At 42.1% G+C, this 557,363-nt stretch overlaps 1 protein-coding gene and 1 non-coding gene across 4 annotated transcripts; one reads left to right on the top strand and one right to left on the bottom strand.

Annotated features, from left to right (window-relative positions):
* Positions 1-83,255: 83,255 nt before the first annotated feature.
* On the bottom strand, positions 83,256-481,608 carry CUX1 (cut like homeobox 1). Of its 3 annotated transcripts, XM_077836868.1 has the most exons (24): positions 481,473-481,608; positions 407,413-407,523; positions 325,277-325,324; positions 304,192-304,270; positions 287,249-287,386; positions 273,920-274,043; positions 271,248-271,324; positions 270,104-270,170; positions 231,386-231,434; positions 219,152-219,256; positions 213,870-214,058; positions 197,264-197,322; positions 193,892-193,940; positions 192,690-192,786; positions 190,974-191,645; positions 189,866-189,931; positions 188,348-188,449; positions 184,990-185,816; positions 182,442-182,607; positions 181,757-181,813; positions 160,399-160,701; positions 153,578-153,766; positions 148,145-148,409; positions 130,308-142,256 (listed from the first exon to the last, which is right to left on the bottom strand). In XM_077836868.1, exons 1-24 carry the CDS (start codon positions 481,533-481,535, stop codon positions 141,539-141,541), a joined length of 4,620 nt encoding a protein of 1,539 aa, XP_077692994.1. In that variant the 5' UTR covers positions 481,536-481,608; the 3' UTR covers positions 130,308-141,538. The 3 variants fall into 3 exon arrangements, with proteins under 3 accessions (XP_077692996.1, XP_077692994.1, XP_077692995.1); XM_077836870.1 differs by lacking the exons at positions 130,308-142,256; positions 148,145-148,409; positions 153,578-153,766; ... (5 more) ...; positions 189,866-189,931; positions 190,974-191,645 and adding exons at positions 83,256-85,862; positions 87,130-87,194; positions 92,106-92,186; ... (4 more) ...; positions 113,431-113,497; positions 114,412-114,548; XM_077836869.1 differs by lacking the exon at positions 189,866-189,931.
* Positions 125,191-125,296, top strand: LOC144276731 (U6 spliceosomal RNA). Its single transcript, XR_013348310.1, has one exon. It is a non-coding gene; the product is annotated as a U6 spliceosomal RNA (small nuclear RNA).
* Positions 481,609-557,363: the final 75,755 nt, after the last annotated feature.

Here is a 557,363-nt window from a genome sequence, read left to right as displayed (position 1 = left end):
AGATCTTCCAAAAGAAGGCACTATACAGGTGTGTCCTATTGCTTCATAGAGAAAGGATTTTGGTCTGTAGTCCCATCAGACTGGCACGTTTCCCTCAGCACTATTATTCATATGAAGCGAGTCTATCTTCTTTTATTCATCCGAGAAGAATGGGAGATTTGATCACCGCAGTATCTCAGATACGGCGGGAGTCTCGCCAGGCCCCGGACACACTGCCAGCCCACAGGCAGCGGGAAGAGCGCTGCAGGTGGGTGAAAAGTCCAGCAGCTACCGCCCCTCTGCTAACATCCCGAGAACAGCCAGTGCAGAGTGCTCCAACAAGCATGCACGTGAGGCTATTAATATTTCACCCTCACAGCACCACACTGGGCTCGGAGAAGAGTTTTGTCAACAGAACACAGCTCACAGTGGCAGGGCAAGAGTGGGGCTGGCTAGAAACTCAGCATCGATTGCCGGGAACGCTATTGATTTTTTAAGTTGCTGACAAGTTTGGAAGAAGTTCCATTCACTAGAATAGCAGCTTCCCACAGACAGTGGGTAAAGGCGAAGGAGGTCAGCAGTAATACCTTCTGTTTTCAGGAAGCAATAAATACAACAGCCTTTTATCGCCTCCGTTATACAATCCCACTCTCTCTGCCCCCGGGAGATCCAAGTGCCAGATGGATGAATTAGAGAGAAAGGGGAAAGGTATAAAGGATTTTATTTAACGTTATCTACACAGTGCCCAGGAAATGCCTTGAAGGCAGACCCAGCACCTGTTGATGGAGCCACTGAAGTGGAACTGCCGAGCAGAAACCTGCCTAAATGCAAGCTTCCAAGAAATCCCTGGAACTGGTGCGCTGGACCCAGCCACCTCTGGAGTTGGGCAAGGATTGCTAGGGTGGGAGAGGTGAAATGGGTTTTGCAGAACTAGAGATGACTCTGAACCAGAACTAGCTCAAACGCCCACTCAACTTTGAGGAAGGCTGGATCCAAATGTAGCAACTCAAGCCCATCTTGAAACAATGTCCAACACAAGTGCAATTTAGATCTGGATCCCATTTTATCAGCCTCCATCTGCCTTCCCTTGAGGCTTGTGGTGGACTTAAGAAAAACGGTTCTGGTTTAGGGCAATTTTTTCCCGGAGAACAAATTCCTCAGTTTAGCCACAAAAGAGGCAGAGTCCCAGGATCGACCATGAAGGCTTCCCATGCACCACATGGCTGATCGGTCTCAGCTGTCCTGGAGGGACCTCACCTAGTGGCAAAAGGTAAATTCAGTCTCCACCGTCCTGTCAGTCCTCGCCTTCTCTGCAGCATTTGCTAACATGGCACCAATTAGCGCAGACTATGATAACGATTTGTGCGATGGGTACAACTACTCTCACACTGACTATCGCAGAGCCATCAAGTGGCAACGACGTGCTGTGTAGAAAGGCCAAGACAAACCGGCCTTCCTTAGCCCTGGTCCAGTCAGGAAGGTCTTAGCTTTCTGTGCAATTACGCTTCCAGGCAACTGCTGCAGATGGAAAAGAAAAAAGACTAGCAAGAGAAATCATGGGGAATGCCTCAATATACAAATGAGATGCTCTTCCACCAGTGCCTAGTTCATTGGCTGCTCATCTGACAGTTAGCTGCACCCTTCCCCCAACCCCTTTGGAAGGGGAGTGAGAGGTTGGGAAAGCAGGAGGAGAACAATAAAAACCTTCTACTAATTATTCAGAGATTAACTTCCATTAACGTGTCTGTTATCCTGTTTGTTTCTTACACTAGCTGGGGAGAAAACACACCAGGATGTGGACTAATGACAATGAAAGGGTTACTTGTTTGTATGTAAAATTACTTAGGTCATTTTGAACACCAGAAAGAGCATGGCCTTAGGCAGATTTTATTCATGATGGGACATTTATTTTTAGTAACTAACGAAAATATTTACAGTTCTGGAGTATGAGACAGCTACTTGGGCATGTTGGGATCATGTTGGGATCATTTATTTCCTAGTCCTGGATGTTTGGGGGCTCGCCATCATTAGCAAATGGGATAGAAAGTTGCTCTCTCAAAAGTTACTTTAATAGGGATTCTAAATGGGAATTAGGTACCTAATTCAGAGTGACACCTAATTCCTGTAGGCACCTTTGAAAATTCCCACCCCAGACTCAAGGCCAGTGCGGCGGGCAGGAGGGAAAAAAAATAAAGTGTTTCCTCCTAAGAGCCTAGTTTAGTTTATTGCTTTGGGTTATTCCACCTCTGCCTTATATCCTGGGAAACATGGTCTTGTCAGAGGCCATAAATTCCATTTGTTTTATGATTATGACCATGCAAAAGTATTATTGATTTTTCATAAAGCCACTAAGGAGCCCCATCTGAAAGTTCCCAACACGATTCACCTTCAGGATTTACTGATCTTGTATCAGACTTGGTAACGTGGCTGTATTCTTTATAGGGCTTATTTTAGCTGGGGTTCCAAGGAAAACCTGATCCGAAGTAGCACTACTTAAGATATTATTTATCCCCTGTTCCCAAGATGTTCTACAGGTCTTTCATACCAAAGCCAGGATTTTAGTGTCAGCCCATTAATTTCTCGGGCTGGATTTCTGTCATGTCTTTTGTTTCATTTTTGTATCCACAACTTTTTGAAACTACACAAAAGTTACAACAACAGAAGATGCATGACCCACCAGAGTACAGTCTGCATAAAATTTAATAGCACCAAGACATTTGGTTTCACACCTTGCGTGCTATGGAATTTTAATCTGAATTTTCCAATAAACATGATATCTCCCCTCTTTATAGACAGTCCTGAACCGAGACCCTCAGACTCCCTATTTGGTACCATTACTTGGCCCCATGTTTGTATCTTTCTTCCTCCGTCACTGGTGCGGAGAAGGGCTGACAGCTCAACTATTCCTTGTCAGGTTGATTCTCCATCAGCTAGATCCAGGCTGTGCGACCAGGTTACAAATTGCAAGAGCTCTTTTCCCACCTTAACCACGGAAGGAGCTTTGTCCAATTTCTGACCCGTTCTTTACTTTGCCATCCCCTGGCTGACAGCTGAAGACAGGTCTTCTTGACGGATGATTGTCACTTAGCTGACTGACTCTGGATCCATGAACAGATCACTAAGCAGCCAGAACCTCACAGGGGAAATGATCCATCCATGCTTCAAGCAAGTTGAGGAACAGAGTGCTACATGCTATCCACGGGAACCAGTACAGATCACCGGCACTCCAGAAAACCTCAAGACCAGGGGAACAGCAGCACTGATCAGACATCCATTTTGTTGCACCTTCTATTGACGGATCCTAAAAACCACACAGATGGAAGAGACCGAGTAGATTATTCAGCCCATCCCTGGGATTCTTTCCTACAATGCATTTCCCAAGGCTCAACCCAGTTCTGAGAGACATCAACCACTTTCCCAGGGAAAGTCTAGCCGAGCTCAGCTCTAGGAAGTACGCTTCCTAATATTCAATCTGTATGATTGTCTCGTTACTTCTAGATATACCCACATTAAAGAATTAGGTTTCTCTGCATAGTGCTTGCACAAATACTTGTAAGTGGTGTTCGTAGCTAAACCCCTTTTCTTCCCCGACGGCTGCCATCTTGGCCAAGGCACCAAGGACCGAACCAGAGGCACCTCCAGAGCTAAAAGCAGGAGCTGCCATTGCTTGCGCTACAGAACTGAGGCTCCCAAGGCGGCACTGTAACGGATTCCTATCCTCTGTGGATTGGGCACGGGGATTTGTAGTACACATTTAGCAGTAGGTTACAACATACCCACTCAGCTTTATATAGATGAAGAGGTGGAGAGCAGCCTATTGCACAGTGAAGATGGTTGGAAGAGAATCTGCTGAAAGTGCTACTTAGACAGGACTTTGGTGCAAAGCAGAACTACCTGGTTCTTTATACTATCCCCATCTCCACCGTACCAGGACACCCGATGTTGATTCAGGATGTTCACACCGAATTGGAGAGCAAAGAATGAAGCAAGAGCATAGAAATAATTTCTGAGAACTGAGTATCTTAACAGTGATGTGGGAAAAGGAATAGAACAATAAACACATCCTTGCATCCACAAGGCAGATGGTGAGAAACATCACAAGAGGACTGTGGTCAATCAAGGAACTTGACTTTCGGATAAAAAAAAAAAAGCGGTTTAGTCTGGATTTACCAGCATCAATGAGCCCAGGGCCAAGAAGCAAAATGCTGACATTTCTGATGTGAGTGGCTCTTTAAAGTGCTCCCTTGCAGTGACTGGGAAAGGGCCTGGAGCCTACTGAGCAGCTGCACTGAATAACGTTAAGCAGGGTGCGAAGCAGCACGGAGGGAGAGAAATGCAAAAAACGTGAAGGAGCAGATTGGGTGGCTCCCACAGCCAGGCAAGGCTTGCAGTGCGGCCGGAGTGCTGGGGAACGGAAAGATAACAAGCCAGCTAATTGACGCGAATGTAGATAGCTTCAGCAGATGGTGCTTACAGCCAAGCCACCTCGGTCTTGTGTTCCTGACCTGGTCACACACAGACTGTTCCACGAGGTCAGTGCTCCTCAGGAAGGGCTATGACATAGAAGGACAGTGGGCTTCAAAAGTCATGGGTTAGCTCTCTTTGGAGGAAGATCGGTTTGTTAATTCATTCTACAGGGGGCTCTGGGTTCCTCCTATTTTTTTTACTGCCCCTTCTCCCCAAATGAGCTTCCGTCCATGCCCTGCTGGGCTCCTCTGAGCCCACTAGGGAGGGGCAACTTGAAAAATGACATGCGGTGTTTCTTCCAGGGGCTAAGGGCATTAGCTGTGCAGCACAACGAGCCTCAGGGCCAGCTTTGTATCCCCCATGTGGTGGGCAGAGACAGCTTTGCAGGTAGCCAGCTTTGAATATTGAGGTCAATGAGATAGTCCACCACAGAAGTGCAGCCACTTCTGGGGTGGTGCGCAGTAGCCATTCTGTGCCAGCAGTATCTGTGCAATCATCAAGACTTGCTTTATGATTGGCAGGTATCCAAAGCAACCTAAGGTGATTCTGGTAAGGGAGGAGAGACAGAAAAGCCAGGAGACCTCCTCCTATCACCATCCAGTCCTTTGGCTGCAAGGAGAGGTACGGTCCAGTTCATTAATAGCAAGTTTCCTCCAGGACTACAGAAGCGCAAGGCATCCTAGCTGCTAACTGTTTTGCCCTGGTAGCTGGAGTGCAGCACTTTCCCCTCCTTCTGAGCACTGCTAGGAAAAAGAACACAGGAACAGAAGAATCCACATTAGCTGTCATATGCTCAGTGAGCAAGAGCCAAGTGGCTCCTCTTAAAAAGTAGGTTCAATACTCAGGTCCAGAATCCAGTTTCTTAAGCATTCTCACGGCCCAATGAAACGGTTCCATCGCCCCATCTCTCTGCCAGCTTCGCCGGGCTGGGATAGTTCTACAGGCACCACCCACCCCATGCTGGTCTCCTGAGGACCAGAAGCGGTGAAACATCTGCAGGCAACTTGGAAAATGGGCCAGTTTCATTAAATTTCACCGACATTTCATGGCATACCCCGCTCAGAGAGAGTCTGTGTTTCCAGTGAAAGAAGATTATGAATAAACAGCCAGCAGATTAAGTGACCAGTTATTAACCATTGACCAAAGGAACTACACAGTGCAAGGGACACCATGTGAGATTCAGACCGGGAGTAAGTACCACCGATTTCAACGGCCCCTCACCCACTTACGCCAGGTCTGCAAATGGAGTGGTGTGTTTAAAAGCAGGAACTCTGAGCAGCACTATTGTCCCGGAAAACAACAATTGTGTGTGTGGGACCCCACAGCACTGGCCATTTTGCACCAACACTCGCAGACTTATACGCATGTGGCCCTAATCCCATTAGCCTGAATTTCCTGCTCAAACAGAAACTGCTGGTTACCAAAAGCACAACAACATTGCTCTAGAATCTCAGATGGTTCCTACTGATCCCTACATGCTGGTTAAGTGGGGCTGTATTGTATATCTATCAGAGACCCTTCGGTATTCTGTTCAGACCCCTATTAAGCCAATGGCACCGCTCTTGCTCTCAGTAGAGGAGCCTGCATTGCACTAATTGGCTAAGGATGGATAGACTGGACTCCCCGAGCCGTATCAACAGAGCTGCAATCAGAGACCGCTGTGAGGAGTTAGGCACTTTGCCTCTGCACTTCTCCCATGCCCAAGGTCCTCCAGAAACATAAAAGTCAGGCCAGGCATTGAACTCACATTTCTGCAGCTGCCCAAGCAGAAAGCTGCAGGGAGAAACGGTCTGGTCTTAGAATCCTGATCAAAAAAGAAAGCAGGGTTTCTGATTCCATCCTTCTCAGCAGGAGGTTTGCTCCGCTTGGCTGGAGTCCGAACTCCTGAAACAAGTGAGGGGTTTGTGGGTAACCACTAAGTACCAAGTGCTTCAGAACAGGCAGATGAGAGGATGGGGGCTCTTGAGCCACCTTAGAATCTGGGTTTACAGCACACAAACCAAAATTAAATAATTTGATTGGTCTGATACTGCAGACACAGGAATACTTGCCAAAAAGAAAGCCAAACCTTGTTAAGGAACTGGGTGGTTATAGCTAGATGCAGACTATGGGCCAATCCCGCTCCCCCGTTGCAGTCCATGGCAAAAGTCCCACTAACCTAGAGAGGGTAGGAGCAAACACTAAACATTTGGTATCAGCCTTCCAGGAAGAGAAAAGAGGAAGGTAGGCTGTTGGCCAATCCCCCATGCAGTGGAGCAGGAGAGGAGGCTACAAAGATAACAGATGTCAGAGATCCCTTTTGCCTGTGCCGTGTGCCTACTTTCCAGGTGAGAGTCTGTGAGCCCCAACTCTCGCAGAAAAAGGAATAATCCGAGCGTTCTGGCCATCATGCCCTCTGACAATCAACAGGGTTGTACATCCCAGGCTAGGTGCGAACACACTTTTCTGCCTGCCTAGACAGCCATCTCAACGCCAGGACCTTGCTCTCCAGGCCTGTCTATACCACAGCAACTATCACATTGCAGAATCCAACACCGCCACAAGTGTCCTCCGGACAAGGCTCAGTCTCTCTTTATACCATAGGATAGATAGCAAGAAGCCGAACCTCACCGGTCACAAATGATGCAAGTCTGACGGTTTCGAGGTGTGGTCTTAAGAGATATGCACAAGTGGCCGCGAGAGAGCGTGTTTAGGCACAATTCTGTCCCATTCCATTTAGGAGAGACCCAGATTGAAAGCTGGTGGGTGCTGCAATTCACGACTGCTGTGCTCCAGCAGAAGTGGGTCTCACTCTTTCAAAAATCTTGGCTTCACTGAAGTTAATGGCAAAACTCGAATTGTCTTCAGTGGAGCCAGGATTTTCCCAAGTGTCAGTATGTACAGGAGGGAAGGCTGCCCAGTTATCTGAACTCCCTACCACCATTTCTGGCCATTATCATCACACGCCGGTTTTGATTTGGGAGAATCTCATTCGCCCAAATACTGCGGTGGTGGTGGTGGTGTTTTCAGAGCGGCATCTGCACATTCCCCCAAGGGACATTGTAAAAGCAGCAGAAAGAGCAAAACTGGTGTGTTACTGGGGCAGCTGACTCTTATTCCCGCTTATCCATCCATCGCTGAGCGGAGAGTTTAATGCCTTGGAGCTCAAGAGCAGCTACTTCGCCTCAACTCTAAGATTCCCAGGAAGAATAATTTTCCCTTCAGAGCCACCCTCAGCACAAACAAGGGGGACAGGGAACAGGAGGGCCACAGGCAAAGAAGCTAGGCTTGTGGGGAAGGGAAGGGACTAAACCTGACTCCCCTCTCAGCCCACGTTCTCCGTTTGTCTGGGCTCGGGGAGCAATCATCCCTGTCACACGCTTTGCCACAGACCATGAGCAGGTCCCAGATCTGGCACTAGGGATCTACAACCAGCAGACGCCCAGAGCACAGGGGCAGCAGTGATAAACCACTCAGACAGGGAGACGTGGGAAGGGGTACTGGGGCAGGCGAGGGAGACTGCAGATATTGGTACCCCATCGGCAGTGCTTGCATTTAGTTGCTCTGGCTCCTATCAGTGCCTCACTGGAGGGGAGGAAGGGGCAAAAGGTGCCGAGGGAAGATTGGAAGGGAGAACCAAACTAAGGACTCAATTTGCAAAGGCACTGAGCATCCACAGCTACAGTTCAATGGGAGCAGCAGATGCTCAGATCTCTGAAAACAAGGTCCTCAGCATTAACAGCATCAAAAGCTTCTTCTTAACGCACTCCCCACCCTTTGACAGCTTCTCCTGCCAAAGGGAATCCCCTGCCCATGCAGTAGGGTTGCCAACCCTTCAAGATTGTCCTGGAGGCTCCAGGAATTAAAGATTCATCTCTAATTAAATATTATGTCATGTGAGGACACCTCCAGGAACACGTCCAACCAAAATTGGCAACCCTGCCATGCAGAGAGAGCCAGGCCTCCAGCGACTGCACTTGCAATAGATGGACTCTGCTTTTCGCACCCCGCTTTCCACCCACCAATTCGTTGCCAGCTACAAAAGATAAATCTGGTGATGGTTGGGTTTTTTTATGCAGATCCAGAAGAATTCCTGCCTAACACCCCGGGAGTTATGCCAATGCCTCCTGACTCACTGTACGAGCAGGGCGGGTTGAAGGAGCAAGGGCAGCTCCTGAGGGAAATTCTCCCTTGTTAGCTCAGGTCACGTGGAGCCTTTGGGAAGTAACGGAACTGGAGCCCCGAGCCTCGCAGCCCTAAAGGACAGAGGCTTAGAAGAACAGAGAAACAGGGACAGCGGAAGTGCGGAGAGACAGAGACATGGGAAACCAGAACTGAGTGTGCCTGGCTGGAGCTGCCTTATCTTATTGCTCCGATCCTCATGGCACGTTTCCTCCCCAGCGGGCCAGATCCGAGCAACTTCCTTGGGAGGGAGGTGTCTCTTCTCTGGGGGCAGAAGGAGGACAGGAGGTTTTACCAGTTTCTACACCTGCTTACTGTCCAGTCAATGGGAAGTTGTATACATGTTATCAGAGAACGGCCACCTATACATTAAAAAATAGGGGACCAGGTGTATCGTTAAAGTGACGGCACCTCCACTCACCGTGCTCCGTTCACAGTGCAGAAATCAGAGGGTATGTCAGTGTCTGCCCCTCTGCACAATTATTGCTTGAAACTGGACTCTCATCAAATGCTTTTGGGTCCTCAGTCCGTACAGGATGTGGGGCAATAGGCAACAAACATGGGATGTCCCTTAAAGCACAGGTTGGGTGGTCACCCTACAGACAAGGGAGATGAGGACTGGACCCTACATTTTTATTATACTGCGTTATAAAAGAATAGATCTTCGTCGACCCTCGGGAGTTTTGCACGGATGGATCTGCACCAGTATAAAAGCATGGGTACAATATGAAGCAAAACTCGTGCCATGGTGACTTAAGGCAGGGCTCATTTACTGGGCATTATCAGCAAGGTAGCACCGCTTACCACTCTAAAGCAAGGCATCCAAATTGTTTGGGGTTCCAGGGCTTGCACAAGCCCCTCTGATGTCACTGATACCCAGCAACTTGGGGCAGGGGGGGTCAGATCATCCTTGTCACCGCCCCCACCCTGAAGCTGCCCCAGCTACCAGGGAATGGCAGGCCAGGCTGGAATGGCAGCTCCCTCCCTTGGCCTCCACTGCGGCTCCCAGAGGTCTGAGAGGCCATCTTTGAGAGAGGCAGGGCAGCCGTCCCTCACACCCAGCCACACAATGACTGGTGGGGAGCGGGCAACCAGGCCAGAGCTTCGCTGGTGTAGCAGCACGGGAGCCCTTAAGAGGGGCAGAGGCCCATGAAACTATCCCAGATGGTGGAGATGGGCAGGAGCTGCACCTGCGTCCTAGGTAGCTGCCTCGAAGGCCTACCCTGCGAGCTTCACCCACCACACACACAAGCCCTACATCAAGGTCAAGCAGCTCGGTGACATAACGAAGGCCAACACGTGTGGAAGAAGCGAGTTACTCTGCTCCCCCAAGCCACGGCCCTCTACAAAACCCAGCGCATTCGGCCACAGACGTTCCCCTGCTTTCGTCCTCTCGCTCACCCCCCGGCGACAACGTTTCCCCTCACCCATCGGCCCAGGAAGGGGACGGAGCTAAGTGACAATTCCTACAGGCCAAAACCTGCCAGCCAGCGCGCGGCACAGAGAACTGGAAGCGACATCAAGCCAAGCTCCAACAACTCAGAGAGAAATGCCAGGCTTCAAAAACATCCCTGATGAGAGAGATTTCAAAACTCTCCCCGAAACGCACACCCGGCAAATTCCTTTCATCAGCATGGGGCTGACAGGCTTTAAGAGGCCCTTTTATAAAAGTGAAGCCTCAGTGAGACACCCAGGCAGGTCTGAGGGAATGGAGAAGAGAATTATTAATAACACTTTGCACTTCCATAGCCCCCTTTCATGCAAGGAATCCCAAAGCACTCCACAAAAATGAAGGCATCGAGGCATAGAAGGGCCCTGCGTTTTTGGAGCCAGAGCATAAGGGAGACAGTCAAGAGGTGACTTGTCCTGTAGTTGGGGCTGTAGCCGAGGGGTGCCACCCAGCCAGGCTTTACCCGGACAGTCCGGTTTTTGGCTTCTGTGTCCAGGTGACATTTAGGGTTGTCAGGTGCCTGGCTCTCAACAGGAAAGTCTGGTCGAAAAGGTGACCCGGCAACCCTAAATGGCGCCCAAACCAAAAGTCCGGTTATTACAGGGTTAGGTGAGGCGCCAGGTCATAAATCCGCACCAGCCCCTGCTCAGCTAGGGCTGCCTCCTACCTGCAGGCAGGCTCCTTGAGACAATCCAGCAAGCAATGGGGGTCGGGGGGAGAGGAGAAAGTGACAAGGGCAGGACCTTGGGGGTGGAACAGGCAGAGAAGGGGGCGGGGCTCAGAGAAGGGGTGGAGCCTCAGGGGAAGGGGGCGGGGCATCAGGTATCCAGTTCCAGCAATTAGAAAGGTGGCAACCCTACTCTAGCCTGAGACTTGGGAAACCCAGGTACAATCCCCTGCTCCACCACAGACTTCCTCTGTGACCTGGGCAAGTCACTTAACTTCTTTGTGCCCCAGTTCCCTATCTGTAAAAACAGGGATAACAGCACGGCCCTCCTCACAGGGGTGTTGTGAGGATAAATAGTAATATCTGAGCACCTCACAATCGTTAATGGGGGCCCTATAAAAACCTCAGATCCTCTATAATTACATACGTAGGGGAAAGATATGACAGGAGAAGGCTCTTTAATCTAGCAGACAAAGGTCTATGGGGGAGGGATAGCTCAGTGGTTGGAGCACTGGCCTGCTAAACCCAGGGTTGTGAGTTCAATCCTTGAGGGGGCCATTTAGGGATCTGGGGCAAAAACTGGGGACTGGTCCTGCTTTGAGCAGGGGGTTGGACTAGATGACCTCCTGAGGTCCCTTCCAACCCTGATATTCTAAGGTACAGGGGTTGGGAGTTAAAGTCAGCACACTGCAAAATGAAAATACAATGCAATTTAAAAAAAAAAAAAAAACTCAATGTGATTAACTATTGGAACAGCTTCCCAAGAGAGGTGGTAAATTCTCCATCACTTGGCATCTTTAAATCTAGACGGGACATCTTTATCAACAATACACTCTAGCTCACCCACAAATTTGTGGGCTCGGTACAGGAATTGTGGGATGAAGTTCTCTAGAGTGTTGTTATTCAGGAGGGCAAATGATCACACCACTATCTTCTGGCCTTCAAAATCTATGAATTCTCTCTGACCATGGGATGTAGAGCAACAGTTGTGAAGTATTGGTGGCCCTGGATTTATTGCAACAGTCTCCTAACCAACCGGCAGAGATGTAGCAGGAGGATGGAGTACCCAAACACAGAATATTAGCCAAATAAAGCCATAACCTCAGAAGGGAATTCGTGTTTTAAAAGAAAAGCGATTGCTGGGGACAGGTCAAGCTGAAATCCCGCTTTTGCAATTGCAAAGCCAGTGTCAGCTGCCTGTAGTAATGTTATAAAAATCCCTCCTGATAAGCTCTGATGTGGTCCTATGTACACCAGGGATGCATGTCAACAGAGACAAATGACAAGAACAGAAAGTCTATTTAAGCTACCGACCTCAAGAAGAAATGAAATTAATGCCGTCAGTGAAAATGCACAGAGTGAGAGCATGCGTAACATCAGGGGTCAAGAAGGAGCAAGGAATAGTTACAAATTCAGCAAGATTCATTGAACCAGACAACTAAATGAGGATAGAACTAAGGTGTAGCTAACATACAGTGATCCACTATTGACACAGATTCTCAGCTTGAGAGACTACAGCGTATAGTCATCATGGCACCTAGCCCACAAATTTTATATGAAAGAAAAAATAAGAAACAGAAACAAAACAAAACCATCCCCTAAACAATTAGCTATCAATGGGATTTAGGAAGAGCCCACTCAAAAGTGGTGAGTGACATTTATGTAGTGCCCTTCCTTCCGACGGATCCTGAAATTATTTACAAACTCCTTTGTACACACTGGATTCATTTCACCCAGCACAGACGTGCAGCCAGCTCTGGACTGGAATATGTAAGCTCTTCAACAGTGCATAAAATTACACAACAGTTTAGAACGGGAAGTGAAGAAGAGCAGTGCCTCCAACTGAAACTGCGAAGGTGAGGAAATTTACGAAACCGAATTGCACAAATCAGAATTTGGCCAGGATGCTACGCCGCTCACAGAAACCGCCACGGGATCTTTAATGACCACAAGTGGACAAGACTTCTGGTTCTGGAGGTACCCTTCTTTTGCTTAAGGCATATAGCCACATTATTCTTTTACCACCATGCTGTGGGGTTGGTTCAGTACCAATTCAGAGAAGAGCAATCAGTATCACTTCCCGCAGTAACTGTTTTCCTTGGAGGTAGTTCAGCTCCGTCTGGCACGCGAGAGCTAACAAATCACACCAGCAACAGCATGATGGCTGCAGCACAACAAGGGATACCCAACCATCATGGTTTGGATGCGATTGCAAGGTTTTATTCAAAGAATGCAACTCCCAACCCACAGCTAGGGCCTGGCTAACAAATAAGGATCCACGAAGCTGTGAGACCTCAGGCACTGGCCAGAGAAGACTGATACAAATCAGAATTCGAGGGATCCATCCTTGAGATAACAAGTCACCCATCAGCTCCCTGAATGTTACGAGAAGAGTCCTTTGGATTGCCAGGCAGGCACCAGCTCGTCAGTGCAATAGTGTCACACTGTAGAGTTCGTGTACTCTGCAGACATTTCACATCTGCTCAGAGAGGAGGAAAGATCCCAGAACACTCACAGCTGTGCAGCACATCTCCAGGCTGCAAAACCCTTGCCTGGGCCACAACCAGCGGAGATCAGGCCCAGCTTGCTGCAAAGGTGACATGCCTGGTGTCTGTGGAAAGGCAAGTGCTGCCCTCTGGGACCCACCCGCTGGGTGGAGGCACTTTGCTGGCAGCTTTTGAGAGAGTTGTGTTGTAACCCCCCATGGCTGCACACAGACAGCCGCTGAAGATGTACACGGGGATTGGAAGAATACAATTCATTCCCAGAGACACAGTCCTGCCTGGTGAGCTGGGAGCAGATCCATCGGCACACGTAGCAGAGGGAACCAACACACACTCTACCCAGCAGTGTGTAAGTGCGCACACCCACCAGCGGTGTCTAACCTTTCACACCCAACATTATTTCAAAGAGGTCAAGGGGCCACAATGAATACTTTGGAGTAGGTTCTCTGGCTCATAGAATATCACGGTTGGAAGGGACCTCAGGAGGTCATCTAGTCCAATCCCCTGCTCAAAGCAGGACCAATCCCCAATTTTTGGCCCAGATCCCTAAATGGCCCCCTCAAGGATTGAACTCACAACCCTGGGTTTAGCAGGCCAATGCTCAAACCACTGAGCTATCCCTCCTCCCTCTGCTCCATCTCCACCACTAAGGCCAGTGCGAAGGGAGCAGACGCCATGCACAGATCCCTGCTGGGTATTCCTCCATGGTGTAGAGCAGTAGTTCTCAAAGTAGGGCCACCGCTCCAGGCCAATGGGGGCTGCAGGAAGGGCGACCAGCACATCCCTCGGCCCACACCGCTTCCCGCAGCCCCCATTGGCCTGGAGCGGTGAACCACAGCCAGTGGGAGCCGTGATCGGCCGAACCTGTGGACGTGGCAGGTTAACAAACCAGCCCGGCCCGGCAGGGGCTTTCTCTGAACAAGCAGCAGCCCTAGTTTGAGAACCACTGGTGTAGAGTCCCCAGTGGGAGCAGAGCCCGGGCATTTGCCCCTTTGCTTCCCTCCTTGCCATCCATGGTGCAGGGGGAACGTCGGGGTGCAGAAGGCGTGTTGAGGTAGCGGCTGTGCTCCAGCTATCCCCCCGGTGGCCCTGGGTCTCTTGGGAGCCAGAACCAGCTGGCTCGAGTTGCAGCAGCCCCCCATGTGGGGTCAGAGAATCAGGGAGCGCAACTGGCTATAGGTTCGCAGCGTCTGCTCCTTCCGTTCGTTGGGTGGCTGTGTGGGGGAGGGGAACAGTCCTTTGCTAGGGTCCCACAGCCTCGCAGGGAAGCAGGCAATGGAGCTGCCCGAGGGACCCTCCTCCATCTGCTGCAATGCAGCAGGTGGCCAGCAGGGACGCTGCTCAGCAGCTGCAACAGGGAAGGGACCCTGCTCCGCATGCTCCCAGAGCTGCTCGAAGCAACGCTCCTACCTTTGCCCCATAGCAATGGGTCGCACACAGCCCCCCCACCCCCCACACACACAAAGGCCACAATTTAGAGCCTCAAGGGCCAGAAGTGGCCGCAGCTTGGATACCCCGGACGTACACGTGTCTGCCCCAGATCTGGCAGGGGACTCCCACCGCCAGCGCAGTTGGGAAAAGGGGCACAAAAGAAAGAGGCAGAACAAGAGGAACAGAAATGGCCCAGTCCCAAGAGCACCTCCCACCTCCACCCCTCACGTCTCAGCTACAGTGCAGAAGCAGCGAGGGAGAGCCAAGCTGGCAGCCGGGTCTCCATGGTTCTTAATGCCGTAGAAAGAAACTCACTGCCTTTTTATTATTAAGCCGCACTCTGGTCGCTTCGCAGCACACAGAGCAACTAGTGTTAGCAGCAGAGAGCTGTGTCAGGGCCCCCTTTTGTCTCAGAGTTCTAACTGAGAACCACGTTGGTCTCTCAGACCAGCCTGCTCTGCCCCTTTTGTGAGTTTTCCCATCCCTGGCGCTCTACAGGCCTGTCAGCTTCCCGACCTGACAGACTGGCCTGGGGGATTGCAGTGCTGCTGAGGTATCCAAGCGGAACTATCAACCTGGCTCCACCAGAACATACGGCATGCAAATCCCAATGGCAAAGGAAGAGCGGTGCTCAGGCGGGAGGGATTTAATTAGATCAGGGGCACCCCTGCTCTGCAGGAGCCTGGCTGGGAGGCTGGTGGGAGGAATGCCCCAAGTTTGCACCATCAGGGTGGAAGTGCCAGAAGAACGGCCTCTTCTGGTGTTTCAGGACTTACTCTTTGTACGGCAGGCATACCGACAAGCCCCAGCCACCCACAGGATCCATGCTGCTACGCGCGGTAAAACACAGAACAAAAAGAGGGTTCCTGCCCCAAAGAGCTCACAATCGAAGTATAAAGACAAGAGACAATAGAAGGGTATGTGAAACGGAGCACAAGGAAACAAGGAGAGACTTTTAGCCAGCATGACAGGCACCAATCTCAGCGCTGTCTCCCTTTTCGTAGGCAGGATGGCAGAGGAGAGTTTTAAGGAGGGATTTGAAGGAGAACAGTGAGGCAGGACTGGATACTGATCCCGGACTGATGATGAATAAATGAATTCTTTGTATTACAGTAGCACCCAAAGGGCCCTACCACGTTCGGCCAATTGTGCTGGGCATTGGTACAATCAGCTAGGGGCTGCGGCCACGCTGGAGCTGGAAGATGCAATTCCCATCCGACGGAGGCACACCTGCACCAGCTCTGATTGAGCTAGCATGCTGCAAAACAGAAAGGCAGCATTGCAGTGCGAGCAGTAGAAGGAGCTAGGCCCCCCCTCCCCGGTATATGCCTGGGGTCTCAGATGGGATCATACACGGGCCCCCCACTTGTGCCGCCGCATCTACACTGTTAGGCCTCTAGCTCAATCAAAGCTAGCACAGGTCTGTCTCCTCGAGTTGGAAATCACATCTCCAGCTCCACATGCAGACTGACCCCATGAGAGGCGGTCCCTACTCTCAGAGACTTCACAATATAACTAAACTAGACAAAGGCTAAGAGAAAGAGAGGACTGTTATTGAGGGAAACTGAGGCACAGAGAGACAAAGCAAATTGCCCAAGGACATGCAAGGACTCTGGCAAAGCTGGGAACTGAACCCAATGCTCTCGAGTCCCAGTACAGTGCCTTAGCCATGACTTGAGCTCCTAGGCTCAATGATAATAACCATCCAAATTTTCCGGTCACAAGTTCCACTGCCCCATTTACCTTCTCCACCCACTGTGGTGGGAACAGAGGAGCCTGGTCTTTTGTTTAATGAAGATCTATAGGATATAAATAGGCATAGTCAGACTGGATGTCTGTTTCCTCTCCCATCCAAGTCAAGCTTCATGCCCCTGTTTTACAGTCTGTCCCACTGAAATATTCATTGAGGAACATTTTGCCCTCCAATTTAATGGTCAAGCTACCTTCTCCGAACCAATCACCTGCTAAATGCAGGCTTTGACTCACTGCCCAGACTCACTAAAGGGCCCTCCTGTCATTTGGAGCTTAGAAAACATTTGTCCAGAGAGAAAAGGCTTCTCAGTTCTTATCCGCTGCCCTATTAGGAATTCTTCCAGCTGTAGAGTAAGCAAGTTTAGCTTTTAGAACAGATGCCCCAAAACCACTAAACAGCCTCCCCACTCCAAGTGAGAGGAAGGAGATCAAAACCAGAGCGTGCTGCTCACCTTTTAATAAAGGTCTCCCTCCCCGCACCCGCGTCTCCAAATGGACTTCGGCACTTGCAGAAGCGAGACTCGCTGTCTGGCCTTCAGCAAAATGCAAACCACAGAGTCAAGCACAGCAAGGTTTCAACTTGCTCTTCCATTAGATGAATGGCAGCTCCACAGAGGGGAGGAAAAATGCAGTCATGTGAATGAATCATTAATAAAAATATTATAAATCCGGCTTTGGAAAGGCTTTCTTGGTAAGTTTCTTGATTCAGAACAGTGCCTGAGTGCATCCTGTTCTATCAAGGTTATGTAGCCAGAGACCTCGCAGCTAAGATCAGCGGGCCAGATCCTGCTGTCAGTTACACAAGTTTTAATCCACAGCAACTCCAATGAACATCTCTAAGAGCAGACTGTGGCCCCATGTGTGACTGTTTGAGATAAGGAGGCCCCCAGTGCTGCTGATCAGGTGGAAGCAGCAGGGGATGGGGTTTAAGAGGAGGGCTATCAAAGATGCCTAGGAGATTTGGGCACCAAATCCCTTATCAGTAGTAAATAACAACCCTATTTCTTATCTAGCACCCAAAACACTTCACAATCTTTAATGTATTTTTCCTCCCAAGACCCCTGTGAGATAGGGCAGCGGTATTATCCCTACACGGATGGGCAACTGAGGCACAGAGAGACTAAGTGACTTGCTAAATGATTTATGGTGGCCTTGAAACATCTCAGGCTAAAACTTGAGATGCTCGTCTGCTCAGCATCCGAAGGCAATGGGACTAAGAACTGCAGCACGGGTCTGGAAAAAATACTGGTATGTGCTGGTCAAATACCTCCCTGCTGTGTGAGCTGGAGAAAATGAGGCCAGCAAACTTGAGCAGGAGAAAGAAAAGCAGGGATGTTGCAAAACCTCATGCTTTGGGTGGTGAATATTCAAATTGCTGCTAACTATCTTAGGTACCTCTGTGGCCCCCCATCAGGATAATATCTGAGTGCCTCACGAGCTTTAGTGTATTTATCACAACACCCCTGAGAGGCAGGGCAGTGCCAGATAACTTTACAGATGGGGAACAGAGGCACAGAGAGGCTAAGTGACTTGCCCATGATCAGCACAGGAAGTCTGTGGCTGAGAAGGAACCAAACCAGGTCTCCCGAGTCCCACTCCAGTGCTCTATCCACTAGGCCACATTCACAACTCTGCAGAACATTTCGCTACTCACCACCTCCCCCACCCCAACACATACACCAGCCTAGCAGAAACTCCCTAGTTGTAGGCCCTCAATTGTTTGATGCAGACAGTATGCAATGCTGCACCCAGTGGAAAATGGTGCGCTGGCTCTCTTCAAGCCTTGATATGAGAAGATGGTCTGACTGCGGAGATCAAGGCGGAAGATGGGCAAATAAGAATTTCCACTGATATAGTTCTTTCCACCTACGGGTCTCAAAGCCCTTTATGAATGCAGGTCAGTGCCACTCTATGCCTTTTATAAATGGGGAAACTGAGGCACGGAGAGGTGAAGGGACTTGCAGAATTAGAACCCTGGGCTCCACATTCCAGCCCTGCATAGCTAGTGGCATGTGTCTTTTCTATTACTGTCTAGGTGAACGCTTTTGAATTTCACCGATTGTCCAAGATGGGTTCATAGAGCACTGAAAGAACATCTGTTAAGCTCATGATAAGAAAACTTTGAAGCATGGCAGAAGTCTACTGTTCCAAGAACCTCATAGAGAGGGAGAATCTTCTAATTATAGATCATGAGAACAGCTAATCTTGCATCTGTCCCCATAAATAACAGGCATATGGTCCATTACAACAAGCCTTGTAATCTCTGGTCTTTAAACACTTCTCTTTAAAGTTGTGATCAGCCAAAAGCTCTTGGGTGAACTCCAGACACCTCTGCCTTGGTGACCTGCCACTCAACACAGACATTTTAAAATTATGCAACTCACAGAAATGCAGCTCTCTCCCTCGCCTACTAGCATTTCTGGGAGTAATGATAATTGTGATGAACTACTCCCTCTCCTCCCCTCCCCTCCTGCTGCTCACACAGAGCAAAGAGCCAGTGCAAATCACATCCACGCCGTGTGCTGCTTTGTCCTCAGCCACACATAGTGGTTGATGAGCCTTGGCTGACAGAGGTACGTCTTTTAGCTCAGGTCATAGAGGCTGATGCTTTCAGAGCCAGAGGTCCCATGTTCAATCCCCACCTACACAGTTAAGCGGTGGCCCGCTGCACCGGCGGACTGGACACTCAGGTTGGCAGAGCACATCAGTCCCTGCCTCTCTCCCAAGTGAAGGACATTCTAGAAGAGAAGGACAAACACCTAAGCCATCCAAACGGGCAAGCTGATGGCCTCCTACCTTTGAGTGAAGCGGCTGTGTCTGCCGCCTGACGCAACCTCCAGTGAACAGCAGCAAGGGAGCGTGAACTTGACACCTAGGGGGTTATCCCACAGACAGGAGAGCTCATGAAAGCCTGTCTCACTGCAAGTCGGTTGCATGAGGAAGATGCGCTAATGGCCAGAACCAGCATGGCGCGTCCCTGAAGCCTGCAGGTGTCCCATATTGGGACTCCTTTAGGTGACATCCCGCAACTGGATCAATCACAAGCTAGCTGTGCCGGGCTGGAATTTGGAGATTACAAAGCCCATGGTGGGTGGACAGCACCCACTCAGGTAACGGGTCTCCACAGCATGATTTATGATATAGTGCAGCCAAAGGGCACAGACCTTAAGCATGTTCTCAAGGCCTTTTAAGGAGCATGCCAGAACACTTACATTGCGATGTAAAATAAAAGGGCCTCAATAGGACTGGGACATAGACTGTGCTTTACATGCGGTATGTATTACTGTTAATTTGCTGCCATTCATCTTCACCACAAAAGCTTTGAACAGTTCAGCCTGCATCATCATCTCTTCCCTTCACCTACTCTAAATCTTTTACCCCTCTGTAACCTTCTCTTTTACCACCCTACCCTCCTGGGGGCAACCTCTTCTCCGGCAAACATTCTCCCAACACCACCTCTCCCACCGAGGCCAAGCCCTGCGAGATTCTCACACCCCGCTCCCTGATCACAGCAGCACTCATGTACCCTGTGGCTGATGTATGTTTGAGCAGGACCGTAGAGTCCTTGGGGCAGGGACCATGTTGGGTTATTTGTTTCTAAGGTTCTAATCACACTACTGGCCCTTGGCAAATAGAGTCAAAGGACAAGCATTGCAGTATGCGATGGACAGAATTTCACTATACGGGGCAGGCGTTTCTGAGTTATTAGGTTGTGAAGGAAACTCATTTCCCACTGCAGCCTCCAGAGCAGCTGCCCTGGTACTTTAGAACCACATGCTTGATGGATCAGTGTGCATGAAAGAAGAGGTCCCGCATTGCTGCTCAAGATGAAGGAGCAGCCACACTGCCTATCAGTGGAATGTGGCATTCAGATCTCCAAGACATCACGGTCTCAGGTTGCCAAAGCCTCAAAAGGCCTTCAGAGACTGAACAGTCAAAGTAAAGTTTGCCTTCATATGGAAGCTTTTAAAATAAAGAGGACTGCGAGTTAGGAGGGATTCTTGGCAAAATATGATCTCATCCTTCCCCTTACACACAACGCTTTGCTTATGCACATAGGTCCAGCAACAACTCTAAACAAGCAGTTATCCAAAGTTTCACAGTGAGGCCCAATTCCGCATCCCCTGAAATCAACTGTAAAGCACCCACTGATTTCAGTGCTGCAAAATCAAGCATTTGGGGCCCAATCCTGCAGAGAAGCTGCACAGTTCAGTAGGTAGGAAGACCTGCGTTGTTCCAAGCTCTGCTGCTGACTTGAATAAGAGTTCTGCGTTGCTCAAAAGCATTTCTCTTGCACCAACAGAAGATGGCCGATGAAAGATATTCCCTCACCCATCTTGTCTCACTAATTTGTGGCATGTACTTGGACAAGTCACTTCCCTTCTCTGAGCCTCCATTTCCTCTCCCACTTTTTGGCTGGCTGGTCTGTTTAGATTATAAGCCCTTGAAGGCCAGGAACGTCTCTCACTATATGAATGTACAGTGCCTGGCACAGTGGGGCCCTGATTTCTGTTCAGGCCCCTAGGTAATATTGGAATACAAACAATAATAATAAACCCACCGTGCATGAAGCTTTCATTGATTGTAGTCAATAGCACTTCGATCAATTTCCACCATATGTGCTCCAGGCTTGCTGTCAGGACATGGGACAGTCTCTTAGCAAAACCTGATGTTTTATACATTCTTGTCACTACTAAGATTAAATGGAGATTTTCATCTCACAGGGCTTTTTCCTTCCAAAAGTTCATCCCAGTGACATTTTCTGTCTTATGTTTTACTCCCTGTGCTAACAGCTGTTTGAGGAGAAAACTGGTGAATAGACAAGATCTGTAGACTTTTCTGATTATGGTGTAACAGATCAGGAAAAGAGAATAAAGAGCAACACATAGAATTCCTTCCTGTATGCACAGAGCTGAGTTCACAGTCAGCCAATATGCAATTATCTGGACAAGTGTACAAGCAACCTAAAGGAGCCCAATGATTTTCAACTGGTAGCATGGGGTGTCAGGGGGTTTGAACCCAGGACTCTCATCTTGGCACTTGCTATGTGCTTTGTAGTTTTGGATCAGAAGTGAAAACTATTTCACAGATTCCGATTACAAAGCCAGAAGGAACCACTGTGATGATTTTGTCTGACCGTCTCTATAACACAGGCCATAGGACTTCCCCAAATGAATTCTGGTTTGAACTATAGCAAATCTTTTCTTGTGTACTTCATTATGGGGGGGGGGGCGAATCCAAATAGTTTTTTTTTTAAAACCCTGCTGTTCCATTGTCACACATAATAAACATGGGATTTAGGATGTTGGGGTACAATTACATGGGTTTGTGTTAATTTTTTAAATTGCAGATGTCACTGCAATTCCCAGCTTGCATCATTAACGTTATCTGCAGGCAGATCGGAGACAAACTGCCATCTAACAACATCTGAGCTGGGGAAATTTAATTCTAGGCAGCATGTTAGCAATAAATGTAGAAATCCCAGCTAATTACTTCAGTGGTGTATTAAGCAAAACACCTTGTAGAAATTCCGATGATCTTCAATAACCTCCCCAAATAGATCTCTTGTTAAAGTGATTTCTATAATCCCTGGTAATGGCTTTAACCTCAACTGCTCCCCTCCTACTCTGTTTCCCTAGCCAGTACCACATTATACAATACATTCAATGTACAACAGTGCAAAATATGCAGAGAGGGACTTCCAGCTAAGACAGTCTAGCCCAGCTCCTGCTGGCTCAGCCGGGACAGATTCCCATTTGGCCCACACAGTAACGTTTCTTACTTCCAACAGCAAGGACCCTAGTTAGAGTCTTGGCTGCAGGTTACGTGCGAGATGGGAGACACAGATTGCGGTGGGGCAGGCTCGCTGGTAAGCACTGTTCCCAGGATTCTGAGGCAGGCTTAAGTGAAATGATGGAGGGGCCTCTAGCTTAACAAGGCTCCAACAATCCCCAACACGTCACTAAACCAAGTTCTTGGGATCTTTTAGACCAAGCAGCTAGAGCACGAAAATGCTTAGGCTTGGACTTTGCTCACACTGTGGCCTGCCTCTCCTCACTTCCATTTCAGGAGGGACTGGGTGGCTGAGCAGGTTTGCCTCCTGGTCACCAGACCAAGTGCAGCCTGCTTGCTACCGGTAAGCAGATGGTACTGGTGGCTGTTCAGCAGCCTGTGTGAAGCAAGTGTACTGGACTCAGCGCAGTCACAGGTGTCTTTGTCCCACGAGCTATGATTACATTGACACTCTCAGGAGAGAGGCCACAAATTGAATGGAGCATGGAGACAGAACCTCCCCTTCATGGCCCAGGTGCTCTCTACAGGGCAGAGGGGACTATCCTGGAGTTTCTCAGCTGTTTGGCCTGCAGTGCATAAGAGAAGAATGCAAGAGAGTTTGCTAGGGTCTCAGCCTTAGCCCAGCAGTGGAGGAAGACTCCTCCCTGCCCTAAATTCTAGACACTGGAGAGACTAGGAAACAAAGTTCAAGCCCACGCTTGTCTATGTCCTTCCTGTGCAACCCTGTTGTCTTCCCTGAGATCCAGCTGACTGCACAGTTGAGCACAAGTCTCCGCTTGAATGGAGTAAGTGCAGTTCACCCTCATTGCAGATCTGTTAACAGATCTGCAGACAGACAATCAATATACAAGAGAGAGAAATGAGCCCAGCAAGGAGACACTGTTTCCACCTCCTCCCATAAAGGAGAGAAAGCCATTCACGCCACCCCAGAAAGCATCCCTTTCACTTAGCCCTCCAAAGCTGCCATTTTCCTCCAGTACAGAAGGACTGGCTGGAGCATTCCTTTGGAACTCAAAAGTCACACTTCTAGATTGAAGGAGTTTTACAGAGGATATTTCCAGATCTGCAGGTACAGCACTAGTAAAATGCAGCTGCCTCTGGAGTGGACAGCATGCTGCACAGTAGTTAGGAGGAGGGAAAAGGTGAAGACAAGAATTCTGGGTAGACTCCTACTCTCCCCATCAGTGCCAGGGTCAAGTATAAAGCAGAGAGGTCCCTACCTATCTTGGATACTTATAATGCACCCAGAGTAATTGGTTTTTAAGTTCTTATTTGACAGACACAAAATACATTTCCTGGAACACTTTAAAAAAAGATGAAAGGTTTAACTGATCCTGCTGAGATTTGAACCTGTGGTTCTAGGGAGTCTAAGAATTTCATACCGGACGCAGATACCACTAAACCTTCCCCTCTAAGCTAATCGTACTGACCTTCCACTTTTCATAATTCTGGAAGAGAGAGGCAAAACACCCAACCAACCAGAGCTGGACCATATCATCAGAGTTATCATTCCTAGCATTTCACTTCTATTCCCAGTGTCCATGTAGACTATATTTTATTGGAGCAATGGTATCTGAAATACAACCTGCTGTCTGAGACATTAAGGAGCAGAGGGCAGCTAGAAAGCACAGCAAACAGCTGAAGATGCAGCTGGTACACCCAGGCTGCAGAGACTGCATACATCAAAGGTTGGCGTTTGAGGGTTTTCCCACCAGAGGCTTGGATCTCACTCTTCTTCAGGAACTGGCACTTGATGGACAGTTCCCAGGTGGCAAAAGAGAGAACAGTGACAGCAGAAGTGTGTGTGCAGGCCTCTTTAAACTTAAATTCTGACCACCTTTGGGATTCTCCAACATCCTCTTACAGGGTTTCCTCATTTCCTTCACATAAGTGAAAACAAAAAACTCTGACCTCATTTTCTCTCTCAGAGCTCAACTCACAGGGCTAGACCAGCAGCTAGCTCCTGATGATATGGATCAGTATTGGAACCATACTAAGGAAAGTGGAGACCAGAGCTGCAATTTGGACCATCGGAGAAGAAACTATGTGCATTAGAAGGTTGACAATCCCACTCTCCATTACACAAGAACATAGATCCTGTATCTACCCAGCATGTGAATGAGGCAAAAATGGGGATATGAATAAGTAGCTCCAAGTTCTAGACGTATGTATTAACGAAACAGATGGGAGAGGACTGCTGATAGAATCAGCGTGGGCACGTGACCTTTGTCCATCACTGAGATGGAGAAGAACCACCAATGAAGCCAGCACAATCTCTGTGTCATTTCCCAGGCAAAAGCCAGATGGAATGGGGTCAAGGAACACAGAGGACTCAAGTTGGTACCAACTTCCTCAATAACCTGACCCAAAAAGGAAGCATTAGACAGGATGCTATCTGGGAAGTTTGTCAGCATCAAGAAATGGTTGATAGCAACTGTTTGATACAAGAGGGACCCCAGAGACCAAGGAATGGCAGGAAATTGGAGTGGTCTTAGCAGAGGGAAGCAGATGGGACATACACACACATATACAGAAGACCCCAAGAGATGAGGTAATGAGGCCAAAAAAGGAGGGAGAGCAGAAAGAAGACAAGTTGGGGGAGCTGTAACAGAAAAATCGTCACAATTCCAAACCTAGAGAAAAATCTTGAACATGAGCAACTAGAGAGAAGGAGGGCAACATGTTTTAAAACAAAAGCCATCGCAAGTTATCTCAAAACACACTTTCACAGCAGATTCAGCAGCACAGGGAATGAGCATCAGATCCAAAGGAAGTAATTACAGGACGGACCACACTGGCACTAACTAACTAAGTAAATACAGAGTTAGCTTTAATTAGCTAACTGAGACAGAGAGTGAAGTAAAGGGGAAAACCCAAGGAGAAAGGCAAACCTTGACATATAGTACAAATTAGCAGACACACAAATGCATTGGTTTCCAATTAATAGTGAGATATGCCAGACATCCTACAGTTAGAGACAGGAAAGGAGTAAGTGACTTAAATAAAAGTAAGTTAGTTAACGGACATATCTGGGTGCGAGGCAGCGTTATATCAAAACACCATGCGTGCTGCTGAGCAGCACGCAGGACTATTCACTACATACAGATGTGAAAGACAAGAGACAATACAAGCCTGAAAATACCAAAGGAGAGGGGCTCGGATTTTCAGGAGAGTGGCATAGGAGCACATGACCCACTGATTTTCAGTGGAACTAGTTCTCCTACGTCATTCAGATGCTTTTGATACTCTACCTAAGGAACATAAGAAGCTGTGACATGTACTAGAACAAACATTCGCTTTTTGTGGATAAGATAAAGGTTGCAATATGCAAGGATTTTGAGCAGTAATGGAGAGGGTAGTTTAGAGGCGTTTGGAATGATCTTAATGATCAGCTCCTGAAGTTCATTCATCCTCCCATAACATGGTCTCAATAAGGATCCATTTCAAAACCCCTAAAGCATGGGTCTATTGTATTCCAGTCCAACTTGTTACAAAACAGCATCAGCAGAAACTGGAGATAAACAGAACTGCCACAAAGTCCCGGCGCTGCCCAAAGGCATGGGTCTGATTCTCTCACTTACACAATGCAAATCAGGAGCAATTTCCCTAAAATCAGCAGTTACACCAGTGCAAAATCAGGACAAGAAAGAGGAGAATCAGGCCCATTGACTGCAAGGGGAGTTGCAGGTGCTCCGTATTTCTCAGGATCAGGCCCACAGGAGGGAAAACAACTTGCTAAAAGGGAAATGCAAATCTCTCCAAAGAAGAGAGCCCTGTGAGCAATAGGGAAACCCATGAGGCCCTAGAAAACTGTACTTAAAGGGCTAAGCATGTTTTTTGTATATTAATTAACACACACACATACACACACACACACACCTTGAACCTGCAAAGTACGAAGCACCCATTCATTTCCCTGGTAAGTGGAGATGCCCTGCACCTTGCAAGCTCAGGCCCTAAATAAGGAAAGAGAAATACCACCAACCTCTTTTATTTACCAATAATAAAAGTCTGCCAAGCAATCACACAAGTTACACCTCTCTCCACATCCTACTAGCCCAAAAATTCATACCTGTTGTCTGACGTCCCCAGCCTGGACCTTGAGACCCCAGGCAGCTCTGAAGACTGCTGGAAGTTCAGACCCCATGCATTTTACCTGATCAAATATTTAAACAAAACAAATCTACCTACATACAATGCTACAGTTGCATCATTACAGACCTAGTTTACAGCCACTCAGGGCTGTCATCGAGATTTAGTGTCTCTTAAAAAAAAAAAGGGAGAGAGAGAAAGAGAGTGAGTAGCTAGAGATGTGGAATTGCCAACAAGCAAGAAGGACAGCCGTCCATCCACAGCTGTCAAGACAGACAGCAGAATCAAGCCAGGAGCCCGCTGCTGTATGGTTTATCCTTGCTCTGTAACCCTTTCCTCCACTTAAAGCAGCCAGGTAGACACCTGAGCATAACCTCCAGCAGGATCCGGGGCGGGGAGTCCTTGTCATTTGTCTCATAAGGGACACGACATCAACCACCAGCTAAACGGTAACCTCAATCGATCATGCAGCAATAGGTGAGGGGGTCGGTGGGACACTGCGATACAGTACCAGGATTCCCCCTCCCTCAGCCCTGCCCCGTTCTCAAAGCACAGACCCGAAGCAATGCAAGCGTGGCCCCCAATAGAAACCTTTCATTAAATCGCCAGCAGGGCTCCATTGATAGGAACAATCCTTCCCAGCGGCTTCAGCGAATGCCCACTGCCCCAGAGCCACGGGGGCTCGGAGTAGCCTCCCCCCGCCTTTGGGTCCCTGGAGTAACAAGGGCGCTCCACGGTCGGCAGAAGGCGAGGTGGGCAGTGATTTGCAAGGAGGTGGAGGGATCCCCCCCGCTGGTTATTTGCTGGGGGTGGGGGAGAAGGAGGAACAGCAGCACGGCAAGGGGACGGGGGGCTCCGTTCTCCTCGCTCCAAGCAGCGGACGCCCCCCGCAGACCAGCCTCCCCCCAAATCCTAGCCACGGCACCGCGCGAGCCCCGGGGAGAGAGGCGGCGGCTGGCGGCTCGGTTGCGAGCCCCGGCCGGCGGGGCGGGGGAGGCACTTACTGGGCTCGGAGGCTCATTGCACGGGAGCGGGGCTGGTGGCTTCTCCCGGGCGCTGGCGGCGGCGGCGGGGGGACCCCACGGGCGGGCCCGGCTCCTGTGGATGCGGGCGGAGACAGATGCCGGGCAGCCCCTGCGCGCCGCAACTGGAGCGCGGCGGCCGGCCCGGCCCGGCCCCCTGCTCCTCCCACTGCCCGGCGGGGCGTAAAGGGCCCCGGCGCTGGGGCGGCTGGGCCAGTCGGCGCCCGGCGCTGCAGCCCGGGCGGGACCCCGAACCGAGCGGGAGCTGCCGGGCGCCCGAGACCGTAGCCCCGCGCGGGCCCCGGACCCGCTCCTGAAGCGGGCGGGCGCGGCCAGCGACGAACACCCTGCTGCTGCCGCCGGTCTCAAGCCTCTTCTGCCCCCGGGTCCTGGAGCTGACCCAGGCGCTGCGTGGACACCGGCTTCAGGAGGGAGCCGATCCCCGGCTTCTTGGCGGGATGAGACGGGGGTGGCGGGGCGGGCAGAGAAGGGGGCACTGGCTGCTGCCCCCTCAGAAGTCTGCTGGATTTTGGTCATAACTAGAACGGGCCGCCCCAGAGGCCTGTGTACCCCGAGAGGACCTCGGCGTGGACAGTAGGTTCTCAACACAAAACAGCCAATGTTTCCAGCACTTACTGATCGATATTTCTGATGACTCCATGAGGCATCAAAGAAACCAGATCCACTTATCCTGGTCACCAAGAGGTGGGCAAAACACTGCAGCTACATGAAGGGGGCAGAGTATTTATGTGTGCAATGACCAGTGACCTCTCTAGGTCAGTGTTTTTTGGTGGGGGCCCTTGTAATTCACATTTGCTGCTCTAGCTCCATTTTTATAAGGCCCCTCCCAAATATTTATCCTCACTATGTTCCTGTTAGGTCCCCATTTTGAAGATGAGGAACAGAGAGATTAAGGCCCAGACCCTCAAATGTACTTAGGCACCTAACTCCCATGGGTAAGCTGGGTCTAAATGACCTTGGGCAAGTCATATAGGAAGGTTGGGGGTCAGTTCCTGGCTCTGTCCGGAGTCCCAGTTCGGTGCCCTGACCACTAGCCCATCCTTCCTCTCTGCTCATGGGCTGCTCAGTCAAGGAGACTAGCTGTGTAAGTAAGGCTTATTCCTGAGCATAAGGGTTTATGGGACAAGACCTAAGGATGGTAAAGCACCTTTCAGCTGAGGATGATCATTACAGAAGAGAGACCAGGCACATGGGGTAATATCTTTCATTGGACCAACTTGTGTTGGTGAAAGAGCCACTTTTGAGCTATGCAGGGCTCTTGGTTAGGTCTGGGTTCACCCACCTTGTGTCTCTAATATCCTGGGACCATCAGGGCTACAACAACACTTTTACCTAAGAGATATTCAAGGTGGTGTTGTAGGGAGAGTGTGGTGACTAAGTGGAATGGGGCTTTCAGTTAAAGTCAAAGAGTATTCAGTAAAGGTTGATGACTACAGGTAATTTAAGTTAAGTGGTTGTCATTTTTGTGTTTGGGAGTAGCTAGACTCAGGGAATTTTCCATTCGTTGTTTTCTCACCCTTCCGTCACCAACCAACATTGACTGCCATTGCGTGTCTGCATGGTGATGTACTTTTCTCTCCCAAACATCGTCATCGTTTAGGCCCAAATTCACAAGGTATCTTGGCTCCTAGTTTCTGTTGAAGGCAGTGGAAGTTAGGAGTCAAAATAATTACCTGGGTGGATCTGGGTCATAACTCTTATGCTTTATAGCAACGTACAAACTAACTCACTGAGCTTCGCAACACTCCTATGAGGTGAAGAAATAGTATCCTCATTCTACAGATGGAGAAACTCAGGCACCAAGAAGCAAAATGATTCACCCCAGACCACACTCTCAATTACTGGAATTAGAATTTAGGAATTTCTTTAATCTGTACTTCCTCTGCAAACTACGCTGCTTGCACCAAACAATCCAAGACACAATGGGCCTATATCCTGATTCAGGTCCTACAAGACATTATAACCCTGAGTCATCTGTAATGATCTTTTTAAAATTCTGTTGCAGACTGGGGGTATGGAGGGGTGGTTACGATGTCTGAATCTTGCTATTCACTTGCCCCTATGTTACATCATGTGTCTTCAGCCTTCATCCTTTTTGCCATTAATGATTATTAGTCATAGCCATAATTAATATATTTGAATGTGCAAATAAAGAAATAATGCCCTGATCCTGCAGTGAGATGTGTGTACAGAGACCATTGCAGCTGCAAGAAACCCCGTTGGACAAAGTGGGGTTGTGTACCTTTCATTTTAAACACTGAGGTCTATGTTCATGAATACTAAGTATTCTCACCAAAAGGCCTGTTACCAGGTCAGCATATGGTATGATCCCACACCAAACATTTCTGCATAGCGGATAAGTTAGTAGAGCACATGTCTGAAGTTTCAGCAGGGCATCGTTATCCCCTTAAGGGCAGTCAGCTGTGTACCCAGGTGTGCAATCAGGAGTGCCCAGAAGAGAGCAGTAGCACGTTCAGCTTTTAGCTTCTCTGAACTGACCATGGCAGAGTTTATTGTGGTTTTCTTGGAAATAACCACTTGTGTTGAGCTTGGAAAGGGATCTTCTGGGATTTGTTGTTCTTCTCTGCATCTGTAAAGTAGGAGCAGTACCCCAGGAGAGGTTTTGGGGGAGGGCACCATGTGCCCCTTCTGCAGCTCATCATTTGTAAGGTGAAAGGGATATCTTGCCTCACGAAGTCTACGGATGGATAATATTAATCCTTGAAGAGCCAAAGGAATTTGACTTCACGTAGACACCCTCAGGTATGTAGCCTGAGCCATAAGCTGACTGAGAACTGATCTGCTGCCCCTTGTAAAGCCTTCTGGATCCTGTTTCTGGTTGGAGATTGCTTTTTAAACAAGGAACTGAGATTAGCACAAGGACCGTAGAGCTAAAGTTGTCTCCTGTGCTTGCCATGTTCTGAGGGATTTGGCTTCCCTCTTATACAGAGTTATAAGTTTCTCTCTGCAGGAACTAGATCATACTTAGTCCTGCCATGGGTGCAGGGGACTGGACTAGATGACCTCTCAAGGTCCCTTCCAGTCTTATGATTCTGTAACTCCACGATAAGCCCTGTATTTTTGTTTCACAGGCTTTAAACATCTTGTTTTGGGAAGCGGGGGAGGGAATAAGAAAACAGCTTCAATTTCTACCCTCCAGGAATTGAAACCCTCTTGGAAGATGAGAGCCAAAACTTTGAGAAGTGTCTGCTGCCTTTCGGATGCTCAGCTTGAGCCCCCTTGGTGCTGACTTTCAGAGGTGCTGAAGATCCATCGCTCCACCCAAAGTCAATGGGAACTGGGCACACTCAGCACCTCTGAAAAGGGGCTGGGCACCCAGAACTGCTGAAAGGTTTGGTCCAGGCCTTTTATTTTCTCAGCCCTGTTTAGGCATCAGACGTGCCTGGTGGCCAAAACACACACACACATGAAGCACAAACGCTACAATCCACGCATGCCCCTTAATGTCTTTGCCCTGCCCTTAGGGGAGAATCCTTGGCTATCAGGGTTGGAAGGGACCTCAGGAGGGCATCTCATCCAACCCCCTGCTCAAAGCAGGGCCGATCCCCAATTTTTGCCCCAGATCCCTAAATGGCCCCCTCAAGGATTGAACTTACAACCCTGGGTTTAACAGGCCAATGCGCCAGCCACTGAGCTATCCCTTGGCTATATATTGCTCTACTGCAGTGTGAGAATAACTGGCAAGGTGCTGCCTGTGTGTGGCTTGTGACTGGTATTGAGAAGCCTGCACAGCTGGAGCCCAGGACATCAGAAGGGCCAGATCTATGTAAATCAGTATAGCGCCATCGACTTCAGTGGCATTAGGCTGATGAAAACCCGGAGCCTCTGCTGCTGGACACTGGCTGAAGGACTGTCCCAACATGTGCCCTTCTCCCACCCCCCCCCCCCCGCTGCCCTCTCCACGTGACTCGTGTGAAGGGAAAGCTCAGCAATAGCATAGCTTTATTCTAGAGCAATAAAGACAAGTTTTTGTCACGGATATTTTTAGTAAAAGTCATGGACAGGTCACGTGCAATAAACAAAAATCCATGGAAGCCTGTGACCTGTCCCTGACAAAAGGGGTAGGCAGGTTCAGCCACCGCTGCTGGTTGGCCTCCCGGGTCCCCCACCACTGCAGTGTGTGGGAGTTGTGGGGTCCCACTGCCCATGGGGCTCAGCTGCTGCCAGGTACTCTCACCCCCAGGGCAGCTGGGGGCTGCAGGGGCCGCCGGCTGTGGCTGGGCAGCTGCAGGGTCCCCTCCACCACCAAGGGGGGAGCTGCGAGGGTGGGGCTGGCTTGGCGCTCCAGCCCTGGGGCAGAAAATATCAGAGAGGTCGATGGAAGTCATGGATTCATGCCACTTCAGGGCAGTAATATACTTTCCTCACAGGAGTGTTTTGATGCCTAATTAATGTTTGTCAGGAGCATGGAGATACATGCCTGAATGTGTTTGTGGCAAAATCAGGCTACTTTGGAGTAAGCACAATATCTGTGGCATTTCCTTCTGGCCCCTTTGCTTGGGCCATTGACTCTCCCCCAAAAAAGCATCTTCCCCCATTCATGTACATTTAAATATTTAAAGAAAATATTAGACAATCGATAGCCTCTTAGTCTGAGATTTCATTACGGGTTTCATTGCACTTGGTATTTATTGCCTTGGGAGTGCTGGGGTCTGCTACATTTGGTGGTAACTGTAAGGAGATAATGCTTTAGCCCTGTTGTTCACACAGGAGATCAACTGGCGCTAAACAAAGGTTTGACAAGTTATCACTGGTGTAGCTAGCCTCATGTTCCATCCTGCAGGGGGAGATTTCAGCACCAAATTAATTCCCATCCTGATAACTAGAGCAGTGGTATCTCTGAAAGGTCGTGCAGGGTGAGCATGAGCACTGCCTGTCCTTCTTTGAAACTGATACACCAGGGGTTCTCAGCCTGGGGTATCACAAACCAGTGTCAAAGGGTCCTGACTGTAGTAATCTGCATAGAACTTGGAGGAAAGAGTTTGGAGGAGGAACCAGGAAGCTAGTCTGTGTGCACATGGCTGGAATGCTACCTGCAAAGAGCTGGTTTAGTTTTAGAAACATGGAGTCCTCAACCTCTGCTACATGAAACAATGACCACTCTGCTCTTCCCATATTGCTAAGTGGGATTGAGTTGGGGGGATCCCAGCTAGATGTGAAAGTGGCTTCAGGGGTGGATAGTGCAGGATCGAACCCTACCTGTTTGCATACTGCTGTGGAAAGAATCCCTTTTCAGCTGGATGACTGCACGGAGGTCAGGGATGCGTCTTATGTTCTAAGTCATCCGCATTTTGGGCTGTCCCAATTTTCACATGTACACTAAGCCCAAGTGTCATCTTTATAGTACCCTAGATATGCCACAATGTGGATTAATTGAAATTCTGGTCATGGTGAATATATTTATGTGCCACTCTAGGCCCACTTACTGAGGGCCTGATCCCAAGTCACGGAGGTCACTGGAAGTCCTATTGACCTCCAATAGTCATATGAACCCTTTACCAGAACTCTCTTCATAGTCGCAATCTGTAAAGGCTTCTGCACAGTGCTATTCACTTCAAATTCTGCTTTTCTCCCCGTGGGATCCTATTACCATAAGAACTTTTAAAAATCCCCAGCTTTTATTAAACATCACTCAAGAGCAAACATGGCTTTTTTTTTAAAGCTTAAAGTAAATGCCCTGAATAAAGAATATGCAGTGTTGTTGTAACCGCATTGGTAGCGGGATATTAGAGAGACAGGCTGGGTGAGGTAATAGCTTTTGTTGGACCAACTGCTGTATTTAGCTGTGACACTGTGAGTACATTTCCCAGATCTGAAGACGAGCTCTGTGTAAGCGTGAAAGTTTCTCTCTCTCACCTACAGAGGTTGGTCCTCACCCATCTTGTCTCTCTGAATAAGGAGAGCAGTTCTGATTTGGCAGATAGCTCGGTGGCTGCCATATGCTAGCGAACTCTGAGCTCGCACTCCGAAGAGTTGTTAAAAGGGGCTTACTTGCTTACTAGAGGGATGGTTCTGCTGGGATAATATGCATGCTTCTCTCGTGCCTTGACTTCACAGACATCGTGACTTGTGCCTCACAACATCCCGGTGAGGTCTGCAGTCAGCTGTTATCACTTCTCAGATGGACAAGTCAGGCACAGGAAGTTTGGACAGGAGGGAGTGGTAGAGTTGGGTAGAGAATGATCATTCCAGTTCAAGGAGATTTTTGAGATCTGGTTTTGTTCCAGTTCCTAACAAAACCCCCAAATTACAAAATTTTCCTAAATGGAATTACCATTCTCTGCCTAGCCCTGCTGGGAGCCCTGTCTCCAGGACATGGCACCTGGTGGGCTATTCTGCCGTTGCGGACACTGTGCCCTGAGCTGATGAAGAACTGGAAGAACTGGGAGCCAGGGCTTCCAGGCTCTCGGCTTCCATAGCCTGGCCACCGGCGGGTGAGCCGGCAGGAAACCAGGCAGGTTTCAAAACTTGTCTGGCAGGTAGGGTTCCATCAGACACCTGCCTGGCTTCTGGCAGAACTTTCTCAAAATGAACACAATCCTGCAGTGTTTTTGTTTTTTTTTTTTTAATTTTGCTAATTCAGCAAATTCTGTTTCATTTTTTTTTTTTTCCTGATCACGAGAGTGAGTGGTCAGCTGAGAGTTTGTGTAAGGAACTGAGGAAGAGGAAATTTTTAAAGTCAGTGTTTGGCTGTATCAAGATCCCCGAGAGCCCAGTGGCTTGTGCATGCCAAAGGAGCAGAGAAGGGAAGCCCCCCCACTGTCTCCTTTAGAAGGGATAAGGGTTGCCCCAGGTGCTCAAATGCTAGTTGTGTCAGGGGCATGACTAAGTCAGGAGGTGCAGGTTAAGGTGCAGAAACATCAGTCCCTACAATCTGTGCTCCCTGAAAACTGACTACATGCAGGAAAGGGACTCACCTGCCCACGGGCTGAGCTGTCCACTAGAGAGAACTGGGACTTGCTGAAGACTTGCTTAGGGGGTGAGGAAAGTTGTGGGGGAAGAGGTGGGCAGGATTGAGGTGCAGGTTTCAGGGTGGGGCTGAAATGGGTGTGACCTTGGAGAGAAGTTGTTATACAGCACCCAACAAAACTGGGGCTGTACATCATAAGACAACCAGAAGAAAGCAGTTGTCAGGCTGAGGCAATGAAGACTCGGAAAGGGGCTCCCTTACCCTCTCTTAACAGGGTCTGTGAACCGTAGGGGGTGGGGTGGGATGACTTCACTGAGGTGCCAGATCACCTCATTCCCCCAGCGATGAACTCGAGAGGCCAGTACCTAGGAGTGGAGCCCTCTCTCTGCTAGTCAGGGTCAGCATTGTGCTCTGCGTGCTTTCCAAGAACCCTCAGGGACTCCGCTGGCACTGTTCTTAACCTCATGCTTGATCTTTTGTCTCTCTCCAGGAATTGTGAATTGCTTTTCGGCTCCAGAGGCTGCTCTCCGGGAAGGCGTCAGGGTGTAAGAGTGTGATCTGGTAAGTGGCTTTCGATAAGGATAGTTAAACACTCCAAAACTAAGACACAGAGCCCTGTTGATAAGTGTAAGGGCCTTTCTCTTCCTGGCCACGAACACTGCTGGTTTTGGGATTAATATGGAGGAGTTTTTGAGGACTGAGATTACTGATCATCGGGAGATGAGTCCACTGATAACAGGTGACCACGAGGCTTTGCTGGAGGGCTGGCCTTGATAATGGGAGTGACATAGCTTTATGGAAGTGCGTATACCTCAAAAGTTTCTCCACTGAAATGTTTGGATTGAGAGGCAGTGTGGTCTAGTGGATAGGCCACTGGACTGGGACTCAGGAGCCTTGGATTGTACTTCTGGCTCTGCCACTGATTTGTTGTGTGATTTTGGGCAAGTCACTTCCCTTTGTTTACCCTCTGACTTTTTGTCTTTACATTTAGACTGAAAACTCTGCAGGGGAGGTACAAACTATGTGGATGCTATGGTGCCTGCTCCGGTGGTGGCCCAATCTTGATTGGGGCCTTTTGAGGTCTAGGCACTACTGCAATACAGATAAAAATGAGCTATTTACTCTAGGTTATACTGGCTTCCATTTGTGCACCTATTTAGGTTTCTAGATTGGAGCAGCTGTCATTCTCAGCTGTTTTGGTAAATTTGTTTAGTTTACTATTTAGAGGGGTTTATATACATGTTTTGCTTCTCATAGTTCCACCAGCTTTTCACTGTACTTTCTATGTCATTTTGTGGAGTCTGTTAGAGAAAAGTTTATTAGGATCCAGTTGCATGGTCACTGTGTATAATCCATCAGTTAAGCACATTGGGCTGATCCCATGGAGCCTTTTTCACTCTCTGTAGGGCAGGCGTCGATTCATATTCTCGGGTACGTAGGAGAAAGGGGACGTCCACAGAGGGATGCTGTATTTTGGTTTAAATGCTGCTTCTCATGCCAGTAATAATCACGTGCAATTCTAGAGAGGAAGCATGGCCTTGTGGTTAAGACATGGGACTGGGACAGACTTCTTGCGTGACCTTGGGCATGTCCCTTCATCACTGTGTCTCATGTCCTCCTCTGTAAAATGCAGATCAGAATCCTTTCTTTCTCACACCCTTTTGCTATCTTGCCTATTTCAACTGTAAGCCCTTCAGGGCAGGGACTGTCTTACTATATGTACGTATAGTGCCTAGTGCAAGCAAACTTGGTTGCGGTCTCCAGATGCTACTGTAATATAAACGATAATCTTACTTCCTCCCTAAAGACTCTACTAGAACTAGTCAAACAATTTCCATCCAAGAGTCGTTGACAGAAAATGGTTATTTTGTTGATGTGGAAACTTCCAGAGGAAATGTCCTGTTTTTGCCAATAAATACATAAAATAAATATTGTGACAAACAGGTTTTTCTTATGCTTGGAAATTGCTGCGGGGGTGTGGTCGTGGAGAACTAGTTTTCTGCTCAGCTCTACTAGATGTGTTTGGCTGACTTCTACTCTTGTGGTTTTGGGTGGTAGTTGGTGGGTTGGGTTTTTTTTTTTTTTTTTTTTTTTTAAACCCCTGGTTTCGCTTCTTCAGCTTAGAACAAGATTTTTGTATAAAGCAACTGACAACCTATCTGTTGACCTTCCCCTCTGTGGTGTTGCTTGCTGTACTAGATCTAACTTCTATAGTAACCCCTGATAGGCAAAAATATATATAATTTTAAACTATTTGGTAAAGCGCCATACATCCCTCTGGTACCGTATTTAAAAACACCAAACAAACCTAGTAACTACCAAAGCTTACAAAAGTCCTTTCCAAGCACAGCTGTAAAATCACTGTCAGACCTTTGAAAAATCATGTTACCGAGAGCCTAAAAATGGATTTAAGGACCTAATTTTAGGTATCTGCATTTGGCCAGAGTGTATGCAAAACAGTAATGTGGAGTGGTCAGTTTAACTTTTTCCCATAAGTTTTTTCCTCATAATTTCATTAGGAACTATGTTCACAGTAGAAGGATACAGTTCACAAGTCCCTCCCCTCCCAAAGTGTTGTAAAGCATTTGTCTAAAAGTAAAATGCTAAGGGCCACGCTTGAATAGCAATAAGCTGTTTTGGGGACCCAATCCAAAGCCCAGTGGAGTCAATGAAAAGCTTCCCGTTGTCTTCAGTGGGCTTTGGTTCCAGTGCTTGGTGCACATCTCTTGTGATGAAGATGTTGTGGGCCTGCTCTTCCTTTTGCACTGTTTTTATAACTCCACTGGTTGCAATGAAGAGTTACTCCTGATTGACACCGGTATGAGGTCAGGATCAGGCCCTCCTTCATGCTTGGGTATCATGGCTCCTACAAAGCACACACCAATAGCGGTCTACAGAACGTCCCTAGTGTAGCAATAAATCACTATCCTGGATTCATAGCTAAACCCTTTAAAGGAATAAACTTGTAAGTAGAGCAAAGTGTAACATGTTGAAACACAGCCTTCTGTTAAATGGTCATTGAATAAACCTAATATCTGCTTACTTCTGCCAATTCTAATTATAGAGCTAATTTTTGTCTTATTTAAAAAAAAATACCCTAAAAACCTCTATAAGGAATACACTTAGTGCAGCAAGCCTATGGAAGAAGCGGTGGCTGGACTTTCACTTTGAGCTTGGTGTGCACGTGAAATCTTTTGCCTAAGAGCATCTGTGGGCCCAGACAACCCCAACAGTGGCAGCATTTCCAGTATGTGCTGCGGCTTTGGTGATGCTCTGGTCACCACAAAGTTGTGGCTTTATTTTATTCTTCCCTTGGAGTTGGGCTGGTATTTTGTCTCTCTCTTTATTCCCCCTCCCCCCCCTTCTCATTTAATGAAAGAGACACTGGGGCTGGGTCCGAACTCGAGAGAACTTCTACCTTCCCTGACTGAATAACTTCAGAAGAGCTGTTGACTGAAGCTTCAGGAGAGAAGCTGAAGCAGAAGGAAGAATTTGTGGACTTGGGAAGTACACTTAGGGTATATTAGCACTGAAATAAAACACCCATGGCTGATTCAGGTCTGAAGACTTGAGCTCTGGCTCTGGGGCTATGAAATTGCAGTGCAGACATTCGAGCTTGGGCTGGAGCCCGGGTTCTGAGACCCTCCCCTCTCATGGGGTCCCAGAGCCTGACCATCAGTCTGAACCTGAATGTCTGCACTGCAATTTTATAGCCCTGCAAACCCAAGTCAGTTGACATGGGTCAGAAGTGGGTGTTTAGTTACAGAGAAGACATACCCTAAGTGCTACTGGAGAGAGATCTGGAGAATTGAAAAGAATAACCCAGGGTGCATGGGCGGGAGTGGAAAAAGGTGGCAGGAGTATTGTGGGACCAGCAATTAAGTAAAACTGCAAGGACAAGTGTATGCTGCATGTGTTCGTCCCTGCCTGCTATATGGTTTGGAAATGGTGGGTCTTACGGAGCTAGCAAAAAAAAAATAACATACTGAGAAGACTGGCAGGCAAGCGGAGGGTAGACGGAGTATGCACAAACGTTAGGGGGAAGATGAACTTGGGATTCTGTGACAGATAGGCCAGAGAGCACATGTTTGAGGTGGTCTGGGCATAAGAATGGGAAAAGAATGACCAACAAAGAAAACATTGGCGGAAGAGGATAGCAAGAAAGGATGTGGACGACAGAGGACACGGTGGAAAGACTGTCAAGAGAAATCCTGAAGAGAAAAGGACTGGAACTCCAAGACTTACAAACCCATGCGATGGACCAGATGGAGTGGCGAAGATTCATGGCCATCTCCGACCCCGTGTAAATGGGAAAAGGAGTCATGAAGTGAGACTTTGGCTTGGTCTGAACTTAGAGTTTTAACAGGCATAATTATGTTGGTAGGATTGTGAGTTTTTCTGGTTTTTTTAAGAAACATACATATTTTTGCCAACCTACTTATACCAGTAAAAGCCCCAGCATAGAATTATACTAGCCTAGTTTTTTGCTTCCCTGAGCTGGCAAAGTTAACATAGCAAAACTTTTAAGTGTAGACAAGGGCTAAGAAACATGGTAACATCTCTTGTCTCAGGGTACGGCTATGCTGCAGTCAGAGGTGTGGTTGCAGTTTAGGTAGGCACACCCATGCTAGCGTTCTTCTAGCTAGCATAGCGAAGACCCTGGGGCAGGGCCCGGGTGCGGGCTAGCAACATGAGTACGTGCCTAAGGTTCTGGGAGGGCTTGTACAGCCCATGCTCGAAGTTGTGCAGCTGGCATCTTCACTGCTGCTTATCCCTGAACTAGCTAGACTAAAGCAAGCAGTTATGTCTCCATGAGCTGCAATCACCCCTCTGATCTCAGGGTAGCCTTACCCTAGGTTAGTGGGAAAGGAACCCTAATGCTACCACTCCAGTGGGAGCTTGTTGGCGTTAAACACCCAAAGAGGAAAGATGGTCTTCGTGGTAAGGCCATTCTGGAAATCTGGATTTAATTTTCAGCCTTGCTACAGACACCCCATGTGATTTGTTTTTGGACAAGTCACTTAATCGCTCACTGCCTCAGTTTTCTGTCTGTAAAAAGGCAACATGATCCCACCCTTTGTCTTGTCTGTTTAGATTGTAAGGAATTTGGAGCAGAGAATATTTTACTATGTGTCTATGCAGCATCAAGCACAATGGTGCCCTGATCTTGGCTGGAGGTCTTTGGGCACTATTAGAATAAAAATAGGGTAGTAGGTGTTTAATGTAATTGGGTGTGTCATGGGGAGACGTATCTGATCCATATTGGGATGGGTACAAGCTAAATGAATACTAAAGGAGAGGTTTCAGAGTAGCAGCCGTTAGTCTGCATTCGCAAAAAGAAAAGGAGGACTTGTGGCACATTAGAGACAAACAAATTTATTTGAGCATAAGCTTTCGTGAGCTTCAGCTCACTTCATCGGATGCATTCAGTGGAAAATACAGTGGGGAGATTTATATACATAGAGAACATGAAACAATGGGTGTTACCATACAAACTGTAACCAGAGTGATCAGGTAAGGTGAGCTATTACCAGCAGGAGAGCGGGGCGGGGTGGGAACCTTTTGTAATGATAATCAAGGTGGGTCATTTCCATCAGTTGACAAGAACGTCTGAGGAACAGTGGGGGGTGGGGGGGAATAAACAAGGAGAAATAGTTTTACTTTGTGTAATGACACATCCACTCCCAGTCTCTATTCAAGCCTAAGTTAATTGTATCCAGTTTGCAAATTAATTCCAATTCAGCAGTCTCTCGTTGGAGTCTGTTTTTGAAGTTTTTTTTTGTTGAAGAATTGCAACTTTTAGGTCTATAATCGAGTGACCAGAGAGATTGAAGTGTTCTCTGACTGGTTTTTGAATGTTATAATTCTTGACATCTGATTTGTGTCCATTTATTGTTTTACGTAGAGACTGTCCAGTTTGACCAATGTACATGGCAGAGGGGCATTGCTGGCACATGATGACATATATCACATTGGTAGATGTGCAGGTGAACGAGCCTCTGATAGTGTGGCTGATGTGATTAGGCCCTATGACGGTGTCCCCTGAATAGATATGTGGACACAGTTGGCAATGGGCTTTGTTGCAAGGATAGGTTCCTGGGTTAGTGGTTCTGTTGTGTGGTGTGTGGTTGCTGGTGAGTATTTGCTTCAGGTTGGGGGGCTGTCTGTAAGCAAGGACTGGCCTGTCTCCCAAGATCTGTGAGAGTGTGGGTCGTCCTTCAGGATAGGTTGTAGATCCTTGATGATGCGTTGGAGAGGTTTTAGTTGGGGGCTGAAGGTGATGGCTAGTGACATTCTGTTATTATCTTTGTTGGGCCTGTCCTGTAGTAGGTGACTTCTGGGAACTCTTCTGGCTCTGTCAATCTGTTTCTTCACTTCAGCAGGTGGGTATTGTAGTTGTAAGAATGCTTGATAGAGATCTTGTAGGTGTTTGTCTCTGTCTGAGGGGTTGGAGCAAATGCAGTTGTATCGTAGAGCTTAGGCTGTAGACAATGGATCTTATGGTGTGGTCTGGGTGAAAGCTGGAGGCATGTAGGTAGCAATAGCGGTCAGTAGGTTTCTGGTATAGGGTGGTGTTTATGTGACCATCGCTTATTAGCACCATAGTGTCCAGGAAGTGGATCTCTTGTGTGGACTGGTCCAGGCTGAGGTTGATGGTGGGATGGAAATTGTTGAAATCATGGTGGAATTCCTCAAGGGCTTCTTTTCCATGGGTCCAGATGATGAAGATGTCATCAATGTAGCGCAAGTAGAGTAGGGGCTTTAGGGGACGAGAGCTGAGGAAGCGTTGTTCTAAATCAGCCATAAAAATGTTGGCATACTGTGGGGCCATGCGGGTACCCATAGCAGTGCCGCTGATTTGAAGGTATACATTGTCCCCAGATGTAAAATAGTTATGGGTAAGGACAAAGTCACAAAGTTCAGCCACCAGGTTTGCCGTGACATTATCGGGGATACTGTTCCTGACGGCCTGTAGTCCATCTTTGTGTGGAATGTTGGTGTAGAGGGTTTCTATATCCATAGTAGCCAGGAGGGTGTTTTCAGGAAGATCACCGATGGATTGTAGTTTCCATCTCCGTTTGTGTAGAATAGGAAAAGCTTCCCAGCATGAAAGTACTGCTGTTCGCTAGTGACTAGTTTTGGGGGAACACTTGTGCTATATATTCAGAGTGTAAATCGGTTTCCATCCTAATTAACTGTCTTAGCACCAGGACTGGACTAAAATGAGAGGAGGCATCAAGCAGGCTCCATCCTTTTGTTGTTGTTTATCTCTCTCTGAGTCTTGGCCTCTCCCTGGGTGGGCTACATGTTAAACCAGTGGCTCTCAACCTTTCCAGGCTACTGTACTCCTTTCCGGTGTCTGATTTGTCTGGCATACCCCCAAGTTTCACCTCCCTTGCTTACAAAATCAGACCTAAAAATACAAAAGTGTCACAGCACGCTAGTACGGAAAAATTGCAAACTCTCGTTTTTACCATATAATTATAAAATAAATCAATTGGAATATAAATATTGTTCTTACATTTCAGTGTAGAGTATATCGAGCAGTCTAAAAAAGTCATTGTCTGTCTGACATTTTAGTTTGTACTGACTTTGCTAGTGCTTTTTATGTAGCCTGTTGTAAAACTAGGCAAATACCTAGATGAGTTGATGTACCCCCTTGAACACCTCTGCGAACCCCCAGGGGTACGCTGCTTGAGAACCATTATGTTAAACTATAAGGTGACACAGGGAGGGCTCAACGACAAAGTGGTCTCTAACTTTGACTGCTTGTTCAGGTACCTGTGGCCTGATTTCCAGTGGTGCTGAGCCCACTCAAATAGCCACGTCCAAACCCTTTGCAAGTTTGGGCCTGCCTGACCGTAGAAACAATAATAATGCTTTAATCCATACTGCTAGAGAGCCTGGAGTCTTAAGAGCTTAAAACAGTTTTAAAATGTTAATTAAGCCTCAAACCCCCATGTGAGGTTGGTGAATATTACCCACACCTTACAGACGGAGAAACTGAGTCACACGGGTGAAGCAATTTGCTCATGGTCACCCAGGATGTGAATGGCTGAGTAAATGGATCCTTGGATTCCTGGCTCTGTTATACACACTCCCTTTAAATCAAAAATCTACACTTCTCCTGCTTTTTTTAAGCCAGTAGAAATATGTTTAACTGTGTAACGGTGGGCTCCCATACCGATGCAATTACAAAGGAGGTTGTTTGTCAGCAAACTTAGCTGCTCAGAAATTCCAATTGTAATCTTATTTTCAGAATCATTTCATGGTTTAGACATGGTAAGATATACTGCATATGGGATCTTTCAGGACGGCAAGTCAGGCAAATAGATGCAGTTTTTCCTCTTGGAGTAATGAAAATGGTGGTTACAGTAGCAAATTGTCCAGGAATAGTCCCACGTGTTTTTTTCTCCTCTCAAATAAACCAAGCGACTGTATCTCAACCGTGTGCTGTGGAAACCTGTCATAGGCAGGTGGGGAATAATCAGATATGGCAATTTACTCGCTGGATATAAAACTTAGTAGTAATTGATTTTTCCAGAGCATCTCAAACACATGGATCAGTGTTTTCACAGAATTAAAGAGTATAGGAACTGAATGATAGCCAATATCTGTCTATAAGGAACCTCCTTTCAAGTGCTGAAGGTTCTATACATCAAAGAAATGTAAAAGACCACAGGCTAACCTCAGTTGTAAACCAGAAGGGTGGCTGTAATGATATGGTAGAAAAGATCAACCAGAAGGCCTTTTCCTCATAGGTAACCAGACTGAGGTTTCTGTTACAATCAGAAAGTAACCAGAAAAAAATCTCTCCTGCATAATGTCCGTTGATCCCTGGGTGCAGAGCATGTCCCTTTCAAATGCATCCTTCTCTTCTCCCAAGAAAACTGCAAAAAATGTCTCGCCTAAATTGGGGAGCAAGTGGGGAAATCGGCAGGTGGCCTATCATGGCAAAAGAGGTGAAGTGGGGAGCTGGTTTGGATCCAGCCATCAAACATGCGCACAAAGGATAATCCAGGCTCATGCCACACACCAGTCCAGTGAGATAATTGGGGTTTCCAGACAACTATGGAGAGTAAATTGAAGGCCAATGCAAAGCGACTGGCAGACAAGCTAATGTCCCAGGACAGGGAGGAGCGGGGGGCAAGAACAGAATCAACAGGACTTACAAGTAAAGCTGAGTGAATAAGTGGATTTTTCGGTTCAGCCATCCTATCCCCCTCAAAACAAAACTGAAATTGTTTTTGTGGGGGTGGGGAGTTGGCAAGACAAAACACCAAAAAAAAAAATAATTATTTGGGTCAAACAATGTTTTGAATGTTGAATAAAAATGGACATTTTTGAGGTTTGAGTTTTTTTACCAAAATTATTTGTTGAAGTCAGCACTTGTGACTGAAAGGAAACATTCCAACCGAGAAACTGGTTGTGATGGGAACCAGTCTACTGCCAGCAATGGTAACAAGAGAGACGAGGCTGCTCCAGAGACTGGAATACTTACAGGAATCTGTATGGTAGGGGGCTGAACGCTGGCTAGTCATCCATAGACCTGATGGTAAAGGCCATGCCACACAGGGCCATACAGCAAGAGCCTGATCTAACACCCACCGAAGCCTTTCCATCAATCTAAATAGGTTTTGGATCAGGCCCTAAAATTGTGATTTATGGATCATTATCAGCTCCCACAACCTTTAGCACGCACTTCTCAATGCCTATAGAAAAGAATGTGGAGCGAGGAGCCCCCTGTCCGAGGGAGAAGCATTTAAGAAACAAATATGATGAATTGAAGAGGGCAGGTCTTGAGAACAAGGTGAGCTGGCAGCAGCTCCTGTGATCATTGTGAATAAAAAGCTGTTTAATTCTTAATCAGCTCTGCAGACTTCTGTTGCAGCCTGACACAAGCCAGAGTGGTCTGAGCAGGCTACATCCTGCTCAGAGGGCAGCTGAGTTTGTGGTGCTCTCTCCACAGCAGTGATTGCCCAAACTTCACCTGCATGTGTGAAAAAGGCCCATTGAAATTGTGTGTGTGGGGGGGTATGTAATCCCCGATCATCTTGCAGTATAAAAAATTAATTCCCCCTCCTTTCCCCCCCCCCAATGCCTGCCGTTCAGTTCCCCTGCTGTGCCCCAGATCCTTCATGTTTTAACACCTGTTAGGGAGTGTATTGTGTGACCTTAGGGTGTCGGCTCCAGCTGTGAAGAAAGCAGACACTGATATTTCTGACTGACGAGGGGGAAGAGTCTGGCCTCCCTGGCTGCACTGGTTTCTACACTGATCAGTGGGAGGATTTGCTCCCAACCCTTCTCAGCACTCTTGTTCTATACTGATGCCCCAGTGAATGCTGATCAATTGGATGCGGGGCCGGGGGAGGTGAGAGGGGCTCTCACTTGGGGATCAATAGAGTCTTATGATCAATCAAGTGACTTTGAGAGTTTCCATCTCACCTTTATTGTAATCCGGTGAGTGAACTAGGTGCTCTCAAGGGAGAATCTCTCCTACCGACCTCTGTTAGACAGGATGATGTTATTCTCCTGCCGAGCCCCACTGAAAATACCAGCCTGAGAGTTTTCCTACACCGGGAGCTTTGTCAGGAGAGCGAGGGTGGTGCAGTGGTTAGGGCGCTAACCGGGGACTTGAGACCTGGGTTCAATTCCTTGCTGCCCCACTTGGGGCAAGTCTCTTGGGTTATGTCTACACGGCCTGCTGTAGCAGTGAGCCTCCTGCACTGGATAGAGCTGTATAGGTCACAGAATCATAGACTATCAGGGTTGGAAGGGACCTCAGGAGGTCATCTAGTCCAACCCCCTGCTTAAAGCAGGACCAATCCCCAGTTTTTGGCCCAGATCCCTAAATGGCCCCTCAAGGATTGAACTCTCAACCCTGGATTTAGCAGGCCAGTGCTCAAACCACTGAGCTCTCCCTCCCCGCCTGAGATGATGTGGCTCAGCCTGGTGCTCTGGCTTAAAAAAGCCACTGCCTGCACAGCTCTTTTGAGCATGGCAGTGGGAGCCCAAGTCTGTCGACCCAGGCTTGGAGGGTCACTGCTGCTGTCTGTGTAGACGTTCTCTCTCCCTCTCCCTCTCTCTCTCTCTCTCTCTCTGCCTCAGTTCCCCATCTGTGCAAGGGGATATTAGCACGGCCCTACTTCCAGGGGGTGTGGAAGGATAAACACACTGACTGGCACGAGAGAGGGGCCATAAGTACTTTACAGAAAGAAATCCTTGAGGGCAGCCAAGATCAAAAAGCACCTAGGTAAGTGAGAGAATGGGCAAAACTGGCCCCCTTTGTATTTTACTGGCAGGGGTAGCTTGTTTCATAGAGTTTAAGACCAGATGGGACCCGTAGATCATCCTAGTCTGACCTCCTGTATGGCACAGAACCTAAGTGCCACCTAGGTAACACTATAGTGAGACTCGCATTAGACCCAAGCATTTCAGTCCTCGGGAAACGAAACCATTGTGTGCCACAGGGAGAGGCGAAGACCACCAATGCTTGAGCCCCCTGCAATGGCAGGGAATTAATTAGACAAGATATGTCCAGATGACCCCAGAAGGTGATCTGTGCCCCATGCTGCAGAAGAAGGCAAACCATCCCCCCATCACTCCGTAGTCCCTGTCCATCTGACCTGGGGGTTCAACTCCTTCCTGACCCCAAAATCTGGCCATCAGTTTCACCCTGAGCATGTGAGCAAGACCCACCAGCTGGGCTTCTCTGCATCACCCCAAAGCACTGGGCCACCCCATCCACTGTCCCATCTCCTGCTGTGGCCAGTCTCTGCAGGAGATTTCCCCAACACTCAGCTGAATGACTCAGTGGTGCAAACATCCAACTGGTGACACCTAAGCTTTCTTGGAAACAGAGGTTCAAATCCCAGCAGGTTCAGGACAGAGCTTTGTCCTTCCAAGGTGGATAGATGGAGCAAATTGTTGTCTATTGAATAGGGGGGCCTTTTCATTAAAAAGAAAAAACAATCCAGATCTGCTGTGTGTGGGGAAATAGAGCATCTCTGAGAAGCAGCAATCCTTAATGGGAACTTCGGGCCTGAGGTGCCTGTATTTCTAACTTGTAAAACTGGAATATACAGTCAACACCATCTCTTCTCCCTCAGGTACTGGAGGATAAGGTTTTGCACAGGTGTTTGAATCAAAATCTCCCCCGCACACGCACACATGCTGTCACAGAGGTTGGTCTCTGCCTTTCTAGCCCACGAAAGCTTATGCCCAAATAAATTTGTCTCTAAGGTGCCACAAGGACTCCTCGTTGTTTTTGCTGATACAGACTAACACGGCTACCCCTCTGAAACCTGTCACCATGCAGAGTTTGGGATTCTTCAGGATGGAAGGTGTGACATTAATCTGACATGTTATAAGGGATGCATATTTAAGGGTCTGATCCTGAGCTTTTCCCGCCTTCTTTAGTCTCAGCAAATGAGATCCAATGGCCCCTGACTAAAGAATCCACTACAGCCCTCCATTCTGTCAGTGTTTCCTTACTTTAATAAACCTAGGCAGAGAAATTGCCCAACCTACTCCTTGGGCAGCTTCTGCCTTCAAGTGTCTCTTCCCCCATTTAGATGACACGGGCCAGTTTGGTGTTTCAGTGGCTCTTCTGAGCTACAGAAGTCAGCAGCTGGTGTTGTGGTAACCTGCAGCAAGTTCTCTCAGTCAATGATTTCCTTTTTCCTCTTAGATAAACATTAGTGGGCTGTTACCTGTAGGGTGACCAGATAGCAAGTGTGAAAAATTGGGAGGGGGGTAGTAGGCACCTATATAAGAAAAAGCCCCGAATATCAGAACTTGTTCCTATAAAATTGGGATATCTGGTCACCCTAGTTAACTGTAATCTCACTTGCTGTCCCCAAAAACTCATCTCCTTGGCACTGTTCTTCACAGTTAGTCATGCTTAAGGGAACATTGCTGATGCTTCATCTCTCTGGACTTCAATCAGGTAGCAATGGCCTCTTTTACATATCTCACCAAGAGGCAAATCCATTTAAATCTGCTTCATGCATCTCAAAGAGGGGAAAATGGTGCAAGGCTCCACTCTAATTCTCAAATCACTTTCCCATCAGACACCCTATCTTAGATTATAGGAGGCATGATGTTCACACTGTCCTCTACAAATAACCGGGGGGGGGGCGGGGGGGATGGATAGATTTGCAGATGTAACACAGATCTTTGTGGTCCTAGCTCTGCCCTGACTCACTGAGTAACCTTGGGCTGGTGACTTCATCTCTCTGTGGCTGTTTGCCCCATCTGTAAACTGGGAATGATAATTATCAACCTCCAGGGATGAGGTGGCTCAGTTTGTTAACCCTTAGGTGATCAGAAATGCTCAAGCAGAGTATTCTTTGTTAAGGCAAGGCCCCTGCCCCAAGTGACTGATTAAGGAAGATGGACAAACACGCCCATAATGATTGGACCAAACACCTAATGCAAAGGGGCGGAGATGTGAGAGGGGCAGAGAACCATGCGACAAGGCTGGATGTAGGAGATGGCTGGGTGTGCGGGAAGTGGGAGGCAGTTCTAAGCATAGAGATGAGCAGGGAAGAAGTCATGCAGGTGAGAGGAGGATGAAAGAAAAGGGGCTGGGAGGAGGAGGAGGAGAGGTAGTAAGAACAGAGGTGGAGACAGCCATGCAGTGTCCTGAAGGTTAGTAGATGTAAGCTACTGAAGGGGTTTGAGGGCTTGGCAAGAAGTAGCTGAGATGGGAGGAGAGGGCTAGCCTACGCTTTTCCTTACACATCAGGTTACTGGACCATCGCTGTTCCATTCAGTTAAGTGTGTTTGCTCACTGCACTGTGGCAGATGCTAGAGAACAGAATGTGATGCCCGGACTCAGTACTTCTGCAGAGCCTTACCGCTGAGGCTGTCTGAGAGTTTGGCACCTGCTAAGCTCTACAGTCACCCTGTGTGGGCTATTCTGGGTTCACTTGACCCCCAACCGTGGAGCACTGCGGGCATCTGTGTCTTTGATCACAGCAATACTTCACAACAGTTGAGGACAGGAAGTGAAGACTACCACACTCAATGAAACTGCAAGAGGGAAGTTAGGGAGGCGGAATGTGACTGCAGGAGTTGGATATTTTATGTCCATAGCGCACTCACAAATTAAAACCAAAACATAAAATACTCATGTTGAAAGGCTGTAATGTAAACACTATTTTATTTTGCAGAATTTAGAACCCTATCACACAAGAACCCAAAACCAGAGAGTGACAAAGCAGGCTGCTCCTTAAAACAGAGAGGCACCCCTTTGCTCCAGGCTGCTCTCTGCAAAGTGACTTGGATCACACATGCTTCCCTGGAGAGCCTCACGGACTGCAAGCAGGACCAGGAAACCGTTTACAAATTAAAGTGATAGCTTGTAATTTTAACCCAGTTTTTCCCATACACCACTCATTGGACTTGGCAATTTTTGCAAGAGTAGCGGTGTTAAGAGTTCTCTAATGAACTCAGCTGTCACGTCCTTGCCCAGGCAGGGGCATTGGTTTGTTACTGGCACAGAGGAAAGTGCCTCATTCTGCAACACCTTGATTATCTCTGGAGGTTTCTTACCCAAGCAGGGACTCAGTCTAAGGTTGTTTAGCTTGTATGATGTGACCAGGCCACAGCACAAGTGGGAAAAGGCAGCTGCTGGAAACTGTGCACCCTTATAGGATACAACTGGCCAATGACTTTGTTCTGATGTTGTATAATGCTTCTAACTTGTGTTGCACTGGCTGATTGTGGTGTCAGTTAGGGTCCAATCCTGCAAGTCCTTCACATGCAGCTTTCCTACATGAGCCCTGTTGCAGAAGGGCTTGCAGGCTTGTGCTTTTTGGTATCCTGCACCAGACTGGCAGGCAGAGTTTCTGGGGAAGAGCCAAATGTTTCCACGCGTGCATCTGTTAAATCCCCCTCGTCTCTCTCCTTGTTCACCTCTGGACTCAGTTACCTTGCTCCAGACACAGAGACTTAAACCGTCCAAAGAAGGGCAGCCCGCTCTTGAAGGCCACTTGTAATACACTGGCTTAGTGTGCTTGATTGTCTCCCTCTAGTGGCTGGGCCCAGAAACTATAGCAGCCTGCTACTTACGCCCATATCGAGGAGGTCTCCTTTATTCAAGTGGTGGAAACCTCTGCTTTTTGATGCAGAAGGACCTGGGTTTGATCCCTGCTGATTACCATATCCGCATCCCATGCTGTGCACACCTTAACTGGGCCCATTGTCCTCCATGTCCAGCCAGTTACATTAGACCCCTGCTCCCTCCTGATCCCCATAACAGTTTGTGCCTGATGACCTTGGCTGTGAACTAGCTGGGCTCCTGTCCGTTTAAATCCAACCACTGGCATTCCCTTAGTGACAAGACTTTATTTTTAAAATGCTCTTTCTGTAGTATCAGGTGTTTGGTTTTTTTTTAAATCCATTAAATATTAAACAAAACCATATTTGCCTTGACTAGGAGCGGCTTTTAAAAACACCGTCTATTCCAAAAATCCCAGATCCCCCCCTAGTTTTGAAAGCTTCTTCCACCTCTTCAACATCCCCAGGCCCTGGGGAGGCAGTAAAATGCAGCTAGAAGTGGAAAGGCCTTGTGTGCAAAATGCCTCTAAAATGAATCTGTGCGACTAACAATAGAAACTGTGACATTTCTGAACTCCATAACCTTTAGTGACTTCTGAGTGTGGCAGGGAGCTCTGTAATGTCATCTGCACAGAAAGCCCAAGAGCGTCTTGATTCTGGCCCCGTGCACTGATTGTAAGAAGGTACACCACTGTTGCAGCCTCCACTCCAGGGGAGTGGAGACATTTGATGCAGCCCCAAAAGTTGGACCTGTGTGAGGGCTGTACCAGCTGAGTTTGTCTCCTCCCCCGTGAGCTCTGCTGTATTGGAGGGGCCATGAAACCCAGTTCTCAGAGTGCTTAATACAGAGCCAGGAGGGGCTGGGCCAGCCAGGAGATGCACTCGTTCATTATTGCTTCCCAAGCAGCCTTTGCCAGCAGGGACCCAATTAAGACTCGAGGAAACTTAAAGGTGTAATCCCTCAGCAGAGCCCCTGGGGGGGGGGAACTCGGCAGCAATAATGCTAGCTGCCCTTCCCCCACTGGTGAATTTCCACCTCACTCCCATCAGTGGGGTAGAGCGGCTTGGGGGCGGGGAGGGGATTGCCAGAGGTCACAGACAGAGCCAAAGTGAAAAATTGAGCTGGATTGCGGATGCACTGTCCTATCAAAGCTGCTGCTCCCAGGTGATGATAGGAACTCCATCCACCCACCGACCCACACTAAGCGCTGCCTCCCCAGGCATTTAGAGCTGATGGAAGCCCTTTGCAGAACACAGCTAGTTTCATAGGTCCTGCAAAACTTAGAAACGATGCTTATGTAACGCTGACAGACCCTGGTTGTCAGCGGGCGGGATCAAACCGGGGAACTCTGGAGCTTAGTGCATGAGCCTCTACCACATGAACTAAAAGCCAACTGGCTGTTTGCTAACGCTGTAGAGCAGACTCCTTTAACTCTCTCTGTAAGTGGTCTCGGTGCCACTAGATGGGACAGAACACCACACCCAGGAGGTGTGTGGGTTACACTTACATATTCCTGAGCACCACCTCCAGCTGTTTACATGTATACAGAGACAGCAGGTGCTAGTAACAGCAGGTATCATTTGCAACCCCCTGTGCCAACAGGGGTGGGTTTGGCCCACTAACATGTATGCGTGTGTGTGTGGTGCACCTTTCTCTACCACTGATTTCTCAAGTTTGTGGTGTGGGGGAGGGATCCGTCTCTAGTAGGATTCTAGCACAGCTGGAACCAGAAGATGCTGTTAAAACTTCCAAGATGCCTCTTTTAAATATTACAGAGTCTCTAAAGGCTCCTAGCTGGAAGGGCCAACATCCCTAGGTCTGATTTTTCCTTGTGTTTGGAAAACGGCAAGATTCCTTTTCCCAGGCAGGCTGCTGCGTACTGCTGCTCCCTAGAAAGCCAGCCAAAGATAAATATGCCCAACCTGTGGGCTGACACTATTAGGAAGTGGTTTCCATAGCAACAGCCACCTGAAAGGCCTCAAATCTTAGGCGATACATCTATAGCTATAATAGAATAGACATGATTGGTTGCACAAATCTCTGTGTCTAGCTGGTGTAGATGGATGGAAGCAGAGGAACTCATTGCTTTGTTATCTGCAGCATTCTCAAGCAAGTGCCAGACCCCATTGGGTCGTATTGGAGGTGGTGCAGACATGCCCTAGATGGCCCTCATTCACTGTATGGACATGAATTCCTATATACTGGCAGAGCCCTGGATCCATATCCCTCCTTACTTGCAGAAAACTTTCTGTTCTGTAGGAGAGCTCCACGGTACCTGTGACAGTCTCGTTTTCCGGGACAGCTGGCATTTTAAGGCTCCTGAGCTGTGTGTTGGCTCTTTACTACCAGCTGTCTCAACTGCAAAGCTGCATTGTTCTAAATGTTCCTTACCCCCAGCGGATGACTTAAAGGCAGGACACAGCATCCAGGCCTCAGGGTTGCAATGTAGCAGGGGTTCTCTGAGCACCAGGTAGCAAGCTGCCTGGCTGACTGGTGCTGGGGCAGCAGCAGGTGAAGGGACTTGGTAAGGTTAGGGTGGACTCAAGATTCCCCAATTTCCTTTTACTGCATTGTGACATGAATCGAAGGCCCAGCAGTGGCAGGGAGTTGTGGGGCTCAGGTTCGGTCAGCTGGCTGCCTGCAAAGCTAGGGGGAATTAAAGGAGCAAAATTTTTATGGACCTTAATCTACTCCTATAGGTGCACAAGAAAAGCAACACCACCACACACTCTGGTTCTTACTGACCGATTCTTGTAGGAGGCATTGTATTTGTCACCTGTACCGAGTGACTGCTTGGGCTGTGTGGTTTTCGTGAGGAGGGGGAGCACAGAGGATAGTTTTGCCACTTGGTGCTGCCATAATTTCTTGCGCATCCAACTTTGCTATGCTGCAGTGGCTTCTAAGACTGGAAAAAGTAAAATAATTACAGTAATTGGCCCCCAGTAAAATAATTTTTTACTAGTAATTTTTCATGAAAATGGTGCAATGTCAGCCTAGATCAGACTATTTGTGAAATAGAAAAACGAGCAATTCCGCAGCTGTCCATCTCCCATCTTTTTGATTGACACCTTCAGTCTCTGCACATTCCCCAGTTCAGTGTCCGCCCTTTCGCTTGAGCTCCTCTTTATCGCTAGGAAGGATCTGATTGAGAATGTGAAAGTGAAGTCTATAGACTGGACCAAAGCACAACTTAAGTTGTTCCCCAGTGGTACCAGCAATGCCTAGGAGAGCTCGTTCATCTACAGCAGGTGCTTTGTCTGATGGTTCTTGTAACAGTGGGTGGAGAGTTGCATTTTTCCCTTCTGATAAAGGCAGATTCCAAAACCTTGCCTCACTGAGCATCCCCTCAAACTGCATTACCACCTCACCCATACAGGTTAGGCTAGAGCAGTGGGCTGGGTGGGGAGAGCAGTCTGATCCTTGTCCAAACTCTTACACCTGGGAGTAATTCTGTTCTCAGTTGGAGGGAAGACAAAGCCACATCCTAGGACCAGAATCTTGAGGGCTTACTGGCCCAAGTCAAACAGATTTGTGCTTGGATGGAAGGGGGGTTTGGGCTTGAAACGGAGTCTGAGCCTGGGCTTAAATTGCAGTATAGACGTACCTTCAGCGGAAAGTGCCACAACTATGGAATACAAACAGCAGAAATCAGGAATCTCTGTCAGCACCTCAATCAGGCTCCCTATAAGACATTGAAGACGGTCTAGTGGATAGAACACTGGTCTGGGACTCGGGAGACGGGGGTTCACAGATTTCTGATCTTGGAGAAGTCACCTTATCTATCCGGTGACTCCGTTCCCCATCTGTAAAATGGGACAGCATTTCCCTACCTCAAATGCATGTTGAGGATAAAAACTCATTAATGATCATGAGATGCTATGGTAATGAGAGACATCTAAGTATGTGGACCAATGGTGTTTTGACTTAGACTTTATAACAGGCACCTTGTTATGTGTGGGACCTTCAGAATTTCATCCTAGCAAACTGGTCCAGTGTCCAGGTTAACGGTGGAAATGCTGCTAGAGATCCCAGAGTTGTGGTCATTCAGGGTCAGATCACACAGCTTTTTCCTCCCTTCCCTTTACATTTAAGCACATTTCCACCCACACTCCAGCAGGTCTCCCCAAGCCATGACAGACATCCATTATATGACTCTGCTCCCTCTCGTTCCCAAGGAAGTCCAGGACACAAGTGGACGTGCACTGGTTTTATGGTAGGCAGAAGACCAGGAATGGGGAGACCTGAGTTCTATTCCCCTGTGTGCCACTGACGGGCTGTGTGATTTTGGGAAAGGCCTACTAGCCTAAGTAAAATGGCTTGGGCATGCTGGCCACTGTCAGAGGCAGGATACTGGACTGCATGGCCTCCATATCGAATATAGTTTGGCAATTCCTCTGTGGTGTCCAAGAGCTCATCTGAATTAGGCTTTCACTGCTGGGGGAGAAATAGTGATGAGCCCAAAACTCTAGCTGTGGCAGGCTGAGAGGATAAAGTAGATACCACATCCCTGGTTATTTTTAACCCATCGGCCAACAGCCTGTATGTGACTCGTCCCTGTGCTACGTTCAGTGACAGTCATTCTGGGTAACAGGCAATGTCAGATGAGTTCACAGTCAGCGATACTTTATTGGGGCGAGGGTTCTGGCTGACTGTAGGTAAAGCCAGTGTAGCCTGGCGGGAAACAGGAACTCGCCTGTGAGTGGCAGGCTGGCACTTCCTGACTCTGCTGCCCTTGCACAGCGAGGGAGCGTCTTTGGGGTTTCAATAGAGGTCTGCTTCCTCCTTGAAGGAGATCTCCTCCCTGTGGCAAGTCTAGACGCTAGCTCGCTAGTCTTGGGCAAAGGGCGAGTTGTGGTGCTCAGGTTCATTTTGGTGTTACTTGGCAGCCCCCAGCTAAGGCCATGTATTAGGATTCTCAAGCTCCAACTTCTCAACCGCCCCCCATGATGGCAACCTTCTACTTCGTTAACTACGTGTTACCAGGACAACTTAATGTGCAAGATCAACCCTGTCTCTGACACTTGTCTTAATGTTCAGTGCTAACAGCAATAAGTTCATAACAGCAACATGAATGTGATGGCGACACAGTTAAAGGCATCCGATGAAGTGAGCTGTAGCTCACGAAAGCTTTTGCTCAAATAAATTGGTTAGTCTCTAAGGTGCCACAAGTCCTCCTGTTCTTTTTGCGGATACAGACTAACACGGCTGCTACTCTGAAACTCAACAGTTAAACGGGTTGCTGCTAAAATCAGTAAAGCTCCGACTGTGTTAAATCGATTTGCCCCGATAGAGGGTACACTCAAAACTGGCGGGCCCTCTCGTGGCTGTCCAGGGCGTAGCAGGCTCTCACCTCGCACCCTCTGCCGGCAGCTGCTCCCACCCTGTGGTGGTCTGTGTCATCTTGCGACTTGGCCTCCGGTCCAGTCACACATTAGTCCCACCACTTCTGGAGTACCAGAAAGTCCAACAGAGAGTCCAGCATCTTTACAAAAGGTCTTCATGGGGCCCAGAGTTGGGCCTGGTCTCCACACCATCCTCTCAGGACTTTCAGTTGTCTCAGGGGCCTTCCCCAGTGGCTGGCGGGGGAACCCAGGCCCTCCCACTGCAATGGGCTCCAATTCAGGGGCCCAATAACCAGCAGCCAAGGTTTGCTCCATCCAATTCCCTGCTGCTGCCTCTCTGGACGACTTCCTCCCGTAGCCTGTCAGCAGATCTCTCCTGCTGCCTAAGTTCACCCTTCTTTCTGGGCCAGGACTCACAGGGATCTCCCCTGGAATCCCTCAATAAAACTTAAACCAACTTCTTCCCTCCTTAGGCTTAGCCTTTCATCCCTCTGAGATTCCTCTACTGAAAGCCTCCCCTCTTTGGAAGTCCAGATCCTGTCTTTTTATCAGCGCCCCACCTGAACCAGAGCCTGCTCCATGTCTTCCCTGCCAGCCCTCTCTACTTAGGAGAGGAGCTCAGGGCCAACTTTCCCCCAGGCTTCCTCCTTGACCATACCAGTCTCTGTAGTCCAGTGCTTAATTTGTAATGAAAGAGGTGCCGGGGCTCAAGCAATTTTTTTACATTCATAGTGGATTCAGCCAGCCTAGAGGTGCCAGGGCTCAGTCCTCGCAAAAGTTAAACTCTGCTGTAGCCCAAGAGAGGAGCTGCAGCATTTCCCCCTCTCTCATGGAGCCTCCTTCTAATCTGTGCTTCCTCTCTTTATAGTCACCGCCCAGCTCCTTCCCCAGCTGGGCTTCATCTTTAATTAAGCCTGGACCACCCTCCAGGAGCAGCCAGGTGGGCTAATTGGCCTCTCAGGCCCACATTAACCCTTTCAGAGCTTGGAGGGGTAGAAACCATTCAAACCCCTCCCTCCTCTCCCCCAGCCAAACACAGACGGACATGGAAGAGACAGGAGAAGAGGGGAAAAGGAAAGAAAGATGGTGATTATGGCCAGGTTTGGTTGTAGAGTGGTTAAGTTAGGCCAACTGTGGCGCCCTCTGTTGGGCAGGAGCACCCTTGTCCATGGACACTCCATCAGGGTGGAGGTTGGTTCAGTTTGACCGACAAAGTTTCCTTCTCTCTCTGGGGCAGCATGATATGGGCCAGCAGAGACCACCTCTAGGAGGGTTTGTTGTGAAAGCCCAAGAGACACTAGGATCTGAGCCTTGCTTGGCTAAATGCCCTTTAGACCCACTACCTGGAGTGGGGAGAAGGGACAGAAACCAACACACAGGGTTTTTCAATTCCTCTCTCTCTCCTTCCCCAAGCCCCTCAGGGTTTGTAACTCTCTTTCACCGTACTCTGCCATCGGCCCTCAAGGCATCTATGGAAGATTTCAGGAGTCCTCTGACTCAAAAATCTGTCAGATATCCAGGCCTTGAGTTGTCTGGAAAATGTCTATATTATGTAGAATCCAGGCACACCATACCGGTGACCCTTCTGCACCTATCAGCAGCAGCCCTAGTTCCCAAAACAAGTCCGTCTCAGCCAGACTCCAGTCAAGGAAATAGTTTTCCCATAGTTCCAAGGAAATTGTCCATAGTCCTCAAGCCATCCTGGTGTCTCTGCTAAAGGCAGATGGCGCTGGCAGATAGTTTCCATTGTCACAACAGTGTTACCCTCTTTCCCCCCTTCCCTCTTTGCTTTAATTCCTATTTCTAATGTAATTTTTCTACTCCTTAAGGTGTCAGGCTGCTTAAGCAAACTGGACAGCCTTATGGGTATGTCTACACTACACACTAATCCTGGGTCTTGACTCAGGTTTGAGCCCAAGCCCTCCTTCCATTCATACACAAATCTGCCTGGCTTGGGTCAGCAAGCACGCAGGTCCTAGGACCTTACTGGGGGATGGGTTGAAGCCTGAGTCTTGTTGTGACTTGGGTCCACGCCCTGTCATTTGCAGTGTGGATGCAGGTCAAGCCACAGCACCAAGTCAGAAGATCTCTGTAGCACAGTGTGGCTGCATTAGCAGGGCTGTGAGACTCAGTCCAGCAACTGTAAACCAAAGTTTCCAATCCAGAGTGGATGCTAAAGCATGGGCTTGGCAATGCCAAGTCCACAAACCTCAGTCCTACAGACCGAGGTTTACAATGCAGTGTAGACATACTGTAAATGGCCTCTCATCTCTTGGGCTTAGACAGAGTCAACGGATAACCTTTTACACAAATCGCAGCACATCACTCCTCAAGTTCTGAGTGGGAGGTTTAATTTAGGGAGAACTAGCTTGGAAAGTGCTTCCCATGCTTTGTCCCCCGGGGTTATTTCCCCACAGCTTGCTGTACTGACCCCATAGAAAGGATTAGAATAGTTGAAAAACAGGAAAGCAATTTTTCCAAAAATGTCAGTCACAAAAAGGGTTCAAAATTAAAAATTTTTTGTCATAACTTTTGCCAAAAGTGGAAATCATTATTGATATTTTTGGTGTACTGGGAAATAGATGCTGTCTCATGGAAATGTTTTGTTACCAAAATCCAGTTCCTATCATTTCAAAAACTTTAATGTTACTGTGAAAACATCACAGAAAATTTGGCCTAAAATGGAAAATTTTGATACTGTAACTTTTTGGAAAATGTCATCGTTTGTATAAAGGGAAACAAGTTCTTGTGTGAAAAAGCATGACCAGGTTAGAACTAGCACATGCTAAACTAGTGTCAAGCTATCATTTCAACAGGCCAGACGGGCCTTCTTCTGTATCTGATATTGGACCCCAGTTATCCTGCCAGGCAAAATTGGTTTCTAAAGCCACGTCTTGTCTGTTGAGCCTCAGAGCACCAAAATCTGAACACTATGACGCCTGAGCATGTAATGAATACTGTACTGTGGGGTGAGGTGTAATACAAGTACCTAGATAGGCCAGGCGATGCTCGCTTCAAGAAGGAGAAGGCTGTCGGTTGTGTTTATCCCAAATGGAACTGGCAGTGCTGCAGTTGTGACAAACTGTGTGGTGGTTTGTGAAGCGGAGATCTCCGCTAACTGATGCTAAACTTAAGGGATGCGTGAAACAGGGCCAGTTTGAACACAAGGGAGGTAAAAGGCTAGTTTAGCCTTGCGCGACTAAATCACATACCCTTCCGTCACTGAGGCTCTGAGTCTGCAATGCACCAAAGTCCAGTTGACGTCAACACGTGCTTTGCTGAATCAGGACCCTAGTGAATTCCTGAGACACAGCTGAGTTTCATTTGCACATGGTATTCCTGGCTTCCTGTCTTAAACCCTTGTAGAGAGTCACTGGCTCGGTAAAACAGCTGCCTCATTACTCTCCGGGGTCACCAGCATCTCAGCAGCAGAGGGAGTTGCTGTGTATGTATATCCTTCAGGCTGGAAGTTAGTGGTAGTTAGTTTGATTTCTGTCAGTCTTCTTCCATGCTCCTCAGGCCGAGCAAGTGCTGTGCCCTGTGAGAAGCAAGCACTCGCTCTTGCTCGGTAGCACTCCCCTCTGAAGGGAGCAGGAGGAGGAGGCTTCAGTCTGTCAGAAGATCGGGTTGAAGGGTTGGAAATCTGTAGGGCGGGCCAATGTGCTGGTTCATTCTCCGTTCCTACTGGGATGACTCGTGGCTGGAGCGCACCACGCCTCTACGGAGCCAGTAGCAATCTGGGGGCACCGCAGTGCAGAGGCAAGGGCTGAAAACGCTTCCGTTGCTGGGCCCGATAGCTGCCAGCGCTGGTGGGTCCCAGTAATAAATCTAAAGTGGAAGGGCATTCCATGTGGGCAGGCAGGAAAAGGACTGGCTGCAAACACCCAAGGTGCAGCGGCTTAAGTGTTACAGCTCAGAGTGGGCAATAGCAGGTCTCATCTGGGCCCTTGTGGGGGATTGGGGGGGCAGTCCATTCAAGGGTTAGGGTTCTCCAGGCCTAGGGTACGCTCTCCCGTCCTGTCCTGTATTCAAAGCAGATAGAAACCTGTGGGTTTCCAGGGCAGGATCTTTTAGTGGTGTATCTTTCCTTGGGGGCTCTCTGCAATGGCTCCCTGCCCATTCTCTGCTGCTTCCCCACCTAGATCTGCTGCATACTGCAATATCCGACACTCGCACCCTGTTTCACACACACTTCCCCATCTCCTGCTGAAGCCTGCCCTGTCCCCATCTCCTGGGGCGTTCTCCCAGCATCTGGCTTCCCTGTTGCTCCTGGCTTGCCGTGCCCCGGCTGCCCTGCCAGGTCACTTCCTGGATCAGGGTCTTCCCAGAGTTTCTGACCCTTCAACCCCACCCAAGGAAGGGGATGTGCAGTGGGGAGGGGGTTGATGGGAATAGTCGTTCCCTGCTGAGCAAAGCCATCACCTTGGTTAAGTTTGATCACCCTCCCCAGCGTGCACTGTCTCATCACTGCCTCTGGACATTACCTTCCTCCTCTCCTTAGAGCCAGTGGAGATTTTGTCTTCTCTAAACTGCCAGGCACTTTGCTCCTAGGAAGGGAATTTGCAAAGCAAAATTGCTCTAGGCTGAAACGGAGGGACTATGTGGATATTCGAGTGCTATGGCACCAAGCTCCCATCTCCAATCCCATCTCCAATCTGCACCCACCCACCCTGCCTCTGCCCTCCAGCCCTCGGAAGTTTAGGAGCCTTTTGTCTTACAGCAGAATCAATGCAGAGGTTGAAGAATCCCACTGAGAGATCCGGAAAAGGGCGAGCATTGATGTTTCTCTAATTAAAAGGTCGCTCGCAAATCATGGTTGCAGCCTCTCTTAGCAGCACTAATGGATGGGGGGCGGTGGCGAGATGCACATGTAGAAAGAGAGAATTCGCAACAACCCCATCAGGGAAACAGTAGCTGAGTAACTAGCTGCCAATCAATGCCTGTGTTTTCCTGAATGATTCCCCCAGCTGATTTTCTTTTTCCAATTGCACTCCAGCAACAGGGGAGGCCTGTAATAAACCAGGACAACTTCTCCATTCACGGCTAATGGGGCTGCTGCTGCACAAGTAAGAGAACAGGACGAGGCCTTGGCAGTGATGGCTCCCCAAGGCACAGCTTGTCTGATTTGTTTAAAAGCTGCAGGGGGAGAAAAGCCGCTCATTGCTAAGAGCATTTCCAAGGGTCTGAGCTGGACTCTTGCGTCACTGAGTTAAAGCAAGAACAAGCCACCAAAAATCCATCTAAAGACTGTTTAAAGCTGAGCAGTTCTCGATTTTCATGGGGGGTTGTGAAACGCTGGTTATACAGCACGCAAATCTAGCTCCTCAGCCCGGCATTGGGAGAGAAGAGAAAGAGAGATTTTTTTTTCCCCCTGTGGTGTTGAGCGACCACCACTTCTGCAAACCACAGCATAGGTGTCTCCAGATGGGCATCCAAAACTGGTGGCGACTTGGGAGAAGAACATGGCCTTAACTTCAGAATTGTATAACCTCAGTCTCTGTAAATCCACATGTAGGTGGGGGGAAGGATGCTTATGCATGGGGTAGTACTTTGGAAGTCTGAGATCTGCAGATGGAGCATGCAGTACTAGAAGGGCAAAATAATGCTATATAAATTGCATTGTTAGATTTTGCAATCTACGGGTGATTTAGGCCAGCTTTTTCAAAGAGCTCTGCATGTTGGGTGCTGAGCTCTTTTTGAACCTCTTGTCCCAGTTTATGGGTGCTGAGTACCTGTAAATATGGCCCTTGGAGGCTATCCTAATGAGGCCAAAGATTCTGTTCTCACCTTGCTGAGGGATTTGGGTCCCATGCATGGTCCCAGTTAATGTAGCTGGCACACTCTCTCCATAACAAGAAAAGGAGGACTTGTGGCACCTTAGAGACTAACCAATTTATTTGAGCATGAGCTTTCGTGAGCTACAGCTCACTTCATCCGATGCACCCGATGAAGTGAGCTGTAGCTCACGAAGGCTCATGCTCAAATAAATTGGTTAGTCTCTAAGGTGCCACAAGTACTCCTTTTCTTTTTGCAAATACAGACTAACACGGCTGTTACTCTGAAATCTCTCCATAACAAAAACTTTTTTTGTTCTTTGCTGGCTGGCGAGAATTTCCCGGGACCATCTCTTCTGTTTTTTATGTTGCACTAAAATATTTATTTCCAACATGGTGAATTGCACGCCTGCAATTTCCATTGGTCCAATCCCAAGCCGTCACTTCACAGCCCTCTCTTTTCTTTAGATGTTTTAATGACACTGGCTCCTCTCACGATGACGGCTGCCCCATTCACTCGCGTTGCTTTGGGCTAGGCTGCAGCCCTCCACTCAGCAAGAATGGCGGTTGCCACGATCTATATTTTAGGGAAGCTTCCGCTATATTGTTAATCTTTATGATCCGGTATAAAGTATAGGATTAAGCAATGAAATGATGATTTTTAGCCTAACCCCTCATTAAATTTTCATTCTATAAGCTCTTGGCAACATGTTCAAACCTGGCTGCCTTGGCTCTTAAATCCATGTTTAGGCACTTAAAAATAAAATCAGCCTCACTCCTAAAAGGTGCTGAGCAAACAAAAAATCCTCCCTACTTCAGTGGGAGTCACAAATGTTCAGGGCCTTTTCATAATCAGGCCGCTTTCATTTAGGTGCCTAACTATGGATTTAGGAGCCAAGGCAGCCAGGTTTGAGCATGTTGGCCAGTGCCTTTAGCTGAACCACTGAGGGCTGTGAATCCATTGGGCCTCCTACAGGAAACGTGACCGGGCCTCCTACAGGAAACGTGACCAGGCCTGATGGGAGACCTCAAGCAAATCTAGGGTGGTGTAGAATGTGGTATATTTAGGGTTGTAAAGGGTGTTCTTCCTTAACAATTAGTACTGGACTAATGCCACAGCATGTCTGGGAAGCAGGGAGGTTGTGCTGCTGGAGATGTTGCCAGGCATGGCAACTTAGAACGTGTGGCTTGACTTTATTGAGGGTAATTACAGCTGTCACCTAAAATGCCCCGAGGACTGTGTTTCCCATTGGATGTGGCACCCTTCTCCCCCAGCCCTCAACTGCTGTGATGCACAGTGTCAAACAGCTGGTGCATTTCGGTGGTGGGTGAGGCGATCCCCATGTATTCTATTGTGCCATTGGGATACTTTTGAGATCAAAGGTCCTATATACCCAAATCCTTATTTAGGGTCCCCAGGTGGAGGGAACTCTAGGACCCAGCACTGTGCATGTTTCTAGGTGTAAAACTGCACACAGTAAGACTGGGCTCTTGTGGCTGCATCCTAGAGAACAGCCACAGAGCTTGGCAGCTTCTGAGTAAAGGAATTGATCAGCAGTGGGTATGTGGTTACAGTGAAGGATTATGAATTGGGTGTGGGGAGGGTGCACGGGGCTTGTATATTTTTATGCTTTGCTCTGTGCCCGTATGGACCAGTGTTTACATAACTGAGGGTTGGCGTAGCCACATCACCTCTGTGGGGGCCTTAGTACTTACTTAAAATATGAAAAGGGAAATTCTGGGGTAACTCGCAAACCTACCTTTACATGTGAGCCGCTGAAATGCTCTCTCAGGTCTGCAGCCAGGTGGACACAATAGCTCAGAGAGGTGTGAACTGCCCCATTCATCTCTGTGTGGTTTTAACTCTGGAACTTAACCTTGTCCATTGACATGGTAGCACAACCTATTACCCAGCTGTCCTTAGGAACAGAAATAAAAAGAAAAGGAGGACTTGTGGCACCTTAGAGACTAACAAATTTATCTGAGCATAAGGTTTCGTGAGCTACAGCTCACTTCATCCGATGCATCCGATGAAGTGAGCTGAAGCTCACAAAAGCTTATGCTCAAATAAATTGGTTAGTCTCTAAGGTGCCACAAGTCCTCCTTTTCTTTTTGCAAATACAGACTAACACGGCTTCTACTCTGAAACCAATGATAATAGGGTTAGTTTTGGAAGAGGGGGACCTGGGAGGCTGTGGAAGCAGACTGGCTGTGTTAGGTGGTATTTATCCCTACCTGTCCTTGGTGGGGTGTGTGTGGAAGTAATGGGGCAGTTGAGGGGTTGCCCAACCATTGTCTCCCAACCACCCAGGAAAATGAAACACAAAACTTAATCTTCACACAGTGTCATAAAACTTTGGGAAACCATTTGTCCGCTGCACCCAGCTGACTGCGGGCAGCTTCTGCAAGGTGCTGAGCACACTTCCCCACTGGGTGCTGAATCCTTTGCAGTGTCAGGTGCTGGTGAAGGTCCTTTTGCATTGAGCGAAACTGGCCCTTGCGTTCACCAGGCCGTCGCACCCTGCCATGGCTCCGGTCACCCTAACTGTTTTTTCCAAGCAGCAGGAGTGTTTACAGGAACAGAAGAGCCGGAGTTTCCACATTGTTTCTCGTTTACTTTTAACTGCCTTAATGAGAACAGATTTTGGGGGGGGGAGGGAGGTAAATATTTCTCCACTTCCTCTCTGAGCTGGAAAAGTCTGTGAGGCCCATCTCCAGGGAAACACTGTAAATAACACTGCGAAAACTTGTTCCATATGCTGCAGTAGCTTTCAGCTCTTTCTTGCCATCAGATGTCAAACACAATAGCTATTACCAGCCAGCACCTCGCAAGAGAGCAGTGCTGGGGTCTTTATGTAGGGAGATGACTGCAGGGTGTCAAAGGGATCTGCTTGCTGACTGGAGTGCTAGCTGACTTCCTCTCACTCCCCTCCAAATCGCTGTGTTTTGTGAATAACCTCCCAAAATGACAAATGGCAATGAATCTCTCTTATGGTGATATCTCCCAGGTATCTAATCCTGCTGACGGGCATAGTGCAAGGCCCACAGAAAACATCAAAGCTGAATACAGAGCCTAAAAACTGGACAGTGATGTACATTGAGGTAGCCAAATCTAAGACTTCAGTCCCTGAAGTTCCTCACTGCAGCTGCTCAGGATTGGTGCTGCAGTCTCTGCTAACCTCGAAATCCTTTGACCTGGTGCTCAGCATCAGAGCTATTTGCTATTGCATACACTGGCTGACTGACTTTACGTCTCAGTCCTACATCTGATTTGACTTTCTTTGCTCAATTTATTAGAGACCCAGGGTGCATTCTATACTGCCAACAGCCCAAATGGATCTCTTTAAAATTGGCCCCACTCTGCAAATCTGGATCCTATCATACTGGGTAAGCTATGGGGATCTTCCATTAATTAAGCAAAACAGCTTTCATGATAAGCAGTTTAGAGGTACTAGCAACCAAAATTGTCAAAGACACTCTCACTCCCCCAGTGCATGGGGAATTCTGTGCTATCCATTAGAGCTGGTTGAATTTTTTTTTGGTCAAAACAGTTTTCTGTTGGAAAATGCCATTTCGATTAAACAGTTTTTTTTTTCTTCTTGAAATCACACAGAATTTGCTGAAGTTTTGTTTTTGAAAAAAAAGTTGGAAAAAAAAAACAAATTTGAAAATGTCAGATTGTCCATTGTCGACATTTGAGGAATGGAATGTCGGATTTAATTTTTTGTTTCAAAACAACTTCATTCAGAAATTTATTTTATGGGAAAAAATTAAATGGTTGAGATGGAAACATTTAAAATTGATCAATTTTTAAAAATCCAAATGAAACTTTTTTCAGAATTTCATTGTGTGAAAATTTTCCTTCCCCCTCTAGGACGTCTCCATTTTTCATGAGATGAAGAATCCATTTTCCAGCCTGCTCAGTTATCCATTTCTCTCATTAACCAGGGCTCTGACACAAAGGTGTATTAGTCCTGAGGTTATCCCATCATTCAGCCTTACAGAGCCTTGGTAAATGTGGGAGCACAGGGTAGCAGACACAGTTGCTGGATTTACTAATATGACTTTCGGAAGAGCCAAGTCTCTATTCGCCTGGAAGAGTCGAATTTTCCATCTACTGACCAAGCGTTGCAGGAAAGGGTAATGGAAGCAGCGGGTTGTCTCGCCTTGTCTCTCTGTCCCAGTGGAAGAGCCCTGTGGCAGGGTCAGTGGCAGGTCTGAAATGGCTTTACACCAAACCTATAGGAGCGAGTCAGCTGCCTGTCTTTCACTGCTGTGGGGCCAAAGGGTTTTTTAATCTCTGGTTTTGGCACAATGGGGTTGTCTGTCTGATCTGTGACTGCGTTGGTTAAAGCAGCGCCCACTGCTAGCCTGCATGGCGGAGGGGTGGGGACCCACCTCGCAGGAGTCAAGAGGACGTTGAAAACTCAGTCCCACCGAGGTAGGGTGTCTGGCCAAACTATGCACCTAAAGCCCCCTCACCAGAATTTCTCTCTCTGTTGGGTCCCTAGTTGTTGCCTCACAAACACACACCAGCAATTCAAGCAATTCTGCTGCTGGGCTTTATTCATTCCACCCCCTTTTCCTGGCCCCACATCCTGCAGGCTTTTCATGGCCTTTCCTGGGCACAGCCCACAGTTATCCCCAAAGAGTCAATCCAAAATGCTGCCCTCCCGTTATGGGATAACCATAGTCTTCTCAGGGGTCACATAACTGCCCCTCCATGTGTCCCCCTGGCCCCTCTGCACTTCACCACTGGTTAGAGCTTGGGTCTCTGCCCTCCCAGGGTCAGCCTTCACTCTGGCAGGGTTTATGGTACCTTCCCGCCTACTCCAGGCTTACCATCTTCCTATGGGGCCTTGTGCTGCTTCCTCCAGCTACAGCTTATGGTAGAGCCTTTCTCCAGGCCCTTTGCCCAGCTCACTCCAAGCTGCCTTTTAACTCCCTATGGGTTCCCTCCTACCTGAGTTCTCCACTCTGTTTATGGAGTCATCTCTGATCCTCACCTGCAGCTGGGGTCAGTCGTTATCATTGTCTCCCTATCACAGTCAGCTGGGGGGACAGCTGCCAGATCACAGGCAAGGCTGAGCCCAACCTGTCGCTCCCTTATTCCTCCCCCCGCCCATACTTCCTCCCAAATTGTGCTGAAAATGGTTATCCCAGGGGTGTAGGCATGGTGACCAGAATTCAGCTCCCATTAGATCTAGGGGTAGTGTGTCCAGAACATAGATTTGGAGCCGTGATCCTGGTTGGTGCGTTTAGATGCTACTGTAATAGAAATCCTACTGTTACGGCAGGTGACTGTAGCTTGACCTGTGGGACAGAGACTTATAAGTTCTTTTTCTTAGCATGTGAACAAATTTTCTGTCTTTGTATTGTTGCTAAGTTTGTTAAGGAGTGGTCCTTTGGGAGAAGCTGTATCAGACAGCAGAGTTTATTCTCTGCTTTATTCTCAGTAGTTGGAGGCAATTCTAATATTGTCAAACCCCCTCCCCCCCAAATCATGAGATTAATTTAATAATTGTGGGGTGTTGTTTTTTTACATGGCTTTTAAATTTGTTTTCTCAGTACAGAGTATTTTCCTGAAAACCAGGCAATAGTGGGGGGGCTGAGATTTCTGGAAGAGGGGAGTGCTTTCATGCTGTCTAACAGGAGTAGGTCTTTATCCACTGTGTGGGTCCTGCCACTAGAGGGCAACATAATTAGCTCATATGCACAAAGCTGGTACCATACAATAGACTGCACATTGTTAGGGATATCCGACCATGTCTACTTCAGCAGGACTCAGTGCTGGCAATGGCCAGGGGACAAGAGTGTTTAGCACTTGATGTGAAATGCGGCTCCGTTTCCTTGTGTCGTCCTGCGACAGCTGGGTGCATGAATTGTCAACACACAACCTGTTTCTTATTCAGTAGCTAATGAGCCTCTTCCTTTCCCAGTGCTTTCCATTCTAACCCTATACTCCTCTGGGTACATCAGGAGGATGCTAAAGTTTTTGTTCTCAAAATACCTAGACCCAATTCCTCCTGCAGAACATGCCTGGAATCATTCAGCTTTTAAAAGGCACAGAAACCGGCAATAAACTAAGACCAAGGCTAAGCTTTCAGGGGTGATCACTCTGAGTTGTTAGATTCTGCAGGCGCATGACGACTTTGCGTAGCATCAACAGCCTGCTAGGGGCTTTATGCACAGATAAAGTGACAAGGACCATGCCCCGAGAGAGCTTAGAATGAGCAAGTTAAACACATGAATGGTTATTCCCCCCAGAATTCTTTTTTTTTTTTTTTTTTTTTAAGTAAGACCAGGCATAAAAACTTGAGCTCAAAAGACGAGGGGTTATAGTGTTGTCTGAAAGTTATGAGTAAACCAAGGGGTAGGTTATAAACAATCTCTCTGGCAAGCTTTACTAGAGACAGAATAATCAAAAGGGCTTAGCACCTGTATATATACCTGAGCTCTTTTGAGTATCTGCCCCTGATTGTGGGTGCTGAAAATCTATCCCTGAATTCTCTTGGAAATTTGTTCCTGTTATAACCATGGGCCAAATTCTGCTAACCTTGGAGTTGAGTAGTCCCATTGATTTTACATGCCACAGTATATAATGATGTCAGTGGGACAGCTCATGGAATAAGGCATTACTGAGCATGAGTAAGGGGTGGCAGGATGGTTTAGTGGTGAGGGCACTAGCCTACAACTTGAGGGGTGTGGGTTCAAGTCCCAGCTCTGCCACAGACTTCCTGTATGACCTTGGGTCAGCCATTTAGCACCTCCGTGCCTCAATTCCCAGTCTGTACAATGGGGATAATAGACTTGCCCTACGTCACAGAGAGGTTGAGAGATAAACAGATGAGAGACTGTGAGGCACTCAGATACTATGGTGACAGGTATATAAGTGCCTAAGACTTATGAAGAGCTATATGCTGGGGGTGGGCTATGGGGTTGAAGGAATTGTTCAGCTCAGGTCAGTTAGGAGTGCAATGAATATAGCACCAAATTTATTTTACAAGAACAATTAATAGATTATAAACCCAGAAGTGATCGTTCAGTCTGACCTCCTGCATAACACAGGGCAGAGAACTTCCCCAGAATAATACCTGTTTGGACTAGAACAGATCTTAAAAGAAAAAAAATTAAATTTTGATGTAAACATTGCCATTCTTACGCAATCTGCATTCATTTAACTGTCTAGCAGCTCTAAAATGTTTGTGTGAAGTATTATCCAGCGCAGGCTCACTCACCCTAATGAGGAGAACAATAGAATAATTGTATAATTAAACAACAACGACAACAAAACAAAACGGCATTAGGACAAATAGTACTTATTTTTATTCTACTTGAATTCAGCCTGAATTAGTTACAATTTTCCCAAGATAGTTATTAAGGAAATTGCAGAGAATTTACAAAAATCTGTTAATGATTTTCCTCCGCATTCATTGCCAAAAGCTTTAATAATGAAAACTGCTGTTTGTTCCAGAAACCCCAGATAAAGTATAGTAGGAAACCAGACTCCCAGCAGCCATTATGTAATACTGTGTGTTGGGTAACACCTTTTCTAAAGAGATACTCCCAGACCTGGAAAATTCTGCGACAGGCCTATCCTCTTTGTGTAGATACATAGATTTTGAGGCCAGAAAGGACAATTGTGGACCATCCTCTAGTCTGACGACCTGCATCACACAGGGCAGAGACTTTCACCCAGCAATCTCTTCATCATAGAATCATAGACTATCAGGGTTGGAAGGGACCTTAGGAGGTCATCTAGTCCAACCCCCTGCTCAAAGCAGGACCAATCCCCAACAAAATCAACTAAATCATGCGCAATAACTTGTGGTTGTACTTTTAAGACACGTGTTCTTAGTAGCATAAGAATGGCCAGCATGAATGTTGGCAGAGCAGAACACCAATATGACCATTTAGTACAACTTGAACAAATGTCACTATTGAAGAGTGTAACTCTTTGTTGGGTAGTCATCCACAACTGCTAAACAAGAGAGGGAATAGGATGCTGGAATACAAGGTGTGTAATGACTACACTGTTATCCTCCACGGGCTGTTCACTGACCTATCTGAAAGTGTTATTTACTCCTTCCCATAACACAAGAACTAGGAGTCACCAAATGAAATTAATAGGCAGCAGGTTTAAAACAAATAAAAGGAAGTATTTCTTCACACAATGCACAGTCAATCTGTGGAACTCCTTGCCAGAGGATGTTGTGAAGGCCAAGACTATAACAGGGTTCAAAAAAGAACTAGATAAATTCATGGAGGATAGGTCCGTCAATGGCTATTAGCCAGGATGGGCATGGATGGTGTCCCTAGCCTCTGTTTGCCAGAAGCTGGGACTGGACAACAGGGGATGGATCACTTGATGATTACCTGTTCTGGTCATTCCCTCTGGAGCACCTGGCATTGGCCACTGTCAGAAGACAGGATATTGGGCTAGATGGACCTTTGGTCTGACTCCGTATGGCCGTTCTTATGTTCTTAAGTGCATTGGAAAGTCTCGGTCTAGATCCTAGATGTCTGCCATGCACCAACCACAGCTGCGTTAGCACTTGCTTCCCTGTGCTCTCCTGTGTCTATCTGTAAACACCTGCTGTCTTATATTTAGATTGTAAACTCTATGAACCAGGGACCATTTTATTTTCCTCTGTGTATGTACAGCGCTTAGCACAGTGGGGTCCTGGTCTGCAACTGGGGCTTCTAGGTGCTACCACAGTACTTACGAATACTAGCACTAACTGGCCCTTGTAGTCAATGGGACTACTCACCTAGGTAGAGTGACTCATCATGAGTGCTGATCGCACAGCCGCTTAACTCACATTAGCACCAGGCAACCAAAGTGAACAGCATTACATTTTGAATATGGTCTCACGTGCCATAGAACGGACACCTAGCCGCCTCGTGGCTGCATGCTCTTGCTCTTTGTGCGGGCAAGTAGCTAACCAGAGAGCTGCTTTAACACCACTGCATAGCTGACAAGCAAATACATCAGTCTTGGATGCAGTGGACAGCTCAGGGATAACCCAGGTACAACAGAGTCTCCGATATGAAAAGCGCCTCTGAATTCATTCAGAAACCTTGTCCATATGTAGTGCTGTTCACACATTGACTGACCCGCACAACACTGTCTGAAGTAGGTAGGTAGGTACTTGTAGCTCATTTCAGTGACCCAGAGAGGTGCAGTGACTTACTTGCATTAGAACTCAGGACTTCCTCCCTCCCAGCACTCTCCTAGGGTCGTGGTTCTCAACCAGGGGTGCAGGGCTCCCTGGAGGGGCCACGAGCAGGTTTCAGGGTGGCCCTCAAGCAAGGCCAGTGTTGGACTCGCTGGGGCCCAGGGCAGAAAGCCGAAGCCCCCTTGCATGGGGCTGAAGCAGGAGCCTGAGCAGCTTAGCTTCGCAGTGCCCCCTGTGGCATGGGCACCCAGGCAATAGCCCTCCTTGCTACCCCTTAACACTGGCCCTGGCTTTTACATGCAGAAGAACAATTGTTGTGGCACAGGTGGGCCATGGAGTTTTTAATAGCATGTCGGTGCGGGGGGGCTCAGAAAGGAAAAGATTGAGAACCCCTGCTCTAGGCCACGCTGCTTCCATGATAAGTGAGGAGGGGCAGCCCTCCCCGTGTCAGGCGGGGCACGCCAGAGGGAGGGGCTTGGGATCAGAGCTTCTAGGGGAGAGTGAATTTTCTTACTCTTGTACCCAGGCTATTAAACACAATCGCTCCCGGCTGGGGCTGGGGCTGGGGCTGAAAAAGCCAGTTTAACGCTGCCCCGTCAGGACTTTGGTCCTGCTGCAGGCCCTGCACTTCTGCGGACTTCCCCGAGGAGTGGCTGATTTGTGCATCAGAGGAGCTGAGTGCCCCCCCAACACGAGTGGGCAGTGAGGGACCCGTAAAGGACAGGCGAGGCTAGGCAACGTGCTTCGGGGACGCCAGGAGCGCAGCTAGAGCCGACGTTCAGGCCTCATGTGGCCTTGCTTCTGGGTGCATTGTTTCCATGGTTACAGATTGGCTTGCAGCCAAAGGAAGCCGAAGCGCTAGGATAGAAGTGCATCGTTCCAACAGAATACGAGTTCTGTGCTGAGGCTCTCCTCACACTCGGGGACTGGCACAGCCTTCCTCCTCCATGTTCAGTCCTGCAACTGGACCCGCCTAGCACGGTTACATTTGTTCTCTCCTCCTGGATTGCTTGCCAAGGTTTACATGCAGGGCCTCTAAATTGCATTTGCTCATGTCTTTGTTCGTCGCCCCCAGGTTTGTTTGGTTTTGTTTTTTTGTCAGCAGCAGCTGTAACTACTTTACTATTGATCTCTCTGGGTAGATTCATTCATGTAGATTAACAACGGCAAAGGTCTAAACACTGCCCCTGCAGGGCCCCACTTAATACTTCCCCTCTGCTTTGACCGGATCCACTGTGGTTTAATTTTTAATGGTCTCTTTATCTAAGCCAGTGCAGTACTCCTACGCAGTCCATGCAGGTTCTAGCGGAAGCAGGAGACTGGTTGCTCATATCCAGCTCAAGCAAAGACTTTATGAAAACACAGTAAGTTCTGCTCAATGTACCTTCCATATTGGCAAGAAGCCTCAAGAACATAAACATCCACCTGATTTGTAGAGTGGTACAGCTCAGAGTCCCAGCCGAGATCTGAGGCCCATTGTGCCAGGCACTGTACGTACACAGTATTATTTAATATATGCATTGTGGTAGCTCCCAGCAGTCCCCATCGCTGACCAGGATCCCATTGTGCTAGGTGGTATACAAACCCAGAACAAAGAGACAGTCCCTGCCCCAAGGAATTTACAATCAAAGTAGAAGACAATCGATGGCGACAGACAGACAGACGGAGGAATACAAAGAAACAATGAGACAATATCTGTCAGTCTGATCGGCTGTGGTCTCAGCATACCAGCAGGCTGACTATTGTCAAGAATTGAGGAGGGTTTGGAAGGAGAGATAATTGGTTAGTTTTGCTGATCCTGCCAAGGTGGGAGACAGCACGAAGGTGCTTATTAGAAAATTGAACAAGTGTGCGATGGAGGCCAGCACCATGGGCCGATCAGAGGCAAGAATGGACATCTCAATAGCGAAGAAGTGAGGATGTGTAGGGTGAGATGGACCGTGCAGGGCCTTGAAAGTGAAGACAAGCAGCTTATGCATGATGCCACAGAGAAGCGGGAACTGGTGGAGGGATGACATGGTCAAACCTGCAGGCCGGGAGAATGCAATATTCTGAATGGAGATGAGGGGGCAAGATTGGATTAGTCAAGGCCAGAAAGCAGAGAGTAGGATGTTGCAGTAATCAAGGCGCAAGACAATAAGAGCTTGGATGTGGATGGATAGGAAGGGTCGTATTTTATGTTCTTCAGAAAGAATCTGCCAGATTTGATCACAGCTTGGATGCGAGGACCCAGAGAGAGGTCCGAGTCGAAGATGACACCCAGGTTCCGGGCCTGAGCGATAGGCAGGATGGTGGTGGCGCCCAGTGATTGATAAAGGAGGTAGCAGGGAGGGTTTTGGAGGGGAGATTAGGAGCTTTGTACGTACACACACACACTCACTCTCTCTGTGGTGGAACTTGGAATTAAATGTAGATCTCCTGAGTCCCAGCCCAGTGCTTTAACCACAAGTCCATCCTTTCTGATACAGTGTCATCTAGAAGCATACATATGGTCTAGCTAGTAGTCACTAACCAGAAACCCTCAGTTCTTCCAATCATTGGGAACCGCATAGCATTTGCTTATATAAAGTTGCTCATCAGTTCTGACATCACTCTGTAGCTGTTTTTGGGGGGGAGAACCAGGGCAATTATCACAATCTCAGACCCACGAATTTTAACTGGAAAACGGTTCTAATTCTCTAGAATTAAAGCAACCGTTTTAGAGACTATTTTTTAGAGCTTATGGGAATTGTGCTTAAACTGCAGCAGCACGGTGTTTGGTCTTGAGGACGACAGAATAAGGGACTTGGATATAGGAAAGTACGGGGCTGATGACTTGAACTGGAGCAAACATTTTTGGTGGGGGAGGGGAATTGAAAATATTGTTTGGCAATTTGTGTTCCTTGCATTCAAACTGTCCTGTCACTTTAAAATCAAAAGCGCTGTAAAGTGTGGATTCCCAGAGCTAACGGCACCATCCATTTAAAAAGAAATGGAAAAGATGATAGTTCACAGATCTGGAGGCCATTATCTCCGACATCCTGTGTTACACAGGCCATAGAATTTCCCCTCAGAACTCCTGCATCAAACCCATCATTTCCGGTTGAGCTGCAGTGTGTCTTTTAGAAAGACGTCCAGTCTTGATTTAAGGACTTTGTGTGATGGAGAATCCATCACGTCCTCAGGTAAGATGTTACAATGATTAATTACCTTGAAGGTTTAAAAAAAAAAAAGTGTGCCTTATTTTTTACTCTGAATTTGACTGGCTTCCAGCCACTGGGATCTTTTTATCTGCTAGATCAGAAATCATCTTCCTGTTTAGGTTACTCCATAGACTGTGTTCAATTCCCATCTCAATTTTCTCTTGGATAAACTAACTAAACTGGGCTTCTGTACACTCTCATTGTAAGGCAGGTTTTCTAGACATCAACACATGCCTGTCGCTCTTCTCTGACCCTTTCCAGTTTAACATCCCACTTTCCAAGATGCTTAAGGAGGAAATAGCTTGTCCCCACACTGGCACTCAGATGCGCTGAGATTCCATTACGATAGTTACGTAGCATGGGAGCACCTGCAGGATGATCAGGCATCTTGCGGACACATGTCTTCAAAAGGGTACGGCGAAAGACATGCTGTAAGAATCTAGGAGGTGCAAAATATGTGGCACAGAGCATGTTGGACAGGAGCAGGCCTTAAATGTTCAAAAGCTTCTCAAAACAGCTTGAATTAATTAACATCTCTAAATTGCTTTGAGATCCTTGGCTGGAAAGAGCTAGAGCTATGTAAAGTGTCCTTCTGCACGCAGAATAAGCAGGGCACCTGGATGTTCTCGCAGCAACGTTAACTTCATCACAAGTTAAAGAAGTATGGGCTGGAGGAATGAACTATAAGGTGGATAGAAAGCTGGCTAGATTGTCGGGCTCAACGGGTCGTGATCAATGGCTCCATGTGTAGTTGGCAGCCGGTATCAAGTGGAGTGCCCCAAGGGTTGGTCTTGGGGCTGGTTTTGTTCAATATCTTCATTAATGATCTGGAGGATGGCGTGGACTGCACCCTCAGCAAGTTTGCAGATGACACTAAACTGGGAGGAGAGGTAGATACCCTGGAGGGTAGGGATAGGATACAGAGGGACCTAGACAAATTAGAGGATTGGGCCAAAAGAAATCTGATGAGGTTCAACAAGGACAAGTGGAGTCCTGCACTTAGGACAGAAGAATCCCATGCACCGCTACAGACTAGGGACCGAATGGCTTGGCAGCAGTTCTGCAGAAAAGGACCTAGGGGTTATAGTGGACGAGAAGCTGGATATGAGTCAACAGCATGCCCTTGTTGCCAAGAAGGCCAATGGCATTGTGGGATGTATATGTAGGGGCATTGCCAGCAGATCGAGCGACATGATTGTTCCCCTCTATTTGACATTGGTGAGGCCTCATCTGGAGTACTGTGTCCAGTTTTGGGCCCCACACTACAAGAAAGATGTGAAAAAATTGGAAAGCGTCCAGCAGAGGGCAACAAAAATGATTAGGGGACTGGAACACATGACTTATGAGGAGAGGCTGAGGGAACTGGGATTGTTTAGTCTGCGGAAGAGAAGAATGAGGGGGGATTTGATAGCTGCTTTCAACTACCTAAAAGGGAGTTCCAAAGAGGATGGATCTAGGTTGTTCTCAGTGGTAGCTGATGACAGAACAAGGAGTGATGGTCTCAAGTTGCAGTGGGGGAGGTTTAGGTTGGATATTAGGAAAAACTTTTTCAATAGGAAGGTGGTGAAACACTGGAATGCGTTACCTAGGGAAGTGGTGGAATCTCCTTCCTTAGTTATTTTTAAGGTCAGGCTTGACAAAGCCCTGGCTGGGATGATTTAGTTGGGGATTGGTCCTGCTTTGAGCAGGGGGTTGGACTAGATGACCTCCTGAGGTCCCTTCCAGCCCTGATACTCTATGATCACTGTGCACATCTGGGCCAAGACTGTCAAAGCGTCCGGTGACACTGGGTGCCTCTATTTCTTGGTGCTTAGCTTGGGACCCCTTTCCAGCAGGTGGTGTGGTGTTCCTTCCCCTCTGTTTCTACTTCTGGAGGTGAAGGTTGGGCCAGAGTGGGCATTGCCCATCGGTGCTGGCCTACAGAAGATTGCTTCTGCCTATAGCTTATCCTGGAAACAGTTAGTGCACGGTTTTTACATTATAAACATTGGAGTCTTGAAAGAGTTTGTCCAAGAAAGATACAAGGGACCGTCTTTTTGTTTGGTGTTTGTACAGCACCTAGCACAATGGGGTGCTGGTCCATGAATGGGGTGCCTCGGTGCTACTGCACTACTTTATTATTTGTATCTGAGAAAAACCTAAAAAGAGAACAAGTTTGGTGGACAATGTTATATCCTTTATTTCTCAGCAACTAACAGTTGGGAGGACTGCAGAATGCCACATGGGTTATGATTGTGGCTACTTAGCTGTTGTCCTGAGAACTGTGTTAGCTTTAAAATTGTGACCATTTGTAACTATGAATAAAAGGGGGAAAAAAGGACCTAGGCCCTCTCCAAAATGCCAGGTGCATGTTTCCTTGGTAAAAGTCACAAATTCTTCATGAATACTGACCTAACTGCCATTGCTACGAATTCCCCCCTTGTAAACCACAACAAGTTCCAAAATCATGTATCTGGTTCCTCTGGGACTTGAGTCACTCCTATTTACCCTGGGCAGCCTGTTTATCTGGTGTGTTTCATAGTTTACTAAACATACCCTGATCCTAGAATAAACTGGAAGGGTGAGTACATCTCTCCTGGCATTGGCTGTACCTATATTTATGTTTCTGAAGTGCCTTTCCTGGTATGCCGTCAATACCGGAGTCACTGTGACATCCTGTATTAAAAGCAGTGTGCTGGTTTCATTCAGCTGTATTTGAATCCTATTGATCTCACTCGCCCATTTATAGTGCATGGGAAAACACTTCTATGTCTCAGAGGGGTAGCCGTGTTAGCTGTAGCAGTAAAAACAAGAAGGAGTCCTTGTGGCACCTTAGAGACTAACAAATGTGTTTGGTCATAAGCTTTCGCGGGCTATAACCCACTTCATCAGATGCATGGAATGGAAAATACAGTAAGCAGGTATAAATATGTAGTACATGAAAAGATGGGAGTTGCCTTATCAAGTGCAGGGTCAGTGCTAACGAGGCCAATTCAGTCAGGGTGGATGTGGGCCATTCCCAACAGTTGCCAAGAAGGTGTGAGTATCAACAGAGGGGAAATTATTTTTTGTAGTGACCCAGCCACTCCCAGTCTTTATTCAGGCCTAATTTGATGGTGTCAAGTTCGCAAATTAATTCCAGTTCTGCAGTTTCTCGTTGGAGTCTGGTTTTGAAGGTTTTTTTTTGTTGAAGAATGGTGACTTTTAAGTCTGTTATTGAGTGTCCAGGGAGATTGAAGTGTTCTCCTACTGGTTTTTGAATGTTACAATTCTTGATGTCTGATTTGTGTCCATTTATTGTTTTACGTAGAGACTGCCCAGTTTGGCCAATGTACGTGGTAGAGGGGCATTGCTGGCACCTGATGGCATATATCACGTTGGTAGATGTGCAGGTGAACGAGCCTCTGATAGTGTGGTTGATGTGATTAGGCCCTATGATGGTGTCCCCTGAATAGATATGTGGACACAGTTGGCAACGGGCTTTGTTGCAAGGATAGGTTCCTGGGTTAGTGGTTCTGTTGTGTGGTGTGTGGTTGCTGGTGAGTATTTGCTTCAGGTTGGGGGGCTGTCTGTAAGCAAGGACTGGCCTGTCTACCAAGATCTGTGAGAGTGTTGGGTCATCCTTCAGGATAGGTTGTAGATCCTTGATGATGCGTTGGAGAGGTTTTAGTTGGGGGCTGAAGGTGATGGCTAGTGGCGTTCTGTTACTTTCTTTGTTGGGCCTGTCCTGTAGTAGGTGACTTCTGGGTACCCTTCTGGCCCTGTCAATCTGTTTCTTCACTTCACCAGGTGGGTATTGTAGTTTTAAGAACTATCAGGCATTCTATGTCTGCCTGCTAGTGGCTATGGAAACCCATTTAGATTGAGAACCAACCAGTGAGAGGTGCCTTGTAGGCTGGCTTTTAGAGAGAGCTTGGTGGTTTGTTTTGTTTAATAGCACTGCCCTGATTGTCCCTACCTATTGTGATATGGTTTGTTTGTATCTCACAGCTACTAAATGTGAACATTGCCATAAGTTTCTACACTGTTCCTCTTTGCACTCACTCTGCAACTCCCTCTTGAGTCTGCAGCCACTGGTTCGTCACTGAATCTCTCTCTGGAATAATGGCATCATGCTAGATCTGCTTACACTTCTCTAGCCAATGCTTCATCTACAAACTTGTCTCCCTCCCCGCACTGCTGTAATGACTGTGGTTCATGGAGCTCTTTGCATTGCATCTATGAGAATGACCGTCGCTCTGTATTTCTTTTAATAGGGTTCTCTCTTTAGTCAGAGAGTAGAGCCAGGTTTGAATGTAAATGGGATTTTAATAATGAAACTTAGGGCTCGTGACAGATGTGTGCTGGACAGAACCGGTGATAGAAGGTCCATGCGTCCCCAGAAAACATACAGCAAGGAACGCTCTGACGTCTCTATGCTGCCTGGATCTGGAAGAACCACCTCTAAGGGTGAGAAGAGCACCTAGTCCTGGCCATGAACACCTGCCCATTTAGGAATTGGACTGAAAGCACTGGCTTATTTCACCCAGAGACTGGCCATCTCCTGGGCAGTGATTTTTAGCCACTTCTGCTTGAGGCCAAACCTTAACTAGTGACCGAGATCTGAACACCCCTTGTATCCTAGGAGGCATCCAGGCCCCCCGGTAGAATTTTGTGACCGGAGGAAAGAGACATAGGTTAAATGGGTATAAAAGTGTGGGTTTTCCTTTGTTTTCCTGAACGTATGTCAATACTGATTACAATTGTTTGCCATAATCAAATTTAAAAGACTGAGAGAGAGCAAATTGCTGCAGAAACTCTTTTCTTTCAAGGCACTTAATGACCAAATGCTCTTCCAAATTAAATTAGCAAAAATTAACCCTTGGGACTGTGCCCACACACACACGCTGTCTCTCAAGCAGCCATTGTTGAGCCTGTGAGCCAAAAATAACTGTTCTTAGGGATAATAGTCAGTGGCCTGAAAAGAACATTGGGAGCCAGGAAGTTCTGAGTTCCAGTAGTTGGTAGCTCACTTTTGACGATGAGAGAAAGAAATATCACTTCTCTAGTAGGGCAAGTAGCTCAAATCCTGAAGATGGTCTTAGGAGCTTTCCCAATGTTAAGGTCATTAAATGGTCTGGTGTAAGAGCTTCTTTCAGTGGTTTCCTATTTAATATGTGAAGTAAACAGTTCACTGAAAGTCAGTCAAGCTGTGTCCTTTCATTCTGTCAAAATCTGCTTGGCACAAATCAGTAAAATTTTGGAGTTTGCTTTCTGGATGTAGCATAGTTGATGGATTAGTGCATGTGATGATGACACACGACGTTCCAGAAGATGCTGTAGAGAATCGTCCTCCATGGGAAGAGGATTAGACTAGATGAGCTGGAGAAAAAAACCTGAAACCTCATTTGTGGGTAGCATGGGATAAAAACCCAATATGATTAACCTTCAGTTCTCCACTTCATGGTAATTGGGAAATGAACTGCTTGCCCAATCTGAAAACAAACAATGGGAAAAGCCCAATTTGTTGTCATTCGTAGCTTACCGTTCAGTGAGCAACTGAAGTTTAAATTACTGGTTTGGTAACAGGACGCGATTTCAGAGAGAGGAAGAAGAGACATTGAGAGGGAAATGAATTGTAAGGGTATGAGTGTCTGTGGCGAGAAGTGATAAAGGTAGACAGTTTTTATGGGCTACCATAAGAACTCTTGAAGAAGAGCCCCAGAGAAATAGGCACGTATTTTTCATGAGGGTGATTTACTGTGTGACCTTGGGGTTGTCATTTATTCCTCTATGCCTCAGTTGCCATATCTGTAAAATGGGACAAATAGTTCACAAAGGGGATGGTGAGCCTTTGCCAATTACTTGTTAAGTGCTCCAAGCTCCTCTGGTAGGTGGGGCTAACAACTGGAAACTCACAACCTGCAGTTGAAGTGTGACGTGTGCATATAAGTGCAACCACTTTGCGTGTGTGATTGGGGAAATGGTCTGTCACTAGTTTCTGGTGCAGGATGGAAGCTGACCTTCAAGCCAGCCTGCTTCTGGCTCTTCTCTGTGGTTGGTTAAGGCTCTTCTCTGTGGTCGGTGGCAAAAGCTAAGCAGAGTGGATGTGAAATCTGGAGACGCAGAATGTTCAGTGCCCAGAGGCGTCTGATCCAGTTGTCTGTCTCCATCAGGGAGGATGGAAAGGGGTGGGTGGGTGCGGCCTGGCAAGGCTGATTGTCCTTGAGGCTGGGAAGCAGATGAGATCGGGGCTCTGGCCACCACTTCTGTGTTATGGCTGAGTTAGACTCAGCCCAGTACTAAAGTTCCTGAAGACTGTGCTGCCGAATGACACATTTGTCCCCTCGCACATCTGCATCTGAGTAACGTCATTGCAGAGCCGTGCCTCTTTCACGTAAGAGGAGGGGATAAGCCCTGTGCAATCTGAATAGCCCTTGACTCACTTCAGTTTTACTGTAAGTGAGAACAAACTCTGGCCACTTGATTGTTCCCAGAAAATCTGACTTAGGGCAAGAACAGTGACAGCAGAGCAGTTAATGGACCAATCTAGACGGGATAGGAAGGGTATGGAGACTTATCCATCCCACATCCTCAGCTTGCTCACCAGCTATGCTGTACCAGGGATAACCAGGCCCACTCTGTTTTTACCTGGGCAGTGTTGCCCAGTGGATGGAGCACTGAACTGGGACTCAGGAGATCTGGGTTTTATTCCTGGCTCTTCCCTGGGCCTGCTGGGTGATCTTGGCCTAGTCCCTTTTGCCTTTGTGGCTTGGCTTCCCTGTTGGTTAAACAGGAATAATGATCCTGACTGCCTTTGTAAAATGCTTTGAGATCTATGGAACAAAGGGATTACTACCTGGTATCGAGTCCAAACCCTGCAATTTCCCCTCCAACGTTGCATACTTTTGTCCTGAGGGCTGGTGCGTGTGCAATGTAAGAACTGGAAACAACCAGAATAGGTATCTTGAGCTGGGATTTCCTTTTGGCTGTCCTTTGCTGGGGAGAGGGCAGCATGCAACCTCCCTCGTCCTTCATGTCTTTACATGCCTGTGTGCAGCGTAGAGGGAAAGACTGTCCTGCGCCTGGGTCCAGTCTCAGCCAGCAGAACCTTGGCTGAGCCTGAACTGACGTTTGGGTAGGAGCTGACAGGTTTGCTCACAGCCCAGGTTTGTCTTTGGGGCAGGGAGCGTCTCCCTGCTCAGTTGTGTACCGCACTGGCAGCGTGGGGTCCTGGCCCATGTTAGAGGCTGTTAGGTGCTACAATAATACAAATAATAAATATTAATCATTTGTCATGGGTCTAGTCATTCCCTGCTATCATGGCCCTGCCACTTTGCTGGTGCAGTCACAAGGTTGGAGATGCTAATATGTACGATAGGTCCAAAGGCTGGCTGGGGGAATCCGTTGAACTTTCCTGAGCTGTCTTAGAGACTGAACTGAGGCCCGGGGGTATGAGAGACATGAAGGGGGCATCTCTGGAGGCAGAACCAAGCTTTCCCTGCCTGGCCGTTCTCGCCATGTGACATATAATTCGGTGAGACAACTTTTTTCCCCGGCTCTTTGCTACTCTGCAATGGCATCTGTCTTGCTAATCAAGTAAATAAACCCTGGCCTGAATGAATGCTCTTTTCCTTTGGAGAAGGGGCCACAAGCAGTGACAGCATGTGCAGCATATAATTCTCTGAACATCATTTGAAGAAGGGGTGCTCTCCCAGCAGGTCTCCACATGGCACCAGCCACTGAGCAGCTTTGAAACCCAGAAGCATCTGATACTCACTGAAACCTTGCCTGGGTCTCTGGTAAAGAGTCCTCCTGAATTCAGGCTAGCCTTGCCCTTGATAATTAATGATTTTTGGCTTGCATGGTTAGAGCTTTAGGAGGCCGCAGTTCTCTCTCTCGTACAGAAACAGCAAAGTTCTCTAGCTGCAGCAAAGGGGCTGGTGCTGCTTGAAATAACGAATTATTTTTGTAGATCAAGTCTGTTGCAAGATTCCTTTGCTGCATGCCTGTCAGAAAGGAGAAGCGCTACTTCCAGCACCCACCCTGGAGCTCTTCACTCCGTTCCATTGAAAGGCCGGGAGCCCTGGAGTGATGTGTGTTTAAGCCAGTGGAGTAAGAGTTACAGGAAATTACCAAGTGGATGAAGAGCGGTTTTGGTTCTTTGTAAGCCTCCATTTTAGAGCTAGCTACTGCAATTACCACTGCCCTCTTGTATGCCTGGAATAGTGACCAAGAACCAGCGAGCCTGTGGATAGGGAGACTTCTGTAGAAACAAACTTCCGAAGACACGCACGCTCTTCCTTCCTTCAGCCCCTGAGGCTTTTGCCGTGCACTGCCTCTGGGGCAGGTGAAAGATGAGCAGATGGGGAAGGGGGGGTCTTTGCAACATAACAGGTAACCCACAATGGGACGTAAGTGGGCTGTTGGTGCACACCTCAGAGGTGCTTGAAGGCTGATGGCAGAGAAGTCACCGATGGATGACAAATGGATGCCTCTCCCTGGCTTATTAGAATGGCATGTTGCTTTCCTTATGGAGGGCTGGAGATTTATGTAATGTATTGTTCGGTGATGCAAAGTAGCTCCCAACAGAAGGCTGAGAGAGAAGAGTAGGGAAAGGAGTATCAACATGGGGGGCTGGGTTCTGTTCTGTAACGGCCGTGTGAAGGCAACGTCACTGACTTTACATCAGTGTAGCAGAATTACTTCTGCCGGCGGAACTTCCAAAGAAAAATGACACTTCTTTCAGCAGGAACTGTGCACTGCTGCTGTTGAGAGCTGGTTTACAGCTCCTAAGTCAGTTGCTTAGCTTAAAAGGCCTGGGGAGTGGGGGCTGGTAAAGGTAGAGGGGATACGAAGGAAGCAGACATGGGGCTGGCAGGTGTTCACTTTCCTCCCCTTTCCTTTGAGCCCCTGTGGGTGTTGGAAGCACTGTCTTGTAGTTCTGAGGTGCAGCCTCTAAAACAAAACCCCACTGAGAAGAAAATAGGGTTGAAAGCTGATGATCACAAGTCAAACTCTAGTCTCATGAAGGAGGCTAAGATTTTGTCACCTGATATTCTTAGTAAAAGTCACGGGCAATAAAGGAAAATTAACGGAAGCCAATGACCTGCCCCTGACTTTTACTAAAAATATCCATGATAAAGATGCAGGGTGGCGGGGAGCTCCAGCCCCCTACCCCTGCACCTCCACCACCTGCAGCTGGGGCTGCAGGGTCCCCCTGCCCTCCGTGGCGTGGGGAACTGCAAAATTCCCTGTGACTGGCAGCGGCAGCCGGGGATCCCCCCTGCCACCCACAGCGGCTGGGAGTTTGGGGACCCTATTGTCTTAGGCGGCAGGGGTACCTCACAGCTCCCCGCCACTGCGGGAGGCTGCGGGACCCTGCAGCACCCAGGGCGGAAGTCACAGATTCCGTGACTAAATCCTAGCCTTACTCATGATCATCCCATCAAACATTTCCCTTTTCAGCTCCGCCTGTGACGACTCATTCAGCACAAAGAGGCCGTGGGAATGTATTTGTATGGGGAGGTGACCAAAATAGGCTGCAAGACACAATAGGAGGAGAACTGGGAGCAAACAATTCCATCTGAAACTGGCCATTTTATTAGCCCTTGGAATGCAACAGGTGAAAAAGGTCACTCTACTCATTTGTAAGAAGCCTGCCCGCCTCTGGACCTGTGCAGAGAGCCAGTGTCTCTCCCTCCTTGTTCCCTTTTAATCCCCATCAGATAACACTGTCTAAAGTGCCAGAACAAGATGTGAGTGTTCCTGCCATCCCCAGGGAGCTGGAGGCTGCCCCTGTTCATTTGATACAAATACATGAGGAGATGTGCATGTAAATGGCTGAAGTGTAAAATTGGTGCTTGGTCACGGATGAAAGGAAAATTAGAGGGAAAATCACCACCAAAATTAAGAAAAGCAAATAGAACTGGTTTGAGGGTGTTTTTTTAATTAAAAAAAATAATCCTTGACCCCTCAAACCTGTCTGAAGGTCTTGTTTTAAAATATAAACACAATAGTTTCTCATTCCCCACAGGAACAACTGTTAGCAATGGCCAGGAAATGAAACCAACACAGAGACTGCTGGTTTGAGTTCAGCCTGATCATCTGCATGACAGGAGGAACCAGAACAGCATTCAGGCTTGAATCTTGTGAGGGGCAGAGCCTACTCATCCCTGGGCACTGAGGGTATTCAGCAATGGTCCTACCCCCTCCGTAGTAGAGTATTTTCTCCTTCCTGTTTATACCTAGCAAAGAATATTTCATCTCAACTGCAGGTGGCCCTGATCCTCACACAGCAGGGACCAAAGCTGCCTTACAGGGCTGGAGATGCTGCTCCTTCCGACTGTGCAAGACCTCAAACAGTTACTTTAGCTGTCGGATTGGATTTCTAAAACTAGCTGCAAATTTTGTCCTCCTGTAGCTGGGAATTGAACTGGGATGCTTCTTGCTTGTAAAAAACAGAACCACAAAGGCAAATCAGTCTTGATGCATGTCTAGGTTTATTTGATCACGTCTTGCATAGCTCAATAATATCTATTTTAAATCATTTATGGAAGATTACATGTGCCAATTTCTAAGCATGTTTTGCAATTCTAATACACGCAATATAGCATCTAAATAAAGTAAGTCTGACTTTCCCTATGAAACCTAAAAGAAACTCGCCTAGCAAATGTCCCATTCTTACCAAGATTGCTCTTTTAGCAAGGACAGCAAAACACCTATTTATTCCGTATATAAAGATCATTATCTTTTTGGATGTGAAAAGCACCCGTAACTTGCTCTGGTCTTTGAGAGCTCACGTCTACTTTACGTTCCCAATCTTGCAAGGGCCGAGCCCCATTTGCTGCCCCTGAAATCAATGCGAGTTGGAAGGTGCTCTGCACCACACGTAATCAGGCCCTGAGACAGATGGGGCATAATCTCTCGAAAGCTGGAGAGATTGTCCTTTCAGATAAAGTTGCCTTCCTCTTAAAAATGCTGATAAACATTACTTTGAAGCAGCAGCACAGACCTGAGCTGGATACAAATCTATGGAAAATTGGCTGTGTTTTGATCACAATCTCTGAGACGCAAGACTTATCACTGAGTTATTCAAAGAGAGGAAATAGTGACAACAAACAAAATGCTGCAGCTTCATAAGAAGCAACGGCCTGTTCAGTTTAGAGAGTCCCGTTCGTTTTAACAAACACACCAATACTTCGGCCCCGTCTATTTTTATTTTATTTTTGTGCTGCTGTAGCTCTCAGTGTAGTTGCGAAGGGGGTAAATCCCCAGTAGAGTCACTGCAATGTAAAACAGGATTTACACTAGTAATTTACTGGTGCACATCCCATTTTCCACCATTACACTGCTACAAATCCCTCATCTAGCCACATTGTTATCACATCCAGGGCAGATTTCTCTCCCCTAGACAAGCCCTGAGTCTTCTTGAACCTCTCTGTATAGACAGGGGCTGATTGGTCCTTGTGTATTATCATCTTCATTGCAATTAGTATTTTACTGTTTTCTACAGGCTGAGCAACTATAAATAGATCTTCATTGCTCATGGCATATGGAAAGTCTTATCACTGATTGCGTATTCTATTTATACAACCACACTTACTAACACATGCGTGTGGTTTGCTATGCAATATTAACCATAAGGCAACAACAGTCTTGTGGCCTAGAATGGGGATTTTAACTGAGCAAGAATGGACCGTACTATTAACTATAGAGTAAGGGCCTGATCTGGCATGCTACTGAGTACTTTCAATGATCACTGCAGTCAATAGAAGTGGAAGGTGCTCAGCACCTTGCAGGAACGTGGAATCCTAGTAGGAATTTACAAGCTCTATATAAATCAGCTTACCAAGTATTTTCTTTCCCCCAACTAAATCAATGACTTTTATTAGCAGAGCAGTCACATTTCCCCCCAAATAACCCACGATCAACAATTAACTCATTCAAGCTGAAAAGTAGCCCAGAAGGGTCAGACACTTACCCACCAGGTTGCAATGCAAGCAAGTTTGCCCATCAGACATCTTGCACTGTGCTAACACATCCTTTGCAGCAAAGCAGAAACATTTATATTATCCGAGAGTGTCCACTGCACTTCCAATGAGCTCTATGCTTATTAGCCACACTTTCCTCACGCCAATTAAATCCTAAACATCGAGTCCATTTCAAGTGTAAGTCAGTCTCCAGTTCAATAATGCCAATAGAAAAGCCTGTCAGCTTTTACTCGACAGCACTCTCAGAGGCCTCAAGAAATGCACATTAGATTACATACAGAGTTGAACAAGATCTTAATTCAATAAGAAATACAGTGTTTTCCTGTCTCTGGATGACTGACCTCACAAAGGGTAAGAATTTATTGTAGGCTCTTACAACAAGCCATTTCAAAGTCCAGTAAAATCTGTAGTCTTTGATCACTCAAGAATTTGCTAGAGCATGAACAAATTTTTTAAATACAAGGCCATTGTAAAAGCCACTAATGTCAAGGGGTCAGTTTTCCCTATTTCATGGGAGGTTTAGCCAGGCTAGTGTGTTGGACTTTGAAGAGGTTATGAGGTGGTGCTTACATCAAAGTAGGGTCCCACCCTGTTCCCCAGCCCTCAAAAGCTACATGAAGATGTTAGCTTTCAACAGAACAGTTCCCTACCTCCTACAGGTTTGTAAAGCAAATCTAAATGAAATGAGGATGAACTCTCCCCAAGTTACTTTGGAGATTCCTAAAGCTCCAGACACCATCATCCAAGGGAATACACAGAATTTCTACGATTCCAAATGGAATCTGCTTCCTTACAGTTATGTTTTGCAAAACAACACTCCATCATTGCGGCTTCTAACCTACAAGTGTCAGAGTGGGGAAGGGATCACTGCTTCTCCATCTTACAAAGCACAAAGGTAATCTTAGAAGGTTCAAGTCAAGCAGCTGTCTGTGCACAATGGTCACAGCAGGGACAGAAAACATGGGAACAAGTGCGGCCAAATGCTACTGATGGAATTAACAATCCCTGGGGATGTGAAGAGCCTCGATTCCAGCCTTCACTGCCACATATCGCCATTGTCTCCATTCTCATGGAACTTGTGCAAGTGATCAGCATACCTGAAAAGAACAAGTTAAATAATGAATCAGCACAAGTTCCACGGCAAGACCCAATACACACTGAAATCAGTATGAAGCCAGACTGCCCTTCCAACAACACCTATCATAATCAGGACCATAGTCTTGCTCACACCACCAGGAAATCCCTATGAGTTAGTCAGAGCAGCTGAAAACAAATCATGGGACCTGATCTGGATGTCTTTACTCACATCTGGAGCAACTGATTGTTGTTTTGTTTTGCTAGCCATTCTGAAAAAATTGGGGGAAAAAAACCCATTTTGGGTTGACCCCAAATGAAATTTTTTTGGCAAACTGGAAAAAAGCTTATTTCAGTTTAAAATGTTTCATTCGACTCAAAACAATGTTGTGTTTAATTTTTTTTTGAATACTGAAAAAATGGAAGGTACATTTTGAAACAAAGTAGTTTAAAAATAGCACATTTTTATTTTGTGGGGATTTTTAACCAGAATCATTTGGTGGATTAGACACAATTTCCCCATGTTTCAGTTAATCTGAATCTACATTTTTCAGTGGAAAAAAAGTTGTGGCTGAAAATCTTCACCAAGCTTTATCCCACCCTCATTTACGCGAGAGGATTACTTGTGCACATGGGTGTTGCAGGATTAGGCCCTCAGCTTCTGATAATATTGGTCTCCAAATTAATCGATCTCTCAGGTATTTGTCATTCTGCAGCTAATTTCAAAACTGGTGTTCTGCTCCGTAAGCCCGTGTAGATATGGTACAGCAGGCTTCCATGTTTATTGTCTTAAAGGTTTGCATTCTAATGAGTAAAACAGTCCCTCCAGCAAGCTGAGCCTGTATTGTTTTATTCTTGTGCATCTTCACCAGCAAAATGTCCTCCTCACCAAATTAAGGCTTAGGTTACATCTCTAAAATCCTATTAGCGATTGCTGATAAAGGTGTCATGATTAGAACTTAATAATTCTATTGGTTCACAAGAAGGAACAAAATTCAGCTCGCTCTGTCTGAACTGGTTTTGCCTTTGCAGGGCTATTAAGAGTCAACCTTTACTTCCGATACTAAAGATAGTAGATAAGACTCTTAACAGTAGTCACAGGGAACTAACTGATGTGCTGAAATAAGGTGCTGTGTTTCAGAACAGAACTGCACTTTAATGCGACCGTGTGTTTAGAAAGTGATTGCAAGCCCAAATGTTCCTTTGGTTAAATCAAAGTTGCTCCTCTTCTCAAGACAGTAACTGTTTTGAAATCTGGATTGTACTGAATTGTTCTGTTTTCATACATACTTCTTGGCACAGTAAGCAGTGCAGTCCCTTCCCACGCTCTCACTCCAAGCAGTTTTGTAGAGTACCTGGGAAATAAGAAATGCTGTTAACTGTTTCCCATTGCAATGAGATGCCCCCTGTATTTACTTTCTGCTCAGTAAATTAGTGCAGCTGTGACCAGCATCTCACTTCTCTTAGCATAAGCCACCAACCAGACACTGATGACCAACCCCCTGTGATGCTGTATTGCTTTACATAACCACAGGGTCTGATTCATCCATGTCTGTTAGAGAAATGTTTGCTACAGCCTTAAAGAAATAACTGTCTGCCCCAGTCAATCAAACGCACACAGTAAGGGGCTGGGTAGAATAGTAAGTGCATGCTTTGGATGCACGTGTCTCTTGGTTTTTCATAGCCATAAACTATGTATGTTCTAGTGCAGGGGTGGGCAGTGTACGGCCGGAGGGCCGCATCCAGCCCTCCAGATGTTTTAAGCCAGCCCTCGAGCTCCCACCAGGGAGCAGGGTCCAGGGCTTGCCCTGCTCTGCGTGGCTCCTGGAAGCAGCAGCATGTCCCCCCTCAAGCTCCTGTGCGTAGGAGCAGCCAGGGGGCTCTGTACGCTGCCACCAACCCAAGTGCCGCCCCCACAGCTTCCATTGGCCAGGAACCACAGCAATGGGAGCTACAGGGGCGGTGCCTGTGGACAGGGCAGTGCACAGAGCTGCCTGGCCACGCTTCCGCGTAGGAGCCAGAGCGGGAACATGCCACTGCTTCTGGGAGCTGCTTGAGGTAAGCATTGCCTGGAGCCTGCCCCAGCCCTGATGCCTCTCCTGCCCTCTGAACCAGTTTGGTCTCATCCCGAAGCACCCTCCTGCACCCCCAACCCCACCCCGGAGCCCTCACCCCCTTCCGCACCCCACCCCCACTTTCATGAGCATTCATAGCCTGCCATATAGTTTCCATACCCAGATCTGGCCCTCAGGCCAAAAAGTTTGCTCACCCCTGTTCCAGTGGGTGGATTTCAATGTGGTCAAGAATATGAAATTTTTCAATACATGATTAAAGAGCACATTAAGGAAGAGCTGTGTGGTTGGAACACAGTTGTGAACTACCATCACTACTAAGAGATTTAAATATACTACATGATTACATATGAGGGTTAATTTTTAGAAAATAAAACTGAACCAGAAGCTTCAATTTCCCCTCCCTTGAGTTTTAGGACTTTTGCCTACCAAATTTGGATTAGTTTTGCACGCTGTAATTTGCAACCTGTAATGTGCAGAGGGTCTCTGCAAACAGAGCAACGTAAAGGGGAGGAAATAAGACTACAGGAATGGGAAGGTCTAAAATCCATGAATGGAGATAAACTGGAGAGTTAGCAGAAGAAGAGGCTACAGGGCTGTCCAGGTCCATTGATGCAGTGTGAAATTAACAATAGGGAGACAGCATGGCCCAGCAGGTCGGGAACTGGACTGGGAGTCAGGAGTCCTGGACTCTGATTCTGGCTCTGCCATGGACTTGTTTTGAGACCACTAGCTAATAACTTATCTTTACCGAGCCTCGTTTCCCCTCATCTATAAAACCAGAATATTGTACCTTGCCCGTCTTTGTAGTGTGTTCTAAAATCCATGAATGAAAAGTGATTTTCACTATAGCACTCACAGAGCCATAGAAGTGTATGCAGTGCCTTTCACTGAACCAATGGGTAAGCTGCTAAAGAGCAGTTCTCAAGCTAAAACAATGATGCCTTTTGTGTCAATAAGAAGGGCTCTATTCCTTTTTGCCCTTCTTTAAACTCGTCGACAGAAGTAATGTGCAAATGGCAGGCCTCTCCAGAGACCTGATTTTCAGCTGCGCTGAGCACCCACAAATCCAGCTGAAGTCAATAGGAGCTTAGGTTACTCAGTACCTCTGAAAATAGCTATCCCTCCGTCTAAGTGCCATCTCCTGAAATGTTTAGCTTGTTGGCGTGTAGGTCTAGATACATCCTCGCTTCCATTAATGAAGAGGAGGGCGGTAGCATGGTGGCCTCTGTTGTACATCTCTCTGGTCTGTTGACCATCTTTGATATTACACATATAATAAGTGTGGAGTGGAGAAACGATTTAAATAAAACTTTACAATCGACTTCACCGAAAAGCACAATGGGGCTGCAAATGCAGGCAGAAGACCTCAACATCTGCTGCCGAAGCTGATGTGCTAATGCCTTCGTGACTTGTAAGAAGGTATTATCCTGTCACCGGGGAAATGCTCTAATTCCACAAATACCATTCAGCAGGCCTCCAAATTAGGGTTAATTGAAATTCACAAAAGGGAGAAGAAAGAAAAGATTTGTGGAAAGGAAGCCAGATGGAGGGATGTGAAGGCCTCTGTTTCTAGATTAAGAGGAAAGACATTTCTCAGATGGTAGAAGTGGATCAGACAGAATCATCCAGCCCATTGTTAAGTGTCTGCAGTTGGAGCCTGATCCAAAGGCCATTGGTGTCAATGGCTTTGCAGCTCTGGCCTTGTGATGTTTAGACAGAATGAGATTATTCCATCCATGCAATTCCTATGCCTAATAGTTTCCGGTTACATTTGAAACGTTAATGAAGCTTAACTTGGTATTTCTTTGCTTTCTTCCCCACAAGATGACTGCAGGTTGGCTTTATTCTGACAAAATCTGGGTAGAAACATTCGTTTGTCTTTCATCTTGTCTCATTTAATCATTGATAAGTTTTCCCTCCCATGACAGATAAACGCCCCAGAAATTCTGTAAATAAAACTTTAAACCAGGATAGACTGAAAAGCCCAATGCCACTACAAATATAGGCTGGAGACCTGGGCATCTGCTGCTGATACTTCCTATGCAACTCAGAAGCACGATCCTGCCACTGGGGAAATGCTGTAATTCCAGAAATACCATTCAGCAGGCCTCCACATTAGGAGGAATTGAAATTCACAAAATGGGGGAAAAGACAGCTGTGAACACAGCCCTGAGCACAAGGGAACTGCCAGATTGAGGCCGCCTTTATCTATCTGGTCTGAGTGGGCAGCCATCCAACTCCACTGGATCATATTGGGACTTTCCATCCATACCCTGCAAACTGACCCTCACAGGAGGCTGCCTATGCCGAGCCCCATTAAAGTCAACAGGGCTTCTGGCTTGGATCTGATCACAGGACTGGGGCCATACTGACTGGGAAAGGAAAATCCACAGTTTGCAGCTTCCTGCCTTTGGAAATACAGATCAGCCAGAAGACATTGGGGGGTTGTTGTGGAAAAATCACTGGATCAGGGCACAACTGCATTAAAAAAGGCAAAATAAGTCCAAGGTCCAAAAGACTGTAGCGAGCACATCAGTATCACTTCTTTGCAGTTATGCAGTGAGGGCCAGAATTCCAAATAGCCACAGCTAAGATACTGCGTGTTGGCTGCTTGCTGCTCGCGAAGCAGCCGAGAATTGCCTTGGTCCAAAACACAACAGCATACAATGACAACACTGTCGTGTTTGCTAGTACTGGGGAATACCGTGTGAGCGGCTTTCATAGGGGCTAAAGCAACACAGCTACTAGACAGGGACACCTTTATGGGATATTTCTAGAGACCGGTAACTTTTCTATAGAAGTTTTAAACCAACCTATGGAAGTCTATAGCCAGGATATAATTCTCTGTTAAACCCGATAGGATTATCTAAATTTTAAATTGTCTACAGAAAGGAGATCATGGTCTATTCACCTGTATAGGACTTTTACAATTCTACAGGATTTTAAACCCAGGTTGTTTTTAACACTATTAAGTTCTATAGGACTTTTCCCACAATGGAATTGGAGATTATTCCCTCTGGAAGAGGAGACATTGCAGTGACCTAATTAAGACTTTTAACATTATGAAAGGGAGAGATGTGTGGGAGTGTATTTACACTGGTAAATGTTTAGAAACTAAAAGTATCGACGCTAGGGGAATGTAGGACTCACTAGCAGAACTGTGTCCTGCAGAGTGTAAGGCAAAGATGGTACTGTAGTAAATTGCCAAGAAAGGCAAAGCAGAGACTAAATGAGCTCAAGAACCATCTCCATTTGTTTCTGAAGAGATTAAGGGGGCGTGATGAGAAAGCAGGAAGATGAGATCACAGTGAGCCAAACGTAGACCAGCATGTTGGGTCACAGGGATATTTCTTATTTCTAAAATTTCTTACGCTCTGAACTTCATGTTGAATGACTAGATTAATAAAAGCCTTTAAAACCCTGGTGAGTGGATGGATTGCCCTAATGCTGTCGAGTTGTAGGAACTCCCAAGGACTCCTGCATTTAAATCGGGCTAAATCCTATGCAACTATCTGAAAGCAGAGAAGTAAGAGACTAGCATGTCAACAACATGAGTATGTTGCCTACACTGTGCTAAAAACCCTGCAGCACTGAGTCTCAGAGCCCGAGTCACTCGATTCAGGCTTGCAGGGCTCAAGCTGCAGGGCTCAGAATTGCAGTGTAAACATTTGGGCCTGGGCTGGGGCCCAGGCTTCTGCCCGAGCCTGAACATCTGCAGTGCAATGTTTAGCCTGAACCCGCTGATCCAGGCCAGCCCCAGGTCTTTTATTGCAGTGTAGAGGTACCTCACAGATGAAGTGAGCTGTAGCTCACGAAAGCTTATGCTCTAATAAATTGGTTAGTCTCTAAGCTGCCACAAGTCCTCCTTTTCTTTTCACAGACAATGCGGCCTCACAGCTAGATCAGGGAAAGGTATCAAGAGACACCTGAGTTCTAGTCCCAGGTCTGCCACTTACCCACCGTGACCCTGGGTGGGTCACTTCCCACCTCGGTGCCTCTGTCTCCCCATCTCCTTGGGTGCATTGTGCTATGTGTCTTTTGGTGCACGGATGCATGAGCTATCACACACTTACTTGGAAGAGGCAAGAGTACGTCTCCTGGTTTAAAATGAAAAGCTGAGCACTTTATGGGGTATTTTCCGGCCATGATTGTAAGCAGTCATCAGTTCCCCTTTTAGACTTAAACACTTACCAGGAAGACCAGGCAATGCAGCAAGAGGGTGTAGAAAAACGCAACAGTGCGAGCTGTCTTGCTGGACAGGATCAGCCGCCCCTACAGCAAGATCAGGACGAGAAACAGATTCAGCCCAGTTAAAGCAAAATTACTTTGGCCACATTATTTTAATTGTTACATTAACCACTAGAGGGGCGCCAGCTGAGCTCAGGACCCCAACGTGGTAAGCGCAGAACACACACAGCAGGAGACAGTCCCTGCCCTACAGAGCTTCCAGTCTAAATGGACAAGACAGACAAGTGGGGGGAGAAAGGAAGGATTCTGATTCCCATTTTACAGATGGGGAAGCGAGGCATCAGGAGAGAGCAAGTCACTTGCCCAGGGTCACACAGGGTCTGTGGTGGAGCAGGCATCTGAACTAGGTCTGAGCCACTGGAACCCTGAGAGGAGGCATGTTCCATTCCAGGCCAGCCAGAATACCGTATATTTGTTTAAAGTTGTTTACTTTTAAAAACTTTCTTGCATGTTTCAGAGGTAACCAATTCTTTGTACCTGAACAAGGAAGATCATTCTCCTGATTGCCTCATTCTGTTTCTCACTCTGGCCCACTTCATTCCCCTCTCTCCGTAAATCCAAGCAGCCTTACCAAACCTGTAAACAGTGCGTTAAACCTGTGTGCTCAGAGTACATTAAACAAGGTTTCATTTTGTGGCTTTATACCCCAGGCAGCATGCGCCACACACCTGCTCAGACAGACAAAACAGAACCTGGAAGGTATGATTAACGGGTCAGTCCTGCAAGGTGCTGAGTTCTCTGGCCCCAGCAGGCTCAGGGTTTTGGCAGCAATGGGTAGGTCTGCACACCAAGTCTCCGAGTCTCAGAACCCTGGTCAACTGATTCAGACTGCAGGGCTAAAGAGTGTAGTGTAGATGTTTGGGATCAGGCTCTGAAACCCTGCAAGAGGGAAGAGGCTCAGAGCCCCGGCTCCAGCCCAAATCCCAACCTCTACACTGCTACTTTTAGCCTTGCAAGCCTGAGTCATCCAATTTGGGCTCCGAGACTCGCTGCTGAAGGTTTTTTTATTGCTGTGTAGATGTACCCAATGAAACTACTCATATGGAGAAAGTTAAGCAAGTGCGTAAGGGCTTTGCTAGATAGAGATGAGTACTCAGAGCCTTGCGAGTTTAAGCCCTGCCCACATACTCCAGCTGCTGTATAGCTGATGGAGGTGATGATTTTAGGGGGCTTTCACATCCTGACATCTGCAGTAGCAAAGCTCGGATCCGAACACTCTGGGGAAGTTTGCAACTGGATCCAGCAGCTCAGACACGTCTCTAAGGAGGTTTGCATAGCTCAGCCTAGACACAGTATTTGCATTTACACAAACTTCCCAGCCCCTTTGCTCCTTCCTTCTCCTGGGTTCAGGGAGGTGAATTTATTCTATGTTGTTAATTAGCAGCAGCAATGAGAAGAAAAAATTACAGGCAAAATAACTGTTCTTGGCTGAAACGTGCTCTTTACATAGCAAGTGCCAGACTAGACCATCTAGATCAGTGTCCTCTCTGACAGAGATCAGTACCAAGTACTTCAAAGGAAGATGCAAAAAACCCTGCATGGCTCTTATGGGATAAACTGCCCTCAGGGAAGGTTTCCTCCTAGCCCCCTTTATTCCAGTGTGATCCCCTGCTGCTGCTGCGGAAGTCCCTTTCTAAGAGCAGACTGAAGTACTGGGCTGGCAAGAACTCTGTACAATATGCACAGCACCAGGTACCTTCTGCAGTGCTGTCAGGCTGCTTCAGCTTGAAAATCCTACACCAATCTGAGACAGAGAAGAGATTTGCATTTAAAAAATTCCTCAAAAATCCTCTTACTAAGATGCACTTGCAACCCTCTCCCCCCCAACATTACCTTAAAGGTCTAGCTTAAACCTACAGATGCAAAAAATAATTCAGTTTTAGAGCCAGTAATACAGGCTGATAATACAGCATGGCCCAACCCCTGCCTTGTGCTCAGCAGAGCCTTGGACCCAAAGGAAGGGAGAACCAGTGCAGCGGGCATGAGGCTGTGGAAGGAGCAGACTGTGGGAAAGCGTGCTCAGTCCATGTACAACTGTAGCATAGACACGGTTTGGAACCAAGAGCAGGGCTCTGCGAACTGGCTACACGGATCCCCTGACTAAATACCTAGCATATCTGGAGAGGGCAGTAGGGGGAATGGGGTAGTGGGCAGGGAGCCTGGTGCTTTGAAGTCCTCACAGTCCCTGTGTTGACTTGGGCTGTGCCCAATGAGGGAAACCCTTGGCCCTCATACTGAAGAAAAACACAAGCCATTAGGAGTTCAGGATGCCCCAAGAGGCCCCTCCTGTCTTTACCAAAGGACCGGGTTGGTTTTTCCCCAGTTAATAGTTTGTTTCCCCTGTTTTCTGATGTCTCACAGTTAGTCCCTGAGCTGCTGACTGGTGGGCATGTGGGTAGGCATTTCTCACCTGGGGCCCTCAGAGACGTCCCTCTGCTGCACATTGGTGAGCAGCATTCAAGATGAGCTCACTGTACCAGGTTTTTGCGGGGTAACTAACACTCACCTTTTCCCATCCCAGGTTGTGAACTATGGTCCTGTGCAGCCCCCACCTGAGCCTTTTCAAGGTAAGCAACCGATAATGACATTCATACACATTAGATACTTTACATGAAATCCGTGCTGGGGAGCTATCCCTGGAGACTATCCCCTCTGTGTATCTCCAGGATGGGCATCTACACTGCCCTGCTAAAATGCCTCAACTTCGACCCAGCAGGCTCATTGGTAGAGATGAGAGGGAGATTCAGCCTTCATGGCCATTGAATCCTGGCCAGGATGTCATTACAAATTGTGATATGCACACCTGTTCTTACAAGAACTGTGTTGCCATCAAACTGCTCATTTTGGAGAGCAGCAGCAAACAACTGTCAGGTGTTAATGATGTTCAGTCACTACTGACCTGGGTCAAATCTGAGCTGGTGACTAAAATGGGAAAATCTCCATAGCCCGCTCCTCTGGGACATTCAGGATGCCAGGGAAAACCTAAAACCCCTATCATCATCCAGGATGGAATTGTTTTACAAACATGGGGTCAGAATTTATCTCTGCTTTAACAGCAGAGACAAATTCTGGACAAAAGTAAATTCTCATTTAAGCCCCCAAAATTCTACCAGGGGATTTCACAGGATGGAATTAAAGAAACAAAACCCACAACCAAACCAATTCGTTGCTGATGTCCTTTCAGCTACTCAAGGCAATGGAGATCACTACTGAAACAAACAAGATTATGTTCTTAAATATCCAGAGGAATAACTCCCTTAAGTCCGCTTTTTGTAAATGAGTTGTATCGATTCACTGAGGCGCTAGCATTCCACCTTATCCATATTCATGTTGGCATTTGCTTGGATTTTATGCGAATGGTGCAAAGACTGTTTTGCTTGTAATACAGTATATTTTTGTACTGTAGCCAACAATCCCAGATGTTTAACCCCTTTCATGCTGGACTATCAACGCATTACAACACTCAACCCAGTGCCTGAGGCTGCTAACATCACAAACCCAAATTTAAGTCAAATCTTGGGAAAAGCAAGATTTAAATTTGAACTTGGACAACACATTTGTTCAGGGAGGGCAGTGGGAGTTTTGCTATTGATGTCTAAAGTAGCAGGATCTGGCTCAGAGAGTAAGGTTGATAGCGACAACAAGAGATGTCACCCACGGGCCAGTCACATGGCAGTAAGGCACCAGTTCTCGGCCCTCCGTTCCCCCCAAGGAGGCTCCACCTCAGGCCCCTTTGATTTGGAACAGCCCTATGTTCTTCTCGCTAACTCTAGCTGATGTTAAAAAGAGCTACATGCAGATACCCACTGAACGGGAGCCCGTTCCCTCTCCACGTGTTGCATCCTACAAGCCAAATGAAATAGATCTGTTCTGATGGACATAACTGCCCGGCTCGCAAAGTATCCAGGAGCTCAATGCGTTCTGACTGCTGAAACCAAACACACCCAGGCTGCGCTGTGCGGGGTTTCAGCCGCTAGAATGGAAATACACACCTTGCGTTGAGTTGTGAAGCACCTTCCAGCCCACTCTGCCAGCTCCACACCTTCTCCCACTGCGTCGCAGAGATGTTACTATTCCACACACATTCATCCGGTGGCCTCTGCTCGATACCCAGAGAGGGTTTTTATAGCTCTCTTTGAGGGAAGAAGCAGGATGGGGAGGGAGGATTATCTGCCAGCAGGTTTAGTTTTGCAAGGCAGCTTGAATAACGAAGAGGCCACCAGATGGCTAGTGATACCAGCTGAAAAGTCAGTTGGCAACCATATCAGATCCATCTCTGTGCAAATCAACAACTGCTGGGTGGTGTAAGAATGCAGAGTTAGGACAGCAAATTGGCAATTTCTGGGCCAAATGCTAAGGATCCCAGGGGTCTGGGCTAACACCATTGGAAATACAAAATAATCTTAATCTGTTTGATATTTCTCAAAGGTCACTCCAGCCACCCAGGCATTACACTCTGGATCCCAACAGCAATCGGATCCTGTACCCTATGGTACTGTGCCCAGTTACCTCTGCAGCTCTAGTTTAGAGCCTACCTTAATTAGTATAATCCCAAATCCAGTCGCAGGTGCTTGTCTACACTTGTGCTCCCTAACCAGTGAGAATTTTGTTGTCAAATTCCCAGTTTAGACAAGATTTATCCGTGTTACGGGGGAAGGCCATCACGAGAATTCATTTTCCTCTTGACTCCATCGGCTGGCAGGAGGAGACCGCACCTGCTGAGAGTGCTAGGATACCTCCACCTTGCAGAACCACTGCTTTTCTTTCTTTAGGAACAAATGTGCTTAAAACTTGTTATTTAGCAGGAAACCTGTATAACCAAAGCTGCTCTACCCAGCGTGAGTGTTAGTGAAGAGCAGAACTGGGCTATGAGGCATCACACTGGATAGAATTCTGCTTATCTGCATTTTAGAAGCATCATGCTCTGGAATTCATTTTCCCCTCCTCATTGTTCTCCGCTGTTCACTCTTCTCATATCTCACCTTTAACCCCTCCCCCCTTGGATTTATCCTCAGGCAAAGGCTAAATCACCTTCCCCTTTCCTCCCTGTAATTAGTTTACAAGAATGCTTATGTCCATTATTACCCCTTTGAAATTACAGCTTCCTTTACCCGCTGGTCTCCTCCTGCCACACTGTGCCTTGCACTCTGCATACGCAATTATGCCAAGCATTTGCTCATTATTTAGTCTCTCATTGTAAAGCATTGAGAGGCGCTTTGTGTGAAGGATGCTAGATAAAAAGTAAATTAAACTGAATTATTGGGCTCTCCAACAGAGTTAGAGAGATTAGACGCAGAGCAATGACCAGTGCAACTCAGGTTCAGGATCACCCTGAATCATTTGGAAAGGAGAAGTGTCAGTGGCACTTTGAACATGCTCTACAAACAGCAGTAAAGCCAGAGACCTGGGGATTTACTGCACTGTACAGGCTTTGTAGTCTCTCTCACTTCATCCGGGATACAGACTAACCTATGGCTGTTCTAGCGGAGTCAGCCGGTGGGAAATCATGAGATTATTTTCAGACAAACTGTCCTTGAAGTCCATGGGAATTTTGCCCAAGAAAGCAGCTCAGGAGGTGGTCCCCAGAGACAGAGTTCAAACAACATTCAGGTACTATCACCGCCTCTTTAGAAAGAGATTTAGTGGAAAAGTTTGTGAGGGACTCACGTAGCCCTGAGAAGATGCAGCATCAATCTTAATCCCTACCGATAGCATGCCATCTAATTGAGAGGTGGGATCAGGTCTGGATTTCTGACACCAAACAGCCCAAAAGTCCAGGTATGGGGGATAGTGGAGATTCTGCTCAGAGGTGTCAGACTCTGGGCTCAGGCTAAGAAACTGGAGTTTGGATTTTGAAATCCCATAAAGTTTGGGTGTTGAGATTTGGGATTCCAGTCCTGGCTCCTCTCCAGTAGTGCCAATGCCCTTACGTTTGCGTTTTTGCTTTCAACACACAGCATAAGCCAACGTGTCTATTTTATGGTTCTAATAACATTCTTAATGTGGCTTTATATGGTGTTGGTTTTCTCTTTTCCAGTCATTGATTTTTCTTCTGACCATGATTAACGTATTTACTGGTGCCCAATTGCATTTTTTATGCATTTCCTCTAGATAAGGAAGTTACTTGCCTTGTTGTAACTGGAGATGTGTGGTCCCCATTTCTAGTCCACTGTGGGGTCCGCATGCAGTCTGTGCACCTGAGACCAGAGAATTTTTGCAAGCTGTGTCCACTGGTCCCTGGCTCTGCTTGTGCTCCGTGCTGAGGGTATAGGGGCAGTGCATACCAGTTCCTTCTCTTCTGTGAATCCAGTCATGATCCAAAGCGGAGGGGAACAAGGGCAAGTAGTGGAATACAGATATCAAATCATCATAACCATCATCAGATCTGCATAGTCTACTGAGGATCATTGGGCCAGCCAGAGTCATCATGGTTGATGGCATTGCACCAGGCATCACGTAGCGAATTTCCTAGATCTAGGTCAATCCTGCAAACCCATGAATCTCTAGGGCAGTCCTGTGCATGCAGAGCCGTCCCTTGGGTTCGGCAAATTGGGGCAACTGCTCTTGGCCCCGTGATTTGGATGGCCCCATGGGCCGGTGTGATTGGCTGGTACGGTCAGTCCTGGAAGTGATGGATTTGTCACATCTGCTCCGGGCCCCGCACCCCACCGTAGGGGCGGCCCTGAGTGCGTGGCTCCAGGTCGGGTTACAGTGTGCACCCCTTTGCACATTTATGGAGAGATTGGGAGCATGGTGTGCTGGTGCGTCTTTGTCCATCCTGGGAAAGTGGTCAAAGAGCATGCAAAGTTGCGGCTAAATATAATGAGCAACTGAAGGAGGGCCAGATGTCTGCGAGATTGTGGCCTTTTACACAAAGTCCAACCACTTTATGCGCAAGATTTGGCGCTGATAGCATATGGAATGCCTCTAGCCACTGCAAGTCTATCAATAAGAGGCGCCAAGTTTCTGACTAGTATAGCAATACAGGTAGTACACAGGTTTGATAGATCCTGAACTTTGTCTCAGGGCAAAGATGGTTTTGCATCCATTAGTGAGATATGGGTTTCATGCAGGAAGGTGGTAAGACCTAGTTATTGGAGGATGTCCAGTGTACTATGACTGTTTGAACTTTGCTTACAGCCTACTTAGATGAGCTCATCAACACTCTCCATGGTACTCAACCCCACTTGCACCAGGGGTTCTGGTGGCCTAACTCTGATATTCTGGACCTTTGTCTTCTGCCATGAGACATTCAACCCCATAGTGCAGTCAGTGTCTTGCAGACCTTGGAGGGCAGGGCTGATATTCTCGGTCTTCTGCACAAGCAAGGCGGCATCGTAAGCATAGTGAGCACTTCTTGACCAACCTTGATTTTGATGTACGGAGCAGCAAGTCCTAATATCCAGTAGATAGCTCGACAGACTAGTGTTGGGGCGAGAATGCATCCCAGCTGCACACCTGAGGTTGTGTAGGAATGTGGCGAAACCCATGAACCAACGTGCACAGTCAAACTGGTACCGGTGTGAAGATTTAGCAGAATATCTGGAACACCAGCTCCTTTCAGTGCGAGCCAAAGTGCTGACCCATCAATCAAAAGCTGCTTTGACATCAATATATGCCACATGAAGAGAGCAGTTGATTCTCAGTGCAGCTCAGCCAGAAGCCGGAGAATAAGGACAGTATCCATGGTCGATACTCCAACAGTGAAACTTGTTTGCTGTGGATGATGATGTCTGTTAAGGAGCAGCTGCATCCTACCAAGCAGAACGTGAGCAAAGACTTTTCCAGGGATCAATAACAATGAGATCAGCCTGTAGTTGCCACACTCAGTGCGAGATCCTTTGCCCTTGTACAGGGCCACTCTCATGCCAGCTTTCCATTCTGCTGGCACTCTGCCTGATGCCCACACTTCTAAGAATAGTTGATGCACGCTGATGCTGCCTGGTTCGAGGACACTTCTGAGCAGCTCACGGGGAATATGATAATTGCGTCTGGGCTCAAAAAGCGTCCCGTTACGTTGTGGTGGCGTATGCTGCCTTAGGGTTTGTCTGCACGAACAGTTCCTGTTTCAAAGTGGTGCAGCTCAAAGTGCAAGAGGGAACTTCTAGTGCACAGTAGCATGGTGCATACAGACTATTAGTGAGCTGCTGGTAGTGAGAGTTCAATTTACACCCCTGCTTGCCTCCTCCTGTTTGTATAGAAGAGCCCTTAGTGAGTGAGATGACAACTAGTGGCTAGTCCCCACAACTATAACAGCCTGCTACTTACTTACAGTTAAAGGGATCCCCTGTTTAGCTCACGTGGTAGGAGCAGATGCTGACAATCCCCATTTCTGGCTGTTGTGTCTGTAAATATGCAGCTGCAGTTTGTTAGAAATACATAAAGCCGGCCATGGGAATGAGTTTTGGCACCTGCAGGAATCCCAGGTAAATCTCTACTTTTAGGTAGAGATTTGGAAAGCCACAAGGGATTTAGGCACTCAGCTCCCAATAGTTTTCATGGGAATGGTCTCCAAATCCCCTAAATCAGCTTTGTAAATCTTAGCCTCATAACCAGCCCCTGTAATCTTTCTTTTGCGTCAGTCTCTAAGTACAGTATAACCTTGCCACATTAGTTACTACAGCTGTTCTCTTTGCATCTCTGAAGCGCTGAGGAAACGTACAAGCCAACTACACATTTAGCAAATCCTGCCCCTCAAACAGAGTTAAAGGCACAATGGAACCAGACAATCTATTGCCCCAGAACAGAGTAGCAGCCGTGTTAGTCTGTATTCGCAAAAAGAACAGGAGGACTTGTGGCACCTTAGAGACTAACCAATTTATTTGAGCATAAGCTTTCGTGAGCTACAGCATCCGATGAAGTGAGCTGTAGCTCACAAAAGCTTATGCTCAAATAAATTGAGCCACTGAACACAGACCAGTCCCCTCTATTAAAGAAAAACGGTGCCCGGTAGGTGCAGACCTGCATTGCAGGCAGTGTGGAGTGGCAAATGCCCCAGCGCCGGTTCCAAGCAATAGTGTCAGGGAGACGCAACGCCTCCCAGAGAGCACAGTTGTACCACCTTGTACTAGGTTGTAAAGCCCCTCAGTGGCAGGCCAGTTCTGCTCACTCAAGTACATGGGCAAGGGCTATGACCTCACCTTTTCCCACCCAGCAAGGCACAGTCAACCTACACAAAGATCAGCCCGAATCTGGCCTGGTAGGCATAAAACAGCTGTTGCATCTGCAAACGAGAGCTGGCGCTGCACATGCCATTGCACACCCAATCTTTTGGGAACCAGGCCCTCTGCTCGGTTTCCTCCTGTGTCACACGAGGTTAACACTCAGGAGTGTTACATGCATGCAACAGGACAGGGTATTCTGAAGCCAAGGCTATGTTTTTGCTGCCAGAAAGGGGTGTTTGTACAGCAAGACAGCTAACACAGGTGAGTCATCTCGCCGTAAAATCCTAGTGGAGACAGGACAAAAGTAGTTTTTACCTTGATGTGGCTCGATGAGGTCAACAACGTGCCCCCTCATGAAGCTGAACTCGCCTACTTACAGCAAGGTAAAAACCACTTTGCCTTGAGCACGAGGATTTTACAGCGAGACAGCTGGCTCGTGTTAGCCATCTTGCTGTAAAAGCAACGCTGTTTCTGGCAGTGAAGTCATGGCCTTCAAGCAACTGGCGATTGTCAGATGCTTTTGGCTCCTCAGCTGGAAGCTGCTCTAACAGGTGACGTATTACAGTGCTTGTAATGTCAGGGAATGACTGATCACAGGGCAAGGAGCCGGGGGAAATTATTCCCCCCCAGCAGCACGTCTGTAGAAAGCATCTGTGCTGGAGCCAGAGTTCGTGTGTATAGGGTGGGAACTTCCTGCTGACTTACTGTGGATGAAGGAGACTTGGAAGTTTTTCAGCTCAGGAATATCACGCATGTCAAGTCTTCTCTTGTTTTGCCATAGGACAAGAGAACGGGTAGGAGCTTTCTTAGCCCTTAACTGATGGGCGGGGGCGGGTGGGCGGTTGAATCTCTCTTTCCTAGCATATGAGCTCACTAGATGCTGACAAAAACAAAGGCCTGGATCCTGCTTTTGTCCCCCCGGCCCTGCAGATCAAGGGGCCCTAAGTCAGATTCAAGACAACCCTCCTTGTATAGGGGCGTCATCAGTGGTGCAGAGCTGGTGTAGGCATAGTGGCTCCTCGGCTGCCACTATTCCCCACCCCTGCTGTGGTTGGCGGAAGGCGTGTGACCAAGGAAAAGAGGGTGTGACTAAGGTGTCCAGATGCGCTGCTGATCCCCAGCTGCCCTTGCATCCCCTTTAGGGCTGTTGGTTGCTGGTGCAATTTAGAGCAGCAGGAGGGATGCGCTAACTTACAGTGGGGGACCAGTCGGGCTCACTGAGACCCAGGACCAGGGGAGTATAAAAGGAGGCTTTAAAGCCAACTTCACCGCTCTTGCCAAGGCATGCTGTGTGCTTCTCAGCTGCAGAGGAGAATCTGGGCCTAAGACTTTTAAACAGTGCCTAAAAATCTCTTCCCCTCTCAATTATTCCAGTTTCACTTCCTTGGTACTTGGGATTTCCCCCTTCTAGTAAGTGTCCAGTTGTCCCGAGTCTTCCAGGAAAAGCAGGGTAACAAAGAACTGAAGAGCAGAAAACAAGAAGATTTTTAAAACAACCACTGAGGCCTCCATAATCCATTATACAGCAGCAGAAAGGAGACATCTTCCCTGTACACTCCCCCGGCAACACATCACCTTTTGTGCACTACACACCACCTTCTGAAAGTCACCTTTAACTGATGTCAAGGGAAAAAGCCAAACTGTTCTAAAAGAACATTCTCTTAAATGAAAGCCAATGCAAGTTAACCATCTGCCCCCCTCCTACCCCGATTCAGGACACCATGTCATGTGAGTCATGTGGCCATGGGCTGGATCTGAGCTTTGCCCCCTCAGCCATTCTGGAATCCAGTCAGCTGTGATGCAAACACCCTGATGAAGGGACAACAAGAGAGGAAACATTTGTCCTTATCTCCTCTTCTGAAGTGGAACCATTTGCAAAGACTCAGTAGGAGAGTTAAGAGTGGAAGAAGCGACTGTCTGTCCTTATTAACTCGTGAGGTCCAAGTGGTGTCAACATATATAAAATGATCCACTCTGAGCACACTGAGCTGGGACCCAGTGCTCAAGGGCTCAGAAAACAGGAGGTGGGCAGAGCGTATTTGACGTGAGATAAATGTTTATAACCAGAAGAAAATGTACTTGGCTGCTACTTTTTAGAGGTCCATTTGCTAAGAGTGAAAGTATTTGTGCTTAAAAAAATAGTTTCCTTCACAGCTCATCTTCCCATGCAAGAACTGGCTGCAGAGAAGTCCTAGTTCTGTATTTGGGACATCAGCCTGGTGCCATTGTGTCTGAAACTAGGATGTCACAAGTACAGCATGATTTGTAGCTCTGCCACAGGATCAGAGGGGGGCAATGCTGGCTTGAATGGCAATCAGCAAACCCAGAAAGGAAAATTCTGTGAAAGATCTGAAAGTGTGCAACCCTGTACACAGGAGTGTGTGAGGTTTGGCAATTTCTGAAGAAGGAAGGTCCTTGTTGAAAGCAAAGAGACCAGCAAATTCTTTGGCATGAGGAGAGCAACAAATGGAGACAGAGAATTATGTACTGTAGGTGACCTGCCAGCACTTACCATACTGAGGGTAGCTTTATCCCAAGGACTGAGGCTCAGATATTTCCTCTGGCGTTCCTGAAAGTAAATGGCACAAGAGGTTTCATTTGGGGCTAGAAGTGCTCATTTTAGGTTGGAGAAATATAGGGGAGGCTTGTTGCATGCCAAAAAACCAAGCAGCACTTCCTACCTCTCATGGAAGGGAGGGATGTAAGTGGTAGGCCAAGATTAACTGCCCTCTACTCCCAAATCTACCCCTCTCCAATGTTCTTACTCTAGCGGTTTGATGTCCAGATGTCAGCTACTACCTGCCTCTTCACAAAGGGTCCAGAAGGGACAAAGGGTTTCTTTCCACCTTGTTACTGTGATTATTTATTGCTCAATTTTCCCAGTCAGTATTACTCTGCTGCCGTTGGCATTTGGGCCATGCAGCTATAGAGCAGAGAGATAGTCTCAATACACATCTGGGAGCCTAGAGCTACTGCGTTATCACCCTGACTCCTTCAATGGTCAGGCCCAAGGCTCAACCTCTGCTTCAGCTTCCCCATCTGTAAAATGGGGATAAATACCACCTGCCTTCCTGCCGGGGTGCTGGGAGGGAGGAATATGGAAAGGACTTTTTAAGATTAAAACAGCAGGATGAACAGTGACCCTGCATGAACTGACAGGTTCTGGTTGTACAGAGAGACTGAGTGAGCACAAGGCAATTTCTTCCATACCCCATGGTCAGCAATGCTCTGGGTGTGGAATCCCAGTCCCCAGCCTGCTCCCAAGCATCCCAGTGGACAGAATGCTCCATCCAGCTGGAGAACAGGAGAGGTTTTGGCTGGCATTGGGCAGCAAGCTAAATGCAAGACTGAATTCTAGAGAATGGGCCAAACTCAGGGGTGGTGTGTGTAACCCATCAGATGCAAGTGGCTAAGTCATGCAATTCACGCTGGTCTTCCATTCAGAGTGTTTGCAGGAGAGATGCAGCCTATAGCATTTGGGGATTTTGTCTGGCGTAAAATTCAGCACTGGAGTGAGAAGGCTCAACTCCTACTGGAGCCAAGGGGGCTGTGCTTCCTACAGCGGAACGGAACTGGGCCCCCAGGAGGCTTGGGGATGGTCTAAGTACACGGTGAAGTGCATGAGGGTGGCTAGATTTATCTTACACCCTCTTGTTAGCTGCTGTTCTAGCTACACCCCCTTGATGGTAGGTTACTCTTGTTTTGCATCCAGTAGCTTGGTCCAAGTTACACACAGCATCTAACACCCACCCTGCTTCATCAGTGCTGAAACTGGCTTGGGAACCCCCACAACAGGTCCATGTGCTTACTCCAAGCTGTATTTGGCCCTGGGATTGTGAAATAATTCCCTCCCTTCCCCCCCAAACCCCCCCCCCCCCAAACCAAAGAACTCCTTCAGTCTAAGAAGTTTGGGGGTGGTGAGGGTTATGTGTGTGAAAACTTTTGCTTGAATGGAAAAATGCCATTTTAAATGTCTCTCTATAGTGGACCCAATAGAGCAACACCCTGTTTTCTAACTGCCTGGTTCATCACCCTGGAAGGCATTTCCCTCACTGATAGGCCCAGACCAGACAGCTGGGAACAGAGACAGGCCTGGGTAAGGAAGCCTGCTCCATGGTTGTTGCGGCTAGCCAGGGGCCTCTTCCCTTCCCATGCACCAAGACGTCTCTTCCGCCAGCACAGGCTGGGCGAGAACATTACAGCAGCCACCAAACATACAGCAGTGCCCCTTTGTCATGCTTAGGCTACGGATCAATACAGGATGGGAGACAAAGCTGTGATCCAGCTTCAGAGAGTTTACTAGGGGAGCACCACCCCCACCCGCCCACCCCCACCCCCACTTTTCCCCAAAGCCATTCTGTGACTAAGGGCTGTCTATGGTTATGAATTAGAATGAGCCTTTCAAAGCCCTGGTGTTGCTCTTCAGCTACCAGCTTCAAAAGAGCACCACATGAGAAGACGTGTAGGCCCATGCCCTGAGCTGCCCACGAAGTGCTATGGGACATGCGTGTCCTGTGCACGCCAGTCCCCTGGAACGGAGCTACCCACTGTTAACTCTTGGGGGGGAGGCAAGGAGAGGTGGAGCCTGGAGGGAACGTGAAGAGTGAGAGAGCGTGAGAGAGACACCCCCCCCCACACACACTCTTAACTAAGATACTAAATGTCAAAATGTTCTGGTGTGCTAATCATTTAGGACCCAATCTAATGAGGTGCTCAGTGCGCCCAACCCTCGTGGTCTTCATGGGGAGGGTAACTCAGCCCCTTGCCAGACTTGGCCCTCGGGAGCAGAGAACCTCTCTGGCTTTCCATACCTTCCTGCTGAAAGAGGAGAAGGGGTCCAGGCGCTCTTCGTACTGGGTGGAGTAGCGGAGCTCCGTGTCGTCACTGCTACCACCCTACAGGAATCAAACAAGAAGTTAGCTTCCTTCGCCTCTGTTGACAGCTGGGCTGGGCGGCACAAGAGTTACTCTCTGCGCCGTCCTTTCCTGGGAGCAGATGGCTCCCTGCAGCACCATTCACCCACTGGAGATCTCCTGTTCTGGGGTGAGCCATGGACTCTACATTCATTCCCAAGCAATGGGGAAGCAGAAGACTTAGCCAGGCAACGTTCTTTGCTCTCCCTAATTAATTTTTGTAATTAAAAGGGGCACCTTAATTAATTAAGGGCATTCCGCCAAGTTTCTGCCCTTTGCACACACGCCCGCACACATTGGGGCTGGAGAGCTCAAAAGAGACTTTATCACTCTGAGAAGGTTTTAAGTGGATTCAGCATCCTACCCCATAAATGCATGGTTCATTCCTTTAGGCCGAACCACAGGAATTGGATGCTGGGATGGAACACTGAGCCACTGCAGAGCAGATTTTGCATTTGGTGGTCGTTCTAGCAATAGTTATATTGGGACACTGACACCTCAAAGGGCTTGAGTGATCTTATCCCCACTTTACCAACGAGGAAACCAAGGCACAGAGACATCAAGTGACTTGCCCAAGGTTATGCAGAGAGGACTTGATTCTCCCCTGCCTTGCCCCCGGTGATAGTCACTGACCCCAGTGCAGAGTGGGTGTAAAATGCTTCCTACTCAGGAGCACAACTCTTTGCACAGGTAGGAGTGACTAGGCAATGGGGAATCAAGACTAGAATCCAAGTCTCACAACTCCAAGCCCCACTCCCATCACCCCAGACAATCCCTGCTCAACTGCACATATGGTGGTAGTCTGTGCAAGTCTGTGCACAGGGTAAAAACTCAGTCCTATGGCAGAGTTGATCAGTGCTCCAAAGTTGGTCTTGCACACTCAAGCAAAGCAGAAAAGGCCATTTAAACAAAACCTTTTAATTTAACCAGAAGTTTTGTATTTCCTTTGCTCCTGTTTTAGGTAAATAACAGCTTCATATTACACCGCCCACCTCCTCAGCTGCATGATCGAACAACAAAGTCAGAATTATCTGTTTGCAACACCACAGAATGTTCTTGCCATGGAATGCTTAGGATGTCACAACTCCAGCATAATATCCCTGACAGATCAGGTGAGAGAGGGAGAGGGGCTCAGAGGAATGAAAACACTATTTAAACACACATCTATTAGCAGACAAAAGGGCAAGGGAAATTGTGAAAACCCCCTGAAAGGGGGTGAGAGATGTAGATCTTATTTAAGCAAGTTATGTTCTCAGGTAAACTACATCCTGATCTCAAGTTTCTCCCAGTATGGAAGTTCCCATTTCATAACCTTATAGCCAGCTCTGGATTAAACTAACAATGAGCACTTCTTGAAAGCCCTATGTGAGGCTACAAGTCTGCAAACTGTGTTCCAACTTATTAAAATATCATCCAGATTCCAAGCCCACTTACTGATTCCTCCCCAAATTCCTTGACAACATTGGATGTACTCGGGTAAAACAATGACCTCCTCCAAAGCGTTTTAGCTCATACAAACAGTGCATAGTGTGGACACAGAGTCAGTACAATGCATTGGATCTCACGGCATGTCTGAATGGATAATAATTTCCAAGAATTGGTATGTGCAGATTTACTGATTTGGTGCTAACTTTTCATGCTTGGGTCCCATTTGCTGCTCTTGCTTTTGGATTTTCCCACTTGTTTCTTTGCCACTGGGGGTTTAAGTAGGCTTAAAACATAGCAACTAAAAAATGTAGAATCCCCTAGGGTGCTGGAGTTTGGTGCTCTGTCAACTTGTTCTATTTATGCATTGGTGTCTTATGATTCCATATCTGCCTGCCTCAAGCTTTAATTATGAAGGTGCATCATATTTACAATGCTGCTGTTAGCCAGCTGTCCCCTATTTTTCCATCTCTGCAATGTCTTTGTCATCATCACGATTTTAAAATTATGATGTTGACCTTTAAGATGTCTTTCAAGTCTCATTACTACATGTTCCTTGTTGTTCTGCCCAGTCACCCAGCCATGATCTTGTGGTTCCTTCTCAGCAGGGTAAATCCCAAGTTGAATAAACTTTAGTGAATATGCCCCTATTCTCTGGAATATGATACAAAGGCCACTGCATCTCAGAGTCCTTGGCTTAGATTAGGTCCCAGTTTAGGACTCATGCATTCATTATATGCATGCCTTATTTTATGGTCTTTGATTATTATTTTTAACCAGTCACATGTCTCATTAGGTTCTCTATGTTGTCACCCTCCATGGTGGTTTGCTGTACATGATACAGTGCTCCTTGTACAATGAGGATGATATTCTGGTGTAGTAAATACAGAGATACACTCTTCCATTTTAATAGGAAAAGTAAACATAACAGCATAAGGCCCAACCCAGTTCGTCCCTTATGAGAAGAAGAGATGCCCAGGGTTAGGTCTTTAATATATATAGAACCTTCCTCAGAAGGATCCCAAAGAAATCTAAAGATATTGATCCATAAAATGGATTCAGTTCACCCACTACTGAAATGCAGCCACCTCTGGGGTGAAACACAGCATCTGTAGCACAGCAGAGACCACCACCACCCAGCAGGTCAGGACAGGAAGCGGATTTTTAGGACAGCTTTCCTACAGTGTATCTAGTTTCATTTTAGAGCTATCACATAAGGTTTGGACATAACTGGACATTGCAGCTTGAAGACACAGGTACAATGAAAAGCTCTTCAAATGTGAGCTTAAGCAGTTTTCTTAACAGTTGTGAGAGGGTCTCTTTGACCACTGGCATGGAGGGAGATTTCTGCGTATTAAAATCCCACCTGTGTGCCAAGGGAGAAAGTCCTCATACATCAGACATTCTAGCAAGCAACAAGGAGGGGAGATGATGGGTGAATATTGCTTGAGCAGCGATGTTGGAGTATTGTGTGGCCGTGTACACCTTTACGCATTTGTTTTATGTTTGTGTATTACTGAGAGGCTTATTCTCTCTTGTTACGTGCTTTAGCCTCTCCACTTTTGAGTATGACAGACCCACAGGATTGCTGGTACATTCTGTACTAGGAAAGGTCAGTGGCTCGCACCTTGGGAAGGAGAGGAGCTCTCCCTGCTGGCCAGAAGGGGTTCAGTAAGAGGCACTACAGAGTTTCTAGTTCAGGATAGCAGGAGAGGGGTGATTCTCTCTCTGTCTGTCACCCGTCATTACTTGCAATTGCACATGAAGAACGGAAATCAGTTGCCACTCTGACGTAGCGTGCAGGGGAAAGCGCAGAAAACTGGTGACTAATGCACAGGGAACAAAGCCTTTTGTCACGAACTGTAATCTCAGAGGTCGCCACTCCACAGTTCCGGAGATCAGTGAGTTGAATGAGCATATTGTTCTGTGATAGGGAACACGTGCCACATAAATCTCTTTGTTAAATTCCTCAGTACAACTCTTACATGTGGTGGGACGCAAGAGTGAGTCACTTTTTGACACCGGCTGAATTATTTCTCAGACTCTGAATAATTTCAGGAGTTATTTGTTTTAACTCCTTGGTGCCAGGCCAGTCAGGAGCAACTATGACCCTGCAGGTGGAGAACAAGTGTGTGAACACCAAAGCATATTGCATTGGCACCTTCTGGCAGGAAAGGCCAACTCTTGGCCTCAGCGGGTAGCTCCATTAGTGAGATGTTTAAAACCAGACATTAGCAATTATACAGGAGGGAGATGGGGTGTGTGTGTTTGTGACCTAAGGTGTAGAGGACAATCCTGAAGCAGCAGGGAGATGGCCCAAGTGGCCTGATATTGTAGATCTTTTCCATCTCCAATTTGTATGATTCTGAGTCTTGCATGTAGGATTTATAGGGGCAACTTTCTATCAAGCTACTCCACACAAAAAGGATAAGGTGACCTACAGATAGTATTATGGCTTTATATAGGTGTCCCCAATCATGGAAAGTTTGGACTACCCAAAGCCTAGGAACTGGACAGCCAGGATAGGCAATTACTGTGGTCTGATGGTGGTTTTAGGCATCGGTTAAGCAGGTTTGAGTGAAAAGATTCAGTGTCATCCTAACCGACTTAGTCCTTTGCAAATGAACAAAGACAGTTACATGTATTTTCCAGTTCCCCAGTATGTGCAGTGGATCTCCCAGAATGGGGAAGCATTAGCCTCCAAGGGACAACAGCTGAGATGGAGACAGGCTCTGCACTCACCCGGCCAGGGTAGCTCTGAAGGAACTTGATCTTTTCATATAGCTTGATATTATCAGCTCTCATGTTGTCCAGTTCACTTTGGAGAGCCTGCATTGTGTGCTGCATCATGCGGTTCTCCTGCAACGCACAGAACAAATGCTCCTAGCTGGGGGCCCAGGGTTTGCAGATTCTTTGGGAAGGGAAATGGTGACCTAACTTGTCCTGTGGCAGAAATAAAACCCCCTCCCAAGCACTGTGTAAGTTGCTGGGCTGAGGACAGCAGAGACAAAGAACAGATACAATCAGCAAAGGGTTTACCTCAAAGGAGGGTCCCTCCAACCACAGATCAAAATGAATGACTGTAAACAAAAATAGGGAGAGAGAACTACTCTAGCTTGGGGTTCAACACAGTCCTAATGGACTTCAACCCTAAGAAGTGCAATAACTGCCCAGAAATGCATGGCTGGGAGTGTCTTTTTACCATAATATTAATCCCTAGCTCTTATGTAGCACTTGTCATCAGTAGATCTCCAAGTGTTTTACAAAGGAGGTCAGTATCATTATCCCTGTTCTACAGATGGGGAAACTGGGGCAGAGAGGGGCTGTGACTTGCCCAAGGTCACCCAGCAGACCAGTGGCAGAGACAGGGATAGAACCCAGGTCCAGCATTCCAAAGTCAGGTCTTTGTAAGCAGCCTAACATACCGCTTCTAATTCTTGGTTCCTTGTACGGAAGCGTTCCCTCTGACTAGAGATGATGGACAGCAGGGAATCCATCTGCCCCTCAGGAAGTGGAGTGCTGGGAGATGATTGAGGATAACCTAGGAAGCAGAGCTAACCGTGAGAGACCATCCTCAGTCAGCAGACATTCAAGGAAGATAAATAACACATGGCACTTCTATGGCACCCTCCACCGGAGGGTTCAAAGGACTTCACTGATGGCTATTTAATGCAGCTGGATGGAAAAACTTAGATAAAACGTTTTTTTCTCTCAGAATTCGCCAATTCACTGAAATTGAAATGTTTTGCAGAGATTGTTCAATTTTTACAAAATTCCTTTGGAAACTGGCAGGGTTCCAATAAAAACCTGCCCAGTTTCCTATCAGCTGCCCTGCCCCAGTCCCCAGCAGCCTCGGCTCTCAGGCTCCTAGGAAGCCCCCCAGGCAGACCTGGAGCCGGGACTCCCAGTAGAGCTGGGTGGAGAATGGTAATTCCATTTCCCGGAGAACTTTGAATATTTTTTTTCCATTGCAAATTGGAATGAAACCAAATTTTGAACATTAAAAATCCTCTGGGAAAGGGAATTACTGTTCCCTGCCCAGCTCTAGTAATTAATCAAAACTTAACTCTCCCCAGGCGGTAGGTGTTATTATCCCTATTGTCTGGGGCCAACTAATCTCTACACACCTTAGGGGGAAATGTTCCCCAAGGCAACCCCATTGGCCCTGTTAGGAGAGAAGGCACTGTCACTTGCCCGCAGCACCTGCTCACAACGTGCTGGTTCCCAGCAATCCCTGGCTGGGCTGGTCACACTCCCTATCCAGTGAATCTTTCCCACTTTCTGGGCTGCACTGACTCCCCTCCTGGGGCAGGTTTTGCAGTAGTGGAGACACTGGCAAAGGTCTCTTCAGCCCCTTCTCTGTCCCTTTCCAAAGCCTGTGAAATGGTGCCAATCACTTTATTTTTTTCACCATAGCCTAACAAAGTGCCTCTGTTTCATCGCTCTTCAAAAATTCATTGGTTGCTTGCTGGGCTAAAACAATTGTTTATTTCCTACGCTGGGGACTGGGAACTGCATCATGAAGCTGCCTGGAACATGCCTGGCTGTGACTGGGGTCAGAACTCTCATGAGTACGTAACCCCACTGGATGGCTGTCCCCGCCACTGGCCTTGTGAATGCGGTCAGGCATCTCTAGGGGTTTACACAGGACAGCAGAAGATAAATATGTCCTAGAAGGCAGCGAAGTCTACACAGTGGAGCTATTCATAGCAGCAGGATGGGTGGCTTCAGGTTGTTTTTGCTTGGTGGAACCGTTGCCATGAAATTGTTTATCATTCTACTTAAAAACCTTTCTAAACAAAAAGGAAAGGAAATGGGTTCTTTTCCAGTGGAGCCAACAGTCATCATTTATTTGATTCATTTTCTCCCACAGCCCTTGCAGCGAACAGCAAATGTAAAGGAAACATTTAGCTCTCTGGCTCTGGAGGGGATTCGCTGTGGAATGATCAAATGTGGAAGTGCGGGGATTTTAGTTTCAGTCTGAATTCTATGGGTATGTGAAAGGAACAGTGGAGCAGCTACAGGGGGAAGCTGATCTGCTGTATTGTCTAGGGCTGTACTTTAGGGAGAAAATATCAGAAGCAGCAACAGTCAGCGACTCTGCACAGTGAAAACCAAGCAAGCAAGTATTCTTGGTTAAACCCCTTCCCAAGACTGTCAGCATTTGTTCTTCAACAAGACAAATCTGCTACAATAAATTAGTGACAGGGTGGGAATGAACCTCTGCATGCAGGTGAATCTCTTCTGCAGCAAAAGGATGGCAGAACTTGCTGAGGAACAATGGCTAACAAGGGTTGATTTTGAGAGATGATCTCCCAGAAGCTAACAGGAGATGGAGGTGCTCAACACTCCTGAAAACCAGGCCCAAGGAGAGTTTAATAAAATGTCCGTGCCTACTTCGGAATGAATGGCTGTTATGTTGCACACCATGGCCACCTTGAGCGTCAGGATAGAATGGATTCTTCAGCTCTGAAAGCACAGGTCCTGACCATTAAGGTAACGGAGAATCCCCACCAGCTGTCCGCAGTACAGTGCCTCAGCAAACCTCAGCACACCCTTCAACTGGATCTCCCATAACACAGCTGCTTCCCTTGCATGGTTAACTTACTACTTACAAATGCGACCCAGTTAGGTACTCAGCAAGTTCAGTGTCTGGTGTATGGACTCCACAGATAGTATGTAAAGCCCCAGTGTCTGTGCTGAACTCCCTGGAACACACAGCTACCAAACAGCAAAGCACAACCTGGACTCAGTCCAGGCTCTTACCATAAAAGAGGGCTGTAGCTTCCTTAATGGGGTCTGGAATCGTCTCTAGACTGTGAGCAGCAGCACCCTGGGTGGAGAAATCAGATGTGAATAGGAACTCTTAGTGTAGGTGAGTAGCACAGGTCTGAAGGTGAGGAAGCCCCACACCCAATCAGAGCAATAGTTCATCAAACGCATTCTCCTGTCCCACTTGTGGCCCATACCAGGTTCTTTGGTGGTGGTTTTAAGATTATGCTTTCCCATATTCTGGGAACGAGGGCTACACATTATGAAATTCGTGGGCTGAACTGTGGAAATGACAATGGTCAAAGTTCTGATATCCTGCCTCAGGGACATTTTCATTGCATTGACTCCGGTTGGCTGTACCCAGTGCTTCAGTCCAGCCAGCAGCATGAAGTTTCAACCCACCTAAAAGGCCTGAATATAAATGTGCAAAGAAGCAGAATGCAGGCAGACTCTGAAACAACAGACGCCAGAAGCATCTGAGAGAGCTCAGGGAGAACTGGAGTCTGGGGTGAGGAAAACATCAGAATGGAAATCAGGAGAGCAAACATGGCTCTAACGTGTCAAGCCCAATAAGGGTAGGCCGAACAAGGAAAAAGGCACCTCTGTCCAAATCTGAGTTCAGTTGGGCTTCCACTGTATTGAGTGGAATACAGTTGAGTTGTATTCTAGAGTTGGGCGTAAGGAGGCAGAGATGAATTCTGGGGCCTAGGGAAACTAGAGCAGGAAATATTTTTATAGATCAGTTAACTCAGCAGAGAGAATGAAGAACTGAGAGCCTAGCTTGGAGTAGCACAGAGGATTTTAAGGATGATGGGAGTGGGATGATGGAGAAGATTTTGAGGGATGTACGGTATCTGGAATAGTAGAAGGAGAAGGGCTGGAAGGCAGAGAAGTGGGGGAGAGGAAAAGGAACTGAAGCAAATAAAGCTTTTGTAATCAACGGGTCAGCAACTGGAAGGAAACCTTTGGAATTACCTCAGCATCAGGGCGATGCATCGAAGACATGGACTGGATAGTGCTGAGGTCACGCTCCAGGTTGGTGATGAGCTCTTTCTGATCAGCAACAGTAGAAACGGCTTCAGTGAACTGGATCTGCAGCTCAGCACAGCGTGCTGAAAAACAAAGCCAGCGAAACTGGTTGGTCAGCGTGGAGGACCTCGACCTAACTCTCTTTTCATCCCACCCAGCTCCCCTTTGGACTGATGCATGCAGCATCTGCTGCTCTAGAAGAAATATGCAAATTCAGCTGCCTAACATGGTGTCAGGAGCCTCCTCAGGTAACCAGGTTTCATCCTGGGGCTGTACTCTACCACACCTGACACAGCTTTCGACCGAGTGCTGCAGATAGAATCATCTGTTCCTGTGAACTGACCATCCCTGTACATTCATTTCATTGATCTGATTTCAGATTATCTACTCCCATGTGTTGCCTGATTCTCTGTCATTGTTATTTCTGAAGGGTACAGAAAGTTCTGTAGCTTTCTGAATGGCCAGCACTCTCCTCCACCTCTCTCATTTCAAAAAACAGACCATGCTGTGGGGAAGAAGGAAGGTTTTACATCATGAGACCCAGAACCCTAAATGATGTACTAGCAACCCTGTTGCATTGTCCTGTTAGTCCCTTTGGATTCTACAGGCTTATGAGGGAGGAACCTACCCATACAGATCCTTCGGGTGCCGGTGCCGTGTAAACGATTGATAACAGTGCTGCCGAATAGCTTTCTGCAGAGGTTCCCAATGCATGCTACACACCCAGCCACAACCACATGCTTGGACAATGAACTGGGGCAACGCAGCCTTGTTTTGGTCTTGCACAGTGGCCATCTGAGTTCAGTTATGAATGGCAGGGGCTATAAAAGGCATTTAGCCTAAGAGCTGCACAACATCCCATTTGCAAGAGCCAGGGCTTGTGCATTATATCTGGGGCTCTGGAACTCAATACAGTGGAAGCTCAGCAAAATAATAACTTCCTGCATGTGCTCAGGACTGTCTGCTCTCAGGTGAGAATTTCTGTCAGTATTGCTCAAGTAGCTTATTCCACTGGCAAAACACATTAAGGGCTTAATTTAGGCTAAGTAGACAGACTCCTCCACTGTAATGCATGGAACCTGATCAGAACTTCCACACAGTTCCGGAGGAGGGTTTGGATGTGGCATTCTGGTTCAGACCCATCCCTATTATGTGTCTAAGATGAAAATGTTTTTGAGATTCCTGAGCAAAACGAACAAAATCACCCACATGCAGTTCTGAAAGTGAGGCTGTGAAAATGGCAGAGTGGGGCTTCGCGTTTTTGATCTCTCAGTGTTTCCAGATCAAATGCGCTCAGTTCACAAGTAACAACAAAACTTAGCCAGGGATTTGAGAGTCAGGCTAGGGTCTTTCTTACTGACTGTAACCAGTTAAAGCAGCTGCAGGTTAAATGGTTGCCCTGTGTCAAGCCTGGAAAACAACACTGTGTACAGGGGGTTTCCACACGTGTCACCGATTGGAACTTGCCAACCAATTCTGCTGATGTACACAAGCTCCCCATTTCTGTGCTGGGCTGGCTCTGCAGGGCTGCCAGGAATAAGCAGCAATAAAAGCTTATTTTTGTTCCTAAAGTTAGTTGACCAAGCAGATCTGACTGGTACACAAAGCCAGTAAGTAAGAGTCAATAGTAAGAATGTGCCAATTTTAGGATGTTTTCTGAATAAAATCACACCTTAAAACATGACAAGCATTTTTCTATGCAAGAAACAATCTCTAGATGACCAAAACTAGGAACTTAGAATGAAAGTCCCTGTTCATCACTAATGGCATAGCTATATACATCTCTACACACACAGAGAATATCATTAAATCAATGCGTCTTCAATTTACTAAGAAAGAATTAGGGCCTGCTGCACTACAAATGAATTTCTCTTTCGATACGATCATGTACCTACCACTTATGGACTCCATCTATGTCTCTTGGTATTAGGAAAATCCAGCTCTCTAGCTGTTTAAGCTTAGTAAAAAACAATATACTAGAGGTATAGAATCATAGAAGATTAGGGTTGGAAGAGACCTCAGGAGGTCACCTAGTCCAACCCCCTGCTCAAAGCAGGACCAATCCCCAACTAAATCATCCCAGCCAGGGCTTTGTCAAGCTGGGCCTTAAAATCTTCTAAGGAAGGAGATTCCACCACCTCCCTAGGGAACCCATTCCAGTGCTTCACCACCCTCCTAGTGAAATAGTCTGTAACGTGCCACAAGTACTCCTTTTTTTTCCCTAGTGAAACAGTGTTTCCTAATGTCCAACCTAGACCTCCCCCACTGTAACTTGAGACCATTACTCCTTGTTCTGTCATCTGCCACCACTGAGAACAGCCGAGCACCATCCTCTTTGGAATCCCCCTTCAGGTAGTTGAAGGCTGCTATCAAATCCCCCCTCACTCTTCTCTTCTGCAGACTAAACAAGCCCAGTTCCCTCAGCCTCCCCTCGTAAGTGGTGTGCCCCAGCCCCCTGATCATTTTCATTGCCCTCCGCTGGACTCCCTCCCATTTGTCCACATCCTTTCTGTGGGGAGGGGCCCAAAACTGGACACAATACTCCAGATGTGGCCTCACCAATGCCGAATAGAGGGGAATGATCACTTCCCTCGATCTGCTGGCAGTGCTCCTACTAATGCAGCCCAATATGCCATTGGCCTTCTTGGCAACAAGGGCACACTGCTGACTCATATCCAGCTTCTTGTCCAATGTAATCCCCAGGTCCTTTTCTACAGAACTGCTGCTTAGCCAGTCGGTCCCCAACCTGTAGCGGTGCATGAGATTCTTCCTTCCTAAGTGCAGGACTCTGCACTTGTCCTTGTTGAACCTCATCAGATTTCTTTTAGCCCAATCCTCCAATTTGTCCAGGTCACTCTGGACCCTATCCCTACCCTCCAGCATATCTACCTCTCTCCCCAGCTTAGTATCATCCGTGAACTTGCTAAGAGTGCAATCCATCCCATCATCCAGATCATTAATAAAGATGTTGAACAAAACCGGCCCCAGAACCGACCCCTGGGTCACTCTGCTCGATACCAGCTGCCAACTAGACATCGAGCTGTTCATCACTACCCATTGAGCCTGACAATCTAGCCAGCTTTCTATCTACCTTATAGTCCATTCATCCAATCCACATTTCTTTAACTTGCTGGCAAGAATACTGTAGGAGACCTTATCAAAAACTCTGCTAAGGTATATAGATTTGAATCCTGCAGTTTTCATACAGGCAAAACTTTCATTAGCCTCAGTGAAGGCTATAGGATCAAGCCCACAGGATATGAATTTTCAGCTGGGTGAAAGCTTAATTAACAGCTGGTAGAGTCCCTCACTGATGATGCACCTAATAATTAGTTGTGTTTTTTTTTAAAGAAGGAAAAAAGATGAGAAACTAACTATTAACGAACTAAAACTTAAATGTCACTAATTAATTCTAACTATCCTAATTATTTTTCCTAGGTTCTCATTGACACTGCTACAGTGCTCTGTCTCAGGCCAAGGATGGTTGAGAAGGAACTGAGAGTGTCGGATCTTGTGCACGTTAGATGAGGCACTAACGGTGCTGCGAGATGATCACTGTGCGCGTGTGACCCAGACAGACACTGCTACCGAAAATCTCTGATCAATGGCACTGGGACCCCCGCAGGAGGACACATCTCGAAGAATCTCAGCAACTGCACAGGGTGAGTAACCATCTCTTGCCTAAAATTCCAAACAGCTGGGAGGAAAAATGCTCATTTATCAAAAGTTGGATAGTAAGAGATGCTTAGATTCCAAGTGAAGAAGCTGTGCTTGGAAAGCCAGGGCAGACTCTTAGAGGTCCTTAAGCACCTCTTTGCAGTCATCCAGGTGTCATTTTGAGTCATGCAAAGCGTTTACAGCAAAAGCCCAAATCGCATGCAAACCTCTGCTGGTTTGGAGCTTCACTACAAACCTGAAACGAAGTCTTGAAAGGTTGGCTGTGGTTTGGGACCCTTTAGCTTGAGTCTGGGCTGATGTAGATTCCCCATTGAAACCATGCAGGGTATGTGCTTTTGACATAAAACCAGGTGAAATCTGCTGGGTTTGACTGTGTCTTACAGTGAGATTTTGAGCTTGTTAGAATCTGCAATTTATGAAAGTTCAGACTTGCTAGTGCCACACTATTCCCACAAAGCCCAGTGATCCAGAATGGCAGAATTCCCTGCACTCCTACTGCTTACCAATCATCATGGCCTGGATTTTTTTTTAAAAACCTGCAATTCAAAGATAATTTATCAGCATAAACAAAGATGACAAAAGATTAGAGCACAAGACTGGGAATTAGGAGACCTAGCTCCTAGCCTAAGCTCTGAAACTAACTCACTTCCTGGGCTTGGAGGTCCCTTTCCTTTTCTGCATGATTGTATTCCTCATCTGTGAAATGCCAACAGTGCTTTCCCTACCCCCCAGAGGTATTGTGAGGAGGAATGGCATGTGAATCAGAGAGATCATTTCACACAAGCTGCTGTATTAGTGCCAACTATTATTATTGACCGTCTCAAACGCTACTTACACAGCAGGTGGCTGCAGAAGATCGGAGCATATTTACAGGGACAAATAGATATGTATGGCAGGCACAATCCAGTTATTTCTTTTTGCTGCATCTATGTTCGAAATCCATGACACAACACTCCAGCGTTTTAGGGCAGGGGCTGAGAACTTTTATATATAAAGATACAGTATAAATGATCAGCAAACAGCAGTATCTGTACAGTTGTAATAGAACTACAGCCCCCTAGAGGGTGCTGTTTCTTAAGAAATGTGAGAGGGTTACTCTCTACTCTTCAGAGTGCTTGCACTTGGGAGAGCCCTGGAATTCACTACTGTATATTCAAAGGAATATTTCCAGATACAAAATATTTGGAAACAACAAAACCTCTTCCCTATAAAAAATATTAGGGCCCAATTCTGCAGTATGCTCAGCACCATTTAATGTCCACTGGCCCCAATCCTGTACCCACAGATGTCAGTGGCAAAGCAGCCATTAACCCCAACAGAAGCAGGACTGGCCCCATTGATATGAGTGCAGGTAGAAGCGCTCTGCACCTTGCAAGATTGGCCTGTAGAGAATGGCAAGTCCAGGGAAAGGGAAATGTTTCCTTTAATCTTAATCCTGTGCATGGGGAAATGTAGCACTCATAAAGCAATCCATTATAGCACTGACTAGAGAGGGTGGTAGAGGGAGGAGGAGCACAGAGAGCTGGAAGTTTGCTAGAGGTTTCACTGGGTACTGTGTGCTTGTAGCCTCTTGGGGAAAGTGTCAGAAAGGGACTACAAAGTTTTGCTAAGCCTGTCATGGAAGAGAGATGGCCATGGAGGGCTCAGAGACAGGGGCCCTCAAATGGGGATGGGTCGGACAATCAGCTAAATGTCTAGGTGCCAGTTGAACCTTGGATTTGCCAACTGTTAATTCAGACTCAAGAACTAAATTAGTTTAATACATTTGAGGAATCTTTACTTGGACACATTCAGCGGCAGTATAAAAGCATCAAAGTAAGAGGGATGAGAAATGAATCAACATTATTTTGCACTTGTACAGCATCTTTTATCTGGGGATCTCAAAGTGTGTTACCGTGTGGGTCAGTATCATTATCGTCATTTTATGGATGGGGAAACTGAGGCACAACAGTGCCCAGTGAAACACAGTGAATCAGCAGCAGAACTGGAAACAGAAGCCAGATCTCCTAACTCCCACTTTCCAGCTCGGACCACAAGACAACATTGCCTGCCCAGCTAGAAGAAATTCAAAACATCCTTTTGTTCATTTTCCAGTGGCTTAGGGGACCCTGTCAGTACAAGTACATGCCTCAAAGTTTACATGCAAAGGAAACATTAATTTTGCATTTTATTTTTTGGGCCAGTGGGATTTTTTGATGTACAAAAGAGCCCCGAAAAGATATTTTTTCCCCTCTGCTTGTTTCCAAATCTTGGAAACATCAAGAATATTGAACTTTTGACTTCCATGTTTTTAGGCAGACCAGAGGACTCGAATGGAAGCTCTCTCAATCCTTATCGGAACTTTCCTTCTAAATATTCTTCAGATGCTTGAGTTAAATTGTTAGTTTTTTTAATAAGGAAAGTACCCACCCCCGCCCTCAACTGGCTGAATTTTAAATGGAGTGAAAAAGGGTTCTCTCAGTTGTTCAGGTTTCACTCCTTGGTACTGGCCATGTCATAATTCTACTGATTCTCCAGTCATCCACAGAGTGTCTTCCAGGAAAACAGTAGACACAGCTTGAGTTTCTAACGTAAAAGACAACGAAAATTAGAACAATCCACACTTCCTCTTAATAGGCCTCTTTTCAGGCTTCGAATATCATCACTAAAAATAAAAAAAAGAGGCACAACCCCCTTTTTGTGTCTATGCAGGTCATCTTTAACTTCACACAGTACATAGAATAACCTGTGTTAGTGGGTTAGAATGCCTATGTCTTAAGCTTTCAGCTAGAACAAAAGAATACCCATGTTTTATTTTCGGTATGTTGCCACATTTAACAGAACTCACTGTAACCCTTCAGGCTCTCATATGCATTGAACCAGTTTAAGATAAGTGAGCTTTCATTGACTGTTCAACTTCAAGTGAACATACTGCAAGAGATAATGGCACAAATAAGCTCAAGTCCTGGGAAAACTAGAATTCTCAACTGTACTGTTCATTCTCAAGTTTGGTGGCCTCTAGCATACTTGACAGGTACAACTCAGTCTGAATTACTAGGGCTCTCAGTACTTCCAGCACTTTGTCAAGGGTGGTGATGAACTGAAACAACTGGACAATCTTATGCACTCAACCAGCAACCTGAACAAAATATCAACACCTCCTGAAACCTGTCATTCTCTATGTTAGGGCTGTCTGGAGCAAGAATGGTCTTTACCTGTCGACTCAGCCTAACAAGGATGAAATATTATGTAGCTGGAAATAGAATATTACTGAAAAATCTTGTACTTTCCTGGGAGGATCTGAAGAGGCAAAAGATAGAGATTTGAAGCTGTTATTGTTTATGAGAAGCTAGCTTGAGACGGAGGCATATTATCAGATTCTAGATTGACTGGGTACCTTTGTTTTCCATATCCACCAGCTTTGCACTCCATTTGCCCATTACAATGGCTGTTAGGAAAAATTCTAGCTCAAAGCCTTCAATTTTCTTCTGACTTGTTGATTGTGCCATACTTACTTTAAAAAAAGATATGCAAATTTACACAATGGCTTTGAAATAAAAACTAACAAGAGGCTGGCTGAAATGAATTCTGCAGATTTCGAAGGTCCTGAGCTTTGGTGTGTATGAAATCCTAGTAAGAATTTTGCTGGTTGTGCCCATCTCTAAAGGTAACATTTGAACCTCTGTCTAAATCTAGTAATTTCAACAAAACAGTTTTGAATGCATCGTTGCATGATTTTACTAGAAGAGCTAGAAATCACATTAAAGTTCTCAAAGACAGACATCTTGCATAATTGCAACAGAATGATCTTGCCACATGCTTCTTTTCTCATTTGATTTAAGCTATTCTGCTGTGTAAATGATATGAAAACTGAGGAGCAACAAGGAGCCCTACCTAAACTGTTCACAATACTGGCAGCATTCATGAGATAAGCCGTAACTGGCAGTGGGTACCATTGCCAAGACAAATCCTGTTTGCTTATCTTTTCTAATTCCACCAGCACTGTATTGGAATTCTGCGCCAGCAGGGAGGTGGGAAGGTAATTTAATTTGTCTGACTTTCTGTCGTGGGTGGCACTGGGATTCCTCTAACTAGTATGCCAGGGGCTGGGGATTGACATTTGTACAATGCTGGAATTCTGATCCACCGCAGTAAAGACAAAACCGTCTTTAACATCCTTTGTTGCCTGAGAAGGCTGACAGGAATATGAGCCTGGCAAAGAATATCCTTTTGGTTTAGAGAAAAGACAACTCATCTCAGGCATATGGGCACTCAGCATTGTGTATCCTGAAACTGGGGTTTCTATACAAGCTGACATAAGCACAGCAAGATTCCCAGACTGCTGAGTGATGCATGCCCATGTGTGAGATGAGAATTGAGCCCTAAATCCTTGCAAGATAACTAGTTTAAGGTGATCTCAATTGTAGTTGAGATATATTGCCACTATTGATTCTAACTGGGCTATAAACGCTGTCCTCCATGTACGTCTTTTGTTCTATTAAACCTGAATCTTGTCACCTGGATTTTAGCAAAACCACCACTGTCACGGGAATAAGAGCTAAATTGGGGCTTCCATCTGGTAAATGAATTCTTCTATTGGGTAATTGCCTATGGGGTGATGTTTACAAGAGTCCCTGGAGGTCAGGAAGCAATTTAAATGACACACTTCAGTCAGATGAGAACTGGCATGCATGTGAAATGTCAATCCATTTCCCTAGTGTGCAATCCCCTCTGACTTGAAAAGAGCTAGCTGGGGGATGCTGAGGCTGGGTGAGCATGTTTCAGGTGGTGGAGGAGATGGCCCAGTTGGAGAACTGGGTCATAGAAATTAGTGATGGAAAACGCCTCTTAAATAATCAGACAGCTTGCATGAGGATAAAAGGTCAGAAGCCATTATGGTTAGGAGCTTAGTGAAAACACAAAAGGCTGAGGGAAAAGTTTTCATGAAATGCACACAACTGAAAACTGGAATCCAGCATCTGAAAAAGGAAATAACTAAGGGGCAAGTGGCCATGTGCAAATATGCCTCCCAGAAACTGAGGGCACAAAGAATCTTCCTGATTTAGGAAAGGAAAGGTGTCAAATCATAACAAACGAAAGCCTCTGTCCCCTTGATTTCTTTGGTATGAGATCTTAGAACCATTTTGAGTTACTCAAATTATGGACTGATCCAACTCCCATTGACAACAATGGGAGTTGGAGCAAGTCTCTTGTAAGGACTGGATCATTTAGGAAGAAGACTTTTATGACAGGGATTATTGAAAAGGATCATTTAATGAGCAGAAGGGCTGACCTGGCAGACTGGAGTGAATAAAGGCATCTCCTGACCAGAGAGTACTGAAAAGGAAAATGCTAGCGCTGAGTGCTCTTCAGTGAGTAATCCAAACTACTGTCTGATGGACAGCATCATAGGTGAAGGCATCTGCAGGCCTTCTGGGTCTTAAAAGGATTTTGCTGTCCACTTGAAAAGATTAGGGCTGACCACACTAACATCCAAAGGAAGAGAACACAGATTGTACGAAAAGGTTGACTGTAATAGGTTTAGACCAATCATGAATGTTCTGGCTAAGTTTGATAGCAACTTGCGCTGAATTATTTGCCCACCCTTTTCATTTGTGAGAGTATCGTCAATTTTAGAATTGAACAGTTTTTCTCCTTAAACTGAAGGTTAAAATTCTTGTCTTTAATATCAAGAAAAAAAAAATACTGACAGCCTGAGCCTCCGATGGCACTTCAACCATGGTAGTTAAGAATCCAGCAGATGTACACACACATCAGAAGCATGTTCATAATAAAGAAACCCTGACAGTTCTCAGAGTGATAAGAACTTCAAGACATGGAAATAATCCTAGTGACTGGACTCTCTTGGCAAATCATGTGCAGCATCTGTTTCCACAGATGGAGGAAACTGAGATGCCACAGCAATTTAGTTTGAGATTATATGGCCTGACAAATGAGAGGGAAGCTTTATGATTCCACTAGTTGATAGCTTGTTTTCTAAATATCCTGGACACCCTGGATTTAGATAACTCTGCAGAAAACAAGAACAGCAGTGATTTGCCAGGCTAGAAGAGACTTTTTTTTTTAAAAAAACAACCACCCTATCTTTATCCTCTTAGAAGTGGACAGACAGAATGGAAGTGCACTGAAACACAGATGGCTTGGAGGTTCTAAGATTATTTTATTGACTGGAAGGAAGATGCTTTTACAGAGATTACGACTTGCAATGGCCCTATTTGATAGGTCAATACTATCCCAACTTGAAGGATGGGGAAACTGAGACATGGAGTCTGTGATTTACCCAAGGTCAAAGCTAGTCTGTGACAGCCAGGGCTGGAACCCAGGCACTGAAGCAGCAAGTCAGGACACCTTCTGGTACCTCAACATTCTTAGCTTATTGATCATCTTTTCTTTTTTCTCTCCCCCTAGTTAGGACTGATTTGTTGTGAATAGTTATTTAGAAGCAGTTAAGGTGATATGTATATTTGTCTGCATAGGAAAGTACATTCTAATCTCTTTTGGAATATCTGTTCCAGGAGCTGCCTTTGCAGCCCAATGAGATTAATCTCCTGCTGCGATGTTAGAGCCCAGAAAGAAAATCACGTTTACATATTGCTCTTTTTGTGGAGGCAAGATATTGATGTCTGACCTCCCTAACCAACACCTCAGATGCTTTGGTGAAGGGCACTTGCCCAGTAGATGTTCCCCCTGTCTGAAATTCACTGCTGGGGTCCACAAGTATTAGGAGTCATAGCTCTAATCCTTGTTGATGGGAGAGCTTCCAAACTGGCATATCAGTTAGAGCTAGTTTCAGGCTCTTTGTTGAGTTTGGGTACATCAATGCATTTTGAGAGGGTCTGGAGAGTTCTCTGTCAGCATTCAGCAATGGAAGAAAGAAAGGGAGAGATGGCACCCTCATCCCCTAGTGCCCTGCTTCTCTTCTAATAGATACAGAGATCATGGTTGAACCTACATCTGAGAGGTAACTATTTGGTGCAGGAAATTCAGTGTTTGGGTCAGTAGTCTTGGAGACATGATTGGAGTGCTGATAATGCTGTAGTCTCCTTTTTCTGCCTTGCATCAGATCCACACTAAAATTGGAACGACACAGAGAAGATTAGCATGGTCCCTGCGCAAGGATGACACGCAAATTCGTGAAGCATTCCATATTAAAAAAAAAACAAATCTCCAGTGAGATCAGTCTTTTCTGCCTATCAAAGTACCAGTTAGTACCTGCCTCACTGAAGTTTAAATTATGCCATTAGTAAAGGACATTCCTGTTGACGAGGTTGTAGAGGTCAGAATCCAAAACAACTTGTATTTTCTCATAGAAGATGATATAACAGAAGCATCATCATCACTCCTGCCAAAATAGTCTCATCAGGAGTGTAGAGATATTTGACTTTGAAAAAATAATCAATTATTTGAGGAGGGGCCAAATATTGTCACTCTGCTTTCCATAAAGTTGATGAGATGAAGGCTGGTGTCTTCCATAAAATACTGAACGATGCCTCACAGGCCTTCATTAACAAAGACAGCCACTCTGCACGGATGACTGTTCCAGGTGTCAGACAAACTGACCTTTGTCTTGAGCAGTGAAAAGTTCAAACTACTTCAAGTTCTTCTTCTTTAATAGTGTCTGAAGGAGGCATGGCCAGTCAGATCTCAGATCACCACCCTAGGCGACAAATATGCCCAGAAGATAGAGCTAGGCTGGAAGTCAGATTAGTCAGTCACTTTACAGATGAGTAGCAATCAAGCTGTGTTTATTTATTACATCTGTACCTGGCACAAGACCATTCCTAGAGCATCTCACCTTCTTCAGTTTAGAAAGGGGGCAAAAAAAGACAGCAGCTGAGGGTCAGAAAGTTGTGAAAAGCATTCTCTAAAAGCTCCCTGTAACGCTCAGGCACATCTGCCCAATCTGTAGCTCAGCTGTAACCATTAGAAAAGTCTCCTGGCTGAAGTGCACTGGTCTCTCTGCAGACCTTCAGAATATAGCATAAATCTTTCCAAAGGGTTCTGGTTCAGTGCACAGGTGCACCCCAAAAGAGAAAACTGATTATGGCAACACTCAAAGAACTCTGGAATCAGCTGGCATTTGACACACGTCATGCCTTTCCCACTGGAATCCATAAAAATTGTGTGTTGGGGGAGGGAGGAAAAAGGAGAAAGGAGCCCAGAGACAGCCAATGGTAACATCTGCTGACACATTTATGCACCAAGAAAAGACCTCTCATCTTCAAACCATGGACGTCTGATTCTTCTGCCCCAGATGAGTAAGCAAATTCATTCAAGTCTAAATGAGTAAAAGGACCAATCTGGAAGGAATAAATTATTGCCACTTTTTCCTTTTATTTCAGAGAGCCACTAGAAGGGGATGAATTTTCTTAATCACTTGGATCAGAAAAGACAGAGGTCCATGACTATTTTAAGATGGAATGGCTTTCCTATGTACATTACTATGTCTCTAGAACTTAAAAGTGGGAGAATGGGCCAGGTACAGTATTGTCTTACAGTCTCAGAATAAGAGAATACCCTATTCAGGACAATTATCAGGTCTATGCACAAAAGCAAAGAAATACAGAGAGCTCATAGATGCTCTTCCCTTTCTTCCTGCAAAGTGTGCCTCTCACACCAAGATCAGGTCAGAAAGGTGGAATATGACAATGTTAGGTTTCAGAGTAGCAGCTGTGTTAGTCTATATCCGCAAAAAGAAAAGGAGTACTTGTGGCACCTTAGAGACTAACAAATTTATTTGAGCAAAAGCTTTCGTGAGCTACAGCTCACTTCATCAAAAAGCTTTTGCTCAAATAAATTTGTTAGCCTCTAAGGTGCCACAAGAACTCCTTTTCTTTTTATGACAATGTTGATGTCCCTGTCACTGCTCACTGCAACAAGAGGCTGCTTTGTGGCATCTGAGACCAAATACCCCATTGTCTTTTGCCTGAAAAGTTCAAGATACATTTTAGCTTCTGCCCTTCCTGTCCAACTTGCAATGAACCATTAGTTATTTTTTCACGTTTACTATACTGGAAATGAAAGTTAAAAGGTCACTTGCACTGTTCATACAAACAATGCAAACTGGGGACAAGAGAAAAAAGAATCATGGCTGGTGATCTGATCTGATCTTCAGTAGCATCTGCCTGTCTGACTAGCTGGAAAAGATTATCACAACCATCTAGAATAGCAGGATTATCAGAAGGAAATAACTTTTTATCTTGGCTAAACAACACACTCATTACAATAAATTAACGTCCTTTATACAGTCTCTCTTACAGCCAGTTTCTTGTCAATGCACTTGGAAATATCTCCAAGGTAGTCACTGCAAAATTAGAGCCGACTAATCAAGTAAGCTACCAAAATTCACTATGACAGTAGCTTACATTATACATATTCAGTGCACAGCACTCTAAAGCTTATGTAATGGAAAGGAACTAACAAGACAAGGACCAAATTTACACAATTAGCACAGCTCCATTGACTTAAATAGAACTATGCTTATTTATGCTGAAAAACTGGCCTAATGTATGCTGAGTTCAAAAGATTTAAAAACAAAAACACACATTGGTATACATTGGCATCGAAGTACTGCAGTACTGACCACACGTACAGTACAGGATTGAGATTTCATAAACATCTGAGAGGGGCTCACATCTGCAAGACTCAGTGGCTGTCATTTAAAAGTCAACCTTTACTTACAGATTCCACAGTTACTGGTTGTTTCCTTTTCCAGCTATCAGGGGAAATGCTGATATCCGAGACACCATGCAGTAAAGAATCCTGACTTTTTTTTTTAAAAATGACACCTGCTGTAACTATGGAATTTGGAACCCTAAAAAGGATGGGTGATTTAGGGGTCCCCCCCCCAAAACCAGGAACTTAGTGTTAATCAATGGAATTCACTCTGTAAGGCAGGAAATTCTCTCATGAAGGAGGATTTTTAAAGGATCATACATGGGTAACTAATAAGTTCAAGTAAACCATCATAATTTCCTCGTAGCATCTCTTCCAGCTTGTAGCAATAAAGAAATAACTGTTTAATACAGTAAAATAATGTTCTAATGTAAACAGTTTGTTCATCACCTTTATTACAACAAAAAGAAATAATAGAGAATGAAGAAAATGTTAGATACTAGAAACAAACTTTCTCCTGATAAAAACAGTAAAGGCTTGTCTGCTTGACACTATAATTTCCATTGTAAAATCTCAGGGCATCATCAAAGCATCTGACACTAGAAGAAGCCATTTAAAATGAAAACAACAATGGCATATAGGAATGCTGTAGTAGCAAGCACTAAGGGCCTGTTGGCATTAACACTCCACGCCTCTCTTTTTGGGGACAGGTGTCTCGGCTTTCCCATAACACTTCAGATTAAGATCTGGGATGCACATAGGATGCATATTTCTTTCTTGTAACTCCATGAAATAGCAGGTTGCACACCTCTCAGCTTTCTGAGACTTGCTCCTAACTAATGCAGAACCCCACCGTTTTAGGTGATTTTCTTCAACTGCAAAGAGTTCAGGAGGACTTGGGCCAAAGAGCATAATTTGATTTTACAGCAGGAAAATGTTTCCATGCTACACTGAAAAAGAAACCCCAATTCCTCAGTGTAGGTTCAGATGCAATTGTCTGTTTTTGAAAATGGTACACTTCTCTTGCATAATTACATGTACATTTCCAGTATATTTGGTGTTAACATAACCCAGTACGCCTGAAAGCATGCACAGTTATAAATATATACAGAAGATGAACTAGCAGAGTGAGACTGCTTTTAAAGCGTAGGTACTTTAACATTAAAATGATTGAGGTAACATTACACGAGACAATCCTATTATACTCCTAGAAATCAACCGTTTGATCAGTCATTACATATTATTAAAATTTCTATTTAAAACTATAATTTTTACATCTTACTAAACAAACTGTCACAGACATGTCATAGGTAAAGAAATGCAGTTACAGAATAATGAAAGTTAAATAAAATGTATTGAACATTATTAATACTGTATTTTGATAAATGTCCTCTCCTGAGATAATAAATATAAGCAAAGCCAGAGACGGCAAAGATACAGAATGAACAAGCTTTTCATTTTGAACTTTAATAGTTATTTTGCTAATGTAACTTAGCGGACTATAAACCTATAGGATGAATTTCTGGAACAGTCTGAAGGGATGGAAAAAGCTGGTTAATATCTATACAACTTCATACCACCAAATATTGCTCAACAATGTGGGACAGTACAGTGCAAAATCTACAGTTTTAGCTCTTTAAAATTCCTCCTCTCATGCAGTGTGAACTCCATTGAATAATCAATAGTTCCTGAAAAAAGAGATATATACTCTCTTATTGCAGGACTGGAAAAATGTTAAAGAGACAGGCCTATACACGGATACTGAGGAGGAGACATTATATGGTTAGGTCCCAGTCCTGCAATAATTTCAGTGACCTCAAAGTCACAATTTAAAGAATACATCACAACAGGACTGGTAAAAGAGTATGAAACAAACATGCATTACAACTGAATCTGAAGACATTTCAAGCTACAGATTTCTACTGTTTTTTCAAAAAGAATTTCATTGTTGAATCTAAATAACTACTTTAATACCAAATTTTCAATTCTAAACTTGCAGGAAGCACTCAATATACTTACAGGAAAAAACAGCCTGCTAACATTTTAAGGCACGACAAGAGAAAACAAGTTTCTTTATGAATATCCATTAAAAATATAGTCAAATACAAGCCAAATATTGGCCAAAGTTCTGCCACATCTATATTTTTGAATGGTAAGCACTTCTGATCACAAGTCACTGGTAACCTCAACAATCGATGATTTTACAAAAAAATCTAACATGCTATTTTGGTCCTCATCTCTCTCCTCAAGTTCAGAACGTAACCAGTCTTTGCTGCCTAAGTATCCAATCCTACTCCCACTGAAATGGGAATCTTTATACTGAATTTAATGGGAGATAGACTAAATTCTAAAGTTAGCCATTTAAAGTACTTAAGATACTGAAAACGGATTCTCCAGCGAAATCAAGATACAAAGCTAGAAAGTCAATTACCAACAAAAAAACCCCCAAACCCTTACTGATTAGCAAAATGATCAAAACCACCAACGTAAATGTTTGCTGCTTTGACCGTCAGATCTCGACTCTCACCTTAATAAAGACAACCCACACATTATTGTGTTTGTATAAAAGATATTTACTTCAATTATCACACCTAGGGTGCTAGTGAATAATAATAATAATACATCATGTGAGTTTCATACAGTGATATTGCTTCTCCATATCATATAGGGACCGTTGTACAGTGCTGAGAACAAACATTATATGGCTAACCAAACAAAGACAGAAGAAACAATGCCATTCTGCTGACGGAGGGAGTACTTCCCTGCTATTGCCAGCCACATAAACTTTTACTTTTATGTTTAAACAAATACCAAGAAATAAAATGTTACAAAAGATGAGTCACAGCAACACAACGTGGGCTTCTCAAAGCTACTTGTACAAAAAAAATGACACTTTTTTGGTCAATTGGTTCTTTGTGAGGATTTTTTTTTAAATTTGTGATTGTGAACATAACAAACAAGCTCTAAAAATGTCTAAGACTTAGTGCGTTACAGAAAAAATATAAAATACTGCTAAAAATGTAAGACACCACAATACACGGGGGTAAAACTGAGCTTATTATTTAAAAACAAAAAAGTTCTCAGGAAAAAGTACACCACTTTATCTGTCTGAGTTCATCTTGTGCTGTGTTAGTAGTCAGGGCATTCATTTCAAAAGTCTGCCCATTATCATGGCAAGTAGTTATTGCACAAATGCAAAGAGTTAATTTCTTAATAAAAATGAAAAGGGACATGAGGGAAACAATTTTAAAAAACAAAAGCACCCCCACTCCCAAACAAGTTAGTCTCAATTTACTTTGGATTTAACGTCCAAATTCACACACTTGACATTCTTGGAGCATTTACAGAGAGTGGGACAGACAGTGCCTGTTTTCTTAAAAGGAACAGCAGAAAACAGCTTTCAACACAGAAATGCATAGACTATTCTGATAGAAATGAAAACCTTTAGCAGAAATTACCTAATAGTTTAATGTAGGGCCTTTTCCCCCCTCTGCTAGAAGGAGAATGTCACGGCATTGGGAAAAATGTTATTTCTGAAAAATTAATCTGATGTTCTTAGTGGGATGTCCTCAAAACAAAAAAAACAAAAAAAAGGCAAAGTGCAAGTTTGCTTCCAATCCACAGAAGAGGTGATGCGCCATGCAACAATCACAGCTCCTTACATCTTTGCCTTCTGTAAGGCTCTTTTTTGCTGGGCCAGTGCTGGTTCAGTGCTTACTGATGGCCCTCGACATTGTCCCCCAAGCAGACACATTCCCCTCTCATATAAACAGGGCTATTTCTAAAGCAACATTTCAGTTGTTGTTTAAGCAGCTCTCTCTCTCTCTCTCTCTCTCTCTCGAACTGTTACCTACCCACAGAATGCTTGTCTTAATGTGTTTCTACATTGCAAAGAAACCAAACAACTCTGTCAGCACAGATACAAATTTACAACTAGTATTTTCATATTTCATACCAGGAAAAGTTGTTGCTGCACAAGATTGTTTTGACCAACTTCATGTGTAAGAAAAAATAGTTATGAATGCAGAAATCAAAACACGTGCCAACAAAGACGAACATCGTAGGAACCCAGTCTCTCTTGTTTTAAAGTAATACTCTTGAGCAGTTTGCAATGTACCTTGACAAAGGGATATTGCATCTTCATGAAATCTTAATAGAGGCTCTAGGAGGCTTAGGGTATTTTTTGTCTCTCTTTATATCGGAGTCTCTTCCCTCACAACTGAGTCTTTTTAATCTCAATACTAAATGGTTTTTAATATTTAAATACAAATATTTAGTAGACATTTATACAGAGTCCTTTTTAAGTGGATTACTCCAGAAAACACAACATATTGATATGGGTATTGATCAGTCAAGTTCATGCCAACCCATCCAATTCCCAGAATAGGTCAATTTTTCTAAACAGAACAGAATAGAATGAGTTTGGTGTGCTGGACCATCTATGTCCATGTAAGCAATAAAAAGTGATATGTATACTTCTGTTGTGTATATATAAAAATCTCTGAAAGGCATTTTAAAGTAATCTCACTAGAAATAGGAAAGACCAGAATTTTGTTTTGTTCTAATGATGAAAAACTTTTATATAATTAGACATATGTTGCTGTGTAAAGAGTGAGTTTTAGAAATAAACAAAGGCTAGCTAGTACTGACTGAGGAGGTAGGAGTGTGATGTAGAGGACAAAAACCCTATTCTTCACTAGTCCCAGTTAGACTGGAATGACCTTATGGCGTATCACCATTTGAAGATGATATGGCTAAGGAAGTTGAAATGAACACGATATGTGCATATTTTAAAGTTATGTAAGAACATGGTAAAAGTTAGCCATAGCTGGAGATCACATGGGTGCTTGACCAATCAAGTTTTTTAAATGCTCACTGAGAGACCATTAGTATGATTTTTGAGAGACTCTTGTTATGAGTGTAAGAGACATTGTTGCACAATGGTGAACTATTTATTCCAAAATTTCATCATGCAAATATTACCACTGTGAATATACTCTTCAGTCACCTGAATCCTCCTAGAGTAAAGCTTACATTTGCCTACATTGGGTGTACAGGGTGTTAGCTCCTAAATATAAAACTAGAACTTCTATTGCACAAAGCTTTAAATGCACGGTAGTATTGAGTGCTCTTTATCAAAGGGACCAGTAACCCAGGGCTACGGAAATGTGCCTTGACTGGTCTTTTTTTCGGAAATAAAAAGTAGGCTTTTGTGTGTGCTGAGGTCTAGGTCACTGAGTGCTAGGTCACTCTCGAGGAAGAGATGAAGAGAGAAGGCACCGTATCTTTCTGATTGCAGGGAGTTTGATAAATAGCACGTTTTATGAAAGACGTACAGGCTAAACACTGCTAGGAAATTGTGTGATAATATTGCTTAAACTAAAAACATTTCAAAATAATCTAAAAACATCCCCCCGCAAAGAACAAACAAACAAACAAACAAACAGGAAATCTGTGACCTTCTTCATTCCCAGGGAGGATGAAAAAGGAATGGAAGCCTCTTATGGAGGGGAAAGTGGGGAGAGACAAAACCCACCCGACAGCACAATATAGTCGTGTTGCTTATTCTTCACCTGCCCTCCTTTAAGCTAGTTTACCTAGAACACTTACTGTATATATTATACTCGCTATTCAGAGGTAACTAGGTGCTTTGGAAACACTTTTTTTTTAAAGCTAATTAATTTACACACAAATAATACATTAAAATAGCAGTAAGGGTCTAATGGAAACTAACAAAAGCCAGAGAAATGCAGAGTGAACCCTGACTGAGTACCACTCTTATAACACATGGAGATCTATTTTTTTTTTTTAGTCCCACATATGTAGGATTGGATTTATAAAGCCAGTTAAATGCTTAGTTTTTTAAAAATATATTGCTCCTTCAAAGTAATCAAAGTCCCGTGAGGAACTTACAATATGCAATTTCAATTAGATACACCTCAGGAGTAGAATTTTCAGCCTGCAAGGGCACCAGAGGTGAACTGCTGGTTTTGTCACTTGGTTTAGTTTACTGAAAAATTCTTCCTTTTTTAAAACCTACCAATATACAGAGTTTGCAAAATAAAAATCATTTTTGTAAAGGAGGGAATGCTGCTCCCTTTAACTGACCATACTGTATGTAGGCATAACAGCTCATATTGTACATGTAAGAGTGCTTAGTGCATGAGGTTCCCGATAGCCATTTCAGAGCAAAACTTATTTACACACAGTTACAGGGTGAGTTTAGGACGTGATTTCATCTTTAGTTCTAAATTATCTAGCTTTTGTACATTTCAGCCAGACCCTTGACATTACTTTTGTGTATTCTAAATGTGAACTTTTTATTTTTCATGTTAATTAAACCTGCATGGCCAAACAATCTGATCCCTCAAAAGCCTGCAGTCACTTTCTTGCAACGTGGATTTAGCCTAGCAAGTGGGAAAATGGCACTCTATGCATTAATATACACATTAGCATGTAAATAACATTTTTAAACCTGCCATCCACCCATGCCCCAAAGCATATAATTTACCTGATAGACTATAGCAATTCCTTACTGAGCCACTAAGGCCTAAATTGTAAATATGCTACATATTTAGGAACTTTTCCAAACAGGAATAGTGTAAGTACACATGTTTAAAAACTTTAAAAAATGCATATTATTGACCCGCACAGCTAGAAGGTGATAACACAATTAACATATTATTATTGTTACCAATAGAAAGATTGTGCTGTTGCAAACATTACCACAAAATTACACAGTAACTATGCAAAGAACTCCTGTCACCATTACTTCAGGAAATTCTTGGGATTCTTCTCCACTTTCTGTGGATCTTTGGATGAGTACTTTACTTGGTAGTACAAATATCTCCAAAAATAAAATGAACAGCCATAGATATGCCTCTGATGGATGGAGTGGGGGAAGTGGGGCAGCAGTTAGTATTTATGGTAGTTTCCTAATATAACTGTTTGTCATTTAACTTTTATATGGTCAGGGCTCACTTGACTGTTTCAGTTTAATAGAGAAACTGAACTGATACAGCAAAGTCACCAGATTTAGTAATAGAAAGAATCTAGAAAGAGCTCTAGATTGCGCTCTTGGACACGCATTATTTTGACTAAAGTCAATGAGAGTTGCATGCTTGTATGATGGCAAAACTTGTCCTTTGGCAAACATCGGTCAAAAAATAAAAGATTAAATAATCAGAGTATAATTTTAAAGTAGATATTGTTTCTTCTACACATTTTTGTGCCTGAACATGCTCATGAATGGTGATGAACTGACAACCCTGGTGACTCAAGTCCATTTTTTACCCACACAACAGGTTCAGCAGTGCACGGTTTCCCCTCTCCGTCAGCGTGCCTTGGGCCTGACATAGAAGGGGCGAGAAGGGTGTTTAGTCTCCATGGCCAATCAATTCTTGGCCTTTACAGAGGATGCTAATAAGGGTACCAATTAGTAAAAAGTTGTGTGGTTAATTTTTGGGATGTGAACACTTCTCTACGAGGAACTGACCTGAGACCAAATAATTTATTTCACATATGCCAAAGAACAAGGTGAAATTCATCACTGTGCTGAGGGTCATCACAAAACCAAAGCACCACTTAAGATATATTTTCAGGGCTTAACTGGGTTTTTAAGGACTACAGGAGCCTATAGTTGACCCTCCCCAAAGGAGGGTCTTTTAATCATTGTATATTAATAGGATATGGCATATTGCATTACACACAAAATTTAGCAGCTCAGATACTGGGGTGATAAAGGCCATAAAAGTAAGTACCTGGATACATATGGTAACAATGGATTTATTTTTCTTAAAGTCTATTGTTACATATATTTAATACATGGTTTATTCAATATTAACTATATTAAAGCCATAAAAATGAATAGGGAAGGAAAATAAAACAATTTTTGATGAATAATACATACCAAACTCTTATATAGTACTTTTCATCCATAGATCTCAAAGCACTTTACAAAAGAGGTCAGTATCACGATCCCCATTTTACTGATGGGGAAACTGAGGCACAGAGAGGCAGTGACTTGGCCATGGTCACCCCAATGACGGAGCCAAGAATGGAACCCTGCTCTCCCAGGTTCATGTTTATTTTCATTATTTAAAGTAATTTGGAGTTATATTTTAAGTTGTTTGGTACTTTTTGAAAATCTTGTATTTATACAGAATTTTTTACAGGCTCTTTAATTTAAAACTGTTTGATTATATGTATGACATGGAGGAAAACATGTTAGTGCTTGGCTAGAGGGACCACAGAAAGTGCCATGGAAACTGGAAGGCCTAGCATAATAGTAAATTAAACTGAATGCTGTGTTTTACACTTGTTATGTCTGTATAAGTTAACTGTGGGAGATCAGATATAAGCAGCCTGTCTTGTTAGGGGCTGAACAAATAATGAAGTCAAAGGAAAGACTTTCCATTGACTTCAATGGACAAAAGATTAGGCCTTAGACCAAGTGACACCTCTTGTTCCTCTCTCTCTCTCTTACGATCTCCACGAAATCCTCAGAATTAGAACCTATGGAACTCAAGTACCGTATATGGAGTGATTTTAAGACCCAGTATACATAGAGATATACCTGGGCTGTAATATAAGCAAGAGAGATGATTTAAAGAACTCACTTGCTTAAAAGAAAAGCAAAGATAGAAAAGAGAAGGAACAAATGGACCCTCCATCTGCATGTCAAAAATCTTTATGAATGTATTTATTTATTGTATTTGCAACGAATCACTTTGCTACATAACACTATTGATTTCTTAGCAACCCCGCTAAAGGCATTAGTCCGTATTACTAATGACATTTCAGTTTAAATGAGGAAGCTGTTTTGGATTTAAGTGCAAAAATGCATCTGAAACCAATTACTTTTTTGGTATTTTTATAATTTAAATATGGTCAAAATGTTTTTCCATTTCTAAACTACCAAGTTCTTGCCAAGAGCAATTTTTTTCATTTTATAGCAGAGTTCTAAAACCCTTGAAATTAGGGATTTTAAGATGGAAACTGACAGACCCTGGACTGCAGCATTGCTAGTGGGGACTGCTATTTTTTTTTTTATCATATTTATCACATTATTCTGTCAGATTTTCCCCTAACTCTAATTTATTTAAATTAATCAGCATTATAATTTCACTTGAGCTAACACTGGGATGACGCACTTTTCCTCTAGATCGCTGTTTTCACTTTTAAAAGATAGCAAAATGGTAATATTTTAAAATAATGAGGACTAGAGAATATTGCATAGAATTCTGTAGTGTTCATTAACCCCTTCTCTGTAGCGTCCCCACATGAAGGTTACGTGAAAAATTAATGCAAAAACCTCTTAGCTAATGAGAAAGGCATGCGATTTTTACTTTTAGAGATATCTTATTCTAGTAAAGAGCTTATTATTAAACAGCTCATTTGACAGATGATATGGATAGAACACACCAATGCAAGGCTCCTTAAGGAGTGACTCTACCCACAAAGTCTATTTATAAATTTTGCAGGAGTGCAAGCTAAACTAAAATGATTGAGTTCCATGGCATTCAATAGCTACTCTAACAAAAGAAAAAGGGTTTTGTTATCAGTAAGAAAATCTTGTGATTCCATGGATAAAGGAAATTGTATTTATAAAAATGGAACAATTATAATCAACAGTCATGCTTCATCCGCTCTCCATTAACACAATAATAAAAGAGACCATCACACTTAGTTAAATCTCAGTATTGTCCTCTCCTTTTTGCACTACCCATCCAGAGATAAAAATGACAGAATTTTACCTGAAGTATAAAAATATTGGTTAAAACAGCCTGAGGCCTATCCCTCCATTGCTTTAGAGAAAGTCTGAACTGTAAACAGAAACAAAGATTTTTAAAAAATACTTTTAAAGAACATAAAAATGGAAACAGTCTGCAGAAAACCTGTAATGCTAGAGACATATATGCATGTTCATCTATCTGGAAAAGTACTAAACAGCATGCCTTCAGCAAGTGCTCGCTTTTCAGTCTTTTTAACTCTATAAAACAACTATGCATAGAGAACAGCCCCACATGTTGAACATGCAGCACCTTAAACAACCTTTCACCTTTGTTACTCTCAACTAATCAATGACTGAAAAGCATTGAAGAGTCCAACTCTTTTTACATTACTTCTCCAGTAGCTCTTTATCAAGTAATGAAGACTAGGAGTGTAATACTAATTTTCCTAACAACATTAATTTCAAACATACTTCATTAGCATGAAGAAATATAGCTAAAAATCATTCACCACAGATGCAATTTAACCCTTTTTCAACCAGGGAGGTCTTGCCAATTTGGAAAACTAGTAAGGAAAAAAATCTCCAAACAGGAGAGTAAGGTAAGGTATCTGACAAAGAACTGTAACGTGATTCCTAATTGGAAGTCTGGAGTCATCCCAATGGCATTCTAATAGTTATACATACTTTTTACCTATGACATTATGCATGAAATGACAAAAGGAACTAAAGCATTAATAAAGTGCCAAAATATAGGAAATACCAAGAGCATTTTATCTGACTAATTTTATAATAAATACTGATGACAACCCTTGGCAGAATGGGGTGACTTATGAATGCTGTCTTCATTCAACAAAATTCTATGCATTGTAAGTGGTATAATGGAGTTTACAATTAACTGTTAGTGTTATAAAGGAAACACATCCTCTACAAGAGAGCTACAAATACGCTTTTTGAAAACTGACATAGCATTAACAAAAATAAGCAGACACTTTTGAGTGTTTGGCTCCTCTAATGTAATTAGCAGAAACCTGAAAACTACAAAACGAAAGAACAAAAAGGATACTTTTGAAGGCACTTAAGTATTGCTTATCAAGAAGAGAGATTAACCCTTAATGCTGCATTTGGGTTCATGCTGTAAATAAAATTTTGCTTTCAGTGACAGCTCTCAGTAAGCATTATTGAATGCAATAAAGACACACACTTATTCCACAAAAGGTCTGGGGACCTTAATTAAGCAAAATAATAAATAGAAGAAAAAAAAACACCCTACAAGCAAGCAAAATTTAATCACTTGACTGCATCAAGCACCCAGATCTCAACCTGATAGAAACAGAGGGTGGCAACGCATGGTAAATATATTGTTCTAAAGTAAACAAAGGAAACTGATTAAGTTAGAATGTAAGAAAATATCAAGAAAATATAAGAAAATTAGAAGTTCTGTCTCTTGGCTGAACTGAAGATGTTTATATTTTGTTATTACTCATGTTCAGGTACATATATTTGAATGGAACACACATTCATAAACAGAGTTGTATTTTATAAATCAAATCAAAACATTTGCTTGTAAGGAGACACTGTGGTGAACAGAAGATTTCTAATGGTAATGTTTTGATTTACCATGTCGTTTGCTCGAAGTTTTCTCAGCCAAACTTTATGTCCCTATAAAGAAGTCACAGTGATTCTAGATGGTGCGATCACATGTTCCAAATTTTGTCTTCGCTCACCACAGAAAGGGCCAGTTGCTGTCTCTGTTTATCAAATTTGAGTTGTGCACCACAAGCTAAATCTCTGGTTACCCAAGCAGGTAATTTGAAATGACTGTAACAGTAAAAACAGTTAAATAAATCTCTGCCTTTCAGCCTCCTAGAGCCTTCTTTTCGTGTTCATGAAAAGGCTATTTTTTTTTTTTAAAGTGTAGTGACTCTTAATTTGTGAAAACTTGAACTAAGTGCTGCTGTTGCACGTTGAGACTGTAAATGAAATACATAATTTCTAAAACATCATGCAAGAAATGTGGGTTCACATCGTACAGTCAAAGTCCTACTAGTTAATTAATACAAGCACACTGAGGTGTAATATTGGGAGCATACCTTTAAAATTGGAACTCCTCTCCCCACCCCCCAAAATCAAAAAAGTAATATTAATTAAACTTAAAAAGTAATGAATGCACCATTAAAGTGTCATCAAAAGATGCTGACCTAAGACAAAGGTTTCAATGATACACAATACGGTCAAAAAGTCTTCAATCAATAATATACAGTATGACAACTACATCTTGTAAATTATACCCAATACTGCCGGCAGTCTATCCCTCTAAAGAATATTTGCCCCCTTTCATCCCTTCCTAACAATCAGATAATAAAATACAGCACCTATAAATAAGCAAAAAAAAAATATATATATATATACCGAAATCATCTATTGTTAGTTTTAAAGATATGGCAATAAAGGAGTCTAAATTAGCAAACTTGTAGAAGCCATAACTGATAAAACAGCTTATTGAAAAAAGGTGGCAGTAATGCACTCTATGTGTGCACAAGTACATAAGAAAATACACAGACGTATAAAATTGCACGCACACACTCACGCACACACATCCTTCCACACACCTCTATGCTCACGCATATACATATAGACAACAGGAGGAGTCAGAGACAAGTGAGAATTTGATTTGTACTTTGATCAAAAGTTTTACGCTGTGCATAAAATAATCTGAAGGGCGGAATAGTCTGGACTGGGATTCAAGAGCATGAATATTTTGGTTTGGAGTTTGGGCTATTTACATCTTGGTCACAGCCCATCTGATACCTGCAACGTATTCTTTTTCTACACAAACAAACTTCCCACAAACTAAAACATTTAAATCAGTGCTTGTGGTGGGAAGAGAGTCAGTAAATGGCTACCTATTGGAGGAAGACATCTCTTCATCTGAGGCAGGCCCAATTCCTTCTTCGTGGTGTGTGACATCTGTTACACATGTAAATGAAACTTTAACTGATTTCAGGTTAGTTGAATGCTACAGGTTGTAAAATATGTCCCCAGAGCTGCAGGCTGAAATGTTACTGGCCAACTTTTTTCATTTCTCTTTCTTTAACAAAAAGGTACTAGATATACCACAATTCAAATGAAATGATCAAGTACATGCTATTCTAAGTTGTCTCCTAAACCTCCTGGATATGAGGTCTGATCAGCGTGCTCTGTGGTTAGAGGTTAAAAAGCAGATTATAAAATACCTAGATTCAGATTTTTTTTTTGTCCTGATTTGGCCTAAAATGGAGTGTATTAAACAAATTCTGGTCTGCAAAAGACCAGAATCAGTTAAAGCTATGAAACAATGTGCACTACGTGTCAATATTCTATTTCACTTACAAGAAAACACTAAGTCAGCTACCACAAATTAAGATATTTTCCTGATGTGACTTTTTTTGTTTTGTTAAAAAATATGTGGAGTAAATGTGTTTTTTTTTAATTCAAAGTTTCAAACAACACGATTCTTTTCTTTTCTTGAAAATATTTAGGAATCCAAACTAGTGTGTTTAGAGTCGGTTGACTGTGCAATCTCTTAGTGGCAACTGAACAGCTACAAAAAACTTTTTATTTTTCCTTTTTGAAAAATCTCCCCTTTTTTCCTGGTTTAAGAAGATAATAGTGTATTATCGCTCTGTAGCCATTAGATGGCAGATAAAAAGCCCCCTTTAAATATGTGGGTTTGATTTTTTTTTTTTTTATGTTTTTGTTTTTTTAAAGCCCACACCAAAGAGGAGGGCACAAGGCAAAGCTGTATGAGTTATTCCAGAAATTGTGGAAATCACTTAGGGCATTAATAAAAACACTTCAGGGTACAAAAAAGCTTGACCACACATTTCAGTTTTCTTCCTTGAAAACACAAACATAAATTGGGCTTAACGCTCCTTTTGTTTTCTATATGCACCTTGGCCTATGGCGTTTTTGCCCTGTGGCCTGCAGGGCGGTAAGTGCGCAACACAATAAAACCAGTAGAGGTCCAGTTTAACTTTCCCAGCTCTCTAGAGTTGGGTGAGTTTAATCTCAAAACTCCCATTCGACGGGCTCTTCTCGACTAGCGGCCTTCTCTAAACGGTGTATTATGTTGTTCAAGTTTGCTGCTTTCTTTTTCCTCAAGGTGTTGTCCCGCGTGTTCTTGGACCTTGCTGCCTCGGAAAAGCTGAATAAACTCTGAATAGAGTTGGCTTTCTGTGAGCCTGCAGCCAATGTGGAACTTGTACTTGGCACACTCAACATTTTCTCGGAACTTTCTTTTGACTTGAAGGAGCTCTCCCCTGTAAGGACTGAGGTGGAGGCAGCTGAGGTAGAGGCATCCTCTTCTGTAGCAGAGTTTGGCATTGTCTCCAGAGTTTCTCCTGAACTTTGAGACCCTGGCGGAGAACTCTGACGTGGTGCTTTGAGCCTACCCTCATCATCAGTATCCTCCAGGCTCTCCATTCCCAAATGGAAAGACTCTGTTTTCTCTGATGTTCTGGCATCTTGTGGTACCTCTTCCCCCGCTTCAAAAGCCAACTCTGCTTGCCCTCCCTGAGACTTTGTGGTTGCATTGCTGTACTCGTCCGCCTCCAGACCACTTTGCTTTCCTTCAGGTGGGCCTTCTGTGTCCACACCATCACAACTGTCTCCCTCAGAGCTGTGAACCGCCCTGCTGCTTCTGGCTGAAGGAGAGTCACTTGATCCAGCCTGGCTCTGACTTCCTGCTTGGATTTCTTCAATGAACAGCTCTCGACGGATGCGAGATCTAGAAGACACAATAACAGAACGATAAATTTGGTGCTAGCCATTCATAATCATAGACCACAGTAATATGGTCCAACTTACAAAGTCCATATCCATATAGAAACTCTCCCAAAGTGCAACAGGAAGAGAAAGGGGATGTCTGGATCTGGGTTTTGATTTGCACCCCATTTTTACTTTGGGTAATACTCACAACATGCCAAAATTTAAGAGATTTAAAGAGAAGTTGATCCAATAAAAGATATTACCTCACTCACTCTGTCTCTCTAATATCCTGGAACCAACACGGCTACAACACCACTGCATATATAATTGTTGTAGATCTGATTCCTTCCGACTGTTCAGTTCAATAATTACCTCACACTCTATGCAAAGAGTGTAAATTTAACTTTCGTACAGGTAACAGAATTGTTCTAGAATGACAGTGTGTTAAATCATAAACAGATTTTCTAGTTTAGTTAAAACAATACTTGTTGCTGTTAGGATATAGATATTCAGGCCAGTCTGCAAAGGCCTGTACTTTAAGAATTTAGGTGTATTCTTATCACTTGGCTAGTTCTAGAAGTATAAAAGAAAGAATCAAAATCACTGTCTGCTGGTGTGAGGGCCTTCTCTTACTGTGACAGTCTGAGGCCCTCTTCTTAGGCTAAGGCCTTTGGCTAAGCAGCAGAGGCAGCCATAAGCTGGGAAGCAAACAGTCACATCCTCACATTCCAAACTAGTCACACTGAAATAAGGTGCTATTGGGCTGTTAGGCACTATCAGGACAGGATTGTATTCCTGTCACCTCCAGAGAAAGGGAAGTGCCTAGAAAATGTAAAAGGAAACTTAGTTTGATAGCATCCTGTCTGGCAAGAACTCACTTATCAATAGCTGGGATGTGAAATCCTCACTTCTGTATTGTCTTGTCATTATAGTTCCCACTTTGCTATTGTTTGTCTGTATAATCTCTGTCTGGTTCTGTGATTGTTCCTGTCTGCTGTATAATTAATTTTGCTGGGTGTAAACTAATTAAGGTGGTGGGATATAATTGGTTACATAATCATGTTACAATATGTTAGGATTGGTTAGTTAAATTTCAGGAAAATGATTGGTTAAGGTATAGCTAAGCAGAACTCAAGTTTTACTATATAATCTGTAGTCAAGGAGGAAGTGGGTGGGTGTGGGTGAGGGAAATGGGAGCAGGGAATGGGGGTAAGAAAATTGGAATCATGTTTTGCTAAAGGGGGAAATGGGAACAGGGAATGGGAGTAAGGAAGTTGGAATCATGTTTGGCTAAGGGTAGGAATGGGAACAGGGACACAGGTGTAAGGCTCTGTGGTGTCAGAGCTGGGAAGGAGGATACTAAGGAAGGAAACTGGAATCATGCTTGCTGGAAGTTCACCCCAATAAACATCGAATTGTTTGCACCTTTGGAATTCGGGTATTGTTGCTCTCTGTTCATGCGAGAAGGACCAGGGAAGTAAGTGGGTGAAGGAATAAGCCCCCTAACAGTTGCTTTAGGAGAACTTCAATCCAAGTTACGCACACGCTGACATTTCCAATTTTACAGGGTCATACGTGGTTTATAAAGGGGATCAAGAGACAAGCTCATAAAGATCTCCCATTCTCACTGGAATCTCACTTCTGAGAGCATGAAGCTTCAAAGGGTTCCTGAAGAACCTAAAAAGATTCCTCTCTGATGAGGGCACAGGAATTCAGAAGGGATTTTTTAAATATATAATTAGAGGGGAAACAATTTATAAACACCAATAACATTTTGATTTCTACTCCTAAAAATTAGCCATGACTTTGCCTAAAATTAAACAAAAACCAGAAAAAATAATTATTACAAACAGGAAACCCTGATCAAAAGTAAGAATATACTTCTGAATCGACTTTAGGGCAGTGCAGCTTTCTGACTGGTTTTCAGTCTATAAGCCCAATGTGACTTCTGCCTTATTTTTTATTTATAAATTTAATTTCAGAACATTAATAGTCACATGACAGGCAGTGCACTTCTAGGGAATTAATGCACTCCACATATGGGTAAAAGTTACCTAATGTTCAACTTTGTGCTTCCTACAACATGAAGTGTGTAAAAATCACCCAGCAACGTGCATGTCATTTTATTTGAGCCTCTCATAAGGAGTTTCCCAATGTCCTGGATCACACAGGGAAATGAAATCATGGGTGGCCTGGGATTTTACTTAGCCTTGATAACGAAATCAATTATATAATCGTAATTCGACTGTGATTAATATAATTGTTTATGACCTCTGTACTTTATACTGCAAGATACACCCCATGTTCCTATATAACAAGAAGAAAGAACCTTAGCGCAGGAATAGCGTAGACACAGTAACAATTTAGAGAAAACTTTGTCAAAAAGAAAAATACCACTGGTTTTAATGAAGCGCTGCCTTGTCTTTCAAGTCACAGATGAAAAACCCTCTTCATGTTTGTGGCAAGTTTTCAATAGAAACTTAAATTTCTCGCAGGAACTAATGTACACTGGGAAGAACACAGACTAGCAACAGAACACCGCTGGAATGTCTGCTTTGTGTTTGAAGCTAATGACATTATTGACTTGCTTCAGAGACAGTACAGTACTTCGGCAGTAATTGCTGACATGGCTTTTTTCAGGACCGGGGACCACAGGTACTAATATTAATTTGCTATTAACATTACATCTATGCATTTTATGTTTATTACTAGGCTTTATTTACTTCTTATAAATCTCCCTTTATAGGCAGTGATCCAAAGCACACTGCTCCTGCGGTGCTCACTGAGTCAGGAGAAGGAAACGGATAACTTCGTGTCTGCCCACCTAAGAAATGTCATTTAAAATACCACAGTTCCACTTAAGAAAGTGAATCACAGCATGCTCATTGAACATTTGGCCACAGCTCTGTTTAGTATGGGCTTGTTTGATGGATGTGTAAATCCCTGGAATTGATCCCCAACACACTAGGTCTGGAAGTCAATAAAGCACTAAATTAACTAGGAGACAAAGTCTGTACAATAAACAGGAACTGGTGCCAGCAGCTAGGAAATTCTGGACAGAAAGTACCTATCAGTGGAAGTTGAATACCACTAAATCAACCACACCCTGAAGACATTCTTCAGTGTTATTCAAAATATGAGGCTATCCTGGGGATTGTGCTTGAGTTCATTGTACATGTCTTTGCACGATTTCCAGGATCATACATAGACATTTAATATAGTGATGTTTCCCACAACTTTTATAAATTAAGTTGAATGGAGTTTAATAATTTAATAGCACTGGACTGGAATTTAAGAGAACAGGGTTTAATTGTTACCTCTACCAAAGGCTCTCTAGGTGACCTTGAACAAGTCACTTAATTCCTGTGCCTCAATTTCCCATTTGTAAAATGGGGTTAATACTACTTCCTTTCTTCCACCCTTTGACTGTCCTACTATTTAGAATGTAAGTCGTTTGAGGCAGGGACCGTCTCTTAACATGTATTTGTTACCGCTTCTAACACAATGGGGTCCCAATATGAAAAGGGGCCTCTGGAAGCTTCTGTAATGCAAAAAAATACACTCAGATGCATATTATTCTTATATATGTGCTGAGTCTTGAGCTCTGGAAACAAACAAAAAGGTTTAGATGTGCTTGTGGATACAATGAAATCTTTTCTGAATATTTATATTTCAAAGCGAAATTCTCTCTCTCTCAGGTATTTCCACAGTGCCTCTTGCTGTGACACATACGTGCCAACACACATTCTTTACACAAAGATGGATGTGAGGGCATATTCTAATGCAGCAACAGTTTGTCGAACATATGGCATTAGCCATATACCCAAAGTATAAGCACTGCAGTAACAAGATTCCTGAGGCCCCGAATCCATGACATTATGGACATTAAGAAAAAGGTATCAAATTCAAGAGGAACAGTACACTACGGCTTGTAATGGGACAGACAGCAGTTGTACCAAAATAAGTTGTATGGGAGATATAAAACCCACAATGCAAGCTAAAATTGAAAATGGGCTCTTGACGCCTTTAAAGTACGACAAACAACACATTCTTATCTCTCAAGATTCCTTATAGTTAGAAAGGGAACCCTCTTCAGTTCCATGAATTCATTTCTTGTACCACCTTATATATATTAATAAATAATAAAAATAATAATGATACCTCACATTTATAGAGCACCTTTATGCTGAGGCTCTAGAATCACTTCACAGACATTATTTAAAGTTCACATTATTAATTGTTAATATTCTTATTTTTCAGATGGTGAAACTGAGTCACAAAATAGTAGCCCATAGCTTGATTTTCAGAGGTGCTGAGCACTCAAAAAATCCCACTGACTTCGATCAGGCCATAAATGACTTGCTCATGATCACACAACAAATCAGTAGTGCTGGGACTAGAACCTGAATTCCCGATTCCATGCCCTGTATTCCAACCATTAGAGTATGTTGCTGCCTCGGTTGTACATATTTTACTTTGTCTATAATAGCAGGAGTATTCTGAATTAATGTATAGCTTGGTGTGGCTAAATGTGCTGATCGATCATGACTTGTCGTGCTTTCTCACAATGTGCCTAACAGAAGACCTCATGATAATGAGGAAAATAACACATGTCACCAGATTACTCTCATTCATCTGTATAAGTGAGAACAGCACATTTTGCTGTCAGGCTGAAGGGAACATATTTACACAGGCATTACACTCCAACTTGTGTATAATTGCTGTAAGTGAGAAAGGGAATAGTTGTCTGTATATGCAGAACTTTAAACTAAGATGCAGTATTTGCAGCGCACACAAATCAAATTGAAGTACAACTCAATATGACAGAGTAGAAATGTTACCACCTACTGGTGACTATATTTGTTATTTTCCTTCAACTACTACTGTGTGTTCTATTTCTTAGCTCTGTCATTAACAAGGAGTCTTTTTCTGTGTCCATAGTGGCCTCGGAAGTGGCAGAGAGGAGCTTAGAGGGAGAAATCTTTTAAAATGTGAATTGTTTGTTCAGGTTTCTTAAACTGTCTTCTGATAATCAGGGACTCTTGGTTCAGAAAGCAAGGGACTGAGGCTTGTATATTTTCTTCTACCCCTCAAATCATAACTGTTATATTGATCAGTGCCAATTTCTGGGACAAAACTGTGTTCAAATTATGAGGATTCCTGATCAATTCCCTTCAGACAGAAACTGAGTGTGTTTATCCAATTCCTTCTACTTCTCATATGCTGGTCAAGCACTGAGTCTTTAGTAATCAGAAACTACTCAACGCACCCAACTTGTGGTTCCTTTTAATGGAAAAAAGGGATTAAACTGAGACTCCAATCTCATTTTATTTCTGGGTGACTCTTGGCATCAAGGATTTATCATAATAGTGTAATAAATTTGCAGTCACCTCAGATGTCATGATTGTCACTAGGCCGCACACCATGGCCATTTGGAACTTCCTGGAGACGGAACACATTCTCCTGGTCCCAAATCACAGGTCTCTATATCTTGAGCTAAAGGAAAATCTCCTTTAATTTTCAGCACTGTAAGAACTGTTCTCTTGTCATAGGTCCGATTCCATCCAATATAGGGCAGTAATACACACACTATTATAAATATCCCACGACTGTGGACCCTTTTAATTTAAAAGTCCAGCTCTGACGTATCAAATCAAAATGCAGGATTTCACACAGACAAGAACTATTTATTAAGTCAATATGTGGGTATTTTTATTCCCCAGGAATTATTTTAAAACTGGCATATACTGTTTGCACTATCATTACTACTATAAACTCCTTGCTAATGAGACAGTCCCTTCTGTATCACTGCCCAGCACTAGTTAAGGCAGACAGAAATAAACAGCCTTTTATGGCTAGAGTATATACTGTGCTCACTGGAGATGCTGTGTGGGACATGTACTGTACCTGTAATTGTGGAACCAGTTGATCACTGTGCTGGTTTTCAAGTTGAGCTGTGTAGCAAGTTCCTCAATTGTTTTTGGCGATGGGTATGGCTTTTGCTGATATGCTCGTTTTAGAGCTTCTTTCTCTTCTGGTGCCAGCACTACTCGTGGTTTCTTTAGCTGATGCTGTGGCTGTGGGCTGGCTCCCTGGCTATAGTCTATTCCAACTGAAGAGGGCTCACAAGGTTGACTGTCACTAACTGAGCTGTGCCGTCGTTTCATGTAGGCTGAAAGAGAAATACAGAATCATATAAATATAAAGTCACCAAATATAAGAACTGCAGAGTAAATGCAAAGATCCCAAATTGTGAGCTCGGGGGGTGTGCATGCTGGGAAGGAAGGAACAGGAAATGAATTCTGGCGTGGATCCGAAAGAGACTGCAAGAGAAGGTAGACGTGGCAGGGAAGAGAGCACAAACTAACCATAAACCTTTCTAAGTTTCCCACCCCACTGGTGAATATGTGAGACAAATAATGGACATAAGAAGTTAAGTGTGGCGCATAGTTCTAATGTTACTCAACAAAAGTCTGAGTATTTTATGAGTATGACATTTTAACATATACATTCAGTTAGGACACTTACGCTGCATTGCAACTGAAATATTCTGTGCTTCTTGGTATTTAAAGCTTCCTACTGGATTATACTTAAACTACAGTAGCTGATAAAAGCTGAAATCACAACCATGTTCCAACACAAGATGGCACTTGGAACCTGTGGAATCCTGACAATTTTGCCTCAGCCCTAAGGAACAGTTCAGAGGTTTGTTGCTTATTCCTACAGATCTAGTCTTAGATGCATACACTGGAAACAAGTTATAAAAAAGAAAAACAACCAACAGCCCCTTCCTTTAAGCAAGATTCTTTACAATACAATTTGATGGGTACTGCTGCTGTGAGCAGTTAGCTCATTTAGGTCAGTGATGGGAATTTGAGCAACTCCATTAAGCTCCTTCAATCTCATGGGGTGAGGTGGTGATGGACCATCCTGTTAAGTTCACTGAGAAAAGAGATTTGGCTAATGATGTCATTGCCTTGATTGACTTGCACTGGGTGGAGGGAGATGGGATCAGAGCATTGTCGAGGAGGCCATTCCCTTGCAGTGAGAACAAAGCACTTCCAGATTAACTTGATCAATACAATGTTGCAGTGGCCTGATAAATATCTTTTAAATTATATTTATATATAAAAATCATTTGGAGCACAGACTCATGCCATAGAGATTTGGAAGCTAGTGAAGTAGGTCACCTGAGCAACCAACAAAGTCTTTCATGAAATGAATTTCTTTACCATAGGTTTTATCTTCAGGAATAGGATGCATAGATGATGATAAAAAAAATACAAAAGACTTTTACATGAACAGAAACAGGCCACCTTGAGCTACAACTCAAGTTTTCTGGGTATAGAGCTCACCCTCCTTATAGTACCAGGGAGCTGGTTTAATAGAGTACCCTTCTGTTCCTCTGCAGGACTGCCTGGGCCTTTAGTGTCCAGCTCTGCTTTGTCATTTCACCATCTACGCTGGTGGTGGATCTAGTGGGACTGTTACACACTGTCACAGGAGTTTCCAAGTGAATTCTGAACATAGTGTTTAACCTTCCTGGGTACCTGAACTGCCTGCATTTTATTTTTCCTGAATATGTCGTCTTGCCTGTTGGATCACTGGTATGGAACAGAATGTAAGAACCTCATTATCCATCACTCTGCCGTGTCATATATAGTCCTGCACCCATTTAAGAAAGTTAGTTGTAGTTGTAGCCATGTCAGTCCTAGGATATTGGAGAGACAAGATGGGTGAGGTAATATCTTTTACCGGACCAACTTCTGTTGGTGAGAGAGACAAGCTTTCGAGCCACACAAAGCTCTTCTTCGGGACCTGAGAGTGGCTCAAAAGCTTGTCTCCCTCACCAACAGAAGTTGATCCAATAAAAGATATGGTCTCCCTCACCCACATTGTTTATATAAGAAAGTTATTTTTAAAGGTTATTCCAATCAACCAAAGCTATATAGGATGTTTCAACCAGTGGGGAAAATGGGAAGCAGTTAGTGGTAAACAATATATGGGGCCCTACCTCTGCAGCCCCTGAGGTGCAGCTAAATGCTACAACTTGTAATGCTGGCAATTAATATGACGAAAATGATATCTTACATTTATAAAAGGTCTTTGGAGTCTTTTGAGATTAAAGTGTTTTACAAACTTCTACTGATACACAAACTAGACACAGGGCTCCCTTCATTCACCACTGTAACAGCCAAAACAAGGGTGAAGAATGGTATGTGCTCATTAGAGCACTGCAACACTGCCCAGTAATTTAGGAGACAACATGAAGGAGAACAGCACATCTAATTAAAAATGTAAAAAATTTGTGCTATATCCAACTGAAGCTGCCAGAATTTGGTCAGGTCACTGGGCTTAACACCCTCCTCTTATTCAAAAAGATCTTTAATGAGTGGTCAGAATCTCTTATCTCACAGCCAAAAGATGGCACCTCCAGCAACACAGAGTTTTCAATCTTCATTCTGGGACAAGAGCTCAGGCCAAACTCAAGAGGATGAGCACCACTTCCTGGAGAACTAGACTTTCCTGGGAGGTGTTCCATCCAAATGCAGACCTGCCCAAACTCTCAGTGCTGTCACTATTAAGCAAGAACTGCTAAAGTCTGTATCTTTCATGAGACTGGAATAAAGAAACAATGATGACTTACAGGGAACCCGACTGCAAAAAAACCACAACATCCACCAGTTGATATTTTTTCATCCAGATCAGGTAATTTGACCATCGCTCCACTGGTTCAAGGTCACATATTATGCCATCTGTCAGTGTGCTGAACCAGATTACTAGCTATGTGCTCTGTGTGAAGCACTCTAGATGCTTTAAAGGTGATTTGAAAATATTATTTTAAACAATCTTTGAATATACACAACATCAGGGGAGATTTCAGCACATTTTCAAATAAAGAGAGACTCAAATCAAAAGGCAAGTTACAAACATCCCTGAGTTTTGGAGGAATTTGGTTTTGGATACAGTTTTGAACTTTTCCATTAGCCACTACTTCATAATGACCAAACTCACTTCCTAAATCCAGTCCTTGGGAAGGTTTGGCCTTGGATCCTTGGTGTTGGGCCCAGTTCTGTTTGAGGATTTTACCCCCTTTTTCATTGTTGTTGTTGTAGACCCAGCATTGCCATGTTCCCTTGGCAAGTCTCCCCAGCATGCAGTCGGCTGGAAGTGGCACACCCACCACCCAACAGCACTAGAGGCCTGCCGACTGGGGTAAAACAGAGCCCTTTTTAAATAGAATTCTTATCCTACCTGGTACTGAACAAGCTTATTACAAACAAAATGAGGAGGAAATATAGAGAATTAACATTTCTCCAGTCAGGAGGCTTCAGCACTATTCACTGGGGAGTGCAATGTTTCCAGCAGCATCCACAGTGGGGTGCCATATGCCGTAGAAGCTAATTCAGAGTAAGGTAAGTGGGGGGAAGGAGTCTGATCTTGGTGGGTCTGAAGACCCCTCCTAAAAAGTAATTTAACATATGGTAGAAATCTGCTGATTTGTTTATATAGGGTTTTCATAGCATACGTTTCAAGCTGATGGGGGGGGGGGGGTGAGAAGATGGTAAAGGTGAGATGAGCATAACTGTCAATTTATTCCTCTGATAAAATGTGGCAGTGTTTCACTGGCAAGAGAAACCACTGCAATGTTCTTTCACTGACATTACCTGAATGGAAAGGTACATTGTTGATGTGGTTCCAGGGTAATCTAAATGGTTGAACAACAGGACACTTAGCTGCAAGAGAGAACTCAGTCCCAGAGTGAGCTGCAAGAGTGAGCTCACTCCCAGTGCTCTGCTACCAGGACAGCACTTACACAGTTCAGGAGCTCCGCTGAGGCCCTCAAACAATTTACACCGTATCTTTACTCAGGCACAGGTTCCTTCCCACAGCATATGTATTGCATGGGACTTCAATAAAAATACGGTGCAGAAACTCGTTTCCAAAGGAGGCTGTCAGTGTTACTTTTTCATTATTTTTTATTTTGTTTTATTCAACATTGTATAGGATGATCTCTTAAGAATGTTAAAAATCTAGTTATTCGGCCCATTTATTTTTGCTCTGTTTCTAATGCAGCAGAAGCCATCTCAGCTCCCTTTAGTTTACAGTGCTAAGTGGGAAATCTGAGAGGATTCTGCTCCCAGTGGAAGACCTCATGCAATTTCTGAGGAGATATTGCATTGTGCTACTACCAGAAGTTACTGTAGCAAAGATTTGTTTCTCTTATTCACTTTCAACAGGAGACTACGAGCTCTCCTGTAAGCCCCCTTAACTGCAATTTTCAGTATAACCACAAAAATTCTTCATGACATGTTAGCGTTACTGTGAAATCAGTCAACAGTAGCACTTTAATGCAGAGGTGCACTATCATCATCCAGGATAACTAGCCGGAATGTACACAATTCTGCACTCAGCTAACTGCTGCTAGGAGTCAGCATCTGGAGCTTCTGTGTTGTAGAATTATGTGATCATACTAAAAGGTGTTAAGTATCAGAGGGGTAGCTGTGTTAGGCTGTATCCACAAAAATGACAAGGAGTCTGGTGGCACCTTAAAGACTAACAGATTTATTTGGGCATAAGCTTTTGTGGGTTTTTTATGCTCAAATAAATCTGTTAGTCTTTAAGGTGCCACCGGACTCCTCGTCGTTTTTATACTAAAAAATGGCTATTTCTGTAATTGCTATTTCTCAGCAATGGATTCAAAATAAAGAGAAGGATCTGAAATTCACATGACATGTTCCACAATAAAATTGTAGGTAACTATTTAGAGGCCTAATAGATAAATGTTTTTGATCTAAGCAGATGAGGGGAGTTCATTTGAACAAAACCAGAAACACAAACCATACTAAATTAAATGATACAAATGCATCTCACAGAATCATTTTAAATCACTACATTTATCTTTCCTCCTAGTGATCTCCAGTGTTAGACCAGCAAGAAGTTCCCTCAGGAATCACTGCTTACTCCCTCCATCCCAACGTCTGTGGCTGGGTGTGGTCCTAGTAATGAAAATCCTGAGCCAGGTCCCATTCTCACGTTTCTCATTTGGTAAGGCAAGTTATCACTGATGCATTAGGGTAGTAGTAATTAATTCTACAGTGAATCTAGCAATGGCTTCCTGACACTGGGAATTCAGGGTGGGTTCTTTTTCCCTGGAGATATATAAAAAAAGCAAAGCTAGCATCAAGTCTGGCAAACAGAAAGATGCTGTGAAGCCCTTTCCATACCCTTCAATAATGCTGGATCAATATGACCTATATAATACTCATGGATAATTTAAAAAAAAAAGTCCCATTTGAAATAATAAAAAATATGCATCAGCAATCTGCTGCAAATTACCTTTTTTCTCCATTCGCTTCATATCCATCAATTTCTCCACATTGTTGGGATCATTTAGCCACAGCTGCATGCGGACAAAGGGCTCCCGTCCCTTCAAACTCAATTTGTGCCAGGGCTTTGGGCGAGCCAGAAGGTCTGAGACTGAGCCTTGCGTTAGCCCTAGGATTGTCTCCCCAAACAAACGCTGACCTAATAAGAAATCAAAACTGAAAGGTATTCATTCAGCTAAGAGGCAAAACTAAACTAAAAAGACAGAAGAAAACAATGCAAAAGAAAGGCTAGAAGGTGGAAGGGGACCAAATTCTCTGAAGGAGGAGCAGAGCTCTGGTATATATAATCACTGTCAATTATTCTTACTTCAGACTTGCCTGAAAACCCAACAGAAATAAAAGGAAGAATAATAGTTCTTCCCCCATTAAAGTTGGAAATTAGTTTTTGTTTAGTTCTGGCAAGCAGGGGAGCTCAACACCTTTTGGGATCAGGATCTTATAATGGACATAATGTGCAAAAGTAAAAAGTAATAAGATTTTAAAAAGTCAATCAAGCTTGTAACTAAGCAGTCAACTCCAGCAAGACTACTACAGCTACGTAGGTTTTATGAGGGAAGGCTAAGATACTACAGACAATTCAATCAGTGAAACAAATGTGAATACTGTACACACCTCTCCTGTTCAGCAACATTCATGCTAGTGTCTTCACAGACACATGCAAATACTTCCCATTTTAGATTGTTTTTACTACTATTGTACATGTGCTTTAGCAATTGCAGGTAGGCACAGTTTACAAAATGTAACAAACATGTATGTTTGTAACTTTTATGTAGTACTTGCTCTCAATAATTCTGTATTTAAGCCGTGTTTCAAATGCTATGCTCTAGCATGGTAGCAATTTGTATGTATTTTGGAATGTACATACTTTGTATGTACATGTAGTTATTGTTCCATTTATATGCTTAAGATTTAACTTTGCAGTAATTACAGAAAACGTCCACAGCACTCAAAACCAGGCCAGTTTATTTTCTAACAACCTTCACTGGATGCTTTTCTTGAGCAAAATTGTCCTGATATGCAATAGCTTTTGCTACAAAAGAGAAGCCTGCAGTCATCTGAGTCAAATCCTGATTTCTGATAGTATTTTAACTATTGTATATTGTAAAGATAATCTGAAAAGCTTTTTACCTGCTAAGACTTGGCCTCAGAGTCCTGTGTCTGCCCCCAACAGAGTATTTTCCTTCACTTGCTCTAGGTATAAGGGGGGCAGTGGTAGTCTTGGGCCTATATGACCTAAGCACTTGGAAAATTTCTCACTGGCTCCCTTTTTTAGTTTCCTGATTTATTTGGGGGAAGAGGGAGTTGTGGTGGGGACTCCTGAGGCATCCAAATGAAGGGGCAGATGGGCAAGGATTCAACTGAAGCTTGAGGGAGTCGTAATAAGAGGCAACCAGAAAAGGGTGTGGTCATGAGTATATAGAGATGGGTAGAGTTGCCAAGCATGTGGTATTTGCCCGGTTGAAAATGGACACTGGAGGGTCTGGTCAGCTCTTAAAAGTCCAGTCAGCAGTGCACGGGGGCCCGGGGCTAAGGCAGGCTCCTTACCTGCCCTACCTCTGCGTTGCCCACAGAAGCACCCGCCAGATCCCTGCAACCCATAGGCGCTGGGTGGGCCAGGGACTGGGAGGCTCCACATGATGCCCTGGCCCCCAGCGCTGGCTCCACAGCTCCCATTGGCCAGGAACCACGACCAATGGAGCTACAGGGGCGGTGCCTGTGGGTGCAAAGGCAGTGTGCACCACGCAGAACTGCTTGGCCGCCCACGCACCTAGAGGCTGCAGGGACCTGGCGGCTGCTTCCTCGGAGCCACGGTAAGAGCCGCCGGGATCCTGCACCCTCTCCGACATCCCAACCTCCTGCCCCAGCATGGAGTCCCCTCATGCATCCCAAACCCTTCATCCTTGGCCCCATCCCAGAGCCCTCACCCCCTTCCAATCTGCTGCCCCAGCCCAGAGCCCCCTCCTGTACCCCAAACTCTTCATCCCCAGCCCCACCCCAGAGCCCACACCCCATCCAGAGCGCACACACCCTCCGACATTCCGAACCCCTTGGCTCCAGCCTGGGGCCCCCTCGTGCATCCCAAACCCCTCATCCCTGGCTGCACCCCAGAACCCACACCCGGAGGCCCCTCCCCCCGCATCCCAACCCCCTGCTAGCCCAGAGCCCCCTTCTTTACCCCAAACCCCTCATCTCCGGCCGCATCCCAGAGCCCACACCCCAGCCAGAGCCCACACCCCCCTGCACCCTGAACCCCTCGACCCCAGCCCAGAGCCCTCTCCTGCACCCCAAAACCCTCACCCTCAGGCCTCCCCAGCCCAGAGCTCATACCCCTCCTGCACCCCAACCCCATGACCCAGACCGGTGAAAGTGAGTGAGGGTGGGGAGATGGAGTGAGCAGGGCTGCAGTAAAGGGGTGGGGCAGGCGTGTTCAGTTTTGTGTGATTAGAAAGTTGGCAACCCCAAGCTGGGGAAGGAGAACCCAACATGGAGTAAGCTGGAAATGGCCTGTGTGTGCACGTTACTTTGTGTGGAGCCCAATATTACCTAAAGTTGTCCCTCTTCTTGGTTCTTACTGGGGAAATACAGAACCCTATACTCATATTTTGGCAAGTAAGTAAAAGAAGAAGTGATTTTCAACTACATTGTTTTAAAATACATTCATTTTTCATTTTGTACCTATTCATAGACAGGTAAACCCTGATTACGCGAAATTCTAAAAAATCTGACTAAATGCCAGTTTTGGTTCATCTGCATTCCAGAGTATATCTGTACCCTGGTACACAGAGTGGGGATCTTTTGAAATGAACCCTCATCTATTTATCTTTAAAACTCTTAAAATCTTTTCAATTGTCTTTGTAACTAAACAACATTCCCTTAGTATGTCCAGCAATCTTTAAATATGTATGAAAATTTAGGGGATACTGCAAATATCACATTAATGTTACGTAGACGGCAAAAGCAAAACTGAAATGTTTTTATTCCGCTGTGTTTATTCTATTTCCCTAAGTACAACCATAAGGGATCAAATACCTGGTTTGAAAGACTGTCAAGCTAATGGGAATCAGATTATAAATCACTACGGGTAGGGAGCAGGTGCATCACACGCCATATACTCAAACAGCCATTGAGGAGTTGTATTTTTTTTTAAATATAGATTTCAGAGAATTTGCAAAACCCATGCCATTTAATTTGCCCCATCTTTACTGCCAGTCGGTAGCCACAAGAGTTAGCTTTTGTATCTAGTGACCTACGTTTGTTGTGATTGTTATGGAAAATTCTTTATGGTATTTTGGCACTTTCTGCAACCCCCCCAAATTTAGGGCTTTTTGTTACATTTTCTCCCCTCTGTGACAATGTGATGTGCTGCCTCAGTTGGAAAATCTTTATTGTGCTACAAACATCTCACTGCTGGCAGTGAGAGTATTGGCTGCTAGAATTGTTACTGGTGTCTGAATCCAAGAAGGCCCATGAGGGAAGACCCTCCAAATACAATCCAATTTAATGAGTCATGTGACCCAAACCAGTTTCACTCTAATGCCCTCTTTAGTGGCTAATGGTTTTTGAACTACTGAGCCACTAGGAATTGGCTGAGACAGGTTCCTGTGGCCCTGTGGCCTAAAACAGAAGCCTCAGCACTGAGTAAATCTGGCACTCCAGCACACTGAGGGCAAAAGGAGACATTTAAACTTGTTCCACACCTAATGCAGAGTTTGGGGCACATTTCCTGGCTCTTCTGCTGCTTTTTAGGCTTGTCAGCCACACTGTAGGAAAACAAAAATCATGGGGAAAAAAAAAAGACTAAGTAAAAATGGCATCAAAATAAATGTAAACAAAAATACTTTTCAAACCCTCCCTGGAACACCAGAGGAGGAACAGTACCCAATAGCATTCTGAACAAAAAACGAAGGGCCTGATCCTACAAACCCTTACAACCATGTGTAGAGTTTACTACTGTGAGTAGCTCCATGGAGACAGGTTTCAGAGTAGCAGCCGTGTTAGTCTGTATCCGCAAAAAGAAAAGGAGGACTTGTGGCACCTTAGAGACTAAATACATTTGTTAGTCTCTAAGGTGCCACAAGTCTTCCTTTTCTTTTAGCTCCATAGAGTAAGCACTCTGGGTCTAACCATACAACATAAGCACGTGAGAAGTTCCCTCAAGTTTAATGGGACTTGCTTTCATGTATGACTTTTTGTAGAGGATTTGCCTAGAATTTTTTTTAAATGAATGTGAGTGACACTAAAAAAAAAAAAGGAATAAAACGGGTCTTACTTTAGTCTAAGATGGCAGCCCCTGTTATTCTGCAACTGACTGAAAAAGGGTCATATAATCCTGTTTTCTAAAATACAGTAGACTTAGCAGAAGCTGGGTATAATAATGCTTGTAAGTGGTTATAATAAATGAGACAGTCTGAACTGTTTAAGCTCCTAGAGAAAGGTTGGCCTTTGGATTGAAAAAGGGATGAGTACAGGGAAGGAGTGACCTCCTCATCAATCTCTTTTTAAACTCATAGGACAATAGTTTTCTCTAAACTTCAACTCCAAGAGAGGCCTCAATATCTAGATCCCCAACTACACCCTTTCAGTTTGAAATGATTAGCCTCCACACACTTATACTAAGCATTCTTGCCTCATGGTAGATGCTGGCTGCATAAAGTGACATAATCAGAAGTAACATTTGTGTACGAGTGGTGCTACAATACTCTGCCCTTCTCTACTGCCTTCCATCCAAGGACTTCAAAGTGCTTCACAAACATAAATGCATTAAATCTCCCAATACCTTGTGAGGAAAGAAAGTATTAGACACATAGGAGGAGTTACTGACATACAGGGGTCACAGATTAAGCCAGTGGCAGAGTTGGGAGTAGAACCCAGATCTCTTTGGCTTCCTTTTCTGTACCTTAGCCAATGCATCACATTTCCCTTGACAGCACTATATATGATCAAACACATCAGCAGTGCATCCATCTGATAATTCCATCCTGAACCAGAAAACTGCTCTGCAGACAAGGGCAGCATTAGCTTTTGTGGGCCCTATGTGAGGTAACAATTAAACGGCCTCATCCACTTCCACATACTACCCTCTTGTGTCTGGATTCTCCCTCTCCACTTCTACCACATCCAGGACATCCCTCCTTAACTCCCATCTGCCTGTGATGCTCCTCCTCTTCCAACCCTTTCCCTCACCTATTTGCAAAACTCTAGGGCCCCTGGTTACCATCTCTACATGGACGGGGAAACCAAAAGCTGGAGGTGAAGTACAACTTCTCAAGTGGAGAACTGAACAGCATAGAAATGTTGATGTTTGAAGAGCCAAAAGGACTCTTGTTTCTTGACTTTAGCAAAGCTTTTGACATGGTCTCCCACAGTATTCTTGTCAGCAAGTTAAAGAAGTATGGGCTGGATGAATGCACTATAAGTTGGGTTGAAAGTTGGTTAGATTGTCGGGCTCAACGGGTAGCGATCAATGGCTCCATGTCTAGTTGGCAGCCGGTATCAAGTGGAGTGCCCCAAGGGTCGGTCCTGGGGCCGGTTTTGTTCAATATCTTCATAAATGATCTGGAGGATGGTGTGGATTGCACTCTCAGCAAATTTGCAGATGATACTAAACTGGGAGGAGTGGTAGATATGCTGGAGGGCAGGGATAGGATACAGAGGGACCTAGACAAATTGGAGGATTGGGCCAAAAGAAATCTGATGAGGTTCAACAAGGATAAGTGCAGGGTCCTGCACTTAGGACGGAAGAACCCAATGCACCGCTACAGACTAGGGACCGAATGGCTAGGCAGCAGTTCTGCGGAAAAGGACCTAGGGGTGACAGTGGACAAGAAGCTGGATATGAGTCAGCAGTGTTCCCTTGTTGCCAAGAAAGCCAATGGCATTTTGGGTTGTATAAGTAGGGGCATAGCGAGCAGATCGAGGGATGTGATCGTTCCCCTCTATTCGACATTGGTGAGGCCTCATCTGGAGTACTGTGTCCAGTTTTGGGCCCCACACTACAAGAAGGATGTGGATAAATTGGAGAGAGTCCAGCGAAGGGCAACAAAAATGATTAGGGGTCTGGAACACATGACTTATGAGGAGAGGCTGAGGGAACAGGGATTGTTTAGTCTGCAGAAGAGAAGAATGAGGGGGGATTTGATAGCTGCTTTCAACTACCTGAAAGGGGGTTCCAAAGAGGATGGTTCTAGACTATTCTCAGTGGTAGAAGAGGACAGGACAAGGAGTAATGGTCTCAAGTTGCAGTGGGGGAGGTTTAGGTTGGATATTAGGAAAAACTTTTTCACTAGGAGGGTGGTGAAACACTGGAATGGGTTACCTAGGGAGGTGGTAGAATCTCCTTCCTTAGAAGTTTTTAAGGTCAGGCTTGACAAAGCCCTGGCTGGGATGATTGAATTGGGGATTGGTCCTGCTTTGACCAGGGGGTTGGACTAGATGACCTCCTGAGGTCCCTTCCAACCCTGATATTCTATGATTCTATGACTCAGATGACTGTGGACAGGGAACTGGGGATGGTATTCTGCTTAGTGGGCCAGGTTTACATGTACATGATGTAGAAGAGTGACAGAGTTATGATTTTTTGTTTGGAAGTAGGTATTTAAAATCTGGAAGACATTCTTTATCGGATTAGAACAATTTCAAAACAGATTACATTTTAGACCTAAACAGTTTGATACAGTCCCTTTAACATTCTTTCTAGTGACACATTACTTTAAAAAAAAGCATTAATACTTTGTTTTATTTCATTAAAGACATTAGAACAAAGCAACTTACCAAGGTTGTTGTCTGTTAACACCTCTTTAACCCTCTTCGTAATGCCATATGTGTCCAATTCAGGAGAGACAGCAACCAGTTCTTGAATGCTAAGTGCTGAATGTCCCGAGAGAGGCAAAGGTGTTGTCGACTGGGATTCAGGAACAGGTGGCTCACTTGATTCTTGAGGTTTGCCATCTTTACTTGTCTCTATAGCAGGACAGGGTTGCTGTACCAATTCAGTCAGACTCTTCACTGATTCACTGGAACTCATAGGAGACTCAGGAGCAGGACTGCAACTGGCAGAGGTCTTTGGAGTGCTTTCTGTAATTAAAAAAGGAGAAAAACTGACTACAGCATAATTATCTTGCAATCAAAGCATTACAACTACCTTCCTTCTCGTTTATAGTCTACATATTTTAACAAATGCCCAGGTATGCAAAAAGTACACCAAAGCCCTAAAATGCTGTTTTTAAGGGCTAGGGTACTGAAAGGTTTCATTTTAAAACTATGCTATTTTGTAATTTTACTATTTGATTAATCTCTGTTTTCTCAGAGAGACAAGATACATAAGTGCAACAGAAAAATAACACAAATAATTAATTAACATTCAATATTGTGGAGGGCTGCAAGAAACTCACTTGGCTATAAGAAAAGGAGTACTTGTGGCACCTTAGAGACTAACCAATTTATTTGAGCATGAGCTTTCGTGAGCTACAGCTCACTTCATCCGATGAGCTCACGAAAGCTCATGCTCAAATAAATTGGTTAGTCTCTAAGGTGCCACAAGTACTTCTTTTCTTTTTGCGAATACAGACTAACACGGCTGTTACTCTGAAACCTGTCACTTGGCTATAAGATTTCTAGGTATTGTTTTCTCTGTCATTTTCTTACAAAATATTTTGATGCGTCAATTATTATAGAGGAATATACTTCACAAATAAACATGGTGTTTGAATGCAATCACAATAAAATGGGGGTATTCAAGGCAATAAAAGCTTTTACCATACTGTATTTAGGGAAGTCTTCCCAACACATTCACAGAAACTGCTCTCTCAACCAAAGTAAATGAATTTTTTAAATAGTTTATGAAAGATGCAAAAGAGAGAGACATAAAAGGAGAGCAAGTTCTATATACATCTTTAAGGCAATAAGAATCCTACAAATATTATTTCTTCTTTCTGCTCACCCCCAAGTCGTCATACAATAGAATATAAAACCCAGCAAATGTTATTTTTGTATCAGGAACAGCAAAGGAATTGTACTGTAAATTTGCCCCGATTCAACCATGCGAGGGACCAATCTGGCAGATCATCCATCTTGTTCACTGTAGACTGTCAGGGATGGCATGAATTCCCTACATGATAAACAGATTTCTTCTCAGGTCTGTGTCCTTTAACCCACATCAAGGTCAAAATTATGGATGCCTGGCTAATAAACTGCACAGCAATGGTTCAAGTTCCTTCTAATTTTTGTCGCTTGTGCCAACTTAAATCTTACCAAATAACTAGAGCAGCTGCAAATTTCCTATGCAATTCTACATACATGCACTGCAAACCACACATATACAGTACAGTAAAAACCAAAACACCTCACAGAGGACTAAACAAAAGCATTCACCAGTGTCTATTTTTTCAGCCTGTTACTGCAGACATCAAAGGTAAAACAACATATTTCTCTCCTATCACTAACATGTGGTATGTTGCAGACAGAGTGGATTAGTTACATTTTTTTTTTAAACATATCAACAGCCTCCTGGGATTTTGTTTTTAAGAGCAACCAACCTTTTTATTTACTCAAAAAGGTAAGAATATCTGAATCTGATTTTGGAATGCAACACAAAGGAAAACAATGGGTCTATTCTAGGAGCACTCAGTGTATTGTGATTTCAAACTATGTATTATACACACACTAGATAAACAAACAAAATACACTCTACATTCATTCTTGTGAATTTCCCTTAATTTAAAAGCATTTTCAAAATCAGACATTTTTAAGAAGCTAGAAATTAATTCCTCAAGAAAATGAAATCACAAAGCAGATATTCTTTGTTACTCTATGTAGAAAACTATTTTGTTTTTTAAAAGGATTTTAAAGTAGAAGTTGCTAACAAAAGAAAGGGAAAAAATCTAATTTAACAATTGTTGACCTCCTAATCTGCAGTCATTTCATGTGTTTTATGATATAATTTGTGATGCCCATGTCTCTTGACTCCCTGGCAGGAAAAAAACAAAATTCAGGGACACCTGAGAAATAGCAGATTAAGGATTCCAAAAAAAAACAGCAGTTGCAAAGGGCTAATGAAAACAATATAGTAAAATAATGTTTCTTTGATACATCATCTGCTTCTCACATCCCAAATTTGAGTGAGAAATACTACTGAAATATGAGTGATCAAATTGATTAAGTTTGTATAATAAACATGTATATGCAAGTGTTTATACACATATTTATGTTTAGAAAGAGGGACCGTACTACTGGTTGGGGGGTAACAGATTTTATTATCGTGAGTTGGGGTGATCACATCATTCAAATGGCAAAGCCCAGGGCCCCCAGTTAATGACTACGGCACCTTAATCAGTCCAGATAAAAGCTTTATTATACCAAAGAGGTTATGCATGTTATTTAAAGGGCATCTATGCAGTATTGTGAGTTAGAAAGAGCTTCCATGATGTTCTCTCTTCCACTAAGTCCACTGTTTTGAGGGCAGATATTTCAACGTGGAATGTTTGCAAACACTGCTACCTTGACTTTAGCCATAGCATCTGGTTGAAATTCAAGGGGCTTGTTGTGTGGTTTGTAGGGATCTCTCTTGTTTCTCGTCTTAGGAAGGATTTTTATAATATCTAAAACAGGAATAACTTGTATGCACATCCCTTCTAAGATCATCATTACACTATATGCTGAGAAAAATAACGAAAGGTTGAAGGATCAGGTACATAGCATATATATTTATTTTGTAAAGCTCTCAGATATATTGGGTGTGAAAGATGTAATACTTAAAAGGGATAAAATAGTCATACCTAATATAATTATATATAGAACGCAAAAAACTAGTGTTAGTGCAACATTAAGGATGAGAAATCAAGTACTCTAAAGCTGGAGTCTGACTGCGCAGGGTTGTGTCAGCTGCAGGGGTGCTGGAACAAATTGTACAGTGGGGGTGCTGAGAGACATTGAACCAAACTGTAAACCCTGCATATGATGGAAACCATTCTAGCCAGGGGGTGCAGCAGCACACCTAGTTCCAGGACCTATGGTCAGCTGAGCAGTATGTTTCCAACAAGCCTGCCTTCTTGTTCTGTAGAATATAATGTTTTACATAATCCCGCACATTCACCCCCCCAAAATTGTCTATCCTTATATGGCTACTTTCAAATGTGAATTGAATATAATGAGTGAAGTGATGTTGGCTGAATGTGCAGACAACCGGAATCATTTGAGAAGTGTGATCAGACCCTCTTCATCACTGAAGCCTACAGATGACAGTTGAGATGTCGACATTGTTAACCATCTTACAGCTGATCAAAACAGCCAAGAAGAGAGAGAAACGATCACATTACAATGGTCTGCAAAGTTAATCTGGGTCACATCTGATGCAGCTGGAGCGTGGCTTGTGGACAAAGCTTGGGAGGGTCCCACTATTCTCCTTGCATATAAACTGTTCGTAAGTTAGGAAATTCCAAAAGTTAAGGTTTCTACTGCAACCAGGAGTGTGGGATAAGAACAAAATAAAGCTAAATAAAGGAATGAACGTAAAATAAGTCAACATTGCCCATCTGCTTTCTATTTTTGTTTTCTTTCTTAAATGTGAATTATATTATTTTTATAACATAAAAAATTGAAAGCTATCCAATATGGTTGTGTTAATGCTGCAGAAAAATACCTACATTTTGGAATTTCCTGACCAGTGACAGTTTGATTGCTCAATCTTAATGCTGATATTTATATTTAATTCCTGTGATTTAAGAGAAAAAAAACCTGCAAAATTGCATTCCACTCTGAACTGAGAGAACACGACTTGACTCTGGTTGAGCACACTGCAAAGCTGGCTGAGAACAATATATCAACCTCCTCATTATTACATGAACCACAGATTTATGTTCTGTGGTTGTGCATTCCCTATTGCAGTGGATGAAGCCACAACAAGCTTAAAAGTGGGTATTTTTCAATCCAACCTCCTCTGTTTTTCTCGTCACCAAAACACCACAGAGTCTGAAGCACTGCTCAGAGCTCTTGCTTTCGTTCGTCAGTTTTGGTTGTACATTCTACTGGACCTAGTAATGGATTTTTCTGTTCTTCTGCTGGATTTTCTGACCCTAGGCAAGTCAGTCTGCCATTTTTCTGTACAGAACTCTACCACATTCTCCCATCCTAAGGTGATAACAGTTCTGAAAAGCTTATTTAATATATTTCTTCCAGTGTGGGAGTCACTATCTTCTGGAATTTGAATGTGATACTTAAGTTGGTGGAACAATCATTTAAAAGCCACTGCCAGGATATGCCTGGCCTCCCCCTTGTTGAAAAATCACCACTGGTGGTGATTTTATCAGCTTGGATAGTCTCAGATATTACCACAGCAGTGTTCTATAAGGAAATGGTAGCATTATACCCATGTTCTAAAGTCTTATCAAAGTGAGTCTCTGATTTCCATATAAAAAAAAATCAACAATAAGTTTTTCCCCCCAAAGCCCATTCATAACCAAGAAAGACTAGGCTTCTTCAAAAGTGAAGAGGGCACTTTGTTCCTATCTATACAGAAATAAGTCATTTTCCAAAACCTCTAGATTGCTGGAAACTCATGAAGATAATACTAGGGAGCAATCAATTGCCACTCAGATTGTCTAATTCAGTAGTTTTCAACCAGGGGTCCACAGACTATGTCTAAGATTTCCAAAGAGGTTCGCACCTCCATTTGAAATTTGTTAAGGGTCTGCACATGAAGAAAAGGTTGAAAACCACTTGTCTAAATGGATTAGACGATGTATAAACTCTTGCTATGATTGAGTGACAATTTCGGTACTAATGTGTTGAGTGCATTCCACCAGATCCAAGACAGCCACTACTGCATGTATGACATTTCAGAGACCTTTATATAGTATTACTCTATGGATTGAGTCTGCTTGTTCATCACCTAAAGTGGGGAACGAAAGGGGCAATGCTTGGAAATGAAAACAACAGCCACTTACAAAGAACCACCACAGCTAGTACAGATGACTGCTACGTCGAATCACATTATTCTTCCCCACAGTTTCAGAGTATTACAATGGATTCTGATTTAGTGGAAGGAACTGAGTGTCAGGTGGATCTGCACTGGGCACACGTACACAGAGATATAACGTCCAATGGACACTCCCAACAATAATGCCCTGAGCATCAGCACCAAATGCATACATTCTTCATGGAGAGTGTTATATGAGATATCAATTATTATCATGAATGATTAGAAGATATTACAGCCAAACTTTGATTACTTGAATCTCAATTAACTAAACTAAACTTCCCACTCCTCCAAAGATCAGATGCACCACATTAAAATGGAAGTGGATGATTGGGGAGCCAGCCCAGCAAGCTCTGAAGTCTCTCCAGAGTCCTTAAAACCTGCAGGTTCAGCAGGACTTCAGGGCGTAAGTCTCACTTCAGGTAAAAGGACAAGTGGACCTGAATCTTACTTTCACTGCTTTTACATGGGTCTAACTTCACTGAATTCAATTGACTTATTCTGGATTTACAGTGATGTAAGATAAGAATCAGACCTGAACTCACCCCCACTCATAGTCTGAAAATTGTGGGCATGCTTGAAATTTACGTAAAACTGGGGTTCTCTTGTACATGCTCAAAGGAAAGATTTCCCTTTTTCTTCATGTGGACTATGCAGGGGATTCTATCCTACAATTACAGGAGGATGGATGGGATAATCTATCAGATTTGTGATGTATCTTATTTTGATTCTTTCAACTGCACGTAGCTTTTACAGCAGCACCTCCTCAACTGTGCACTAACACTGCCCAGATCTACAGAAGATAGCCAGCAGGAGGTTCATCCTGGAGAGAAACAACAGATACTGGTGTTCAGAGGCTTGCAGGTAGTGATTGACTTGACTAGTTACAAACTCTTTAGAACAGCATGGACTTGAATATGATCGAGACAATAGGCATGGAAGTATCCCCGCCAAAAGAGGTAAATGGATGAGTGTGCAGTGTTAAAATACTAGGTGATGGATGCAACCTTGTCAATCCCAGAAGGATGACAGCCTAGAAGGTGACATATCCTGGTAGGATGTCTACAGCATGGTTTCTTAAGCAGAACTGTTTGTATTTCTTCCGAGGACTATGGATCCCAGGAAGCTACGCTCTCATTTCTACAGGCTTGGCAGCAAGTGGTTTCCTTCCCTTTTGTCCTTTTGCCAAGACAATGTAATCCAAAGCCTTTTGGTAGGACAAGAGCGATCTGGACCAAATCCATCCGAGTTCTCAGAGCAAATTAAAAATTTACTGTGTTGAGACTTTTTCTGTGGCACATTTGACTTCCAGAAAGAAGTACTCAGTCCTATATTAGCTCAACAATAATGGAGTGAATATATGGTTGAATGTATGTTACTGCCAAAAGGTACAAAACATAGAGATGTTGGGGAAAGACCATCTGAAACATAGAAGGTATTCAGGGGCCTCTAACAGGATTAAGAAAAGTATTATATTCTGAAGGCAGCACGCAGACAACAGCTGCCTTAAGTTTTAGGCAGAAGTGGATTGAAAAAGCAGATCCACTATAATTTTCAGAGACAAATCTCTGCAGTTTATCCAATCCACTATTTAAATTTCAGCACACAGCCCTCTATATACAGTAATAACCTAAATTCCATTTAGTGTTCATTTGAGCAGTCAGGATAAAGTCATTTCTTATTATCTCCCCACTGTGTAAAAAACAGCTTGAAGGTAGGCAGTCAGCAAGCATTTTCACCAAAAAGTAATTATTGTAAGTGACATTTTTACTGCTGGCATGCCATAAGGCGAACTGTGCATTTGGAAGGACAAGTTGCTGGAACAAAATGACAGGGTACTCTGTGACATTCTGACAATAACCCAAACATTATTTAGCTGGCGATTGGCTTGATGCACCACTTTTCATAAAGTCCATAGCTAAGGCTTCCGGTACATACCAAACAAGTCATATTCAAGTTACTTATAAATGAATATCAGAACAACAACATAGGACATGTAGTAGTGAGAGGATACAACAATCTGGTTATTTTTTCTATAGCAAATTATTATAGAAGAGGAAGACAGATAAACATCAACAAAGGATTCTCTTACCACCTCCCAGAAGAGCATTTGATATCTGAGAGCCTGTTTTTACCCACAGATGAGTTGATGGGCAATAAACAGATTTGGATAGGTTGCCCAAGATCAAAGTGGCACATACTGAGACTGGATTAGCTCCTAGTTTTTCCTAATTATTAGTTTGTACAATATCTCCATTTTAAAGATTAAAAACCAGAGTATATTGGGCCTACTCTCGCTGATGTATCTTTAGGGCCTTATCCATTTCCAAGTAAAGTCAACTGCAATACTCCCATTGAGTTATGCATTCAGTTTTCTGGCATCTGAAAATTTCATGCAGAATTTGGTCTCCATTTTTCTACACTGTGATTTTAACTCCTGCACAGGAATTTATGTTTTCACACAGTAATGAGCTTTTTGTGCACCAGTGGTGAAATGAAACACAAGTTTGATCTACGTGAGTAATAAATCAGCTAAGCATTTGTGGCACAATACTACAATAAAGCCCTCTTATGACTAATTAATAGTACTGATTTATGAACATTGAATATTTTCTCAGAGGTAGTGTTTTAATGGATTTATTTTCAACGAGTGAACCTTGCCTATTCACAATTTGCACATTAATATGGCTTATGAAAATAAGCCACCTCTCCAGAGCCTAAATGTGTGAGACAGACACATACACTCATGTAAAGCAAGTATGTATATAAATTCATGGTAGTGAATGCCAGCTATTGTTAAGATTATAGATTTCCCTGGATGATTCTTGTGTGGTGGTTGTAGTGTTTATAACTGAATAAATAAATAAGAATGTTAGAACTGAAAAAAACTCTTAGGTCTGAAACTTTCCAGACTTGGTCTTGCCTCAGAGGTGAATTTTCGTGGGTGACAGAAAAAATCTGAAAAAATCCCTTCTGCGTCAAACATTTGTGTGTTTTTGAAAGAAAAAAAAATCAATTTAATTCCTTGAACCAATAATTCAAAAATTACATAATGAAAACAAAAAAGCCTAGGCTGGTCACCTGGCTACTACTTCGTCGTCTTTACATTCTGGGAAAAAAATGAAAAACAAAGGCCCCTGCCCTGCAAATACTCATGCTCATGAATGTGTCTAAGGTTACACATGTGCAGAAATGTTTGCAGAATTAGGGCCAAAGGTTGTGACCACTTGAATAAAGTTACTTCTGAGCATTGGCAAGGGATTATACGATCTCGCCACAATTTTATGCTGCATTTTCCACAATGTTATGCTCGTTCCACACTTACATTTATATATAAATTTTCAGCTGTGGGCACCTGAAATATGTAGCAAAACTAGATGGAGTTCAGAAAAGAGCAACCAAAATGGCAACTGAAGGGCCTGACATAGGGTGGGGTTTCAAAAGTCCTCGAGAGAGTTAGGTACCCAACTCCCATTGGCTTTTAATGGGAGCTGGGCATCTAACTTGATTAGATACTTTTGAAAATTCAACCCATAGTGCCCAATGTTACTACAAATTACGTCCCTTCAGAACGATGTTTGCTAGTAGTGGTGCAGTTCACAGCAGTGGTAAAGGCCCTAGTGTAGATCAGGCGCAGGCAGTTTTAAATATAGTATTTCAAGAGCAGAGAAGAAAACGTCACTTCCTTAGTCTCTACCATACCATCTCTATCGATATAGAGTCCCAAACTGCCTTAATTTATAATGTGATAGGGTGGCAAAGATGTCAATTAGGCCAGTGCTCAGTCGAAATGAAGGCTTTTATCATTGTCTAGCACTGGTACTGGCAACCAGTGAGAAAAGTTCAAGTTTATGTCTAGACTGCCCCACAGTTCAGACTACGCAGTGTGCATACAGGTGCTCCGCAGTTACTCCCTGTGTGAATGCTGCAGGTGCAAATGAAAAGGTGCCAAGTTTGTATTAATGTAGTCTGTTTAAAGAGGATGAGGTTAATGTGAGCTACGTACCTTTTATAGAGTAGCAGCCGTTTTAGTCTATATCTGCAAGAAGAACAGAAGTACTTGTGGCACCTTAGAGACTAACAAATTTATTAGAGCATAAGCTTTCGTGGGCTACAGCCCACTTCATCGGATGCACAGAATGGAACATATAGTAAGAAGATACACACACACACATATACAGAGAAGGTGGAAGTTGCCATACAAACTGTAAGAGGCTAATTAATTAAGATGAGCTATTATCAGCAGAAGAAAAAAAACTTTTGTAGTGATAATCAAGATGGCCCATTTAGACAGTTGACAAGAAGGTCTGAGGATACTTAACATGGGGAAATAGATTCAATATGTGTAATGACCCAGCCATTCCCAGTCTCTAGTCAAACCCAAGTTAATGGTATCTAGTTTGCATATTAATTCAAGCTCAGCAGTTTCTCGTTGGAGTCTGTTTTTGAAGCTTTTCTGTTGCAGAATTGCCACCCTTAAGTCTTTTACTGAGCAGCCAGAGAGGTTGAAGTGTTCTCCTACCGGTTCTTGAATGTTATGATTCCTGATGTCAGATTTGTATGCATTTATTCTTTTGCATAGAGACTGTCCGGTTTGGCCAATGCACATGGCAGAGGGGCATTGCTGGCACATGATGACATATCACACTGGTAGATGTGCAGGTGAACAAGCCCTTGATGGCATGCCTAATGTGATTAGGTCCTATGATGGTGTCACTTGAATAAATATGTGGACAGAGTTGGCATCAGGCTATGTGGCAAAGATAGGTTCCTGGGTTAGTGTTTTTGTTGTGTGGTTGCTGGAGAGTATTTGCTTCAGGTTGGGGGTCTGTCTGCAAGCGAGGACTGGCCTGTCTCCCAAGATCTGTGAGAGTGATGGGTCGTCCTTCAGGATAGGTTGTAGATCCTTGATGATGTATTGGAGAGGTTTTAGTTGGGGGCTGAAGGTGATGGCTAGTGGCGTTCTGTTATTTTCTTTGTTGGGCCTGTCCTGTAAGAGGTGACTTCTGGGTACTCTTCTGGCTCTGTCAATCTGTTTTTTCACTTCAGCAGGTGGGTACTGTAGTTTTAAGAATGCTTGATAGAGATCTTGTAGGTGTTTGTCTCTGCCTGAGGGATTGGAGCAAATGCAGCTGTATCTTAGAGCTTGGTTGTAGACAATGGATCGTGTGGTGTGTCCTGGATGGAAGCTGGAGGCATGTAGGTAAGTATAGTGGTCATTAGGTTTCCGGTATAGAGTAGTGTTTATGTGACCATCTCTTATTAGCACAGTAGTGTCCAGGAAATGGACCGCTTGTGTAGAGTGGTCTAGGCTGAGGTTGATGGTGGGATGGAAATTGGTTGAAATCATGGTGGAATTCCTCAAGAGTTCTTTTCCATGGGTCCAGATGATGAAGATGACATCAATGTAGCGCAAGTAGAGTAGGGGCGTTAGGTACCCGCATGGCCCCACAGTATGCCAAGAATAACGCTTCCTTAGCTCTCATCCCCCAACGCCCCTACTCTACTAGTCAGTAAAAGACTTAAGGGTGGCAATTTTGCAACAGAAAAGCTTCAAAAACAGACTCCAACGAGAAACTGCTGAGCTTGAATTAATATGCAAACTAGATACCATTAACTTGGGTTTGGATAGAGACTGGGACTGGCTGGGTCGTTACACATATTGAATCTATTTCCCCATGTTAAGTATCCTCACACCTTCTTGTCAACTGTCTAAATGGGCCATCTTGATTATCACTACAAAAGTGTTTTTCTCCTGCTGATAACAGCTCATCTTAATTAATTACCCTCTTACAGTTTGTATGGCAACTTCCACCTTCTCTGTATGTGTATTTTACATATATATATATATATATATATATATATATCTTCTTACTATATGTTACATTCTGTGCATCTGATGAAGTGGGTTGTAGCCCACAAAAGCTTATGCTCTAATAAATTTGTTAGTCTCTAAGGTGCCACAAGTCCTCCTGTTCTTTTTAGGTACTTTTTAGTTCACGCCCACAGGATCCACAGGGGGAGTTGGTATGCACTGCTATTCACTTACAGATAGCTTATCTAATTGGCTAAAGAATGCTTTATTCACCCTCTGACTTTAAACCAAATTTATAACCCAATGGACGCATACTAGGCTCCAAACAGGATTTGTGTCCACATGCAGCGTGGATAATAGTTTGTTAGCAACTACAGCAGTTAACAGTGTTTCATCCTTACCAGGGCCTAGGCTGACACACAGTTGCCTTCTTGTGTAACTGGTTCTTCAAAGTATTTTGCTTTGGGGGCTATCCTGTGCTACTAGTTTGGCTGGTCGTCTGTTTCTCAAGCCCTCTGTGGGTGTGTCTTCTAGGCAATCTATGCACTATGGTGTAGCTGCCCAGGTGCTCCCTGATACAAAGAGGTGCTGATACAAAGAGTTCTGCAGCACAGTAAGAATTAATATGCAAACATGGCTATGAGGGAAGAGATACTGCACTATTGACATAAACCAAAACATACAATATGTAACAAGTTAAGAGGACTGGGCAGTGTTGAGGGGTCCTAAAGAGAATATCTGTATTCACCAATAATGGGCAGTGTGAACATCAAGGATGTAGAGAATTACAATATTTAAGCTTCTATTAAGGGTATAACTAGATGTAATGGGACAAAATTAAGAAAAGAGAAATTTAGGCTACCAGAAAAAGCTTCTTGGCAGTGCTATTAGCCTGTGGAATTAGATAGCACTTTTTAAAAAAAAGACTGGACAGAACTCCAAAAGATATGGTTTAAGGAACACTCTTGAACTGGTCCAGGGATGGACTAGATGATCATTACATTAATGCACTTTTTGAAAAACAAGGAAGAAAACCGGGGGCTTGTGTTAGCATATAGACAATCACAGTTTTTAGAACCACAGCTGAGATAATTTTAGAAGATTATTTTTAAGTTAAATCAAATTTTAATTTATATAATTAACACTCGCATCCTGGCAGGTTTTTAAGACACCATTGTACACCGCCAAGCCCTCTTTAAAAACCTGATTTTTCTGTGTTGCCATAGCTCACTACTTCTTCAGAAATCCATATTGATTTAAGAATACAGTAACTGTTAAAAAAATTATCTTCAGTAACCTTATTACTAAAGCAGCTTGTGTGTAGGAACAGTTTTATTAATGAGTTCCTGAAGATTAAACAAATATCTGTCATAAAAACATCCTACCAAGATGCCAAAAACAAAACTTGTGTTTAAATTGCCTTATTGTAAGCAAAGATTAATCATTATATGACAATTTTTCACCGATTCAATGCTTCTAAGAGGTCCTAACTTCGTTATTATTGTAACATCTTTGCTGATGCTCCAGCCAGTTAGAGACTAGAGCTCATCATGCTATCACCATCATATTCGTTTGGTCCTCTCTTCACCTCAAGCTTCTTAACAAACTTAGATAGAGTATGCAGGTACTTCTATGAACGTGTTCAGTGTCTTAACCTCATTTGCCCCTGGATATACAGCTTAAACCAGGTGCAACAGCATACATATGTCCAGTGTACATCCTGTTCTGTACTGAAGAATATTCCCCCCTCACTAAACAATGTGGACATTCATTTGCTAGGGGCAAGATACTTGAGGGGTTAATATCTGGATTCTTTTTCTCATAAGAAAGGCCAAACCATCACCAGTCATATATGTTGGTATAGCAGATTGCTCTTCATCTTAACAGAAAGTGGCTGAATGGACTGTCCCTGCGTGTTACTGTACTAAATGCAAAACCGTTCTGGAGGAGTACTGGCTAAAGTACTGAAAGAAAATGCCATTTAGATTATACGCAACAATATTATAAAAGCTATTAAGGTATATTATTTTACACATCCTCATAATCTCTCCATACTGCTTTACTTAATTTGTGATAAAATTGTTGAGAAAGGGTACTTAATGTAGGACAGTCAGTAAAAGTAATTTATCATCTTCCCGCTTCGGTGCTCATGTTATCAGCGAACTCATTTTCTGCATTCATCATGCAATCAACCTATTATTTGCATATTAATCAGGCAGTGGACCATGAAAGAGCTGCATCCCAGCCAAATGCTGCACTATCTCAGGAGGAACACTCAGTAATTATCATACATCAGTGTTATGATGTGGTAATTGATTATAACATCTTTCTGTTGCCCCTGGGGAGTCCCACTGCTAACCCAGCTTCAGGCATTCTGTGCAGTTTTCTCTCTGACAATTAGAGAAACCATTTCTGTCCTTTTACTAGATTTTTTTTACCTTTACAATAGGCAGTTTTAGAGCATTTCCAAGTTACCTTTAAAACAAAAACAAAAAACCTTCACAAGAAAAATAACTGTCTCAAAACAGGAGATTAAAAACACAATTGTGTTCATTCCTGCTCATCCTCTCTCTCTCAAGGTCTTATGGATTTTTAGGTGCTGATCTTGCTTGCATAATACCAGTAAACAAAATAAAATGTTGAAACTTCACTAGATTGTAATTGTAAAGTTCGTACAAAGGACAGTTTAGCTGCTTTATTTAGGTGCCAAATGACAGTCTAATTTTGGTCCTCTTGTAAAGGACAAATGAAACATCTACTAGTTCCAACGTACTCTATATTTAGGATATAAGTTCCAAAAGAGAAAAGGAGAAAAACAAATGTAAAACAAAACTGAAGTTACACTAAGACTAAAGAAATTACTTGTTCATATGTGTGAAAATATGGAGAGTGGGAGGGGCAGCTTCCATCACCTTTACACATCCCAATATTTCCTTAGAAAGCAAAGGTGTTAAGGAGGGTGCTGTGGTGGAAGAAGTATCTGGGAGGTGGATCTGATGAAGCTTTTTAGGAGACAGGAGCAGCTAGGGTATGTTTTATAATGTTAGTATAGGGGAAGGAGAAGTGGAAGGAACAAATTGCAAAGCTAATTTTTTTTTTTAAAAGGAGTATTTGTATCACCGTCCTAGTGTCTGACGTGAGATGCGCAGACTACTGATGTCCAAAGGAATTTTGCTGGTGCTCTGCATTTCTCAGGATCATGCATTTAAAATACTATCAAATGGTGCTTAGGTTATTCTGGATGTAGAATACACTTCTTAAAGAGGGACACAGGGTTTCAAATACTATTTTTTTTTTAAGAAACAAATTTCCTTAAATTTATTATTAGTACCACCTTTGATCATTAAAACTGTAAGAATTTTAAATATCAAATTCACTTTATTTATATTCTTTGTTTAATTTTTGCATTTCACTCAGCTCGAACAATGAAAATAGACCAGTCAGTTTCAGTTTTCTTTATACTTGATTTCTAATCTATTTAACTTTCTGGTTCCCACACAGTAACATTATATTTCAACATTTGGTCTGTAGGGGAATGTTGACCTAGAAAAGAAATGGTTTCCATCAGAATTAAAATAATCATAGGAACAATCTTCTGGATGACTTTACAAATTTTAAAAAAGCTCAAATATCTATCAAATTAGATTCGACACATACATCTTTTCTTTTCTTCCTCTGCGCTGAAACAAAAGGGACAGCCACAAGGTAACTTGGAGGATACTTAATTTTCCAGTAATTTTCAGTTTTCTCTTCTTGGAAATGATTTTACATATTTATCAATCAAACACACAGCTCCTTATAATCTAAACCTGATTTAATTATAATCTGGTTTATAATCTGTTACTTTCCACCACAGAATGTTTACTTCATGTTAAGACTAGTTCCTGGGAAACATACCTGCCTTAGAGCTGTATCCTCCTTATGGATTGGAAGCAATGACCTGTACATTTGGAGCATATACTTTCTATTCAATAACTCAGGAAGGAAACAGTCCATCTGTTTTATGCAGTCAAAGCAAGGTAATTCTCACCCACCTCAACAGTATTTTACTAAATTGCCAAGCAACCTAAAGTTGTAGTTTGCCTGTATCCATTACCATAGCCAAGGGGATGAAATAGATTAATACCCTCTTTCCCCCCCGATAAGCACTCTTATGTGACCAATCCCAGAAGCCAAACCCTTGTAGCTTCCTATGAAGAGACATGTGCCTCACTTCCCTTCAAGCAACCAAAAACCCAACATGACTCCTCGCCAGCAGACAAACCCTCCCATCACTGAGAGACAAATGCCTTATCCCTAGTGATAAGTACCCTTCCTGACCTCTTTTGCAGCTGCCAAGCCCTCCAGACTCCCTCTCAATATAGAGGAAGGTGCCTGACCCTTCTTCTCAGCTGCCAAACCATCCATAGCCCTACCTCCCCCCTCCCCAAGCTGTCAGACCTTTGGACACCACAACACAAATACTAAGGCATCCTTTATGTCAAAACTGCTTGCTGATTTAGGGTCAGTTACTCTTACATTCTGGTTTTCAAAATATGAGATCATTCTTTCATACCCAGCTCCTCCTGGAGCTAGCAGCTGGCTGTAGGATCCACTGACTGTTTGTAAAGAGGGAGGGTCAGAGAATCGGGGCTCTCTTATCACAGAGGGAAGATCCCCTCCAAAAAAAGGGAGGGATGGGGAAAAACATAGATGAATGATTAAGAATATAAAGAAATTGAGAGAAATGAGTGTTTGTAGTCTATCATATTTAACAGACCAGATCTTCACTCTGAACTAAGCTTGGAAAGAATATGTACCAAGGAGGTCACATGGTTTACTTGATCTTAAAATACTTTTGATCTAATGAATTATAGCAAACTATTCCAGAAGCAAAGTTTTCATCAACAATTTTGGACTATTGCAATCCCTTAAATAAAGAACTGTAAGCACTATGCTGATCTAGAAAAATCTCAGTGCACTGACATTGTGCTAATTGGTACTTTTCCATAACTGCCTGACAAAAACAGCAGTGGTAACAGTACAACTAATTAAACTTTTCATCTTCAAACTTTATACATATTCACTAATTAATTATGAGAAGCATCCTGTGAAGTAGGTATTATCTCAATTTTTACAAATGGAGAAACTGAGGCAGAGAGCCTTTATGACTTGCCCAAGTTTACTGAGGGAATCAGTGTCAGACAAGTTCTAGAATGCCTGAGTTCCTGGCTCCCAGTCTTGTGCTCAGACCATAGGACAGTTGATTTATGGAGTCCACACAGCCTGACCAAAAAAAGAAAAAATATAGGTTGCAATGGATTGTTTGCAGTTCTTCTAAAAATGAAGATATAGACCCACATTCACTATTTAAAATAAATTAAGATCAGCTTCAGGGTATTGCACGAGTTCCCTTTCCTCCATTTAAATAGGGAAAGAGTGTTGTCACCAAGTTACTACATTACATCTACAATGAATCTTTCCTTATAATGTTGGTGCTCATAATTACAGATTTTATAATGCCAAACACACTTTTATACCTGTAAGGTAAGGACCACAGTGAGGAGGGAATTGTGTTGCAGAAGTTTTGATCATTGTTTACCTAGTGTATGTGGACTCAAAATAAAAATGAGTGGGAAAGGGTTTTAACAGGTGAAATTCTAGGTTAACATGCATAAAAAAAGATCAACACTTGTATGATAAAGACATCTCCTATGCTAAAGGGTCTTTGAAAAAGAATAGCAGGTAGAGTTTCAATAAAATCAATTATTTACTAAGCATCAATAATACACACACACAGTGCTACAGGCACGCAAAACAGATTGTGACTAAAAGAAGAATTCTAGAAAAGAAACAAATGAAACTAATGTTCTAGCAATGCTGTCCATGTTATATTAAGAGTCAACTTTAATTCCAACTTTGCACTGCATTTCAAGGTCCCAATAAAGTGCATTGGATAGTGATTCTCCTCGCTTTATTGATACTAGAAAAGTTACCAGGAACGTTGTCACGGTCCAAATTATCAGGGAAATAGCACAGAATTTAATCATACACATTAGACAGACTATAGCAGCTGCCCTTGTGAGGTGCCAGTTGAAATCAACACAGCTTGAAATCAACACAAACTGGGGCCAATTACTTTAGAGCTGCAAACTCAGTATGCACAAATGATGTGGAAACTTAACCAATTTGCCTATTAAAATTACATTTTAGAGTTAGCACAAGAGGCTTGAGTCTGTTGAGTTATCCATACACTCTGAGGAACTAACTAAAAAATTCTATTCTGATCTGGCTCACACTGATAAGAGATGGCATTTATATTTTTATTAGCCTCTTTAACCAAAGTTTAAAATAAGTAATTGAATTTAACCTACTTGTGTAAGGAATTCACGCCTGCTATTCTGAAACCTGTCATTAGTCTTATGACTCTTACGTCAAGAGATCCCCCTTTCTTCTCCATTTTATTGGCCATAAAGTCATATTCATCAGAACCATTTCAAACCATAAACAACTTTGTTAACCGAGAATGCATTCTCACAGAACCCAGTATCTCTTGCTACAAGGAGATATTAGCCTGTTTCACAGATAAAAAAATCCAAATTTGGAATGGACTCAGGAGCAGAGGAACCGATGTCCATGTACATTAGCACATGGGTCTAACTATAGAAGTTCTCAATAGATTGGTCTGAGCTACCTACTGGAACACCTCCTATAACAGTTGTGCTCCTCTGGAACTATAAAGCCATGCACAATAAAGGTAAGAATAATGAGAAAGGGCACAGAGTTTTTTTCATGTCCCGCTTGAGGCTATCAAACTCCTTTCCTCAAGAAATCAGAATCTCACTACTTCCAGAACAAAAGAGTAACACTCATATCTTTGCCTTAGTTTTCCCACAACAGTAATTAGAACAAGACCGTAAACAATATCTAATAACTCTGTTGCTGCGTAATAGGGAGATTGACCCAATCCACAATTAACTACCTGTTAGCCTTTGTTATTGAAAGATAACACAGTGATGAGCATGGTATGAATAGAGATAGACAGATGAGATATTTGGCTTTCCTGTCATTCTGCAATGCAAGAACTATCATCAGATCTGGAGTAAACTTTGTACTCGTCTTTGGATTTTTCCATACTTCTTTCCTAAGGGATGATAAAGATTAATCATCCCTTGTTGTTACAATTTTTTTTATTTTGAAAGGAAAGGTTTTATGTAATATTTCAGTAGATCTAAATACAGTAAATCTTTGGTTTTTAAATCACTAGGTGATACTCAATTATCTCAAGCAAGATTTTGATTTAAAAAACAAGCTTTGATTAGCTCCCCATTTTATGCAGCTATAATCCTTTCTTCAATTCCCATGAGCATTACTACTGCTAAACAGCATGAAGTTAGGAATGATGGATGATACCCAGAAAGGAAGACAAACAAAAGGGAAATTCAAAATCCCCTGAGATCACCCGCAGCTGTACTGACAAACAAAGATTTCCACATTAGGTCATACGAAGACCCTAACAGAAACACATACCAAAAAGACATGCAAATCTTTAATGTAGTATATGGACACTATATGACCTTCACAAAGGATAAATACAGAAGTGAATTAAAAATTCAACATTCTTGGGAATATCAAGATAATCACCAGAATTAGTACATAAGACCATGGTATCTTTAGTTGGTAAAGTTTTACAGACACTCAGTAAAGAAAGCAATCCAAATAAAACCAATACAGGAGCTACATACAATACAAGTGTTCAAAACACTCAACCATATACACGTCCTAATATTTATTGCAACTCTCTAATACTAATCTATCTTTGACCAACAAAAATGCACCTAAATAAGGGCCAAATTCATTAAGAAAAAGAAGAAACATGCTGATGCAGTTGGGTGACATTAATTCTGAATTTTTTTTCCATATGATTTGGTCCATGTCGTTGACACATACCTCATTAAAAAGACAGATTTACCCAAAGGCAAAGGTAGAAAGATACATTAAGAAAATGTTAGAAATAACATACTGAATTTCTTTTTCACCACTGGAAGTATAGATACAATTTGCGTGTAAAATGCATTAAGCAGAACTTGTGCAAGGATCTTCTGATTACTAGACTGATGCTTAAAGCTCACAGACATAGAATACAGAAGAGTATCAGATTATATTTTGGTATCAGAGGCTATTCTTGCAAATACTTAAATGTGTTAAAGGTTTGGACCCTTTTTTGTTTATTTATCATATACAACCATGTAGATTTATGATCTTATATCATACAGAAAAGTCCTGAATGTTAAAAAAAAGTTACATTCTCCTTGATTTTTTCTTTAGATATGTCTTGCCTTCATTGGTTTTGCTGGAAAACTCCTTGAAGGACAATCAAATTAGAGTTGGAGTATTTACAGCCCTCAAGTAGAGGGGTGGGATGCTGAATCTTTCACAAACACAGCTTTTCTACCAACTGTTTGCCACGCATTTGAATTAAAATATAGGAGGCAACAAAAACGATCAGATTACCCTTCTCCTCTCAACTGATCATGCTTTACTCTCTTGTTATCTGTGATGTGATAAGCCTATTAGTTCCACAAATATAAAAGGGAAAACAAGAAATGAACTTCTAATTCTAAAAATAAACAATTTTATTCATGTGTTTATTTTTAATCATAAAAAGAAAGCCATGGACACAATCCCATCTTTTTCCTTATTTGCAGGTCACCTTTAAGGCAAGAATAAAGGGTGATAATCAATAATATGCTCCAATCAGGTAATAAAAACTTAGCACTTTGCAAAATATTAGCTCAAGGACAGTAACTGACAGACTAGGTGGGGATGTGTAGCAGTGGAGCAGAACCTCACACTAACTCATCTAAACTTCCTGAAGGAAATAACCGTTAGCTACTAGCTATCCTCCTGGGAACCCATGAGTTGATCAGACTGCAATACTGTAGGTCAGTATTTCAACCCTTTCTTAATTACTGTTAGGGACCAGAAAAATGATTAATAATAAAAATATAGCCTTTTCCCCTTCCCTCCCATTTGAAACCCTACTATTTTTAAATAACCTATTAAATGTATTATTTACAATATTTTCTATGTTTTCTTAAGTGTTTATATATATTTTTAAATTAGAATTGTGACTTGTGTCAGATGAATGCTACAGAAAAGTAGATATTGCATACTTTCATGAGCAGCAGTGTAAAAATGCCTCAGGAAATTTACGTTCTTTAAATACTTGTAAGTAACAATAGCTCTGTGATTGCAAAGACTGTTCCTAATTTTATTCATGAAGATTTTATTTTCATGGTTGATTTTAACGCTGACATTTTGCCTGTATTCAGTCCATTTTCATCTAACTCCTGGGGAAAGTTTAGAGGATTTCTCAATATGAGAAATAAATAAGTTTAGAACCACAACTGAGGGTGAAAAAATATATCAACAAATAAGGCAGTTAAGGTATGTAGGTCATATTACAAATGAAACGCTTCTGTTTTACAACCTAATACATCTCACTGTAAGAGTCTCATAGTAAGGGAAATGGTGGAAACCCTGTTATTTAGGGCATTTTACCTAAACTGGACAAATTATCAGCAAAAGGTATTGTGTTGCAACTGCAAGGAGATGGACAAGATAACCTAACAGGTCCTTCCTTTCCATTCTGAACTCCTGTAATTCTCTCATTTATAGCACCTGATCATCTTGCAACCACAGAACACAATTATTTCTCTAGCCTGGATACAGTATAAATGGCTTACATCAGTTAACTGTATAACTGGCTACATAGTGTGCGTGGGTAGAATTTGGTATCAAGCAGCAGGAACACAGCTGTTTTATACTTGGGCTCCCTACTGTAATGGTCATCCTCAGAAACATCTTTAAGCAATTCACTTGCATTTTTCACACATCTCTGTTATGTTTTAGTGAAGGGATGGGAGAGTGAGTTGCATATTTAGCAATCTTCCTCAACTTTAAATTAGAAAGCTGGTTTAAAACCATAGCTGAGGGTGAAAAAAATATACCAACAAATAAGGCAGTTGAGGTATGTAGATCATATTACAAATGAAACGCTTATGTTTTACAGCCACTGTTACTTCTCAAATTGATATACTATGGTAAAAAAAAAAAATACAGTGCGAATGATCTCAGATCACAATCTTCCAGCCTAATGTATTCTGTTAAATGCTTGCATTTTCAAGATCTGCCATAGCAACACAGAGGGATGAGGAGTTAACTGTTAATAAAAAACCCTTAAGGTGCTCCTGCATGCTATAACAACAAAACACAAGAATCCTTTGGGCATCAAAGCAGCAGAAACAGAATAAAATGTAGTGAATTACTTTACAGCAAATCATTTGAAGCCAGTTGATTACCTGAGCTTGCACATCCCTGCTGTAGGGAATCCTGCAGTGATGTCACCGAGAGGAGGACTAAGTAAGAGAGAACAGTAAAATCAGGGAACAATAAAGGAGACTCCCAATCCCCCAAACAAGGCAATAACTCCAATTCTAAATAGATTTAACAATTAGTCAAATGTTGATCTCAGTTACAACCAAGTGAAGGCAAAATCTGCCTTGGTATTACTAAAAACAACCACTAGATATTTGATACTTCTAAACAGTATAATAAAAACAATGGTAAAAAACAGAATTAGAACCACCACTTCCCTCTTTAAAACTTAATTCTTTTATCTGGTTACATGGATCAAAATTCTTCAGAGAACTTTAGAAACAAGTAATTCCTATTCAAATGTGACTGAATTTAACTTTCACATTTTTCTAGACATTTATCCAAAGTTGCTTGATTTATATGCTGTATTTATTCATAAACTCCATTATCTTAATTGGTAACTCATCATCTCCTGCTTACGACTTAAGCAGAAAACTAATCCTTCTGTGTAAAATCCCAGTGAGTCCCTTAACAACAGGTTGTGAAGTTGAGGTGGGCAATTCTACTTACACAAATGGCAGAGCTAACTTAAGAAAAAACTCTCGCTTACTGCAATTTAAAAATAATTCCTCTCCTTCAATGCCAACAACATAGTGGAATTTTAATTACCTTGTCCTTGTTGCTGTCCTTGTGCAGGCAGGACACACTGTCCCAGCTCACCATTCAACCAGAGTTGCATGCGAATAAATGGTTCTCTGCCTTTTTGCGTCAATTTACTCCATGGCTTTGGCCTGGAGAGCATGTCACTGACACTCCCTTGAGATAGGCCCAACACCTGAAATGAAGCAACCAAGAATGGCATATTAGCACATTTTATTTCGGGGTGGGTAACTTCTGTGATATACTTCCTACCAGCATGTTGCTAATGTCACATGTATATTAATCATTAACCAGAAAGCACATGGGGAGCCTTCAGTTACAAATGCACATTTTATAAGTAAATGGAAATGTGTGTGTGTGTGTGTAAATATTGAGTTCAGGAAGGAGTATGTGTTCTTCCTACAGGAGAAAACACCTACAAGAGCACAGGGAGCTGCATAACACACTGTATAATGTAATGTCATCAGTTCTAACTGGAGAATCAGAGACCTGGTCCTAGCAGGTAAATAAAAACAGGAAACGATTTTCATGTATTTTGTTTTAAAATAAACATACCTGAAACTTTCAAATTTACCCATCAATTGTGCTAATCACTTAAATCTTTAACAGCTTCATTTTGTACACGTTAGCTCATCTTTAACAATGAACTGCAACTCTACACAATAGTTTAAGAGAGGAAGTGTAGACAATTAAAACTATAGGAGGAATGTAGATAGGCAGAATGTAATTAGCTGACCTGGAATTCAGCCAGGACACTTGAGTTTAACATCCATTGTTTTAGGAAAGCTCCATGGAATATCTAATGACCCCAAGTGGTCAAGCTCTTAGTTTTACAACCTATTTGAAACATGGTACTTGTAGTAGCATAATGTACCTAGTATCCTGCTGGGACATAGATTCAGTACCAAATCAGAAGGAATAGGGCCACCTGCTGCATCACCAACACCACTTCTTGTAGCTTTAGATGTTCCCTTGGTGGTCTTCCATCCAAGTAATGACCCAACCTGACTCTGCTGAGCTATGAGATCTGAGACCATTAGAACTCTGAGTGTTGTAGCTTCAGAATGCTACATTATACAAGACGTATATGCATCACCAAGGGCTCACTTAAAAAAAGATACTAATGCTAACTGGGAGGCTGGACACTTAAGGGCTTAGCAATGACTATATAAAGAATTCTTAACTAAAAATATAAGACTGAAGAGCAGAGAGAGTTCCAAATCCCCTTATATTATTTTTAAATATTAAACAAGAAATTTCAGGTTTCTGGAGTCCCTTAACCTTCACCTACAAAAATCTGTTGCAAGGATATTACTCAAATAGTCCATGAGTTCACTTTAGCGCAGTGGTCCCCAAACTTTTCAGGGTCACCCCCCCTTATCCAGTCCACACACCCCAGGTCCCCCAGGAGCCAGAGCCGCAGCTCCCATGGGGGGGGGGGGGGGTTAAGACTGGGGCTGCAGCTGGGAGGGCAGGAGGAGGATCTGGAGCCAGGAATGGAGCCGAGGCCAGGGGCCAAGGTTGGGGCTGTGGCAATGGGCTGAGGCTGCCCCACAGTTTGGGGACCACTGCATTAGTGTCTCAATATATGTTCCAACTTAAAATGAATGTAGTTGAGGAGTGTGACAGATATTACAACCACATGCAATATTGTTGGGGTCCATTTGTTTTAAACCAATAGTTTATATATATGACTGTGTTCTGCTTCATGGGACAGGGCTACCACAGCTCCTCCAGGAATTCGATCAGCCAGATTGTCATTTTCCCCTCCCCACCACCCCAATAGGTAAGTAAAGTCTCCTGGGGAAGCTTGCACATAATAGCTGAAACTAGATTCCCCAGAGACCAACAGACAAAGAAAGAACTTTTTGATAAATAGCCTGAGTTTAAACTGACTCAGGACCTTCTGTCTACGTGTGGGAGGGCAATCTTTGTGGAAGGGTTAGAAGGGACAGACCTACTAAGCCCTCATAAGACTGATGGGTGACCTCTGGTTAGTACATAGGAACTTTTACTGTTTTAGTATGTTTTTTTTTCTGTATTGCTTGCATCTTAAGAATAAATGTGCTTGATTATAAAGAGCTGTGTAGTAACTTGTAACTACAGGCAATTATATATATGTTCATAACCTTTACAGAGAAAGGAAAGTGGAGACCCTGGCCTGTTTAGGTAGCCTGGCTTGCTGAGAATATTACAGCGAAGTACGGGAACTGTGTCCAAGAGGTGATGATTGGGAGCCAGAAACTGTTAAGTGGGTGTTCTTGGTGGACCACAGAGGGGGAATACACATGCAGTTGCCCTGAACTGTGAAAAGAAGAAATTAGGTTTGTGTTCGTACTGTAAGCTATTGAAGAAGCTTTACGTATAGAAGTTAGAAGCTAGAAAATCTGTGCAATGTCATAAGACACGACTCATACCTTTCACTTGTAAATGTATTTTGTAACTATTGAATGAAAAAGAAATGTTGTGCCTTTATGTGGCAGATTCCCATCCCCATGCATAACAATATAGCACTACATGTTTAAAGTGTTAGTGTAATGAAAAATCAGTTCTTTACCTTTTCCCCAAAGATCCTTTGGCAGATGCCATTCTTTGCTAGCTTTTCTTTGACCTGACGAGTTAGTTCTATTGTATCCACTTCCTGGTACATGTAAATCTCATACTGCTCAGGTGTCAATGGAGGAACTGAGGGTTTGGATGGCTTTGATATAGGTACAATAGGAGAGGAAGGAAGGGGGCTATTTTGTGGTGTCTCACTGCGGCTTGCCCCAGTAACGCTCAATTCAGAGCTCTGGGAATATGGAGATTCAGCATTTGGCCACTCTTTCCAGTATTCTGAAGAGGATGGTCCTTGGAGTTGGCTACGATCTGACCTTGTCTGGTTGCTGACCTTTTCTTTTCCACTGCTGGCTTCCTCGACCTTTGTATCTTCAGAAAGAGTGGTATTTCTTCTGTCATGCTGAACAGTGTTCCACCAATGGTCCTTCCAAACACTACTACGTCCCAATTCATTTTTAACATGCCTCAGCACACCCTGTGCAGAATCAGTTATTCCATGAAGCTCTAAAACTGGTGTTTCTTGGTGCTCCTTTTTTAGCCCAGAGAGGTTCTGCAATGCAGATATATTAGAATCCATGACAGCTGAATGTTTCTTCAGTGACAAGGCCAGTGGAGAATAACTGGAAACTGATGACATTGCAGGTGTAGATATTAGTTTTGGGGACAAGATGGAAATGTCGGCTTGAGACAAAGGTGTTGTTTTTAAGGCAGGTTCAAGGGCAGCCTGCTGTGCTTCCATTTCACGTCGGGCTTGTTGCAGAATGGATCGAATGGCCTCATCAGAATTGCCACTGCTAGATGCAGAAGGTGGCTGAGCCGGCTCAGCTGTGAAAACAAACCAAAGATGAAATGTAACACTTTTTATATAATATACACATTCTTCTAACATCAGTGTCACTGTAAATGTTTCCCAACAAACCTGTGAGGGAATAGACGGTCTGCAGTACATTTTTACATATATAAAATCTGATTTTCTCTAATCAAAGAAGATAATTTTCAAGAGTTATGCCCTGGAAAATATTTGCAGCCACACATGTGCACACACACACGCAAACTGCATATGTATAACTGATATGCGTTGCAAACATTTCCAAATATATAGCTTTGAAAAACTGGTCCTATTTCCCTCTCCCCTCCCCTGCAAAACGTATACTTCCCCAAAAGTGACATTAACACTTCATGGTCCCAGCTACATTTACTTAAGCATTTGGTTCTCTATCTCCTCCAAATGAATCATGCACAAAAAGTCCAGGTCATCCAGCTGCACTGCTAGTGTGCTGTTACAACAAAAATAATCTGATATGGTTAATCCTTCTACTACCCAAAACAGAACTGGAAATTTGAAAACTCAAGGACTTTTACAACAAATTTAATTCCTTTCTTTCCCTGACTACTCAGCTTTCTCTCTCTCTTTTTCCAAACCACTGAATGAAATGTCACTAAAAAGAACACGATTATTCAACAGCTTTCAAAAATAAGCGTGATGTCCAGTCATAGTGGTCTGCATTGCCAAGCAGAAGCTCTAGGAAGAACTCTTGATCTCTACCCTGTATAGAGCCAACGGGCATCAAAGAAGAGACACAGAATCCAACTGAAGGGTTTTAGTGGTGAATCAGTGCTGATATGGCCTTCTTCAGCCAACGTATGCAGCAGCAGAGGTTGGAATTCCAGAGGAGAGTCCAGTGTACTCTTCTGCAGGGTCAGGAGATTTGGTAGGGTGGTCCTGCATTTGGATTTATAGCAGTCTCCACTGAGACCTGAGTTGAAGATGAATTCCAAGGCTTAAAAATCCCATTATGGAGGTTGGGCAATGTGATGCACCTGATCTGACTAAAGGAGCTGTGCACTTCAAGAAGCGGCCACAAATGAAAATAAATAGGGTTAATATAATTATGATATTATCCTATAATAATACTGTGAGTCAGCTATGCATGTTTTCATTCTGCTACCCTCTGTCCCTTCTCCTTCATGCCCCACAAAATAAATCAGAAATAAGGACAAGGGAAGAAAGTCAACAGGGATGCCTCTTTTGCTTTAGTTAACTATTTCTCTCATAGGAAGTTTTAGGCTTAATTAATTAATGTCTGCAAAGCACTTTGAGATCCTCATATGAAGAGTGTTGCAGAAGAATATAGTAATTAATCTGTTTTAAATTACTGTATCTATTCCACATTTAGACACCTAATAACTTGTTCTGTTTATTAAAAACATCTTTCCATTACCCCTGCAGATATTTTTTGCCATGTGATTTGTTTTAATTTCAAAGCTGAATATCCAAAGTAATAAACCAACATTTATTTATAAAATTAAATTTAATGCAAAGCACTTTCTAGTGCAGTGCCAACTCCTTAAGTGGATATACAGAATTGGAGAATTAGGTAGAAAGTTTTGATAGCTGTCGAATGCATGGAAAATTACACAGTGGGAAGATAACCTGGACATGTGCATTGGAAAAAGAAACACTGTTTGAACTGGCATGACCATTTTGAAGCACATTTTTAAAATCAGAAAATGGAAAGCAAATAAGCTCCAAGGAACAATTTACACCATGAAATAAAGCCCTGTAAAAGTCAGATTCAGGAATGATTGTGTTATAATCCCAATTCATGAGAAATATAGTGTGGTGAGAACATACTAATTAAGGATTAGCTCATGACTGGCCCCAACACAGGCATGCAGGGGAGTAAAATGGATTAAATTATCAACTATGGTGGGTCTTTTGCTGTTTGGTCAGATGTGGGGAAAAGAAGGGCAAGCCAGGAGCAGGAGAGGAATTGTGACCTTCCTTAGATATTTTTAAGGTCAGGCTTGACAAAGCCCTGGCTGGGATGATTTAGTTGGGGATTGGTCCTGCTTTGAGCAGGGGGTTGGACTAGATGACCTCCTGAGGTCCCTTCCAACCCTGATATTCTATGATTCTATTACTTTTTCTAAAAGTTCTATCTAGCACTAAGGATATAAAGGGTTTCAGAGTAACAGCCGTGTTAGTCTGTATTCGCAAAAATAAAAGGAGTACTTGTGGCACCTTAGAGACTAACCAATTTATTTGAGCATAAACTTTCATGAGCTACAGCTCACTTAATCGGATGCATCTGATGAAGTGAGCTGTAGCTCACGAAAGCTTATGCTCAAATAAATTGGTTAGTCTCTAAGGTGCCACAAGTACTCCTTTTATTTTTAAGGATATAAAGTAAAACTTAATATATATTATGTACATGAACCCCTCCTCACTCCAAAGAAACAGCTCTGCAAAAATATGCTCAAGATTTTAAGAACATAATTAACCAGAAAGCTCATGATAATTGTTTTAATTAAATTCTGAAGTAAAAGGAACAAGAGACAAAGTGAGCCTGTACCTGTTTTCTGTACTTGCAGCTCCCTTTTGGCTTGTTCTAGAATGGATTTGATGGCTTCATCAGAGCCAGTCTCTGTGGTTCGGATTCTTGTGGTGATGTTACCTGAAGAGTAGTAGGAAACTAATGACGTTAAGCAATCTTTTTAGCAAACACCGAGTGTAACGCCTGCAATTCATTCCGAGAACAGTTTGCAGAGGTGCTTGTAAGCACTCATTGGGAGGATTTTAAGATTTATTGACCTTCACTAGTACTGGAAACCCCATTCTTTTCAAGAAATTTCCTCTGCTTGAAAATACACGGTATATTACCATTCAGCAGCAGCTACGGGATAACTTTAATATATAAATAGTAGAAGAATCAGTAAGTCATGTACTCAGTGTCAAGTACTACACAAATTGTACTATCCAGCAGGAATTTAAAAAAAATCTTGAGTCTATTCCCTTCTTCGGGGGAGCTAAAAATGTGATGGCATGAACCACTTATAAAATATCACATTAGCTGGTTTGACCCTGTATGAGATCTGAGTACACTGTACATTTTATTCCAGATTGGAATCTAAAACAGAGAACATTGGATATAAGAACGCAATATTTATTCTAGTTTATTTTACCTCTCCAGGTTGTCAAAACAATAGGAGAAATACATTTTTAAGTGTTGATAAGATATTTAAGTGTTAAAATATTCCCCAACAATAAAAGGCTTATTTCTTGTTTTTAAAGCAAAGACAGACAGAAAGAAAATTCCTAATGATTTTGAAGATTACTTCTGTTGAGTGCATTTTTCATCATGTAGTAATGCTCTATAAATGATCTACATATATCACTAACAGGGCCCACATATTTTTCGACCAGAAACAAAACAACTATTTTAGGGTTGGTTTTCTTTTTTATTTTGCCATCTTGCTAAAAGCAAAATTCTGTCATTGGTCTGAAACAAGGCAAAAAAGTTGATACTTAAATAGCAGCTCCTACTTCTTCAATTAGTAGTTTACTGATCTGATCTTCAATGAAAGCTTTGTCCAGGCTTTTTCACATATTATGCTAAGGTAAGTTCTACACCATTTCAAGAGCAACTTATAGTGTATTTGTCAACATGTAATCAAAATCCTAGGAGAAGAACAGTACCCGTAGTACAGATGAAATACTTTTACCTATTTGTGAAGGAATTACTTAATATTGGGTAACTTTCTTGCTTGGAAGCCACAAGGAAGACAGCCAAACAGTATCTCAGTAGTTTTAATTATTTGTAATGCCACTTCTATCACTTATCTCTTTTTATATACATACATATTTGGATGGGGTATGGAGGCAGTATCCAAAACATGTTAAGTTAGTATGGTAGTGGTGGAATTAGAAAAAGTGAAGTGTTCTTGTAACCCATGGTTTGTTTTATACTTACTGTTTTTCCATCAGATTCCAGGCCAGAATCAAACTGCACAGCTTTAAGGAAACGCACAGCTAGAGCACACTCCATTTTCTAGATATTAACTGCAAAGAAAAACACCTGCCTGTGACGTACCTTCAGACCCATTTCTTCGTTTCGGTACTTCCTGAAATAGTCTGTTCAGGTTCTGGCCTGGATTCTCTGTTGAAAAACAAGTTTGGTAAGAATAAAACAATCAGGGGATGATTGTGCTGACATCATGGGCTGTGTGACATGAAAAGATAGCTGCCTATCACTAAATACAAGGGTTCAAGCTTCTCCTAAACCCTTTGAGTCTTTGTCCAAGCATTAGAGGAGCAGGCTACTTTGGAAGAAGTAAGGCTGACTGATTTGTTAATAAAAATTACATCTATATACAGAATAGAGGTTAGATAGATATAAATAAATGTCTAAAGATGGGTAGATAAACCTCCCAAGTATAATCATCAAAAGGAAGAACGAATTATAAATGTAATGACGTTCGTTTTCATTTAAACAACATCTGTGGAAATGCTGCCTATTCTTTCAACTATTTCTAGGTTTTTAACGCTTTCTTTTCATTTTCTTAAATGCAAGCTTTAGTGTTTATTTAAAATTAATCACACTGACGTGAAAGTGAATGTTACTTCTTAAGATTTTCTACATAAATAAGCAAAGCTGCTTTAAAATCTGGGTTAATTTTTTTTGTCAAACTAATGATCTTATGCATCACCCATATAATTTTTTCAAGACACAGGAAAAATTGCCACCAGAGTTATTAAGGGCACAATAAACATATGTTCTCTGCAAATAAACCCTACTATAATTTTGGAGGTACATGTGGTGGCTGATGTTCTTGAGAGCTACTTTTCACTCAGTGTTTCATTCCAATATCAGGCTATTCTCAATTAAGACAGGCTTTAATATACCAGCTCTTCACTCTTTCCAACAAAAATCAATCCAGTCCAGAGTATAAAGAAAATCTCTGCTTCTCAGTGTCAAACATACTATACTGTGTAACTGCTGGAAAACAATGTAGTTGAAAATTAGATTTAGAAAAGTTATGTTTTGTAGAGCATACGTTCCTGCACCGTAGCTCTGTAAAACAGTAAGGTGAAAAACAATTCTGTTGCATAAACGGCCTAGCAGGAGAAAAGTTTTCACTGGTTTGCATATTCATAGTCCAAGAGACCAAAGTTTAAATCAGTTAGTAAACAGAACTTACCTCTTTGTCTACCCTGGATGCTGCGTAGCGCCAGGATGTTCTGCTCATCTGAGAGGAACTGCTTCATCTTGTGAAATGGCTCCTTGCCTCTCACAGTCAGTTTATTCCATGGCTTTGGCCGGGCTAGTATCTCGCTCACAGACCCTTGTGACAGTCCCAAGACATAATGTCCAAATATCCGCTGTCCAATATTGTGCTTGATCAATTGCTCTTTCACCTGACGTGCAATTTCTGCTGTGTCTATCTCCTCGCCTTCGGAGATGCTCCCAGCGCTTTCTGACTGGCTGGGAGATGGGGCCATGCCATTAACATCCGGACTTTGTTGTAATGGACTTTGGGAAGATATGGAGTTTGTGCTGTAAGGACCTGTTGAAAAAATCATGCTTGTGCTTCCTGCTTCCTGCATTGCCTTGGAGTAGAAGGACTGCATTAGCTGTCGCTGGAGGAGAGAGTTTAGTGCAAATTTTCCTGTGGAGGCCAGGGGTAAGCTGGGGCTTGCCAAGGATGAGCTGAAAAAGTCTTGACTTAAACCCGTTGGTGAGAACTGGTGTGTACCATTAGTATTGGAAGCCTGCTCCCCTGTGTTGCGGAGCAACTGAGAAGAAGGGGAGGCCGGCAAGGTTGCAGGACGCTGACTCTCAGGCTGGTCTTTCCCTTTTCTCCTGGCTGACCCTACAAGGAAGGTCAAACATAATGCATTATGGGGGATTAAAAAGGGAAAAACCAAGATAAAATGCAAAGTTTGCCCCACAAAAGGGAAAAAGTGCAGTTTTTACAAGGGCCAATGAGGTGGTGGTTTGTTTTTTATTAATTTAAATTTTAATATGCCAAACAAGGCCCCCAAAACAAACAACATGCATTTCATGTTTGCACCTTTCTTGTATGTTGCAGCCTGGAGAATCCCCCTTACAAACTCTAAAACTAAAACAATTACATGAAGTGCAGTTATACAATTAATATAAAGTCAATTACAAACAGCAAGTTTCTTTAGCGTCTCTTATTCAAGACATTACTCAGTGGATTTGGCTGAACCTAATGCAGCAAACATTTACATTTTGGAACAAATCAATTTAATTAAAGAAATCACGTTTAAGTGAATGCAACAAAGATTGCTCAGTTAAAGTCACATACATTTCAGAATGTAGGAAACCCCAGTGCCAATGACAACTTTTAATTGTACCAGCAGCAAAAACCATAAGCATTAAAGTTTCTGGAAATTCCATGACTCCACCATTTAAAAAATTTGCACAGAAAATGTAAAATACCCACATTAGGAAAGCTAATAAAGACACAGCTATTTCAGTATTTGTTTTTTAAACTGATCTGATCATGAAAATATCTAAGCATATTAGATAGGAGGATTATTGTATTCTACATGCAAACACTTGGCTTTACATTTGTGTGTGTTGGGGGGAAGGGGACAGAGCTTTTTGCGCCACTGCTGAATTTGTTACCGAAACTGAAACCAGCCTTGAATGCTACCATTTGGTACATCCTACAATGCCTCTCTTTTCTAACCTTCAGAGCAGCTCTCAGGTCTCTAAGTCTTTATTCTATTATCCAGCCCATACAATGGCAAAATCAAACATTATTCAAGGTCCTTGTTGTCCATTAATCTTTCTGTCACACACTAGCTTGGACTCTCTCATCTCACATTCACTCTCCTTTTCCCCCCAGATAGTAAACAAAGTATCACAGCAGAAAATCACAACCTACCGCTCAGGTCACTATTAGTGATACGCAGTGTGGCGTTCTCAGACTGCAATGAGCGATTTTTCTCCAGCAGCAACACCTCCAGTGGTTTGGATGCATCCTAAAGACAGTCAAAACATGAGGTTTGCTTCCAGGTTAGCCATGAAGGTATTAAACAATTTAAGAAGGTCATTCAACTATTGTGAAAGAATTCAGGAGGAGGAAGAAAGCACTTGCCTTTGCTATGACTGCCGCTGTAGAATTCATCGTGTATATATGTATGTGAATGTTCAGATTCCTATACATGCTACTCAACAGCTATGCTGCCTAATTTTCAATGTAAATCACTCATCAACTCGGTGTTTGTTTGTTTAAGTGTTCTGTTAATCATTTTGTTACTCTTACCTACTTTTTTATTTGTCTTTAAATTGTGCTGGTATAGTTTCCAATGAAAAACTAAAAAGCTGTTTTAATTGAAGAAGTATTAGTTAAGATTATATTTCTTCTTCCTGGACCACTCCAGTACACTGGCATTATATACTTCCTTGAAATGCTGTGTGTTTCAGTGCAAACAGACCATATGATCATAAATTAAATCAGTTACAGAAAGTGGCCATTTACCTTCCACTAAATATCTAACCCTTGATCATTAAAAAGTAATCCTTTTTACACGTGGTATATTGATATTCAGTTTGGATTTCAGAAGCAGGAATCCAATTCATAACCTTTGATCTTAAGTGAGATTAATATACTAGAGTATTAGAAGTTTCTACTCCTTTCTCACTGTTCTCAGCTTGTTTTCTTTTATGAATGGTATAGCCAAGCCTTTTCAATATTTAAAAATTACTGAACAAGGTTTTCAGCCGATTATTAGTTCAATAAATATCCAAGTTTCAATTTAATTGTGTGCCAATGCAGCATCTTAAAAAGACTCAGTTTTATAATATTCAGGTTATTCACTCAAACACCACCTGTAATGTCATTCTTTGCCCTTGACCACTTGAAGGAAATGTAATTAACAGGCAAAAAATGTTCAATTCAGCTTTAAAAGAAGAGGCTTGAGAAGCCAATGATCAACTTGTGTACCACAATATTTTATGGACACTTAAGAGCCTGTAGTTTACAGATCAACAGGAAATTGTTCGTGCTTGCCCTAGATAACACAAAAATAATATTCACTAACTGAACTGGAGAAAGGATTAAGAAAACAAAAGTAGATTCAGTACCTGTGCACCAGAGCCCTCAGAGGGTGCAAATTCCACGGACTTCAGTATACTGTAAAGGGTGAAAAAATGAGTTATTTTCTATTTCTTCCTTTCATAACAGTTCCACTAATGAGCATTTAACATTATAATTTCCTACTCTCCAGGAACACTATAAGTGAGAACTTTAACAACTTTCCTTGCAGTAATATAATCTGATAATGAATACAGAAAAACTATTCCAACTAGTTATTGGATAAGAAAATTTTCTCAAGCGTCATCTAATTCATTCTATATACAATCCCACCAGGCCAGTTTATAGCATAAACTTAAAGGTTAATAAGGATATAACATTTTAAGCTGTCAAAAACAATATAAATTTATCTGTGAAGCTTGAAGGGAATGAGAAACTTATAACAAAGCAACAAAACAGGGGATATCACCATAACAGTTCTAATACTGTATATAAAATACACCAGCTTGCATATAAAAAATATGCACAAATTATTTTTCTGACCAATGCACTACAGCCTAAAAGGCAGTTCTTCATTTTAATAACCTTCCGTTCTACAGCATGGGGAAGACTGACTGTTCAGTATTTCTTAAGATACATGAAAGAGCAAGACATAAAACTTATAGAGCACTTTTTATGTATAAAGCATATTAGAAATATTTAATCTTCAGAAGAGCTGTGTGAGGTAGTTCAGAATAAGCACTATCATTTTACAGAAGGGGAATCTAAGTCACAGAAAGGTTAGGCGAATATTTGAAGATGTATCCACTGATTCTGGGTGCCACATTAACACAATCAGAGTCTGGAAATCAGGCTATAGGTGTCTAAAGTTGGGGACACAGAGTCAGAGGCGCCCAAAATTAGTGGACACTTTTGAAAATGTTGGTTTTAGTGAATTATGCAACTACAGAGGGTCTTCCTCTACCACTCCGAATTATAGGAGCGTTTGCACCTCCTGCATTAGAAGTTGCTCGTGAGAAGGGTCACTGAAGAGGGACGGGAAAGGTGAGTGGAAAGGCGGGAGGGAACAGAATTGGAGAGAACATCCCAATTCTACCATGCTCAAGACCCATTGGCCTGACGTGATATGTGCCCAGGCATGGTAGAAATAGGACAGATGATTCACAAAGGGAGGGGAAGGATCCGGGATCTGAACCGGTGCGCTGCCCCCCATGCGCACCTTCAAAAGTTTGGCTTGGAGGCTGAGGGCTGCTTCACTGAGCCTTGGCCCTGGTTAGAGGAGGACTGAGAGGACCTCCGTCTGTTACTCCTGTCCCGCTTCCTGCAGCTTAAATTGCTTCCTTTAGGGGGCTGGCAAATGAAGCCTCAAGGACTTCAGAGTTGCCCGCGAGTCTTTCAGGCTGTGGAGCCTAGTGTCTGTTTGCTCCGAGAAGAGCTCTAAATAGTCAAAAGGCAAATCCTGAATAGTCCATTGGACTTCATGCAGGAGTCCCAACACTTGAAGCCATGAGCTCCTTCTCATGGCTGTCACAGTTGCCACAGTATTGGTTGCTGAGTTCAGCGAATCTAGGGAGGCCTGTAAGGAGGTCCTCGTGATGACCTTGCCTTCCTCCAGGACAGCAGCAAACTCCAAACGGGAGTCTGCCGGCAGCAGTTCCTGAAACTTGGACAGTATGTTCCAGGAATTAAAGCTATAGCAGCTAAGGACTGCCTGCTGCTTGGCAATGCAAAGCTGGAGCCCCTGGTAGAATACACCTTCCTACTGAAGAGATCCAGCTTCTTCACCTCCTTGGACTTAGGAGTCAGCCCCGGTTGTCCCTGCCTTTCCTTTTGGTTGGCAGCCTCCAGCACCAGAGTGCCCAGGCAGAGAACAAGTAAACAGATACTCATACACTTTGGAGGCCACAAAATATTTCCTCTCCACCCCTTTCGCTGTGGGGGAAGAGAGGCGGGCATTTGCCACAATGCCTGAGTGGTGTTATGGGTAGTCTTAATGAGGAGCAAAGCCACCCTCGAGGGATCTTCAGGGACCAGAATGTCAACCATAGGGTCAGTCTCCTCCAACACCTCCTCTGTCTGTATGCTCAAATTTTGAGCCACCCTCTTGAGCAACTCTTGATGTGCGCTCTTGTCCCTGACAGGCAGTGGTGGAAGTACCCAACATCATTTCATCCAGGGAAGATGACGGTCAGGAAGACCTGGTGCCCCCGTGGGCATCTTCCTCTTGTTCACAGATCCTCTTGTGCCAAAATGCCCTGTGCAGTGCCAGGAGTGGTGCTGGTTTCCAGGCCTGTGCACATCTCGATACCAGCTCTGGTGCCAGGTCACACAGTGGCCTCAGTGCCAGCCTGCATGCCCATCTCCTGCCCTTGCACAGGTTTCCAGACTACAGATGTCAATGATGATGGGACCCATGTCTCCAAACTCACTGACAAGACATACCCCGCTGGTGCCGCCTCACTCCACCACCTTAGTGGGAAAGCGACCTCTGTCTGTCTTCTTTCTCTAGTGCGGCACCAGTGAATGGGAGAGGTGCTGGACACTCGCATCAGAGGAGGTCTTAGGTGGCGGGGAATGGCGGTGCCGAGGGTCCTTGGAGCCTGAGTCCTTTCTTGGTGCTGCGGCCTCTCTTACCGATGCTGGTGCACTTCGCACCGAAGTGCTGGCCCTGGGGTCGGACGCCACCCGTGCTGGCTTTGGACAAAGGGCCGACTCCATGACAAATAGTTTCAGCCTAAAGTCCCTCTCCTTTTTGGTCCTTGGGCAGAAGTCTCTGCAGCTCTTACACTTGTCCGTTTGATGGGCTTCCCCCAAGCACTTCAGACAGGAGTCATGTGGATCTCCCTTTGGCATAGGCTTCAGACAGGACCTGCACGGTTTGAAACCCTGGGACCACGGCATGCCCCAGTCCCTGGGATGGGAAACGTGGTTGGGAGGGGGAACCCCCAACTGAAACGTACCGAAATCTAACTAAACTGCTTGAACTAACACACACTACGTTTTTTTAACTATTTACAGGTAAAATGAGAAAAAAGTCCACTAGGGGATCGCTTGCTGTTAGCAAGAGAGGAGCTGCTCCAACGACCGTCACTAGCGGTAAGAAGGAACTGAAGAGGCAGCGCCATGAAGGTGTGACTCCAGGGGGCTCCATGGCCGACCCGATGGGTACCACTAGGGGGTAAACCTTCCAGTGAACGTGCATGCGGCGCGAGCACACCTACTTGGAATCGACATGAGCAATCTCTCGAAGATGAACCATTGTACTGGGCTCTGAATGCAATTTGAGCCAAAACTGTACTTCCTTGCTTTTTGTGGTTTTGAGTTATTCTTGATTGTTCCAAGAACACAGATTTTTGGCTTCATTTAACAAGCATTGTTAATCTACGGTTTGTGAAGAAATTATGTAAGCATTTAACACTTACTTTAATTCTTTCTTAACCTCTTCATAGTCAGCCTGTGTTTTCAGTTTTTCTTCCAGTTGCTTAAAAAAAAAGAAAAGAAAAGAGAAATGTAATTATTTGGATGCGGGGGAGAGGTAAACTTTCAAAATAGTCTTTAAATTATTTCTTTGATACAGCAAAGAGTGTATGAGTCAGGAGTTACTACTGTTACCTAATTTACATATAATAGAAAACAAACTATACATAATTACATTAAACCAAATTATTGTCGATCTGCTTTTCCTTGTTTACAGAGCGCCAAGCATTGTACAACTAACAATTGATTTGTAACTGTACTGCATTACACAAACGTTAAAATTTTCACAAAGCTATTAAAGTAAAAAACAAGAGTAGTATTTTGGAATATGCTGTACTGCTACTGTATAGTCTTGTCTACAAGAAGAAAAGAGTTCAAGAAGCTATTGACCAGAATGCCTTAGGCTTGCAACACTTATTCAATGCCTTGTGTCCAAACAAAACAGCTTGTAGCAAGTGGTTTTACAAGCATTACTTATTGCAATAACTAATATGATTATACACTGAAGAGGAACCAATAAGACTGCACCACTGAGACTTGCTGAGCAGATCTTTTGCTCAAGTCTGGCTAATCTTTTGCAATCTTAATGGTTTGTCTTCAGTGCTGAGAAGAGGCCACAAGCACTGACCCTCCTTACACAACCCATAATGCAATGTCACGCATGTGAACATTACCCAAAAGCCCCTGTTCTCAACATCAGTGCTCAGCACTGTAGGATAAATGCTCCAGGAATCCTAAACTGTAGTGTTATGATTTTTGCCAACTATGCTGATGCCACATTACTGGTCGACACTGTACAAACAAAGAACAAAAAAAGACAGTCCCTGCCCCAAAAGAGCTTACAATTGAAACAGTTTCCTTCCTTAGTACAGACACAGCCTAGCTACACAAGAGAACAACAAGAGAATTTCTTGGGCTTACAACTTCCACAGACAAGTTGGGGTTGGTTCTGCTTTACTTGACTGGCTTAATTTTTGTTCAGCTCATTGATCCAAAATGATAATAGGTATCTGAAGAAAGAATACACACACTCCTCCCCCTGCAACATTGACAGCAGCAGCGCATTTTTGAAGCATGACACAATCAAAGTCAATATATTTACAGCAACAAAGTATAAGGTGGCATGAGATAAACATGTGCCAACTTTTTATGCATTGAAAATTTCTGATGGTAACATCTGCACAGAATCCAAAATCTCACTGAATGTCAAACTACTTTCACTGAAGAAAAATCTAGAGTAACAAGAAAAGGCATGAAACAAGCTTAACAAGTAAAACAATAAAGAGAAACATAACAGAGGGAAAGGGATAGAAATGACCAACCTGACGCAGCAACAAATGAAACAGGAAACAGTCTTACAACACTAGCTAGGTATAAATGCCTCAACAGATTAGACAGCAAATAACCTGAGTACTTGGATAGCCCTGCTGACTTCAATTAGACTTCTTCAGAGGGTAAAGATAGCAGAGCTGGGTCTTATTAGACAAAACTTTATCTTGTAACTTTTTAGAATAGGGCAAACATATCAGGTAGAAAGACTGACTGAAGGAAAGAACTGCCAACCCAGTAATGAACTCATCATCATCACTGGTTCTCATGCCTACTATCAAAGAAACTAAACAAAAGTAGTCATATTTTCCATTTGACTCAATCTGCCCTTTTTTCTTCAACCACACAAATTTATGTGCATTACTAAGAAAAATCTCCAAGCCCTGAAAGGATACAAGGATAATTTAGACAATCTAGTAAAATATTTGCATTTGCGTCCAGTTGCAGAACTTTTTCTTCTGAAACTCCAACATGGCTGGAATTTACCCCTTTTTTCTTATAATCCACACTTTCCCCATAGCTCCTACCAGGCATTTCTGTGGTCATTTCAGCCCTTCCTGGCATGTCAATTACTGTAATCTCTGTTTGCAAGGTTTGGAAATTCTCTGCAAAACAGGAAATGGCCATCTGGTTCATCATGTTGCCCCTATCTTCCTGTTTTTTGATATCAGACTCTTCAATCCTCACTTGTATTTCTTAGACTAATTTACTTCAAATGTTCTCTCTTAGAATGTATTACATAGATATTTCTGTGTACCTGAAATAATTCTGCCAATTTCCTCTTTTTACTCCTCATTTCCACATTGGAAAATTATGACAGTTTGATCAATTTTGCTACAATGGATTCAACGGAAGCGTTAATGAAAAAGAAATTATCCCATCCAATTAAAAAAACCCAGAGTCAAGTAGCAGGAGATGCTATTATGCCAGCTACCCATCAAGCAACATGTTCTAATGAATCATCATCACAGTGAATTCCAGGAAAGCAGAGCGAATTTTAACTTGTGGAACTCACAGCTGGAAAGATATTAATGAAGTGAGTAGCTTTTTACGAAGTTAAAAGAACCTTAGACAGGAAAATGAATAACCTCTATAGTTATTCTAGTTATGTGAAAAATAATAAGAGCTATTGGGATTAAGACAAAACTTCCATGTGGCGTATTATGGCACATTTTGGAGCTTTCCTCTGAAGTAGCGAACAATAGCCATTAATCAAAGGAAGGATACTCTAACTAGTAGGACTAGAAGGATACCGGATTTTGTTCTTGTATAGCAATAACTATGCGTGAGTTTTTAACCCCTCTAACATAGCCATGCTGCCCTAAGGAAAACTTCAAAGGATATCCTGCACATTTTAAACAGGCTCTGTATAGAATGCCACCTCTTTACAAAAGTGTTGCACATTTGTGTAATCCTGATGTCCAAGATCATGCCAGTGACACTTCAGTTCAGTGAGCTTTCTGTAAAGCCAGATACAGCAACTCATAGGTGTAACCAACTGTTCAAGTTATAGCTTGACACTGTGGAAAGTGGCCTTAGTGCACCAGAGAATCTGGCTCAACATTTACAAACCAGACCTAGTCACTAGCACTGAAGCAGGGAGATGTAAATGAGCCAGCCAGCCCTCGAGAAGGGATTCAGCTTTCAACCTTTCTAGGTGTTCTAAAAAGCCCTGCCAGTGTGTCTACTGAGAGGGCTACTGAATCAGAACATCCCACTTTGGCCATGTCTCTTTGCCAGCCATTTCTAACAACTTTGTTGATCCTTCTACAGCCAACACCCACTATCTGATACATTCATGTGATTTAAAACCTGGGGTGCATTACAATCCATCCTTCTTTTGATACTAGCTCTCAGATCCACAAACTTTGTGTTATTATATGACATACAGTGACAATCGAAAAGTAGACGACTGCCAAGTTACTCTGGCTTTAAGTACTGCAACAGAAAGCCATGTAATGGAGTGAATTAAAAATAGTAACACTAATAACAAGCTGGTTATTGCATTAGTTACTACTGTAGGGATATGCTAAGTAGGAAGGCCTTTTAGGGATACTTACCAAATACAAGATAACTAACATTACTTCCACTTGTAAGCCTGCCTTAATGTTACATGCAGTTTCATACAGTTATATTTCAGGAGGTTTTAAGTATAGATATGTGATTGTTATCACTGCCCAAAGCAACAAAACATTATCTACAGCTTTTGTTTTTGATGTGAAGATGTCTCCCTTAGAGCCTCAAACATACAGATCAATCTTATAACAGGATGGCAACACAGGAAGAGAGTAATATTGAAACAACTAAAATCCTTTGAACACTACAATAAAGCACATAGCAGGAGTGGCCAAACTTACTGGCCCTCCGAGCTGCATACGACAATCTTCAGAGCGCCGGAGCACACCTGCCAGGAGCCAGGGTTTCAGCCCAACTCCTGCTGAAGCTCCAAGCTCTGGCATGTGCACCTTGCAGGGCTGAAGCCCTGAGACCCTCCTCTCTGCTGGACAGAAGTTCCTACAACCCACCCCATTGCAAGGCAGAGGTCCCGAGCTCCCTCCACCCACTCTGATAGGTGGAGAATGGGGGCAGGGGGCAAAGGAGGCTTGCAAGCCACACTTTAATGGTAAAAGAGTCGCATGTGGCTCATGAGCCACAGTTTGGCCACCCCTGGCATACAGCCATTGTTCCCAAGGGGAAAACCCCATAATTAATATGGAGATCGCTGCCAAGGAAATTTTGCACTTTATACTTTTTAATAAACAATACAATCTGTATGTAATTAGACCATTTAGGTATTTGGCATCTCCCCAGCCAATCATTATTGTAAAACCGTATTAGTGTGGTAATTGTCTCAAACAACACTGGAAACCGCACAGAGCAAAGAACAATAAAAGGTTCAAACTGTGAAACAATCTGAAGGAACTAATCTCTTGTTCTAAATATCAACCTGGTTAATTCAGACAAAATAAAATGTGTTTTAATGTCCCCCAAAGTCTAAAAATACTCCAGTCAGAAGGATACAAATGTGCTGGTGGCAGTGAAAAATATTTCTACAAAGTAGCTTAGGAAGCGTCATCTTATCAAGAAATCAACTTGCATTTATTATACAAAAGAACATACAAATACCAAGTGTCAGAGTGCCCACTAGATTGTACCTTTTCCTAAAATATTTTTAAAATAATAATTAAATTATTATTAAATAAATAATTAAAACTGCTCTCTTTTGTTAGACCTGCATAGGATATGTTAGAGGGGTTAATAGTTAAATAATGCAATCTAAAAGATAGTTAGTTATCACTTAAAATCAAAGAGCACATACACAAATAGTCAATTAACCTAGGTCATTTGGTGCCAGGGCGACAGGATCTCTTGGCTAACTAGGGCTACTACATTTTTGCTGGATAGTGGGGAAGTTCTGACTCCAACTGACAAGGGGTTAAGACAGTTACAGTCAGAAAAGTCTTGATACTAGTGGACAGATTCTGATGATTACATCAGATGAAGATAAGGAAGCAATAATTTTGAAAGACACTGGAAGTATTGCTGAATTGTTTCATTAAACCACACAGTATTAAAGAATTCCCCCAAGATATGGATAAAGAACACTACTTTCATCTGTAAAACTGATTCATTTTTTGTGAAGGCGACCATTAAAATCTTAGCTATTTTAGAAGCACATGCTTTATAATCAAAATTTAAGGTCTACAAAACACTATTTTGACACGGTTCTGTGTAGAACAGAGTTCAGATCTCAGCTTTACTAGCATCAAAGAAAAGACAGGTAAATTAAATAATAATAATAACAATAATGTCACAGATAGGGACAAAATGGCACAAACATGATAAATTAGATAGAATCAAGGTATCAAAAATCATCACTGAGAACCAAAATATTAGCTTTAGCTGAACAAACCTGTGAGAATAGATATGAAGATTACTGAAATGAAAGTCAGAGTTGCTCTGTCACCAGCTCTGATAAAGGACCAATCTTAGTCCCATTAAAGTTAATGGCAAAACTCTTACTGACTTTGATCAGAGCACGATCCAATTCTAAGGGTGTAAGTTCAACACGTGGGTTCAAGCTATTTTGTCTAAAAAGCTTTATGAAAAGATTCGCAATAGCGGAATAGCCAGAGAAAATGTATCCCTCAAGAACAGCCCAGTTCCTTCGTCTCTCCACAGAAGTGATGCAAAAACAATGACAGATTGGCAGAGACTGATACCATCTTTACTGCTACCGGCAACAAGCGAGACCTGGTAGATTTTTATTTCCTCTACTGAATTTTCATGACAATTTTGCAAGGATGTCTTAGAACATACAGCAAGTGTACTGAGTTGAAGAATTTAAATTCCATCCCTAAAATACATTTTTCCACATAAACTAAACTACAACACAATAGAGCCTATACCCTCTGAAGAATGTCAGATTTAGAACAATGTGTCAAGGTTTGCAAACGAGAGCTGAGGCAATTTGATATAGTACAGGGACAAACTTTTTGGCTCAAGGGCCAAATCTCGGTGGGGAAATTGTATGCAGGGCCATGAAGCAGGGGGTTGAGGTGCGGGAGGGAGTGCGGGGTGCGGGAGAGGGTGTGGTGTGCAGGAAGAGGCTCAGGGCAAGGGGTTGGGGAGCAGGAGAGGTGCGGCAGGAGACTCAGGTCAGGGGGAGCTCAAGGCAGGGGGTTGCGGTGCAGGAGGGGTTCAGGGTGTGGGCTCCAGCTGGCACCACTTACCTCGAGTAGCTCTGGGGTGGCAGCGGCACGCAGCAGGGCTAAGGCAGGCTCCCTGCCTGACCTGGCCCTGTGCCGCTCCCGGAAGTGGCCAGCAGGTCCGCAGCGGCTCCTGGGAGTGAGGTGGGGCACACAGCTCTGCCGCATGCTGCCCTCGCTTGTGGGTACCACCCCCGAAGCTCCCATTGGCCATGGTTCCCTATTCCCGGCCAATGGGAGCTAATGGGGGCAGCACAGAGCTCTCTGTTCCCCTCTCCCCCCGCCTTCCCGGGGCCACAATAACACAGTGCTGGCTGCTTCCGGGAGCGGCATGGGGCCAGGGCAGGCAGGGAGCCTGTTTTAGCCCCGCTGTGTCATGGGGCTGGCAATCTCGTGGGCCAGATTAAAAGCCCTGACGGGTTGCATCCAGCCCTTGGGCTGTAGTTTGCCCTCCCCTGATATAGCAGGGCTAGAGAAACTTACACAGTAACTGCCTAAACCATGGCTGGCTTAAGTTGGCGCTATCAGCCTCTGACTTTCAGGAATGCTCAAACTAGAAATCTTTAACAAAATAGCTAAATTAACTTCATTTACTATTTACATCTTATAGCTGGTAGAACAATGAAAGAGACAGAAGGTAGAGGAAACTGATTCAAAACAGATGTCAGGAAAACATTTCTCATGCTTACTGACAGATCAGAAATGTGTGGAATGGTGCACAAAGACAGACAGTGGAAACAAAAGAAAATGGGGTCATTCAAGAAACACTTAGATATACCATCCTTGTGGTTTTCAGGAAAGTGCTACTGACTGATATACAGAAGGCCCAGGCCTGGGATACTAGCTACAAATTAGGTACTATCTTGGGGAAAACAGACAAAAATTAAAAATATGCTCTAATAAAGTTAAAAAGCTTCCTTTCAATCCTCATGCTTTCTTGTGTCTGTGCATCCAAAGAAGGCAAGTCCCTTTTCCAATGGGAGAAAAAAACCTGGTTGGGTGCATTTACAGGTTGACTGCTGAATGACAGATGTCCCTGACAAAACTGTGATACTGAATGAAGGCATGGCTTAGAGAGTTTTAAGTCCTGACAGGATTTGCTGTGTGATTTTTGGTTTGGTTATTTTTCAGACATATACATGGTTTTTCAATTATCCTAATTACAGTAATTTTACTGTTCTATGAAAAAATATTATTCAGAAAGAATCTGCACTAAAAATAACAATACATATAAAATCTGAACTTAAAATAGAACTGGAAACAGGCAGAGTGAGTTCAACAACAACAAAAAGTCATTAATTAAAACAAACCCCACAAAATGTCAACAAAACTACATTCTGAAGAAATGACTAACTCAACACAAGGAAAAAATAGTTATTAACTTTCTGTAACTGTTGTTCTTACAGATGTGTTGCACAAGTCCATTCCACTCTAGTTGTGTGCACACCTCAAGCAAAGTTGCTAGAAATTTTCCCCTCAGTGGTACCCGTCTGAGCACCTCAAGCACCCTCTGCTTCCACGTGCTGATCGCACCAATGTAAAGTGTCAACCCAACCCGGGGCCCCTTCAGTTCCCTCTGATGTAGAGGGGCAAAAGGATGGTTTGTGGAATGGACATGGGCAACGCATCTTAAAGAACAATAGTTATGGAACGTTAATAGCATCTTTTTCTTTGAGTGACTGCACATGTGCATTCCACTCTAGATGACTCACATGCAGTTGAATGATTGGAAGGATCGGAGTTCATGGACACGCAGAACAACTTGGTCAAAATTGGCATAATCTCTAGAATGCTGAGTGATGGCATAATAGGAGGAGAACGTGTGCACCAATGACCAGGTCGCTGCTTTACAACTGTACAGAAAAGGGATCTGTGCTAAGAATGCTTGTGACTCTGTTGAACGAGCAGTCAGGACAGCTGGCAGTGAAACACCGGCCTGATTGTAACAAGTGTGAATACGTGAAGTAATCCAGGACGAAACTGTCTGTAAAGAGATTGGGACACCTTTTCATCCTGTCAGCCACACTGCGAATAGTTGGGTGAACACTCAGAATGGTTTAGTTCTTTTTAGGTAGAATGCTAGGGCTCGTCTAACATCCAATAAGTGAAGACATTGTTCATTCCTATTTGCATGTGGCTTTGGGTAGAAGACAGGTAAGTAGATTGCCTGATTGCTATGAAATTGTGAAACCACTTTTGGGAGGAAATGGGTGAGGACGTAAATATATATTATCTTTAAAGAAGAATGCGTAGAGAGGCTCTGAAGAGAGGGCAGGGAGCTCCGACACCCTTCTGACCAAAGTGATACCTACTAAGATTTTTCCAGGAGAGGTATAATAAGGAGCACATTGTCAAAGGTTCAAACGGTGTTCCCATAAGCTTTGAACAAGTTCAGGTTCCAGAGAGGAATGGGCTCTCTTACTTGAGGGTATAACCTTTCTAGGCCTTTTAGGAATCGGACAGACATGTCATTTGAAAAAAACAGACTGGTTATCTACCCTGGGGTGAAGAGCGGATATTGCTGCATGGTGAACCTTGATAAAGGAGATTGCTAAGCCTTGCTGTTTTAGGTGCAATAGATACTCGAGTATGTCTTGTATGGATGAACACATGGGCGAGACTCCACAGTGGGATACTCAAACAGAGAGCCATTTCTACTTTGAGAGGTAAGTAGCTCTGGTGGAAGGCTTTCTACTACCTAGTAGGACCTGATGAACTTGCTCCAAGCAAGGTTGCTCTCTGGGATTTAGCCATGGAGCTTCCAGGCTGTTAGATGAAGGGAGCTCAGGTTCAGGTGGCGCATCCAACTGTGGTCCTGGGAAATCAGGTCCAGGTGCAATGGATTGGACTTGCCACTGAGAAATCTAGAAGAATGGGAGAACAACAGTTGGTGAGCCCATGCTGGGGCTATCAGAATAACATGGTCCCAGTCCTGCTTGATCTTTTACATCACTCTGCATGAGCAAAAAAGGGGAAGACGTATAGTAAAGATGTTCCGTCCAAGGTAGCAGAAAGGCGTCCATAATAGAATCTGCACTGTGTCCGCATAGGGAGCGGAACTGGTGAGACTTCCTCTTGTACCTGTTCACAAACAGGCCTGTCCGGGAAGTCCCCCATTGCTGGTAAATGTCTCTTGCCACATCTGGGCAAAGGGACCACTTGTGGTGACTGGAGAAAGACCTGCTGAGGCAATCTGCCAAGTCCTTTTGTGTTCCCGGATAGTAAGAGGACTCGAGGTTGGTTGAGTGGGCTATGCGAAACTCCCATAGCTGCACTGCTTCTTGACAAAGGAGGGAAAAGCAAGCTCCTCCTTGCCTGTTGAAGTAAAACATGGCTGTAGTGTTGTCCATGGAGAACAGCCAAGTTTCTGCCCATAATGTGAGGCAGAAAGGTCTGACAGGCCAGGAAAACCCGCTCTGAGTTCTCCGACATTGATGTGAAGAGAAAGTTCCACCGCAGACCAGCAGCAGATTTTTTCTGAGGGGCCCCTGGTGAGCTCCCCATCCTACTGCTAGGACATCTGAGACCAAGGACATTGACGGTTAAGGTTGTATAAAGGGAACACCCGCACAACCATGAGTGGGTCCAACCACCAACTGAGAGAGATGAGGTACCATGAGTACAGTGTCCAAATGGTGGTGGTTTGGCGAGGCCAGCCACATCTGGAAGAGTCTGAGGCACGTTGCGTGTTGTACCACATGTGAAAATGAGGCCACATGACTTAAAAGTCTCATACAATTTGGGCTGTTGTGATTAGATGGCCTTTAAGGTGTGTTATCAGGGATCCAACTGAATGAAAACACCCTTCTGGGAGGAAGGCCCTGGCCTGAGTACAGTTGAACGCCACCCCAGTGAACTCTAACCTGTGCACTGGAGCAAGGGCAGACTTTTCTGTATTTATTAGAAGGCCTAGGGTGAGTTGGACACCACCTGAGCCTTGGATTGGCCCTTGACTAGCCAGTCATCTAGACAGGGGTGCAGGTCTACCCATAACCTCCTATGGAAAGCTGCCACTACTGCCATGCCTATTGTGAACACCCATGAATCCGCAGACAGACTAAATGGGAGGACCGTGAATTGGTCGTGTGAGTGGTTCACTATAAATCAGAGGAAACATATGTGTCCTTGGTATATTGATATATAAAAATAGGCGTTTCTTAAATCTAGGGCAGCGTACCAATCCCCAGGATCCAGGGAGAGGATAATGGATATCAGGGTGACCATGGGGAACTTTATTTTCTAGAGATAGTTGCTGAGCTTCTGGAGCTCTAAAATGGGTCTGAAACCTCCTTTGGCTTTTGGGATTAGGAAATAACGGGAGTAGAACCCCTTCCCTCTTAAATTCCGTGGAACCTCTTCCACAGCTCCCACATGAAGGAGAAGTTGAACCTTCTGAACCAGAAGTTCTTTGTGAGAGGCGTCGTGAAGAGGGTCAGGGAGGGGTAGAAATAAACTGGAACGCGTGCTCAACACTCAATGGTCCATGGTGATATAGGACCACATACTGAAAAGTATGAAAGTCGGCTTTCATAGAATCATAGAATATCAGGGTTGGAAGGGACCTCAGGAGGTCATCTAGTCCAACCCCCTGCTCAAAGCAGGACCAATCCCCAACTGAATCATCCCAGCCAGGGCTTTGTCAAGCCTGACCTTAAAAATATCTAAAGAAGGAGATTCCACCACCTCCCTAGGTAACACATTCCAGTGTTTCACCACCCTCCTAGTGAAAAAGTTTTTCCTAACATCCAACCTAAACCTCCCCCACTGCAACTTAAGACCACTACTCCTTGTTCTGTCATCAGCTACCACTGAGAATAGTCTAGATCCATCCTCTTTGGAACCCCCTTTCAGGTAGCTGAAAGCAGCTATCAAATCCCCCCTCAACCTTCTCTTCCGCAAACTAAACAATCCCAGTTCCCTCAGCCTCTCCTCATAAGTCATGTGTTCCAGTCCCCTAATCATTTTTGTTGCCCTCTGCTGGACTCTCTCCAATTTTTCCACATCCTTCTTCTAGTGTGGGGCCCAAAACTGGACACAATACTCCAGATGAGGCCTCACCAATGTTGAATAGAGGGGAACGATCACGTCCCTCGATCTGCTGGCAATGCCCCTACATATCCATCCCAAAATGCCATTGGCCTTCTTGGCAACAAGGGCACACTGTTGACTCATATCCAGCTTCTCGTCCACTGTAACCCCTAGGTCCTTTTCTGCAGAACTGCTGCCGAACCATTCGGTCCCTAGTCTGATTCTTCTGTCCTAAGTGCAGGACTCTGCAAATGTCCTTGTTGAACCTCATCAGATTTTTTTTGGCCCAATCCTCTAATTTGTCTAAGGCCCTCTGCATCCTATCCCTACCCTCCAGGGTATCTACCGCTCCTCCCAGTTTAGTGTCATCTGCAAACTTGCTGAGGGTGCAATCCACACCATCCTCCAGATCATTTATGAAGATATTGAACAAAACAGGCCCCAGGACCAACCCTTGGGGCACTCCTCTTGATACCGGCTGCCAACTAGACATGGAGCCATTGATCACTACCCATTGAGCCCGACAATCTAGCCAACTTTCTATCCACCTTATAGTCCATTCATCCAGCCCATACTTCTTTAACTTGCTGGCAAGAATACTGTGGGAGACCGTGTCAAAAACTTTACTAAAGTCAAGGAACAACATGTCCACCGCTTTCCCCTCATCCACAGAGCCAGTTATCTCGTCATAGAAGGCAATTAGATTAGTCAGGCATGACTTGCCCTTGGTGAATCCATGCTGACTGTTCCTGATCACTTTCCTCTCCTCTAAGTGCTTCAGAAATTGGTTCCTTGAGGACCTGCTCCATGATTTTTCCAGGGACTGAGGTGAGGCTGACTGGCCTGTAGTTCCCAGGATCCTCCTGCTTCCCTTTTTTAAAGATGGGCACTACATTAGCCTTTTTCCAGTCATCCGAGACTTCCCCTGATCGCCATGAGTTTTCAAAGATAATGGCCAATGGCTCTGCAATCACATCCGCCAACTCCTTTAGCACTTTCGGATGCAGCGCATCCGGCCCTATGGACTTGTGCTCATCCAGCTTTTCTAAATAGTCCCGAACCACTTCTTTCTCCACAGAGGGCTGGTCACCTCCTCCCCATGCTGTGTTGCCCAGTGCAGCAGTCTGGGATCTGACCTTGTTCGTGAAGACAGAGGCAAAAAAGGCATTGAGTACATTAGCTTTTTCCACATCCTCTGTCACTAGGTTGCCTCCCTCATTCAGTAAGGGGCCCACACTTTCCTCAACTTTCTTCTTGGTGCTAACATACCTGAAGAAACCCTTCTTGTTACTCTTAACATCTCTTGCTAGCTGCAACTCCAGATGTGATTTGGCCTTCTTGATTTCACTCCTGCATGCCCGAGCAATATTTTTATACTCTTCCCTGGTCATTTGTCCAATCTTCCATTTCTTGTAAGCTTCTTTTTTGTGTTTAAGATCAGCAAGGATTTCACTCTTAAGCGAAGCTGGTCGCCTGCCATATTTACTATTCTTTCTACACATCGGGATGGTTTGTCCCTGTAACCTCAATAAGGATTCTTTAAAATACAGCCAGCTCTCCTGGACTCCTTTCCCCCTCAAGTTATTCTCCCAGGGGATCCTGGGCATCAGTTCCTGGAGGGAGTCGAAGTCTGCTTTTCTGAAGTCCAGGGTCCGTATTCTGCTGCTCTCCTTTCTTCCCTGTGTCAGGATCCTGAACTTGACCATCTCATGGTCACTGCCTCCCAGGTTCCCATCCACTTTTGCTTCTCTGACTAATTCTTCCCAGTTTGTGAGCAGCAGGTCAAGAAGAGCTCTGCCCCTAGTTGGTTCCTCCAGCACTTGCACCAGGAAATTGTCCCCTACACTTTCCAAAAACTTCCTGGATTGTCTGTGCACTGCTGTATTGCTCTCCCAGCAGATATCAGGGTGATTGAAGTCTCCCATGAGAACCAGGGCCTGTGATCTAGTAACTTCTGTGAGTTGCCAGAAGAAAGCCTCGTCCACCTCATCCCCCTGGTCCGGTGGTCTATAGCAGTCTCCCACCACGACATCACCCTTGTTGCTCACACTTCTAAACTTAATCCAGAGACACTCAGGTTTTTCTGCAGTTTCATACTTGAGCTCTGAGCAGTCATATTGCTCCCTTACATACAGTGCAACTCCCCCACCTTTTCTGCCCTGCCTGTCCTTCCTCAACAGTTTATATCCATCCATGACAGTACTCCAGTCATGTGAGTTATCCCACCAAGTCACTGTTATTCCAATCACATCATAATTCCTTGACTGTGCCAGGACTTCCAGTTCTCCCTGCTTGTTTCCCAGGCTTCTTGCATTTGTGTATAGGCACTTGAGGTAACTCGCTGACCGGTCCCTCTTTCTCAGTATGAGGCAGGAGCCCTGCCCTCTCGTGCGCTCCTGCTCATGCTTCCTCCCGGTATCCCACTTCCCCCAGGGCTTTAGTCTCCTTCCCCTGCTGAACCTAGTTTAAAGCCCTCCTCACTAGGTTAGCCAGCTTGCTTGCGAAGATGCTCTTCTCTCTCTTCGTTAGGTGGAGCCCATCTCTGCCTAGCACTCCTCCTTTTTGGAACACCATCCCATGGTCAAAGAATCCAAAGCCTTCTCTTCGACACCACCTGCGTAGCCATTCGTTGACTTCCACGATTCGACGGTCTCTTCCCAGGCCTTTTCCTTCCACGGGGAAGATGGACGAGAAGACCACTTGCACCTCAAACTCCTTTATCCTTCTTCCCAGAGCCACGTAGTCTGCAATGATCCGCTCAAGGTCATTCTTGGCAGTATCATTGGTGCCCACGTGGAGAAGCAGGAAGGGGTAGCGATTTCAAATAAAGGAGAAACAGGATCTGGAAAAATTAGAAAACATCCAGCGGAGGGCAACAAAAATGATTAGGGGACTGGAACACATGACTTATGAGGAGAGGCTGAGGGAAATGGGATTGTTTAGTCTGCGGAAGAGAAGAATGAGGGGGAATTTGATAGCTGCTTTCAACTACCTGAAAGGGGGTTCCAAAGACGATGGATCTAGACTGTTCTCAGTGGTAGCAGATGACAGAACAAGGAGTAATGGTCTTAAGTTGCAGTGGGGGAGGTTAAGGTTTGATATTAGGAAAAAAGATTTTCACTAGGAGGGTGGTGAAACACTGGAATGTGTTACCTAGGGAGGTGGTGGAATCTCCTTCCTTAGAAGATTTTAAGTTCAGGCTTGACAAAGCCCTGGCTGGGATGATTTAGTTGGGGATTGGTCCTGCTTTGAGCAGGGGGTTGGATTAGATGACCTCCTGAGGTCCCTTCCAACCCTGATATTCTATGATTCTATGATCTGGTATCATGGGAACTGGTACAGAGTCCTTGAGTGTCCCATCGAAACACCAGCTTAGAACCCCCTGGATGTCTCAGGGTGGGGGTGGGGAGGCACTGACACTGAGGTAGAAGACGGTGGTGGCCTACACCTAAAACCCCTTCTTCTCTGCGGATCCTGACTGGCAGCTGGGGCAGAGAACCAGATGGGCTGTTGAAGTCTGTAGTACTTCCTTGAAGGAGCTGGTATGTACAATGCCAGAGACTTAAGGATCGTCCTGGAGTCTTTTAGACTATGAAACTTCACATCAGTCTGATCTCAAAAGTGCGAAGTTCCTTCAAAAGGTAGGTCCTGAAGGGTTTGCTGAACCTCCTGCGGGAGTCCTGAGAACTGTAGCCACGAACTCCTGCGCATGGTCACTGCCGAAGTCAGAGACCTGACTGCAGAGTCAACTGCATCCAAAACAACTTGCAACCTCGCCACTGATTTTCGCTCATCCACCAGTGAAGAGAACCCTTGCCTAGCATCTTGTGGGAGCAAGTCCTTGAATTTCTGTATGGAGTCCCACATATTAAAATCATACCTTCCCAGCAGTGTCTGCTGGTTTGAAATTCTGAGTTGTAACTCCCCAGTAGGATAACCTTTCCGACTGAACACATCTAATGTCTTTGAGTCTTTTGATTTTGGGGCTGCACCCTGATGACCCTGCCTTTTTCTCCCATTAGCAGCAGCTAGCACCAGGGATTCCTGGGAGGAGAGGAATGGATGCACAGGAACTCATAACCCCGGCAGGAGCAAAGTATTTTTGTTCAGCCCTTTCTGACAAAGGGAATTGGATGTGGAGATCTGCCACAAGGTCTTAACAAGGTCCATAATGGCCTCATCGACAGGCAGGGCTATTTCTGAGGGGCCCGTAGCAGCTAAAATGTCAACCAGGCTATTGGAGGACTCTTTCACTTCCTTCACCTGTATGCCCAGACTTAAGACCACCCTCTTCAACAAGACTGGTGCCATGATGAAGATGCCTTCACTGAGGACAGCATAGCCAGCTTCCCTTTTGATGGCAGCAAAGGGCATGGTACTGAACAATGACAGGATCCAGTGGGTTCCCTCCTGTCCACAGGCACCGATAACACCAACTCTTGAACTGCCAGTGATACTGGTATCTGACTGCAGCAAACGCCTCTGGTGTGGTCATGCTGTGCAGCAGATGTAGACAGCTCTTTTGGTACCGGATTGGATGGTGCCTACATAGGCACCAAAGTGAACGGTGCCAACTTTTGTGGTACCGAGGCAGAGGAGTGCTTGGTTTAGATTGCACTCTAATCTGATTCCCATGCCTGGCTGTCTTTGGTGCCAGGGATCGCCTCTTCTTGACTGTCTCTGTCTTGTGCCCTTTCCTTGGCACTAGGGATGGTGATCGGTGCCAGGACTTTGGTACGATAGAAGGAGTACTCCTTACCGACACTGAGGCATTCAGTGCAGAATCCAATTGGCTTGGCTGAAATGGAGGTCTCAGTGCTGCCTCCATGAGCAAAAATTTTAGCCTGGCCTCCCGGTCCTCCTTCTCCAAAGCTTAAAGTCCCTACAGATCTGGCAATGGTCCCCCTCGTGAGCTTCTTCCAGGCACTTCAGGCAGCTTGAGTGCAGGTCACTCAGGAGCATAGCCTTGTTGCAGGAGGCACACGGCTTAAAGCCCTGTGACCAAGGCATGCCTCGGAACCGGGGAACAGATAAAACTCCACTAAAACACTAAGTTACAGAACTTCACTAAAATTAGCTATAAGTGACTAAAAACTGACTACAACTAACTATATACATAAAGAAAAAGACCACTGAGAGAGCTTCTAAAAGTAAGTATAGCAGTTCCAGTGACTGTCACAGGCAGTAAGAAGGAATTGAGGGGCCGCGGGTTTGGCTGGATGCTTTATACCAGCGCTACCAAAATGTGGCAGCAGAGGGCGCTCAAGCTGCCCGACAGGTACCACAGACGGAAAAAATTGCAGTGACTGTGCTCGGGCATGGACACACCTAGAGTTGAATGTACATGTGCAATCACTCGAACACACTGTGCCACTCACAACTACAATGGATGATGGAATCTGCACTAGTGAACTAGTGCATGTTTAAGAGTCCTACTCTGAATAAGGAATGAGCAAACTGTGCTGAATGCACAACTGATCCTTACTTTAAGTGTGCTGTTCTTGGCAGTCAGCTGCTGCTCCAGCTGTGATATCTGGCTGGTGGAGTTCTCACGAAGTTTGGTGAGGCTGCCTTGGAGTCTCTGGACATCTTCTACGAGCTGGGCAATTTCACGTTCTTTTGCAGCCAGTTCCACCTCCAAGCTAGATCGCGTCAGCACCTCTATGGCCTGCTCCTAATGTGAAAGAAATAACATTATACCATATCAATACAGGCAACGTGCTCAAACAGGAGGCAGTTTGGTCAGGACCAAGCATGGAACTGGAAGTCAGAAACTCCTGATAGAGAGAACAGATTTAGCTACACCACATGGGTGTTGGGAAGACCCAGGAGTTAATATCTGCATAGTGCTTTGAAGATACAAAATGCTCTATTTAACATTATTGAATATTATTAATAATAGTACTTCTGGCAATGAAATCTTGTGCTTTAAAAATAATCAGATAGTATGCCATTTCAGAAGAATGGGGGGAAATGTTTGACCTATAAATTACAATCTGGGTCAGACCAATGGTCCATCTAGCCCAGTAACCTGTCTTCTCACAGTGGCCAATGCCAGGTGCTTCAGAGGGAATGAACAAAACAGGCAAACATTCCCTGTTATCCACTCCCAGTTTCTGGCAATAGCCATTGATGGGCCCATCATCCATGAACTTATCTAATTCTTTTTAGACCCCCCCCCCACTATAGTTTTGGCCTTCACAGCATCCCCCCCGGCAATGAGTTCCACAGGCTAACTGCGTTGTGTGAAGAAGTATTTTCTTTTGTTTGTTTTAAACTTTCCTCCTATTAATTTCATTGGGTGACCTCTGGTTCTTGTGTTATTTGAAGGAGTAAATAACATTTCCTTATTCACTTTCTCTGTTTCGCTCACGATTTTATAGACCTCTATCATATCCCCCCTTAGCTGTCTCTTTTCCAAACTCAGTAATCCCAATCTTTTTCATCTCTTCTCATATGGAAGATGTTCCATATCCTTAATCATTTTTGTTGCCCTTCTCCGTACCTTTCCCAATTCTAATATATATTTCTTGAGATGGGGTTATCAGAATTGCCCATAGCATTCAAGGTTTGGGCATACCATGGCACATCCCCATTATTGTGGCTTCCTAGCTGCCAATAGCTCCCAGGACAGTGAGGCAGGAACTAGGAGGGAGAAAGATAAGGGAAGAGGGAGATGGAGCTATGTTTTATCTTTTTCACCTAAGTTTTATGGGACCAGATAGGGCCTGGGTAAAGTAGACTTGCACCCCTGACCCCACCCCATTCAATCTCAACTTCTTCCCCAGAAAACAGACCATATAGATTGGTTTCAGAGTAACAGCCGTGTTAGTCTGTATTCGCAAAAAGAAAAGGAGTCCTTGTGGCACCTTAGAGACTAACCAATTTATTTGAGCATGAGCTTTCGTGAGCTACAGCTCACTTCATCAGATGCATACCGTGGAAACTGCAGCAGACTTTATATATACACAGAGAATATGAAACAATACCTCCTCCCACCCCACTGTCCTGCTGGTAATAGCTTATCTAAAGTGAGCATCAGGTTAGGCCATTTCCAGCACAAATCCAGGTTTTCTCACCCTCCACCCCCCCACACAAATTCACTCTCCTGCTGGTGATAGCCCATCCAAAGTGACAACTCTTTACACAATGTGCATGATAATGAAGTTAGGCCATTTCCTGCACAAATCCAGGTTCTCTCACTCCCTCACCCCCCTCCAAAAACCCACCCCCATACACACACAGACTCACTCTCCTGCTGGTAATAGCTCATCCAAACTGACCACTCTCCAAGTTTAAAACCAAGTTAAACCAGAACATCGGGGGGGGGGGGGTAGGAAAAAACAAGAGGAAATAGGCTACCTTGCATAATGACTTAGCCACTCCCAGTCTCTATTTAAGCCTAAATTAATAGTATCCAATTTGCAAATGAATTCCAATTCAGCAGTTTCTCGCTGGAGTCTGGATTTGAAGTTTCTTTGTTTTAAGATAGCGACCTTCATGTCTGTGATTGCGTGACCAGAGAGATTGAAGTGTTCTCCGACTGGTTTATGAATGTTATAATTCTTGACATCTGATTTGTGTCCATTTATTCTTTTACGTAGAGACTGTCCAGTTTGACCAATGTACATGGCAGAGGGGCATTGCTGGCACATGATGGCATAAATCACATTGGTGGATGTGCAGGTGAACGAGCCTCTGATAGTGTGGCTGATGTTATTAGGCCCTGTGATGGTGTCCCCTGAATAGATATGTGGGCACAATTGGCAACGGGCTTTGTTGCAAGGATAAGTTCCTGGGTTAGTGGTTCTGTTGTGTGGTATGTGGTTGTTGGTGAGTATTTGCTTCAGGTTGGGGGGCTGTCTGTAGGCAAGGACTGCCCTGTCTCCCAAGATTTGTGAGAGTGTTGGGTCATCCTTTAGGATAGGTTGTAGATCCTTAATAATGCGTTGGAGGGGTTTTAGTTGGGGGCTGAAGGTGACGGCTAGTGGAGTTCTGTTATTTTCTTTGTTAGGCCTGTCCTGTAGTAGCTAACTTCTGGGAACTCTTCTGGCTCTATCAATCTGTTTCTTTACTTCCGCAGGTGGGTATTGTAGTTGTAAGAATTATAACATTCATAAACCAGTCGGAGAACACTTCAATCTCTCTGGTCACGCAATCACAGACATGAAGGTCGCTATCTTAAAACAAAGAAACTTCAAATCCAGACTCCAGCGAGAAACTGCTGAATTGGAATTCATTTGCAAATTGGATACTATTAATTTAGGCTTAAATAGAGACTGGGAGTGGCTAAGTCATTATGCAAGGTAGCCTATTTCCTCTTGTTTTTTCCTACCCCCCCCCCCGATGTTCTGGTTTAACTTGGTTTTAAACTTGGAGAGTGGTCAGTTTGGATGAGCTATTACCAGCAGGAGAGTGAGTCTGTGTGTGTATGGGGGTGGGTTTTTGGAGGGGGGTGAGGGAGTGAGAGAACCTGGATTTGTGCAGGAAATGGCCTAACTTCATTATCATGCACATTGTGTAAAGAGTTGTCACCTTGGATGGGCTATCACCAGCAGGAGAGTGAATTTGTGTGGGGGGGTGGAGGGTGAGAAAACCTGGATTTGTGCTGGAAATGGCCTAACCTGATGCTCACTTTAGATAAGCTATTACCAGCAGGACAGTGGGGTGGGAGGAGGTATTGTTTCATATTCTCTGTGTATATATAAAGTCTGCTGCAGTTTCCACAGTATGCATCTGATGAAGTGAGCTGTAGCTCACGAAAGCTCATGCTCAAATAAACTGGTTAGTCTCTAAGGTGCCACAAGGACTCCTTTTCTTTAGACCATATAGAGAGGTCAAGTATTGTGCTGTGGAAGCAGCTTCCATGCAGAATTGGAGCAAATCCTTGTGCAGAAGGGATACTGCATGTTTAGATCTAGGGAGCATGATCTAGCCCAATACTTGGTGCTTATATAGCAATCTTCATTCAGAGGCTGCTAAGCACCTTTACAAACTTTAAGGAATAGATCTCACAATATGCTGAGGTAGGTAAGTACTCCTTTTACTAATGGATGAAGTGGGCCAACCAGACGGCGAGCGACATGCCAAAGCTCACACCATGAGTCAGTGGCGAAAACCCAATCCATAAATGTTGACACCTAGTCCCTCTTGTTACAACAAATGACATTGCCAGATACTGGATACCTATGTATTTTCCAGAATAGAAATAACTAAGTGCCTTTTCCATATCTTCCCAAACACTTAGCTTGATTTCCAACGTCTACATACTAGTGTCGTATCTCATACAGAAAGGCAGAAATCTGAACAGCAGTTAATAATGCCCTCCTATTACAGTGAATTATACTTTTTATCTTGAAAAAACCCTCTAATTTGCTTGCATCAAACATCATAAATTGTGTAACTGTCTACTGCATATCTCTATTGAGATCAGAACACAAGTTTGAAATAAGACAGATAATAATCATTTTCATCCTGCAATAGTTGTCATATTAAATACGAATGAGGTGCAAAAGTAGTATTGAACACAAGAAAAACCTAATGCTAAAATAAAAAGGCTGGAATATAAACTGGGAAGAGACCGGTAATTCAAAGTTAAGGCTAATATTTTGACTTTTTATTTATGCTGTTAGGCCTTGATTCTGGTCTAGTTAACTTCAGTGAGAATATCACTGGGAACTTAATACAGTCTTTAGGCTTTTTGGTTTGTGACACAACTGTACCAAAAAGTACTTTTAAGGCAACTATGTATTCTTCTGTCTGATATCGAGCAGTGAATGTATTTGGTTCAAAATAAAAAAGTAGCATATCAGGAATAATTTTTGTTAAATTAGTCAGTTGCAATCAGAGCCAGTTTTCCATTTTTTTAAGGTAACCACCCCCTACTATTCATCTGGATAGGCTAAACTCAAAAGGAATTTTCCTTTCAAATATGACAGGTTTCAGATCATGGTTATTAATCCAGAAAAATTCTGAGGAATGTAATACTATGTGCCTGGAAGGTTGAACAGGCAAAGGGATAGTGTAAACAATCTCCAAAAACAAAACAAGTACATCTATTTCATTTTAAAATACTTGTAGGAAGACCAAAAAAACAAAAAGTCAATACAAATAAGAAAGAGAACACATAATATATCAGTTTGTTAACTTTTTCCTATTTCCTTATGAACTAATTTATCATAGCAGAAGGAGATATTCAGTGAAAAAGATACCACATAGTCTGAAACGTTATTTTTAAACTTTCTTCTAGAACTCTATTCTAAGAACAATATGACACTAGGTAATGCTCCGATAGGCCACTAGTACAATTCTTTGTTGGTTGAAATCACTTGGCCTACCCTACAGCCTCATGCCTCACTATGTACCCAATGCATGTGTTAATAACCTATTAATGCAAGCCCTGTTGTATGGCATTGCTCAATTTATTTTTCTGCTGTCGCAGCGTCTATCAACTCGAAAGAATCTTTGATAGCTGCTGCTATCTGTCTGGACTCCCTGAGCAGTTGCTGAATGAGTGCTGCCCAGCTCATACTAGCATCCAAAGAGCAGATGGGATTTCCACTCCTGTCCCCCGTCTTCGACTGCCTCCAATCTCAGTGAATAGCTTGTCCAACAAAAATGTAACCAACTTACAATTTCCAGGAACACAATTCTGTTTCAGCTAAAATATTAGTCCAAACAGATATTTTTATAACTGTGAGCATAAATTGAAAGAGCTGGACTGCAGGAATGTCAGAAACCTGTAAGAGTAGGTAAATATTTTCTCACCACATCAGGTGCCTTCTGGATCTGCGTAGCAAGCTGGAGAGATTTGTTAGCTGACGAGAGCTGCTCCCTTAAGGTTTCTGCCTCTCTCTGAGCCACCTCTGCCCTCTGAAGGAAATGAAAAGGGGTGAAAAGAAAAAGTACATTCAGTTTAACAACTGACAATTATTACAAGAACATTCATCAATTCATGCCTGACTGACTGTAATTGATTTTCCTAAACACTGAACCTAATAAATGTTAGGAAAAATACATAGAATGTGATGGATTTTTATTTTAAACAGTACAAGGAGGAAATAATTGAGCGATTATGACAGTAATTTAACGCTAGGAGCAAGGAATCCCCTGCTGATACTAATGCTGTGGCCCACTGAATTTCCCAGACTGAATAAATACAAGTGGAAATGGAGACTTTTTATTCAATTTCTTTCTATTCTTCTCCACCAAGCAGATTTTATTGCAGGATTCCTCATGGGAATAATTCTCACGGGAAACACTGAATTAAAAGACATTCTGGCTATTCTCCCTAAAATATACAAATGCTTTGGGTTATCTTTCCTCAGCAATTATTTGCCAAAAAGTGAATTGTGAAGTTTTGTCCATTTCAGATGTTCTATTTATGAAACAATGTTTAACCCCTCCAAAGCCAACAACTTTGTATAGATCAGATACCAGCTACTGACAATTTCAGCAATATCTGATAAGCTTTTGTGGGGCGGGGACTTTTTGTTCTTTTTGTTCTGTTTGTACAGTGCACAACGGGGTCCTAACCATGATTGGGGCTCCCAGGAACTACTGCAATATAAATAATAATTAAAAAGATTAAAAAACCCATAGGTTTCAGGGGAAAGAATGTTCATACAGGAGTTTGGGTGGCAATTGGTGGATCACAGGTGACTTCAGAGAGCATGTGGGAGAAAAAGTGCTTTCTACCACCTGTTCTCAAGTTCCAATTAAGAAAAACAGCACAAAAATCTAATTATTTTTTACAGCACACCCCGCTTTTGGCTTATTAGAAGTAAAAATTATTCTTATCCACCCTAATTATTACCTGCTCCATCCGGTCCCACCAATTAAAATATCACTCCTCTTCCAGTACAAATCAACTACAATCATCTTTTATGCCCACTGCTCAGACCATATTGCTCCTTTTTCTGAATCCCTGAGCTGGTTCAGTCCTGCCTCCAGATGAAGCACATGATACTAACAATCACTCTAAAGACTGTGCAGTGCTGCCCCTATCTACACTGCAAATCTTGTCTTTGTGATCCAACTTGTCCCCTTTACTATGCCAATGATGTGCTCCCTTTATTTTCTTCTCCCACTCTCACCTTCATGCTTTCTTCTACACATCCCTTTACACCTGGAACGATCCTCCTATTTCTGTGAAACATACTCCCTCCCCTCATCAATAAATCCTTCCTGCAAGGTCCACAAACTAACAAAAACAAAGCCTATATCCATTTTCTTGGAGTCACCTGTATTTTTTGTCTGATCATTGTCTGACTTTCAAATTATAAGTGACACTGAGCAGCAAATGTGTTTTAATTCAGATCTCATTCAGCATACTATCAGGAATTAAATATGTAATTTGTGATACTTTCTTGCAACATTTTGATGATTTTGCATAGGTTTCACAATAGTTGTTGAGAACAAATGTGGAATTGTACAAGTTCTAATAACTAGTACGAGACACTTAATCAGCGTACCGTATGTGTGATGCATGAAAAGATGCCTGAAGCAGTCTTTTTCTGGTAATACTATTCCTCACTAAAGGGAAACTAAACTGGTTTCCATAGGTGGATAAAGTTGGGAGGGAAAACTGGATTAGCAAGTCTTATTGGGATAATTTATTTTCTCTCATTTACATTAGATGAATGTGAGAAAATATCAGAGGGGTAGCCATGTTAGTCTGTATCCACAAAAACAATGAGGAGTCCAGTGGCACCTTAAAGACAAGCAGATTTATTTAGGCATAAGCTTTCATGAGTAAAAAAACCCACTTCTTCAGATGCATGGAGTGAAAATTACAGATACAGCCATAGATATATTGGCACATGAAGAGAAGGGAGTTACCTTACAAGTGGAGAATCAATGTTGACAAGGCCAATTCAGTCAGGGTGGATGTGGGCCACTCCCAATAATTGATGAGGTGGTGTCAATACCAAGAGAGGGAAAATTGCTTTTGTAGTGAACCAGCCACTCCCAGTCACTATTCAAGCCCAAATTAATAGCGTCAAGTTTGCAAATAAATTGTAGCTCTGCAGTTTCTCTTTGAAGTCTGTTTTTGAAATTTTTTTTTGTCGAAGGATGTCTACTTTTAAATCTGTTATTGAATGTCCAGGGAGATTGAAGTGTTCTCCTACGGGCTTTTGTATGTTACCATTCCTGATGTCTGATTTGTGTCCATTTTTACATAGAGAAGAATAAATAAATAAAAAGAAATTAAATAAATAATAAAAGTTTCCCTCTTTTGGTATTGACACCTCCTCATCAATTATTGCGGTGGCCCACATCCACCCTGACTGAACTGGCCTTCTCAACACTGGTTCTCCACTTGTAAGGTAACTCCCTTCTCTTCATGTGCCAATATATCTATGGCTGTATCTGTAATTTTCACTCCATGCATCTGAAGAAGTGGGATTTTTTACTCATGAAAGCTTATGCCTAAATAAATCTGCTTGTCTTTAAGGTGCCACTGGACTCCTCATTGTTTTTGAGAGAAAATATTTATCTAATAATTGCTAAATAGCTACTGCAAAACAGAACAAGTTACTACACTGTGTTGTTACTACATCTAGTGTTGTATAAGTAATGGGTTTTGCACCCTTAAGCAATTCTGCTGATGGCTTCCATTCATAACAGCATTGTTTTGAGAATCTATTCACTCTGCATGCAAATAAACCACAGAGGATATTTCTAATAGATATTACATCTGCATATACTGTAAGCTGTCAGCTGCCCTTCCTTCCCACATAGTTTCCCTAGCCAATTTAGCACATCTGTTGTAATCTTGTGAATAATAAATATTAAACAAGATTTCATACTATGCATTGCTATGAAAGAAATCAACAAACTTCAGACAACTCTGATTGGAAAATATGGAAAAATACGTTTTTTGTTTTTAAGACTATATGCTCTTCAAGGTAATGACTGTGGATGCCTCAGCATTTGAAAAGCACTTAGTAAACTTCTGGGTGCTCCTGCAATATAAATAATAAACTTACCATACAAAAAAACTGTGGAAAAAGAACGTTAAGGTTGCAAAATCAAACACTCAAAAGTTGGAAATGCCACAATAAGGCTTCCTGTGCAATCTTAGATGACCTCCCCTTGTGCATACGCATTATGATACAATCTTCAGTTGCATGATCACGCGCTTCCCCCCCCCCCCCAAAGGACTCATGCCTGAATCAGTGCACAGAAGGCATGGTGCTCAACAACTAAGCAATTATTCAATATTTTATTTTATCCTTGTTGTTTAATGACTAGCCCTGTTACTTATTTACTGCTCAGTATTCAAAGTCTGCTCTGAATAGTTATTCATTTCCTCATAGGTTTTTCTATGGCTTTTGTCACTATAATATCTGAATGCTTCACAAAAGTAATGTATTTTCACTCATCCCCTGAAAGAGGAATAGGTATTATCCCAATTTTATACATGGACAACTGAGGCACACAGAAATTAAAGTAAAAATTATTCACTAATTTTTGGTGCTCAATTTTGGACAACTAGAACCTGATTCTTCAGTTTACTTTACATTCCATAGCACAGGGGTGGCGAACCTGTGGCTCCGGAGCCACATGCAGCTTTTCAGAAGTTAATATGCGGCTCCTTGTACAGGCACCAATTCCAGGGCTGGAGCTACAGGTGCCAACTTTCCAATAAGCCAGGGTCTGCTCACTGCTCAACCCCTGCCCCTGCCCCCACTCCACCCCTTCCTGCCCCCTCCCCTAAGCCTGCAGTGCCCTCGCTCCTCCCCCACCACCCCCGAGACTCCTGGACGCCACGAAACAGCTGATCGGGGGGGGGGGTGCAGGGAGGGAGAGGGAGGCACTGATCAGTGGGGCTGCCGGGGGGCAGGAGGTGCTGGGAGCAAGGGGAGGGGCTGATGGGGCTGCTGATGTATTACTGTGGCTCTTTGGCAATGTACATTGGCCACCCCTGCTATTGCGCATTGTAGGTTCATAGGACAGTTCCCACTGACTTCAGCTGCAGCGATGAGTACTCAACACTTCCGCAAATTAGACTTGAGGGTCTCAAGGTGGACACCAGGAAATGAGGAACACACAATTAGTGGCCATCTATGACAAGTTTGGCTTAAATGATTTGCCCACCACCACACTTCTCCTCTGGTAGAGGTCTGGATAAAATCCAGTTCTCTAGGGGAGCATTCAACTGTCTTAACTACCTTTCTCTTCCTGCAGTCCCCTGCCTCATTCACTATAAACCTTCCAACTTCTGCCACAAACGAAGCATGGGTCCTGCAGTCAATGGCCTCCTTCATTACACAACCCTGATTTCTCCATAGAACACAATCCTGTCCTCTGAATAAGGCACTTGTCCTGTGGAAAAGGGGAATATGTCCCAGTCTTCTACCCACCTTGACTCCCAGTCCCTGTTTCCTTGTCCATCCAACCCAGTCTTTCCCTCCCTTCGTTGCTAGCTTCCATTTCCAGTCTCCAATCACAGTTTGCTCCATGCTTCCCCGACGCCAGCAGGGGGAACATCGAGAGCAAAGGAGAGTCTCTCTGCTATCAGTTCCGGTGCCCAGCACCAAAGCAGCCTATATCAACCAGAAGCAGAAATTGCAAGGAAAGTCCTGCTCAGCCTGCATCCCCAAGTTGGAGAGTACTCAGTATTGACAGAATCAGAGAATTTAGTTGCCAAACTATAACAAGTCTCAACTGAGGATGTACAAACTGAGATTTCTCAGAGGCTTAAACAGACCAAACTTGGAAATTTTGTTGCCACAGGAACAACAGATTGCACATCCTTGATACAAAGGACACCTGCCTTTGCCAAGTTTCAGGTCCCAGCTCCGAAGTATGGAGGCACTAGAGCTTCTTACCAAAACAGTTACAAGAATTTTAACATGGGAAAAACATTTTCCCATATCTCATTCTCAGAAATGGCTGTGCAGTTTTTGCTGAAAGTTAGGAGAAAAAAATCAGCCTGAGCCAAATACCCAGCCTGGGAAACTTCTGTCCAAACTGTTAAGTGTTTGGCAAAGTTCAAAACATGGCATCTTTTAATGAGAAGTGTCAGTTAAGTCAGTATAGATATCACTAACAGCTCTGCCTATACTAATTTAATCTATAGTAACAGATAGCTGTGCCTATTCGTGCTAAAGTGCCTGGCTTCTTTCATAAATATCTTAAATAAAAGACTGCCCACACCATCAGAAATGACCAGTGGAAGTCCGTCACACTGCTAACATTGAGAAAGACCATCCTCATTCTTCATGCATCCAATGAAACTGTATTTTTGGATACTTCAGTCATGAATCTTATCTGTTCCATGTAGCTAATATTTTAGCACAGAATTCTCTCATTTCCTTTACTATAATATGTAAATACCATACTGCTTAGTAGTGAAGCCAATTAATAGGTCATGATCATTTGCCATGTGCATTTCATTTTTTAAAAAATGTGTGCAATGTACTTAGTATAACTTATTTTTGTAGCGCTTCATGACAGGATAAAGATCATGAACGGAGTATAATGTTAATTTGATCAAAGACCAGAGATATGATTGGAAAAATGGGATACTTTATTTAAAGATGTTTCCCCTCAGAGTTCTATCAGTTAAATTGTCCTTTCTTATATACATACAACACGTAGCAAACACTACTACAAACACTAAAGTGTAATGCATATTACCAGGAGTAGCTCTGTTGAAACTAATAGATCTAGTTATGGCCTGCTAGGGTCTGCAGTATAGGGCCCTCTGTTTGTAAACCATCCCACAGCAGCCATGTTCTTTTCGAGCATCTAGTTGACTAAGGCATATGAGTGGAATATGCTTCATTTTCCCCCCTAACTTTTCAACCATTTTGAAGCCTTAGTCTGCATCAAGTTTCACAGAAAAGGAGAGAGAGTTATCAGAAAATCAGTGACATGAAAAACTCTCCAGGGCTTTGGCACCTATTTTTGCAGCATTGGAGAATTATATAAACAACATCAAACAGAAGAGCTTGGGTTGTCTTCAGTCGTCTTCAGGCTATTCAATTTTCCTTTTCTCACTGAAACACTGCCAGGTAAATGTGCTTCCAGTTGGAAGCCAAGCTTTTACAGGAGACTCCTAGACATCTATGAAAATAATATTAAACATACTTTGCAATTAGATAGCACTTTCCATGCAACAATCTCAACACACACTTTTCTTCTTCTGTGGATTCTCTGTTACTGGAGGTTTGCATCTATGGTAGCGCATTCTCTACAATCTTCTGCTAATCCCGTTGTGGATAAATAGTCTTTTTGATCCACCCAGGATACCACACTGTCCATCCAATATCATCTTTCTCTGCCTTGTGTTCTTCTGTCAGTAATTTTCCTTTGCAGTGAATGAAAACATGCACTGCCCACTGAGCGCCTTAAAATGTGCCCTGAAAATCCAGTCTTTCTTTTCATAAGATCTCTGACTAGTGTTTGCTGACCAATAATTTTCTGTTGGTTAGATATTTTCAGAATTCTTCTATAACATTATAATTTGAAGTACTGTAGCCCTGGTTTACACTACAAATTTATGTTGGCAGAACTATGTTGCTCAGGATTTTCTATACCCCTTAGCAATGTAGTTATACTGACCTAATCCCTGGTGTAGACAGCACCATGTCGATGGGAGGACTTCTCCACTGCAGAACTATAAGTACAGACAACCCTGTCATTTCTTATTCCTGAATGTCTGAACGTCCACGTTTCACAGCTATAATTTAACACTTTATAAGTTTTTAAGAGTCAGAATTTAGTCTTCAGCATTATGTCCCTTCTCTTTACAATTTACATGCTGCACTTTACAAAGGTGACTTTCATCATTTCTCTTTTACAGATGGTGAAATTGAGGCACAGGATCAAATGACTGGTGCAAATACCACCAGACCTCATCAGATGGTGTAAACCAGTGGTACCCAACTTTATTACATGGGAGGGCCAGATAAACCTAGGCACAATCTCGTGTGGGCCACATTCTACATATTTTAATAAGATTTAAAGTCTCCTGTACTGATTTACCTTTTAAGTTCAGCTTGTTTTGTATGTATTTAGATAGGTTGTTTCTATGTGTAGTATTGTCTATTTACACACTCATGTAAACTAAAATTATGTAAACACGATGATAAAACACTAATGAATTAGCCGTTTCTATACTGTGTTGAAGGAGGCCGCAGGCCTTACGAAATGCTCTGATGGGCCATGATGGGCTGTAGGTTGGGCACCCTGGTGTAAATGATTTACGTTAGCTGCGGATCTAGCCACAGTGAGTTGAAGAGTCAGAAACAGAATCCAGATATTCTAATGTTAGCTGCATCAGCCTTGGTGCAGATGAAGGAATCGTGCTGAGTTAACAATACTATCTTCATGGTGAATAAAAACAGGAACATGTTGTCATCATTGTGGTTGCTACCATCAGTTGTGGAACAAATTTTTTTTTGTCCGATATCCATCCTTTGCATATATGCTGTTGTCAGTGTTGTTAACTGAACAAGGAGAAATATCACTCCATATATTGGTCTGATACATGCATATTTCCTAGCAATTGTGCTTAGTTGGAAATATAAATCAAGACAATTTTCCAGCATGATCTGTTAGAGCTAGAAGGAGATTATACTCAATTAAAAAAACAGAAAACTGTTTCTGCCAAAATAATTTCATTTTCCTTATGCTTCTAGGAAAAGAAAAATTTTGTTTTTGCTTATACTTGCTATAGCAGACACAGTGGTTTTTACGTTTTAGTATTCTTTTGTTTCAACCATTTTTAATCATTAATTCTTCCTCTACTGATCTTAAAATCCAACAACACAATTCATTGAACGCATAGCACTAATGCAGTCTAAATCCTTTAACAAACTGCTATGTAATTCACCCGACACTCTGAAAAGAACATTTCCTCTTTTCTTGTTCCATTATGACAGAACTTTCTATAATCTGCAATTATTTCTACCCTACAAAACACACAAATGCGTGAAGGACGAATTCAGGAACTCTGTCAGCATCATGAGGAGAAACAGGGAGGCCAATGAAAACATGCTGACCTTCCAAAGATACAACATAGCATAACATACTGTACAATAAAATATCTAAATTATATATTTCCGGTGTCTTCTGGATGCATTCTGTAGGGAAAATAGTCTCTTATATTCTCCTGTCTCTTGCTTCACAGGAAACACTGTAAACATGACATTTCTCAATCTGAGCTTTTTTTTTTTTTTAATCATGTTTGATTCTTCAAGGCATTACACTGATATTATGTCAATGCCAATCAACTGGCACTTCCTTAATTTAGGTGTCCCTTTCTCATTTCTACAGGGGGAACACACTTTCAAAACATCTTTACCAAGGAAGACTAAATTGTACCAGTTCACAACACACTTTTATTTTGTTTTTTTTAATTTGGATACCCAATATTTGGTCATATAGATCTGCAAACTTTGGTAATGTGAAACCACAGGCGGATAAACTCAAGGGTCATCCGCAGCAGCTTGGAGTCAATACCAGTACCATCTTTTTCTTAAACATTCCATGAGAATTTCTGCTCTTACACCACAATGAATTATTGTTTTCAACAGAGGCCTCAATTCTCATGGTCTACTGTCAGGCAACCCCAAGGATGCTGGGGAAAACAACAGCAGTAGAAGGAGAATTCATCTGCAAGAGTTTGTCATCACCCAATATTTGTGACTTGTTGCCACATACATTTATGGAGGGATGGAGAAAGAGGATGAGAGGCCTTCCACTGGCTGGCTGATGTACCAAGCAGAGCCAACAATAAATATTTATTTATAAAAAACATACATGCACCTGTGTTGCGTGTACACACTAACTATTATACATCCAGAAAAGTACAGTACAACCTTACAAATTTCATAGAAAAAAAATTCATCATAGTCTGTGAATCAAACAATAAGAATTCATATCCCAAATCCCAAACTATGCTAAATTCATTTATTTACCAAGTAAAGGCAATTTGTTTTAATTAATTATCATACTTCACAGCATGTCAGCAAATATGCAGTCACTGATGGTGTAAAATGAAACCTCAATAAAATGAGATTCCTCACTACAGCTCTATTAATTAAATCCTTATGGAAATGTCTGTAAAACATCTAGATTTTTTTGGTGAGAAACACTGGGTTTGTGGATTAGCAAACTGAAAAGCAGCAAAGTTCTGCTGTATTCAGATATACTTCCATTCTGCTCCTCTATTGACACCAATTAAAGTGTTCAGAAATAGAGCCTTAAGGTTTAACAGAGAAGCAAAAAATGAGATACATTGTCAGCTGACAGTTCTTTTGTTATCCTGCAACAGAAATGGTAGCGTTTTACTACAAAGGCAAATGCAGCAGGTCTCAATAGAATTCTTCTGACTCTAAACCAAGCGTTAAAATAAAGTTACATTTTAATGAACTATTAAGTTGTTCCCCCCACCAGAACCCTCGATACAGCAGCCAACTTTACTTATTGCTCCATCTTGTCTTTTTTACACTGGTTTATCCCTCTCACTACTCTAATACTTTGCTTCATTCTCCATTATCACTATCTTTCGGCTTTTTCAGCATTGTTCCTCCATTTCAGGTCTGTGGTATCATTCACTGTTTATCAAACTACCCCTATAAAACTTTATACTCTAACTGCAGAACCCTGTCTCTATACAATATCCTTGGCAAGCCCTATTCCAGTCAAAAAGGCTCAAAAGGCTTGTCTTCACTGCAACAGGCAACGTAAGTTAGTACACTTGAGTTACCCCACTCCAGCTAGCCTAGCTTGAGTGCAGTGAAAGTGTCTGCTCTATAAAACATTCAAACTACATAACATGATTTGATTAGCAGGACAGAGTGAGAGGATTAGCATCCGATGAGTTGTTGGAAGCTCAAGCTGCTGGAAACTCACTCCATTACTAGCTCCAGCATCAGTAGCACTTGAGATTCAACTCACACCTTGATGCTCAAACTTAAAGCACTATTTAACTCGAGTTTAGAGATTTTTGTGTGTGCACAGGAGTTGGGTAAAACTTGAATTATACCTGGAGCTAATAATGCTGTGAAGAGACATCCTAATTCTATGGTCACTGCCCTCTTTTTAAAGTATAACATACTCCTCTGACCTCAATGTATGAAGTCTGCTCTTGCCTTACCAGTAGTTTTTCTTTTCCCAAATTTTCCAAACACAAATCACTAACTTCAGTGTAATGCATTTATAAAGGGTCTACAATCCCTTCTGGGAGTTGATGAGGGCACTGGGAGCACAACCAATAGCACACTCCCCCTACCCCTGAGAATGCCCACCGCATGAATAGAATTGAAGTTTCATTTGATCGGAGGGCTGAAGAGAAAGTGTATTGGGACTGAGAAGTTGGAGGAAGTGAAAGAATCACAGAGCAACTGCACAACTGGCTTCTTGAGATCAGAGGGCAACACTATATTCTGCTTCAAAAACTCTAGAAGTTTTAACTTGCTGAGTTTTCAGAGCACTTTTTTCAGTGGGAGGGGTGAACCTGGCCCTAAGCAAATGAGAATGTACTCTTTGAATATCCTAAAGGTTAAATGAAGAGCAGATTCCCTTCCAACACCTGAGATCATGGATCTATGTTACTTCTACAAAGTGAAATACATCATCAGTTGCAACAGAGAAGGTAACAGCATTTCTCACTTGGCTGTAAAAGTTGTAGGTATGTCATTAAATAAAGCAAGAAAAGTACAGGGTTCTGAATTCAGGATTTGACAGCTAAGAGAAAAAGGAAATAATTTTCAAACATAAAAAATATGTGTTTGAAAATGAAAATATATTTACTATTTTAAGGGGAAAAATTCTGTTAATGATGTTTTTAATACCAAGACTTTGCTGTTCTTTGAATACATTTTCTGAACTACATTTCAGTTTGGACAATTCAAATATAAATACATTCTTTGTATACAGCAGCGGTCACTCAAACTGTGACGAGTGTCCCCCTAGAGGGGTACACAGGAACATTCTGGGGGGAGGGTAGTATCGGGGGAGGGCCTGGTCCAGCCCCAATGAGGGGCAGGGAGGGAGCATCACCTAAGCAGCTGCCCCCCCGCCAACAGCTCTGCCCCTCCCCCTTCCCTGCAGCTCTACTCCACACCCCCAATCTGGCCCTGGCCCCGACTGAGGGAGACTTAAAGGAAGTGGATTTTCAAAGGGCAAGTGTTTAGCAGTTTCTAATAAACATTCCCATTTTAATGTCTCTCATGCTGAGCTCCCAAACACTGAGGCACACAAAATCACTAGTCACTTTTTGAAAATTTAAGCCTGAGAGTTTATCTATTGGCTTTCATCTATTTGATCAGGTTTGGAGTGTGGTGATCAGTTGTTGCTCATTATTTTTAACAGGAGCTGATTTGCCTAATATGGTGTATTACAGATTCATTGCTGTGAATAAACTGCTTGAATTCCACAAGTAGTCAACTAGAACAATAGAGAGATAAGGTGGATGAGGTAATATCTTTTATTGGACCAACTTCTGTCAGTGAGAAAAACAACAGAAGTTGGTACAACTAAAAGAGATTATCTTCCCCACTTTGTGTCTCGAATATCCTGGGACCAACACAGCTACACCACTACTGGAAAAACAACAGAGGTACATCTTGGATTAAGCTAGTCACCATCTATGGGCATGTCCCGTGTTGTGGCAAACACTGAGGCATTTAAAAAACAAAATGGGCTTAAAAAGCTAAAGAAGTAAATTTGCTTGTAAATAGCATCCATTACCATATATATTACTATCCATTACTCTCTCTCTCTATATATATAAATGGATAGTAATATATATGGTAATGGATATATATATATAGATATATATCTATATAGCAGAAATAGAGCCATTACAGAGTTTCCCTCACTATATTTGCGGCTCGCACAGCCATACAAAGTAATAAGCTTGGACTGCTAAACATGGATAGGACACGAGACCACCAGAGAAAGGAACATTCCACAAAATAAATATCAAAATCAATGGAAGTTTTTAAAATTTTATGAGTAAAACTTGTTTTAAAATCCTACCTGATTTGCTCGTTCAAGGTCCGTCATGATCATCTCAATTTCATCAGCCCTGGAAAAAGAAAGAGCATAAGCACTGTTACTATATGGTGAAGAAGATCCTCTAGGCTGTGTGTTTTCAGTCTATTGTGCAATTTTTAACATTCATATAGAAAAATACCAGATTGAAATAATATTTAAAAAGGCTACAGTTAAGTCTGAAAGACCAAACTTTTGACCTATTAGTTCTATTTTGGATCTCACTTGTGCATACAGGTATGTACTTCCCTCTTACCCACTGTGCATGTAAGATCGTGAAAAAGAATTATGTTATCAATTTGCTGCTTTAGGATCACTACCATTATACATTTTATCTAAAAATACTTGGCTTGCAAACTTTAAGAAGTAAAACAAAACAATTTTACAGTACTTAGCACAGATTACTCAAAAGGTGAGATTTTTGGCCTCTGAATCATGAAAAAATTAAAAATACTGAAAAAAGATTAAGGTTGAAGGTGCTTCAGTTCTGCTGGGGTGTCTAAATATAATAGCATTCTCCAAACATCTGGCCATTTTACATTCTGTCCTGGAAGTGCTGCAATAGCTGGGCAAAGTGAAGGAAGTAAATAGAAAAGTTTCAAATTTACATCTGAATTTCCTAATTTTATGTTTTTGACCATATTTTAACATTTATAGCAATTTTCCTCTTTTTAAAATTTCATTCAAAATTTTCAAGAAATGAGACACCAGGAAGTTTAAAAAAAAATTAAATATAGATTTAAAGTATCAGACAGTATTGTTAGTTTAGAGTGAGGCCTGTAATACATTTTACAAAAATTGGTAAGTCTGTTAAAGGGTTACAGAAATATTAGTAGTTAAGGAAAAGCAGTCCAATCAAACAATTCATATACATGTACTGGGTGCTGGCTATCTTAGACAACTAGCTTTACACATGCAAACTCTTGCCCCTGCACGGAACCCCACTGATTTCCATGGGACTCTGTCCACTTGGATGCAGTTTTAGGATCAGAGCCCTACAGGATGAGGATAAAAGTGGTCTCTATTTTATGCAAACATCTTTTTGGGGAGGTGGGGGTTGGGGGAGGTGTCCTGGTAACAGGATATCATCAGTGAAGGCTTTTAGACTCTGGGATTTCCTCCTTCTGCTGGTGCAAAACAGTCGCCATTTGTTTTCCTGCGGGCATGCAGTAAGGCCCATTTATTTGCTTGGGTCTGTGCTAGGAGAGGGGTTGCAATAATGCAATTGTTTTAAACTGTATCCCTTACTTCTAATATTCACAGGAGCGCCAAGAATTGCCTTTTGAGGTCTCCTTTGGATAATATAGAAAACAGACCAACATGTGTTTTGCGGTGCAATCTTTTCTCTTTTGGCGTGAGCTGATGAACTGTTATACTGGGAAGAAGACATGTGCAAGATGTTCTGAATTACTAATATGCATTATTTACTAGACTATATATTTTCTCTTGGCACAAACATAGTTCCAAGTGTTTAGGTACCAATGACATGATGAACTTGGAGAGGTTATATGAGCTTGTGATTACTTTTATCCTTTATGCCAGTTTTGAAACAGAAATCTTTTTTTAGCATCAAGCCTGAAAAGTCTGTTCCCACTGCTAAACCTACATTAAAATGAAACTATTTTTAGAAAGGGATTTTCATATGGAAAACAGTGTCTCTTAACAAGATAAGTACCAGAACATTTAAATGATCAAATCAGACATCTCCAGTGATGTATCAGGTGGAAGAGGTCAAGTTAAAGCACTGAAGAAACTGTTGTTTTATCTCACTTGAGAAAAAAAAATCTTTTTGGCTCTTAAAAGAAAACTTCAGTGTAATAAAAGAGATTTTTACTATTATAATTGTCATTCATTGCAAGCCAACAAGATTTCTGGCTCCAAACATAAGTAGAAGAAGACAGTCTCTGCCTGCAAGATTACACTCTAATATAGACAGACGTAACAGTTCAGACACATACAGAGCATGAAATGCCGGTATGAGTTGGAGGTGGCGTAAAAGTCCAGCACCGGTCATTTCTTAAAGACTTTTTTGAAGAAATGTATTTTAAGGAGGAGGGAAAGGTTGTCTGGTACATGGGAACAGGGAGAATATTCCAAACACAAGGAACATTGTGAGAGGGGGATACAAAACAGGGAGGCAGGAGACACGCTTGGGACAAGAAAAGGGAGCGGAAGTAGAAAGAAGGGAAAACAGAGATGTAAGCTGGAGCTGAATGCAGTGCCTGACAGGTGAAGACAAGGTGCTTGAACTTTTTTAGGACAATCACTGTATCTAATTACAAAGAAGTATAAATCCCAGTATTTTAAAGCAATAGCATATTTGGGACAGAATTTAAGAGACCTAACATAGCACTGTTGCGGACAGTCACGTACAAGAGGCTAAACAAGGCCGCAGGACTCTAAAAATAGCGATTCAAGTTCTGTAATCTCACTGATTACAGTGGGAAGTGTCCACCTGTATCTAAGGGCACCTTTATTGGTATATTCAGCTATATACCACCTGACTAATTTTTAGATGTACTTCTTTCTTTCACACAGATATTTGTCCTATCTTGCTTTTCTACCTCGTAATACTTCTGTATAAATCTAATAAAAAAGATGCAAACTTCCCAACAACTTCAAAATAAACATCTCTAGTGTAGCAATCTGAACACCCAGTGAGGCAGTGCTTTAACCACAAATATTATCTTTAAGGACAGTAATGAATTAAATTACTGTATGCTCTTTCCAAGCATTTCCAAGAGCAAGTGTCAACAGCATTCAGAAAAACCTTCAAAAGGATTCATTCTTTTCATTTTAAAAGCTCAACTACCACATCAATAGCTGGCATTCCGACAGTGTAAAATCACTTATTTCTGAAAGTCTCTAATAGCTATGTACATTGTTTGCTCAGCAACAGTATTTAATATAAAAAAAATTCAAGTTCTCTCACCTTTTTATGAGCTTATAAAAACAAGCTTTCATTTATTTATTACTTACAAGACACTATGTAACGCTCAGCCTTCAAGGCAGTGGATAATTCCATTTTGGTCTAGAAAATAGCTCATTGAATCAGAATCACAAAGGTCATTCCAGTGCACTCTCTGTATGGGCTAGTTTCTGCCACGTTTGCTCACTTTGAGTAAACTCTTTCAACAGTTCCATTTATTTCAGTAGAACTGTTCAACAAGCACCGTACTACTCAACCAACCTAATGGGGGCAGAATCGGGTCCTATCGGTTTTAACTTAAAATCTGATCAACTTAAAAGAATATGATCAAGTTTAAATAACCATAAAAACTATGAATTGATCATAATCCTGGATCTGCAGATGGCTTCAAACAGCTCTAAGAGAGGTGTGAACTGCCCTATTTATCTCAATGGGCTGTGAACTCTGTAAAAGAAAAACTATTTAACATCAACATTATTAGTTATTTCACTGCTGACCATTTTAGAAGAAACATCCAACTCATGTGTGATCCTGGGATAAACAACTGCCTCACTCACCCTTCTACTGTCCCTAAATCTAGAGCGCACTGAAAATGAAAATGTGGATCAGAATACAACCAATCTAATCAATCTTTTATGTCAATTTAATATTGACATAAAAAGGCAGGGATTACTGCTTTATCCATTGTTGTACTGAGTCTTCTGACAGCAGCCAATGCCAGGTGCTTCAGAGGGAATGAACAGAACAGGTAATCATCAAGTGATCCATCCCCTGTCATCCAGTCCCAGCTTCTGGCAAACTGAGGCTAGGGATACCATCCCTGCCCATCCTGGCTAATAGCCATTGATGGACCTACCCTCCAGGAACTTATCTAGTTCTTTTTTGAACCCTAGTATAGTCTTGGCCTTCACAACATCCTCTGGCAAGGAGTTCCACATGCTGACTGTGCAGTGTGTGAAAAAATACTTTCTTTTGTTTGTTTTAAACCTGCTGCCTATTAATTTCATTTGGTGACCCCTAGCTCACGTGTTAAGAGAAAGAGTAAATAACACTTCCTTATTTACTTTCTTCACAGCAGTCATGCTTTTATACACCTCTATCATATTCCCCCTTAGTCACCTCTTTTCCAAGCTGAAAAAGTCCCAGTCTTATTAATCTCTCTTCATACAGAAGACATTCCATATCCCTAATCATTTTTGTTGCCCTTTTTTGAACCCTTTCCAATTCCTATATATCTTTTTTGAGATGGGGCGACCACATCTGCATGCAGTATTCAAGGTGTGAGCCTACTATGGGTTTATATAGAGACAGTATGATATTTTCTGTCTTATCTATCCCTTTCTTGATGATTCCCAACATTCTGTTCATTTTTTTGACTGCTGCTGCACATTGAGAGAATGTTTTCAGAGAATTATCCATGACTCGAAGATCTCTTTCTGGAGTGGTAACAGCTAATTTAGATCCCATCATTTTATATGTATAGTTAGGATTATGTTTTCTAGTGTCCATTACTTTGCATTTATCAACATTTAATTTCATCTGACAATTTGTTGCCCAGTCACCCAGTTTTGTGAGATCCTTCTGTAGCTCTTCACTGTATGCTTGGGACTTAACTATCTTGAGTAGTTTTCTATCATCTGCAAATTTTTGCCATCTCACTGTTTACCCCTTTTTTCCAGATCATTTATGAATATGCTGAATAAGACTGGTTCCAGTACAGACACCTTGGGGACACCACAGAATCACAGAATATCAGGGTTGGAAGGGACCTGAGGAGGTCATCTAGTCCAACCCCCTGCTCAAAGCTGGACCAATCCCCAACTAAATCATCCCAGCCAGGGCTTTGTCAAGCCTGACCTTAAAAACTTCTAAGGAAGAAGATTCCACCACCTCCCTAGGTAACACATTCCAGTGTTTCACCACCTTCCTAGTGAAAAAGTTTTTCCTAATATCCAACCTAAACCTCCCCCATTGTAACTTGAGACCATTACTCCTTGTTCTGTCATCTGCTACCACTGAGAACAGTTGAGATCCATCCTCTTTGGAACCCCCTTTCAGGTAGTTGAAAGCACCTATCAAATCCCCCCTCAACCGTCTCTTCCGCAAACTAAACAATCCCAGTTCCCTCAGCCTCTCCTCATAAGTCATGTGTTCCAGTCCCCTAATCATTTTTGTTACCCTCCGCTGGACTCTTTCCAATTTTTCCACATCCTTTTTCTAGTGTGGGGCCCAAAACTGGACACAGTACTCCAGATGAGTCCTCACCATTGTCAAATAGAGGGGAACGATCACGTCCCTCGATCTGCTGGCAAAGCCCCTACTTATACATCCCAAAATGCCATTGTCCTTCTTGGCAACAAGGGTATACTGTTGACTCGTATCCAGCTTCTCGTTCACTGTAACCCCTAGGTCCTTTTCTGCAGAACTGCTGCCGAGCAATCCACACCATCCTCCAGATCATTTATGAAGATATTGAACAAAACAGGCCCCAGAATCCACCCTTGCAGCACTCCACTTGATACCGGCTGCCAACCAGACATGGAGCCATTGATCACTACCCGTTGAGCCCAACAATCTAGCCAACTTTCTATCCACCTTATAGTCCATATTTCTTTAACTTGCTGGCAAGAATACTGTGGGAGACCGTGTCAAAAGCTTTGCTAAAGTCAAGGAACAACATGTCTACCACTTTCCCCTCATCCACAGAGCCAGTTATCTCATCATAGAAGCCAATTAGATTAGTCAGGCATGACTTGCCCTTGGTGAATCCATGCTGACTGTTCCTGATCACTTTCCTCTCCTCTAAGTGCTTCAGAATTGATTCCTTGAGGACCTGCTCCATGATTTTTCCAGGGACTGAGGTGAGGCTGACTGGCCTGTAGTTCCCAGGATCCTCCTGCTTCCCTTTTTTAAAGATGGGCACTACATTAGCCTTTTTCCAGTCGTCCGGGACTTCCCCCGATCGCCATGAGTTTTCAAAGATAATGGTCAATGGCTCTGCAGACACATCCGCCAACTCCTTTAGCACTCTCAGATGCAGCGCATCCGGCCCCATGGACTTGTGCTCGTCTAGCTTTACTAAATAGTCCCAAAACACTTCTTTCTCCACAGAGGGCTGGTCACCTCCTCCCCATGCTGTGCTGCCCAGTGCAGCAGTCTGGGAGCTGACCTTGTTCGTGAAGATAGAGGCAAAAAAAGCATTGAGTACATTAGCTTTTTCCACATCCTCTGTCACTAGGTTGCCTCCCTCATTCAGTAAGGGGCCCACACTTTCCTTGACTTTCTTCTTGTTGCTAACTTACCTGAAGAAACCCTTCTTGTTACTCTTAACATCTCTTGCTAGCTGCACCTCCAGGTGTGATTTGCCCTTCCTGATTTCACTCCTGCATGCCCGAGCAATATTTTTATACTCTTCCCTGGTCATTTGTCCAATCTTCCATTTCTTGTAAGCTTCTTTTTTGTGTTTAAGATCAGCAAGGATTTCACTGTTAAGCCAAGCTGGTCGCCTGCCATATTTACTATTTTCTACACATCGGGATGGTTTGTCCCTGTAACCTCAATAAGGATTCTTTAAAATACAGCCAGCTCTCCTGAACTCCTTTCCCCCTCATGTTATTCTCCCACTATTTATCTTTCTCCATTCTGAAAATGGACCATTTATTCCTACCCTGTGTTTCCTATCTTTTAACCGTTATCAATCCATGAGAGGACCTTCCCTCTCATCCCATGACAGCTTATTTTGCTTAAGAGGCTTTTAGTGACGGATCTTGTCTAAGGTTTTCTGCCCCATGGCAGTCAAGATGGAGCCCAGAGCCTTGCGGAGTCTGTAGACTCCAGGTCTGCCAGCAGAACCCTACAGCAGCTTTGATGAACGCACCTCAGGGTGCGGCTGATCTTGGAGCAGCTGCATACCCAGTGTCTCAGATGGGCTCGTACTCGGGCAGCCAGCCCCTCCCGCTACACTCTACTTTTAGTACGCGAACTCACATGGGTGTGCCTCCTCCTCCTTGAGCAGAGATTTGCACCTCCGCTGGCAGCGCAGATGGACCAGCTGTAACTGGCCCCAGGCCATCCCGTCCTAACTGCTGGACCAGACTTGGAGTTTATGCTGGAGCAGCTACATCAGCTGCTGAAAGAGGAGCTAGTCCCTGTCCTTGGCAGCTGGTAGCTAGGGCTGGAGAGGGCTCCTGGAGGGTCCCATGAAGGCTGCAGCTCCCCCAGGTCTGCCTTTCCCAGCATGCTCTCCTTGCCCCTAAGGTACAGTATATCCACTGGATCCCCCTTCTCCACATGCTTGTTGACCCCCTTAAAGAATTCTAGTAGATTCCTGAGGCATGATTTCCCTTTACAAAAACCATGTTGACTTTTCTCCAATAAATGATGTTTATCTATGTGTCTGACAACTCTTGAGCCCGTAAAGTGAGGGTATAAAAGGTAGAGCAGCCCCCAATTGCCTCAACTTCTTCACTAACAAATCCAGGTAAGGACTCCATAACACTGGGAAGGAGGACGAGTTGAGAGAGCCATAGGGACAAAAGCATCTTGAATAACCCCAGTTACTGTAAAGTAAGTAACCTCTCTAAGCATTTGCCCACTGAGAGTAGCTAGAAGTTAACCCACAAGGACATGGGTGACTGGAGTCCCTATCTAAATGACTGTAGAACAGCCCTGCTAAGTTGTGCATCTGATCTAAAAACTGAGCCAATGGTCTGAACTCCTGGTAGTTGTTCTACAGATTTCAAGAATAGGGACTCTCTTAAACAAGTTACTCACATTGAATGTGAACTAACCTGAGAGGGAATGGATAGTTTATTCAAAGAGCAGGACATTTTAATGCAGTTTATAACCCATTTGGACACACTTTTTGAGGTAACAGACTTAGATTTATAAAAGACCATGAAAAGCTGAGATGATTGCAGAAAGGCTTTATCCTGGAAAGGTAAAAGGAAAAAAGACATAGCCCTAAGAATATCTAGTGTGTGGAGCATGGATTCTTCAACAGCGTAATGAGTATTTAGGAAAAAATACCAGTAGGTGAATAAATTGGTTTATAGGAAAATCAAGCAATTTTTGGTAGAAATTTCAGATGAGCTGTGAGAGTTACTTGGTCCTTGTGAAATATTGTATTCGGCTGTTCAACCATTAAAGCTTGATTTTTGTCCCCTCTACAAGCCAAGAGGATGGGGACTCAGATGACCATTTTATCAGGAGGGGGATACATAGGCTGAGAAGGAGAGTCTTTCAAAACAGCAAGTATCCCATTCAAGTCCCAGATAGGGAATGGCTCCCTCATTGGTAGAAACACATTAATCATGTTTTTAGAAAATTTAGAAACAGTGGGATGGGGAAAAAATTGGATGATCGTCAACAGGTGGATAGTATGCTGATACAGGGGCTAAATGGACTCCAACCAAGCTAACCAAAAGCCACACATTCTATAATGACAATAGGTAGCCCAAAATAGAAGAAGCCAAGAGTTGAACATGATTCTGAATAGACTACAAAGGGAAGACCTCTTGCAGAGATGATGAATGGGATCTATTCATAAAATAAAGTCAGCAAGAGTCTATGCTGTTAAATGCATGGACTGAGTCTGGGGGCAGCATCAGGCCTTGGCTCTGTCAGATGATGTCCAGTAGGTTCAAAAAGAGGAAGAGGGGGACTGATCAGCTGATGCATTAGATAGGAATACCAGAACTGACATGCCCAGGCTGCAGCTATCAATATCACCTGAGTCTTGTCCTGGAATGCCTTCATTAGAACCCTTGGAATTAAGGAATTAAAGGAGGGTTGTGGGGGAGACAAACCAGGTTATTTTAGCAGCAGAGTGGAAATGTGTCTCAGAAATCTCATGCTTACTCCCGCCCAGGAGCAGTCCCATGGCAGTGAGAAGGAAAGGAGTGGCAGCGGGGCTGTTCTGCCTTTTATACCCTAGCTGTAAGGGATGCGAGGATGTACAGGGTACATGCACAGCCCCACCAGACAATGATGGTTAAAAGACTCCAGGTTCTCTCACACACACTGGGATCTGCATGGACAAATGTTCAAAGAACTGAAGTGTTAAATGACTGCTCAGCAATGCACCACAATTCACCCCTCATTTACATAACCATCACATTAAAGCTGTATAGCATTAATCATTAAAACAGATCTCAGACAATAAATCTACTGTTTCCAACTATAAATTGAGAGGGTTTCTTACATCATCATCTTTCGCTAATTTAATAATGCTGCAGAATTTAAATACCGGCAACTTTCCTTCTCCCTCATTTAAACACAAAGCATATCAAAATTATAGAATTACTCTTGGCTTGGCCATGAGCAGCCCAATATAGTGTCAATTTTCTATGTGCAATAAAGCAACAGCATGTAAAAAGCTACTAAAATGCAAGTCATACTCAAGCATGTGAGCCACAGAGAAATCAAAGACTGCCTGCAACTGTCATTCAAGGCTCAGTCATCTTCATACAGGAAAAATGAAACATCTGTGCCCCAGAAAATTAAGTTATATATTGCATAATTCATTTGGTGTCTGCCATTGGAGCCAATTTATTGTTCCAGTGATAAACATGTTTGATTATTTTTGTTTTGTTTTCCATTGCCTCAGTGGTCTTCCTGTTTATCTAACCATCCTACAACACATAACAATGTAGATAGCAATTATAAAAAACAGGGTTATAGTCTGCTGGTAAGATGTGGGAAATCATCAGTCTTGTTAAACACATTAACATGGCACCAGTATTAAATATTATAGCCAATGAAATTTTATTCCGTTTGATTCTTTTGGGTCCATTCTATAGTTATATCTGAAAGTGCTGTCATTGCGTCCTAAGCATACAAGCATCAGCAACTGACCACCTTTTTATTCTCTGGTTGCTTCCCCCTCATCTGATTTAAGTACTTCAATATTTCCTATATTAACTCCTCCCCTTGTCAGTATACTCATCATCTCACCTCTGCTTTGAAAGACATTACTTACTCTTTTACAAGAAGTTTCCATTCATCCTTGGTAACCTGAGCAATTCACTCCCTCACACCCCATTAACGGGATATATATGTTCTGTATGTACATATACACAATAGATTAGCTTATGATTATCCTAGCTGTAGAGCCACTGACGAGTTTCTTGCAGAACAGAATGCTATGACCAGCCAGAGTGCCAGCCAAAAAGCATATCTTTCCCCATGAGTCAGGGAGCGGAGAAACTGCTCTCTTTGTAGAAAACAACGAAGATTTCTTTTTAATTGCAGTACTGGGTTTCTAGATAGCACTAGTTGATAAATTTCATATACAATACTATAAGCAAATTCCCACCACTGATAGGGATCTTGCTTCAGGATCATAGAGATAGAAAGGGTTTATCAGATTGAGATCATCTATCTTGTAAATATAGGATACAGTCTTCCAGTAGGATGACATATCTGGTTACACTGATACCATATTGTATTGACTAAGGTGATTTACCAAGTAATTGTCCAAGATAACTTTAGCTTTATTACATTCATAACACCTTCTTACATAAGGTGACATAAACCAATTTATTTTGGGACATCACATTTCCTGACTGCCTGTTTGATTTTGTTTTTTTATAATAAATATGTATTTTGGTTAAAAAGTACAGTGAAATAGAAATGCCAATAAAACTCATAGAAGAAACCTTTGGAGTTAAGAGATTCCTTTGAAAAAAAACTATTTAAAATTCATTTCAATAAAAAATACCCAAAAAAGGATTAATCAAATTTAGTAACTAGTAAATATTTACAGATAAGGCAGTTTACAAGTATTGAAGGCAAGGTTTAAAAACTTATCCAGTCTATAGGACTTTGCACTGTTAAAAGTTTAACTTTGCACAAGTTAAAAACGACACTCTTCTTAAAATCTTTTCCAGTTCAAAACATGAGATAAAACAGTTTCGGGTTCTACACCTATCAATTCCCAATTTCTAAATGTTTTTCATCCCCAGGTTACAGTAAGAAAAATCTGTACAAACAAGACAAGAAACTGACTGGCTACAGAAGAGAGGAGAGTGACTAACTATCCAAAAATGTTGTCAAATGCACAAAATACACAAATTGAAAGAATTAAGAAAAATTACTTTCTCTAATATTTCAGTTACAGTAATCTTAACTATTCCTTGTAACAATAGTAGGTAAAAAAATATCCAGGTGGAAAGGCTGCTCTTTCAAAATACAGTTATGTTAGAAAGTATTATTTGACTAAAAACATGAATCATATTTTAAAAATAAAGTAGCTATATTCCCAGGAATTAGCAATCTTATTGTAATGATTACATTTCTGTAAATTGATTTTATTTATTGTCAGTTGCTCTAGATGTCAATTCATTTACTATAACTTCCTGCTTAGAATTTACATCACTTTTGAAAAATTTACAAAAATTGTCTTTTGCTTGGTCAATATAGACTTGACCGAGCAAACATTTTGCTGGCTCAGGGTCAAACGGATCCAAGTACCTTGCTGGATTGATTGTTATGTCTTTAATATACAGTGACAAATTATTAAACTCCCATTGCCTCTAATGGGGCCAGGATTTCCCCCAGGATGTTCTGATCATGTATGGGGTTAGAAAATTTTTGGCAGAACATAATGAATCCTATTTAAACAGTAACTTATTTGCTGATACCAAAGGCTGGATATAGAGGTATTTTGCATAGAGGTAATAATTTTATCATCCATAAGTGTAAGAATAAATGTGTTCATTTTGTGCTATGAATGAACAAATGTAAAATTGCTCTTCTGTGGAATTCCAACACATTGCCTGAAGTGAGACCTAGAACAGCTGAAATGGCATGTTTACTTTTGCTTTAAAAATATACAAAGCATAAAAATATCCATTGATGTGGCAACCCTTAACTGATTCTGTAATTTGAGCAAGTTATTTTATCACCGTTTCTTCAAACTTATAAAAAAATGGAGGATATTGGTTTGGGGAAACATAGTGCTTAGAATAATTTTACTTATTTTTATTGAGTCATAATAGATCAGTTATCCAAAATAAGTGACTTTAATTGGAAATGTTAAATACCACTCATTTTACTGTAACACCAAGAACATGTAAAGGACAAGAAGTAACAGTTATAAAATCTTTGATACTTAGTTGATAAGCAACAGTTGTTACAAATTAAGGCTGTGATCTTATTCACATACTTAACTTCGCACACTGTTAATAATCACATTAAAGTCATTGGGACTCCTTGAGGACATAAAGCTAAACACATATATAAATCCGCAGAATCAGGGCCTAAGGTACGTTCGGCAGAAGAACGTCAATATTCTCAAATATTATAATCGCAGTATGAATTCTCTTTCCTCCTCAGGACTGGTCTACTCTGAAAAGTTATATTGGCTTAGCTAGATCTCAGGTGTGTGAAAATCCCACCCAAGCGACATAGGTAAGACAACCTGACTCCTGGTGTAGATGGCACTAGGATGACAGAATCCTTCCATCAACCTAGCTACTGCCTCTTGGGAGGTGGATTACCTACAGTGATGGGAAAGCCCTTCTGTTGCTGTAGTCAGTGTCTATATTGAAGCACTACAGGAGCACAGTTGCACTGTTGCAGCGTTTGAAGTATAGACGTAGCCTTAATTAAATGAATGTCCGTGTCTGATATTTCTGTACATTTAGTTTTAATATAAAAATAACTGTAGAAAAAACAAACTACACATGATTTTTTACTATAGCAACAGAGTGGATTAAAAAAATCTACCTTTAGAAACGGATTTTCAGTGGTACTGAGCACTGACATCTCCCATTAGCGGCAACGGAGTTGTGGGAGCTCAGTATTTCTGAAAATCAAGCTCCTTGTAACTTTATTAAATCTCCATATTCTTTATTCTGCATCCTTGTTCTTTAAAAAAAATGACAAAATATGTTTTTCTTCCCCTAAGATCAAACCATAATCAGTGAAACAGATTTAATCATTCACCTCTGTGCAAGTTTGATAATGGGTGCCCAGTGTACCAATACCAAAAAACAATCTTATATACATGTGTCACTCCTTGTGATGAATGCTACTTTTCCAGTGGCTTAAGCACATATTAGAGTAACCATAAAAATTAATGAAAAAAGGCCCCACTTTTACCAAAATTCTCTGAAAAGACTTGCTCTCCAAATTGTTGTCAAGCTTATTCTGGCAGTCATGTGCCTTAGCCCACGCAGCCTCACTTTGGGTAATTCGTACTGTAGGGTACTGTAGAATATGGGATATACTGCCTGAATGACTTATTTGCATGGAACAAGATAAAAATGACCAGCAGTTTGCAATTTGGATACTTTTTCTCAATCATGTTGCTTATATACCTTTTCAGACAGACTCACTAACAGGTACTCAGAAATCATGGTGACTAAGAAAGGGAAGGCAAGAGATGGGTTTGGATTTTTACTGACCAATGTGTTATACTGACTCTTATACTTTTTTCTCCTGACTAAGACACACCCGTACATTTCCCCCCCATTGTTATATGCTTGTCACTGTTCAGTGATAGTACCCATACAGCAATGCAACTCATCTGTTTTTCTAAAAAAAATTATATCAAATAAATAAAAGCACATAATAAACAACAAATATAAAAAAAATAATGGAAAACCATAAAAAAAGGCAAATATAAGCTCAGCAGCAACGTAAAACAGTCGAGTGGGAGAGCTGCATTTGGAGAATACTTCCAACACTCTTGGCTTTGGCGGTGACTTTGCGTTGTAGAGGTAAAATACTTGTTTTCTGCTGGAAGGATAATGGATGCTCAAGCAAGTGCTTCCTGGTGGCTGACTACCAAAATAGTATTGGCACTGGTCTCAGAGAAACATGGTTGGGTGCCCTCCCAGCTAAGAGATGGGCACAGCAAAAGCACAAACCAAGACTGAACACTTGATTTTTCTTTTTTGTTGTACTGTTGAGGGTGTTTTATCTGTCTAATATATTGGCCGCGCCTGTGCTGGATACTTATTTAGGCCTGTTGCTTTATTTGTATAATTTTGTTCACTGAATTCTGTTAAAACACCCAGAAGATTTGGGGCATGTTGAGCTCAGAAATTCAAATAATTAACAATATAACTATGGCTGCCTGTATGTCTATCTCCCCTTCCAAATCTTACTCTCTTCTGAAGGGAAACAGAATTTTATGTCAAATTATAATTGTACTGTATTACAGTTCTGAGGTGGGGTTCAGGCTATCGACAATATAAATCACACTGAACAGGAGAGGAGGAGAGGGAGAAGGGGACAATGACTAGGAAAAGGAAAAGAAATTGAGCAGAGAAAAGGAGGCAAAAAAGAAGAGAAGGAGATGAAGAGGAAGCACAAAGAAGGAGAAAGGAAAAAGGTAGCTATCACAATCTCACCGCCAGCTACCAGCTTGTTATTATTAAAGAAGATTCATATGATGTAGAGAGGAATCTGGTGGCCCTTGAGTGAAAAGAATGAGGACCCATAAAACCACTTGGATTTGCCTCAGACAGATGCTGAGCACAGAAAAGGGGAGCTCAGTATATGGCTGCTCTTAGGCATTCTTTTCTCCAACCCTTAGACTTGCATGGGCCAGGTCCTCACCTATTATAAATCAGAATAGCTCCATTGAATTCTTTACAGCAGCCAGTTTATACCAGCTGAGGATCTAGCTAACATGAGTTTAGCTTCTGGTTCTTTAAAAAAAACAACAACAACAACAAAAAAACGACGACACTGACAATGTAATAGCAGTGAATTCATGTAACCAAAAAGAGTCAACACTTTTCCTCCTAAAGTTTCCAGACATTGGAGGATTATGTGAGTGTCACAGGCATACATAATAGCTGTATATATGAAAACTATTTATTCCAAAATAATCCTCCCTTACAGGCAATACTAGGTCCTATTGCAAGCTCTCCCTGGGGTGATAATGCTATTTTTTCCAATTTAACCTTTTCCAATTTTACTTTCAGGAACACATTTCAGATTCTCTAGTTCTCTTTCCACAGTTGTTTAACCTTTAAAATACTGTAACAGCAAAATAGCTGCAGGCTGAACTGTAGACTGCTGTTGTAAACTGCAATATGGAACCTTTTGATTACTTTTTTGTACCAGTTAATACAAATAGGTTCAGCACTCCAGTGAATTGGAGATCCAGTTGTAAATTGCATTCTATCCTGTGATAACTTTGCAAAGGTTTCTACTAAGTCAAAATAAGGTGATGTCAGAATCTTTTTCATTGAATGCAGATTACATTTTCTAAATGTAAAAACTCTTGCAGGGAGAGAAGGGAAATGGGATGATACAGATTTGTTTACAGGATTTGGGTGGTGGCGGGGTTCGAAACACTTGAAATGTGTGTTCTGACGTTAGTAGCAATTAAGTCTTAAGGCGAGAAAACAGATATTTGGATTATTAACAGGCAAATGAGGATCCACATGTGCAGTTCTTTGTGTCCAGGCCAAGCACCATTCATCAGATGAGATTCTATCTGTGTATGCAGGAGGATCTGCCTATGCAGAATCAACTACAGGATCAGGTCTAAGGTTGTTTCTTGAGAGGGAGACTGTCTTTATTTGTGTCTTGCACATTGCCTAGGACATAAACATGCTTAATAGAGTCATCCTAATATTAACCATATTAAGTAATAGTAATTAGGATTTCTTATGTTGCTTGAAGGTGAAGGTACGGTAGCTTCAAGCATCATAAAAGTAGTAAAATGAGGGATTTCCTCACCCTAGAGTGCAATACTATTCTATAATGACTCAACTAAACCCTTATCTATAGGATGTACCCGCAGGTGGATATACTGATAGCAAGTTAAGAGGTCATTTGCAAGAATGGATCCACTGCTCTTTTTGTAAAGGAATTAATTAAATGAAACATGGTTCCAACTACAGTATATCCTGTCTTTCCTCTTTGGATTTTCCCCACACTAAGCTCCTTTTATGGGGCTAAGTAGTAAATCAGTAATTCAGCCATTCCTTCTTTGCTGTTGAAGTGTTATACAAACAGAGAAGATGAGGTCAGACTTGCTGGCCCCTTTAACTGTGTACAATTCTTTCCAGGGACCTCGTTGTTTTCACTTGCAAGTGTAAAGCAGTTGGGGACGTCTCAAGGAATGTCATTTATCTAACCCAAAAGCTAAACTGTGTAACAAAAAAGGTATCTGTGTTTTAGATCCAAAATAAGACTATACCTAGTGCTCACCATTTAAAAGCTAGTATTTATGCATAAATCCCACTCAGTGCTATGCACGATACGTAGTATTTCCTACATTAAATACAGTAACTGTAGTAAAGGGGTGGGGAGCAATAATTGCCTCTTCCAGGGAGGATGAAGAAATATTTGTTTGAGGCACTGTCACCTTATCAGCTCTTCTTTCTTGCTCCTTTGGTTGGTATGATGTGGGGGGATGGATAGGACAGGAGAGTGCAGTCTCTGAATGCTCAATCTGAGAGCTAGGTGCCTTGGAGAACTGCAACAGTAGTCTGCCCTAGCATCCCAAAGTGGCCATTAGGGAGGGCTTTAAGGAAAGGAGGGAGGCACCAGTGCTGGTCATATCAAAGAAGATGAGGAACAGCTCAAGGTGGAAGCAACCTTAAAGAGAAGGCTCCAGAGGAGTCAGGCTTTGGTTGATAATCGAAGTAACGGTGGATACAAATCTGCATTTCTGTGACAATGGAGCTATCTCCGTGGAAACCTAATGAGTCTGGGTAGTAGAAACCTGCAATACCAAGGGTGGTATGGTCTGTGCCAGTACTGGTTGACTGATGGATCTGGTTACCATAGGTAGCAATGAGGAAATGGAGGACACAGTCGGTACCTTCTTCCTTAGTGCAGAGTCTTTGGAATCCCTAGCATCTTGATGGTGCTTAGATTTTACGGAGGTATGCTCTGGTACCAAATGCAGGGTTTTATGGGGTTTAGATGTACTCAGGTGTTTAGCTATAGAGGGACTCTTGGTACCAAGACCACATGAAGCCTCAGTAGCACACTGCATGGGGTGCAAGGTCTCGAGTACGGAAGGTCTTCTAAGACCAGCTTCTTTCTGAGGAGATTTGGAGCTCCTCTTGATAGAAGATTTGGCGTTCTCACCTGCAGATCTGTCTCACAAAAATCTGGAAGGCGATCAAGCTGCAGAAGTGGATGCGTGCTGTAGTCACTTGAATACTGAACAGAGGGGTACCTGGGACTGGGTCTGACACAGGTCAGAGGGAGCTTTCCATGAGGAGTCGTTGAAGCTTTATCTCTGTCTGTCCTAAAACAACTCTTGAATCTGCGCAGATCTTGCCTTTGGATAGCACATGGATGCTTGAACCCTGGGGATTTAGTCGTGCCCCAAGGAGCTCCTTCAAGGAAGGAAATTTCCACTGGGAAAGGCAGGCAGGAGGAGGAAGAAACTAAAAGCCTCTAGAAAAAAAATCCAATAAAAACTACAACAACAATTAAAACTAATCTATTAGTACTAATTAATTAAACTAAAGATTAAGTACACTATAAAGTACAAACAGGGTACCTACATACATAAGGAGGCACCAATAGATGCTCCATCTTAGGCCGAGGCAGTTGAGAAAAAAACTGAAGATGGTTCATACATTATAGCCCAGTATACCCTCCGTACAGAACATAAGGATACGAAGGATGCATGTGTGGAGTGAATGGGCTGTGCTACCAAAAATCTCCAATGACAGCAAAAGAGGTGCACATACTCTTGAAGTGGAGAGCCCATAGGAACATTACTTGAAGAAGGTTTCAGAGTAACAGCCGTGTTAGTCTGTATTCGCAAAAAGAAAAGGAGTACTTGTGGCACCTTAGATACTAACCAATTTATTTGAGCATAAGCTTTCGTGAGCTACAGCTCACTTCATCGGATGCACACTATGGAAAGATCTTCTGCACTTTCCATAGTATGCATCCAATGAAGTGAGCTGTAGTTCACGAAAGCTTATGCTCAAATAAATTGGTTAGTCTTTAAGGTGCCACAAGTCCTCCTTTTCTTTTTACTTGAAGAAGAGAACTTTTACAAGAAAAACTAGAGAAAAGAGCAAGGTTTCACAACCATTCAGGGTCATCACACAAAGTCCATTTAATACTGAACTCCTGAGTCAGAACTCCTTGTCCATCCAACTTTTCTCACTCCTGATTTGATCAGCTTCAGTCTGCCAGTTACATGTCACAGCATCAGTGAAGATGACAGTGACAGAATTAATCAATGATCTCCATCAGGAAAACAAATAAGTTATCTGTATCACAACTAAAATGTATTTTTGATCTATAACATTAACTTCTTCTACTTTGCCAGGAAATTAGATTATTTCATCACAGTACAGACAGAGGGAGATCTTATGCAGCCAAAAATAGCTCAAATTGCTGTTTAGTGGCTTCTACCTTTCAGTCAAGCAGACGGAAAGTATAGCTATTATCTGCAGTAAGTCCGGATACAGAAGTGGTTTCCTACTGAGTTAACCTGGCTCAACATACTACAGTAGTGTAATATATATTTAAAATTATATAAAACGATGAAGGCATGTTCTCAGGAAAGGGACTAGAAGGCTACAACATGGCTTGAATTAATGTCCCGAAGTGTTTCTTCCCTCTTAGTTTGAAGAATCACAGAAATCTATGGCACGAAGGGACTTGAGAAGCCATCAAGTCCAGCCTCTGTGCTGAGGCAGGACCAAGTAAACCTAGACCATCCCTGACAGGTGTTAGTCCAATCAACACTCCTGTTAATATACTCCATAATTACATTAGCCTTTTTTGCAGCTGTACCATGTTGTTGATTCATATTCAGTTTGTGATTCACTATAACCTCTAGATCCTTTTCAGCAGTACTACAACCTAGCCAGTTGTTCCCCTTTTGCAGCTGTGCATTTGATTTGTCCCTCTGAAGTGAAGTACTTTGCACTTGTCTTTATTGAATTTAATCTTACTGAATTCAGACCAATTCTTCAATTTGTCAAAGACATTTTGAATTTTAATTCTCTCCTCCGAAGTGCTTGCAGCCCCTCCCAGTTTTGTATCACCTACAAATGTTATATGCAAACTCTCCACTCCACTATCCAAGTCATTAATGAAAATATTAAATAGTACCAGACCTAGGACTGACCCCTGCAGGATGCTATTAGATATGTTTTCCCAGTTTAACAACAAACCACTGATAACTACTCTTTCAATGGTCTTTCAACCAGCACCTACCTTACTGTAATTTCATCTCGACCGCATTTCCCTTGTTTCCTTATGAGAATGTCATGTGGGACTGTGAGCCTTACTAAAATCAAGATATATCACATCTACTGTTTCCCCACTAACTGCTAGGCCAGGTACTCTGTCAAAGGAGGAGATTAGGCTGGTTTGGCATAATTTAGTCTTGCAAATCCATGCAGGCTATTCCTTATAACCCTATTACCCTCTAGGCAGAGCTGTCCCTTGGGCATGGCGAATCGGGGTCAATAAGGTCATGAGGAGGTGGGCAGGAAGGTGAGGCAGGAAGGCAAGTGGGGTGAGGAGGTGAATGGGGAGGTGAGCGGCAGATGGAAGGGTGGTGAGGAGGCAGGCGAGCAGGTGGGAGGGGGTGAGGAGCAGCCACCAGCAGCCTCCCCCTCCCTCTCAGGGTCTATCACCTGCCACAGATCAGATGTTTCACAGCATCAGGAGACTGGGAGGGAGTGGGGTGGGGTGGGGTGGGGGGTGGGGGGAGCACCCTCCAGTAGATTAGAAACTCAGTGCCTATGTCCCGGCCCCTCTCCCCCACCAATGGACGGCCCTGCCTCTAGGTGATTACAAATTAATTGTTCAACAATTTGTTTCAGTATGAAAAAGGAAAGAATGTAAGCCCCAACTAAAGCTGATACATTTGAAGACCTAGAAAATTAAGCCAGCTCTGTCTGACTAGAGTGTAGCCAGAGCAGAAACATGCAGCACCACAGCTAAGAGGCCTCTACTAGTCCTCAGGGTTAACAATATCCTACAGGGAAAAGAACCATGAGTCCACAAATATAGTCTTGGCAGTTGACAAGTACTACAGAGCGTAAACTGGCAGCATTATCAGTCATTCCTCCCAATGAATACTGGATGGTGGAGGGAAACAGTGATGAACTTTCTATCCATCACCATCCTTAGCATCAGTTAACTTTATTGCACAGGAGAATCCAGAAGCAATAGGGCATTAGGAAAGCAATGATTAAACCAAGGACTGATTTATGCCATGAAACAAATTTTAGGGTGAAAGAATGAGAAGGGGAGTATCTTTTTCTTGTTCCCTGAACAGGCTACTGGACAGTAGTGGTAACAGCAAACTCTTCGGTGGCCACTGAATAGTATTGGTGACAGCAGACTCAGGTGGTTTTGGATACTTGAAGCAATGACTAAGAATTTGTCAATCAGGGCCTGAATCAGGTTTCTGGAGCTGGTTCACTGAGTTAGGATGCTGCAGTGAAGGTTGCTCACAGTTTAACAGAGACCTCGAGACACCTGAAAACAAAAGTCATGCAGGATGGTGATCAACTTTGCATGCACACGGAATGCACATCTTGAATCCTGGAATGCTCAAAGATGGGACATTCCTGTTCAGTTCCCTTGTGTGTCTAACATTTAAAAACATAGAATAATCTTTACATTATTACACAAAATAAGAAGATAAGAAAACAGGTAAGATACAGATAAGAAAACAATACAACTTCAAGGCTACATAGTTGCCTCAGAAAGCCCTCAAATGTCTGGAAAATGCAACTGACAATAGATGGCATTTGGCCTAATTTTTAAAAATGGATAATTATAGTCCATTCTAATTGTTAATGATATGTTACTCAAGGTTAAGTACTGTAAATGACTAATAAACGAGAAAAACATGTTTGCAGGTGTCTTCAAAAGAGAGCCCATAAGAGTAGATGGTGAAGGAAGCAACATCCCTTGCAAGAAAGGGCTGTTGTGTAAAATATGCTGAAAGGAATATGATCTTGAGCAAAGCTGTGTGTGATGTTATTTGTGTGGTTGGCAACAGGAAAACTATGAAACAATGTGTCAGTTTGCCAAGGTGCTGAAAGACCAATGGTGTGTAAATGGGGAACTCCAAATACATTTATGGCTAGATCATAAAAGTTATCATGTCACTACAATTGTTCAGGGAACAAGAAAAAGATACCTTGGGTGATAAATAGGGGTTTTTTTCTTCTAATCTTGTATTAAAAGGTTTCCCTAGGCTGTACTTCCAATATTTTGATAAAAAACAGAAATATGTTATGACCTAGTTTTGGTTCCATTTTAACATAGCTGGTCATGTGCAAAGTGAGATTATTGGAAAATTAGCTAATTACCAACAAATTGAAATAATTAGCCTAGCAAAAATCATACAAAATTTTCTTTTGCTGTAAGTACCTTTACATGCATTGTGTGTGCACACACTATTTTCTCATTAAAGAACACTGTGATGATATCCAAAATACGATTTATGCTAATATGTTTAATTTTTTTTTCCATTTTCAGCTGTATTTGTGCTTATCATACCTTAGTGAGGTTTGTTTGGTTTTGTTGTGTCTTTAAGGTTGGGGGAAGTTTTTAGTCTATCATTTGAGGATTAAATCAGTAAATAATTAATAAAAGGACCCACAGCTTCAGTGTACATCTGAAAAGAGCAATCCTGCACAAATGCACTATTGTATATAGTGTATGTAGAGCTTTTTAAAATGTCAGGCCAATATCAAGGGCCATAGATTTTCCCCTTACCAAAAAGAAGTTTTACAGTCTTAAAATAAGTTCATTTTATAATAGTGGTAACATTGGTATACAGCCACAATTTTCATCCATAGATCTCAAAGAGACTTACAAAGATTGGTGGCTATTTTTTGAAGATGGGAAAACTGAGGCACAGAGTAAGTATAATGCCCAAGGTAACACAGCAGGTCAGATAGCAGAAGTGAGACCAGAATCTAGGTCACCCAATTCCTGACATGGTACTCAATTTTTTCAACTGTACTGTCATTTCTTATAATGGTATCAGACTTCCAAAATGGGAAATGACTGCCTAGGAAGGAGTACTGCAGAAAGCGATCTGGGAGTCACAGTGGATCACAAACTAAATATGACCTCAACAGTGTAACACCGTTGCAAAAAAAAAAAAGCAAACACCATTCTGGGATGTATTCGTAGGAGTGTTGTAAGCAAGACGTTAGAAGTAATTCTTCCGCTCTACTCCGCATTGATTAGGCCTCAGGTGGAGTATTGTGTCCAGTTCTGGGTGCCACATTTCAGGAAAGATGTGGACAAATTGGAGAAAGTCCAGAGAAGAGCAACAAAAATGACTACAGATCTAGAAAACATGACCTATGAGGAAAGATTGAAAAAAATTAGGTTTATTTATTCTGGAGAAAAAAGACAACTGAGAGGGGACATAACAGTTTTTGAGTACATAAAAGTTTGTTACAAGGAGGAGAGAGAAAAATTGTTCTACTTAACCTCTGAGGATAGGACAAGAGGCAATGGGCTTAAATTGCAGCAAGAGCAGTTGAGGCTGGACATTAGGAAAAACTTCTTAATTGTCAGGGTGGTTAAGCACTGAAATAAACTGCCTAGGAAGATTGTGGAATTTCCATCACTGGAGAGTTTTGAAAGCAGGTTAGACAAACACCAGTTAGGGATGGTCTAGATAATACTTAGTCCTGTCATGAGTGCAGAGGACTGGACCAGATGACCCCTCAAGGTCCTTTCAGTTCTATGATTCTATGATGTACTGTATAGGTCTCAGCTTTAAACTATCTGTCTAGCATCTTTTTAACAAACTTTTACATTGTACCCAGATGCACTGTCTGAATCTGACTCCTCCTGGATCTGTACTACTGTGTCAGGTAAGTGTGCAGTACTTGAGAAGATAACATAAGAGGAGCTGTTGGAAAACCTCTCTTGATACAGAGAAATACACAATCAGCACTTTTTCCAGAGTAATTAATGAACTCTTCGCATGAAAATAACTCCTTTTCCCCAAAACTGGTCTTCAGCAAATTAGTATTTATTTATTTGTGATGTTATTCAAATAAAATTAACTCATTTGCACTTCACTGCACAGAAGTTAGCTATATTGTAGCATTTGCAGGTTAAAAACAGACATCTTTGTTCTCAATTTGTGTATGTCATACTTGAGTGCCTATCTGAACACTTGGTTGAGAAAGGGTGCACACTGCAAACATGACAGGCCCATGTTCTCTCTGGGTCTGAAGTGAGTGAGAACACTGCTATAATTTCCTCGTTCAAACATGCCCAAATGGAGACTATCACTTATCTTCCTGAACAAATAGCATCGCAAGTCACTCCTGCCTGCCTAGGGTCAGGAGTTCCAGAGTGCTAATAGGGTTGCCAGGTGCCCAGTTTTCGACCGGACTTTCCAGTCGAAAAGAGGACCTGACAGCATCCAGTCAGATCTACTGACCAGACACCCAAAGTCCAGTTACTGTGAGCACCAGCTCCACCCCTTACTCAGCTGGGGCTGCCTCCTACCTTTGTCTGGAAGCTTCAGCTCCCATCCTGGCTTCGCAGGCAAGTCCTTCCTGACCCAGGCAGGTGGAAGGAGTGGACAGGGACAGGACCTCAGGGGAAGAGGTGGGGCTACTGAACAGTGCACATTAATGCTTAGTGGGAGGAGCTCTAGATGGCCTATTACTACAGAGGGAACTGACAGGGAACAAGTCACTAATAGGAGTAGAATTCTGGTCTCCAGTTTTCTTGGTAAATGTTACGCTATTGAGCTAAAAGGAGTTGCTCTGCGAGCTCAGGCCTACGATAGATTTACACTTCCTATTATAGAGAAGAGGCAAAACATTCTGTTGAACTATGTCTTTTAAGTCCTATATTTACATTGAGTTTCCATATGGTGTTTTTGCTGATGAATGCAATTGTTTTTTTGTGTGCGAGACTAAAACCATAAATCAGACCATGGTGAGACACGGCATTCACTAAAAGATGTGAAATGTCAGTCCTAAAGACTATAGTTTTAACTAAACTGCATGCATTCTCTGGACAAGATTTTGTAGCTCCATCATCCCAAACGTGACTTTGGTCACCTCTTGTTTTTTCAAAGTCATCCGTGTAGTTGTCTTCTAGGGATTTCACAATACTCTGAAAACAAACAGGCAGATACTGCAAAGTGCCTTGACTTCACTGGAAGTTTAGGACTCTCAGAATCTCAGAGATGCTGTATTTATTTCACTTGTTGAAATTTTCAGATAACGGGAATCACCAAGGCTTAGCATTTTTCAAAATCAGGCCACTCTTTAATTAGTTGCCTAAACATTGATGTAGATGCCTAATTTGAAGTGACTAGGTTTGAAAACGTTTGCCTGTTAGAATGTCCTAACACTGAACTACTGCACTAACTGAGAGGAGAGGGTACATCAGCCAGTTATCCTCCCACAACAGTAAGTGCAGCTTCCTGCCTCTTAAAGGTGCCAAGAGAAGGCTAAGGGGTGACATGATTACAGACTGTAAGTACATATGTGGGGAGCAAATATTTAACAATGGGCTCTTCAGTCTAGCAGAGAAAGACATAATATGATCCAATGGCTGGAAGCTGAAGCTAGACAAACTCAGAGTGGAAATAAGGTGTAAATTTTGAAAAGGGACAGTAATTAAGCATTGGAACAACTTAACATAAGAACAGCAGACCAAAGGTCCATCTAGCCCGGTATCCGGTCTTCTGACAATGGCCAGTGGCAGGTGCTTCAGAGGGAATGAACGGAACAGGTCATCACCAAGTGATCCATCCCCTATGGCCCATTCCCAGCTTCTGCAAATAGAGGCTAGGGACACCACCCCTGCCCATCCTGGCTAATGGCTAAGTCTGCATGTTTGTCACAGAGGTCACGGATTCTGTGACTTTCCGTGACCTCTGCAGCGGCTCGTGTGGCTGAGCAGCTCAGGCAGCCCCTGGGCCAGTTGCACCAGCTGTTGCTGGAGCACTCTCAGGCTCCCTCACCCCCCAGCACCAGGAGTTTGGGGTGGGGGAGGCGGCCTGAGGGCTGGGGTGGCACTTACCTGGAGGGGATTCCCTGGAAGGGCAACAGGAACTCCCATCCCTCAGCTCCTAGCTCCACATGCTGCCTCCGCCAATGGGAGCTGCAGAACCAGGACTTGGGAAGGAGCGGAGACAGCACATGGAGCTAGGAGCTAGATGTTGCCGCTTCTCAGGAGTCGGGTAGGGAACCTGCCTCAGCCCCACCAAACCCTCCACCCCCGAGCACCCACAACACACACATCCCAGCTGCACCCCTGGTGCTGCCCCTTCGCGCCCCCCTCCCCAGTTTTAGTCAGGGGTATACAGTAAGAGACATGGACAAGTCACAGGCTGTGAATGTTGGTTTACTGTCCATGACTTTTACTAAAATACCCATAACTAAAACAGCCTTACTAATAGCCATCGATGGACCTATCCTTCATGAATCTACCTAATTCTTTTTTGAACCCTGTTATAGTCTTGGCCTTCACAACATCCTCTGGCGAAGAGTTCCACAGGTTGACCGTGCATTGTGTGAAGAAATACTTCCTTTTGTTTGTTTTAAACCTCGTATTAATTTCATTTTGTGACCCCTAGTTCTTGTGTTATGACAAGAAGTAAACACATCTTTATTTACTTTCTCCACCCGAGTCATGATTTTGTAGACCTCAATTATATCCCACCTTAGTCATCTCTTTCCAAGCTGAAAGTTCCAGTCTTATTAACCTCTCCTCATATGGAAGCTGTTCCATACCCCTAATAATTTTTGCTGCCATTTTCTGAACCTTTTCCAATTCCAATATATCTTTTTTGAGATGGGGCAACCACATCTGCACTCAGTATTCAAGATGTGGGTGTACCATGGATATATATAAAAGAAATATATAGAGGCAAACTTACCCATGATCGTGGTGGATTCTCAATCACTGACAATTTTAAAATCAAGATTGGATGTTTTTCTAAAAAAGACATGTTCTGGGAATTATTTTAGGGAAGTTATATGGCCTGTGTTATACAGGAGGTCAGACTAGGTGATCACAGTGTGCCTTCTGTTCTCAGAATCCATAAATGACTACAATCTCTATGCCAGCAGAATAATAATATTCTACCTCTATAGCACTATCCCATAATGTAAGGAAGGATTATACTCATTTTACACACGGGGAAACCAAGTCAAAAAGTGTTTAAGTCACAAAGCAACCTTCTGTCAGTGCTAGGAATACAACACAGATCTCTGAATTGCCAGGACAGTGCATTAAACACACAACTTTCAATCCTCTAAGAGCAAGATCTTAAACTTCATACCAAAATGTGCTATTACTTTTGTAGAAGTAAAGTCAGATGTAACACATGACTGGAACTACTGAATGAAATGAGGGGATTTCTCTACTTGTAAAGCCAAATCAGAAGTCCTTGCTCTTGCAAGACTTCCATTGAAATATCATAGGAGTTTTTCATAAGTAAAGAGGATAATCTTGGGCCCACAGTGAGTAAGACATACTGCTTAAAGGCCAACATCTGGAATAAGCGAAGATCCTGACATATGATTTAAAAGTGTAAATGTACTTCCGTGGTATGAGTTGAAAACAACTTGCATGTCTTGTTCACAAGGCTGAAGACAAATTGGTTTAACATCACTAGAGTATAAACCCTTTTCTAATAGCATGTCTACACTACAAACTTAAGTCAAATTATGTTAAGCCGACTTACAGTCACCTTGATAATTACTGTGGTGATTCATGTCCACACTGCTCTCCCTTCTGTTGCTGGTGAGCATTCTCACTAGCAGCGCTTTCACCAATTTAAGAGGGGGGCTTAGAGCCCAGTTCCGCACAGCTCCCCACCAGGAGCCAGGCAGCCCCCCAGGCTCTCAGCTCTCCGCCAGGAGCAGGGCAACCGCCTGGGCTCCCAATGGGGAGACTCAGTGCAATCAGGTTCCCAGTGGGGAGCCAGGACTCCAAGCAGCATAGAGTCATAGAAGATTAGGGTTGGAAGAGACCTCAGGAGGTCATCTAGTCTAGTCAAAGCAGGACCAACCCCAACTAAATCATCCCAGCCAGGGCTTTGTCAAGCCTTAAAAACCAATAAGGATGGAGATTACTCCACCTCCCTAGGTAACCCATTCCAGTGCTGCACCACCCTCATACTGTAACAAACATTAAAAGATCCCTGTAATCAGAAACAGAAAAAGAGGCCCAGGTATGAATTATAGATCAGCATTTTAGAAATCAAATTCAAAATTATTCTGATACCTTTTTGAGCACATTATTTGAAACCTTCCTCCAACACACTATGTTAATCTACAGGGAAATTAACAGATCTACTTTTGGTAATTGAGGGGTTAATTCTGACTGATGTAGAATGCCCCTAGTCTGTGCTCTGTTCATCAGAGCATTAAATCTGAAAGCTCAAGAGAGTAGTGCAGCCGTGCTGCAAGGGCTATGTTATAAAGTTCTGCATTAAAAATTCATATTGCAGGCTTGCCACAATACTCTGCTAGAGCTGAAAGGAGAGCTGCCGGGGAAATATTAGACACCCCACTGTCTTTCTGGCAATTGGAGACATTCCTCAACAAACAGCACCTCAGGAAGGGAATGAAAGGGCAAACAAACCGTGAAACAAATCAATGAGTTCAATTATCTCTCTCTCGGAAAGGAAACTTTTCATTTTTAAGGCTGTTTTGTGAAATCTTTTAACGATGGCCCTGAACAAAGATCCTGAGCACTCTGGCTGCATAGCCAGCTGTTTGGCATAGCATTTCATTTGTTTTACATAAGACAGAGATTCCCATACACACATAGTGAAAGGCAAAGCAGGGTATAGTTGTCTCTCTGCAGCATGACTCCAGTTTCCTTTACATCATCAGCCATGTGGGATAACACTGTATAAACTGTTCCCATTTTCACAGAAGTGTCTCCAATAAAGACTGAATTTAGATCTAATAAGACAGTTAGTTACTCTATGGTTACACAGTCGCATGAGTTGTTTAAAACTTTACAAAGACATTAGCACTGTGTAACAAATACATATAACAGACTTGAAAAAACTGTAGCAAATAAATTCTTAACCATTGCTTGTTATTTAACATATTAAACTCCAAGGCCAGCTACAATGCCTAAAACAAAAATTAAACAAAAATAATTTCAGAACAAGTATAGGGCTTGCTGATGTGCAAAGAGGACTGAAGAGAAGCTGGCATAGTCAGCATTTTGTAACACCAGTATTCATTGCTCAAAATCATGAAATTAGAAAATTCTGGCTGATCAGATGTTGCAAACTACTGAGCAAAAGGATTATTTTAAAGGGCTACTGTCAACACAAACCATATTTTGTTAATTTGTTTATTCAAAACTGTTGTTACCATCACCTTTAATTAAATTTCACTTGTAAGTTTAGTTAGCATTCACACTGAGCTTTGAGAAGTGCTATGTAAGTGAAAGAGGCGGACAGCTGGAGAGACAGAGGTATGGACTTTACCTACTGATCTGACTTCTGATCCCAGCTCTAACTCCCTTCTGTGGACCTAGTCAACAGCTATGTTCCTCAGTTCCCAATCTATAAAATAGAGATAACTGTCACAGCAGCTAGGCAATGAATTAATATTTGTAAAGATCTTTCTTTGGAGAGTCATGCTAGATAAATATAAAAGATTATTATTAGATTTGCAGGCTTGTAAATAAACTCTTCCCTCCCAAACACCAAGACATAACTAAAATTGATTACTGGTTCAATTGATTACTGGTTGAATTTGTTATTCAAAAGGATGATTTTTTAAAAATATACTTTGATAAATATTTAATTTTTTTAGAAATTTCACCAACTTTGAGGTTTAATTTCATAATGATATTTTTTGTGGAACAAATAAAACTCCTACCCCACATGATGTATTTGTCTCTTCATTTAAATATGTAACAGATAAGCGGGTATGCAAACAAAATACTTCTTGGCTCACCCCAAGTGACATGTCCCTGTGACCCATTAGAAGTTTCTGAATGAGATAAAACAGGCTACTCCCTGACCTGAAGCTTTATTTCTGTGCCAAGTACTGCCATGTGTTTTACCCCCACTCTTCTCAATTCTGCAACTGCTCCTTGAATAAGGAACTGGGTTGGGTGGGCTAAACTACTACAAATGACAGTAATTTTTGGGTCACTCCATGTGACACATCCCTGTGACCATTAGACCACTCGGAAGGAGCTGGGACATACCACTTCCTAACCTGCTGAATATCTGCAGGCAACACAATCCCCCTTATCACTAACTAGAACATTGCCCATCCCTCCTTCACCCAGACAGGTGCAGACCGATTGTCTCTGGGCATGCATGAACACTCACTCCCCAGAGACATGTTTCCACAAGAGCGATTCCCTTGCTGCTGCGATTGGGTTGCAAACACCTGAAGGATGGGTTAAAACTAAAGTAGCATTGGCATTTTGTAAAGCAGTAAAATTTGGGGGACTACAGAAGTTTATAGTGCCCCTTAAAAATTGGTTATACATGGGTGAGATGGGGAAATTAATGATGTCAAAAGTTTTAAACTCCTAAATCAGGCTGAAGCTTTCATCTGTAAATCATCAAAACATCTGTAGAATTTACTTTCTCTGGCCCTGATCAAGTCCCTGAAGTCAACAGGAGCAGTGAGTATATTCAGCAACTCTCAATTTCAGACCCTATACAGGTAGGGTTATAGTGTAATACTCTGAAAGTTACAGTACAAAACCAGCATTTCGCGCAAGAACTCTTTTTACTAACTACGTAAGATCCATGCTAGTTTTTATGGTCAGAGGATGTATGATATCTTGGACCCTGTATCAAAATGTAAACAGAGTGAAGGGATTAGGTACATTTATGGTCACAACTAATGACACACTGAAGGAAAAAAAAAAAAAAAAAAAAAAAGACCAGTGAGGAAGCAGCATATTGGTATCTAATGAAACTTTAAAAGCTTTGTGCCCGATACATAGCTATTGACAGATAACAAGGAGTTCTCTATAAATAAAAAATAAAACCAAAATGGAAACGTGTGATGAATTTGCGAAGTGGGATGAAGCACTCCAGTGACTGCATATAACCAGGATGGTCCTCCAACACTCATGCAAAATGTGTGAGTTTCCAAAAAGTGAAAGAAAATAAAGAGAACAGTGACACCATGTGTTTTCAGGGCTCTGGATTTTGTAATTCACAATTCACAACCCTTAAAGGTCACAGAACAGGGAAGTTTTTTTTACTTGTTTCCCATTTTTGAACAGCCACCTTTTCCAGTTAAACGAGGAAGCATGGCACACACAAGATCTACTCATTTGTTTGCCCACATGATCATCATGTAGGGCCTCACAGGGGGAGAGTCCGGGCCGGGTCCGAAGCCAGATGCAACGATTTCTCCATAAGAAGAAATTTAAACCAAATGTCCCAGTCTTTTCTGGCCCGGGCCATCAAGTTGTGGCAGTGGGAACATTTGTGTGGTATGTATCCCTCTCCCATACAGCGAATAAAGGTGCAGGTGGCCATCTGTTACCAGGAAGGTGGCTCTGCAAGAGATGCACCTTCTAAACCCAGGAGATATGGGCATAAGGGTGAGGGACAATGCTTCCCAGTCAGGAAGGGCAGGAAGTGGGGAAATGAAAACCTAAGCTATGGAATAACTCTAAAGGTAAAGCTAAAACAAAAAAAGAGCAAAGACTTCCAGTTTGTTTTTTTTCAATAGAGGAAAGGAGCAGCAGCAGAAGAAACTAACAGGTAAGGCACCACTGATGGAACAGGAGACGTGGGCTCTGCTGCAGATTCCGTCCTAGACCAAAGGTGGTAGAGAAGGAATTGGGGGGAGAGGCGGTCTGACACACACACACATCCATCTGAAGTCCTCTATATAATGTCAGGATAAAGAAAATGAACCAGGATAACAACCAGGGTGTGCTTGAATGTCTGATTTTTTTTAAAACTGCTAAAAACACACTGCCTTTTACATTATACCAGAAAATAGAACTGATTATTTTCAACAGAGATATTTAAGAAACTTTTGCAAGAGTTAGCTCAGGTCTACACTATCAAAAGAGTACATACATCAAACTAGCTACAAGAATTTAACGGAGTCCAAACAGCTTGACTTCAATAGTAACTTTCAAATATTATGTTTTCTTTATTTAGATTTATCAAAAATGCACACACTGTAGATTTTTAAAAGTTCAGAAAACTTTTGTCCCATTATGTTATCTCCTGCTACACCTTCCCCACATTTCAAGACTCCAGCCAGGAGCAGACTTGTTGGCATTATGCATGTCAATTCATCTCTGTGGGCCTCAATTTCCCCATTCAAAAGCAGAGGCTAATGACAACATTTATACCAAGTTCTCAGAGTGCTTTATAAAGGTGGGTTCAAATTCAGTAGTAATACTGTAATCCAGAGAAGAACTCCATTACAGGCAGCAAATAGCCTTGTAATGTTTCACTGGCCTAACTGGAAGCGGTAAGTTTAGAACAAAGATCTTGAAAAAAAGACCAGTTTGTACTTTCAGCCCAATTTCACAGAACCAGGAGGTTTGATCAACTGCAGAAATGTCTGACCAGAACCTCCAAAATATTTTCACCCACCACTAGTGTTTGGTGCATTAAGCACATCATCATCAATTAGGTCTTGTAAACCCTTTTAAGTTTTGCATGAAGCATGGTTTAAACCTTTCATAAATCTCTCTCTCTCAAATTCCAGAAACCATTTAGAGTTCAGTCAGATTTAGTGCAATTGTGTTTTTTTTCTTTAAATTCTTCCCTTTAGGACTGTATGGTCTTATCTATGCTAGCCTCTTCCTCTCTTTCATTTCCTCACATTACTATCACGGTTGAGGTTGCACCAGTTATGGCGACTAGGAAATTTTATGGCAAAAAGGCTAGAGCATACACAGCTTATGGAACTCTTATCTCCTGTTTTTAGGGAAATCATTTTAACTAGTTCCAGAGACATGCATTAGAAGTTAATGACTCAGCAGAAGGACAGGATGTAGGAAACTTTAAGACCTTAAAGGTACAGCAAATAGAAACTATTTCATGCCACATACAACACAGCCATACTAATCACAGTGTTTCACGTTCAATGAGGAGAAGCAACATTTAAGAACATCTATCAAAATAATTATGTAATGCTGGAGCAAGACTTCTGTTTTTTTAATTCAGTCTGGCCTCTAGCACCAACAAACTGGAAAATGGCAAATATTTGAGAAGTGAAATATCAGTACAACCCTGGTACTTAAAGGAGAAAGATTCCTTTTTTAAAAAAAGTGTGTAAAACTAAATACTAAGGGCCAAATTCTGTTTTCATTGTAAATTAGGAACCCCTCTGCCAAAAAGTCAACAAAGCTAATCTGGCTTCACACCAGTGTAAATGAGAGAATGTTGCCCCTATTATATAATATTTGAACCCCAGTCCATTAATACCACATTGGGAAAGGATAATTCACAAGGACGGAAAGTGGAAAAATATTGCTGCTTTCTGTCTAAGGGCCCAGTCTTGCAATCTTTACCTATACGTAAAGGCTCTACTGCTTTATCCTCCTTCAGATTTATTCTTAAGACTCCCATCTGCCAGGATGCCTGCATAACACTGCCAGTTAATGATTGCTAGGCAATGGGTAAGCTACAGTACACACAGCTAGTGAACATGGAAAACGTACTTGTACTAAAAATACTTTGTCCTCCCTCTCCTATGCCTCTCTACTTATTTACTGGCTTCATTCACTTGTTGTAAGTTGTCATTAACTTACACGTTAAGCTTGTTAGGGCTGAGACATTTGCACAGTGCCTACCCATCATCCAGATCATTAATAAAGATGTTGAACAAAACCGACCCCAAGACCGACCCCTGAGGCACTCCGCTTGATACCGGCTGCCAACTAGACATCGAGCCGTTTATCACTACCCATTGAGCCTGACGATCTAGCCAGCTTTCTATCCACCTTATAGTCCATTCATCCAATCCATACTTTTTTAACTTGCTGGCAAGAATACTGTGTGAGACCGTACCAAAAGCTTTGCTAAAGTTAAGATATATCACATCCACTGCTTTCCCCATATCCAAAGAGCCAATTATCTCATCACAGAAGGCAATCAGGTTGGTCAAGCACGACTTGCCCTTGGTGAATCCATGTTGACTGTTCCTGATGACCTTCCTCTCTCCTTCAAGTGCTTCAAAATGGTTTCCTTGAGGACCTGCTCCATGATTTTTCCAGGGACTGAGGCGAGGCTGACTGGTCTGTAGTTCCCCCGGTTCTCCTTCTTCCCTTTTTAAAAGATGGGCACTACATTTGCCATTTTCCAATCGTCTGGAATCTCCCCCGATTGCCATGAATTTTCAAAGATAATGGCCAATGGCTCTGTAATCACATCAGCCAATTCCCTCAAGCACCCTCGGATGCATTAGATCTGGACTTGTGCATGTCCAGATTTTCTAAATAGTCCTTAACCTGTTCTTTCACCACTGCGGGCTGCTCACCTCCTCCCCATACTGTATTGCCCACTACCACTAGAAGTATTTAGAGTAACAGCCATGTTAGTCTGTATTCGCAAAAAGAAAAGGAGTACTTGTGGCACCTTAGAGACTAACCAATTTATTTGAGCATAAGCTTTCGTTAGCTACAGCTCACTTCATCGGATGCATCTGATGAAGTGAGCTGTAGCTCAAGAAAGCTTATGCTCAAATAAATTGGTTAGTCTCTAAGGTGCCACAAGTACTCCTTTTCTCTTTTAGAAGTATTTACTTTAAGTCTGTCCCTGATATAAATGTTAAAACCTTCTTCTTTATTGAATTTTCAGTAAACATTCCCTCTTTCAGATTATTACAAAATCTAAAGGTCCTAAGAAAAGTCACATAGACAAGGAGCATGGCTGTATAGTTGATGTGACTTTCTCTCCCTAATTTGTTTTATTTTATTTTTAATGGAAGTTTCCTATTGTAGGAACAGGTACAGTATCTAAAATCCTCATAAGACTATTTAGAATTTACCAGGAGTGTGGTATTTCAGTGATATTTTCTTTCATCAAAGGCACCTCAACCCACATGTTAACAGTAATGTAGCACACACAGCAGGCTTGTTACAATTGAAGGTCCTTTCCCAGTTAGAATTCACTTATGTTGTGGGGGAATGGGTGTAAGAGCAAAGAGATGGCTCCGGAGTTCACTTAAAACTGAATTCCAGCACTTTGGCTGACAGCATTAACAACTCGGTTAGGAATCTGAAACACTTGTTCGAGTGTGCAGCACCAAAAGAGAAGTGAAAGAGGATATGAGCAGAATGTGTGTTCTGGAGAAAACACAAGAAAATACATGTAGAGCATTTCTTGTCCTACACAGACAAACAGTCTGTTTTCACTAGGAAAAAAGCTTTTTTTTAAATTTGACAGGAACTCAAGATCCAAGTTTGCTTTTTCTGTTCCAGCTTTGATAGAATCTCCAGATCAAACTCATTAGTGTTGGTTAAATCCAGGTTTGCTGACAGAAACGTGTGAGACCGCAAACAAAATCAGTATTAGGCTTCAAGAGAGGATGTGCCTCTTTAATTGAAAAAGGCAGAGCAATCATTCATTTATTTAACCCAGACATGATTATAATCTGAAAACCTTGAAATCCTCTTACACAACTGTTTTGGCAAGCCTCTCTGTGTTCCAACAAATATTAAACTGTGCTTGCCATTTGTCTAAGGAATCTTGCATTAATAAACATGAAGAAGAACACTTTTACCTCCCACACTCAATGACAGAAGAAAACAAAGACCAGCTGTATTCATCAATGGATCCTTGTTCTGTGCATAAAGGCTAATTACATTTTACTTCAAGCCTACACATGGAAAACTTTACTGCTGCCATCTTGTCAAATTCAGCTTCTGATATTCCAGCTGCCACACTGCAATGACTGTACATCAAACTTCTTTTTGTCATTAACACCTTCAGTGCCCTAGACACGAGACATTTGTCCATTAAAAGGGCCCAGGAGAAGGGTGCTCAGATGACAAGCCTCCCAGAAGAAGAATATTAAGTGGCCTACCTGCTCATTAGTAAGAAGGGGAAATCTTTATGCAACACATGACAAAAGGGGCTAATACTATTAAAGGTTTTAATTTCACAAACTGATCTCATTCTAAGCTGCACTGCTAGCAAATGGTCAAGAACATGGTTTGGGTTGCACTTAGCTTTGCACATACCACATTGTACTATAAAATTTAGAAAACCACCGAAAGATAAAACAAGCAATTTTTACACATTAAGTTTCAGCTTCATAATGATTCTAAACAGTTGCTGTAGAAAAATCCAAGCCTGTTATGCTGAGATACCTAAAGTTTTAACTTATCCTGCTGTGCTTTTCTTTTTTTTTTTTTATAATATGCAGATACCTTTGACATTTCAAACAATTACCAGTGATCTCTGCATTCCACAATTGAAAGTCATACAACCAGTATTAACTTAAACCACCGAGCTATCCCTTTTTAGGCCAAAATAATTTTAAATATTTAATTCCCCTTTCACCCTTTTTGCTGTTTGTTTACATTTCCAGTTTCTCTCAACTTGGACAATGAAAATACACTACCTAGTTTAACCTTCATTTATACTCAGTTCCCCTTTCATGTTTTCATGGATTTTCAGGTTGCAAAATTTGGGTTGCAAACACTGAAGGAGATTGTTTTACAAAACTATTTACACAGGAAATAAAAAACAATCATAAGAACATTTCTGTTGATGTCAGATTAAACTAAGGTTTTAGAAAAGCAAACTTATATAGAGGACAAAATACATGCCAGAATGTCCGTTACAGGATTCAGCTATATGACTACTATATTCTTGACTCAGGCTGCAAAATCATTGCATAACAGAACATAATGAAAATATTATCTGATGTGCTATTTATTGCTTCTACTTAATTGTATATATAGCCAGCAAGGATCATAGGCGAGACCAACTCCAAATATTCTATATTTATAAAAATCTCAGAAGGAGCAAAATACACCAGATAGTCTATCTAATAGTTTAGAGTAAAATTTTTGCCCACCTTAAGATAATTACAGTGGAAGGAAATCCCACTTTTTGAAAATAAATCCACCATTCTGCCAGTGAAATATTTATATTAAAAAAAACCAAGAATTTACATGTTTATGTTTGTACAGCACCTAATACATGTGTCCTCATCCATGACTGAGGATCGTAGAATCCACTCTAATAGAAATTTTTAACAACAGAGTTAGTATCAATGATACCAACCCATAGAAAAGGATATGCAAAATCTATGTTAATTTCTAGCCCCATTAGAGAAACAGGTTTCAGAGTAGCAGCCGTGTTAGATTGGGAGTGGGTGTGTCATTACACAAAGCAAAACTATTTCCCCATGTTTATTTCCTGCCCCTCCCCGCCCTGTTCCTCACACGTTCTTGTCAACTGCTGGAAATGACCCACCTTGATTATCACTACAAAAGGTTTTTCCCCACCGCTCTCCTGCTGGTAACAGCTCACCTTACCTGATCACTCTCCTTACAGTGTGCATGGTAACACCCATTGTTTCATGTTCTCTATGTATATAAATCTCCCCACTGTATTTTCCACTGCATGCACCCGATGAAGTGAGCTGTAGCTCACGAAAGCTTATGCTCAAATATATCTGTTAGTCTCTAAGGTGCCACAAGTACTCCTTTTCTTTTTATTAGAGAAACAGTTATCAGTGTGTATCAGTTGGAAAAGAATGCAACCAGTAAGAAAATAAAATAGATCCAAGTTCTGAATAAGGCATTTCAAACAACTAAAATATGCAAATTAGCAAAAATTTAATTAATAGAGTCCATATAAGAAGGGGATAAAAATTGTTTCTATAGTAAACACTGAACCTTAACAATTAAGGACCCAGTCACAAGTTTCAAGCACTGTAGCTCCCAAGGATCTCAATGGGGATTAAAGATCCCCAGAATTTGCAAGATTAGTCTCTAAAGATCTAACTTCGATGCAGATTTGGACACAACTGAAGAATGGATGCCAGCAGGCCTCTACTACAGACTGATCTCTACCCACCAACATCTTATGGGCAAAACCTTGATCACCACATTCCTCTTATTACTAAGGACTAGAGATTATGGCAATATGCTATGGCTCAGTGTAAGGGGTAATGTTTTGTTGCCCTGGAGAAGCACAGGAGGCAGACTGTGACTTGGGGAGTCAATCTTCTTCATGGTCTCCCTACTGCTCCACGGAGGGAATAAACTGTCCAAAGTTACATGAGCGGAAAGTGATCAGGAACAGTCAGCATGGATTCACCAAGGGAAGGTCATGCCTGACTAATCTAATCGCCTTCTATGATGAGATTACTGGTTCTGTGGATGAAGGGAAAGCAGTGGATGTATTGTTTCTTGACTTTAGCAAAGCTTTTGACACGGTCTCCCACAGTATTCTTGTCAGCAAGTTAAAGAAGTATGGGCTGGATGAATGCACTATAAAGTGGGTAGAAAGTTGGCTAGATTGTCGGGCTCAACGGGTAGTGATCAATGGCTCCATGTCTAGTTGGCAGCCGGTGTCAAGTGGAGTGCCCCAGGGGTCGGTTTTGTTCAATATCTTCATAAATGATCTGGAGGATGGTGTGGATTGCACTCTCAGCAAATTTGCGGCTGATACTAAACTGGGAGGAGTGGTAGATATGCTGGAGGGCAGGGATAGGATACAGAGGGACCTAGACAAATTGGAGGATTGGGCCAAAAGAAATCTGATGAGGTTCAATAAGGATAAGTGCAGGGTCTTGCACTTAGGACGGAAGAACCCAATGCACAACTACAGACCAGGGACCGAATGGCTAGGCAGCAGTTCTGCGGAAAAGGACCTATGGGTGACAGTGGACGAGAAGCTGGATATGAGTCAGCAGTGTGCCCTTGTTGCCAAGAAGGCCAATGGCATTTTGGGATGTATAAGTAGGGGCATAGCGAGCAGATCGAGGGACGTGATCGTCCCCCTCTATTCGACATTGGTGAGGCCTCCTCTGGAGTACTGTGTCCAGTTTTGGGCCCCACACTACAAGAAGGATGTGGAGAAATTGGAGAGAGTCCAGCGAAGGGCAACAAAAATGATTAGGGGTCTGGAACACATGACTTATGAGGAGAGGCTGAGGGAACTGGGATTGTTTAGTCTGCAGAAGAGAAGAATGAGGGGGGATTTGATAGCTGCTTTCAACTACCTGAGAGGTGGTTCCAGAGAGGATGGTTCTAGACTATTCTCAGTGGTAGAAGAGGACAGGACAAGGAGTAATGGTCTCAAGTTGCAGTGGGGGAGGTTTAGGTTGGATATTAGGAAAAACTTTGTCACTAGGAGGGTGGTGAAACACTGGAATGCGTTACCTAGGGAGATGGTAGAATCTCCTTCCTTAGAAGTTTTTAAGGTCAGGCTTGACAAGCCCTGGCTGGGATGATTTAATTGGGGATTGGCCCTGCTTTGAGCAGGGGGTTGGACTAGATGACCTCCTGAGGTCCCTTCCAACCCTGATATTCTATGATTCTATGAAGTCCTTATGCAACACAGTATATTCCTCTAGCACGCTGGTTCGCTAGTTGGGACAGAACCAAGGCTCCACCCACTCTCCGCCCTGTTGCACCACCCTCCTACCTTGCTCAGCCAAGACAGGAGAAGAACTAGCGACTCTGCGGAAAACACACTAGTGTAATCAGTCTCTATACAGGATATTCAATTATGCCAATGTTTTCCTACTTATTTCTACTCCAAAACCACCTCCATCTCACCCTTCTTTCCAGTTATAATGTGCAAAATTAGGAAGGTGGGGTACTAAAGGAAGATATGTAAGAAGAAAATGGTGAAATCTTACTTTGCAGTAGTTTCTTCATCATATTTTGTTTTCAGGTCAAATAATTCTGTCCGAGTTTTTTCCAAGGCTAGAAGTCATAAAACATTGAAACGTTACTGGTACTGTAATAGACCAGTACTTTGTGCAATATAAAAAGGCTACTCAATTTTTTATCCCACTATAAACTGTTTCCTGTCCAAAAATCATCTTGCATTAAGGATTCTACCTGACCAAATAAATAATGACTTAGATGATGAAAAGGTTTTAAGAATTAGTTTTTCTGTATTTTTTAATCTGTTTCTTTTGAATTGTAAAAGTTTCCAGTTACCATTCTGCTTAATGTAGCTAGACATTATTCGTTTCACATTGCTCCTTCAATTAAAATGTTTATTCTATTCAGTTCAAATTTAAATGTCAAATGGCGTCAAATTTAAATGTCTTGTGTTCACAGGGAAAAAGAAACCCAATGGGCACTACCTTAGATGGACTGGCAAACATTACTGTGCAAGGATGAATAGCAAAGTAAATAGCAGGTTGCTTGATGGGAAGCAGAAATATGGTTCACGTTGAATTCCAACCATTATATATAGCACAGATTAGGGGTGTATGAGATCAGAGCATAATACAATGTGGAAAGGCAAACATGGATGTAGTCAGCAGCTCTGTGGCCTGTTTTAGTTGCAGGAACATTCCAATGACATAGCTAGTATACTATATAGGTTTTACCCACTACATCCACCAGTAGTTGGCTATAGCACAAGTGTGCGTTTATTTTGTAGATATGCAGAGTTTAAGGCCAGAAGGAACCATTAAATCATCTAGATTGATCTGGCCCAGGCCACTAAATTTCTCCCAGTTACCTCTATACTGAGCCCAATAATTTGGATTAGACAACGGCATTTCAGTCTTCAGGAGACAAAACTGCTGTGTGCCACAGGCAGAGAACAGGGGAGAGATCAAGATGCCACCAATACCTGAGGACCCTGGGCTAAGAGCCCAACAGAATCTTAGATTTGCAGGGCAATTTTTAAGCACTGCTGGATCTTCCCCGAGTCCTAACGTAGACTTGCAAGATCTGATTCAAGCTCAGTCCTGATTCCCTTTCATTGTATTTATCCCACCACCAGCCTGGCCATAGGTACAGATCACAACACCAATGCCAAACCTGTTTGTAAAGCTTGAACTTTGTGTTCGGCCTCCTCCAGCTTCGAGGCTGTCGACATCTGTGTTTCTTGCAACTTTCTAAAAAAGAAAAAAGGAGAGATGAAAATGGAGCTGGTGATCTTGTATACCAGCTTAATTGTATTTTGCAATTTTGAGAGAGACAGAGATTAACCAGCTCAACTGTAATGAGGCAAATGACACCACCATGTATGCTACAAGATACCACAATGGGAACCATAAGCCATATCTCACTGGAATGCTGTACATATTTTGGAGTCCCAGTTATTAAAATTTTAACAGTGTAGCTACTTTAAAATGTAAGCCATGAACATAATTCAAGAGTTGACTGCTATCTAAATGATATCTTTAGTGGAAGGTTTTCCGTAGCATAATTTGTTTTGGAAATGTCACACTTATTAAGAAAATTGTCACCACGCACCCACTGTCGTACAAAGTTAGTACAAGAAGAATGATACATTTCCATTTTTCTGTCATAATGAAGGAATTTGTTGCTATAAATGATATCCTCAATAGATCTGACAGCTGTTTCATCATAATTGCAATGGATTCTAAATGCAACAACAGTATTAACTACCCTCTAAAAAAAACTATGCACACTTCAAAACAAATATTACATTGTTATTTCCTATATAACATGATCAGACCTTTCAAAATGCTCACATTTCTTATGTCCATAAGCAACGTTACCTTGTTTGTGTCAGTTACAGCACACGCTTTCATGTCACTTGCCCATACAGTCACCAGACTCTTCGCTAAAGGCCAGACTTATAAAGCCTATACTAGGCATAGAGTTGCTGTGACATGCTTCTGGAGACTTTTACCTATTCTGCAGATTTTAAAATAGTGATGATAGAGCGTAAAGCGCCCAGCATCCTAAACATCTCCCTGGGGAACATGTTTAAAAAAATCCTATTCAGACAAAATCAACCAAAACTTTCTAACTGTCACAGATCTTGAGTATTATTTTGTATGTTTACATATTCTCTGACACAGTAATTTTAAACCAGACAATAACAAGTTTGATAGAAAAGAAAATGTAACAAGTATCTCTGGCAAGAAACTCAGGTCAAAGTTTGTTTTTTTCCCTCCATATTAAACTATATAATTTTAGGTTGTGTTTTGTAGTCAAAAAGCACCTCTTTAACACACACCCTTTCCTGTAATTTACCTTCCACTGAACTGTCATTACATACATACATAAAAATAAAAATGTATGTATGTATGTATGTATGTATGTATGTATGTATGAATGAATGAATGAATGAATGAATGTAAACAAACTGGATTTGATAGAAACAAGAAACGTTGATTCTATTATACAACAAAAAGTAACTATAAAATGCTGATTTTAAAAAGTATCTCCCAGTTCACATGTAGCTTCATCCCGCTCCTACCTTAATCTAAATGATCAATCCAACCACCCACACAAACAGCCTAGGAAAATGGTAAGCCTTGAAGTATGTACTGAAGGTTTGCAGATCCAGGCACTGTTGGACTAAGGGAGGAGTACCTGAGTTGAGGGTTCATTACTGTAAAACAACCTGTTAACACTCCCCTTCTATAATGTACAGTCTAACTTCCCTGACAGCTGATCTAAATTATAGAAAAGGTTTTTAGCATTCCATTTTGCTAGCTTTGGAAAAATCAGAAATGTTTCCAAGTTTGCTTTAAAAAAAAATCAATAATTAAGTGAGAAATTAATTACATATTATTTTGACATATAGGAGCATGCAAACTCTTTTCAAAATTAAGTTCTGAGTGAGAGCCACAGAGCTCTGACTCACTGCCAGATTCCTGTTACCATGCAAGTAGGTAACCATATTGTTGGGTACAATATTTCCTCTTAAAATGTTCTGTGTTGAACTGATGTACAATTGTACTGTGACACAAAAGACTGACTGAATTACACTGTCAGCTAATGGAGAAAGATTGGCGTCACAAAGGACAATCCAACTAATGAAGAATAAAAGTAGGTTTGCACTCTTTTGAAAGTAACACCCCAAATACATCAGAGGAGTGAATCATAGAATATCAGGGTTGGAAGGGACCTCAGGAGGTCATCTAGTCCGACCCCCTGCTCAAAGCAGGACCGACTAAATCATCCCAGCAAGAGCTTTGTCAAGCCTGACCTTAAAAACTCTAAGGAAGGAGATTCCACCATCTCCCTAGGTAACGCATTCCACTGCTGGCGAGCCATTCGGTCCCTAGTCTGTAGAGGTGCATGGGATTCTTCTGTCCTAAGTGCAGGACTCTGCAAATGTCCTTGTTGAACCTCATCAGATTTCTTTTGGCCCAATCCTCCAATTTGTCTAGGTCCCTCTGTATCCTATCCCTACCCTCCAGCGTATCTACCACTCCTCCCAGTTTAGTGTCATCTGCAAACTTGCTGAGGGTGCAATCTACACCATCTTCCAGATCATTAATGAAGATATTGAACAAGAATATGTCCTTGTTTCACTTATACACTTGCACAATTGTCTTTCTGTGTAAAGTTGAGCATCAAATGATTCTGTCTCAAACACATACATCACTAGAATGATTCAATGTATGAGCTGTCTCAATGAACTGAAGGAAGGACCCTGTTTGGGAAGATTAAGCAGAAAATTATGATTTCCTTCCCTCCATACAACACCTACACACACAAACACTCACCTCTCCTTCTCTGCAAAGTCATTTTGTAATTTTTGTTCTTTTTCAAGGGCTATATTCTCTGCTTGGTTCTTCAGGGTCTGTTCATATTCTCTGATTTTCTCTTTAAGCGCTTTTATTGTAACCTCTACAGAAAAACAATGAGGCAAAGAATGAGTTTACACAGCTCCATGTGGCTACAAGAATACAAGGCTCTCTTTACCCTGTAGGCTCAGTGTGTTTTAAAATTTAGCTCTTCAACTCTGACACAAAATCAATGGATACGAGTCCCTTTAGAGACCTTTTACTCCCTAAATGTTAAATTGAACTTTAAACGTTTAGGTTGAGAAGGATCAATGGATTTTGCTGGGAAGCAGAGCTACGGTTTCTATAACATGACTGAAAAAAAATCAATTGTAAAATATAATATCATCTTATTAACTAGTCTCAAATTAGCTCTCTGCTGAGTGGAGATAAATAAAGTCCCACAGTGGGTTTAAGTATGAATTTACACAAATAGTTCATTCATATTACTGTGCTCATGTAAAAAGAAGCAATTTTAATATGGCTCTTGTACAGATTCAGTCTTTCATTAATTGAACACACACCAGCTTCACAACTTATGAAAAATATGGCAGTTAGGATTTAACTGCTGTGTTAACACATATATCAAATTTAATAGACAAACTGGAATCCTTAATATTTTTGTTACAGTAACTGACATTGTCACTGAGACTCTCACTCCACCCACATAGAAGGGCAGAATTCTTTATGCCTTAAGGCTTACAATAGGAAAACAAGACACGGACCAAGACTGGTGTGCTTTGCAACAAAAAGGGAGTCTGGAAAGGAACCATATTTAGACAAGACTCATAAGCTGGCAATACTTTGATGCTGCCAAGGAGAGATGTAGCAGTCCAAGAAGTGATATTATTAGCAATATTGGTGAAAGGAGAAAAATACTACCAGGTGCAAAAAAACTGTCCATAAACAAATTGGAAAGACAAATGCCACTATAAAAATTAAAGCCTACAGGTTGAAATTGGATCTAACTTATACCATGTAAAATTATGTTAATGGAATTTTATTATAAAACCAGAATAAGTGAGATTAGAATCTTGGTTTAGGGAGCACAGAGGGAAAAGTCAGAGCCATTGTGACCAACTAATAGAGAAGAATTGAAATAACAAATGCACATAACCAACCACTGGCTTTTGACTAAATATGACAGTCTAAAATTTTTTAGACATTTAAAAAAAATCATCTGAGGCTCATTAAATCATGTCATTGCCTGGTGTCCCTTTTTACCATATTGATCAATTGTATTCTTGAAAATCCAAGGGAAAATTCTTCCTTCAGACCTGCAAAGTAGATCTGAACATTGATATTTCCTTGGATGTGCAGAGTTGGTATTTGCCATTTGGACAGGAGAGAATTTTACCCTAAATATTTTCATCACTAAAATGTAAGAAAACAAAATGAACTAAGTAATATAGAGAACTTAATTCAGCACTGGAACGAGTAAGTGCAATTCCACTAAGGACCATGACAGCTGTCCCTGCTTGCACCCTCAGACCCTGACTCATTCAAAGCTACATAGATATGAAGTACCCCCAGTAAAGGGTCATGATTTAGGCTCAAACCCCGTTCACAGCTATGCTCACTTGAGTAGTTCCAGTGAAGTCAATGGAATTACTCCACTCCAGGAAGCAAGCACCTTATTTGTAATCTGTGCTGGCTAAAGCTCAACAAGCAATTACAGAAATACCACCTCTGGGGGATGGCACTTACAGGAACAAGAAAGTTTTGAGAGGGAGTTCTCCAGGTTAAGGAGGAGAGTTTACATTATCCTTGGGTGAGTTTCTCAGTTTGTTTTTGTCTGCTTGCTTGCTTGCTTGCCATGTGCTTGGTAGATTGACAAATATAGTGTGGTCTGTTTTGGGGGCTGTGTGCTGAGCCAAGCAGCCTGCTACACTAGGCTGACAGCTTACTAATGAGCCTCAAGCATGCTATCCTCTGAACCCTAACCCCTTTAAAATCCCTTGACAAGGAGGCAGGGCTAACTCAGGGCTAACCCCCCCTCCCCCTCAAAAAAAAAAAAACCCTCCAAACTAAACAAAAACAAAACACACAAACAAAAAAGCCCTACAAGAGTAAAAATAATGCAGGCAGAAATCCAGGAGCAGATTAGGGGCTATCTAGTTTATCACACTGAATGTAACATGTTCAATTATCTGCCTTGTGGGCAGGTGGCATGTGTGTGCATGCAGTGCAAGCAGCTCTTGGCCCCCACAGACACAATACAGGCACTGGAGGCCAGAGTGGCTGAACTGAAAGAGCTAAGGGAAACAGAGGAACATAGACAAGACTTTCAGGCACAGAACAGAGTGGTCCCAACCCCAATCTGACAGCCTCTGTACTGTTAAAGAGGATGAAAATCTCAGGTAAGGAGCGCATAAGGCTGGAGCAGAAGGAAACAATCCTATTGTTGAGACCCTCCTTCCAGATTATGTAATGGGATCCTCTCACACTGAGGCTATCCCTCCAGGACAGGGAACAGTTATTAGAAAGAGACAGGTAATAGTGATGGGGATTTGATTATCAGAAGAGAAGGTTACTCACCTTGTGCAATAACTGAGGTTCTTCGAGATGGCTGTCCCTGTGGGTGCTCCACTTTACGTGTCTTGACGCACTGCGCTTGTAGTTGGAGATTTGTGATAGCAGTGCCTGGTTGGGCCGCGCACGCGCTGTTGCAATCTTGCACCGTTCTGAGCGGTGACAGTGGTGCACAACCAACCATTCCTCAATTCCTTCTCTACCTCAGAGAATCGATTTTAAACTCCAAAGTAGAGGGGGTGATGCATGGAGTGAAAATTATGGTAATTTTCTGGTAATATGGTAATAATTATGGTAATTTTCGCTCCATGCATTTGAAGAAGTGGGTTTTTTACCCACGAAAGCTTATGCCCAAATAAATCTGTTAGTTTTCAAGGTGCCACCAGATTCCTAGTTGTTTTTGTGGATAAAGACTAACATGGCTACCCCTCTGATACTAACGAACCCTAATCTATCTAACAAGAAAGAGTGGGTGCCGCTGATTGGTCTGACTCAGTCTAAAGGTGGTAGAGAAGGAACTGAGGGATGGCTGCGCAATGCTATGTAACAGATCGGAATGGTGCAAGAAAGCAACAGCTGTGCGCAGCCGTTAGGGGAAATCAACCTAGTTAGCATATGTGACTCCATTTTGGGTTTCCTCTCGGCCATTAACTAGAAGCGAGCACATCACGTACCAAGGAAGGAAGGATCCTTCAAGGTGGACTGCTGGACAGTTTCAAGATAAGGGAAACAAACCTGGAGACAGGAACCAGCTGACATGCCTGAAATAGTTGCCACTTCATCTTTTTTGCATGGGGAAGGTGGCTGCAGGGGATTGGTAATAGATAAGGAGAAGGCCTGTTTATTGGTTTAGGCCCCCCGAGGCACACAGGCAGGATGTTTTGCCAACAGTATATAATCTTGGTGTAACCTGTAATCGGGGTCCTGTTCTGCTTAACAGAGCGGTACCACGCTCGAGCGTAATAAACCTACAAACTTTGAGATACGCTGTAGTTTGTCTTTATTTGGTTACCTCAGCCTAGAAACGAACTGTACCTGTCCTCACTGAAATAATTCACAACTGTTTTGGCGACTACAAAGGGACTCTAGGCTCGCCCTTGTAAGCGAAGCCGCACTCTTTCCCTCAGACAACTCCAGCCGGCACCGGGGGAGTTCACCTTTGAGAACTCCGAGAAACAGGAGTGTGGGCCGTCGCTTAGGTGATAAGGTGGCACATTAGGCGTTCTTTTGATAGCCCTAGAATGGGCTCTGGGCAGAGCGTGAGCAGGGGACCCCCTTTGGCTGAGATTCTCGAGAATTGGAAAAATATTTGTGGCACCCATGGGTTAGGTAGAAGGAGAGCTGTAATTTTGTGTAAAGTCGAGTGGCCAGCGCTGACTATTCAGACGCCCTTTGGATGGCCACCTGATGGAACTTTTGCACAGGATGAATTCACCTGCCTTCGACAACAGCTGGAGGACAAGCATCCAGCTCAAATGGATTATTGGTATGTATGTGATAATTGGGCATATGCCCAAGATAAGTGGTGCCCCCCGACTTTGAGCTCTGGTACCAGATCTAAGGTTTGCATGCCGCTTGCGGGTTCCGCTCCACCCTATGCTGCTTTCCCTCCTCCGTCTCTTCCCCCTACTCCTCCTCCTGCTGCCCCTCTATACCAGTCTCTAACCCTACCCCCTGTTACGCTTCAAGCGCCCCTGATACAACAGCCCATTGCAACGGACACTGACCGTGTCACTATGGTCACGGTCCACTGCCCTTTTGGCCCTGGGGACCTGGTCACCTGGCAGTCACAAATGCCGAGGTTGTGCGACGATCCGGAAAGAGTCCTACAGACTATCCGTTCAGTCTTTACGGCATTCAACCCTAACTGGGCAGACGTCCAGGCGATTTTGCAAACCCTATTTACCTCTGACGAGAGGTATTCTATTCTAGAAGCTAATCGGCGTTGGGTGGAGGACGCTGAGAATCACACTCCTTGGCCCGAAGCCGATCCAGGTTGGAATCCTAACGACCTCGATGGCCGGGCCCGCCTCTCAGCTGCCCGGGAAGGGCTCCTGGAGAACATCCGTAGGGCGGGTAGTAAGACGGCAAATTGGTCAAAAATTAGAGTGTGCCAGCAAGACCTAAACGAGCATCCGCCTGCATTTTTTGCCCGCTTGTTTAAGCGGGTTAGACTGTATGGGGGAGGGGTGGAGCAAGCAGCCGAGGTTAGCCGCATGATGACGGTCTCTTACTTTGTCGATCAAGCGGCGCCGGACATAAAGAAGTATTTAATTAAACATGTTCCCGATTGGCCAGGGAAACCCCGAAGCGAAGTAGTTCGTCTGGCCACTTTTGTGTTTAATGGTAGGGATGAGGAGAAAGCTAAGGAAAAACGTAAGCAAAAGAAGGAGGAAGTAAGTATGTTGGCAGCTGCATTGCAGGTTCCCTTGGGGAATCAGCACTGGCAGGGACACGGGAATACAAGGGGGAGGGGACGCGGGACAGGACGAGGAGGAGGCTGGGGTGGGACAAGGAATGGGAACTGTAATTATTGTAAGCAACCAGGGCACTGGAAGAGGGAATGCCCCCTGCTTCCACGAGGGGCTCCTTGACGGGATCAGCTGGAGACCAGTTCTTCCTTTCCTCCTAACGCTCCCCAGGACTTCGCTAATCCCCAGTGACTAGAGGCGGAGACTTTGGGAGCCGTGGGAGAGTTGGAATGGGATCTTGGATTGCAGTTGCAAATTTACTTGAAAATTGGGGAACAGTTTGTGCCCTTTTTGGTGGATACTGGAGCCACCCTTTCCACTTTAACTTTTGTTCTGGGCTCTCTTTCTTATACCAAGGTCTGGGTGCAGGGTATTGAGGGCAACCCGAGCCCGGCTCCCCTATCCTGCCCCGTCCCTGTGGAGCTGGGTTCTTTAAAGTTGTCACATAGATTTGTTGTCATGCCAGAAGGCCCCGTTAACCTTCTTGGGTGGAACGTGCTTAGCAAGCTGGGAGCCCACATATATTGTGCCCCCGGGGGGCTTCGCATGTCTGTCCCGGACTCGGCGGTTGCTTCTCTTATGGCCTCGGTTACCCCGATTCCCGATCTCCCCACAGAATTGTCCAGCGTTCCACTCAATTTGTGGAGCATGAGTTCCACTGACGTGGGCCTCCTTAAATCAGCCACTCCAGTCAGTCTGCAGGTGAGGGATGGGCCGCCTCCCTCCGTAAAACAATATCCCTTGCCGAAGAAAGGTATTTCCCTTCTTATCTCTAGCTACTTAACCCAGGAGGTCTTGGTTCCGTGCACTTCTCCTTGTAATACTCCTATCCTTCCTGTGAAAAAGTCAAAACCGGGCCCGGATGGGCGCCCAGTTTATCGGTTTGTTCAAGATCTGCGTGCGATAAATAGTCATGTTATAACCCCCTACCCAGTGGTCCCTGATCCAAGTACTATCCTGACACTGATTCCCCAGTCGGCTACTTGTTTCACGGTTGTAGACTTGTGTGCTGCATTTTTCAGTATTTCTTTCCACCCCCACTCCCCATATCTGTTTGCGTTCACTGGGGGGGGAGGGGCGGGGTCAGCAGCTAACCTGGAGGCGCCTCCCCCAAGGGTTCTCAGGCTCCCCCACTATTTTTTCCTGAATTCTAGCCGATGATTTGAAAGACATTGTTTTGCCTAGCTCCTCTGTTCTAGTCCAATATGTGGATGATTTGTGGATTGTTAGCTCTGATTATAATGCATGTTTAGCTGATTCTGTTACTCTGCTTACTGCATTAGCTAATAAGGGCCACCGTGCATCTCCATCCAAGCTGCAGCTGTGCCGAACCCAGGTGATCTATTTAGGTTTTGTGATTCGGCCTGGAGAGCGTTTACTCTCTCCTGATAGGGTGCAGGCAATCCAGGATTACCCGTGCCCGACTACAAAAAAACAGTTGCGGGCTTTCCTGGGGGATGCGGGGTTCTGCCGACGCTGGATAGTGGCCTTCGGGGAACTGGTGAAACCATTAGTCCAGGCCACCACAACTTCTAACCCCGATCCTGTTCTCTGGACCCTGGAGATGGCAGTTGCTTTCACATCCACAAAGAAAGCCCTGATCTCTGCACCCACCTTGGGACTCCCAGATTACGGTAAACCATTTTTTCTCTTCAGTCACAAGCAGCGGGGAGTGGCCAGCCATGTCCTATTGCAGTACCTAGGGGATCGCCCATGCCCCATAGCTTACTATTCCATACAATTAGACCCTGTCATTCGGGGATCAGTCTCCTGTGTGCAGTCCATTGCCGCTGCAGCCCTTATGGTGGAACGGTCATGCCCTATTGTTCTGGGGCACCCTTTGACTTTCTGGGTCCCCCATGAGGTTGAGGTTCTCTTAAAACAGCATACAACGCAGGCGCTGTCTCCACAGCGGGCACACAAATACAAGCTGATTCTGCTGGCCGCTGACATCATCACCCTTTGCCGCTGCAACGTCCTCAACCCCACTACACTGACACCCCTTCCAGAGGATGGCACGCCTCACCATGTATGTATGGACATCATCGCTGAGAGTGGTAAGCCTCGCCCGGATTTACGTGACCAGCGATGACGTCCATACCCGCAGACGCCTTGTCTACCCTGCAAATTGAGGTGACGCAGTTATCTCAGACCACACTGCAGAACCGCTTAGCCTTGGACTATCTCCTTGCAAACCGGGGGGGGGGGGGGGGGGGGGGGGGGGGGGGTGTGTGCTCTTGTTAACTCAAGCTGTTGTGTCTTTGTGAATCAACTCCGCAGGGTGGAAACCGATATCCACACCCTTATACAGCAGGCCACCTCGCTTCACCGTGTCATCCTTGACGACACCAGTACCGGATTCCATGAGGCCTGGAGCTGGCTCACCTCCTGGCTGCCAGACTTGGGGAAGGCGTATTTTGTACCTCTTTCTTATGGCTGTTTCTGTTTTTGTATTATTCTTTGTATGCCTACAATGCTGTAGTATGTGCTGCCGGCAAATTTTAATCTCGCATCGAGGTTATTCTGCCCCGATATAATTTACTGACGTACATAAGAAAAGGAGGGACTGTAGGTGGAAGTCAACATAGTTAGCATATGTGACTCCATTTTGGGTTTCCTCTCGGCCATTAACTAGAAGCGAGCACATCACGTACCAAGGAAGGAAGGATCCTTCAAGGTGGACTGCTGGACAGTTTCAAGATAAGGGAAACAAACCTGGAGACAGGAACCAGCTGACATGCCTGAAATAGTTGCCACTTCAGCTTTTTTGCATGGGGAAGGTGGCTGCAGGGGATTGGTAATAGATAAGGAGAAGGCCTGTTTATTGGTTTAGGCCCCCCGAGGCACACAGGCAGGATGTTTTGCCAACAGTATATAATCTTGGTGTAACCTGTAATCGGGGTCCTGTTCTGCTTAACAGAGCGGTACCATGCTCGAGCGTAATAAACCTACAAACTTTGAGATACGCTGCAGTTTGTCTTTATTTGGTTGCATCAGCCTAGAAACGAACTGTACGTGTCCTAACTGGAATAATTCGTAACACAGCCCAACCGGTCACTGCTACCACAAATCTCCAATTACAAGCATAGGGCATCAAGACACCAAAAGTGGAGCACCCACAGGGACACTCCTCAAAGAAGAAACATAGATAGCTGGGTTTGTGATGAACAGAAGAACCTCATACTAAATTGCCTGTCAGGTGCAAAGGCTGTGGATCTCACGAGACATCTAGACAGATGTATGTGCAGTGCTGGGTAGTAGCTAATGGTTGTGGTTTATGTAGGTATCAGTGACGCAAGGAAAGACAGGCGAGAGATCCCAGAGGCCAAATTTAGGCTGCTAGGCAAGGGATTAAAGTCCAGGACCTCTGAAGTGCTTTCAGTTCCATGTGCAGGGCCAGAAAGAGAGGTAGAACTGCAAGGTCTCAATTCACGGATGAGATGACAGTGTAAGGAGGAGGGTTGTTGGATTATTACAATCTGGGGAACCTTTTGGTAAAGGAGGATCCTATATAGGAAGGACAGGCTCCATGTAAACCAAAATGGAACCAGACTGCTTCACTGGAGATTTTCAAAAGGAGACTGGACAGCCATCTGTCTTGGATGGTTTAGACACAACAAATCCTGCATCTTGGCAGGGGGTTAGACTGGATGACCCTTGCAGTCCCTTCTAACCCTAAGGTTCTATGATTCTAAGTAAAATTAAAAAGTTGTAGAAGATTTTTTAAACAAAGGGCTGGGGAAAAGCTGACAGATATGGAGAAGCACATGGTTCGGGCAGAGACATCCCTTAGGGATGAATTTATTAATGGGAGAACTCTATATCCTAGTAAACAGGATACAAAAGAAGTTGGTAAGTACAGGTAGGCGCTAGTGAGGAACAGTCAAACACAAGAGTCCCATTTAAATACAACACCTAAAGGCAAGCAACTGAATATTAACAAAATGTACAAGTGCTTTTTATAAGATGAGTGTACCAGAGTGCCTGGTATTAATCAAGGATAATGATATAATAGGCATTGTGGGAACTTGGTGGCATGAGGATAATCAATGGGACAAAGTAATCCCATGGTACAAAATATATAGGAATGACAGAGAAGGTCATGCTGGTCGGGGAGTGGCACTATATGTGAAAGAAAGCATAGAGTCAAATAAAAGTGAAAACTTTAAATGAATCAAACTGTACCATAAAATCTTTATTGATAGAAATTCCGCGCTTGAACAATAAGAGTATAGCAGTAGGACTATACTACCAACCACCTGACCAGAATGGTGACACCAACTGTGAAATGCTCAGGGAGATGAGAGGTTGAAAAAGCAAATGCAGCAATAATAATGGAGGATTTCAAGTATCCTCAAATTGATTGGGTATGTGTCTCCTCAGGGAGGGATGCAGAGAGAAAATTCTAGACACCACTGATGCGGCCTGTAGAACCCACAAAAGGGAGAGGAAATTCCTGATTCAGTCCTAAATGGATCACAGGATCCCAGTCTAAGAGGTAAACAGAGATGAGACGCTCCGTAATAGCAACCACAATGTAATTAAATATAACATCCTTGTAAGGGGCAAAATTCCAAAAGAAACCCATCACAGCAGCACTTCACCTCAAAAAGGGGACGTACATAAAAATGAGGAAGCTAGTTAAACAGAAATTAAGGAATAGTCACAAGGTGAAATGCCTGCCAACTGCATGGAGACTGAAAACAGCAAAATAGAGGCTCAAACTAAATGCATATCTCAAATGCCACAATGGCTAACCAATAGAGTAAAAGAGGCAGTTAGAGGCAAAAAGACATCCTTTAAAAATTGGAATTCTAATGAGGAATATAGAAAGAAGCAATCAAGTGTAAAAGTACACGAAGGCAGGCAGAGAAAAAATATGAAGATCAACTAAGCTAAGGACACAAAAACTAACAGCAAAAAAATGTTTAAGTACATCAGAAAAAGGAACCCTACCGAACAGTCAGTGGGACCACCTGATAACTGACGTGCTAAAGGAGCAATCAAGGAAGACAAAGCCATTGTGGAGAAGCTAAATGAATTCTTTGCATCCGTCTTCACTGCAGAGGATGTGGGGGAGATCCCCATACCCGAGTCATTCTTTTTAGGTGACAAAACTGAGGAATTGTCCCAGACAGAAGTGACAACAGAGGTGGTTTTGGAACAAATTGATATATGAAACAGTAATAAGGCACCAGGACTAGATAGTATTCACCCAAGAATCCTCAATAAGCCTCTATACCAGATGACTGGAAGATAGCTAATGTAATGCCTATTTTTAAAAAAGGATCCAGAGAAGATCCTGCCCATTACAGGCTAGTAGGTACCAGGTAAATTTCTTGAAACTATACTAAAGAATAAATGTATCAGATAATAGATAAATATATGATATGTTGGGAAGAGTCAACAAGCATGTGAACAAGGGTGATCCATTCAATATAGTGTTGTTGGACTTTCAGAAAGCCTTTGACAAGGTCCCACACCAAAGGCTCTCAAGCAAAGTGGGCAGTCATGGGATAAGAGAGAAGATCCTCTAATGGATCACTAACTGATTAAAAGATAGGAAACAAAGGCAGGTAGGAATAAACGGTCAGTTTTCACAAGAGAGAGAGTTCCCCAAGGATCTGTATTGGGACCTGTGCTATTCAACATATTCATAAATGAACTTTAAAAGGGGGTGAACAGTGAGGTGACAAAACTGGCACACTTTACAAAATTACTCAAATTAGTTAAGTACAAAGCTGATTGCGAACAGTTACAAATGGCTCTCACTAAACTAAGGGACTGGATGACAAAATGGTAGATGAAATTCAGTGTTGATATATGCAAGTAATGCATATTGGAAAACATAATTCCAACTATACATACAAAAGAATGGGGTCTAAATTAGCTGTTACCACTTAAGAAAAATCTTGGAGTCATTGTGGATAGTTCTCTGAAAACATCCACTCAATGTGCAGCAGCAGTCAAAAAAGTTAACAGAATGTTAGAAACCATTACGAAAGGGATGAATAAGATGACAGAAAATACCATAATGCCACTATATAAGTCCAACAATACTGTGTGCAGTTCTGGTCACCCCATCTCAAAAACAGATCACAGAATCATAGAAGATTAGGGTTGGAAGAGACCTCAGGAGGTCATCTAGTCCAACCCCCTGCTCAAAGCAGGACCAACCCCAACTAAATCATCCCAGCCAGGGCTTTGTCAAGCCAGGCCTTAAAGACCTCTAAGGATGGAGATTCCACCACCTCCCTAGGTAACCCATATTAGAGTTGGACTAAGGGGGGACATGAGAGAGGTCTATAAAATCATGAATGGTATGGAGAATGTGAATAGGGAAGTGTTATTTACCCCTTCACATAACACAAGAACTAGAGGTCACCAGATGAAATTAATAGGCAGCACATTTAAAACAAAGAAAAGGCAGTACCATTTCATACAATGCACAGTTAACCTGTGGAACTCATTGCAATGGGATTTTGTGAAGGCCAAAAGTATAAATGGCTTCAAAAAAGATCCATCAATGGCTATTATAGCCAAGAAGGTCAGGGATGCAATCCCATGCTCCAGGTATCCCTAAACCTCCAACTGACAGAAACCATCAGGCACAGACCACTGTCAGAGACAGGATACTGGGCTAGACAGACCAGTACGGCCATTCTTATGTTTTTAACTTCATTTAAGGCCACGTACAACCCATCTATGGAAAGAAATCAAAACACCCTTAACTACTAACAGTACTCTGTAGGTCATTCCTAACACATTCAAACCATTTCAATTTAAATACGGCATAGAACTGCAATTTCAGAATGAAAACACTGATCAAAGAGGATTTGGTACATGAATGAAATAAATGTATATGGCATAAAAAAGCCACACATAATAAATGCAAATTTTGTAGTTGCATTAGCGTGCCCGGACCTGCAAGGTGCTGACTTCCCTCAGCTCCCATTGGTTTCAAGATCACAAGCTCTTCATGACATGTCCTTCTACATGTTTGCATGACATTTAGCATAATGGGCCTTGATCCTGACTGAAGTACTTAAGTGCTACGCCTGTCAAAATAAATAAATAAATAAAAAGCAAACAACCGGAGTTGATGGTTCTTTACACTTTCCAAGATCAGGTCCCAAGCTCCTAAACAAAGGTGGTCAAAGTGCATGACCAATAGAGTGCCACAAAGTGAACTGTGGTTGTGTCTCTACTTTTATCTAAGTAGCGCAACTGCCAAGGGTAGAGCTCCCAGTATGCAATGTTACATCTATTGCAGTCCAGTCTGAAGACCTGGATGCTGAGGGACCTGCAGTCTCAATGGGCCACTCCCTTCATATTAAAGAGAGAGGTGGCTGTAACATGCATCTTTTGCTGCAATTTAGGTTCAGCATATTGTGCCCCAGTAAACTGTCAATGAGACTTCTAGCTGGGCAATGTTTGGATCCCCAAGTCTTACATGATAAACAAAGCCTACTCTCCCATGTGGTAGAACTATTTGCTGCTAGTGTAACTCAGAATTGGATATTTACAAGGAAACCACAAGTTGTGTGTAAAGGGAAATAGGTTTTTACAGTGAGCATATTTTGTTTCCTGGTGCAGGAAGCATGTTTTCTGAAAGGCAAGAAAGCTTGGGTATTTTCAGAGACAGCAGGTTTTTGCACCTTAGATAATGGTCTTTTCATGTACCGTGGTCACCTTAAAAAACTTGCCAACTGCCTTAAAAAATGAAACATTACCTCGGTATTTGCACTATTATCTGGGCATTCCCTGTAGTAATTATTTAGAATTCTGCAAGTACCGAGGTAACTTTACTAATTTATCTGAGGAAAAATTGAGCAGAGAAGATATACTTTTTAAAACAAAGTTCTTAATATATAGTGGATTAAAAAAAAATACTTGTTTGGCCTTAGACCAGTCTTACTATAATCTCAGTATTTAATGACTGCTATGTAACTTCAGTATGCTAGCTGGATCACTACTAGGTAGTGCTGAAGGCAACAACAGAATGCTTAAAAGAAGAATGTCCAGCTATCACATGATACTATAGGAAAAGTTCTAAAGGAAATCCTATTGGTCCAGTCAAAGTAAAATAGTCATATGCAGACATGCAAATTTCGAAGTGGCTATAAGCATGCAATAGTCTTCCTTTATTAAATACCAATATCTCTGCGCACACTAATTTTATGAAATACAATTAGGGCTAATCCTAATATTCTTCAAACAGTCAGAATTACAATCTGAGAGAAAGAGTGCAATTTTTTCCACCTACCTTGATTTTTCACTTCAGCAAATTCCTTGTTGTATTCCTCTAGAGTTTCCCTAAGTTTCTGGTTCTCTGTTTCAATATCATGCATGCGCTGGACTTTCAGCTGAAGCTGCTGTCCTAGATCCAGAGCTGGAACTGGATCTAAATAATAAAAAGACAACAGCAACACCGCTATAGCTTTAGTAGCTCAGAATCCTGAAATTCTTTGTGGAGGAATTCTCCTTCTTCCTTAGTTAAAATGACATTCTAAAGGTCATATGCAGTGTTGTTGTAGTAAAGCCTAGGTCTTAGTTACTTTCCTCTACTTTCCCACGTGTTTTTTAAAATGATATACAATTCTTTATATTTAGGCTCTCCCTTATTTTCTAAATGATGAATAGTATCTTTTTAAAGTGACTGAAAGTATTTTGACAGCATCTTTAAAATGACACAGACTAACGAGGCATGAAAAGTCTCGAGATCCAATCTATTTTTATGAAAAAGACATTAATGTACAAGATGTTTTGTTGTTCTTTTGTTGAGTAAAAGCAACAAAAATTATATTAATTACTGATTAATGGAGTCCTTTAAATACCTCCCCTTTCAAAGAACCATACTTTTGAACAAGCTTGTACCATTACCATAAGGTCCTCAGCCATAAGGCACAAACAAGTACAGCTGTGGGGATCTGTGAAAGATCTGTTATTTGATATCAGAATCTCTTGCGTGAATATGATTACAAACCTTTGGCTCATTTTCTATCATAGTGACATTTACTAGTAAACAACTGATGCGAATGCTAATAAAATTTAATTCTGCTAACTGGAGATTTTATGGTACTTATTCTCTATTTTTCTTACACAATAAATTAAATACAAATTTGAAACACTTTATATGTTCTCCTATTGTCAATTCTATCAATTTCTATTCAGCTAAAAACACTGTTACAATACACCTGCCATGTATGGATAGAGAATTTATTCTGGGATCTCAGCTTCCCAGTCAGTGTTGGAAAATGCTGGAGTCCAATGGACTTACAAAAAATTATTGAATGCATTTCTCTTATGGGCGCCAGCATCACTTGTGAAATGGCTGCAAAGATTTAGTCTCCTGTTGAGGAATGCTAAACACTAAACTCAGTGGATCAACAACAGTATATATTATGGAGTTCACTTAATTTTCAAACACCGTAGTCATTAATTTTTCAGACCACCCTCAGTCTCTGGAAACATAATAAGTCTATTGTACCTCTGTTAACACATTAAGCACGAGCCTGTGTGTTTTTCAATATGCTAGCGTTGTTTCACAGTTTATAAAAGAACAGTGCTGGGTTATGTTGAACTCAGAGACATCGTAAGTAGTATACTGCATTTTGTTATTTAGTTTCTCAACAGCTTATGACATACCTTCTTTATAATATAAAATCTAGGCTGCTTGTCATCTATTCTCTGTACATACATTCATAGTTTATGACTACATAGATTTTTCATTTGTTTTTAGGCCAAATACTTTTCATTATTATTATCTCTATTAAAATATTTGTAATAAATCAAAATTAAAATGTTATTGTGGCAGGTACAGGGGGTCTGGGTAAGGAATTATACATAAAGTTGAAGTTATAGCAGCACTGAGAAGTCCCTATAATATTTATACACAGTCCAGTTAAGGTGCAGGCTTCACAACATGAACCTTCTCCCATGCAGCCAAAACAACCATTACCTAGAATGACCATTTTGTCACATTTCTTCAGCCCAGTGTTTCTCCAGCAAAGCCCATCCAGCACTTTGGACTACTAATCATAAAGAAAGACTGGATGGTGTCAGCCTATTTGATTTAGGGCTATAATACAAACTTAAAAATACAGCAAGTGAGGACCTAAAACTTTATCTGTGATACTTCTATAAAATACTATTAACATTTGTGCTAACAGGCCTAAAATACCATGGCCAATACAAACTGTATTTATAAGAACCAGTGTTCGTACACTGCCTTCTATCCCCATGATTTTTAAAAACATTTTTAGTACATTCATTTTAAAAACCCAGGATACGCACAAGACGCTGTAACAATGTGGAGGCCGGTGGCACCTTACAGACTAACAGATTTATTTGGGTGTAAGCTTTCATTTTCACTCCATGCATCTGAAGAAGTGGGTATTTACCCACGAAAGCTTACACCCAAATAAAACTAAGTCTTTAAGGTGCCACCGGACTGCTCGTTGTTTTTGTGGATACAGACTAACACAGCCACCCCTCTGATAGTTGGCACCATACAAGACGCTGTCTGCTCCAAATAAACAATGCTTTTCTAGACTGAAATTAGGAAGGAATTCAAAGACGTATAAAAATAACACATGCATTATAAAGTGAATAATGACTAACCCTTTAGTCAAATTTTCAATCCCTGTAAAGCATTATACTGTAAATAAAAATTCATGCAATCTCATAATTATTCATCAGGACATGTATATTTAATTTAGCTCTATTAAAGGTTAATGCTAAAGTAGCAAACAGTCACAGAAGGATCAAAATGTAAAAACCGTCTCCCATGCATTAAATTTCAAACTTTACTATAGCTTAGTTGACCAACTAAAAGCCTGCAGCCTTAGAATATTGTTTTGGGATTCGTAAAAGGCATTGCCGAAGTACCTCTTAGGCTTAATTTATAAATGAAACTAATTACTGCATGACAACATAATGACTATGACTTGCTTTGGCTAGAGAGTCAAACAATTAATTTATGTATCTCAAACCCCAACATGCATTTTAAACTTTAGAAATCACAGCTTTTTGGTCTTCTTAATTATCTCCAACACCATTTAAACTTCACACAGGTATTACTGTGTTCAATGTAAGCACCGCAATCTGAAATCTTTGATGTTATATTTTCCTTCTTGATTGGTGTGAGGGGGTTTTTTGGGGGGGGAAAAACAACCAGAACTTGCACATATAAAAGGCTGTCTTTTTATGTTACATAGATTTCATATAATTTAACAGGAGGTCATTGACATTTGAAGGAACTGAAATGAAATGGTGATAGCGTACAGAAAGCAGCAAAGACAAGGTTCCAAATAAGGGAGTGCTTTTTCTCTAACCCCCAGTACAGCAAAACCTTGCTAATCGACACTAGTAACTGAAAGACTCACTGTAAATGACAATTTTGCAAGCTAGAGATTGAGTCCCAAATCAAGAGTCTGGTGCCCCGGCTGGACACAGAGCTGACAAGGCGGCGGGGAAAGAGAGGAAATGCTAAAATCGCTAGTATACAAAAATGCCTACAAATCATTACCATCTGGCATTAGTTAGGTGAAAGGTGAGTTGAGATACCTGCTTTTATGCTAAACCTTTCATTTTATTATGACCTCATCTTCCAACTCCCCATACCCGTTTTTTTCTGTCTAATCCACCTGTTGCATCCTAACACCAAGACAGAAACTCATCTTTATTTCTATTCGTTTAGTGACTAGCATAATGAGGCCCTGATCCTTGACTGAGCGTCAGACATAGTACCATAATAGAAATACTAAATAATAGTCAAAACTATTCTATGCCACTCAAGCCCTGAGGATGGATTAGTGTCCACAGAACTCACCCTTCCCCTAACCTTCCCATGTGCTGCCTTCTCAGTGCTGCTTCACAAGGAGCTCACTCTGAGCAGGTCTCCCAGGCCACACACATGGCAGACCTGTGTGAATGCGCAGGTGTGCAGCTACAAATGAGGCTCTGGTCAAGAAGGAGGGGGCTGGATATGCCTCTGAATGAACAAAGACATGCAAAAAGCAACTGTGTTAACTTTGGACAAATGCAGTGTCGTTTTCCTGGCAGATAATACTTCACAATGTACTAGTTAATGCACACTCTGTTTTTTTTTTTTTTAAACAAAATAAACTAGTCAAATTAATATAAGGCCTTAATAAGAGGATCTGCTGTTAAACCACTTCTGAGAGGGGAAAGAACACCAATTTTTTGGTGGAGTTTATAAATGTGTGGATGAGCCAGGTTCTATTGTGCATATTTTAAGAGCAGGGTTTTAAAGTAAAAGAAGGGTGGATCTCAATGAAACAATGCACTGCATTACCAGCCTGATGTAACATTTCAGCAATAGCCATAACATTTTAACGCTTAGACCAAATGTAAACTCTGCCATAGTACCACAAAGTAAAACTGGACTATCACTGAACAGATGAATTTCCAAACTGAGTTTTCTTCAAAAACAATTCTCCATGCATTGTACAAGCTGGAAAAAAACCACAGATCTTAATAATTCAATATAACTGTTTACACAAAGAGCACTGTGGGTAATGTTGCCCTCCCCTGTCATTAGGCAGAAGATGAATGCACCCCCTTGTGAGTGCTGTTCATGCAATGACATCACGCTCCTGCATGCGTTACTTTTCGCCAGTGCACTCTAGGCTAATGTAATCATACGATTATATAATTAACCCAGCTGTCTCATTAAGAAAATCAACTGGAATTCAGGGCATAATTAGTCATACAGCAATTAGCATGCTGATGAGCAACTGATGAAAAGCTGTCTAGATATTGAATATGCTGGGACCACCTTATTTATTTAAAAAGGAAAAGAAAAAAGCACCTCAGCAGAAAAAAAAATAAGATCAATTTTAAGAAGTTAATCTTTAAAAATATTTCTGATAGTACCTGTTTGAAAAGATAGAGAAGTGAAAAAAATAGTGAAATTATTTCTAAATCATGTGAACAGACTTCAGAAGCAAAAATCAATTTTGCCCTATATTATGTAGTTCGTCCCTATTTAAAATTAATTATTCCATCTGCAAACTAATACAAGACAAAGACTAATACAAAGCCAGACTGGAAAGGTAAATCCTATCAGCTAAGACGGAAAAACTGTCACTGTTTAAATTTACAATTCACACAGTATTGACCAACCCTTAACTATCCCTGATACTATTAAAAAAAAAAATTGAGGACATTTGCATGGCTTGAGGTTTCTTTATAGAAACTGCTTTACCAAGCCTTGAGATTGTACCTGAAATGTGAGAAGTGATGATTACTTGATTGCTCAGCAAACATAACAGTGTCCTAGCCATTTCTGGTATACAGCCACATTGTTTCTTATATTTAAAAGATTTTGTAGGTGGCTAATTGGTGTTATGGAAAATGGGAACTCCTAACCACAGAAGGCATGAGTTATAAAGTGCTCCCTAGACTCAACCATAGGGACTGATTCCTGTTTTGCCAACGGGAGAGAATTGGAATGTATGGAATGGAGTATGTTCAACAGGATCAGGACAATGTTCTCTGTGAATTTTAAGTCTCCACACAAAGCTTTCACATCAGCATGACTGTGGACTTAAAATTTCTGCAAGAGTAACGTGCTAAAACACAGGTCACTATAAATTTCAGATGTGTCTACATATGTTGTAGGATTTAACTTTGTGCCACAGTGGTAGTGTTAAAATATCCACACTTGCACCATTTCTAACAGTAACTAGTAATGTAATACCTGCGTTGAAATGTACAGGAGAAATGAGTGGATTACCAATATGTTGCTAGGACAGGAAAGATGCAAATCATAAACCTTTAAAACTAATCATAAGCCTCTAATTTCAGAGTTTACTGGTGCACTTGTTCAGTGACATACAGAAAAAAGGGTACACCACTCCATACTTAAGAACAGAAAATCAGGTTTCCCATTTTATTTGGTTTAGTAATGAAAATCTGAACCACCTTATAAAAACTTGTTCACCTGATATTTTAGATATGGAGCTTTTGACGTGATTTTTCAGAACAAAAGTCTGGTCTCTCTCACCCCTGCTTCATCCTCATTACAGGCCTATAACATTGACAACAGTAAGACACAAGTTATGAAACACTGCCAGAACTAGTGGCAATTAATATTTTATATAATTGGTAATGTGTTTCCTAAGGTTTGGATCTAAAAATAATACATCCAATGCACTGCAATTCTTTCAAAGAGACTATTTGTGTTGCCTAAACCATGTCTTAAGTGATGCTTTTTTAGCAATTGTTCTCAAGAAATTCCCACACAAAATGACAAGCAGTGAAAGAAAATTCCTAAATGAGTTTTTTAAATGTACAATTACAATTAAACGTACAAAAAACCACAACGAAGCCAGTTCACAAGTTCTGCTGTGTCACACTGTCATCACCACAAAGCAAAATGAGTTTTTAAATATATTGTTTTTTTTCCCCAAGCCTCATCTTTGCAACAAACATTTGTGGTGGAGGCACTCCTTAGGAATACTGTCTCTGGGTTAGTAAAGGCATGGCAATGAGTTGTACAAGGTCTTGATGGAGTAAATGCAAATGATTTCTTGGGAGATCACACGTGAAAATAATCTGAAAACATGTTTTAGAAAAATAATAATTACATTGTGGCTTTTGAATATTCAAATACCTCACAGCATACTTAATTAATTCATTAATTATTCCCCTGAAAATTCAGGGATAAATTGAAATAGCCTAGAGAGACTGAGGCAAAGATTCCATGCAATAAACTGCAGCTCTCCTCCTCTTCCCCTGTGACTCCACTAGCCTAAGGGACAGAAGAGTTATTGCCCTAATTCCATTTTGAAACAAAGCCCATCATCGCCTCACCCCCACCTCCCCCCATTTTATATAGAACATGAAAAGGCTGTGCTTTAAAACCAAGAATTATACATATCATCTGGTTTTTCCAATGGGCTGAATTATCCCTTATTTTTCCAATTTTACAAAGTGGAGCATTCCCGCCTGACCCCCAAACACATATCACCCATTTAGATTAAAACAATAGGACACCGCATAAAAACAAAAAACAAAACACTACAGCAGGGAATTTAAGGTGTCCACAAACAGTGAAGGGAATGACAGGTTTCAGAATAGCAGCCATGTTAGTCTGTATCCGCAAAAAGAAAAGGAGTACTTGTGGCACCTTAGAGACTAACAAATTTATTTGAACATAAGCTTTCGTGAGCTACAACATGCATCCAATGAAGTGAGCTGTAGTTCACAAAAGCTTATGCTCAAAGCTTATGCTCAAATAAATATCTCAAAGGTGCCACAAGTATTCCTTTTCTTTTTAGTGAAGGGAATGTTAGTCTTCATTATCAAAAAATAGTACAAGCCTAAATTCTGCAGACATCTGAAGGCTTTAGAGCAGTGATACTCAGACCTTAATGGTTCAAGAGCCAAATTAGCAATCAACATTACCCAAAAGAGCCACAGTAGAGTGAATTCATAGTTTCATTTACTGTTATATATATAATTTTCACAGCAAAATGACTGACCAAGTATTCTACAATTGGTTAACAACATAGTAAAATATCCCGGTTAATAATTAAATCACATAGCGTTTTAATATCATGTACTGCAAAAAGCCCTAGGAGACATATTAAAGAGCCACTTGCTGCTCCTGAGCCTCAATCTGAGTATCACTGCTTTAAAGGCAAAAGAAACATGATTCTGCTGCTTGGACAGAAGGTCAGATATAGGATGTGGCACACTGAGAGACTGTTTCTCATGGAGCATCATAGAGCACTTCTCCTGTAGCAGCACTCTCCACAGCTTGCAGGAAGAGTGAAGTGTTGTGTGATGGGATGTGGCCAGTTGAACCATAATTGTGTGTATCCTTTAAGCCATAAATTGGTTCCTCGATACCATGGCTATTGTTTAAAATCTACCTTACCTACCAAACCTAGAATGGCTAGAGCTTCTACTGCCGCACTGGCTGCAAAGGTGCTCCAGGCCTGCCCTGACTTGAGAAGCAGCATTTCTTTTTTTGCACTAATGTCCATACCGCTCCAACAGAGTTTCAGTTAGCTGGGTGCATGATTTGCCCCTTAAGTTACATTCGTGTCCTTCTCTTTCAAAGAAGCTACAAAAATAAAGCTTCCCACAATTTTTAAACATAAAAGTCAGATCTCCATAATTATAAATAAAATAATATTTCACAAAATTTATGAATACAATACGGCATCAGACAAAGAACCTAATAATTCACAGGAGGAACAACCACAATTCAGAATGCTCCAGTTCAATTTCTAATATTCCAGTAGGGTTGCCAACTTTCTACTCGCACAAAACTGAACACCCTTGCCCCACCCCCTGCCCGTCCCTCCTTTGTGCCCCATCTCTGAGGCCCTGCCTCCTGCTCACTCCATCCCCATTCCCTCTGTTGCTCCCTCTCCCCACCCTCACCCACTTGTTCATTTTCACCAGGCTGGGGCAGGGGGTTGGGGTACGGGAGTGGGTGAGGGCTCTGGGATGGGGCCAGGGATGAGGGGTTTGGGGTACAGAAGGCGGCTCCAGGCTGGGAGGGTGGGGGGTGGAGCAGAGGGGTTCAGAGTATGGGAGGGGGCTCTGGACTGAGGCAGGGGGTTGGGGTGCAGGCTCTGGGGAACGGGTTCTGGGGTGGGGCCTGAAATGAGGGGTTCTTGGTGCGAGGCAGTGAGGGCTCTGGCTGGTGGTGCAGACTGGGGGGGGGGGGCTGGGAATGAGGGGTTTGGGGTGCAGGAGGGGGATCAGGGCTGGGGCAGGTGGTTGGGGTGTGGGAAGCAGGCTTACCTCAGGCAGCTCCCACCAAGCGGACTTTTAACAGCCCGGTTAGTGGTGCTGATCAGAGCTGCCAGGGTCCTGGCGTTCTGGTCGAAAACCGGACACGTGGCAACCCTATATTCCAGTAACATCTGAGGAAGTCTGAATTTACTACTTGCAGCCTAAGATCAATACAATGTTACAGAAAAGCACTCAAACTCTAAGACTAATTTCTCCTATTCTGAAACTATAATAAAAAAATGTGTAGTTCGTTTACCCTCAACCTTTCTTCCCCTGAAAAGCATTCAGAATATGTTTTGATAAAAAGCTCGGGCCTTATTCTACTTCAGTCTCACACTGGAGGGAAGAGGGTCACTATCCTCATCTGTCCTTTCACAAGTAGAATCAAGAATCCTACATCTTGCACTCTGAACTCTAGCATTGCCTGCAGCACTGGACACCCTGATAGGGGTAGTAGCGGGCAGGCTTGCGGGTTGGGGCAGAGCTGTAGCAACAGTCCCTGGAGCAGCATCTTTCAAAGGGTGCTGCAGCTTTTACTCCCACCTGAACCTTCACACTGCCCCCAGGAATATTCTGTCTCTTCCCCTAAGGCACAATCTTCCAGCCATTGCCAACATCTACCTGCACCTTCTCTCTAAGCCTCCAAACCTCCACCATACCTAATGTGTCAGTTCCTGATAAATATGCAATAGAGTTCTTAAAGTGCACGCTTTAGGGATATTTTCCCTATATTATTTCAGCTTTTAGAAAGCTACGATACTTATCCCAATTATTAATTCAATAAGAAAAAAAGAGGAAAAATATGTCAACTGGTATTAAAGTCAGCAAAAAGATGGTCCAAATCCAAGCCATATGTTCAGATAACAGAAAGAGCTGTAACTAGTGTGAGTTCAGTTTCCAAACATGTGGACACTGAAGTGGGTCTTTTAATGATCATGACTGGTCAGGACTTTGTCTCTCACCTAAAAGACAGTACTTCCAGCACCAACAGTGTCTCCGAACACCATGCATTGGTCCAATACAGATACTGGGTGAGATTTTATGCTGCATCTGTAAGAGGCACATCACAATACTTGTAGCCCAGAGGGAGAGGGCTAAGGCAGCCTTAAACCACCTTTGCACCCTCCCAATCCTACGATGATCCAATGGGTAAAGCAGCCTCCAGAAAGCTGCTCTGAAAGGTGTTACGACAGCCTCCCGGGGCTCCCTCTTGGGACGCAGCGCTACTCCTATGTACGGTGGCCCTGCATCCCTAATGCAACCCTCCCAATCCCAGCTCTGCCCTCTCCCCATCCCCTAAACCAGTGCTTGCAAGGGGGTCTATGGAAGGCAGCCTTATAGCTATCTTCCATAATACTTGTGCTGGGGAAATTCTCTCCGAGACAGAACTGGGGGTTTCAGAGTCCCTTTATTCTGCTCCAGCCCTTTTACCTGGCATAAAGCACCTGGAAAAGGAGCAAGGATTTCGCCCTCAATGGGGAGGAACCACCTACTGAATCACTCGACCTACTTCCCAAGACTGTGTTCATTTACTACCAGTCACTCATCCAAGTATTAGCCAGGCCTAATCCTGCCTAGTTTATTAGATGTTGAACATTTAAAAAGTCATGCCCTTTCTCTGTTTAGCTCTAGCAGAACTCTGTTCTGCACCTGCTCTTTATACAGTTTTGCCAAATGATTGAAGATCAACCCAATTAGAAGCATTTAGAATGTACTAACTTTTTCAAACATATTTTAGTGTCCCATTTCAGAATCTTTGTAACTTGCTCACTTGGGACCTGATTCACTCTCACTCTCATCTCTTCACCCTTTTTTAAAATGTACATACAACTGATATTACTTTATAAGCACAAAGGGCAGTATGCTTATGTTATAAATAAGCAAGTTCCATGGCTCTCTGACCATTTTGGTAAGTAAATTGGTGTATATACTCTCCTGTTTGTCTGAGTTATCATGAATCTTGTATCTCTCGTTTAATATTATACATTGTACTTGGGAAGAAACAAATAACCAAACAAAACAAATTCCTACTTCCCAACATTTATCACCCCCGGTGTAAGTGAAGGATTACTTTTTGGTGTCCTTTTCTGAAAAGCACGAAATGAAGGTAATAGCCTGAAACCTCCACTTCATAAGACAAACTGTCTTGTAACACCTTTAGTAGCTGTTGAAGCCTTTATCAGATTACAAAAGCAGCCTGGATCTCTTCTTCCCCTTCCCTCCTCCTTTGTCCTGTTCCCTTGTTCCCATTAATTCATCCCATCCTTCCTTTTCTCTTACCTCACCTCTGACCTCATAAGATTTAAACAAAAACATTTTTTAAATGAACCTTTAAGTTGTATCCCTTTCTCCCTCCCCACAAGCCCCGTTTGCCTATCTTTCTAGATTGTAAACTCTTGGGGGCAGAACTTCCTACATGTTCAGAGCATAGCACATTCTTGGGCCTACCATGATATAAACAAATAAAGCATTTGAAATGGTGACCTACATGAAAGAAGTTCTCTCTAGCCAATTATAAATTCTCCAGACTCCAACATATCTGAAATTCTTAACATACAATATTGCAGTGCTGGAACTCTGTCAAAGAAAGTTAGCTTACTTTTATCTTTAATACCCTTGACAGAGTTGTTAATATATAAAAATAAATAATAAACAAATGAGAATCATGGTATTAAGAGCTCTTTAAGAAAAAGTAGATTTTCGTTTCTGGGCATGGAAATAATTCCCTTTTGTTTATTATTGATTACTTATTACTGGTTACTTGATTAATTTTATACCATCTATTGCCAGTGCTTGAATAGTGTAACTTACAGAAGAAAGCATTATGCCAGATAGCGTTCGCAGGATTGAATCATAATCACGTATGAACAAAATACTTATGTAATTCTTTATGTGGAAGGTCCTCCCTCAACTGATCCATAAGTCCATCTTCTCCTTCAAATTTCTCTTCAAGGCCTACTCCCAATGTGGCACATATAAAAGAAGTCAGCTAATTTATGATGGATAGATGTAAGGGTTGATAGTTGGCCCCTTAGCAATCTGCAACTGTAATATTTCATGCAAATATACGTAAGAAATTTGCATGTATTTTATTATCCTCTCCCTCCATCCTTTTTATTCCACTTGTCTTTTTTAGACTGTAAACTCTTCAGGGCAGGGACCTGTCATCAGCACACTAGAGCCCTTGTCACAGAGCAGGTTTGTGAGTGCATTAGTAGTTCAAATATTAAATGCTACTCAAATATGTTTTATTCTCTAGTTTTGTGAACTCAGCTGTTGGCATAATGCATTGACGTTAGTAGGAAGACAAGAAAACCTCCCTAACATCTTCTGTTTTCTAAGGGGGAGGGGAAAAAAAGAATGAAGGGGAAAAAACCTAGTATTTCAAAATAACTTCCACCATTGGCACAGTTCTGACAATTCACATGATAGGAATAAATTTATATTAACTCTGTTCTATAAAAAGAAGTTAAATTAGAAAAGAATTTTTTATTTAAAAAAAAAAATGTTTTGGTCCCCAACAAAACATACAGGATATTTTTGGTTTCAGGGTAGCAGCCATGTTAGTCTGTATTCACAAAAAGAAAAGGAGTACTAGTGGCACCTTAGAGACTAACAAATGTATTTGAGCATAAGCTTTCGTGAGCTACAGCTCACTTCATCGGATGCATTCAGTGGAAAATACAGTGAGGAGATTTGTATACACACAGAACATGAAAAAATGGGTGTAATGAGAGCGCGGGGGGGGGGGGTGGACGACACCTTTTGTAGTGATAATCAAGGTGGGCCATTTCCAGCAGTTAACAGAAACGTCTGAGCAGCAGTGGTACGTGGGGGAAATAAACATGGGGAAATAGTTTTACTTTGTGTAATGACACATCCACTCCCAGTCTCTATTCAGGCCTAAGTTAATTGTATCCAGTTTGCAAATTAATTCCAATTCAGCAGTCTCTCGTTGGAGTCTGTTTTTGAAGTCTTTTTGTTGTAATATTGCGACTTTTAGGTCTGTAATCGAGTGACCAGAGAGATTGAAGTGTTCTCTGACTGGTTTATGAATGTTATAATTCTTGACATCTGATTTGTGTCCATTTATTCTTTTACGTAGAGACTGTCCAGTTTGACCAACGTACATGGCAGAGAGGCATTGCTGGCACATGATGGCATATATCACGTTGGTAGATGTGCAGGTGAACGAGCCTCTGATAGTGTGGCTGATGTGATTAGGCCCTATGACGGTGTCCCCTGAATAGATATGTGGACACAGTTGGCAACGGGTTTTGTTGCAAGGATAGGTTCCTGGGTTAGTGGTTCTGTTGTGTGGTTGCTGGTGAGTATTTGCTTCAGGTTGGGGGGCTGTCTGTAGGCAAGGACTGGCCTGTCTCCCAAGATTTGTGAGAGTGATGTGTCGTCCTTCAGGATAGGTTGTAGATCCTTGATGATGTGTTGGAGAGATTTTAGTTGGGGGCTGAAGGTGATGGCTAGTGGCGTTCTATTATTTTCTTTGTTGGGCCTGTCCTGTAGGAGGTGACGTCTGGGTACTCTTCTGGCTCTGTCAATTTGTTTCTTCACTTCAGCAGGTGGGTATTGTAGTTGTAAGAATGCTTGATAGAAATCTTGTAGGTGTTTGTCTCTGTCTGAGGGGTTGGAGCAAATGCGGTTGTATCGTAGAGCTTCGCTGTAGACGATGGATCGTGTGGTGTGGTCTGGGTGAAAGCTGGAGGCATGTAGGTAGCAATAGCGGTCAGTAGGTTTCTAGTATAGGGTGGTGTTTATGTGACCATCGCTTATTAGCACCGTAGTGCCCAGGAAGTGGATCTCTTGTGTGGACTGGACCAGGCTGAGGTTGATGGTGGGATGGAAATTGTTGAAATCATGGTGGAATTCCTCAAGGGCTTCTTTTCCATGGGTCCAGATGATGAAGATGTCATCAATGTAGCACAAGTAGAGTAGGGGCGTTAGGGGACGAGAGCTGAGGAAGCGTTGTTCTAAGTCAGCCATAAAAATGTTGGCATACTGTGGGGCCATGCGGGTACCCATAGCAGTGCCGCTGATTTGAAGGTATACATTGTCCCCAAATGTGAAAAAGTTATGGGTGAGGATATTTTTGAACAATTAAAGCAACATAAATGTACACAAAACATACTCAAGGTATACTTTATGGGATTTAACTTTAAGAATGATGCTTTTTTAGTACACACAGGTTGATGGGGTACTTGAATAGTAATATAAATAGGTGGGAAAGGGCATAGCTATCCTTTATATGAGCAAACCATTCTATTCATAAGGGCAATTATGCAGATAAAAATGTCACTTTTTTCCCAAATTCTTTACAGATGAGTCCAAGTGAAAATTTGCTATACAAGTCACTAAAGAAAGTCCTCAAACTTAGCTGAATCCATAAAGGATCACATCTGGTGTTTCAGTATGGATATATTTTATGAGTAAAATTAAAATAGTAGCTGTTTTTAATTATACAAAGTATGTACATTATTACTGAACAGAGGTATATATGCTTTCTTCAAGACCCATAAAACCACCTGCTGGGATTTAGACAGGTGCAATTTTTAATATGGTACTATAAAGAATACTTAATTTCTGATAAAACTGTACTCTGGTCATATAACAGTGATGTGTGATACTAAATAGCCACTCTGCAGAATTCCAACCTTCGTTCCATGCTGCATCTCTGCAGGATCATAGCATTATCAGAATGGCATAGCTTAGTATGCACATCGGAAAAAAATCATAGCTACATTCTGAAACTGAGAATATGAGTAAATATTTGAGACATCAGACAGAAGTGGTAGGTCACATATGTAGTGCTAAACACAAGCAAAACACCACACGCCTGACAAAGGTATGCTGATATCATTTAGAGAGAGAAAGGCAATCCATAAACATAGAAGACCATGAAAGATGGGAAAAAACATGAAAGACTAGCACAAAATGATGGCATTATCAGTATCAGCACTATAAGCAGCATATCTACACGAAGACATCTGGGAAAGTACACAGGTGCTTCACCTTTTCACCCTGATGGACTAGATTTAATTTTCATTAAATGGTTTGTGGAAAATAAGTGCTCGCATACCTGTATATAGCCATAAAGGGATATATTGGGTTTATTCTCAATTTTTAAAATTTTTGTTCCACCACAGGCAGGGATCTAACAGCAGTCTTTCCATTCACCACCCAATCTCATTTAAAAGGTGAACACCAAGCAGGCTCTTCCTTCCACGAGCAGGGGTGCTGGAACTATGAGTGTGGCATTATCCCTTGGCTTGAAGTGGCTTCCATCACATACAGAGTTAATAGTTTTCTTCAATGGCTTTCAGCACCCCCACTATAAAACTTGTTCCAATGCCACTGTCCATGAGGCATGATTTCTGGAGATTTAACTGAGGGGGGAAACCCTGCAGTTATTACCAGCCCCACAGATTCCACTGTGTTCTAACCTAGCCATCTTAAATTTTCCTGTGATGGTAAGAATCGCAAAATTTGAAGAAAAAAAAAAAAAAAAAAAAAACCTGACTGGCATACAAAATACAACGTGTATATGTAACAGGTGGGCAACGAAAGACCGCGGAGTGTGAAAGACTGCATGTATAACGCTTAGGCTAACGAAGGAAAAGAAGAAGTCTTTTACTCACAACGAGGTACTATAGAAATCTCTCTCGTAAGTAAGGATCCCCGAACAGGAGAGTCATATTTTTATAAAAAGAAAAGGAGTACTTGTGGCACCTTAGAGACTAACAAGTTTATATGAACATAAGCTTTTGTGAGCTACAGCTCACTTCATCGGATGCATTCAGATGAAGTGAGCTGTAGCTCACGAAAGCGTATGCTCAAATAAATTTGTTAGTCTCTAAGGTGCCACAAGTACGCCTTTTCTTTTTGCGAATACAGACTAACACGGCTGCTACTCTGAAACCATATATTTTTATGTTCCACATGAAATTTTCAATTTGACTTTACGCCTTTTGGATCTTGCACCTATGATAATGTGTGTTCTACTGAAAATATCTTCTACTGTGCAGAAGTGGGAAGAAGCCTGCTCTCTTCTTTCTATGTAACCAATCAGTGCTGAAAATGGACCATGAGAAATCAGGTTCACTTGTTTGACAAATTATGGCTTAGAGGACAACACAGGCTGCCATATGCCTCTTGCATGGGACACTTAAGTATAGGCCTTCTTGGAGAAATCTATTACCTTTCTGAGCCACAGGGCAAGTGCAGTAAACTGTGACTTATCTACAAAAGGGTGAGGACACAGAGTAGGAAACAAGTAAATGAATAAAAACTCACAGGCCATATTTGAACAACCTAACTGGATAAGCTACTGCCTGGGGAACGGCAGGCCCCCTTAGATGGGCAGAATGAATATGGACGAGTCCATGATATGTTATCTATATATTCATTGTACTGCACCCAGCACAAAGGGGCCCTTGCCTCTATGCACTTCTGTAATACAAATGATAATAATTTTAATTATAATGCTCTGTCTGGGGAATTAAGTGATGAATACTTAATGATGAAACAAGCTGTAAATAAAAAATTGAGAATTGTATTACTGTTAGAAATTTGCAATGAATACATGATTGTCTAACTTGTCACTTGTCCATGACCATGCAGACAATGATGGAGCTAGAAAGAATACCCAGGACTCTGACTCCCAGCCATCTTATCTGAACATGACAGCAAAAATAAAAAATCTCCAACCAATCTAATGCACCTATTTACCATACAAAACTATACCCTCTCTCAAATTGTAAGTAGAGAAAAAAAAAATCTTAAAATTTGGGCTGCCCCAGGAATAAAGGAAACTTCCAATCTGATACTATACATGAACAGCCTTTACTTAATAATTAGGTACAGACTTAATTTTAATAAAATTGAAGCTTGACAGAGTTTAGTTTGTCAATATCCAAAATGCTTTTCCTGTTCACAACTACTTAGCAGCAGTGATAGAGACTGAGCTCTGAAAACAAACTGAAAGGTTTGTGTTTGCCTGGAGATGCGCAGAGTTGCTCTTTTCTCTGCACTTTAAACGGAGCTACGACATTAATTTATTTGGTTTGCATCATTAAGATAAAGTTTCAGATAGTCTCTCTCGAAAGGCTGTGAATTTATTTAATAAACCATTAACATTCAGAACAGGTTTAAGAATCATATGGTACTACAACAATTAAATATAAAATGATTCTTACAATACTTAACATGTGAACTCAATGAACTGTTTTAAGAGGAGCCATGAATGCGCCTAAGTTAGGGTTCTTTCCATTAGAAACAATGTCATAGTACATCAATTTGAGAATAAAACCACTACTCAAATATAACTTAGCAAAGGCAAAAGAAGAAGAAGGAATTCCCAATAGCATCTGGAACTACTGAGACCATTTGCTTTTCAGAGTAGGATAATAATTTGCTTACCTGGAACATCAATTAATCTCTTATAGACATTCAAGAAGGCTGCCTCTGCTTCTTTGCTTCTTTTACCTAATGCATCAATCTAAAAAGGATGAGGGAAAAGAAAGCTTTAGACTTGTTCAAGAAAAACAAAGACACATGCACAGCAATGGCACCATATACATAAATGAATAAATGTATCAACAGTATCAATTTAGTTCAAATGTAAAATGGGAACCTGAGTTCTCGATATACATATTGGGAAGTACTAGGGGGAATCAGCTGTATAATATGATTTTTTCTATGTGATTGTACTAAATATACTAAAAGACCAATTCTAACACAACAGTAAACATCCATATTTTATGCCCAATACCATCTATTTTAGTTCTTTGGCATTATATATTATATAAAAATGTATTTGGGACACAGGTTTTCCATGAATAATTTAATTTGTTTGCCACTAACTGAAGCCTAGCTATACTACAGCATCATACACAGGCAAGGTTTGTCTCTCTGCTGGTCCCTTTCCACCTTTTTCGGCAACATGTGCAGAGCTTTGTATTTCTATCAGGTCTCCTGGCAAGTCATGAGACTTTTTTCCTGGAACACTGCTATACCAAAGACTAAGCAGTCATGGATCTCCCACATACAAAGGAGTTCTCCTGTAAAGATCAGACATATTTCCATTTAAATTCTGAATATCCTTCCTTCTGTGACCTTAAATTACACCAGTAGGGGCAGATGCTGCCCATAGACATGTATGTGGAACTCCTCCTGAAGATAAGAGGAGCTGTGCATCCACCTGTGAGGGCAAAATTTACCCAATACTGTTTACTATAGTTTTTCTCAGTGATTTCATTCCCAAAATAAAAGGAAGGGTAACAACTCTGAGAATGCACTAAATATTCCTTGGGTGAAGAATATGATTTTTTTTAAAGTTCCTAGTGCATTGGATTAGATAACAAAACATTTATAATTATTAAAGGTTGACCAAGCACTGTTTTTATACACTCCAGTGCAGAAGGAGACAATGAGGGAAAACAGGAAAGTCTTTGGCAAAGTTTTCTAATAGTATACTGAGGTCTCAGTTAGTACTCGAAGGATGGATATTATAGTACCCATATTTTTAATAAAACTCAAGGAAGGATCTGGATATCTAAGCCTCATTTCAACTAAAGAGAAACAATTGATAAGGGATAACACTATGAAACATTTGAAAGATGTGTACGTCAACATGAACTACAAAAAGGAAGGTCCTGTCTAAAAAATGTCCTTGAATTCTTTAACCACGTTACTGATTTGGTAGATAAGGCTGAAACAATGGAGATAGTTTACTGTATCCATGTTTCAGGAAAGTATCTGATACTCTACTACATGAGCGTTTGACTTGCAGAATAAGAAAGTATCCCACAAGCAATCTATTGAAATGGATTCTAAACTGGCTTTGGCACAGGAAACACAGGGTGCCAGTGAAAGGAAACAGCTCAGGGAGGAGAGAGATAAGGAAGGGGGTGCTGCAGGGTCAGACCTGGTGCCATATCTGTTTACTTTATATGAAAATGACTTTGTAAAGGGAAGGATTTTGAAAAGCCTAGAACTATAGATGGGCAACATAATGGAGGAAATTAGACATTGTGCACAGGAACAGAGCATACAAATTCCAAATGACTTGTATAAATTAGTCTTATGGACTAATAACTGACTTGTAGAGATTATAAAGACGTTAAGGCAACAAAACTAAGAGACACGGACAATTGTAAAAACTACTGAACAGCACAATACGGTATATAAACCAAGAAAAGACTTGGGGGAAGGGGTCCAGGAGGAAAATAAGGACACTAAAAGCATCTGCACAACGCTTGGAAGCAGTAACACAATCTTGGGATACACAGAGAAAGGTTGTAGAGAGAGAAGTTATTCTGACACAATTCAAAGCTGCATGTAGAAAAATGAGCCAAATTCTGATCTCACTTGCACCCAGGAAAATATGGAGTAACTCAATTGACTTCAGTGGAGTTGCACCTAATTAACACAGATGTAATGGATGTCGGAACCTAGACCACTTTGTGCGATTCCTGTTAGCTTAGAAAATCAAGGGTATTGGTGAAATTGAAAGCAAGCAGCAGAGGGCAAAATGATTGCAGATTTGGGGAGCAGATATAAATTCTGAAGAAAGATTGGCTATGCTTGGCTTTTACAGTTTACTAAAAAAGGTTATGGAAAAACAGTGCAATCTCACCGGGCATGAGACACACTGGAAAGCAAGGAATAGATGGTTGTGAATAAGTTGTTTATTAATTCAATCACAAGAAACCACAAATGGGATGATGTTCATGAGGGAATGAGCACATAAGTATTTCAGTTAGAACATCTTTCACATAAAGAATATCTGGAAACTGGAATTTGGAACAAATTGCCAAAGCCTGAAAAACATAAGATGGTATAAATCAATGCTTGAGAGAACTAAACAATATTTTTGAAGTAGAGAGAATAGATACGGGAGCCACTAGCTAGCTTTTTGAGATTCAGATGAAGAGGTATATCCTGGATATATAAATGAAAGCTCTGAAAGGACATATGTACCATATGTTGTACTTCTGGATCTCATTGTTCCTATACACACTTTTATCTCCATTTGCAACCTTTCTACATCGTACAGATCTAAAGTATAACTATTAAACCCTATTAACATTAGAGAACTGATAATATACTTGGGGGGGGAGGGGGAATCATTCACCCTTTCTATCAAAGCAACAGCATTCCAGTTGATTGAGACACCTTTTCTATGAAACACTTGAATGGATTTATTTTCATATCAGAAGTTTTTCTTTTCTAAAAAATGACACATACTTATTTTCTGTTTAAACAATATAAAGTGTATCATTGAGTTACCAACACCTGGTTATAAACTGATTAATATTAAGTATAAAATAGCAAAGTTCAAATGACGTACACCAAGTGGATCAAAGATGGCAAGCAGTTTCGTAATTGACAGTAATGCTCTTGACTCTTTCAAGTCCTAAATCCAGAATTGAGATTGCAAATAGTTAGACTAAGGCACCAGAATTTCCATTCACCTTATTTCATTTTAGGACTCTTTGGACAGTTTGACAAATTATCAGTCTGTCTGACTGTGTTTACTGTGAGCACATTTTATAACCAACACACAAACACAAAACTAGAATAAAGCACATTTGTTTTCACCTGGATTAAAAAATACATAGGGACACTGCTTCTGAATACACAGAGGTAGGGAGTGTAAACTAGACAATACTTAGTTCTGCCATGAGTGCAGGGGATTGGACTAGATTACCTCTCGAGGTCCTTTCCAATCCTACGATTCTATGTAATAGGGAAAGACAAATCACCAAAACATATGGTAGTTTCAATGACACAAAGAAGAAGAGTACAAAAAAGGACCAGAGACATAGGAAAAACAAAGCCCTAAAGTAACATGGAAATAAATATACTTGTACAGTTCACACAACACATTTAAAGTCAAGGTGGTGTTGCCTCAGGAATCAATGACGATCAGTTGGGACTGGAGTAAGTTAGAACTGTGTTAGCTATGTCATAAAAAAAACTCTGGCTGTGGAATTTTGTAAGCTCTGAAAAGTTTAGGGAGCCATGTGAAATTAGGGAGCCAACTTCTGAGATCAGCTCAGCTGTGAACCTTAACTTATCTAAACCAAGCACATTAAGTCTTTTCTCACTAGAAAGAAACAACAGTGACCCCTATACTCCCCACCCCCATAAGCATATGTTCACTTTTAAGTTTTGGCATACTATTTGTCTTGATAATACCACTGGAGCTATATTGAGATAACAGAAATAAGACACTACTAGTGTGTTAGCAATCCTCCCTCCTTAGCATACTGTTCATCTTTAAAATACCAATGGAGCTATATGGAGATAACAGAAATAAGAAACTAGTGAGCAATCCTCCTCCTGTCCACCTTATTTTCCAAGGTCAAGCCCTTTCATGAGTTGTTGAATAGAGCACAAAGTTCAGCCCACAGACAGAAGAAATCATTTCCATAATTATCTGTTTACTAGACCAGTGACAGGTTTCAGAGTAGCAGCAGTGTTAGTCTGTATCTGCAAAAAGAAAAGGAGTACTTGTTGCACGTTAGAGACTAACAAATGTATTTGAGCATAAGCTTTTGTGAGCTACAGCTCACTTCATCGGATGCATGAGAGACCAATGAGACTCCTTAATCTGTTCCCAACCCTCAATCGCCAGTGTGATGGCTGAATTACTGGCATACCACCATACTAGCTTGGACAGCCTAATTTAAATACACTGGGTCAGATACTGATCTCTGTTACATCTAGGTAACGCCAATGAAATCACTCAACTTATCTCTGGATTTACCCACATGTAACAAAGATCAGAAACTGGCCACGAGTTTAGTGAGCACTGTCCAAGACTAGGAAGATTAAATACAAATTTACATTAGAACTAACTCCCTACTACTCCCTAACTCCCTACTACTAACTACTTGTATAAGTAGGGGCATAGCGAGCAGATCGAGGGACGTGATCGTTCCCCTCTATTCGACATTGGTGAGGCCTCATCTGGAGTACTGTGTCCAGTTTTGGGCCCCACACTACAAGAAGGATGTGGAGAAATTGGAGAGAGTCCAGCGAAGGGCAACAAAAATGATTAGGGGTCTAGAACACATGACTTATGAGGAGAGGCTGAGGGAGCTGGGATTGTTTAGCCTGCAGAAGAGAAGAATGAGGGGGGATTTGATAGCTGCTTTCAACTACCTGAAAGGGGGTTCCAAAGAGGATGGCTCTAGACTGTTCTCAATGGTAGCAGATGACAGAACGAGGAGTAATGGTCTCAAGTTGCAGTGGGGGAGGTTTAGATTGGATATTAGGAAAAACTTTTTCACTAAGAGGGTGGTGAAACACTGGAATGCGTTACCTGGGGAGGTGGTGGAATCTCCTTCCTTAGAGGTTTTTAAGGTCAGGCTTGACAAAGCCCTGGCTGGGATAATTTAACTGGGAATTGGTCCTGCTTCGAGCAGGGGGTTGGACTAGATGACCTTCAGGGGTCCCTTCCAACCCTGATATTCTATGATTCTATGATTCTAACTCCCACTACCTGAGTTACAACTGACCCATGTCTAGTTAAATTCAAACAGAGATAGGTAAAACCCATCACTTTGATTTGTAATCCTTAACTCTTTATGCTTTGAGGAAGTTGAATACTAATTGAAAGTCTGAGACTGTACTGCTCCACAAATCCCCTAAATTCAGTGTTCTGATCTGAAAGGAGTGGACTGCACAGGAGAACAGGCTATAAGGAAATAAATAGGTTTCAGAGTAACAGCCGTGTTAGTCTGTATTCGCAAAAAGAAAAGGAGTACTTGTGGCACCTTAGAGACTAACAAATGGATTTCAGCATAAGCTTTCGTGAGCTACAGCTCACTTCATCGGATGCATACTGTGGAAAGTGTAGAGTATGTATGCATCCGATGAAGTGAGCTGTAGCTTACGAAAGCTTATGCTCAAATAAATTGGTTAGTCTCTAAGATGCCACAAGTACTCCTTTTCTTTTTAGGAAATAAACACTTTCTCATACAGTACAGTCGCAGACCGAACATTGCACTGCTACATTTTAGAATCTAAAGGTACAGCACAGAGAACGCTTTTAGTGGGGAAGTTGGGATTTCCAGCTGCCAATGCATCTTTCACTGACACTTAACAAGAGCTGTGGTTGTGATGACATGATCAATGGGTAAAATCTCTGGATGCAGAATGAGAAAGAGGTACATGGCAATGATAGCCATGGAGGAGCTAAAGGATCCGAGACTTTTCAACATGGATCACAGTTAGATCACTACATATATATTTTTTTGCAATTCAATATTCCAAATATAGCTCATCAGCGAAGGGATCATATTGTCGTCCATGCCTTGTATTTCAATGACCATGTCAGTGCTTTAATAATTATAGTAATATTAGCTGTACATAAAATATGTCAGACATGCATAACCTGTGTGGAGATTTAATAGGGATTTTCTAGTCCTGATCCCTTTACATTTCACCACTGGATGTACATTTGCGATATTCATCCTCACAAACCCTCCAATACTCTCCAAGGAATAAATATCCCTTTATTATACTGTACCTAACCTGCAACTAATTTACCATCTTAAAATAAATGACTCATATATCCAATTAACTTTTCAAAGACTAATTATAGAAATAAGTTAACTATTTGAGCTTTACATTTAATAGATTCCTGACAAATATAGATCATCACGTGATTAAGGTTGCATACACCTGAACAAAAGCGAATCCCTTTATTAGTCCCATTTTTCCTGTTGCAGAGGTCTCTATATACAGGACAACCTGGGTACAACCGACTGAGTTAAGGGGGTGCATGCATGCGCGCACACACAGACTCAACTAGGAATTTCTTTACTCTTTTTATTTTGCAAAATAAAATTAGCTCTTTTTAATGTAGTTTGAATTTAATTTCTTTGGAGTTTGAAAGTGCCATTAAGAATAGGAAAAGATGGTCACCATGCTTTTCACTTTGTTAAACCATACCATAATTCTTGAAGAAACCACCCGGAAATCAAACAGTGGTGCCAGTAAGTATTATAAACACTAAACAATGATGCAATTCATTCTCTGGAGCAATTTCAAAAGAGTGAGTCCTGTTTTTCATCTAAAGCATTAGCATGTCGGTTTCAAAGGAGATACATCCTAACAGCTATGCAATACACAGTGCATGCTAGAGACCACTTACTGTACAGGTACAGTATCTTTTCTAAGGTTAAAAACTTGCCTTTTTTAATGCTAACAGTGATATCTACATCATGAACCAATGGGCTGAGAATTTTTTTTTTTTTTAAATTAGAAACTCAGGTGACAGAACACAAAAGCAAAAAAACTGTTTTGTTTGATTTTTTGCATAAATTAAACACATTTAAAAAGGATTTTAATGACATTTAAGAAAAAGCTTGTGTATCTGCTTGCAGCATACGGTATATTTTTAGCTGAGCGATAGATAGATAGAAAAAAACAAAAATGGGGGTTTATCATGCAAACAATGGAAACCTGTGAAAACAGTTGCTCTAATGTAGTGCACAGGTATGCCACCTTCTGAGTAATACAGTCCTAGGGACATGTACACCAGTTACATTTACCCACACATTATGCCAGATAGCTCTTGATCAAACTGTAAAAACAACAGGAGCAGATTAAAGATAAGATTAGATAAAACAGATTAGCGATTATTTTTGAAAACTCATGGAAGATGGGAGAGATTCCAGAGGACTGGAAGAGGGCAAATATAGTGCCAATCTATAAAAAGGGGCATAAGGACAAACCAGGGAATTACAGACTCGTCATCTTAACTTTAGTACCCAGAAAGATAATGGAGCGAATAAACCAATCAATCAATCTGCAAGCACATAGAAGATAATAAGGTGATGAGTAACAGTCAGCATGGATTTGTCAAGAACAAATTGTGTCAAACCAACATAGTAGCTTTCTTTGACAGGGTAACAAGCCTTATGGATGGGGGAGGGGGGGAGGGAGAAGTGGTAGATGTGGTATATCTTGACTTTAGTAAGGCTTTTGATACGGTCTTGCATGATCTTCTCATAAACAAACTAGGGAAATACAGCCTAGATGGAGCTACTATAAGGTGGGTGCAAAACTGGTTGGAAAACCATTCCCAGAGAGTAATCATCAGTGTTTCACAGTCAAGCTGGAAGACTATATCGAGTGGGGTCCCACAGGTATCGGTCCTGGGTCCGATTCTGTTCAATATCTTCATCTATGATTTAGATAATTGTAGAGAGAGTACATTTATAAAGTTTGCGGACGATACCAAGTTGGGAGGGATTGCAAGCACTTTGGACAACAGGATTAAAATTCAAAATGATCTGGACAAACTAGAGAAAAATGGGGACAAATTGGAGAGCAACAAAAATCATTAAAGGGCTAGAAAACATGACCTTTGAGGAAAGACTGAAAAAACTGAGTTTGTTTAGTTTGGAGAAGAGAAGATGGAGGGGGGACAGAGTAGCAGTTTTCAAGTACATAAAAGGTTTTTACAAGGAGGAGGACAAAAAATGTTGTTAACCTCTAAGAACAGGACAAGAAGCAATGGGCTTAAATTGCAGCAAGGGAGGTTTAGGCTGGACACCAGGAAAAGCTTTCCAACTGTCAGGGTAGTTATGCACTGGAACAAATTTCCTAGGGACACTGTGCCATCTCCCTTATTGGAGGTTTTTAAGATTACACAAACACCTGTCACGAATGGTCTAGTTATTATCTAGTTCTGCCTTGAGAGCAGGGGACAGGACTAGATGACCTACTGACCCTTCTAGTCCTAGACTTGTATGACACTATAAATGGGACTCAGATCCTCCGAAGTTCCAGATCTTCTGTCCCCAAGGCAGCCGAAGGCTATGTCTACAGTATAGCCGGGATCGACGCTCTGAAATCGATCCACTAGTGGTCGATTTAGCGGGTCTAGTGAAGACCCACCAAATCAACAGCAGATTGCTCTTCAGTCAACCCCAGGACTCTACCCCCAACGAGTAAGGTAAGTTGATGGGAGAGTTTCTCCTGCAATCCCATGGTGCAGAGCAATACACTTTGCAATCAGCACAGTGACCTAGCACCTGTGTCAATATGCCTTTTTGCATGGGTGTGGAAGACCCAAATGGCACGTGTTGGAAAGTGGAGTCTAGACATGGCCATGGCAATGATGCCAAAACCTCACCCATGCAATGGAAATTAGGGAGCAGAGTAGCCATTTTCTTGAATTTCTGTGCTATGCAGCTCCATACAACTTCCCAGTATGAAAAGTAGCACCATGCTAAGCTGAGTGTTTCTCTAACCTGTCCTTCAACCTCCCACCCCAGCCTCTAATCAGCAGTAACCCTTTAACTACACCTGTTTGAAATATGTATAGTTAAAGCAGTACAACCCTTAGTGTGGATGCAGTAGTTATAGTTACATAAAGATGCTTTTCCCCCATAAACGTAGGGGAAAATATACCCCCTACACACTGAAACAGTTAAACTGAACAAGAGAAAGAAGTTCTACTATAGTGAAGATTGAGAGTTGCTTACTGTTTAACAGACTATTCCTATGTGCTCTAAAATCCACATGCTGACTCAGATTGTTTTTAAATTTGCTATGCCCAACAGGTGCAGAGTAGGGAGAGAGGTCCAAATCTGGGGTCACTTGAATAAGGGGTTCCTGAGATACAGCACTTTTTTTTTTTTTTTAAAGCGTGTGTTAATAAAATCTACTTTTTCCCCCCTAGCTTTTTTGTGCACATCTGGGGCTTAAACTATGGTTCTAATTCTCCCCAAAAGTATCACAGTTGTTTGGGATTTATCTCAGCTACTGCATGGCACCCACCGCACCTGTGGGCTGGTTATGTTGAAGAAATTATTCAGGGCTAAGTTAGGAATTCTGAGAGGGGTTTCTTTAGCTTCAGCCAAAGGGTACATCTACACTGCAACTGGGACTGCATGCATAGGCATAATCTGAGTTAACTCACAGTGGAACAGGTGTCAGCATGGGCTAGCTGTAGGACTACGTACATAGGGTTCCAGGTGGGACTGTACGGTGGCAGCTAACTCACACCACTACTGCTATACTGCTAGTTTGAGCGAGTTAACTAACTCAGGTATGCCTGCACATGCCGCAAATGTGCCTTCCAAGTGCTGTGTAAACACACCCAGAGACAATGAAATGCACATGTACAGCAAAACTAAAGGCTTTTAAAGAGCCAAAGTGTTTCCAGGCAGTCTGCTGTCACAGGGCTTGTCTACACTTGAAACGCTGCAGAGCTACAGTTGCATCGCTGTAGTGCTTCAATGTAGACACTCAATACAGCAACAGGAGGTGTTCTTCCACTGGCATAGTTAATCCACCTCCCCAAGAGGTGGTAGCTAGGTCGATGGAAGAATTCTTCCATCAACCTAGTGCTGTCTACATCAGGGGTTAGGTCAGTTGAACTCCAGCGCTCAGGCGTGTGGATTTTTCACATCCCTGAGTGACGTAGCTGGGTCGACTTAACTTTTGAGTGCAGATCTGGCTATAGTAACTGGGTGGCCCAATGACACATGCTGTGGTCACTGCACCAGAGCCAGTGCTTAACTTATGCAGGCACTTCCCAGGGCTGAGCCCCAGCACCTCTAGGCTTGGCACCTCCTGCCTCAAGCTGGTACATACACTACTCAGAGCCCCAGCACCTTCCCATGATCCTCGAAGGGTGACAGGGGCACTGCGTGGCAAAAAAGGGGAGTGGAGCTAAGGTCCATGTGAGGGGGCCTGGAACAGCAAAAGGTATGAACAACGGGTGATGGAATAAATGTTGGAGCAGTGCTAGAGCAATGAAGGGAAGATGGGGATGAAAAGGAGGGGGGCCGATGTGCAGTAGGGAATGTCAGGGGGTTTCAGCTCTGTCGCCCAAAACCCGCCACATCATTCACTCCATGTTTGTCTCGCACTTCAAAAAACACCCTCAATGACTCCACATCACGCCCTGCATTGTACCTGCATTCCCTCCCCAGCTCCTCAACCTGCAGGTCCCATTCCAACAACTGCCTCTTCATGGGGAGGAGGGAGATGACAAGATGCTGTAGAGGCAGTGAAGGACTAACATGCAGCTAGTGCATTCTGTGGTTGAAGTAATCGTTGCCAAAGAGCCCGAGGCAGAGAGTTGGCCTTTGGTACATGTGGATGCTGAGATATTTAAAAAAAAAAAAAAAAACACAAGGAAATTAAAACACACTCAGCTACACTCAAACTTCTGAAAATAGGAAATCCAAGAAGCTAAGGAATACGCCACCCCTGCAACACTACCTTACCTTGAGCAAAACCTGACATGCCTACACACACACATACTAAAATTCTACAGATGCTACAGAACACTCAGGGAACAGGGTATATGAGCATTGCACAACAAAGCCTAACATCTTGTCTTTGTTATAGCAAGGCTCAGGTTGAGGTCAGGCATCGCAAAAAGGAGCTACCTACACCTGGCCTACACTCCAACTCTGAGCTAATCCATTCAAATCAACTTAGAATTCAGTGTTCTGAGGGGCACCAAGCACCACCAGGCAATCTCAACTCTCAGGGCTTGTCTACACCATGTAGCTTTTAGCAACAAGGCTGTGTCGACACATCCTTGTTGCTAAAATTCAGCGTGTGTAAAACGCTCTTTGTCAGCACTTCTGTCGACAAAAAACCTCCAGCCATGCGAGTGGCGTTAGTTTTGTCAGCTGGAGAGCGTTCACACTGCCACTTGTGCCAGCAAAACTTGTGTCTTTCACCAGGGGCGGGGACACGACTATTTTTTTAAGTACCTGTGAAAGACAAAAGTTTGTCTACAACTTTGCAGTGTAGACATACCCTCAATAAAGCTTTGGGACATTTAACCTGTACAAAAACTGTATGTACCTGCAAACTAAGGACTAGTCTACAAACAGAAATGATGCCTTTGAAAGGTGCAAATTGCCCAATTCTTCTCTATAGAGGTGTTAATTCTAAAGTCTGGTGACAACGTAATGTCAGTGTTAACTATTTCACCACTAACCATTTAAATAGAAACTTTCATTTAGTCTGGGATGGGGGCAGGATATAGAAGGGAAGTTATAGAAGAGAGTGGTGTTATGGACAGATCTTGAGAAGAGTGCCAATATTTTTGTTCCCTGTCTGAGCCCAGGGCAGGAAGATGGATGAGATGCCTTCTCCAGCTCTACTTTCTAACACAGATATACTTAAAAATGGAAACACACATGGGAAGAGAATATTTATGTATAAAATGAAAATATGCCTTAAGGTACTGCCCCAAATTGGCAGCAGCATGGAGTCTGACCACCACCAGTAGGCACTCTTAGAGGCACTGCATTGGGCCAGATTCTCCCACTGCAGGATATGAGCTCATGCTCAAATAAATTGGTTAGTCTCTAAGGTGACACAAGTACTCCTTTTCTTTTTGCAGGATATGAGTAACTTCCACTGATTTCAGTGGAACTTGCTCACAACTTACAAGGGGGGAAAGAATAAGTCCCATTGTAATTTGGGGTGGAATAGAATGCCAGTGGCATGTGTAGGGGGTAAAACAGACGTGGGGAAGCTAGTCACACCCTTCCCTTGTGTGCTGGTGTTGAACATAATCTGACCTGTACAAACTATGAACTACTCTCCTAAGTTAATTGTTTTGAATATAATATTTCTCTTCTCTCAAAGGCATATTCTCTATCCGCTCCATGTGTATAACTCTTATTGATGTTAATTGATGTCCTGCATTCTCATCAAGAAGAGAGCATACCCCTTTCCAGATGTCTAAATATGTTTAAATCCCCTTCCTAAGGGAAGACTTTGCCTAAATTGCAACAAGCCTAGCCAAAATTGATCATTTACACATTTGTACAAACCAAAGAAACCAAACCTAACCGCACCATTGTTGTTCCAAGCTGCTCAGTGTGTTTTCTTTCGCAGTTTAGGATCATAACACAAGATTAAAATAAAGTGTGTGAAACCTTTTTCTGTGTTCATGTTAAAGAAAGAAAAACTCCACTGGCAGCTGCTGAGAGAATGTTAAAGGTAACAATTATGTAGTGGAAATATTAGATTTGCTCCACATTGTCTGTTGCATACAATTGTTCAATAGGACTTTTATTGAAAAGCTGCAAAGCTTTGGGCCTAAATCAACGAGATGAAAGCTCTGAATTTTGATGTATGCTGTTGACTTCCACAACACAGAGCAATTTGTAATAGCTTTGCCTCGCTGTTGTTTTCAAAGCTCCTGCTACATCACAAGCATTTATTTCTGACCACAAAATTACATTTATTCAACAGAAAGCAGCTCAGGGTCTTTAAGAGGTTAACTTCTGGAGTGGCTGGCTGCTCTCCAGCCTCTGTACTAGCATCAGTGCTAATGCAACAGCACACAACAGCACCCAGGCTAGCCATGATTAATAGACTGCTGAATACGCTGCTTTCCACATACACACACTTTTCATTCCCCTGCTTCCATAGATCATGGACTTATCCTCAAAATATCTGACTGAAATTGAATTTGGCTTCTCTCTAAACCATTCATTTCCTATGTTATGCAAGGTTATATCCTTTTCTGCATGAGCAGAACCAAACCAGCTGCAGCTTTTGAGAAGAAAATGTGTTTTCAATTATGAAGTTGGCCTGAATATTGAACCATAGTTCTACTGCTATTCTAATTGAGCCATCATGGAGTGAATTTACAGGAAAAATCATATTAATCAGGTTTGTAAATTTAACAAAAAGAAATTTAAACAGAAAAGATTGATATTAGCCAAAGAATATTCCTATAAAATGTCTGCATATAGACAATTATTAAATTACTCTACTGACCAAATCAATAGCTTAAAGAGCAATTCAGCTAAGTACTGAGCCAGTGTGCTCTCATCAGAATGGTAATACACCTAAAACTACTTATCTTGAAAGAAGAAAACTAGATATGGCAGTCACAGAAGATCACAGTCTACTCTTTCAGAGTATTTGCCTGAAAGGATGCTCCAAATTAGGGATTACTGTGTTTCTGTTGGATAGTTCTGCTATGCCACATGAAAAGAATGGTAATAACCCCAGGAAATCCTTTCTGAGCCTTAATATCTACTTGATGACATCACAAATATGGATTCAGACATTAAATTTCCACAAAGCAAATTTATTTCTATAACAGAAAGCATAGCCTAAGAATATAAAGCTTTATATTTAGGATTTCATGTGCAAGTGTTTATCTGCTTATATAAACGTGATAACCCATTGCAACCTACTAGGTATTATGTGCACAGAATGTTTATTCAGATGATAACTAGAGGGTGTTTCCTTTCTAAGTTGGAAAAAGAATTACAATCGGATAATAAAATACTCTGGCCATTATTTATTCATTCTGGCTTTTATTCAGCCGAGGATACAGTGATTGAAGAGTTAACTGGAAGCACCCTTAACTTATTTAATGTAAACAAAGAAAAAAATTATTTAAAAAAAGAGTTAAGGTTGAAAGTAGAGTTCAGCTGAGTCCAGATAACACACCTACAAAATTACATTCTTTATAAAATTCTGTACTTTCTAAAAACATTAATGGGCCCCACGGTTCTGTAATTCTTCATCCCTCTCTCTCACACCACCTCACAAGCTTAAGTGTCCCCCCATAAAATTTTGAAAAACATACAAAAGTCAAATATCTAACTTACCAGTTTTGAAGCACAAAGCTTTTTGTGGATTTTAAAAGGAGGGCTTATAAGAGAAATCCAAATGCAATCATCATAAAACAATAATATACTTCAAGTAGACTGTCCATTCCCAAATAAGTCAGGAAGTGTAAAACTGTTTTGTAATATTTTTGCACTTTAGTTTGATATATTGCTTTTTCATCCATGTTACTATATTTGTAACATTACTGTTGTGATAATGTTGTGACTCATCTTCTATGCTAGGCTCACAGAACAAACGTGTGATAAAATCACCACAATACTATGCATTTCAGAACCTTAAAAATTTCATTTTTTCCTTTAGCTAGTGATCCCCAAATGCACCCTGCTTTAATAGGTTTTCTTACTATATTTATTTTAAGTGCATTTTAAAATCTGCGGTATCCTAAATTCTATTTCAGAAGACTTTTACATTAAATGTTACCATGAAGAATCTGCAGTTCCAAGATCTGTAGATGAAAACAACTCTTTCCAGCAACTAATGGAAACTGTTTGTTACCAAATATCCAGTTTCCATCTGCAATTTCTCCTGATTGAGATAAACAGCCATAGAATACAAAACATTCTGGCTGTGTTTTTTTTAATTTATAAATATGCATCCATATTATGCAGGGAAATACAAAGAAAACAATTTGAGAGATCAAACTAAAAGCAAAAAATCTACTACTGAAGGAAACCAATGAATATGTTTAAAGAAATTAGCTAACAGCAAGTATATGTGCTGAATGCTCCACACATCATCCATAGGGAGGATCGTGAGAACATAAGTCATTTTAAGTTTACCGTCTCCTCCAAGCCATGTCTGGTCCACTGATGTCACATGCTCCCCCATTCCAAGATACCTCCCAGCATGAACTATGCTCATGATGTCACAGCCACCATGGAGCCCAACTGGAGCAGACAGCCATCCTACAGCAGACCTGTAAATGCTTGTTTCCCCTTCTATGGCAGAAGTTTGCTAAACATTTAATACTATACTTTTACATGCCAAAGGACAGTCAATGGGTATTTCCAACAGTATAAGAATATTTTAAAACCCTGCAAAACTATTCTGTATCTAAAAGGGGAAAATTATATTTACCTGACCCCTAAAAGGCCCTTTTACTTGGGCTCTGTGGAGCATTCAGCACATAAGCTTGTAATAAGCTATTCAATAAGACTAACACTTGCAAACCAACTGTAGATAGTTGAATTATGACTTGACAGAAACCAGGCTAATGTTTTTTTATTTACTGAAATAATTTCATATTAAGGCTGATACACTGTTTTCTAAGAAACACCATGGTTGAGAGTCATCCATTCTATGTTTATATATAGTTGACATTATGAGGGTAGTTATGCTGAAGATAAAAGGAGTTTCTAAGGCCTGTCTTAGAGAGATTCACACCACTGTGGACTACATAGATGCAGTTACAACAGACATGCTGCACTAATATCAAATGAGGTTTATACTAGCATGTCTTACTCTGGTAATTTACCAGAGCAAGTTAAACCGGTACAATCTGTGATTTACATCAGTGCAGCAAGTCTACAGCAGAGATTTGCTTTGCTGCAACACTGATACATTTATATAAGTGCAAATTTCTCTAAAATAGATCGGACATGTCGGGAGAATCTTCTTTAAATGTAGCAAGATCAGGGTTTATGACACTGTATTTCAAGGAATCCCTGTTGAGGTTACAGGGACAAACCATCCTGATGTGTCGAAAGAATAGTAAATATGGCAGGCGACCAGCTTGGCTTAACGGTGAAATCCTAGCGGATCTTAAACATAAAAAAGAAGCTTACAAGAAGTGGAAGGTTGGACATATGACCAGGGAAGAGTATAAAAATATTGCTCGGGCATGTAGGAATGAAATCAGGAGGGCCAATCGCACCTGGAGCTGCAGCTAGCGAGAGATGTCAAGAGTAACAAGAAGGGTTTCTTCAGGTATGTTGGCAACAAGAAGAAAGCCAAGGAAAGTGTGGGCCCCTTAATGAATGAGGGAGGCAACCTAGTGACAGAGGATGTGGAAAAAGCTAATGTACTCAATGCTTTTTTTGCCTCTGTCTTCACGAACCAGGTCAGCTCCCAGACTGCTGCGCTGGGCATCACAACATGGGGAATAGATGGCCAGCCCTCTGTGGAGAAAGAGGTGGTTAGGGACTATTTAGAAAAGCTGGACGTGCACAAGTCCATGGGGCTGGACGAGTTGCATCCGAGAGTGCTAAAGGAACTGGCGGCTGTGATTGCAGAGCCATTGGCCATTATCTTTGAAAACTCATGGCGAACGGGGGAAGTCCCGGATGACTGGAAAAAGGCTAATGTAGTGCCAATCTTTAAAAAAGGGAAGGAGGAGGATCCTGGGAACTACAGGCCAGTCAGCCTCATTTCAGTCCCTGGAAAAATCATGGAGCAGGTCCTCAAAGAATCAATCCTGAAGCACTTACATGAGAGGAAAGTGATCAGGAACAGTCAGCATGGATTCACCAAGGGAAGGTCATGCCTGACTAATCTAATCGCCTTCTATGATGAGATTACTGGTTTTGTGGATGAAGGGAAAGCAGTGGATGTATTGTTTCTTGACTTTAGCAAAGCTTTTGACACGGTCTCCCACAGTATTCTTGTCAGCAAGTTAAAGAAGTATGGGCTGGATGAATGCACTATAAGGTGGGTGGAAAGTTGGCTAGATTGTCGGGCTCAATGGGTAGTGATCAATGGCTCCATGTCTAGTTGGCAGCCTGTGTCAAGTGGAGTGCCCCAGGGGTTGGGGCAATATCTTCATAAATGATCTGGAGGATGGTGTGGATTGCACTCTCAGCAAATTTGCGGCTGATACTAAACTGGGAGGAGCGGTAGATACGCTGGAGGGCAGGGATAGGATACAGAGGGACCTAGACAAATTGGAGGATTGGGCCAAAAGAAATCTGATGAGGTTCAATAAGGATAAGTGCAGGGTCCTGCACTTAGGACGGAAGAACCCAATGTACAGCTACAGACCAGGGACCGAATGGCTAGGCAGCAGTTCTGCGGAAAAGGACCTAGGGGTGACAGTGGACGAGAAGCTGGATATAAGTCAGCAGTGTGCCCTTGTTGCCAAGAAGGCCAATAGCATTTTGGGATGTATAAGTAGGGGCATAGCGAGCAGATTGAGGGACGTGATCGTCCCCCTCTATTCGACATTGGTGAGGCCTCCTCTGGAGTACTGTGTCCAGTTTTGGGCCCCACACTACAAGAAGGATGTGGAGAAATTGGAGAGAGTCCAGCGAAGGGCAACAAAAATGATTAGGGGTCTGGAACACATGACTTATGAGGAGAGGCTGAGGGAACTGGGATTGTTTAGTCTGCAGAAGAGAAGAATGAGGGGGGATTTGATAGCTGCTTTCAACTACCTGAGAGGTGGTTCCAGAGAGGATGGTTCTAGACTATTCTCAGTGGTAGAAGAGGACAGGACAAGGAGTAATGGTCTCAAGTTGCAGTGGGGGAGGTTTAGGTTGGATATTAGGAAAAACTTTGTCACTAGGAGGGTGGTGAAACACTGGAATGCGTTACCTAGGGAGGTAGTAGAATCTCCTTCCTTAGAAGTTTTTAAGGTCAGGCTTGACAAAGCCCTGGCTGGGATGATTTAATTGGGGATTGGTCCTGCTTTGAGCAGGGGGTTGGACTAGATGACCTCCTGAGGTCCCTTCCAACCCTGATATTCTATGACACATACTTGAGCATGCAGCATTCCATTCATTAGAGAAAAGTAGTACACATACGTAGACTTCTGTCAATATAACAAGATGGAAACCAAAGTGAAAGAGCTTTATAGAGCATTACAGGTCATATAAAGCAATTTTAATGTGCAAGTTCCCATTGTCAAACTGACTTACACGGGTCATTCTTTTTCTCACATGTTGCTATTATATAAGGAACTTCATCTGATAAATTTTTATAATTTTGCTTGGGAAATTAAGTAGTTAAAAAAGCATACTGCTTCCAAGTAAAGAAATTACTGCTTGTTTGAGGTACATATTCAGCAGAACGTGCAAGGAATCAGAAATATAACCCTCATCAAAAATTGTATGAGTGTGCACTTAATTCCCTATGCAGATCGCTGAAAATATACTCCTAAATTTCTCCGTGCTCTGATGGGAACTTCAACAGTAAAATAATCATCTTGCAGTTTATTACACATTTAGCAAGTGTAACCCATGCCTGCTGGGCGTGGTACCCTGTCCCCCTTTAGTGCCACCTAGACCACCGAGCCACATACGGCTCTTCAGAAGTTAATATGCAGCTCCTTGTGTAGGCACAGAGTCTGGGGCTGGAGCGACAGGCGCCAACTTTCCAATGTCCCGGGGGGGAGAACAGCTTGCTCACTGCTCAACCCCTGGCACTGCCACAGGCCCTGCCCCCACTCCAACCCCTTCCCACCCCCTCCTCTGACCTTCCCACCCCCTCCTCTGAGCCTGCCCTGCCCTCGCTCCTCTTCACCCCACCCCACGCTTCCTGCATGCCACAAAACAGCTGATCAGGAAGCGCAGGGAGGGAGGAGTGGGAGACACTGATTGGCGGGGCTGCCGGTGGGCAGGAGGCGCTGGGAGCGGGGGGGAAGCTGGTGGGGGTCTGTTGACATATTACTGTGGCTCTTTCGCAATGTACATTGGTAAATTCTGGCTCCTTCTCAGGCTCAGGTTGGCCACCCCTGACCTAGATGTTAATGAGTCTGCTACAACCAGGGGGCTTTTTGCTCATGCAGTAGATGCTCATACACTAAGCTTCAGAGGTCCCAAGTTTGATCCCGCCCACCAACAACCCAGGTTTGTCGGCATTACAAAGTGTGGGCTCATCCCAGCTCATCCACTGGGAAGTCTCGAAAGCTCAGGATGGGCTTCCTCAAATAAGGGAAGAATATAACCTATGCCTGCTAGGTTAGTGAGTCTGCTACAGCCTTAACTAAAAGCCACATGGCTTTTAGCTCACCACGTTTTAGACCACCTAGATGTTAATGAGTCTGCTATAGCCATGTGGCTTTTAGCTCATGCAGCAGATGCTCATACACTAAGCTTCAGAGGTCCTAGGTTTGATCCCGCCCACTAACAACCAGGATCTATCGGCACTACACAAGTACAAAATTTTGCAGCCGTGGGACATTCTTTGGGGTAAGAGATCTACAACACATAATAAGGTATGAGGTTACAGCCACTACTTATTGCGTCTGATGCACTAATTTCTTTTTTTTTTTTTTTTTTTAAGAGGTCTGCGTTTCAGGTAGTTGAAAGCAGCTATCAAATCCCCCCTCACGCTTCTCTTCTGCAGACTAAATAATCCCACCTGTAGCTCTCCCACCTGGACACAGCGGGCACAAACTAAAAGCTATCTAGTTCACATTAACTTTTTAGTCCTGTTTAAAGGCCACTCTGGCCAGATCTACAGACCTTAGGTCGGTATAACTATATCACTCAGAGGTATGAAAAATCCACACCCCAAGCAATGCAATTATACTGACCTAACATCCAGTGTAGACAGCACTATGTCGACAGGAGTGCTTCTCCCATCAACATAGCTACCGCCTCTCACTGAGGTTGATTAACTACACTGAGGGGAGAAGCTCTCCCGTCTTCTCTGAAGCACTGGTGCAGCTGCACCACTGCGGAGTTTTAAGTGTAGACCGGCCCTAATTTAAAGTGAACTAGGCACCTTTTAGTTCACGCCCACAGCATCCACACAGGGGAATTACAGCACAGCACACCAGTGAGCACTGCAATTCACACCATTGTAGTCCAAACTGCAGGGCTGTGAAGACATAGCCTTAGAGCACATTACTTTTTAAAGTGTTACAGCCTGATCCAAAGGCCATTAAAATCAATGCAAAAATTCCTCTCTGGCCTAACCACTGTTTGGGAAAACACCACCTGCAATAAGTGCTTCATTGTCAGCCACAGTCAAAACGTACAACTCTGCAGCAGGTTGCAGCCTCCTTTCCCATAAGAAAGGACCTCATGCATCAAAATAATTACAGGTTGACTTTTTGAAATTATGACTATTCTAAAGAGAAAAATGTCTATGGGAACAGAAGTAGTATCAACAGTTTTAGAACTTTCTGTAATTTTTTTCTTTCAAATACCACCTATAAACATTATGGTCCAAAGAGCTTTTTAGAGTCTAATGTTGGTACATATTTTATATATCGTTTTCCCTCTTCAATGTAAGCCTATATATATTTTATACATGCACATTATTTAATATACATTAACATTTTACATTATATTTAGAATCTAAATGGTTTAGGACCTACCCTAGATACAGAGTCTCTTTCCACTATGTCACAGCTGAGATCAGCAGGAGGACCTGACCTGGAGCCCCACTGTTATAAACGAAAGGGGGCTGCCAGTAGTGTTCTCTGTGAGGGCCACTCCCTCCTCCAGGCTTTGAAACTGGCTCTGGACCTTAACCCATAATAGCATGAACCTCAAAAGACATTGTAAAGCTCATCTTTTTTTCCCAGGCATTTGAAAATGAGGTGGAAGGATTGTAATGGTGGGCAATGTTGGATGCGGTGAAAGATTTCAGTTTTTAAGTTACCTAGTACATTGGTGGTAGGTTATCTTCCATTGTACTGCAGCACTTAGGGTATTTGTAAATGTTTTTAGGTTATGTCAAGGACTCCTTAAACAGGTGTCTTTTTTAAGCATTTGTATAAGCCAAAATATATTCCTTTTTCATATACATAAACACAAACATACATGGACCCTGCTCCTGCAAACTGCTCCATGCTTATAGCAGAGCTCTTGGTCCACACAGCCCCACTGAATGGCTACATCACTCCAGACTGAAGTAAACGTAGGCAATCAGAAGTGACAAGATAAACAAAAGCATAGTCTCTTACCTCCCCCTGGAAACTCTTCAATAATGGAGCTACCTGTTTGCGCAGGTCCTGCAAGACAAAAGCAAAGGGATTCCATCAGGAAACAGCCATTTTTAAAAAGAAAGTATATAAAGAATAATTTTGATCAGAAGAAAAAGTGATTATTAAATATTTAGAATGGAGCAGCACATTGTCAATTTTTTTTCTAATTTTTTGAATACTGATTTGAATATTGATTTTGAAGCTTGATTGTATTTTATGGCAATTTTTGTTTAATCAGAGGTCAGCTAGAATTCATTCTGAACAGGATCATGTTTCCAATGTAATAGTTTCCAGTTTGGTACACACTTATAATTGTTGCAAATGATGATAACTGGTTAAAGGCGGTGGTAATGTTGGGCAGACAGTGATCTCTTTTAGTCTTATAAGTCCATTGGAACAGTGAAGTGAATAATGTGATCTGAAGTAAATTTGTGTGTCCACCTGAAAAGCATTCTAACTACAGCCCTGAATTTAAGTCAAAGTCTCCTTTTGACATGTGTGAATTTGCATTAATGGGAGTTACACTCAAAAGGAGGAAAGGCCATCAGGAGCCATAGAGTTGCCAACCATCCAGGATTGGTCTGGAGCCTCCCGGAATCAGCACTGATCTCCCAGTGACTATCGCAAGCAATCCAGGAGATTTTAATAGGACATTTTCAGAAAATGACATTACATCATGTGGGTTGGGGGGTGGGGGGGGAGAATCTCCTGGAAAAGCTTCAGTCAGAGTTGGCAACCCTAAGGGGCCACCACCTTAACCAAGGACAGTTTGGCTTCGCCCCTATTGAAAGAGGGAACTTTTGTAAAAGGCTGCTGTAATTCCAGTGCCTCTGAGAACAATGAGAAATAGTAGCCATTTTGAAAGTGGGAATTCTTTGTGGTTCTTCTACAGAGAATTCATGATTCGTTAGCCCCTGCTAAAGAAGAGTCTTTCAGTTATGAAGTATGATGGCAACAAATGGCCATTAATCCTTAAAAAAAAAATTAAGAAGGCTTCAGATGTAACCTACACATACTACATGGGAAATCTGAAAAGTCTATTACTTCACCATCAAGATTATTTGGGCAAAAACATAGTACAGTGGTCTGATAGTACTAAATTTCTTAAAGGACCTTCTTTTAAACTAATTTTAATTCTAATTAACAGATGTACTTATAAATTCTGAAAATTCATTCTATGCCCAAAAAGTAAGTGCTATAACTGGGGAGAATATTCTGTAGATTCTTCAAGTGGTTAAATCCCTATTTGAAGTGCAAAAGTCAACTGTGGAACCATATGCAGCACTTGTATAGTTTATATACTTGTAAATATATCTAAAATAGAGACTACACACAACAACAGGGAGGTGCTGCATTAAGATTTTATTGGTATGACTTATGGATTGGCAACATTACAAGTGGTAAAGCCATGAGCTGCACAAATCATCCCAAACAAGTGTCACTGAAACTTTATACCACTTCATACAACCATGCCATACATGTTTTAATACAAAAAGCTGTTTTTCAACCTTTCTAAAAATTGGCTAATTTTTGTATCCTTCCATCTGTAAAATCAGAGTCCCCTAGTTATAATGAATATCAAAGTCAGAAAAACTTTGAAAAATGATCTTTTTAAAAACAAATTTAAATGGCACAATTTCAAGGTTCAATATCTTAGAGACTTCTAGAAAACTTGGTCCTCTTAGAAAGCCAGGAATTTTGTCTTACCAGTGGTAAAAAGCCTTTTCTTTGAACCCCGAACTTAATTTTGCCCACCCTGGTTCTTACATGAGTGTAATTTCTTGAAGGAAATGGAAACAATTTTCTGGCAGATTAATTTTTTTTTAATGGCAGTTGTTTGAAGCCATTTCATATTCCAATTCTCTGAAGCTGTTTCAGAGGGTTTGTATATCAGAAGTCCTAACTGGGATGAATTAGTGCCCAGAATGCAGGTGAAGGTGTCAAAGACAAATGATTAGTTGAAGAACTATGTTGTAAGTATAATTTATCACACATTCTTTCAATTTCAATGCATGGCTTTGCACTGTATCATATGACTATCACCTTACAGTACACATCCATCTCATGATAAGAATACCGTGGTAGCCATATAAAACTCTCTTTAGCACCCAAATAAAACACTGATTAGAACACTGATAGTTCAGTCCAAAGAGGACTGTGAAGAGGTTACAAAAGTAACTCAGGAAACTGGGTGAACGGGAAACACAATGGCAGATGAAATTCAATGTTGATAAATGCAAAGTAATGCGCAGTGGAAGCATAATCCCAACTATACATACAAAATGGTGGGATCTAAATTAGTTGTTACCACCCAAGAAAGAGATCTTGGAGTAATTGTGGATAGTTCTCTGAAAACATCTGCTCAATGTGCAGCAGCAGTCAAAAAAGCTAACAATGTTAGGAAACATTACGAAAGGGACAGGTAATAAGACAGAAAATATCAAAATGCCACAATAGAAATTCACAGTATACCCACACCTTGAATACTGCATGCAGTTCTGGCCACCCCTTTTCAAAAAAGATATATTGGAATTGGAAAAGATACAGAGATGGGCTGCAAAAATGAGTACAGACATGGAAAAACTTCCATACAAGGAGAGATTAAAAAGACTGGGACTCTTTAGTTTAGAAAAGAGGTGTATAAGGGGGGTAGGGATATGGTAAGTCTATAAAATCATGAATGGTGTGGAGAAAGTAAGGAAGGAAGTGTTTACTCCTTCACATAACACAAGAACCAGAGGTCACCCAATCAAATGAAAAGGCAGAAGGTTTAAAACAAACACAAGGAAGTACTTCTTCACACAACACATAGTCAATCTGTGAAACTTGCTGGTAGGGCAGGGGTGGGCAAACTTTTTGGCCCGAGGGCCACATCAGGATTGTGAAACAGTATGGAGGGCCAGGTAGGGAAGGCTGTGCCTCCCCAAACAGCCTGAATGATTTATTACATCACAACACAAAAACAGCAGACATTTAAATAGGTCAGAATTTAAAGTATCAAAGCAGTGATAAATACTTCAGGCTAACAAAGCTTCTATTTTAAAGAGCAAAAAGCTTCATCTCAAAGTATAGCATAAGGTCCAAATGAAACCCTGGTGTAACTAATAGTATCGTAACATAGTAATGTTACACCAATTCTGAATTTGACTGAGTCATTTTAAAAATGACCTGTGAAATTTGAGTAATTGTTTAAAATTCCAGTTAAACAGATTGCAATTTCTAAGCCTACAGTCAAATATATTTACAACTTGAAACATGGCTCTCCATTCACCCACCTCCAAGTTCTAACATCAGACTTCCAAATGCATCCTCCAAGTAGGCAAAATACTAACAAGCAGGATTACATGACATGGTGGCAGAAATACTTGTGCCACGTTTATTCTACAGCGTCCACCATTAGTAAAACTATGTTTACAAAATTTCCTGGGGTAGATGCATCCTATGAGTGTATACGACATTCCCTTTATGGGCTCTGACATTCAAAGTGATTCAGCCAATCCTCTATTAGAGGGTGCTATTGAATTGGGGACCAATTATAGTCAGTCTTTGGGTTTGCTGGAGTGGTGATCACTTAATACAGGATATTGAAACATGTAAGAGGCTTTGATACCTTGGAATGGTAGCTAAGGGCAATAAAGGTGTGGCACTTAACACTCTACATCTTATCTCCTTTCATGTAACAATAAACTTTGAGAAGAATGTCCCAAAAAAAAAAATCTTATATTCTGCTCCAGTATTTTAAAAACACCCAAAATAAGTGCACCTTTGAAAAGAATGGTAAGTAAACTGAACTGAGTATCACACACCAGAAGAAATGACTATGCATTTTCACCTGCTCGTTATTTTTGCAAATTGTTTTAGTTTGGTCTAGTAGTTTTATAAGTGCTTACTAGGCTAACTGGCATTAAAACTTCAGACATCTCACAAAAGAGAGAGGAAGTAAAAATAAAACCACAAAAGTAGTCAGAACTACGTTTGCCCCGAGTCACCAGCTAAATCACTCCTGCTAGATTTATTTTTGGCAGTTTGAGAAATTACTTACCAGACTATGGCTCCAAATATTATACTAATGTCAGATATAATTCTACCTTCTCTGCCCTAAACTGGACAAAAATAAGGACGCTCAATTCTGACCCATAGGAACCTGTAATGTTGGTTAGCAAGGACACAATATGATTTATTATCCTTTTAAAATGTAGTGGCCTTTACTGTCTGGGCTGTGATCAAAATAAGAGCTGCAACCAAATCCACCCCTCACACACAGCTCTGTAGCATATCACTGTGATTCAACACTACAGCTAGAAAGGGTACATTCAACTGAACACTAGAACAAATGATAATTTGTCAACACAAATGCATCAAAGACTGTACTCAAGTGCTCCTATACGATCAAATTAGAAGCATATTTTTCCTTGCCATCTAAATGTGCTCTCTCTGTGGATGATTTATCAGGACACTGCCTTTTTCAGAAAGCTCCTCTATCAGAGACGAACTCAGCACCCCAAAAAAGTATGAATTAGTATGTTGTAGCGCTATCAAGATCAAATCTGTACAACACTGAAGGCCAATATGGTATCTCTTCTCTTTAAAGTAAGAAGAAACAACCAGTTTTACATTTTGATAAAAGAGCTACACAATGAAATCTGAATCCCAATAATTTTTTTTAACTCCTTTTTCATTGGCATTAAAAATAACCCTTCAGACAATGAAGCAACAGTAAACCTAGGATACAAAATTGGACACCAAATTTGTCTTTTTGATATCCAGATTGTATTATTTATCTATTACCATCTTCATATATTGTACTGGTGTATGCAGATATACCAACTCAGGATAGGCTAGCAACACTGCACTTTTAATTTACTTTATCTCTGAAGCTACACAGGACCTTTTGCTTTCTCTTAGGCTTTGTCTACACTACACAGCTTTATCGCTAGAAGTCAGACAGCGTAATTGCTGTTTGTTGGCACTTTTGCCAACAAAATACTTCCACCCCCTACAAGCGGAGTTCACGCTGTCAACAGGACAGCACTCCTGCCAACAACAAGCCATTTACACTGCCACTTGCCACAGCAAAACTTGTTTTTGGGGGGATGGGGGAGGAAGACTTTAAGCACCTGTGAATGACAAGGTAGTGTAGACAGGCCCTTAGACTACTTGATCTCATTTACGTCCAAAAAGCTCATCTCTAAAATGCCACAACAAAAGCCCTGTGACCCTGGTTTGGTAAAGTGGTTTTACAACATTGTCTTGACCTGTACAGCTTTATCATTTGAGGGGGGAAGACGGGGGGGACAAAAGTACTAGGGCAGGGAAAGTGTTCCACCCGTTACCTATGGTGCTGCATTTTCTATGATCTGTCCTCTAGATTATCTATTCTAGGTGCACGTTGGCTGGTGAATGTCAGTTTCTGGCGGAGAAATCATAATGAGAAGCAGCCCAGTTGTATCAGCATCAGTGACATCATTAGTTCAGCTGTCACATTCTATTTTGGAGCTGGCTCATCACAAGAAGATGCTAAGGCTTTTCTGCCATCTTACCCTTTTGCATTTCCTTCCTTGTTAGTTCCTTATTACATGTAGCCTAACAACTGGCCCTACACTGAAAATTGGTAAGGCTGAAAATTATGACTCCAGATGCTTTCCTATGAGACTTAAAAACAAAAAGTAGAATACTTTGGGGGGGGGAGGTGGGGGAAGGTATTTGTTAGCTCAATCCACATTACCACTTAAATGGGACAGCCAGTAGCAAACCTCTCTTCTAGCCAAAAAGTATTTGTATACCGCATACTGTTTATTTCTTTAGAATGGGAAAATATTTCCCAGGGGAGAATTGCACGCGCTTGGGCCACACATCTATTATCTCAATATATGATTGAAACTCTATTTTATTTGCATACAGCTAAAAAAATAACCCAGTAACCAAGCACAAAGCATTTGATGAGGAAAGTCATGCTCAACTTTGGAGGTGTGTTGCTTACATGCTTTAAGGACCCAAACTGTATCTCAAAGTTTACAGGCAACATGGAAATTGACAAGTTAAATCTGAATGCTGTCGCTTCTAGTTAGAGTTCCGCTGGCCACCTTACAAATATCTGGCATGCGTATATGCTTCACCCAGTTAGAGGCAAAATTAACTACTAAATGGTGGTCATCTGAAGTTTGACTAATAACCATAAATAACACATAGGCAGAGATTACAGTATTTTATTACTTGTTTCCAGTTGTGCCCACAGGTAAGTCTTCTGTGAATGAATACAAAGCCAGTATACCTTCCCCCTCACAGGTAAACAATTTTGAAAAAAAATATTAATGGAAACATCTACGCCTTTTTTTTGTGTAATAAACTTCACTGGAATCAGTTTAGCCCTTCAAATTGAAACCCTAGTTGCATACACAAGCAGATATTGCAGAGGAGCTGAGACAAGGTATTTATTTCCTAAAATAAGGCACGTTAAAAATCATATGATCAAACAATTCTGTTGCTCAATTTATGGTATGATTTAATGAGATGTAAAGCTTCTTGTTGCTTAAGGCTGCTAAAACCTTTACTTGGTATCTAATCATTAGAGAATGATTCATGTTGCTATCAATTTAATATGATACTTTTGGTCATTTTAACAGATGAGAACACATTAACACTCCAGCTTCTCCTATGTACAAAAAAAATCATTTAAAATTACATTTTATAGGTAAGTTTCTACCTATCATACTGATAAATAAATAATCTTGATTTACAGTAGCAGAATGTATACCACACTTCTTTCAAAAAGATTTCAGTTCACATATCTCGTGAAAATTCCATTAGCTTTAATTATTTATTAGCAGAAGAATTAGATTACTGTTCTTGACCTATTTTTTCAGAATATGGGTCCACCAGCAGTGAAATGAAAGTATATTCTATTTGTGAAGAGGCTGATTTACTGGGGATTCCAGTTTAAAAGTATGAACTATCCCCAAAACAAAGAAATTAGAATGTTGTACCCCACCATAGAATCTTCTATGCAGTAGGCAGAATTCTCACTCTGAGTTCCGATATTATTAAACATAAAAGGTTTCTTTGAAAAAGATGGATGTTCAGTCATCTAGGTCCTAATCCTGCAAAACTTTAGTTATGTGAGTAACCCTAGAAGAAGGTGGAGGAAAAGATCAAGTCTCTAGAAGGGAGGTTCAGCTTTCTTAGTAGCATCATGCCCATTTTCATCAAACCCGGCAAAGGAGCGCTCAAGCAGGTTATGGGGCCTCTGTGTGGATTGTCCGTGAGTCTGCAGAGTTTCTGGGCAGACCCAAAGGTCTAATCAGTAGATATGGGGGACAGAAGCAAGACCTTGCACCCCTCCCAGCAGAAAAACATGAGGGGAATCTCTGTAAGGAGATCTTTGCAGAGATTTCCTGCTGAAACCATCTCCAGTATTTGTTTTTCTCTTTTGTTTTATTTACCATGAGCATGTGTGATCTGGCCCATTGACTTCAATGGAACTACTCAGGAGAGTCAGACTTTGAAGGATCTTATAATTTCTTCCAATTTAGAAACTTGTAAGCTTTTTATTTCTTTTTCTTCTGTACCTATGCAGCAATGTGCAAACACTTATTGATTACCTTCAAAATTGTTTACAGCATGAACTGTGCAACAGAAGCACCGTGGTATCCACTTATGTCAAAGCAATTTTTTTATATCACTTTACAGGTCAATTTAGCCAGCTACACATTTTAGAAACATGTTAAAAACCTTACGGTCACTTATAACACAGACAGTTAACATTGGACAAAAATGACATGAACAGAAACAATTATGAAACTTTGAACTGTTGTTGCCAACAAAACAAATTCATTCAAACAAAGGAGAAACTACCAAAAATATCAAATGACAATCTTTACAAGGGGCTAACATCTATAGCCTGATAATTTTATTTTCTTCAACGTTAAAGATGAGAATTATTTTCTTATGAAGTTCATTTTCAAAATTACAATAAAGTTGCTTTTTCCATCTCCTCACTTGTTGTTAACCTTATCTGTTACATTTTTATTTTCCCAAAGCTCAGTGAGAAAGAACAGATCACCACTGAATGGGAAAGTTGGACATATTTTCAAACAACTGAATCGATTTTAAAACCTATGGATTAACTCTTGTGCTAACAGGGGGTTTCCCTTGCAAATACTTTGTCTTGCTTTACTGCTAATTATCGTGGCACTAAACTACCTCCAGAAGGTGACAAGTGACACTGAATATATGGCTCCACAGATAGAAACCTTCTAACGGAAATAATTTTATGTACATATCCAAGGTCAACAGAGTTACACATCATGTCTAACTATCAACATTCTTTCAGAAACCCTAACAGGTCTAATAGAAGGTATAATCTGTGATCATAAACACAAAGCTGCCATTTTTGGCGGTTTGAGGCAAAGTGTAAAATTAGTCAATAGTACAGGGTCTTGAGATGTCTTGAAGGGAGCCGTTCTTATGCTAATGGTAGGACAACCATGCTTCCCAGAAAACCAGGAACGTCCTAATTTTCAGATCTTGTCCCATTATCCCTGTTGGATTTTTAAAAAGGGCATTTTCTCCCAGTTTTCATTAACACCTGCAGATTCTGGCTATCTGAAGGTGCATAACTGAGCTAATGAAACTGAAGACAGATGAGGTGCAAATATGTGCAACCAAACGACTACTCCCAACTTTGTCAAATATTGCTACCCTTCCTTTCTTTATCCCCATGAGATCTCCCCACTCAGTTGCCAAAGCCCTTCTGTGAGTATGTCCCTGACACCTTACCAAAACCATGGCCTCCTGTATGATTTCCTTCTTCACCTGCTACAGTTCTCAAATTTTCCATTTTGAAACTTTGTCCACCCTACTTACAGAAGGAGAAAGTTCAAAATACTTCACTCATTATTCAGAATTAGAGCTTGTATAACAAAAAACTCTGTTCAGTGCAGCATTTGGAACTTTTACAATGTAATTATCACCATGCTCTTTGAACAAAAAACAAAAAACAGAAGAATATACAATGGGCCTAATCAGATCCTGATGCATTCATCTTGCAGAAAATGCATTTAGGTCTAACAGCACACCATAAGAGACTACAAACCAGTGTCAATCCTGGTTTAAAGGCAGACTTAGACTTACTTTAAAAAAGAAAAGTGTACTACATAAAGAGACAGTTCAGAAAAATAATTTTGCCTGCAATGTTCTGTATTCTGCCTGCTAGTAATGGTGTTTTGTGTTTGAATCAGAGTGCTCCCTAATTTGTCACTCAGTCTCCCCCTCCCTCATCTCCCACAGTAAAATAAGAATCCTGTGATATGTGGTGCAAAGGAAATGTAGACAAAGGATTTGGACTTCCTTGTAAACTCAAGTAGAAGGTAGATGTGCTGAGAAGGCCTGTTCAAAAGCCCACCGAAGTCAGTGGAAGACTTTCCATTTCTTTCAACAGGCTGCAGTTCTGGCCATAAGAGAAGCTATTGTTTCTCTTATGAAAGTGAAATAGCTGGCCAAGAAAACTATGAAAAAAATCACCTTAAAAGGTTAATAAGTTTGTATGTCAATTTGGTATAGTTGAATATTTTCTGTAAAGTTAATGTCCTAATTTAGTAGCATTTTAATTTGTCAGAAGGGCAATTTTACTGTTTTAATATTAAAACAAAAGGGCCAACTTTTCGTCTCCAAGATCCATACACACAACTTGCATATTTCAGAGAACTTTTGTGCACAAGGATGACAGAGGAAGTTGCAGATTTTACTGTTTGGTTTTTCCATACTTGGATCTGACTATGGATAGATTTTTCAAAGTCATGTTCAGTGACTGTGAACAAATACATGTGAGTCAACTCCCGCCTCCGCAAACCATGTGTCTAAATATAGGTCCATTTACTCATTTGTGTGGTTGTAATGGGCCATATTCTGGCTCTCCAATAACCAAGTTGTCTAATTATCTCTTTACTGGCTAAAACGTTCGTGAGTCCTCACAGTATTTGTTCCTTCCTCACATAATATTAGTCAGAATCTTGATCTGAAATGGTCAGGGTCAGAACAGCATAACTAACCAAAAAGTGCAAAGCATTTTTCCTTAGAACACATCTCAAACATTGAGAAAAGGTCTGAACATTATCGCTATTTTAGACAACTTCACGTGGACTGATTGAGGTGTTTATATCACAAAACCACTGTCACACCTAGCATCCTGAATAGCATTACTAAAAGAAAATGTATTCAAAGCAAAAACCTTACATAGCTTCATATTTGTATAAAGTTATGATCTGTGGAAATTTGACACTTACCCGTATACCAGTTTTAAAAGTTAATGCATTAGGATGTTTTACACATATGTATTGTTAACAGAGAATACGTGCATTTATCTAATGAATAGTCCAAACAAACCATATTAAATCCATTTGTTAAGGAGTCTCTGCATAAAATGTTCATGACAGAATGTGGTACTGCAGGAACACCTAACTGGACAAACAGGTTATGGTGCCATCGCTATGAATGAGGCACTGGGCATACAAACACTTTATGTGTCCCAGTAATATATTCCTATTAATTCTTTAAATATTTTAAGAGCTATTACAAATTTCACAATAAAAAAAATCTTAAACTGTGTGACACTGATTCTAAGGCCAAAAGGAGCCACCACTTGACCTCCTGTATAGCACAGGCCACCAACAGCACCCGCACAATAAACCCAACAACTGGAATTAGACCAAAATATTGCAGCACATAGGAGACTAGACTATTATGTGCCATATGCAGAGAATAGGGGGGATTGAGGTGCACTGGTGCCTGAAGCCCCCGCAAGGGCAGGGAAATGATTGAGAGATGCCCAGATAAACCTGGCAAGTGACCCCCACCCACACACGACAGAGGAAGGTGAAAAAACTGCCAATTTGATCGAAGGGAAAATTCCTTACAACCCTATATATGGTGATCAGTTAGACCAGGGGTTCTCAAACTGGGGGCCGGGACCCCTCAGGGGGTCACGAGGTTGTTACATGGAGGGTCATGAACTGTCAGCCTCCACTCCAAACCCCGCTTTGCCTCCTGCATTTATAATGGTGTTAAATGTATTAAAAAATGTTTTTAATTTATAATGGGGGGGGGTCGCACTCAGAGACTTGCTATGTGAAAGGGGTCACCAGTACAAAAGTTTGAGAACCATTAAGTTAGACCCTCAACATATGAGCAAGAACCAGCCAGCCAACCACCAGAGAGAGAGAGAATGAATATGCATGGTGCCAACTCAAAGCCCAGGCCCTCCCCATCCTATGTCCCATCTCCAACCAGGGCCATCCCTGACGCTTCAGAGGAAGGAGAAAATAAATACATTTTTTTTAAAATCATCATCATCTTGATACTTCCAAACTATTCTTTCCCATTCCCCAATCCCTCCCAGCCTTGGTTATAGCCATTTGTTTCCTTACGGAGAGTGGTTCCTCTATGGGAAAAACCCCAATTTAATTTTTAAAAAAATAGGAAATGTGTGGTATAGCTATAATACAAATTTTCATATTAAATTATATTTGATAGAACAGATTAAATGATTGTCAAATAAGTATGTAGTGCATATGTGCAGTAACTGTCAAATTTTTCAGGGGATCAGCGTTTCAACTTCACTAATTTCAATGGAGAGAGCAGTATAGTGGACTCTGGCAAGGTCTGAGGTTAGTAAAGGGAACTTCAACATTAAAAACGGTACTTTAACATTAAAAGAGGCACCCAGATTTCACTACAAAGTGTCTCATTGTAATAGGTTAGTGAACCAAGTCTATCCACTGTAACACATTACAGTTTCCCATATGCTTAAGAGCAATTACCATTTAAATGCAGGTTTCAGAGTAACAGCCGTGTTAGTCTGTATTTGCAAAAAGAAAAGGAGTACTTGTGGCACCTTAGAGACTAACCAATTTGTTAGTCTCTAAGGTGCCACAAGTACTCCTTTTCATTTAAATGCAGTCAAGCTACTACCACAATATTTCCAAGAAGGTGACAAACCAACAAAAAGAGACTCGTACATCAAAAGTCAATACACGAATTAATCTAATGTTACCTTAGTCCAGGGGTTCTCAGGACAAAATCTGGTGGCCTCAGAATGCTGGTGGCCGTTCTCACACTTTTTCCTAAAATGCTTAATTAGCTTTAGGAAAGTCAAATAAATATGCACACACACATGTCCAAATCATTGTAATTTATTTGTTGCTAGTTAGTAAGTCTGTTGGAAAAAGTGATATTTACATTCATACAAGTATCACTTTTCGCAGCAGACTTACTCAGCCCTGGCAAGCCTGGGGACAAATTAAGCCCTGGAGGGAAGGTATGGGGAGATGGAGGAGAGGGGGGTTGGAGCCCGAAGTTCTGCTGCAAGAGCCCGAAGCCTCACAGCTGGTGGATGGGACCCAGGCCAAAGCCGTGTGGCTGGAGCCTGGGGCCTGCCGCCAGAGCCTGGGACTGGAGCCTGAAGCCCCAAGCCCCGTGTCCAGAGCCTGCCGCCCCGCCACCCCAGGGCTAAAGCCCAAAGCTTGAGCCCCGCCACTCCAGGAAAAGTGGGGAACTCGCTGGCTGCTTGCTCCTCCAGCATTGTGCCCCAGGTGACTCCAGAGGGGCAGAGCCCAATCCCTGCTGATGGCTCCAGCAACCAACACCAAGGCGGTGCATCCAGGAGCAATGGGGAAGAGGAGGGAGAGCTACTTTTCCCTGCTCCCCGTCACAGCCCAGAAAACTACGGCTGCAAGAAAGGCCCAATGGCCGCATTTGAGAAATGCTGCCTTAGTCAGTGCACCCACTAATACGAGCCCAAAGTTTGATGAGCTGAATTTTTATCTTTCTGTTGACCTAAATCACAAATACGGTATAGATCTTCTGATGTTGTTCTAGCAATTGATTAACTTGTGAGGTTGTTCTATTTTATAATTAGAATTTTTGCCAGAAAAATCTAAAGTGTGACAATTGATCTGCCCCTGCTCCCACCAAAATCAATGGAAACAGGCTCAGGCCCATAGTGCGTATGCTCTGGTGGAAACTGGTACAACAGATATAAAGGAATCAATTAAGGAGGAGTCAGAGCAAACTCAGTACAACAGTTATTCAATACTCTTTCCCCCACCAAACAAAGTGTATCTCATGAATTCAACTCTAAGAAGTTTCTAACAGCAGCACCTTCTCACAACTGTAATATGTAGTCTCCACTGGGACTAATTCCCAAATTTATAAGACTGAACTGTGAACTGTTCCAATATATTGTAGGAGAAAGAGACAGACCAGGAAAAGAAACCAACTGGATTGAAGTAAAGAAAAAAACCCAAACATTTTACTGTCTCTGTGCTCACTTTTTTCCCTATCATTGAAAGCATTCAAGCGTAGCAGTGAATCACAATGCACTAAATAAGATTAAAATGAGATACTTGTGTATGAATATATCAACAGCATGAGTACTGGCTGCTCTTTTACTAATATAGAAGGGAGAGGTAACAAATTGCACTTAAAGAAAAAACAGTTTTATTGTTACAAAAATTCTGTTTTGTATAGGAGACTGATCACTTAGAAAGTCACTGTTTTGACAATGGCAAAGTAAATTACTTGTGTTTTCTGGGGAATTCTATTGGCATCCAAATTCTCTGAAACTGTTACCAACTGCAAGGCCTTCATAATGCACTGTATTTCCCCCTCCCCCCTTTCCTTGTGAGCACATGCAATAAACAGTTGTTCCTATGGGCTGCAGCTATTCAGGAACTTAATGCAGTTTAACAAATTCCCTATCTCTCGGCTGAAGCTGTTGGCTCTGACAGATGAATCAGAGAAGTCCATAAATGTCTTGAGGATTTGTGTATGACCATATATAGCAAGTACAGATCAAGTTATCTACAATCATTTTAACCTAAGCTTCAGACTTCTTACCTTATTCCTATCTTCATGGCAAACATCCTTGATCCACAATACAGCTAAAATGGATATAAAGCTGTCAACCACTCATCTGAAATGTATTTTCCTATTCTTTACGATCCATTATTGTAAAAATTATATATACAGTTACTTGACTTAAATAAAGGTATACTTAACTGGAAATGAAGCTATTTAAATGCTTTCGGCTCCTCAGAGAAAAATCAGCAATATATTGTGATTTAACCAAAAAACTCCTGTTGTGGAAAACATGTATTATAAAATGTGTATCCCATTTCCAATGTGCTGCAACTCTTAAACAGAGGAATAGGACCCCTACTGCTTACTTAAAAAAAAAAAAAATCAAACATCACAGTATGTCATTCAAATTATCATACAAAGCAGTAAAAGAAAGTGGAATCAGCGGTAAATTCAAATAGACCAACACAGTGCCCTTAACTCTGACCACTTGGGGACCAGCATTCTGCACATGGACTTATCAAGGAATTCCTACAATGTCCAGGGCCTCAGATGAATCCATACACATTCTGTGTTGCAATTCAATATCTATCTATCGCTTTTCATACCTTTTTTATTTTTACCTATTGTTACACCCCGATACAGTCACATTTCTAATATACAGCACAGAAAAGAATATCTAGCTGAGTATGCATCACTATGGGCACCTAAGAGCAAATACGAAGTGGAGAAAAAACTGACTCCCTTGAGTGAAGTGCTTCAAACAAACAATACGAGAGATCTCAGGTACCACGAAGCTCAAAATAGCATGGCTCTATAAGGGAGTTCCTCAAATCCACACACACTCACCAGTCACTCTGCACTTACTCAGCCTGTTGTTGAACCACTCCTTGCTGCTGTCAAGGTGCTCCCGTGTATGGCTTCATAAGCCACGTCATTACGGTATTGGCAGGGTCTCCCAGGATCACAATGGGCATTTCGACTTCCCCTATGGTCCGGGAAGAAAGTCCCTGCTTGCAGCTTCCTGAACAGGCCAGTGTTTCGAAAGATGCGTGCGTCATGCACCTTTCTGGACCAGGCTGCATTAATGTCTGTGAAACATCCACGGTGATCCACAAGCACCTGGAGAACCACTGAGAAATACCCCTTCCAATTAATGTACTCGGTGGCCTGGTGCTAGAATTGGAATGTGTGTGCCATCTATCACCCCTCCGCAGTTAGGGAAGCCCATTTGTACAAAGCCATCCATGATGTCTCACACATTGTTCAGAGTCACAGACTTTTGGAGCACGATGCAATTAATGGCCCTACACACTTCCATCAACATGAGACCAATGGTCAACTTTCCCATTCCAAAGTGGTTAGTAACCAATCAATAGCAGTCTGGAGTAGCCAGCTTCTACAGTGCAATCTCCACATGCTTCTCCAATGACAAGGCAGCTCTAATTCTCATGTCCTTGCACGGCAGGGCTGCGATGAGCTCACCACACAGTCCCATGAATATGGCTTTCCTCATCCAAAAGTTCTGCAGCCACTGCTCATCATCCCAGACGTGCATGACGACATGATCCCACCACTCAGTGCTCGTTTCTGAGATGCGAAGCAATGCATCACGGGGCACTGGGACAGGACCCAGGATGCCCTGTGACCACCTCCACATTCCCACAACTCTTAGTGGCAGAAGAGGAAGAGATGCTCTGTGGGATAGCTGCCCAGAGTGCCCTGCTCCGAATACCGCTGCAAGTGCCGCAAGCATGAACACGCTATTGCGCAGCCAGCTGACAGTGTGAACACACAACAGCGGTTTCCCTTTAGCGCTCTCTGAGCAGCGCTGTAACCTCCGGTGATGTGATTCTGACAGTGTAGACATACCCTTAGACTGGCTACGACACTCACTCTCTCCTCTTGCTTTGTACAAGCTTTGGGGTTTGTTGTTGTTTTATAAATCAATTGTTTATAAAACAATTTTGAAATAATTTCTTTTCATTAGAAGAGAAATAATTCTGATGCTATATGTTAGCTGCTTTAGAGCAAATTCATTACCTGCTTTAACAATGTGTTTTGTCCTTCACTGTATCACTGAGAGAGTCTTCCTATTCTCTCAGTCTACTTTAGTTATTCTATACCTCTTGCATAATTAAAGATGTTATATTCTCGTTTAGAAGATTTGCAAGACAGAAAATCCACCACAAGTAAAACATCCATAAACTGGTGTCGTGCTAAGATATCTCATAGCTCCTAGGTAACAGATTTGGCTGATGAACTATTTGTTCATCGTCTTCAGTCATTTCTGGCAGCAATTCTTCATATTATCCAGAATGGTACTTGAACTGTACTCTGGCAATTTTGTTTCATGTGAAATTCCATAATGACTGGTTAATACAGCCATTAACCCAATGCTTGATAACTGTTACACTCTGTTTCTGAAAAACTTCTTAGTACAATTAATGCAGGCTCCTTTAGACTGGAAGCAAGGAACCACATTCTGTTCTTCAGCCCAGTCATTCACTTGGCCTATTTCAAACTGGAAATTGTGATATTCCTTCAGTGGTCAATATGACTGCTTCAAAAACAAGTTAACCAGATGCACGCTAAAGGTATTTGCCTCAAGTTCTTGTAACTGGATACTTGGCTTTGATTGCCAGTGTAAGATTCTTCTGTCTTAATGGGCTGAAGGGATAGTTGCTTTAAGTTTCAGTTATCTTCTGTATATTTCTACCTTTCCTGGCAGTCTCTCTCTCTCTCTCATCATAATAGGTCTATCAGAGGCACCTCAATGCTATCTTAAAGAATCCTTATTGAGGTTACAGGAACAAACTATCTCGATGTGTAGAAAGAATAGTAAATATGGCAGGCGACCAGCTTGGCTTAACAGTGAAATCCTTGCTGATCTCGAACACAAAAAAGAAGCTTACAAGAAGTGGAAGATTGGACAAATGACCAGGGAGGAGTATAAAAATATTGCTCAGGCATGCAGGAGTGAAATCAGGAAGGCCAAATCACATCTGGAGTTGTAGCTAGGAGGAGATGTTAAGAGTAACAAGAAGGGTTTCTTCAGGTATGTTAGCAACAAGAAGAAAGACAACGAAAATGTGGGCCCCTTACTGAATGAGGCAACATAGTGACAGAGGATGTGGAAAAAGCCAATGTACTCAATGCTTTCTTTGCCTCTGTCTTCACGAACAAGGTCAGCTCCCAGACTGCTGCACTGGGCAGCACAGCTTGGAGAGGAGGTGACCAGCCCTCTGTGGAGAAAGAAGTGGTTCGGGACTATTTAGAAAAGCTAGACGAGCACAAGTCCATGGGGCCGGATGCGCTGCATCCAAGAGTGCTAAAGGAATTGGTGGATGTGATTGCAGAGCCACTTGCCGTTATCTTTGAAAATTCATGGTGATCGGGGGAGGTCCTGGACAATTGGAAAAAGGCTAATGTAGTGCCCATCTTTAAAAAAGGGAAGGAGGAGGATCCGGGGAACTACAAGCTAGTCAGCCGCACCTCAGTCCCTGGAAAAAATCATGGAGCAGGTCCTCGAGGAATCAAATCTGAAACACTCGGAGGAGAGGAAAGTGATCAGGAACAGTCAGCATGGATTCACCAAGGGCAAGTCATGCCTGACTAATCTAATTGGCTTCTATGACAAGATAACTGGCTCTGTGGATGAGGGGAAAGTGGTGGATGTGTTATTCCTTGACTTTAGCAAAGCCTTTGATACGGGCTCCCACAGTATTCTTGCCAGCAAGTTAAAGAAGTATGGGCTGGATGAATGGACTATAAAGTGGATAGAAAGTTGGCTAGATTGTCGGGGTCAGTGGGTACTGATCAATGGCTCTATGTCTAGCTGGCAGCCGGTATCAAGTGGAGTGCCCCAAGGGTTGGTCCTCAGGCCAGTTTTGTTCAATATCTTAATTAACGATCTGGAGGATGGCATGGATTGCACCTCAGCAAGTTTGCAGATGACACTAAACTGGGAGGAGCGGTAGATATGCTTGAGGGTAAGGAAGGATACAGAGGGACTTAGACAAGTTAGAGGATTGGGCCAAAAGAAATCTGATGAGGTTCAACAAGGACAAGTGCAGAGTCCTGCACTTTGGAAGGAAGAATCCAATGCACCGCTACAAACTAGGGACGGAATGGCTAGGCAGCAGTTCTGCAGAAAAGGACCTAGGGGTTACAGTGGATGAGAAGCTGGATAGCAGTCAACAGCGTGCCCTTGTTGCCAAGAAGGGCAATGGCATTTTGGGATGTATAAGTAGGGGCATTGCCAGCAGATCGAGGGATCAGATCATTCCCCTCTATTCGACATTCATGAGGCCTCATCTGGAGTACTGTGTCCGGTTTGGGGCCCTACACTACAAGAAGGATGTGGAAAAACTGGAAAGCGTTCAGCAGAGGGCAACCAAAATGATTAGGGGACTGGAACACATGACTTCTGAGGAGAGGCTGAGGGAACCGGGATTGTTTAGTCTGCAAAAGAGAAGGATGAAGGGGGATCTGATAGCTGCTTTCAACTACCTGAAAGGGGGTTCCAAAGAGGATGGATCTCGACTGTTCTCAGTGATACCAGATGACAGAACAAGGAGTAATGGTCTCAATTTGCAGTGGGGGAGATTTAGGTTGGATATTAGGAAAAGCTTTTTCACTAGGAGCGTGGTAATGCACTAGAATGCGTTACCTAGGGAGATGGTGGAATCACCTGCCTTTGAGGTTTTTAAGGTCAGGTTGGACAAAGCCCTGGCTGGGATAATTTAGTTGGGGATCGGTCCTGCTTTGAGCAGGGGGTTGGACAAGATGACCTCCTGAGGTCCCTTCCAACCCTGATATTCTATGATTCTATCTTAAACTGAACTTTAACTTTGCCTTTGGACTTCAAGATGCACATAGCTATTATTGAAAGAAGTTATGAAATTCCAATCACAGGGATACCCAATGGTAATAAATTATAGGAGATGTGGACAACAGGGAGAGAAGGATCCTAATCTTGTCAGGTTAACTGGAAAGAGATAGGATTATTACACATAGCAAAAGAAAACTATAGTTTTTATGAGATTAGCTATATTTTTTCCACTGCCCCCCAAAAGAAAAGAGATAAAGGAATTCCTATGTGAGAATTATGTGGCTTCAGTTCGGTTTCTCAGTAATACTGATGATTACAAACAGGCATTTGGATCTACTATATAAAAGTATAAGGCTGCACACATGGATACATAATTACTGTTTATCTTTTGGGAAACAATAAATAGCAGCACTTTGGTATTCGGTATAGCGGCTTTTATCTGAGTATCTCAAATAAAATTTATAAATCTATTAAAACTCACAACTTTCACCTAGGAACATATTGTTATATAGCTTTATTATTTACAAACTGTATCTATTTATAAAAGGAGAAACAGAATCTGGAAGCATAAAAGTTAACTGAAGAGAATGAGCCAGGACCAAAAAACTTCACTTTGGAACTCTGAGAAATCTGGTTACTTTTTCCTAAATACCACAATGGGTAAGCCTTTATACACCACAAAGCAAGATTCACAACCAACCTATTGATGATACAAAACAACATAATAGGTAATTGCCTTGGTGACCATGAGATGGTTTTCAATCCTTGGTAAGAATATGTGATAAACTGTAGCATATAAAGATATTTTACCATAACCTTCCAGCTTCAGTATATGACAGTTTTTAGTGTCTGGGCTGATTATTAACTTTGTCCCCTATTTCCAGTCCAACAAGGTGATAAAATACCCAAATATAAAAGCCTAAAATGTATAGTATTAGAGTTATAAAATTTGATTTGTACTCTGCTAAATTTCTTCCTCTAAAGTGAAGAGATGGCAAAAGTTAAAAGAGAAGGCTCGAGTTGAGAACAGATATTACTTACACTGGCTGCTGATACAGCATGACTGATATAAATTGGTATCAAAACATTTCTTCTTTCCCCACCCCTTTTCCACCCAAAAAGGGTTATCTATCAAAATCCTGATATTTGTGAGAGTATTTCTTAGACCCAAAGTTAAGTATAAAATTTTCCTAAAAGCTTATATCTTGGACTATATCTCCCTAACATTTCTGAACTAACTAATGTTGGATAAATCCCGATGACTGCCATTGGACAACAAAAAACAAATTATGATAAAGATGCTAAGCACTCTCTCATGTGGGCAATCACAAGGTTGAACACTAGCATTCCATTGTATATTTCATCATAAACAATTAAGAGCAGATAGACTTATTTTATGATTTATACTCCCATTAACTGTTTACTGTGCTCTCTTTACTGGTATTTTTTCACAGTGAAATCGTAAGAGAAGAAAGGTAAACTAGTTTGTTCAACAAAAACAAAAAACTGAGTTTGGACTTTCATCTTCTCTGATCAGATAAAAAAGAAAGTGAGTTGATTACCTTTTTTTAATATTTAAAAATGCCTCTAATAAGCTAACAAAGCTGTAATTAAGTAGTTTGCCAATTGGTCTGGAAAGGATTATCTTCTACTAGAAAATTAAGATGGATATTGGATACACCAGGCTCTAGGGGCTATGATCACTTTTGTAAAGCACTCATACATGAAAAGATAGGAAAAATCAAGTTGTATCCACATTAGATCTACATGAGTGGACGGATATTTTAAAGTATATGCATGGGAATGCTACTTCATACAACTTGACAATGATACACAATTCAAGATCCATTGTGGTTCTAGGTGACACCAGATAAACTTCACAAATTTCAGATTTCTTGGTCAGTAGAATGCTGGCAAGCATACGACCAAAAAGTAATTTTACTTCTATATTTGTCCATAGCCAACTAATGGTTTACAATACTTTCTGGAACAATATTGCCAACCTTCTTTCAACCAATCAGATAATCTACTACTCCATGATTCCAAACAATGCTCAGACTCACCTGCACTCCACTATGAAAATGATAAGCACTACAGAAATTAGTCTGGCATTTGAGTAGCTTCTTCACTCCTTTTTTCCCCTCCAAATTAATCTTTGCATTTCACCTCAAAAGTCGGTTTGCAGAAAAGCAAGAAAGTCTCAAGTTTTAAGTAACTGTAAACATAGGGCCTGATTCTCCCCTGCCTTACACTTAACTTGCATGGATGTAAATTCCTACATATGGCACAAGGTGGTGTAAAATATTACCCCTAGTATGCTTCAGTGGATAATTCTGACTTGGTAGCACTTTACATCCACTTTGCCAGATGTAAATAACTACAGGGGATAAAGCAATGAATTGGGATCTTAAAATTTCTATATAACCAAAAAGGAATTCTTAATTCTATCCAGGGTATTTATATCTTATATTTTTAGGCAACATACAGTGGTAATACATATTTCCTTTTAAGATACCATGTAATATGTAACTTGTCAGTTAACTCATGTGACCTATGCACTTTGTTAAATATTAAAGGGTCTGAGTATATTCTACCTTAATACAATAAAACCTTTTCTATATTTTTTGCCATTACATACAGATACGTTTGCAAAACACCTATACGATCAGCACACAGATAGATTGTTAGAAGACTCATCACCTAAGGCCTTGCCTACAATGGAAAGTTGTACTACTCTAATGATACTTATATAGTTAATGTGGTACAACCTCCCTAGCGTGTACACAGTTATATTGGAACAAAGGTGCATTACGCCAGCACAGCTATTGCCATATTCCCATAAGGCGCCTTTATCTCAGTATAACCGCATCCAAACTAGGCCTTGTATTAGTATAATGATATCAGTAAAAAATGCACATCACTAACTGACACAGTTATACTTGTACACCATTCAAGTGTAGACCATGCTTTTAGTCCTTTGTGATATTTGTGAAACTTAAGCTATCTGACTCCATCCCCACAGAGTTTCACCTCTCCCTGAAACCATGTCAGCATGGATTATCTATAGAAGTTTTCTCCTTGACACCATCACGATAAAAGAATCACCTGAACAGACTCCATCAAACATCTTCAACAGCTATTCTAGAATTTGAACAGTCCTTCACATACAAGAGTGATTGAAATAATTCAGCTGTGCAGCTATTCATCAAAGCAGACAATGCTGTTTAAGATGCAGATCTCAACATTTTAGAATATCTGAAATAACATTTTCAGTGCTGTTCTTGAAGACATTACATCTATAAGAAGCGTGGAAATATGTTTCAATGACATTATCAAACAAGAGAAGCATAAACATGTGGCAGCTACTATCTGAAAAGAGAAAATATAATTCAATTACAGCCAACATGCTTTTTGAATAGTCCAGAAGGTGGGGAAAAGTAATGCCTAAGGAAAAGACACATTGTCACAGTAGCAAACAGAGACCCTTTTAGTCCCTCTGGAGCAGTGGTGGGCAACCTGTGGCCTGCAGGCCACACGCAGCCATTTGGGGTAATCCGCTGGTGGGCCGCCAGACAGTTTGTTTACATTTGCACGGCTGCCTGCAGCTCCCAGTGGCCATGGTTCACTGTTCCTGGCCAATGCGAGCTGCGGGAAGCAGCAGTCAGCACGTCCCTGCAGCCCGCACTGCTTCCCGCAGCTCCCATTGGCCGGGAACGACGAACCACGCACAGTCTGTCAGGGTAATCTGCTGACGGGCTGCCAGACAGTTTGTTTATATTTGCACAGCCGCCCGCAGCTCCCAGTGCTCGCGGTTTGTCATTCCTGTGGTGGTTGTGCAAATGTAAGCAAACTGCCTGGCGACCCACCAGCAGATTACCCTGATGGGCCACGTGTGGCCCGGAGGCTGCCCACCACTGCTCTAGAGTGCACCAGTGCATCTTGCTATGAGTGAAACAACATGGTGCCAACCACACACACTGGAACTTTGGGCTGCAATCCCCATTTCCCAGTCGTGTTAATGCAACAGGCCCAACTACACTGGGCACCTGGAAGTCCTTTCACTCCAAAGACCTGTGTGACCAGTGAGCTGATCAAAGCAATTCAAAAACAGCATCTTCAAAACAAAGTATTATTTATTCATTCCCCCAAAGGTACAAAGCACATAAAACAAAGGGCAGAAACAATAAAAAGCCTATACGGATGGGGCTTATTGACACCTTAATCTTTCCTTAACAGTTTTTGTAAACTTCCCTCAGCCCAGCTAACACCCAGTACTCGCAGAAAGAACAGCTGCGCTTGCAGGATATGCGTCCTGTCTCTGAGCATCTCCTTGCCAGCCTGTCAGCTCTTGCGGATACTTCCTGGGCAATCTCTGGCCCTCACTCAATCCTCTCTCTTTTCTTGGCCTCAGTTTCTTCTAAGGTTTAGTGTCCTCCTTTAGATCCTAGGTTTAGCTTTGAGAAGAGTAAACTGTTCTTAGCCTGGCTGAAGCCAGGTAGCAAGTAAGTTCCCAGTAAACAGCTTCTTCACTGTTTCCTCAAGGATTTTTATCTGTGTAATTGTTCAAGATGAATTACTTGCTATGGAGTTAGATCAAAAAGTTATTAAAAGAACCAAGCATGGAAGGCAAAAAAAAAAAAAAAAAAAAAACACAAAAAGGTGTTACCCATATTCACATTAAAAAAAGAAAAGAAAAAAAAAAGACATTCCCCAGTTTCCCCCCCACACACACACACACACACCTACACACACCTTTAAGTACCTTTTTATGTCTGGTTAAAATACAGATACTTTATGTTGTGATAGTGATAAGCACTCATCAGGAATTAATTTCCTCAAAGTTACTGCTCATGTTTTTATGTAAACTAGTATTGCATTATAAATCATTCTATTTACACTAACTAATGAGGACTAGCTCTTTTCATGTGGGTAGGAGACAATCAAGTTAAGAAACTCGATTAATAGGTACTTTCTGAAGACTACTTCAAATCAAGAATAATGAACAGCTTTCTCCTTCCCTTAGCTATTTTAGATACAATACTTAGGTAACTTAGAAATACCTACTTGCCAGACAACAACAACAAGATAGCATAGGAGATGTCCAAAAGGGCAATGGTATCTTGGTCTCTAACTTCCTGGTGTACGTGTGTGAGGGATTTCTGTGTTTACCTAGTTATTTTTCTTTCATCTCTACTGATTTTCATCTCTTCTTGATTTTACATTAATAAGAAAGGTGACAAACAAATCACAGAATCAAAGAACTGGAAGAGGAGGTCATCTAGTCCAGTCCCCTGCACTCAAGGCAGGACTAAGTATTATGTAGACCATCCTGAGAGGTGTTTGTCCAACCTGCTCTTAAAAAATCCCCAATGATGGAGATTCCACAACCTCCCTAGGCAATTTATGATGAAATCTTGGACTCCATTGACTTCAACAGGGCCAGGATATCCAACTGAGAAGAATAAAAGAGTCAAGAGTCACAGTTTGGTTTTTGGGTGGACTTGAGGAGTTACCATCATCACCATGATGTTTCCATTATGCCTCTAGCATTTAGGGCAGTAATGAAGCTCCTCCACTCCTGTCTGTTTCTGGGAAGTCTTTCAATGGTTCCTCAGACGTGCCCCAAGTTTTTCAACTCTGCTTCCACAGCTCTTCACCATGTTGTTTTCTGGCGGCCTCGTTTTCGCTTGCCTTCAAGTGTCTAGCTTATTGCTACTCTGGTGATGGAATCAGTTTCCATCCAAAGCACATGGCCAATCCATCTCCAATGCCTTCTGGCAATGATAGTGCTTATATCCTCTTAGCTGCATTGTGAATAGATCTTAGCTGCATTGTGAATAGATCTTGGCTTGAGATTGATCTGGGCCAAAAGATACGGAGGATTTTTCTGAGGCAGGCTGTATGGAATGCAGACAGTTTGGACATGTCATATTTTCTCATTCCCCAGCATTCTGCACTATAAAGTAATGTTGAAAGTACGCAGCTCTGATAAATCTTGGTTTTGGTTTTGTATTTTGATGATTTCCAGACTGTATGTAAGATCCTGAAGGTGTTCCTGGCTTTTTTGATTTTGTTCCGGATGTCCTGGCTTGTTCCACTGTCCTGGCTGACGGTGCTGCCCAAGTAGTGAATGTTTCTATATTGGTGAGATCATCATCCTCTATCTGTACTGGTGAAGGTGAGGCAGTATTAAAGGTCATGATATCTGTCTTATTGAGGTTGATTTTCAGTCCAATTTGCTGGCTGAATGCATTGAGTCAAGTTGTTTTCTTCTTGTATATGGTGTTGGGTATGTGATAGGAGAGTGAGATCATCTGCGAAGTCTTGGTCTTCAAGGGGTGGGAAGGGTGTCCATTTCGTGCCTCTTGGCAGGTCTTCTGTTGTATGCTGCATTACCCAGTCGATGGTAATGCTGAAGAGGATTGCAGACATGACACACCCCGATGTACTCCTGTTTTGACTTCAAAACTGAACTCACTGTGAATGCTATCAAAAGCCTTCTTAAAGTCTATGAAATTTATGTAGAGTTGCAATTGCCATTCTATGCCTTGTTCTATTATGTTTCGTAAAGTGAAGATCTGGTCTGTGTATCCACGCCCTTTCCAAAAACCAGCTTGCTCTTTTCAGAGTTACCAACATCCACCCTTAAATCTAATAATTTTAAAACTTTTGCCTTTTCTAGCAGTAAACCTATAACAATTTTTTTCAGATGTGAAAACGTTTATGTGAATGCTTAATATTTTCCATCCATGTCCCAAAATATTTCATTTTTCCAGGCACCTCTCCATTTTCAGGTTCCAACGATGAATTCAAGAACAAAAATAGCACAAAGACTCATACCAAAATACTTCAAGCCTGATCAGATGCAAAAAGATAACATATTTGAGAGATTTCCAGTACAACTCTGACAATCCAACAGATTCATGTGAGCATTTAAAGTTGAATAGCCCACCACATGGCCCTTCCCTACTCCTAAAGTATTTAATATCCTTACAAGAAAGGTGCACTTTTTCCCTTAATGTGCCTAATGCACTTAGAACATTGAAAGCATTTCATTTTTAAAATGACATCAATATAAATTTTAATTTTGAAAGGGATCTATAAATTATCAATGGCTTCTCTTCCATGTCATTTGGCTTCTAAAGAATGTCAATTCTTGTCCTTAGGCTGGCAAAACTTGTCAGCTTCAAGAAACACAGTGCACTCATGCCAAGCACACTCATGACATACACATATATATTAAAGCAGTATTTAGAGACATTTTTACAAAATAAACTTTAGAGAAATCCCATTCTAATACAACCACAATGTTAAGTAAAAAGACTACTTCTGGTGCTATAATCCCATGGTTTTAACAAGTTAGGAAACGATGTGGAGATGGATGGTCCTGGATGCCTCTTACATACATACACCACACTGTTCCCAGTCCCAGGATGAATGTGTTCAAGTGAACAGGTATTTTCCAGGAGATGGAGCTGGATATAAGAGAAAACTGGTACTCCAGAACAAGGGGGGGTAACTTAAGAAACTTCAATCTGCATGCACAGCGGGCCAAAATTACTGGTTCACCTTAAGAAGGTGGAAAACCTTGCCATGGGTCCCTTTTTGGACATGGTGGAATGAACTCACATTCAGAGGCCTGAAGTACTCAGACACTCAGAGATCAAAAGAATTTTAAAACAGCAAAATATTTTTTTTAAAACACTGCTAATTTAAAGATGAATGTAGCCATTTTAGAACACAATTACATACACGCAACATCGACTCACAAAAAGTTGGTCATCTGCACAAATGGTTTGCAGAGCACATTTTGAACAGTTACTTTACAATGGATAGCAAATGTTACATTTGGAGTAATAATTATCAAGTGCCTGATTTTCACAGTGCTGAGCATATGCAGTTTCCATTAACTTCAAATGGGATGATGAGTGCTCAGCACTTCTGAAGAATCAGGCCAAAGCCTAAAGGCAAATTAAAAAACTGAAAAGTGAGTTTCCTAAGAGCTTAGCTGGCACGCACATGGAAAAGGGGGAAAGTTATAAGTTCCCAATAGGTGTTAAGTACCAAAATAACTAAATCAGAACTCTTAAGGCTTATAAATCAGGACTGTAGGAAGAGGAACCCTGAAAATTAGCATGCTTATCCAAACCCCTGTGACCTGCAAAATCAAGCTGGAAATTTTACAAGAGCAAGCTCTCTCACAAGATTTTTATCATAACCAGTTTCATCCCCAAAACAAGAAAAATATTTTCCCATAACACATCAAAACCACATAACAAATTCTGTTCTAAAACTGTGTAAAGGTGGGGTGTTCTTTGTTGGGGGAGGAGGGTAAGGAGGGAAAGATGGCAAGGGGAGGAAGAAATGGAGGATTGCCTTATTTTATACAAACTAGTTTGTCAAGTTCTAAGTGAAATGCTCTTATACCTTTGTAACCACACTACCTTTGTCTGAGATCCTCAGCAGATTTAACAAACTAAGCAGCTTTAGTCTACATCAGTACTTGGATGGGAGACCACCAAGAAAAGCCCAGATAAATACAAGAAATGGTACTTGAAATTCATTAGGAGTCACTCTTCCTCTCAGTCAATACTCAACCAACTGCTCAGAATTGCAATAGTAAGTACTGTACTATTGGAGAGGGTCTCTCTCATATAAAACACAAGCTCAAAGACCTCTTACGGTCATCAATTGAGAATTGGGATTTATATGCAATTTCTAAAACAAGCAGTCTAAATTCAAAAGTGCTCAATTTGGATAATTAATGATATTACTTACCTACCCAAGCCATATGAAAGACAACGACGATGACTTACTACTTAGACCACCAGTTACTAGGATACAATAAAAAATTGTGATGTAACCTTCCCCACACCTTTCATTCAGCCAAATTCCAACTCTGGCAATCACACTCTGCCTACCTAAATTCCCCTTGCAATTGCAAATGGAGATGATATTCTATACTTCCTACCTTCAAATGTTGCACGGTGGTGGTGTATATTGTTAACATTTATTTCGCTGGGGTCAGGGTTGTCTCTCTCTCTCTCTCTCTCACACACACACACACACACACACACACACACACACTTAACCTTTTTGGGGGGCAGGAAAGTGGATAACCAATGTTTTAATACTCTTCCAGATGCATAGATGATAACTTGTTGCACCTTTCACCATCCCGAGCACTTTTTAATCCCCTTTTTAATCCCACCTAGGCAGCACAAAACAAACAACTATAATTTTTGTTTTAAAGCCCGGTATGCTGCCATCAACATGAAAAGGGGATTAAGTTTTTGAATTGGAACAAAATCAGACAAGTTATTCAGGTGGTTCTTTTTGTGGCCCTCCAGATACTGCAACTGTCCTGACTTACAGCCTAGATGATCATGATCACCACACAACATAATTGGAGTTTACAGAGACTGACTCACTGAATTCAAAGCTACATTTCAAGAAAGTTTAATCTTGAAGCAATCACTGCAACAAGTGCTCCTGCTCCAGATGAACATATCATAAACTGTCACTGAATCTTCTTGCACAATTTATCACACCATAGCAAAACTGAAGCCGCCTCTCCCAGATGCTGTAATTGTGATGCACTAGATGCTGAAATGCTGTTTTCTGAGTATAAACATAAATCAAAGAAAAATCTGCTGTATTAAGTCTACTAGCTCCCAGAGAATTGGGATATATATGTAATTTCTAAAACAAGCAGTCAAAGTTCAAAAGTGCTCAATTCGGATACTTAGATTGCCACAGGTGATACTGCAATTGTATTAGAAAGAAATCCAAAAATGCAAAGGAGGAATGCTGTGCTTAGTTCCAATGCAGAGAGAGGTTATAGACCAGCACACTATGAACACTTTTTCTCTTTTTAATAACAATTAATAAATTACCTTGCATGATGAGGGCAATGTGACAACAGATAGGGCTGCTCCCATGATTCAGTTTGAAATGGGGATCTGTTATCCTGGTAAGCAGAAGAATACATCATTCCTACTCAACACCAAGAAGCACTTTGAACAACTTAAAAGAAGGAAGCCTGGTGGAGTTAGGAAACTAGTAGCATGCTTTCTACACACAAGTCTCTTAACTATGGTCTTACAAACTGCCTTTGTCACATGTTCTGTGCTAAGCAGCAAATCATCTTCATTTTGTGCAATATAAAAGGCCTGAAAAGCTGCAAAACTGCTGTGGTTCTGCTTTGGAGCTGGTGAGAAAACCAAAGAGAGGTCCACACAGTGAACACGTAGCTGAGCAGTATTTTGTGATGTATTGTTCAGCAGTGGCAAAGAGGAGGGATTGAGAGCTGGGAGCATTGCAAGTGGATCCTGAACTAGGAATGTTCACTGATAAAGATAACATATAGTAAGTCAAACTCTATTATAGCCAGAAGGCTTCTGTTCTTCCCAAACCTCTTGCAGGTACCTAATACAAAGTATATTTACTCAAGTTTTGCAGAGGATGTGAATTTGGTCCTAAAGAGGAAGTCTTCAGTCACACAGCTAATGAAATGCACTTCAAAGCTATATTGCAATGATAAATCTGGGAGTTTTAAAATTACATTCTTATATGTTAATTTCTTTACCTAAAAGAAACGCAGAGGGACTCTGAAAGTGCTAGTTTAACATTGGATCAACTTCCTTGCAACAAACAACTACATATTCTTCTGTGAAATCAATTCTCTTCGCCTATTCAGTGATCCAGCATTATGCACAGAATACTTCCAAAATCAAAATTCTTCCACAGCATCCAGCCTTATAATAGGGTTGCCAGGTGTCCAGTTTTCAACCGGAACACCCGGTTGAAAGAAGACCCTGGCAGCTCCAGTGGCCATTAAAAGTCCAGTCAGCAGCGCAGCAAGGCTAAGGCAGGCTCTCTTCCTGCCGTGGCTCTGCACACCTCCCGGAAGATGCAGCAAGTCTCCCCTCCAGTTTCTACGCATAGGGGCAGCCAGGGGGCTCCGCAGGCTGCCCCCACCCCAAGCATCAGCTATGCAGCTCCCATTACCCCCAGCCGGAGCCCTCACCCACCCCCAACGCCCCAACCCCCTGCCCCAGACCTGATCGCCCTCCTGCCCTTCAAACCCCTCGGACACAGCCCAGAGCACCCTCCTATACCCCAAACTCCCTAATCTCACCCCAGAGTCTGCACCCCCATTGAGAGCCCTCAGCCCCCCCCCACATTCCAACCCTCTTCCCCAGCTCAGAGCCCCTTCCTGCATCCCAAACCCCTCATCCCCAGCCCGGAGCCCCTTCCTGCACCGCAAACCCCTCATCCCCAGTCCCACACCAGAGCTCACACTCCCAGATGGAGCCCTCAACCCCCCTGCACCCCAAATCCCTGCTCCAGCCCAGTGCCCCCTCCCGTACCCTGAACCCCTCATTTCTAGCCCCACCCCCAGTCCAGAGCCCATACCCCCTCCTACACCCTAACCCACAGCCCCTTCTGATACTCCAAACCCCTCGACTCCACCCCCCAGCCCGGAGCCCCCTCCTTCACCCCAAATCCTTTATCCCTAGCCCCACCCCCAGAGCCTGCACCTCCAGCTGGAGTCCGCTCCCGCATCCCAACCCACTGCCTAGTCCCAGTGAAAATGAGCAAGTGAGTGAGAGTGGGGAGAGCGAGTGATGGGGAGGGCACCTCAGATGTGGCAGGGCAGGGCTAGGGTGTTCACTTTTGTGCAAGTAAAAAGTTGTCAACCCTACTTTATAAACAGACTGATCCTAAAACTTGGATGGCCAGTGTTTTTTAAAAAAAAAAATCCCACACAACCAAACTATAAATTCCAACAGAAAGGCTTTCAAGAGTATTTAGGAATTCTACAAGTAAAAATGATATTTATGAGAATAACTGAACTGGACAGAAGCTAAACTAGAACTGACTGACTTGCACCATTGTGCTGTTCTAGTTATCTTTCTGAAGAATGAGCCTTTGGCACTCTGGAAGTTCGTACTGGAGAGTCAATTTCCTGTTCCCATCAAGACTGCTAAGTAAATCTTCTGCATGTTTGATTCAACTTATATTTAAGTGTCTTTTTAGCCATGAACACAAAAACAGACAGATAATGATTTGGATCACTTTGTGCTGCATTAACTGATTGCTTATAGTCTGATTGCAAAGCTAAGGATACTGTAGACAGTTTGGCAAAGCTGTATTTTAAACACTAAATAATAAAACTTCTTTTCAAGGGATCATCATTCAGGCATTACAATTTGCAACATTCAGAGATCCTGCATTTTCCATAATTAATCATTTTGTTCTAAGTTTTCTTGACATAACATACATTAAGATATATCAGCTGTTCGAGAGGAAAATAACTAGGGAGAAAAAATAACTCCATATGATGTTAGCGGTTTTTCAAATTCCCATATTGTAACAGAAGATGGACAATAAACCTTATTCACCTTTCTTTCCTCCATTACTGCATCTTTTCATCCACCCACATTGTGGCTAGCCTTTCTTGCATCTTTTAAAGTTTAGAAATTCAGCCTCTTCTTTTAAGCTCTTTTCACGCATTATTTTTGAGCTTACATCATCGGCATACTATTTAGCTGTGTAAAGCACTCTCTTTATTGCTCCTATTTGTTTGTTTTATGGTTACACATAATCTCAAACATGGAACAGGGCCCTATCGTACTAACCTTTGCCCCGAAAGCTGACAGTGAAGCTATTAGACAGGATGTGACAAGCGGACAAAGCAGACAAATGAAGCCGGGGAAGTCTGAGGATGATGTAACAAAATGAACCAAGGTTAGCAGAAAAAGAATTGAGATTGTCAGTCTCAAGGTTCATGTGATATTTGTATATAGTATCCTTTATTTGTTATTTCATATACAGTATGGAATCAGTTTACTCTCCCTTCATTCTAATGTGCATCTAATTTCACCTTCAGAAAGAGGAATGGAATAACCAAAATTTAAAATATTTTTGGGTTTTCTATTGTTTCATTCTGACTTTACAAATAATTTAGTTTCAATTATAAATATCTTATTTATATATTAATACGGCCTTAACGTATTTTTTAGCAGACTTGAGACATCACAAATTAATTTTAATGGAAATATAACAATTTTCTCATTTGCTGTTGAAATCCCAACAAGATTTTGCATAAACAACTCTAACATAATATCAGTCCACAAGGTCATTTTTGAACTTGTTTTTATACTTCACAACCAAAAATACTTCCAGTGTAAACTGTTAACTGAAGCCCTGACAAGTTTTATTATAAATATTCCTAGCTTTAAAGAGAAATTTGAATACATTCACTTAGCATGTGTTCAAGACCCAGTTTAGGTCTGACAGCTTCAGATTATGCCTCATTTATATGGAGCAGTGATCAAACTCATTAATATGTGAAAGAACCAAAGCAGCAAAGGATTGTGAATCACATAACGTTAGCAGAAGTTGTCTAGTAACATGAATAGCTTATAAGGATTTACGGAAGGGTGATAGTTTTTGTGGTCTCGTGCCAAGGTTTCTAAAATAGATGAACAAACAGTGAGTAGCTTGCAGCAGCAGCTCTTATAAGAGGCTGACGTAGTGTCATTAGCAGTCACTGCAAAGTCAGTGAGGCACACAGCACTGTTATGTCACTAGGTCTGAAATTCACTCTATACAAAGACCTCCACTGCATTGAGCACCAAAGAGGAACCATTTAATTTGTCTAAAATTCATCCCATATGTAAAAAGTGTTCAGGGTCCTTCTGCTTAGACCAAGTGAATGATTTGACAAGACAGGTGAGGTGGTTCAGAACATTTCCCTCATCTCTTGTATTGTCAAATGTTGCTGGAATGCAAGAGCATCTGTGACAGTATTTTAGATAGCCCAAAAATTTAGCAAGCATTTCCACAGAGTAAAATCAAATCCCACTATGAAGTCTTTATTTAAGATTCACTTTTATCTTTGCTAACACAACCTGTGCACATACAATCATCCTAGACGATAATCTGCTATACATCGCTGTAAATCTATTATTCCATTTATTTTAAAACATTATAATGATACTATAGGTAAGCACATAACAAAGTAGTGACAGAAAAATGGTTTAGGAAACATGACTACTACTTCCTTTGATTGATACGGCTGCCTAGTACCTATGGATTTCTCTATATGGCGCCAGACTCCAGCCTCTGGGGCTGTGAATTGTAGAAAGTTCGATGTACCTTTCAGTTCACACTAGCAGGGTCTATATGGGGCAGTCAGAAAACCTTTTAGACTGCTCTACAATTCACAGCCCTGTAGTCTTGACAGCCCTGCCACACAGACAAGCCCTACAACTCATTACATACACATGCAGAGCAGCATATTTGTTTTAGTTTATTCTGTGCTTGTGCGAGTTTCTAGACTGACAGACATGGAGCGTTCATTTCCTCCATCCAGAACAGGTATAGCACAGATGTGCCTGAAGCCCCACATAGAAGGATGAGCTTTGAGTGTGAGGGAGTTGTTCACGCTCAGTACCAGTTCTGATTTTTACTTATGAAAATTGCTTAACAGAATTGACCGTTAGTAGCAATGGAGATGGCAGTTGATTTGATGTGAATATTTTTCTGGAACTAGACTGCAACCACTGGTTGCACTATTAAATGCAGATTAGATTTGAACCACTGACCTAGAGGTAAGAGACTCCATATCTCATTGCCCATCCCCTCCATCCAGACAACCCACAAAAAATCTGTGTTTGTTGCTGTTCAAGTAACAGTGAAAAAGCATTAGCTAAAGCCAACTGATTCAGACATAAAAACAAGCATGAATATTTTGGTTCTAAAGGAAAGAGGTATTACGGAAAATAGGTTTATTAGGCCCAGAATGCTGGGCCTAATAAATTGCATGCTGCAATTCTGCTACCATGATGCAGGTTACATGTAAATTAAGCTTAGTTTCATTTTTCTTTTCAAAACTCAGTGGATACAATCTGCTAGGAATTGGCCCTAGGCAGCCTTTATTAAACAACATGGTTGATGCATGTTAAAATGGCTTTTACACAATGCTCTTACCCTTTTCTGACCTTTGCTTTCTTGTCAATGGCTAAACTTAGTTCCAGTGTCTAAGTTCCAGTGTTCTTCGTTCTTTATCTGCATTAGTAGTAATAGAAAGCCAGACAAATTGCAGCAATGTGCCATTTCCTGACATGAAACCAAAAGGGAAAAACAGTGGGGGCCAGGAATCCTGATACATTTCTTCTCACTGCTTTGAGCATGAGCCATTTAGCAGAGCAACCAGAAGGATTATGGTAAGTAACCTTTAGTTAACCAAGTTGATTTTTTTTAAACATCTCAATCTCTGATGTAGTTTAAGTTTTTCCCTATGAAATTGTGCTTTAACACTGAACATCTTATTAAAAGAAACTTGATTTTTCCTATTACATTCTTGCATAAATAGATGCTTTACAACTACAAAAGAATCTCACTAATACAGACTCTGGTAAACTGCGCACAAATGCTGGTGTTTTCCTATCTTTCAGAAAAGATTTGACAGCAGATGTTATGAGGCATCACATTAAGAATACTTCATTGCTTTTATGAAACGTATTATTAGTATACAGTTAAGTACCAAACAATGGACAAAATAACTGAAATCCAGATTTATTTATATCAAAAGTTTACAGAAAATACAAAATCAGTCAGTGATGAGTGACTCAGTGGGGAATGCCCTCTCAGGCCAGCATGCACAAAGCATTTCAGAAGGTTTTGTTACTCCAGGGTTGATATAACTAGAGTCTTTATGTACATTATCTACTGCAAGATATTTACATGAAATAAAGCATCCATTTATTTTGAACACTTAAAAAAAAATGCAACAAGATAAATTTTTTTGGTGTTTCCAGGATGAAACATAAGATCTTAAAGAAGTCCTGGTAAAATAAGAAGTTGTGGAAATTTACTTGAAAAGGGAAATGTACCATTTGATCATTAATATTAATAAATAATAAGTAGAAGAAGCAGTATTATGGTAGTGCCTAGGAGCCCCCGTCTTGGACCAGGAACCATCAGGCTAAGCACTGTATAAACACAGAACAAGAAAAAGCCTGCAGTAAGAGCAGCACAGAAATAATGACCACCCCAAATAGGTGGCATTTAAATCTGCTCTTAATCCAGACAACACGTACTGTTTTTGGTATAGGATCTTTGTCATCACGGCAATTACTTTGTTTGCTAGAGAAATCATCATATCAAAGTATAATTTTCTTATATAGATTATAGGACAGTCAAGCGATTAAAAAGATTAATCGTGATTAATTGTGCTGTTAATAATAGAATACCATTTATTTAAATATTTGGGATGTTTTCTACATTTTCAAATATATTGACTTCAATTATAACACACAAACAAAGTGTATAGTGATCACTTTATTTTTTATTACAAATATTTGCACTGTAAGAAACAAAAGCAATAGTATTTTTCTATTCACCTAATACAAGTAATGTAGTGCCATCTCTTTATCATGAAAGTTTAACTTACCAATGTAGAATTTTTACAAAAAATACCTGCATTCAAAAATAAAACAATGTAAAACTTTAGAGCCTATGCATCCACTCAGTCCTACTTCAGCCAATCACTCAGACAAACAAGTTTGGTTACAATTTGCACAAGATAATGCTGCCCGCTTCTTGTTTACAATGTCACCTGAAAGTGAGAACAGACGCATGGCACTGTTGTAGCTGGTGTTGCAAGATATTTACATGCCAGATGCACTAAAGATTCATATGTCTCTTCATGCTTCAACCACCATTCCAGAGGACATGCATCCATGCTGATGATGGGTTCTGCTCGATAATGATCCAAAGCAGTGTGGACCGATGCATGTTATTTTCATCATCTGAGTCAGATACCACCAGCAGAAGGCTGATTTTCCTTTTTGGTGGTTCGGGTTCTGTAGTTTACGCATCTGAGTGTCGCTCTTTTAAGGCTTCTGAAAGCATGCTCCATACCTCGTCCCTCTCAGATTTTGGACAGCATTTCAGATTCTTAAACCTTGGGTTGAGTGCTGTAGCTACTTTTAGAAATCTCACATTTGTACATTTTTGCATTTTGTCAAATCTGCTATGGAAGTGTTCTTAAAACAAACAACATGTGCTGGGTCATCATCCGAGATGGCTATAACAAGAATTATATGGCAGAATGCGGGTAAAACGGAATAGGAGACATACAATTCTCCCTGAAGAAGTTCAGTCACAAATTTAATTAACGCATTATTCTTTTAACAAGCGTCATCAGCATGGAAGCATGTCTTCTGAAATGGTGGCTGAAGCATGAAAGGGCATAAGAACGTTTAGCATATCTGGCACGTAAATACTTTGCAACACCAGCTACAAAAGCACAAATACCTGTTCTGACTTTCAGATGACATTGTAAATAAGAAGCAGACAGCAATATCTCCTGTAAATGTAAACAAACTTGTTTGTCTTAGCAATTGGCTGATCAAGAAGTCGGACTGAGTGGACTTGTAGGCTCTAAAGTTTAACATTGTTTTGTTTTTGAGTGCAGTTATGTAACAACAACAAAAATCTACATTTGTCAGTTACACTTTCACAATAAAGAGATTTCACTACAGTACTTGTATGAGGTGAACTGAAAAATACTATTTTCATCATTTTGTGCAAATATTTGTGATAAAAATAATATAAAGTGAGCACTGTACACTTTGTATGCTGTGTTGTAATAGAAATCAATATATTTGAAAACGTAGAAAAACATCCAAAAATATTTAATAAATTTCAATTGGTATTCTATTGTTTAACAGTGCGCTTAATCGCAATTAATTTTTTTGAGTTAATCGCATGAGTTAACTGCGATTAATTGACAGCCCTAATAGATTACCAAACTCTCCACTAATCATCCCATGTTACTTCCTGCAATCTTGATACACAACATTCTAAAAATCCATAAATAAAAAACATTTACCCGTTCATTTAATTTGAATCCAAACTTCGATAAATCCCAAGAGACCATGAACTAATAGTGTAGCATTACATATTCATTTAGAAATACAAGATCATGTTACCACAATGAAACTCCTGCCATTGTTTCAGAGCTTTTCTCTTTAACCTAACTTCATACTTACTTCATTTATTCCCCCCCCGCACCACCAATTTTTTCCATAAGTTTTCATTTTGCACACTATCATGGAAGAAAAATACTGAGAATGTTTTGCACACATTTTAGACTCGCTGAATAGCTAAAAGGCTTCTGTGGTTATACTTCTTATTTGTCCATACTAAGTTTCAATAGAACCATTTTAGTTGCAGCTTTCATATCTTTATCACACCTGAAAAAATAGGTCATGTTTCCTATAGCATTTACTTTGTATTCTAAAGAGTCAGGAAGCCCTACTGCAAAAAGTGTTCTTGTGTGCTGGCTGCACCTCTCTTTGGTCTGACTCAGTGATTGCTCGGCACTGAAGGTGAAAGGATCTGAAAGCCAATTCTATATACTGTATACACACAGCAATTTGTTACTGTGAAAACCCATCTGTTTCTCGGTATTACAATCCTCAGAGGGCAAATTATAGCTAGCGTTCAACATAAAACATCAATTTAAACCATCAACTATTCATAATTCCAATTCTTTATTGGAAACCAAGGACATAAATGTCAGGGAATAGAGCAATATTTCTTTTATTAACTGTTCCATTCATCTGGCTATTAAATAAAACCAGGACCCTAATAAATAGCATTAGCCTTTGTACTGACAGCCACCCCAAATAGCACTATAATTCTCAGATGTTTTAAAAACTAAAAATGCATTATTTTAAAAATTAAAGCTATAGTAGAAAAATACAATAAAATTAGGACTAAAAGCATTTTTAACACATTTTAAAAGGTGCTTGCAGTTGCTTGAGAATAGTTTAACATTTTGAAGACACACTATTGAGCAAATAAGAAAACCTCACTTTATATCAAGGTTTTCTGTCAGCCAACTACCTCCAGATATTTCCAACTACCGCCAGATATTTTTCTGCTAATATTTAGATTACTAAAGAACAGAAAAGCATCCACTATTGATGCTTGCTTAACTGTTGCCAAATGGGGTTGTTCTCTTAATCCCCTGCTTCTAGCTCAGATGCCTCTTAAAAGGAAAAGTAGGATTAAAAAAAAGAGAGCGCGACACTGATAGTCACTGGGACGGTTCCTTTACTAAATACAAAAATGCCTATTCATGTTGACAGCTATGGAATATTTATGCTGTTTGGGGTTTAAGAGTTACACAGAGAAATACAGAAATCTAACTGTGAGTGGGACAGAGTACCTATTAGAGATCCAAATGCAAATCTTTTCTTCGCCCAAATTGACAAATAAAAAAAAAAAAAAAGTCAGACCTTTTTTGTTTGCAGCTTTCATGCTTTATAGGGGCACAATCCTGAACTCCTAACTCACACAAAGCTCCCTGCTGAAGTCAATATGAAATTTGCCCAAATCAGAGGTTCAAACTTCAGCTCCATGTGATTAAATAAAAGACTATCTGGAGAGATTCACACACATGAAATGGAAAGAAGCATTTTATAAACCAGATAAGCAGCCCTAAAGAGTCCATAAATTCACCATTAAAGCTCACATAATTATCTATTACTTCTCCTTAAGAATAACTCCCCTGCCTTTAAAAGTAGCAGCATGGGGTCTTTAGCAACACTGTTATGGGTACAAGGAAGCACAACGGTAATCAAAACAATGATTACTATCATATTCATTTAGATGCAGAAAGAGAAATTAATACAAAAATATTCACTCAGAAGGAAAAAGGTAAGAGATTAACTTTTTCCCTATGGGCATCAGAAACTTAACCTCAAAAACCAAGAATTACTTGTACATTTTCTACATCCCCTTTGGAACACATTTGTTTCTCTTTCTGCATTTAAATGAATTTGATAGTAATCACTGTTTTGATTGCTCTTCCTTCCACCCATAATGGTGTTCTTAAGGACTCCATGCTGGTAATTTTAAAGGCAGGGGAGGCTGGGGAGCTATTCTGAAGGAGTAATGGACAATTACATGAGTGTAAGTAGCGACTCCGTGGATTCTTTAAGGCCACTAATCTGTTTTACACAACATTTTTTCAATTTCATATGTGGTACTCTCCACAAATAGTCTTGTATATCTCAACCTCTTTCTTGGACAAAACTCACACTGGTTTCAACAGAAGTAAGGAGGAGTTCAGGGTCATGTCTACATTAGGACAAAAAGTGTTTTTCAATACATTCGCTAACAAGGTTTTACTAACCCTGGGTTAAAATCCTAGCATAGACAAGGTAATTTGTAGCTTTAACATGTTCATTGTTGAGGAAAACCCTATGCTCACAATATTCACCTTAATTCATGCCATTACGAACCTTCCTGCTCTCCACTCCCCCCACCCTTGTTAGCTGTAGTCTTCTTCAGGCACACATTTCCTCAACGCTTCCTTCAGTCACTGACTGTTCCCCCCATCTTTCTTCATCTCCTCTTCACTGACTGCTAGCCCCTCTTCATACACACCCTTTCTAGCTACTCTCTCCTCATCCCTCTTTTTAGTTTCACACCTTACTAGCTGCTCCCCATGTATCCCCATCTCAAAGACAGCCCCAATCACTGGCCTTGGGCCATAGCAAGTGGCAGCTGAGCCTTCCCCACCTGATGCATAAGGTGGCTTCTAAATACTTGCTGCCTGCTTTCTACCGCTTCCAGATTAACAGTAGTAGGCATACTTCTTGGGTGGAGATAGAAATTTGGAAATTCTGTTGTTCTACTTTTCCACACCCCTCAGCAGTCCTGTCCCATCTTGCTCCTTTTTCTTCTCTTCCTCCCAAAGCCAATCCCAGGTAGCAGCAGGAGGGAAGCCCTTGAAGCCTCACTCTGATTCCTTTTTCTGTTGTACCCCCAAGCTCGCAGGATCTGTGAGAAGTGACAATGACACTCCCAAAGATTTGCCAGTCCCCCTACCACACTGTTAAACCAAGATATCAGTTATAGGTTTACGGGTATTTCTCTTTTGAGCCATCAGGACAAGAAAATGAAATCTGCATGTTACTGGAAAGCTAGGATACCTCTGCTCATAAGTGCTTCTATCTCTGAAATACGTTAATACTGCTTATCTAATTCCTTATCAAGCTGCACAATGACTTGCGCCCTTTGCTGCAGGTATCAAGTAGCTGAATAATATTTCATGAACTGTCAGGATTTCTGTTTAATTAAAATAAGTGCACGGTTATTTAAAAACAAAGTTTTAACCAATGCATATGCAGTACTAGGATTAGTAAAATGGTCAACTGACCGGTCAAATAATGTCAGCTGATCACCTATTTGATCATAGACAAATACTGCCAAATATTCCAGCAAAAATACCCTGATGTAGTCAGTGTCCTACCTTTTTGACTGCATCCCGGTGCTTCTCTTTCATTTTGTGAACTTCATTTCAGTGTGTTTCACATTTTTCTAAGTTAGTTAAAATAATGCAGTTAAGTAATTTGTTTTTCATAATTAGGCTTAAGTATCTACCTAAGGCTAAGCAATAAAGTCTTAGTTTGTTACTGTTCTAATAAATTAGTGCTTTAAATATCTGACCATTTTTGACATTATTTGACAATATTTCACCAGATCAATTATTTTTGGATTGGTCCAATACCCAACTCTATACAAAACCTCCTACACAGTTACAATTTGTTATAATTACAGTGGAAGAGGTATTTCCAATCTAAGGTCCCTTTTTCCAAAGGAATTTTAGTAGTTTGTGCAGAGGACTGGAAGTCTGGAGCCCTGAATTTTATTCCTGAGTACCATCTACTCACTTTATGATGATGAACAAGTCACTTAACTTCTGTGCCTCAGTTTCTTCACATGTAAGACGAAGACTATGCCCAACCTGTAAAATGGTGATAATTCCTGCCAAATGTTCCCTTGCAAAGTGCTTAAAGATGCTTGGAAAAAAGTCATTATTTTCCCAAAAATTATCTTTGAGCTGAAATTTGTAATGCTTGTTCTCACCCTACGATGAATTTTTTTTGCAAGTTGGAAGAAAATCCATTCACTCGTTTTAAAGTTATCTGTGGGCTCTCTCACTTTTGGTGGGGTTTTTGTTTTTTTTTCCATTTTGGGCCTGTTTGTAAATTGGGGAAGGTGATCTGAAACTATTTTCTCTCAACTATTTCAAACATGATTTGAACTTAAAACTTCAAGCTTCTCAAATAAAGTTAAGAAGTAGTTGTGGCACCTTAGAGGCTAACGAATTTATTTGAGCATAAGCTTTCGTGAGCTACAATGCACTTTATCGGATGCATTGAAAAGCTTATGCTCAGGAAAGCTTATGCTGAAATAAATTTGTTAGTCTCTAAGGTGCCACAAGTACTCCTTTTCTTTTTGCGGATACAGACTAAGACGGCTACTACTCTGAAACCTGTCAAATAAAGTTGTCAAGGAAGAATGTGCACTTTGGACGGTATGAAGAAATGGTTAAGGAATACAGAAGTTTGCCTTCCCTACTGATTAAAGCATGTACAAATTTCAATTACATGCAAGCATGAGCAGGTGTGTAACTGGATACCCTAAGAGATCTTCATCTTAAACGCCACAGGATCTAGCCAATCAGTCAATCTCCAACGTAACTCCCTCCTGTAACTCTCCCCCTCATCAAATTCCATCACCATCCTTCAAGAGGTTGAGCATTCTAGCAGCCTATTTGCTGAGACCCAAGGGCCCTCAATTTCAAATTGTGTGTGGTTTGCAGGATTCAGTGTACAATGCAGCATAGAAATCCACAGCATGGAAAATTTGAAATCACTGTTTAAACAGAATAGATAGCAGTCCATTCAAGTGTAACTGAATTTAACTGTGCTGTCAAATAAATGTACTTGGCACATCTTTTTCTTAATAAGGAAACAAAGCAAACAAATTTTATTATTAACTAGAGTAAGTAAGAGATAATATATATATCACATACATACACAAAGTCAGGTGCAAAGATGGCAGGGCTGAGGTTACGACATACACACATCTTTGAATTCCCTGAATTGCCTCTATCTAAAATCTCTACCATAACATGACATTAACAGCATTTTTGCATTTAATAAAACTGTCATTAGTAGATTGGAAGCAGCAGTTTCTTTACCCACCAAGAAAAATAAATGACATCATTTAAAGGTATGTGGTACTTTCAGCATGTTCCACTAAGCATATGAAACATGAAATTACAGAAGAGCAACTGCTCTGCATAGTTAAGACCAGCTTTCTGTTTAAAGCTCAACTCTATGTGCTCTAAAATCTATGTGGTTACTCAGATTGCCTCAGGGGGTTGTGGCATTCTGATTGTAATCAGAATTTGACCAAAGGGTTCCCGAGATACAGCACACAGGAAAACAGCTTTTCTTAAAGTTGAGAAAAAAGAAAAGGAGTACTTGTGGCACCTTAGAGACTAACAAATGTATTTCAGCATAAGCTTTCGTGAGCTACAGCTCACTTCATCGGATGCATTCAGTGGAAAATACAGTGGGGAGATTTATATACACAGAGAACATGAAACAATGGGTGTTACCATACACACTGTAATGAGAGAGGGGGGAGGGGAACATTTGTAGTGATAATCAAGGTGGGCCATTTCCAGCAGTTGACAAGAACGTCTTGGGGGGGGGGGGGGAGGGGGGGGAGATAAACATGGGGAAATAGTTTTACTTTGTGTAATGACCCATCCACTCCCAGTCTTTATTCAAGCCTAAATTAATCGTATTCAGTTGGCAAATTAATTCCAATTCAGCAGTCTCTGCTTGGAGTCTGTTTTTGAAGGTTTTTTTTTTTTGTTGTTGAAGAATTGCCACTTTTAAGTTTGTAATGGAGTGACCAAAGAGATGGAAGTGTTCTCCGACTAGTTTTGGAATGTTATAATTCTTGACGTCTGATTTGTGTCCGTTCTTTTAAGTAGAGACTGTCCAGTTTGGCCAATGTACATGGCGGAGGGGCACCACTGGCACATGATGGATACAATTAACTTAGGCTTGAATAAAGACTGGGAGTGGATGAGTCATTACACAAAGTGAAACTATTTCCCCATGTTTATCCCCCCTATCCCCCCCCCCCCCATTCCTCAGACATTCTTGTCAACTGCTGGAAATGGCCCACCTTGATTATCACTACAAAAGGTGTTTCTCTCCTCCCTCCCCCCCCCCCCCCCGGTAATAACTCAACTTACCTGATCACTCTCGTTACAGTGTGTACGGTAACACCCATTGTTTCATGTTCTCTGTGTATATAAATCTCCGTACTGTATTTTCCACTGAATGCATCCGATGAAGTGAGCTGTAGCTCACGAAAGCTTTTGCTCAAATAAATTTGTGTCTCTAAGGTGCCACAAGTACGATACAGACTAACACAGCTGCTACTCTGAAACCTGTCATTAAAGTTGAGAGATATTGTCAACCTATTCTTGCTCACAGAGATCAAACCAGGGCTCAGAGATCACACCAAAGTCTCAAATACTCGAGAGTTACTCCAACAGAGTGCATGGCACCCACCAGCCCTTTGGGTAAAACCAAATTAAAACATTATTTCTCCACTTAGGTACTTCAGAAGGCTCAAAGAGAACTGAATAATTCTAGAGACAACTCCAGTACAGCTCTTACATACAAGATCATTTACAATTTTGGATACTTTTCAATTGTGCAAGAAAATCATATCCACATACATTTCAGCATTGTCTGAAGAGGGCTGGCTCATTGTATTCCTGTACAATAAGCAGCACAATCTCTAAGTTAAATTCTCTCACTTCCTAAATGATGCCTTCAAACACAGGCTCCAGAAGGCAAGACCTCTTCAACTATTCCTGACAAAAGAATCACACTCAGAATTTTATAGTTTAGAGCAATCTATTCCAAAGCCCTAAACCCTTTATTGTGAAATCATTTCTCACAACTTTGTTCTTGTGAGCCACTGGGCACCTTTTCACAATAGTATAAAACACACACTCTGATACACTCCCAGATTGTTATAAGGAAGTTCATTGCTTCTACAGCTTCAGAAAATGCCAGCTGGCTTCTCACCTCACACTAGTGCTAATCAAAGATAGTGGTTGTGATATTTATAACAAGCATAAATAAGTTGCCTATCAAAGCAGAATCCTTTCTCAAAAGAGAGGAATGACCACATTGTCAGTTCCTAGATAAATATGCTAGACTTTTTCCATTGGTTACTATTCCCACAGCTGACTGCAACAATACGTGAAAGCATTGTCCAAAAAAAAAAAAATGTCCACAAAATCTTCAGTTTTAAATATAATTTACAGGGGCTTTTCCCCCCCATTATTAATCAACCTTTCTGTGACTGCATTTCAGGAGGGGAGAGATAGCTCAGTGGTTTGAGCATTGGCCTGCTAAACCCAGGGTTGTGAATTCAATCCTTGAGGGGGCCAGTTAAGGATCCAGGGCAAAAATTGGGGATTGGTCCTGCTTTGAGCAGGGGGTTGGACTAGATGACCTCCTGAGGTCCCTTCCAACCCCGATATTCTATGAGTCTATTCTATGATTCAAGGCCTGTATACGCAACAGCTGGTACTGCTTCTGGACATAAAACTAAGGTGCCAACCATGATTTACCTGTTTTTTTCTTGTTAACTACATGAGACACTTAAGGCTGTCTCAAATGCTGAAATACCAAATAAAGGTAGTTTTCTGGTCTTATAATGAGAATTAAAAATACACATGCCTCTTTACCATTAAAGGCAAAGAATATGTACATTTAGAAGACTACCAAAAGATTTAAAAGTACAAGACAAAAACATTAATAAAACCTTACCGTAACATAGCTGCTTTGATACCGAAGAGTCCAAAATTGTTTTACAGACTATACACAGAAAACACTGCACTTATCACTGAAATGCAGCCCCCTCTTAGCGGGAACAGGGGAGATGTTTGACAGCCCACAGCAACTCAAACACAGTAATTTATACACTGGATACAGAACAGAGGGTCAATAAAAACCATTCATGACAATAAGCTTTCATGAGTTACAGCTCACTTCATCGGATGCATTCAGCCAGTGAATGCATCTGATGAAGTGAGCTGTAGCTCACAAAAGCTTATGCTCAAATAAATTTGTTAGTCTCTAAGGTGCCACAAGTCCTCCTTTTCTTTTGCGAATACAGACTAACACGGCTGCTACTCGGAAACCTGTCAGTCATGACAATGAGATCAATTAAACCATGAAATAATGGAAGCCCCCTTTGCTTGGGAGATCAGAAAAACGTACAACCACCACCACTCTGCCAACGCACAAATGTTATAAGACCTAAGATGATCTAGTCTCTCTCTAAATTCTATGACCTGAAATTGAACATATGAAGTGCCAAATATCTTGAATGACCACAGGTGGTCAGGATCACTTATGTCTTTCATTTGAAAGAAATCACTTCTAGTAGCACAACAAATCCGTACCAAATCAGAAAATATGCCACTACCTTTGAGTCACTGAGATTTTTTTTTGGCAATCTCCTTTAATCAAAATAGTGATTAGACCTAATCTTTCTTAGGGTTTGTCTACACAGCCCTGCAATTTGGACTATGGGAGTGTGAACAGTAATACAGTGCAGCAGTTTGGTGAGCAACTCCCCCATATGAGCACTGCAGGCACCTAGTTTGCATTAACGTAGTTCTTGTCTAACAGGACTATGTTAACACAAACTAGGTACCTTTTAGATTGAACCTGCAGCATCCACACACGAGAATTACAGCACAACGCTTTGGTGTGCACAGCTATTCACACACCATACTTCAAACTGTGTGTGTACACATAACCTTAGTGTGTGACATATGATATCATCACAGTGTACAAAATATTCCATGTTATTAGAGTATATTTGTAGGCATGGAAAAATTCCTCGACATGGTAACTGAAGTAGCCTATACATAACATTTTCGAAAGCACCTAAGTGATTCTGAAAATGAGGCTTCGGCACATGTGAACGTTTTACCCCTCATCCATCATTTATTTTAACAAGTTAAATCCTATGCAGAGTTGCTGCCCCAAGAGATGCCAGCTACATACAAAGAAAGGACAGATGTGTCATGTACTATTCATGGTCCAAGAATTATGGGTTCTGATCCTACCTCTGACACAGACGCATCTTGGAGTCATCATGGATAGTTCTCTGAAAACATCTACTCAATGTGTAGGTTTCAGAGTAGCAGCCATGTTAGTCTATATTCGCATGCATCTGATGAAGTGAGCTGTAGCTCACGAAAGCTTATGCTCAAATTTGTTAGTCTCTAAGGTGCCACAAGTACTCCTTTTCTTTTCAATCAATGTGTAGTGGCATTAAAAAAACCTAACAGAATGTTAGGCACTATTAGGAAAGGGACAGGTAATAAGACAGATAAGATCATAATGCCACTCTGGAAATCCATGGTAAACCCACACTTTGAATACTGCTTGTAGTTCTGGTTGCCCCATCTCAAAAAAGATATTAGAATTGGGAAAGGTACAAAGACAGGCAACAAAAGTGGTTAAGGATATGGAACAGCTTCCATATGAGGAGAGATTGAAAAGATAGTAACAGTTCAACTTAGAAAAGAGATGACAGGGGGCGGTCTAAAGTGAATAGTAAGTGTTATTTACCCCTTCACATAACACAAGAACCAGAAGTCACCCCATGAAATAAATAGGCAGCAGATTTAAAACAAATAGAAGGAAGAATTTATTCACACAACACAGTCAGCCTGTGGAACTCATTGCTGGGGATATTGTGAAAGCCAAAAGTATAAGCAGATTCAAAAAAGAATTAGATAAGTTCATGAAGGATAGGCCCATCAATGGCTATTAGCCAAGATGGTCACGGACACAATCCCATGCTCCAGGTGTCCCTAAACCTCTGACTGCCAGAAGCTGGGACCGGACAACAGGGGATGGATCACTTGGTAATTGCTAGGGAGATCATGTTTTTTAAACTAAAAACAGGACAGTTTGCGGCTCACCCGAGCCGCCCCCTCCCATCCCTATGTGCCACCTGGGATTGGGGCTGACCCACCGAGCCTGCGCCACCTGAGGGGGTGGGGGTTCAGCTCTGAAGGCAGTGTTACCCACCTGTAGTAAATTTCTCTGGTGCTGCTGGCGGCCAGCGCGATCTTCAGCTGATCCCCAGGCAGCAGCTGCCGCTCTCAAATTTGCCTTGCAGCCAAGACAAATGCCCAGTTTTGGTGAAAAAGTATGGACTGCTGGGACAGAGCTGAAAAAGGGGACTGTCCTGGCCAAAACAGGACAGATCTGTGGTCACCCTAATAATTGCTCTGGTCATTCCTTCTGAAGCATTTGGCATTGGCCACTGTTGGACATATGGCCATTTTTATGTTCACTCTACGATTCTGGTCAAGCAACCTAACTTCTCTGTTTCCAATTTCCCATTTGTAAATAGAGAGTAGCACTTAACAAGACAATTGTGAGCTGTAGCTTATTTCTAAATCATTCCAATTCTAAAATGAGGGGGTATTATAAAATTTCAAAAGTATTATTATTATATGCATATAATGAAGGTTTTAAAGATGAAATATGCTCTATAAATGGAAGATGGGATAATTAGACAAAATATCACTACATAACAATTTTAATACAGAATGAGCCACGTTCTGTTTTGACTTACCCTGTGTGCAAGCCCGGTCTTCCCCTAGTCTCCTCCTCCAAATATTTTTAGTACATTTTTTAAAAAAATCAAGGCTGATTTGTCATTAAAAAATTATATATATATATATATATATCTCCATCCCTAAAAGCCAGAGCAAACCAGAAATCTGTTTAGTGACCTTTTGTTTTTGATTATAATAGCCTTTTTGCAATCATATTTACATTTACACTGCAGTACTCAAAATGAAAAGGAGTACTTGTGGCACCTTAGAGGCTAACAAATTTATTTGAGCATAAGCTTTCGTGAGCTACAGCTCACTTCATCGGATGCATTCAGTGGGAAATACAGTGGGGAGATCTATATACATAGAGAACATGAAACAATGGGTGTTACCATACACACTGTAAGGAGAGTGATCTATTAAGATGATCTATTACGAGCAGAGGGTAATGGGGGGGACGAGACCCTTTTGTAGTGATAATCAAGGTGGGCCATTTCCAGCAGTTGACATGAAAGTCTGAGGAACAGTGGGGGGGCGGGAGGGGAATAAACATGGGGAAATAGTTTTACTTTGCGTAATGACCCATCCACTCCCAGTCTCTATTCAAGTACTCAAAATGTTATTTCCAGAGAAGATGAACTGCAGCTAAGAAAGATTAAAATGGAGAAATCAATACTTTTGTCTAATCAGGTCTTTAGACTTATCTAATTGTTTTTGGCTAATCTTTCTATATATAGTGATTTTTAACTATCACTAGAAAATATACTTGTTCTAAGCCATGTAATGTCACAAGTTTCTTACATACTACATTTCATAATTAAATAGTAGGAAGGTATTTCAGAAAGAGAATTAGGAACAAATACCAATAAAAATTATTCATCTCATGAAATTATCCTGGAAACGACAGCCTTTTGCAAATTAAGACCGAAACAGGTGACACTTAAATACAAACTTATCCACTGATAATGCAACAGTCCATCTGCCTTTAATTAGCTAAATCAGATATGGATTTCAGTTTTTATTTCCAAGTACTATTATTTTAAGGGTTTTTTTAAACCTGATAATATTTGGCTGGCCAAAAGGATAGCTGCTAGCAAAACAGGCTGCTCTTAAATGAGCCACATTGCCATATTGATGGGGGGGAAATCACTGCATTGACTCAAAGACTAGCACTCTGTATAACTAGAAAAATCAAAGTTCTGAAAATGTTAATAGACAAAGCAATCTGGGATCCAGTGAGAAGGGGATAAGGCTAATAAATTGCCCTGTGATCAAGATGGAACAGGTATAGTATTAGTATAGGTAACTACTTAGATGCTACAATTTGCTTTTTAAATGATTGTTTTAAGAACTCTATAATAAAAATGTAAGCGATAACAGAAGGGGTATTGTAGCTATTAAAAGCTTATTAAAACTCTGCTTTTGCTAGTTCTTAGCTAAAAAACAATGGCAGGATTAACAGGAAACTATTGCAAAATTAATCTCATTAATGCCATAAAAATAATGAAGTGTATAGGTAGCCATACTTAAAAGAACCACAAGGTACACGGAACTTGTATGTGATGAAATACTAACGAGGAGAACATTTTTCCTATTAATTAAATAGTGAAAACAGGAACCTCCCAAAAATCTAGCAGAAACAAACAAGGAAAGGGGGAAAAATGTACTACTTGTAAAAATACAAAACTAATTACAACACCCTCCAACCTCCACATAAATCAGCATTCTCTGTTCAGATGGTTTGCTGCACATGACCACAGTTTTCTGAAAACAGTGTTTCTCCAAGATCATTTTAGTTAGGTTTTATTTGAGATTTGATATCAAATCTCACTCTAGGGCAAGAGTCATTTTTTTACAACAATCATTTCACCTACAATATTTTATTTTATCATGTCTGCTGGCTCCTCACACACTGAGGTATGTCTATAATCACTAATTCTGTCCATCAATAATATTCTAAATTAGAAGAGTGCAGATAAAGGGTTGGCTTTTTTCCCCCCTTTCTCCTTCTTATCAGTGTGCCATGCCAGTGGGAGCTTCTAATCACTTTCTAAAATTGGCATTAATATTTGGAAGATTCAGGCAATAAGCTTCTTTTTTGGGGAGTGGGGTGTTTTGTTTGGTTAAAAAATACACTTCAGAGCATCTCCAAAGAAAAATATTTATATTGTACAGAGGAAGCAATTTGTTTTTAAATATCAAATGTGCTTCCTCATCATAGTACGGAAGAGATGTACTATCTTAAGTTAAAAAGATCATTTGCTATGTAGAGTATTTACGTAATAGTCTCCAAAGTAACACGGATTTTAATGGTAGCTCTTGTAGAAATGACTTCACTCTAACTATCACTCTTTGTATGACTCTCAGTTCTGATACATAAATCAGTGAGAGTGCCCAGGACCACCTTGCCTTATGAACACATGCCAGAGCAACAGTTATATTAATAATGCAATCAACATATCAACTTCAGCCTTTAGCTCATCTTACTTTTTCACCCACCATTCAGAGACTATTAACAACTATCATTCCTGCAACTGCAGCTCAAACACAAAGCCAAGGTCCACACAGAGTTATCTGTCAGGCTTTTCAACCCCAACATATGAAGACTAAATCAAGGTACAGTAGATCTCCAGAGCTGTATATCTGTGCACTGGAGTCAATACTAATCTCATATTTCTAAATCCTGCTTGTTCACAGCTTAGCAGTGTTTTGTAAACACCTCAGGCTGTGCCTCTGAGTAACAGAGAGCGTCTCTCCCAGGTTATTCCTGGAGCTACCCAACTGTAACAATCTATTTGCTAAACCTAAATGACTGCTTTCCCTCCCCATCGAACTATCAAACCTCTGCTTAAAAAAAAAAAAAAAAAAAAGAGTGAGAAAAACAAATTTTACCACATAGTTCTTACTACTAGTGAAGTTTTCTAAGAACTACCCACATCCAGTCTAAACAAAACTTTCTGAATGTCTAATTCTAAAATACAGTGGTTTAAAAGTCAACCGCAGTTGAACAACAAAAAGGCAGAAAATGGAGAGTCCTGTGATTAAAGTACAAGTCTGGGAATTTTAGACCCAGCTCTGCCACTAACTTCTTGTGTGACCCTGGACAAATCACTTAACCTCTCGGTACCTCCGTCTTTTCAAATGTAAAGTGTATATAATGAAAATACGTACTCCAAAGTGGTTCTCTGGAACTAAATTAGTGTTTGTAAAGTGCTTTAGATCCTTGGATGGAAGATACTGCAGAAGAGCAAAGTACTAAAATAGAATTATTTTCATTAAAATAATACACAAGTTATTCAACTTTACTAATAAGTATTTCTACAGATAGTTGTCACTCATTAACCAAAATAACTTTGAAAATATCATCACTTATTTATATCACTATAAGAAAACCACACACTTGTATTGTGTAATACACAATCACAACCTAACAGAGCATAGATTCCCAAGCAACACTGAAACCAAGTGAAAGTGAAAACAGGTTGACAGAAAGCAATGTTTTAAAAATTACTGACATTCCAAATCATTACCATCTCACCACCTCGTCAGTATGAAGTACGGCTATTTCACTAAGGGTGTGACATTCCTTGCTGTTCTTAGAACACCATATAGCATGGGAGAAGGGATATTCCACTACATCAGTTCAATCACTGATGTTCTAGCCTTTAAAATAAAATAAAAACACAAATGGCTCCTTCACGGCTAACTAAATTGAAGACCCGTTTGGAAAAATAGCTGTTGACACCGTTGATCTCAAGGTGCCACAAGCAGCCCTGCCACAAGCAGCAGGTGTAAAGCCAAAAAACCCTCGGCGCTGAAAATATATTTACTGTACAAAGTAGATCAGAATACAGAAATCTACATGAGTTACATAAACATACATACATAAGACAGATGACTGCATTCCAAGAGGCCAATGAATGAAGTTGTCGCAGGACAAACTGGCCTGGTACTCTCTTAGCCACCTTTCTGAAGGCATTCTTGAGAACAGAGGCAGTTGATAGCATGAAAAATGTCAGGTAATGAAACCTACACCATGACTGGTTCTGACTAATAGGAGGTCACTGGAGAAACTAAAAGTACAGCCTTGAATTAAGGAGAGGCAGCTCTCTTAAAACTAAATGAAAACAACTTCCAGTACCTGTGTTGTAATCTTATCCTGGAAATCAGGTCATCAGCCCATGCTGCTGTTTAGTGAAGGACCACTAAGAGGTAGGATCAAAATAGAACCTCATTTTTGCAGTGGGAGTTGAACCAAAATATTATTCCCTAGAATATTGTTATACAATGGTTCAAAAAGGCTACTACTAGCAGAAACATCAAGGAATGTGTTCAAGTTAAATACGGACAGAGGAAAAGCCTCCTGGCCAAAAGACACATAAATTAAGCCATTTCAAAAGCTCAGAAATATAATTCAGAGCACCTGCCATCTTTTGCATCAATTGTTTATATTAAAGAAGGTCAGAACAGTTTTTATAATGGAATGTATTGAGCAACCTAATTATAGAGGCCACATCACCTCCCCTTATAAACTGAGTTACTAATGACCAATATCTACCAATGGACGCAAAGTGCTGAACTGAAATACTTCTTACCCAATGATCTAATCTTTTAAGCTAATTCTTAAGGGAGATACAATGGAATATAGTACTTACACAAATCAGATTATTAGTATGTGACAATCATGAATTCAATACGGAAGTAAAGAAAATCTAAATTAATATTAGCAAACTTCCGGAATAGTGTAGTGCAAAAGCTTGGCAGGATCTTCAGGACCTTGATGATAGAAATAATTACCCCCATCACACTCTTTACCTACACAAAGGATCTTTCAGAAAAGATTAACAATATTTGGCATTTACCCTGGTTTGAGAATATCAAAGCCTATAATGCAACATGCTTTAGAAAACCTGAAATCAGAGGAAAAACAGCAGAAAGACAACTAGATCATTGTCCTATCCCTCATTAGAATCAGACTCTGATGTATGGAGTCCCTGAAATGAACATGTTCAGGAGAAATCAGAGAAATGGGAGATTCCACTATGAATCTAAGGCCTACTATCAACATTAGGATGGACACCAGAATCACAAAATGGTCTAATGACAGAAGAAGATTTTTAAAGAACGAACAGGTTTGTGACATTGTCCAACTATTTTATTCAAGTGATTCACATTAAACCTAGGTTCTTGGAAGACGTTCATTGTGTTTTGACCCAATACTAATTACTGTCTTTTGTTATTTGAAAAAGGGTGTGAAGTAGTAGTAGATTCCTCTTTAGTCTATGCTAAATTATAGAGAAAAAAGTATAACCTTAGGTCTACTGTATTTTCTTTGACTCATTGCTATTACAAATCATTTTAGAAAATTCTCAACTAATTCTCTTTACCATAGTAATTTTATGTAGTCAAAATAATAGAATAAATATCACAAAATAAAATAGTATAAAAATGGCAATTTTCCCATGGGAAATTGGGCTTGCCATTTCAAATTAACAAAAACTGTGAAGTGGGCATTACTGACAATGTGAATATAGTAATTGGGGTTGATTTCTTGGCACTTTGCTGAATCTGGCTGACTAGTGTCTTGCAAGTTAATTATAGCTCTCTTAACAAAGTGGGGACATTTAGTAATGTTGCAGGGATAAGACTGATCATACAAGTCTCCAGCAAAGCAACATTGTAATGTTATGGCTAGAGACTGGGCAAAGCAAATCACTACTACTGCTCAACTTGTTACTAAACGGCCATAACGCAGAACAAGGTAGTTAGTAGCTGATTATTACATGGAAAACATTCAAGAAAAAGAACATGCCCTTTAGTATTATAACTAGTTATATGACATACCATAGCCTATCTTCAATCAGAATTTTGAGCTAAAGCCATTATAGAAAAATGTTAATTTAAATATTGCATGACAAGTGAAATGCTCTGGAATTTCTTCATCTTTGTTCCTGTTTTGTTGATTCTGTGTATGTACACTATTGATTCAGTGTGTCTCATAATACGGTTATGGATTGCAATCAGTAGTTTTGTAGCGGTCACATTGTTGACCTTTGTGGGGGAGGACAACCAGGTATCACTCCCAAATGTTCCCCAAAGATAGCTGCAAAGTGTTAGTGCACGCTTGGAAGATGCTTGCCTTCCAGCCTCAAAGTCAATGGCACGTTTAAATGTGTTAAAATGGAACTGACCCCGAATAGGAGATCACCTTCATCAAAGAACAAGGTGCCCACAAACATAAGAACTTGGAGGAATAAATGTACTGTGTCCACTCATGATAATGACTTCAAATAGAGAACCTGAAGCAGAAGCAGATGAACTCACAAGAAACAAGGGTGCAAATATAATGCAAAATGTCTTTCATAGCAAGTATAATGGAGAGGAAAAACCTAGAAAAATTATTACATTAAACCTTCCACCATTATTCTCAACATCTACATGTTTTCTTGCACTGTTATCAGATATATATTTGTCTGAGTAATAGTCATTGACCAGAGATGGATCAAAATGGTGACCATTTAACTGGTTTCTCTTTCCCTACCATCCTGAAAGGGTTCAGGAAAGATGGGCACTGAAGCTAACCCAAACCCAAAGCCACTCTAGTTTTGCAGATCTTTATTTGCTTAGTAATATTTTGATTTGGAGGAAAAACAATCCATGATTTAATATGTAGCACTCACAATAGTCTTAAAACAGTGATGAGGTACAGTAGAACAGTGGCAAAATATTCCTACTGATGCATATCATAGTAGTTCAAGCAAAAGAAAGGAATGAAAATGTCACATATTTCTAACACAGTTCATCAGATCCATCTCCAAATGGAATATATACGATAACTGCAAACAGTATACCTTTTTTAACATGCCAGGATTATGCTTCTAGGCTTCAAAATAATCTTTAAGACCAGGGTTCACACTGGAATTTCTACATTTAAGATCTCTGGTAAATGATGGCAATTTAAGTCTCTTGTCCCTCCTCAGTTTCCCACAAAATGGAAATAAGTACAAACATTTATTTATTTTAAAAACACATTTCAAATCTCCCACAAGCTTTATGAAAGCACAAAAAACCAATCGCACGCAGAATACATTTTTCAAATCAGAGTAACTTATCAACCTTTTTAAATTATTGCCTATCTTTACAAGTTTGTGTAGGCCAAAATACCCATTTCATAGAATCATAGAAGCTTAGGGTTAGAAGAGACATCAGGAGGTCATCTAGTCAAACCTCCTTCTCAAAGCAGGACCAACCCCAACTAAATCATTCCAGCCAGGGCTTTATCAAGCTGAACCTTAAAAACCTCTAAGGATGGAGATTCCACCACTTCCCAAGGTAACCCATTTCAGTGCTAGTCACCCTCCTAGTGAAATAGTTTTTCCTAATATCCAACTTAGACCTCCCCCATTGCTCCTTGTTCTGTCATCTGCCACCACTGAGAACAACTTAGGTCCATCCTCTTTGGAACCCCGCCCCCTTCAGGTAGTTGAAGGTTGCTATCAAATCCCCCCTCACTCTTCTCTTCTGCAGACTAAATAAGCCCAGTTCCCTCAGTCTCTCCTCATAAGCCATATGCCCCAGCCCCCTAATCATTTTTGTTGTCCAATTTGTCCACATCCTTTCTCTAGCGGGGGCCCCAAAACTGGACACAATATTCCAGATGTGGCCTCACCAGTGCCGAATAGAGGGGAATAACAACTTCCCTTGATCTGTTGGCAATGCTCCTACTAATGCAGCCCAATATGCCGTTAGCCTGCTTAGTAACAAGGGTGCACCGTTGACTCATATTCAGCTTCTCGTCCAATGTAATCCACCAGGTCCTTTTCTGCCGAACTGCCGCTTAGCCAGTCGGTCCCCAGCCTTTAGCAGTGCGTGGGATTCTTCCGTCCTAAGTGCAGGACTCTGCATTTGTCCTTGCTGAACCTCATCAGATTTCTTTTGGCCCAATCCACCAATTTGTCTAGGTCACTCGGGACCCTATCCCTACCCTCCAGTGTATCTACCTCTCCCCCCAGCTTAGTGTCATCCGTGAACTTGCTAAGGGTACAATCTAGCCCATCATCCAGATCATTAATAAAGATGTTGAGCTAAGGGTGCAATCTAGCCCATCATCCAGATCATTAATAAAGATGTTGAACAAAACCAGCCCCAGGACCGACCACTGGGGCACTCCGCTTGATACCGGCTGCCAACTAGACATCGAGCTGTTGATCAGTACCTGTTGAGCCCGACGATCTAGCCAGCTTTCTCTCCACCTTATAGTCCATTCATCCAATCCATACTACTACAACTTGGTGGCAAGAATACTGTGGGAGACTTATCAAAAACTTTGCTAAAGTCAAGGTATATCACATCCACTGCTTTCCCCATATCCACAGAGCCAGTTATTTCATCACTGGAAGGCAATCAGGTTGGTCAGGCATGACCTGCCCTTGGTGAATCCATGTTGACTCTTCCTTATCACCTTCCTCTCCTCCAAGTGCTTCAAAATGGATTCCTTGAGGACCTGCTCCATGATTTTTCTGGGGACTGCGGTGAGACTGACAGGTCTGTAGTTCCCCAAATTCTCCTTCTTCCCTTTTTAAAAGATGGGCACTACATTTGCCTTTTTCCAATCGTCCGGGACTTCCCCCGATCACCACGAGTTTTCAAAGATAATGGCCAATGGCTCTGCAATCAACCAGCCAACTCGGACACATTGCATCCAGCCCCATGGACTTGTGCATGTCCAGCTTTTCTAAATAGTTCTTAACCTGTTCTTTCATCACTGAGGGCTGCTCACCTCCTCCCCATACTGTGCTGCCCAGTGCAGCAGTTGAGAGCTGACCTTGTCTGTGAAGACCGAAGCAAAAAAAGCACTGACTACTTCAGCATTTTCCACATTATCTGTCACAAGATTGCCTCCACCATTGACTAAGGGTCCCATACTTTCGCTGACCTTCTTCTTGCTGCTAACATACCTGTAGAAACCCTTCTTGTTACCCTTCACATCCCTTGCTAGCTACAACTCCAATTGTGCTTTGGCCTTCCTGATTATGTTTTTTATGTATGCAACATCCTATCACCTACTTTACAGCTCTCAATACCTTTTCTAGTATAGCCTGTAGCATCTGCCCCTTCATAATCAACAGTGAAAAGAATAAAGAAACAAGATGGGTGAGGTAATCTTTTATTGGACTAAATTCTGTTGGTGAGAAAGCTTCCCTCTCTCACCAACAGAATAAAAGTTATTACCTCACCCAGCTTCTCTCTCTAATATCCTGGGACCAACACAGCTACAACTACGCCACATATAATAGTGAAAAGAATACACTTATATTATATATAAAATATGACAACCCATGAAAATTTACTGATAATGTACATATGCATATTTTAGTTAAATTGTCCCTATAACACTTAATTTCTGTAAGTTAAGCTTATTTCTTCTTAGATGATAGAATTCTTACATATGTTGGGTATTCAAGTTGTCTGACCATAAAAGTTTTAACTAATACTTGTAAAACACTCTGTAGATAGAGAATAAAGTATTGTTACAAAAGGCAACTGTGAAGGTAGAAAGTTATACTGCTTTCACCATTGATTTAAGTTATTTTAAAAGGCACAGTGTCAAGTTTTAGACCTCAGTATGTCCCTTCAGTTAACTCTTCTGTTAATAAGCTGAGTACAGTATAAGCCATACTTACATTTTTGTTTGTTTATAAGCCCCCACTCCCTTCTCTTCCCTTAACAAATAATATAAACAGGTCTATTTAAACACACCTATTTAATCTACAGCTTTAATGGCACTGGATTTGGTAAAACAAATAGCCATATATATCCCTATTAAAACACCTTCTGAGCCTTCTGGGACGAGATTCAAGATTATAGATATGTTTTTAGAGTACTAATAGTACTTATAATCTTTGGATCCGAGAATTCAAGTTAAGGAGTGGCCATTTTCCATTCTGGGAATTTTCCAGTATCAGTCAAGGTACTCCATCCTGTTAGATTTGGGAGTTGTCATTTCTTTCTTAGTCATCCTACTATGGAAAGTCTCCAACAAGAGATCCAAATCTACAAGTCCCTGTTTCTAAAAAGATAAGTGTCATGATATTATGATCCGAGCATCCTTTTTGCCCCCCCTACCCACTGGCAGAAAGGAAATATTAACCTTTCCCTCTAATAAAAGTCACAACAATTCCCAGAAATAAGACTCAATAATAGAATTAAATACCTTTCTCTTATTATGACTGAAAAATATTAAGCTTAGTTGATAAATTCACCTAAAGGTCTTTCTACTCATTCTTTTCTCAGGCAAGTATCACATTCAACTCAGTGAGAGTTCTCATTGCATAAATGCTGAGTAAAAAGTGAGTAAGGACTTAAATGAAGGAAAGAAGAAATAAAATGGAGTCCAAAATATATTTCATTAAATAGTTAGGTTATGTTTTACTGAACTTTTGAAGTTAACCTTTCATGTTTGGGATCTGCCAATGTAAGAGAAAATGTATGTGTTTTACTAATGGATGCTTCAAATCAACTCTGTCCAAAATTTTAAGTGAATGAATTAAAAGCCAGATCATTTCAAAGGCTTTCTTTTTTGACTAGTTAAGATAATAACTCTATGTCTATTATCCTAACTAGTCAACAAATATAGCCTTTGAAATGTTCTAGGTTTTAATTCATTCAGTTATTACGTTCTGATCTCTGGCATGAAATTAAAAAGACTAGGTTGAAAAAATATCAAAGCATGGAACATTCGGGTTCATAAATATCACATATGGACAACAGATAAATTAGACAAAACCATCCTCAAGACTGGATTATCAGAACAAATTACCAATTTGCATTTTCCACAAGCAAGACAGTCAGCACCTCGACAAAATTAGCCTGAATTATTAGGTTCCATAAAAATATTTTATTTCTCAAAAGCAGATACTTGGCAACAAGATTTTTATAGCATCATTTTATATTATTTAGATTTTCATTCCTATTTTTAAGATCCTGCAAGGAAGGAAAGCAAACACCACTTATGAAAGAGTCATTCAACTGATGCCAAAGTTTTAATTATGCAGGTAGCTAGTACAAAAGCCCATGTCGGGACTTGTTAGCCATTTTCTTCCTTAAATCATCATGCCTATGAAAGGGAAAATAGTAAAGATAATATCTCTAAAGTGTATAAAAACTATTAAGGTTTAGGAACCTGGTGGCTACTAAAATCTGTAGATGCTGTCACAGTCAGCACTCAGCCTACAGCCATGACTGAAACTGACAACAAAGAGCTTTAGCTTCCACTTTCACAGAACTGAACGAATAAAAAATAGAAGCAGCCAATTAAATCACCTCTTTCCATAAAATCCTAAAGTTTTACTTTAGAATTTTTTCCACTGATTTTATGTTCTCATTAAAAAAAAAAAAATCAATCAATAATACAGTACTTAGCACTTACATAGCGGTTTAGGCTGTATCTTCAATTAGTTAATGGTTTTTCAACACTTTGAAGGGGGTGGGCAACAACTGCCAGTGCACTTTAAAAAGTGATGTACATTTTTAAGCTTATATTTTTAAAAATAAGCCCCCAAAATTTATAAATGCTGTGACACACAATTAGACAATGACACATGCATGAATATGTGTCTCAATACACCCAGAAGCATACAGATAGCAAATATAATAGCGCATCTTGCCATGCGTTTTAAAGTAAACTGGATGCATCAGAAAATCACAGTCAACTACCATTAAAGAAATGGTAACTCATTGTTGATCAAGAAGTTTCCTTTTAGGATTACGACAAGACCATAAACAAATTTTCTTAACTGTAAGTATTATGAGATAAACAGAAGGAAACTGAAAACAGCTACACAACGTTTTTACCACATGTGGGGACTTCAAAATCCACATGAAACTGTATTACCATATGCCTTTAATGCTCTCATGCACCTCTGCCCACTAATTCATCTCCACCAGGACTACTTCCAACATTTCAAAAGCTTTCTATAGAAAGGAAAGAAAGAAGAAGGTGTTCTTTCCCCTCTACCAAAAGCAACACAAGTAATTCTCCTTTATCTCCCAGTTCCAAAATTACACTGGTCCAAGGTACAGCACAGGACCAGTGAGAGGCTTAAGAGGTCAATGCTGTGCAGCACAACATACAAATCTAGAAATGCTTGCTTTGTCCAATTACAGAGTAACTGATAAGAAACAGGTTATTTACTAATAATTTTTGATCTTCAAGAGTTGCCACTGTGCGTTTGTTCACACTTGTCGGTATTCAGCACCTCAAGCCCTGAGCTATAGAACTGTAAAGAAAAATCCTGTCTAATGAAGGGTGCAGCATGCCCTTGCACTTACAATGTCATCAGGCCCATCTATTTAAGAGAGAGCACCCACCCAGTCACCTACCTCTCCCGAAAATACCAAGAACTCCAAAGCAGAGGGGAAGGCAGATGAATGCTGAAAAAACTCTCGAAGAACAGTTACTACTAAGTAACACCTCTTTTTTTCTTAAAGGGCCTCTATACGTTCCCACTTTTGGGAAACTACCAAGCAGTGCCCTCTGTAAGAGGATGGCAAGTTAACTGACTACAGGGGGGGTGGGCAAACTTTTTGGGTGCAAAACTATATAGAGAGCCAGGTAGGGAAGGCTGTGCCCTCCAAACAGTCTGGCCCCCACTCCCTATTTGCCCCCTCCCACTTCCCGTCCCCTGACTGCCCCAAACTGCCTTCCCCCCGCACCCCCCAGGATCCCACCCCCTATCCCAGCCCCCCCGCTCCCTGTAACCTGACTGCCCCAACCTATCCACACCCCCGCCCCGACAGGCCCCCCGGGACTCCCACACCCTATCCAACCTCCCTCCCTGACCACCCCAGAACCTCCGCCCCATCCAACCACCCCCTGCTCCCTGTCCCCTGACCGTCTCCCCCTCCCCGCCCCGGGAACCCCCGCCCCTAACCGCCTCCTGCTCCCTGACTGCCCCCCAGGACCCACTACCCAACCCTTTCATGGCCACACGCATGCCACCACAACCCCCTTACCATGCCACTCAGAGAGGCAGGAGCTCGCAGCCCCACTGCCCACACAGCAGCATGGCTGCGTGGGAGGGGGGACAGAGGGAGGGGCCAGGGGCAGGAGCTCAGGGGCCAGAGCTCAGGGGCCAGGCAGGACATCCCACGGGCTGTAGTTTGCCCCCACCTCTGGACTATATGTATTGTAAGTATGTATGATAAGAAATGTGGAGGTGGTAGGGTGATAAAAGAAAGTCATCGATAACAAAATTGTGATGGGGAGCTAAAATTAACCTTCAGGGAAACTACTACTAGACAATGTGACTTAAAATGCAAAAAAATACCTTAAAACTACAGCGACAGCCACTCGTGATGGGGTTAACTCTTTACTTTTCACTCAACACAAACAGTGTCCATTTTAGTCTGTAGCACTTCAAGGCAAAGTTCCTCCTGGACCGTAACAGTACTGCTTGAACTCCTTCTGTGTAAAAAGAAAAGGAGTACTTGTGGCACCTTAGAGACTAACCAATTTATCTGAGCATCCGATGAAGTGAGCTGTAGCTCACGAAAGCTCATGCTCAGATAAATTGGTTAGTCTCTAAGGTGCCACAAGTACTCCTTTTCTTTTTGCGAATACAGACTAACACAGCTGTTACTCTGAATCCTTCTGTGTAGTTAGTAGACTATCCTCTACAGAGAGAGAAAAAGTATCTCTGGATTCAGATGAAGAATTCTCCCTCATTGCTGAGAGGAGGTCTAGCCACATAGAAAGACAAACGGGTACTTATCTGGTTACCTGAAGAAGATCTGTGTACCAATCCTGCTGAGGCAATATTGGTATGATCAGTATGAGATTAGCTCTGTCCTCTGATCTTCCTTATGATGGCTATTAAGCAAATGGGAGAGAACTGACTACTCCAATCCAGCAGGAACACATCTGATAAATATTTCTTATCCTTGTGAGCCCTGGTGCACCACCAATTATATTTGGCATTCTGACTAAATGTAAACAGGTCTATCTGTGATTGACCCCACCTCAGCCATAGTGAGGATATCACCGAACAATTTAGTCATAAGACTTCCTGCTGAATACATCTGCCTGCATGTTCTCCTCCTCATGCTAGGTGTACTGCAAGCAGGTGAATGTGATGGTGAATACACCAAAGCCACAGTTTCTTTGATTCCATGGATTTAATTTATTATTATTATTATTATTATTAAACCAGTGATCTGATAAGAAGAGACAGCTTTTCAAGTCTTTACAACAGCTTGAGCTGAAGAGATCAGGGAGCCCAATCTGAAGAAAATAATAATTTGAAACAAATCTGAGAATTAGAAGTGGTAGTTCTTTTGTGGATTCTCCATGGCAGGTAAATTTAGTAGGCTACTTTAATTTTAAATCATTTAATCTCCTGGCAATGTCCTGTGCATTGGATCTGACAGTAAAGTGATTGAAGTTTTTATGGCTACATCTCAGTCTCCCAATTTTATAATCTGAGTGTTTGAATCTGCTGCCACAACTCTGAGAACAGAGATCAGAAGCTTATCAAAGCAGCATCTATTTCAAAGACAAGCAGAACCATTTCTCTCATTCCTTCAATACCTAAAATCCCTGAAAAAAGTAAATGAGTAAACCACAAAACAGGTGTGAAGGAAACCTCTGCATCTTCCATAAGTCTGTTACTTTTATTAAGTTAAGAGATCTGTTTTGGTTTAACACATGTAAAATATATTTTTTAAGCAGACAGACAATCTTTTAAACAAGTGAGCTTAATTTATTTTTTCCTGCTATGAAAGCACATTCTTTTAACTATTTTATTACTTTATCAAGAATTAATTTAAAAAGCCACTTCAATTAGTTACCTGATTTGTTGTTCCAAAGTGACTTCTCTTGCCTAGCTAGGTGCCCTTTCATTTCCTGTATTGCAGTCTTTATTTTAACTTCATGGATGAATCCAGTTTTAGGCAATTACATGCATTGTTTACAATAGGATGGTATGTTCTAAGGGTTTATTACGTTCAGAATGGGATTTACTGAAGGGCTGTACTGTGCTACTGTACACCCAAGACTGTCAAATTTATTTAAATTAGGTTGAATTTCAATTTGCACATGACTGATATAGTTACTGAGTTCACTGTCACGTACAAGGTCTTTCCCCTCTCCCCTTTCATGATTAGGTCATCTGTCTGAGTTTATTTGGTAATGGAGCTTGCTTATGTAGTATACCAGCTGTTATGTAGTATGAAATATCCCCACAGAGGAGACTGATATGATGAAAGAAGAATGGTAGGAGGGAGACATCTCATCAAAACAAACACAGTAGTTTAACTCCTATTGTTCTTAACCCCTCCTTTTTAACTGGAAATCTTGTCTGTTGATAGCGGAGTTTAAGAATACATTAATTGTAGTACTTACCCTCGGTGCCTACTTGTACTGTACAGTCTTAGCATGAAACAAAGATGAGTGGGCCTCAATTGTCCCTCCTATAATTTTTACAGTGAGTGTAAAATCGCTTAGGGGCACAAGCATCTTCAATTGCCTCCTAGCCATCAGAAACTCTCCCTACTCACCACCACCCTCCGCATAAGACTTCCACCCCCTTTCATCTTTTCTCTATTTGAAGAAAAACATTTTTTGCCGTCTCTCATCCCTAGTCCTTTGACCACTATGGATGTATCACATCAAGGGGCATCACAGATAACTGTCTCTAAGAGTATGTCTTCACTGCAAGAAAAAAAAAAAGTTTGTTCTTAACCCAGGCTGGCAGTGAAGATACATCAACTCTACTTTTAATGTGGGTTAGTTCAATCCCAAGTTCCCCTATAGGCTTTAACTCAAGCTGCTAATCAGAGTCAAAAAACCAAACTGCCATATCTTCACTGCTATTTTAACTCAAAATTAGCTAAGAATTAACTTTTTTTTTTTTTAAAGCAGTGAAGACATTTTAAGTCCTTTCAAGCCTAAGCACAGGTTAATGAAAAAAAGTTCTGCAAAGCTCACACATGAACACAAGTCAGTGGGTAAGATTTTAAACACTTACGTGGCTTAGGAATCATTAAAGGGACAGAGAATAAAACTGAGAATATCTTATTGCCCTTATATAAATCCATGGTACGCCCACATCTTGAATACTGCGTACAGATGTGGTCTCCTCATCTCAAAAAAAGATATACTGGCATTAGAAAAGGTTCAGAGAAGGGCAACTAAAATGATTAGGGGTTTGAAACGGGTCCCATATGAGGAGAGATTAAAGAGGCTAGGACTTTTCAGCTTGGAAAAAAGGAGACTAAGGGGGGATATGATAGAGGTATATAAAATCATGAGTGGTGTGGAGAAAGTGAATAAGGAAAAGTTATTTACTTGTTCCCATAATACAAGAACTAGGGGCCACCAAATTAAATTAATGGGCAGCAGGTTTAAAACAAATAAAAGGAAGTTCTTCACACAGCGCACAGTCAACCTGTGGAACTCCTTGCCTGAGGAGGTTGTGAAGGCTAGGACTAGAACAGGGTTTAAAAAAAAAGAACTGGATACATTCATGGAGGTTAAGTCCATTAATGGCTATTAGCCAGGATGGGTAAGGAATGATGTCCCTAGCCTCTGTTTGTCAGAGGGTGGAGCTGGATGGCAGGAGAGAGATCACTTGATCATTACCTGTTAGGTTCACTCCTCTGCGGCACCTGGCAATGGCCACTGTTGGCAGACAGGTTACTGGGCTGGATGGCCCTTTGGTCTGACCCAGTATGGCCATTCTTATGGTCTTAGGCTCCTAAGTCCCATTTTCAAAAGTGACTTAGGGATTTACTGAAAGTCAGTAAGACTTGGGCATGTCTACAGTACAAGCGAAGGTGTGAGTGTAGTATAGGTAGCCACATACAGGTATCAACAGTAGTGACGATACGGAGACACGGGTCTCAGTGATGGTTAGCAACCCACGTAAGAGCCAGGGTTCCCGGCAGCTAACCTGAATACAAGCCCGTACCACCACATCTTTATTATGATTGTCACCTGTGCTAGCTAGATTAAAGTTAGCACAGGTATACCGATCCATACGACAAGCAAAACTTCACTTGCAGTATAGACATACCTATATAGACTCTTAAGTGCTCAAATCACTTTTGAAAATGGGACTCCAGAGCCTAAATGATTTAGGAGCTTTTGGAAGTTCTCATTACCATCGTTTGCTAAACACAACTGTAACAGTTTAAAGTGTGCTTTTTAAGAGTTTTCTGTTTTTAAAAAAACCCTCCCTCTTAAAAAGATGGAGATCATTTGCGAACACTCATTCAGCATACAATCAAAAACTATTTTCTCTTCTTTGTCTTTATCATTTTGTTCATTAAGATTTTTTCATCCAGATAGCACACATAACCAGGATGCAATTAACTTAAGGTTGATTTTTCTGTTAGGCCACATTCAACAATATGCTCAACAGTGAGGATCACTGTGTCAAACAAGACACAACTCATTGCAGGATCAGAGCCTTATATACTGTAACACGTAGATAATGTTAAAATTACTTTTCTACCTCTCAAGGATTTTAAGAGGCTTGTCTGCAAAACACCGAGATCTATGGATGAATCTTACCATACAAGTCAGCCGGAAGAAAGTATTTTGTCCAAATAGTTCTGAATTAACAGATTCCACAGAGCTTTTGAAAACACTGAATATTAGAGAAAACACTTTTAAATCTGCTACAAAATCAAAAATGCAAATAAATTCAAGTGATTGTTTTCAGTCTGTCCTTAGTCAACAAAATTGTTCTTACACTGTGTACTGTGCCTATGTTTCGTATGTATGCTGCTGTGGGTTAAAGACAGACATCAATGTTAATATTTAACTCCCTTGTTTTTGATAACCTACCATCGTTCTTTGAATTTCTTTTGAAAAAGTACATTTCATTCTATTTCACATTACTTCAGCAACTCTGGGCTTCCAGATAATTATTTAAAAATACACACACAGCATTTATCTGACAGTCAAGAGTGACAAACTTTGGCCATTCTAGATCACTGGCTACAAAACATTTAAAAATAAAACAAGATAATTCACCTGACAGACAGCAGCTTCAATAGAAGCCATTTCAGTTTATTGGGTAAATATGTAGTTAGGCTAGAACAAGCTCCTGTGGAGGGTTATAAAACAACTACCTTAATACATATATTTACTCAAGAGACAGCATCCTTCCAGTCTTTTGAGAAAGTGGTATGTCTTTTAAGCTATTTAAATAAGTGTCTACAAGAGAGAACTGAGGCATTTTTCCTACTAATTGATTTAACATTAACGAAATAAAGCTTTATAACTTTTTAAAGGCACAATTATTTACCCAGTAGGAAACCTATTTAGAAAACACACAAAAATCTTTATGAAATGTAATTACAGTGCATCTTAACTAGCCAATTTAATATCTTGGATAGTTTTTTCCATTTACAAAACTATTAAAGCAATGAGACAATACTGTGAACTAGCTTGCACAATTTTTATTTGTATATAGCGAAGTCAGAGTATCAAGGGAAATCATCATCCAACAATTTAATTTTATAATGTGTGCATAATAAACACAGCTCTTACCCATCCCAAATCTCCAGTTTGGTATTATAAGCAATACACTAAAATTAATCAACACATATTGGGCCAGATTTTCCAAGTTAGGCCTGCACACCAGAGTGCATACATTGGCAAGTGTTTAACTTCTGCACATAAATACCCGATGTGAGCACTTAGGCGCAGATCCAGAAAAGCATTTAAGCACATGATTAACTTTAAGCATACAAGTAGTCCCATAGAAGTCAGGTGATTGGGACCACAAGTCAGGTGTTTATATGAGCGCATGACTGTCCATACACACAGGAATACATGATTTGCACATACCCATTGGATATTTATTTGCTTAAGCAGTTAGACACTTGCAATTACACACATCTAGAATCTGACCCCATATTTATTCCAAAAGATTACTAAGGTGTTACAACATACTAAAATAACTTCTCAGAAAAGTCAATAAATGTGTATGTGCATGTTGAGCATACACAACTGAGTTTGCAGTAGTAAAACTGGGAATACGGCTGTGTCAGTGCCTCAAAACTTCTAAAACCACAATTTTATGATCTTAAGTAAGGACAAGACTTGCAATCATGAGAGGCAGATGTGTGCCTCAGATGGGACTCGTCAGTTTAGAAGGAAGATGGAAGTTACAACAGTAGTAATTTGACTAAGTTAACTATTGTATACATTTAATTATTCTATTTTCGAGTATTTTTTTGGACTTTATAAAAAAAATTGTGTTTTGTTTTGCTTGCTTGTTTTATTCTTTGGGTGAATTTGTTCAGAAATAGGCCATGCACATAGTAGGGTCCAGATACTGATTATTATATTGAACTCTTGCTTGCATCCTGCCTTGATAAGGATTTGAATATTTAAAAAAAAAAAACCACCACCACCACCACCTGAATATGTAACAAACCAATAAAAACACTTAACTTTAACTGCAGTAGCATGAATTTGCCATGACCATGAAGAGTAGTTCTTGTGTTCTTTCAGGAACTGTCATATAACAAAATAATATGCCTAACGCCCAAGTTCCCTCTAAGCTCTGCGGCCACGTGGCCGTGCAGCTGGCTATCAAGGGCTGTGCAGATAGGAAGAGGTGCCTCTCCCCCGGCCTTGGAGCTGTCCCCCCCGGGCTGCTGTGGCAAGTCCTCTGTCCTCACCACAGTCCCAGGGTAGCCTGCACCTCAAACCCCTCATCCTCAGCCCCAGCCCAGAGCCCTCACCCCGCACATTCTAACCCTCAGCCCCAGTCCTGAGCCCCCTCTCAAACCCCTCATCCCCAGCTCCACCCCAGAGCCCATACCCCCAGCCGGTCCCCTCACCTCCCCGCATCCCAATCCTCTGCCCTAGTCCTGAGCCCCCTCCCACACTCCGAACCCCTGATCCCTACTCCCACCACACATCACCTCCATATTAGTACACATAACAAAATTCATTCCACACATGGATGTAAAAAATTAGAGGGAACATTGCCTACCACTTTCTTAAATCTAAGATGGTGCGTAATTGAAGAGTACTTAATGCTAAGTTTCTGCTGGGAAAGAGATCCAGAACTGAAGTGAGCTAATTTTCATGATTAAGAAAATATATATATTTCCACATTTAATTACAGACAGTAACAAAAGCTCAGTAATAAAAATAAAGTTCCACAGAATCCCTGGAATTGTGTCTGCCAACTAAAACACCTACTACTACGAACTTAGTAATGGGTCATGCAAACATAAATTACAAGGCCAGACATTTTAAAAGGAAAAAAAGTTGATTTATTGTCACATTGGAGACACAGCAGAATGGAAGGGCAATTTCGTTTTTCCATGTATTCATCAACACTGCAGATGTGTTAATGCAAAAAGAATTCTAAAATAAAAATTACTCTCAACTCCTCTAATTCTCATGTGTCATTTAATTTACTTAAAAATGGTTACCAATGGGCTTGTTTCTTACAAGTGAGACATATACAAACGATGATCTGTGGAAACAGATACTTATGCACAGCTCAGCTACAAATAAATTTCCTTCCAAACATTCAGCTTCTCCACATTTCATCCAAAAATGATAATTATGAAAAAAATTCCTGAAATGAATTCACTTGTTTTAAACAGAGAGACAAATGAAAACTGCAAAATTGTGATACCTAGCCTATCATTCATTATGTTTGTTTACTATATTCAAGTAAAAATATGATCATAGCTGCTCCTAGTTTAGCAGATGTGACTTTTTCACATATCTGTTGTTAGAAGAAACACAATTTCTTCTTTCCAGTAACCATTAAGAGTTGTTCATGACAGACAATGTGATAAGTTTAATGAGAACAACATGTTCTTTCAATTAAATTTTAAACTATTGCACCTGTATGACCCTGAGGTGGTCCCACCGGATGAAATGAAGTAGATTTATAGCATGTTTGTTCTCAAACTAAGAAGAAAAGTACATACAATCAGAAGTTTAATTATCTATTCTACTATCACTCACACACTGGAGGGGAGACTAGGCCTCTTGCTGTGTCTGTGTGTTTGTGAGCAGGCGTGCATGCGCGACAGAGAGAGAAGTTGCGTTTTGAAAGTCAGGCCAATATTTTAGGAGCCTCAATATGAATTTAGGAACTTGATTTTCCCCTTAAATATGGCATTGGATAGAAGTAGTGTCATGTCTCAATCACATCATTCCTTTTTCCCCCGCACAAGCCACACCTTTACTCAATCTTGGAAGCATTAGAGGTCTTCTGGAAGGTGCTGACTGCCTTGCAAAATCAGGTTATTCGCTTTCAAGATCTGGCTGTGAAAATGTATTCCTCTTATATCTTCCCTTTTCCCACCCCAACTGTTCATCCTGGCCAGGATACAAAAGTTCATCAATAAAAAGGCGAAGAAAAAGTATAACTGTCTCAAACCCTCACAAGAGAAGTAGTTTTTGAAAAAAAAATTCATTTCATTGTTCAGTGATAAGAATAATCGACGAACACCTTCAATACTCACCTTCACCCTTAAATGTTTATTTATTAGTACATTCCTCTGTAAACCACAGTAAGTCAATAAAACTATCGCACCATTCTACTTGACCTCAGTGGAAAATGCAAACCCTTCTACTGATACTAATGGAGATGTCACGGATATCACTAAAAGTGCATTCCTTAACTGTCAAAAGTTTACATTTAACCAGAAAAAAGGTTTTAAAAGAATAAATACAAATTATGAAGTATGAAGTGATTAATTGCCTGAAGTTCCTTAAAATGTTGTCGATGATATCTGAGCTGCCCCTTTCTTTAGAGGCTTATAACTTCTGGACAAACAATCACCCGCATTTTCAGTCTTAGAGGAAGGTTTTTCGGGTGTAAGCATTTTGAAGAAAAGTGATCAAAGGATTTTTTTTAAAGGTGAAGAAAGCAGAAGGGAAAGGTCTACATATTTAAGATATTCTGAGTTAATCGCAGAAAAATATGTTTCAAATGAAACTTTTCTATCTATTAACCTATAACCCAGACTAATCTCTTCTGCAATTAAAATTAAAAGGAGTTCTTTTGCTAGAATACAAAGCTACATGCACATGCCATTGAACACGTACATAGTGAATTTAGGCATTCTATGCCCCATTGCAATCTATACAAATACTGATCTCTGACACAAATATTCAGTATGAAAATGTCCTCCCAAATTCTATTAAATCCAAAGGTATTTCTTGAATCAGGTCTGCATCCCAATATCCTTCTCCTGACCACCTTTGCTATCATTTCATCTTTGTTGGGAAAAATGTGATCACTTTCTTCTGGAAGAGAAACCACTGCTGGAGGTGGACTGAGTTTAGTGAATCGGATATATTATGCTAATGAACAAATTGACAACGTATATGCAAAAAATATCAGGACTACATTGCTAAAATCCCTTCCAAAATTAAAAGTGATACCGTGAAGCCTGAAAAACTGAGCAGATGCAAAGAAATAAGAATAAGACTACGAGGACTTAAGTATGTTAGAAAATATGTTATTGGCTATTGTAAAGAATATGCCATTCTTCCAATATACTGGAGAGTACAACATGACACAGGAGTCAATGCTGGAATTAAGTAATGTGCCGTAAATAAGAGGAGAAACTTTGGTTACCATAGAATCTGGCTTAGCTTCCTCTAGGTACCAAGAGCATATTTTGTATTTTTTATTTATTTCTTTTAATATCTTCTATGAGTTATATAATGTGGGGAAGATTAATATGCATGGGAAAAACTGAGGTTGTCTTAATGGGAGTGCGACTGTGAATGTAACATATGCTGTACTGTTTGACTCCTTCAATTGCAATAAAGTAAAAAAAGCAAAAGATCTTTGTCTAAGCAAACTCACAACTATTTGTAATTTTGTCTTATTAATAAGTATCCTAAACATCTGTGAACTTTATATCTAAACAATAGTATTTTATATTGTTTAAGAACCCTTGAATAAAGGACCTCCGCTAGAAGATATTTTTTCTTCTAGTGCCACCAAACCTGTTAATTAATATTTTAAGACATACATCTACATGCTAACTTTCTGAAAATAGTTTCAGAGAGCTAACATACTCAATCACACAGCTTCTGTAAAAGAGTCCAGAAGACAAATTCAGTAACAAAAATTAAAACAGTAATGACATTTAAAAGCATGACTAAATGATCTAGTGTACACCTACAGTAGTAAGACACAGTTATTCGGTAGTAGAGGTATTCATTATACTTTAAAACAGGGGTAGTCTATTTTTTGTCAGGGTTCAAACTTTTTGGTCAAGGTATAGTCAAGGTCCAGACTCCAAAGAGAATAATAATGGATAATAAGAAGTAAATAAAAAAGTTTTGGGGTCCGTTCAAAAGCATCTGGTGGTCTAGATTCAGGCCACGGTCTGCTTATTGACTACCCCTGCCTTAAGGCCTTGCAAATACATATCTTACTCTTTCATTCCTATCTTTTTATTCCTTAACAGGAAACAGTAAAGTTTTAAAGTGATAAGAGAGACCCACAAGATTCAAAAAATACTCCATGACTAATAATATTCAAACCCTCTACTAAACTTACATATCTATAGAAGTTTTTAACTCTGGTGGAAAAGGGAAGAGAGATTTAAAGCAAGCGTCTTTCTCCCTCTTCTCCCTTTCCTCATGTATTTAAAAAAAAATTAAAAGATTTTTGTTTTAGTTCAGTTTGACCATCTTTGACTGTGGAGACTGGGTAACTCAACTAAGTAATCTCGAAAAGCAACAATTTACTAATTTTTATTTTTAATTTTAAAATATTTTGAATCCTTGACACGTAGCTGTGCAAAGATTTTAAAAAACAAATTCCATATGATGCTTTTTTAGACAGATCAGCTTGGTCCACAACCATATGACTAAAACAAGTTTTTCCTTCATAACAAAAAAAATCATAGTACAGATTCTTCCTTCATTTACACTCACAGCATCAGCAGGACTGCACAGGTCCAAAGTAGAATTTAGGCTGCATCTGTGGCTCAATTAACAAACGCAACACTGAAATTGTAGATTTTACCCAGGTGAATAACAACCACCAACCAGGATGGTGCAGAGTTGATCAAATTAAGCAGCTTCCATTAAAACAAAAAAGAGTAAGACTAAAAAGAGCTTTTCTAAGACTTTACAAAAGCAAAAAACAACAACCAGATATATCTTATGTATTCCTAAAATCCTGACTGAATATTGCAATGTACTTTCCAAGGGCAACTACATTTCCACCCACAGAATTTCCATTTATTTAGAAGAGAAATGAGGTCAGCAGGTGGCCGTGACAATCAGTGTTAAGGTGTTCTGTTCATGTGCTCATTTATTTAGTCTCCTGGCTACTTCTAATATCCTATTTCGCAAACCATTTTGAAGCTGTTTACTCTGAAAATGCACCTATGCTAGCTGTGCTCAATGGCTCCCCTGTATACTTCCATATCCCTGTGATCTGATCTTTCATCAGCTTTATAAATATACAGATGTCAATTTTGGCATTAAAAGGTAATCCTGACCTTCTAAATCTTACTGATGGAGCACATATGCAACCTGGAAACAGGTAAAGGCCACAATGAGGAATCAGTGCTTCAACTGATCCTTAGAAGAGACCAGGGATCAAAGTAAGCAAGCAAGCAGAAAGCACTAAAGAATGAGACGGTAAGCTCCTTTATAAGGTAAATTCCTTTATGCCAAATCTCACACTGATTCTGCATGACTCACAAAGTCACACCACAAAACGGTATCTGACACTATTTTCAGCTGGTCTGCTCCTCATCTTTCTTTCCCTCTCGTTTTGCTACTTTTTTTGTGTCAGATAAATATAGGAACTTCAGAATGGCTAATAAAAAAAACAAGGTCTCAAGCATAATATCTTAGTTACAACAGAAATCCATATTAATAAAATCATTTTAATCTTAAATACAAACCTAGAAAAAAAAATCTCTAGTCTTCTCTTATAAATTAAATTTCTGTCAAAGACCAAATCATGCAACCTTGTGGTCCACGAATATAGCTATCCAAACCACTACCACCAAAGCTAACTTTCATTGTCAAGTAGAATAAAGAGCCCAATAAACTACAAAAAGGTTTTTACAGATGTCCAATGGTAATTTGAACTGACATTTTTTCTGATTTTAAATTATCCAAATTTACCCCATTCAGAAAGTAAATCAATCCAAGACTATCTATCGAAGGCCCCATGGTCTTACCTCATAATGCTCTAAATAAAGCAAACCCCACCTCCCAAATAAAAGGAATTAAGTCTCTTTTCAAATTGGAAAAATCATAGTCAGCTCTGGCCCTAAAATAGCTACTACACCTTACATTAACTTCTGTACCAATTTCCATCCCCGCTGCAGAGAATCTGATATCAACTACTAAGACGGGAGGGAAACAAAAAAAATGTGGCCTTTCATCCCAAAGGATTCTAAAATGCTTTACTATAGTTAGGACTATAGTTAGAGGATTAGCCAGCCCCAATACCAAAGTCCAGACATATCTGTGATGGAATACAAAAGCTATTAATGGTACATAGTAATACTGTAAAATGGCTTAAGATTGATACAGTATTCTTCACGTACTAACAGAAACTGCAATGAAAACATGAAATTCCCTACTCTGAAACGCCACCCTGCTTTGATCCAACAAAATCTGGATTTGCTAATCTTCTGGGCATAAGGCAAGGCATATTCTCTTTTCCAGGGATTTAATAAGGGTAGGTGGGGAGGTGAAGAGATGAATGGGCTGAATAAGGTTAATTTTATTGGCTCTTTTTTCTTGGGAGTCTAACATTTACTACTTATAGATAAAGGCTTGGCTCAACTATTTATTTATATCTAATTGTATTTTGGAATTTCTTCTATTTTTCTACATTTTTTAAACTTACTGTGAAGCACCTAGAGCACTGGATAGGGTTTTCATAAGTTAAATAAATGTAAGTAAGCAGAATGTAATTACCTAACATAGGAATTTGGACAGGAACTAGGGCAGCCTAATGACCACCATCAGGAAATCCCCTGGTGTCATGCCAAAAATTACTAATCAGTACGATTGGGACTATTTAGAAAGGATATGATTAAAAGGATATATAATACAGCTAGACAAAAAAATGAATATTAGAATAAATAGCATCTGAATTACCTTCTCTATTAATACTTAAATTGTAAACTCTTTAGGGCAGAGACTGGCTTTTGTTTTGTTTGTTTTGTATTTGTACAGCACCTAGCAAAATGCGGTCCAGGTCAATGACTGTGGCTCCTACAGACTAGGACAACATAAATAATAAAACAGCACTGAACAAGGGACATTCCATGATTGTGACACACAATGCCACAAGGTAACTTTGTGGCCAAGAACCTTGTAGGGTTAAAAATACAATTAGACATTTATATAGATGAGAACATCCTTAGTTACATTACATTGGAAAAATATTTTTTCCTTAAGAGATAAACCTCTTTGCTTCAGGGTATAAGCCAACCACCCACAGATGTGAGTTATGAAGAAACTTTTGCTATGGGAAGGTTATGCTTTAACTGGTAACTAAGGGGTTTCATGCACCATTCCTAGTTACATCATCTTTTCCTAAATCAATGGGTACTGACCACTGTCTGATACATGGATTAGAATCAGACCAGTGATCTGATCTGGCATGACAATTCATATGATTTTGCATATAATAATTTATATATTTCAGCTCTATGATTAGATACCCAAACCTCTGAACCTTCGACCTCCTTAGCTGTTGCTCACAATGGAATACAAATAAGTAGTGGTTGACAACTCCCTAGTTGCATCCATGGAATGCAGACATAATATAGTGAAAATATATTACCTTTCTATCAGAGTTGATAATTTACATGGTACATAAAAGGAAGATACAATAGGGTATCTGGTACATCTTTTAAAGCTTCACCTAGATTCTCCTCCCCGTCTACTCTCCTGAAATAGAAGTGTTAGTATGCTAAGTTTCACTGACAGTTTAGCAGAACGGGCCCTCTGCCACAGGGCTCTTCTAAACACTAGCTTACTTACAACAGACTTTGAGGAGAGTTTAAGGGCATCTTGGACAGCATCGGGCAGGGAGCTGGGCGGCAAGTGACACCTACAAATCTGTGGTGAGGGAAAGGGATCATGTAATGCACAATGCCACTGCAGCATTGACTGTGCTGCATACTTAATCGGAAGGAGACAGAATGCTGAACTCAAACAATCTCAGTTGGGAAGGGTAGATTTATTTGCAGATCAGGCAAACCTTGTTCATCTTGGAAGATATTCTGTACATAAGCTGCTTTTTTAAAAAAAAAACTGTTATCGACAACAATATATTTGGAGTTTCGGCTACCAAGAAAGATTAAAGAGGGAATTCCAAGCAAACAGTCCTTGTACTTCCCTGGTGTATGTCTCCGGGATGGTTTCACTGCCTTGGATAGGTTTTGTAACAAGGACTCAAAATTGCAGTTTTGGCTAAAAGCCTGCCCAAATAATTATCTTCCCCTTCTAGTTGTCTCCCAACCTCCAAAGGCTTTGGTTCCTCAAGATTTATCCAAGGACTATTCTTCCTACTCAGAATGCTATGCTCTGGAGAGACTAAAATGTCCTTTTCCTGTGTTTTTTCTGTCAGATATCTATTTCCTAAGGCTGACTACAATTTCTCTCAAAGAGCCAAGGTTATTGCACAGGGTGAGTAACCTCTTCTTCGAGTAGCATCCCTACGGGTGCGCCACTCTTAGTGAATCCCAAGCAGTGTCCATCACAGAAGAGAGAAGTAGTTACCCACCTTGTGCAGTTAAAGATGGTTCTTCAAGATTTGTCCCCCATGGGTGCTCCATTGTAGGTGTGTCTCCGTCTCTGCACTGCTGATCAAAGGACTTTGGTAGCAGTGTAAGTTGGGCCTGCACGTGCACTGTCTTACCTTGTGCTGTCCACAAGGCTAGCCAGAGCATGCGGGCTAACTGTCCTCAGTTCCTTCTCTACCACAGGGTCATAACAAGAACTCTGAAGTAGAGGGGAGGACAGTGGGTTTTGGAGCATCCATAGGAACACACATCTTGAAGAACCACTGTTACTGAACAAGGTGAGTAACAACTTCTTCGAGTAGTGTCCCTATGGGTGCTCCACTTCAGGTGACTCAGAGCAGTTTCCCTTTTAGAGGTTTGGGACTTCAGGACTTCGGAGTCGCATCAGTTACAGATGACAGTACTGTTGAGCCAAAGATGTCCCATCCCCATCCTGGAGTAGTAGCATGGACACTTCTTGTTCTGGTAAGTGGTGAACAGGTCTAAGGACGGTGTTCCCCATCATGTGAAGAGGTCATGGAGTACTGACAGCTGCATCTCCCACTCGTGATCATGCAGGAATTTGCGACTGAGGCTGTCCACTATCGAGCTCTGAACGCCCGGGAGGTAGGCCGCAGACAAAATGACGTTATGAGAGATGCACCAGTTCCATAATGACAGGTTTCAGAGTAACAGCCGTGTTAGTCTGTATTCGCAAAAAGAAAAGGAGTACTTGTGGCACCTTAGAGACTAACCAATTTATTTGAGCATAAGCTTTCAGTGAGCTGTAGCTCACGAAAGCTTATGCTCAAATAAATTGGTTAGTCTCTAAGGTGCCACAAGTACTCCTTTTCTTTTTACCAGTTCCATAGTCTCATTGCCTCCACTGCCCCCTCCCCAATGGCTGATGCAGTACATGCAGGCTATGCTGTCTGGTCAGATCTTTGTACGTGATCCTGCTATCAGCAGGAGGAAATGGGCGCAGGCGTTTCTGACCGCTCTGAGTTTGAGGAGATTGATGCATAGAGATATCCCTATAGGTGACAATTTGCCTTGCATCAGGAGGATGTTTAAATGCACGTCAGTCAGTATTAGAGATCTGGCGGTGGTAAGGAGCAAGGATGGTGATATCTGTGAGAAGGGGATTCCTTTGCATGCACTGGTTGGGTCCTTTTCCAGTCTAAGCAGTTTTCATCCCGGTAGGTAGTGACAGGGGTTTGTCCAACCTGTCCCTGTGCGGTTTGTAAACCTAACTGAACCATAGTTGGAGCCATCACATGTGGAGTCTGGCGTGTGGTATCACTGCCATGCGTGCCACCATATGCCCCAATAGTTGAGAGCAGAGTCTGGCTGGTATTTGGGCAATGCGTTGAGCTGTGTCTATGAGCAAGACCAGAATAGGAAACTGTAGTGAGGTAGGAAGGCTTTGGCCTGTAAAGTGTCTAGGTCGGCCCCTATGAATTCTAGGTGTTGCACTGGTGTGAGGGTTGACTTCTGGATGTTGATCTGTAAGCCCAGTTCTGTAAACAAGTGTATCATAGTGTCGATGGCTCTACGAGCTCTTGGAGCGATCAGGCTCTGAGGAGACTATCTATCCATACCTGGATGGATATTATCCCTTGCAAGCATAAATGAGCAGCTACCACGGAGAGAACTTTGGAAAATACTTTCAGGACTGATGAGAGTCCAAAGGGAAGGACTCTGTATTGGTAATGGTAATGTCCCAGAGTGAATCTGAGAAATCGACCGTGAGCTGGTAGGATCGAAATGTGGAAGTAGGTGTCCTGTAGGTTGAGGGCCAAAAAACAGTCTCCCTGTTCCAGTGATGGAATGATCATCTAGAAGGTGACCATCTTGAACTTCTGAGCTTTGACAAACTTGTTGAGAGCTCTGAGACCCAGTATGGGTCTCCAAACTCCCTTTCTTTTGGTTATTAGGAAGTAACAAGAGTAGAATCCTTTGCCTCATAGATGATGAGGTACTGGTTGTATGGCTCCTAATTGGAGGAGCTGATCTATCTCATGAGAGTCCACTACGACAGGAGAAGGGTCCCTGAAGAGGAGTAGGGACAGGTATTGTGGAGGGGGTAGAGAAATGAAGTGGATGGAGTAGCCAGATTGGATGAGCTTTAAGACCCATCTGTCCAACATTATGCGTTCCCAGGCACTGCAGAACCCTGCCAAACAGTGATCAAATGGGTGCATAATCCCAGTCAGTCAGTTGCAGGGAGTGGTCTTGCAGTTCCTCAATCTGCCCACCAAATGAGGTGCTTAGAGGCAGGGGGCTGGGTCAAACATTGTGGCTCCCCAATGGCTTGCGCTTCAGGTATTTCTCCTTTTTTCTTTGCAGCTCATAATGGTGCTATGATGGGAATTGAGTTGCATACATATGTATTGGGACTGCAGGACTAAAGCGTCTCTTTTGTCCCGGTGTACAGATTCCCAACGACCTGAGGGTGGCCCTGGAATCCTTCAAGGTATGGAGGGAGGCATCTATCTTCTCAGCAAAGAGCTTTTAACCCTTGAACAGGAGGTCTTCTACTGTGGTCTGCAACTACTTTGGGAATCCCAACAAGTGGAGCCATGACTCTCGCCTCATCACCACAGCTGTAGAGATGGATCTAGCTCTCGTGTCAGCAGTGTCGGGGATTGATGGTAGCAATATTTTTGCCATTAGTTGTCCCTCCTGAATGATGACAGTTTATCAATAAAGTCATTCAGCTTATTGCAGTTTGTGTAATTGTATTTTGCCATGAACGCCTGATAGCTGACAATGTGGAATTGTAAGGTTGCCGAGGAATATGCCTTCCTGCCAAAGAGATCTAGGCGCTTCCAACCCCCCCACCCCAATCAAAAGGCCTTGCCCTGGAATGGTGTTGTCACAGGATTTCACGGCATCCACCACAATGGAATTGGGTGATGGGTCGGAGAAAAGGAACTCTGATTCCTTTGTGGGGACATAATATTGCTTCTCCTCACACTTGCATATTGGGGCAACAGATGACAAGGTTTGCCACACTGTTTTAGCCAGGTCTAAGATGGCTTCATTAACTGGAAGGGTGATCTTCAAGGACGATAAAGAGTAGAGAATATCAAGGAGCTGCTGGTGTGTGTCCCTGACCTCCCTCCAGTGGTATGTGGAGGGTATCCGCTACTCTTTTCACCAGCTCCTTGATAAATCAGAAGTTATCTGCCATGGACAGTGGTGAAGGCATATCTGCTTCGTCTAGGGTGAAGCCGCTGGACGAAGCTTGAAGCTCGCAAAGCAGGTAGTTTTGCCACCCCAGGGTCCCAGTATGGCCATTGTGGTGGCATAGGGCCTGGAAGAGATGCTCATGGGTGGCACTCCCGCACCCTTTCCTATGGAGCTTGGGAGGAGTACTGTGAGATCTCAATTTGGCTCACTATCTGACCCCTCAACTTGTCAGTGGAGAGGCATGGCATGATTGCAGGAATATCCCCTGTGCCCGGCAAAGGCTCAGTGCCGTGATGTCGGTACCGAGGGGTTGAAACTCGGGTGCCTCCGTCATGCAGTGGTCCCTTGATCAGTGGAATTCCTCCAGTACTGATTGTTCCTATGGCGGTTCTGGGGGAGGTGGAGACCTCATCTGTGCCGGGTGGGCTACTGTCACTGGTGGTACCGAGGTGGGTGGGAGAAGAGGAATTCAGAGTCCTTGGTAGGGATACCCTCTTACAAGTGGGTTTCACTGTAGAGAGGGTTTGCCAGATGGTCCTAGCGGATTCCAACAGAGCCTCATTAATAGGGAGGGCAATTCTAGATGGTACGTCAGAGTGCAGAATCTCCAAGAGCTTGTGTTGGGGTTCTCTGATCTCCTCTAGGGGTATCTTCAGAGAAACTGCCACCTGCTTAACGAAGTCCTGGAACTGTCAAAAATCATCAGCCACCAAAGGTGAGGGAAAAATCAAGGCTTCATCTGGTGAAGAGGACAAGGTGGTAGTTTGAGGCATTGCTTCTTTGTCCACCCTGGTATCCTGCTCCTCAAATGTTTCCTCCTGTTGCTGGTGGGGGGAGAGAAGCTTGTGTCTCCCTATCATCCCTATAGGATAGGGTCTGGGCCCTAGAGAATTACCAGCAATAGACTGCCCAGAGATCCCAATATGGCCATTTAGAATCATAGAATATCAGGGTTGGAAGAGATCTCAGGAGGTCATCTAGTCCAACCCCCTGCTCAAAGCAGGGCCAACACCAACTAAATCATCCCAGCCAGGCCCATACATATGATGGGATGGAATCCAGGGTTACTCTCACCAGGACTGATAAGGTCCTGGAGCATCTTCCCTGTCCCTTTGGGAGACAGTTAGCGTAAGGTATAATTGGGGAACCTTGCACTGAAATGGAAACAGCACAGGGGAAATCATCAACAACATCCTCCTCTTCTTCAAATGAAGGAGCTCCCAGAGGAAAGGGTGGGTGGAGAGTGTGACGGTACTGGGGATGCAAAAGGATCCCGCTACCAAGAGGTTCTCTATACAGAAATATGCTTGGTACCGGTCAGCAACGGAGACTCTGGATCAGAAGCCATCACCAAGTCTCTCTGGTATCTGAAGTCCTGCAGTACCAACAGATGTTTTAGTACCCGAGTGTTTGTCCTTCTCAGATTATACCAGAGGCATAAGGCACTTCAAGGCTGCAACAATGAGGCTGGAGGCTTACGTGGTACCGTGACACTTGGTCAGAGCATTGAGAGAGGAGTTAGAGTTGATGGTACTGATCTTCTATGTTTGGTGCCATCCCTAGACAATGATGCAGGGTCTTCCTAGAGCCCTGTTTTCTCACATCCCCTGTACCGAACAAGTGTTTCCCCTCTATTGTACCAAGCCTCGAAGACCTCTGAGGAGACTGGAGACCAAGGTCTTTTTGAGGGAGAAGCCCCAAGAAGGAACTAGATCTCGTTTTCTGAGAGGATTTGAAGGAAGGCTCTGAGGATTTCTATTTCTTAGGAAAATGTTGCACCGAGGTGGAAGTGGGGGTAGAAATTCCTGAAGACTGATGGCCAGGAGGGTCCCAACCTGGTTCCAAAGGAGATCGGGGGAACGCTCCATCATGAGGAGTTGAAGTTTGAGTTTTTGGTTCTTCTGGACCCTAGATTTCAGGGCTAGACAGAAGTTTCACTTCTTGCCTACCTCGGCAAATACGGAGCTTCTCCTTACATTACCTAGCTGGTTTATTAGTTGTAGTTAGTTTAGTGTGTGCGTGTGTGTTTGTTTGGGGGACAAAAAAAAAACTTCTTTGGTAACAGAAACTTGTTCCATTCCCTGCAGGGAAATTCTCCCTGTGAGGGGCATGCCCAATTCACTTGGGTTTAAATGCTGTCTCTCATGTAAAGAGGCCATCCCAGTCAGCGATGGATACTGCAAGTGCGTTAGCTACCTGGGCGAGTCCCAAGTGCTATGGAGGTGGACATGCTATCTCTGTCTCAGGCCCAGGCAATTGAGAAGGAACTGAGGGCGAAACCAAATGGACACTCCTAATAAAAATCTATGATCAAAGGTGTGTGGTGTGCGCGTGCACACACACACACACCCCCCCGAAGTGGGATACCCATAGGGACCCTACCTAAAGAAAAATTACTTCTATACCAACAATCAGCTGAGGAAGCACAGGTTGGCCCTGTCACGTCTGAGATACTTCCTCTGTCTCTGAAAGCACTAATTGCATAAGTTACCTTTATCTCTTTTTTTAACCCGCTTTATTTTTTAATTCTGACAAAGAAAGCAGAGTTTGATGAAGTAGACTATGAAATTCCTGTTCGGAAGCAGAGAAGACTGAAAAGGAGACATCATAGCAATAGAGGAAAGAGAGAAAAAGGAACTCTATACAAGCTCACAGAAGAATATGATCTGGCAGTGACAAAGAGAGATGAGCCCAAGCTGTAAAAGTTGGAACAGATCCAAGCTTCCCCAAATATTGAGGATGATCTAAATCACTGTTTTGGATCTAATCCATCTCTATTTCTGAAGACAAGGAAAACATTAGTGAACAAAAGGCTACAGTATTGTGTTTTTATTAAAAAAATTATTTATTAAAAAAATCTTAAATTCTGCCTCTATATGATTTACATATTAAAAACTATTCACTTACCTGTATGTTTTGCTTATCTACTGCAGAAGCAAGCCACAGACTTGAAAAACGGAGTGGGAAAACAATGCCTCTATAAGAATGCCGGGCTTTCCTCTGAGTATGAGCAGCCAGACAATCTACTAAAAGTTTACTGAGACACCTTGCTTCTGCTTGATAAAAATACAGTTGTCAGTGTGTGAAGTAATTTGCCAGGGACAGTTCTCCAAATAAGCCAACAAACCGACAAATGCAGAAAGTCATTTTTGCATTCTGGGGAATTTGAGGTTTTATTCTTCATAGCAAGGTGAGAAAAACATAAAATTCGCAGAATGCACATATAAATCCTCCATCAACTTCCAGACACTTTACTTATTTGAGAAATCAGCCTTTGAAAAGATGTTCATCCCCTCTGCCTCACACCTTCTCCTGTACCCTCCATGACTCAGCCTTCTCCCCCTCCATAGCTTTGCCCGCTTCTGCCCACTAATGTATTACTTTCTTTTGCCCCAATGCTGAGCATTGGCCTGGATCCGTTCCCATTGAAGTCAATGGTAAAACTTCATTTGACTTCAGTGGAAACAGATGGGCCAATGCAGAGCACAGCTTGATTTATATTTAAGGAGTTAAAAGGCCAGGGTCTACATGCATGTAGAGTGATAAAGTTTGGATTACCACAGAAAAAAAGATTTTTGCAATGTCTCTGAGTTTTAGATTATGAAATGTAAACAAGTCGTTTATGTTAAGTACCGTGTTCAAGTTTAGATCCCAAAAAATTCAATTCATATTTCAACAATCATAGAACACTTAAGCAATCTTAACAAAGAGTCCTCATATATATATCAGTAACAATTAAGGTGGTGAATTAAGCAACACTCTAAAGAAAATCCTTGAATCACATTCATCCAATCTAGTTTTTTTATATTATATATTTACTTACAAGTACTTGTAAAAATATATTACATCAAGAAAGTCAAATGACTGTGAAGTAGCTTTTCACATTACCTCTGGAGTGTTTTTCTTGAACTCACGACTTTGCTCAATAAGCTTTTTTCTAGACTGCTCGCTTTCATCTTGTCGGTTAGCCAATACCGTTGCTGTCGCATCAAGCTCTCTCTGTCAAGAAAAGGAACAGCGAGATTGTAATTGCTCTTAGTTGAAGAGAAGGTCATTTACTCCAGATAAATAAAAATATAAGCCTTTATACCGACTCCTCAAGAATTTCCAGAACAAAGATACCAACCTCCAGAAATTACTTCCCTTGAATGTAATTAAACACTAAGTGCTATAGAATTTAAATTCTGTCCTGAAACCAAAAATGACTGTTGTTTGCACGTGGGAAAATCAAATAGATATTTTCTCAAACACATTTAGGGTTATATAATAGTAAGGTAATATAGTAAGATACCAGAAGCAAAACTAATGCAACATATACCTCACAATAATCCCCAAATCAAACTGATGTAGTATGTCTACTCAGGACCATCGCTACCCATACACAAAGTACGCAGCTGCGTAGGGCACCAGGAAATTTGGGGCATCAAATTTCCTGCTGCCCTGCTCAGCTGTGTGCTGCTACAGCCCCTGCCCCACCTCTTCCCCATGGCCCCCGCCCCAGTCCTGCCCCCATCCCATCCCTGTTCTGCCCCTTCCCCAAAGCCCCTGCCCTGTTCCACCCCCATCCCACCCCTACTCTGCCCCTTCCCCAAAGCCCCTGCCCTGCTCTGCCTCTGCCCCCACCCCCACAAGGACCGCAGCAGGACCGGGCCTGCACTCACCGGCAGTGGTAAGTGCAGTGATGCGTCCCCTGCCGCGCCACTGTTGAGGGGGGCCCCCTACCCCCCAAGCCAGCCACCCCCTTCCCCCTGTGGAGGCCTGGGGACCCACACACACCCCCTACAGGGGGGGGAGGCTGCATAGGGCTCCAGAATAGCTAGAGACAGTCCTGTGTCTACTTCAAGTCCAAGTCCGTTCCATTTTTAAATGGCTTACATCACCTGTTTCGTTTGCTGACTTTGGAAGCACTCTCTGTCTTAGTTATTCTGAGTGAAAAAGCTATGTCTGAATAACTGAAGTACAAGTTCTTCCTCAACATCAACCGATGATGGCTTTACTTCAAAGTTATTTTTAAGATCACAAACTGCTCACTGGGATCATTATTTTCTTCTCCATACAAAATTTTTAAAATTAGGGGACATCCCTCAATAAGAGACTTCCTTCTGTTCTAAAGATCAAATGATCTTTTCCTCAGGCTCTGCTTCATATTGGAACTTGTCCCCCTGACGTTATCAATAACTGTAGTTATCCCTTTGCTGATTGTTTTGTCACCAGAACAACACACAATATCCTTCATCTGTCGTCATACTTTATGAATGCCAGAATAACTTCCACCAATTTATTGTAAACAGAACTACCAATACAGCCGTAACATTACTGCCAAGCTTTGCCCAAATGATTTCAACATACTATCCACCATCACATCTTTCTTCTGTACTCAACACCATACTTCAAATTAAACCATGCTGCATTGCATGGGTCACTTATCAGCATATAAGCCAACACTATTCAAATCATTCTGCATCACTCTGCTTGCTTTTGCAATATTTAAATGTTATATTTAGAATATTAACTTTCCCACTCAGATACGTGGAACATTTTCACTTAAGTCAACAGGCGCTATATCCATGCATTTATGGAGAGAATTTGGCACTATATTTTCTTTACTTTTAATTGATTTTCTTTCATTTTGACTTGCTAAAGTGAGGCATAATGCAGACAGGTTCTGGACCATCTTCTCCACATAACTCTGCCAATAAACCTTGGTCCTGGCCTAAAGAACCCCTGCTATTCTCCAGGGCAGAAATTGCCAATCCTATGAAACTGAATGAAAGATTTAGATATAAACAAATATCAATTAAAAAAAAATCAGATTGACACAACCAGATGAAAAATATAAGGCCAAGATTTTAGCTCTTGAGCCTCTTTCTAGGCATTTTGTGAAAGAAATCTGCATTAAAATTATTGGTTCTCTCATGTGTAAATCCTGCCACTTTTCTGTTACTTCTAGGCTCAAACTAATTTAACAAATCTGAGGCATAGACTGGGTTGACATGCACATATTTTACATGATTCTGTAAGTTCAACGGGGTTGTGGGGGAGAAGAGGACGGGGTCTGAGGTTTTTCTGTTGCAGCACCCAACTCAGAAGGATGTAAGTGTTTTTTTCTTAATTTTCACTTCCTCACAAAGAGATATCTTAAGTTTCTTACTATTACATATAGACCATAGTTAATTTAATCCTAAAAAATATGATATATCTGAACTAGGAACCATCCTGGAGATAGTGATCCAAATATCCACATAACACTTTAAAAAAACAAACAAACAAACAAACAAACAAACAACCACCATTGCTCAATATTTCTGACTTTAAGGAAAATGTTAAGGCAATATGTCCAACAGATTTTGGTTTGAAATTCTATAATATACAGTATATGAAATCTATTGCAGAAAAGTGGAAAATACTTAACAGTTGGATAAGCCACATTTGAAATTCATCCCAGTTAATTTTATGCAAGACAAAAGAGCAACAGAAACCAATGTGGTTAGACTTTACAATAAAGAGCAATAAGAGCTAAACAGAAGGCTTTTCAAAAATATAAATAAAATCTGGTAAGGACAACGATTTGGAAATCTATATTTTAGAAATAAGCAGAAGTTAAAAGCAAGAAGAAAAACTGATGACACTGGAGAGAATTGCAGTAGATAAAATATCAAGCAAATGCTGCCTACTAAGTAGTATTAGTAATAAATTAGAAAAAAAGAATAGAGAAGTAGCAGATTTGTCAATACAGTTTTTTGCTTCCAATTTTAGAGAAGAGGAACAAAGTGACGAACTGCTTCAGACAAAGATCTTATTTTGCACTATGAGAGTAGAGGAGTTAGACAGTAGCTTAGACGCTCCTTCTGGCCTGTTTGCTTTCTGCCAGTCTACTGGTATAAAGCAGATTTTAAGGCAGCTGATCCAGCCTCTTGAGAATTTCCTCTGCACAGAGGAATCCCTTGGTGGTGAGAAACCAGTACCCATGCTATGCCACCCTTCAACATACAGGGCATGCCCAGGAAAAAAGGAGAATGGCAGAGATGAGAGACTATGTATCAATACTCCCAAGCTGCTGAAATGACAGCTTGACACAGTGGACAGAAAGTGTAATGTCCTGGTCCAGTGTCTATGAGTAACAATAGAAAGCGCTATGAATAGTTTAAAGAAAAGGAGTACTTGCGGCACCTTAGAGACTAACCAATTTATCTGAGCATAAGCTTTCTTGAGCTACAGCTCACTTCATCGGATGCATACTGTGGAAAATACAGAAGATGTTTTTATACACACAGACCATGAAAAAATGGGTGTTTATCACTACAAAAGGTTCTTCCCCCCCCCCACTCTCCTGCTGGTAATAGCTTATCTAAAGTGATCATAGAATCATAGAATATCAGGGTTGGAAGGGACCCCTGAAGGTCATCTAGTCCAACCCCCTGCTCGAAGCAGGACCAATTCCCAGTTAAATCATCCCAGCCAGGGCTTTGTCAAGCCTGACCTTAAAAACTTCCAAGGAAGGAGATTCCACCACCTCCCTAGGCAACGCATTCCAGTGTTTCACCACCCTCTTAGTGAAAAAGTTTTTCCTAATATCCAACCTAGACCTCCCCCACTGCAACTTGAGACCATTACTCCTCGTTCTGTCATCTGCTACCATTGAGAACAGTCTAGAGCCATCCTCTTTGGAACCCCCTTTCAGGTAGTTGAAAGCAGCTATCAAATCCCCCCTCATTCTTCTCTTCTGCAGGCTAAACAATCCCAGCTCCCTCAGCCTCTCCTCATAAGTCATGTGTTCTAGACCCCTAATCATTTTTGTTGCCCTTCGCTGGACTCTCTCCAATTTATCCACATCCTTCTTGTAGTGTGGGGCCCAAAACTGGACACAGTACTCCAGATGAGGCCTCACCAATGTCGAATAGAGGGGGACGATCACGTCCCTCGATCTGCTCGCTATGCCCCTACTTATACATCCCAAAATGCCATTGGCCTTCTTGGCAACAAGGGCACACCGCTGACTCATATCCAGCTTCTCGTCCACTGTCACCCATAGGTCCTTTTCCGCAGAACTGCTGCCTAGCCATTCGGTCCCTAGTCTGTAGCGGTGCATTGGATTCTTCCGTCCTAAGTGCAGGACCCTGCACTTATCCTTATTGAACCTCCTCAGATTTCTTTTGGCCCAATCCTCCAATTTGTCTAGGTCCTTCTGTATCCTATCCCTCCCCTCCAGCGTATCTACCACTCCTCCCAGTTTAGTATCAGCCGCAAATTTGCTGAGAGTGCAATCCACACCATCCTCCAGATCATTTATGAAGATATTGAACAAAACCGGCCCCAGGACCGACCCCTGGGGCACTCCACTTGACACCGGCTGCCAACTAGACATGGAGCCATTGATCACTACCCGTTGAGCCCGACAATCTAGCCAGCTTTCTACCCACCTTATAGTGCATTCATCCAGCCCATACTTCCTTAACTTGCTGACAAGACTACTGTGGGAGACCGTGTCAAAAGCTTTGCTAAAGTCAAGAAACAATACATCCACTGCTTTCCCTTCATCCACAGAACCAGTAATCTCATGATAAAAGGCGATTAGATTAGTCAGGCATGACCTTCCCTTGGTGAATCCATGCTGGCTGTTCCTGATCACTTTCCTCTCATGCAAGTACTTCAAGATTGATTCTTTGAGGACCTGCTCCATGATTTTTCCAGGGACTGAGGTGAGGCTGACTGGCCTGTAGTTCCCAGGATCCTCCTCCTTCCCTTTTTTAAAAGATTGGCACTACATTAGCCTTTTTCCAGTCATCCGGGACTTCCCCGGTTCGCCACGAGTTTTCAAAGATAATGGCCAATGGCTCTGCAATCACAGCCGCCAATTCCTTCAGCACTCTCGGATGCAACTCATCCGGCCCCATGGACTTGTGCACGTCCAGCTTTTCTAAATAGTCCCTAACCACCTCTATCTCCACAGAGGGCTGGCCATCTCTTCCCCATTTTGTGATGCCCAGCGCAGCAGTCTGGGAGCTGACCTTGTTCGTGAAGACAGAGGCAAAAAAAGCATTGAGTACATTAGCTTTTTCCACATCCTCTGTCACTAGGTTGCCTCCCTCATTCAGTAAGGGGCCCACACTTTCCTTGGCTTTCTTCTTGTTGCCAACATACCTGAAGAAACCCTTCTTGTTACTCTTGACATCTCTCGCTAGCTGCAGCTCCAGGTGCGATTTGGCCCTCCTGATTTCATTCCTACATGCCTGAGCAATATTTTTATACTCTTCCCTGGTCATATGTCCAACCTTCCACTTCTTGTAAGCTTCTTTTTTATGTTTAAGATCCGCTAGGATTTCACCGTTAAGCCAAGCTGGTCGCCTGCCATATTTACTATTCTTTCGACTCATTGGGATGGTTTGTCCCTGTAACCTCAACAGGGATTCCTTGAAGTACAGCCAGCTCTCCTGGACTCCTTTCCCCTTCAAGTTAGTCCCCCAGGGGATCCTGGCCATCCGTTCCCTGAGGGAGTCGAAGTCTGCTTTCCTGAAGTCCAGGGTCCGTATCCTGCTGCTTACCTTTCTTCCCTGCGTCAGGATCCTGAACTCAACCAACTCATGGTCACTGCCTCCCAGATTCCCATCCACTTTTGCTTCCCCCACTAATTCTACCCGGTTTGTGAGCAGAAGGTCAAGAAAAGCGCCCCCCCTAGTTGGCTCCTCTAGCACTTGCGCCAGGAAATTGTCCCCTACGCTTTCCAAAAACTTCCTGGATTGTCTATGCACCGCACTATTGCTCTCCCAGCAGATATCAGGAAAATTAAAGTCACCCATGAGAATCAGGGCATGCGATCTAGTAGCTTCCGTGAGCTGCGGGAAGAAAGCCTCACTCTCCTTACAATGTGTATGATAATCAAGGTTGGCCATTTCCAGCACAAAACCAGGGTTTAACAAGAACGTCTGAGGAACTGGGGGGGGGGGGGGAAAAGAGGGGAATAAACAAGGGGAAATAGGTTACTTTTTATAATGAATCAACCATTCCCAGTCTCTGTTCAAGCCTAAGTTAATTGTATCCAATTTGCAAATTAATTCCAATTCAGCAGTCTCTCGTTGGAGTCTATTTTCGAAGTTTTTTTGTTGAAGGATAGTCACTTTGAGATCAGAGATCGAGTGACCAGAGAGACTGAAGTGTTCTCCAACTGGTTTATGAATGTTATAATTCTTGACATCTGACTTGTGTCCATTTATTCTTTTACGTAGAGACTGTCCAGTTTGCCCAATGTACATGGCAGAGGGGCATTGCTGGCACATGATGGCATATATCACATTGGTAGATGTGCAGGTGAACGAGCCTCTGATAGTGTGGCTGATGTTATTAGGCCCTGTGATGGTGTTCCCTGAATAGATATGTGGAATAGATACATACACATTGTAAGGAGAGTGATCACTTTAGATTAGCTATTACCAGCAGGAGAGTGGGGTGGGGGGAGAGAAAACCTTTTGTAGTGATAAAACACCCATTTTTTCATGGTCTGTGTGTATAAAAACATCCTCTGTATTTTCCACAGTATGCATCCAATGAAGTGAGCTGTAGCTCACGAAAGCTTATGCTCACATAAATTGGTTAGTCTCTAAGGTGCCACAAGTCCTCCTTTTCTTTCTGCGAACACAGACTAACACGGCTGTTACTCTGAAACCTGTCATGAATAGTTTAGACACTCATACAATCAAAGTATCCAGTCCTCTAGCTAAAAAAGTTGTAGAAGAATAGAAATTAATGAAATCTTAAAGAGACATTGTCAAGGTTGGCAAGCCCGAAACTTGAACCATCTTAATTGGTTCTTCATTTCTTGATCATAACTATTTAGATATCAGGGCTGCAAAGTCCATTTATTGGAAAAACTAGTTGTGCGCTAGGTGCAACAATACAATAATTACGAAAGATTTTCCCACATTTGTGGCATACACAGGAATGTCTCAGGAGAGGCTGGGCTTATTGCAAAATTCAATACTATACACTGAATTATTCTTGTAAGAGACTGATACCACATGGATAAACTTGTGATCCCAAAACTTTCTGGGTAAGACAAATTTGTGGCCCACCAGCCACAATAGGTTCTAAGTAACCAATAAAAGGAGATTTAAGATTACAAAGAGAAAAATATTGGAGGTTCCATTAAAATTACAGGATGCCAATCTCTCAGACCAAATATTCTTTTGTTGTCTAACAATTCCCCACAACTTTGAAACCTAAAATTGTCAAGATTAATAGCAACAGAAACCAAACCATAAAGGTGTTATACTGGGGACAAGTCTGTGCAGGGGATTCAGAGCCCATCACCTCCAGGTTCACTAATTCAAATCTGGCTACTAAACTTTTAGTCAAGGGTATCCAAAATGTAGCACTGTTCAACAGCCTATGCAAAATGAGTTGGAGTCTCAGGACACATTTTCATTCGAGAAACGAGGTCAGAGACATGGAGCTAAACTAATTCCACCCCATGGTTGGTCACACCAAGTTAGGGCAGATTGGAGAGGTAATATGGGGTGTTTTCTATTACCCATTCTACATTTGTTTTGTGGTTAGCTAAATGACCATCCTCTCCAGAGCTGTCCATGAACCTTTCACCAACATTACATTCACTTTTGAAATGGGGGAACACAAGGAAAAGAAAGCATTATACTCTTAAATGTAAGCCTTGTTAAAAAGGAATCCTCAAATACCAACATTAAATATTTCTTTTATGCTCTATCAGAAATACATCACACAAACTACACAAGGTTAATTTGGTATTCACTGTAACATTAAACAAATTCATGATGAATTTGTTTGGTATTAATGTGACAATTATGAAGTTCCACTAGAATATCATTGTATTAGGCTTTAATATTTTTTCCTTTAATTTTTATTTAACATGTTAAAAACAGAGAAAACAACGGTATATTCCCTTGGTACTCAAAGCGTGCCGGCCAGTTGCACCCCTCACTGACCCGCTAGAACACTGAGCAGATCATACACACTCATTGGCACGCGCGCAAACAAAAATCCCCTTTTGTAACAAAGGACTGCAACCAGTATTTCTAGCTCCCTGCCCAGAAGCACTATGTGCGAGCACCTGACTGCTCTGTCTGGGAAGAGAGTTCTCAGAAAGGGAACGCTACCTATGTATTCAGAACACTGCAAGAGGACTCCCGAGCCCACCCACAGTTAAACATTTCCAGAGAAGGGTGAAAGAAGCTGAGAACTTCAAGCAGAGAAGACGGTGCATTACCAAGAATCTCCAATCTGCTTCTCTCCCAGCTCCTTCCCTTCCCTCTAGCAGTGAGTGAAACAGGAGGGTGGAAGGGAGAAGTTAGAGGAAAGAATCTATGGTGAGAATGTGCATAGATACTAGATTTGGTGGAGACTGGAGAGAGATAACAGGTGGGTGGGGAGGATGTATGAAGAACAATTTAATTTTGGGCACTGCAGGAGAGATAAGGGAAGGAGAATCAGAACCTGCATCTCTAAAAAGAAGTCCTGAAAAGGAGTTGCACCTGATTAAGGGAAACTGAAAAAGAAAATGTTTCTTACAGCAGCTAAGATATCTGCATTATATGTTTGACATGTTTCTGCAGCCTACTAACTATGCCAGCAGAAATATACTGACCGCTTGCTGATAAGATGTGGGGAGAAGAGAGAGAATAAGGTTTAAACTATGACAGTTCTCACCAGTCCTGCAGCAGGAGACAAGTGTGGGGGAGTCTATTACACTGTGAAGAATAAAATATTTTAGATTAGCTAAAAAAAAACTGCTTTGTATGTTTGACATGGTTCTCCAGGCATGCAGCAAAATAGTGAAGGGAAACACACAATTTGCAATTTCATCCAAAACAAAAGACATCTTGATAGAAAAAACAGTTACCTTCTCATAACTCCTGTTCTTTGAGATGTGTTGTTCATGTCCATTCCAATCAGGTGTGTGAGCGCACCACGTGCACGACACCCGAAAGATTTTTCCCCTAGCAGCATCCATAGGGTTGGCCTGGGCGCCCCCTGGCGTCGCTCCTTCATGGCACCCTATATAGGGCCCTGCTGACCCAACCCGACCTGCCCTCAGTTCCAGTTGACAGAGGGGCAGGAGGGTGGGCATTGGAATGGACATGAACAACACATCTCAAAGAACAGTTAAGAGAAGGTGAGTAATCGTTTTTTCTTCGAGCATTTGTTCATGTCAATTCCAATCAGGTGACCCAAAGCCCAAGTTCAGGAGGTGGGGTCGGAGTCATCCACTAATTGGACCACTAGTCTTCCAAAGGCCGCAACATCTCTGGCCTGCTGGGTGATTCCGTAATAAAAGTGTGTACGGAGGTTCAGGTCGCTGCTCTGCCGATTTCCTGGGTGGGAACCTGGGCCAGGAATGCCGTTGAGGCCTGAACCCTGACTGAGTGCGCAGTGATCAAAGGAGCAGGCACCCCTGCCAGATTCACGGATGCAGGACGTGATCACGTCAAAATCCATTAAGAGGAGAAAGGAAGACCTTTCATTCAATCCATCACTGCCACGAATAACTGTACAGACTTTCAGAACGGCTTCGTTCTCTCAATGTACAAGGCTAGCGCTCTGCAGACATCCCATGAGTGAAGCCTCCCTCCCTGCTGCTCGAGTACGAGTTAGGGTAGAATACAGGGAGGAAGATGTTAGTGCCCTGAGCTCAGACACTCTCCTAGCTGAGGTTATCGCTACCAGAAACACCATCTTATATGAGAGAGAGAGCAGGAAGCACGTTGCCAAAGGCTCAAATGGTGGCCCCAAGAGTCTGGATAGGACCAAACTGAGGTCCGAAGCCGGGACAGGCTGTCAGACCTGTGGGTATAGCCTGTCGAGACCTTTAAGGACATGGCTGACCAACGGGTTGGCAAAGACTGAGCGTTCCTCTGCGCCTCAGTGGAAGGCAGAGATGGCAGCCAAGTGAACCCTTACGGATGACACAGACAGTCCCTGATGCTTGAGGTGGAGAAGATAGTCCAGTAGAAGTGGCACTGAGGCAAGCAATGGGGACGGAAGGTGCTGCGCCGACCAGATTGAAAATCTCTTCCACTTGGCAAGGCAGGTAGCTCTCGTGGAAGGTTTCCTGCTGCCAAGGAGAACTAGTCTTACTTGATCAGAGCAAGAAAGCTCCACTGGGTTCAGCCATGGAGCTTCCACGCTGTGAAGTGGAGTGACTAAAGGTTTAGATGTTAGAGACAGCTGTGATCCTGAGTTAGTAAGACCGGGAAGAACAGCAAGGTGACTGGAGCTTCCACGGACATTTCCAGGAAAGACGTGTTCCAGTGCTGGCAGGGCCAAGCTGGAGCTATCAATATCACTGTAGCTTCTTCCCTCCGTATCTTGAGGAGCACCTTGTAAATGAGAGGGATGGGCAGGAACGTGTAGAGGAGATGGCCTCCCCATGGGAGGAGGAAAGTGTTCACAATGGAGCCTGGGCTGTGATTCAGGAAGGAGCAAAACTGCTGACACTTCCTGTGGTGTCATGTGGCAAACAGGTCCATCTGGAGAAAGCCCCACTGAAGGAAGATTGAGTTCATGACGTCCAGACGAAGGGACCACTGGTGGCCGTGGAACGACCTGCTGAGATAATCCGCCAACTCATTCTGTACTCCAGGAAGGTACGATGCTTGCAGGTGTATCGAGTGCTCTACACAGAAGTCCCACAGCATGAGGGCTTCCCGGCACAGGGGAGAGGAGCGTGTACCCCTGTTTGTTGATATAAAACATCGCCGTGGTGTTGTGTGTCATGACTGATGCACATCTCCCTGTTAGGTGGGCTCAGAAAATCTGACATGCCAGGCGTGCCGCTCTCAGCTCTCGGATATTGATGTGCAGAGCAAGAGCCGCCTGAGACCAGAGGCCGTGTGTTCTGAGGTAACCCAAATGTGCCTCCCCAGCCCAAGTCTGACACATCTGTCACTAGCGAGAGGGATGGCTGATGGGTGGTGAAGGGGACCCCACCACATACTACCTGCGGGTCGAGCCACCACAGGATGGAGTTGAGTACCAGGTGAGGCAGAGATACAATCCTGTCCAAACTGTCCCGGGCTGGCCGATACACTGACACTAGTCATGACTGAAAAGGTTGAAGTCTGAGTATGGCATGCTGTACTACATGTGTTCAAGCAGCCATGTGTCCTAGAAGTTTCAGGCAGTTCCATGCTGTGGTGGTGGGAAACCGCCTAAGACCTCGAGTGACACTGTCGAGGGCTCAAAATCTCACTTCGGGAAGGAATGTCCTGGCCCGTGTCGAGTCCAGTGCCGTCCCTACAAATTCCATCCTCTGCACCAGGGACAGCTTTGATTTCCCCTCGTTCAATAGCAGGCCCAGTTCAACGAAAGACGCTCTTATGAAGGCGACTTGCATCTCTACTTGAGCCCTGGATCGACCCTTGATCAGGAACGCAGCCACAACTGCCACACACTTAGTGAATACTCGAGGTGCCGCTGACAGGCCGAACTGTGAACTCATAGTGGGCGTTGTTCATCACAAACCTGAGGTATTTTCTGTGGGACAGAGTTATCGCTATGTGAAAGTAGGTGTCCTTCAATTCAAGGGTGGCATACCAGTCTCCTGGATCCAGTGAGGGGATGATGGAGGCCAAAGAAAACCATATGGAATTTGAGTTTCTTCACAAACGTATTGAGATCTCATAGATCTAGGATGGGCCTATTATTTGCTGACACCAAACAGGGAATTTAAACTTTAACAGCAACAAGTATTGTACTTCATACACTGCTTTTGGATGGTAAGAAAAGAATTTATGCAGTACCCAAAGCATAAAGCAAAGGGAGAATACACACAAAAGAGCAACAATGTAGCTCAATTTTACATCAATGAGACGTAGTACTCACCCTATAAAAAAAAAAAAAGCCGTTGTGGCATCTGACTCCCACGTTGACACCAGCTCAAAGAAGCCAGTGCCACAAACAGAGAGGCAACTCATCAACAGATCTAGAAACAGGAGCACAAATCCAGCAGCTCTTCCAAAGGAGCCAGTGACAGCAGCAGCAAAATACTGATAGAGATGCAGAGGAGACAGCAATGGGTCCATTAGTACTTGGGGAAAGAGCACTGTGATTGGAACTATAGTTCCAACTGTTCCTGCTTTTGGATCGGCACCTTGGGTCCCAAACTCTCAGAGGCTGTTCTTGTGTCGGTAAGGATAAGGGAGCCAGAGGACTCAATAGGTTTGACTTACAAGCTTCTTTTCTTGTTTAGTAAAACTAGGACAGTTCACATGACCAGTTCTTAATCTGACATAGCTGTAAAATGCTAGTGAGGGTCTACGCTAGCACGGCCACCGTTGGCAGCTGGCAGTGGAGCTGCACTGGTAGTAAAATTTCAAAAAAGTATTCAACATAAGCAAGGCAGGATTCATTTCCAGAGTTATTAACAAGAATTCACTTTTGTCCATCCCCACCGCCCCCCAACCCCACCTTTTACTGCAATCTGTTGCAAAAGCGGTAGAAGCTAACTTGTAAGTAACTACTTCCACATACACCTCTACCCCGATATAACACAAATTCAGATATAACCTGGTAAAGCAGCGCTCGGGGGGGGGGGGGGGGGGGGGGGGGGAAGAGAGGTGTGCTGCGCACTGCAGCAGATCAGCGCGTCTGGCTCCGACATGCTGCTCTGAGCGGCATGTTAAGGGTGCCGGGCCGGGCCCAGCCCGAGGGGTTGGATAAGGGACAGAGGGTCTTGGGAGGCAGTCAGGGGACAGGGGGGTTGGATAGTTCGGAGGTTCTGGGGGCAGGGCGGTCAGGGGATGGGGAGGGGGGTTGGATGGGTCAGAGGTTCTGAGGGGTCAGTCAGGGGGCGGGAAGTGACTATTAATAACAACAGAAATGTTCAAGGCCAAAGCAAGTTTGATGTAACGCAGTTTCACCTATTACGCAGTAAGATTTTTTGGCTCCCGAGGACCGCTTTATATCAGGGTAGAGGTGTACTGTTATTTTGCTTTGCATAGTCCTCTGATCCAATGTTTCAGGTGTGAATTAAGATTCAGCAGAGAAGCTGAGTTCAAGGTTTGTGTGTTAGGAATACACAATCAGACATAGCAACAATACAGTCTCTACTGCTTCCCCATAGCCTTTCATCTACTATCTCCATGAAGTCACTAACAGCAGTGCTCACAATCCTTTGCCATGCATGTCTAGGACAGCCTCTAGCATTCTCCCATTTTATCCTGCATTTCCTCAAATCCTTGGAACCACTGAGTTTTCATCATGCCTAGATTATACCTCTCAGAACTCCTTCTCCTTGTCAGTCTCTACTCACATCCAATTGTCACCACAACTCCACTCATAACAGATCTAATGCCACACGGCTACAGAGGCCGCAAGCCACCAGAGTCTTGTTCACCTCATTGTTGTCCCAGCATAAATGAATTAGTTTCCTTTAACTATTTAGCAATCTAGGAATCACTTGGAACATTTTGCTAAAATACTGGTTGAATTAAGTGCTCATTGCATCTATGCCTCTGCTTTTCTGCCAGCATTTCTTCAAAGAATTTTATTTTTAAATTTTTTTTAAGGAGTTTGTCTGTACTGGAGCCCATTCATGCAGTGAAGCCAACACACACTATTCTCTCTCAGCCACACTTGATCCCCACCCCATTTTGTTTATATGCACAGCAACTAAGGTCTCTGTCATTGCATTTTATTTCACTTCATTTCAACAGAAACATATGTCCATGAAGAAATGGTAGTTTAGTTCTCATTTTCTGTAACAAGTCACATCAACTCTTCTTTTATTCTTCAAGTCCAACCTAGACCATGACAATTCCTGTGACTGTCAGGACTTATGGCTCAACTGACTTCCCACACATTAAATAACTGCCTCTTTCCCCTAAAAAGTGAATGTTGAAAGCCTCCACAGCAGCAGCAATATGTAGCCAACTTAACACCAGAGGTTTAAATCAAGGGGGAAAGTCCCAACAGGAAACTTAAAGGTCCTGAAAACTATGAGATTTCACTCCCACTTTATTTAGCACTTACAAAATAAACAAAATATTTAGCAGTTCTACAGTGCTAAGACCTTTGTTTCCCTACCCCTGTTTTATATTATATATAAATAAATAAACAAACAAACCGACACCCAGACAGTTTAAGTGATTTGCTCAAGGCTGCACAGCAAGTAGTAGCTAGAAACTTGGATTAGAACAAAGGAAATTCCTGATTCCTAGCCCCATACTCAATTCACCGATCCATACTACTTCTACCTGAGGACTTGCTACATGATAGCGTGTAACCAAGTAATCACACACTAGATGTGGTTAATCACTTAGAAAGAAAAAACCCCAAACAATTTAAAAGTTGTCACTCTCATAGTAACTGATGGCAAATCAAATCACATCTCTTTCTGCCAAATAATAGGCAACCGTCAACCCACTGGATCGTGGCGAAGGCTGCCCTAGACCTACCATTCCCCCTTTATACCACTGAGACAGAGTCCAACGAATCCAGATGCTCAGTTGTATGGTTGTATCTTCTGCCAGAGAGCAACAGATGAGAACTGCTGCAGACTGCCTAACACCTCAGTAAGGACATGACATATTTCTGCCAGGGTGATGCCCCTTAGCCTTACTTCAAATGAGGAATACCCACAAGGCAGTGGGGGCTTGGGTTTTAAGCCTATACTTGCCTTATTCTGAAGGTTGCAACACTGGTATTTTATAGGAGCTATCCCGCTATGAGTAGCCCCAGTTTATTCACACCAGGCCCTCCAGTCAGATGCAGTTTACGGTCATACCCAGAACCATGCCAAATAAAAATAAATAAAATAGGAGAATCAACAGACCCCTGAGGTCCCTTCTAACCCTGTAATTCTAAAACCAACTGCTAGGTGTCAACTAAGGTTTTGTTCAGCCAAGTTGCACAAAATAAGCTGTACAGTATCTGCCTGACATACTGATCATACTAAGCTGATCAATAGTTGACCAGTTTGAAAAGCAAGATATTATAATTAGGGCTCTGTGTCTGTCATGGAGGTAACGGATTCCATGACTTTCTGCAACCTCTGCAGCAGCTGGTGTAGTTGGCTCTTGCTTGCACTGGCCACTGTTTAGGCAGCCCCAAGCAGCTGGCCCCGGGGACCACCCAAGCATGGACCTGTGCGGTTGGCCTCAGGGACTGTCTGAGCAGTGGCCCCAGTAGCAACAGTGCGAGTTGGTGCTGCTGGCCTCGATGGTCCCCAGCAGCTGGTGCCACTGGCCCCCAGCTTCCAACCCCATAGTAGCGGCTCCCCAAGAGCAGCGCCCCTCCCCACCCCCCAGCTAAGATTTAATTAAGGGTATATAGAACAAGTCATGGACAGGTCATGGGCCGTGAATTTCTGTTTATTGCCCAGGACCTGTCAATGACTTTTTGCTAAAAATACCTGTGATTAAATTAATTATGATCACAACAGCATCTATCCTAATAATTAAATTGTTCCTCTTCTAAGGGGTCACTGTGTCAGTATAGAATATAACAGAACAATGACTATAATCATTGCATATTTGATTCCACATGAGACACTTTCTCTTTTGTCCTTCTTCCTGTGAGTACAAGATGGCATCACTCAGGAAGCAGCACGGTCACATGGGCAGTGCATCGCTAATGACTGCTAGCATCATGCAATGATCACAGAAATAGGCACTGAAAAAAAAAACAAGGCCTCTTTTGACAACTACAGATTATGAATTTTTGATCAGTGCATAACACGCATCCAAATCAGCTCAGCTGAAAGAAAATTTCAATGAATAAGAATTTAATAAGGTTTTATGCTTTTATATTTTGGAACAGTCAATCAATTTAACTGAGTTAATATACTATGCTGTCATTAGTTAGAACTTGCTCTCAGCCAGGTGGCATAGCAGCACTGCTCTCAGGTGAGAGTTTTATTTACATTTTATAATATTCCTTCACTAAATTCTGATAGTGTTTTATTTGCTGTTAATATCTGGAAATGTGGATTCTGGGCACCAGTGGGTTACATTAAATAATTCATAGGGCCTCAGCTCAAAGTAAAATGTAACCTTCAAGGCATGGGTTAAATTTTAAAAAAAAAATGTTCAAGCCTTTAAATGATGTAACAGAACTTAGCTAAAAGTATTTAGTTACTCCTCTTCTCCAACCTAAGCTTTACTAATAAATGAGGTATAACCATGCTGTGAGCAAAACCCATACTACAACACAGACCAGGATTTATAACTCACTATGCATTTTGCTACGAGTAAGTCAATACACACAAACACAGAATCTTGTTTCAATCACAATTCCGAGTGTTCAGAACTTCTGAAAAATATCCATATGTATTTCTTTAAATTAAAAGCTCATTTGCAGACATTAATGTATGTAATTTCGAAAACATTAATGCAAATCCATAGCACATTAAACTCCCAACTGGAACACCCAAATTTCACAATTAACTTGCCTTGGATAAAGAAGAGAACTTCACTTCTTCTTTGGAAGACAGTTATCATGGGACTGTGCATGAAGGAGAACAGCCATCTGGCCTTAAAGTTGTCATCACAACCATTACCACTGTCCACTGACATCCAAAGGAGATTATGACTAATAAAACTGCACCTATTAAAAACTTCTTTCCTGAAAATATCCTGTGCCCAACAGATAATACAAATACGTATCTGAAAAAGAAACCTAAAAGAAATGTTTCTCTAATTACATTCCAATAAAGTAACTCCTCTGGGAGAAGAAAAAAAGACTAGGGAATTCTGAATTTGATCTGACATGTCACATTATCTTTCATTTCCCCCTACTATGCCGAAGTATTGTAGAAACATCATAGTAGATCACAGTGTGTGGCCTTATTATATATATCACAGCACATATGGTTTGGAAGGATGGAGCTGGAGTTTTAACTTGGAATTTCCTTGTTTTTGTTAGTTTAAAAACATTAAAGATGGACTTGCACATTAGGGGAAATTTGCAAATATATCTTACTTTAAAATTCGATCAAGTTACCCTCTCTAATAATTTTAACAGATTTCCCTTGCCACTTTTACAAGTTACTAAAAGACGTGTTTAAATACTGGTTAGTCATCTCTTCTTCCTGAAGTCAAGTCATATGGCTGGATTCCTGATATACCAGATATAACAGGCTGATGTCAAATGCAGGGTGATGAGTTCATTGCAGGACTCTGCAGAGTAAACTGGATAGTGAGCTTGTATTCACAAACACAAATATCTACAACAACAGTGAGAGCAGAAGAAAATTACTGGCAAATTATAATCGCTCTTCATATAAATAGTTTAAGCTGGAGGGGGTTTTTTGGCAGGGTGTTTTCAGAGAGGGTCCTTGACTCTGAAATTTGCTTCCTCCTTTGGACAGATAGAGCCAGAGTTTGTTGACTTTGGGGGCATGCTGCAAGGCTTAGACAGACATTTTCCCAGGCTTGGAAAAGGGGGATGATTGTTGATATCAATCCAGTTTGTATTTATTTTTGTAACATTGTTTGTATGTTAAATTATTTAGAAATTAAAATAACTATAGAAATAACTATGATATAAACAAGCAAGCATTTTCCTTATTCAGGTTTTAGCCTACTTAAAGTCTCTCTTAAAACAAAAAGCCTCTCTTAGACCTATTTGTGTTCATATCCAAACCCGTAAGAATGAACAAGTTATATGACAATATGTTCCTTTGGAACATTAACAATATATGCCTACCAATACTGGGTGTTATGAATTTTAGACAAATTGTCAGATTTTGAAACCTTTGGGAGATTTTTGCAGTCCTCTAAGCACCAGTTTATATTGACCTAAAACTGAAATACATCTGTTGGAATATAGAGTGCAGTTTCTAATTAAGTGTTCCCAAAAACAATGTGGATATTTTGTTTAGCTCATTTTGTGTGACATGAAACAGAAAAAAGTTTAGTACATGTGCATTCACACAGAGACAAGCCCTATGGTCACAGTGTGCATATCATTAGAGTATATTAAGAATAATAGGCAGCAAATATTATGGAGCTTTGAAAGCTAATACAGAGCCAGAGTTTGCATATTCTGTTTAGGGTTCTTAATATAGATTGACAGTTTAGCATGCAATTCACTAAACACTTGTTAATGTACATTAGCAATAATATTGATTACATAATAAGAAATTCTGATGAAGGCAATGCCCAAAGTTCTCTTAAAATTCAGGACAACTTGGCATATTAGTGTATTCATTACTGTACAGCATTTTTAACATTAAAATAAAAGCATACTTTAGAATTTCTCTCACTCTACACCCTGTCCACTCTGGGAGCAGCACTGAATTAGATGTAACAGCTGTAGAAAGCCCAGTTCTGCTCCATAGTAAAAATATGGCTAAACAACTTTCAACTCTTCAAACATCTTAATTCAAGAATGTCAACTTTTACTGCAATGAATAGCAGTGGAACTATATAAACCACACTAAAAGGAGATTTGTAATCAAAACAACAGATTTAACTACAGTGACACTGTCAACCCTACCATAATAGTCACTGAAAAGTCAAAAATTTTGGCCACCAAAGACATTATATTTCAGTATCTTGCACTTACAGCATTAAAAACAATTCTGCAAAGACAGTATGTTTACAATCTTTCAGTAAAGAATGCAGCTGTCTCAATCAATGCAGATTGTCTGCTAATTAGTTCAGTTTCACAAGCGGATGGAACAAATTACTTCATCCCTTCCCCCTCACACACAGCAAAAGATATTCTATCAGATGCAGGTTTTTAGTGGTAGCCATGTTAGTCTGTATCAGCAAAAACGAGGAGTCCTTGTGGCATCTTAGAGACTAACAAATTTATTTGGGCATAAGCTTTCATGGGCTAAAATCCACTTCATCAGACGCCTGGAGTGGAAAATACAGTAGGAAGATATAGAGAGAGAGTACATGAAAAGATGGGGTCACCTACAGTACAGTGATTTTTGCTTTAGTGGTGATAGTCGGGAGAGCAAGTTGCCCCTCTATTAAGGATCATTTTTGTTTTTCATTCCTTGAAAGGCACTGTGCCAAACAGTGATTTCCAAACAAGGAAGTTGGATTGAAATCTCTTTGGAGACAAACAGCACCACTTTTATGGGCTTTCTGCTGGGTGACCTAGGTCACTGGTTCTCAACCAGGGGCACATGTACCCCTCGGGGTAGGTACATCAACTCATCCAGATATTTGCTTAGTTTTACAACAGGCTAGCGAAGTCAGTACAAACTAAAATTTCATACAGACAATGACTTGTTTATACTGCTCTATATACACCATACACTGAAATGTAATTACAATATTTATATTCCTATTTGATTTTATAATTATATGGTAAAAATGAGAAAGTAAGCAATTTTCAGTAATAGCATGCTGTGACACTTGTATTTTTATGTCTGATTTTGTAAGCAAGTAGTTTTTAAGTGAGGTGAAACTTGGGGGAACACAAGATAAATCAGACTCCTGAAAGTTTGGAAAGGTTTAGAGCCACTGACCTAGGTGAAGGGAAAGATGTAATTTTCCTGGATTGTATGTAATGGGTACCAAATTCACACAATACCATCCAGCCCATTTTGAATACAGATACATTTCTTTTGTGGAAATTTCATTTCCATGACTTAGAGCCAGCATTTCAGGATTGATAGTTTAAGAGTACATGATTAAACCAATCACAAAGGAAAAATAAAAAGCAAAGAAGGAAACATTTTCCCATATGCTTTTTGGGATCCTCTTTTTTCCTAATTGAGATATTCCATAGATGTTAAAAAGGAAAATAAAAAAGCTAAAGCTAACCTCAAGGGCATTCAACATTTCAACCTCTTCTTGCAATAAAGAAGATGATTGAACCTTGAGAGAAGGCATGTCAGAAAAAACACAGAGTAAGGGGAACTTACCCAAAACTCTTCAGCCAAAAGCAGCATCCAAAGGTTTGACCCATGTGAACAGTGCAATTTTCAGTTGATCACTCTGAAACCAATATCATCTTCTCTCCCCCTTATGCACTTTCTGAGGCCTCACATTGACTATTAATGACTAGATTACTCCTTACCATCTGTCCTATGAGACTCCCTGTCCTTGAGCGCACATCCTCCTCTCCTATCCCAGGTCTGGAGACTCCCCCCACCCCACCCCTAAAAAACAAAAAACAATAGATGAGAGTCTATTTTAAAATTTCCATTATTCAGTTGGAAGTTGTGGACAGGCAGAAGGCCTTTGGATGCTAGGAACAAGTGTGCCCTTGTGGAGAGCAATCAGAACGGAGCTCCGTAAAATCTGAAGCCTAGTGGTATAAAAATTAGACCAGAATGCCCATAAGTTTAAAATGGAATCAGCTGTAAATTAAATCAATGAGAAAACTCTTAGTCCACACACAAATATGCATGCAGAGTTACTAAATATCTTGATTTAGGAGTTTTTTCTTCCACCCACCTTACTTTAGGATCCTCCTTGAATATAAAGGAAAAACGTCCTATCTGAAGAACACCTAGGGATTTTTAAGGATGAGATGCTGCTGGCATGACTTGAGTTTTATGGCATCCTGCACACCACAGCTTTCTGCAGTGAGTGGAACTCTCATGTGATTTTTGACTCTTTATGATCCTAGCAATTTATATAAACATGACTCCTCTTATGTAAAGGTATCTAAGCAAAACTAAAGGTGCCAAAGTTACTTTTAAAATATTTTAGGCTCTTTGTAATCTTTGCTGCTGTTCAGAGAATCCAACATTCAATATAAAAAAAGTATATGAGTTTAGTTCTTTTGAGTGTGAAGACAGTCTTTCAAATGTGCAGCTACACTGTAAAGACAGCTGTGCAGAAAGCTCTGTAGCTACACAGTGTGTCCACAGAAATGGTGTGAACTTTTCAAAGACAGGAATCAAACAGAACATTCAGCTGAAACCTAATATTTTTAAAAACTAGTTCTAATTCTGTTAAGTGATACTCATGCCACTCTGCAATGAATCTGCATGAGAGTGAAAACAGAATCTGTCCTACTATTTTTTATGTTCAGGCCTCTTTCCTCCTTCTCCCTGCTCCTTCCAGTTTATCCAGAATCAGCTCTCCCTTGGTCCACCCGCTACCCAAGTATAGCTTTCATTCCACACTATCTAGACCAGAATAAGAACAGTGGTCTCCATCCTTGTTATTTTTGACACATACTAGATCATGCCTTACCCTCCAGCTTGAAGGATGAGCAGTTGGCTCCATTGTTTAAATGATACATAAATGACCAAGCAGAACATACCGCAGCAAGTGCTGCGCTTTACTACTGAACATTTAGATGTTATTGCTGCAATATCCAGCCACTTCCTAGGCCTTAGGAATCTGGACCCAGCCTTTTACACCCCAGGGAATCTTCACCAAAGTTCATACTTGAACTTGCATTGTTCACTTGGCTCCCTGATGATGTAATGTTTGAATAACATCTTTTCCCACGTCAGGATTGAGGCCCAGTAGTAGGACAATGTGAGAAAGCTTGTACTGCTGCTGACTTGCTCTACTTATGCAGTGGCTAAAGGGAGAACTTCAGACTTCAGTGCAATCAAGCTAACACGTCTCAGGAGAATTCATAGATTCATAAATATTAAGGTCAGAAGGGACCACTATGGTCATGGTCTGACCTCCTGCACAACGCAGGCCACAGAATCTCACCCACACACTCCTGCGAAAAACTTCTCACCTATGTCTGAGCTATTGAAGTCCTCAAATCATGGTTTAAAGACTTCAAGGAGCAGAGAATCCTCCAGCAAGTGACCCATGCCCCATGCTACAGCGGAAGGCAAAAAACCTCCAGGGCCTCTTCCAATCTGCCCTGGAAGAAAATTCCTTCCCGACCCCAAATATGGCGATCAGCTAAACCCTGAGCATATGGGCAAGATTCACCAGCCAAATACCCAGGAAAGAATTCTCTGTAGTAATTCAGATCCCACCCCATCTAACATCCCATCACAGGCCATTGGGCCTATTTACCATGAACATTTAAGGATCAATTAATTGCCAAAATCATGTTATCCCATCATACAACCTCCTCCATAAACTTATCGCATTTAATCTTAAAGCCAGATAGGTCTTTTGCCCCCATTGCTTCCCTTGGAAGGCTATTCCAAAACTTCACGCCTCTGAATTAAATTCACTCTAGAACAAAATAATTTAAAAAGATGAATTATTGCATTAAAAGTTATTTGAGGTACAGCAGCAAGCTTAGCATTATTTATAAACCCTCAGAACTGCAGTATTTTCAACGATATTTCAAATTACTAAAGACTTGGTTAAATATGAATGAATCTTAAATTTAAAAAGTACAAGATTTAAAGAGCGTTCAGAATTCTGCAGAGTTTGGATGAAATATAAAAAGAACTTGCCAAACTTCTCCCAACTTCTGTCAACTTGCTGTCTACTGCACAGTGCGTGTCACTGCGTAGAAGTTCTATTGCAGCATATACTTTAAATATACAAAATACTGTGGAAAAAAGATCCAATGCTCTCCATTATGGGATCTGTTTACTTTGTAATGGCACCACTGCTGTTAACTTACAAAACTCATATATAAACGTTGACATCTTTGATTTGGTTTCTGTCTCCTCCCGCACTTTGTAGGTTGTCAAGCTTTTTAGGCCTGATTGTGTTTATACTGTTTGCTCTGTGTAAGGGTGATTCTACCCTAGGAGCTTTCCAGTGTTAGAAGTTATGCTTCAGAGAAGCACAATTCCTTCCCTGCTTCCCCCTTGCCCAGGAAGAGGAGTGGGAGGGTTCAATCAATAGCAAATTAATATTGGGATTACTAGCCTCACATCCCCCCCGGAACCAGCTTAAGTGCACTGGTCAGTGCACAAGAGGTAGAGCCACAGCTCAACCCACTCCTCACCTGCCTGCTCAAGGGGAGTGTAATAGGCACTTAATACCTGCTTCCCCTCTCCATAAGCAACTGGCCACAAGGTGGGAAGGCTATGAAGGCACATGATGGGAAAGGCTTCCCTCCTCCTTACATCTGTATGTTGAAGTGTAGATCAGAATAAAGTCTGACCCTTAGCTGAAAATTCCTTTGGGCAAGGACCAAATCTGCTTCTGTATTTGTACTGTGCCTATGCATAATGGGCCCAATTCTGTTTAAGAAACCATCACGAGGTATCCTCACCATGGTCAGCCAAAATGAAGTGACAAAATTCCACTCAGATTCACCAGCATGTACTCCCACTCACCATGCCTCGGAGAAAAGCACAGCAATATCTAGTGTTGAGTCCATTATGTAGAATAAGTCTGAACCATCTAGGTTAGTGAATCTGAGGTAATACTCCACCACTTATTTACTGTATCTCCAAAGCATTTCAGATACTAAGCTGAATATATTTCACACAGTACCAAAACTTTTAAATATCCACAGGAAGATTTCATTTTTATAGGCAATAAACATTAAATCTAAAGGACTGGAACATAAAAAGTGTTTTAATATCATATAAATCACCTTTCCCTAGACTGAATAAATCTTTGAAGGTTTTAAGGACTGCAATATAAATTTTATGGCAAATTATCTACATAGAAATTATCTGCATGAGATGCACTTTCACTTCCCTTGCTCATTTACATAGTGCTGACACTCTTTTCAATCACAACATCCAAGCCAATTTGGAAAGTCCAAAACACAATGCATAGGAATACTAGCTAAATGCTGAACACCTCCCGCCTTACATGATGTGGATTCTTCTAAATGCCATTCTCTTTATCAATACTGAACTTTACTTTGCAGAGGTAACATAACTAACATGAAACTAAGGCTCAAAAAAACAAAAACAAAAACACCTCCTGGTTTTACCTCTCATAGGCTATACTGCTAACTCTAGTAACAATACAGAGCTTGTTTTAGTCAATTAATAATCAGCCTCATAAAACAATCATCAAAAGATAGAACCAAATGCACTGAAAGCCCCTTCTTCCGAAAGAATAGCCAATACTCTTCCACTTTTCTAAACTAGATGATACTCCTTGAGTAACTGCCAGTAGGGTTGTTGGCAGAGGCACATCAGAGTCAGGACTCCTGAGTTAGATTCTCAAATTTGGAACTTATGGAGAGCAAGTCACTTACAGCCACATTTTCTGAAATGGCCCCTAGTTTTTAGTATCTCAGTTTTTAGCCTGTAATTGTGGTTGGCCACACAGACACGCCAGGTATTCAGAGGTGCTAAGCACTCACAGCCCTTGTTGACTACAGATGGGAGGGAGCGGGTTGTTAGCACTTCTGAAAATTAGATTTCAAGGTATCTCAAATTGGGTACTAGTGGTCATTTCTGAAAGTTCTCATCATAGCTGCTCTGTGGCTGTCTCCTCATCTGTAAAATGGAAATACTGACATCAATTTTTATTGATTCATCTCTGTAAAGCACTTCAAGATCCTCAGTGAGTAGGTGCAATATGACTGCAGTGCAGTGTTATTATATTCGCAAAAAGAATAGGAGTACTTGCGGCACCTTAGAGACTAAAATATATTTGAGCATAAGCTTTCGTGAGCTACAGCTCACTTCATCGGATGCTCAAATAAATTTGTTAGTCTCTAAGGTGCCACAAGTACTCCTTTTCTTTTTGCGAATACAGACTAACACGGCTGCTACTCTGAAACCTGTTATTATATTGCATATTTTTCTGTTGCTTTGGGGGAAATTTTGCAAGGTGCCGAGTGACCTCAATTTATTGCCTTGTAGGAGGTGCTCCGTACCTCAGAGATTCCCTCCCTTTATGGAGAGTATAGCAAAAATTAGACAGCAACAAGCACTAAAATACCTAAAAAAAAAATGTAAGCGTCAGGAATACAAAAAGGCTTTTAAAATATTTCCACTGTATATTTTCATCATCATCAAAAAACTTTCACATTATTAACTAAACTAAGGCAGAGGTAAGACAAAAACAAATTTCCAAGTAATGAAATTAGTTGTCAATCTTCTTCTTAAGCTTCCATTACTTGTTTTAAAAGTTTTTGTAGATAATCAAGTTTTATCAAGCTATTTCTTCATGACCTCCTCTCTTCCTCTCCCCCTGCCCCTTCAACCAATTATTGCAATAGTGAGATTTAAAAAGTGACCATCTGTGCACACAGATTATGGTAGCACGTGCACAAAGCTTTAAGTCAGACGTGCCCGAGAAGTTGTGGAATTTTATTAAACTCTCTTACTGTAAAACCAATCTGTTGAGGAAAGAAAAACTTGGATGAATCCTCATGGCCAAAAAAAAAAGTTCTAGGGTAATTTGCAAAACACTTGTTTTTGGATAGGATAAGTTATTTATTTCCATTTAATGAAGCAGTAAAATGCAGGTTTAACACCTTTTAACGTAACCTTTCACAAGCTTCTATTACTTGTCATGAACTGTCTTTTAATCTAGAGACAGACTGTTATCATTGTGTGTTGAAATGCCAGGTTATTCCTGATACATACATCTCTCTCTCTCTCTCCCCCCCGCTTCAGTCTTGTACAATCCCCAGAAACTATTATGGGCATTAATTACCGCTACACCAGTGGATCTCAACCTGCGGCCCAATCAGCACGGAGCTGATATAGTATATATATTGTGTGGATGAGGCCCATATAACACAGAAAGCTGCATATGCGGCCCAATGGTAAACAGGTTGAGAACCACTGCCCTAAACAGTAAGGCCAAAAATTATCACTGTGCCAAGAAATGCTTTAACAAAACAGAGACAGAAAAGGAAAACAGGCTTTTTAGATTGTGCATTATATACTTTTCTATGTAGATTTTAATCACTGAAAATGTGAACAGTGACTAAGAAGTATTATTGCTCTCAAACATCTTCCACCTCCAATCTGCTGCTACCCCATTGTCTGCTAACGACTGGGGCAATATGTAGTCCACCTACTGTACCAAGGAAAACGACACAAGTTTGCAGCCCTCCCTCCCCCATAGTCTTGTGTGGTTTTTTTGTAGTGTTTGAAGTCTGAACATATCTTTAACAGGTTAGACCATTGAAATTTTAGAACTAAGTGATTAAACATAAAAAGAAAAGGAGTACTTGTGGCACCTTGAGACTAATTTCAGAGTAGCAGCCGTGGCATCCGATGAAGTGAGCTGTAGCTCACGAAAGCTTATGCTCAAATAAATTGGTTAGTCTCCAAGGTGCCACAAGTACTCCTTTTCTTTTTGCGAATACAGACTAACATGGCTGCTACTCTGAAACCTGATTAAACATAGTTGCTTGATGCTAGGTTTAGTTCAAAGGACACTGGAGGCTACTGTGCCAAACTCACTAAGCAAGAAAATGACATGTATAACATAAGGATGAATATGAAGGAAAAAAATGAAAGGTGGGAATTTTTCTGAATAAGAAAGTCAGAGTCAAACAGATGTATTTTTCCCTAACAGATCTCCGAAAAATATTGCGTCCTTAACTCAGAGCAGCCCAACTATTGCACTTTATAGGACGCTGATCTATGAATCAGCGGATTATAAACTCCCAGACTAGACATCCATCCCAGCCTGCAGTCATTCCATCATTCACAGCAGATGCTCCCACTGAAAAGTCTAAACAAGAAAATAAAGAGTAACAGGGGGTTGGTGGGGAAAGTAGCCACCATGCAACCAGTAAACAGAGGAATTCAAATGGGAAGGAGAGGGAAAGAGCCAGTTATGAATGTATTTCTTGCCAACAATGCCTGCTTCTTTTGAGGCTGGGATGGCATTTCCAAGAAAACTATCCTTGAATTAGATTAAGTTTCTGGTACTGTCTACCACCCAAAGAATCCAGTTAAAGGCACCTAAATAAAAAAGTTTACATTCCTCTTAAAAAAAAACAAAGGAGGGAGAGAGGCTGGGTAAATGAGCCAAAACTAGATGGGAGCCTGTCAACAGCTACCCACTGAAGGTTTGGCCCTAAAATCCAGCAAAGTTAAAAAGGATGCTTGTAAATGGAACCTGCTCATGGCAACCATTTAGTTTAATTTAATTCCATTACCTCCATGTTCAATCTACAACCACATTACCTCTGAAAAAGCAGCAAGTTAGCCTAGAACACATGTTGAGAGGAAGATAAAAGTTTACTTCTAACACACTGAAGGTCCTTTGTGGAAAAGTATGTAATCCAAAGCCTACATGAGAAGGCCTTCCTAGGTGATACTAACAAGTCCCTGGCACTTACTGTCAGACTGAAGTGATTCCAGAAAACTATAATCAGAAGCCTCAGATTCATCTGTAAAACAAACTCCTTTGTTTCTGGATACAGGTCAGCTCTAGAGTCAGGGGTTAAATCTGAAAGTCAATCAAGGGCTGCTCTGGCTACGAAAACAGAACACATGGCAACACCTATATGGACATGTAAAAAAAGTCATGCATTTTCATAGAAGACCATCTCAAGAGACACTGGCTTCCACTGGAAGCTTCATTTGAGGAAGATCTAGCCAGGATTCCCAATTATTCCTGGGCAACATTTAAGTCTTGTTTAGCTTGGCTAGAAATGCAAGTCTATCAATCCTTCCACCACATGATGTATAGGGAGCAGACTATTTTATTGTCCATTTCAAACAACTGCAATAAATCTTCCCCAGATATACTGGTGGAAGAGGAAAAAACCAAAACATCTTCATTTTTCAAAAAGAAAAGGAGTACTAGTGGTACCTTAGAGAAAGCTTATGCTCAAATAAATTGGTTAGTCTCTAAGGTGCCACTAGTACTCCTTTTCTTTTTGCGAATACAGACTAACACGGCTGTTACTCTGAAACCTGTCATTTTTCAAAGTAATTTAAGTTCCCCACCTCCATCATCAAGAAGATAACCTCCTCTACCTCCAAAGAAAAGCCAAGATAGAATATCTTTTAGGAATTAATCACTAATTAGGACCACAAGAAAGAGCAAGAGGTCTACCAAAAAGACTTCAACTCAAGTGCCCCAAATATTTCCACAATCACAACCAACACTATCCTCTGCCATGTTTTAAAACAACTAGTTGGTCTGCCTTGCTCTCTTACACCTTTCCTGAACAAATTTTCCTCCCAGCAGTTCCTCATTTCATGTTTGCCATCTTATCTAGAAACTTATCTCCAGTTTCAGATGGCTCTCACACCATGCCGCACCTTATAATTGTTTGTGAACAGAGCAATAATCACCTTCAATCTACCTTGTCTATATAACCAAGTGGATAGATTCCTCTTTGAAGTGTTAGTTTTACACCTACAGTAGGTCTAGACTGATTGAAACCCCTTAGGCTTCCTTAGTAGTAAAATTTCTTTCCAATTTCTTTCATGGGAACTATCTTTAAGTGATCTATTCTCATTAAGATATCACTATTACAGAATACTCTACGATCCTTGATAAAGATAAAGAAATATTGGTTTTGTTCTGGTTAAACTGAAAATTTTTATTGCATTATCTCAGCTCAATTATTTATAGAAGGCACTGGTTGTTGGCCTTTTCACATCATTTTTACTGAAACAAGAATAAGCTTAAAATAAAAGGGAAGTTTACATATAAAAATTATATGAATTTCTATAGCATCTAGAAGATTGAGACACAACAGCAGATACAGAAAATAGACAGTTATCAAAAATGTAAAGAAATTAAAGATTTGCTATTTTCAATACACTTGGTCACGTTATAACTGAAACATACCAATTCTCCACTAAGTATCCTTTTTGATACTGTTGTAAGCTATTTCTATAGAAATAACATATTCCAAGATTTAAAGGGCAGGCCCCAGGGTTCTCATTATTTCATGCAGAGAATTTTGAAGCAGTTACAAATGAAAATCCTCTTCTGTCTCTGTTGCCGTCAAAGGAACTTTAACTCTGGCTGACAAATGGGTCTTCCCCCTTCTTATTTTTAAATGAATCCCACTGTCTTTCTGGATGCAGAACATGAGTGCAGCAAACAATGTCTGAGGCTAGCATTCCTGAATAGATGGAATCTATCATTTTTGGTTGCATGTATAAATTGAGAACTGGAGCTCATCACTTCACATTAAACATACATAAGTTAGTTTGCTTACTGTCACTAATTACTGTGATCTTTGCATATATTTGATATTGTTTAGGTATAAAAATATGGTAATTTTTTTTTTTGTCAGAGACCAAAGTTGAAACCATTAGCAACAATTGTATAATCTGTGTTCTAACACAGCACAGGCTAATCACTTGAACGGACAGAGTTTGCTGTACATGAAGGAAATGAAAGTCTTGGACATCCAGTATCATCAGACCACTTGCTCAAATTGCCACTTCCTTCCATTTTTAATAAAAGCAGTTTATAAATGTATGTCTGGCATCTTTCCTAGAGAAAAAGTTACAGTAGTTATCTTTCCATGCTCCCTATTCACCCTTCCCTTGCCCCATCCCCAACCTTACTTTCCTATTTTTTCAATACCCATTTTTTCATGTTCTCTGTGTATACATATCTTCCTACTGTATTTTCCACTGCACGCATCTGATGAAGTGGGTTTTAGCCCACAAAAGCTTATGCTCAAATAAATTTGTTAGTCTCTAAGGTGCCACAAGTACTCCTGTTCTTTTTCCTATTAGAGAAAGAGAAACTGGCTGGTGACCAATGTTTGCATGTTCTAGCTCCATTTCTGCAGTAGTTTGATTTCAAAAAGTACTGCTGTTATTGGGTACCTCCATATATGGATGCCCAATTTGAGACATATGGGAAAGGTTCAAATTTCAGAAGGTAAGTGATCAGCACTTTCTGAAAGTCAGACCTTTTTCAATATGCTTCAGGTTGACATACAACCAACAAGGCACCAGAATCACTGGTCACTTTTGAAAATTTAGATCAATGATTTTGTAGGTTTTGATCAAGAGTTATTGAATTAAAATTAATCTCACCTTTGAACAGTTCAGGTTTTGTTTTCTTTCCAATACAGTAATACTGGATACATTAACACTCTTTCAATAGAATAAAATTGCTTAATAACCAAATCCTCATCAAAATTAATTAGTAATTGATTTGGTGTTACTGAACTTCAGGGAAGACTATTTTCAGAGTAACAGCCGTGTTAGTCTGTATTCGCAAAAAGAAAAGGAGTACTTGTGGCACCTTAGAGACTAACCAATTTATTTGAGCATAAGCTTTCGTGAGCTACAGACTATGCAACTTAAAACACCAGAACAAAAGAGAATGTCTGCTTACGTGCTGTGTCTAGTGTTTTTAATTACAAATCCATCTCCGTTTGTATAAAAAACAGTATTGTCTCTTTCTTAAGTAATACTGAAGTTAAAATAAAAAAAGCTTAAACTTACCTAAATGCATTGCAGCTGCCATTTTACAAGGCTCAGAGGAAAGTAGGCCGTGTCTTATCTGCTTTTGCACTATTCCTGCCATACCCCTCCCATACTTCTTAGCAGAACACATTCCACAATTGCTGCCCTGACTGGGAGCATGGGGAGAAGAGAAAACATGTATCTTGCTGTTTGTACACAAACCTAGTGAGGTCAGATGAGATTCAAGCTCAAGCAGCAGGAAAGAGGTTTTCAATGTGGATAAGGAGAGACACAGCAGCTGTCAGAGGTGCAGAACTAGCCTGCTGAGAAGGCGAAGTGCATAGCAGAAGATAAGACACCCTCAACTTTGCACTAAATCCTGCAAGAGAGTAACTGTTACATAAGATCAGAGCTTTTCACAGCAAAGATGAAATTTACATACATAAAGCCTTAAAGAATATATCATTACAATTCAAAAAGCAAATATTAGCTGATACACATTTATCTATCCATACTGCCTCTGTCAGAAAAGGTTGCAGTTTTCGTCAATTACCACTCCTCCTGATCTTCCATGGAGGAAACATTAATAATCTACCTAGGTTTCAGAGCAGCAGCTGTGTTAGTCTGTATCCACAAAAAGAAAAGGAGTACTTGTGGCACCTTAGAGACTAACCAATTTATTTTTATAATCTACCTAGTGTCCCTATCCAATACATTCAAGAAACTAAATGCAAATGTAGTCTCTATACCTAAAAAAAAAAAGAAAAAACACAATTCTTTAATGCCTCATGCTTCATATACTAGTGTAAACGTGTGTTAAGTTTAAACTATAGAGGATTTATTTTAAAAAGGGCAAAAGGAAAGTTGGGAAACCTGTTTATATTTTGTCTTTACACACAATCTTGTGTGTTAGCAAGCCAGCAATAGTAATGAAAGTGACTTGTCACAAACAGCTCAGGGCTGCCAGCAATGAAAATTAATGGGAAGGCGAGGATTTTCTTTTGATGCTGGAAAGACTCCAGTAAAAACTGGTTTGTACATGGGAACATGGTGTCAAACTAAAAGAGAATCAGCTTGTCTGACTTGTGGTTTTCTTGACAACATTCATCTTCTTTTGGCCTGATACAGAGCAATTAGTGCTTGTCAGCTGAATCATGTGTTATTAGGATCATTCAGGCACTTTTTAATTATGGTTTGCTAAACAGTCAGTAAATGAGATCTCAAGTAACTAACTTTCCACTTCCTTTTCAGAGGACTCTAGACTGCCTCTTCTTCTATTGCCTTTTTAAAAGAAAGATTGGTTATTTCCACATACAGATATCTAGAACACTCTTCCACCAAACCAAGGATTAAAATGTTGTAGCCTAAAATCTTATTTCCATCTTTTTATCAGACATCTTCTGAGTAACTACAATTCTAAGGTGCCACAAGTCCTCCTTTTCTTTTTACGGATACAAACTAACACGGCTGCTACTCTGAAACCTACAATTATTTTTAAAACCTTCTATATAAACATGGTAAATCACTTCATATGCAAAGAAGTATTTTAAAAGTGTTCAAAGAGCTGCCTCATAAGTTTGTAATGCCACAGTATTCTCAAGACTAACAAATCTTCCTATTTTACCCTCCCCTCCACCAGTACATTTTTAAAATTTTCATAGATGTCATTTATGAGACTGTTCCTTGGTTTTATCTAAAATTCCTCCCCATTTAAAACAGTTCCTTACCACTAATTTTCCACTGAAATGAAAGCTAAAACCAAGAATGAAGAGAGACTGTAATTGAAGTTTCTTCTATGGGTATGGCTACCCTACAAGCACTCCAGCAGCATAGCTGCAGCACCGCAGCTACACCGCTGTAACATAGACACTTCCGACAGCAATAGAAGGGGTTCTGCATTGCTGTAGTAAATCCACCCTCTCACGAGGCAGTAGCTAGGTGATGGAAGAACTCTTCCATAGACCGGGTGGTATCTATACTGAGGCTTAGGTCAGTTTAACTACGTCTCTCTGGGTGTGAATTTTTCATACCCTTGAGCAACATGGCTAGGTCAACCTAAGTTTTAGGTGTAGATCAGGTCCAATACTACAGATTAAAAAAAGTAAATAAATAAAACTATTCTTAAGTCTTAAGCAGAGGTGACCAAGATACCTTTTTGGTCTTAAATTTGGGTTCCGAACGCTTTGTTTAGAATTATTCTATTACTTCATCCATTTTTGAGGTCTCTCCATTTCTTCACCAGGGGATTTTTCAGATTTCCATATTGGTGTTTCCTCCTAGGGTTGCCAACCCTCTAGGATTGGCCTGGAGCCTCCAGGAATTAAAGATTAATCTTTAATTAAAGATTAGGTCATGTGATTAAATCTCCAGGAACACATCCAACCAAAACTGGCCACCCTATTTCCTCCTCCCTGCAAACACTGGCCAGCATAACTTGCAAACTATTCTTGATATACCATCTGCTCCTTCACAAGGCCAGTCAGAGGCTTGTGAAGCATTAGGGATGGCGAAATGAAGGTCCCATTCAAAAAATACCCACTGATATCTGTGGGAGCCCATGAACCACTTCATTTTTAGTTATAAATTGTGCTTCTCCACTGCGAATGCAAAAGCAGCAGCTTCAAAAGGAATACATATTTCAGAATGTTTCATAACAGATGGAGTAAATATTTAACATGCACATCAATTTTAGCAGACTTCAAAAAGTCACTCCTAAAATGAATGCTGTTCAAGGATCTATTTATCAATTCCCAGGAGTGTATCTAGTGAAGGATCCTTGAAAATTTCTCTTTTTAGGAAGACTCTTGAAGTTTTGCAGCAGCAACAAGAGAATGGAACAAATAGTCACATGAAAACCATGTCTATCACTAGCACCTTATTTAACAGGAAAAAGTCTACATGAGTAAAAGCAGGAAACGTTTTAGGAACAGGGGCGAGACAAAGTCAGTTCCCTACAACTGAAGTTAATGACACACTTTTAATAAACTTTTTGCTGTAAATTAGAAAGTCAATTAAGTGCATGAAGGTCAAGGATTTTGCATACTTAAATTTACAGTAAACAAAAAAGGAAAATAGTTTTCTGGAGGGATTTTAATTAAATAATTTGGTGTGCTTTCATTTTGCTTGTTTCAGTATATTGTTCTTGCATTCCATTAGGAAGAATCTTTCCAGACTACCACTCTGGAATATTGTGAGGAATTAAGGGAACTCATCACCTCTGACATAGTCCCAGATCATCGTCATTTGCAGTTTCATTAAATATTATAGCAATATAATGGTTGAAAAAGGCAACACTTACCAAAAAGTTGATTTCATTTAAGTAATGTTATGACAACTTAGAAACTAACAGAATACTATAAAATGATATCAGGCCACACCAGCACTATTTTCTTATAAAACACCTTATTTGCTGCTCACATCTATTAAACTGAGAGAATGGAATTATAATTTGCAACTCTGATGATTCCTTCCCCCCCATGCCCAAAGTCCTAATGTAGATAATATTCCTAATGTAGAAATCATATTTCCAAGATATTTATAAAGTTTTGAACAGACTATGCAGGTAATGGGAACCATTTTGTTCTGTATTCAGTATCCCAAAGTAACAAATTCCTTCTGTAATCTGATGTTCCAATCCAGCTGTTCCGTCTCTGTCTATCTTTAACATGTTCCTTTTTTATGGGTGATAGGACGCACCTTGAATAAATACCATTTGAATGGTTTTGGGATGTGTATCGGAATTTTGTACTGGATTGTGAGAGATGAGTACTTCCTGAAAGGTGCCGCACACTCAACTCTCCATGAAATAATTGGGAGCTAAAGGCCTTTGTAGGAAACATTCAGCATTTTACAGGATTCGACCTTTTGTTTGCACTGAATAATACCTATACCGCAAACAGAGATAGCTTAAGTAATTTAGGACCATGGTAAACATAAGTAGAAAGAAACTGCACAAAGAAAAGCTGTTTTCTAAAATTAAAATAAAACTATAATAATACAAATTTGTATCTGAATACTTAAGCATAAAATCTGGAAGTCACACCTACTGCCCAGACAGCCATGAACATGCACTCAAACAACTTGGTGTTTGAAATAAGAGCCTATGGTCTGGTCTACACTACAGACCTTTATCAGTATAACTACGTTGCTCAGGGCTGTGAAAAATCCACATCCCTGAACGATGTAGTTATACCGACTTAACCCCCCATCCTCTGGAGTAGACAGCGCTACGTCAGTAGGAGGGCTTCTCCCATCGACATAGCTACTGCCTTTTGGAGAAGCAGATTGACTAAGATGGCAGGAGAGCTCTCCGCTGTTGGCTTAGAGTGCCTTCACTAAAGTATTACAGCACCAAAGATGCAGCATTTTAAGTGTAGACCTGCCTTAAGCGATTAAAGGAACCTACAACTTGCAAACAGAAAGCCAAGAGTTCAGTTATTATAGGTAGTTTTTGGATCAAATTATTCTGCTTGTTACTCCAGGGCTAAACAACATATATACGCACTATCATCAGTTAAAAACCATGCTCACGAGCCAAGCATTCTTTAGTACACAAGATGAGGTTTCTCTTATAATAAAAACAATCACAGTCTAAAGACACGGTATTATTGCAACAGTGACTAGAAAACTTCAGAGAATGTTGGCACCTGCATCCTTTCAGTTTCAATAACCAAGTACTTTCAGGAAGCCAGATTTCTAAAGCTGTTAAACTTGCAGGCTTCTTTTCCAATCCCTATGCTAGCAACCTACTGCCCAACTGGGTCCACAGCCCAAGGAGTAAAAACCTCAAGTTCGCTGAAATGCTGTTCAGTATCACCACCCTGTTGCACAGGATATATATATTTTAAAAATCCAGTGGTGAATTTTGATTATATACACACCACTGCCATTAATTTTAAAGTTATAAGCACATTTTGCAGTCATGGTGGCTTTGCTACCAGTGAAATATACACAAGTATAACAATTCTTATTAAAAAAAACAAGTTTCCCATAAACTCTCCATCTGCTAGATTTCCTGCTCAAGGCCCAAGCCCCTTCTTTTAGTGTCTTTACTAACAACTTTTAAATTTACATAAAGTGAATTAGCTAATGTGAAATATTTTAAACTCCTTTCGCAAAACCACCCTCCTCATACACCAAAGCAACGTAGCACTTGTTGCCATTCTTATACTAGCTATTTCTAATTCCCTTACATCAACAACTCAAAAACTTCACTCATTTCCAGTAAAAAATTATTCTGTCTACCATATCTGCAGTTCTGCCATCCAGCTAGTGAATACCCACAATCTTCTTTACCATTTTGGTATATTTTTTTCTTTCCTGTATCCATTTTCTACAATATTTAGGAATATTCATACCTCACTCTATTACCTTCATCTTTTTACAGATAATTCACTAGTGTTGATTTAATCCAAAAGAACCATCAGTCAAATCAGTTTACATTGTTTTCTTAAATGTTTGCAAAAAACTAGAGCACGCCACTTAGATTAGATAATGTTGCTCAGGCAGTGACTCAAGGGCAGCCACCCTGCTGCTCATTTAGGAGAGAAAAATACACACTCTGTTAGCAGATTTCTCACCACTGTACTACACAATTATTGAGTGAATTTGAAAAGCAATCATTAAAGAACTGGTACTTTCTTTACACACCCTAGGGTCAATACAGTTACATTCACTTTTTTTCCCTTCAACTATACATTATTTAATTCTAACACAAAAGAAAAAGGTTTATCTTTCAAAATTTTCCCAAAGTTTACATAATTACATCCAAGTCAGGATACTGCCAATAAACATTTTGATTTAAAAGAAAAGGTTGACTTTATAGGTCTTTATTTTATTCTGGACCCATTTCTGGCTGTACTTTGACTCACAACTGCATCAAAATATTTTTATTCACAAGAGAAACAAATCACTATTAAAGCTTCAGATATTACTTCTATTGTTTTCATCATATTCATTATACAGCAGTCTGTTTTAAGGAATTAAAAGTGAAACAAAAAAAGAAAACCAAAATAAAGAAAATAAGGTAAACATAACAAATAGAGTAGAGAAAAAAAATCTCTTTAGCTTATCACTGACTACAGACAAAATACTGCAAAGCATAGTTTCCCTTATTAGAGAGTCTTACACACCACAAAAAGAAAAGGAGTACTTGTGGCACCTTAGAGACTAACCAATTTATTTGAGCATTAGCTTTCGTGAGCTACAGCTCACTTCATCGGATGCATACTGTGGAAAGTGTAGAAGATCTTTTATACACACAAAGCATGAAAAAATACCTCCCCCCACCCCACTCTCCTGCTGGCAATAGCTTATCTAAAGTGATCACTCTCCTTACAATGTGTATGATAATCAAGGTGGGCTATTTCCAGCACAAATCCAGGGTTTAACAAGAACGTTGGGGGGCGGGGGGGGATTGTTAGGAAAAAACAAGGGGAAATAGGCTTGAATAGAGACTGGCAGTGGCTAAGTCATTATGCAAGGTAACCTAAGTTACTTGTATCCAATTTGCAAATGAATTCCAATTCAACAGTTTCTCGCTGGAGTCTGGATTTGAAGTTTTTTTTGTTGAAGAATTGCAACTTTCATGTCTGTAATTGCGTGACCAGAGAGATTGAAGTGTTCTCCGACTGGTTTATGAATGTTATAATTCTTGACATCTGATTTGTGTCCATTTATTCTTTTACGTAGAGACTGTCCAGTTTGCCCAATGTACATGGCAGAGGGGCATTGCTGGCACATGATGGCATATATCACCTGATCAACATCCTCTACAGCAAACGGAGAAAGATTAAGAATGAGCTCTCAAAAATGGATACTCTCATAAAAAAAACAACCTTCTACACAAACTTCCTTGTATCTGGACTTCACTAAAACTAGACAAGCCATTTACAACACAAACTTTGCTTCTCTACAAAAGAAAAAGGACACAACTTTCTAAACTACTACATGCCACAAGGGGCCACAGCAATGGTTCCCTCAACCCACCCAGCAATATTGTTATCCTATCCAACTATACTCTCAGCCCAGCAGAAGCAGCTGTCCTATCTCGGGGCCTCTCCTTCTGCCCCTCCACCCCCACGAACATGATACAGTTCTGTGGTGACCTAGAATCCTATTTTCGACGTCTCCGACTCAAGGAATATTTCCAACATACCTCTGAACAACATACTAATCCACAGAGACCTCCCTACCAACACTACAAAAAGAAGGATTCTAGGTGGACTCCTCCTGAAGGTCGAGACAGCAGACTGGACTTCTACATAGAGTGCTTCCACTGACATGCACGGGCTGAAATTGTAGAAAAGCAGCATCACTTGCCCCATAACCTCAGCCATGCGGAACACAATGCCATCCACAGCCTCAGAAACAACTCTGACATCATAATCAAAAAGGCTGACAAAGGAGTTGCCGCTGTCATCATGAATAGGTCGGAATATGAACAAGAGGCTGCTCGGCAGCTCTCCAACACCACTTTCTACAAGCCATTACCCTCTGATCCCACTGAGAGTTACCAAAAGAAACTACAGCATTTGCTCAAGAAACTCCCTGAAAAAGCACAAGATCAAATCCACACAGACACACCCCTGAAACCCAGACCTGGGATATTCTATCTACTACCCAAGATCCATAAACCTGGAAATCCTGGGCGCCCCATCATCTCAGGTATTGGCACCCTGACAGCAGGACTGTCTGGCTATGTAGACTCCCTCCTCAGGCCCTACGCTACCAGCACTCCCAGCTACCTTTGAGACACCACTGACTTCCTGAGGAAACTACAATCCATCGGTGATCTTCCTGACACCATCCTGGCCACTATGGATGTAGAACCCTCTCCACCAACATTCCACACAAAGATGGATTACAAGCCGTCAAGAACACTATCCCCGATAATGTCACGGCTAACCTGGTGGCTGAACTTTGTGACTTTGTCCTTACCCATAACTATTTTACATTTGTGGACAATGTATACCTTCAGATCAGCGGCACTGCTATGGGTACCCGCATGGCCCCACAGTATGCCAACATTTTTATGGCTGACTTAGAACAACGCTTCCTCAGCTCTCGTCCCCTAACGCCCCTACTCTACTTGCGCTATATTGATGACATCTTCATCATCTGGACCCATGGAAAAGAAGCCCTTGAGGAATTCCACCATGATTTCAACAATTTCCATCCCACCATCAACCTCAGCCTGGTCCAGTCCACACAAGAGATCCACTTCCTGGACACTACAGTGCTCATAAACGATGGTCACATAAACACCACCCTATACCGGAAACCTACTGACCACTATTCCTACCTACATGCCTCCAGATTTCACCCTGACCACACCACACGATCCATCATCTACAGCCAAGTTCTGCGATACAACCGCATTTGCTTCAACCCCTCAGACAGAGACAAACACCTACAAGAGCTCTATCAAGCATTCTTACAACTACAATACCCACCTGCGGAAGTGAAGAAACAGATTGACAGAGCCAGAAGAGTTCCCAGAAGTCACCTACTACAGGACAGGCCTAACAAAGAAAATAACAGAATGCCACTAGCCATCACCTTCAGCCCCCAACTAAAACCCCTCCAACGCATTATTAAGGATCTACAACCTATCCTGAAGGATGACCCAACACTCTCACAAATCCTGGGAGACAGGCCAGTCCTTGCCTACAGACAGCCCCCACAACCTGAAGCAAATACTCACCAGCAACTACATACCACACAACAGAACCACTAACCCAGGAACCGATCTTTGCAACAAAGCCCGTTGCCAACTGTGCCCACATATCTATTCAGGAGACACCATCACAGGGCCTAATAACATCAGCCACACTATCAGAGGCTCGTTCACCTGCACATCCACCAATGTGATATATGCCATCATGTGCCAGCAATGCCCCTCTGCCATGTACATTGGGCAAACTGGACAGTCTCTACATAAAAGAATAAATGGACACAAATCAGATGTCAAGAATTATAACATTCATAAACCAGTCGGAGAACACTTCAATCTCTCTGGTCACGCAATTACAGACATGAAAGTTGTGATATTACAACAAAAAAACTTCAAATCCAGACTCCAGCGAGAAACTATTGAATTGGAATTCATTTGCAAATTGGATACAATTAACTTAGGCTTGAATAGAGACTGGGAGTGGCTAAGTCATTATGCAAGGTAACCTATTTCCCCTTGTTTTTTCCTAACCCCCCCGCCCCTCTCAGACGTTCTTGTTAAACCCTGGATTTGTGCTGGAAATAGCCCACCTCGATTATCATACACATTGTAAGGAGAGTGATCACTTTAGATAAGCTATTGCCAGCAGGAGAGTGGGGTGGGGGGAGGTATTTTTTCATGCTTTGTGTATATAAAAGATCTTCTACACTTTCCACAGTATGCATCCGATGAAGTGAGCTGTAGCTCACGAAAGCTTATGCTCAAGTAAATTGGTTAGTCTCTAAGGTGCCACAAGTACTCCTTTTCTTTCTGCGAACACAGACTAACACGGCTGTTACTCTGAAACGTTACACACCACAGTATTGGGGAGAAACTTATTTAAGGATAAGAAAATGTAGCCGTAAAACCACAAAGACTATCATGCTGAATAGGGGGCAGGTTCAAAACCTGAAGTTTTGTGAACAAGTTATATGGCACACACAGGCCGTTTTAAGTCAAACTAGATACTTGAATAACTGAATAGAAAGCGGATTGCTAAGGAAGTAGTATTACATGGGAACCTTTACAGGATCCACAAAATATGGTCTCAAAGGTCAGATGCATAAACATGCAAAAGCATCAAACAGTTCTGTGTCTTGACAAAGGTAACAGTAAACCATCAAAATGTGAGCAACCATCAGCTGTGAATGTCTGCACAGAGACAAACAGTACTTTGTAAAGTTCTAATAGCCATTATTCTAGTCTGAAGGATTAGTACTTACTTAACAGTAAATTAAAAAAAATTAAAATCAAAATGAAAACCTCTGTATTCCTAGTCCTCAGGAAATATTTATACTACGTGGTAAAAGGGCATCTTTCAACATGCAATTTTTTTATAGTTTCTCAGTACAAACAAGTTTGATAGAGCCAACTTCTGGTAGGCACTCACTCACTTTATTTATTTAGGAAAAGAGAGATCTGATTTCCTTCCCATCCTCCCCTCCAGAAGAGGACAGGGAAAGATCGAAGGACTGGCATGATAAAATAAATCGGCACATCCAGTCCTCAAAAAGAGGAAAAACAACAATAGCATATTCCGCCGCCATCCACCTTTTCTTCAACTGGCTACAATGAGAAGTAGGAATATGAAATACACAGACACACCCTCCCAATTTGAGCTCTGCTGCACACAAGATTTTATTTACAATGATAATCAAGAACTGTGATAGCTGAAAACAAACTCCTTGGTTAGACAGGCATCCACACTCAGCTCTGTTGCCCTACATTAACATTCCCTTTAAACTACTAAATCACACTTAATTCTTTTAAATCTTGAAATTCTAAACACACACAATCCCCTCAAGTTTAAAAGAAAAGAAGCTAGGTAAACACCATCCATTCAAGTATTTATTTCCTAACCACTTAGAATTATCTGATTTTAAACTGACCCCAGAAGACAAGTGCACACACAAAAGAGGCTTCAGAAAAAAATATATACTATACTGCTAACCTAGAAACTCAAGCAATCAAGAACAGATTGAAGATCTTAAACTCAGAGGTGGAGCAAGCTATGAAATGATCAAACTGAATTTATCTGTTAGAAAGAAAAGAGAAACTTTTATGAAAATGCAGGTAAGGAGCGCTATATGGCATCAGGAGCAGACATTTCTCTTCTAAACATCTCTCCTCAAACAATACTTATTTCCCTGTTGGACTGCAAGGATTATAACCTGATTTTCAGGGTTTCTGAGTACATCTAGCTCCCACTGACTTCAGGGGAGCTGCAGGTGCCCAAAATCTCTGAAAAAAAAAAAAATCAAGCCATTAGTTTCTTGACTTTGTACTCACTATGAAAGCAGACCTTTCTAAAGAAATCTGGGTTAATTCAGATTTATTCATTGAGCTTCAACAACCCTGGAGGCTATAATTTTTCTGTCTCTACATCTCTGGACCTTGCATTGCAAGCTACTTTGCCACCAAAACTGAAAGTAAATCTACTAAAGTTGTGGGAGAAATTTCTTCCATTTTCAGCTATCTGAAAATACCAACTGACTGAAAGCAGAGGCATCTATCTGCAACTTTGAAAACATTGCCTCATCCACTGACTAAAAGATGGCATTTTATTCAGCAGGAATAGATTACCTCAGAACTTATTCTGTAGTATTACAACACAGAAATTAACTCTCCTAGGTTTACAAAGGAAATGTTTCTATAAGAAGATCTAATTGTAGATGGTGAGCAGGCAGTAAGGAGAGGCATGGAGGGTTGGTCATTGCAGTTGTTGATTTGGGAGAACTTGTCAACAGTTTACAGATATTAGGCAACAATCAGGCAGATTTTGAACTTAAATCTGAAAGTGACAGAAGAATGGCTGAGGCAGAGGAAGGCACGAAAACTGCTCCAGAGAGCTACTGAGGCAACAATAAAGGATCAATCTGACAAAAAGGAGGAAGCACAGGACTAACAAGAGGCCAGAACTGACCTAGAAAAAGAGCAAAGAGGGAAACAGAAGGAAGTGCCACAGAAATAGGTGGAGATGTGGGCTTTAATGACTTCAGTAATGAAGAAAGTTACTTTGTAGTGATAAAGAGGATTCTGGGGAGACAGTGGAGACCTCCAAGGATAGGAGTGATAGGATAACCTCTCTGCGTATGGACAAATAGGGCTGCAGTGTTCTGAAAAGAATGGATTTTAGATGAATGGACCGTTCACATGAAGAGAAGAATGGAGACTTTCAAAGACTAAATATGAAAGTCTAAAATGACCCAACCACCATTAGTTGTTTCCAGTTGAGGAACCAGTATTTTCCTTAGTTAAAAGGTGGGGGGAGTCACTAGTGACATTTTTTTCCTGAAAAAAGGAAAGGCCTTCACTTTTTAACAAACAATCATTGGAAAACAGATGAGCATTAGATAAGTAAAACAGCAAATTAAAGACAAAATTGCACAACTGTAAAACAATCTTATTACATGGTATTTAAAAAGAGAAAGCTAAAATGTTAGCACATACATAATAATTGCTCTGAAACCTTGGCTCAATGTATTTTCCTCAGTTGTCCAGGAGTGGTTTAAGCTGCACAGAGTTCAGATTCATTAAAGTATTTTTTAAGTTTTGTCAGAATTTGACTATTCCTAACTTAGAAAGAGAGACTGCACGGTAGATGGTGCACCAAAGTAACACCAAAAGTTGAAATTTATTTTTTTTTTTGGTAAGTGCTACAAAAATCCAAAAACACATTTTGGGAAACTGCCAGGCACCTGTTGAATACAAAGCCAAATTGATGAGCCTGCCTTACAGTTTCAAAACCGATGAGCATTTGTTCAAGAATTGTTGCAACACCCAGCATTTTATGTCTATCATTACAACTGTACAGCACCTTTTTATATATATAAAGTGTCTAGCACACTACTCTGCTAATCAAGGTGAATCAACTCTTGGGCATTAATGCTATGATGGTATCATACATTTGTGCTGTTCTAAAGAATCATTAGATTTCTTATACAAAATGCATGAATCGGGCAAATCTATGAGCAGATGGGACCACAGTCCCACTTTATAAGATGGTTCTCTACACTTTATAAAAGCCTTTTTATGGGCTAGTTGAGGATAAAAGCTCCACCATGTGGGAAAAGCTTAGCACAAATCCAGGTGAATAGAAATGGAACTTAGTGAAGGATCTACAGCAACTATCCATAGTGCAAATATATGCAACAGCACAGCCATTAAGATACCTGTGTACTCCCATAAAATCTGTCTACATTTCTTGTAGGTCAAACGCCACAGACCATTCTGTCATTTTTAAATATACAATTACTATCAGTATATGCCAGCACATTGTTAATACTTGTCAATTATGTAACTAGCTAGCCTAAAGTATTTCCTATGCATTTTGATATAGTGAAAGAATAACTTTTTCCAGGACCATGAATAATGCACTAATACTCCATACAGTATGACTGAGAACAGTGAATAATTACTAAAAGGAATGGATGTGTGTTTCAGTGAGGATACAGGCTGCCAAAACAAACATATTATGGCTGTAAAGGAAAATAGTGTCTGTAATTTTAAACCCTGTCCACTTTAGCAGTTCAACAACTTTTTAATCCTTCACCCAAACACCAAAATAGTAATGCTCAGCAACAATTGCAGGATCTTGTGCAAAAATAAAAATAAAAAGTTTTATAATGTATTACTCAACAAGATAAAATGGTATTGGTGAAACATTGGTTTTTTAAAGCCCAACCTTGCTATACTGTACAAGCCGTATTGTATTAATTCTCAGCATGCATTTTAAAATATTCCTATGGGATTATTTGCAATACCCTCATTTTCACAAGTGGGGGGGGGCGGGGGGGAAGTATCAAGCATGCCTTCAGTAGCACTACAAACTGTCACAGCAAGTTTCTTGAAAGGAAAGAATAAGGAAAATTTGTTGCATTAGACAGACACCCTGGACACTATAGGAGCCTAAAACAAGATATAGTGCCAAGATTTTCAGCACCAAGGACCCATTCCCTGGAAATCAGACTCCTTCAGGTTGGGCACCTATATATTGAAGCACCCTAAATAAACAAACAGTCACTTTTAAAAATGTTAGGCTCCCAACCAAGTGGGCTGATTTTTATCAGTTGAACATCCAGCAATATCAGCTGAAGTCACTGGGTCCTGGAATCTCACTACTTTTGAAAAATCAGCCCCTTTCATCTTTATGTGAAAAAAAAAATTTTTTTTTTTTTTTTTAAAAAGATCCCAGAGTTTCACATCCACTTAACTACTTGGCTCTAGTCAAATTTATCTCCATTTATCTGAATTTAGGTTAATTCTGTCTTTCGTCATTATTGAGACAATCTTTTATCGGACAACTGCTGGTAAGAGAAGCTTTTCTGTTGGTAAGGGAAGCTTCTGATCTTACACAGAGCTCTTCTTCAGGTCTTTAGCTCACCTACCTTGTATGGGACCAACATGCTACAACCCTGCATAATTCATCATTACAGTTCACGGTCATTGCTAAACTGGTCCGCTGGCAAACACACCCAACTGAGCACAACCTTATTGAATATTACCAAGTTTAAAATATTAAGGATGCAGTAGCCAAGCTTTATTTCAGAAAAGAACTGAAAATTTTGTAATTTTTAACAGCCATGAGAGTCAATATTTCTGAAGACAAACAAACAATCTTTTTCTATTTTAAGAATTGTTAATTTTAAAATTCTCATGAACTGAAACCAATTTCACATTAATCCTATGCAAACCTCTTTTGGACAATTTGTTAAAAGACATATGCCTGCTCTTAGAGTCACGTTACCTCCTACTTTATCTCAGGTTTCAACTACCTCTGAAAGAAAAGGAGTACTTGTGGCACCTTAGAGGCTAACAAATTTATTTGAGCATAAGCTTTCGTGAGCTACAGCTCACTTCATCGGATGAAGTGAGCTGTAGCTCATGAAAGCTTATGCTCAAATAAATTTGTTAGTCTCTAAGGTGCCACAAGTCCTCCTTTTCTTTTTGCGAATACAGACCAACACGGCTGCTACTCTGAAAACTACCTCTGACTGGCCCAAATTGAATGCTGGCACATGTGGACTCGACAGACTTTATAGGAGTTGCCTCCGTTTATGCTAGAGCTGAATCTGGCCCTATTTTCTAGGTGCAGTTGATTCTTTGACCAGGACATTTTTAAGTCTGTGTTCAATTTTAGTTTCATATTTCCTTGTGTGTTAAACAAATCTCCTGTCAGCTCATTTTCAAGTCACTGTTTTGACAGTGTTCTTTGTGAAAAAAAAACGAACAGTGTTTTAGAACATCTCACCTACTACAGAAGTTGTTGGAATACTTTACCACCTTTATGACCAGTGATGTTATGTATCACTTTACTCTTGGGACACTAATAGATCGTAAACACCTCTCCTTTGATAAGGGGGGGGGATCTCCACCCATCCTATGACATTTAATAGTCTGACCACCACCAAAAGTGCCCAACCTTCCTTTTCTAAACAAGACAGAGTTCTCTATTTTCTTTAACTATCTGTAGGATACAATATGTATAATGTATATTTTAGGTGTTGGGACATGTGAAAAGAAGCATGCTTGCCTGGCAAGGAAGGAGAACAGCCAGGTAAAAAGGTGAGCCTGAAATCCGCAAGTAAACAACTGGGTCAGCAATCCAAACACGTAAACAACTGAGTAAGCAAACTAATCTTAGTGCTTGGCAGAAAAAGTATTTCTACAGTATACAATGAATAACTTTGTAAGAGTATTTAAGGCAAGCACCTGAATGTGGGGGCATGCTTGCATTTAACCCTATGCTGTGCCCTGTTTCAGTGGACTGATCACTGACTGAAGTAGCTAATAAATACTATACTTCTTCAGCTCAAGAGTGTCTGTGAACCCATGCATTCTGGGTGGCAGGAAAGAACCCATCAACATTATCCAGGAGGGGCAGGATCAGAGTTACCTGTGGCAGCCTTAATTGCTCTCAGTCCTTTTGTGGCAACTCGTGTGAATAGGCCAAATTCTTGGAAGCAGAACATTACATTTCTGGCCCTCTTCTAGGCTTGTTTTTCTTGCTTGGCTATAAGACTATCCCAGATACTAGTAATCCTGTCTGTGAAGTAAGAGGTCAATTCCTCCCAAGCTTCTCCAAGCTACAAGTTGAGAGGAAGCAGCCTAGATTTACGACTCAATTACTGGTCCAGAAAAATTAGCCACCTTTTTAGCTGACAGTATCATGGACTCCCTCTAGTCAGACTTGAGGCCATGGTAGGGTACTGAGGCAGCACTTGTTACTCTGGTGGACAATGTGCTCTTGTCCATAGAGAGAAACTACTTCCATACTCTCACTGCTGAACCTCTGCGCAACATATGAAACCCCTTTATCAGCAAACATTTCTGTCCCACCTCCAAGAAACTACAGAGGTGAGCTGAAATACACCCAATGGCTCAGATTCTTCTCATACTGAGCCCAAAGGGTCATTATGGACAATAGTTACTTAATCTCTAAAACCCTCATCTGCAAAGCCCACAAGACTCAATCCTCTCCCCCATATTACTCAACAACTATACGAAACTGCTGGAAGAACCAATAAGACAATGTAAGCTTTAGTACCAACAGCACAGATGACCTTACATACTTTAAATGTAAACAGCACTGAGAGTAAACATACAAACAAACAAACAAGGAAGGGTGAAGGGAAAGGGGTACATGAGAGGTTAAGGGAAGCAAGGGTTGCATAAGAGCTGGAGTGCCCCCCCAACCCACTGATACTACCATCTTATTTTCTCTGTTGCACTCATCAAGCCCCATCCTATGCTGTATTAGGAGTAAAAATAATTAAGCTGATCCACGCAAAAATGGATAAATTGGTTTGTAGACAGACTACATGATAGTTAGAGAGAGGGGATTTAGTTCATATGATGATATTGGCAAGCATGAATGTCTCAAAATAGAGAGAGGGAACAGGAATTTAACTAGTAATCATGATAGAAATAATTTACAGTCCCTTACCCAAAGACTCAGTTTATGTCTACACTACCGCGGTAAGTCGACCTACACTATGCAACTCCAGCTATGTGAATAATGCTGCTGGAGTCGACATACCTTAGGTCAAGTTACCATGGGGTCGACACCGTGGGGGGTCGATGGGAGAAAATCTCCCATCAACTTACCTTACTCTTCTTGTCGGGCGTAGAGTACAGGGATTGACTGGAGAGCGATCTGCTGTCAATTTGGCGAGTCTTTACTAGACCCACTCAATCAACCACCGGTGGATCGATCTCAGAGTGTTGATCCCGGCTGTAGTGTAGACTTGCCCTCAGTTCCCATTCCTTGCCTCCTTGCAACTTCTAGCACAGGGCTTAGTGAAATTATTAAAATACCTATCCTTGTTATTGCTCTTATAGCAAAAGAGCCAAGCAACAGTAATGTGTATGGCACATGAAGGACTTCAAAATCCTTCATTTTCAGTTGTTTTATGAAAACTGCAAGCACACTTTCACGCACTGATTCCTTCTAACTGATGTCATTATAACACCTTCCATATAATATTATGCAAAACAGCATACCCACATCTATTCTGAAGAACAGTGTCTCCAGCTGTGAATCCTATTTTAAGGACATTCTTGTGAAATGTTCCTAGCATTTGGGAAAATGTTTAGTAAAAATTTAGCAACTGTTTAGATCCCAAAATAAGGGACATTTACTAAAGCATTAGTGAAATGTTTAAAAAGGCATTTACTAAGAATCAACTGCTTACACAAAAAAGCCAAGACTGTTTGAGCGAAATGCTAAAATCTGCTGAATAATATAAATTAAGCAATTTAAACTGATGAGTCTATTTCATGTCATGAAAAAGGCATTACCAACAGTACAGTATTACCTAACACTAGGATAGGACAGTGATCCAGAACTGAATACAAAAGAATGCTACTTACTGAAGTCACTTACCCCACTTCCTGTTTATTACAGATCTGACAACTATAGTAGAATCTCAGAGTAACAAACACCCAGAGGTTGTTCTAACTCTGAAATGTTTGCAACTCTAAAAAAATATTATGGTTGTTCTTTCAAAAGTTTACAACTGAACATTGACTTAATACAGCTTTGAAACTTTACTATGCAGAAGAAAAATGCTGCTTTCCTTTTTTTAGTAGTTTACATTTGACAGAGCTGTACTGTATTTTTTTAAATCCCCCCTCTCCCCACCCTCCTTCTGCTGCTGCTGGATTGTGTACTTCCAGTTCCAAATGAGGTGTATGGTTGACTGGTCAGTTCGTAACTCTGGTGCTCGTAACTCGGAGTTTCTACTCTAAATACTGACTACACTGGTCACGCTTAACTTGCCAGACCTCAGATGTTCCCAGGACAAGGTGGTAATCTACAAACAGTAATTGTAGGTTTCAGAGTAGCAGCCATGTTAGCCTGTATTCGCAAAAAGAAAAGGAGTACTTGTGGCACCTTAGAGAGACTAACAAATTTATTTGAGCATAAGCTTTCGTGAGCTACAGCTCACTTCATCGGATGCATTACATCACAGTAATTGTGATGGTCTACAATAGCTACAGCCTCAAGACACAGAGTAGTAGGGCATATTTTATTTACGCTCCATGCTTATAGAACTTATTTCCTGTCACTGTTCAATTGGTCTCAGCATTTAAAATTAAGTTGAAAAGATTCACTAGTGTTCACAAATTTACTAGCACTTTTAAATATTCCTAAATTAACATTAATTGTATTGTGAAGCACTAAAATTGAATATATTTTGCTATAGTAACTCTCTGGTCAAAAGTGACCTATTTAGGAACCATCTCAACACTTCTTTGCACAGAACAAACACATTGGTGGCATGAGGCTTGGAAAGAAGTAAAGATATCATGAATGAAGAGGGAGAGATGACCGACTACGCGTGATGGGATTAGGAATGAGCCACTTACCCATTTCAGAGCCAAGACTGTTTACTCTTGCTCATGCAATGAACTGTGTTACAATCAGCTACTTGTAACTCCTGTATCTTGTACTCCTACAGCAATGCTGTACAGAGGACTGATGTTATCCTATCATGTTTCTATTTCAGTGGTTCTCAAACTTTTGTACTGGTGACCCCTTTCACATAGCAAGCCTCTGAGTGTGACCCCCCTAATAAGTTAAAAACACTTTTTTATATATTTAACACCATTATAAATGCTGGAGACAAGGCGGAGTTTGGGGTGGAGGCTGACAGCTCTCGACCCCCCAGGTAATAACCTCGCAACACCCGAGGGGTCCCGACGCCCAGTTTCAGAACCCCTGTTCTATTTACTCCCTGGACTACTAACAGACAACTGATGTCATATGCCTGTATGCAACAACAGAAATAATCCTCAACCTAGAAATGTCTGCCGGCAACCGATCAACAGACTGATGTATACGGAACACAAACGACCCAAGCCTTGAGCCAGACCCCATTAATGCAACTATCATCCTTTACTCTGCGATAGGGCATTATTTCAACTATAGATATATCACTGACAGCTGCGAGGCCTGAATTTCAGTGACCATATTCATTTGCTTTTAGACCAATGTTAAAACGTAGACCCCATAAAATAAGTTATTTCCTATATAGTGAAAGTGAGTGATCTTCAAACACCTGGGTGGAAATTATCTTTGTATCTTAAGTCTAATAAATGCTGCTACTGTACCGACATGCAGAACTTTCAACCTTGTGTTAAACAGTAGCCCTCAGCTGACTGAAACTCTGCAGACGGTGGTGACATAAGCCAATTTAAGTCATTCTAAATGTTGTCTTATACACTGAATACTGCATAATTTTTCTTTTTTTTAAAAGGATGATTTTGGATGGTACCAAGTATAATGAGAAGTAATGGGATGAAATTAAGGAACAGAAATTTTCCACAAGCATTACTGAAAAGCAGTATTTGCCACACTATTGCATTTGACTTTACATTTGTATTATGATATTCCCTTTACTTAAAACCTCTCGATATCCCTGCTACACAGCTAAGGGGTTATATCAGAATCACTTGTTTGAACATAGTTATGAATGATCAAATTAAATGACTGCATCCTTCACATGAGGTCACCCAACTCAATGCATCAAGTCATCTAAATTGGAATTTCACAACTGTGTTCAAACACATACAGATTCTGTAGTGCAGACCAGTTGGCAGAGGATATTGTGCCATTTACCGAATCATAAATGCCACTTTCTGAAGCATATGTATTCTTTCAAGGTCTCCCATCCATGTTTTGAACTGGTGCTAATCTTGCTTTTCCTGCAAGATTAGCTGGCTCACAATACTAAACAGTGTGCAGACCAAACTACTAGGTCTCCGTCATCTCTAATTTCTATTGTTAAGGTTAAAATTTTAACAGAGATTTTTATTAAAAATCACAGGCAGGACGCAAGCAACAAACAATAAATCACAGAAGCCCCAGCCCTGCTGCGGGGGGCTGACTGTCCAAGCCAGAGACCCGCTACTGCAGGAGGCTGAAGCTGAAGCCAGAAATCACGGAGGTCTGTTAAAGTCATGGAATCCGTGACCTCCGTGACAAAATCATATCCTTCTCTATTGTTCAACAATACCATCTCACTCTAGGAAAATGTGATTTTCTCTTTGAAGAGTAGCATACATTTCCAAGACTTACAACACCAGAAATAGAGTGCTTGGGGATAAAGGTGCTCAGATGGAGACAACTAATCAAGGTGTTCTGACACTGCAGGTCCCAGAGCTCCACTACTTTTGTTTACATATTAAAATAGGGAGCAAAAGTACAAAATTTCTCACCTTTTTCTTGGTTTATGGTTATGAGAGAACAATATTTCTCCCTCCCCGCCCCCAAACCAGCCATGCCCCAGCTGTACTGATCACTTTGGTTCGGCAGCCTTGGTGGCCTGCACTATACAGCAGCTTCACTGACTTGAGCATGAAACAGCTGTTTGGTAGCTCTCCCACACACAGACTGACGAAACTGAACAACATACTACCAAGATCACATCCATGAAGAACCTAATCCTACAGTCCTTGCACGAACAGGGCTCCCTTTCAAGACAACGGGAGCTCTGCATAAATAAGGAAGCACAGGACTGGTACCAAAGTTTAGGAACAAATATGTGATGCCAGAAACTGTTAAAACAATATTCAGGTGCTGCTGAATTAATAAATCAGCAAGCTGTTCCTAAACGTTAACATAAAATTTAACAGAAACAATCTTCCACTCCTTCGCAAACATTATATGTAAACTGTGCTGGTTAATAAAAGAAAACATCGTCTAGAGGGTAAAGAACCAGTCTTTGAGTCAGGGCTCCTGTGTTCTATTTTCAACTCTGCCACACACCTGCTGTGTAACTTTGAGTAACAATCTCCCTGGTACCTCATGTTTCCTTCATCTATAAAATGAGCACAGTGAAAGTTTCTTACTTCATGTGCATTGTTTACAAGACTTAGTGTTTTTTAGAGTCTCTGATAAAGGAGCTAACGAAGAGCATTACTACCCTACCAATAAAATATATTTTCATACTGTAATACTAATGCATGTACTGAATAATTCTCTTTAGAATCCTGTTTTCAAAACCTGACATTTTATGGGTTTACCAAGAAGGCTGGTTATCATAAACATGATTACAATAAAGCCTGACAGGAAGTACATTTCTAAGCCATTACAGCAAGTGTTTTTAAAGCCTGAGGCTGAAGATGAAGCCAGAGTGACTTCAGAACACCTCAAAGTGCAATAATCAGCCTCAAATGCCACGCTTAGAGTACTTTACTGTTCATATGAAATTTACATAAAAAATAAGCAGAACCACATGGGCATTAAGAGTCTGACATCACTGACAGCCAATTAAAAAATTCAAATTCCCACCAGAATTCCAAAACCATTTAGGTTCACAGAAACAAAAGCCGGAAAAGACCTATGAGATTATATACTGGATCAACACTACACTGGATTTTAACAAAAATCAGTTCGTAAAAATTCAGTATCACTGAGCACCAAGGTGCAAGAGCCTTTATATAGTGAACTACAGAGAACCCCTAAAGGAGGGGAGAGTCTATATATACATGCAAGACTTAAATTTTAAAAGATTTTAGCCCCTTGAGGATTTCTACGTTTTAAAAAAGAATTTTTTTTCCTCAATTTAAATAATATTTTCCCTGCAGAGATTATTCTAAACTTTCTCCATCACAATCTGAGCACAACTAAAGGAAGAGTGTCAGAGGTTTAGAAAGTTTAGGCAGCAATAAGGAAATATTTTGATTTAATAGGCTACATTCATCCCTGGTGTAAGAGATCCTAGAAGATTTATCTACATTATGGAATCAGAAGTAGATATTTAGGGGAGGTTTGCTTGCCATTGCCAGTGCAGCATGTAATTTTGCAAAGCATTTGCCTATTATCAGCATTATATGCCAATAGACAAGTACAAAAAAGAATGCCGGCTCCTCCACACACTTGACACAAAAGCATTCTGCCGAGCCCTCCTTCAGGTTCTCTCTCACACGAAGACCTTAGAGCTATGGGACATCTGCCAGGGAAACAACTTAAACCAGAAGAACATGAACATGTACTAACCTAAACTTACATGTTCTTTCTTCCCGATTCCTTCTGCCGCCCCCCCCCCCCCCCCATCTCTCAATTTACTTTATTTTCTCTCTCTCTCACTCTCCCTCCTCCTCGTCTCAATTTGTGGACTTTTTTTTGTTTAAAATGTTCTCTCTCTCTGAAAAATGAATGCTCTTCCCTTCTATTATTTGGCAAGTCTGGGCCACACTCTGTTTCCCCCCAGGCCCCACCTCCCCCAACCTGGCTGTCCACTTCCTAGTGCATGCGATCAATTATGTGATTTCCAGGGTTTGGGGGCGGGAGGGGGAGCGTTGCATGACAGTAGGTGTTACCCCAAGAAAAGGATGGTACATGCATGCACACGCACCCGTGCCCCACACACAAGGCTTTATAAACATTTTTTGTTTAAAAGCACTCCAGGGGATTTTCTCAGACTGTTTTTTGTTCGCTTGTTTCGTTTTTATTATAACAGGATAATTGACATAAAGGGAATGTTAAAAATAAAATGTGAACTGAACATTTTTCAATTATTGATATGTTTAAACATATCAAGGAAAAAAATACTATTCTGAACTTGAAAAATCCACATCATTTATAAGCATAAAACTGTAGGAAAAGTAGCCACAACACACACACAAAAGCAGGTTTCTGCAGTTCCTCTCATCATTGAACTGTTCTTCAGAGTCAGTGTCAGACACCAACTCTGATGTTTGACAAAAAAAGGGATACGGCAGATTGCCCAGCAGCCGCATCATGTGCTGCCAAGTGAGAAATACAAGCTTGGAAACAGACGCAAGATCCCAGCCAGGACAGCAAGGCTAGAAGCATAATAGAAGTGACATAACTAACTATGCAGTGGAGAGAGGGGACACCATAGCATGGAACAACACTTTCTGCAGTGCATGCAGAGGAGGTGCCCTCAGTACTAAGGAGGGGGAAATTAATTATAATTGGGAGAAACTGAAGGGGGGAAAAAAGAGTTAATCATTAGAATTACCAAATCTGCTTACATTTCATTACTGCTGAGTGTCAAATTGATTAACTGCATAAAGATCTTCACTATCTGAATTTGAACCAACTTCCCAACTGTCAAATTTTTATACTTTTATAGAACTTTTTCTACAAAACATCCCCCCAAAAAGTAAATTACTTTCAGTGTTCTAAGTGGCAGAGTACCAAAATTCTTTAACCAACCTGAAAACAGTGTGTGCAGTGCATTCAATATGAAGGATGTTAAATCTTGACTCGAGTCTAGCAATTTAGGATCCCATCAACACCCAGAAAATGTCAAGTGTAAACTCTTCAGGACAGAAACTGCCTTATGTGTTTGTACTGTATCAAAACACAACAGGGCCCAAGATACTAACAATAATATGGGTATGTCAATATGCAATTTGTCTTGAGACTATGAAATAAAAATCAATTAAAAAAAAGACAATTTATAAGCATCTCTATCAATATTTTCCTCCAGAGAACAAGCTTCAGACAGCAAAAAAACAAAAAACAAATTTGCTGCAAACGTAACCACAAGGGGACAAGAAAACAAGGGAAATTGTGGGAATACAGTTTAGAATGAAATAACACTCAAATGCCCGGGATCACCCATGACAAATAAAATATGATCTAGTGTTCAAGCTCTGCATTTATATTCGTCCATGTTACCTTTGCCATTCTTCGGTATCAGTAGCATATGTTGATGTTAAAGGAACATATAAAGGAGATCCTTTTCCTTCTACTCCTGCTATCAAAGTGTGATTAGAATGATATGGATGAGGCTCCTTTACCAGGCAAGAAATGCAATTTTGGAATCCAAAAGGCGTCATAGCAGTTGAGTGTTGCTGGGAGTTGGATAATTGGAGTAAAAAGGGTCCTATTGTGCTGGGTGGTATACACAGATCTACATAGGCTAGGTCTACATTAGCACTTTTGTCCGTAAAACTTATGTCGCTCGGGGCAGGGAGAAACACACACACACACACCTGTGACCAACATAAATTACATCAACAGAAGTGCCAGAGTGGACAGTGTTCCCACCAACACAGCTATTACCAGTCATAGGGGGATGATTTAATTATGCCAACAGGAGAGCTCTCTCCCGTCAGCATAGAGCGGCTACACAGGAGACCTTAGAGCAGCACAGCTGTACCACTGTCAGGTCTCTAATGTAGACACAGCCTTCAGGGCAGGAATCTTTTTCACTAAGAGTTTACAACTAACCAGACAAGTAGACAGAGAGAGCAGGAAAAGAAAGTGAGACAGAGAAAGGTGAACTGTCTTGATCCAGGTCACACAGCAGATCAGTTTGAGAGCTGAGGTTCAAGTTCCAGTCCTGCACCCTATTCATTGGGCAACACTGCCCCATTTGTATTTAATAAACTACCTCAGATTATTTGAGAAGTGAAAGAATTATAAAACTAGACTTTACCCACACAATTTAGCACATAAATGGAAAAAAATGTTTTATTGATTTTTATGCCCTTCACTTAGCTTTACAATTAAACTACATTGCTCCGTTGTGTCAGTTTCACATCCAGAATTAGCACAGGAGATGTAATGTTTGGATTACAAACACTGTATGGGATTGATTACATTTTTTAAAAGGTTTGGGTTTTAAGTCACAAAAAAAAAATTTTTTTAAGTAAATTCTATAAATTTTGTCTTGAAAGAAAGCCTAAATGTGGAGTATAAACAGCTTTTTATTCAGAGGGGAGACTGGAGGGGAGGTTATATCATTTTGTATCAACACTAAAGTATAACATTTGATATTTTTGTTATGATCAACCTATAAAACCTGTCAACTTCACTCAGTTTAACAGGACTCTAATTATGTTTAACTAGAATATATTTAACATCTTATAGCACAAAACTACTGAGGACATCTGGTTCAGCAATTGGCAAAGCAGTCTGAGAAACAAGATGTGCGCACTGTAATAAAAGAACCACCCCTGGAATCAGTTTCCCCACTACACACCTTCTCACTTTTTTTCCTCCACCTAAAAATTCCACCTGTGTTTTTATACAGCAGTGCTTTCTACCTCAAGCCATCTACAGGTTCAAAATGATGCAGCTAAGAAAGGGAAAGTTGTTTTATAGTACCACAGGGAAGATCAGATGGTTTTTAAGACCTTTTTCCATCAGGAGGTAACCCAAATGGCACAGAGGAACTCCTAATTCAATCACTCTGTTAGGTTTCTTTGAGTCTCCTTTCCCCAAATCACCTACAGCCAGCCATGTCTAGGAAACTTTTCGGGGGAAACGGCCCCAGTCCTAAACTGGGTGCAGCTGCAGCAATAGTAGCACTGGTAAGAGCCTCGTACAGACAAGCTCTACCCACTTCCCAGGTTTGTAACTGCCATGCTAATTAAAAAATGCAGATTTAACTAACACCGTGGTGAAAACTCCAGCCTCAGGTGATCTGAAGTCCTCCCGCTGAAAGCAGTACGGTTAGGTTGACAAGAACTAGCAATCCTGCCCAGTCTAGAAGCTGAGTGGTTGTGTGTGCATGAGCGTGTGTACCAGTGAGAGAAAGGGGGAAAAGAGCACCCTGTAAAAATATTTTCCACAATGACAGCCTTGGTCACAAAATCTTTCCCATAGGCTTGGCTGCCTGCAAGGTGATATTGTGCGACATACCTAAGGGCTGTGCAAAGAGGAGGGTGCCTGAAACACAAGAACCTGCTACAGCGACCTGTATTGTGCAGACATGTTCCCCCTTTGATCTCTTCTCCTTGAAAGCACAACAGATCTTCCCTGACAGATTAATCGGATGTGTCTGCCATGGACAGGCACAAACCAAGAATTCAAAGACCTGGTTAAAAATCCAGCTAAGATTACTATTTGTCTTTATTTTCACTTAGCTAATAGCCTATCTGTGTGGATCAGTTATAACTGAGGTGCAAAATAATTTCAAAAAAATATATCAAGGTCAATTAAGACATATTTCCTTAATTGTCTATAGTCAAGAATCTCCCTTGAAGCCTTTAGGTAAGACATAAAACAAAAACTACTTTTGAAAGCTCCTATGGCACCTTTTGTAAGTATACAGGTAACCCCTGTGTTCTAGGAAAATTCCACTTTGTGAAATTAAGTTCTGTCTCCTGAAAATTCCACCTACAATTTCAACTGAATTGATCCTCACTTCCTCTGCTGACCGGTTGGGTAGCGACATACTCTTCTGTAAAACAGCTTCCACATTTCAGAGTAGAACTGACTTATATTTCAATGACTGATTAGATAAAGCAATTCCTGCATGCATAATATGAAAAGTGCTTCAGGATCCTTCAGCATGGAAATCCCTATATAAAAATGCAAGATATATTAAGTATCACAGGGGTAGCCGTGTTAGTCTGTATCCACAAAAACAACGAGGAGTCTGGTGGCACCTTAAAGACTAACAGATTTATTTGGGCATAAGTTTTCGTGGGTAAAACCCCACTTCTTCAGATGCATGGAGTGAAAATTACAGATACAGGAACAGATATATTGGCACATGAAGAGAAGAGAGTTTATGCCTGTAACTTTCTTCTCTTCATGTGCCAGTATATCTATGCCTGTATCTGTAATTTTCACACCATGCATCTGAAGTGGGGGGTTTTTACCCAGGAAAGCTTATGCCCAAAAAAAGATATATTAATTTATCCCTTGCATCTAAAAATTAGTCAATGCAGTGTTTTTAAATTTAATATTGAGATAGATGCTTTAACTTAAAGATAGTGTAAACAGCTCTAGAGCTTTGTGACTACACTTCAGTATTTACATGTCTTGACTTTCCAAGATTTCTAGAACAATTTTAACCACCAGGTGTTTTTTTTTTTAATCCCATTTGATGTAGGTTTTCAGTTTCAATTTTAGACTTCAAACCCTATTTACAGGGCAGAAAATCCCAGATAGTGACATAAGTAAAACTTTATTAAGCATGCTGTAAGACATGACACGAGACATTAAAGGAAAGCCAACTGTTCTGAGAATATGCCAGAACATCTCTTAACTAGTACTTGATTTTATTTCACTATCTGGAACACACACATTGACCACAACATAGTCTTGAGAGAAGTTTTAATACTTTTTTTTTTTTTTTTAATTTAAAGTTCTAAGCATCAGGGAGAGTGAGGGCTTTAGAAGGGTTGCTAGAAACAAATGAATATCAAAGGATAGGAGACAGAGTGTGGTAGCCGTACAATAGAATTTGTCAGAGGACCAAGTGACGAGGGTTTCTACACATTCCAAACCTTGATAGCAAGGCTTTTTCCTTGGCGTGCACAGAGAGAAATGAACAGTGTTTTATACATGGGAATCAACAGCGTATGTTTCTAGAGCAATTTTACATGATTCACATGCCAATCTAAAATAGATGAGGAAACAATACCCGATCCTATTTGGTGCAGAGAGCCTGAGGGAGAGCACTCAATACCTTGCAGTATTAAGCCTCATGTTCCCATAAGTGTAGATCCAGTATGAGCGTACACAGGGTCTAAAGGACATTTCTTAAGGTACGCCTACACTGGAAACTTCAAAGTGGTGCCATGGGAACGCTCCCGCGACAGCGCAAGTGTTGTCACATGCGAGCACTGGGAGAGAGCTCTCCCAGAGTTCCTGTTAATCCACCTCCACGAGGGGATTAGCTCCCAGAGCTCAGAGCCTGTCTACACTAGCGCTTGCAGCAAGTCTGAGCACTTTAATTCAGGGGGGGTGATTTTTCACACCCCTGAGCCAGCAAGTTAGAACGCTATAAAATGTAAGGGTAGACATACCCTTATACATTGATTTATTCTCTGAATGTTCTTCCATATCAGCCCAGATACATGGCATTTACATCCTCATACAATGGTGGAGACAAGAAAATACTATCCTCCTTCAGTATCGCTCACCCTATACACAGGAGAGTATTAAATCAGATTTCAGTGAGGAGATTTTCCTGGTAACAAACAATTGTTTTGGAGATTATTCGAGTAGAAAATATGTTCACCTCAACAAATGAGCGGGCAATCATGGACAGTAAATGTTAGATTAACTGAAGATGCCACATTAGCCAGCCACCCCTCTCCAGTATTCTGAGAATTTCAGGAGCAGAACCCAATGTCAGAAAAAATGTGGGTGAGCCTACTTTAAAAAAAACCCTGAAGTTTATAGCAATCACTTCCTGAAAGTGACATAGAACAACTGACAATGCTGAAAGTGAACATATTCAGAACTCTGATTTGTTTTTAAGGCATATTGTACAATTTTTGTGATCACACAAAACCAGAGATTATGGTTCTAGGCCTGTAAGCAACTCTATATACAGGGAACTGCCCACATTAAAAACAAGACTGGGACCCAACTCTAAGCAGTCTAGGCAAAAATCTAACATTACTGGCTCCTTGTTTTTAAGAATACTTAATGTTATCCCAATGCCACAGATTAATAGCAGAAGAGCTATTTTCATAGCAGACATGCCAAACCCAGCATTTATTTCAATGCTATCAACATGGAAAAAAAAAAAATCAAGCAACATAAAAATAGGTAAGTATTTTGCTGACAAAATTAAAGCTAAAGCAAGAGCGTCTTTCAGATGACAGACAAATGGTACTTTATTTATATCTGAAAATAAAACATCTATTCATTTAAATACAGTAGAATCCTTTTTCTGCAGGGCTCCATTATCCAGCTCTCCATATTAACCAAACTAGGCAGCATGGCTCCACCGCCCTGGGCTGACAGCCCTGAGCCCCGCTGCCCAGAGCTGACAGCCGGAGGTACAAAGCGGATAGAAAGCTCTTTGCCCATTCTTCTGGTTATCTAAATTTTTGATTATCCGACCTGGCTCCAGTTAGATCAGATAAACGGGATTCCATTCTAACTTGATTCTAAAGTTACTTTGACATGCACGCATGTCAACTTAAACAGTGAAAAATAAATTAATTGTTGACAAACAGACAAACTAAGTTTTAAATTTATTGAGCTGTTCTGGTGACATTTATTGTCCCATGCTAAACAAACAAAAGAGAAGTTTAAGTTTTGCAGGAACATGGGATAAAGTAACATACTTAGAAGAGACCAGATAACTCAGTGGGACAGCTACTGAATGAACAGAGTTCAAAAAACTGGATTTTATTCCCATCTCTGCCTTGAACTCTTGACAAAGGGCAAATCTTTCTATCACAGATTCAATAAACTGCTCAGAATACTCAAGTGCTTAAAGTTAGGCACATGCTTGAGTACTTTGTTGGATCAGGGCCTTTGCTCTGTAAAATGGGGACACTCCCCCACCTTTGTAAAATCCACTGAAAGTGACAGGTGAGAAGTCCTATATACGATAACTGCAAAGTATTACTGTTTGGGGAATTGATAATAGGAGAAAGCACCTTTTCACCAGTCTAATGTTTAAACATTATCACCTAATAACTATTCAGTCAATTGACTAGACAAAATGATTTCAGAGTGGTAGCCATGTTACTCTGTATCAGGAAAAAAAAAAAAAAAAGAAACGAGTACTTGTGGCACCTTAGAGACTAATAAATTTATTTGGGCATAAGCTTTTGTGGGCTAAAACCCACTTCATCAGATGCAAGCAGTGGAAAATACAGGAGGAAGATACACACACACAAAATGGGTTTTGCCATACCAACTGTAACGAGACCGATTAATTAAGGTGGGCTATTATCAGCAGGAGAAAAAAAACCTTTTGTAGTGATAATCAAGATGGCCCATTTCAAACAGTTGATAAGACGGTGTGCGTAACGGTGGGGGGGGGTTAGAATGGGGAAATAGTTTTTACTTTGTGTAATGACCCATCCACTCCCAGTCTTTATTCAAGCCTAACTGAACGGTGTCCAGTTTGCAAATTAATTCCAATTCTGCAGTTTCTCATTGGAGTCTGTTTTGAATGTCCAGTCACTTGACCTGAAGGTATACAAATGTGAAATAGCTGTGGGTGAGGACAAAGTCACAAAGTTCAGCCACCAGGTTTGCCGTGACATTATTGGGGATACAGTTCCTGACGGCTTGTAGTCCATCTTTCTGTGGAATGTTGGTGTAGAGGGCTTCTACATCCATAGTGGCCAGGATGGTGTTTTCTGGAAGATCACCAATGGACTGTAGTTTCCTCAGGAAGCCAGTGGTGTCTCGAAGATAGCTAGAAGTGCTGCTAGCGTAGGGCCTGAGGACAGAGTCTAGATAGCCAGACAATCCTGCTGTGAGTGTGCCAATGCCTGAGATGATGGGGCGTCCAGGATTTCCAGGTTTATGTATCTTGGGTAGCAGACAGAATACCCCGGGTCATGGTTCTACTAACCCAGAAACCTATCCTTGCAACAAAGCCCGTAGCCAACTTTGTCCACATATCTATTCAAGGGACACCATCAGAGGACCTAATCACATCAGCCATACCACAGAGAGGCTCATTCACCTGCACATCTACAAACGTGATATATGCCATCATGTGCCAACAATGCCGCTCTGCCATGTACATTGGCCAAATGGGACAATCTCTACGCAAAAAAATAAATGGACACAAATCAGACATCAAGAATTATAACATTTAAAAACCAGTCGGAGAACACTTCAACTTCCCTGGTCACTCAATTTCAGACCTAAAAGTCGCAATTCTCCAACAAAAAAACTTCAAAAACAGACTCCAATGAGAAACTGCAGAACTGGAATTAATTTGCAAACTGAACACCATTCAATTAGGCTTGAATAAGGACTGGGAGTGGATGTGTCATTACACAAAGTAAAAACTATTTCCCCATTCTAATTCCCCCTCCCCCACCATTACGCACGCAATCTGGTCAACTGTTTGAAATGGGCCATCTTGATTATCACTACAAAAGGTTTTTTTTCCCTCCTGCTGATAATAGCCCACCTTAATTAATCGGTCTCGTTACAGTTGGCATGGCAAAACCCATTTTGTGTGTCTGTCTGTCTGTCTTCCTCCTGTATTTTCCACTGCTTGCATACGATGAAGTGGGTTTTAGCCCACAAAAGCTTGTGCCCAAATAAATTTATTAGTCTCTAAGGTGCCACAAGTACGCCTCGTTTTTCTTTAGATGAAATAAGTTGACAGTCAACCCAAATTTCTGACAGCAGAGATAGGTTATCTAAATCACATTCTACAGCCTTGTTACCAGTCTTGCCAGAGAGAGTATGGATATTTGGATTACAATAAGTGAACACTAAGAAAGGGATGAAGGGGGCTGTGAAAAAGCTTCAGCCTACCATATCAAACTTGTTCTGCAAACAAAGGACTTCAGTATCCAGCCATTAATCTAACACATTTCACATATGACCTTATAAGTGTACCACTGCCTTCTGCCAGATGGAGTATCAGACCTGCTTGAGTGTTGCAGTCTACAATCATTACAACCAGTAACAGCTGGCTTGGATAGAAACCCTACAAACTACAGATAGCTAAACTGGTAGAAGTTTGTCTGTTTTTAGAATGCAGAGCTGTTTGAGTCACATTACCTATGCATGCAGTTAGCTGCCTGCAGTTTCAAGTGGTGCAACCACAAACTGTTGCATACTAAATTCATCTTTTACATCACTGCAGACTTATGTTGTATGTTTTGGGTGTGCTATCTACAATTCATGGAAAAAAATCTAAAGAAAAACTTGATACACCAGACATCCTGCTCTCATATTACAAGCAACACTGAGTCGCATACTTTATGACTATATGCTGTTAAATAAAAGAGCATGTATATGACATTGTGTCATCTTCAGTGTTGATATCAAAACTTTATAACTAATTGCTAGCAAAAAATTTCTTACGGGGATTTGGTACCATTAAAATTTTACTACGATATACATAATAACTCAAGACTGCCACCTCCTAGTTACTTTAATAGACTTACTCCTACTTCTTTTTCATGATCCCGTATAATGCTAGCAATAAGCTGAAAAATATCTGTATTTTAAGAATACACTGTCATTTGCTGGGCTGTTTTTTCTGTTTAAAAATGTAAGTTAATCCTGGAGAAAGGTGTCTTACAGCCCTGAAAACTAAAGCCCTATTTATCCACACAAGTACAGAAGTAAACAGTGCCAATAAAGAATACTTAGCTATAACACAGAACCTTTCATCCATAGATGTCAAAGTGCTTCACAAAGGAGGGTCAGTATCTTTATCCGTATTTCATAGATAGGGAAATAAATGCAGAGAGGTGAAGTGAAGTACCTATGGTCACACAGGAGGTCAGTTGCAGAGTCATCAACCACCAAGAAGAGGACTGAAACCCTCAACTCATTTCACAAAGTTATTACCATGCTGATGGCAGAAAAATTAAGGCTATGCTTACACTACAGCCCATGTTGGCAAAGCATTTGTCGCTCAGGGGTCTGAATATTCCACCCCCCAAGCAACATAAATTATACCGGCATAAGCGCTCATGTGCACAGAGTTACATCAGTTGGAGAGCTTCTCCCACAGACAGCTTATGCTGCTTGCGGAGGTGATTTTTTTATGCTGACAGGAGAGTTCTCTCCCATCAGCATAGAACGTCCTCACCAGACACATTGCAGCAACACAGCTATACTGGTACAGCTGCAGCACTGTATGTATAGACATGACCTCAGTTATTACCTATTTAGGCTGAATTTGAGCCAGTGAGATAGAGCTGAAAGACACCATGTGGTACTGTCTGTTCCCAAATCATTAGTTCCAAAATATGATTTGTTCACACTTTGTGCAATATTAGTGACCTGCTACTTTAAAGAAAATTATAGATTTATCTGACCAATTTGTAGTCCATATCTAAGTATCATTATACCAGTGTACATATCTGTACCTTTTTGATAAACACTCTCAAATACCTAATAGTGGGGAAAGAGGTGCCAGAAATAAACATTTTTCTAGATATCAAAAAGGGAACAGCTTCTAATTTTACTTCACTCTATCCACACCTCTAAGCTTTTGCTTTAAATGTTAGGTATATTAAGAAGCCAAGATACCTTAAAAAGATGAGGCCTTTCTCTTTACAATATATAAACTTTTTTTAAGACACTAAATCAGAGGCAAACACTTTAAAGTTTCATTTTTTGTTTAATAAAATGGGAGTGGGGAGAATGTTTTAACTACGAACAAAAAATTAAACACTGAATGACATTTTGTATGACAAGTATCAAAAATTGTTAGCATGAACACTAACCTTAATACTAGAGACTAATCAGTCAATCTACCATGGGTACTTCTAAGTCATGCTATCATGTTGGTATCTGAGATGGTATCATGTTCCAGCAAGGTCCAACAGCAGTAGCTTGGTGGTAATTCCAGCCCACCACTCCAAACCGCACATCCAATGCGGCTTGTAAATACAGTGTAGTATTGTACCTGGACATCCACCGGGAGACCTTCTCATACTTCCCAGATGCACTGCTTAGTATGCATCAGCGACTATGGTGCTGGGGACAAGGGCATCATCTCAACTTTCTCCATCACTCACCATTTTCTCCCACCCATCAAAATCTGGAGTCTTGCTTTTCCCCGTTTGCTTCACCTGTCCTTACTTTCTACATGATTATGCCTTTTGTCTTCTGTTGGGCAATAACCACAAACTGAAACTGACCACTTCTCAAACTTCATAACCTGACACCAGGAGCAGGAAGAGTAATGTAGGCTCCATCTATACTAACAAAATTAGCGTTGAGGGATCTAGTTGTACCATGGTACTATCTTTCTACATAGCGCGAACTGTGTGTTAAAATGTGTGAAGACCAGGGCATGATTATAAACACACACAAGAGCAAGCCATGTTTTAACAATATTGTAACTTGTTCCCTAGCACAGTTGTTTTCATAATACTCCAACTACATAATAAGAATCAGGTCAGTTGCACAATGCTGCTGCTGCAGCACTCTTACCAGTGAAACTGTCCCATTTGGAGCAGGAGAGTACTTTTTCTCATGGTTTATTTACAAAATGCCCACACCTGTTATCACATTCTGGAAGCACTGAATATGTGTAATTTGCATATTTAGTTTATATATTTAAAAAAAAAAAAAAACCTTGCAGATTTGACAGTGTATTTTAAATTAACCAAATGTAATCCAACAAATGGATTTTAAAGTTATCTTTAAAAAGCAACAAGAAATTGAGAGGCTCTACTACAATAAAGAAGGCAAAAAGATAAAGGTGGGAAATGCAGGGCCAATAGCGATCAAACTAAAGCACCTACAAGGGAAAAGTTGAGGTTGCGCTTTTTCCTCCTCCTCTTCCTCAAGTGGGTAGACATTGATAAAAGAGAGGAAGACTGCTCCACACCCCAGGCCCACCACAGCAAAACAATTTCTAGTCAAACAATGATGTGATGAATCTCACATATGGTTAAGGCCTACACACTTTAAGAACTAAGCTCTTCAAAGGACTACCTCTATTCATACTACACCTAGCAAACTGGGTCCCCAATCCCAATCAGGGTGTCTGGGCACCAACATTTACAAAAGCATGTCCATTTAAAATTACCAAACATATAAAAAAAGCAAAGGGCTAGTTAGAATTAGGCATAGTGCAGGGCATGTACCGTTCCAACTTCCCCTATGCAACTGAAAACATACTTCAATTATAACAAAACCTTATTAACCCAGCCCTACACCAAGAGTGTTTAGTTTTCCCAAGCGACTGAGGCACCAGAGTTGCAATTCAGGCACATAACAATTAAGGATCTTAGTTTAAAAGTAGCCAGACTTCAAAACTAGGCCTTCTAAGGTGCACTGGCTTTTTACAGATTTATCGTGTCACCTTCCTTGTTTTACTTTAAAATACTTATACTAAAAAAAATGTAGTATATTCTGCTAAATCACAATACAGAACTGACCAATGGCATATAAAACATACAGCTCGAGATATCCAAGACCCAATGAATACCTGTTGATCTAACATAAATTCTGCAAGTTGCACTTGTTTTCTACCAAATCCAAATATTATTTAAGAATGGGAAGTTAAAGGGTTACTTTCAGATAGTTTATACTGGTAAATAGAGAATAACCTAAACACTGGGCCTAAACTAACAATATTTATGAAAATGTAATGTCAATACAGATATTTAGTTCGTTAGTTTCAAATTCAGAATACACATTTATTTGGATTTAGACGTTCTTCCATAGGGTGTGCAATCCAAAATACTATAATACAAAATACTTATGAGTAATATCCAGGAAGTAAAACAAACTAAAAAAAAAAAAAGCGAAAATGACTAGTCCATTTTCATTGTTTCTCCTCTCTGGTGGGACAATAAGTAAACAAATAGTACATATGCTTCAAACTAAATGAGATTTTTCTTTTAATTATTAAATTTTCATTATGGGTTTTAATAATGTATCGAACAATATCAAATTAATAAAGGAGTCCAGTCTTCTCATCTTTTTTGTCAAGTTCAGGTCTCTCACCAACATCTAAGATCCTGCACAAGTCTTTCTCTGTGTATGTGTCTGTTCTTGTTTCCTAGTCCTTCTGTCCTCTGCTAAACTTCCATTCAGCTTTTGTCCCCTCAACCTCGTGATTTCTTCCATGCTGCCACTGCACTTGGAACTCTCTCCATCTTCCTCTGCACCAAAAATAAACCCTCCCTTCCTTCAATCACTCCTTAGCACTTCAAACACTCTGTAATTCACCCACTTTTTCATGAAGTGTGTGTAGGACAGTCCACCACAAAATAAATAACTCAGAATCTTAAAGTGGTACATTCAGGTTAACACTTATCTAGTCATCAAGTGTTTGCGCCCAGATTGTATCATCTGGTTTTGGAAGCAAGCTCTTCAGAAAATGGACCACAACTACAGTTTCAAACTTCAGCGCCTGAATAAAAAGGGCCTGATGTCAGTGGGAGCTTGCAAGTGCTCATCAGCTTTAAAAAAAAAATTTATTTTTTTTTTTTACTTTTATTTAGATGTTTAAGTATACATTTAGGTGCCCAAACATGAAGATTTTGGCCCATGTCTTCCTCTGGATCCTATAAAGAAGCTGCCTTTACATTCATCCTCAGTTTGTTCAGACTGAGCCCTTAACTTCATACATTCATTCCACAAGAATTTGCCTCTTACATTAAGAAAAACAAACTGGCACATTCATCCTTTGTATTATTTCCCGGACAGTTAACTGGGTGTTTTATTAAGAATGGTGATTTAAGAGTCATCTCGTACAAATATGATGAAGATACCTTTTTTCCTTACACTGGCTACTCAACTGATAATTACTGCAAAGATGAACAAAATTAGTTAACTACATGTCAACTAAATGGAAACCCAAGCCAAGGGCTGAAAGTTGTAGAATCTGCTTTGATGTTGCATCATTTACATTATTACATTAAAATTTAATTGAGGTACAGCTAACAATGTTTAAAAGTGCATCTCCAAAAACAAATCAGTCTAGCAACAGAAAGTTCCCTGAGCAGACAGGAACCAGAGTTGGGGGTCCAAGCTTTGAACTGCATGCAGTTCAGAACATAAGGTATTCACACTGGAGAAACAAGAAAGGCACATATCATAGCACTCTCTAGTGTTCCTCTCCAACTGGCAGTAGGAAGAGTATCAAGTTCCAGAGGGAACTGCATGTAACAGCCTTCCTTACCACAATAAAAGGTAAACTCCCGGAGGTTCCCTTTCTTTACCGAATGGAATACATTAGCAACTGGAACCTGGAATGCTGTAGGACAAACATCTGAATCAAATTTATCAGCAGATTTTGCAAATTTACACTAAATTTACAATATTGTATGTTAGAAGCAAACATCCTGGAACACTTTATTGGGAGTGTTACACAAAGTATGCAGTACCTCCATACTTATTGTTCATAGAGATGGGGAGATTGAGCATGCTCATTTTCCATTTATATACAAATACATTTGCAACTATGGTTTATCATTCTTTTTTTCATTTATTATTTATCTTTCACTCATGCCCAAAGGCTCAGATCAGAATCTGGACCCTGGATAAACACAAAGGAAAACCTGGTACTTGCCCTGAAGAGGGCCGAATTAGAAATCATTTCACTCTAAGGGAAAAAAAAAACAAAACAAAACAGAGTAGATACATTTAAGAAAGTAAATTTCACATTTAAATTTGATTGAAAATACCCATAATAGTAACAATAGAAGCTTGTCTTCCTAGTAAATCTTGCTAGATAGCGTGTAGTTTCCACTATTGATGCTGATGAAGTCATCTGCAGATATACAAGAAGGTATGTTGAGGTAACCGGAAATCTAGCCAAGTCATTAAGCTGTATGAGTGGGGAAAAACAGCAAGCCAAAAGGAAAAAGTTTCCAACTCTTCCCAACATCCCATTTCCACTTGCCATAAGGCAACCTCAATTCAGTTTCTTCTTAATAAAAGATTATGGCTGCTGCAACACTAAGTTGGTTTTTAAACAATCTTTCCCTTTCAACAACATTCCTTTCCCTAAAAGAAGTTATTTAGTGCTTAACCAGCCTACTTTTAAGTTATATAGCAGCTAGTAAATAATTGCCTTTGTCTACCACAGTTCAAATCTGTAATTCACCCCTTTTGTAATAATTATTGTTACTTATTTGCTATATTAATATATAAGGGCCAGTAATGTAGCCCTTGCTATGGAAATTCCCAATACAATCAAAGGGGAAAAGGAATACAGAATCAGATCCACATAATATATGCATTTGTTATCCAGTTCTAAACTCTGATAAACACTTTTGTGCATGTGCCACAGTTTTTTAACTCCTCGTCCAACTGACCTCAAATCTGGAGGAAAAATGTTTAGCTCAACCATAAATTAATTCTACTTATTTTGTGGTTGAAATTCTTTTGTTTGTGGATTTGGGGAACGAGGAGAGAAAAGGGGATGCCCCCCCAAAAAAGGGGGGGAGCCTTACAATGGAATGTCAGTTATAACTATGGATCATCTACTACTGCTCCATAATTACTCCACTAGGGCCAAATCCTCAGCTCATCAGACAGGCTGAATGGCTGGTCTGCATGTTGTGCCTTTTTTCCTGTTATAGGGAGGTGAGGTATTTGCCACAGCCCCCAAACAGTAGAGACAATAAGCTTTCACTCCTTGGCAAACAGCAGCTGGTATTGACACATCCCATCTCTTCCCCCCCCCCCACCCTCCATGGTGAACTCCAGCAGGAATCATAGAATCATAGAATATCAGGGTTGGAAGGGACCTCAGGAAGTCATCTAGTCCAACCCCCCGCTCAAAGCAGGGCCAATCCCCAATTTTTGCCCCAGATCCCTAAATGGCCCCCTCAAGGATTGAACTCACAACCCTGGGTTTAGCAGGCCAATGCTCACACTACTGAGCTATCCCTCCCCCCCAAGATTCAACAAAGAAGAATTTTGTGAGATAGAAAGAGAGAAGATCCCCTACATCACATCCCCAAATTCTGCTTCTCACCCTGAAACAGAACCACAATGCCTTTATTGAATCAAGTACCTCCATGGTCATGCAGAAGCGGATGGAATCTAGTTATAAACCTTGGAGCATCTTCTCTTGACACATGCATAATTCCCATCACTGATAATATAGCAAGGAGATGTTCCCTCACCCCACCTTCAGGACAGAAGCTATAAATCCCACTGTGACTTGGGAAAAGAAAATTCTCTAGATCCACTTTTGATTTAACAGAGATAAAGTGGACAGCTATAAGCAAAGAGTCTTGTGTTTTGGTACAATCAGGTTCAGCTACAGGATGCCAACAATCCCACTTGCTTCGGATTAGACACTAGAAGTGCTTCAGGATTTAAACTCTATTCATTACTATTTAGAAATCAGCTTTTCTTTTGTGAATGGGCCTACCTTTAAACAATCAATGGCAGCAAACAGATAATGCTCCCGGTTTACCCTAACCGTATGCTGCAAATACCTTTGCACAAGACAAAAGTATATGGACAAGATCTGGCTTTAAGTTTAAATTCCCTGGTTTGTTAGTGCAAGCCAAGCAGTTTTATTTAAAAAGTTTTGTGCATGCATGCGCATTTTTTAAAAAAAATAAAATGCACCTCTGGTTTGAAAAGCGACACCTGATCGTATTGAGTTTCTATGTTTATCTTAATATTTCCACATCAAATTTATTCAGTTTACAAATAATCTCTACTTTTTCTGTTTGTCAGATCTCAGGTTGAGTTTGCAGGACTATCAAGCTGGGTTCATTCTTGCCCTCATATTTCATTACTGAAGTAATAAAGATACTGCAGGACAAGTTATACCCTTTGTTACATCTATTCAAGCCTATTAGCCGTGCAGCTTAAGGAGGATTTTATGCTATAGCCACAGGAGCGTAACACATTGTTTGACGGGCAAGTTTATTTATAATCCATCAAGATTATAAATAAACTAAGAACAAGACTTCAAGTAGGGTCAGGCTCTTCCATTGTAACCTTTATCCTGCTGTAAGTGAAGATGACTAAGATCACCTGACTATTTTCATACCAGGAGTTGTAGCTGCAACTCTTCAGAGCAACAGTACAGCACTCCACCAAGCATTCATCCAGATATTTATTCCATGCTCATCACAATGATAGCCAAGTGCTTCCAAAGATCTGTCTGCACAACACGCTGATTTATTTGGCAGCAGCTGTCAAATATGGTTCCTCCCTCAATCATGGTTAAACCAATTTGGCAAGTGATGTACAGGTCATGCCAAACCATTCGACAGCAGCTGTCAAATATGGTTCCTCCCTCACTCATAGAATCACAGAAGATCAGGGTTGGAAGAGACCACAGGAGGTCACCTAGTCCATGGTTAAACCCAGTTTGGCAAGTGGTCCAAAGGTGCTGCCAAACCATTTTCAACACCTGATTCAGGAAGCATGACTGGCCTCTACTAGGAAAAAGGGTTGAACTTGGTGCCTGGCTGAACCATTTTAAACAATTTCAACAGCAAGTGGAGTGAGGGCTCGTGTTTGACACCTGTCAAACCTTACAGTTTCTGTTTCCAACATATTCAAGTTGTAAGACAGACTTTTATTGTTAAGTCCAAGCTTTCTTGGATGATTTAGGCCGCCTTCAAGTGCTGAAGTCTCTCCGCTGAGAAGCAAAAGTAATTTAGTGAAAGGAGAAATGAATAACACAAAAAAGTCAGAGCAAGTAGTGTTCTTGGCTGTGTGTTTTAATTAACACAGATACAATCTTGACTGCAGTATTTAAACGCCCACTGCTTTATGTTACAGTGCAGGTGAGGTTTACTAACAGTAAACATGGCTCCCCTAACAATTGAGAAGGGGTGGTTACCAGTAGATAGTAGTGTGCCTGTTTTTGTCCCTCATTTTCATCAACAGAGTCCCACTTGACCGCCTTACAAGTTTCCCAGTGAAAAGGCGGGTGGAGCGATAGTTTGGAACGGATGCAGCCTTGTAGCTGGTTTCAAACTACAGTCAGAGCTGGAAAAGTTCTACTTGACAGAGCACAGGTGGGACTGGGGTACTTGTAAAATGCATGAATCTCCCACTTGAGTGAGGCAATGAAAGTGCAGACAGGACAAAATTTGATTTATGCAGTTCCACAGTTGGTTGAACACCCCACTACAAACGCCAGAAAAGCTCCTTGTACAGAAAATACTGTAAGACTGAAACTGTCATTCCCCCCGCCACCCAAACAGAGAGTCACAAAGAGGTATTGTTTTATCCTCAGGATGAAGTAATTTATTCCTTCCCCATCATGCAGCTTGGGGAGGTGGAGGAGAAATAAAGATATCTGAAATCAAAAAACAGTTCTTTGCATGAGTAAATGTTTGTCTGAATGGACTCTCCACCTCTCTAGTTACTCCAAAACTCTCTGTGGCCAGAAATTGCACAAAGTTTATTACATACAGATTCCTCAGTGATTTAGCTAATGGATGCACAACCTAGGTCCATACAGTTCACATATATGTATGTATAAAGTTATCAAGTAAGTGGTAACGAAGGCTTTGGTGCTCAAAATATAAACTCCAACTCATTATTACCAGAATGCTTCAAAGAGAAGCCTAGCACTGCTAAATTCAGCTCATCACATTTAGTCTACTATACACAAGATTAAAGTTTACACGTTAATTCCTGTGCATACTGTAAAACCTGTTGTGGAGTATTAAATTATAGGAAAAGTGAGTTATTTTTACTAAAAACAGAATAGACCAATCTCTCAAAATGCCATTTGGCTGTGTTCATTACATTCTAGAATTTAATTTACATGATAGCACTTTAGAGTAATAAGCTTTAATCAATAAACATTTGTTGAAGCTTTATTTTCTTTAGAAAATGTATTTTAGATGCCTTTCTACAGTGTTAAGTTTAAAACTAAGAAAAATCACACTAAGAGTGCTGAGTTTCCAATTCTAGGGAAGTACAATTGCACATATACATATGCAAAAGCAAGCATTTACAATTAAGGTTGTCAGACCTTGTTTAAATACATATTAATCTAAACCATTGTATTTGATACAATCCTGCATCTGGCTCTCATTTTCTGTATTCCTGTAGGTATTCTGGGTCACTATTAAGAATCCTTTCAAGTTAGAAAAGTTCAGCCAAATCTACCTTAATCCAAAGTCTTTAAAAAACAGAATTAAAACAAGAAGTTACTTTCTAGCCACCCCTAATCCATCTGAAAGTCAGAGGACACCAGCCACTCACTGGAGATAATACTTCGAAAAACGGAAAGTGCCTAGAGCTGTTCATACATTAACTAATTAACCCTCTCAACAGCCCCTAAAGGCAGATCATTATCCCCGCACAGCCCCTTAAGGCAGCTTGTTTTAGTCCCATATTCTTATACTTTTATTTCCCCAACATAAGCCTATCCTGACAGCATCCTCTCACCTTTAACTTGACTGCAGCTATGCCAAACATCAATGTAACACATTTCCGGCTCCTTTCAGGCTGCCTGCGCTCTAAGCTCCCACATGGGCACTTGCTGAATACAGACTCCTCAGTGGGGGTGAGGGGTGGGTAGCAAAAGCTTTCTAGCCAATTTATTTAAACTCCACGCGTTTCGGGATTTAAAGAGGCAGGACACAATTTTCCTGCACCAATCAACTACAGTACGATAAAGCTACATGTTGCAGTGCTGTTAATCGGCAGGGAAATCTCCGACTAATCGCTCCCCCCCCCCCCGTATACATGAGCTATTATATTAAGTAGTGGGTCTTGAATCTCATCAAGGCATACACCCAAAAGATAAAGGGAAGCTGCATAGCCAGTACTTTTCCTTGAAAGGACAGGATTCCAAAGCGCTATGAGCAGCCGCGTTAAAACTGCAACACTCAACGCATGTGTCAGGTCCTAGACAGAAGGGAGACGCTGTTCAAGCCGTGTGGTTACAGCGGGAGGAAATGCCCGTCAGCCCCAGAAACACACACGGAGATAAGCTCAGAATATACCCCCCTTCACACACACAGGACGTCTCCCCGACACACTTCCCACTCCCCAGAAGTTCAACCGTCCGAAGCCGGCAGGAGCTAACTTCCATCAGACTCTTCGCTCCCCACTCCACCCCCAGCATGGAAACCAGGGCTCTGCATACGCCACAATATGTACAAGGCTGTCTGCTTCCACCCCAGCCAATGCCCCGCTGAGCCGCCAGTGCCAGCTCAAGCCCCCGCAGGACCCAGAGCCCCAGCAAGAATCGCACCTTAGACTCCCCAGCCGGCCAGCAGGAGCCGGACCGCGCAGCCCCCTCCCCCAATACAGCCACCCCTTGGGCCAGCCGGAGCCCAACCAGGACCCAGCCCGCTGAGCTTCCTCCTTTTCAACCTCCGGGCCAGCCGGACCCAAGCCCCAGCAGGACCCGGACCTGCGCGCCGCTCCCCACTGCTATTCCCGAGCGCCAGCAGGCCCCGGAGCTCAGCTTCCCCCTGCCAGCCCGAGCCGGACCCCACGCCACATCACCCCCATGCCAACCCCCGCAGGCCAGCACAGCTCTCTTCGTACGTCCCGAACCCGCCAGCAAATTCAAACCCACCCGGGGAGGAGGAGGAGGAGGAAGGTCCAGCCATGGATGCCGAGATGTAAACAAACCCGGGGCAGGCAGGGGGGCTCGGGGACCCTAGGGAAGGCTGGCCGGACTCTCCCTGCTGGGGGGAGCCCTGGGAAGGGAGTGCGAGCGGGGGAGGGGGGGAATCTGGCCGGCCACCCCCCGCACTGGGGTCCCCTGCCCCGGCTGTGGGGGGAGCCGGCCGGGGGAAGAGGCTGTCTGAGCGGCGGCGGGGAAGCCGAGTGGCTCGGGCTGCTTTAAAAGCGCCGAGCGCTGGCACCACAGCGCCCCCAGCCCCAGCCGCTCAGAGGCTGCAGCCTGCGCCCGGCCGGCTGCCTGCGCCCCACACAAAGTCCCAGCACTCAATAAACTTTCCCCGGCTCCCAGAAATAAAGGGGACCGGGGTCTGCCCCCCGCCCGGCCGCCCTCTGCCCCGCACGGCCCCGCCGGGGGGCTGGCCCGGGACCGGGCGAGCGGCGGCTCCGGCGGCGGCGGCTCCGGCGCCATCTTGGGCTGATCGATGAATTGAACAAAGAGGATCAATTTCTGATAAAGCCAGTTATCAATGGGGAGAGCGGGGCCGGGCCGCGCGGGGGGCTCCCCCTGGGCGGCGCGGGCCGGGGGGCCGGGCCGGGGAGCGGCGGGGGGGCCCGGCGGCGCGGCCCGGCCGGCGGGGCGAGCGGAGAAGCCTGACCTGCAGCTGCTGTAAATCAAAGCGCTTCCAATATTGAAACATCGATCCCACATTGGCCGCCATCTTGAGACATATTGAGACAGAGTGAGCGGCTGATAGAGAGAGAGGGGCTGGAGTTCAGGAGCCGGGAGGGAGGGGGAGGGAGGGAGCCAGCCGGGCGGGGGGGGGGGCGGAGGGGGAGGGAGGCGGGCAGGGAGCGCCCAAATCCCGGCCTGGAGCCCGAGCCCGGCCCGGAACACGGACTCGCAGCCATTGCACAGAGATACAGCGAGCTGCTTCCTTCTCACCGGGGCACAAGCGCAGCAGCCAATGCGCTCGCCTCCATCCAGCCACCGCACAGGGAAGAGATCTAGCACACAGGGCAGGGCGATCAGGCACGGAAGACCCACGACCATCCGGAGCAAATGTAAGGAGCCTCCTAAATGCAACAGAGATTTATATTAGGCAAGGAGACAGCCTACTTGAAACACCCAAAACATCCCGAACAACCCCAGGCTCCAGAGCACCGCAGACAATGAATCTAGACCGGGGACAAGCTGGAAAAGCACCCCAAAGAAATCCAAGATTCCAAAGTACAGAAAATATTTGCAGCAGTGGAGGAGGAAATCTAGCGAAAAAAATATCCCCAAACATCCAGAATAAATAGAAGGAGTAGACGAAAAAATGCATATTAAACAAAGCTACAATGTGGGGAGCCAGTTAAAAACAACCGCCTAGAGTACAGAAAGTATTTATATCATACAAGGATGCAACCTATATAAATACCCACAATATCCAGAACATACAAGGCTTTACAGTACAAGGGAGATGTGTGCTAAACAAGGATGCAATCTAGAAGAACTCCTCAAACATTCAAAAAAATCCAGAACATAAACAAAATAAATATTTTTACTCTGTAAGGATACATCAACTGAAATACAAAAAACATTAACTCTTTTATACATATAATTTCCAACTTGGTTTAGCCTGATTGCTTGCTTTTTTCGTTTTCAAAGTGTTGTTGATGTATCCTGTTTTATGTTTCCAACTATAAGCAAACAAATGTATGAACAGCAATAATAATACATTAAATGTATGCATTATGTCAAATTTGTAAAAAAAAAAAAAATTAAAACCGTTAGCTCTATGCATTTCCCTGGTACAATTTTCAGTTGTGATAGAATCAGCTTGTATGTTTTCGTTCCCCTTCAATCCAAATGTTGTACCATGTGTATAGTGCATGGAAGCCTGAAAATAAAACTGACTAGAAATAAATGTGAAACTGACTAGTGTATTTTTATTGTCCAAGCTGAGAGAAGCTAAATAAACAGCATGACTGAGAAATAATTCAATTTTTAAAATTATTTCAGTTTTAATAATCCAATTGAAATTTGAAACACAGTTTCAGGAATTTGGGGGCCATTCTGAAAAGATTTACCTGTATAGTACCTTAACTCATATAAGTAGTCCCACTGAAGTAAATTGAAAGATTCCCATGGACATCAATAGCCTTTGGATCAGGCCCTGTGGGTAATTTTTATTTTTTAAATAATACATATATTAATAAATAATTGATTGCATGTGATTATTTATTTATGATAGTCCTCACTTTGTGGCAGATGCTTCCGAAATAGACAGTGAAGATGCTCCCTGTTTCAAGGAGCATACAATCTAAAGTCAGACAAGTAGACAGAGGTTAGGGGAAGACGAAGAACAGTATATAACCTACAAAAAGAAAAGGAGGACTTCATCGGATGAAGTGAGCTGTAGCTCATGAAAGCTTATGCTCAAATAAATTTGTTAGTCTCTAAGGTGTCACAAGTCCTCCTTTTCTTTTTGCGGATACAGACTAACACAGCTGCTACTCTGTAACCTACAAAAGCTAACTTGATTCACTGTAACCAGCTTAGTAAAAGTGGGTCTTTAAGAGGAATTTACCTAAATGTGGACAGGCAGTTATTCACATTCTGAAGAGCCTTTGCAGGATCAGAGCCTTACATAGAAGGCCTTTATTCACATGAGTTGTGTTATTGACCACTGACCTCAGTTGGACTACTCATATGAAAGTCTGCAAGATCAGACCTATAGCTTGCACCCTTAACTGTACTGTCATGTGGACAGAACGTCCATGGAGGCAGAGACTAAGAAGACACAAGAACTTTTTTGCAGTAAACAATAACTTTTTTCTATGAAAGGAAACATTTTTTCCTTGTTATTGTTTTAAACTACAGCCCATTTTACCAATTTTGTCTGTTTACAAAACAAATTATTTTAGAGACATTCCTCCTTTATACAAATAAGAATTATCTCTTTATTTCTTTAGTGTAAAATAAACAATCACAGGGCCTGAATCTGTTCCAACTGAATTTAATAGCAAAACTTCTGTTGACTTCAATGCATACAGAATCAGACCCATAATTTACACACACACAAATAATCAAATTATACTATTTTTGTAATACATATAATCAATGTTTAGGTCATGATTTATTTGTCCCAAACATTTCAATGTGAAGGGACGGGGGAGAGTAAATTCGCTGCTAAATACACATGTATACAGAGTACAAACTTGTAGTCTTTTTGGTGCCAAAGTTTCCATTGTCTGCAGTGGGAATTTTGAACATTCTCGGAATGGAGGAGCCCATAATTAGTTAAAACTAAACTTATAGCTGTGAAAAATCTATCTTTTTGATATGTGTGGGCCTACAAAGGGACTAGATATATACATACATATATGTGTGTATAATTTTTTTATAATTAAACAGCCTATTGAAAAATATATTTGATCTCTTTTAAGTGAATTTAGTACTCACTAAAGATACTAGATTGGCAGTACTGGAAAATGAAGTCTTCAGTTTATATGGCACAGACAACAGCAGAGCAAATTTCTACAAATTATCCACCAATGGGTCTTAGTCCTGTTCTGGAGAGACACTGTTATTTCACGCTCCATCTCCATTCACACGTTGGCCTTTCTGTGGAAATTGCTGCTTACAAGGATATTAACTGTGAGGGTGGTTTTTATGCTATGGATATGTAATGACCAACAGCTACATACATACAGACACTAAAATTGTTAGTTGTCTCTACTAGGAATAGGACTAACAACATGTGGTTATGAAAATGTCAGGCCTCCACCTTGTGATCTGATAAGGTAGCTCCACTAGTGTAAGCCCCCAACATTCCCTGGACTGCAGAACTCACAGCAGGCAGCCAGCCTATGCAGTTGCAGACAGTTAAGCTTGTTTTGAGAAGGATGCCTCTTTTGCTTGCTAAAGTAGCCACGTTTTTGGCTGCCCAATCCCTTTCCTGGGACAGTGTTTGTGATTTTACCCAACTTGACTATTATACTTGACAGTTAGTCTCTTTGAGATTATATTAGGAGAGGGATTGAGTATGCAAAGTCCCCCTTTATATATCAGATGGATGCTGGGTTCCTCCCTGGCTGACAACAGCCAAGGAGAGAGATACTGGTCACGCTGTGCAGTCCAAGGAATCTGAAATGGGAGTTGAATATTGGCAAGAGGAAGAAGAAAGAACTCTTCCCCCCAAGTTGTCCTCTCCAAACTCTCACTTCCCCATCAAGTCCCACAAGTTACCGTGTTTATTTTCAACTGAAAGAGGCTAGGATGCTCACCCTCACCCTTTCACCACCGTCTCTGCCAGTCAGTTCCCACTCCAGGCAGCTGTAAAGAGAAATGTCAAAGAATCCTGCAATGCTGGGTAGGTATTCCCAATTTTTATTTTGGACTGACTAGGTAAAATGTACAGGGATGTAAAAACCAAGGATGACAAATTAGGTTAGTGTTTTAGATTTGGGTCATACAGTCTCAATATAATAAACTATGTAGTAATACCCAGTTTGGAAAAATATGTATCTGACCAGAGTCATTTTCTGGAAACACATCTGGTTAAAATTCAAGGTTTTAAATTGAATAATATTTTAGAAATACATTTGGTAAGTATTAAATTACTGTGCTATATCTGGAAATATATATTATACTAATGTGTTAAACAGAGATTTACATCTATCAAGAAATATGAATGATTGTCATTTGTGGATAACAAATGAATCCTGATATAAATAACATTTTATTCTACTTTTTAACTTTATTGTAAGCTTTTTGCAAGAGTCACATCGTGTCACATTACTGTCAGTTAAAAATAAAAACTTTATGACTAGGTGTCAGTGCATCTAGTAATACCATTTCAGTAGGAATAAGCTGTAGAGCTTGACCCTGTGAAGTGCTGAGAGACTTCAGCTCTAGTAGAAGACAATGGGCCTGACCTGTAACTCCTATTGACTTCAGTGGGAGTTGAGGGCACTCTTTATCACACAGGATCAGGCCTATAACAACTAAAACTAACCTTTGGCCTGTTAGTAAATATGAATTTTTTATTATTCTTTTTGTATACTAAACTCTCGTAATTCCCTGGCCAAAAATTGCAGAATTCTTGCTGTATTGGCCAAAGGGTGTCTGAAATAGTGCTTTGTTTTAAACTGAGCTATATTGTTGGTAATAGGTCTGTATTTAATTATCCACTCTGCTTCTTACCCTGACCTTCCTGACCTAATCCAGATGCCCAGGAAGGACTACTAATAACTAACAAAGGATGCTTGTTTTCATAAATGCTCACTGTAATTGATAAGATAGTAGTAATTGATAAAGTGAACAGGGTACATTTATTATAACAGATATATTCTATAATCAAGGTAACAGCAAATCATTGAGCAATATATTGATTAATGTCTTAAGTCACTGAATGTTAATTATGGCCACAGATGGTCTCAGTCGTGATAAACTAGTTACAGATGTCATGGGCTTATTAATTAGATAGGTTGAGACTTTTCAAAATAAGATCAAAGCATGGGAAATAAAGATTTAGTGAGTCCAACTCTGGGAAAGAAAGATTTAAAGGGATTTTCTTTATTCTGTACCAGTGTATAAGGGAGGAGTTTTGGGGAGTTACTTAGAAGTGAAGTGAGCTGCTCATACTTCGCCAGTCTCAGATTAGTAATGTATGGTTGTCCTTTCTGTATAGTGCTGTATTAAGTATTGATTGATTGTCTTACATAAATAAAACTTCAGCTGAGTTGTTTATTTAATGTAATGTCTTATTAAATCTAAACTTGTAACAAACCTGATCTTGCATTCCTTACCCAAAACATAATAATTCTTACATTACCACCCACATAATGTTGCCCATTTCAATGGGGTTACTCTTGTGAATAAAGGTTGCAGGATCAAACCCCTCATTTGTCATTCTATGTAACATTAATACCCAGGAAATCTTGCTGGACAGCTCTGTCCTCTTAGGGTATGTCTACACAGCAGTTAGACACCCATGGTTGGCCTGTACCAGCTGATTCAGGCTAAGGGGCTCAGGCTAAGGAGCTGATTAATTGCAGGCTTAACATTCAGGCTTGGGCTGCAGCATCAGGTCTTGGACCCTCCCACCCTCACAGGGTCCTAGAGCCCAGTTTCCAGCCCAAGCCTGAACATCTACACTTTAATTTAACAGACCCCTAGCCCTGCAAGCCCATGTCAGCTGGCCTGGACCAGCCTTGGGTTTTTAATTGCAATGTAGACATACCTTTAATGCTCTATCCTTTTAGGCACTGAACCTGTGAGGTACTGAGCTCCTCTTGTGGGGTACTGAGCACCCTTAGCTCTCATTAAGGCCCCTGGGAGTTGAGGGTGCTCAGTACTTTGCTGAAATATACCAGTATAGCTTGTTTAAAAAGAAACTTTTAAAACTCCTCTATATACTGAAAAAATGGCACATACTTGACTCCCCAAAGGATGGCTCCAGACAGTATCAGACCTTGTACTAATACATCCTGAAGCATCATAGCTTAAAGGGTCCAGTGAATGGGAACTAAAAAACCAAATATTTTAAAAGGTTATATTTTAGCTGTGTAAGTGCTGACTGCCTTTAGCATTCAGTACATATAATACTGACCAAGTACAACATTCCCATGGATATTAGAAGTTCATTTTTAATTACATTGATCACTAATAATATTTAATTACTGTTAAGTGTATGCAGTATTTTTACCAATTTATTATACTGTTTTCTTTTTAATTTTTCTACATAGAAATGTACAGGACTAGTTTTGGCAACTGAAAAGTCTCTCATTAAGATTTGTTTATCTTATCCATGTCAATAGCATATCACTAATATAATTTTTTTAGTTAATACATTTGCTATATAATTGCCACTGGACTATCAATGGCATTGGGTCTGATTATCTCCCCACCTGGTTGCTCAGAATGCTGGGGATCAAAGCATCTGAACTCTAAAGGCCCCAAACCTTTCAAAGAATGAGGAGCCAATGTGGAAGCTCTTCCTTATGAACAATGACCTTATCCAGTCAAGACTCCATCTTGAGTTAAGTTACTTCTCTTAGATCGGTTTTTCACTCTCTTTTTCAGCCCCTCTGTCTTTCCTCCTGGTTCTGTGGGGTGTTTGTTTGTTTGTTTGTTCATTTGTTTGTTTTCCTTCCATTCCCTACCTTTTTTTTTCTTTATCTTGTTCATCATAGGTCTTCTAACACACTTTCCCTGGATCTCTGTTTCCCTGTGTCTTCCACTCTCTTCCCAGTTTAGCTGCTGCTGTCACTGCACTTTTTTCAGACCCATTGTTCTTCTCCCCTGCTGCGCAACCCCAACTTGCACTCCCAAGTGCTATGAAATTTCTGGTTCCAAAATGCCATGTCATCCTGTTTGCTGTTAAATAGGAGTAGAGAGGAAAATAATTTTGCTTCATCAGCCTTTGTTACAATATGCCCATGGTTTGCTCAGATACCATGGTGATGTTGCCGGATAGATAGATAGATTCACTTTATATCATTGGGGGATTTTGTCTGAGTAAAGATTCAAGGATCAAGCCCCATATTTGTCTTTCAGAGTCAACAAAGCATTTTTCCCCCAATTGTGCCTAACCTGAAGTCAAAGGACCAAATTCTGCACTGATTTACATGCTGTGTATTCCCTCTGAAGTCAGTGGTGTTGCACAGAGTATGTCACCATAGAATTTGGCCAATGAGGCTACATTTGTAACATCATAGCATAGCAAGACAGTATACATGATCTAAACATGAGCTTGTGACTTCATTACAAATGCCCATACTGGTTTGCAGGAGAGAAGAGAGAAAACAATTCTACAGAAGCAGAAGAAATTGAGCCATTTAAAAGCAAAGCATATTTGGGTGAGTGGGTGGGCGGGTGGATGGGTTGGTTGTTTTTGTTTGCGCAAGTTTACTCCAGTCCTTATATAACAAATGTTAGCATTAGTAACTCTCACACATAACGCACAACATTTTTTATATGTTAGCTTATCTTACAGGAAGAAAAATATATGATTACTGTTAGTGAGATTCTCTGTCATTTACAATATAGTCTATTAAAAAACCCAACTAGAGTACATTAATGTGCATTATAATATTGATTCAATCTTTCAAAGGAAGTATGAGTTTCCAACATTTCTGACAAATAACTGCTTTACTGAATAGTGCATTTTATATAGATGCATGGATATGTTTTGGATGATACATAATTATTACCATAATCATAGAGAATCAGAGAAAATAGAGATGAGAAAGATCTGTAAAGTTATCTGCTCCATCTCTTTGGCATTGTTTCTAATGAATGCACATCAGAGTCATGTTCTGTCTAATTTAACTTTATAAAAACTCCCCCCACTTTATCTCCTCCTATTAAACTTTGGAGAGGTATTACAGCTCTCATTCTTTTGGCCAGGAATATAGTATACTTCCATTTACCCAAAACTCTATTATCCGAACCTCTGCATTATCCAAATCTCTTCTTTGTCCTCCATGTATCTCATACAGGGAGACAAGGAAGGGGTTCAGATAATACAGAGGCTTAGATAATAGAACAGAGACCCCCCCTCCCTACTCCCTCAGCCAGAACAGCTAGGAGCAGGAGCCCCGGCCTTGTGGGATGCCACCCAGTGGCTGAATGGTGCCTGCCTTCTCGATTATCTGAACTCCCGATTATCCCAATAAAATCCTTGTCCCCCATCCTACAGTATTTGGACAATTGGGAGTCTACTGTATTTGAATGCAGCCTATATTTGAATGCTCAATGCCCTTCTTCAGCTGGTTGAGAGTCAATCCCTCTCCTATTTAACACTGAAGATTTTGCACTGAGTAAAAATAACTCAGCACTGGAGCTCCCCCCCCCCCCGCATACTTGTATCCTGGGGTTGGTGTGGTACAATCTTTCCATTCTACCTATCTGTCAAGATGGGGTTTTTTTAAACCTGAATATTTATCTTGTCCTTCCTCAGGGGACTGGAGGCTGATCTCCCATCTCCTCCTAGCTGGGTTTCTAACTCTGTTTCTCTTCCTTGGCCCCTCACTCTCAATTTCCCACTGTTTGGTGGTTTCTGGTTTGTTTTGGCTTTTTTTGCTCCCTTCCCCCTTCTTTACTCACCCTCACATATCCATCGTTGTTCTTCTCATGCATTTTCCTTGGCTCCTTATTTACACCCCCTCCTGGCCTGTTCCCTGTCTCTTCCATTTCCTCCCCCCTCACAGACTCCTTACTGCTGTCCCTGCCCTTCCTTCAGCCTTCTCCGCCTCCCCGTTCCCTCCAACTGTCACGCCTAACTGCCACGGAACCTTCCGGTCCCAACGTTCCACGGAGCCCTGGGGACGGTGACGCTCAAACTGGCACTTCTAATTCGAAGCGCTTGTGATGTTTACATTCTCACTTCTTGAGCAGGCTCTACCAAGCATAAGGAGGATGGTCTAGTGGTTAGGGGCACTTCCGTGTTTTCTTTTGTTTTTCAAGAGACCGGGGTTCAGTTCTTGCCTCAGCCACAGAACAGCTGTGTGATGCTGGGCAAGTGGTTTAATCTCCCATGTGCCTTAGTTCCCCGTCTACAAAATGCTTCCTAACCTCATGGGGGTGTTGTGAAGATAAAATCCATTAGTAATTGTGAGGCACTATAATAATGAGGCCCAAGTAAGAAACAAACCAGAAGAACTCAAGGAGAGGACGGAAATCAGACGTGTATATATAATTAGTTCAAAATACACTTCCTCCACCCATAACTTTTAACTATCTGCACTTTTGGCCAGGGCCTGAAAAGTGAGTGATTATAAAAATCCCCATTATCTTGGGAGGGAAAACAGAAAATGTTTATTAGATTTAAAAAATAGATGTCAATTCAACCCTTCATGCCCCATCAGAGCAGAGAGAGAATAACCAGGAGTTCCTTCTCCTTCTAGCTGGGTTTCTCACTCCCCTTCTTTCTTGGCCCCTTGTTTTCTCTCCCCTTGTTCTATTGCTTTCTCCTTTCACTCTCTTTCTTTTTCTTTCTTTGCCTCCTGTCATAATTCTTCTCACACACTTTCCCTGGCTTCCTATTAACGTCCCCTCTCTGCTTTTCTCCTACCTCTTTCCTCCCATCTCTCTTAGGGGTGTCCCTGCTGCTGTCACTGCCCCCAGAATCCTCCTCCTCTCCCCAGCTCCAGCTTTCAGTCAGTCCCAAGTGCTCTGGATCACATGCCATCCCCTGCCTGTTAAAGGGCACTTGTATCATTCTGCTCACTGTTAAAAAGCAGGAGTCAAAGGGGTAAGATTTTCACTCCTGTGTGTTTGTTAAAATGCACCTTAGGTGCCTAGATACCACAAGACAGATGCCCTGATTCTCCTCTCACATTGGTATACAATAAAAGTGACTGCACTGAAGTTGATGGGCTATCCTGGGGCTAACCTGGTATACACAAGAGGGAGTAAAGCAATACATAGATTAGATACCCTGATTCTCCTCTGATATAGATGTCAAACAATGGTAACTTCACTGACATTAATCGAGTTACACTGACGTAAAACTGATGCGAGAGGAGAATCCAGCAGATAGAGACAGAGTGAGTAAAGTAATAGCCAGCTGGAGAGAGGAAGACACTGAAGAGAAAGGCATGTCATATACTGCCTTTGCCTGGGTGTCATGATGTTGGCATCAAACTTTGACTGTGATATACAATCTAGATGCCACAAAATGCTATAACCTTTACTTTTGCCACCTAATAACTTTAGAATGACCTGATGATGATCAGCACAAGAACTGCATGATAGTTGGCCCTGTTGTAATACATGACATTTAGGATATCTGCAATGATCCCTCCTGAAATAATCGATCAGATTTATTTTTGGGACCTGGGCCTTCCTTCAGAAACACAGCTGTGATTCAGATTACATTATCAGTAGTTGTTGAGTTTTGATGCAGATGAAACAACAATTCCAGCTGAATATATAAAGGAAGGAACTAGGCACACTGAGGAGTATTCATGAGTGCACTGCATCCACTTTATGCTTGCAGAGCTGGTGAGTGGTCCATAGAAAATACTCTAGTGCAGAAAGCCTCCCCTTTGGAAGTCCGTTCTGCAAGGGGCATTCTGGGGAGGTAGGAAAGGGTCTGAGGTAGCATGGTGGAGCATTCCTATTTTCCTGTATTCTCAGGTGCCCATAGAAGCTTTGTAACCAGGGTCCCTTAAATCCTAAGGGACTTAAGCACATGGCGAAAGTTACACATGCCTAAAATTAAGCCTGTGTATTTGAACCCTGCTTCAGCAGTCCAGCCATAAGTCCCATTTTAAAGTGAAGGTTATAGAAAAACTAGAATAATAAAACAGCAAGAAAAAGAAATGTTCAAGGGCAGAAAAGCTGGAGGAAACAAATATCATTTGACTGTGAAGTGTTTATATATGCAATTTGTGAACTCGTATGAAACCAATAACTTTGTATTTTTCAGACTGTAGCTGTCATGCAGGCATGAAACAATTCCTTTGTTTATCCTTTTCAAGGTTTTTTTTGGTGAGGAGAACACATTGCAGTTTAGATACTTATGTTAGCCTTTTATTTATTTTAAACAGCTTATTGTTCTGTTGCTTATCCTTGATTGGCGTTTTTTGTGTGCACTCTAAAATGGAAACTTTGCTTACAGGTGATTGATAACATTTTACTGGCTTATGATTTCAGTAAGAGTTCATTTTAAACTTTGCTCTTATCATTTGAACATATGTGATTTATTTATAGGTTCTGATCCTGCTTTTCCTCACTCTTACACCAACATAAATTAGGAAGACTCACATCAAAATCAATGTAAATCCAGTATAATAGAGTGAATGTCACGCTCCATGTATATATTAGATTGTATATGATCCAATTGGATTCTTCACGTTATTGGGATAATATTTTTCAGATCTAATGCCAAGCTGTTAACTAAATGAAAACCAATAAGGAACCAATCCTGAAGTTCTTAGGCAAAAAATCCCATTGAAGTTAATAGTAGTTTTGTCTGAATCAGGACTGCAAAATTGGACCTCGAGTCATAATCCCAAATCAGACAAAGCAACATATTTTAGATCTGCCTGAGTTGGAGTCCTGTAGCTCCATGAGATATTTGAGAGATTGAGTGAGAAGATGGTAACAGTGAAATATGTCAATTCTGATGAGATCACAAGAGCCAGGCTTGGTGATACCAACAGAAGCTAGAAATGTTTATATAAACTTTGTTCATAGTTGTCCTGCACTTTGTTTTATATACTGTAGTTCATGGATCACACAAGAGTTTAAGAAGAAAAGGATTCATATTAATTTCATACATAAAATGTTTTTTTATGAAATATATTAAATGCTTTTCCTTTTTATATGAACCCAATAAAACATTGATCATAAAACGCTGCCCTTCTGCTTCTGTATTTTCAATTTCTACTGTGGCTTTTGTATTTAAATTTTGACTTTAAGACCGTTATGGGATACGATTATGAGACAGATTTAATTTGTGAAGACTGTCATCTCAATTCTTCTTTTGTTCACACTAGTATAAATCAAGACTAACTCTGTTGAAATCAGAGGGGTTACACACTGGTGTAAAATCAAACCATTAGGCCAGATTCTTAATAGGCGTAAATGGCTGCAGCTCCATTGACATCTGTGTAATTATGCCCTTTTACACCAGCTGAGGATCTGGCCCATTGATTACACAAGGGACTAATTTTGCCCATTGTGTTAAACTATTTCCTGATGTTTTGCATTACGAGTTCTTCTCCATGTTGCCAAATTCTTCTCTCCATTCACACTATGGCTCTCTGTTACATATTGTGCACAAACTCAGTGCAGAGACCTTCCATTGAGTTCAGCTGGAGTTCCACACGTGGAGTGAGTGTTGAGTATACAACAAAAATCTTAAGCATGGATCAGAGAGGAACACTTTGCCAACAGCCGCAAGGAATTATTTCAGCAGCTACAGATTGCCAAGACACAAGGGCATTCTTTCCATGGCCCTTCCTCCCTACCATACGCCTTGGGCAGGCTGTAGGGAGGGTTATGGCATAGAAGGAAGTATGGTGGCCCAACACTATTCAAGGATCTCTCTGTGCTGGTGTGATTCTTCTATAGCTGGCTGTAGGACAGCAAGTGGAGATTAGCTAAATTCTTAAGGCATGTTTCTATGCTCATTTACACAGAGTTTACCCTGTGTAATGCCACTGAATTCAGTTGTATTACTCCTGATTCATACTGGAACAAGAGGAAAAGCAAGCCTCAAGCCCAAATTTGCATATGAAATGAAGAAAGTTGTAGATGCAAGCAAGATTTTTTTATCTAATTATGCAACAAATCTTGAAGCTGAAATTTACATACTTCTTGATTCATGAAATTATGAGCAGCTGCTATTTTGCTACAGTCTTATATTGAAAAGGCAGCATAGAAAAGAACAGACACATTAGGCAAACTCCATCTGCCCCTCATGTCTATCACTTTCCTTCACTCTCTCCTTCACCAAACAGGATAAAACGGCATCATCAGATTTCTTGGCTTGCCAGGGACAGTCCCTGAATTTATGTAGCTGTCATCCAAGATGGGATTTTTGTTTTTAAACCAATTTCTCAACATGGTATCCTGTTCTCCCTTGAAATGTTCAAAGGTTTTCAAAGAATATCCCAGAACACAACAGATCTTCAAGTAGAGAATAATCTTGCACAAAACTAATAGATCTTTGGAGATGCCTGAAACTCTTCAGACATTTCCTTTTAGGAGTTTTAAGAATCCTGAAAAAGAATGATTTAGGTTAATTATGACCTCCTCTGATTTTTTAAAATTTTATTGTTTGATATTATTATTCTAAATATTGGAGAGGAAGGTTGATTTTTTTTTCCTGGTTAAAACACAGGATGAGGAGTCAGGAGAACTGATTTCTATTCCCTGCTCTGGCAAAGACTCATTGTGCATCTTCAGCCTACAGCCAAGCCCACCATGCTGGATAAAAAAGGGTGCTTTAAGCCCTTTGGGCCAGGGACCATCCCTTTATTATATATTTGTACTGTGCCTCTAATACAATAGGGTCAGAGTCTTTGTACATAGCCTATACCCTCACTATGCAATAATATAAGTAATAATGCATTTCATCATGATTTTAAAATATTCAGCATCTTGTCAATTAAAAGATGGAAACTCAGAATTTCAAAACTGTTTAATACCTAGTTAAGCAGCAGGTTCCCTAGGAAATGTCCCATTAAAGTAGCCATCCTTATTAAGCATGTCCCAATTAAGCAGTGTTTATTTTATGGTAGGTTCCAGGCCTCAAGACAGAATAATTTTCAGTTCCTAAAGGGAGAAAAATCAGTCAAGGAAATTACATATTTTAGAAAGGCTTAAATTGATACAAAATGATAAGAGCCCCAAACTGAAAAATTAAGGTTTCAGAGTAGCAGCCGTGTTAGTCTGTATCCGCAGAAAGAAAAGGAGGACTTGTGGCACCTTAGAGACTAACAAATTTATTTGAGTATAAGCTTTCCTGAGCTACAGCTCACTTTGAAAGCTTATGCTCAAATAAATTTGTTAATCTCTAAGGTGCCACAAGTCCTCCTTTTCTTTTTGTGAAAAATTAAGGTAACTCTACATCTTTCATTCATGCTGCAGTGAGGATTTGATGCAATGGTGGTTTTCTGTTTTTTGAGTTAAGAAAATAGCCTACACCCTAGAAATAAATTTCTTGGCTTTGATTTCATTGTGTCATAACTTAATGGTTTATGACTTACAAGTCATAAAAGCTACACAAGTTAGCTATCATGGAAAAGACATAGGGGATAATCATGTCTGTACTCAGAAAGAATAATGATCTTGTGGTTAAGACAGTGGACTGGGACTCAGGAGATCTAGGGTCAATTTCCAGCTCTAGTGCAGACTTTCCTGTGTGACTTTGGGTAAGTCACACATAGCCAGTGTTTTAAAGGTATTGAAATCAATGGGAGTTAGGAACCTAAATACCTTGAATTTCTCTGCTCTGAATTCAGTAAAGTGTTTAAGCACACAGAATCATAGAAATGGAGGGCTGGAAGGGACCTCAATAGGTTATGCCGTCCATCCCCCCTATGTGGAGGCAGGATTAAATATACCTAGGCCATCCCTGATGGGTGTTGTTATAACATGTTAAAAACTTCCAAAGGACTGGTGCCTGTACAAAGCAGTAATGGGCCACCAAAAAGGATCCTACAAATGATCCATATATCTCTACTCAGAAAGAAGCTTCTCTGTACCTAAAGATGAAATAAAATCTGGGAGATGCGCATTTTGAGCTGTGCTGTACTGCAAATCAATTGTGCTTCTTTTCCTTGGCCAAGCTAAGTACTAACTCGCAATCTCTGATATTCAGAAACTCCATTCGAACAGAATGAGGGTATTTCCTTATCTCCTCGTTTCTGGGTTTTGCCCAGAGCTATGATGAGCTCTTTCTGTAATAACAAAAGGAGAGAAACAAATGGGTGAGGTAATATCTTTTGTTGGACTGACTTCTGTTGGTAAAAGAGACAAGTTTTCAAGCTTACACAGAGCTCTTCTAAAGGGAAGATCTATACTACAAGTCTACACTGGCACAGTGGAGAAAGGTTTGGGTTTGTTCTTATTTATATGCATGAATGACAATCCCAGCTCCAAACACCCCCAAAATTCAGTTTCTGGCATCTCCAAAGATCTATTAGTTTTGTGCAAGAATATTCTCTACTTGAAGATCTGTTGTGTTCAGGGGAGTTCAGAGACAGATTCTGATCCACACTTTTGGGAAGTGGATCCACACCTGAACTTTGTGTCTCAGGGCTGTCTCTGATAACCTGAATTAAGGTAATTCGTAATTAAGTAGCTGCACTTGCTTAACACTGAATAAATGTTGTGTCAGCATTTCCAATGTGCAACCTTCTTTTGTCAGGAATTTAGAACTTGGCCATGACTTCCAGAAGCTGGTGCATCCAAAGTTGTACATGAATGTTTGATTGGGTCCCAATGCAGAAAGAAAAGCACAATATTGTACCTGCATAGAAACTTATATGCATTCTTCTGGCTCTGACACAAGTCAACTACCAGGCACTTTGATACATCCCAACCCTTCAACATGTATTTTTCTAGCTCTGCTCATTATCTGAGCTCTCATTCAGATGCTCTCAGCACAGATGCCTTCCTCATCAGCTCTGCATTAAAACATACAGTAAGTGAAATTCTGCCATATGTTAATACATATGTTTCAGTTTCAATAAACATTCGGTGCATTTTTTTCTAGGAATAGGAATCAGAGTTTATACCATTATTTTTGCTTTCTATTCAAATATACCAGTAGTTTTAAGTAAGCTGTAATTAAATCAAAGTTAGCTGACTGCAGTGTAACCTGTCACACAGATGGAAACACATATTGATAGTTAATGGTTCAGCATTTACCTGTTTTTGCTCCAATTACCTGTTTTTGGGGTTGGTGGAGTCAAATTGTCAGAGACTCCCCGTGACGTTGTAAAATGATGGAGAGGCAAAGAGCCCAGAGAACAGGTGTAACTAGGATTTTCACTTTGTCCCCACCTCAAATTTTCCCATCTGGCATGTTACCATGTGATGATGTCAGCGTACTGAGAAAGAGGACACAGATGGGATTGCTTTCTCCTTTATTGAACTCTGTGATCTGGTCATAAATTGTGAATATCGAGTGCCCATGGTATATTTCTGGAGAAGGCTCTGTCCATTTTTCACAAGTGTGCCGATTTATTCCACCTGAGAAACTGGTCCAGTAACAGAAAAATACTCTGGGATGGAAGGAGGAGGCAGTGCAGTCCACCTATGGTTCCAGCATTTGAACCCCATCAATAAAACAGACTAATATTCTTTTCTTAGACCTTTAAAAAGGGATTGTATATGTGACTACAATGCTGACTTTTCCTCTCAATTTTGGCTTGGGATTCTTTTGCTGAGACTGGCATCTCCTCCTTCCTTCAGAAGTCAGCATGGTTTTGGCAGACTCCTCATTGACTGCCAATGCCATGATACCAATAATATACCAGTATTGAGAAACTTCTTTTGCTTTCACTGTGGAAAAGTGAATTGGCTCTTACATGCCTGGATTTGTTCAGTTACACATGTTGTGAACATTTTAAAAAAAGCACAAGACTTTTTTTTTTATTGTTGGTTCATTTTTCATAAAATGTCTCAGGCATCTGAGAAATAAATAATCTTCCACTTACAATGGGCATAAATTCCCAAGAGACCTAAGGGTGCTGGCATGTATGTGCCAAGCCTTGATCTCCTCCAGGGGGATTAATATGTATATATTGCCTGTAATTATAGGTTGATAATTATATAATTCACAGTCATCATTTGTGAATGACTGGGCAAGCTGGCAATGTGGAAGGGCGGCACCATATCATAAGCTAATAAAAAAAGTAATTATTTCTTTCTGATCTTGCTTTTGCCTTCCCAGTCAGATTGGGACATTGTGCAATAATTAGAGATGGGTGAGCCTCAAAACATTTGGAGGTTCCGATTAGGTGAGATAAGTATCACAATGTTTGGATGTCTAGTCAGGGCTCAGCTGAACTGCTTTAAGTCTGGAAATTGAGGGCTGCTGTGAGAACAAGGTGTGAGAGCTCTCAGGGCACCCAGGACAGTGAATCACCTTGTTGCCCCCTACTTTCAGCATGAGGTAGTCTTGCTTGTGCTTGGCTGGATGTCAGCTTCCTAGCACCACCAGTTTTTCAGCCACTCAAGCACTCTCCCTGGGGCTATACCAACCCTGTCTTTTCCTTGCAGATTAACAAGAGGCCCACCCAGTCCAATGTCCCTTTGAATTGTACTACTGTGATATCCAGGCCCAACATTGGCTACTCACAGAAATTCCAGATCCTCTACTCTCAAAGGAGCCATGTACCCCAGTTTTACCTTAAACCACTACTCCTGTAAGCCACACAGCACTTGTGAGCATTTACAATAAAAAAGGAGGTTTATTTAAGTGAGAATAAAGATTTAACAAGAAATGAGAGAAAATGATGGAAACAACTGGTTACAACACAAAACAAAATAATAAAATATGAACCTAGGTTTACCCTTGTCAATAGTTACCTTTCCTATACAATAAAGTAGGTTTCCCCCTACATAAGTTCAGTCTGTTAGAGAGGTGTCTGTTTTTTCCACAAGAAATAGGATCCAAATATTCATGAAAGCCTGCCCTGCTGTTCAAGGAATTTCCTCAGTGAATGGATATGAGTGTTTTCCCCTACACTCTGTTATACTGAAACAGACTTTTGTCTTTATTCATAGCCAGGGTGATCTCCTGCCTGCTATAATGGTCCTTTTCACCTCCAAGTGGTTTTGATCCTATGCAATTGTCCTTGATGGTTTTCCATTGACTGTTCTGGGATGTGGCCAGGGCAGACAACAGAACCTTGCATTGTCAGGCTAGCTGACTAGGAAGGGGTGATAACTCCCGCTTGCTTGAATGAGCCATCACTGAGATGTATTACCCCTTGTGACTAATCTCCAAGTTCATAAATCGTACTTTCAATATAAATACATTATTCCTTAAATATTACCTGTACATACATCTTGCAGTGATTATCAATCCTGACAAGTTATGAGCTTCTGTAGCTATCTTACAGGATATTTATCCATAAAGAGTAATATATGACATGTGTTTGGTGGTCGGAGCTAAGATAAAGTGTAAGTAGTCACTCGGCCTATTAAAGGTTGTGATCAACTGTCTTGATGTGTTTGGTCTTTTGGCCCCGAGATGAAAATCTTGTCTGTGTGTCTTGGACCATAAAGTACAAACATTATTTTCTAAGTTTGTCAGGTCTGAGGTGAGTATTGGTAGCAACAAACAGAGGACCCTTTGCCAAGGATCCTGTGTGTCACACAAAGTCCCACCTAAGACTTTCAAAACTAGTCTGAGCTGGATCAGAAATGTTACAAGAATAGCCTTTTTCATGGTATTTCTTTTATTTCCCAAGTGTCAAGCTGTCCAAAGTGGCTCATGACTATGAGTGCCATGGTGTCATGAAATCTAGAATTAGATTTCACCAACCTAGCATCAAGTGTGAACTCCTGAAGCACTCCCACAGCTTTAACAGGGAGTCACAGGCAGTCCTCCTGGGTACTCCGGTCTATCTTGCCACCTAAGCAAGCCTGCCTTTGTGACAGATGGTCCCTTACACCAAAAATCACAACAATATAGAGGTTACTCCCAGTCCCAAAGGACCAATCATTTACCCCAGATAAATAGTACCTTAGATCTCTCACCAAAGATGATGTTTGTAGCCAATCCTATAGTAAACTAACTGAAGATTTATTAACTAAGAAAAAGACATGGGAGTTATTTACAAGGTTAAAGCAGGTAATATACACACACAAATGAGTTACAGTCTTAAGTATCAAAAAGTAATAGAAGCTGCTGTCATTGCAAGCTCTATATGTTCTTTATGGCTAACCAAAGCTAAGCAGCTTGAGGATTCCTTACTTATGCTTAGAAATATTGTCATCTCCAAATTCCAAGCAGCACAGTGATACTGATCCTTCAGGTCAGAGATTTTTATTCCCTTCCCCCAGAGTTCAAACTGTGATGGGACAAGGGTTTGTACACATCCCCTCTTCACGGGTGTGGAGGGAGCAATCAACAAAGTTTATTGTCCACTGATATTCCACAATGGTTTGCCTGGTGTCTATAGGCCCTTTTTTGTGGGGCAGGAGATGATACCTCTTGCGATAAACTAGAATTTCACATGTGATAATGCTTCTCTCCTGACTAAGGGGTTTTCAAGTTTCATAGCAAACAATTTTATAGTTACAAAGCAAACACTTAAATATTACCTTATAACATGGAATACAGATTTTATAAGGGTGATTATCACATGCAGCAACTCACAAGCATTTAATGAAGTCCAAATACTAAACACATTCTTATAAACTTAACATCTATTTTAACAATGCTAACACACAGGTGAGCCAGACTGGATTCCTGCTATGCGTTTCTCAGTGCTCATAAGGCCTAGGGGCCCTGGCATGAGCTGACACTGGTCTGCCAACGTCATACCAGGTTACTGGGAGCTTGAATCTAAGCACTAAGGCTCAATTTGAGCTTTATAGAACACATTTTTGCTGTGAGTGCAATACACCTCCGTGCAGAGGCCCAGAACATGGCTTATGCACTACTTTAAGTCCCACTTAAGTCTCATTGTTTCCTTGTGCTCTCCTTTTTGTATCCATCTGTCATATTTTGTTTTATATTTAGACTGTAAGCTCTTTGCGAGAGGGACTGTCTTTGTTCTATGATTGTGCAGTGCCCAGCACAATGGGGGACTGGTCCATGACTAGGGCTCCTAGGCACTACTGCAATATAAATAAAATGAATTAATTAATAATAATTAATAATAATATCTTACATAAGATATAAAGATAAGATGAAACCTAAAAAGCCTTTTTTAAAAATTATTATTATTATAAAGTTCACAAAAGGCTCCATTTTCTTTTCAAGATGCTGAGCTCTCTGGCCCTAATCAAGCAAAGTATTTAAGCACTTGCTTAACTTTGAAGTCAATGGGAACACTCACATGCGTAAGTGTTTCACTGGATTAAGGACAATGCTCAGCAGTTTGTAGGATTGAGCCTAAAGCACGTAATCCAGAAATGAACAAATCCAGGCATGTGGGAGCCAATTTAATTGAGCACAGTAAAAGCACAGAAGTTTCTCAATACTGGTAAATTATTGGTAGCAAGGCATTGGCAGTCAATAAAAAGCTTGCAGAAACCATGCTAATTTCTTAAGGGAGGAAAATATGTCAGTCTTGGCAGAAGAATCCCAAGCCACGACTAAGAGAAAAAGCTTGCTTTGTAGTGACACATACAATCCCTTTTAAAGGTCCCTTTGTAGTGACACATACAATCCCTTTTGAAACGTATTTGTCTTCTGATGGAGTTCAATTGCTGGTACTATAAATGGGGCACCTTTCCTTCTCCATTGAGTCCAACATTCCACCGTGTTTATGTTTATAAAGCAGGGAATCCAGAAGGCAAAACTGCAGAGCTGTTTTTCTTTGTTAAATGAATAAGATTTAAGTAGAACCTTAAGTGGTAGATAGGCCTTCTGCATAGGGATGAATAGCATCCTATAGATCATTCACACAGTATCAATCTCCTAAAGTCCTTTCCAGAACAAACCAAACCACTGTAAAAACTGGGGTGGGTTGTTTAGGCCTGGCATTCCTTGTGCTTTTACAAAGTTCTGGTGAGCTACAGAAAGATCTTCCTAGTACTTTACAACCAGTACTTCCGATCCTGCACAAACCCCGCAAATTATGCAATTAAATAATGACTCAGTCCTGCAAGGTGCTGAGCATTCTGACCCCCCATTCAGCAAAGCACTAAAGCATAACCTTGACTTAGGCATGTCAGTAGTTCCATCAGTTTCAATGGGACTACTCACATGTGTAAAGATAAACATGTGCCAAGTGCTTTGATGGATCAGGGCTGGAGTGCTCAGCACCTGGCAGGATCAAGCTGGTAGGCCCCAGTTCAGGAATATAATTAATCACATGCTTAACTTCAAAGGGATTTAAGCATGTGCTTAAAATTAGGCACGGGCTTAAGTAAATCGTGGAAAGGGATGCTTTCCTGAATCAGGGTTGTAATGTGCAGACATTATGGCTCCTCATAAAAGGTTATCATTCTTTTCACACGGAAGTTTGAATGAAGGCTGGGATTTTGTTTTAGTTTTGAGTGAAGGTTCAGGCAGAGTCTTGTTCAATCTGTCACCTGATCACTTAAGATCAAGCTCTTGGCCCAAGGTTTTCTGACAAAGCCTTTTCCAATAATTTCAAAAGATCATCTGCTCCATGACCAATTTGCCTTGCTGCTTCTGAAATAGGACCACCTCCATATTTTTGCTAGATCAGGAGTTCTCAGCCTGGCAATCCCAAACTTGTCAGAGGGTTATGCCACTCTGCTCTTCTCATACAGCTAGCTTGGACTACGTGGGTGTCCCAATATTGAAAAAGGGGTCCTGGTATGGAAAAGGTTGAGAAGCACTATTCTAGACTAGGCACATGGTAGCACCCAGTACAGTTAAAACTACAAAGCAGTTTCCATTATATTTTCAGTCCCCCACTTCTGAAAAAAATTACTTTTTGCAGTGAAAATGTCCATGTTTGGGTCTAGATCAGGGGTGGCCAAACTTACAGATCCTCTGAGAATCTTCAGAAGTTCAAGAGCTGGGATGTGCCTGCGAGGACTCGGTGCTTCAGCCCTGCAGGGAGGGGGGGCTTGGGGCTTCAGCCCTGCAGTAGGCACTGCCTGGGGTCGGGGCTTCAGCCCTGTGGGGAGGGCTAGCCCCACCACCCCACCCCACCGCATGGCAGAGGCCCTGAGCTCCCCATCCCCGCAGTCTGGTAGGCAAAGAATGTGCGGGGATCTGGGTTCTGCAAGCCACACTTTAAATGTAAAAGAGCTGCATGCAGCTAACAAGCCACAGTTTGGCCACCCATGGTCTAGATCAAAAACATCAGTTTGTGTTTGTGGGTGCATGTAAAAATGGAATAAAATTCCCCCAGCAATTTCCAAGTATTGCAAGAGTTAAATAAATACACCTTTTCTGTTTTTGTTCAAATATTACCACACTTTCCCCCACCACACAGATAACTCAATTCAAATATTGCAGAATTCTGACACCTGATACTTGGCAAATAAACAGTCCTCACTGAGGGCTATGTCCATAGTCCCACTAGGGAAAAAAATCCTGGCTGGATAACCTTAAAGCTTTGAATGACTGAAAATTGACACATCAGAAGATTTCAGTGTTTCAGAAAAGTCTGAGTATCTACATTCACAGACAGGTGCACTGTGTATGCATGGAATTTCTGTTGCTGCACCTTCTAAATGGACAATTTTCTGTGCATGTCAATAAGCACAAGTTGGCCCAAAGGACTTAAAGCAGCTTAAGTGCACACTTATCACAATATGTTACTAGCTGTTAAAGATCCTGATTCAGCAAAGCATTAAGCATATGCGTAGTACTCCCCCTGAAGTCAATAGGACTATTCATATACTTACTGTTAATTACTTGCTTAAGAACTTTGCTGAATCAGGGTCCACATATTTATGCTTCTGTAAAATGGCTTTTGCTTTCCTTTACTTTTAAGGTGGTACAAAAGATAATGTCAGCTAAAGGTATTTATGAATAATATTTTGCACTTCTATAATGCTTTCCAGCTGAGAATCCCAAAGTGCTTTACAGACATTCATGAATTTTGCCACAAAACAGCCCTGTTAGACAGGTGAGGAATTATCTGCATTTAACAGATGGGTAAACTGAAGCATGAATTGATTAAGGCAAAATTTTCAGAAGGGCCCCCTAATTTTGAGTGCCTCTGTTTTCGCGTCCTCAGGATGACACAGCTGTAGCCTGATCTTTCAACGGTGCTGACCATCCTCAGCTCCAAGGAAAGGCAGTAGTCAGTGGAGATTTACTCTAGTGTAATTCTCAGCAAAACTCCCATAGTCAGCAAAAGTCAGGAAATGCTAACATCAAGGTGATCTGGATGATGGGATGGATTGCACCCTCAGCAAGTTCGCAGATGACACTAAGCTGGAGGGAGAGGTAGATATGCTAGAGGGTAGGGATAGGGTCCAGAGTGACCTAGACAAATTGGAGGATTGGACCAAAAGAAATCTGATGAGGTTCAACAAGGACAAGTGCAGAGTCCTGTACTTAGGACGGAAGAATCTGATGCACTGCTACAGGCTGGGGACCAACTGGCTAAGCAGCAGTTCTGCAGAAAAGGACCTGAGGATTACAGTGGACGAGAAGCTGGATATGAGTCAGCAGTGTGCCCTTGTTGCCAAGAAGGCCAATGGCATATTGGGCTGTATTAGTAGGAGTATTGCCAGCAGATCGAGGGAAGTGATTTTTCCCCTCTATTCGGCACTGGTGAGACCACACCTGGAGTATTGTGTCCAGTTTTGATCCCCCCCAGTACAGAAGGGATGTGGACAAATTGGGGAGAGTCCAGCAGAGGGCAACAAAAATGATTAAGGGGCTGGGGCACATGACTTACGAGGAGAGGCTGAGGGAACTGGGGTTATTTAGTCTGCAATTTGATAGCAGCCTTCAACTACCTGAAGGGGGGTTCCAAAGAGGATGGATCTAGGCTGTTCCCAGGGGTGGCCGATGACAGAACAAGGAGCAGTGGTCTCAAGTTGCAGTCGAGGAGGTCTAGGTTGGATATCAGGAAAAACTATTTCACTAGGAGGGTGGTGAAGCACTGGAATGGGTTACCTAGGGAGGTGGTAGAATCTCCTTCCTTAGAAGTTTTTAAGGCCCAGCGTGACAAAGCCCTGGCTGGGATGATTTAGTTGGTGTTGGTCCTGCTTTGAGTAGGGGATTGAACTAGATGACCTCCTGAGGTCTCTTCCAACCCTTATATTCTATGAAAGTCTACTCTGAACAAGGTGCTATGTGGAAATTCCAGCACAGTGGGTTTGCTTCTTGGGCGTATTGAGCATCAAATGTGCTGAGTTTAGAAACAAAAATAAGTTTTTGACTGCTTTTACAGAGCAAATGCAGCTCTGAGAGACTGATCTGGATTCTATTCCATCTTGTACCTCATCAACAGGATTATTAGTATGTTCCAAACAGTTCATACGTGTGCCACCCCACCAAGGGCAATGAGACTATACAGATGTCAGCATGGCCCTGTTTGAAACTGAAATCTTTTGTTTCTGGGAACAAGGCAAAGAGGAAAAGAACCCAGGCTGACTTTCAGATCTCCAGTTCAGTTCATAGGGTTGGTGATCAGACAAATAAACAGTTTTTTACTTATCAAGGGTGCAAATTGGATATGGAATAATTGAAAGACAATAATATATAACTACACAATGCTATCTTTGCAGTCAATTTCCAGAGGGGAACTGAACTTCATAGTTCCAAGAGCAGCATTAACTCAGCTGCACCAAAAATATATAGTATTTTGTATTGATTTTCCAGTTAAACATGTAGCTTAAGATATTAATATTTATTTTTATTATATATATCAGAAAACAGTGGTTTTAAAACTGCAGGTCACAACCCAGTACTGGGTCGCAGAATGTAAGGCACTGTGTCACCACCGACCGGGCCGTTAAAAGTCCTGTCAGCGGTGCTGCCCAGCTAAGGCAAGCTAGTCCCTACCTGTTCTGACACTGCGCTGTGCCCTGGAAGTGCCAGCAGCAGGTCCGGCTCCTAGGCGGTGGGGCCACGGGGCTCCATGTGCTGCCCCTGCCCTGAGCACCAGCTCTGCACTCCCATTGGCTGGGAACTTGCAGGGTACAGCATGGTCCATGGAAGCCTGCCTTAGCACTTCCGCTGCACTGCTGACCGGGAGCTACCCAAGGTAAACCTGTGCCCCAATCCCCTCCCCTAGCCCTGAGGCCCCCCCAACCCAGAGCCCCTTCCTGCACCCAAACCCCTCATCGCTGGCCCCACCCCACAGCTTGCACCCCCAGCCCAGAGCTCTGACCCCCTCCCGCACCTCAACCCTCTGCCCCAGCCCTAAGCCCCCTCCCACACCCCAAACCCCTCATCCCCAGCTCCGTTGGGTCGTGGGCATCAACAATTTTCTTCAACTAGGTTGCCAGAAAAAAAGTTTGAAAACCACCATCATGAAACATACAGGAAGTGAAAGGCAGCTGAGTTAATGCTGCTACTGGAACTGTAAGTTCTGCATTGCCTGATTTTTGCTGACTTTAACTGGAGACCATTAGATTAGGAATAATATATTAGCACAGGTTTTAGTGGAAAACATAGTCTTAAATGTCACACCAGCTTCAGCCACTCTTGCTAATCATAGGTCTTGATGTGATTCTTTAGCTGAAAGACAGATCCTTTAGCCTACCTAAGATTGCAGCCTCTGTAATTTGAATAATTTTCATAATAATCATGAGCAGTACACTTTACCACTTAAAGACAAAAGCTGATTATAATGCAGATTTGTCTATATTACCTTAAACATTAAGGATCCGATTCATTTTCCACTGGAGTCAATGGAAAGACTCTCACAGACTTCCGTGGGAACTCGATCAGGCCCTATGGGCCAATTTCATCCCTGATGTAATGCATCCGATGAAGTGAGCTGTAGCTCACGAAAGGTTATGCTCAAATAAATTTGTTAGTCTCTAAGGTGCCACAAGTCCTCCTTTTCTTTTGACTTCAATAGAGTATACTAGGGTTTCATTTGGTTTAAAGACTATATATCCAAACCCCTGTCAAACCCCTCTGCAGATGGTGAGCCATTCTGTTAATAATTTAGGCCCAATTCAGCAAAGTATTTAAGAAGTTGACCAAAATACCCAGGAAAATCTATTTCTGGCACTGTGATTGCCCTTATAGTGATGCAGGTTCATCCTGAGTTTCAGAATAACTCTGCTCAGAAAAAACATTCACGGTCAGTCCACAAGTCTTCCAGACCCCTACCTGAAACCTTTCTGCTCTCGTTTAGTGGCTTTCATTCTGTTCATTTCATAATACTCACCAGTAAAATCGCTTACATTTATCATAATTAATTTTTTTCTGGCAAGTTCAGACCCTGGTAAAAATAGATTTAAATTCACCTGACTTTTGTGTCGTATTTGCTGCAAGCTCAACTCCCACTTTTCAATTTGCTGCGAGCAAACACCCCTCGTTTTCCAGCGAACCCTCCTGACTTCGCCATTATTGTAGTGCTCAGTAGCCATTTCACCCAATTAACTTCAATCAAGTCTGGCAAAAATTTTACTCATCCACTTATCTCTGGCATATAAATTGTTTTATGATGAATTAGTAAAATAATTGAGTAAATTTTGAGTAAAGTAACTAAGTGATCTGGGAGCCTACATCTCATTTTCAAAAGTGACTTAGGCACTTTAGGAGCCCGAGACTATGTTTACACTGAACTGCAGTATGGGCTGTCGGGGGTGTGAATTGCAGACATGAATTTAAAAGTACGTTAACGAGAATGAGGTACCTTTAAATTCATGTCAGCAGCATCCACAAGGGACAATTAGATAGCAACACTTTGGTGTGCTTTGCAACTCAGACCCCCGAAGTCCACACTGAGGCGCAGTGTAGACACATCTGAAGTCTTTCTATGAGACTTATGCTGCCGCGTCTAAGCAATTTTTTAAAAATGGGACTTAGGTGCTGTTGAAAATGTTACCCTTTGTGCCTCAGCTTGTAAACTGTGATGACAGTTTTGCAAGACTGCTTTCATTTTACCAGCTATGGTTGGGGTTATGTGAGCACTTCTTCCATGAATGTAGGAGCTTAAAATTGGCTACCAACGTTTCTTCTGCTGATTAAAAGGCGTGCCAGGGATCACAATAATACACTCCTTCTGGCTGCTACAGGAGCACCACTGATAACCTCTAAAGAGAGCCTTGTCCAATTTATCTGAGCTGGTGAGCGTCATATCCCAGATTACTGGGAGTGCCTCATATCAAAGCACTGAGAGGATCACAATGGTGAGGTTCATAACTGTGAGTCTTATTGATCATATCTGTGCTACACGGGTATCCACAGAGCACTCCCTAACCTCCCAAAATTCCGGCTCAGTGTGCCCTGGGCTCAGGGTAAAATCTAGGAAGAATTCTCTGGAGGCAGTCTCTTCTTTGGCTGATGCAATCTACTGGGGAGAATCTCCAAAAGGGACACAAAATCTTAATACTGAATGAAAGGAGAATAAAGGAATAACATAAGAACATAAGAATGGCCCTACTGGGTCAGACCAAAGCTCCATCTAGCCCAGTATCCTATCTTCCAACAGTGGCCAATGCCAGGTGCCCCAGAGGGAATGAACAGAACAGGTAATCATCAAGTGATCCATCCCATGTCACTCATTCCCAGCTTCTGGCAAACAGAGGCTAGGGACACCATTCCTTCCCATCCTGGCTAATAACCATTGATGGACCTATCCCCCATTAATTTATCGAGTTATTTTTTGAACGCTGTTATGGTCTTGGCCTTCACAACATCCTCTGGCAAGGTTGACTGTGTGTTGTATGAAAAAATACTTTCCTTTGTTTGTTTTAAACCTGCTGCCTATTAATTTCATTTGGTGATCCCTAATTCTTGTGTTATGAGAAGTAGTAAACAACACTTCCTTATCTACTTTCTCTACACCAGTCATGATTTTATAGACCTCAATCATATCTCCCCTTAGCTGTCTCTTTTCCAAGCTGAAAAGTCCCAAAATAGTTGGGGTGGGGGTGGGTGACTTAATGACAGCCTACACATTGTTGTTTAAAACTGAATTTTGACATACAAAAACGTGAACGCCTTTAAAATGGTATCATCCCATTTTATATCTTCTCTCCCTCCCTCCCATATAATTGTAAACAGCTTTGATTTCAAAGAGAAAACCAGGCAATTATTTTATAATGAGAGGTGTGGTCTAGTGATCTGAGCAGCAGAATGGCAGCCAAGAACCCCTGGAGTTCTAATCCTGGCTCTCACACTGACACCCGCTGTGGCCTTGGACACATCATGATGGGCTCCACTGTCATCTGGTCCTGTATGAGTGCGCAAGGTGGGGAAGATGACCCTTGGCCTGAGGATTCCTGCCTCTTCTCAATACAATTGCTCCTGTCTCTTTGAGTTGTCTGATTTCTTATCTTTGATTAATACTAACACTGACAAAATTCTCATCCCTGGGGATTTTAATTGGAAGGTTGATTCCCTTTTCTTCTTAGATTTCCCATCATTTTGAGCTTCCTTGGGGTCCCAGCCAGGCGCTCAATCCCCCTCTTCACATGGTCTTGATCTGAGTTTGCTTGGGGCTTGGCTTTTTCTAATTTGAATATTAGGCATCTTGCCATTTCAGATGACAGATCACCTCTTTGATGTCTCTAATGATGATGGAGAGGGGGCAGTGAAACCAGGACCTCATGGAGCCATGATAAATTCACCCTCCATAAAGATATTAAGGATCCAGTAAGACCTCTCTTGTATTTTGCAGCATATTGGATCACAGTCTAAATTCTGCACCAGCCAGATTGGTTCCATGGGGCTCTGTTGCAAGGGAAGATTGCACATTTCAGTATGTGTGTGACTGTGGAAGAAGTAGGGAGGTAGAGACAAAGATACTGTGTGGGAGTTTTGATTCTTGGAAATAGTTATCTTGCAAGTCGAAAGAGCTTAGAAGGCTTCACTAAAAAAAATTCTCAGTGGAGAGGACACAATTTCTTCACCTAATACATCTCTCCCTTGGCTGTGACTTGCTGCCATGAAGATGCATAATAATAATGGCTAGCACTACTTCGGTGCTTTACAAACATTATCTAATTGAACCTCACAACTCCATTCTGAGACAGGTAAGTTTTAAGATTGGTTTTACAGATGGGAAACTGACACAGAGAGAGAGATTAAAGGTATTGTTTTCAAAAGCACGTAAGTGACTTAGGAGTGCACTGACTTTCAACAGGACTTGTACTCCTAAGTCACTTAGGCACATTTGAAAATCCCACCACAAGTGATTTGCCTGAGTAAATCAGTGGCAAAGCCAGGAACAGGATTCTGGAGTTTCTGACTCTGAGGCCTAAACTCAGTCCATGGCTGCCTTTTGGCTGCCATTTGTGTTTCTGGTAAAAGCCTCTGGAGGAAAGGTGAGCTTACAAAACATCTTGTTAACCAAGACAATTGAAATGGACAAGGGGACAATTGCACTAATTAGTGCTGAGTCCACATACAAAGCATCCTTTGCAAGCAGTGGCCTGGTACTGTCCCTGTATTGCACCTGGCACAGCAAACCCAAGGAACCATTGTGCAATTCTTCTTATTTGTATTGTAGTAGCAGCCAGAGCCCCCAACCAGGATCAAGGCTGTTATACTGGGTGCTATACAAATGTATATCCCTGCCCGGAGGATCTTGAAGTCTTGTAAGCAAATCTCAAAGATATTTTCTTAATGTGAATTTAGTGCTGACTTGACAGCCTTGGAGACTGAATTTCTCTATTTATCTGCCAAACAGGCACGGCACGAGTTTCAACAGTGCTAGCTTCCCACACAACACCCTGTTAATAAGCTTGACACACAGTGATCTTCTCCTGAGCAGAAAGGTTATCTTAGCCCCCTGCCCATTCATTCCTTGATCTTTCTACTAAAGCTGCCAGCCAGTACCAGTGATGGTCATGGTGACATGAATACTGATCAACTGGACCAAAACCTATTGCCTCATTTCACACAGTCCTCTTAACAGCCATTAAAAAGGAACAAGTTTTATTCATTACAAACCAGGGTTAGATTTGAACTGTTGACCTCCAGCAGAAAGTCTCTGTATCCCACTACAGGTTAGGGAACTTTAAGAAGAAAAGGAGTAAAACATGAACTGAATTACTTTGTAACACCCAACATACCGTGGGAGTATCAGCTGAACAGGCAGGTAACATCTGCAAGATCTTTGACATTCATTTTTGCTGTAAACTCTGGTTGATGGAATAAAACTGGAGACTGTAAGCCACTACTCACTCTCAGTTACATCCACACTAATAGAAAGCAGTGTGGTCTAGTGGATAGAAACGCACCTAGGAGTTTGACAAAGGCTCACTGTGTGACGTCAGGCAAATCGCTTCCCGTCTCTGTGCCTCTGTTTTCCCATCCGTAAAATGGATATACAGTACAGTATTGATATTTACCTTCCTTTGTAAAGTGCCTTGAGATCTATGGCTAAAATGAACCATATAAATATTATTACTCAAAGCATCTGGAAACAGAGCTTGTTCCAGTGATTGTTTATTCACAGAATATTTTCCATGGACAATTTATTATCCACCCTTTCACCCTCTCAACAGTTAAGGCACATTCAGAAACCAGCTTTAAATCAGAAGTGGAACTAATGTGATGTCCTGTCATAAGAAGAAATGAGCTGGGGGAAGTGGCTTGGCAGCTGGAATGCAGTAGTGATGGGAGGGGTAGAGGGGCTACGAATAGTTGCCTAAGACTATTCCTTTTCCATTTTATGTCCCCTTGCCCATCATCTTTTCAGATTCTTCCCAGTAGGTCTATGCTTATTGCTCCACAGGTCATGGATACTGGGTGAGCCACGCCTTACACCCTTTTTTGTCCCTCTCCCGTTCACTGTTAGTGGACAGGTTTTCTATTTCCTCCTTTTTTTGGTTGGAACCACATGGTCCTACCACTCTTAGATTGGCTCTCTGGCCTACAGCCCTCCTATTCCCCAACAGGCCACCTGGGTTTGGCACCTGTAAGCCCTTCTAGGGTGGCAAAGAGATCCTTCAGTTGGGCTAAGTGGGTGATTGTTTTCTGACAACATGTGATGCAATTCCACTCATTTGCACGATCTCTTTTGCTTGACTCATGTGTTTGTCATTGGTTTGGATGGACTGTGGTCTATGAGGGAGTCTGGGATAGTAAGTTGAGTGAGGCCATACAGGAAATCAATGCTGCAGGCAACCTTATCTTCCTAACAGCTGGCTTCTGAGTGTGCTGTTGTTTGGATTCACTTACCAGTGCTGAGGTCATATGTATTTTGGTGATTCACACTATAATTTACAGATCGTCAGAGCTTTTCAGTACAAAATCTGTTTTCAAGTGGTCTTCACACTGTGGGAATCACGTACAACCATGCTGTTATGAAAGGGACTGTTCCATCAATCCGTGACGTTCTGAAAAATCCATAGTCCCCTACATCTTCATGGCTGTTAGTATGCTTCACACCAGGGCCACTGGGAAATGCATGAATAGTCCAAGAATAGAACTCAGATCTTCTTATTCTGAATGCATCATTCCTTATCATCTGAGGCAAAGGAGACTCTTGTAGCTGTTGGCAGCATAGAACCTATGACACAAAGTTGAGCAGTTCTGATTCCATCCACAGAGGGCTTGTGTGTGTAAACAGTTCATTACACTATAATACAAAATCAATGTGAGTTATCCAGGTCCAAACTGCTTTCACAGACAATCTTCAACTCATGTTACGGAAGGTGGTGTAAAATCAGCATGAACTCAATGACAGGGACTTATACAATTTTGTGGGACTACACTAAACTGACAAACCCTACATAACTGGAAAAAAGAAAAGGAGTACTTGTGGCACCTTAGAGACTAACCAATTTATTTGAGCATGAGCTTTCGTGAGCTACAGCTCGAAGTGAGCTGTAGCTCACGAAAGCTCATGCTCAAATAAATTGGTTAGTCTCTAAGGTGCCACAAGTACTCCTTTTCTTTTTGCGAATACAGACTAACACGGCTGTTACTCTGAAACCTACATAACTGGGCAATTGATCCTGACAAAAGCTTGCAGTAAAAGCCTCACATGGGGGGAAAGCTAGTTGTGTGTAAGCCAGGAGACACAAAGACAGAAGTTGATTTGCTTTATGGCGGATGTGATTGCAGAGCCATTGGCCATTATCTTTGAAAACTCATGGCGATTGGGGGAAGTCCCGGACGACTGGAAAAAGGCTAATGTAGTGCCCATCTTTAAAAAAGGGAAGAAGGAGGATCCTGGAAATTACAGGCCAGTCAGCCTCACCTCAGTCCCTGGAAAAATCATGGAGCAGGTCCTCAAGGAATCAATTCTGAAGCACTTAGAGGAGAGGAAAGTGATCAGGAACAGTCAGCATGGATTCACCAAGGGCAAGTCATGCCTGACTAATCTAATTGCCTTCTATGACGAGATAACTGGTTCTGTGGATGAAGGGAAAGCAGTGGACGTGTTGTTCCTTGACTTTAGCAAAGCTTTTGACACTGTCTCCCACAGTATTCTTGCCAGCAAGTTAAAGAAATATGGGCTGGATGAATGGACTATAAGGTGGATAGAAAGCTGGCTAGATTGTCGGGCTCAACGGGTAGTGATCGATGGCTCCACGTCTAGTTGGCAGCCGGTATCAAGTGGAGTGCCCCAAGAGTTGGTCCTGGGGCCGGTTTTGTTCAATATCTTCATAAATGATCTGGAGGATGGTGTGGATTGCACCCTCAGCAAGTTTGCAGATGACACTAAACTAGGAGGAGAGGTAGATACGCTGGAGGGTAGGGATAGGATTCAGAGGTACCTAGACAAATTGGAGGATTGGGCCAAAAGAAATCTGATGAGGTTCAACAAGGACAAGTGCAGAGTCCTGCACTTAGGATGGAAGAATCCAATGCACCGCTACAGACTAGGGACCGAATGGCTCGGCAGCAGTTCTGCAGAAAAGGACCTAGGGGTTACAGTGGACGAGAAGCTGGATATGAGTCAACAGTGTGCCCTTGTTGCCAAGAAAGCCAATAGCATTTTCGACTGTATAAGTAGGGGCATTGCCAGCAGATCGAGGGACGTGATTGTTCCCCTCTATTCGACACTGGTGAGGCCTCATCTGGAGTACTGTGTCCAGTTTTGGGCCCCACACTACAAGAAGGATGTGGAAAAATTGGAAAGAGTCCAGTGGAAGGCAACAAAAATGATTAGGGGACTGGAACACATGACTTATGAGGAGAGGCTGAGGGAACTGGGGAAGTTAGTCTATGGAAGAGAAGAATGAGGGGGGATTTGATAGCTGCTTTCAACTACCTGGAAGGGGGGTTCCAAAGAGGATGGCTCTAGACTGTTCTCAGTGGTAGCAGATGACAGAACAAGGAGTAATGGTCTCAAGTTGCAGTGGGGGCGATTTAGGTTGGATATTAGGAAAAACTTTTTCACTAGGAGGGTGGTGAAACACTGGAATGCGTTACCTAGGGAGGTGGTGGAATCTCCTTCCTTAGAAGTTTTTAAGGTCAGGCTTGACAAAGCCCTGGCTGGGATGATTTAGTTGGGGATCGGTCCTGCTTTGAGCAGGGGGTTAGACTAGATGACCTCCTGAGGTCCCTTCCAACCCTGATATTCTATGATTCTATGATTCTATTCTATCAAGCTAATGGTCTACTTCACAGGTCTTACATTTTCTACTTTCTTCCTCTTTTCCAATGAAGACACAATGTTTATTTACACAAGGATACCACCAGAGTCACTGATAGAATCAGATACTGACAGAGAAATGTTTTTCTTTCTTGATGTTCTTTTGTTGCTGGAAGATTTATTCTTGCCACTAAGACTTTTATATGAAATGATATTTTGTTATAAATGCTATCATCTTGTATTGTAATTATTATTTTGTTTTATCCTACCCACACAGAAAATTGTTTGCATTATATTCCATCAAGGATACATTTTAAGTTAGCTCTGCTATTCATGAATAATGTAAATTGACAAGAACTATTATGGAGGAGAATTGACAAAGAAGCTGAAAGTTAAATGATTTCCTTTCTCTCTATGGCCAAGTGACATCTACCTGTAAGTACGTTTGATTTTAACACAATTGGATGAGTCTCTTCCATGCTGGATTGGGACTGAGGTAGCTGGAGGAGTTCAGACAAAGAGTGGGCACTGAGAAATGCCCTCACCAGACCTTTCTAGGGAGGGCTCTTTCTGCATGACAGAATATCAGAATGTTTTCTTTTTAGTCCTTGCATCAGTCTGTCAAACTCTTTCCTTGTTTCTATATCTATAATCCAAATAGATCTCACAATGCTCCTTATAGCTGTCCAGCAATATAATACATAGCACTTGTCATATGCAGACCTCACAGCCCTTTAGAAAAGAGGGGTTAGTGTTTCTATCCCAATCTTACAGACCTTCAACAGGTGTAAATCAGAACAGTTCCATTTGCAGAATTGGACATTCACTGATCGTCATCATCATCAGCCTTCTTTTCCCCCTTCCTGCAACCCCCGACATTCCCCAGATTATTGCATGGGGGAGGGTCAGGATTTGCAGTCACCCTTGGACACAGCCAGTAATAAACACACAGAGGAACAGACATCTGTGTGCAGGATGGCTCCTGCCTCTGTGAATGAAGAGGTTCCCTTCTCCATGGATATCCTGGATCTGAAGGGTTGGGACACCTCATCTCCTACTGTCTATATAGCCCCCACAATCTTCTCACCTTTGCAGGAATGCTTTGGGGCAAACTGTCAGGACAGCCTCACAGGTTTCTCCCTTCTCTGTCCCTAAGTTTCTCCACAGGATGGGGACAGGATCTGGCTCGATAAGAAAATGAGCCATTCCACTGTGATATTGTTACATATTGTGGGAGATTAGCTTTTGCATTCCCTGCTGCCTCTGATTCTGCTATGACTGAGGACTCCAGGGTGCACATACACCATTATTATGTTGCCAGGCTCTCAATGCCTTTATATATATCATGCATGGGTTTTTAAAGTTTGCTGGGGAGCACTGATGCCAGCTGAGAACACCTACTTGCTTCTGGTTATTTTTGCTACAATTTTATAAGAGGCACAAGGACAATCAAAAATGGAACAACTGAGCTGCCAGGTGCTGTGGAATTCCCCAGGGCTGTCTCAGAATGCTAAGACAGGCTGGTGAATCGTTTTATTGTTGTGAAAATAAACAGATCCTCACCTAATGTTCATTGCTGTAGCTCTGCTCATGAGAGCAAGGATGGTCCAGTGGCTGGTGCCCTAGGTTCCTGGGTTCAGGATCTCTACTCAGCCACAAACATCCTATGTGACCTTGGACAAATCACTTAGCCTCTGTGTGCCTTAGTTCTCCCCTAACTCACGGGGGTGTTGTGACGATAAAGACAATAAACATTATGAGGTGCTCAGATACTAGAGTAATATGGGTCGCATAAGAGATGATATCTGCTCATCAAGGGGAGTGGGGAATAAGGGCTTGAGAAATTGGCCAGATGGGCCTTCCCATGAGATGATTGAACAGAGGAGTAGGGACCATGAGACATGCCCACATCTTCTTCTGAAGTCAATGAGAATGTGTCTACACAACAGCTGGGAGCAAGCCTCCCAGCCTAGATAGGTGGACTTGCACTAGTGTACTAAAAATAGTCGTGGGGATATTGCCATTCAGTCTCTTCTGCCACAACACCCACACAGCTATTTTTAGCACGCTAACTCAAGCCCTGCTAGTGTGAGTCTATCTACCCGGGCTGCGAGGCTTGCTCCCAGCTGCAGTGCAGACATTCCCAATGTGAATACTAGGTGCTCAGCTCTGTCCAGGATCAGTCATTACAGCTGGGGAATATGTGAGAAACTGTCATGGAGCTCAGAGACAATGGTGAAGGGCACCCTAGAAATATCTAAGACTAGCTAACAATAATAAAATACTACTATTAATACCCAGCTCTTGTATCAACATAAGATCAGCATCAGCATCCTCATTGCACAGATGGGGAACTTAAAGCACAGAAAGATGAAGTTACTTGCCCAGTGTCACCCGGCAGAGAAAGAGCAGAACTGGGAATAGAAACCAGGTCTCCTGAGTCCTAATACATACATACATAAGAAAGAAAGAAAGAAAGAAAGAAAGAAAGAAAGAAAGAAAGAAATTTGGTTCACCAAATTTAGAACTCATTCTAAAATCCAATGAAGTGAGCTGTAGCTCAGGAAAGCTTATGCTCTAATAAATTTGTTAGTCTCTAAGGTGCCACAAGTACTCCTTTTCTTTTTGCGGATATAGACTAACATGGCTGCTACTCTGAAATCTTAAACAGGAATCTTTGGCCCTAACTCTGTTCTCTGCTACTGAGAACAAACCCCATTGAACTTAATGAGGCTAGGGAAAAAGGAGCAGCTCTCTCCCATGTGCCAGACGTCAGGTATTTGTTTCTTCCTTTGTGGTAGTAACCCATCTCCAGTGGAGGTCTGTGCTAGTGGCCCTGCTGTGGTTTCACCTTGTGCGCTGGGGGAACTCCAGTTGTCCTGTGTCTTTGATGTTGCTAGGCCCTTTTCCTTTTTCTAGGGCAGTTCAGGAGGTCATGACCACATCTGCTCAGGTTGGTTCCGCTGTAAATTAATTTACCCTGCCACATCAAAGGAGGGACTGAGAAAGCTGTCGCATTTCCTCACCACAGATTTTTATCTTTGCTCCCTCGTTCACCTAACAACACAGGCACCTCCCACCTGAACAACCAGCAGAGAGAGAGAGAGAGAGATTGAAATGATAATTAATAGCCGCCCTTGAGGGCTCCTGACACTGGGGTCTCTGGATGCTGAGCCTTATACCCACTTCTGGAAGACCTGGCCACAACCAATTTCTTCCTTATTCCCCCAGCTAGTTATTTGTTTTTCTCTTTAGACAAATCACAGGCCACAGAATGACAAATAGTAGCTACAGCTCTGCACTTAACTGTGTTTAATTTCAATTAATCAGTGCAACCTGTCTTCCTTCCCAGACCCTAGCTCCATTAAACCAATGCCATAGACCTTGAAGGACAAAACCCAGTCAAGCGCACATATGTTTTAGGAGCCAGAGTTCATGACCTTTTTTCCCTTTGTGGTTAGTTCTATAGATGAGCCTCTGTTGTGAAGTTTGGGACCAGAATTAGATCTAAATCAGAACTTCCTCGGTGTCTGGGCTGCTGGAATTTGGTGGCCATCTTTAGCCTGTTCTGGGATAGGTCTAAGTTTGGCCTCTAGATCTGCATCCAAACATCCCCAGGGTTTCTTAGGGATGGTGTTGGGTGTCTTGGTTCTGATCCAGTGTCCTGGTTCAGGCTTATCTCTAGCTAATTCCCAGTTCATTTATTTGTAATTTTGGAAAAGATGAGAAATTCTTTAAGTGCGACAGGACTCTTTATTCACTGAATTATAAATAAATGAACCCTGGTCAATTAAAGATAAATTGCCCTTGTTTTGAATCCTCTTTGCGTTCCACAAAGAGCTCCCTCCCATCCTGCTGCTGATGTGCTCATTAGAGACAAGTATCAGGAGAAGGAGCATTTTCAAACTCCATCTCTTCTGCCCAGTCCTCCTGGCTTCATGTCCTGATGCTCTCTCCCTGGGCTCATTTAACCTCTTCCTTTTCCTCTTAGAGTCCCTTCACTGGGTCATTCTGCATAAAGTTCATGCTCCTCATCCTGTATTCTAACATTATGTACAGCTCTGCTCTTCTCCCATCTCCTCTTCTGTTGCTCCCCATTTTGCCCCCTGTGCCCCCTTTGGGCTCCTTTTGTCTACTCGTCTCATTTTCACCTCTGGGGCCTTTCTCATGCTTCTCTATGTGGGACACATTTTCAAGGGCTCAGCTCCCATTAAGCACCTAAATAAGTGGTCAGATTTTCAAAAGTGCTCAGCACACTGGGTGCTTATCTCTTGAAAATCTGTCTGATAGATATTGCAATTTCCTGCAACATCTTTGTGAGATCTGACTGTATTCAGTTGATGTACCATTGTAGGCCAGAGATGTTTTGTAATTCCATGGGATAGTGTGACCACAGCCTTCCTGGAACTAAGAACAGCCAGAGAGTGGTTAAACAAATTCATTCAGGTTATAACACCTCTAGAGAGGTACCACCACCTGCAAATGCTTGCACATACTGGTTCTAACTGGATTCTCCAGAGACCAAGAGACAAAGAAAGGTCTTTTGCATAAAGAGCCTGAGTTTCAAACTGACTGAGAGCCTCCTTCTCATTGAGCAAATGGACAGGACCTTCTGTACAAGGGGACCCCCAATCCTTAGCGAAGGGTTGGAAGGCCTGACACCAGCCAGAGACTCTGCTGGAGTTGGGGGTTTGATCTCTCATAATTTGCATGACTGTAGGTTCTTTTATTGTTTTTAATACATTTTCTCTGTAATGCTTTCACCTTAAGAATAAATGTGCTTGCTTAGAGAGAGCTGTGTGGTACCTTATAGCTGTGGGCAATTATGCTATTTATAGCCTCTGAAGAGAAAGCAGAGAAGGCCAGCTTAGACAGTCTGGCTTGCTGGGGAGCTCACAGTGTAGGCAGGGAACTGTGCAGCCTATGAAAACCCCACTCAGGAGGGAGAGAGACATGGGTCTCCACCCAAGAGAGAGAATGGCTGGAGAGCCAGAAACATGCTGGACCCTGGAGGGGGAACACAGGTACAGTTGCCCTGCTCTGTGATACTGTCCCCTAAATGCTTGTTACAAACTCTATCTTCCCATGGCCCCGTGTCCTCACTCTCCTCTTTCAAAACCCTCTTTGCTCACCTTCGTTTTCATCACTGGCTTCCATTCCTGTGCTCTTTGCTCCTCTCCTCCTGCCCGGCCTGAGGCACAGTCAAAAATACCAAAACTTATGAGGTTTGTTTACTACATAATAATATTTATAACTTGCTTTAACTCTCATTCTTCCTTTCCTCATCTCCTGTCTGCTAGCTACATGTGTTCAGTATATCTAAGTAAAGCAATGGTATCCATTTGCACAGATTCTTATAGCTGTGTGGGGGTCCTACTGACTTAAATGGGAATCCTTATTGGTGGAGGGGGTCTGTAGAAGTGTGTCACCTTTTCAGGATTAGATTGTTAGCTTTTTGGGGCAGGGATCGGGGTAAAATCCAGGCTTCACTGAAGTCAATGGGAATTTTGCTCTTGACTTTAGTGGGGTCAAGATGTCACCCCATGCCTTTTTTTGATCTCTGAAAAGGGCTATTTAACGTTGTATCACGATATAAAAGTCTATCACAAAGTTGGCTATGGACTAAACTTGATTTATTTTCATGAGATACACTGTTCTGATGGTAACTTCTAGCTTCATGACACAAACATGTGGGACAAGGGCAAAGAGATGTTACCATGGTAAGACAAGGGTGGAAGCAGAAAGCTGGGAGAAATTCAAAGCTTTCATTTCACAGCAACCTCATGAAAAAAAATCTCCGTTTCAGCTGATGTGATCCCTCCCCTTTAAATTCAGCTCTGGGAAAACGTTAGAGGAAATTTAGGGCAGGGACCATTTTTTTTTTTTTTTGTCATCTGTACAGTCCCTAGCACAATGGGGACCTAGTCCATGACTGGGGTAGCTAGTGCAACTGCAGTACACTAAATAAATTAATTAAATAAATGACTCATTAAGTACAGTTTTCATACATTTCTGACATGAAGCTGCACCACATGGCACGCGAGTTATTAAACCGGGACTACGACCCAGCATTCCTGGTTCCCAGTGCACTGAGCTCGCCACATTTCTCCCTCATTAGCTCTGCATCAAATATTTCTGAGACAACTGTCTCCTCCCCACCTTCTTATCTTACTTTATCTAAATACCGAGGGCCAATTTGCTGGAAAATGGGCCAGCTCTTCAGTGCATCACAAAATGTGATGGGCACAAATGCTTTTGGAGTAGTTTTTCATTCATTATGAAGAGGACCCAACCCTCTGAGAGGCTGATGACTGTGTGGTCCTATGAACCCTCCTCTCTCATTGACTTTAGCAGGAGTCAAAGAAGCTGAGAACAGTGTGCAGGGTTTCCAAAACTGGGGTCTAGGAAATATCTGTCAGAAAAGCTGCAGGAACTGAGAAGTAAGCTACTTTATAGATTAAATCCTGATGGCCTTGTCTGTCTTTGTCAGAGCTGGCCAGGACTTGGGAATGCTTTTCTGTGACTATTGGTTCAAATAGTTAAACTGGTTCACTTTGCCTGTGTTTGTGGTGCTTTGGTGGTCTATTACCACAAATAGTATAGTGAAAGAGTTGCCTAGCAGGAATGTTATTATTATTAATTATATTATTATTATTTGTAATATGGTAGTGTCTAGTGGCCCTAACTGAAATAGAGCCCCATTGTGCTAGGTGCTGTACAAAGATGAGTTTGTTTCTGCCACTGACTGTGTGTGTGATCTTCCCCTCTTTCTGCCTTTGTTTCCCCTCTCCCTCTTTGTCTGTCTTATCTATTTAGATTGTAAACTCTCTGACTGGGTCTTCACTAAAGAACTGATTTGAGTTATCAACACTTGAGCTACTCCTTTTGAGTTAGCTTAGCTTGAGAGAGTGCAGTCACACTGTGAAATCACACCAGATCTGTTGTTTCAGAGTGGTAGCCATGTTAGTCTGTATCAGCAAAAACAACGAGGAGTCCTTGTGGCACCTTAGAGACTAACAAATTTATTTGGGCAGAAGCTTTCGTGGGCTAAAACCCACTTCATCAGATGCATGGAATGGAACATACAGTAGGGAAGTATAAATACACAGCATATGAAAAGATGGGAGTTACCTTACCAAGTGGGGGGAGGGGGGCAGTGCTAACAAGCCAATTCAATTAAGGTGGAAGTGGGCTATTGTCAACAGTTGACAAGAAGGGGTGGAAATCACTTTTATAGTGCTAATGAGGCCAATGTAAACAAGGTGGCCCATTTCAAACAGTTGACAAGAAGGTGTGAGTATCAGCAGGGGGAAATTAGTTTTTGTAGTGACCCATCCAGTTCCAGTCTTCATTCAGGCCTAATTTGATGGTGTCCAGTTTGCTAATTAATTCCAGTTCTGCAATTTCTCACTGGCACTACACTCACTCGTGTGCAGCTGTGAGACTTCTGGGGGCAGATCCCATGGTTCTTAGTAAGATGAGTCACTCTATGAATTATTTCCCAGGAAATTGTTGGAGAAATTGTCTGTCTCCTCTGGGCACAAGGAGGGAAATTGCAGCAAGGAATTGGAGGACAATTTAGTTGGTGTGGGTCCTGCTTTGAGCAGGGGATTGGACTAGATGACCTCCTGAGGTCCCTTCCAACCCTAATCTTCTATGATTCTATGACAAGCAGCACTTGAGTGTCACTAACCTGCATCCACACTACTGACTGGTCATGTTAGCAGCTGATGAGTTATGTTATTTTAAGCTTTAGCCTGTACCCTGACATGGGCCAGCCAACTTGAGTTAAAGCACTGCCACACTCGAGTTAAGGGTTTTTGTGTGTGGATGGGACTTGAGTTGGGGTAACACTTGAGTTATAGTGGGTATGTCTACACAGCAAAGAAAAACCCACGGCTGGCCTGTGCCACCCGACTTGGGCTCGCCTGGCTAAGGCTGGGGGCTATTTCATTGCTGTGTAGACTTCCAGACTCAGGCTGGAGCCAGGGGTCTGGGATCCTCCCATTTCACAGGGGAAGTGCAATGTACTACTGCATGTAACAGCCCCAGAGCCCAAGCCCTGCGAGCCCAAGTCAGCTGGCACAGACCAGCTACGGGGGGTCCAGTTTCTGTGCAGACAGACTCAGTGAGAGTTAACTTTGCAGTGCAAACAAGCCCTTTGGGGCCAGGGCTATCTTACACTACATGTATTTCCAGTACCTAGCACAATGGAACCTGATCTCATTTGGGCCCTCTAGCTGTTACCTTAATGCAAATAACTACTCCCACTGATTGCCTCGTTGTTACATTGTTTTGTGTAACTGACTGCCCTTTTCATCCACAGGCCAAAGTAGGATTATTGGAGACTGCCAGTTCAAGTACAGAATTGTTTTGCTCAGCACTTTAACTATAATCAACCCATCCCTTTAGAAAGGCCTTTAGCGTCCACTGTAGATGTTCCTTTCATCTCGGCTTTTTTTAAATTGGTGCTCCTTAAATCATGGAAATAACTTGGCAAAGAGGCCAAATTACAAAAAACAACAGTTGAGAACACAGGTAAATGCACATAATAGCTCTTCAGAGGAGAGGAATGAATGTAATCAAGTGAAAGCTCAGAACACCAAAAAGTAAACATGGGGTCATCAGCATGCTTCTTTCACTTATCCCTCAGCTGCACTTCATAGATCCAGGCTTCCTTTTGCTGTGCTGTTATCACGCTTTCCTTTTGCTGTGATTTATTAACTGTGGAACTGTCAAATTATGAAAGAGAGGTTCTAGAAATACTTATTAATGTTTGAGAAATTCATTTCACACTTGAATACTTTTTCTAACACTCACTAATGTCCCTCATTTTGGTCATATGGGTCTACAGGGCAAGAAAACAAGGTCTCTTATTATATATTTAGCATGTGGAGATGAAGGATGAAAAGCTAATAGAAAACACTCTGCAGCAACCGTATGCATTTGGCCCCTGTGTTGCTGCACATGGTGTGTGGGTGTGGACATACGCAGGGCAGTGTCTGTATATTCAGTGACACACCATTTCAGTTTTCTTTCAATCATTATTAAGAGAGCGCTTTTAATCCCCTCTGAGAAGCTTGCACATAAAATTCCTTTCCTTACCAATTTTGTCCTTCTCCATTTGGCAAACACTGATCTTTCCCGTGTATTGCTAATAGGGCTTGTAATTCCAAAGGCATTTCTGTTTATTACCCTGTTAGTGTACATGAATCAGCAGGGATGTCAGTACAGCTGTGGGAAATAGGGGTCATTCTTGTGCTCCTGCTGCTTGCTTTGTGCCAGCAGAATGGAAATACCTTAGGCCCTACATAAATAACAGTGGCTATTTTGTTTCAAATATTTCATTTCTTCAGAGCAATGTATTGAAACAAAAACAATAAATACACACCCCTTCTTAGATTTGGAGAATATTCCCTAGTAGAGTATGATAATTAATGCTGGTTAAAATCTTTCCAATGGAATGTTTTTCCACTCGAAAACGCAATTTTGTCAAAAATCAAACTTTCCATGGGAAGATGTCACTTTTGATGAAATTCTGTTTAGAAAAAGAAAAATTGAAACCAAGTTTCCATTTCAACCTTATTAGAAGGGAACCTTTCAATCTGTCATTTCAAAATGACTTGGTCTCAGGATAAATTATTATGTTATACATTGTAATGTAGTATATAACATTTAAAAAGTCTGAATCAGAACTTTGACCCAAATTGATTTTTTTTTTCAAAAATTTCATTTAGTTGGACATTTCAATGTTTTTGTTTCAACGTTTCAAAATGTTGCAATTTTCCACAGAATGAAAATTCGGAGTTTCCACCAGTGCCAATGATAAATGTATAAATTAAGTGTAATATTAGACCTAAGCAACTCAGGAGTGTCCTATTACCCCACCCTGCCTACTGAGACACCATCTAATAGGAAATGGCTGCAATACCTCGAGCTTTCCTACCAACAATTTCAACCGTTGCTTAAGAAACCCTCACTGGGGACTGCAGCTCTGAAGAGAGGCTTCTGCTTTAATGTGTGAACACTCAACTTTGGTGACTCCTTAGAAATTCAGCAGTGGTGCTGCTGGCATTGTACTGACGTTTTCCTACAGCAATAGTAACCCCAGCTCTCCTTCCTTAGGCTAACCTGATTTGTACATTATCAGGGGGGTAGCCGTGTTCGTCTGTATCCACAAAAACAACAAGGAGTCCGGTGGCACCTTAAAGACTGACAGATTTATTTGGAGTAAGCTTTCGTGGATAAAAAACCCACTTCTTCAGATGCATGGAGCGAAAATTACAGATACAAGCATAAATATATGGGCACATAAAGAGAAGGGAGTTACTTTACAAGTGGAGAATCAGTGATGACAAGGCCAATTCAGTCAGGGTGGATGTGGGCCACTCCCAATAATTGATGAGTGGGTGTCAATACCGAGAGGGGGGAAATTGCTTTTGCAGTGAGCCAGCCACTCCCAGTCCCTATTCAAGCCCAAATTAATGGTGTTAAGTTTGCAAATGCAGAGCTACAAGAAGTGGGTGTTTTACCCACGAAAGCTTATGCCCAAATAAATCTGTCAGTCTTCAAGGTGCCACCGGACTGCTCGGTGTTTCTGATCTGTACCGTAGTATTCTCCTCCTGCTGCTTTACCACTGCTGCTTACAACAGCAAATTTTTTTTGCAGGCAAATCTTTCAACCTAGCACTGAGCAAGCAGTAATTTTTGCAAAAGGAGAATTTGTACTGTGAAGCTATATTGTTCCACGGTAAGCAATTTACTGCACTGTGTAGTCAGGAATCTACTGCCGCCATGAGTTGAGGGGAGCAAACGATGCCTCATACAGTGCACAGGTGGCTAATATAAGTTTTGGACTCCTATAAATAGGGAGTAAGTGGAAAAAGTACCGCCCTTTGTAGCACTCCAGTTTTCCGAAGATGTCAGGAATAGGGTGTGCTCAGGGAGGAAAGCAGCGGGAGTGGCCCTGCAGGAGTCCCAGGGAAAGGTGAAGGGGTGACTTGATTACAACCTGTAAGTATCTATATAGAAAACAAATATTTAACAATGTGCTCTTCGACCTAGCAGAGAAATGTATAACATGCTCTAATGGTTGAGAGTTGAAGCTAGACAAATTCAGACTGGAAATAAGCTGTAAATTTATAATGGTGAGAGCAATTAACCGTTGGAACAATTTATCAAAGGTTATGGTAGAGTCTCCATCACTGACAATTTTTAAATCAAGATAGGATATTTTTCTACAAGTCTGCTCTACGAATTATTTTGGGGAAGTTCTATGACCTGTGTTGTACAGGAGGTCAGACTAGATGATCACAATGATTCCTTCTGACCTTGGAATTTATTAATCTTTTCCTTACATACCATGGAAAGTGTCTCAATTCCAGACTCAGATCATCCTCAAGGAAGGCCAGGATGGGGATAGACTGGGTTGTTTACCTTGTTTTGTTATTCACCCAGAATGAGGGAGCAGAGCAACAGTTAATACAGCAATCCAAACCTTTGCTGGCCCGCACTTTGGCTACAGCTATGTCCCACGCAGCTCCATAACATCTGAAGGAAACATTTCAAGAGTCCATGTGCTAAATTGCATGTGTACTGTGCACATGCCTGAATTGTGCACACAAGTGCCAATGCATGCAAACCCTACTGGTGTTCAGTACACAGTTTGTATGTGTGCAATTTAGCATGAGCACTGTTGAAAGTTTGGCCCTGAGAGACCATTCTCCTGCTTCTCCTTGCAACTGTTGTTGTCTGTAAGGTTTTCTGCCTGCAGTCGAGAACACCTATGGGGTCTGAAGGTGCTACCGCAGCATTTAGCTAAGCGCTACATCTTCCTTATGTGGAACATTCACCCTTACTAAAACCACACACACTGGTTATTACGCACATTGCAAATTGGCCTGAATTTGTTAGGTGCCATTTACATTTTCATGTTTTGGAGCAATTTATTTGTACATTTTTATTTAAACTCCACAAGGGAGGACTGGGGTCATGCAAATTAACAATTTGTTCCTTACAAATGTATATGTCTAGTGCCCAGTAGCCAAGGATCTGAAAGCACTTAACAAATATTAACGAATTATGCCTTGTGAAATGGCTTGTAATGTTCCCTGTTTTACAGGTGCAGAAACTGAACCACAGAGGGCCCTGGGAGTAGGGCCAGAGTTTTCCACAGGGCTCAGTATCCACAACTGAATCCAGATTTTCAAAAGAGCTTGGCACATTGGGTGCTCAGCTCTTTAGAAAATCTGGCCACCCCTGTCACAGTGGGAACTGCTGGGTGTTGGTCATTTTTGACAATCTACCCTTTATTTAGGTGCATAAATGTGAGATGAACTCTTTTAAAAATTTGAGCCTAACTGTGGATATTGAACTATTGAAAATTGGTCCCTTAGGGGTCTTTTGGCCCCCACATTATGTTTCCATGCACAAAAAGCAACATATTTACTTTCACTCTAGAAGGACTTTACTTTAAAATAAGGAAAGTCAACAGGAAGAGCAAAAGTAAAGTTTCCATGGATGTGTGTGACTCCTCTGTGACAGACAGCAAAAACTCTGCGAACAAAGTGCATTGTTGTCTTGCTGAATGTAATGCCACCTGAACCATGGAAGGAGATTGAGTGTTTCAAGGGCCTGATGGATTTCAGATTTATTAGACACAGGGGATAGGTCTACACTGCAGTGTAAAGCCAGCATTGATAAAACTCAAGTTAGCAGACCCTGGGTTTGTTAACCTAGGGCTTGAGTGTCTCCACTCTTTTGTAATCCAAAGTTTGGAATTTGATGAACCCTGGGTCTCAACCCGGGGTTCCAGTTCCTACACTGTATTACGTGGGACCGAGTCCAGCCACCATATCCAAAACTTCCTAGCACTCTCCCAAACTGTGGCTTCTTTAGCCCTTTGTTCGTGGTGCTGTTGGGGAAAACTTGACTGTCCATAGGACAAAGAAAGTCAGCCCGTGAAACTGTGGGATACGTTTGGTAAACTCACAGAGCAAGAGTTCAGTTGGGCTGGGTGTATGCTGCAAAGCAATAGGGCTTGAACCCAGGGTCCTGTCTTGACTCAGGCTGGGCCCCTCCACCTCCATGGGGTCCTGGTACCCTGGGTCCAAGTGATTTGCCTGTAAACAGAAAGGGGTTTACGCCTGAGCTTGAGTTCAAACCCTAGGCTTACACTATAGTGTAGACACACACTAGGATTTCCCACCGCTTTTCTTGTCTATAAGAACACAGTGTGGAAGATGATAAAGGGCAGGAACACGGGGAGCAGACTTTGTAGCCCTTAACATTAAAAAGACCTCTTCTGAATTGTGAAAATGTCTTTGCATGAAAAACTAGCTTCATTGTAAATGTTACGCTATTCTGTAAACTTCTCCCTTGGAAGAGGCATTTCACTGCTGCTGACACAGCTATGGATGTGTGACAAATGCAACTTATTTCTTAGATGAAGAAAAACATAATTACAAAGCACAGATGGAGTATTTATGCTGTAAGATAATACACATGTAACTGTAAATAATGTGGGTGAGATGTGATATTTCAGCTTTAGTTTCATTACTCATGATCTATGCAGCTTTCAAGATAGATTTGTTATACCACCACATTCCAGTATATGTTTTCCCTCCCTTAACCTTCTCTTTCTTCTCTAGCACATACATTCTATACAGTCTTGTCAATTTTCTCAGTGGTAACACAAACACACTGTATAATCTACACAGAACTGGCATCTTTTTCAAAGGATATATTCATGATCCATGTTATGACGTTAACAAGGCTGAAAAAAATCTTGGGGTATGGGGATATAATTTCAAATACTTTTTTGGAATGTTTCCTATTCAGAGAAGAGCTCCAAGGTGCAACTCTAATGAAAGGCTGCTTTATTCTAGTGTTACAGGATTGTTCTCTTGAACTGCTTGGACACGACTCACAACAACAACGGTCTGCTCCCATGATACAGAGCTTTGTTTCAGTTTCTACATGTTCGGTTGTGACATGGAATAACTGAAGTCTGAAATTAATAGCTCTAATATATTAGAATCAGCATGAAAATACATACAACAAGATTACTGTTCAATGAAACTGAACTAATGGTTAATACACAAGCAAAGAAATAAACGAGTGCCAAACTTCTATTTTTGACTTTGTACTCATTCAAAATATCTGAAAGGGATATACGTGGGTGGGAGAGAAAAATCATGCATGGACACCCAACAAAACAAATGAGACAGTGTGAGCTAGTGGTTAGAGCAGTGGTTCTCAACACATGGCCCAATCAGCACACAGCTGCCACCCATGTGCCCTCCTCAGGGCCATACAGGTAGTATATATATATTGTGTGGATGGGGCCCATATAACACATAGAGAGCTGCATATGCGGCTCTCAATGGTAAATAGGTTGAGAACCACTGGGTTAGAGGACTGGAGTGGCAGTCCAGATTCCTGAATTCTCTGCCAGGCTCTGCTGTATGGGAAGATTTTGGCAAACCAGTAAAGTGCCTGAATCACTATTGCTTATTGCTAACAGTAGCCAAGTCAGTGGGCCGTACTGAACCCTTTTTGCTAAAAGTAGCCAAGTCAGCAGGCCGTAAATTGGCCATGCAGCAACCCTAGCTTAACCAAGGCAGGAGGGAAGGGGGTTTTGGGTGCCACAGAAAGGGTGGCTTGACCCCGCATCCTTCCTGCTAAGAATGTTGAAATTCCTGATATATGTATTTTAGAAAAACAGGAAGCTTGTCTATACATGCCCTCAGGAATGTGTCTGTCAGGGCCTCAAGACATGCACACTCTGAAAAAACACATCTGGTTAATTGATGATCAGAAGGAAACCTCTTGTGTGACCTTTAAAAACCACTTGTTTAGCGAGTTTTCTTTAAGTGACATGTAATTGTATTACTAATGTATAAATAAGGGGAAAAAGTTTGTGGTAGTTAGACTCTCCAGAAGGGACTCTTCAGGGACTCTCCCTCTGGACGCATCTTGTGGTCCCCACCGGCAGACGGAAGACTGGTCCCCGGAAGACTGTCGCTGTGCCACTCGAGAGCCACACTCAGCTTCAGTAATTATTGAGGATTGGGGGTGTTTTACAAACCTGTTGCAGACATGTGTAAGGTGCTTGAGACTAAGTAAAGTTGACCTATAAGTGAAAGCACTCTTGTGTTGTCCTGTTTGTGCCAGACATCTATCGGTCGGATGGCCGTGTCTCCCTGGATTTATTTCCTGACACCACCTCGCACAGAGTAAAAGTTACCAAGAGCTTTGGGTTGAGTGAACCGCAGGTAACGCTGCCACTGGCCCATCTTGCCTCAGTTTGCCAGTGTATAAAAGAGGGATGATTCTTTCTTTCCTTACCTTGTCAGAGAGTGTTGTGATGTCTGTAAAACTTCTTAGGCCCTCAGACAGCATCTAAGTGAAAATGCTAACATTAGTCAATATAAGAAATTCTCCTTACAGGCTATATTTATCCAAAGATCCCTTCCCTCTGATGCGCACCCCAGATAGCTGTGCCTGTTTTACCTGAAGGATGAGATGAAGATCCCTTTATTGTGGAAGCAAAATATCTTCCTGTTCATATAGCTCCGGGAGAGAAGTTATGTTAACTCTCAAACTTCTTCAAGTGATTTCCAGGAGACTTTGCAGGGCCCAAAGCCCACTTGCCTTAGTCAAGGGAACAGTCCCATTAAAGTCAGGAGGACAGTTTGAGCCATTGAGGGGCACAGAAGGATCAGGCCCCACTTGATGAGAACGGAGGTAAAGCTGAGATAAAACACTAATGTAATTTGCGTTGGACCATTCTCAGTTAGAATGTCAAGTTTTTTAATGTGTATTACCTAGTCTCCTTTCCTCTCCACCCAGTTTAACTTTGACCCACAATTATTGGTGGAAGTGGGCCTGTCCCAGAGGGCCATTAGTCCTTCTCAAGAGGCCTTCCAAGGAGAGCCCAAAATCATGGCAGGGGCAGGGAGGAAGGTCTCCTTGTAATAATACCTCTCTCCACCTCTGTGAAACATTTACACTGATTCACTGTGTGCAAAAATCACCCCTTATGCATCTATGGGAATTATTTTCAGAGCTGGTTCAAGCAAGTGTGGGGCTATTTGAATGGGCTTTTCAGCAGCAATGGCCAATAACTTGCATGTGATCTTCTCCCTTCCTGTCCTACTCCATGGTCTACTGGATGGGCTGGGGTGGAAGGGATCAGTCCTGCAAAGAGGTGTATAGGTGATTGGTCACGAACTAGGGTATGTGCATTTGTCTAGGGACTTAGGGCAACAGGGGATGGAAGCTAGTATTAACCTGGAGGAAGGGGAGCCTGCAATGTGCCTCTAACCAGAGCCAAGACAAATGTTGAGATGTCTGGATTCCTTAAGGGCCTCAAACTCACTGCAGGGCTCCTGGTCAGTACAAGAAAATGCTCTCTCTAAAACATACAACACAGGAGCATGAGAAGTAAACTTCCCACTAGCATCCTAATCTGTGCAAGCTAGGGTGCAGGAAACTGCTGTAGATTTGGCAGAACTGTCTGATGCTGCCCCTTCTACTCTTCCATCATGCATAGAGCTGGAGTTTTCCTGGGGGAGCACTATGGCAACTTGGCCGGCTGAGAACCCTGCTCTTAAATCTGAACTGAAAAGCTATAGAATGAAAGAAAGAACTAGTCAAGGTGCCAGATTAATAACTTCATTTTTTTAAGTTAGTGACAGAAGCATTCTGAATTCTGCAGGGCAGGAAGGGTCTCCATTGTACGGATGCCCCGTGCTCTACTATAGCAAATACTCACAGTAGAGGAAGTTCACTGGGAAGAGACCTACAGAAGGTTTCTGCACCATTTCATCCTCAGTTAAGCATGCACAGGCATCTACCCAGGAAGAACATGGGGATTACACTACTGGTCAGCCACAGAAAGTCTCCCAAGTATGAAAAAAGAAAACAGGGATCTGCTTTTCTTGTGGAAACACTATCAACATGCATAAGGGCTATGGACCAAGGTCCACATACTGCAAACACATATATATGTGCTTAATGTTTATACATGTGAAGAGTTCCACTGAACTCAGTGGGATTGGGGCCATTGTTAGCTGTGTGGGAAACCCCCAAGTTTACATTTGTCCAAATGCATAACCCCAACAGATATATTAAAAAGAGCCTGTGGCAGAGTAGCCGAGCCAGTATACACTGGTTAATCTGTTCAGGCTATTATCACTGTAAAGAGCTGTGATCAGATTTCAATCTACTGCTGAATCGCCGACTGAATTTAGCTCTCACCTCTAGTAACTCCTCCCCAAATCTCTACAAAAAGTGCAGTTCAGGGCCCACTGGAAAAGGAGAGACTAAAGGAAGGGTCCCTTTCTCATTGTTACTGCTGCTTCCAGGTTTTGTGATATGTTATTTAAAGCTAATAAAACCAGCTGTTCCTGCAAACTCTACTCCTCTAGAAAAGGTAAGTGGGATAAAGGCATCTTAAAACACCAGGTAATGCAAGTAAATTTTAGACACTGAAGGTCTGTAGGCACTCGAAGATCATGGTGGAAATGTGCAGTGTGCACTCCTTATTTGCCACGTAACATCTAACTTTTTTCAGTTTAGTCCTGGTGAAAGGGGCCTGATTGCCAACTCGGGAAAATGAAATTCTTTATTCCCAGGACATGTCCTGCTCAATAACATTTATACTGTGGTAGTGTCTAAAGATAACAACCAGGCTGGGTACCCATTGTGCTAGGTGCTGTATAGACACATAATAAATGACAGTCCCTGCCCCAAAGACCTTACAGTCTAACGGGGGCAGTATGAGCTTCCCCCATACTGTCCCACCAGTATGATGCAATGCTGCTCTGAAAGAATGACTTCTAAGGCAAAGAGGGTATTTCAGTCTGTGGCCTTTTCACTCCCTGATATCTCTGTAGGGCAAGGTTTAGGGAAGGCCATATCAATGCTACCTAAGATAGCTCAGTTTTAGAACGGACTCCAGGCTGTGTATCAGCTGGGAGAGCTTGGGTGGAGGGGAGGGAGCCTGCTCCTTTAACAGTGCCCTCTCATCCCAGCCCATTGGAGCAGCAGCACCAGCAGATGGGGCAGGAAGTTGTTGCACCAGTGCATCTGTGCCCTGGATGCCACTCCCTCATCCAGACAAAGCTCACAGAGTCTGCCCCTTGAAGGGCACCTTCCCTGCTGGGTAGAAACAGCCTAAGACACCAGAGCATGAAGAGCTGGCCCCACCATCCGTGGCATAACACTATGATTATTTACCCAATAGAAACACACCAACTCACTTCCCATGGGGCACTGAGCAGCCATCAGATGATAATACGTTTCGGTCAATGGCCTGGATTTGAACTGATGCCTAGAGGTGAAAAGATCTGTATTCCATTACCAGTCTCCCGAACCATCCAGTGTCCCCAGGGTTAAATATTTTTAGCAACAGCTTGTTTACATGTCAAATTTATCAATGAGCTTCTGGGGCACAGTCACTATGTAGCTGTGTCAGAGGCTGGCCAGCAAGCTTTCTCCGTGCACTGAGCTAAAGCTTTCTGAAGGGCTTGTCAGATATATTCTTTCTTCCGTGTCACAAGAGCAAGACTAATTTCAAAGAAACAGTCTTTATTTCTACTTAAAACTGCTAAGGAAAATATCCAGCGCTGTCTTTCTTCTTGTCATTTGTTCGACAAGTGTCTCATAAAACAAATCGAGAGGTTTAAATTTCCTGAGACGAAAATCAATAAGAGGATAAAGTAAAGAATAGGAGGAAGTCAGCAGACTGAGATTTATTTCCCTGGAAATATTTTTCAATGGATTTACTAATAAATCTAAAGTGGCTGGTGCAGCCACCTTTGATATGCAATATCCCCTTTACTTAGATGAAAGTTGCACATGAAAAGGAGCCTTAAGGATTGATTTTTACAAAGGTGTTAGTCAGCAAAGCCCCTTGCTTTAAATGTATCCTTAGCATGTGCTTCAGGTTGAAATTGGGGGTGGGAGATTCTGTTTGTGTGGCAGGATTTTTCACTGAATTCCCCTCCTTCCCTTGCACTTTATGGTAGCAACTAGAGGGCCCAATTGAGATCCAGGCCCCATTGTGTTGGGCACTGTATATACATGTAATAAGAGACAGTCTCTGCCCCAAGGACTTCCCATACAAATAGTTCTAACTATAGCAAAATCCTCGGTAGTCCAAGACAAGCAGTGGAGATTACTGCCAAGGTGCAACCTTTGGTTGTCCTGTAGAGTTTCAGGCTGCACCATATGGACGAATGTTGAGCAAACACAGGATGGAGGCATCTGGGAGCGAAGTCTGGGAAGGCTGCAATAAATGGAGAGGGCTTTGGGAAATCCAGCATAACAGGCACATTTCCTAGAGTGATGGGAGACTTGTTAGAACTTAATGTAAACAGGTGAGTTGAGACAGATAGTGTAGATAGGTGTCATCCCACGGTGCCCCCTCACGGCCTGGGGTGGTCCTGTGGGCACCCTGCCTCAGTTTTCCTCTGAGTCCCAAAATAATTCACATATACCCAGAGTCTTTAAAACAATGTTACACCTCTCTTAGGGGACTAATATATTTAGATGACTGGCTTGGAGCCTCTCTTTGACTCCCTGTCAAGTCATTTAATCAGTCTCTTAATCCTTCCCAAGTGAGTTTAATAAGCCCAAATGCCTGTCTGTGTTTGTCTGGGAGAGAAGGGAGCCTTGCCCCACCCACTCTACAAGGCTTCTGGTTCCGAGGCCTTAAATGGCCTGTGATCTGGGTACTGTCCCCCTCCCAGACAGTGACTGTTCCCTGAGACCAACTCTCTCTCCATCTGACTGCTTCAAGGCCCTCATCCACTTTCCCGGGACACATGGAACAGGGCAATTATCTCTTTTGGCCTTAAAGGGACAATATCCCATTACAAGTAGAGAGTTGGAGGGACGCGTAGTGGAATAGGTAGATAGAGGGGGGAAATGTTAAAGCAGTCCAGAGAGGCCTGGATGCCAGTAAGAGTTGGGTTGCTGCAATATATGGGCTAGGCTCAGTGCAAGAAGGAATATTATCATAGACGATGGTAACAATGGTTGGTCACTTTGACATGCTCACTTAGCAATGAAAGGCTGCGTCCCTTTACCAAGACCCTGAAATGTCCAGTCCTCCTGGCCAGATGTACCTAAACATTTTGATCGTTACAATAGCCCAGTAGATGAAGAGGAAGCTATAATGAGCCCTTGGTTGAGTAATATTAATGGTTTCCTCTGATTGACACACAATGACGGATGTCTGTGTGTACAGAGCCGGTAGCTGGTGTGTGCTTATGTGCGCTTACGCACCGGGAGGGGTTCCAGACTTGCCATGGCTGGCTGTTCTATTTCAAAGGCAACAAACAGCCTTGGACAGATCTTCAGTGTCAAATGGGCAACCTGCCAGAAGCTAGCTGATATCTTATTATCCCTTCCTCTTAAATCAGTCTCGTGTTGCAGGAACGATTCCTCTGAACTACATTTCAGACATGGGTACACCTAATCATTTCAATTTATCTAATCTGATGTTAGGCAAAATATCAAGAAATCAGAATATATCATTGAGATGGCCATATTAATCTCTTTATATGAATTGGATGGTCTCAAAGGAGACAAATGATTAGCTCCAGAAATTGGTATCTCTGTACTCTGAGTTGATTATTACTGATATTATTTTTCTTAATTGTCTGTATTCTGGCTATATCACCCACTTATCACTGGAGATTGGCAGCACCAGCATATTTAGGACACCTAACACTTTTCATTTAAAAATTCTTGCTACCGTTATTGTGGAGAGCTTTAATACCTCCCTGGCTCGCAGCAGGACTTGGAAACGGAAATGAAGCCGTAGTCCTGTGGAACAAAAATCGTATGTGATCAGGTAGTTAAGGACTGTACCATAAAGCATATGCATAAGGGGGCTGAATTAAGGTTGCATGGACAACCTTAATTCTGGCAGTTCCACAGGGCTTAATTGTGCAACCTAAATAACTGGGGGGTTTATGTAATATAAAGGATGATAATATGAGTGGATATCACACACACACACACAGAGTTTACACCCTCATCAATGAAAGGAGAGAAAAATAATACTTGCCTATATCACAGAGCTACACTTAATGGGTGAAGCAGTCCTGGCTGTACAGAAATCAATGGGAGTTTTGCCATTCACTTTAATGGGGCCAGAATTTCACCCAATATTTCTAGCATGGTATATAAATGATGACCATATTTTATCCAGCCACCCATGTACCCAACACTTTGCAAGTATTCAGTTCAGCTCTGCAAGATGGGAAAGTATTACCCCCATTTCACCGAGGAGGAAGCATAAAATTGCCAAAAGCCATCAAGCAAGTCAGTATTAGAGTCAGAATTAGGACTCAGGGATACAATGCCTACTGGGGCCAAAAAGCGTCCAGCAGACTTTTATGATCACAGCTGGTCAGGGCGTCAGTTTCACTTCTCATCCAGAACGTGGCACTTCCAGCAGAACTCACATGGCTCTTGGTTCAGTAATGACTTCAAGGGAAGAGCATCGCCCTCTGAAGCATCCACACCACTGAATGTCCCATTCTGGGTTTTCATTGGAAGATTCCCTATCCATGTCCAGACCCTACTTGGCTCAAGCTCAAAGCCGGAGGTAGCTGAAAGACCTACCAGTGAAGTGATTTATCCTCACAGGACCTTGATACTTTTGGAGTTTTTTCTTCAGGAGATGCAGACACTGTCCGACTCAAACCCCAGTCATCTTTCTTCTCCACACAGTTCCCTGCTTATAAAATGCAAACACGGGCCTTGTTTCCAGTGTGGCTTTTCTAGATTTGTGTGGGACACAAACAAACGCCATTGCATGGAGAGACATGACAAAATGCTGCAAAGAGGAGACAGATATTAACTATCCTGCTCTATTAGGATTCTAAGCTTTACTGTAATCCTACCCAATTAAATAATATACTCAGGATTCACTCCGCATTGCCCTTGACCAGACTTTCAAGCTGGGGCTAGGAGAAGCAGACCACCTCTTTTCCCAGAGCAGAGAGCAATCCTGGATAAAAGTCAGTTTAATCAAGAGAAAGAAGTAAAACAAAAATAGATCTTTTCCATAAACAAAGCTGCTTTCCATTAACTAACGTAAACAGGCAGATGCATTAAGAGATCATGCCATCCAGGCCCTGGAAATAGGAACAGCAAAATTTATTTCCGAGAGTTCTACTGAAGGTGCAAGGATGGCTTGGGACTTACAAACTGCTTTACCCAAGGACAGCGAGAGCCAGAATTGCCTAACTCACACCTTGTGTTGCATCCACTAACTTGTTTTTATGCATTCAAATCAAGTACCTGTACATGTTTGCTTGTGCAATGTGGGTTTTTACAGCATACCTCATTTGTTTTGCAAACAATTTAAGGCCCCAGTTTTGAAAGTTTGGCTCAGATGTGGATCTGGCTGCATAGTGATTAATACAGCCTTCCAGGAACTCTAGTGCCATGATTTACTGGCTGAGAGAAGAGTAGATCGGCTGAGGACCAAGCAAGTGTTGCTTTTAAAAGTTCACCAATTAAATTAAAATGCCATTGCCCCAGGAACTATAGGAGAAGAGATGAAACGAGAGAAGGTAAGAGAAAAGAAGAAAGCAGCTTCTTAGTTATGTCCTGGAGACTCTCTCTGCCTACCCTGCATCAAGCAACTGGGATAAAGCTAGGTTTTTTGGAGCCTGATCCTCTTCTTTTGCTCACCTGTCCTAAATCCATAACTCAAGTCTCTCACAGTAAGTGAAATCCACGCCTCTGCAGCACAAGGCCCATGTACTTTTTAAGCCATCGAAGTAGGGCTTAAGTAGTTGAATGAGGCATACGCCTTGTACTTGCCTACATGGGGGTGAATTTCACCCTATTATATGTCTTCTGTAACAGCTTAGATGGAGATACTTTGAGCTGTATTTCACAACACAGTTAATACAGGTGCCATAACACTTTCCATATGTAACATGCCCACCGGCAATCTCTCAATTCCTTTCTCTCTACAGCACCTAGCTATCTATTACCCAATCACGTATCATCTGACAAATAGATACCACAAGCCAAGTTCTGCACATATTTACATGGCTCTACACAGGGAGTCATTTCACTGAAGCCAATAGAATTACATGTGTAAAGTGGGTGTAAAAGAGATGAGTGAAGCTCCGCCTCTCTTCTCAGGATATGACTATAAAGTTGAAGTGGTGCAATGGTCTTGTAATCAGTTTAAAAAACATGTGTCATTAAGTTGGTACAAAGAATGGCTTACTGCTGTTTAGCTTAGTCAACAAGGACTTTAAGATGTGTGGCCAGTGGATTGTGCACTGGACTAGGACCCAGGACACCTGGGTTCTATTCCTGGCTCTGACACTAACCTGCCATTTAACGTTGGACAAAGAAAGGGCCCCCTGTCTGTGCCTCAGTTTCCCCATCTGTGAAACAACACTAATGATACTGACCTCCTTTGTCAAGTGGTTGAGAGGCAAGAGAGAGGTATTGTTGTTAAGGAAAGTTTGGCATTTGGATGCAGCCTAGATAAATACCTAGTATTTGAATGTCGCTTCCTTAAACTATTTAAACATCCTCTGTCTGGAAACCAGGTTAAAAATCGAATGAGAACATGAGGATTTCTGTTTTTTCCTGCTTCCTCTTGGGCCAGAAGAGCCTTTTGCACAAGGATTTTCACACCTGGGCCCAGCTAGCACCTGGGAGGTCAGAGCTGTGTGCAAATACAAAATAATTTAAAAACCGATCTTCCCCACCCTTTTTTCATTCTCAGAGGACCATTCATTTCAGGCTGAGTTTGAGATCTGGGGTAATATTGTACCTGATCTGGCTTTGCTCATCTGTACTGAGAGCCATTCCCTCCCTGCCCTGCCCCTCTTAGAAATCACTATTTGGCTGGAATTATTTTAGCTGAAACTGTCCCCTGGGGTATGCCCTCTCCTTTCTCTTTCTCTTCCCTTCCTTTGTCATTCTTCAGTTCCCATTAAGAACAAGTCAGTGACTCATAATGATGCATTTCCAGAGCTCCTCCGCTACAGAGGATTCCTTGGTGCTTGATCTTTGCCACTAAGACACATACAATTCTGTGGCCTGTTTCAAAGCCAAAGGAAACTCTACAAACCAGTGATTCTCTGTTTCCCTCAGGAACAAAACTGGAGCAGTGTGGCGTGTAGATCAGGCGTGTAGATCAGCCTTAAACTGCTGACCTGTTCAACATTTCTAGGACCCTTTGAACTGGGGCTCTTTGAAGTGGAGGCTGTAACAAACTAGTGTATAATAAGGTGGAACCCCATGCAGGGAAAAGGGGAGGCATCATAGGTTGATGGAAGCTTTTGAAAAGCACAGAATGCTATTAAAAGCTGAGAGGGACTCTGGAGAGGGATAGAAGTAAATCTCCTTTTCCAGGAGAGAAAAAAAAAATGTAACCCTGAATTGTCACAATCTAACCTTTGGTAGTTAGAGCTGGGATCACCTACAAAGGCACGATCTGGAGCCAAATTTGCCCAGAGTTTCAGGGTGCTTGGATCGGGGGGGGAAGAGGGTTGGTGGGGTTGGTTTTGGCCCATCTCTGCTCAAATTAAGACTCACCATTAGAAACATTTCTCAGCCAATAACTCCTGTCACCCTCCTGTACTGATTAATTACTAGGGATGGCAGAACTGGTTTGCGTAACAGCAATTATCAATTGTGTCAAGACTTTTTATCTTCAAAGCCCTTTACAGACTCAAACTAATTAATCCTTAAACCAACCTTGTGAGGTAGGTGGGTAAGTATCATAAACTCTCTGGTCTGTTTCCCCATCTGTAAAATTGGGTAAAAGTAATTTGCCTAAGGCCACAAAGGGAGTCAGTGTCAGAGCTGGGAATCCAGGAGCAGCCAGTGCCCACTCACCACCAGGCCACACATCTCTAATAGGAACAAAACTTAACCTTCCTCCAAACCTTGAACCTAAAGGCACACAAACCTTTCGGTGAGAGGGTTGAAGAAGTCTGGTTAATTCTTTCCTTAGAATGCAGTTCTAATATGAAAAGTGACTATGTAATAATGGTAACTTCTTTGCCAAAAGAGTTGTTCCCCTATGTATTGCAGGTAGAACTGGGCAACAATATTCAGCCAAAACTTTTTTCCAGCAAATAAAATGAAGATTCGGTGGCAACAAAATGTTTTGCCAATTCATGTCGATTTTACTGAATTCTTCGCTCATGGGAAAGGAATTCTGAAAAAATTGAAATGTTTTGTTTTGGCATTTTCAAAATGAAACATTTTGATTTTTCATTCAAAGTGATTTTTCATTTTGAAAGTTCCCTTAATTTTATTTAGAAAACCCTCAAAACAACTGAAAAATACTCAGAATAAAAAAAATGCCCGTGCAGCTCCCATTGGAGTGCGTAGGAGCTAGAGCCAAGCCCTGGCCAGAGTGCTGGAGCATGGCCGAGCTGCATGGTGCGGCCCCCAACCCAGCACCCTGGCCGGAGCGAGGCCAAACCGTGTGGTGCAGCCCCTGACCCAGCACCCCGGTTGGAGCGCTGGAGCAGGGCTGAGCCTCATGGTGCGACTCGTGGGCTAGCTTAAAACAGCTTGTGGGTCGGGCTGTAGTTTGCCTACTCCTGCCTTAGCTGAACCATTTTAAATCTTTTGAAATTGGCCCATAACAATTAACTACTCCTTTAACTGGACAAGATGATTCACAGCTACAGATGCTGTCTCAAAGCTCAGGCTCTAAGCAAATTTACTGTAACTAGTGGTGGCTGGCTTGCAAAAAGCTTGGCATTCAGGTTCGATTGAGATAACCAACCCTCTTACCCCCCCGCACCAGCTCTAAAAGTCTGGAGGCTTAGAGACAACATCATCTAGCAGGGATTGACACTCAGGAATGGGAGACATGAGATCTGGGTTTTCTTCCTGCTTCTGGTACAGTGAGTTCTTGAGCAAGTAACTTTCCCTCTCTGTGCCTCAGTTTCCTCATTTGTAAGATAGGGTTAATGATCCTGACCTGTCTTTTAGCTAGAGGGCTGTGAAGCTTAGCTCATTAATATTTGTAAAGCGATCTATGAGAATGAATCAGAGCCCATTGCCTGGATATGACACCTATTAACTTCAGTGGGCTTTGCATCGGGCCCTAGATGTTTAGATAGAGAGTGCTATGAAAGTACAAAGTGTTAATTACTGTTATTAATTATGTCTGATCTGGATTACTCCTCCCTATTTAATGTCTACTCTGCATTTCTGAAGCACCTTTCATCTCAGGATCTCAATGTACTTTACCAACACTAATGAATTCAATCCTGCCATACCTCTGAAAGAGTAACCGGGCTGATAAATTAACATAGCCGGAAGGAGGAAATTGCAGAGTCATGGCCTTCTGCAGCAGCTGAAGCCACAACTGCCTGCAAGACACAGAACAACAAAATGTGACTTCCTGGTGCAGTCCCCCAGCCTCGCCTAAACTGTGGGGGGAGAGAGAGAGAGAGAGAGAGAGAGAATTCATAGGGAGGGAAGGCAACACAAAGGAACAAGTGATTTGTGCCAGTCTACAGACCAGAAGCACCAGAGAAAGGTTGAAGTTCCTCATGTCACCCAAGAGTGCCCCCTTGCGGCTGACCAAGGTCCTGAAGGGGATGTGTAGTGCTCTTCAAGGCAGTAGCTACAATTGTGGGGGAGTGTATCTTGAGGCCGTGGGTAGGAGGAAATAGTAGCAAGGCCCTTAGCATCTATTGAGAAGATATAAGACTCTTCCTGGAAAAGGGAGAGAGTCAAGGATGAGAATGAAAAGAAAATGGAATCGCGCTTGTTCTCGGACTAGAGTTTCTTGTTTTCTGGACTCTTGCCTGATAGTAGAAAGCCTCCCCTGTGTTTGCCGGCTGCGCTGGCGAAAAGCCCTACGTGCAACACAAAAGCTAGTGCTCCAGGGAGCACCTTGACGGGGCTTGGGCTACTGTGCCTGCTGGTGCCCTGCGACTCCAAGGAACATGGTGTGCCAGGCCGGGGCATGGCTAAGTCCTCAGCTGGCTCATGCACACACACTCTGTCCCATTTTGGAGCAGCAGAAATGGGCACTAGGCAGGGCTTCTCTCATCCATCTTGGGCTGAGCCCTCCTGCCGTCTGTTGGCAAGACCTTAGGTGTGACTAGTACCACTCAGCTGCCCAATCCCAGTGCATGGCTGCTGTATGAAGGAACATTTCACCCTCTTATTAATCACCTCTTGTCTACAACTGCTGTACCCCAGGGCCCCGGCTGCTCCCTGCTGATCTCACTTCCTTAGTGATGTCTCATTCAGACTGCAAGTTTTCCAGGACAAGGACCGTGCCTCTTTTATGTTTGTAAAATGCCTAGCATACTTGAGGCATTAAATAATAACGCAGTGTAACATTAGTCACTCACATTACAACAACAGCGCACAAAATCCCATACTATTCACAGAGCACGTATGTCCACATATGCAATTACAAATAACTATATTTGATAGATGAACTGAAGGGCTATTATACTTGCCAAGATGGAAGTCCAGACCCTAGGCTGAGATTTCTATTTCCCCTACTTCTGTTGTGGATATTGCTAAACCTCAAAAGCAGCACAGCATGGTCATCCCCTACCCTGTACCTGGAGCTAGAGATGTTAGCAGTCAGAGGGCATGCAGAACCCTGAGGGCTAGAACTCTGGTCCCAGCAGCTACGTGAAGGAGGTACTGATTTTAAGCTATTTTGTTTTGAAAGGTAGCTAGCTCACACTTAAGTCTGTGTCATAAACGGTTTGCGATTTCAGTCAGGGATTTTTGGGGGAGGAAAGAGGTTTATTTTGAACAGCATTTAGTCTACTTGTAAATATAGGTTATTTTTTTAAAGAAGGAAAGGAGAAAACAAATCAAGCTCTAAAAGGCACTGGGTCAGTCTTAACTGGTTTAAATTGACTTGAAAAAAAAAAGATTGAGCAAGGATCATCCAGGGGGTTCGACACAAATATAAGATTTAGAAGATGAAGGTTCAAATCCCCACTCTATTACAGACTTCCTGTGGGGCCTCTGGTAATTCTGTTTGTGTCACAGTTGCCCCAACTTTAACACAGGGAAAACTGCACTTTGCTACCTCAGAGGGTACAGTAAAGATTGTGAGATACTCAGATTCTACAGTGATGAGGCTATATAAGTGCCTAAGATAGATCAAAACTGAGGTTCTGGCAGACTTATTAGCAGCTTATTTATTATTTGTATATTTTTAGCAGGGTTTCATTGACTAGACTAGCCACAGAGATCTGTCAATTAATGTATAATGAACTGAGTGTGTCTGCCCCACTGCCCTCTACAGGATGGAGTCAGAACTGTTCAACTGTGTATCATAGAACCTACATGCATCCGACCAAGTGGGTATTCACCCACGAAAGCTTATGCACCAATACGTCTGTTAGTTTATAAGGTGCCACAGGACTCTTTGCCGCTTTTACAGATCCGGACTAATGTGGTTACCCCTCTGATACCATCTAACAAAGTGTCTCCTACAGCTGAAGAAGCAATGCCCTGTGCTGTTTGGAGCAGAACGGTGAGCATGCTAGCCCTGATCTCACTGTGAAGTTGTGCGTGGCCACATGGTACAGCATAGCAATGAATAAGCCATAGATACTCTGGTTTTAATATATTCATAATACCTTTTGAAAGCATTGTTTTAAATATTGCCTATATCCAGCTATAGCAGTGACCAGTACTTAGAGTCCCTCTTGCAAGCTGCCCTGCAATAGGATCAGGGAACACTTAGTTATATTGCTTTCAGAAAGTGATGACAGGTAAAAAACTTTGTTCCTGGAGTGTTGGCTGGCATGGAAGTCTCTGCAAATATGCAATTTTCATGCTGCAGCTGGACTCTAGTGACCTGACAGGTGCTAATGCAATGCAACTGGAACCTTTAATTATTCTGGTGACTAATAGGAAACCTTTCTAAAGGGTCTAGAAGAAAGAGCCTCAATCTTTGCTGAGAGTTCCAAAATGAGAACAGACAAATGGCAAGCCTGAGCAGAGACTTGGCTCCCAAAGGAGCAGAAGCTGAGAGATGGATGGTTTCTCTTTCCTTTGACAATTAGCTTGTCATGTGTGATAAGCAGAGAGGGAGAGAGAGAGAGAATAATATGCTGGGCCTGTTATTGGCTCAAACTCATTGGTACCTAAACTTGTTCTGCATCTCACCAGTAACTGGATAAACCTGCTGATTAAATGAAAAGATTTCCATCAGCTCTGTGTGCGTATGTGTGTGTGTGTGAGACAGAGAAAAAGAGACAGAGAGCTACTTACCACCTGGTAAATTAACAGAGACCGTCAGACCTTAATATACCCCACCTAATAGAATTATTCAGACTTTTTTTTAAAAAAAACCTTTTTACAACAGTGCTCAGGTTGAAAACAACTAACCTAGACTGCCTATACTTTGTGCTTGGTTACTGGCTGGTTGTCACACTGATCTTGAACTACACCCATTCATCTTCACCAGCAATGGGTAGAAAGGGAAACATAGGTGAAGTGACTTATGTACAGTCACTGAGTACTGTCACAAATACAACCAAGTTCTCCTAACTTATGGTCCAAAGCCCTGTCCATTAGCTCACACTGCCTCTTCAGAAAAGGCCTAGAAAAATACAGTGTTTGAAACTGTTACACAAGAATGTCAGAGAATCACAGATTTCCAGGCCAGAAGCGATGACTATGACCATCTAGTTTAACGTCCTGCATAACAATATTTCATCCAGCAGTTCGTGCATCAAGTCGTGGAGGAATTAGGTACCCGCTAAGTTGCTGGAGGAGAAGCAACAAGGTCTATGAAAACACTGAAGGACCTGAGGGGACTCTAAGGGTACATCTACATTTAAAAGAAAAAACCCCACAGCCGTTAAGTCTCAGAGCCCAGATCTATAGACTTGGGCTTACGCTATGGTGCTAAAAATAGCTGTGTAGACATTCCTGCTTGGGCTAGAGCTCGGGCTCTGAAACCTGCCTGGGGGGATGGGTCTCACAGCCCAAATAGGAATGGCTACACGACTATATTTAGTGTCATAGTATAAGCTTGGCAAGCCCGAGTCTGTAGATCCAGGCTTGGAGACTCATTGTGTTTGGGGGTGTTTTTTTTTGTTTTTTTTGCAGTGTAGATGTATGTGAATGGGAAGAATGGAGCACGCTAGGGTAGGCGTAGAAGAGTTCTAACAGCAACATTAACTTAGTGCCACTGTACGTGTTGTAAAGTATGTATGTGCATTATTGCCCTCTACTGCATGGAATCTGAACAGCTCAATTGTGCTGTGTCATATGCCCCAACAAAGACGCTGATGTGTTATGGGCCTTTTGAAGTAGAAGGACTTGAGTTCTATTTCCTACTGCCTCCATGAAAGCCTGTGTGGCCACAGGTCTGTTTGAAGAATTACTCATTTCTATTCCTGCTTTTCTGGTTAGATGTGTACAGTAATATATAATGGTTGGTTGTAAAACATGCACCCATAACTAAGCAGGACGGGCAATCCAACTGAGTTAATGTTGAAGAAATGACGAGGATATTTTAAAAAATCAAGTGATATTGTTGGTGACTCTTCTCATGGATGTGGTGAAAGAAGTGTGACTTTAGGTGAGGTTTTAAAGAAAGTGGCTGCTTGGTGGACTAGCAGAGGGTCTTTCATACCCAGGTGGCAACTTGGTAAAAGCACAGAAATGGCTACTGGGGAAGCAGACCATTGGTGGAGAGGAGGGGGTGATAAGAGATTAAAGGGCTGATTCAGATCTCCTTTGCACTGATCTCAGATTTATACCACTGTAACAAAAATTGGAGTTTTGCCCGAAGAGAGAGATTACTCCTGGGGTAATTCTGCACCACTGTGTGCATGCAGAATTCATGTTCCCTGCAGATTTCTTTGCTTCCCGGCAGAAAAATGACTTTCTGGCAGGGAAGCGAAGGGAAGCTGCAAGAGCAGTCATGCACCACTCCCTAGCAGCGCAGGTACATCGTTTCAGGCACCCGGAGCAGCCGACAGAGATGTAAATCACCGCTGCACTGGGGACACCCCTGGCACTGGCTCCTACCCTGAGTCAGGATCAGCTGCTAGTCGCAGCTGGGCTGGAGGCAGGAGAGGATGGAACTTCCTCTTTCCCTGCAAGGAGTGGCTGGGGCTGTGTCAGACCCAACTCCAGAAACCTCCTCCAGCTGCAGGAAGCTCAGCATCCTACCCTGCTACCTCCCCATATCGCTCCTCAGCTGTGGGGGGAGGGGTCACTGTATGGGAAGCTGCTTCCCCATCTGCCCAACCCTCATGCATCTGGACCTCCCAGACACAGACACCCCCGCCAAGCCTCACCCCATACACCCAGAATCTCCCTAGCACTCTATACTCAAACCCCACCCCACTAAATCTCAGCTCCTGCATCTGGAGCCCCCTGCACCCATACCCCCTGCCTCCAGACTCCCACCAAGCTTCCTGCACTCAAAACCACCATCCTGATGAGCCCCACCCCCAACACCATCCTGAGCCCCAACATCCAGACCCCCACACCACTGACTCCCAACTGGTTGCACCTAGACCCTCACCCCACCACGTCCCACTCCCCCAGCATCCAGACCCTCCCCATGCTGAGACCCCACATCCAGACACCTCCACTGAGGCCCAACCACCTTCACCTGAAAGCCTCTGCAGTGTCCCCTTACCCTTGCACCTGAAACCCCCCCATCCCCCAAATGAGCCTCTGTGCATCCAGATTCCCCCACACCTAGACCCCCCACTGAGCTGCCTGTTCCCAGATTGTCCCACAAAGAATCCTCTCAGCCCTCATTGAGCCCCCCTCACACTTGGATCCTGTCTGGTTGAGCCTGCCTACCCCATACCTGGTGTGCCTGGTGCAGGGCCCCAGGGTGTTTCTGGCCCAGGTCTTGTGCTGTGTCAGGGTTGGGTGCAGCCTCACCACTGAGTCTGTTTCCCAGGTGTGGGGGTGCTGTAGGGTGATCTCCCACCTATGTGCAAACAGGGGCCTGTGCTCCCCACTGCCATGCTGGAGTCTCTGCATTTATTTATTGACAAATAAAACTTGCAGAATTTTAAAATATTGTGCACAGAATTTTTAATGTTTTGGCACAGAATGCCTTCAGGAGTAAGAGATGTAGGCATTAATCATGATGGGATGGGTTTTTTAATATACATTTCCTATATAGAGAATGCCTTTGTCTAAGGAGCATTCATTCTCTGTTCAATAATGTTTAGACTTTCCACTTCTTTTTAATAGCTAGGTCTGAAGTTAGTTTACAAGAGGAATCACAGCTGATCAAGTATGCGGAAGGAACAAACGTGTAAATCTGTTCCTGGAACTGCATAAGCCTGCTTTGTGATCCTTGTTCCCTTCAGTCCTCTCACCTTGTTTACAGGAATCACTTTGACTGCTTTCTAGAGCTTCCCCGGCCATCGCGAAGCATCTGAAGGAGAGTGGGGGAGATTCCTTAGTGTGTGGCAGTTAAGGCAGTGGCTGTTATATTGATAGCAGTAAATGAGACAGTGAGAATACAATGAGAATTTTAAATGCTAGAGTGACTGCATTGCCAAGACCAAAAGAGACTTCTTGTCAATGGTTTACTGAGCAGGAAGGACATGAACTGGGGGAGGAGCAGGTTGTTTGAATGGGAATCACTGGGTATCTGCTTAACAAGTTAATTTAGGTATTCCTGTGTGTCTGCTTTTAAAAATCACAATACAATTTGATTTAGACCCTTGTTTACATGCTGTTCCAGCAGCAAGCAATAGCAGACCTACATCCAAAGTGACAGCATGCCAAGACGCCTTCCCTAAAGTGAGACCCTCTCAAAGGATCACTCAACTTCTCTGTTCCCTGCCTTCAGGAGAACTGTTATTTACTGTTGGTATTGTGGCAGAATAACCCACTGGCGAGTGTTACAAGGTCCCCTCTGTGCCACAGAAGCTATGAGCCTGTTACAGCTCTAGGCACCTAAACTGTCCCTTTAGCTACAGCAGCCCACTTATTTTTTTAAAGCTCTGCAGATCACTGATTCAACCACCACCGTGTTGGCCAAGATGGCAGCCATCACAAAACACCTCAAGTCCCTAATGAGGTATTAGGCCCCATTATATGAAGCACTGTACACACCTCAAATGAAAAGGTGCTCTTTGCCTCAAAGAATTCATAACATAAGGCCTTATGTACATGGCAAGTTGCACTGGTTTACCTTCAAATCAACATAAAAACAATTTTATACTGGTACAGATAAAGTCAGCCTAAAAATGGATACAAGACAGACAAATCACATTAAGAGTGCCCACTTCAGTTTAACTTAGTTGGTTTAAAAGTCACTTATTTAGTGAAACTGTTAGAACTCTGACTATAGATAAAGCCCAAGTAAATTGTGAGACGTGTGGGTGGGTGATAACCATTTATTCCCCTCAATTCAAGCACTACTCAGAAAGGAAAGTGTAACCCACCACAAGGGCTGGGCCCTCAGCCCTCACTCAGTTTTTACTCAAGGAAATTTCAATAGGAATTTTGCCCAATTCAAGATGTAAGCAGTTCCACTCACCACCATAACACCTGCTAGTATCGGGTCATGGCACAGCATGGGTCCCATCCCTAGTACCCTCTGGTGACTGCTTCTTTGGCCCCAAGATGGCCTGTCTGTTTACATCTTCCATGACCCAGCCCTCTGGTAAGGTTGCCTTTCAGTTCATTCCTCTTCCAAGGACAACTAAGGCATCAAAATAAACATCCAAAAAAGGGATCCTTCTGCCAGGCATGGGGTATGTTGAAGTTCCCTGCTCTACAGCTCTACTCTCAAGTACTCCTTAGATGGTACACTACCTCCAAGGGCTCTTTGCAGGTAGGCCCTTCTCCTAAGCAGGTTTCCCCACTGTATCCCCCTGCCCCGGGGACTCCAGCAGCTGCACCCAGAACCCTCCCTACTTATTAGAGGTCCTCTCTCAGAAGCCTAGCCTACCTCCCTGTAGCTCTCCCTTGCCTGCCTCCATCAAACTCTTCCCCAAGAACAGGTGCTCCTTTCTCCTAGGTCTTGTCCGCCTCTCTCTTTATGTAACCCTCCCTGACCCTTTCACAGCTGGGGTCACTAATGGTCATTAAGCCACTTGATCAGAAGCAGTTGGGGGATAACTGCTATGTCACAGGCAAGGCTGAACCCAACTCCCCTTGAGGGGCCAGCCAGCCTATGACAGAAGACAAAGTAACTCCAGTGTAATGACTTAATAATTTATTCCCAAACGAACAAACACACATGTAGGAGTGTAAGTGTAAGCATCTTTCTCAGCAACCACACAACTCAGGTATGAAGCAAACCTAGGAGAATGTCAGGGAACTTTCGCCTTCAGTCATCCGTGAGTTGAGCAAGTTTCATTCCTTCACTGATTTTTAGATTGGATCACAAAAAGGTTGGTATGTCTTTCTTTGCATATTTCAGCAGTTTAGCAATGAGAAAGGCCATAATTTCACTAGAAGTTCAAGAGAGAAGGGGGCATATTACTAGGGACTAGAAAGCCTATCACTTCAACTACATGCTGTCAGCCATAAGTTATGTCTATTAAATTGGGAGCAAATTCCTCTACACTAGGAGCAAAAGTTAAAAAAAACCCCAGCCACCATCATATATTTATCTAGCTCTATTGTCTGTTGTATATCTTTTATAAAAAAAAAATACTGTAGTACTTTCCAGTCGTCTTCTTCTTTCTTTTGTATGTTTTGGGTAGGTAGCAACAACTACAAATGTATATCTAAGTTTGATAGCCACCACACTGCCACAGCAGTGAGCTGGTGAATGTCCTTCAGGCCCACAGCAAAAGAATGCTGGGGACACTCAGATAGGATGTGCTCTATTGTTTGTGCCTGGTGACTACAGTCGCATACAGGTGTTTGCCTCATTTTCCATTTAGTCTGTATCTCCTGTGAGAAGGCCTGATGCAATCCAATCTGCACCAGTCTTTCCAACAGAAATCAAAACCTGGTGGTTCCTTAACAGGATCAATGATTAACTGTTTTGAGTGGTCGAAGTGTTCTGTGTGACTCTCCATTGAGCCTCAGCATCAAAGTTGAGTGTAAGAATCTTGATATAGTTCCATAGAGGGTTGCGGGTTTTTAATCTTGTCTTTGGTGGGTTCTGTGGGTTATGGTGCAGTGGATCCTTGTATTTGCATTGACATGATTAAGAAAGTGAGATGTCTGAGCAGCTCTTCTAATCCGTGGATGGTGGATGTACGATAGGACCAGGAGCCAGTCAACTGGAATAGATTTGAGCGTCCCCAACACTATGTGCATGGCATTATTGAGTTGAGCATCAAAAAGTTTAGTGTGACTGCTATGAGACCACACTGGGGCACAATATTCAGCTGAAGAATATACCAAGGCAATTGTTGTGGTTTGTAAGGTCCATGCACTAGAGCCCCATGATGTTCCGGCCAATTTTCAGATAAGCGCGACACAAGACCTGAACTTATCGTGGGTGTTCTTGAGGTGCTGTCGAAAGGTCAAACTCCAGTCCAGTGTAATGCCAAGATACTTGGATTAACTTCATGGCTGACACTCTCACTGCAGAACTGCACATTAAGTTTGGTATTAGCCATTTTATTGTTCAGATGAAAAGCAGTTAGCATGGGTTTTTTTGTATTAGGCCTAAATTTCCAGCATTGGAAATAATCAGCTATTGTGGTAAGATCATCGGTTAGGGTGCAGCTGATGGTATGGAGGCTTGTATGCTGAACAGCTAGGGCAATATCATCCACATACATGAATTTCCTTGACTCCGTCGCTGGTATATCCGTGGTGTATAGATTAAAAAGTATTGGGGCCAGGACAGAGCCCTGAGGGAAGCCCAAGTTGAGAGTTCTTGGTCTACTGATCTGGCCATTAAGGTGTACCTTAAAAGGTCCCCAGCCATTGCCACCAAGAGACGGATCATTCGCCAGCAGTGAGTGATGCAGGAGACCTTGAGGAGGAGGCTCTGTCTCCAGACAATGGTCTCTTTCCACCTTTCCAGGCATGCTGAATTCAAGGACTCAGGCAGTGCACTGGGTTTATCTGGGTTGCTGCTCTTTTCATAATTCCGTCAGGGAAGACTCTGATTCTTTTGTCCAGCAGGGGGGTGAAAGCCTTGTGGTGACCATGCGGGATGTAGCGGTTGATTTTAGGATGTTTGTAAAATGACCAAAGTTTCTAGGTATGGGTTCGAGCCATGGGATCTGAGGTTATGTTTCTGAAGTGTAGATGGGCCAGTCAGCCTTGCGGAAATTCCAACATGGCTTTGGCACAGACTGCAGAAGAAGCACTTCCAGACCAATCTGGAGGATGATTGGGTGATGTTGACTATGCAGGAAGTAACTCAGGATGGTTCTTGTTGTGGGCAGTGGGACACCTGGACTATTATGGGTCACAAAACACAGGTTAGGGTTGTGATCTGTTGTCCACCTCACAGACCGAAAAGATCCAGATTGCTTCAGATCATAGAGCAGGTGGAGATCTTCAAGGGAGGCCCATTCTGTGATCTGCTCCCCAGCTGTGTCATTTGAGCAGCATCCCCAATCTTTGTGATGGCTGTTAAAGTCACCTATGTAGATGGCCGGATGAGGAAGGGAAGATGGGATCAGGCCACATGATGTGAGATGGCTTGTATATGTATATGTATATTATATTACTATAATGATGTCCCTAATTCTAACCATGTTGATCTCTCTTCCACTGGTCGATGATTCTTTCAAAACTTCCACATCCTCTAATCCATTTCGCATGTACACTGCTAGCCCATGTTTTGGATGGTTGACAGCAGCGATTCTGGAATAGCCATAGATTTTATGTCTGGCAGCTTTATCTTCTTCTTTCACATGTGTTTCTTGGAGGGCCACATTGTCAATGTGATGGTCTTTGAGGGTCCTTGAGAGGTAATCTGCTTTTTCCCTGGAAACATCCCTTCTACATTAAGTTGGTATATTCAGAAGACTGGCCCAACTGTTCTTTTTTGGTCCTGGAAGGGGTTGTTTGAGGAAGTATAATTGTTGCTACATTCACTGGGAGGTCGGTAAAACGACGTCCAGTGGCCAATTGATGACATTGGTATTTGCACAAAACAGAGCACAAAAAACACCAGCACTTAACAGAAGCACCATGTGAAGGTTATGGTCTTGCTCCTGTACTTTCCAGTAATGCTCCCAAACACTGTAGTATCTCTTTGGTAAACTGGAGTATTCTGGATTCTTACTGTAGGACACTAGTACAATTTTACATACAGTTCCCACTATTCCCTTGCGTGGCTCACAGGACCAAATGCAGCTATCCCCAGTTCTTACCCAAACAGAACTCTCACTTACTGTGGTTGGAAGTCTGCCCAAATAAGGACAGCAGGCCTTAGTCCACAGTGAGGGTAAAATTCATCCCTAGGTGAAGGCCCCAATGCCTATGTATTGCTTAAGCCATATCACCAACCCCAAGAGTGCAGAAATCACGAGTCATGAGATTATCATCATTACAAATATAAAATATTGTATTTTTATTGGTGTTCTGTTTTTTCAAACCCAGATCCAAAAGTATTTAGGCACCTACACTCCCATTGGTATTTCCAGTGGGAGTTAGATGCCTCAGTTTTTAGAGTCATATTTTCAAGCTTTATTCTATAACCACAAGGGCTAGAAATTGACTTTTTTTAAATACAAGCTCAAACGCAGCTAATCATGCAACTCCAGAAGCTGGGGCATGTCTCTCACTGCTGTGTTTGCTCAAGCTATCAACTGGAGTACAAGGCCATAATCATAAGGGATAGCATAAAGCAGAGTAAGTAGTGTTGCCAACTCATGATATTTCTTGGTTTTCTTAAAGCCCCAGCTATGCGAGTGATGTGAATATATGAGAACCTCAGCTTTCCTTTAAAAAATTGTAAGTTTCTACCTTCATGATTGCAGAGAAATGCTTGAAAATGTGACCTGAATATCCCCCTCCAAGACTCAAAAAGCAGAAAGCAAATAAATGGAACCCAAAATGTATGTTTTAAATCTCATGACTTTTAAGCCAATCTCTTGATTTTTGGGGGGCTTGAGTCATGATTTTTGAATGCTTGGGGTTGATAATACAGGTAAGCTAGGTGTAACCACTGCAGGACAGGTCCCGACAGCTCCTTAACAAGTCATGTACTAGCTCTCATTCCCTTTGTACTCCCTTTTGTTCGGTGTGTTTAATTAATTAATTTTACATGTTCTTTCGCCTGTCTTTTTTTTTTTAAATACTTGCGATTCAGCAAGGCAATAAAAATCCTTTTATTTGAAAATTGGAAGATGAAAACTAGTGTAATGAGCTTGCCATTTCCTTAAGTTCTGGTAACTTGGGTGTGATCTGATGATATAGATGATTCATAAGGGAAAATTATAGACTTATGCAGGTGTGTACAAGTGCTTGGGTGGGGTTTAGGCAAACAGGGAATTTTATATGGTAATAAACATGGGCATGTGGTGTAAAATCCTCACAGCCCTTTAAAAAAATTGATAGGAACAAATAGATCAAAGCTGCGTTTTTTCTGGTCAAGGAGAAAGTCACCACTTTGCTGTGACTTTGGACGAGGCTGAAAAGATGGGGGTGGGTAACCATGCGGTATTGTCTATCCGCAAACAGGTGGAAGTGTCATCCCGCTCCGAACACAGCAGCAAAACAATGGGCTGTTATTGCCCAAATTCACCCGTTTCTTAAGGTTTGCATTTATTCTCGATGTAAAGCAGGGCTGTACTCAAACACTTTGTGCCAGATCTTCAAAGGGATTGAGGCTCTTCACTTCCATTGAAATGAAATCAGTAGAAGTGAGGAGCCTCAATATCTTTGAGGATCTGGGCCTTAGCTCCTTCACCCCAAGCTTCCTCCTGAATAGGGTGTTCTTAGGGTTGCCTCCTGTCCCTCCCTTTTGGCTCAGAGAGGGACTCTCAGCCTTCTTATGTTCCTGAAAGGAGCTAAAAGGATTCATCTGGTCTGACTATCAAATATGAGTTAGTTGTGCTCCTCTAAAGAGTACCCTAAAGTCTGTCACTGGGTCCTAATGTCATACAATGAAAGTCAGGAGGCTGCAGATGGAAAAATCTGGGTTGCAATGCAAAGCAAACAAAACGTGTATCTACTAACACTGATTGTACAGGACTTGCCTCTTGCCCTCTCGGCATTTTCTGCTCACGATATCACTGGCTTCTTTGCCAACTTTCCCACAGCCTTGCCACACTGATTGTCCTTCTGCTCTGCAGCCCCTGCTGCTCCGGGCAGCCTCCCTATGCCTGTGACTCACTGCCTCTCCTGACTTCAAAGCTCATCTGAAAAAACCAGTGCCAGCAACTCAGGTGGTATAACTCCAGGGAAGTCTGTGGAGATAAGCAAAATCCTTGGAGGACCTGGGCCACATTTTCTCCTTTGTCCTTATAACTTACTTCCTCTCTCCCTCTGCTGTTCGTTATCATTCAGCTCGGTATGACATTTGAGAAGTAAGACTCTGAGCCTGCCATTGGAACCCTGCATGTGTGGGGGGCCACCAAGGTCAATCCAATCCCAGAACTGGGACATAAGGTTGTCTTGCACCAGGAGAGGGGAGGCAGAGCCCTATTCCCCAGTCTGTTGGCTGACTGGGAAGGGGCTAACCCTTCTGCCTAGGTGCAGCCTCAGCAACTAACAATTGCAGACACATGCAAGGAAGGGTCGCATGACTGAACAGCATCAGCTGATTAATGGCCAAGCTCTGAGTTCAGTGGATAAAGAGGCCTGTAGGGAGCAGGATAGTTCTTGTGTATCAGGACTAGGTGGGTGGCTGGAAGCATCTCCACAGTGGGACAGGAAGAAGGCCCAGGAAATGGCCAGTGGGGTGCAGCTTTATTTGAAAGTGGTTTGTGGTTTTGACAATAGACAAACTTTTATAAAACTCGTGCAGTTCCAGATGATTCCCTTCTGAAAGTTGCCATGGCAGATGTTACATGTCCAATAGCAGACAGATCTGCTCGTACACATGTGGTTAGGAAAGAAAAAACTGAGTCAAAGGAGCTGAAATACTAGCCTTGTTTACAGGACTTTCTCCTGATGAAAGATCCCAGCACTGAACATTTACAATACCTGCCATTGCAGGAGGAAGCGTTTAGAAAGGCACCACTTTGAATTCCCTTAGATGTGACAATAAGATGGTGGGTGCGTATTTCACCTCACAGGAGGACCTGTAACTCAATTAAAGCAATGGGTCTGAAACATGATCTGCAGGCGCTTATGTAAGATAATTAGGAAGTTTTGATTGATGCTGATCACTCGTTTCATTTTACTCTTCTTTAAAGGGGATCTACAGAGAGGGGAAAGAACTGAGGGGAAATCCTGTGTCTGGAGGAGGCCTGACACAACTACTCTGCTCAGAGAGAACTGGGGATTTGACAGGGCTTCAGGGGCCCTGGCTCTATGATACCATTGGAAGTCTTGAGGTAGAGCTCACTAGGACTTGTGAAGCCCTGCTTTGAAGGTGATTGGGGAAGCCTGGAGGAGGGCCAAAAGCATATGAAGCGCTCTGAGCTCTGGTGAAAAGATTGTTTGTTTGTTTTTTGAATGTCTGGTCACCACTGGAAGTGTGGGGGTGTCTTGAGTCTCCAGACAAATGATCATTTAGAAGCACTGGACTTGGCCTATCCAGGACTAGGAGACTGAAGTGTCAGGAGCTGCTGGAGGAGATTCAGCCAAAGTTAAGCACATATGGAAGTGCTTAGCTGAACTGGGGTCCTTATTTGCCCCAAAACCTTGTTTTGGAGAGATTTCTGATCTCAGACTGTATATGACTGAGAAAGACCCGGTATGGAAATAGGGAGCCTTCAAAGGCACATTAGCAGGAGCTCAGGAAATGGGCCTCTCACTGAGAAAGAAATGTACTAAGAGTGGAAAGAAAGTCCTGTGGGTGGTGGGGGAGGATAGAGCGTGAAAGGCCAGGGATATAAGTCTCCAGGTCAGTGCTACTGATGAAGGAATCATGCACTCACACCCTGAGGAGCCTCATCTGGGTTCAGATTCTGAAACCGCACAAAGTTCAGGCCCATCTCCAACATATATACAGACTTGTGGGTGCTAATCCAAACTGAACCCGAGGCTCACGCATCTCCGCTACAGAAATTCACAGAAAGCACAATGACAAATAAAGGACTTTGTCCATGCAATGTGCTGTACAAAAAAGCACTAGGGTGGGAGAGGACCATTTATTAAAATCATGTGTGTCTCCTTCAGTGGGGCTCATGTTGAGAATTTTTGGAGATGCCTGTAATCCTTCCCATAATAGCAACAGCACGTGAGCTAGAGGCTTCTGAGACAGACTGCAGGGCCACTTGGAGCATCAAGAGGAGGGTAACATTTGGTGACGAGAGGTGGCTACTGCTGGGATAACCGATGGCTTTTTTTGGCTCAGAAAGCAAAGGAAACCAAAGTGAAGGAAAATTTCCTTGTATGTGTGTGTTGGAGCCAAAAGGGACTGGAATAAAGGATCACACAGAACAGGTTGTAGGAATGAGAGACGATCCCAGGGCAGCCTGAGGCCTGCATCCCAGAATCCTGGTACACCTGGAAAAGGAAAGAAAAGAACCTGTGCAACTTGGCCCTGGCAACAGAAGTGTCATGGACCAGAGTGAGAAGTCATAACCTGATGCTCTTCCTTAACAGGACATCTCTGAAAGACTGCAGTGTGACCAATGCGAGGGGAGCAATTCAAGAGTTCCTGGATAAGAACCAGGACAGGTACAGACTGGTCACGGACAGTCGGTGTGGATTTATACAGAGAGCACCATGCTTAACTAATCCAATTAATTCCCTCAAGGATGTGACAATGAGAGCTGACAGGAGCAGAGCAGCACATATAATTTACTTGGACTTTGAGAAGGCTGTCCACATAAAGGAGGAGTATATCCTGTTAGCGAGTTCAGGAAAAGCACAGTGAAATTCTCAACTGGATCCTGACATGGGCTTAGCAATTGAGGTCAAACAGCAGGGCAATAGACAGACATTGGCTGAGTGAGGGGGCGGTGACAAGTAAAATGCCATAGGCATCCAATCTTGTTTGCACTTGAGATCAGAAGAAGCAGCATGTGGAAAGGGTTAGGCATTTGCAAGTGAGACAAACCCCCTGATCGTATGAAAACTGTCTGTAGGTCTGGGGGTTAGTTTCATAGATTCATAGCTCATCGGGCCAGAAGAGACCATGGTGATCTCGTCTGACCACATCATAATTGTCATAAGGGCCAGATTGTGCTATCTTTACTCCCCCGAATACTCCACCAATAGAGCACCAAAATCAATGTACAGCAAGGTACTACTGAGTATGAGTAAAGGCGGCTGCATGTGGCCGTAAGGCAGTTGTGCCCAAAGTATGGGCTATGGGCCAATGATTGTGGCTCACATAGGCTGGGAACTGTTATCTCTGTAGGCAGAGTGTCCTCAGATCAAAGTGGAAGAGCACAGGCTGTGGGCTCTGGGGGCTTCTTACCAAAGAGAGAAGGTGGCTGCACTTTGCTCCATTCTATATAAACTGGGTACACCCCAGGCTTTTGATAAGAAGCCAATGGAGCCATCAGTTTGGGCACTAAGGTGTGGTAACCTCTAGCAGCTGGTCAGATATTCACAGCACTAGCCCCTTCCTGATGCAAGGAAAGATCTGGGCACGGAGCAAGTGGTAACACTAAGAAACAAAATCTCTATCCTCTCACTACCAGCTCAGCACAAATCCAGCCCATCAGAGTGAGGAGCAAAGCACA

The sequence above is a fragment of the Eretmochelys imbricata genome, chromosome 17 (genome assembly GCF_965152235.1).
Source record: "Eretmochelys imbricata isolate rEreImb1 chromosome 17, rEreImb1.hap1, whole genome shotgun sequence".
Lineage (NCBI taxonomy): Eukaryota > Metazoa > Chordata > Testudines > Cheloniidae > Eretmochelys > Eretmochelys imbricata.
This window is presented reverse-complemented; position numbering and strand designations above follow the sequence as displayed.

What these genes read in the sequence shown, in the direction of transcription:
- CUX1 (XM_077836868.1), bottom strand. Translation starts at nt 481,535, where the DNA reads ATGGCGGCCAATGTGGGATCGATGTTTCAATATTGGAAGCGCTTTGAT. An exon ending in TCCAGAAGGCACCTGATGTG is followed by an intron (nt 214,059 to 219,151) that starts GTGAGAAAATAT and finishes CTTTCACATTAG; the next exon opens with GAGCAGGCCATAGAGGTGCT. An exon ending in CTGAGGGCTCTGGTGCACAG is followed by an intron (nt 192,787 to 193,891) that starts GTACTGAATCTA and finishes GACTGTCTTTAG; the next exon opens with GATGCATCCAAACCACTGGA.